The sequence below is a fragment of the Cupressus sempervirens genome, chromosome 8, assembly GCF_028749045.1.
Source record: "Cupressus sempervirens isolate cs-2001-9-10 chromosome 8, ASM2874904v1, whole genome shotgun sequence".
NCBI lineage: Eukaryota > Viridiplantae > Streptophyta > Pinopsida > Cupressales > Cupressaceae > Cupressus > Cupressus sempervirens.
The window spans coordinates 430,666,206-431,238,709 of NC_143125.1; the positions used below are offsets into that span (position 1 = coordinate 430,666,206).

Sequence of the window (572,504 nt, forward strand, 5' to 3'; positions counted from 1 at the left end):
ATAAAGTAAAAACACATGAAAATGTTTTTGTTTTTTTAAATATTAAAAAAATTAGGCTTTGAAATGATGTTTTAGAAACTATCCATTGATTGGCAATGGAATGAGTTCTCCTTGTAAATAACTTAGCCTAAAAGTATTTTCTCCCAAAATCTCTACAATCTGATAAGGACCAATCCACACACATTGAAACTTGTTTTTGACTGCCTAGTTTCTCTTTAGCCTTGTCCCATAAAAGAACAAGTCAAAGATTCTAAAAGAATTTATTGTGGCTCATTTTTCAAACAAACATTTTGTGGAAGTCTAATGTTTTGACATGTGCTCTAAAGTCGCTATCCTTTCTTATCTAATTCTAAGAGATTCATTGATCTGATTTGAACTCTGTCAACATCCTCAACATACCCTCTCATGAATTTCAACACTGGAATCTTGAGATTGCATGGGAATATTGCTTCTTGACCATAAACAAGTAGATATGGGGATGTTCCCAAAGCATTTTTAATCCTAACTTTATCAGTCCATAATGTGTACTTCAATTGAGTGTGCCAATATTTTCGATTTTCTATAAGAAAGAGCTTTATCACTATGATCAAGTTCTTATTGGTGGAATTGGCCATACCATTCCCTTGAGGATAGTAATTGGATGAAAATTTGAGTATAACTTATTTTTCTAATTCCCATTGAGTTGTTGGGACTCAAAAATGCATCCCAAATTTTGATTACCTTTCTAAAAATTGGGACCTATAAGCACTTTTAATGCTTGAGTACCTGAATTTTATTTTGAGGCCTATGAAGTGTTTAATATCTCTAACACATTTTCTTCAACATGTACATGCATCTCATAATGATAAATTTTCATTTTGATTCGTTCCGTGAAGTTTTGTTTTGACCATTATACAAATCTGCATTTAGCAATGTCAAAGTGTGACAAGAGGCCTAGTATGTAATCAAATATCCTTCACTTGATTATGTATCATGACTTTCCACTTTTGGAGTGTTTAGTATGCATATCAAAGAACCTATGTTTTAGATTTCAATTTTTTTTATATGTTTTGAATAGGTTTTAAATCCCTCAAAGTTGGTTGTATACTATTGTCATGCTTATGCAAATTTCTTAGAATTCTAGGAAGCCCTATTTAACTAGTTATATCTTTGACCCAATTGACCAAAATGAGAATTTTCATTTTACATTGAATTCTAGGGGTCAAAAACTTGCTATGTTCTAGATTTGAGCCTATGACAGATCTATTTGACTAGTTTTCAAATGCAATTCCAAATGTAATTTATGAAGTTTTATTGGTGTCTAAATGTACAAATTGATTGGTAGCCCTATTTAGGATGTCATAACTTTGAATATGTGATAGATGAGACCAAATGAATTCTACCATTGTTTTTTACTCTAAAAATTTTCCAAGTGTGCCAATTTTCAAGTTTTGACCAATCCATCTGTACACTTTCCCAGGTCCATTCCATTTGTCAAAATCACTTTCCTACTAGTGTTCCTAGTTCTACTAATCCAAGTACCTCACTTTGAATGCTTGCCAAATTTTCCCAATTATTTTTCATGAGCCCAAATCATAGATTTATACTCTCCTTGTGAAAATAAACTAATGCCCCAATTTTTGTGCCCCCAAGTATCTCTTTGGCCTTTTTTGAACCCAAAACCGAATGTGATTTATTGTTTTCTAACATGTTTTCTTGTAGGCAATTTTAAGAGGGAAAATTTGAAAATAAATATCTTTTAACTAAGTGATCGTCATGAGGAAAGATTTTGCAAGCTAAAATAATTTGCACTAGAGAATGTAAATGTGAATTTTCAAGGCTCGGTCAGGTGTTTCTATCCATTTTTAAGGTTAGGCAGAGGACACCTTGGCATGAAATTGGTAGTTTGCATGAAAGGTTAAAAGTGAGTTTTAAAGGTTGAATCAGTGATGTAAATGGGTTTCAATTAGTGAGGGGCTTTCAAGGTATGCATAACACAATAAGAAAGGGTGACATAAGAGGTCACAATACACAATGAACAAAAGAAAATGTACTTGGAGTCACATAGCTCATATACATGTGGTGGATTTTGAGACACTAAGAAAAATGTAAGCTTGACATAAAAGGTTAAAAGTTTCCATCTTCGAATCATTTAAGTTGATCTTTCCATCAAAATATGTTCAAGATGAATGAATGGTGTTTGCAAGGAAAAAATACTCTATTATCTAAGAAACCCATAAGATCCTCTAAGAAAATAATGGGACAGGTTGGGATTGGTGCCCCTCGGATAGAGTAAAATCATAATTATCTAATAAAGGGATGATAAAATCATCTCCGATATTGACAAGAACCCTATCCATATCTCCCAAAAGTTCGTGTATGAAAATTTCTAGAAAAGATAATTTTCTAAGTTGTGATACAATTTTCTTGATAATGTGATTGCACTTATAAGGCAAGTGGGGGCTTCTTTTTCACATAATACTTTTCATATGTCGATTGAAAAATGTAGGCTTCTCTTATGCAATAGTTGTCATAGAAATTGTTGCATCAAGAACATTTAGTATATTGATTATTATAGGGACCCCACTAATTGTCATTGGCACTTAAAAGATTTTTGTTGATCATTGGTGGAGGCTATCAGGTTTGATTATTTTACCAAGAGAGATCAAAAGCGGGTTATGAATCTATCAAGCAATGATTACTAAATACAAAATAATGCAGTAGGGTAAGCTACCTTTTCTATGCATACACTTGATAATGTTTTGAATGAAGGGACTTGCATGAATGTCAAATAGAGGCCAAATCTAAATATAAAAGGAATCATCTTGAAATGCCAAGTCATATCGCTCTAAAATGTGGTGATTGTTAGGATTTTACTCATTGTTGGAAGAGGAGATGTGGTTCACACTGCTTTGATTGTTTACAAGTGCAAAGATTATTTAGGAATTGCTAGTGAAAGTTTGGACAACAATGGAGATGAGGAATGTAAAGAAAATTCCTATTGGGTCTTTGTATGATGAAGAGATTGTTCCATACCCATCAAATCCTATGTTAGAAAAAAATGGCAAAGTTAGTGCTAGGATTCTAGATTCAAATGGAGATAGAAGTATGGTGTCACTTGGACAGAAGAGTGTTTTTATTAGATGTGAAGAGAGAGACTTGTGGTCTAAAGGGAAAAATGTTATTTTTGATGAAAGAATATTTTTTGAGCAAGCCAAACTTGACCAAGGTCCTAAAGCTATCTTTCACTTCCCTTCAGGAGGCACAAGGAGTGAATAGGTGAAGTAGGATATTTTATCCTTTTACGATCCCTTACCTAAAAATATACCTTTGAAATCAGAGGATTGTAGGACAATATCCCTTGATCCATAGAAAGGAGGATAGAATAAGACATCTTTCCCATATACATTAATTAGCAATCCTACTAACCTTGGACAACCATTACAAACTTTGAATCTTGAACAAATAGGTAATAGTAGCAAAATACAAAAGGTCACATTTGAGATATTGATGAAGATGTAAAAGAAAAGGCATTGGGGCTCTACTCATGTCTAGAGGCACATCAATGAAAGACCGTGGGATAAAAACATTGTGCTACTAGCCTAATAAAGCATCTTTTAGACTGGTGTGAATATGTGAGGAAAAATTGCTATGGGAGAAAGACTCCTAAATTTATATTTCCTTGACTATTGCAAAGTCTAGCCTCTTGGAAGTAATAAATCAATGAAGCTTTCTAGCAGAACCAATTCTCAGACTTGTTAGCACTTTCCTTTCATTGTTTTATTTGTAAGCATTGTTGGAAATTGTCTATTTGCATCCTTTGAGAAGCTTGAATTTGTCTCATTCAAATCAAGCACCAGTTAGCTTTAGCTTCTCCATTTTTGGCATGTATGGGTTATTGTATACAATTACTTTTCACAGTGTAACAAATTTGGGATTCCCAATACTAGTAATATATAATCCTAGAAAATTTGAAGCAGGATGTGTGTGAAGAAAGAGGAAATTTTTTCCCTAATGCTTAAACCTATGCTACAATGATTATACCTTCTAAGTGTGCTAATCAAGATGAGAATGGCCATGGGATTTCTCTTCCTCGCAATAAAGGGCAAGTTGTTTAAGGGGGTTGTGATGAATACTATGTTGGCATTTCTAGTTGATGGCTCTAATATGATATAAGACTTACATGTGGATTGGAAGGCATGATTAGAACCATTTGGAGGTTACAAATTGTAGAAAAAAAAAGGGACATTATCCCACATTGAGTGGGTTGGGAAACTTTTTGACATTTAAATACATTTTTACAATACTATTAAGTGTCTTAAAGACGTGTGGTCTTTTGGAAGTAGACTTCTCATGTGGGGCCTAGGACCAATAAAGAGCCAAACAAATTTTGAATGAACATGTTGACTGGATGATGACTTGGACTATTAGATGAATTAGGAGTGGACATGTGGCACCTATATGGACCAATCACAAGGTGACACCTAGTGCATAAACTAAGATGCTAACATGGTGGGTCTAACACATCACAAGCTTAGGTGCATTGTCAGATTCCTACATTGACGTGGAAGTTTGCTAACTAGGAATTAGGAATGTGGAGAAGCATTGTGCTAACATGTACCAATTGGTGATGACATAGCCCTGAATAGATTGACTTTATTCAATTGTGACATGTGGAGGATTTGATGGCTAGTGCATTCCTAGAATTTGAAGATGCATGGAAATTAAGGAAAGTGGGGAAGTGACATGCCACCACTTGGCACCCACATGGCACCCACATGTCAATGATAGTGTGCTAGTTATAACCAATTAGGAAATTCCACATGGCAATGATGTGGCAAGGCACCCAACAAGAATATGGTGTGGCAAGGTGATTGTGTGTAGAGGTCCAATAGGAGGTTGCCATAGTATGTTAGGTGCCAAGTGGTAGTGTGAAGACCCAATTAGAGGGTGCCACATGGCACCTTGGTGGTGGTTATAGTTTAGAGACAAACCAAACCTATGGCAACACATGTTAAAGATAAGTCAAACTTGGGTTGACCCAAATAGAAATTTGGAAGGAAAAGTTGAAAGTCAAAAATAGCAATTTTTAATTCTTTCCTAGAGTTCAATGTATAGACGATTTTAAATAAAAAGATGTTATATTATAACATTTTGACTATAGGAAAGAATAATTTTTTTGCAAAATAATGCAAACCTAGAGCCAGTCAAGAACCTAAACTTCAATTTGATCTCTTGAGTATCTCTAATAAGAAAATATATGACTATCATATATCAACAAAAAGATCTTAGAATGAACATTCCATATTTATAATTATTTTTTACACATGAAGTAGTATGTGTGAGATATTTGGGGCTTCATCCAAGGTACCTTTTTTCAACTGTATTCTGGTAGGGCAGTTCAAAATTGATTTTTATTAAAATGTTGAATTGGGTGTGTGTCAAAGTTAGTGGAGATGTAGTTGGTGATTTTTTTTACCTTTAAATTAGTTTAGTGAAGGATTTATCATAATTTTAGATGCATATCTGATGTTTTTATCTTGACAAGGGTTTCTCATCACTTGGAGAAGATATTTTAAGTTTTTTTAAACTTAATGATGAGATTCCTTTTAGATTTTGGTTGTAGAGAGAAGAGAGATGCTTTGCAGTAGTAGGGGATGGAGATTCAAGTGGACATGTGTCACTTCTAGATCAAATCCAAGGTTTATTTTATCTCCTATATCTTTCTCTTTTCTTTCTTTCTCTAGGGTTGGTTCTCAAGTTTTCTAAGTAAGCTCTCAATTGGGTTTCCACCATTCTTTAGTATTCTCTCTTATATGAATAGTAGTAATAAAGATATTATAGATAGTTCTAGTCTATTCAGTGGTTTTATGAGTTATGTACATGCATCTTGAATGTTTAGTTTCAAAGAAATCAATACAAGGAACATCAAACTTCATAGTTTCATTCTAATTCTCATCTCCTATCTCTATTATTTGCAATATTTTTTGGTTTAGGAACAAATGGATTAAACCCATTTATAGCCCCTTAAGGTTATATGTCTCAACCTGTTTTGTTTTTGGAACAAAGAGCCAAGTAAATGCTTAGTATATTTGATAGGGTTGTTGGCTACATGAGAAGGATATCTTATGAGCATGAGGTCTTCATGAACACTGATGTTTGATTCACAAAGTGATAGGATAGATTTGATATCTTGATGTATGGAATATGTCACTGGTATCATAGATGTATGTGTGTGATTTGTGAAATTACCCAATAGATAATGTACTGATCAGTTACAAGATCGACATGTTCTTGTTGTTTCATATTTGGGATCTATTGAAGTCAAACTTTAATCAATTATCCATTTCTCTTTATGTTGAAGAGTTGAAAGGATGACCTCACTCAGATTTTGGATTTCATAGGATTTACAATATTCTACTACATGCCTTTATCATTGCATAAATATAGGAGAAATAAGGGTTTTATCTTCTTTGTCTAGATTTAGTTGTATGCTTTGACACTAGTACTATATGAAGAATCTAAGGTTCACCTTCCTAGTTCTTATAGAGCTTGAAGAATAAGGAGTATAACCTTATACTTGGCCTTGGTGTCTAAATAGGTATGTTGAACATGGGAATTATCTGGCCCTAGATGTATTTGTTCCTATCACTGGGTTATTCAAAAACTATTGATTCATGAGATAACATGAGTAAGGAAAATTGATGCAAAAGATGACCCATTATTGCATACCAAGAATAATGGCATTCCAAACCTAGTAACAATGTGTCCTTCAAGAAAATTAGTAACCACTTTCATTGTGCAGTTCCAAAAAGTTTTAGATTTTATCTAGTGTGTGCAATAGTCTATAGTTATAAGGACAAACACATGTCATGTAGATGATGGCGGTTTTACTAGTCCAATAAAGTCCAACCCCCACTTGAAAAAAGGGTGTACCTCAAATACTAGTTATAGTGGCATACCTATATGTCTTTCCCTATTGACACTTGTTTGAAAAGTGTGGAAAAATTGTACATGTTCAAATGTGTCTTTGAAAATTGTAGGCCAAAAGTAACCTAATCTCAAAATCATATGTGTCATAGCCTCTACTAATCCATGTCCCATTCCATAGTTATCATGATAGTATTCTAATATTTCTTTTTCTTCTTCATGTCCCAAACACTTCAAATAAATTCCCTCATATTTTATTTTATAAATTTTTCTATCTTGAAGCATAGAGGATTCACATTTCATCTTGAGTCCTCTATATTGAGAATTATTCATCTAGTAAGAGTATTGATTCTGCAAGAAGTAATACATGATATCTTGACACTAAAAATCTATTATTATTCATTTTCCAATGATCACTTGAGACATCATGACCCTTTGTTCATTGTTAGCCTTGGTTTCATCATCAAATTCGATCCTATTATTAGTATCAATCTCATTGTCAGCTATCATCTTGGTCAACCCTTTTCCTCTTACTAGTTTTATTGGTTGAATTTGCAAATCAAACTCTTGTAATATATCCATCCATTTTTCTCTTCTTTTACCTAATTCATTTTGCATCAGAAATGATTTGACTACAAGATCTAGCACAATAGCATATATCTTACACCTGAGTATGTAATGACAAAATTTCTTGACTACCTTTATCAGGGTGAAAGATTGTTTGTCAAGATTGGAATAATAGTTCAATTCAAAATTATTTAGTAGATAACTCATGAATTAGATAGGTCTCTCATCTACTTTGTCCTTCTTTTGTGTAAGAATACCTACACATGAATGTTCTGAAGCAAAATAATACATTTTGAAAGGAATCTCATAATTTGGACTTACAAGTACTAGAGCTATGGAGATAGCTACTTTGATGTCATGAAAAGATTTTTTTATTTCAGGAACCCATTATTTCTTTGCTTCCTTCTTCACCAATTCATTGAGGGGGTGTATTATATTAGCAAACCCATTAATGAACTTACACACAAAGTTAATCTTCCCAAAGAAAGATTTAAGAACTTTGCAACTATGAGGAGGTGATAGTGAGAATTGCTTCTATCCTCTTAGGATCAATAGATATCCCAACTTTAGAAATAACGTGACCCAAAATATTTCCTTTTGTAACAGGTTGAATGAACATTTCTTAGGTTTAAGACATATCATGTATCTCTAGCATCAACTTAGAACTTGTCTCAAATCAGCAATATGAGTACTCTAATATTTTGAAAAGACAGTTAGGTCATCCATATAGACAACTATATATTTATTTATCAGCCCCTTGAATGCTTCATTCATCACTCTTTGGAATGTGGCTCCTACATTGATTAATCCAAAGGGAATTCTTCTATATGCAAAAGTTCCCCATTTTGTTGTGAATGCAATTTTTAACCTGTTTTCCTCATCTACCATCACCTGGTTATATCCTAAATATCCATCTAAAAAATACATCATTATAAACCCATTCACAATTTGTAATACTTCACCAAGTGATGGAAAAGGGTAGTTTTCTTTTTGGGATACTTGGTTTAAATTGCAAGAATCTATGCAAAGGAGAATTTCTCTAGTCTTTTTCCTTGCTAGAACTAGATTTGCAACCCATTTAGAATATCATATTAGAAAGATAATCTTAGAATAAAGAAACTTTTGGACCTCTTTCATTATTAATGGTTCAATAATAGGGTTCACCGATCTCTATCTTTGATGAAAAGGTTTGGCATCAAGATTCAATGGAATGTCATGAGTAATGATTTTAGGATCGTACATCTTGAGTTCTTCATAACTCCATGGCATGACATCCTTGTATTTGAAAAGTAACTTAATCATACTTTCTCATTTTTGGGGATTGCATTACTTTCTAATTCTCACCATCTTAGGATGTTCTTCTATGCCTAGATTATATGAATCACATTCTTCAATCCCTTTTTCTTCAACAATTATTTTACTACATGTTGGTTTATCTTGGTCAAAGATATATTCCAACTCTACCATCCCCTTAGGAATAGTATTGGTTTTCAGATTTATGATCCCATCTTCATCTTCTAGTTCATCATTCTTAGGTTTGGTGTTGGGAGTATCATCATTCTCTTGTCCTTTGAAAAGACCATTGCACATAATGAACTTGAGAATATGTTGGTCATCTTGGAAGACTTGGAAGTTAGTAATGCTATCCAAAATAGATGGGGCTAGAACCAATTCAATTGCAAATATTTTTAGTTTGTTTCTTTCAATGGGTTGCAATGCACTAGTTGAAATTGCAAGGGCATCAACTACTATGTTTCTCCTTCTTGGAATGGACCTTATGTTCAAGGCCTCAAAATCTTCCATCAAGTTTGAACCTATTTTCTAGGATGCAAGTAGTCTTATATTATTGTAAGAGTAAATTTATATCACTTATCTAATCACCAATTGGGAATCTCCTTCAATTAGTAGAGCTTTGGAATCCTTCTCTAATGTGAAGAGAAGTTTGTGAATTAAGGCTTCATATTCTACAACATTGTTAGTATATCTAACTTTTAAATTATATGTAGCATAAAATGACCTACCCTTTGGATTAATTAGTTAAATACTTACACTAGCTCCTAATTTTCATTTAGAACTATCAAACATGAATGTCCATATTGGTTCTTCTTTGGGCTTTCTAGACTTGTGTTTATTTGTTCAAAGATTTTTTTTCACTTGAACTTTGAAGGACCATTTCTTCCCAATTCATTGCAATATTTCATGTGGTAGACTTGGTAAGCTACCATTATTTACCTTTGGTAAGGAGATTGTCTATTTCTCTTGTTTTTCTTGAATCTCCTCAATAAATAATGTGATTTTACCAATTTGTGGCTTAGGATGAACAACTAATGAGGTCCAACCTTGACCTTTTACAAAATGTCTTCTCCTTAGGACTTTAATCATCCTTTGTGTAGGACAAGAGAAAGCTCCACCATCTGAAGAGGTGTCACTATATTATGCATTAAGATCTTATTTTTCCTCTTCAACATTCTTGACAACTTCATTCGATATGAAAATGTGACTCAAATTTTCCTTTTGTATCTCACTTAGAGTTTGACTACTTTTTAAGTGCATTATCTGAGTCAATACTTGAGTAATCACTTCTTGGAAGTGTGAGCACTCAAATTTTGAATGACTTACTTTGTGCAATCTACAAATTACTAAAAGAAGAAAAACATTTGGGTCCACATCTTCATCTAAGAATTGTAAATTTGCAACCATGATGTCTATGAATTGAGTCACAACCTCTTATTTTGGGGTAGGGATCATAGATTCTCTATTCAGATTGTTTGGTTTCTTAGCTAAAGTTGTGTCAAGAGTCATCACTTTATAAGAGCCTAAATCTAATTGGAAAAATGTCACCTCATTTGGGGAATTATATTTTGTGATCATTGTTTTCAGTTTTGGTTCAGGATCTATCTTGATTTTATTATTCAATCCTTTCCAAGGTAACCATAGTTGATTAAAATTAGTTTAAAACCATCCTCTTAGACATCTTTTCCATTCTCTAATCAGTAGCAATCCATATGTTTCTATAATTTGCACCACATTCATGTCTATGATATCTTGAATTCTCAAGTTTGTAGTTAATTGTGTTCAAACATCTTTCAATGCCCCAATAAATTTTACTTCTATTTTATCAAGTTGAATAACTATCCAATTTTTAGGTTGAGGGGTGACTCCCAACCTTTGAGCTATTAAAAGTGGCATGACATTACAAGAAGCTCCTAAATCTATGAGACAATTATGAAGGTTTCCTCAAAAAATTCTAAGATTGAACAAGAAAGGAGGTACTTTGGCCTTGTCTTATACATGGTCAGAATAGCCTCAAATTGTTGTGATGCTATCTTTTGAGGACCTATGTTAGGTGTTTCCTTTGTATGATCAAGAGTTCTTAGCAGTGCTTCCCTCTTCTTAGGACAATTTTGTATCATATCAAACAAGGATATATTGGCCTTAATCCTTTTTAAGTCGTCAACTGCACTGTACTTTTTAGTGGACCAAGCTGGATTTTTTTAGTATTGTCAATATATTTCCTTGGTTATGATTTTTTTCTCTGATATAAGGTGCTCTAATAGGCACTAGATTTTTATTTTCTCTTAGATCTAGAGATGTTTCTTGCAATGTGGGAGGAATTTCATCAGTCATGGGTTCCTTTCAATTTCACAAATTATAAGTATTTTGACTATCATTCTAAAAAGAGAGCATCTCTTTTGTTTGAGGATTTGATTATTAGCTGAATGGAAAAATAAAGTATTCATTGAGTTGTTCTTTTTTTCATGAATTCTATGGAGAATGATAGGATTCAAACACCACAACATTAAACTGCATAGGGGGTTCATTGTTATTGCTTTGTGAATTTTGGCTCACTTCTTAATTTTAATTGAAATATGAGCCACCATCATTAGGTATGTTTCGATTGGCATCAAATTGATTGATGTGCACAAATTGAGCACTATTCTTGTTATCTGCATGGATACTTCCATTTTTTGGATTGGTATTCCATTATTGATTCTATCTTTGGAAACCATTGTTGCAATCTAGAAGATTAAAATTATTCCCTGTATTATTATTCCTAATAAAATTCTTATTGTAATTCCCACCATAGTTTTGTTGTTGTAAAGGCTTGCATTCATTCTCTGAAAGTTGTAATTTTTCCCTTCCGACAACCTCAAATGGGTTACCTCATTGGTAATTTGAGACATGGTCTTCTTCATTTGTCCAATCTCAGTTGTAATATTATTTTCTACTTCAATAGATGTTGTTGCCTTTTTCTCAAAGAAAGAAGCTTTTGGCCATTCACATCCTTGGAAAGTTATGACCTAAACTAGCATAGCTAGTGCCTATTGTAGTGGAATTGAAGCCATTAGAATGAATTGACTAGGCATTACTTGTACTCTAGTAGAATATGTCAGTATTTTTGTACTATCTTGAGTTGGAACCATTAGGATTGACTTGTTTAGTAAAGGTAATTTCTTCCTTGAAGACATTTTCCAATGTGTCAATATCTATAGTAGACAATCTCCTTAGGAAGATAGAAGTGAGATGGTCCATAGCATTAAGATAAATCTATATTGCATCTTCAATTGGTGTGGTGTAGGGTATCTCCAACTTGTGGTATGTCATGTGAAAATGATGATTTTATTGATATGAACTAATGATGTATCACAATTGGGTTAACTAATGTTTTAAATTTATCTAGGAATAATTTTTCAAAGGTGGTCCAATTATGGATACATCTTGGTGGAAAATTCATATACCAATTGAAGGAAACCTCTTCCAATGTGTATGGGAATAAATAGTTGACCACATTCTCTTCTTGAATTTTTTTTTATTGCATATTTCTTTGAAGACCTTGATATGAACCTTAATTTTTCATGTCTCTCTATAGATGAACCTTGGGCAAAATTTCTTAGGATTCTTGGGAAGGTCATTGAGTGCACCTTGCAAGTTGATTGGTGAATCTATGACATTTGAAAAAATGGCCATTGGTGGAGAATTGGGTGGAAAAATAGGTGGAGGTAGGTTCAAAGGTGGAACTAAAGAAGATGATAAAATTTGGAGTAGAAGTGGTGGAATTCTTGGTAACCCTTAATCGCTATAAGGCTTGCAAAAATGAGTGAGTTCCAAGAACTCATGTCCACCGGGTGAAGACTATATAGCTTGTTGAAATGGAGATGGTGGATCAAAATCTTCTAGTTTACATCAATTTTGAAAAAATGGACCTCCTAAAAAAGTGCAATTGTGCACCTGCACACCTTTTGACAGTGATGGATGAAAGATTTTGTGAACCAAATTTTCAATAAACAACTCTTTTCCAAACTGCAAAATTTTCAAGCAGCAACTCTTTTCCTTATTTGAATGGTTACAACCCTCCTTCTAGCACTACTTGTCTTGAGATGTCATTTTGCATGATGTTTAATGATAAAGATCCTTCCAAATCGTTCTCTTGAAAAAATGATCAATGACCAACTCTAAGGTTCCAAGTGAATTTTTCAACTGACTTGATAACTCAAATGAAGATAAATGTGTATGTACATGAAGAGGTCTTTTCTAGTTCTAAACCAATTTGCATAATCTGTTGTTGTCTGAAATATAACTACAAAAGAGATATAATTTTGTATTTTCTATTTAATGATGAATGCAACTATATGAATTCCTATTTTAACCAAGTATTTAAAAAGAAAATAACAAATATAGAGTAACAAGAGATTAAAGAAAATAACTAAATGCAAAATTCCTAATAAACATAAACCAAAGTAACAACACATCTATGAATTAAATAATCAAAAGGATCAAGTAGGAAACTTATGAAATTAGCAACAGACTTCTTCAACTCTATTGATGCAATCCTCAATGGGAACTCAATATAAACCGAAAGATTTTTTTCATTTCATCTAATTGCAAGGCCACAAAAAAGTGCATTCACGAGAGATAAGACACTATGCAAGAATAATAGATTATCCTTTCTACAATTCTTCACAACAAAGGAATTCATTAACACAAGGCAAACACCATAACTAAGATCACACAATAATAACAACACAATAAAACCATTGGCTCCATTATTATTCATGAACACACATTCATAAAAATAGAACACTCTGGCAAGAATAACTACACTTAGAATGAGAGCACACATAGCATATATTATTGCATCAAAATAATGGCTAGGGGTACACATTACATCCATGTATTTATAAGAAATCATCTCCTACCTTTTTACCACTTTAATCATTTCTTTTATTCCTTCATATATTGTCAGCACCGACTACCTCTTCTTTCAGAACATAACCTCCCTCTTTAGCCATGATGGTGTGGTCCACATAAGTGAAATATACTTAGCTAAAGAGATTGGTTCTGCAACAAGATCCTTGATGGGGAGCTTCTTCACTTTAGAGCTTTCTTTCTCTTCCAAGGCTACTCCTAGCCTACCTAGGGTTTACTATCCTAAACCCCAACCTGGAGGACTTCTTTCCAATCCCCTTTCACAAAGAAACTCTCCAATCAATTCAAATTGCATTCCTCTTACTCTGAATCACCAACTATATATATTTTCACCTAGTGAGCCAAAACTCCACCAAGTAAATCCAAAGGGAAAAAATCAAGTTTACACCATCTCCCTATGGTTCTTAATGCCTTTCACTTTATTTTTCATCTTTTGGGTAGGTCTACCATACCTACAAGTCCAATTTGCCTAGTTTTCCCTTGTAGCCCTAAGAGCCCCTATTAGCCCTCCTAAAAATAATAAACTAGCTATAACTCCCAAAAACCCTCAAAAGGGCATCTTGATTCCTTGGGGACTTTGATTCCTAATGACCTAAGCTCAACAATTTTCTAGGTCTTAGTCTTCCATGGTATTTGTATGGTATGATTCCAGTTTACCCCTATTTTGAGGGTTTTATGGGCAATGACAACAAAACTTTTACCAAAATCTCTAATATTTTCAACTAATGTTCTCCTCAAGTCTAAGGACACCTAACACTCTACTCTACCATTTTCCATCCTATATTTGCATGTTTCAATCCTCTTTTCTTAGTAGAATTCAATTACAAGCCTTCATTGCACCTTACAAAGCCTTCCTTGCTTGCCCAGGGCTCGCTTGTAAAAATAGCTTCTTGACTACCATAAAATCCAAAATCATTATTTATATATTATACAAGGTTTATTTCTTGATTTATAAAGTCCATGGTGTTTTGACCATGGAAGTTCAGCTATATCCATTTTAGTACTGATTATTCAAAACTGGATAGCAAGAACACAAAACTTAACTAATTTTGTAAACCCTATAAAATGAATTCTCAAGACCAAAAAAATTATGCATAGAATCAACACATTATCTTAAGACACTACTCCATTCAAAATAGTAATTTATTCAATCTGAATTATGTACTCAATCCTTCAACTATGTTTTCTATCAACAAAACTCTCCTTCACATACGTGATGTATGTACAAATGCATGTCCAACACTTGGAAATGAGTTGGAAGGTGTTTATATTGGTTTTCCCCACCACAACCTTTTCTTCAAGCCATAACTCCCTATGTTTTTCATTTCTCAAACTGTACAAAAAATTGTATTGTAATTTTACAAAATTTGTAAAGTTGTCAATGAGCAATTTTGACAACTTGTGCAATTTTGCAAACTAAGCCTTCAAATTTGACTCATAAAATGAACCTAGGACCTATAATGACCTCCTTTGAAAATTTATTTCCCCATTTGAGGAATTTTTCAACTCTTTCCCCATAGATCCACCTTGAGCAATTTTTAGGCTTGCAAGAACCTAGTGGATCAAAACTTGACTCATACTCCACACTTACCTAACCACACCTCTTAAGGCTAGCTTGGGCCTTTATACATATTCCTTGTTCTCTAAATGGTTGGTTAGAACATTTACAAACCAAAACTTGAGTTAGGGTTTTACCTTACCCTTAGGTGTTCCTACACTATTCTCCCCCTACAAGAAGAAGCCTAAGGTACTATTGGAGAGAGAAACTCCTTGTTAATGTCATGCTTCTTGAAATCACTTTGAGCAATCCAAGTTTCTTCAACTTTAGGAGTATCTAACCACTTCACTAGATGTTCTTTATAATCCATGTTCCTTGTACTCTTTTTCACTCTAGAATCCAATATCCTCTCCATCTATGGTTGCTTCTTTTTAGGTACTTGTAGGTCTGATATATCCCTATTTAGCTTTGTCTAGTACTCTTCTTCATCTACCCTTAGACCTTTGTAAGGTATCAAGTCTTTGACATTGAACATGGGAGAGATAACCATGTCCTTGGGTAAGTCTACTTTGTATTCATTGGGTCCATACTTCTCAAGTACCTTGCATGGCCCAATCCTCTTCAACTTGCTAAGGATGGCTTTCTATAACATAACTTTGTTCAAGTAGACCATCATTGAATCTCACACTTCAAAGTATAGATCTCTTCTCCCCTCATCCTTCTTCTCCTTCAACTTCTAATTTTCCTCTATCAAGGTCTACTTAACTTGATCATGCACCTCTTTCATAAATTGAAAAAAGTCATTAGCATGCCCACTAATTTTGTCATGTGTTGGTAGGTCTCCTAACTCCATTATGCCCCTTGGATATGTGCCATAGACTATTTGAAAAGGACATAATCCTATTTTCCTATTCTTTAGACTATTTGAAAAGGACTTAATCCTATTTTCCTATTCTTTTTATCATTGTAGGAAAAAAATTCCTGAGGTATGACTTGCTCCCAACTCCATCTTTGTTCATTGGTAAGGCACCTTAAGAGGTTGTCTAGGACCCTGTTGATGTTCCCATCTATTTGGGAATGGTAGGTAGAGCTATGAGCTAGATTTGAACTCAACCTCATCCATAGGGTCTTCTAAAAATGCCCCATAAATTTGACATCTCTATCAACTACTATGCTCCTTGGTAAACTAGGTATTTTGACCACCTCCTTAAAGAAAAGGTTGGTTATATTGCTTGCATCATGTGTTGTTTTGTATGGGATGAAATGGCTCATCTTGTTGAACCTATCTACCACCATAGACACACTATTTAACCTTGTATTTTTCCTTAGAAATATCACTATGAAATCCATGTTGATGCATTCCCAAGGCCTATTAGGAATGGGTATAGGTTGTTAGAGTCCTGCATTGGATGAAGTGCCCTTTGTCTTTTGAAATATACCACATTGTTCCACATACCTCCTTATATCCCTTTATATATTGTGCTAGTAGTAGAACCTTTCCATAAAGTATATGGTTTTTTTAAGGCCAAAGTACCCACTCATGCTCCCATTGTGTTTCTCTTGTATAAGATTTCCCTCGTAGATCCCCTTGGGATGCACAACTATTGACCCTTGAACAATAACCCATTTTGCAAGGTATATTCAGAAAAGTCACTATGGAAATTATTTTGAAAGTTAACACATACCTTTTAGGCCTATGAAAAATTAGTATCCTCCTCATATAAGTCCATAAATCTATCTAGTCCTCTGCTCCACAACTTTATCTCTTGTACTATCAATAACCTCCTACTCAAAGCATCTACCACCTTGTTATTGGTGCCATTCTTATGTTTAATAGTGAAAGTGTAGGACTACAAAAACTCTATCCATTTAATATGCCTCAAACTAAGCTTCTCTTGTGAGTTAATAAAACTTTGTGCTTGGTTGTTAGTAAAGAAAACAAATTCCTTAGGCAATAGGTAATGCCTCTACTTCTTAAGAGCTTGAACAAGTGCATAGAGCTCCAAGTCATATGTTTAATACCTTGTCTTAGATTCATCAAGCCTCTCACTAAAAAATTCTACTATCCTACCCTTTGGACTTAAAATTTCCCTAGCTACTATGTTACTAACATCACACCCAATCACAAATGGCCTCTCAAAATTAGGAAAAACCAATACTAGTTGAGTTTCCACTTCCTTCTTCAATCTCTTAAAACTCTCATTTTTTGTCTTGGTCCATGTGAACTTGGTCTTCATGCCTTCTTTGATGGTGTCATTCATTGGTGCACAAATCTCACTAAACCTACTCACAAACTCTCTATAGAACTATGCTAGGTCATGGAAACTTCTAACCTTAATAGTAGGTCTAGGGGTAGCCCAATTTAAGATTTCCTCTACTTTTCTTTTGTCCATTTTTAGACTTCCTTGGGATAGTACAAAACCTAAATACACTAGCTCCTCCTTCATGAACTCACTCTTCTCAAGGTTTATTTTCAACTTTTCTTCTTGAAGCTTTCTCAACACCATTTATAGGTGCTTCATAAGCTCCTCCCTTATCTTGTTGAAGATGAGGATGTCATTCAGATACACAACAACAAACACTCATTATAGTCTTTCAAGACATCATTGATGACTTTCATGAAGGTACCTGGTGCATCGGTAAGGAAAAATCACATTACCAACCACTCATAGAGTCCCTTAGTAGTCTTAATGGAATAGGAAATCTCCACTTACTCCCTTTTTAGTTGCTAGAAAAATTGGTATTGTACATGGACTGATTCTCTTCCTAATCAGCCCCTAATCAAGCAACTCTTAGACTTGTGTTATAATCTCTTTGTTCTACTCTGGAGTCATCTCATATACAGCTTATTTGGAAATGATGCTCCTAGTATGAAGTCAATTTGATGACATATGGCCCTCTTTGGAAGTAATTTTGGTGGTACTCCATCACAAATTATATCCTTGAGTTGATCTAGTAATTCTTGCACTTCTACAAGTATTGGTGCTTGTGAAGAAGAATTCTCCTCCTTGAGCTTCACCATGATGGCATACCCTACTCCCTCACCTTCCTTCAAGTTCTCAAGGAACTCTTTCCCCCTCATCAACAATGTCTTAGTAGTAGCCTGCTCTACCTTATCTTCTTCCACTATTGACTATATCCTACAGGTGATTCCATCCATCTTGAAAGAGTATTTGGTTTCCTTCCCATGATGCACTGCCTCCCTAACATACTACCAAGGTCTTCCTAATAGTAGATGGCAAGCATCCATTAGAAGCACATCGCATAGGATCGTATCTTGATACTTACCAATAGTGATGTCTGCCCAAACTTGTTCATTCACTATTGTGTTTTGCCATTTGTTCAACCAAGTCACCCTATAAGGACACACATGGAATCTTTGTTAGACCAATTTTTTGTACTACTTCTTCTAATAATACATTTTTATTTGACCCTGAATCTATGATTACCTTTCATATCTTCCATGTAGTTATAAATAGTGCTCTTCTCTTTTTGGGTTCCTCTTTTATTGGATCCTTAACCAAGACTCTTCTCAACATGAGGTTCTCACCCTTCTCTATGTCAAGGACTACTTATCCTATTTTATATTTGTCTTCCTCTTGGATATAGGTGATCTTCTTCTCTCCATAAGATGATGATGCCTTCTCTAGACATCTGTAGGCAAATGCCCTAACTTGCCATAGTTGTAACACTTCATATTGCTAAAAGGTAAGCCTCTATTTCTATTCCCATATCTACCTCTTCCACCATTATTAGATCCTCTATCTCTACTAGAGCCTCCCCTTTGACTAGTCTCACTAGCCTATTCATTCCATTTGGAATATCTATAGCTCCTCTATTCGTTGGTCCTCCCACTAGAACCACCTCTTGAGCCACCTCTCAAATCCTAACCTCTACCTCTACCTTTGGAACTTGAGTCACTTTTCTTCCTCAATTTTTCCTCTACTCTCCTAGCCATCTAAAAATAGCTCTCCAATGTGGTGAGTCTAAAGAAGCTTATTTTTCCCTAAATAGACCATATAAGGCCATTTAGGTACCTTACCCTTGACCATAGAACCAATTTTTGAAACTCCTCAGTATACATAGCCACATCAAGATCCTCCTACTTGAGATTTTTCCTTTTCTTTTGAATGATCTAAATCTCACAATATTTTGGTAAATAGCTCTCCTTTATCTTTTCTACCATAGCCTTCTAATTGGCTATTAGTTTCTTTCCTTCACTCTTTCTTTCCTCTTGCACAAACTTCCACCAAGTTAGTGCTTGTCCCTTTAGTCTCAACTTAGAAAATCTCCCTTTCTAAGCCTCTATTGTTCCTTCACATTCAAAGTAATTCTCAATACTCTCAATCCATTCCACCTCTGCATCCATCTTGCCATGGAATAATGATACATTTTCAAGATTCTTTCCTCCAAATTCTTTCAGGGATTTGAGGAATGGTTCTTGTTCACCAAATAAAGGATTAGGTTTAGGTATTTCATACTCCAAGCTCACCTTCTCTTTACCCATGTTGAATTCTTCATCTTCTTTTTCCTAGGTTGTATCTTCCATCTCTTTCAAATTACCTTTCATCTCTTCTGTGGTATTATCAAGAATACTAGTTTTTCCTCTATGAGCTTCTTCTGCTCATCTACCTCCTTTTCCAACTCTATATTGGTAACCATCTTTGAATATACACTTGATTTAATGGAATAAAATTTACCACCACAAGCCTCAATCTTATGGATCTGATACCACTTTGATGGGGAGCTTCTTCACTTTAGAGCCTTCTTTCTCTAACTCCAAATCACCAACTTTGCATCTTTTGACCTAGTGAGCCAAAAATCCACCAAGTGCACCCAAAGGGAAAAAATCAAGTTTAAACCATCTCTCTATGGTTCTTGATGCTTCTCATTTCTTTCTACATCTTTTTTTTAGGTCTACCATACCCACAACTCTAATTTGCCATGTTTTCCCTTATAGCCCTAAGAGCCCCTATTAGCCCTCCTAAAAACAAGGAACTAGCTATAACTCCCACAAGTCCTTAACAAGGCATCTTGATTCTTTTATGGCATTGATTGCTAATGACTTAAACTTGAATATTTTCCATGTTATAGGCTTCCATGGTGTCCATATAGTATGATTCCATTTACCCCTATTTTGAGGGTTTTATGGGCAATGACAACAAAACTTTTACCAAAAACTATAATCCTTGTATCTAACCTTCTCCTTAAGTCTAAGGACACCTAAAACTCTACTCTACCATTTCCCATCCAAGATTTGCATGTGTCAATCCCCTATTTTCAATAGAATTCAATTACAAGCCTTCATTTCACCTTGCCAAGCCTTCCTTTCTTGCCAAGGGCTCGCTTGTAAAAATAGCTTCTTGACTACCACAAACCCCAAAATAATTATTTACATCGTATATAGGGGCTATTTCTTGATTTCCAAAGGCCATAGTGTTTTGACCATAGAAGTTCATGCTATAGTCATTTTAGTATTGATTATTCAAAACTGGACAGTAGGAACAACTTAACTAATTTTGTAAACCCTATAAAATGAATGCTCCAGACCAAAACAAGTATGCACAAAATCAACACATGATCTCAAGACACTACATTTTAATTTGATTTCTTTACTCAATTCTTCAACTACATTTTATGTCAACAAAACTCTCCTTCACATTGCTAATGTTCATACAAATGCATGGCCAACCATTGGAAATGAGTTGGAAGGTGTTTATATTGGTTTTTTCCCCACCATGTTTCCCTTTTGTTTGAACCATAACTACCTATGTCACTCATTTCTCAAACTATGCACAAATTTCTATTGCAATTTGACAACTTTTGCAATTATGTAAACTAAGCCTTCAAACTTGACCAATTTGTTTTCAAACCTCATAAAATGAACCAGATCTCTAATTACCCCCTTTGAACATTTCTTGTTCCATTTTAGGATTTTTTCAATTTTTTCCCCATAGAGTCACCTTCAACAATTTTTAGGCTTGTTAGGACCTAGTTGATCAAAACTTAACTCATACTCCACACTTACCTAACCATACATCCTAAGACTAACTTGGGACTTTATATGTAGTCCTTATTCTCCAAATGGTTAGTTAGACTCTATACAAACCAAAACTTGAGTTAGTTTTTTACCTTACCCTTAGGTGCTCCCACACATTCTCCCCCTTCAAGTAGAAGCCTAAAGTACTATTGGAGAGGGGAACTCCTTGCTGATGCCATGCTTCTTGAAATCACTTTCAGTAAGCTTCAAGAGTATATAACCACTTCACTAGATGTTCTTTATAATATGTGTTCCTTGTACTCATTTTCACTCTAGAATCCAATATCCTCTCCATCTGTGGTTTCTTCCTTTTAGGTACTTGGAGGTTTGATATATCCCATTTTAGCTCTATCTAGTGCCCTTCTTCATGTACTCTTGGAACTTTGTAAGGTATCAAGTCTTTGACATTGAATATGGGAGATGTAGCCAAGTCCTTGGGTAAGTCTACTTTGTAGACATTGGGTACATACTTCTCAAGCACCTTGCATGGCCTAATCCTTTTCATCTACAACTTTCTAGGGATACCTTTCTATAACCTATTTTTGTTCAAGTATACCATCATCAAATATCCTACTTAAAACTATAGCTCTTTTCCTCTCATCCTTATTCTCCTCCAACTTCTGATTTGCCTCCATCAAGGTCTGCTTAACCTGATCATGCACCTCTTTCATAGATTGAACAAAGTGATCAACATGCCCACTGATGTTGTCATGTGTTGGTAGGTCTCTTACTCTAGTATGCCCTTGGGTTTGTGCCATACACTATTTGAAAAGGTCTCAATCCTATTGTCCTATTCTATCTATCATTATAAGAAAATTCTATCTAAGGTATGACTTGCTTCCAACTCTATCCATACTCCTTGGTAAGACACCTTAGGAGGTTTCCTAGGACCCTATTGATGACCTTTATCTGCCCATCTATTTGGCCATGGTAGTCAAAGCTATGAGTTATATTTGTACCCAACCTCTTCCATAGGGTCTTCCAAAAATGCCCCATAAATTTGACATCTTTGTCAGCTACTATGCTCCTTGATAAACCATGTATTTAGACCACCTCCTTAAAGAAAAGATTGGCTATATTGCTTGCATCATGTGTTATTTTAAATGGGATTAAATGGCTCATATTTTTGAACCTATCCACCACCAAAAACACATTATATAACCCTATGCTAGTCCTTGGAAATCCCACTATGAAATACATGTTAATGCATTCCCAAGGCCTATTAGGAATGGGTAGAGGTTGGTAGAGTCTTGCATTAGATGAAGTGTCCTTTTCCTTCTGACATATACCGCATTGTTCCACATGCATCTTTACATCTCTTCCCATCTTGGGCCAGTAGTAGAACCTTTCCACAAGGTCTGGGGTTTTTTAAATGAATAAGTAGTTAGTTATCTTCTATGAATGTCAATTTTGATGAAGAAATTAGGGATCTCTAGATTTTGTATTCTTTTCCTAAAAGTTGGAATGGCTTGGTAATGGTTGTGAGTAGTTCTTTTTCTAAATCTAATACCCTTAAATTTAATGATGTTATTGGCATTATTTTGAGTGAGGAAACTCATAGGGAAACCTCAAGTGGATCTACATCAGCAAGTGCTTTGAACACACAAAGAAGGGGTAGAACAACTAAGAGAGGAAAGATTTCCAAAAATCATGGGAAATCAAGAAGAAAACCAAAGGGGAAGAGGTCTCAGTCCTGAGGACCAAGAGGTTTTTGGTACTATGTAAAACTAGGGAATAAGAAGAAATATTGTTGGACTTAAAAGAACAATGAAGGAGATAAACCAGAAGGGAAAAAGGAGGCAAATGTGGTAAGTAAAAAATCCAAAGAGGATGCTTTGCTTCATTCTTTAGAAAGTATTGATGATTCATGGGGTTTATATTTTGGGGCTTCAATTCATGCTACACCCCATAGATTTTATTTTATTGATCATGTCCAAGGGGATTTTGGGCTTGTTTATTTGTGGGATAATGAACCTTGTGAAATTTTTGGAAAGGAAAAAGTTAAGATTAAGTTGTAGAATGGGAATCCTCATCTACTATATGAGGTAAGACATGTTCAAGGGCTAAGTAGGAATTTAATTTCAGTAGTGAAACTCGTTGATGAGGGTTGTGTAGTTACTTTTAATGATAAAAATTGGAAGGTTTCAAAAGGTTCTGTTGTAGTAACAAAAGGTGTGAAAGTAGGCACCTTATATCTTTGTAGAGGTTTTATTGTTTCTTCTACTTTAATTGTTTTAAAGAAAAATGAATGTTTAGGAGCAATAGCTATTGTTGAAAAAGGAGAGAAAGCATTTGTTTTAGATTCTAATATAGTGATATGGAACAATAGACTTCAGAACATGAGTGAGAAAGTTATGAAATTAATTCATTCAAGAAAAATTTTACCAAGTTTTAAATGTGTCAATATAAATTTCTATGAAAGTTGTGTATGAAAAATAAAAGAGTGAGTTTTGTGAAGAGTGGCAAGGAAAAGAAAAATGAGAAATTAGAGTTTGTGAATACAAATGTATGGGGACTAGCTTGGGTATCTTCCCTTAGTGGATCTCATTATTATGTTACATTTATTGATTATGCAACTATAATTATGTGGGTTTATTTATTTAGATAGAAATCTAATGTATTTAAAACTTGTAATAAATTGAAATGCTTGGTTGAAAATAAGATTGGTATAAGATTAAAATGTCTTAGATCTAATAATGGTGGTGAATATTACAACTATGAATTTTTATTGCTCCACTAATAGTATTCATAGACATAAAATTGTTCCAAGTACTCCATAGGAAAATGGAGTGGTTGAATACATGAAGAGGATAATAATGTAGTGTATAATGAGCATAAGGTTGCATGTCAGGTTACCCCTAAACATGTGGGTTGAGGTTCTCAATACTATTGTATATTTGACTGATAGATGTCCCTCTACTCCTTTGAGATGTGGTATTCCCAAGGAAGCATGGACTGGTAAGAAGGAAATTTATTATTTTCTCAAAACCTTAGATTATGAAGCATTTGCACATATAGATTCTAAAAAATAGAACCAAGTTGGAGGCTAAGTTAAAGCAATGTATATTTGTTGGATATGGCATTGATAAATTTGATTATAAGCTTTGAGACTTTAAAATCTATAAAATTGTAAGAAGCATGGGTGTCATATTCAATTAGAAAGTGTTGTACAAAGATGTGTTGCAACAACATGAGAAGAAAGAAAATGACTATGTGGTGTTGGATGATACTCCAAAATATGGCATTCCAGTAGTCCCTCATGCTCTGCAACAATCATAACAATAAATACCACACACTTTAGTGAACATTAGAAAGTTAAAAAGGCTAAGTAGACCTCCAAAAATATATCTCCCTCGTTGTACTCTATTTCACTAACTAATGCTAGTGAACCTAAATGTTATGATGAAGTTGTGCACGTGGATACAAAGATTCGATGAGAGACTACAATGAAAGAAGAAATGGAATTCTTGCTGAAATATAAGAGTTTGAATTTATTTAAATTTCCTATAGGTAAAAGGTTTTTATAAAATAAATGGATTTATAGGTTCAATAAAGAGGATGGAGGTAAGAAAATATTTAAAGCCAAGTTAGTTATAGAAGTATTTGCACAGAAAAAGGGCATTGATTTTGATGAGATATTTTCTCTCATTATTAGAATGACTTATATTTATATTATTTTAAGTATTGTGGCTACTAAATATTTGCATTTGGAGAAGCTTGATATTAAATAATCTTTTCTTCATGGCGATTTAGATGAAGAGATATGTATGCCACACCCATAGGGATTTGAGGTCAAAGGTAAGAACTTAGTGTGCAAATTGCAGTAAAGTTTATATGGCTTGAAGTAAGCACTTTGAAAATGGTATCTAAGATTTGATAGTTTGATGCATGAGCATGGATAAATAGGTGTCATTTATATCATTGTGTTTATTTTAAGAGGTTGGATGATGACAGCTACATTATTTTATGTTTATATATTGATGATTTCCTTGTAGATGGGTCTAACATGGATCACATTTTGGGGTTAAAATGATAGTTAGTAAATTCATTTGCTATGAAGGATTTGGGGGCAGCAAAAGATCCTTGCTATTAAGATTTAAAAAGATGGGAAAATAGAAAACTGAATTTATCTCAAGTTGATTATATTGAGAAGGTGTTGCAAGGTTTCTCTATGGAGAATACTAAAGTTGTCAGTACACCTTTGCCTAGTCATTTGAAATTGACTAAGAAAATGTGTCCAAAGAAACTAGAAGAGGAGGGTAAAATGTCCAATGTACCTTATGCTTCAGCTATAGGGATCATAATGTATGCCATTGTATGTACTAGGCTAGCTATTACACTTGTAGTGGGAGTTGTTAGCATGTATATTGTATGCACCCTAAAATGGTCACCTTGAATATGTGCCCTGATTTCATAATTTATCTCAATCTTGAATTGATATTTACATCACCATTTCCTTTGATCAAATTAAATTATTTAAATTATTAAAATTTATTTGAATTATTTAATTAATCATTTTTTTACATCAATTTCCTTGATTAAATTGGAGTTAATTTATTCAATTAATTTTAAATAAATGGTTGGATCATCTTGAATTTTGTATTATTTAATTAAAGTAATTTTCTCCCTTTTAATTAAATAAAACCCCTCCTCACTTAATTTTATGTGCAATAGTTATTATTTTAAAAGAAATAAATTTTTTTTTTTTTTTTTATCGGTAAACAACCAAGGTCTTGATAACTTTTATTAACTTAAATAGATAAATTACAATAGCTTTCTCTATTCAAATGGGCACTGGTAGGAAAGAACGGAGAAGAAAACCTCCAATCTTGCCTGGGACATATGTCCTACATTATTATAGCTTAAAAGGGGCATACCCTAGTCAGATCACAACATATTTAATTACATCTTGTTTAATAACAACATAAAAGGGTGTACCCCAATTGAATTACATAATGTTTTAAAAACATCTTAATAATCCACTGGTTTGGAACAAATATGCCCATTAACCATAAAGTTAAGTATCGCCACTGCACTGGCATTCTTCCCAATCTAAACAGTGCACTTATCCTTCCTTCTTAGCTTGTCAAACAACATGGTTAGTTGAAATACATTTAAACTATTAAAAGGTAGTCATGTTAAGACACCAACCATATCTAAACAAACAATATTAGAAGAGTATTTCCTACTTATTTAATTGATCATAAAACTACAAGTAACTAAAAAACACCATATAGTAATAGAATTTCCCTAAAACGGTGCCATCAACAACAAGAACAATAAAAAAAACAAATAACTTCAATACATGATCTTGATCTAAGCATATATATATATATATATATATATATATATATATATATAAGAAAAATGAATAATAAAATAGGAGGAAAGAACAAAACAAAATATAAGCTAAATGACCAAGATTATTTTGGAGAATATGAGTCATCTTTGAAGAGCAAGGAGTTGATTCCATCTGCCCCCATATTTGCTAGGTGGTCCGCTTTCTTATTTCCTTCCCTGAAAATATGATATATCCTATTGTCTTCAAGCTTATCCAACAAAATGAGGACTTCTTCTAAATAAGAATTGAGTACCCAATTAGGAGTAGAACATTTTCTGATGGCATTTAAGATAATCTATGAGCCTCCTATGACAACTTTAGATAATTTAAGCATGTGACACAATTGAATTCCTTCATACAAAGCCTCTAGTTCCGCTAGATTGTTAGAGGTTGGTTTAATAGACACAAATTTTTTTGCTACCCAATGTCCAGAGACATCATTAATGATGCATCCAATATTGGCTACACCTGGATTACCTCAAGCAACACCATCAAAATTTAGTTTGACCTAGCCATTCAGCGATGGAACCCATCTACAATTTTTTCTTGCTTCTTTATCATTCTTCATATAAAGAAAAGGAGGATTAGTCAACTTTGATTAATGCTTCTTCATTTTCCCATCCCAGTTGGAGAAGGATCCTTCCTCTATCTACACATTCCTAAGGTGTGAAATTAGTAGCCTCAACAGTGCTAGCTTCTATTTTTGCAATTAACTCTTCCGATTTCAATTATTCATTACAAAAAATATGTTGATTCCTTTCCTTCCAAATTTCCCATGCTACAATGGATGGAGATATATTCCATAGCTTATTGTATACACCTTTTACCATATTCATGGGCCAACCTTAAGCAAATTAGATAGAGATTTTGAGAAAAGGGTTGACCATCACAACATAAGCCTATGCCATTCCCAGCAATTCTGGGAAGAGGACAATTAAAAAGAATGTGATCCACATCTTCAAGATTATGTTTACATAAAACACATCTAGAAGGACCCTAAAAATTGAGTTTAAATATCCTATCCATAGTCAGAATTCTATTTTGAAAAGCCAACCATAAAAATAATCTTACTTTTGGAAGGCATGAAGAATGCCAATAGAGCTTTAATAGAATATCCACTTTTTCCAATGTTTGGGATTCTAATGTAGCCCTATATACATTTTTATGCTATACTTACCATCATTAGAGGCTGCCCAATTAGTTCATCTCTCTTTTCTAATTGCTTAATCTTCCTAACTTCTAGAATCTTTTCAAAAACTTTAACCATCTTAGTATCCACACCCATTTAGTAGTACCATCTATATAATCCAAATTCTTATAGTCACTGACTTTGTTATCCCATAGATTAATAAGTTTATTTTGCAAGTTTGATGGGATATGACTCTAAAGTAATGGAGGATGTCCATCCCACGAATCTTCCCAAAAGATGGCCTCATCGCCCAGGCTGACATCCCAAGTTAAATATTTATAGATCAAATGTCAACATTTTATCATGAAGTTCCAACTTTTTGACCCCCTAGGTGGGGTTTTTCATTCTAAAAATTGAAAGAGGGTCATCCACATCAAGGTATTTATTATAAAAGATCTTAGCCCATTTATGCTCTCTTTCATTATAGAGATGCCAGATAAGTTCCACCCCAAGGGCTTCATTTTTTCATTGTAAATTCTTGATCCCTAGCCCACCCATATCCTTAGGTTTACAAATGTTCTCCCATTTGATAAGTGCCAATTTTTTGTCTTCTTCACCATCCTTCTATAAAAAATTATGCATTTTGGATTTGAATTTGAGGAGGTTCTACTTGGATAAAGGAAGGAAAGATAAGGGGAAGGTTGGAATGGCTAATAACATAGCCCTAATCTTGGTACTCTTTCCTACCTTAGCCATTTATCCTTCCAATAGCTAAGCTTACCATCCATTTTTTCCAAAGTATTACACCATACCTTGCTCGATTTTGATCCTTTCTTGAGGGCAATACCAAGATATTTGCAAGGAAAGACACCTTTTTTATATCCCATAATCTTGCATTTTTTTTGTTCTATATCTAGTCTAGTATTAATAAAGAAAATCTCAAATTTAAGCTCATTCACTTTTTGATCGAAGGCTTCCATATACATTTTAATGATATTTTTTGGACCATTAGCCTCTTTGACTATACTATTTTAGGGCAATATGGTGTCATCTGCATATTGTTGATGAGTTATATTAGGCATATTTCTAGTAACCGTAATACCTAAGATCCTTTGCTTTTTATGCACATCAATCACTACTCTCCCAAATGCCTCTATCATGATGATGTAAAGAGAAGGAGATAATGGATCTCCCTATCTAATGCCCCTTGATATATCAAAAAAACCTTCTGGTGTTCTGTTAATAAGAATAGAGATCTTGGGAGTTGATATAAATTTGAAAATGAGGTTGATCCATTGATGGGAAAACCCAAAAGCTTCTAGAACCTTACAAAGGAACCTCCAATAAACCATATCATATGCTTTTTGAATGTCCAATTTCATGAACATGCATGCTACTTTGTTTAAACAAGTTAGTGAACTATCTCTTGAATGGTAATGATACCATCAAGGATAGATCTACCCAAAATAAAGCTAGTTTGTTCCTCTGAAACAATTTTAGGAAGGATACCTTTAAGCTTGTTAGGTAAGACCTTTGAAAAGATTTTATACACAGTATTACAAAGTGCGATCAGCCTAGAATCACCCGAAGTCTTAGGTTCAAACTTTTTAGGGATCAGCGTGAGAAAAGAGTGATTAATTTCTAATAATAGAACACCTACATAAATCAATCTTTATACACACTTTATCTTATAGTTCTTTGACTTAATGTGCTTGTCATGTATGTGGACACACAATAGCCAATGAGGGGCAAATGTATGCACCTTTAAATGGTCACCTTGACTATGTGCCATGGTTTCATAATGTATCTCAAGCTTGAATCGATATTTACATCACCATTTCCTTTGATCAAATTAAATTATTTGAATTATTCAAATTTATTTAATTAATCACTATTTTTTTACATCAATTACCTTGATAAAATTGGAGTTAATTTATTTAATTAATTTTAAATAAATGGTTGGATCATCTTGATTTTTGTATTATTTAATTAAAGGAATTTGCTCCCTTTTAATTAAATAAAACCCCTTCTCGCTTAATTTTATGTGCAATAATTATTATTTTAAAAGAAATAATTAAATAAATGTCACAATTTATTTTTTAAGAAAAGGGATTATTTTACATTTAAATTAAATAAAAACATGCCTCATCTTATCATTTTTATGGAGTTTTACACTCCACATCTCTTAATTAAATGCTAATTGCACATTCTCTTATGTGGGTTACACCTTTTCATTTAATTTTCATTTTCCCTCCAATTTGGGAATGTCTCTTGGCTTTGGTATATAAGGAGACCTCCTTCCTTCATTTTAAAGGGAGGCAATTTTATTATCACCGTTATTTGGAGCTTTCATGTGATTTCCTTGAAGAGGCAATTTTATTATCACCATTATTTGGAGCATTCTTGCATGTTCATGATCATTTGATTCTTCTATTCATTGGATTTACTTTTGAAGACCAAGGCTAATGTTCATATGAGAGCCACCACTATAAACCTTTGAAGGTCTTTGCACATTGATGATAGGAAGCTATGATTTGATTCTTGAGGTCTTGCAACTTCATGGTGTTATTTTGAAAGATTTCAAGTATAAGGATTCATAGAAGTGTGTTTTCATATTTGTTCACATTTTTCACATACATTTTTGGCACCCACTCCAGGACAACCTACATTTGCTCGCTAGTTTTAGATATTTTTGGAGTTAAGCCCCTTGTGTAGATTTGTTTGGAGACAAAAAAATCCTAGATCTGAAGGATTTGATCATATCTCTCAAATGGCTAGGTATTTTCATTTGAATTTTTTTTGCACAGTAACAACATATTAGAAAAGCTTTAGTCCAATTTTTAGATTTTTTTGAAGTATTTTTTATTTTTTATAATTTTTAATAAAAAATTATTTTAAGGACAATTTTCTAAGAAAAGTATACATTTTTGGAAAGCTCTCTAAATTCTAAATAGAGTTGGTTCTTTGTGTTTTGATTTTAGAGATCATATTAGGGATTAATAATTTGATTTGTAAAAACTAGTCTGTTTTGACAAAATGACTTTCTTGGGCACAAATGAAAAGATATTTTCAAAATTCTAACATTTTTGGAAAGCTCTCTAATTTTTTATAGAGGTTTCTTTTCTACATTTAGGGTTTTGGATCCTAATTCATATAATATAGGTTCAATCTTGATGACTAGGTCAAAAATTAATTAAAAATGGCATTTAATGAATAGCTTGCATTTAATTTTTACAATGGATCAATGTATGGTGTGAGCTTTCATTTGAGTTATTTGTTGATTATTATCACTCTTAAAAATTAGATTTTCAAATCTGACCCTAATTTTGCATAAGTTGGATATATATTGCATATCTTGTGTTTGCTTATTTTGTGTATTGCTTTGTTCATTGTGAGCAAGCATTCAAGCGTAAACAAAAGGTACAACAAAGAAAAGACACATTGCAAGGATTACTAGGTATTTTGTTGGATCTCTATAACATTTGGATTTGGAACTAAAACAAACATCTCATGTGTTTGGCTTGAGTACTTTTAACCACTTTCATAGATTCACACTTCATTTGGCGCTCTAAAATTGGATCTAGATTTTCTTTCACACATCTATGTTTCACATAGTAATTAGGCCCTATGAACACCATTTGGGAGATCTTGAGAGACTAAGCTTCATTCGCTTGTTGTACATGCAAAGCTCCTCTTGACAATGGATCCCCTTATAGGTAAGGAAGGATTTTTTTTTTTTGCTTGGATTTGTCCTCAACTTCCATTAGTACTTTCTCTTTTGAGATTGGTGGTGTTTTATGTTGGATTTTTCAAAAAGTTGGTGAGGTGCTTTCAAATTAGTGTGTCAAATAATCTTGTTCGTTATGTTTGGATAAGGTAAAAAGGATATAGGAGTATGCTCTGTTCCCTTTTGGGTACATCAGAAACTTAGAACCCTTGAATCCAAACCAAGTCCCTATGTGGTACAACTTTGTGAGTCTTCCTTAATCAAAGAGGGTTAAACCATAGTGTACATTCCCTTTATTGGGTCAACCACATGGATAGAACCTTAAGTAGTAATAGCCATTTTTGACTTGGTAGTAGCAACCACTATATAAATATCATTGTGGGAGAAATCCTCATGAGTGTAGTCTTTTTTTGGGTTGTCAGATCTCCTCAGTATCTCCAATTGATTAAATTTTTAGAATATGCCGAAACCCTAGTGTGTCAAGATTGGATTTTAGCCACTCTAGATTATAAAAGCTATAGAGTTGACCATTACTAAGAATCTTAGTGCTACCAAATTTTCTTTTCTATGGCTATGTACATGATTGAAAAATATTTCTAGAGCATACACAGTAGTGGTTCTAGGTCATGCACAAGGTTGCTTTGTCCCTTGCCCATTGCTTATAGATGTTTGCTTGAAATCCCTAATTGTTGTTCTATGTGCCTAATTATTTATAAATTTGAAATTGATCTTATTTGGTTAAAAAAGGACAATTCATCATTCATAATTTGGACTCTAGGGTAACCGTGTTTTTTTCATTCTTGAGTTGATTTGACCATTGTGGACGTAATCTTGAGTGTCTAAACTTTTTGTCACTTTGGATCCTTGCATCATAGCTATCTTTCAGTTAGTAAGTATTGTCTTATCTTGTCACCAACATAAAAACTTGCAAAGTTAGAGATTTCCCTAGTGGAGAAATTTTTCTTTGGGATTCTTTGATTTCATCCTTGGATTTTGGGTATTTTCTTGTCTACACATATCAATTTATCTGATATTATTACATTTTATTATAGAATATTATAACTCTTTGATAATTCCATAATTTTGAGACCAACAATGGCATATTGTGTTAACCAATCATGAGACCTCTATTGGCTGATTAAGTTAACAAGAGTGGCAGACAATTACATTATTACACCTTATTAATTGGACAAGTGATTACTTTACTACCGAATAGTGATACCAATACTTCTTGGAGTCTTCCTATTTACTAGTGTTTTCCCTCTCATGTTAGTTATGACGAGGTTTCATGTGAGTCATGGTAAACAACTTCAAGTTAACTTTGGTCAATTACCCTTAGTTCCAACTCATCAAAAATGTAAAGGAAAAGAACCTATCTTTCATCAAACACCTAAGGGGAAAATGAAAATTGAGTTTACTCCTCCTAAAAATCTTAGTAAATTGAACATGTAGAAACCTAAACCTAATTATATCAATAAGTAATCATATTTAGTCATCTCCTAAGACATTATTGATTGAATATTTACTATTTAATTAATTAATCGTCATTCCCTAGTTAATTAATTTAGTTAATTAACTATAGTCCAATTGATAAAATCAAATGATCACCCAAAATCAATTTATCAATTAAATCCCTCTTCTTCTATTAAATTGAATAAATCATCAAATCTATTCAATTTAATTTCATATTCTCATTTTATTGAATAAACATTTAATAAAATATCTAAAACCTTCCTAAAACCCTATCCTAACCCCTAATCCAACCCATACTAACCTCACTTAGCCACCTAACTAACCCATCCCATCAAAGCTAAATCACTCATCCCCTAACCCCCCTTCTAAGCTAATCCTAATCCTTTTCCAATCATGTGGACAATCATAAACATGGGTTAAGACTTGCTAACCCAAGCCAAAAGTCAACAAATATCTTCTCCCCCCACCCTCCAACATTTATGACTCTTACACCTCTCCCATCCTCACTCATGACTCTTACATCCCTCTTACATACTCAACCACCCTCATCAAGCCTTTGACCAACCCTTATCCTATCCTCTCACACTCATCCTCCTTGTGATAAGTGTCACCTCCCCATTGGTGCTAAACAAGCATAATCCTTGCGCATCTTGACCCTCCCTCACCATCTCATCATCTTGACATCTTGACCCTCCATTCCTCCAACCTTTGGCCTATAAATTGAACCCTCTCCCTTCACTAAAATCATCCACCTTCATGCAAAGTTATAATTCCATTTTGAGAGCTCATAAACTACCAAAATACCATTATAATGTTGAAATCACTCCATGAATCCATTATTAAAACCTTGCCTTATTCACTCCATCCATCCATCTAAGCTTGAGCATATCTTGTGAATATACATATCTTAAATTAGGGACAAATTCATTGCATCATGATGTTATACCATTAGGAGCCTACCATTCTTGGTTTGCTTCCTTTTATGGTGATAACAAATTGGTCCTATCTTAAGTGTTTGCTTACTTAATTGTGTTAAAGCTTTCATTTAATAGTTAGTTTTCATTTTACACTACTAAAATAGGTGATACATTTTGGCATGCCCAGTGGGACCCCACATTTGGGTCAATCTAATCAATTTTTGGATTTTTTTTTAACTAACCAAAGTAACCTTGTTTGCTTGTGTATTTTTGTGATAGGTTTGCTAATCTTGTTGGAAGTATGTAGGTCATCCCTTGGAAATCAAGCTCTCAACCATCCAACCATTTTTCATTTTTGAATACTTACAAATAAGCTTGTTTTGCAATATCGCTACCCCAGGAATGCAATCTCATGATCGTAGGAATGCGGCTATTAGCTAGCAGGAACGCAAACCTGCGACTGTGAGTTCACAGTTCACCACCAAATAGCTTCTACAATGTGTCCTAAAATTCACTCCACATCCCCAACAAACTTTTTTCATGGGAATGCTAGAGCTGCCTGCGAGATCGCTTCCATTTTCCTGTGGGAATGCGACCTTCAACCAGTCAAGCTTTCAAACTTATTCCTATCCTTGATCTCTCAAACTTGCTGAAGAATTCTCCTGCAAGAATGATGATAAATCTTCCTACGGGATCGCTTTCTCATGGGATCGCACTATGTTTTTTATCCTACAGCCTAATTTCTTGCACTTTTTTTTACCAGTCTTGTGTCGTGCTCCCAAGACTTGTTCTCTCATTCCCATGTCTACAGGATGGCTACTTAAACCCATAGGTTTGGTGTGATAAGTGCTTGGTTCTAACAATTTTTTATGTAGGTTTTATTCTGACTTGTTCTTTTTTGTACGTTTTATCATCATATCTTTAAGCTCATAATCAAATCATAATCATATTTTATTATATATGGACTATTCTAAGTTGATTAATGCATATCAAAAATAACAAAAAAAGTTAAAAATATTTTCCCCATAGTTAAGCTTTGATTTTGGGGATTTTTGGGTGACTAATCAAATTGTTTATTTTTGTAGCATTGCAGGTTGGAGCATCATAAAAACCTAACCATGTTTTTTGTAAGTTTTTCTTAGAATGAACTTGCATGTTTAAACACATCTCTCATTGAATGAATGTTGCTTAAATCAATCTTGAATGCCATGGACTAAAATGAACGTTTTATTGGAATGCATGCTTAAAACAACAAACACAATCTTGAATGCCAAAAATCAAATCATCACTGCAATACCTCACACTTCAAATTTGGGCATAAAAAAATTTAGCTCAATCTTGAATGCCTAAAAATAAATGAACATTGCATGTGATCTCTCGATTTCTATTATGTTGACAACATTGTCAAGTTGGAATGAACATTGTATGCTATAATCACGAGTGTCTTCAATCATAGCTTACAAAATCTAAATCATCAATTGGAATGAACAAGTGTCTTTTAAACCCAAGATCACGTATGTGGTCTTGTTTTACACTTTTTAGGAGACCTGCTTGTGGATTTCATCACCCCTTGGGATGACCTCAACTCTAGCATTCTGGTAGAGTATAAACATTGGGAGGTGAATCGAAAGACACCTCTCTTGGAAGCATAATCTTGTCACTCTTGGCTAAGCCCCAAAGAACATTATACCTCTGGAAAGTGAAGGTGGAGATTTGGGTTACCATCTCCTCCCAGTTGAGTGGCATTATTTTCTTTCATCTATCGAATTGGGCCTCACATACCTTGCATATATTGAGGACAACCCTAGCTAATCTTGTATATCCTAGCAAACATCTTATAGGGCTATTGGTGTCCTTGACGTGCTTGAGTGTTCAAAACCCTTCCCATGTTTTAAAAAAAATCAAATCTTTTTGCTAAAGACATCACTTGTCTATCCTTTGAAATGGTTGTTAGCAAGTCCATTCACAACAACCCAACCATTGGTCAATCATTCAACCCCAATGAAAGGCATACTTGATGTAATCACTACCTCATCTAAGATTCATCCAAGCTTCTAAGCTTTCCTCTGGTATCATCATTCCTAAGGTCTTCCATAAAATCTTCCTTTTTCTCTCCATGTCTTAACTATGCAACATTCCATCCCTACCCAACTCCTTATCCAAATCCAAATCTAAGCTTACCAACTTATCCTAATCTGCGTTTTCATATCTATCCATATACATCCTTCCTCCCCACCCAACTCATCATTAAAACATCATGTCACAATCCTATTATGATGAGTTTTGTCATCTACCTTTTCTCCCACCTCATCCTATTCCAATGATGATGATCTTGTCAACTAAAATGGATATATTGAAAGCCTTAGAGATATTACTCCCCACATCCTCCACAATCAAAACATTCCTCCAAACTGCTCCATCATTCCTTCATGCATACCCACTAGCACTCCTTACCATGCCTTTGACAAGGGAAATCCATTATTGTCCTCATCCTTACCTCCTCCTTATATTGTGCCCACATATTCCTCTTATACATCAGTCATACTTCTATCTTTCTCTACCTTCATCTCCCAACCTCCACCATTCCAGAACAATTCTAGTAGCTACATCCCTAGTCCAAATCCACCATCCCAATATCCTCCAAACCCCTTCCCAAATCCTCCAACCAATCCTAGTCCTACAACATATCACCCCAATCCCCTTACTCATCCTAGTCCAACACACTCATCTCCAAGGAATTTTACAAGGAAGCCCAAAGCAACTCCATCTCCCACACCCATCATTCCTCTTACATTATCCTATCACTATCATCCCTATCTTATCCACCCCACTTATCAAACCCCTTCTATCTCCTACATCCCACCCATTGAATCCCTCCAATTCCCATCCACATTCTCTTCTCCTAGCATTATCCAAATCCCATGTAATAAACCCAATGAGTCCATCCCCCCATCAATCCATCTCCATTGTAGAACCTCTTATCCATCCATCTACCTCACTACACAAAACCATCCATACTTCTCCTAGCATAACATCCACTCCCACCCATTCCTGTCAAGATCTTGTCCAAAAGCATGTTGAAATATCCCCTAACACAACAAAAGATCCTGTCATCCCACTTATTCCCTTACATGATCCACTTTTACCATCTCCTCCATATCTGAATCCTACCATCACACCTACTCCATCTCAAAATCCATTTCCATCAACCCATCCAACTCAATATCCTATCCTTCCATCCCCTTTGCTTCATGCTCATACATTTCCCATAATCCATGATGATAGATCCATAGAAGAAGAACTAATTATCATATCTAAACTCACATCTTGTGTTTCAAATAATGAACATCATATTGAAGAAAGAAATAAAAATGTATCTCTAGATGTTGGTATCCCCGCTATTCCTGCATGGTCGCAAATCCTTCCATATCCACCCCAAAGTTCCCATACATCTTATCCTACATCTATTTTGGTCCCTTATCCTACTACTTCTTTTCAACCCTCCATTTTGGGTCCATATACCCCTTATCCAAATCCCCCACCCTTTCCATCCATTTTGGGTTCTTATATACCTCATCCAAACCCTTTATCTCCTCCATCTATATTGGGAACTACACCTTCCCTGTTTCCATTTGTTTTAGGCCTATATCCTTCATTCCCTCCATCCATTTTGGGCAATTATATGCCTCCATATCCTATATTCCAATCCATCATTCCATCCCCTCAAATCCATCAGCTCGATCATCAAAAGCACTTATCCTTGAATTCTTTCCAACTTTCAACCTTTATCTTTCCATCCACAATCCCTTCATCTCCTCCATGCTCTTGTTCCCATACCATGGCTAATAGAAGCAAATTGGATGCCAAAATTAAAAAGCATAAATCCTAAAATCCAAGTTTCGACATGTCCCTTCTAAAATACATGTTCCAAAAGCGACACATGTAATCCCAACCAAAGAAAAATTCAAGAGGCCACAAAGGCCCAAGTTGAAAAAGTCAAAAATTATGTGGATACCTAAGATGCTCATAAAAGAATTGCATCTCAAAGAAAAATCTCAATTGGCATCCATTCATGCTACTCAAAAAGCCTCATCCATTCATCCTTTATCCAAATCTCCATATATACATCCTTCATCCCCCCAATCCACTATTAGACCATATGCTTCTTATCCTAAATTTCCCATCCTCCATCTTCCAACTTTACTTGTAGTCCTTATATTTGTCTTTCTCCATTTTCTCCTTCACCTCACTCAATACCATCTTTCCCACTACTTCATCACCTTTTAGGGTGTGTGCTAATGATGATCCTTTCATTTTCCTCATTCATTTACCCACAAGCCTCATATCTTTCCATCCCTTACTGGCCAACTCTCAACTATTGTTCTTCTTGTATAATCCAATCCTTTTCAACTCCCTCCCTTCTACCAACATATATGAGTCAAAAATGCATCAAAAAAGTCAAAAAACAAAAAAATCATCCACTGGTGAAAACTTGGCAATTCAAGTGCCATGGATAAGTATCATGATAAAAACTTGGCAAACAAGCATCATGCGTAATCCCTTTATCCAAATTCTCTATACACTTGGGAGCATGTTCCATCACCCACCATACCCATCTCATCCCAACATACCCACCACATCTTATCCATTTCACCCTCCATCCTCCTTTGGATCTTGACAAAAATAAAGTCCACCACTAGATACATGCTTTTAGTCATCCTTTTGACATCCACTCCCCATTGAAGTTTGTCTCCACCTATCCTTTCTCCACCCTCGCTTTCATCCATATAAATCCTCCCTCATCCTCATCCACCAAATATTATTATCCCCTATCTTCCTTGCTCCAAATTTTCTATCCTAGCTTCCCTTTACACCACCCACCCCTCTATCCTATCACACCCCTCATAAAAAACTCCTCCTAGCTTCTAAGGTAAAAGCACAGATCTGTGTAACCATTTGTGATATCAAAATCTCTTTTGGTCAAATTTCATTTCTCTATCAAAACTCAATTTTATTCAAAAACTAAAAATACGTTTTATAGATCTTAGAGTCAATATCATCATTATATAATTTTTTGAGTGTTTTGATTAGTTATAATATGTTAGAATTTCAAAATATTATAAGTCGATATTTCAACATTTTAGAAGATGCTCACTTAAAAAAGGGAAAAAAATTGTAAATCATACCAAAAAAAAAAAAAAAATTATATTTATCTCTAGAGGAGAGAGTCCTCTTCATGACTATGTAATTTTTTCTCAAGAAGGTGTAGATTTTATTGGAAAGTTTTGACAGGAGGAAAAAATTATTGGCTTCTGAGAAGGTCGAGCTTGAGTACTTATAACAAAGAAAATATAGATCAAAAATAATTATTTCTTTTTTTGTGCACTAGATATACATGTCATCTATAAGATATTTTCAAATCAAAACAAAAAAAGATGATTTGCATTTTTTTTAATGGGAACTACACCCTATATTTTTTATAGTTAAAAAAGGGACTTCAAAATAAAAGAAATGAATAAATTCTTACTCAAAAAATTTTTTTAAATTGATAGGCATAAGTTTCATCCAATTCTACACATTTCATTAATTTACATCATTTTCAAATTCTAAACACAAATACTATTTTTTTTTGTCATTAATGTTGAACTGTCACATTCTGATATCACATTTCTTTATAAAAGGTGACACAGGTTTGTGCGTTTACCCTCCATATATCTCCTTTATCCTCTTATTGACCAATCTTCCATCCTATCACTTCCCTCATAAACCCTCCACTTGAATGACATAGACTAGGGGCACTATATTCCTTGGAGATCATGTCATGTTCATCCTTCTATTCCCCCCATCCTAGCCCTATTTTTTCTCTTGTCATTCCCAAAACCACTCGTTCCCTTTTCTTCGATCCTTGCACTTCTCACCATCTCTTCATCTTTCCCTCACTTGGTACATCCCTTGTCATTGGTATCTAGCTCTCGGCTATCCCCATATACTCCAATGTCATCCATAAACTCCCTTCATTACCTCTTTAGGTACCTCACATGGTCTTGGTTACCCCCGTATTCTACCAAATCTCACTCACATCCTCTGTTTCACCCCCATAGACCCAAAAATTAGCCAAAATTACCAAAAACATTTCAAAAATCACTCAAAATACCAAAAGAATTCATAAATCATCCAAACTTTTAAAAAAAAAAAAATCATAAATCATCCAAACTTACCAAAAATAGAATAAAAAATAAAAAATCACCAAAAAATACCTTAAAAATTCAAAAATTGCCAAAACAATATCAAAAAAATTCAAAAAATTGTCTAAAAATATCAAAAAAAAAAAATAATAACAAATAAAAATTCCAAAGCATTCAAAAGGGGGTCATAATTGCCAAAAATGGCCATAAAAGCCTGAAACATTAAAACACCACCCCAAAATTCCTCTCAATTTTTGATATTAAGAAGAAGCATGGTAATGTCTTGAAACATGATTCTAGGCTTAGGAAAATCCAACACAACTCGGATAGCGGAAGAGATGTCACAAAGCCAACCATCACCTTCCTTCCATGCGGTCATTATTAATGTAAATCAAGAAGGATTTTTAGTCTTATTTAAGTTGTAGTGGCCATGATTAGTCTACCCACCTTCAACAAATATATCAATACTGTCTCGTTAGCCCAAGTGTCCTTTTTGGACCCCTCCCATGCCTTTTTAGGCCCACAGTACCTTTTTAGGCCTTAAATGCTTTTTCAAGGCCCAAGTGTCCTTTTTGGACCATTCTAGCACCATTTTAGGCCTTAAATGCCTTTTTAGGCTCAAAGCACCTTTTTCAAGGCCCTAGTTTGACCTTTTCAAGCCCTCGAGATGCCTTTTTAGGCTCAAATGCCTTTTTCAGGCCCCTGAGACATCTTTTTTGGCCCACACACCTTTTTCAAGGCCCTCTTTTGGCCTTTTCAAGACCCTGCTTGAACTCTTTTGGCCATCACAAGCCTTACGTAGGTCCCAATACTTTTTCCACGCCTCATAAACATCAATCTCATCACATAGCTAGAGAAATGTCCTCACATTTTGTCTTATTATTATCTGTCATACTTGCTAAATTTACACAAACATTCTTGCCTATGAGTCATGGTTACCCTTACTCTATAGATTGTTTTGTTCCCACTTTTACAAGAGTCAAACTATTTCATTATTTATCACAAAAACACAAAAGCATTCAAATATATATCAAACATCCCAAAACTATTTAAATATTCGACAAAAAACACAAAAATATCCATATATCATCCATAAAATCCCAAAAACAAAACATGACATTACATTATGAACAACATCCATTGTCCCTTTGATTGCCACAACAACAAGCATGATCATTTTATTCTCCTATGACAACAACAACAACATTCCATTTAACTAATAATGTTTGGCTGATTTTTTTTATTCTGGCCTCCCTGGGGGAGGTAACAAAATAGGGTGTCCAATCAATGGCATTCCTTCAGACCCAGTACTAGATGATGCTACCCTTGGAGTCATCCTCACACCTACCCAAAGTGTATCCATGGGGATCGGGATGTTACCACGCCTCAAGAGGGTGTTTATCTGCTCCATAAAATGTTTCTCAATGTATACAACTCCTCTCCTTTGCTCCAAAGGGACCGCATGGTGATATAATCCCATGTAGTATGCTGCCTCTCGCACAACCCTCACTAATTGCTCTATGACATCTTTCATTTCTTCTCGTAGTCTTTCTGCTCATGGAATAGTTGTTGTCCTTTGCACAATATCATGTTCTCTTTCATATCTATTCACTAGCATTTTCATTGACTCCCTCTCATGTTTCACTATATTCAACTAATTTTGGTACCATGTAATGTGCACATTTCTTGCATTTGGCTACTCTTGTGACCTTTGCGCTAAACTATTGGTCTGCACTGTTGACTCCCTGAATGCTTCTACTTACGATCGCAAGAGCACTAATTCATTTTCACATCTCTCCATTGCCACTCTCAGATGCCAAAGTCACCTCCATAGTCTCCACTCTTGTTTGCTCCATCATTAACATCATCCCTAGGTGCTCAGCTTATGTTTGTGCACCATCCTCTCATGCTCTTTCAATCAAGCCTTGAAATAAATTTGCATCTTTCTCTACCTAGTTAGCCCATTCTTTTTTCACTACCAATGCTTTCTCCATCACCACCACTGCATCATGAGCCACTTTTACTGTAGCATCAGATTGCAATGCTTGGAATGACCGAAATGCAGACAACACTAGGTCACCCTTTTGTTCCCCAAAGCTTTGCATCATATCCCCTAAGCTGCTTTTTCCCTTCTTCCATAAGACTATTGTTGGTCGCATCACAGATATTTGTTCCTCTTCTGAAAGAGTCTCTTCTATAGATGGCTAATCTTCTAAACTTGCTCCCTCTAACAACACTCTCACACTTGGTAAGTTTATCTCCTTCTCTTTTTTCCTTGACTCTATTTGTTGCATCGCACCTTTTGCTAATAGCTGCAGCAAGGTTAGATCTTCTTCTTCCTCTTCTGGCTGATTTTGAGCTAGATGAATTTTGCTAGCCTCCACCACTCCTTGATTACAATGCTGCACACTTGGATGTGGCAATATTTCTCTTCCTTCTTGTTGGCTCTGCTTTACACCTCGCTTCTGCCCTTGCAACCATTTACTTTCTCCTTGGCTTTCATTTTCCTCTTCAGTCCATCCCCCTGTTCCTCCTTCTATTGCCTCTGGCGTTTTCTGCCTCTACTCTTACGAATCAACCATTGGTATTTCACTAACAGCTTATTTCTTCGCTCACACTTTTCTTATGCTTTAGCTAACACTTCTTGTTGTTAGGCTTTCATCAAATTCACTCACCTTTTATAGAACCAACAACATTCTCCATCACTTCCATTACACACTATCTATATCTTTGACAACAAGCTTCAATACCCGCCATCATAATAGTCAAGTCGAAAACCACACCTCATCTCCCATATAGTAACAGTATGCTATATCCTGTCTCTTTCCACTAGCTTCTCATCTCACGCTTTTCATCAATGATCTAAGTAGACTTGTTATTATAAGTCCTCTTTAACATTATCTATAGATGTACATAAGCACAAATGGAAAATGATTAGACCATTATTGTAATTATAAGTTTGAAGTGCATAAAGTTTAGTTATAAAAATCGCTAGCATATTCATAACTTGCTACAATTACAAAATCATATAGCACCTTATGAATTCAAAGCAATTATATATAGATGAAGGACACCTAAATTTGATTTTGTGCAATAATAGCAGGTTTGACCTTTTTCCATCCCCATTTACATTTGAATCATCATTGTAGTACCTGCCCCTAAGTTACATTTTTGCTACCATTGCCAAACTCTTTTAGGCCAATTTTAAGTTTGATGATTAGTACTATTATTTTGTAGATTATCAGATATTGTTTTACACTCAGTTTATTATATGATGAGATTACTTGGTACTCTATATTTCAAATATGTATGATGATTATTCAATGTTTTCAGTTATTGATGATGATTAGTTAGATGGTTTATTATCACATGTGTTTTCCTATGGATACTTACCCCATACTACATGTGTATGGTGTGCGTATTTTTTTTCTTTATGTATGGCATTTCTGATGTGGTTAAGGAAGAGAGTCGTAGTCACCTACTTGTCATGATCCACACGATGCACCACTTCCTACCATTGCTTGTTTAGCTTAAATATTGTTTTTATACATGTGTGGATTTTATGTAGGTTGTAGGTAATAGGTATCAACTTCCTTGAATTTTTTGGATGAGTGTACCTTATCACATTATCTCAATGGTAAGAAAGGATAGATAAATTCTTAAGTCCAAATCCTAAACCCTTAAGCCATTTGATCTAATTGACAATTAGGACAAGTATCTAAGTTGAGTACCGATTGAATGCATCGAATGAAGTTAATTCATGATTATAACCCTTTAGTTTGATTTTGTATGTGTTTTTCTATTATGGGGTTTCGTATGTTTACTTTATGAGTCCTTGGTGGATTTTCTATTAATTAAGTCTAATTAAAATATTAAATTAATGATTTAATTTAATGGAAATTATTATGACATTTTAATATTTAATTATATTTAATTAATTGAGAAATTAATTAAATAAAAAGAATTAAATTTGAAGATAAAAGTTTAAGGATAAATTTAGAACGTGATAATATTGATTTAATTTAATAATAATATATTTAGAGTTCACTTTTAAATAAATGCTAAATATTATTGTTATTTAAGTTAATAAATATTTTATCAATTAAGTTTCTAAATTAAATTAAAAGTGAGAAAAAAAAAGATATTAAATTACTAAAAAGATTCTAGTTCACATGATTTGTGCATGAGATTAAAATAGAAGAATTTAATTAAAAAGATTAAACAAGTAAATTTAATAAAGACATTTTTATTTGCATAAAGTGCACATGGGATTAAAGTTAATAAATTAATTAAAAAGAGTCAAGTGGAAATTAAATAAAGTTATTTGATTATTCATTTAACGTGCATGAAAATATAAAAGATAAGATTAATAAAAGTTCATTTTAGAGTTAACTCTGGTGAGCAAGGAGTCCTCTCAGGTGAATGCACAATTAGTGCCCTGATTTGAGGAGAGAACTCCTTATTATCACTTGAGGGTTCATTTTCGAAGGGGGGGAATTCTAGAGAGGAATTTGGATGTGAATTTTGGGAGCAAATTTGGAAGCGAATTTTGGAAAGGAAATTTTGGGTAGATTGTTAGAGAGAAGTTCATGGATAGAAGTGAATTCTCTTGCAAATCTTCTAGGTGGTTGCGTGTTAGCATCAGGTTCAGGTATGGTCTTGTGTTTTGATCACTGGTTGAATTATGCAATTTGATATTCCTGTCTACTTCATGATTGTAAAAATACTTGTCTTCTCAAATTTTATTATACGAATCTATCGATTCTTCATTTTGAATCTTTGCTATTTGATTTCATCAATAAATCTGGATTGAAGAACTATTTACAAAACCTCGCTCTACAATTGAAAGAAATTAGTATTAGATCGGGGTTTTGGGTTTGAATTTAGATGGGATTGAGAAAATTAGAATTCATTCAAGAAGGGCTTGAGATCTAAAAAGAAGACTCTAGGTTGGAAGATTTGAATGGTTAATGATATTTTCTCTATCAAACTATAATTGTAACTATTATAAAATATATATATTCATATAATTAGAAAGGGAATTGATTTAATTAAATTTCATATTAATAAAATTTTATAAAATTATAATTTGGAAATGAATTATTTAAAAACTATATATATATATATATATATATATATATATATATATATATATATATATATATATATATATAGACATGAGTGGGGAGGGGTGGGAAACCCCACATACATTGCTGCTTGCAACAGTAGTAGTACTGTTGTCTGCAGCAATAGCGTACTCTGCCGCTGCAATATTGAAAGCCGCGCAAGCTATAAACGCTGGTCAATTGTTATTAAAGTTTTATTTTACGTTGGCTCTTCTTTGTCTTGTTTTTTCTTTGTTTTTTCTACTTCCTTTCTGTCCTCTTCTTTTCTGTCTCTTGGTTGTTTCTTTTCGCGTGCGGCTTGCTTCTCTTTATGTTGTTGGTCTTCTAATTTTATTATTTTTCTAATTTTTTAATTTTATTAATTTATTCATTATTTTTAATATTTTGTATTTTTATGGTTTTTATGTTCTTATTTTTTCCTTTCATTTACTTTGTCTTGTGTTTCGAGTTGGTCTCGGGTTCTTTTGCGATCTCTCCTTTATAATTATATATATTTATACATTTGGTTCTTTTATTTTTATTTTTATTTTTAGATTGATTTAATTTATTTTTCAATTATTTATGTTTATTTTTAATATTTTTAATCTTTTAATTCTCTCTTAAAAATTATTGCTATAGATTCATAAATTAGAGAGTTATTTCTCTACTCTTCCCTCTTTCTTTTGTTTCTTCTATCTTGTTGTTTTTTCTTCTCTTGTCCCCCCTTTTTTAAAAAAATTTCTTTCTCTTCATTTCTTTCTTTCTCTGCCTCGTGTTGTGTGCTCCTCCCCCTCTCTTCTTTCTTTTTATTCTGCTGGGCTTGGCTAGTCTGCATACTTTTTTACTTCCTTCTCTCATCCTGATGATGGATCACAGAGTGTGATCCGAAACGTTGATGAAAAAAAACTTACACAATCGAATCCAGAAGCAACATCATCATTAACAATGCATTGTGGAAACTTGATATTATTAATTGTTAATAGTTATATATATATATATATATATATATATATATATATATATATATATATAATAATTTTTAATTATTATTTTTAATTAATAATTATTATTAATAAGTTTAATATTTTTAATAGATTTTAATATTAAATTTGATATTATTTAATAATATTGATAATTTTATTATTATTTAAATATAATTTATTTTTAATTAATAAAATTATTGATAATTTTTATTAATTATTAATAATTGATAATTGTTGAGATATTAGTATAAGTACTTAGGTTGATAATCATTCGTTAATTTAATTTAAAATTAGTTTAATTAAATTTAATTAATGATGGATTTTAATATTATTATTATTTTAATAATATTTTTTAGATCGAAATCACTCATTTATTTAAATAAGCTAAATAAATAACTTGTCTTTAGATCATTTTGGGAAATTGATTTAAATCAAGTTGGGTAGTTGGATTTTGATTCAAATATGGGAAATGGGTTAAACTATATGGATTATGATGTAACCCTCTAAATTCAAAAAAAAAAAAAAAAAAAAAAACTTACACTGAAATGAAGATTGAAACCTACCTGTGAATTGACACTATGTGTATTCAAGATTAAATCAATTGTGAGACTATTTTCCATTATCTATGTGTTATCTATGTTTTGGGGGTTTTGGGGTTGGTTAGAAGTTGACCAGTTTAGGTTGTTACCAGAGGCTTGGGGGTTATGTGAATGTGATATTATGATGTGTTGGTCTCGATCTTTTTAAAACCCAACCATGGTGATGTGTTGATATGCTCTATGATGGATGTATTTACTGGTTGTTATTGCTTTCCAGTTTCCTTGTGTAAAGTTGAGGTGTATGTTTATAAGATGCCTGTCTTAACCATTTTTGAATCATCGATTAGTTATATTTGATTTTCTTTCCAGTCACTTTGAGAGAATTGAGGTGTTTTAAGTGATTTGGTCTTGATGATGTCATGTTGTGACATGTTTTGACTTGACCATTTTGGAGTCTTCGATCAGTATTGTGATTTATTGTGGGATATTTTTTGGTTGCTCATTGAGAACCATTGGATGTTGTGATTTTTCATTGATGCCTTTAGTTGCTAATAGAGAACTATTGTGATTATTATGATTATCATTTGATGCTTTTTAGTTTCTCATGGCAAATTGACGTGATTATTGTGGCTTATCTTTTAATGCTTTCCAGTCGCTTGTATAGGACTGAGGTGACTTTTTGATTTGTGATTTCATGAGCCTATGGTAGGTTATCTATGTGTATTGTCGGGCAGTGGCTTGCAATGGGGGATGGGAGACCCGAAGTGGCTTTGGGGATGAATCGTTGTAAGTTGTTTTTTTCAATAAGTGATAACATTACACTAAATATTGACTTAAATGAACCTAATGAGATTAATTTTATGTTCTCACCCATGCCTTGAGTGCTAGTACAGACCAAGATGGGGTAGGAGAACGCTTGGTTACAACCTTGCATTCCATAGTATGCCTCGTCAGTATGAGAGGATATTAGGGGCCGCAAGGATCTTTGGGGACCCAAGATTCCTAGGGGATTGCTTGGGTAACTTCCAATGTGATTCGTGTGATGACACTTTCCCACTTGCATAGTAGGTTTCCTACATTTCTTTGTGTACTTTTAGGTCTAGATAACAATCTTTATTTTGGAACCTTTGAGTTAGCATACTTTTAGGATTTCCTAGACTTAAAGAGTAATTGTGTTATGTGATTTGATATCTTGTTTGGGACTTGAGACTATCTCCTCAGTAGGGTGGGAGTGGACCATTTAGGTTCCACGCCATTGGGTGGTAGTGCTTTTTCACTCTTACCATTGAGCTCCATCCATAGTCACCATGGCTGGAGCATTCTTTGTTGGCATTTACATTCATTCTGTTCATGGATCATTATGATGGATGGTTATATTTTATGATGGATGTTATATCTTTTGATGCATGGATGTATCTTGTATGGTGGAGGATTTCATTTATTTTACCATACGTATCATGGATCCGAAGAGGATTATGTATTTCTATTTTTACATATGTATATTCTTTTAAGCCTTTCATACCTTGTGACATGTACAATGGATGAATGAGCATTCTAAATTAATTTGCCAAGAGGCATTCGAAACAAATGTATATTAAATGGACTTTGCACTTTCTAATTATTCTTTCATGTGGATATGTTAGTTGATAGACTGAGAATTAATTAAATTTAAATGTGACTCAACATCTTAGGATCCTTAAGGAATGTAGACCTATTATGCATGCTTATAGTTGATTACATGCTATTGCTTCCGCTACTATGTGTCTGATGTGTATGATTATCTTTATTGTTTTAAAAAAAAATGGTTTGGAAAACTTAGTAAAACTTTAGGTTAATTCTTTTGGATCCCTTGGCGAGGCATTACAATCATTCTCAAATATGGTTTGTGTGTCATTATGTAAATGTGCTATTGAAATGCTTTTGAAAGTTTTTGTCTTCAATAGGCATGCCCTTTTTAGGGATTTCTATGCTCAACATAATCTTATTTGACAAGCATTGTGACATCCATATGCAAAGTGTTATTATGTGTTTAAAAATAATAAAAAGAAATAGTGCTTAAGTTTTCATCTGTTGTTCACTTTATTATATTAAATATTTAGATATATTTTCAAAAATTTAAAGAACATAATTTCTGAAAAGAGTGAGTTCTTTAGCCATCTTTTCTCCATACCTCTCAAAATAATTTTTGTCCATCCTCATTGAAACATGATTAAGATCTTCTTCGTAATCAAGGATATTTCAATTTGGATGACATGTCAAAATGCTTAATTTGAAGCCAAATCTACAACATATTCAAATGGTGAGCTATTGCAGATCCCATGAGAGTATCTCACTATGATATTATCACTGGAAAATGCTTAAAGTGAAGACAAATCTACAACATACTAAAACTGTGACATTCTACTTTAGATCTAATGGCAGTAGATTTGGAAGAGTATTGGATTCTAGCTATTCTTTATACTGCTTTTGGATTGACAGGGTGATGTTACTACAATTAATCTAGAAGAACAATTGTAAACTGGTCTTATTATGTGAGAGACTTTTTATTGGGTTGGGAGTGAGATTCTTTTTCATATAAAGGGATTATACATATGTTGGAAGTTCACATAAGATTCAAGAAAATTTGTATGGTTTTCTAGTTAGAAATCATTTAAGATTGTTAAAGAAATGATTGAGAAATATATGCTCCACAATTTGTGCTACAATTTTTTGTATGTTTTGCATAAAAAAGAAGAGAGAATTAAGATGTTACATCTTTTGTAAGTCCTAGGTTATTCCTAGATATTAGTGGGAAGAAGTCTTTATGAGTTTCATCATGGAGGACTTCCAAAATATAAAGGTAAGAATTTCATTAAGGACAAGAACATTTTCCCAATCCATATGAAACTATCTAATTTTACTAGGTTATTAATAGATAGTAGTAGGAAGAAGTCTTCCAGAGTTTCATCATGTAGGACTTCCAAAATATAAAGGTAGGAATTTCATTAAGAACAAGAAGATTTCCACTATCCATATGAAACTATCTAATTTTATGAATTGTGTTATTATTTTTGCATCAACGTTTCACATCACACTATATAATCAATCATCAAGATGCGAGAAAGAGATCATCAAGAGAATGTCATCTCTTGATGCTCTCTTTCTCTCATCCTAATTATGGATCACATCATGTGATCGAAAATCTTGATACAAAAATAATCACACAATAAATTCAAAAACATAATGTCAAATAGGAATTTCATTAAAGTAGTGATGGACTAATTCACTAAATATAATTATTCTATTACATTGTATCATTTTTTAATGCAAGTACAATGAAAAATCCAACTTTGGATACTACAACAAAGATACATTACACACCTAGGGCATCCTATTGGTAACATCAAGCTGGATTTAAAACTATTTTTGAGCACTTAGTAAACTCATACTTCTTCATACTATCACCAATACATTGGATACACTAAAGTTGTATTTAAAAATTATTCTATTGCAAGTGTTTAAAATCTAATAGAGTCATCATTCTTCGTATACCTCAAATAGTGACATTTCTTTCAAGAGTTAATGCAATTTTATATGAATCCTCCATATATTCTTCCAGTTTTATGATGTTGGCTCATAGAGTTCATTTCTTCTCATCATTCTTGGTATACTTCAAATAGAGACATTTCTTTCAAGAGTTAATGCAATTTTATATGACTCCTTCATATATTCTTCAAGTTTTATGATGTTGGCTCCAAGGATCTCTCCATACTTATGAAAGATAGTTTCTACTACCTTTTCTCCAAAATGATATGAAATTAAACCCTCTGTAGCTGCTCTTATTTGTTTACAAAATAATTTTCCCTTCTCAATATCATCCAACTTACCTATACTACCACCACCACCACCACCAATGATAAATTCAAGTCTTACAATAGTAAAAGAGCCTTCTTTGTTCACTTCACTTCTTAATTCATCTTCAGATGGAGTGTAAACTGGAAGGTTGAAAGAATCTAATTTTTCTTCTTCTACAATTCCCTGTAATTTAAAAAAATAAAAGTTGAAAATTAAATAATATTTCTAATTAAAAATAAATGTATACATGTATATATCCATTAAAATAAGAAAATCAAATAACAATATCAGATTCACAATCTATTAGTAATGTCATTAGTTTCTCAATTCGACTGTATCTATTTTTAGCACTGGATGAAAATCCATGATCCATCGTTCAATGTTTGTTTAAGAAAGAAAGATATATGAAAACTAATCACATTATAAAATTCAAATCTAAGTTACATAAACAATTGTGCCTTTTGATTCAAAAATAAATACATAAAAACTAGAAAAATTCAACTGATTCATTTTTAATATTAGTAAAATATATTTTAAAATGAAAATAGAAATTACTCTAATTTCAACTTCTCATGATTTTAACTTTAAAAACAAACTTTAAATTTGACTTACTTAAAATAAAAATTGAACTTAAAGTCGTCCCCGACGATTCCATAAAACAAACCTGAGAGACCAAATCCTGAATGGCAAACCCTAAACATTCCCCGAGGAAGGCCGAGAAAGAGGGCTGCCTTCTGTCTGCACTTGGAATCACCAGAAACATCCGTCCTCCTTCCACCACTTCTTCCGCCCGTGCTCTCAAAAACCCATTGAAATCCTTTTGAAATTGTGCAAAGTACAGATCTCCAATTTCTGGAGGCCCCTTCTCTGACATGTGTATCCTTCCTCTGTTCCACCACTCGCTCTTCTTATTTTCTATCTCTGGCGGTATCTGTCCACACGAAATATGGTGAGTCTGTAAATGCATATAAAAGGATCAATTTTTTAAAGTTTATTTCACAAGATTTTCTATTATTAATCCCTTTCGTTCTAAGATCTGCTAATATCCCTTTGTTATTTAGAGAGAGAAAATTACCCGCGAGAGCCAGTGAAGGCTGCTGGAGGAATGGATGAAATGGAGACTGCGGGAGGGGAAAAGCCGGTTGTGAAAGGAGCCAGGGACTCCCGCCGCCAAATAACATCCTTCCGCCGGCGGGGCAGCGAATATCAGTTTGAAAAGCGTATTGAAATCAGTAGATGGGAGGTCGTTGAAGAAGATCTGAAGCTCAGGAACCCTAATTCCTTTGTGGGTATATTTGTTTCGGATTTCTGATGTGATTATTTGAGTGGCGAGGAGTGCATTGGGCCCCGATGAACAGCCTAGATCTGCAATACAGAGTGTCTCGCAGTCAAATATGGATTTCCAGGATCGAATGCTTTCTTCCAGCCATGGCTTTGCTCTCAGTAATGTGGTCTTCTGCATTGTAGACCAGATCCAATTTGGGTGAGTCTTAGATAACGTCAGATAAAGAAGAAAAATGTGTAAGAAAATGGGTATCAAACCTGGAAGAATGTGGAATTTTGAGCATAGCTGTAGTCTCCATTGCCTGCATTCATGGAAAGGACTTTCTCCATCTTCTGTTTGGCTTTGAAAGGCTGGGTTTTGACAATCTAATATAAGAACATATGAGATGAGATGGTAAAAAACATGTGGCCTTCTACGCTCTCTATTTCAACATTTTGTATTAATGCCGAACGCCAATTCCTCATCAGCAGATAGGTAATGGCTGACGAAATTGATAGATGATTTATTTTATATTTTCAAACTCTATTTTATGTTTTAAAGTCATTGAAGTAAGTAACAAATGTAATCAGATAGTGAAGCATGTGGACTTTTGGAACAAGTTTTGGTTTTTTTTTCAACATTTTATCTTCTAATTAAGCAGTTGTTGTTTAGAATTTAAATATAGATCTGAGAAAAAATATATACATTTAAAAAAAAATTAAATAAGAACACCAATGGTTTCACCTCTTTTTTCAATATCTGCCTTCAAAGTGACCTGCTCGCTTACATTGATATTGACTGAAATACCAATATAATCTTATCCCAAACAACTTGTTCAACCACACAAGAATATCTTAGATTTTTTAAAACCTATTCTTGATCCGGTTCTGTTAAATCACGGTCTGTTTGCCACCCCTGCCTATTAAAGGAAGATTGTTTTTATTTGCTTTCTTTTTCAAGATCCTATCTGAAGGAACGCTAGATAAGAACAAACTATTATTAGAATAAATGAGATGAGATGGCCAAATATGTGGAAAAAACAGTTTTGTGATTTTGTCTAATATGTTTTGGACATCAATGAAGGTTGGCCAATGACTAGCTAGAGTGAAAAGATGCATCATTTGATTTCAAGTTTCAACACTCCCTAAGTCACCCTCTGAGAAAAAAAAAATTAATAGAAAAGATCTTCATAATTGTATTTGTGATAAAAAAAAATTAAACCCAAACTAATTATAATACAGAAGCTATGTGATGAATAAGAAGAAAATGATAATAGAGAAGAACGAAACAACAAGACATAAGTATATCAAGCAGTCTTCAATAAATGGACAAGTCTAAATGAGTGGAGAAGGGAATTCTATTGACTGTAGCATTGAGAAGAATGACAATATTTTGAATCTATAGTAAACTCATTGAAAGGGAGCACTCCATCATTCAGAAGGGCACTTCCAAAAGAGGAAGACCAATGAAAAAGCTTCCTTGGGAAAAAATGTATTCTGCTTCTTTACCCGTTCATATGACTTATCCACAAGCCTCCCATAATCTGTTTTAATTCTACAGTCTTTGTTCATCCTTGGTATGGATCAAGAAATGTGAGCGCTTACAATTTCTAGGCAATCTCAACTCAAACTCAACCCCAATCACTTCAGTGGTTAAAATCTCTCATAATTTCATCATAAATCATCCAAAGTTTTCACATAAAAGGTATACCAAGAGAATAGGGATTCACCCATCCAAAAACATAAAAAAAACTAGAGCAATTACAAGACTTATCATTTTAATGGATTCCCATGAAAAGTTTTTCCATTGATGTCTACCCAGGATTCCAGTCAAATGCAGGCATACTTCGTCCTTCTTCCATCCTCGAAATTGAACTCTCTTTCTAAACATTGCTCATTACCACCATAACATTTGATCATTTGATCAATTTGATCATTTATACTTATAGATGCTTTTTGAATAGGTTATCGATATCAATCAAGGTACTTACCTCATACTTGCATGTGTATTGTGTGCATGTTTGTTTACTTTTTTGTCTCACGTGTTTGATGTGGTTGAGCGAGGGAGTCGTAGTCACTTGCTAGTCAAAATCTACATGATTGTACCACTCTTCGCTATTGCCTATTTAACTTAGATATGTATGCATATGTATATGCTCATATTTTATGCAAGTTGTAGGTCCTAAGCATCAACTTCCCTGAATTCATAGGATGAGTGTGCCCTATCGCAATAACTCAATGGTAAGAATGTGAAGACAATAATCAGATTCAATCCTTGCCATAGCCTAATTACTTGTCCTAAGAAGGAGGACTCATAACTGAGTGTCTAGCCTTTGTGAAACATGTGAGTCTTTCTTTGTGTATGTTGTTTGACTTTCACCTTGGTCATTTTGCATGTGTTGTTTTATGTGATTTTGCTTGGTAAATGGTTTAATTGTGATGCTTGGTTTATTTAAATAATTAAATGTTATTTGATTAGAAAGGGAAACTAATAAAATAAGATTATATTTAAATTATTGGAATTATTTGAATATATGTTATAATTTAATAGTTTAATTTGAAAAACTAATTCTAAAGAGTTTAAATATTAAATATTATTTTAGTATAAATATTTAATTAATATTAATTAAATTAGAGTTGTATTTAAATAATGCACTTTAAATATCATTATTGATTAGAATAATAAATATTGATTGTAAAGTATTTGCATTAAATAATAAAGTGAGGAAAATAAAGTAAAAGGATATGTTTTAATTTAAAAGTGAGGTAAATATGTATGAAATGATTAATCAATTAAAATAATTAATATTTTAATGACTTTTAGAAATTAGAGGTACATAGTTAGGGTTATGGAGCTTTTTAGAAGGTTCATAGGTCATTTTCACACAAATTTTGGGGAACAAATTTCACCCTCCACTTTTACCATCATCTTTCTATTCACATCATATTCTACCCACTCCACCATATCCACCAAATGAACCTATATTGCCTCATATAACACTTCATAATAAGGTGGTTAATAGTACCTATAAAGTTTCACATGTCCCTTTACCATATGATGATGTGCTTGAATTTGGTAAATCGACATTGGAATATATTGATGCACTTAAGGAATGTGATTTTGGTTTAATTAAATTAGAAGAACAATATTATTTATTGAATTATAATCCACTTTGTTCTTCTTTTCTACTTAGTGAATTCCAAATACCTACAAATGAGCCCATACTTAAAATTGCATCAATTTTAATTAATGGACTCATGAGTATGTGTATTAATATCAATCATGCACTAAGTAATTTTAAGCCATAAGCATTCCATAATCCACAAACATGCTGCCAAATCCTCCAATAGTATTTTATTACTCTTCTACTTATACATATTGATATTTGGAGGCCTATGGTTAAAATGTGCATCCCTCACATACTTTTTGATTTGGGACCAATAATTGATTAAGCACAATCATACGGGATTCTATGCATTAATGGCCAAAATGTTAAACCGAATGATCATTATTCCTTATCATTGATTCTTTCTATTGTCCTAAGATGACCAAATAAACTATGGATGATTTGTTTAAACAAGGATCAAAGTATTACTATCTATACATTTTTCATTCTTGGTTCTTGTATATCCAATTGATCATTCATTGATTACATTTGTTGATTTCTTGGTTCCTTGGATGATTTGAATTCCTTATACTTTTATAACCTACAATTAATTTGGGAATACATCCATTTAATTATTGAAATATTTGATTTGAATCATTGAAATATTTGATTTATCTATCATTCAATAAGGCTCACAAAATTCTAAAGATGTGTTACTCTCTTCGGGTTACCTAATTTCTTTGGTTATCTTAATGATTTCATGACCTTGTAGCATGAAGTTAAGTTGGGGGGAATCCCTCCAATCTTGTGGTTCTTGGATGATTTCAAATTAAGCTTCATTGGTTGTTTCAACAAACTTCCACATGTGACATCTCCACAATTCAAGGTATGTGTTCTAGTGTTAATTAGCATTGCTATTATATGAACACAAGAGTTTATTTGTATTTATCCATTCTATCAAGTATCTATTCATAGTAATAATGCTATCTATCATTTGTAAAACTAAATAACCTACTTAATGGTAGGGTTATTAATTGGATAAAATTTCTTTACTATACTTGATATGCTTGGTTTCGAGAATATGGTTACAAATCTATTGTTCTGGTGAGGTACAAAACTAGTTGATGATGCTTCTCTACACAAGCATTGCATAACACACTATGTTGGCTTTGTTCACATTATGTGAGCTTGCTAGCTATATGGTGCATATCCATTTCATAGGTGTTTCACTATTCAAGATCACATGCAAATTTTGGCATAAGGATATCCACCACTTTGAGATGAGATTTCCTTTCTTTGGTGATTAATCACATGGAGGAAAATATGTAGCATGGCCTATGAGATTCATGATTATTCAACAACACATCTAAAGATACTCTGAATAAAGTGCCAGCTACTACACTCATTCCTCAAGTTGTGTCTCTGTGTAGTTCTATGGACACATTGGTGACTACTATTGGTTTTCACTCCATACTCATGTATTTGGAAATGAAGGTGTGTCACTCGCAACTTTATATTTTCCTACTATGGATGTTTCACAAGCTTCACAAGGATAGGGTTCATATCTTCAAGAGATGTCTTCTTATTCTGTCAGCATAGAGAAATATGAGAATCATCATCCTTGTGAGTACTTATTGCATCCAAGTTTCCTAGTATGTTTTGAAGCTCTCTGGTTAGTTTTTAGATTCAATAGTCTGAGATACATAGATCAAAAATGTTTCTAGTGCCGTAGTTGGTGTTTTCAGTTCTGATGAGGTTATTCTTGGTGATCATTTCAAGTTCCTTATCCAATCAAGTCTTAATAGTGCCTTCTACATGGTCATGGTAAAAATTCAAGCTTTGGATGGTCTCATTTTTTATCATCCATGTCTACATTTTATTTCTTTAGTCATTCTATGCAGTTATTGAAAAATTGAAAAAAAAAAATCAGAAAAAAGCGGAAAAAAAACAACAAAATTAGCAATAAAAGATCCAACAATGAAAACCTTTGGGCATTTTTGGCCAGTTAATATCTGAAAATCATTTTTTGATGGATGTTAACTATAAAATAAATTCTTAGTGGTGAAAATTGTTTTTACAATGCCATTAAGCAGTGAGTGATTGAAAATTGATTTGCCAATGGTCACTTGTCATTATCAAAATGAAAAAAAAAAAAAAAAAAAGCAAAAATTGAAAAATGCAATAATTTGTGTTCTTGGTTTTTCTACTAATCATTCTTTTTAAGAACACTCGTTGGTTTCAGTGGTTCTTTTCATTCTTGGCACCTCCTGTTGCTCACTTTTGCAACTCTGCTCCACTTCAATGTGATCCTCACATCTTTGATCACCCATAGCCTGAGTTGCTTGTTTAGTTGAGGTGTTTTCAGTGGAATGTGCTACTTCCTATATGATCTAGATACTAGTTTAGTTGGTGATGGCAGCCCCTCCAATTGTAGTCACTCTCCTAGTTTTATGGTTCCTTCCATGGTCTTCTCTTCGATGTTTTTAGTTAGATGGTGGTATTTTGTGGTGTTGTAGTTCTGGATACTTCTCTTTTTTCATTGTTGTAGATTCCTCCACAATTGTTGAGTTTCTCTCAGTTTTGACATTAGTCTCTTTGCACATGCATGTTGGTAAAACAGTCGATTTTGTTTTTCCTTATTTTATCTCTCAACTTTATTTGTATTGCTTAATATATTTGATCATTATGAAATGCCCTATCCTCTCCTTGTTTCCCATAGATGGTCAACCTTTAAGTTGGGGGGTAGAATGGTTCTATTATCTTCCATCTGTCGCCCTTACTAAACCCATTATAATATCCATTGCATCCATTGCATAATAGCCTTTGTTTTGTCTTTCATCTCTCCTATTTCGCTCATTTAAACTCCTCTTGTGCAAATTGAGATAAATTTCTCCTATATATAACCCTTTGAACCATAATGCTATTAAAAATAAAAAAATTGAAAAAGAAGAAGAAAAGAGACAAAAGAAACACCTTATGAAAAGTCAAAAGTGATATCCTTATTGAAGAAGAAACATAACAAAGCTTTTCATGTAAAGAAAAGAAAGGAATTTGTATTCATCTATGAGTTATCATGGTTTAGGGTGGAGATAAAGCTAAAAACCATAAACCTAAAGTTATTTTAATTCAAAATAAAGACCTCATGATCATAATGATTGCACGAGGACATGCAATAAACTAAGTTGGGCGGAATGATGAGAGCCAATTATAACCTATTTAATACTCTATTTTAATCTATCTTACACACTTTCCTACATACTTCTCTATTCCATTTGTATCCCATTTCATTCCATTTTACCATTATAATGTTGCATATAGTTTAATATAATTAAGTAGTATTTAATATTGTTTTGGGATTAAAATATGAAAAATTCATTGTTGATTATGTTTTACTAATCTTTACTACTGCAGTATGTTGATTTATCATTGTAGATCTTCCTATTATTTAACAAACCTCCTGTCGCCTGTCAGTTAGGACTACAACTTCCTATCGCCTACGTGTTGCCTATTAGTCGGGACTGCAACTTCCTGTCGCCTGCCAGTCAAGACTGCAACTTCCTGTCGCCTGCCAGTTGGGACTCTAACTTCCTCTTGCATTTGGATGTGGACTATTATTCTTCTAGTATAAAATGTCTACTATTGCAATCTCATTTGAAAATATATGTTGGTTGGACACATGTATTACAATCTATATGGAGTTTAAACTACTTAACATCTACCTTTGTTTCCATCATACGATGACCTCTAGCCATGCAAGGAAAACAATAGCAAATAACCAAGGCAAAATTTTGTTGCATATATCCACATGGGAAACTTTATTAGTATTTAGTTTCCTATATTTATGTGCAATTATAAATGTAATTCATGTGGCATTTTTTTGTTATATTTGCTTGGCCATAAGCTAGCCACATAGATATCTCATACATATTTTGTTTAGTGTTTTTTTATAGCAATCGTGTGTGTGTGTGTGTGTGTGTGTGTGTGTGTGTGTCTGGTCAAATATCATAGCAGGAGGAGGCAGATTTGAATACACAAATTTCTATAGAAGGGATTATAGTACATAGACTGTTATTATTATTCTGAAATATAAGTTCCATATTTGCATGATTACAAAGGTGTAAGAATATTATTTTTCTTCGCCAAGTAGCTAAGCAAGAAGGGGCCACTCTGAAGTTACCAAGTGATTGTTTTCTGTGAATTATGTTTGGAGTACATTTAAATTAGTTTTCATTTGTATGTTACTTATCTTAGCATTACTTAATATGGATTTAATCATAGTATATTATTTGATGTGTTTAATATCTATATTTGATTGTATAATAACATTTCATATGAATTAGATTACGAGTTGATAATTTGTTAAGAGTTTTAGTTATTTTATCATAGAATATTTACGTTATACTTCAGTAAGTTTATGCTACTAGAAGTGACAATTCCTATGATAGAAGCATTTCGATTTGGTGTGAGTTTGTTTTCATGTGTTGTAGCTCCATTCATAATCCCTCATCTCACAACTGACATCCCTTGATGGCATACTACTTGGACACCTTTCACAAGCTTATGCTCTCAGATTGACACGTATAGACCAAGCTAAATTTCATCATTTAAAGTATTAAATATTTTTTATTATTTTCCCTAGTGTTGGCCTATCATAGGAAAAATTTTAATTCCTTTTGGAAGTTTCTCATCAATGCATTGAAGACCTTCATAGACATCAATTATATCATTACTAAACAAAAGATAGTATCCAAATTTAAATTTCATATAAAAAACTACATCAGATGCAATGACATTACCTCGACAATTCAGTTTATTCTATTCCAACTTCCATATGTGAGGTTTCATGACTTTGATTTTGTCTCTTCTTCCTCATTCAAAAGGTATTTTTTGGTAATTAGATACTTATGATTTTTTTGGAGAAAGTGCCTATGCTCATCGAACACCTACTTTCCTAAACTTTTTGAATGATGAGATTTCATCTTTGGACCACAAATTGGGCATGCAAGATCATGTATAATAGGATGACATGTACTAGAAGATTCATATTTAAAATTATCGCACACAACTTAAACACGCAATGAAAATGTGTTAGCACTATTACATACCAAAAATATGCATTAACAGTTTTACATACCACAAAAATGTGTTAGCCCAGGGGCATCATGTATTTTCCATACAAGTATTGTACAGAATTAAAATTTTCTTTCACTGATTGGTCTAGAGATGTTGTACATAGTAATCTCATTCCATAACTCCAACAACTCGTCAGTTAGGGGCTCAATATATACATTCATATTTTTCACTTGGTACTTATCTCATTGAATGAACATAAATACAACATAATTATTATGGCCATTTTAATATTGTGTTTATAAATTAATTTAGATGACTATTAAATGGAAAAATACTTGGTACAATCATTGCCAACAATTATGTGCTCCCTCTTTACCGACATCCAAGGAGGAATGTTATTGTTAATAAAAAAAATAGGTCAGACCAAGTAAATAGATCTCATCTCTCAAAATGGATTGACACCATTTTCTACCAATGAAAGCTTCAGATTGTGATGTTCTTCTTTAAATATTGGCCACCTATCTTCTATGCCCTTAAATGCATATATTTCCATAGGCATTGACATAATGTCATCTTGACTTCTATTGTGTGCATGGTAATCCATAAATTGTGTCAAGCTAGCACTTGCACCTAAGTAATCGTTGCAGATGTAAAATAATGAGAATTTATTGAAGAACCTTGCAAGAGACCTTTTTGATTATTTGATCTGATATATATCAACTAATGTGAAAATCAAGGCATTGTGTTCCAAATTAATGTTGTATATGGTCTATAATATGATCATTGGGACATGCATATATTGTTTGATACTACATTCCAATATCTTTCATAATGGCCAATAATTCTTGGTAAGAGCAAGGTAGAATGTTTGATGGTGGTAACAAACACTCACCTATCAACCTATCAAAAATAAATGTGTTAATTTAAAGAGCATTAATGGTATGCTAATATAGAAGATGACAAAAATGACATTATACCTTAGCATACATGAGATTACTACATTGGATATACCATTCATAACCTTGAAATTTACCAACAACAATACAATGGAGAGAAGTGTTGTTTGGGAGCCTTGGTATAGGGGCTTGTATGCCTTTCTAATTATAGTTATATCAAGGTTCTCTTCATCATCGTCGTTAGATATGCTACTACCATAGTCTTCATCAGTTGTGCTAGTAACATCTTCTCCAATCATGTTCTCTTACACATTATTAGTTGTGCCAATACCAACATTGTTAATTGTGTTCTCTGCCTCAGGATCATCTTCTTCCATGGGAGCATTGACTTCTACTTTGATATTCACATCTCCATGTTCCACCAATTAGAAATCCACATTCACCAAAGGATGACAATCCTTTCCAACTTCAATGTGATCATGTTGCCTACAATGTCTCTGAGCTATTATGATTAGAATTATTCGAATATTTAAGACCTTTCATTTTTTGCAAGGACAATAATATTTTCCATCACCCTTTCTTTTTGGATTGAGATCACAATATAACAATTTCCATCTTATTTTGTTCTAGGTTCATAGTGTTAGGCGTGGACTTTCTTCACAGGCAAATATTCAAGATATAAAATTAAATCAAATATAAAAATACAAGCATTATAAGAAAAGCTTTGATTAAAAAAATATTGATGTCGAGACACAGATCAAAAGGGTGCAATAAGAGACAAAATTGTTATAAATAGGAATTACTAGGGGGGGGTTTGAATCAATAATTTACAAAATTTAGTCACCAACTGGATATTATTTATTACTTTGAACCATACATAAGAAAGTAAACAAGTAATGTTGAACTGTAAAAGTAACTATGCACAAAGATAACTCATAACACCATATTTTGTTAACTAGGGAAACCCTGGCCAAGGGAAAACCCTAGTGGGGATGATACCCACTAGACAATATACTGATATATATGTTGCTTGTTAGAGTATGGACCTTGTTAGGAGTCAATGAGAAAATTCAATATAGAGAGTCCTTGTTAGGAGACTTTGAATCCATATTAGGAGATTCCAATCTTGTTAGGAGTTGTAGTATAGTAGATGCAAGAAGAGCTCACTGCCCAAACATGCACTTCCAATTGCAGAAAGAGCTCACTGCATAAACAAGTAATTAGTCTTCTAGATATATAGGTGGTGTAACTTCTTTCTTGACTAATCTCTACTCATAGCTTTATCTTGGATTACAAAATCAAGATCTCAAAACTTCACATATATCACTTCAAAAAAGTTCTAATATCATAATACAAAATGCACACTTCTTCCCATTTGAATTTGTAAGATGTCCTTGTCATAAATATCATGCCTTTTCACAAACTACAGCTAGGTTGGCTAAGACCATAATATACTTTTCCAACTTAGAGTGAACATCTAGGATGTCGACCCTAATTGGTCAAGTAATTATTTTGTAAACAAAGTAATTCCTTTAACTTTAATTCTATTGTTCTGTTTCATTGGCGAAACACGAATATCTCTTTTTCGTACAATCTATATTGATGTCTGAGGTTGTATACATCATCATCAACATTTATACTATCTCCATCTAACTTTGCTAGTCATAATATGATGTCAAAGTCATTTCACATATATAACAATACACTATTGTAAACTAATTTCATACTCAGACAAATTTTTAGGTACCAAAAGCTAAGTATCTTTATTTTCAAGGTTTTATACAAGCATGTACATAATGTTTTGTCATAAATGACAACAATTGCATATCTTCATTAGCCAATTGTCAACAAAAATATGTATTCATTTTTGAATCTTAAATGAATGAATGACTAGAAAATCTAGGTGGAGGCATAGTTTATAACTTTTAGTTTCTCTTCCATTCTCCCAATGCAACAAAAGATTCCATTGTGTAGCCCTCTAGTTTATCTTTATCATTCATTTATGTGTATGTAAAGAGGAGAGAGTGAAGAGACTAAACTTTGTTTTAAAAATCTTAAATTTCTGCTAAAGTGCTTCATTGGCATCCAAAACTAAAATAAAAATTAAAAGATAATTTTTTTAATTTGGCTAAGTGTGGAAAATATAATAAAATGTTGAAGGTGTAGGAATTTTTCTAGGTCTAAAATGCTTGCCAATGTTCAAAGAACACCCAAATCAAAGATGGAGTAAAGCATTGTAATATCCAAAAAATTCCTAAGTTGGAGAATATCCCCACATGATTAATTGTCACCTAATGTTTAAATTGAAAATTCATGGTTATATCTAAATGTGTACTCAAGGTTATAATTTAATAACACATTGGAAATAATGAAAATCTGTTTAAATAATAAAATTCTTCTCTATGTCCAAATGATGACCAAGATTTAATTGAAAACATAGGAAATTACCAAATAGTCTTTAGTGTTAGGATTCTACCCTCTTCTAATGTGCACTCACGGAGTAAGAAATGCCACCCAATGTTTTAATTGAAAATCCATCCTTATATCCAAATGTGTGCTCAAGGTTGTAATTTAATAAAGCATTGGAAATAATGAAAATCTTTTAAAATGTTAAAATTCTCCTCTAGGTCCAAATGATGACAAAGATTTAATTACAAACATTGGAAATAATCAAATTTACTTAAGTGTTAGGATTCCATGATCTTCTAATGTGCACCCATGGAGTGTAAAAATTAATCGTGCAAATAAACACTCAAAATGAAGTTTTTGGAGAAGAGAGAGAGAGTTGCCAATTTTTTGTAAGAGATTTTAAGCGATTTGTGAAGAGAAAAATAAAATCTCTCCCCTAATAAAAACTTGAAAGAATTTCGGAGAGAGAAGAAAAACATTGCAGTAAATTTTCAAAGTCGAGAGGTTTCCTTCATTATTCAAACTTCATTCTAAGTATCAAATGAAAAATATGGAAGAATTTTTGTGTGATATATTTTAAATTCTTCGTGCCATGCTTATGTCAATTATTTTATTTTTCCCTTCATTATTCAAAATTCATTCTAAGTATCAAATGAAAAATATGGAAGAATTTTTGTGTGACATATTTTAAATTCTTTGTGCCATGCTTATGTCAATATTTTTATTTTGCAAGAGGAAGATATCAAGTTCCATACATTCAATGAAGATATTCAAGTTTTGGAGATCCAATTCAAGTATGAAAGACTTCATAAATGAAGAGTTGTTGACAAGGGAGTCCAATCCATTCCAAGAAGATGAATTCTCAAGTAATTGCATGAAGGGGGAGAATAGTCAAGAAGGGATAGTCCCAAAAAAATTAATCAAAGTCAAAACCTGGATCACCATATCTACATGGTGCTCAATCACCTTCACCAATCAATCATGTGTTTTCAATTCAATATGTCTAATTTTGTCGCAAATAAAGAAGAAAATCAAGTGTAGTCTACTCTTGGCAAGCCATCTTTTAATGCTTATTGGGAACCTTGCTCCATTATTAGTCAACTTTTACCACTTTGTCACTAAATGGACACCCCTCTTCTGATTGGTTTGTGTGGACCCGCTCATTTATGATAGACTTATCATGTTGACCTTACCCTAATTAGGGCTTATGTAGAAAAATATCAGTCACTCATTGTGATTTTCTCTTAGTCATCCATTGCAATCTTGGGGTATAAGGGGCTCACTTCTAATTTGTAAAGGATAGAATGTTCAAGATTGTTGCTAAGGGCTTCTAGGATTTTTTTAAAACTATCTTCATTAAAGTGGGGTGATAACTTGATGTGTTTTTGGTGCTTGCATGGTTTCTTTATTCCTTCACTTAGCATAGATTCACTTTCAAGTTATTAATTAAATTAGATAGATAATATTGTGTTGGAAAATGAGAATGGAGTGACTGAGAGGGGAGGGGTGAATCAGTTACTCCAAAAACTTTTCTCACAAGTCCCTTAAGATGTCAAAGGAAATACTCATTGCTGATATTCATATAATCAAACTGAAAACACAAGAAACAAGAAACAAGAGACACCAGTTTTAACGTGGAAACCCAATATGGGGAAAACCACCAATGTAACTAGTTACTGTTTTTCACTCTTCTGAAGTGAGCCCTGTTAGGAGCCAACCTTGTTAAAGGTTACAAAACACACTGTTAGGTGCGACCTTGTTAGAGGATTTGATCACCCTGCTAGGAGTGGCCTTGCTAGAGGTCTTTTAGATCAATTCAACTGAATTGCCACCTTGTTAGAGGATTTTACAAAAGGCTGTTAAACCCACTCTGTTAAGAGATTTGAAAACACTGTTACAATTGTTAGAAAGTAACAATGAGTGATCTGAAATAAATACAACTTATCTTTGCTGATACAGATCTCTGTTCTGTTCCTCTGGATCTTCTCTGATCAAATGCAACTCTGCATCTCTGATCCTTCAAAAATTTGCTCTGATCTTCCTTATAATTCGCATATTAGATATTCAATTATATCTGCTAGCTTTTTCACATTCATTCATTCATACTTGAATTCGCAACTTGATCCTTCATATATACCTTTCAGATTATCAAGTCGGCTCAAATACAAGTTACAATTATAAATAATTGTGCTATAAGTCGGCTTTATACATTACATAAAGTAATTAATTTTAATTACTTAACCTTCGAGAAATCCTTCGCTAGCCGACTTAACTCGATAAATACTGCACAGAAAATAATTCTTGTGTTAACCGATTGAGCTCGATTAATACAGAGAATTTCGTGAAATCCTTCAGTCGCCGAGTGAACTCGGTAAACACCGATTTCTTCGACTTTCCTTTGATGACCGAGTGAGCTCGGTTAACACTGTCTGTTACTTTTCTTCGATGACCGAGTGATCTCGGTTAACACTGTCTGCTACTTTTCGTTGTTTGCTACTTTTCTTTGATGACCGAGTGAACTCGGTAAATATTGACAACCTATCTCATATCCTTTGTTTACCGAGTGAGTTCGGTAAACACTGAACTTCCTTTGTTTACCTTGCAAGCTCGGTAAACTCTGTCAACAGCTGTACTTACCTTCAGAGCTCGGTAGACTCTGTCTGATGACTGATATGACATTTTGTGTAACATCAAAGACAATCATGCAATTTTCAATTGTATCCAACAATCTCCCTCTTTGGCATTGATGGCAACACAACATGTCATAGCAGAATGAAATTTGAAATCAAGTCCTTATCAGCACAATGTGTCAACAAAACAATTTTCCTTCTAAGATGATAGACTCTCCCTCTTTTAGTAATCTCCCTCTGTGAGGGAATTTCATAAGAACTTTCTTTTTCACACAAATTTCAGAAAGATATGACAGTAAATCTCTCCCTCTTTGACAACAAATGCCAAAGACAATAGAACTTAAATGAATTGTAATGTACCTATAGTACTGATTCATATGCAAGGCTTCCAGATTTGACTGCATCAACAGATAGATTTTCATTTTGGTATGCGTTGATGCATCACTAAAACTTGTTTTTAGTGAATTTCGGATAGGGGTGTAACCCCTAACTTACCTCTGAGATACAAGAATGCATCCTTAGGTAGTGGCTTTGTGAATATGTCAGCAATTTGTTCCTTTGAATTGACATATTCCAATCTGATCTCCTTGTCTTGTACCAATTCTCTGACAAAATGATATTTGATTGCAATATGCTTGGTCTTAGAATGCATTACTAGATTCTTTGATATATTGATTGCACTAGTATTGTCACAGAACATAACAACTGGTTCTTTGATTTCCATCCTCATTCCTTGCAATAACTGCTTAAACCAAACAATATTTGAACAATTTACTGCTGCAGCAACATACTCTGCCTCTGTTGTAGATTGGGATGTACAATTCTGCTTTTTGCTTGTCCAAGAAACCAATCTCTTTCTAAGAAAGAATGCTCCTCCACTTGTGCTTTTCCTATCATCAAGGTTTCCTACCCAATCAGCATCAGTAAATACTTTCAAATCCAAATTACCTCCAAATTTATACCATAGCCCATAATCTTCAGTTCCTTTCAAATATCTCATTATTCTTTTGATTGCCATTATATGAGTTTCTCTTGGTTTTGCTGAAAATCTTGCTACAATACCGACTGCAAGGGCAATATCTGGCCTAGTATGTACTACATACTGCAACTTTCCAATCATAGATCTATACAGTGTTTGATCCACTTCTTTGGATTCATCTTTCTTGGTAAGTTTCAATCCAGTACACATAGGGGTTCCAACTGGTTTACAATCCTCCATGCCAAATTTTTTAATATCTCCTTGATGTATTTTGACTGTGTGATGAAGATGCCATTCTTACTTTGTTGGATTTGAAGACCTACAAAGAATTTAATCTCACCAAACATAGACATCTCAAACTCCTTGTTCATTTGTTCTGAAAATTCTTTGCATAGATCATCATTGCCTGTGAAAACAGTGTCATCTACAAATATTTCTGCCAAAACAATCTTATTATCTGGACCTTCTTTTATATACAAGCTACTGTTATCATTAGTCCTTTGAAAACCAATCTGAGTAAGATAGTTATGCAATCTTTCATACCATGCTCTAGGAGCTTGTTTTAGACCATACAGCGCCTTGTGTAATTTGCAGACCATGTTTTTCTTATCTGGATCAACAAAACCTTCAGGTTGTTCAATGTAAACTTCTTCATCCAGTATTCCATTGAGAAATGCTGACTTGACATCCATCTGATAAACTTTGAATCCTTTGTGAGCAGCATATGCAAGTAAGGTTCTTACACCTTCCAATCTTGCAACAGGAGCAAAGGTTTCTCCATAGTCTATACCTTCTTCTTGAGCATATCCTTTGCATACTAGTCTAGCTTTGTTTCTTGATACCTTGCCATCTTCATTTAGTTTATTTCTAAATACCCATTTTGTTCCAATCACATTCTTACCTTTGGGTCTAGATACAAGAGTCCATGTTTTATTTTTCTCTATCTGTTCTATTTCTTCATTCATAGCCTCAATCCAACTATCATTTGCCAATGCATCTTTGATATTTCTGGGTTCAAAATCAGCAAGTAAACAAGTGCCTTTTAACTTACTTCTTGTCAGAGTTCCTTCGGATTTGTCTCCAATGATCTGATCTGGAGCATGATGCCTTCTAACATATTTAGCTAACACAGATTCTTTACTTCTTGAATGAGTTTCATTGTTGTCCCTTTGTATTTCAGATTCTTGTTGTTCTGGCTCGGTAGATTCAGACTCGGTAGATACTTGCTTGGTAGAGTCTGAAAGTGACTCGGATTCTTTTAGCTCGGTAAAAACTTCCTGTGTCTCGGTTTGAACTTCCTGCAACTCGGTCATTGATGACTCGGGAGTTGAGGATTTCTGATAAACTGGAGTACTTGGTATAGTATCAGGTTCAATGTAAATAAATCTTCTGTAGTCTTCAGGAACCTTCTTGCTTTCTTCTTCTGATTTCTCTGCAAACTCATCAACTTTCACATGTGCACTTTCTATGACCTTGTGAGTAGATAGATTTAAACATCTATATGCTTTGCTTTTACAAGAGTAACCTAGAAATATTCCTTCATCTCCTTTTACATCAAATTTACCTTTTCTAGATTCTTTCAGAATATAACATTTGCTTCCAAATACTTTCAGATAACTTACATTGGGTTTGTAGCCATACCATAATTCATAGGAAGTTTTGAATGAGTCTTTTTTTAGTTGTACTCGGTTCAAGGTATGAACTGCAGTGCTGATAGCTTCCTTCCAGTATTTGATAGCAATGTTCTTTTCAATCATTAGGTTCCTTGCACAATCCATAATGGATCTATTTCTTCTTTCAGCTATCCCATTTTGTTCTGGAGTTCCTGGTGCTGAAACTTGTCTTTTAATTCCTCTTTCAACGCAGAAGTTATTGAACTCATGTGAAATGAATTCACCACCTCTGTCTGACCTTAAGCATTTCAATCTTTTCCCTGTTTCTTTTTCTACTCTTGCCAAGTACCATTTGAATTTCTCAAAAGCTTCTGATTTATTCCTTAGGTACATAACAGTCATCATTCTTGAGTAATCATCAACAAAAAGAATGAAGAACTTTTCTCCAGTATAACTTTCAATTCCAATGGGTCCACATAAATCAGTATGCACAATTTCTAATATATCTTCAGACTGATAGCTTTTACTTTTAAAACTAGTCTTTCCCATTTTTCCAATCTGACAATTCTTGCATAAGCCGACCTCAGGTTTCTTTATATTAGGAATGCCTCTTACCTTTTTGAATTTGCTTATCTTCACCAGATTATCAAAATTGACATGACACAACCTCTTATGCCATAACCAACTTTCTTCTATTTGAGCAATAAAACATGAGCATTCACCAAGTTCTAGGTAGAACAAGTTACCTTTAGTTTGTGTGCCAGATCCTATCAGCTTTCCTTGCTCATTCAACAGTCTTGCCTTTCCATGCATGAATTCCACCTTAAATCCAGTATTCAGTAACTGTGCCACACTTAGCAAGTTATGTTTAAGACCTTCAACCCAATAGGCATTGTTGCATATAAGTTCTTTGGTTAGAAAGATTCTTCCTCTTCCTTTTATGAAACGAGGTTCATTATTACCAAACCTTACACTGCCACCATCATACTCTTCAAACTGATCAAACTTAGTTTTATCACCAGTCATATGATGAGAGCAACCACTGTCTATAATCCATATATCATTCATACTTATATGAGAGATAAGAGCCACTTTATCTTCCTCATCACTATCAGAATCATCTTTCACAGCAATATAAACAATTTCATCTTCACTGTTATCAGAATCCTTAGAATTTTCAACCATGAAACATGATTTCTTACCTTTGTTCTTGAATGATTTGTAATATTTCTTTCTATTCCATTTATGACCTTTCTTTTCATCATTGTTCTGCTTGTTTGGGCACCTAGCTGCAATATGACCAATTTCTTCACATGAAAAACAGATTAGAGGAACTTTACCTTTATATTTTCCTCTGCTTCTGAAGTATTTCTTTGCCAGTAGAGCTTCAATTACTTCAAGATCACTGTCTGAACTTTGGTCTGATTCATCATTGCTTTCTGACTCTGATTTCTTTTTGCCTTTATCTTTGAGTGAAAGTTTGGCCTCAAATGCTGATTCAGTGTTTTTGGAAGCTGGAACATAGTTGTCAAAATTGTCTAATTCAAATGCGGTTAGTCTTCCAACTATAGCCTCCAAATTGATATTATGATTTGCTTCACACCTTCTTTCTTGAATTGCAGAAACTCTGATTGCATAGATGGGAAGCAAGGTTCTGAGAACTTTGCTTATAACCGTCTCTTCTTTGATATCACCTCCAGATGCCCTAATTGCACTGACACATGCTTTGATTCTATCAACATATTTTGCAATGTTTTCATCCTCTCTCATTCTCATTTGGTCAAATTGTCCTCTTAGACTTTCTACTTTTGCTCTTTTCACATTGTCATCTCCTCCGTAGATTTCTTTCAGCTTGTTCCACATGTCAAAAGCGGTTTGGCAATCCTTGATATCATCAAATTCTTCATAGCTTAGTGCAGATGCAATGTCTATCATCATATTGTTATGAGTCTTCTTTTCAGCAATATCATTGACAGATAATGTGCCGGAAGGTTCTTTGTATTTTTCATCAAGATATTTCAGTCCTGTATCACCAATAGTAGCCAAGTGAAGTTTCATCAATCCTTGCCATGTAGAGAATTTATTTTTGTTGAGTCTTGGAATTTCTCTCTTGTAAGACATCTTGATCTTTGGCTTAGATCCTTGAAATCTTTTCCTGCAAGCACCAATATGCTCTGATACCAATTGTTGGAAAATGAGAATGGAGTGACTGAGAGGGGAGGGGTGAATCAGTTACTCCAAAAACTTTTCTCACAAGTCCCTTAAGATGTCAAAGGAAATACTCATTGCTGATATTCATATAATCAAACTGAAAACACAAGAAACAAGAAACAAGAGACACCAGTTTTAACGTGGAAACCCAATATGGGAAAAACCACCAATGTAACTAGTTACTGTTTTTCACTCTTCTGAAGTGAGCCCTGTTAGGAGCCAACCTTGTTAAAGGTTACAAAACACACTGTTAGGTGCGACCTTGTTAGAGGATTTGATCACCCTGCTAGGAGTGGCCTTGCTAGAGGTCTTTTAGATCAATTCAACTGAATTGCCACCTTGTTAGAGGATTTTACAAAAGGCTGTTAAACCCACTCTGTTAAGAGATTTGAAAACACTGTTACAATTGTTAGAAAGTAACAATGAGTGATCTGAAATAAATACAACTTATCTTTGCTGATACAGATCTCTGTTCTGTTCCTCTGGATCTTCTCTGATCAAATGCAACTCTGCATCTCTGATCCTTCAAAAATTTGCTCTGATCTTCCTTATAATTCGCATATTAGATATTCAATTATATCTGCTAGCTTTTTCACATTCATTCATTCATACTTGAATTCGCAACTTGATCCTTCATATATACCTTTCAGATTATCAAGTCGGCTCAAATACAAGTTACAATTATAAATAATTGTGCTATAAGTCGGCTTTATACATTACATAAAGTAATTAATTTTAATTACTTAACCTTCGAGAAATCCTTCGCTAGCCGACTTAACTCGGTAAATACTGCACATAAAATAATTCTTGTGTTAACCGACTGAGCTCGGTTAATACAGAGAATTTCGTGAAATCCTTCAGTCGCCGAGTGAACTCGGTAAACACCGATTTCTCCGACTTTCCTTTGATGACCGAGTGAGCTCGGTTAACACTGTCTGTTACTTTTCTTCGATGACCGAGTGATCTCGGTTAACACTGTCTGCTACTTTTCGTTGTCTGCTACTTTTCTTTGATGACCGAGTGAACTCGGTAAATATTGACAACCTATCTCATATCCTTTGTTTACCGAGTGAGTTCGGTAAACACTGAACTTCCTTTGTTTACCTTGCAAGCTCGGTAAACTCTGTCAACAGCTGTACTTACCTTCAGAGCTCGGTAGACTCTGTCTGATGACTGATATGACATTTTGTGTAACATCAAAGACAATCATGCAATTTTCAATTGTATCCAACATATTGTTGAAGTGGGATCATTTTTTTATGTGCACTATGAATTTGGGCTTGATATTTTATGTAAATTTGCATTGTTCCATGACAGTATTTATTGTGATATGAAGTAATCTACACAACCATTGAAGAATGCACCCTCTTTGTGTAGTTCTTGAATTTAAAGAAGCACAAAGTAGTAGATTTCAGTTTAGTAATCATTGTCTTTCAAATACTTTGGATTAGAATAGGATTCCTCAACCCTTATCAAATTTTATTTCTACATATTTCGTGAAAACCCAAAAAATTACTTTCATTGTCATATCAGTTAAAAGCTCCCAAAACCACTATCATTTGAATCATCTTGAAAAAATAATGTTAAAGTCTCTTTGTCTTAGCAACATATCACAACAACCATTGAGCTTATCCACACATAAAAGAAACCTTGGAATTACTAGTATGATCTTTTGCAATCTTAGCATAAACATGATTCTGTTCAAGAGTGGTTAAGATACCTTAGTATTTTATTTCATGCTAGTGTGGTCATAAGACAACCATCAATAGATAATTGATCAGTGGAAATTAAGAGGACTATATTATTCACTAAGAAAACAATTAAGAAATTGACAATAACCATTACCATAATAAAAATAAGTGATTTTCTTATGAGGCATGTCTATTTGTATTGAAACAATACAACCTTCAAGCTATTAAGATATTTATTGGAGATTGAATCACAAAAAAAGGGATAAGATTTGCAAGTGTGAATTATACATTGATTGTGGTAGGGATTTCCATGCATAATAGGATAATTGTGTACATCTGCATACTTCTGAATTAGTATGCATGTTATGATGATCTGTCATAGTATCATAGATATATTGTTGATTTAGGAATGACTTAATGTAAGATATATATATAAGATGTTATGCTTATTTATTCTTTAACGGCTATAATCAGCCATGGTAGGGGAAATGAGGAATTACACATAGGGGAACTATGACCAGGAAGTCCCATGGGGCCAAATAAGGGTACTTCCTTTGGTCTTTGAAAGGATGGACTTTTAGTGCACCCTATTGTGAATGTTCCTCATGCTCTCTACCATAGAAATGAAATGCGTTAAGAATGTCCAATCATGTTAACTAGGGAAAAAGTGTAAAGATTGAAGGGAATAGTTATAGGACACCTTAATAGGTACACCACCTCATATGGAAGCCACAGAGCACATGAGGTCAAAAGGGATGATCTATCCACTCTTAGATCTGTGGTAGAGGATATCTAGGGAATCTTATCAAGTCACCATATCTTAGCTCTTCTATGGTTGAGTCTTCTTAAATTCATTTAAGTGATCTAGTGATTAGATCTACACTTCTAATATATGCTTATTTCTAATCTACAGAAAAATAATTTATGATTTATAATTATAACTAAATCCTAATTTGTAAAGACTGCCCCTACAAAACCAATGTCACATCAACAATCTCCATAAAATGTGGCAAATTCAACGAGAATCAAAGTCCTTTGAATATTGACCAGTCAACATTAGTTGATTAACTATTATTAAATTTAACTAAAATCATACATATACGTATGCTTAAGTTTAAAAGAAACCATAGTTTTGTTACCAAATTACCAATGCCAGATATCGGATATCAGATAGTCTCACCATGATGATCTAGTTGAAATAAGCTCTAGAACCTATCAAAGAACACAAGGGCGAGAATATTGTAGGAGTGCTTTACCACCCTACCACGAAGTTGAGAAGATTCCCTTGAATCTTTCCTGAAATGAAAGATACCCAGCCCGACATTGAGGGAGACTAAATAGGTAAAACCAAGAAAGTAATGGAATTGTGCAACACATTGTCTACAATTCAACTAGACAAGTCACACATCTTTGCAAGACAAGAAACACAAATTTTGAAGCCAAATGCAAGATGATATATTTCAATCAATTTCATAGAAAAAGTAATTAAGCTCAATAAGTTTCTTCTCATATATCCATCAAGAAACCATATCATACGTTAAGGAAAACCCTTTCCAAGAAAAACAGGGCCTCGCCTCATAATAGTAAGGTAGTCTAATCACTCTCTTAATTAAATTATGTCACAATAAATCTAAATATTGGCCACTATCAATACATAGTTATATTTAGATATCTAGTCCAAGGTAGGCAATCCTCTTAATCCAAATATCTAATCCACATGAAACAAGTCAACTACCTAGTGTAATTTTGCATCCCTAATGCTGAAGATGTATAAAATATTTTCAATCACATAAGATCACATTTGTCCTACATGTTTTCCCTAGATAAAAGGTCTACTCTTTAGCCAAAAACATGTTATAAGAAAAGGAATTATTGATGAATAGTCATTATGATGATTTTATAATAATAATAATAATAACATCAAAGAACTTCTTCCATAGTAATGAAATAAATAAGAGTTTAGGTCAACTCATGTATCGTACTTGCCATCTAGGTGGACTTTTGACCATGCATAGAAAATAGATATGCAATAACAACCTAACCCAAAGTAGCTTAATGACCACATTACTAACAGGTAACGAAATACATCAACCAACATGTTATTCCATCCTAACTTCCACATATTACATTGTCATGGAAAGCAAATCACATTTTAATAAGTAGTCAGTACAAAGACATTCCTCTTACACATACTAAGATAATTATAATATTCTTTAAAGTTTACCGACACCATTTCACTACTTTAAGGAAATACTCATGTTTCTCACTAAAATGTGTCTAATTTAACAAAATATCTTTTGATATAAATCTCAACAAATATAGTGTTAAATAAAAAATATTGACTATCAAGTTCATTACTATTCCACATCTTTGAAATAAAACTGTCATAATTGGCTCAACTTAATATGCTTTAAAGATATTCATAAAACTATGCACAAAAGAGACCAAAAGGCACACAATCCTCGAATCACGACCAAGTCATAGGTGGAGGGAAGGTATTAACTGCTTTTAGACCCAAATGCCCATTGTGAATCTCATCTATCCATCAGCTTCAAGGGTTTGACAGGCTAATCCCGTGTTGGTCTTGGATAGTGTTAACAATTCATATTTTCCAAACAAGAAGTTAAAAGAACCCCACAGAGTTTGGTATCAAAACCCTTTAACAAAAACAAAGCGACATTCCTAACCAGTCTAATACAGATTTAAAGCTATCGTATCTAATAATAGATTATTTCTAGAACCACAACCCATTTTCCCCTTAAGCATCTGGTTAGAACCTTAGGAAGCATTTCACACACAAGGCTATGGAAGCATTTAATATACAGAAAAATTAATAGAACCACAAGCAACCACATTTCTTGCATTTCAGCCTTCTGAATTCAAAGATAAAACAAGTTTCAATGAATTTCTAATAATGAAAAATAGGAACCTGGGACTTGATGCTGGTTAATTCCATATGGGTTAAACTTCTGAAACCTCACCGCTCCATTCATCATTGTCGTCTCTGTTTTCTTCTTCTTTGTCAAGCAGTAACTCCTCTTTCGCCTCATCCGACAGACGGCTTTGACACAGCAAAATATCCTTGCTATTGTTGATAAAATCGTTTATGCCAGTTGCTGATCGATCTTCTTCAAATCTCCTTAGCAACATAGTCCATTTCTGCAAATTTGAAGGCCATTCCAAGGCAGCGAAAGAGAACAGAGACCAAAGAACAAGCATGGGAGAACACAACCAACTGACCATCGCCATCGCCATCGCAATCTGTGTTAGGGGTCTCGTCTCCTCCTCGGCCTTCCCTGCCATTCCAACTATTTATTTCAACTGAGTAAAATTAAACATCACACACTAAGCTTAATTCCTAGACTTATTCAGTGATCAATTTTTTTTCAACTACAATTACCATACATACGACAGTATGGTGGAAAGAGCAGACACGGGATGGCTTCGCCTTTGGTAACGAGGCATAACATTTTCTACCTAAGACAAGGCCTCTTGCTGCAAAAACTACTGAATCCTCCAACTGTATGACGCTCGAGCCCCTGCCGTTAATCCAAATCACTGTGTTCTTTTTTTTTTACAAGAATACCGTGGTGTAACTGACCCAACTAATTTTCCTTATCTCAAATAATGATTCAAGTTATATCTAACTAATTATGCTATCAAGAATTTTGCTAACACTTCGAGAATTTTGGCATATACAAGAGCGGGTTGTGACATAATTTAAGAGTATCAATCAAAGTTGAAGGTATCTCTAAACCCTACTTTGTTTCAATTAAAAATTGTGACCTTGTAAGTGTTGGCATGTTCCCAAAAAATAGAGGGAAAAGCAGCGAAAAGCAGTACATATTTGAAGTGCGACAGAAATAATAATCATTACTTGGAATTCATTTCTTCTATTTCCAGTTTGGGAGTTCAATATTCTTGGCAGTTTCAGTGGTACTTTGTCCACCCTAATTCGCTCAGTATCCTCAATTTCGCTAAGTCTTCTCTGCAAGAAGTCAAAATTGCAATGTTTGAAGTGATCTTGTGAGCAAGAGGATTCTTATCTTCAAACCAGATCGCTAGTGGTTAGCGTTGGTGGGAATATCCACAAAGTACAAGTGGTTGTATGTGAACATATGCACTATTGATCTGAGCCTTTACACTCTGATTGTTCGATTATTGTGAAGCTTCCGACAGTTGCGCAGTGTCTCTACGTTTCTCATTCCACAACACAACAATCTGATATTCCTGAGTCCATGGATTACCATCATCACCGATCAGCAACATAACAAACACAATATGAATATCATGAAGTCGCCATAGTTAGAGTAGTCATCACTTAAACAACAATATTATTGCAGAAACAACCCACGAATTTCATTTGCTACGACCATCAGAATCAGACACCATAATCAATCACTAAAATCCCATCGGTGAATGGCCCCATGATCACTGTGAGCTTCGAGTCATTTCAGATACAAATGATGGATAACACAGAAAACATTATTTCTAAACAAAATGCGTAAAGTTTAGGTCTCCAACTATTTTGTTGTTATGCTATTCTATGTCAATTTTAATCATAATAAAGTTGAAATCAGAAATAACATCTTTTAGAGAAGTTCGGGTATTTTATTTTGTGCAAATTACACTTGGGATATTTCAATAAGCCTCACTTAGACAAGGCCAAGGGTCCCCAAACCAAAAGTAAAATTAAAATCATTTTTTTTAAACCAAATTACTAATCACCATTAAGCAATAATATTGTAAAAATGGCATATGTCACAAGCTTTTGTCTAGTTTCAAAGGCCTTAATTTGAGCTTAGTGGCAAGGGCTCCATCCTTGTCTCCATTGGGAGCATTGCCTCATAACCCTCACAATTGCTGCTACCTGTCAGTCCCATAGGAAGAATTATCCCCAAACACCCATGAGGTGCGTTTCCCTTCAACCTCATTAGAGTCTTCATTCTCAGCCACCACTAGTCCCTGATATCTTGTCATATAAGAAATTTAATTATAATGTGGGAGCTTGGAAGTGAAGACCAAAACTGACGACGAGGACAATCATATTTATGACTAAAATAATAATTATATTGATAAATGATAAGTACCATGCCATCACAGATTCAAATTTCATTTTAGTGTAAACTATAATATTATATGATACATCAATGTATTTGCAGTTTTGCATATTTTAATTTATTATTGTGCACACACACACACTTTTATAGCCATACCCAAATGTACCAAACCCAAGAAAAAAGATTTGTCATGCTGGCATACCAAACCCCCATACACAAACTCAACCCCAAACCAAAACAAACAACTTGGGAAATTACTTATCAAATGTTGAAGCCAACTTATAGTATACCATGACAATCAAAGTTGCATTAAACCCTTTGAAAATCAATATATTTCATGACCATGCAAACCATATGTTATTCATTATAGAAGCAGATATTCAATATGTATCATCCAAACATTAGGTTGCAAACATTTTGACAAAGTTAGATTTGGTGTAGGACATGCTTCAAAAAGAGGGGTCGTAATTATTTAATCATTCACCATTTGTTTTTTCAAGATGATGCAACAATAATAAATCATAGAACTGGACATAGAAACATTATATGTTTAGCAAATTAAACTACTAGAAATTTTGGATATTAAATTAGTGTTAGCTGACATAAAATTAGGGCTTAAGTGAATAGTTAATTATTTATAGGTTTAGCTTGTTTTGTTTCTTCTTTCCAAGTTTTTATTTTGAGAACTAGAGCTATTTCATCATTCCATTTTTTAAAAAACTCTATTAGATGGAAAACCTAATTAAGGCTTCAGTTCTGATCTTGTGTAGTCAAGACAATAAGCATATTTAATGACCACAGGCAATCACCTTTGTATTTCCAACCATTCAGAATAAGAAGCATGTTCATACATCAAGTAATGTAATTCTAGTTACATTTCCTTCATTGGTTATTATGATGTTAGAATATCAATTGTGGAGTTTCATGGCATGATGATGATTATATATATGTGATTCATTAATAGTCAGGTTGTCTTATGGAGTTCAAATGGAGGCCATAGAAGATTTTAGACTCTTCCCATGGCAAGGTTTTGGTGATAAGTGGAACCCATAGTCAATACAATTTGAAGCATGGGAAGAAGACATTTGTATGATCATATGCATCATCCTTGCTAAGCATTTGTTGCCAAAGATATGTTTCTTTAGTGAGTACTATGTGCTAAAATGTTGTCACACTTCTATGAATCATTACATGTAAGAAAACTCAAGAATGAGCCCTCACAAATCGATCCATAGCTCTCTACTCATAGAGTGCAAGGGTTTGCAATGGAGGCCCTCAGTTTGACCTATTTTTGTGCCCATGCAAGTACACCATGAGATGAGAGATTCAAAGAGGAAAAGTAAGAATGCTAGTCTCCATGATCTTCAAATATGCATCAAAATAAGATCTATTCTATGAAAGCAAAATCTAATCTATAAATGCAAGATCTAAGCTAAAAGCCCATGATGGGTGCAAGAGAGAAAAAGACAAGAAAATAGAAGTTCTCCACAAAAAGCTTTTGTATTCAAACTCCTTCAAAAATTGATCTTCAAACCTGTAGCATAACGATAGCATAATCATGGGTGTCTAACATGAGGAGAGGGCTCTCCCTTATAAAGGAAATTATGGAGGTGAGAGGCTTCTCACAACCAATATGGGATAATAGAGCTCGATCCATGTAAGACAAAATTCCACCAATGAGAAAAGAGGAGTGGTTGAGAAGAAAGTGGTGATCCATGTGAGACAAGATTCCACCAATTAGAAAAGAGGAGTGGTTGAGAAGAAAGTGGAAAGATAAATCCCACTTAGATCACATTTTTAAGTGTAGAGAAATTAAATAAAAAGAATTTATTTTATTTCCTTTTTTCATCAAAAGAGATATTTAAGTGGGATTTTTATTTAATTAAAAGGGAGCAAGTTCTTTTTAATTAAATAGAAGATATTTAATTAAATTAAAAGAGAGGTTTTTCTCTTAATTAATTAAATGTGGATGAACTGTTTAATTAAAAGAGAGGTTTTCTTTTAATTAAATGGGGATTTTATTTTATTTAATTAAAAGAGAAGATTTTCTTTTAATTAAATAAGACTTGGAATAAAATGATCAATCTTAGAAATGAAATAAATCGAATTTGATCAAGGAAATTGATTTGAATTGATTTAATAAAATATTACAAACCATTGATTCAAAAAATTTGATAAATTGATAAATTGAATAATGGGGGCCCATAGTCTAGGCGACCATTTTTGGGTGCATACATTTGCCCCTCTTTGACTAATGTGTGATCGATTCGGGAACACATGTAGTCAAAGAAAGAAATCGAAGTGTGAGGTCAATTTGGGATCACAAAACAACCCAGATGTGTGGTTAACTCGGGAACACATCAGGACAAAGAATACAAATAAATTTTAACTTGAAAAAGTCAAGGATAAAATTGATAAAACTAAATCAAGGATTGAAATTGATAATTACTGCCCCCTCGTGATCGAAATCGAAATGAGATAGAAGAGAAACAACAAATTGATAAATTTGATCAAATCGAACAAAAGATAAGGTTCTTGATGTAAGATGAAAGATATAAGAATCATAGAACCAAGGTAGATCATCAAGCATGAAATATTATGCCCCAAAGGTGATTTAGAAGAAAAGAAGTGGGGAAAAAGAAAATGGAAGATAGAAGTTTGGAAGAAATAGAAATAAGAAAAGAAAATGCTCCAAAAATCAATCAACTGTTTAAGATAGAAATTTTGATTGAGATCACGAAAGAAAATAAGAAAATGAAGATCAAAATGTGACCACAATTGATTAAATGTCCACAATAAAGATGAAAGGAGAACCCTCTCAAACTCATAATGCAGCTTAAAAATGCAAACTAACATGAAGTCTAATAATGCAAGCTACATGAAATGCAATGGTGTACTTGCAAAAGAGCAACTGTAACATAGGATTTTGTGTTAATCATTCATTAGAGAATGTAAAAGAACTTATTTTCATCATTGGGCCATTATTAACGGACATCGAAAAATCACACAATCATCACTAGTTACAAATGCAACTATGAAGATATGAATGCAATTTATATTGGATTGAAATGTGGAAAGATTCTAACATAAGCATCAAAGACATAAAGGTCAAGATGACTTCGATGTTAGCTTACCCAATTTAATATAGAAAAACTATGCTCACATCAAGGCATAGATGCCAAGATGACTATACGAATGGTTGTGCAAAAACAATCAAGGATGATGTCTCAAATCTCCTAAGTGTTTCAAGGGGACAAGAAAAGGCACTCTAGAGTTCAAGACCACACCCACAAGAAAAAAAATAAATAAATAAAAACATGTCTCATGCCCCAAGTCTTCTAGCGATGCATCATGGAGAGACTTATTAGACAAAGACACTCAACAAAAATCAATAACAGTTAGTACACAGAGAAAAAAAATCATGACATAAGTCAAACATTAAGTGTTGTGTTTAAAAATTTAAGTGTGTTAATTGATACTGAGTTCTGAGGACAAGGATCAAATTCTTGTAGGAAGGTAAGATCACATGATGATACTGGGTAAGACCAAACCAATAAGTGTTGAAAAACACTCGATGTCAATGGGTGTTGAAAAACACCATTTGCGAGGTGTCCTAAAGACTCACACATCTAAGAAACCAAAGCTAACATAGTTATGCCCCCTAGACAGAGACCAATTCCAAACCAAGGTAACAAGGACAAGGCATGGTGGAGAAAGGCTAAGTGTCGAGGACATGTGCTAAGAAACAGGGGTGCAAAGGCCTCAAGTAGCGCCCGTTTCCAGGTTTTCACCACTTGGATTTTTTTTATTTTTTTTATTTTTATTTTTATTTTTTTAATTTTTTTTGCTACCAAGGCACCTGTTTCCAGGTTTTCACCAAGGCACTTTTTCTATTTTTTTGAATTTTTGAATTTATTTTTTTTTTTTTGTATTTTTGGAATATATAATTTTTTTGAGGAATCATCAAAGTGCCTTTTGCTAGGTTGTCACTAAGATGATCATTTTTTCAGGACATTTTTCAATTTTTAGAATTTTTTACAATATACCATTTTTTTAGATTTTTGAAATATATCAATTTTTTTTGAATTTCTTTCAGGATCAATAAATATGTACAAAGATACCCCTAGACAGAATGGGCATTAAACTCTTAAGCAAGATCACATCGTGCAGTCCCAATGTCTAACAAGGTGGAGGACATGATGAAGCAATAAGCTAATGGATATTATGGATAAGCAAGGAGTGTATGAAGCAAGTGAAAGTGATCTTCAAAGGTTGACTCCTCAAGAGTACCCAAGCTAGGGAAAATTTGTCATGTAAAGAACATTTGGAAAAGAAATGAAAGGCCAGTATAGGATAATTCAAGAAAGCATAATGTAAAAGTGGGAAAGATGCAATCCAAAGAAGTAGACATGTCAAGAGACTTTATAGCATCATATTTTACTCTATTTTATTAGATCAAGACCAAAGGGGTAAATGGGAAAAGGGTAGCAAAAGACTAGAATGAATGGAGGAAAATAGATATGAAGGCTAAACATGAAAGGAATGAAAACAAGATCATCATAAGATATCTCACAAGATAGCCAAATGTTTGTCTATAGGTCAACATTGTCAAGATCAAAGAGAGAAGACGAAATGAATGAAAGATGTAGAAGAACTACACATGATGCCTATTTGTTAGGTTTTCATCATGGTACTTATCCAAGGCACCACAAGGGAGTGGTTTTCATCATAGGATGAATTTATTTCTCTTTACTTTTGCTACCAAGGTGCCTGATTACCAGGTTTTCACCAAGGCACATTTTCAAATATATATATATTTTTTCTTTCTTTCTTTTTTTTTTCAATCTTTTTCAAATTTTTTTGGAAGAAGTCAAGCTTTTGAGATAATGCTCTTTAAATGTTTAAACCATGATATACAAAGGAATTCAAATGATATGCTCAAAGATGCTAATAGGGAAAGGAAGATGGGAGACAAAATGGAGGATATGGCTTTATGCGAAGTGAGTGAGATTGAAAAATGGAAATGAAGGCAAGATCAACATCAACACACACCTTGAAGGATGGCGAGAGGATGGAGAAAAAGTGAATGAAGGAATAAGTGAAAGAATATGGTGAGTGGATAGAAAAGGTTGCAGTTTAGGCACATGGAATGGAAGAATGCTTTTGGAAGAAGATGAAGCGGAAGTCTTTGGAAGCTTGAATGCCAACTTCAATTGTTGTTCAACATTAGACTCTCTCAAGAGAGACTTTGGAATCCATATAGCCATAGGCCTCTTTTCATTTCTTTTTGATGATATAGAGATAATATCTTCAATGATGGATTTTGGAACCCATACTTGTCTTGTAATTTTTTTCTTAGATATCTCTTTTGACTTAATGCCCCCATGTCGATTAGAAGAGACATGATGGTCTTCTTTTTTATATGGATTCTTGAATTGCTTCTTTGTCTTGTATTGAACATTCAAGTTACTTCCAAAAGACTTGGGACTTGTGGAAGAAGAAGAATGATATGACTGGTTTAGGTGAGTGGGTGGATGAAAAGAATTCAAGGATATGCATCTACGTTGATCTTGAGGAAAGATAGGATAGGGAGGGATGTAAGGACCCAAAATTGATGAAGAATTAGGAGAATTGGGAGGGGAAACTGAAGGGACATAAGGACCCAAGATGGAAGGAAAATGTGAAGGATTTAGTATTGGTGGGGGAGGTCCAAGGATGGATGTGGAAGATGCAAAAGGGTAATCAATAAGTTCATCAACATCTATATCACAATCAAGGACATCAGCATCTTTAGAGTGAGCATTAGGATTTTCAACAGGATCATAAATATCTTGAATAGGAGCAACTTCTTTGATAGGATTACTTAAAGCTTGACAAGACTTAGGAAGAGTAGAAAGTGGAAGGGAACATGGAGTGGTAGAACAAGAAGATGGAATACTTTGATCTTGACAAGGATCTTTGGATAGCATAAGTGTAGAGTTTCTCTCTTGATTTTCAATAGGCTCAACAATGGAAGTAACAACACTATTTTTAATAACCTTAATGGAAGTATCATATTTAGAAGGCGCAACTATATTAAGGTCATTTTGATTGTCAATAAGCTCAGTAGTGTAAGTAGTATCTTGATCTTTCTTAGGAGAAGACTTAAGACATGGTGGAATGAATGAGGAAGGGTGTAAGGGATCAAAAGAACCATGAAATGTATCAGAGACATTGTGAAAATAATTGGATGACAAGGAGGGTTCTTGATCTTGATCTTTCTTTATATTTTTTTCTTTATCATTTTTAGAGTCCTCTTGACATGAAGCCAGTGCTAAGGAGAAGGAAGCATGTTGGAATTGTATGGAAGACTTGGGAGGAGATTGTGAAGGACTAGTTAAAGTGGGCATTATAGTGCATGAAGGCTTAGGTTCTTTAGGTTTAGCATTATCAAAAATATTTGTAGCCAGGTGAAGGTTAGCTTGAGTTTCTTTAAGAGGTAGCCCTTGAGGATAACTATAGGGAACTGCATGAAAAGCATTAGGATCTTTGTTGGATGAATGATTGGTAGAAGATTTGAGAGTCTTAGAATCTTTAGGGAATGTATGGATAGTGGAGGAAGTAGAAGATGGAAGGGGAGCATCAGAAGACAAAGGTTCAACATTAACATGATCTTGCTCAAGAGTGTAATCTTTATTTTCAGCATGAGGTTTCTTAGAAGAGGAACTCTTATCCCATTGATGTTGTATTTCAGCACAAAAAAATGCTTTCTCTTCATCAAAAAATGCAGATTTATCATTTAGGTGTTGTTCACAAAATTTATCAATGTTGTTTTCAAGATTTGATTCATGTGAATTACCATCAATATCTTTTCGTGACTCATTCCCTTTAAGCACAAGCATAGGACTAGGAGGACTTTTAGGAACTGTTGGAATGTAATAATCATTACTATCATAATCAGTGTCACTAGAAGAATTATAGATAGGCATATCACAAGACTTTTCATGTTGTTCATTATCATATGTCTTAATAAGAGGAATAAGACTCTTGGTAGAAGTAGAAGAAGAATGATATCGTGAAAAAGAGGTAGGTGAAGACCTAAATGGATGATATCTAGAAGAGTCATGGTAAGATTTAGAATATGAAGAATGTGAATGATATTTAGAAGAATTATCGTAAGACTTAGAAGATGAAGAATATGAAGGATATTTAGAAGAATCATGATAAGACTTGGAGGATGAAGAATCTGTATGATATTTAGAAGAATCATGATAAGACTTGGAGGATGAAGAATCTGTATGATATTTAGAAGAATCATGATAAGACTTGGAAGATGGAAAATATTTGGAAGAAGGATATTGTGATTTGATCTTGCACATGATCCTAGCAAAGGTGTCTGATTTATCCATTTTTTTAATCATTTTTGTTGTAACGTTAGCATCCATGCATCTATTGGAGTCACAACACTTTTCAAATTCAAGAAGGAGGTGGATTTCATCTGAGCTCAAATGAGGATCCCTAAAAAGATATCCAAGATCCATGGTTCTAGAAGAAGAAGAATCAAGTATGGAAGAAGAGAAAGAATGAATAGAAGAAGGTAGACTATATGATAATAGGAGGAAAAGAATCAAGAAGACATGAAGAAGAGGAAGAGTGGAAATGACAGATTAGAAAGACATGGAAGATAAAGAAGAAAGAAGACCAAGAGTCATTTTGGAAAATTTGATACCATTTGAGATCATTTGAATGTTGAGCAACATGTAATAGCACTTGTAATCAATATGAAAGAAAAGGCACTAGTTGATAGGATAACCCTAAGAAACGTTGGTACCAAACTAGGATAGTAAAAGCTCTCACTTGTCCAAAATAGATGTGATAAGATAGAATTTTGCAATAGGTGTAAACCAACACTGCCACAGAGGTGCTCACAACTTTGGGTGAATACCCTAGCACATATGGACCAGGAGGATGATTGACCCAAATTATAAATAATTAAAATTGAATTTTTATGAAAGTGAATGGACAAGAGATTACTAAGACTCTCCAAGTGTAATATCAAAGGATCCAAGTGTATATCTTTCTCAATAAGGACGGTTTCTAACTTACCAACTCCAAACAAGGTCTCTTGTGAAATCAATGATTACTAATTCAAGAGGTCAAAGCACAATAACCCATGGTGCAAAAAGGCTTTTAACAATGAGAAAAGTAGCCTAATCCAAATAGGACCAACCTAGGGAGACTAGAAATAATGGGATAACAAAGTTATTCGATCGTAAAGTCTCAACTCAAGAACTCAAATTTTGTTCATTTTAAATATCCAACTAGATGTATCAATAGTTTTTTTATCATAAACCAAGCACGCAAGATAGAAAATAGGGATTTCAAGCAAACAGTCTTCAAACAATGAACAAGGGGCAAAGCAACCTTGCGCATGAGCAATCAAGTGACTTAGTTTATGCTAATCCCTAGGAGAGCTAATTGTGTATGTTCTCAAAGAGTTTCACAATCAATGCATACATCCCTAGAAAATAAAAATTGGCCTCTCTAAGGTTTTTAGTAATGGTTTGACTCTGCAACTTTTATGATTCACAGGGGTGACCTCCAATCCCGGCGCACCGAGGTTTTGACACAGTCTGAAAACTTAATCTTCAAGAGCTGCTAGGGAGATTTGACAACCCACAATGAACCATACCCCATGGAGATTTCTTCCACGAGGACATTTATATAGCGATTATTGCAACCACGGCAGAAGTGGCTATTACCGCTTGAGGTTCCGTCCACAGTTTTCCCTGTATAGGGATTGTCTGCGATGGTTAACCCTCTCTAAAGGTGACCGACTCACAATAGTGGACCACAAGGGGACTTAGCTTTCAGATCCAAGGTTTTGACACCTTTTCACTTTTAGCCAAATCAAAGCAAGCAGATTAATCCGACACACTAACTAAGATTATCTCAAGATCTATGATATCAGCCCCTAGTGATCTATCAACCTCTCCGGAGAAAGGATGCCTCAATCACCAAGTTGAAGATCCATCTATCTAAGAGATTCTCAAAGTATCCTCCCCACCTACAAGGAATCCGTCTTTGAGAGGAGTTTCACTAGGAACTCACTCCCTCAAGATCCACGAATAGTATTCATGGGGCCTAATTACTATGTGTGTACATATGTTAATTTCCCAAAAGTAAATCTATCCAAGAATAATCAAAAAGCACAAGGTGGTACACTTAACGCTTTAACTAATGCAAGGAGAGTCCAAAGATGTGGAACACTTAACCCCTCACACAAGCCAAAACGAGTCTACAACTCAAAGATTAGTGAGTTCTAGAAAGCACAAGAGGGTTGCCAAGTGGAGCACTTAATGCTTCTATCCTGTAGACCCCTCCCCTTTAATGTGGTGCTGATCTTGCAACCACGGGGTGGAATGAGGGGCCGGCGGATTCAGCGAATCCAATAACCCAATATAGCTATCTAAATCTATCACTAATAATCAAGCTTGCTAAATAAAAATCAATGGAGATTACAACCTAGTATCAATTATGCATGTGTTTGAAAACTAAAAGCATAAGCAAAACACACAAGCTAGACACATGAGAGGTTCATTTCAAGGTTCTAAATCAAAGTGTTATCAGCCAAAGAAGAATACCTGAAGTCCTCGCAACGCGCTTAGTAGATCTTACCTATTTTTAACAACTTTAGCACTTTTTTCCAATGAAATCATAACTTGCTGCTATGCTATTCCAAAAAAATTAGAAAAAATAGCAAAACCCAAAACAGTGAGCAGTTAGCAGAAAAAACCAGAAAAACACGAAAATCCCTGCTAAAAAAAATACGAATAACCTAGTCAACATGATTAGACCTTTTTTTTGCTATGATTTTGAACTCAAAAATAGAAATGAAAAGAAGAGACCCCTAGTAAAAACTAAAGAGCTTTCCAAAAATGTAAGAAATTCAAAAAAAAAATTTCATTTGTGCCCTAGGGACCCAATTTTTCAAAATAGGCCAAATTCATCAAATCGAGTTTTTGATCTTTAATAAGGCCTCAAAATTCAAAACACAAAGAAAGAACCCCCATTCGAATTCAAAAATCTTTCTGAAAATGTAAATTTTTCCAAAAAATACACTGATTTGCGATCAGAAATGACTTTTTATGAAAAATAAAGAGAAATTCATAACTCGCACAAATCATGTCAAAATGATCTGAAAATCGAACTCGGATATGTTGGGCACATAACCAACCCAAAAAAAAAAATTTCAGAACCAAACTCTAAGTGGTTTAAAAGATATGATTGAATCTTAAAACCAACTAGATTTTTTGCCTGCAAACCAATCTATATATGGGTTGGCCTTAAAACCAAAGTGAAAAATTTACAAGAGCACTTGATTAGATCCAATATGCTGCTGTAAAAAATCAGAGATGAAAAATAAAAGTAGATGGAGCTAGAAACTTGATTCAAGCCCCACGGTGGGCGCCAAAAATGTGTGCTAAAATGTTGCCACACTTCTATGAATCATTACATGTAAGAAAACTCAAGAATGAGCCCTCAAAAATCGATCCATAGCTCTCTACTCATAGAGTGCAAGGGTTTGCAATGAAGGCCCTCAGTTTGACCTATTTTTGTGCCCATGCAAGTACACCATGAGATGAGAGATTCAAAGAGGAAAAGCAAGAATGCTAGTCTCCATGATCTTCAAATATGCATGAAAATAAGATCTAATCTATGAAAGCAAAATCTAATCTAGAAATGCAAGATCTAAGCTAAAAGCCCATGATGGGTGCAAGAGAGAAAAAGACAAGAAAATAGAAGTTCTCCACAAAAAGCTTTTGTATTCAAACTCCTTCAAAAATTGGTCTTCAAACCTGCAGCATAATGATAGCATAATCATGGGTCTCTGACATGAGGAGAGGGCTCTCCCTTATAAAGGAAATTATGGAGGTGAGAGGCTTCTCACAACCAATATGGGATAATAGAGCTTGATCCATGTGAGACAAAATTCCACCAATGAGAAAAGAGAAGTGGTTGAGAAGAAAGTGGTGATCCATGTGAGACAAGATTCCACCAATTAGAAAAGAGGAGTGGTTGAGGAGAAAGTGGAAAGATAAATCCCACTTAGATCACATTTTCAAGTGTAAAGAAATTAAATAAAAAAAATTTATTTTATTTCTTTTTTTCATCAAAAGAGATATTTAAGTGGGATTTTTATTTAATTAAAAGGAAGCAAGTTCTTTTTAATTAAATAGAAGATATTTAATTAAATTAAAAGAGAGGTTTTTCTCTTAATTAATTAAATGTGGATGAACTGTTTAATTAAAAGAGAGGTTTTCTTTTAATTAAATGGGGATTTTATTTTATTTAATTAAAAGAGAAGATTTTCTTTTAATTAAATAAGACTTGGAATAAAATGATCAATCTTAGAAATGAAATAAATCAAATTTGATCAAGGAAATTGATTTAATAAAATATTACAAACCATTGATTCAGAAAATTTGATAAATTGATAAATTGAATAATGGGGGCCCATAGTCTAGGCGACCATTTTTGGGTGCATACAAGTACAAACACAACATCTGCAGGCCATTGCAAGTTCATAAATGCCTAGATTTGCACAAGGAATATTGAATCATAACAATCAAACAAAACCCTTCCTTTCCCTGGTATTTTTCTTCCTTTTCCATTGAAAAAGATCACTGCAGAGACATGGATAACAAGGGAACAACAACACACAAAATATATATTCACTACTTAATTTTAAATGAATGAATGGAAAATTTAGGTGGGAAAAAATTTATCACACAATCAATCGAAATTTAATGACTTTCAGTTTCCCTTCCATTCTCCCAACTCAACAAAAGCTTAAAAAATTTGCTTACCTAAGGAACAACTTGTGAAAACAAAATGAAGTGTTTCACTTTTCTTTTTTCTATCCCCACAATGTCAACATTTTGCCAATAAACTTAAGTGTCGTCAAAATTTTGAGTAAAGAACTTAAGTTTCGTCAAAATTTTGACAAAAAAAATTAAGTATCGTTATCGGAATCATATTTAAAAAAAGTGAAATTTACAAATGCAAATTGGCCTGTCATCAAAAATTTAGGTAAAAATGGAACACTAATGTACTAGTAATGATACAAAAACACAAGAGTCCAACATAACACAAATAAGAAAACACTTGATCTAAATGCTCATATATCAAAAAGTCACTCTAAATCCATCTATGATACATCTAATAATCAACAAATACAAAACAACATGATCCAAAGGGTCATCCCTATGTCTCACCATCTAGGCCACCTGCACCATCTATTTGGGTTTGATATGGACATGCCTGATCACTAGGGGCACTCATCCCATCTTGTTGAGCATGATCTAATGCACCTATACCCTATGTACCCAGTATGGTTAGGGCTACCTAACTCATGGTCGCTCCATCTGTGCTTGGTGGTAGAGGTGGAGGTGGAGGCCTTGGTGTCATCAATGCTATAAATGCCTAAATTGTGCTCACCAACTAACTAATCTGGTATCCAATCACTCCAATATGCACCTCTACAACACTCACACAGGTACCCAAATCTGATGACCCACTGAGTATAGATGTCAGTTGTGTTGGCGCTACTGGCCCTATGGTTGTGGTTGTGGCTAGGAGCTCTATACTTGCATGGATGGATCTTGTGCTTGATGCCTCTGCCTCATTAAAAATTGTACATCCTTTTGTAGCCTCACCCTATGTTGTCTTGGGCTCCCCTAATCAATATCATCAACCCTCCTACTAGGCCCTATACCACTATCTGAACCTCTCCCACTGATCCCACCAACTGTTGCACTGCCCATACTAGTTCCTATGAATGATCTCATCACAATATCCACATGTCCATGGACCTCTCTAGATCTATCTCCACTCACATTCCTTGGCCTTTGCATTGACATCTATCTCCATACCAGAACCTATAGCATCACTCTCTATTTAGGCATCATGACAACCCTGCCTCTTCCTCCATGCCTACCTCGACCTCTTGGTCCTTGGTCTCTTCCTCTAGCCCTCCCTCTCCCTCACCCACCTCCACCATCATCATCCTCACCCTCGATCGATTGCTTCTAAATGCCTAATATCAACTTAGATGGATTTGTGTATCTAGGAAATGGATGTTCTCTAAACCATCGCACATATTCCCCCTCAATCTCGACATCAACCACATTATCCCTCAATGACCATATATATGGTATTCTTATCATTTGAATAAAAGCCTCTTGGCATGCCTCGTACTCTAATGTGGGACCCCATAATAGTCTCTCTACATACACATGGGCATATTGTGCTACTCCCTTTGGCATCCCCTACCATCAACCAAACTCCCTAACTACCCTCATTAAGAAAAATACCTCAATCACTAAAAGGGTCTGACCAAGCAAATAATGCAAACAAAATAAATAAACCATCTCATCATTATCCTTTGCCCATGGCTTTGTATATCTATAAGGCCTCCACACAACCTCATCCATGTCATCCAACATATGTCTTCAATACTTTGTCTTGCCTAGATAAGGCTAGACAATAATACCTAAATACATATATATGAATGACATGTCCTGGGGTCATTTTCGTACACATATTGGCTAGGTAATGGGAAGATGCTCTCATGTCCATATCTCTAAAAGCACAACGCTAGCAGATAGTATTACGACCTCTTAATATACCACCTGATGTAAACCATGATACAAATGGGCTAGAATGCAACTACCCCTTGAGAATCTCTATGGTTGGTCAATCATATCCTAAATGATGCACCCCCATCTAGTCAAACATTCACGCCCTCACCTATCTGGTAGGATGAATCCTCCTATCAACCTTACTAGCATAACCAATAGAGAATCATACTGAAGCATCTAAAACCATGGAACACTATCATCCCTAATATCATCATTTGTAAAAAAATCTTTGTAGGTTGTACCATCATCTGTCTAACCATAATATGCCAAATCCCCTACTATAGAGAATCATGTACACATCCTCTAGGGTAATCATCATCTCCTCAAATAGAAAATGGAAGGTGTTGTGGTCTGAGTGCCACCACTCAGTCATAGCTGTCAATAATCCTTGGTTCACCCAAAACCATGGCATCTGAAGAAAATCTGAAAGCCCACATGTATACATCACCTATCGATTAGCCACCAATCTGTCAATCCTTGGCTAACAATTTATCGATCCTCTACTGACAATCTATCAATCGCCTCCAATGGCCAAAGATAGAAATTGTGCAACATGAGCTTTCACCCATGCACCTATTTACACAAGCATCAAAGAAATTACATCAATCCAATAGTCACAATTATTCTCTTACATTGATCCAGGTCAACAATCTAGCAACTAAGCTAATGGTTCGATCAGGAACCAATTTTTCATCTATCTCTACATCTTGAGTCAAACACAATGTTTCCTCCACCTCTATATCTTGAGGCAATAAACATGTACTTATTTGACCAATTAGATTTCTCCTACATATCACTTTTAGATTCCACTCAGAGGTTATTTCTAGTTGTGTGAATAGGTTATCCTAACTATCCAATCCATTGTGGTTCCTAAATTATCCTACAACAGATTGTCATTCATTTTTTTCACATTAGACCATTGACATTTTTGGACAATCTATTATCTGACATACCCTACATTTGTCACAAGCCTATCTGACTTAAATACGCTATTTTGTCACTCAAATGTACTATTTCAAGAAACACATGTGCTAAAATTACTTTAAGCATTATTGTGATAAAAAAACATGTCATTTTGCACATCATATGTGCTAGAAAGGTACCAGCTACACTGCAACATATTTGCATTGAGCCCGTCCACTTACTTACATGCCATCCCATACATCCATGTATAAATGTGTATCTATACTTATGTGACCTGTCAGTTCAGAATGTGTACAGCTTTATTATTTTCTAAAAGATTATGATGACTGTACAATTCTGAAAAGTTGCAATGACTGTACAATCCTATATAACAAGTAAAAATTAAAACTTATGTTAGTGTATTTTGGTTTAATATCTAAAATGAATTAAAATGAAAGATTATTACAAATGATTTAATATTTATGTTAGTATTTGGCCCAAGTAAAATTTATAGCTTGTATTTTTTATTTGAATGTTTAAGTGAAAGATTATAATTATTTTTCTAATAATATATATTTTTAAATTTAAATTAAAATAACTAGAATTAAAATAACTAGAAATGAAAAGGAAGTGTTATAAATTATTATTATTATATTAGAATCAATCTACATATAATATTTATCTATATTTTTCTATGTAAGATCTATATACATATAAAGAAAGTCATTTAATTTATAATAAAATATTATCATTTATCTGCACTTATATATATATATATATATATATATATATATATATATATATATATATATATATATATATATATATATATATATATATATATATATATATATATATATATATATATATATATATATATATATATATATATATATATATATATATATATATAAATTAAAATAGTTTTTATCTTAAATATATCTATTAAACTTTATTAAACAATTATTAAAATTTATTAAACAATTTTTAAATGAAAAGTAAAATAATATTAGAGATATTTGTATATTAATGTTTCTTAAAATTATTATATCAAATAGATATACATAATTAAATTTGAATTTGAATTTGTTAAAAAATATGATAATATTTTTTAATACTATATATTGTTAAATTCAATTTAAAATATTATATAAATAGATATACATAAATATAAATATAAATATATATATATAAATATATATATATATAAATATATATATATATATACATATATATATATAAAATTAAATACGAGGAGTTCAAAGTTACAAAAAGGAATCACAAAGTATCAAAACATAATCACAAGGGGCTTAGCCTCACAGTAGAGCTAATCGACTAATAATTACAAAGAACCCAAAAAGAGAGACAATCCCAACAGCTAGTGGAGCACATCTTCAAAAGTATCAACCTAGGTAGTCCAACCCAAAGAGCCTTCCATCCAAACTATGCTTTTATGTTCTTAAATCTGTTTAAGCATATAGATCATTTCCTCGGTAGTACCATGGTTATTTCTTTTGATTTCCTTGTTGAGAAGGTTAATAGTGTCAATGAAAGTCTAAATGTTGTCCATGTGCAGTTTCCAGAAGTATTCATTCTTCAACTCGTTGGCGAAAAAAGTGGCATGAACATCTTTAAGGAGTCTTTTGAATTTAACTTTGTCAACTTTCATAGTATTTTGAACTTGCGCGAAATTTTTTAAATGGGTGAGACTTTGAAAAGACTTAGTAAGCAATCTAGGAATGTTTTGAAACCTTTCTTCATTTCTGCATTTCCAAATTTTCCACAAAATGTTAGATGAGAGAATGTTCTAAAACATGTTAGTATCCTTATTAGCATTCCTAATAAAAAAAATAATAATTTCAAAAATGTTGAAATTAGAAGGGATAGAGATACCAAACATCAACCAAACCTCTTTAGCAAAGTTGCAATCAAAGAATATATGTCTTCCCATTTTCGGGGTTCAACAAATGCTCCAATAATTAATATTAGAGAAATTGTTCCTAATAGGAAGCTTCTCTCTAGAATAAGAAGCCATTTAAAACATTTAATTTTAGGATCAATTGAACTTTTCCATAGCTTATCAAATAATTTCTTCCAGGAGGAAACATCCAGATCAGTGTACCATATTTTATTAATGTTATTGATAATAGATTCACTATGATTAATAACAGAATAAATATTCTTAGCTTTTAGCTTGGTGATGATGGTCCCATCCGGCCATTTAACTTTCAAATAGCTACTAGAATTAACATGGCAATTAGTGGGAATGCCCTTACTAGCTTTGATAATCATATTATAGGTTTTCTTCTGAGAGTTAGGTAGGTTAAATTTACTTTTTAACTGCTCCCATAGGATAATTTTATCATTTTCAAAAATATCAATAAAATCCCACAAGTGGCCTAGTGCTTGGCAGAGCATCCTTGGGTAAGAGCAAGGGGTTTATTACCCAACTTAAGGTTCCACCAAATGGATCGTTTGCCATGCAAAGTCTTGTCATCATGAAAACAAAATTTCTTAATGAATTGCCTCACATGGTTCCAAGCTTTCAAAATGGACTTGAATATAACCGAACCTTGAACCATGATAGGAAAATAACCACAAATTATATCACTTAGAGGAAGATTTTTCCAGAATTTAGCTTTCCTGGGATAGCCCCTTTCAATATTATTTCTAATCAATATTAGTCTCATGCGTACACATATCTATAACATTTTCAAGTTCTCATCTTGATATATCTTGCATTCATGTTAGATCTCATATAGTCTTTCACATATATGCACTAACAACATAATTTTATTCTAGAACTCTCACTAAGATGTTGTTCTAAGAGCGATTTTAGTAGTTGTAGTCAAGGAAACATGAGATGTTCGTGGATTGCTTATTTGATAGTTGTTTCTTGGGTCTAGCTTAGCTCACTACTAATCTCATTGCACTTCACACCAAGGTCTCATGAATATGTGTTTCTCTCGTGTACAATATCTATATTCTTGAAATTTAGAGCCTTAAGGAGGTTGGGATTTTGATCTCAATTGTTAATATTGTATCTAAATAATGAAATAGGGTTTTTGTGCTAGTTATTTCTCTATTAAATTCTTAAACTATCCTTTAAATATTAGTAAATATTATATAGTGGTTTCATCCACCTTTGCTCAAAAATAATAATAATCTACAATATATTTTTGTTGAAAGATTATTTAAATTAATGCTTAAATAAAGATCTACTATGCTTCACTTTCAAATGTATTCAATGCAATATGGAGCATAATCTGACATCCCAAGCTTTTTGGAAAAAACAAAATATAACCCTTTGGTATAGCATAAATGTAGCCAATGGCATGTCTAAATCATGTGTTTCCTTCTTTTCTAAACTTCTAGTATTCTGGCTCCTGATATGTTACATCTCTTAAGCATATTTATGTTTTTTAGCTTAACAAAATACAACAACAAAGAGATCAATAAAGAATATTAAATTACTTACTTTTGTGAAATGACTAGTCTAGATTTCACACACTCTATGTACACTCGAGGTTTAGCTTGCTACCGTGCAACTAGGATGAATAACATTCCTGAAAATAGTTTTCAATATTATTAATAAACAAATGAAAAGGAGATTTGAATACATAATCTTAATGTTTTCTTAACCATAATATTTTCTTTGACAATACTGTAATATGGTTGGTAGAAATTATTACCTATCAACAAATAGCACGATCAAAAATACCATCAGGCATAGCACTACATCAATATACAACCCACAATGATCTAAGTAGACATGTTATTCTAAGTCCTCTTTGACATTATCTATAGATGTACCCGAAAAAAAATGGAAAACAATGAGACCATTATTGTAATTATAAGTTTGAAGTGCATACAGTTTAGTTATAAAAATCCCTAGCATATTCATAACTTGCTGCAATTACAAAATCATATAGCACCTTATGAATTCAAAGCAATTATGTATAGACGAAGGACACCCCAATTTGATTTTGTGCAATAATAGCATACTGATAAGGTTTGACCTTTTGCCATCCCCATTTACATTTGAATCATCATTCTCAAATATGGTTTGTGTGTCATTATGTAAATGTGCTATTGAAATGCTTTTGAAAGTTTTTGTCTTCGATAGACATGCCCTTTTTAGGGATTTCTGTGCTCAACATAATCTTATTTGACAAGCATTGTGACATACATATGCAAAGTGTTATTATGTGTTTAAAAATAATAAAAAGCTACGGTGCTTAAGTTTTTGTCTGTTGTTCACTTTATTATATTTTATTATATTAAATATTTAGATATATTTTCAAAAATTTAAATAACATAATTTCTGAAAAGAGTGAGTTCTTTAGCCGTCTTTTCTCCATACCTCTCAAAATAATTTTTGTCCATCCTCATTGAAACATGATTAAGGTCTTCTTCATAATCAAGGACATTTCAGTTTGGATGACATGTCAAAATGCTTAAATTGAAGCCAAAATCTACAACATATTCAAATGTTGACCTATTGCAGATCCCATGACGGTGTTTCACTATGATATTATCACTAGAAAATGCTTAAAGTGAAGACAAATCTACAACATACTAAAACTATGACATTCTACTTTAGATCCAACCTACTAAAACTATGACATTCTACTTTAGATCCAATAGCAGTAGATTTGGAAGAGTATTGGATTCTAGCTACTCGTTATACTACTTTTGGATTGAGATGGTGATGTTACTACAATTAATCTAGAAGAACAATTGTAAACTGGTCTTTTTTTATTTATTTATTAGACTGCAGGAATCGGGTGCAGCACGGCCCCCCTATAAATTGCAGTGCGCCGAGTAAACTTTTTAACATGATCGGTAGCGCTGGCACGACACGCCCACCAGTACCACGGGGACAGGGGAGACTAAAACCTATGACCAACCCCCTGCAACAGGGAAGATTTAGCCAACCGAGCTAGGGCCCCCGCCCCAATTGTGAACTGGTCTTATTATGTGAGAGACTTTTGGTTGGGTTAGGAGTGAGATTCTTTTTCATATAAAGGGATTATACATATGTTGGAAGTTCACATAAGATTCAAGAAAATTTGTATAGTTTTCTAGTTAGAAATCATTTAAGATTGTTAAAGAAATGATTGAGAAATATATGTTCCACAATTTGTGCTACAATTTTTTGTATATCTTGCATAAAAAAGAAGAGAGAATAAACATGTTACATCTTTTGTCAGTCCTAGGTTATTCCTAGATATTAGTGGGAAGAAGTCTTTATGACTTTCATCATGGAGGACTTCCAAAATATAAAGGTAAGAATTTCATTAAGGACAAGAAGATTTCCACAATCCATACGAAACTATCTAATTTTACTAGGTTATTAATAGATAGTAGTGGGAAGAAGTCTTCCGGAGTTTCATCATGTAGGACTTCCAAAATATAAAGGTAGGAATTTCATTAAGAACAAGAAGATTTCCACTATCTAATTTTATGAATTGCGTTATTATTTTTGCATCAATGTTTCGCATCACACTATATAATCAATCATCAATATGTGAGAAAGAGAGCATCAAGAGAATGTCATCTCTTGATGCTCTCTTTCTCTCATCCTAATTATGGATCACATCATGTGATCGAAAATGTTGATACAAAAATAATCACATAATAAATTCAAAAACATAATGTCAGATAGGAATTTCATTAAAGTAGTGATGGACTAATTCAATAAATATAATTATTCTATTACATTCTATCATTTTTTAATGCAAGTACAATGAAAAATCCAACTTTGGATACTACAACAAAGATACATTACACACCTAGGGCTATCCTATTGGTAACATCGAGCTAGATTTAAAACTATTTTTGAGCACTTAGTAAACTCATACTTCTTCATACTATCACCAATACATTGGATACACTAAAGTTGTATTTAAAAATTATTCTATTCAAGTGTTTATAATCTAATAGATTCATCATTCTTGGTATACCTCAAATAGAGACATTTCTTTCAAGAGTTAATGCACAATTTTACACAAATCCTCCATATATTCTTCAAGTTTTATGATGTTGGCTCATAGAGTTAATTTCTTCTCATCATTCTTGGTATACTTCAAATAGAGACATTTCTTTCAAGAGTTAATGCAATTGTATATGACTCCTTCATATATTCTTCAAGTTTTATGATGTTGGCTCCAAGGATCTCTCCATACTTATGAAAGATATTTTCTACTACCTTTTCTCCGAAATGATATGAAATTAAACCCTCTGTACCTGCTCTTATTTGTTTACAAAATAATTTTCCCTTCTCAATATCATCCAACTTACCTATACTACCACCACCACCACCACCAATGATAAATTCAAGTCTTACAATAGTAAAAGAGCCTTCTTTGTTCACTTCACTTCTTAATTCATCTTCAGATGGAGTGTAAACTGGAAGGTTGAAAGAATCTAATTTTTCTTCTTCTACAATTCCCTGTAATTTAAAAAAGTAAAAGTTGAAAATGAAATAATATTTCCAATTAAAAATAAATGTATACATGTATATATCCATTAAAATAAGAAAATCAAATAACAATATCAGATTTTGACAATCTATTAGTAATGTCATTAGTTTCTCAATTCGATTGTGTCTATTTTTAGCATTGGATGAAAATCCATGACCCATCATTCAATGTTTGTTTAACAAAGAAAGATATATGGAAAGTAATCACATTATAAAATTCAAATCTAAGTTACATAAACAATTGTGCCTTTTGATTCAAAAATAAATACATAAAATCTAGAAAAATCCAACTGATTCATTTTTTAATATTAATAAAATACATTTTAAAATGAAAATAGAAATTACTGTAATTTCAACTTCTCATGATTTTAACTTTTAAAAACAAACTTTAAATTTGACTTATTTAAAATAAAAATTGAACTTAAAGTCGTCCCCGACGATTCCATAAAACAAACCTGAGAGACCAAATCCTGAATGGCAAACCCTAAACATTCCCCGAGGAAGGCCGAGAAAGAGGGCTGCCTTCTGTCTGCACTTGGAATCACCAGAAACATCCGCCCTCCTTCCACCACTTCTTCCGCCCGTGCTCTCAAAAACCCATTGAAATCCTTTTGAAATTGTGCAAAGTACAGATCTCCAATTTCTGGAGGCCCCTTCTCTGACATGTGTATCCTTCCTCTGTTCCACCACTCGCTCTTCTTATCTTCTATCTCTGGCGGTATCTGTCCACACGAAATATGGTGAGTCTGTAAATGCATATAAAAGGATCAATTTTTTAAAGTTTATTTTACAGGATTTTCTATTATTAATCCCTCTCGTTCTAAGATCTGCTAATATCCCTTTGTTATTTAGAGAGAGGAAATTACCCGCGAGAGCCAGTGAAGGCTGCTGGAGGAATGGATGAAATGGATACTGCGGGAGGGGAAAAGCCGGTTGTGAAAGGAGCCAGGGACTCCCGCCGCCAGATAACATCCTTCCGCCGGCGGGGCAGCGAATATCAGTTTGAAAAGTGTATTGAAATCAGTAGATGGGAGGTCGTTGAAGAAGATCTGAAGCTCAGGAACCCTAATTCCTTTGTGGGTATATTTGTTTCGGATTTCTGATGTGATTATTTGAGTGGCGAGGAGTGCATTGGGCCCCGATGAACAGCCCAGATCTGCTATACAGAGTGTCTCGCAGTCAAATATGGCTTTCCAGGATCGAATGCTTTCTTCTCAGTAATGTGGTCTTCTGCATTGTAGACCATATCCAATTTGGGTGAGTCTTAGATAACGTCAGATAAAGAAGAAAAATGTGTAAGAAAATGGGTATCAAACCTGGAAGAATGTGGAATTTTGAGCATAGCTGGAGTCTCCATTGCCTGCATTCATGGAAAGGACTTTCTTCATCTTCTGTTTGGCTTTGAAAGGATGGTAAAAAACATGTGGCCGAACGCTAATTCCTCATCAGCAGATAGTTAATGGCTGACGAGATTGATAGATGATTTATTTTATATTTTCAAACTCTATTTTATGTTTTAAAGTCATTGAAGTAAGTAACAAATGTAATCAGATAGTGAAGCATGTGGACTTTTGGAACAAGTTTTGGTTTTTTTTTTCAACATTTTATCTTTTAATTAAGCAGTTGTTGTTTAGAATTTAAATATAGATCTGAGAAAAATTAAATAAGAACACCAACGGTTTCACCTCTTTTTTCAATATCTGCCTTCAAAGTGACCTGCTCGCTTACATTGATATTGACTGAAATACCAATATAATCTTATCCCAAACAACTTGTTCAAGCACACAAGAATATCTTAGATTTTTTAAAACCTATTCTTGATCCGGTTCTGTTAAATCCAACCACATAAGTAATATGATCCTCTGTCGCTAATCACGGTCTGTTTGCCACCCCTAAAGGAAGACTGTTTTTATTTGCTTTCTTTAATCACGGTCTGTTTGCCACCCCTGCCTACTAAAGGAAGACTGTTTTTATTTGCTTTCTTTTTCAAGATCCTATCTGAAGGAACGCTGGATAAGAACAAACTATTATTAGAATAAATGAGATGAGATGGTCAAATATGTGGAAAAAACAGTTTTGTGATTTTGTCTAATATGTTTTGGACATCAATGAAGGTTGGCCAATGACTAGCTAGAGTGAAAAGATGCATCATTTGATTTCAAGTTTCAACACTCCCTAAGTCACCCTCTGAGAAAAAAAAAATTAATAGAAAAGATCTTCATAATTGTACTTGTGATAAAAAAAAATAAAACCCAAACTAATTATAATACAGAAGCTATATGATGAATAAGAAGAAAATGATAATAGAGAAGAACGAAACAACAATAAGACATAAGTATATCAAGCAGTCTTCAATAAATGGACAAGTCTAAATGAGTGGAGAAGGGAATTCTATTGATTGTAGCATTGAGAAGAATGACAATATTTTGAATCTACAGTAAACTCGTTGAAAGGGAGCACTCCATCATTCAGAAGGGCACTTCCAAAAGAGGAAGACCAATGAAAAAGCTTCCTTGGGAAAAAATGTACTCTGCTTCTTTACCCATTCATATGACTTATCCATAAGCCTCCCATAATCTGTTTTAATTCTACAGTCTTTGTTCATCCTTGGTATGGATCAAGAAATGTGAGTGCTTACAATTTCCAGACTTCAACTCAAACCCGATCACTTCAAAATCTCTCATAATTTCATCATAAATCATCCAAAGTTTTCATATAAAAGGTACACCAAGAGAACGGGGATTCACCCATCCAAAAACATTAAAAAAACTAGAGCAATTACAAGATTTATCATTTTAATGGATTCCCATGAAAAGTTTTTCCACTAACGTCTAGCCAGGATGCAGGCATACTTCGTCCTTCTTCAATCCTCCAAATTGCACTTTCTTCCTAAACATTGCTCATTACCAACATAGCATTAATCATTTGATCAATTTGATCATTTATACTTATAGACTTTAATCAATTAAAATAATTAATATTTTAATGACTTTTAGAAATTAGAGGTAGATAGTTAGGGTTATGGAGCTTTTTAGAAGGTTCATAGGTCATTTTCACACAGATTTTGGGGAACAAATTTCATCCTCCACTTTTACCATCATCTTTACCATCATCTTTCTATTCACATCATATTCTGCCCACTCCACTATATCCACCAAATGAAACTATATTGCCTCATATAACACTTCATAATAAGGTGGTTAATAGTACCTATAAAGTTTCACATATGCCTTTACCATATGATGATGTGCTTGAATTTGGTAAATCGATATTGGAATATATTGATGCACTTAAGGAATGTGATTTTGGTTTAATTAAATTAGAAGAACAATATTATTTATTGAATTATAATCCACTTTGTTCTTCTTTTCTACGTAGTGAATTCCAAATACCTCCAAATGAGCCCATACTTAAAATTGCATCAATTTTAATTAATGGACTCATGAGTATGTGTGTTAATATCAATCATGCACTAAGTAATTTTAAGCCATATGCATCCCATAATCCACAAACATGCTACCAAATCCTCTAATAGTATTTTATTACTCTTCTACTTATACATATTGATATTTGGAGGCCTGTGGTTAAAATGTGCATCCCTCACATACTTTTTGATTTGGGACCAATAATTGATTAAGCACAATCATACAGGATTCTATGCATCAATGAAAAAAATGTTAAACTAGATGATCATTATTCCTTATCGTTGATTCTTTCTATTGTCCTAAGATGACGAAATAAACGATGGATGATTTTTTTAAATAAGGATCAGAGTATTACTATCTATACATTTTTCATTATTGGTTCTTGTATATCCAATTGATCATTCATTGATTTCATGTGTTGATTTCTTGATTCCTTGGATGATTTGAATTCCTTGTACTTTTATAACCTACAATTAATTTGGGAATACATCCATTGAATTATTGAAATATTTGATTTGAATTATTGAAATATTTGATTTATCTATCATTCAATAAGGCTCACAAAATTCTAAAGATGTGTTACTCTCTTCGGGTTACCTAATTTCTTTGGTTACCTTGCTTACTATATTTGATCATTATGAAACACCTTATCCTCTCCCTGTTTCCCATAGATGGTCAACCTTTAAGTTGGCGGGAAGAATGGTTCTATTATCTTCCATCTGTCGCCCTTACTAAACCCATTATACTATCGATTGCATCCATTGCATAATAGCCTTTGTTTTGTCTTTCATCTCTCCTATTTCGCTCATTTAAACTCCTCTTGTGCAAATTGAGATAAATTTCTCCTATATGTAACCCTTTGAACCATAATGCTATTAAAAAAATAAAAAATTGAAAAAGACTTGAAAAAAGGAGAAAAAAGAAACATCTTATGAAAAGTCAAAAGTGATATCCTTATTGAAGAAGAAACATAACAAAGCTTGTCATGTAAAGCAAAGAAAGGAATTTTTGTTCATCTATGAGTTATCATGGTTTAGGGTGGAGATAAAGCTAAAAACCATAAACCTAAAGTGCTTTTAATTCAAACTAAAAACCTCATGATCATAATGATTGCACGAGGACATGCAATAAGCTAAGTTGGGGGGAATGATGAGAGCCAATTATAACCTATTTAATAATCTATTTTAATCTATCTTACACACTTTCCTACATACTTCTCTATACCATTTGTACCCCATTTCATTCCATTTTACCATTATAATGTTGCATATAGTTTAATATAATTAAGTAGTATTTAATATTGTTTTGGGATTAAAATATGAAAAATTCATTGTTGATTATGTTTTACTAATCTTTACTACTGCAGTATGTTGATTCATCATTGTAGATCTTTCTATTATTTAACAAACCTCCTGTCGCCTGTTAGTTGGGACTGCAACTTCCTATCGCCTACCTATCGCCTGTTAGTCGGGACTACAACTTCCTATCGCCTGCCAATCAAGACTAAAACTTCCTATCGCCTGCCAGTTGGGACTGTAACTTCCTCTTGCATTTGGACGTGGACTATTATTCTTCTAGAATAAAATGTCTACTATTGCAATCTCATTTGAAAATATATGTTGGTTGGACACATGTATTACAATTTATATGGAGTTTAAACTACTTAACATCTACCTTTGTTTCCATCATACGATGACCTCCAGCCATGCAAGGGAAACAATAGCAAATAACCAAGGCAAAATTTTGTTTCATATATCCACATGGGAAACTTTATTAGTATTTAGTTTCCTATATTTATGTGCAATTATAAATGTAATTCATGTGGTATTGTTTTGTTATATTTGCTTGGCCATAAGCTAGCCACATAGATATCTCATACATATTTTGTTTAGTGTTTTTTTTATAGCAATCACGTGCGTGTGTGTGTGTGGGGGGGGGGGGAGGGCAGAGGTGGGGTAAAATATCATAGCAAGAGGAGGCAGATTTGAATACACAGATTTTTGTAGAAGGGATTATTGTACATAGACTGTTATTATTATTCTGAAATATAAGTTCCATATTAGCATGATTACAAAGGTGTAAGACTATTATTCTTCTTCACCAAGTAGCTAAGGAGGAAGAGCCCACTCCGAAGTTACCCGGTGATTATTTTCTCTGAATTATGTTTGGAGTGTACATTTAAATTAGTTTTCATTTTTATGTTAATTATCTTAGCATTACATAATATGGATTTAATCATAGTATATTATTTTATGTGTTTAATATCTATATTTGATAGTATAATAACATTTCATATGAATTAGATTATGAGTTGATAATTTGTTAAGAGTTGTAGTTATTTTATCATAGAATATTTATGTTATACTTCAGTTAGTTTATGCTACTAGAAGTGACAATTCCTATCATAGAAGCATTTCGATTTGGTGTGAGTTTGTTTTCGTGTGTTGTAGCTCCATTCATAATCCCTCATCTCACAACTGACATCCCTTGATGGCATACTACTTGGACACCTTTCGCAAGCTTATGCTCTCAGATTGACACATATAGACCAAGCTGAAATTTATCATTTAAAGTATTAAATATTTCTTATTATTTGCCCCAGTGTTGGCCTATCATAGGACAACTTTTAAGTCCTTTTAGAAGTTTCTCATCAATGCCTTGAAGACCTTCATAGACATCAATTACATCATTACTAAACAAAAGATAGTATCCAAATTTAAATTTCATATAAAAAACTACATCAGATGGAATGACATTACCTCAAAAATTCATTTTATTCTATTCCAACTTCCATATGTGAGGTTTCATTCTTTAGGACTTTGATTTTGTCTCTTCTTTCTCATTCAAAAGGTATTTTTTGGTAATTAGATACTTATGATTTTTTTGGAGAAAGTGCCTATGCTCATCAAACACCTACTTTCCTAAACTTTTTGAATGATGAGATTTCATCTTTGGACCACAAATTAGACATGCAAGGTCATGTATAATAGGATGACATGTGTACTAGAAGATTCATATTTAAAATTATCACACACAATGAAAATGTGTTAGCACTATTACATACCAAAAATATGCATTAACAGTTTTACATACCACAAAAATGTGTTAGCCCAGGGGTATCATGTATTGTCCATACAAGTATTGTATAGAATAAAAATTTTCTTTCACGGATTGGTCTAGAGATGTTGTACATAGTAATCTCATTCCATAACTCCAACAACTCATTAGTTAGGGGCTCAATATATACATTCATATTTTTCACTTGGTACTTACCTCATTGAATGAACATAAATACAACATAATTATTATGGCCATTTTAATATTGTGTTTATAAATTAATTTAGATGACTATTATATGGAAAAATACTTGGTACAATCATTGCCAACATTATGCACTCCCTCTTTACGGACATCCAAGGAGTAATGTTATTGTTAATAACAAAAATAGGTCAGACCAAGTAAACAGATCTCATCTCTCAAAATGGATTGACACTATTTTCTGCCAATGAAAGCTTCAGATTGTGATGTTCTTCTTTAAATATTGGCCACCTATCTTCTATGCCCTTAAATGCATATATTTCCATAGGCATTGACATAATGTCATCTTGACTTCTATTGTGTGCATGGTAATCCATAAATTGTGTCAAGCTAGCACTTGCACCTAAGTAATTGTTGCAGATGTAGAATAATGAGAATGTATTGAAGAACCTTGCAAGAGACCTTTTTGATTATTTGATCTGATATATATCAACTAATGTGAAAATCAGGGCATTGTGTTCCAAATTAATGTTGTTTATGGTCTATAATATGATCATTGGGACATGCATATATTGTTTGATACTACATTCCAATATCTTTCATAATGGCCAATAATTCTTGGTAAGAACAAGGTAGAATGTTTGATGGTGGTAACAAACACTCACCTATCAACCTATCAAAAATAAATGTGTTAATATAAAGAGCATTAATGACATGCTAATATAGAAGATGACAAAAATGACATTATACCTTAGCATACGTGAGATTACTACATTGGATATACTATTCATAACCTTGAATTTTACCAACAACGATACAATGGAGAGAAGTCTTGTTTGGGAGCCTTGGTATAGGGGCTCGTATGCCTTTATAATTATAGTTATATCAAGGTTCTCTTCATCATTGTTGTTAGATATACTACTATCATTGTCTTCATCAGTTGTGCCAGTAACATATTCTTCAATCATGTTCTCTTACACATTATCAGTTACACCAATACCAACATCGTTAATTGTGTTCTCTACCTCAGGATCATCTTCTTCCATGGGAGCATTACCTTCTACTTTGATATTCACATCTCCATGTTCCACCAATTGGAAATCCACATTCACCAAAGGATGACAATCCTTTCCAACTTCAATGTGATCATGTTTCCTACAATGTCTCTAAGCTATTATGATTAGAATTATTCGAATATTTAAGACCTTTCATTTTTTGCAAGGACAATAATATTTTTCATCACCCTTTTTTTTGGACTAAGATCACAATATAACAATTGCCATCTTATTTTGTTCTAGGTTCATATTGTTAGGCATGGACTTTCTTCACAGGAAAATATTCAGGATATAAAATTATATCAAATATAAAAATACAAGCATTATAAGAAAAACTTTCATTAAAAAAATATTGATGTAGAGACACAGATCACAAGGGTGCAATAAGAGACAAAATTGTTAGAAATGGGAATTACTAGGGGGGGTTTGAATCAGTAATTTACAAAATTTAGTCACCAACTGGATATTATTTATTACTTTGAACCATACATAAAAAAGTAAACAAGTAATGTTGAACAGTAAAAGTAACCATGCACAAAGATAACTCATAACACCATATTTTGTTAACTAGGGAAACCCTAGCCAAGGGAAAACCCTAGTGGGGATAATACCCACTAGATAATATACTGATATATATGTTGCTTGTTAGAGGATGGACCTTATTAGGAGTCAATGAGAAAATTCAATATAGAGAGTCCTTGTTAGGAGACTTTGAATCCCTATTAGGAGATTCCAACCCTGTTAGGAGTTGTAGTATATTAGATGCAAGAAGAGCTCACTGCTCAAACATGCACTTCCAATTGCAAGAAGAGCTCACTGCCTAAACAAGTAATTAGTCTTCTAGATATATAGGTGGTGTAACTTCTTTCTTGACTAATCTCTGGTCATAGCTTGATCTCGGATTACCAAATCAAGATCTCAAAAATTCACATATATCGCTTCACAAAAGTTCTAATATCATAATACAAAATGCACACTTCTTCCCATTTGAATTTGCAAGATGTCATTTTCATAAATATCATGCCTTTTCACAAACTGCTGCTAGGTTGGCTAAGACCATAATATACATTTCCAACCTAGAGTAAACATCTAGGATGTTGACCCTAATTGGTCAAGTAATTATTTTGTAAATAAAGTAATTCCTTTAATTTTAATTCTATTGTTCTGTTTCACTGGTGAAACACAGATATCTCTTTTTCATACAATCTATATTGATGTCTGAGGTTGTATACATCATCATCAACATGTATACTATCTCCATCTAACTTTGCTAGTCATAATATGATGTCAAAAACATTTCACATATAAAACAATACACTGTTGTAAACTAATTTCATACTCAGACCATTTTTTAGGTACCAAAAGCTAAGTATCTTTATTTTCAAGGTCTTATACAAGCATGTACATCATGTTTTATCATAAATGACAACAATTACATATCTTCATTAGCCAATTATCAACAAAAATATGTATTCATTGTTGAATCTTAAATGAATGAATGACTAGAAAATCTAGGTGGCGACATAGTTTATAACTTTTAGTTTCTCTTCCATTCTCCCAACACAACGAAAGATTCCATTGTGTAGCCCTCTAGTTTATCTTTATCATTGATTTATGTGTATGTAAAGAGGAGAGAGTGAAGAGACTAAACTTTGTTTCAAAATCTTAAATTCCTGCTAAAGTGCTTCATTGGCATCCAAAACAAAAATAAAAATTAAAAGATAATTTTTTTAATTTGGCTAAGTGTGGAAGATATAATAAGATATTGAAGGTGTAGGAATTTTCCTAGGTTCGAAATGCTTGCCAATGTTCAAAGAACACCCAAATCAAAGTTGGAGTAAAGCATTGTAATATCCAAAAAATTCCTAAGTTGGAGAATACTCCCACATGATTAATTGTCACCTGATGTTTAAATTGAAAATTTATGGTTATATCTAAATGTGTACTCAAAGTTATAATTTAATAACACATTGGAAATAATGAAAATCTGTTTAAATAATAAAATTCTTCTCTATGTCCAAATGATGACCAAGATTTAATCGAAAACATAGGAAATTACCAAATTGTCTTTAGTGTTAGGATTCTACCCTCTTCTAATGTGCACTCATGGAGTAAGAAATGCCACCCAATGTTTTGATTGAAAATCCATACTTATATCCAAATGTGTACTCGAGGTTGTAATTTAGTAAAGCATTGGAAATAATGAAAATCTTTTAAAATGTTAAAATTCTCCTCTAGGTCCAAATGATGACAAAGATTTAATTACATACATTGGAAATAATCAAATTTACTTAAGTGTTAGGATTCCATGCTCTTCTAATGTGCACCCATGGAGTAAAAAAGGTAGTCGTGCAGATAAACACTCAAAATGGAGTTTTTGGAGAAGAGAGAGAGAGTTGCCAATTTTTTGTGAGAGATTTTAAGCGATTTGTGAAGAGAGAAAAAAAATCTCTCCCCTAATAAAAACTTGAAAGAATTTCGGAGAGAGAAGAAAAACATTGCAGTAAATTTTAAAAGTTGAGAAGTTTCCTTCATTATTCAAACTTCATTCTAAGTATCAAATGAAAAATATGGAAGAATTTTTGTGTGATATATTTTAAATTCTTTGTGCCATGCTTATGTCAATTATTTTATTTTGCCCTTCATTATTCAAAATTCATTCTAAGTATCAAATGAAAAATATGGAAGAATTTTTGTGTGACATATTTTAAATTCTTTGTGCCATTCTTATGTCAATATTTTTATTTTGCAAGAGGAAGATATCAAGTTCCAGACATTCAAGGAAGATATTCAAGTTTTGGAGATCCAATTCAAGTATGAAAGACTTCATAAATGAAGAGTTGTTGACAAGGGAGTCCAATCCATTCCAAGAAGATGAATTCTCAAGTAATTGCATGAAGGGGGAGAACAGTCAAGAAGGGATAGTCCCAAAAAAATTAATCAAAGTCAAAACCTGGATCACCATATCTACATGGTGCTCAATCACCTTCACCAATCAATCATGTGTTTTCAATTCAATATGTCTAATTTTGTTGCAAATAAAGAAGAAAATCAAGTGTAGTCTACTCTTGGAAAGCCATCTTTTAATGCTTATTGGGAACCTTGCTCCATTATTAGTCAACTTTTACCACTTTGTCACTAAATGGACACCCCTCTTCTGATTGGTTTGTGTGGACCCGCTCATTTATGATAGACTTATCCTGTTGACCTTACCCTAATTAGGGCTTATGTGGAAAAATATCAGTCACTCATTGTGATTTTCTCTTAGTCATCCATTGCAATCTTGGGATATAAGGGGCTCACTTCTAATTTGTAAAGGATAGAATGTTCAAGATTGTTGCTAAGGGCTTCTAGGATTTTTTAAAAATTGTCTTCATTAAAGTGGGGTGATAACTTGATGTGTTTTTGGTGCTTGCATGGTTTCTTTATTCCTTCACTTAGCATAGATTCACTTTCAAGTTATTAATTAAATCAGATAGATAATATTGTTGAAGTGGGATCATTTTTTTATGTGCACTATGAATTTGGGCTTGATATTTTATGTAAATTTGCATTGTTCCATGATGATATTTATTGTGATATGAAATAATCTACACAACCATTGAAGAATGCACCCTCTTTGTGTAGTTCTTGAATTTACCGAAGCACAAAGTAGTAGATTTCAGTTTAGTAATCATTGTCTTTCAAATACTTTGGATTAGAATAGGATTCCTCAACCCTTATCAAATTTTATTTCTACATATTTTTGTGAAACCCCAAAAAATTACTTTCATTGTCATATCATTTAAAAGCTCCCAAAACCATTATCATTTGGGTCATCTTGAAAAAGTAATGTTAAAGTCTCTTTGTCTTAGCAACATATCACAACAACCATTGAGCTTATCCACACATAAAAGAAACCTTGGAATTACTAGTATGATCTTTTGCAATATTAGCATAAACATGATTATGTTCAAGAGCGGTTAAGATACCTTAGGATTTTATTTTATGCTAGTGTGGTCATAAGACAACCATCGATAGATAATTGATCAGTGGAAATTAAGAGGACTATATTATTCACTAAGAAAACAATTAAGAAATTGACAATAACAATTACCATAATAAAAATAAGTGATTTTCTTATGAGGCATGTCTATTTGCATTGAAACAATACAACCTTCAAGCTATTAAGATATTTATTGGAGATCGAATCACAAAAAAAGGGATAAGATTTGCAAGTGTGAATTATACATTGATTGTGGTAGGGATTTCCATGCATAATATGATAATTGTGTACCTCTGCATACTTCTAAATTAGTATGCATGTTATGATGATCTGTCATAGTATCACAGATATATTGTTGATTCAGGAATGACTCAATGTAAGAGATATATATAAGATGTTATGCTTATTTATACTTTAACGGCTGTAATCAGGCATGGCAGGGGAAATGAGGAATTACACATAGGGGACCAATGACCAGGAAGTCCCATGGGGCCAAATAAGGGTACTTCCTTTGGTCTTTGAAAGGATGGACTTTTAGTGCACCCTATTGTGAATGTTCCTCGTGCTCTCTACCACAGAAAGGAAATGCATTAAGAATGTTCAATCATGGGAAGTAGGACAAAAGTGTAAAGATTGAAGGGAATAGTTATAGGACACCTTAATCGGTACACCACCTCATATGGAAGCCACAGAGCACATGAGGTCAAAAGGGATGATATATCCACTCTTGGATCTGTGGTAGAGGATATCTAGGGAATCTTATCAAGTCATCATATCTTAGCTCTTCTATGGTTGAGTCTTCTTAAATTCATTTAAGTGATCTAGTGATTAGATCTACACTTCTAATATATGCTTATTTCTAATCTACAGAAAATTAATTTATGATTTATAATTATAACTAAATCCTAATTTGTAAAGACTGCCCCTGCAAAAGCAATGCCACATCAACAATCTCCATAAAATGTGGCAAATTCAATGAGTGTCAAAGTCCTTTGAATATTGACCAGTCAACATTAGTTGATTAACTATTATTAAATTTAACTAAAATGATACATATATGTATGCTTAGGTTTAAAAGAAACCATAATTTCGTTACCAAATTACCAATGCCAAATATCGAATACCAGATAGTCTCACCATGATGATCTAGTTGAAATAAGCTCCAGAACCTGTTGAAGAACACAAGGGCGAGAATATTGTAGGAGTGCTTTACCACCCTACCACAAAGCTAATAAGATTCCCTTGAATTTTTCTTGAAATGAAAGATACCTAGCCTAGCATTGAGGGAGACTAAATAGGTAAATCCAAGAAAGTAATGGAATTGTGCAACACATTGTCTACAATTCAACTGCACAAGTCACACATCTTTGCAAGACAAGAAACACAAATTTTGAAGCCAAATGCAAGATGATATATTTCAATCAATTTCATAGGAAAAGTAATTAAGCTCAATAAGTTTCTTCTCATATATCCATCAGGAAACCATATCATGCGTTAAGGAAAACCCTTTCCAAGAAAAAAAGGGCCTCGCCTCAGAATAGTAAGGTAGTCCAATCACTCTCTTAATGACTCATAGTTCATTTTAGTTAAATTATTTCACAATAAATTTAAATATTGGCCGCTATCAATACATAGTTATCTTTAGATATCTAATCCAAGGTAGGCAATCCTCTTAATCCAAATATCTAATACACATGAAAAAAGTCAACTACCCAGTGTAATTGTCCTTCCTTCCCTAATGCTAAAGATGCATAAAATATTTTCAATCACATAAGATCACATTTGTCCTACATGTTTTCCCTAGATAAAAGGTCTACTCTTTAGCCAAAAACATGTTATAAGAAAAGGAATTATTGATGAATAGTCATTATGATGATTTTAACATAATAATAATAACATCAAAGAACTTCCATAGTAATGAAATAAATAAGAGTTTAGGTCAACTCATGTATCGTACTTGCCATCTAGGTGGACTTTTGACCATGCATAGAAAATAGATATGCAATAACAACCTAACCCAAAGTAGCTTAATGACCACATTACTAATAGGTAACAAAATACATCAACCAACATGTTATTCCATCCTAACTTCCACATATTACATTGTCATGGAAAGCATATCATGACGCAATCACATTTTAATAAGTAGTCAATACAAAGACATTCCTCTTACACATACTAAGATAATTTTAATATTCTTTAAAGTTTACCAACACCATTTCACTACTATAAGGAAATACTCATGTTTCTCACTAAAATGTGTCTAATTTAACAAAATGTCTTTTGATATAAATCTCAACAAATATAGTGTTAAATAAAAAATATTGACTATCAAGTTCATTACTATTCCACGTCTTTGAAATAAAACTGTTATAATTGGCTCAACTTAATAGGCTTTAAAGATTTTCATAAAACTATGCACAAAATAGACCAAAAGGCACACAAACCTCGAATCACAGCCAAGTCTTAGGTGGAGGGAAGGTATTAACTGCTCTTAGGCCCAAATGCCCATTGTGAATCTCATCTATCCATCAGCTTCAAGGGTTTGACAGGCTAATCCCATGTTGGTCTTGGATAGTGTTAACAATTCATATTTTCCAAACAAGAAGTTAAAAGAACCCCACAGAGTTTGGTATCAAAACCCTTAAACAAAAATAAAGCGACATTCCTAACCAGTCTAATACAGATTTAAAGCTATCATATCTAATAATAGATTATTTCTAGAACCACAACCCATTTTCCCATTAAGCATCTGGTTAGAACCTTAGGAAGCATTTCACACACAAGGCTATGGAAGCATTTAATATACAGAAAAATTAATAGAACCCCAAGCAACCACATTTCTTGCATTTCACCCTTCTGAATTCAAAGATAAAACAAGTTTCAATGAATTTCTAATAATGAAAAATAGGAACCTGGGACTTGATGGTGGTTAATTCCATATGGGTTGAACTTCTGAAACCTCACCGCTTCATTCATCATTGTCGTCTCTGTTTTCTTCTTCTTTGTCAAGCAGTAACTCGTCTTTCACCTCATCCGACAGACGGCTTTGAAACAGTAAAATATCCTTGCTATTGTTGATAAAATCGTTTATGCCAGTTGCTGATGGATATTCTTCAAATCTCCTTAGCAACATAGTCCATTTCTGCAAATTTGAAGGCCATTTCAAGGCAGCGGTAGAGAACAGAGACCAAAGAACAAGCATGGGAGAACACAACCAACTGAACATCGCCATCGCCATCGCAATCTTTGTCAGTGGTCTCGTCTCCTCCTCGGCCTTCCCTGCCATGCCAATTATTTATTTCAATTGCGTAAAATTAAACATCACACACTAAGCTTAATTCCTAGACTTATTCAATGATCAATTTTTTTTCAACTACAATTACCATACATATGACAGTATGGTGGAAAGAGCAGACACGGGATGGCTTCGCCTTTGGTAACGAGGCATAACATTTTCTACCTAAGACAAGGCCTCTTGCTGCAAAAACTACTGAATCCTCCAACTATATGACGCTCGAGCCCCTGCCGTTAATCCAAATCACTGTGTTCTTTTTTTTTACAAGAATACCGTGGTGTAATTGACCCAACTAATTTTCCTTATCTCAAATAATGATTCAAGTTATATCTAACTAATTATGCTATCAAGAATTTTGTTAATCTACGGGGCAATCCACATCGAGAATTTTGGCATATACAAGAGCGGGTTGTGACATAATTTAGGAGTATCAATCAAAGTTGAAGGTATCTCTAAACCCTACTTTGTTTCAATTAAAAATTCTGACCTTGTAAGTGTTGACATGTTCCAAAAAAATAGAGGGAAAAGCAGTGAAAAGTAGTACATATTTGAAGTGCGACAGAAATAATAATCATTACTTGGAATTCATTTCTTCTATTTCCAATTTGGGAGTTCAATATTCTTGGCAATTTCAGTGGGACTTTGTCCACCCTAATTCGCTCAATATCCTCAATTTGGCTAAGTCTTCTCTGCAAGAAGTCAAAATTGCAATGTTTGAAGTGATCTTGTGAGCAAGAGGATTCTTATCTTCAAACCAGATCGCTAGGGCTCCGTTTGGTTGCTGGAAGATGAGGGCCAAAACTAGGTTATCAGGGGTAAAATCAGGTTTTGCAAAAAAACTTTGGTGTTTGGTTGGTTAAAATTATAACCTGGTTTTCAATTTCATCTTCCAATTTTGGTCAAAAATTGGAAGAAGTTTCTTCCAACAAAAAGGTGGAATTTGAAATTAAAACTAGGTTTTGAATTTTATGACAGTTTTTTTAATAATATTGTGGGGTCCACAGTATATTCATCTTCCGTGTCAACCAAACGGACCATTGGCTTTCCAAACCACAAAACCAGGTTTTCGAAAACCTGGTTATAAGATAACCTGGTTATGGCACAAATTTATTTTCCCCAACAAAACGGAGCCTAGTGGTTAGCGTTGGTGGGAATATCCACAAAGTACAAGTGGTTGTATGTGAACATATGCACTATTGATCTGAGCCTTTACACTCTGATTGTTCGATTCATGTGAAGCTTCCGACAGTTGCGCAGTGTCTCTACGTTTCTCATTCCACAACACAACAATCTGATATTCCTGAGTCCATGGATTACCATCATCACCGATCAGCAACATAACAAACACAATATGAATATCATGAAGTCGCCATAGTTAGAGTAGTCATCACTTAAACAACAATATTATTGCAGAAACAACCCATGAATTTCATTTGCTACAACCATCAGAATCAGACACCATAATCAATCACTAAAATCCCATCGGTGAATGGTCCCATGATCACTGTGAGCTTCGAGTCATTTCAAATACAAATGACGGATAACACAGAAAACAATATTTCTAAAAAAAATGCGTAAAGTTTAGGTCTCCAACTATTTTGTTGTTATGCTATTCTATGTCAATTTTAATCATAATAAAGTTGAAATCAGAAATAACATCTTTTAGAGAAGTTCGGGTATTTTATTTTGTGCAAATTACACTTGGGATATTTCAATAAGCCTCACTTAGACAAGGCCAAGGGTCCCCAAACCAAAAGTAAAATTAAAATCATTTTTTTAAACCAAATTACTTATCACCATTAAGCAATAATATATTAAAAATGGCATATGTCACAAGCTTTTGTCTAGTTTCAAAGGCCTTAATTTGAACTTAGTGGCAAGGGCTCCATCCTCGACTCCATTGGGAGCATTGCCTCCAAACCCTCACAATTGCTGCTACCTGTCAGTCCCATAGGAAGAATTATCCCCAAACACCCATGAGGTGCGTTTCCCTTCAACCTCATTAGAGTCTTCATTCTCAGCCACCACTAGTCACTGATATCTTGTCATATAAGAAATTTAATTATTATGTGGGAGCTTGGAAGTGAAGACCAAAACTGACAACGAGGACAATCATATTTATGACTAAAATAATAAATATATTGATAAATGATAAGTACCATGCCATCACAAATTCAAATTTCATTTTAGTATAAACTATAATATTATATGATACATCAATGTATTTGCAGTTTTGCATATTTTAATTTATTATTGTGCACACACACACACTTTTATAGCCATACCCAAATGTACCAAACCCAAGAAAAAAGATTTGTCATGCTGGCATACCAAACCCCCATACAAAAACTCAACCCCAAACCAGAACAAACAACTTGGGAAATTACTTATCAAATGTTGAAGCCAACTTATAGTATACCATGACAATCAAAGTTGCATTAAACCCTTTGAAAATCAATATATTTCATGACCATGCAAACCATACGGTATTCATTATAGAAGCAGATATTCAATATGTATCCTCCAAAGATTAGGTTGCAAAAATTTTGACAAAGTTAGATTTGGTGTAGGACATGCTTCAAAAAGAGGGGTCGTAATTCTTTAATCGTTCACCAGTTGTTTTTTCAAGATGATGCAACAATAATAAATCATAGAACTGGACATAGAAACATTATATGTTTAGCAAATTAAACTACTAGAAATTTTGGATATTAAATTAGTGTTAGCTGACATAAAATTAGGGCTTAAGTGGATAGTTAATTATTTATAGGTTTAGCTTGTTTTGTTTCTTCTTTCCAAGTTTTTACTTTGAGCACTAGAGCTATTTCATCATTCCATATTTTTAAAAAGTCTATTAGATGGAAAACCTGATTAAGGCTTCATTTCTGATCTTGTGTAGTCAAGACAATAAGCATATTTAATGACCATTGGCAATCACCTTTGTATTTCCAACCATTCAGAATAAGAAGCATGTTCATACATCAAGTAATGTAATTCTAGTTGCATTTCCAAGTCATAGGTTATTATGATGTTAGAATATCAATTGTGGAGTTTCATGGCATGATGATGATTATATATATGTGATTCATTAATAGTCAAGTTGTCTTATGGAGTTCAAATGGAGGCCATAGAAGATTTTACACTCTTCCCACGGCAAGGTTTTGGTGATAAGTGGAACCCATAGTCAATACAATTTGAAGCATGGGAAGAAGACATTTGTGTGATCATATGCATCATCCTTGCTAAGCATTTTTCGCCAAAGATATGTTTCTTTAGTGAGTACAAACACAACATCTGCAAGCCATTGTAAGTTCATAAATGCCTAGATTTGCACAAGGAATATTGAATCATAACAATCAAACAAAACCCTTCCTTTTCCTAGTCCTTTTCTTCCTTTTCCATTGAAAAATATCACTGCAGAGACATGGATAACAAGGGCAGAACAACACATAAAATATATATTCACTACTTAATCTTAAATGAATGAATGGAAAATTTAGGTGGGGAAAAAGTTATCACACAATCAATCAAAATTTAATGACTTTCAGTTTCCCTTCCATTTTCCCTTCCATTCTCCCAACTCAACAAAAGCTTAAAAAATTTGCTTACCTAAGGAACAACTTGTGAAAACAAAATGAAGTGTTTCACTTTTCTTTTTTCTATCCCCACAATGTCAACATTTTGACAATAAACTTAAGTGTCATCAAAATTTTGAGTAAAGAACTTAAGTTTCGTCAAAATTTTGACAAAAAAAACTAAGTATCATTATCGAAATCATATTTTAAAAAAGTGAAATTGACAAATGTAAATTGGCCTGTCATAAAAAATTTAGGTAAAAATGGAACACTAATGTACTAGTAATGATACAAAAACACAAGAGTCCAACATAACACAAATAAGAAAACACTTGATCTAAATGCTCATATATCAAAAAGTCACTCTAAATCCATCCATGATACATCTTATAATCAACAAATACAAAACAACATGATCCAAAGACTCATCCCTATGTCTCACCATCTAGGCCACCTGCACCATCTATATGGGTTTGATATGGACAAGCTTGATCACTAGGGGCACTCATCCCATCTCGTTGAGCATGATCTAATGCACCCATACCCTATGTACCTAGTATGGTTAGGGCTACCTAACTCGTGGTCACTCCATCTGTGCTTGGTGGTAGAGGTGGAGGTGGAGGCCTTGGTGTCATCAATGCTATAAATGCCTAAATTGTGCTCACCAACTAACTAATCTGGTATCCAATCACTCCAATATGCACCTCTACAACACTCACACGGGCACCCAAATCTAATGACCCACTGAGTATAGATGTCAATTGTGTTGGGGCTACTAGCCCTATGGTTGTGGTTGTGGCTAGGAGCTCTGTACTTGCATGGATGGATCTTGTGCTTGATGCCTCTGCCTCCTTAAAAATTGTACATCCTTTGGTTGCCTCACCCTGTGTTGTCTTGGGCTCCCCTGATCAATATCATCAACCCTCCTACTGGGCCCTATACCACTATCTGAACCTCTCCCACTGATCCCACCAACTATTGCACTGCCCATACTGGTTCCTGTGAATGATCTCATCACAATATCCACATGTCCATGGACCTCTCTAGATCTATCTCCACTCACATTCCTTGGCCTTTGCATCGACATCTATCTTCATATCGAAACCTATAGCATCACTCTCTATTTAGGCATCATGACAACCCTGCCTCTTCCTCCATGCCTACCTCGACCTCTTGGTCCTTGTTCTCTTCCTCTAGCCCTCCCTCTCCCTCACCCACCTCCACCATCATCATCCTCACCCTCGCTTGATTGCTTCTAAATGCCTAATATCAACTCAGATGGATTTATGTATCTAGGAAATGGATGTTCTCTGAACCACCGCACATATTTCCCCTCAATCCTGACATCAACCACATTATCCCTCAATGACCATATCTATGGCATCCCTATCATCTGAATAAAAGCCTCTTGGCATGCCTCGTACTCTAATGTGGGACCCCATACTTGTCTCTCTACATACACATGGGCATATTGTGCTACTCCCTTTGGCATCCTCTACCATCAACCAAACTCCTTGACTACCCTCATGAAGAAAAATACCTCAATCACTAAAAGGGTCTGACCAAGCAAATAAAGAAAACAAAATAAATAAACCATCTCATCATCATCCTTTACCCATGGCTTTGTATATCTATAAGGCCTCCACACAACCTCGTCTATGTCATCCAACATATGTCTTCAATACTTTTTCTTGCCTAGATGAGGCTAGACAATAATACCTAAATACATATATATGAATTACATGTCCTAGGATCATTTTCCTACACATATCGGCCAGGTAATGGGAAAATGCTCTCATGTCCATATCTCTAAAAGCACAACGCTAGTAGATAGTATTACAACCTCTTAATTTACCACCTAATGTAAACCATGATACAAATGGGCTAGAATGCAACTACCCCATGAGAATCTCTATGGTTGGTCAATCATATCCTAAATGATGTGCCCCCATCTAATCAAACATTCATGCCCTCACCTATCTGGCAGGATGAATCCTCCTATCAACCTTACTAGCATAACCAATAAAGAATCATACTGAAGCATCTGAAATCATGGAACACTATCATCCTCGATATCATCATTTGTAAACAAATCTTTGTAGGTTGTACCATCATTTGTCTAACCATAATATACTAGATCCCCTACTATAGGGATCCTAAGAATCATGTACACATCCTCCAGGGTAATCATCATCTCCCCAAATAGAAAATGGAAGGTGTTGTGGTCTGAGTGCCACCACTCAGTCATAGCTGTCAATAATCCTTGGTTCACCCAAAACCATGGCATCTGAAGAAAATTTGAAAACCCACATGTATACATCACCTATCAATTAGCTGACAATCTGTCGATCCTTAGCTAACAATTTATCGATCCTCAGCTGACAATCTATCAATCGCCTCTAATGGCCAAAGATAAAAATTGCGCACAATGAGCTTTCACCCATGCACCTATTTACACAAGCATCAAAGGAATTACATCAATCCAACAATCACAATTATTATCTTACATTGATACAGGTCAACAATCTAGCAACTAAGCTAATGGTTCGATCAAGAACCAATTTTTCATCTATCTCTACATCTTGAGTCAAACACAATGTTTCCTCCACCTCTTTATCTTGAGGCAAGAACATGTTCTTATTTGACCAATTAGATTTCTCCTACATATCACTTTTAGATTCCACTCATAGGTTGTTTCTAGTTGTGTGAATAGGTTATCCTAACTATCCAATCCATTGTGGTTCCTAAATTATCCTACAACAGATTGTCATTCATTTTTTTCACATTAGACCATTGACATTTTTGGACGATCTATTATCTGACATACCCTACATTTGTCACAAGCCTATCTGACACAAATACACTATTTTGTCACTCAAATGTACTATTTCAAGAAACAAATGTGCTACAATTACTTTAAGCATTATTGTGATAAACAAATGTGTCATTTTGCACATCATATGCACAAGAAAGGCACCGGCTACACTATAACATATTTGCATTGAGCCCATCCACTTACTTACATGCCATCCCATACATCCATGTATAAATGTGTATCTGTACTTATGTGACCTGTTAGTTCAGAATATGTACAACTTTATTATTTTCTAAAAAATTACGATGATTGTACAGTTCTGAAAAGTTGCAATGACTGTACAATCTATATAACAAGTAAAAATTAAAACTTATGTTAGTGTATTTTGTTTTAATATCTAAAATGAATTAAAATGAAAGATTATTACAAATGATTTAATATTTATTTTAGTATTTGGCCCAAGTAAAATTTATAGCTTGTATTTTTTATTTGAATGTTTAAGTGAAAGATTATAATTATTTGTCTAATAATATTTTTTTTAAAATTTGAATTAAAACAACTAGAAATAAAAAGGAAGTGTTATAAATTATTATTATTATTATATTAGGATCAATCTACATATAATATTTTTCTATATTTTTCTATGTAAGATCTATATACATATAAGGAAAGTCTTTTGTATTTATAGAAATAAAAGATCTCATAAATTAGAATTAAGAGTATAGATTCATTAAATTAATTAATCTTATAATTAAAGATTATCTTTAAGTCATTTTAATTAAAATAGTTTTTATCTTAAATATATCCATTAAAATTTATTTTAAAAAATTTAAATGAAAAGTAAAATAATATTAGAGATATTTGTATATTAATGTTTCTTAAAATTATAATATCAAATAGATATACATAATTAAATTTGAATTTAAATTTGTTAAAAAATATGATAATATTTTTTAATACTATATATTGTTAAATTCAATTAAAAATATTATATAAATAGATATAAATAAATATACATATTTTTAAAATTAAATATAAGGAGTTCAAAGTTACAAAAAGGAATCACCAAGTATCAAAACATAATCACAAGAGGCTTAGCCTCACACCAAAGATAACCGACTAATAATTACAAAGAACCCAAAAAGAGAGACAAACCCAACAGCTAGTGGAGCACATCTTCAAAAGTATCAACCCAGGTAGTCCAGCCCAAAGAGCCTTCCATCCAAACTATGCTTTTGTGTTCTTAAATCTATTTAAGCATATAGATCATTTCCCCAGTAGTACCATGGTTATTTCTTCTGATTTCCTTGTAAAGAAGTTTAATAGTGTGATTGAAAGTCTAAATGTTGTCCATGTGCAGTTTCCAAAAGTACCCATTCTTCACCTCGTTGGTGAAAAAAGTGGCATGAACATCTTTAAGGAGTCTTTTGAATTTAACTTTGTCAACTTTCATAGTATTTTTAACCTGCGTGAAATTTTTTAAATGGGTGAGACTTTGAAAAGACTCAATAAGCAATCTAGGAATGTTTTGAAACCTTTCTTCATTTCTACATTTCCAAATTTGCCACAAAATGTTAAATGAGATAATGTTCTAAAACATGTTAGTATCCTTATTAGCATTCCTAATAAAACCAATAATAATTTCAAAAATGTTGAAATTACAAGGGATAGAGATATCAAACATCAACCAAACCTCTTTAGCAAAGTAGCAATCAAAGAATATATGTCTTCCCCTTTTCGGGGTTCTACAAATGCTACAATAATTAATATCAGAGAAATTGTTCCTAATAGGAAGCTTCTTCAGAATAAGAAGCCATTTGAAACATTTAATTTTAGGATCAATTGAACTTTTCCATAGCTTATCAAATAATTTCTTACAGGAGGAAACATCCAGATCAGTGTACCATATTTTATTAACGTTATTGATAATAGATTCACTATGATTAATAACACAATAAATATTCTTAGCTTTCAGCTTGGTGATGATGGTCCCATCTAGCCATTTAACTTTCAAATAGTTGCTAGAATTAACATGGCAATTAGTGGGAATGCCCTTACTAGCTTTGATAATCATATTATAGGTTTTCTTCTGAGAGTTAGGTAGGTTAAATTTACTTTTTAACTGCTCCCATAGGATAAGTTTATCATTTTCAAAAATATCAATAAATTGTTTGATCCCATAGGTGGCCTAGTGCTTGGCAGAGCATCCTTGGGTAAGAGCAAGGGGTTTATTACCCAGCTTGAGGTTCCACCAAATGGATCTTTTTCCATGCAGAGTCTTGTCATCATGAAAAAAAATTTCTTAATGAATTGCCTAACATGGTTCCAAGCTTTCAAAATGGACTTGAATATAACTGAACCTTGAACCATGATAGGAAAATAACCACAAATTATATCACTTAGAGGAAGATTTTTCCAGAATTTAGCTTTCTTGGGATAGCCCCTTTCAATATTATTTCTAATCAAAATTTTTAATGGATGATCTCCCTCCAAGGCATGAAATATCCATTTGGAGGCTGAAGTAATACCACTAAGTTTTAGGTCCTTAAGCCGTAATCCCCTAAGGAGTTTGTCAACATACACCACTCCCATTTAACCGAATGAATCTTTTTGTTCCCTTTCCCATGAGACCAAAGGTAATTGTGGATGGCTTTCTGAATTTCCAATACCTGGTAGTCATTGAACATCTAGATAGAAGCATAATAAATATTGTATGAAGAAATAATTTTTTGGCACACTTGGATTCTACTAGCAAGGGATAGAAATCTATTGTGCCATTTATTAAGTTTATTATGGAATTTTTCCTTGACCCAACTCCACATTTCTTTCAAAGAAGGCTCTATGGAGAAAGGAATATCCAGGTATTTAACAATTTTATAGAAGTCTCCCCATTGGAACCCGTATTTATCAAACCAGTCTGGAGGTTGATCTTTCCATCCAAGACAGATAGATTTAGATTGAGATAAACGAGCTCCTGAAATTTTACAAAAGAAATTAAGTTTATTGATCATGGATTCAACATTAGCTTCCAAAGCTTCATGAAATAAAGAAGTATCATCAACATACTGATAGTTAATAATTTCCTTATTATCAAGGAGGTTGATACCTTTGACTACAAGGAATAAAGAATTATCCCTGAGAATGTAAAAGAGAGTGTCAGAAGCAATCACAAAGAGGGCAGAGGCAAGTGGACAACCTTGTCTAATGGACCTACCCAAGGGAAAGGAGTCTGAGAGCGAACTGTTAATGTTGACCTGGGCATGAGCATCTTTAAGAAGCATTTGAACAATTTTACAAAAGAAAGGTGGGAAACCAAAAGCCTCAAGCATCATAGTGACAAAACTCCACTCCACTCTATCATAAGCCTTTTCAAAGTTCAATAAGAACATAGAGACATTTTGATTGGAGTGCTTAGCCCAATCAAGAGCTTCCCAACTAGTAATCAGATTCTCCAAAAAGTATCTACCCTCAACAAAACCAGTTTGGGTAGGAAAAAAAAACTTAGGGGGGATGGTTTCAAGTCTACGAGACAAAATCATAGCAAGAATTTTATGTGAAACATTCATAAGAGTCCAATTCTTGATAAGGGTTTTGTCCCCATCCTTAGGAATAAGCTTCATAATGCCAGTATTAATGGATATACCTAGAGAGCCAATGTTAATAGCTTCATTGTATATATTAAGCAAGTCCTTCCAAATCTATTTGTTGTTAGCCTTATAAAATTCCATTGCCAAACCATCAAGGCCAGGAGCTTTATCGTTATGGAGGGAATTGATGGACTTTTCAATCTCTTCCAGGGATATAGGTTGGCTAAGAAGGGAGGTATCATTATTTGAAATCCTCTTGGGGATAAAATTCCTGCATTGATCCCTAAGGGAACTAGCTTCATGAGAGTCTTCCAAAGTGAACAAATTCTCATAAAAATGAGAAAATTCCCTCTTAATAATTTTAATGTCCATAATCTCTTGATTATCAATATATAAATTTTCAATGGTTTCATTGGCCTACTTCTGCTTGATAAGATTAAAGAAGAATTTACTTCCTTTATCTCTAAATTGTAACTAGTGAGCTTTGGATAAATATATTTTAATTTTAATTTATTAAAAAAAAGATAATTTTTAATGTTAATTAATTAGTTAATTCTTTATTTTTTTAAACTTACTATTAGACAAATAATTTAAAATAGTTATAATCTTTCATTTAAACATTCAAATAAAATATACAAACTATAAATTTTAATTAAGCAAAATACTAACATAAATATTAAATCATTTGAAATAATCTTTCATTTTAATTCATTTTAAATGTTAAAACTCATTATTTGCAGGTATTTGGAAATGTACTTTGGCTACAATTATATGGGCTATTTGGTGGGGATGCAATAATTGAATTTTTAGAAAGATCCGGAGTTCTCAAAATGAATTGATCAAGGGAATAACTAAATCAATCTTAGAAGTAGTTAATAGTAATGTTGGAGATCTAAATTAAAAAATTCAGTTTTCTAATCGGGACAATGAGCTTACTAAGATATGTGATCTGCTTTGTGCATTTCATCTTTTTTGTGTATGCCCCATGTCAACTCATTGAAAATTGATAGATCCTTGATAAAATGACATCCTCCCCCAGTTGGGTTTATAAAAGTTAACTTTGATGCGTCAGCAAGAGAGAATTCAAGAGCTTTGGGAATTGGTATCATTGTTAGAGATCATGAAATTTTATCACTAGAAGCTTTTGCATCACCTATTCCTTTGGAAAAAATAACATAGTAGAAGTACATGCACTTTTACAAACCATGTTAAGGGGATTCTACAACTATTATCAATGCGTGCATCAATAGAAGTGCATATAATTGGAGAATCCATTACATTTTAAAATAAGCTTGGCACCTAATTGATTCTTTCCAAGAATGTTCAATCTCCCACACATACCAGGAAGGTAATAAATTACTTGATTGTCTGGAAAAGTTAAGTTGTGATGGAACAATGTTGGATTCTTTTGGCCAATCATTCTCACTGTCAATTTTTTGAAGATAGTTGAGATCACTGATCTAGAGTCTCATATGTATTTCTTTTAAGGCCTCTATACTCACTTTGAATGTCGAGGCTTCTAAAGTTTTTTAGATTAATGAAAAGTGATAGATTTAACTAAAAATTTGCATGGAATTTATTTCCAGTTATTAAGGTTAGAGGAATAAGAGCATTGGTTTCATTTGTGCAGAGATGTACTTTAGAAATTCCTAAGCATTGGGAAGAGTTTTGGGTTGATTAATCAACACAATTTGAAGGGAGGCAAAGTCTTGAGCATGAGAATAGATCTAGGCATTTCAATAGTGAAGAATCATCATGACAGATTCATTCTAAGTTGTCCAGTAAAGGACAAGATAAGGAATTGTAGATGTAAGTATTGAATTGGTCTATTTCACCCTAGAAGTGCCATTGAGGGTAGAAAAACATATATGCAACAATAATTTGAGACATAGTGGGACCACTAACATCTATTAGAATCTTGCATGTATGTTGAAGCGCATAGCTAAAGCTCTAGTGGGTGGATCTGAATAAAAATACGTATGCAGGTCACAATATTAGCCCATTCCAACCCAGAATTAATGCCAATGTCAAGTCAATTATTGATCATATAGGTTAGGTGGTCTTCTTTAGTTTGTCCAAGCATTATTAGTGTGGGGCAATGTGTTTTGATTAAGCAAAAATAGGTTTTGAAAGGACCTGAAACCTTATACAATGGGACAAGAAAGATATAACAATGAGAATCATAGACAACTATGGAGAACCACCTGACAATCTAGAGGGACACACTAATAGACCATCAAGATTTACATTTTGGTCATTTCTTTTGAGAACATAAGGTCATATCAAATGAGGGATTGGAAGACTTTCCTTTTTTCTTTTTAATTGCAATCCAACCATCCTCCACCTTCCCCACCACTTTCTGCCAATCCTTGCTAACCCCCAAAAACCCCCCAGCCAAAGAGCTAAAAGTAGTGTTATGGACAGCATGGACAGCAGTAGAAGGGACAACAAAAAAATTCTGACTCAAAGCAGGCAAAGAGTCAGAAACCATAGAGTCAGCAGGAGACGAAACATCAAATACACTTTGAGACAAAACTGTAGAGGGGACACCAAGTACAACATCCGAGATATCAAACGGCAATGTGTTTATTATAGGATATTTGAGGGATTTTTTTAATTCTCTCTTGTATTTGTAGACACCCTAAAATTGGCAGGACTTTGGGAATATAATTTTCATCAAATCAATAAAGATTAAGGGCAAAATCAAAGAAAAATGAGGAAAACTAACAAACTTTTGGATTAATCACAATATCAAGTTATTATGCAATTAATTTAATCAATTAATTACTTAATTTCCTAAGTATTTTACAATTCAAAATTTTAAAATCATCTCAAAAGGGTATTTTTAATTCAAAAGGGGAAATAAAAAATCAAATAAAAAGACAAAAATATGAATTAAAGAAAATGCAAAATTAAATAAAGCAAATTAAGTCATTATCCCCTCAAAAAGTGAAAATCCATCCTTTTGGATTTAAAAAGAAAAGAAAAGCCCTTTCATCCTTACAAACTAAGTCTATTTCCTTTTGGGAGTTTATGAAGTATTTTCAGACTTATCATTACCCAGGATAAAAAAAGTAATTCCTACATCTTTACCCCAATCCTTCGTAAAATCCTATAAATAGAAGGGAAAAATAAAAGCAAAGGACCTAAGTTTTATGTATCCTTACTATAAGCATACTAGAGCTAGCATAAATGTAGCCAATGGCATGTCTAAATCATGTGTTTCCTTCTTTTCTAAACTTCTAGTATTCTGGCTCCTGATATGTTACATCTCTTAAGCATATTTATGTTTTTTAGCTTAACAAAATACAACAACAAAGAGATCAATAAAGAGTATTAAATTACTTATTTTTGTGAAATGACTAGTCTAGATTTCACACACTCTATGTACACTCGAGGTTTAGCTCGGTACCGTGCAACTAGGATGAATAACATTCCTGAAAATAGCTTTCAATATTATTAATAAACAAACGAAAAGGAGATCTGAATACATAATCTTAATGTTTTCTTAACCATAATATTTTCTTTGACAATACTGTAATATGGTTGGTAGAAATTATTACCTATCAACAAATAGCACGATCAAAAATACCATCAGGCATAGCACTACATCAATATACAACCCACAATGATCTAAGTAGACATGTTATTCTAAGTCCTCTTTGACATTATCTATAGATGTACCCGAAAACAAATGGAAAACAATGAGACCATTATTGTAATTATAAGTTTGAAGTGCATACAGTTTAGTTATAAAAATCCCTAGCATATTCATAACTTGCTGCAATTACAAAATCATATAGCACCTTATGAATTCAAAGCAATTATGTACAGATGAAGGACGCCCCAATTTGATTTTGTGCAATAATAGCATACTGATAAGGTTTGACCTTTTGCCATCCCCATTTACATTTGAATCATCATTCTCAAATATGGTTTGTGTGTCATTATGTAAATGTGCTATTGAAATGCTTTTGAAAGTTTTTGTCTTCGACAGACATGCCCTTTTGAGGGATTTATGTGCTCAACATAGTCTTATTTGACAAGCATTGTGACATACATATGCAAAGTGTTATTATGTGTTTAAAAATAATAAAAAGCTACGGTGCTTAAGTTTTCGTCTATTGTTCACTTTATTATATTAAATATTTAGATATATTTTCAAAAATTTAAATAACATAATTTTTGAAAAGAGTGAGTTCTTTAGCCGTCTTTTCTCCATACCTCTCAAAATATTTTTTGTCCATCCTCATTGAAACATGATTAAGGTCTTCTTCGTAATCAAGGATATTTCAGTTTGAATGACATGTCAAAATGCTTAAATTGAAGCCAAATGTACAACATATTCAAATGCTGACCTATTGCAGATCTATGATATTATCACTAGAAAATGCTTAAAGTGAAGACAAATCTACAACATACTAAAACTATGACATTCTACTTTAGATCCAATAGCAGTAGATTTGGAAGAGTATTGGATTCTAGCTACTCTTTATACTGCTTTTGGATTGAGAGGGTGATGTTACTACAATTAATCTAGAAGAACAATTGTAAACTGGTCTTATTATGTGAGAGACTATTTGTTGGGTTGGGAGTGAGATTCTTTTTCATATAAAGGGATTATACATATGTTGGAAGTTCACATAAGATTTAAGAAAATTTGTATGGTTTTCTAGTTAGAAATCATTTAAGATTGTTAAAGAAATGATTGAGAAATATATGTTCAACAATTTGTGCTACAATTTTTTGTATGTCTTGCATAAAATAGAAGAGAGAATTAAGATGTTACATCTTTTGTAAGTCCTAGGTTATTCCTAGATATTAGTGGGAAGAAGTCTTTATGACTTTCATCATGGAGGACTTCCAAAATATAAAGGTAAGAATTTCATTAAGGACAAGAAGATTTCCACAATCCATACGAAACTATCTAATTTTACTAGGTTATTAATAGATAGTAATGGGAAGAAGTCTTCCGGAGTTTCATCATGTAGGACTTCCAAAATATAAAGGTAGGAATTTCATTAAGAACAAGAAGATTTCCACTATCCATATGAAACTATCTAATTTTATGAATTGTGTTATTATTTTTACATCAATGTTTCACATCACACTATATAATCAATCATCAAGATGCGAGAAAGAGAGCATCAAGAGAATGTCATCTCTCGATGCTCTCTTTCTCTCATACTAATTATGGATCACATCGTGTGATCGAAAATGTTGATACAAAAATAATCACACAATAAATTCAAAAACATAATGTCAGATAGGAATTTCATTAAAGCAGTGATGGACTAATTCAGTAAATATAATTATTCTATTACATTCTATCATTTTTTAATGCAAGTACAATGAAAAATCCAACTTTGGATACTACAACAAAGATACATTACACACCTAGGGCTACCCTGTTGGTAACATCGAGCTAGATTTAAAACTATTTTTGAGCACTTAGTAAACTCATACTTCTTCATACTATCACCAATACATTGGATACACTAAAGTTGTATTTAAAAATTATTCTATTGCAAGTGTTTAAAATCTAATAGAGTCATCATTCTTCGTATACCTCAAATAGAGACATTTCTTTCAAGAGTTAATGCACAATTTTACACAAATCCTCCATATATTCTTCAAGTTTTATGATGTTGGCTCATAGAGTTAATTTCTTCTCATCATTCTTGGTATACTTCAAATAGAGACATTTCTTTCAAGAGTTAATGCAATTGTATATGACTCCTTCATATATTCTTCAAGTTTTATGATGTTGGCTCCAATGATCTCTCCATACTTATGAAAGATAGTTTCTACTACCTTTTCTCCGAAATGATATGAAATTAAACCCTCTATACCTGCTCTTATTTGTTTACAAAATAATTTTCCCTTCTCAATATCATCCAACTTACCTATACTACCACCACCACCACCACCAATGATAATTTCAAGTCTTACAATAGTAAAAGAGCCTTCTTTGTTCACTTCACTTCTTAATTCATCTTCAGACGGAGTGTAAATTGGAAGGTTGAAAGAATCTAATTTTTCTTCTTCTACAATTCCCTGTAATTTAAAAAAGTAAAAGTTGAAAATGAAATAATATTTCCAATTAAAAATAAATGTATACATGTATATATCCATTAAAATAAGAAAATCAAATAACAATATCAGATTCTGACAATCTATTAGTAATGTCATTAGTTTCTCAATTCGATTGTGTCTATTTATAGCATTGGATGAAAATCCATGACCCATCATTCAATGTTTGTTTAACAAAGAAAGATATATGGAAACTAATCACATTATAAAATTCAAATCTAAGTTACACAAACAATTGTGCTTTTTGATTCAAAAATAAATACATAAAAACTAGAAAAATCCAACTGATTCATTTTTAAACATTAGTAAAATATATTTTAAAATGAAAATAGAAATTACTCTAATTTCAACTTCTCATGATTTTAACTTTAAAAACAAACTTTAAATTTGACTTATTTTAAATAAAAATTGAACTTAAAGTCGTCCCCGACGATTTCATAAAACAAACCTGAGAGACCAAATCCTGAATGGCAAACCCTAAACATTCCCCGAGGAAGGCCGAGAAAGAGGGCTGCCATCTGTCTGCACTAGGAATCACCAGAAACATCCGCCCTCCGTCCACCACTTCTTCCGCCCGTGCTCTCAAAAACCCATTGAAATCCTTTTGAAATTGTGCAAAGTACAGATCTCCAATTTCTGGAGGCCCCTTCTCTGACATGTGTATCCTTCCTCTGTTCCACCACTTGCTCTTCTTATCTTCTATCTCTGGCGGTATCTGTCCACACGAAATATGGTGAGTCTGTAAATGCATATAAAAGGATCAATTTTTTAAAGTTTATTTTACAAGATTTTCTATTATTAATCCCTCTCGTTCTAAGATCTGCTAATATCCCTTTGTTATTTAGAGAGAGGAAATTACCCGCGAGAGCCAGTGAAGGCTGATGGAGGAATGGATGAAATGGATACTGCGGGAGGGGAAAAGCCGGTTGTGAAAGGAGCCAGGGACTGCCGCCACCAAATAACATCCTTCCGCCGGCGGGGCAGTGAATATCAGTTTGAAAAGCGTATTGAAATCAGTAGATGGGAGGTCGTTGAAGAAGATCTGAAGCTCAGGAACCCTAATTCCTTTGTGGGTATATTTGTTTCGGATTTCTGATGTGATTATTTGAGTGGCGAGGAGTGCATTGGGCCCCGATGAACAACCCAGATCTGCAATACAGAGTGTCTCGCACTCGAATATGGATTTCCAGGATCGAATGCTTTCTTCCAGCCATGGCTTTGCTCTCAGTAATGTGGTCTTCTGCATTGTAGACCGGATCCAGTTTGGGTGAGTCGTAGATAACGTCAGATAAAGAAGAAAAATGTGTAAGAAAATGGGTATCAAACCTGGAAGAGTGTGGAATTTTGAGCATAGCTGTAGTCTCCATTGCCTGCATTCATGGAAAGGACTTTCTCCATCTTCTGTTTGGCTTTGAAAGGCTGGGTTATGACAATCTAATATAATAAGAACATATGAGATGAGATTGTCAAAAACATGAGGTCTTCTACGCTCTCTATTTCAACATGAGATTGTCAAAAACATGAGGTAATGGCTGACGAAAGTCATTGAAGTAGGTAACAAATGTAATCAGATAGTGAAGCATGTGGACTTTTGGAACAAGTTTTGGATTTTTTTTCAACATTTTATCTTCTAATTAAGCAGTTGTTTAGAATTTAAATATAGATCTGAGAAAAAATATAAATGTAGATCTGAGAAAAAATATATACATTAAAAAAAATTAAATAAGAACACCAATGGTTTCACCTCTTTTTTAAATATCTGCCTTCAAAGTGATCTGCTCGCTTACATTGATATTGACTGAAATACCAATATAATCTTATCCCAAACAACTTGTTCAAGCACACAAGAATATCTTAGATTTTTTAAAACCTATTCTTGATCCGGTTCTGTTAAATCCAACCACATAAGTAATATGATCCTCTGTTGCTAATCACGGTCTGTTTGCCACCCCTGCCTACTAAAGGAAGACTGTTTTTATTTGCTTTCTTTTTCAAGATCCTATCTAAAGGAACGCTACATAAGAACAAACTATTATTAGAATAAATGAGATGAGATGGCCAAATATGTGGAAAAAACAGTTTTGTGATTTTGTCTAATATGTTTTGGACATCAATGAAGGTTGGCCAATGACTTCAACTCAAACCCAATCACTTCAATGGTTAAAATCTCTCATAATTTCATCATAAATCACTTCAGTGGTTAAAATCTCTCATAATTTCATCATAATTTTATAATTTCATATAAAAGGTACACCAAGAGAACGGGGATTCACCCATCCAAAAAAATTTAAAAAACTAGAGCAATTACAAGATTTATCATTTTAATGGATTCCCATGAAAAGTTTTTCCATTAACGTCTAGCCAGGATTCCAGTCAGATGCAGGCATACTTCGTCCTTCTTCAATCCTCGAAATTGCACTTTCTTTCTAAACATTGCTCATTACCAACATAACATTGATCATTTGATCAATTTGATCATTTATACTTATAGATGCTTTTCGAATAGGTTATCGATATCAATCAAGGTGAAAATCATGTCAAAAAATGTGTGGAAGCATTACAAGGGCAATTTAACTTTTCACTATAGCACACCACATACCCACCCTTCTTTCGACAATTGTTGGCATGTAATCTGACCTATTCATAGATATTTGGTATGATATTATTTCATGACTAAAATTATATATCGGTAATGATTACTTAGTTGATTATATTTCATGTGTTATTTGATGATTATGATTACTTTTTTTTATTGATGATGTTTTAATTACTCTTAGTAAATGTGATTTCTCTTATGATTATGTCATATGGCATGTCTCTAAATGATGATTATTTTATATTCATGACGATGAGTTGTTATATCTGAATATGTGATTATTTGCAGTCATGATTTACTATGGTACTTACCCCATACTTGCATGTGTATTGTGTGCATGTTTGTTTACTTTTTTGTCTCACGTGTTTGATGTGGTTGAGCGAGGGAGTCGTAGTCACTTGCTAGTTGAAATCTACATAATGTACCACTCTTCGCTATTGCCTATTTAACTTAGATATGTATGCATATGTATATGCTCATATTTTATGGTTGCAGGTCCTAAGCATCAACTTCCCTGAATTGATAGGATGAGTGTGCCCTATCGCAATAACTCAATGGTAAGAATGTGAAGACAATAATCAAATTCAATCCTTGCTATAGCCTAATTACTTTTCCTAAGGAGGACTCGTAACTGAGTGTCTAGCCTTTGTGAAATATGTGAGTCTTTCTGTGTATGTTGTTTGACTTTCACCTTGGTCATTTTGCATGTGTTGTTTTATGTGGTTTTGCTTGGTAAATAGTTTAATTGTGATGCTTGGTTTATTTAAATAATTAAATGTTATTTGATTAAAAAGGGAAAATAATAAAATAAGATTATATTTAAATTATTGGAATTATTTGAATATATGTTATAATTTAACAGTCTAATTTGAAAAACTGATTTTAAAGAATTTAAATATTAAATATTATTTTAGTATAAATATTTAATTAATATTAATTTAATTAGAGTTGTATTTAAATAATGCACTTTAAATATATCATTATTGATTAGAATAATAAATATTGATTGTAAAGTGTTTGCATTAAATAATAAAGCGAGGAAAATAAAGTAAAAGGATATGTTTTAATTTAAAAATGAGGTAAATATGTATTAAATGATTAATCAATTAAAATAATTAATATTTTAATGACTTTTAGAAATTAGAGGTAGATAGTTAGGGTTATAGAGCTTTTTAAAAGGTTCATAGGTCATTTTCACACAGATTTTGGGGAACAAATTTCACCCTCCACTTTTATTCTACGTGGAATGAAGAAAGTTGGAGGTGGGACCAACCACCTTCCCACTTAATAATTTATTTCTATATTTCTAAAATAAAAAAGAAAACAATAATAATATAAAATATATTAAAGATTTTTTTAGAAAAATAATAAAAGATTTTCATGCATTAAACATGTTATATTTTATTTTCTAACTTTACAATATTATAGAATTTATAAATACAAATCTTGCATTAAGTTTAAGTTCAAGTTTAATTATGAGAACACCAAAAAGCGTGCCCAAGAGGGTAAACTTTAAAAAAAACATAGAGAGCTATTTTTATGGTGTCCAGAAAATGCACCAAAGACAAAAAAAAAAGAAGTTAAATATGATTCTTTTTCAGATTCACAAAAACACAGTGAAACTTTCACAAAAGTTTTGTTGCTTTCGATCACAAAATATACAAATCATGAAGATCAAATGCTGAAAAATTTCAAAAAAAAAAATGTTGTGTTTTTCATTATTTTAAAATTTAGTCAATGGTACAATTTGTAGGAAGGATAGCCACGTCCTTTTTTATTGTTTCTATTTAAACTTGCATTCCCAAGCTTTCACATGGGTGTAGGGGAGTAAGAGGTGGGCCCAACCAGGCCTAGAATTCGATAGTCACCCTTACCTGTCATCTTGCTTTTTATGACAGTTTGGTCACACTAATGTCTTTCATTTTACATTTTGAGATAAATCTTGATTATCAAAAATTAATATAATATGCATATAAATTAGTAATATTTTTAAAAATCTCATATCTTAAAGTTTCTAAATTCATACGTTCTAAAAATTAATATAAAATTCTAGAAAGTAATTAAAAATCAACAATATATGCAACTTAACAAAGTTTTTAAGTTTACATTTCGATACTAATATTTCAAATTGGTATCATATGTATTTAGAACTCATATATGATCCAATTATTATAAAAAAAGGTTGTTTGGTTTTGGTTCTCTTGTTCTTAAAGTGTTTTAAATTATGGATTCTTGTTTCAATATATATGGCTCTTTATGCCTCTATCGATGTTTCTGTATTTTCTATAGGGCGTCCAGAATTATGCAGATATTAATTTCATTCTATTGGGCTCTATGCATTTGTAATCTAATTAGTAATATTCGAGGGTTCGGTTTCTCTTTTTAGTTCATTTCATCTTTCCAATTTATGCATGGAATGTTGGGCAGTAGAGGCTTTTTCAAGACGTCAACTGGTAATAATGTTTTATCAGTATATTCCTTTCTTTTGTATGTCATAGAGGTCAGATGTTTTGGATAGGTAGATCCAAATTGAATAAGGTTCATTTGAGGTAGCTGAAATTCAGCTCCGATTTAGATTAGTTTTAGGTTTTGACCCTAGATCTTCATACTTCATTATCTAGCATTTTAGATACAAATTAGGAGAGATGCTCTATTTCTAAACACTCTTTTGTTAGGATTAATCAATCTCTTTAGTGTAATATATGGGTAGGAGGAGGTAAGGTCAGTGATAGTTTTGCTTATCATCCCTTGGTTTGAAAGTTAGAGTGGACAACATGCTCTTTGATAATAAGGATATTAAAATGATTCCTATTAAGACTTAGATTCAAGGAGGTTAACTAATGTTCAAATCTCCTCTTAATAAGGTTGTATGCAGTATGACTTAGTTAGGATTTATGTCTGGTGCTTAAAGCATGGAATAAGGATTTAAGATGTCGCATCCAGAGTTTTTGTTTGTTATTGAGCACAAATACTTAGCATTTCTGGCTATTTACTGATGTTCCTTTTGAAGACTAGTATAGGGGTTGGCTTTTTGATTTAGAGGTTAGAATGGTTGCTTCGATGTTATAATTTGATAGGATCTTTAATAAACTTCAACATGTTTTTGCTTACTTAAAAAAGGATAGATATCAATTATTTTGATATATGCATTTTAAAGAAATAGCACATATAAATTAATGTAAGGTGATAATCATTTCCCAAGGTATCCATTATATTTAATATGATTATGCAGTTTTATTATTGACAATTCTGATGGTTAATTTAGGAAGGCAGGGCTGAGTTCTTTGCGTAGTTATGAAGGGATGCAAAAGTATAGAGGTTAAAATGGTCATCCTACAAAGGTCGCAATTGAATTCAAGAATTAATGACAAATATATTTATTTGGATTGTATATTGTTGGAAATAATAACTTTTTGAACTGGGGTATGCCCCTTTTATGCTGTAATAATAAAGGACATCAGTCCCGAGCTAGACCGGAGGTTTTCTTCTCTGTTCTTTCCTACCAGTGCTCGTTTGAATGGAGAAATGTTGATGTAAACTAGTAATTTGAATTAATAAATATAATCAAGGCCTTGGCCATTTACTGATTTTAAAAAAAAATCAAACTATTAAAGTAAATTTATGTAATATATTATAAAAATAGTACCTATTATGAATTTGATGATTTATTCATAAACTTAAGTATCATATTGATGACTTTCTAAATAAGGGCTTTGTTGGAGCTATCTAGTCCCTGCCTTTTGATTAGGAAAGCAAATCATTGCATTGGAACATGAAATAGAAACATGTAGTTTAAGAAATATTTTATTTTGTTGAACCTTGTTTTCCTATAATTGTAATTATGATATATAATTAGAGAAACTATTAAAAGAAAATCTTAGCAAGAATTTAGAAGCCACATAAAAATCGAACAACTATTATTGTAATACGCATTTTATTAATAACTACATTTGATACATATTGTAGACAATTCAACTATTCTTTTAATGTAACTATAAATAATAACTATAAACTAAATATATTAATTTTCATAATAAGATTTTAATAAAATAAATAATTTTCTTATAAGGTGGCTTGCATGTACATCAAATCTAAAACTTCAAAGTGAACACCTTCATCAAAGGGCAAAACTTCCACTGGAATATCGAGCTTGCATTGCCTTCAACCATAAGATGGAAAAAAAAAATTAATAGAAGAGGGAAGTTGATTTAAACTATAAATAAATATTCCTTAATTTAACTTTTATTAATAATCATAAAATATATTAATAATAAAAACGAGGTGATTTAAAATATTTCAAGCATTCTTTTATATGCAACTACTAATTATTTTTCAAATTTTCTTAGAAACATGGAGGATTTGAGCTATGAAACGCCTGCTACAGATCTATTATCTTGCTTTGGCAAATCGAAGGAGGAGGGGATCAACATTCAAATGTTGAAATCAATAGCCACTCAGCTCGGCTCTTTTGATGTACTTTTCATTTCATAATTAAACATATGTACTTCGCTTCATATCAACAATATATCAAACAATAGTTGCGTTAATGTAGTTATAGTCTCGCTTAATGTAAAATAATATAAAAAACTTAAGTACAAAATATAAATTCTAAAATTTGGTGAACAAGTTAAGCACAAAATGTAAACCCTAAAAGAATGGTTGAAAAGTTGGACACAGAATATATTATGGAAAACACAACTCTCACATTTTTGCTGCCTTCAATTCTTTAATTTCACCTCTAATTTCCTAACAAGCTATTGGCCTTGGGACCAGACACAATTATATGGTAGGTAGTGGGGTTGATGAAACATTCTTCAATAGCCTTGTAGATGAAAGACAAAAGGGAATTGTATGAACCTTCTACATTCACAACCCAACCTGAGAACTAAAACACTTTAACAATAGAAAAAATATAAATAGATTCATCAATAATAGTATTTGATTCTATTCAGGCGAAGCACAAAAATTACTGGCTTGTTGTGTATGCCTAGCTAAGCCCATGTTACTTACTTTTTTTGTTTTTACCTTTGGGGCCTATTATTCTAATATATCTAGCTTTTGTTTTCAATTGTTCTTGGCTATCAATATTAATTTGTGAAAATTATAAAATCTACATTTCTAAAGTTTAGAAAGAATCGTAGAGCAACATGCATGCATGAAGTTTTGAACACTGCTAATGAAATGGTTCCTAAAAGAAACATTTTTACGCTTTTGTGAATCACATTGACAACTCTAAAACTTTGAATTAATCAACCATAAAATGTTTTCTGTCAACAGTATTTTGTTTCACACCTTTGCTACAGGAAAATTGTATTGAACTTGTTCATGAACCTATTCATGGACTTGAGCATGGATACCTATATTTACCTTTCTAGGCATTAGCATTTTGGAAATAATTTAGAAAATGAACACAACCAGAATTAGTGCAAGGGATGGAGTATATCAGCTCTAAAAGAAGAAAGTAATAATAAGGTAAACAATAGTAAAAATTTCAAAGGAAGACTTTAGAAAGTTTAGAGCATTATAGATCATGAAATCTAAGGCATGGAAATTATTGTTTTTCCTGGTGCTAGGGAGGAAGCCAGGCTGAGATTACACTTGATACTAGCTTTGAGTTTTAGCCTAAATCTGAGCTATTGTCTTTAATAATTTGTTTTTGAATTCTATTTTTAATTTAAAATTTGAACTTACTTCTACTTAAGTAATAAATGCTTGGAAAGATGCTCTCAAATATTGAAAATCTTCCATTAGATGACTTATCAACTCCAACATTTGGATTTTAAAAAGAAAAAAATGACATATATTCCACTTTCTTGGAAGAAAACATAAGAATGTATTATAGTCCATAACAAAGATTGCATTATATTTTAAACCAGCAAAAGCAATTATATTGAAGGAATTTAATGTGAAAACCTTATTGTAATAACAAGCAATTGTAGGATGAAAGCTATGATCAACATTCACATTTAAATAGAAAGAATGTCATAATTAACTCTCCTGAAAAAGAAACAGTGCCTTCAAATTATTTCATAACACCAAATCTCAAGTATATAGTTGAATTGTCATTGCAAAATTGTTTAACTTTTTAAAAAAGGGATAAAGTTCATATATGTATGACATAATAGATTCAAAAACTGTGGACATCAGAATATGTAGTTTTTTCTCAATTGTAGTTGGTTATTTTATTTTTTAAATCTATTTTGCATAGAAACTTTGAAGATATCTTGATCTAAGGTGGTCAATGAATCTGCAATTTGGAGAGAACAATTTGTTAATGAAACAATTTAGAGAAAATTTAGTATGAATTTGAAGTTTGTAAATTTATAAGTAATAAAATAGAGAATGCAATTTTTTCTTACATTATTGGCTTCGGCAATAATGGAGGTGATGTTGTTGTTCAGGGCAATTGTAAAACTGCCTTGAATCTCAAATATTTGTTGCAAGTAAACAATTGTTGACATGTTTTTTTTGTAGCTTTGAAATGGTATTTTTGTAAGTTTAGGCAAGTATTGCTCCAAGAGTTTTGCATTCATATTACAATCCACGATGTCATCTTCACTTTGTATGATACATTGCAGGAAAGGTTCATAGGCAAAGCTTTCATTTTTGTCAAAAGCAATGCACTTTGGATTTGTGGCAGTTGATGATGGTGGCAGTGATGGTTGCTGATGGCATTGTGTACAAAGAATCTTGTATGGTGATAAATAAGCATTCTTTGGTTTTAAAATACCAGTCACCTAAAATTCAATTCAACATTTATGTATGGTTAATATAGTTTATAGAATTAAGATTATTTAAAAAGTTGCATGTTTTGGTTACTTAATTGCATATTTAAGGACACAATATTCTGTAAAGCAATCCTTGTAGACTCATCATTGAGATAATCAATCAAGGAAGATGGTGTTGTTTTAATATTATTTGTCCCTCGTGGTCTACTATATACAACATTCTTTAGTAGGAGGAATAGGGTGCATGTTGAAGTGACTATTTGTTGTATTGTTGCATATGCTTTAGTATGGAAGTCAGGAACTGTAACCTACAAAAGGAAGAATTCTATTATTGAGTGTAAAAGGAATGACATTATCAAATTAAAAAATAATTTTTTTATAAATAGAATTTATAGCTTACAAGTGTTGTGTCAAATATGGAATCCCCATCTTTGACATTGATTCGGTACTCCTTTTGTGTTTGTCTATGAGCAACCACTATAACACCCAATGTGCCAATTGAATAGTTGTTTGTTGAGTGGATAAGTTTAGTTATTCTTGTATCAAGCATAAATTTTTGTTCCTTACAGACTGAGTCAATGGTTTCAGTTGATGTTTGTGTAGTGAATTGGATGTAATAATCTGCATCTCCTCTCTCATACTGTGTTTTATGTTTTAATACAAAATCTTTTATACAAACACTTGCTCCAGGAAAGAGGCAGTTGACAAACTTATCAATCAACTGATTGGTTATGTTTGCTATGATGGTTATTTGCCCATCACTATCAATAAGGTCAACATGTACTATTGGTGCTTTTGTTGGGCTTGCATAATTTTTTGCATATGCAGGTCCATATGTGACGAGGAAATCACCTTCAAAAGTAGTTGCTAATTGTGTTGTATTCATATCAATGATGTTGGATGCAATCTTTTGTTCCATCATCAATCTATGAGGAGAAATCATTATTTCTTTTATAGAATGTAGTGAAATGAAAGGCATTGGAAAGAATTAAAAATATTTTGATGAATTGTTACCTTTTATGTAGTTGTTTATCATCAAAGTTGTTGTAATCTTGTAAAGTACTTTCCTCTTCATTCAACGATGTGTGTAGAGATCTAGATAATGTTTAAAGAATAATTAGGAATTGCAAGTGAATATAGGGAAAAAGCATTCATATGTGTTTTAAATATGGAAGACATAAGATATGATTTGAAATAGATATCTAGAGAATGTTTCGAAAATAAATAGGACTTGAAACTGAATATAAATAAAAATCATTCATATGTGTGCTAAATATGGAAGGCATTAGATATGATTTGAAATACCTTTTTGCAACTGGTACGAGTTTGTTGCTTGTCAGGTTGGTGGTCAATGTTCCTTTCATGTTGCCTTGATCAGATCCTTTTTTTTGGGATTCATTGACATCATTATTTTTTGAGTGTTGTATTTTGAAGAAAAATGTGGATTGAAGGTTCACCTAAAATAGGCATTATTGTGTGAGTAATTAATTTTGTAACAAAATTTATAAAAATAAAATTTAATTGTGTGCATAGAATCAATTTTTTCATTGTATTTAATAAAAATGCATTGTAAATTTATTTTTTTGTAAATGTTAGAAAAAATAATATTGAAACATAAAAAAGTGTTATTTGGATTTGGAATAGTTGGAACAATAGAAGGATGAAAATTGTTTGCCTGAGAATCAAAATTCTACAATAGAAAAGTTGTGATGGACAATTTTTAATTTGCACCAATTTATAGGCAATTATGAACTGATTAAAATACTATTGTTCTCATAGTATAATTTTTTGTGAAAATAAATTTTCTTGATAATGCAAAAAAAAAGGTCAATGAAATGTGGGTATGAAAATTAATCATTTTATTTAACTTAATTGATGGAATTGTAGTAATTTGTTACATATAGTTGGAATGCATATAAAAATAAGTTAGGTCACAATAATTTTGTATAGGAGTATGAAAGCATTGTACCTGTTGGTTATTTTTAGTGAACCAAGATGAAGTTTGTAAAGCTATAGTTTAATGCATAGAGAAATTGTAAAGTGATCTGACCAATATGTATCTAGAACATTGAATTCTATAGATTGAAGATCAATATTGTAGATCCAAAAATGATCCAGCAAACTACCGACATGCGTTGTTGGTTTGTTGGCTAGAAAAGATAAATTGTATTGTTGCATAAGTTTAGAAAGCATTGTACAGTTTCTTGTTAATTGTAGCATGTCAATGTTAAAGTCTCCAATAACAATGAGTTTGCAATTTAGTGGCAATGTGCTAAAGATGTTTACTAGGAGATTTATTATGCCATTGATGGGTGTACCTGGTGAAATGTAAACATTTGTAATCCAAAAAGTATGTTCGTGGTGCAAAATAGCTATGGTCAAACATTCTCGGCATTTAGTCGCAAAGATATTGATTTTCAACACAATGGTAGTCTTTGTAAAACAAGTTAATAGGCCATGAATAGCTAGCATAGGATAAGTATTGTACATTCCCTGTAGCAAGTGAAGGTGTTCATTTCTCTTGTCTCTTGTTTCTTGAAAGCATAAAATAGTTCCTTTTAGCAAATCATGGTCATCGACAATTTCTAGTGCGTGCAATGTGAAGCTTTGAGTATTCAAAGAGCATATAATGAGATGATCATTCTCTACAAAAGGAAGGTTGTATTGAATTTTCCAACATGATAGTTCTTGTAAACGTTGCATTTCATTTTCTACCTTGTGTGATACTTTAAAGTTTTGGTGTTGCAATTTATTCATAAAAATAATGTTTCAATATTTTGTACGTGAAACAAAGTAGTGTAGTTCAAACCATGTTGGTAGACTTTGGAAGGATTGAAAGCAAGTGTGGCCATTTTTAAGCCTTGTGCTCTATGGATGGTTCGTGCAGATGCTAGTTGAATAGGGAATTTCTTTCAGGTAACAATTTTTGAAGATGTTTTAACTTTCCTAGCTATTTTCATTATTGGTGTCCACGAAGGAAAATTTGAATTTGTATAAAACCTTTGCATTTTGTTGCATCATGATTTACCGATTGTGGGGTCATTAAATTTAATCCATAGTATATCTTCATGTTCAGTTGTATGCATTTGAAATAAACCATCAACAGCGTTGACTAGGCCATCTTGTGTATCTAGGTTTTCAGCTATTAGTTCAACTAGAATTCTAGGTTTTGCATAGATTATAGTATGTAGTGTATTTTTTTTCAACTTTGTATTGGATATGATCAATTTGATAGTCACTTTCATCAATAGCTTCAAAGACATAAAATTTACTTGGTAATAAGTCTAACATTCTTCTGTTGTGTTCATCAACAGTCAAATTTTTGTGAAACAAAAATGGCATTTTTGGATCCTTAGGAGGGGTCTTGTAGCATGTTGTGTTCAAGTAAGCAATGTCTTGATCATTTTCTTGTCCTATTCTTGTATAATTCGAGACTGAAATGAAGTGTTAATTTTTTTGTCTGATCACAATGTCTAATTTGAAGCATAGTACATTTTCAAGCCAAAATGTGAATGGAATTTTTTGTCCGCATATTGTTGGCTCCTCAAATATCCAACTATCACAAATAGGTTGTGCTTGGTACATGTCACGACAAAATATGATGTCAACATTTCCAAATCGTCTTGTTGGTGTATGTTTTATTTGGTGAAGCCTTGTGTCAATATTGTATAGCATTCTAGAACCAATAAGGGAGACCTCATCAATGAGCAATACTTGTAGCTGATCTAATTTTTTGCTCAAATTGTCAAGTGTGTTTGAATCCAAAGATAGCATCTTAAAAGAGCTACATGGTAGATGGAATATTGAATGTGCAGTGATGCCACCTGCATTGAATGTAGCTTTCCCTATGGAGGCCACAATAATTCTTTTAGGCTTTAAAGGGTCACTATTTAGTAGCTTGTCATTTCGAATCATTCCTTGAAAGAGAACATTTGTAGTGAATGTTTTCCCTATGCCAGCCCCTCCAGTCAAAAATAAATATATTGGTTTTTTAAGTTGAAGTCTTTTTGTCATAAGAACATCTTTGACTATTGATTGTTGTTCTTTGTTCAATTGTCTGCACAAACTAAAATATTTTTCATTGTTGAGCAAGAATGGATGGGCTATTTCTGAAAATAATTTGCAGCCAATAGATTGCATGTTTTTTTGTTTTTTTGTTTGTCTTAGGTCATTTATGATGTCATATTTATCTTTTTTATTTTCGTTTTGATTTTGGCCTTTTTCACTATAAAGTTCTATTGTTGGATGGTTATCATCGTTAGCTTCTATTGCAGCCTTGTCAATGTTACCCTATTTATTATGTGCTTGTGAGTTAAACATTTTTTCAATATTTTGTATATGTTCTTTGTTTGCATTGAATGTTGCACTCCATGTTTCATGTCCTTGTAGCAATGTTCTTTCATTTTTCTAAAAGGGACATAAAGCATAAGTTTTTCTCTACAATCATTTTCATTATCAATGTGTGGGTTGTATCTTACATAACGAATGATATATGGCTTTACCCTTCTTCTTCTTTTTAATGGGCTGTTTGAGTAGGAAGCTACATACTTAGCTAGTGATAATGTGTCTAGAAATTTTGAGCGATGTATGTATTTGTCTATTATAGTGGCATACATGATATTCTAAGAGTCATCTTTTTCTCTTGCCAAAAGCTTAGGACTTTTCAACATAAGAGTTTGATTTTCTAGTGGTGAAGTGTTGATGAAAATGGACAGCTTGGTCACTAGACATTTGTTAATAGTTGAGTAATGTATTTCCTAGTTTATGTATGAAATGTATCTTGTCATTATATGCATTTGTACATTATTTTTGTATCTAGTGAAATGCAAGGGATAATGTTCTATCTTGTTTTGTCATGTATGAACTACAGTATGATGCAGCAACATATGCATCTAATATAAATTGTGTGTCTGTATTTGCATACCATAGTGGTGGCACTTTTTTTGCAAATTTATTTATCCATATATCAGTAGGTCATCTTTCTAGCAAGATAATTTTTCATGACAATGTTGCTTACAAGATGGAAATGTAATCATCTTCTTGAACTTTGATTTCATTTAAGAAATTATCAAATGTAACATTTTTTGTGTAGTTCTTTTTTTTCCAATTCTTTGAAAAAATAAATTGCTCTATCCTTCATCGTGGGATCAACATTCAATAAGGGCTCTAAAATTGTTGTTCACTGCATTGGAGGCAATGGAAAACTAAATCGATAGCTATATGTTTTTGTACTTTTTGCATGTTTTTGAATGATGGTGTGTTTGCATTTTGGCAAGGTTTATATCTAATAGTGTGGAGTCACATGAAATGTACTTGTCAACAAAGTCCTCTATTTCATTGTTTGTGCATTGTCTAGATATAGGTGCATTTGTTATCTATAGCATGAAGTGTATATGTTCATTTCCTTGGTTTTGAAATTCTGTAACAAAAAAATATTCTGATACTTTTCCAAAGATTTGTTCATTTCTAAGCATTAGCTTTCTAAAAGCATTTATCTTATGATTAAAATAGTAGCTACAAAGTACTTGATTTTTTCTAATTTCAAAGTCCAAGTCTTTGTCTTCTATAGTTTCATTTTCTCTACTTGGTTGTGTGTTTGATATATGTTGCAATGTTTTACATAATGGCTCTCAAAAGTGTTTAGCACTTGTTAGTGTTACAAAGAAGGTTGGTGGCCCTAGTTGTCGTATCATTGTAAATATATTTTTCTTGTGTTTTCTAAATAATTAGGAGATGTTTGTATGCTCTTTAGTGATCTGAACCCTATTGGAGATTTCAATATTTTTTCTAGGTTTGATGGATTATGAACATCCTTTGCATATAGCTTTTCATCTTTCAATTTAGCTTTCCTTATACAAATCCATGCCAAAGAGGATATTTGATGGATAATTATTTTTATAGCTTTGAAAAAAAAATTGTTATGTGTGTTGAGAAGTCATTGTCTTTATACATGAGCTCCCACTTTACTATATTTTGGTGGGTAAACTTTTTTGTAATTTCTTCTAGTCATGGGAATCCATAAAACAGTGTAGGAAAATTCATTTCTTCTGAGTAAATGTCCTAAAAAATGCCTAGAGGTTTAAAACCTTCAGATGATGCAATTTCAATAATTTTTGTACTAAGGTCTTTGATTGAATTTGATTCATTAAACCAATGAATAAGTGATTTAGATATAGGTTCATCATCATTGTCAGGTACAAAATCATGCATATTTGTATCACTATTTGTATCAGTCTCTGTGTGTTTTTTTTTTTTTTGTTTAGCTAGAAGATCTTCCCAATCCTTATTTATTGTAATATTTTCCTTTAAATACAAGGGTGTTTTCGATAATATTGTTAAAACATTCATCACATGAGAAGGTCTTAAATTTCCTTGTGGATATGCATTCTCATATCGTAGCTTACGTTTTAATTTGACTACAATTGTTTGTGTCTCATTTATATGTCTAGGCAGTGCATGTTGCACTCTATCAAAATCAATAGAGACATTGATGATTGTTTCATTCAATCCATATTACACTCTTTTGTATCCCAATTGTCTGATCTGTGCAAAAGCAATACGCAAAAAAAAAAGTATTTCTTCAAGGCCAGGCAATCCATGTACAATATGTATTCTCTTATTACATCTTATATTGCATGGTGCAGAAAATGTGGGGACTTCTCCAAGGACAATGGCATCTATACATTGTTTGCAATTCAATTGACCAACTATAAGTGTTTTCTCATGGTTGGGAATACGTAGCAAAGAGAAAGCATGGACAAATGCATTATTGACTTTGTAGACATCTTTTTGGAAGCATAACATTTCACAAATGGTACATGCTTGAGTAGGTGTGTCACTAATTTGTCATAAATATTGCATAATAGATTTATGATTTGCATTGTTTAGTAGAGCTATATGTGCATGACTTGTCTGTTGGTGTGTTGTTCGAGCCTTGCAAAACACATATCTTTTCCTTGATGTTGAACATGGCCTTTGTTGGTTTGTTAAACTATTAGTTTCATTGTTTGTATTTTCTACCAAATTTCCTTTATTACGTATTGTTCTTTTAAGTTGTTGCATTAAATAGTCAAAATTTAGTCTTTTTAGTGGAATAGCTTTTTTTATGTTGATTTTGAACTTCCTTCAGAGCAAGCTAATGCCATGTTGTTAGCTTCAATTTTTTTCTTTGGTCGTGTTTATTGAAATCTTTTTTTTATTGTGTATTGTTTGTTTTAGATGTCGTAAGGAATGATCATTATTGAAACATTTTTCAAAAATAGCTTTTTCTTTTGTTGATTTTGAGTTTTGTTCATAGGAAGTTATTGGCATGTCTGTTGTAAATTCAATTTCAAAAGTTTGTTGTAAATTGTGATTGTTTGTTTGATTTTAGTAATTATTTGTTGTTGTTGTAACAGTGGCTCATAATGACAGTGCCCTGAGCTATTTTTGAAACAAATTAAGTTAATGTTTCTTATTGGTTGTGTGCAATTGCAATACATTTCAAATTGAGGCAAAGGTATTGTTTTCCATACATATATGGCTATACGAAAGATGTATGAAAGCTAGAGCAAGCGAAATTCAGAGCCTTCTATCTTACTTTCAGCATATGGCATTCCTATTGTAGAAACCAATGTTTGTATTTGTGACATTGATTCATTAATTGGCATTACATATTGCTCAAACATATTGAAGCAATTCAATGCATATTTGTTTCTCACTATCAATGCATTGGCTAATGATTGTGCCATGAATAGGCATAAGGCAATTGCATCAAATTGATTATCATTCAACAATGCAATAGCAACAAACATACTTTTGCCACAATGAGTAGTAAATGCAGTGAATTTTTGTAGACCAATTTTACCAAAGTCTTGTGCAATTGTGTTCTAGATATCTGCTGAATTGCAAGAGAAATTTGAAAATTGTGATTGCATACTTTGCATTGCACTATATGCCATAACTTTTGAGAAGATAGGTTCATAGTGCCCTGCTAATGGATTGACATCATGGAAAAGGATTGATATTGTAAAATGAGGTGCATCTTTATTGAAATGCAAGTATGGTTTCTTTTGTGTTAGGGACCAGATGCATATGAGCATGTTTAACCAGAGAGCTACCCGATGAATACAGAATATGTCACCCCAAAGGCCACTCTCACCAAGTGTGTTGATTTCAGTTACTGATAACCTCATTCTTTGTAGGTACGAGTCCTTGTCAGTTACTCTATGCAAATTGTACAACATTGAAGGGTGAAGCTCGTGTTCAAAAGAGTTTATAGCTTCATCACACCCATTATTAAGGCAATGTAAGAAGTGGTCCACAAGACCATTGCGGAGTTCAATAGATGTATATTGACAATGAAGCAATACTTGCAATGTATCAAACAAACAGTCACCAACCTTGTAGTTAAAAGAATTTATTTGAAAGCAATGCACCCTTTCTAGAGCAATTTTAATTGATATATCTTGTAACTTTTCATTCAGGTTGTATCTTTCGACTATTAGTGGGTTATGTGATGCTTCTCCTATTGCATTAGAAACATTTTCAAATGTATAACTCATTTCAAACAATTAAAACTTAGTTAGAGTAGTACAGAAGATATAGTCCTTCGATATATTGTGTGTTGCCAAGGTCCTGAATGAAAAAAGAAAGAAAATTAATTATGAGCTCTATTGAGTTATTTTGTAGGTTTAATGATAAGACAAATTAATTAGAAATGAACAACTAGAGTACTGCCTCTTATAAAATATAGCATATTAAAAAAATGAGATAAAGATATGTTTAGACAATAGAGGAGTCAACACTAAAGTCAATGAATAGAGTTTGTGTTATGTCCACAATAAAAAAATATTTGCTCCCTCCTCCTTTTGCAAGCAATGATATGCCACCTCAGTGAAGAAATCTTGCTTATCTGCACCTTCACTTTCAATTCCTTGCAATTGATGTTACAAAGGAATGAAAAACTCTAATGTTCTTTTCAGTGGCATCTCACAACCTGGAGACTGCAGGCTACAAAGTAATTGGGTTGGGAAAATTGCCATTGACTTTCGGCAAGAAAAGTTGGGCATTTAAATTGTCTTTGGCAGTCATTATAGAGCTAGACGGCTATTCCTTAGTATATTGTGATTATTTCTTGGGAGAATTGCACGGTTATATTGCTACTATTGGACGAATTCTAATAGTCATGGGTCAGTTTAGAATTGGTGACAGGTATCTCATTGGAGTAATCGATCAACATGCTATGGCTTGTACATTAAAATTAGGGTAGCACATTGACAGTCCATATAGAGGGTCAACTAGGGATCAACAAATACAAATCAGGTTTCTTTTCTGAATTACTTACAACATAATTGAAGGTATCAGATTTAGGGTTTTGGCCTAGGATATGATCAAACTAATAAATATAATTAGAAAAGGTTGATTTATGAATAAAATACAAAATGTGATTCTCAAAGCAGGTTCATTTGAATTTGTTCTTTCAAGTAATAAGTTATTTGATATTTCAATAACTTGTCCTATCAAATTTAGACTGAAGTAATTATTATTTTTAAAGTAATTTCTTAATTCAAAATCGCAAAAATTATTAAAATGATTTTAATATAAACATTATAAATCAAGAAATTAGTCTTCACTGTAGTATCACAGCCAGATAATAGTTGAGGTTTTTACAGATTGTACCAAGCACATAGGGATCTATATGGTCCTTAGCTAGCACTTCAGACTTAATTGTGACCTTAGTACCATATCTCATCTGTCATGTCCTTGAATTATGGTAATATAGATAAATAGATATATGAGATAAAATACTGATAACAATCATTTTAATGAATATACAAAGAGATTCTATATCTAATAATATACTAAATTTTAGTAGGAATGAATAACTATACATATTTCATATTATAAGTTCATTGTCAATAAATATAATTATTCCAATATATCATATAAAGAATAATATATAAATAATATGATCTAATAAATAATATAATAAGGTTGATAATTTATAATAATAAGAAAAGACAAAATACAGTAAAGATTACCATTATTGTTCATATGGTAATAATATTTAAATCTTAGTAAACGAACAATATATTAATATAGTAAATAAACTTAATTGATAATAAGTTTAAGGGGATCTAACTCTGGTCATCATCAAACATCTTAATATGTTAGTTTCTATTGGGTGATTTTCTACAATATTCATTCAGTTATGGGACAACATAGTAAATAATCAACAACAATAAATTTTAAAATGATATGGGACAAGCCAGAGTTCATAATGCTGAACACTAAAATTTATTTTTAGAATTAAGGGCCACTTCACAATAGATGGTGGCTCTTGTGGCATCATAGTCTAAGGATACAATTGTTGCATATATTGAGTATCTTATTTGGAGCAATGGAGGAAAAAATACTGTTCAGAAGGATCTGCGAGCTCTTTAGTAGAATAACTTAGAATGCATTAGAGCAGCAAAGCTGACCTAAAAACACCAAACAAATCATATGAAGGATGGGATAAAGGTAAAAAATTATTGTTTCTTGTATTCCTTTGTAGCCCTCCCAAGAAGATAAAACATTGGGGTAGATATGGATAATATAATCAGTATTTGGCATCAAACCTTTATCACAGTTCATTCTCATATGTTGGTGTTGTCCATGTAGTGTGAATGAATACATCAAATTTTGAGTATATTAAGACTGCAAAGTGTCTCCTATGCTGATTGGTTCATAAATTTAAGAGTAACATGTTTTGGTGATGAGGATTTGAAAAGCCTTTTGTATGAAGATGAATGATTGAGAAATTCCAAAGAGTAACAATAGTGTTTTTCAGCAATGATATAAATCCTCATGGCAAAATATGTGTATCAACCACTGTAGAGGACAAACATCTTGCTATTTGCATTTAGTATTTAGTTGACGTTTCAGAGGTTTCCTTAATTATCTTTTCAGTATACGATATTATTATTCTTGGCAGCTGATTCTTCTTTTCCATTTACTCAAAACTTTAGGGTTACTGCATTATAGTTAAGGCTTCCAAATATTCTCTATTTTTTGGATGCGTTAAACTTAGGAAAATATAGGATGTGCTTTGAGTAGATTGACTGCATTATCTCCAGATACACTTAGGCATAAATTAATAACCTCTGCAAGATTTTTGTTAGAAAGGATCTATCCAAAGAAATTTGTTTGAAAGGCGACAAGGAAAATTGGGAACCATTGATTTCAAAAATATATTTTAATGTTGTTGGAATTGCTTTCAGATAAGACAACGATGCTAAATGTAGGAACATAAAGCAATATTCTAGGTGAGTTGTATGGTGGAAAATGGTTGTCCTTAGCGTCCGGAGGCCCACATGTTATGATATCTGAATTTTAGAAAAAATCAATTCATTGAAAAACAAAGAATGCCGCAAGAGGAAGATCCCCCATAACTATTAGGGATTCATCCTTTGACAGCCAATACGAGAGAGGAGTTAGGGTTAGGGATTTTAGAATTGTCATATGAGACTATAGAAGAATGTGCAGAGTTGCAAGACACCTTAGAACGTGATCCTTTTGATTTCACTTTAAAAGTAAGGTGAGAGAAGTGGAGGAAAGGGGGTCTCACAGCTGCCCAATATAATAGTGAATGGAAGGTAGTAAAAAGTCAGATGAAAAAGAAAAAAGGATGTTTCTCTGAATGTAACTTAGGTTACATGGCAAACAGATAAAAGTAGGTGGGACATCCAAAAATTAATGTATCTTCTATGCTTTCTAACCAGATTATGTTAGCTTATGGAAGATTATGTTAGCTTATAGTTATATATTTTGGGTCGATTTTTGTACTATCTTATTTGAGAAATAATAATTAACAATTGTATAACCTCGTCACCAACATTTTCCATCTACTCAGATTATGTTAGCTTATGGAAGATTATGTTAGCTTATAGTTATATATTTTGGGTCGATTTTTGTACTATCTTATTTGAGAAATAATAATTAACAATTGTATAACCTCGTCACCAACATTTTCCATCTACTCATTTGAGAAAAGAAAATTCAGCATAAATGAATAAACGACAAATGAAACAAATGCTAAACCAAAATGTGAAATCAATATTTAAAAAAGTGCTAAGCGAAGATGTGGAAAGTTTTATAGTACTGCATAGAATACAAATACTGTAGGGCAAATACAAACAATAATTTGGAATATTGTTCTTCTCAAACTTTATTCTCCTGTAGGAATAATTTGACATATTGTTATTCTTAAACTTGAATCTTTTAACATTTATTTGAGATGATGACGACTTAAAATTCCTAACTTTAGAGTTTTTCAACTCTTGTATAGGTACTTGAAAGCAGGCATGGATGATCATATATTTTTCTATTTGCATACTCATATAGGATTGCAAGTACTCGTCTGCTTCACCACAATTATCTAACAGCATGTCATTTAAGTTGTTACAGATTTTTATGCATTTCCTTCCATTCTAACCTTTTCTCTACAAGCATCCAACTAGTGCATGGATTTTTTATTATTATTATTTATTTCACTATAATTAGTTATTCATTAATGTTGACTCTAAACCATTGCCTTTTTAAGAAATATATTTCTAAAAAAATTGACAAAAGCTATATATTATAATGACTATAGAAACAAAACTATATTATAATGATATTTGAAAGCTAATTAATTTGTGTAACAGAAAGTTGTAACAATTGGATCTCACCTTGACCAGTACAAAAGACAGAGTTCTTGGATGTACTGTGTGTTGCCAAGCCCCTATAATAGAAATAAAAACTACATAAGGTTGTAAGTGTGATACATATCACACTTTCTAATAAAAATAAAAGTTTCTAAAAATCTATTAAAAGAATGAGCAAAGTTGATAACTATATTTCTTTATCAGTTGTCTATCAAAAATTCAGGATCAGATTTCTTTCTAGTCAAAATATTGTTGATCTTTAATATTTCAAAGTTGCATTCAAAAGAAACTGGGAAACTGAAAACCTAGCAAAGAGAAAAACCAACAAACCTATAAATGGAAGCTTTCGCAAGTCAACCAAAAAGAAAAACAACAAGTTTCTTTCAAAAAACATACATAACCACCTCAAAAATACAACTATATATCAAGTCCACGGTAGAGGAGGTAGTTTTTTGAAGCTTCTAAATAAAGATAACATAGGGTGAGGCAGTTGCTACATTTTGGAGATTGTGCAATAGACAAAGAGACATTTGGACTAGTTCAACATTAATTTCCACATTTTAAGACAACTACTGAAATAATAAACAACCAATCAAAAATAATATTCAATGATACAAAATTCAATTTAATTATGAATTAAGGAGATCATGCAACAGTTGGGAGATTGTACAACAATTGAGAGATTTTGCAACAAAGGAAGACAGGTTTGCACAACTCAACATTAATGTCCACTTATTATGGTTTCAAATATGTGTATATTTTCTTATTAAACTCAATTAAAACCACTAGGAAAAAATAAAGAGCCAATCAAAAATAGTATTCAATAATAGAAAATTCAATTTATTAATGAATTTTAGTTCTTACTATAGTTAGAGCTATATATTCACAAGTTTGGAAAGCAAAATAATAGACATAAACGAGGCGGAAACATAAGTCTCTTGCCTATAAGGCAGGGACTAAAAATTAACATGTCAATCAATACAATCTCATAAATTTTTAGCTTGTCATATATGACTCAAAAGTGAAAAAATGGCCAATACAACCATCAAATTCTAGGCTTGGGCCCAACTCCCTCTCCACCTATTACATTGTTTTAATTTTTTTTTTAAAAACATCCCACTTACTTGAAATTATTAGAATATATTTTTCCCTTAAAATTTTATGGATGACTTGAAATTGAATGCCATTATTTACATTTCTTATTGTTATATAGTTTTAATTAGTTGTATTTATCTTAGGTTAGTATTTATCATTATGTTTACAATAATTATATATTGTAAAAGTAATTTTTTTATTTAAAAAAGTGTATGAAATATTTATTCATTTTAATCTTAAAAGTATGTGTAAAGGAGTAGTGTGCATATTTGTTTATTTATTTGAAGTTTGAATAATGACTTATTTGTTTGTATTAAATTAGTTTAAAAAGAGATTTAATAAATATATTTATGATCAAATTGGACTTCAAATAGTGAATTGCTTGTTTTATTTAGTTGGAAATATGAATTTGGTTTATTTTCTTTCATATACCTTGTTACATGAGGACATATATATGTGTGGTTTATTTGGAATTTTCATGGTTTTCATTTTGTGATTGTTTTTATTATGTGAGTTGTTTAGTTGGTCAAATAGGATGTATAATAGAGGCATCTTTTGAGTTTTACTGTAGGTGTTGGTCAAAAGAATAGTCTTGAAAATTGAGTGTCAACACACTTAACCATTCTCACATTATATGTTGAGTACACAATGTATGCCGAGCCACAGTTGGTGCTGAGCAAGTCTAAACATAGTATGTGTTGTTCATGTGCCAAGTAATTCAGAAATGTTCATATGCCAAGCAATACAAAACATACATGTGTTGAGAAATACAGAACATACATGTGTTGAGCAATACAGTGTTTAACAAATGTCGAGTGAACCAGGAAAGTAATAGATGCTGAGCAATCTAGGAATTCGTTCATGTCGAGCATCAGTAATGTAATGAGTGTCGAGTAACTCAAGATTGGCATAAGAGTTTGTGCTTTCAAAAACTAAGATGTAAACCATTTTTGGAGCTGACTTCGAGAGATTTCGAAGGAGAAAAAGGATAAGGACGAATCATTTACATTCCCTATGCAATCTGCATGCAACCAATTAGAAAAATGGAGAAGACATGCAACCAATGAAGAAAATCCAAGGATTTGAGCTGGAATTTGAGATTTAATATGGATCATAGATCCATACCTAACCTTAAGTCTTTGCATTCTTTATAAGGAGGTTGAATGCACCATTCCAGTTTTGAAGAGAACAGAGAAAGGGGAGATTATAGCAAAATTTCAGTGAGAAGAAGAAAAAGATTTAGAAGAGTAGAGCAACAATTTCATATCCAGTTGATTAGAATAGCACAAGGGACAAGGAGCACATACATAGATCAGATCAAGCAAGGATCAGAATGAGAAGAGCATATCTAGTACCTGAACTCAGCAATTTGAGATTGCATTCAATCAGGTCAAATGTTCTAATACTCTCTCACAATTGTATTAGATGTTGAAATCCTATGTTGATAGGTTAGCTTAACAACTAGGTAGGAGAACCTTTGCAGAAGGTGATTAAAAATCCTATGTATTAGGTGGGTTTAACAACCTATTGTAAATCCTTTTACAAGGTGACACTTCATGTAAGTGTTTGTAAATCCTCTAACCAAGTCACTATTGACACAGTGTAAAGCATTTAACAGGGCAGGCCTTTCATAGGGCAGACCATCAAAAGTGGTTGAACATTGATTGCTGTGGTAATTTTTGTGGGTGTCATCCTCAACCCAGTTTTACCTTCTTATTCTTGGAGGGTTTCTGGGTTACCAAATCTTTGTGTTATGTGTTGATGCATGCTTTCATTTCATGTTTTCTTATATGTTTACATGCATGTAAATTGCTTTCAGTTATGTGTTAATAAGGGTTTAAAAGGATAAAAATTGGTTACTTCTGATTCACCACCCCCCCCCCCCCCCCCCCCCCCCCCTCAACTCTCAAAAGTAGTCTTCCCATTTTGAACATTTCAAAAATTGGTATTAGAGCTTTGGTTCTCACAAGGAGAAGCTTAACAGCTTGGAGAAAAAATTTAGAAGATGGAAGTCTTCAAACTTGGGAAGACCATTGACAATCAAGTGATTGATGTGGAATTAGTTGTACATAAAGTAGAGGAAGCCAGGGAGGAACTGAGAAAATCCTTGAAAAGAAGGAAGGAGATAGCCATAGCTGAAAATGACATACATTACAAGGAGATTGACACCTCACAAGTGTTTTCCAATGGAGATTCCAAGGAATTTGATGCAGAAATAGCAGAATTAATGGAGAAAAATAGGTCTCAAGCAGAAGAGATAAGATCTCTTAAGATGGAACAAGAATCACAAGCCATGATGCTATGTGAGATTACTAAACAAAAGAAAAGATTTATTGAAGACAAGGCCATGATAGAAGATGATAAGAGAAATCTCATCAATAGGTTGGAAGAGAAGACAATTGAATTTGAAAAGATCTCAAACATGCAGTTGGACATCTTAAGCCAGATGATGAATGTTCATCATAAGCTAAACATGAAGGAAATTGAGATATCCACCTTGAAGATGCAGAATGAACAATTGTAGAATGAATTGAAGAGAGAAAAGGAAATAGTAGAAAGTTACAACAAACCTAATGAGGCCATCAAGCACTTTGAGAAATTACTAAAATCACCAAGGGCTAGTAATGATACTTTAGGACTTGGCTATATCAACACTGCACAAGGAGAATCATCCAAGGCTATAGAAGAAAGAAGCAACAAGGGTAAGAACACTAAGCCTACTTGTTATTTCTATGGTAAAAAGGGACATACCTCTAATGTGTGTAGAAGCAAGAATAGTCATTAGCATGATAAGCCTACAAATGCAAAATTTTGTCACAAATGCAAAAAGCAAGGACATTCAACACAAGACTACAAAACCAAGACCATGAGGACACCAAGAATTGAAGGTCACTGCTACAACTACAAAAAGTATGGACATAGAGCATTTGAATGCAGATCAAAGCCTATGCGGACACTTAATTAGCCTGTGAGAGGAATCAATCATCCACATCACTACAATTGGGATTACAATACAAGGTATAGCTATCAATATTGTCAAGAGTATGGACACATTCTTGAAAATAGCATAAGGACACATTTCAAGGGAAGTTACAGTAGGTGGCTAAACCAAACTGCATGCTTTAGTTGTTTGAAGATTGGTCACATCAGCAGAAACTGTCCTACAAAGTCAAAAGAACCAAAACTTGAAGTCAATAAAGGAAAAGAGAAGATTGATGTTGAACAAATAAGAGGACAAATGAACAAGACATGGAAGAAGAAAGGTGAATGCAGCACATCAAATGGAGAGATCACTTCACCCAAGAGGTCAAGTCATCATACCTCATCCAACTAAGCACAAGACAGATACATGGGGCTAATACATATAAAGATGTATCATACATCAGCCCAAGAAAACATTGGAATACTACAAAGGAGAAATATGCATAAGAAAAGATGTCAAGTTAAAAGTTAGAAGATGATGTCGAGCTATCTTTAGTTGTCGAGTAAAATTCTAGTATATGCCAAGTTGAACAGACTAGTGGATGCTGAGTAAGACATGTTAGTAGCTGTCGAGTAGATGAACTTCAGTGGAAGCCAAGTTGATAAAAAATTTGGAAGCTGACTGTACAATTGTCCTCACAAATGCAATAAATGCTAGGTTTTTTAACCTAATAAAGTTGAAAATTTTTCATTTTTTAATCATTCGAACACAAAGTGAAGTTGAGCAAAGTGAAGAACTGATTCTATAGTGATCAAACAATAATTTGTAGTGATTGCAACCACAATTCAACTCCAATTCATTGATCAACAAGTATTTTATTCAAGTGCCAAGCTACACAGAGTTTGAAAGCTTAATTTTAAACCCTAGTTTGGTAAAAGATAGCATCTGGGTCAAAATCTACCAAAGGAAAGGAAGGTCTTGAAATTCAACTAGTTAGTAATGAAGTCAAACAACTAAAGTTTAGGCCCATTCCTAAAGTCACCTATAAGAATGATCTGGTTGGTGCCCTATCTGTAATTCTTGATAAATTTGTTATGGTTCAAGATGTTCAAAAGTGTTATAACTATAAAGTTGGAGCCATAGGAGATTTGGAGATTTTTAATGCATTTGATAAACTATGTGAAAATGGAAAACTTAAAGATGAATTCTCCATTATTCAGAAGAAGGGTCTGACCAAAACCATAATTTTTCCCTATTGTTTTCAAAATAGAATGGATACGCATAGTGTTGAGTAGAATCCGTGATGGAGCCTTTTGGTTAGAGATAGGGCCAGTGAAGTTTAGAAAGAAAATTGTACATAGGTTTACTAGTATTCAAACCCTAGATCAGCCAAATACCTTGAGAAGTGACAAAAAGGAGGCCATAGAGAAGAACATTGGTGCCAAATGGAATAATAGCAGAATGACAATAGACATCATCACAGAACCCCTACTAGATTTTGTTGTGAGAGTCATATCTCACAAATTCTACTAGTCAAGCAGACTAAACAATGTACCATGTATAGCAATGGATGTTACCTATAAATTGGTTAAGAAAGATCATACATATGATCTTGCAGAGCTCATGTTATAATAGATCAATGAGAATCTAGGATCTATAAGGAAGTCTAAGGGAGCTCAATGTAAATTTGGCTTAGTTTTGATTTGTATGTTTTTCTATATTATGAAAGAATTCCCTTCAATAGACAAGGTGAAATGGGATCAAAATAAGACCATTGTTGAACAAATAAATGGATTCATTAAGCAGATGGGTGAGAATTTTGATGCCCAAATGACTAGCTACTTTGAGGGCTTCAAAAAGTCCATGAAACAGAGGATGAGGATACTAGTCTCAGTGGTTGAGCAACATGAAAAGGACATTTTCATTCTTGTGGATATTGATTACACATATATACAAGCAGTCATACCTAGAGTGAGATGGCTTAGGCCACTAGGTTATGAACTTGATGTTGATCAAGCTCAGCAACAATAATAGCTCTACTTGCAAAGGAAATTGATAAGGTTGGAAAACATTTTGGAACCTATGACATTGTCAAATCATGGGTGGTGACAGACCTCAAGATAGCCACTGTCGTGAAAAAGAAGGACAAATTGATCAATAAGATCAAGAAAAGATTTGGAGTTGAAGAAATGGGTACTATTGAAGAAGAGGAAGCAGATGAAGAAGAGGATGACAATGAAAATGAAGAAGATGAGCCTCTACAATTGACACAAGGTCTTGGTGAGGACAAGGAGGAAGGTTCCAAGGAAAAAGAAGTCAAGGAAGCACCTATCAAAACTAAAGTCACCAAGAGGAAGGCTAAAACTCCACCTGCTCCTCAACCCAGAGCAAAGAAAATGGCAAAACCTGTACCAAGCCTACTACCAAAGCCACCACCAGAGCTACAACACAAAATTCCAAAGAAGAGGTAGAAAAGAAGAAGAAAACTACCAAGAAGACTGATGAGGAGCCAAGAAAGAGAAGAAAATATGTAGCTCAACCTGACTTAGATGAAGAAAAGATAGAGACATATGAGAATAGTTAGTTAAAAGTGCTAAGTCATCCACCTAAGTCTTCAATTGAGAAATTGTGTACAAAGATTAGAAATGATGACTTAAAAGATTTAAAGAATTTAGATTTTAATAAGCTCACTAAGGAAGAGCAAAATAAAATAGAGAAATCTATGTATGTTATGATGGTCGAGTACAAGCACACACCTCTAGAGCTAGATGGGTCAATGCCCAAGGAGTTGTACAAAATCATTGAAGACAAATGGCATTTTTGCTTACAAATGGAAAAGGAAATAAGAGAATCTACTTTAGCTAGATTATTGCCTAATTTGACTAAGGGTCAAATAACTAATGCAGTCAAGAGGAACAATAGTAGATTTACTCCTAAGTATAGAGCATTTTGTATTTTGAAAAATAAAATTGAAGATGTAGTAAGCAAATCCACAAGTCTGTTGAAAATAATTTATAAGAAAATTGATGATGTTTTTGATGAGGAATACAAGGCAAAAGCAAGTGCCAAGAAAAAGGAAATGAAAGAAACAGGGAAGAAGGAGGAAGATAAGAAGGAAGAGGAGAAGAAGGTTGAGGAAGAGTAGAAAGATGAAGAGGAAAAGAAAAATGAAGAGGAGAATAAAGAGGAGAAGGAGGAAGAAAAGGGTATAGATGAACAGTAAGAGCAAAGTGTGCAAGACACATAAGTACCACCTCCTAGCCCTCCTCGTGTCACCATCACACCTATAGATATTATCAAGATTAAGGATTTTATTGACACTTCAAGTCAAAACATCAATCCATTAACTACAAAGGATCTAGCAAAGATCCTTGACCAATCAACATAAGTAGCTAGATTATGTTCAAGCCCAATACTAGTCAGTGTTGATGAGTTGCAAAAGGTAGTAGTAAAATCAAAGGAAGTTAGGGTGTAAACACAAGAACCACCTACGACCACTCAAACTATTGGAATCCTATTCCTTCCTCCACCATCTCCACCAAAAGCAGTCATAGATGCACTTCAAGTGCCGAGTGCAGCAGCAGGGGAAGATAAAGAAAAATTAGTATAGCCAACAAGCACACCCCCAGCTATTGATAGTGAAAAGGAGAAACAAGTTGAAGAGAAGGAAGAGACAAGAGATGAGGAGGAATCTACAATACAAACTTTGGTTGAATTACCAAAAATAGGTACTCCCACTCAAACTCTTTAGAAGCCGAGCACTGAAATGCTAGCATTGCAAGTTAGAATGCCAAGCTCAAGCTCAACAAAAGTAGCTAGGAAACTTTATTATGGAATTCTTGAGCTTGATGAGGAAATCAAAATATCTTACTATGAATCCAACACCCTCACTGAAGAAAAGATTAATGAAATATAGAGTGCATTGGATAGAAGAAGAAGACAAGAGGTGTTGAGAAAAGAATATAAATATAGGAAAGCATTGAATGAGATCAAGGACATCTTCATGGATGCCTTTAACTTATAGACACTTGATGAGTCAAGGCCAATAGTAGAGAAACTATCTAACATAGTTGACTGGGTGACTAATGAAGACCAAGATACAAATGGAAAATTAATGGAATGGTCAAAAAGGAAGTTCCAAGGGAAGGTAAATGAGAAAATATCTAGTGATATAACACTATCTCAAGTTGAGTTGGCTAAGAAAATGGATAGAGTAAAAATTGTACTTGGGAATATATTCTCCCTATACAACAAGTTGTGTGATTTTTCCAACTTCACAAAGGAGACTAGCCAAAAGATACTAAGCTTGGAAAGAAATCTAAAGATTTCTAATATGAAACTCCCAACCATTATAGCTTAGAGTTAGAAGCATTTTCCTCAAATGCTTCACACTCAAAGAGAATTAGCTATATTAACAATAGAGGAGGCTAATACAAAAGGTAAGTTGATGCAAATGCAGTCCTCTATAACCCCTCACTTGGAGGTACTCCATAAGGAGCAAATGTAGCAGAAATAGTCTTCAAGAAAGATTCAAATCTTTCTACCTCAAATGGACTTGTACATCTAGTAATAGAGGTTTCCATCTAGCATAAGTCATTGGACATTGCACTAGCAAATTGGGATGTAGCTCTAAAGATACTCCTGGAAGTAAATAGCACATTTTTGGCTAAGGATGGTATTACTCCATAGAATTCTTTGACATCAATGTCAAAAATAGGGAGATAAAGTAAGGGGGAGATATATGTATAAGGGGAGAATACTGAATTTGAAGAGAATATCAAATTTTGAATCATTTTTTATTAAATTCTTTCATTCATTTTGAGAATAATGTGGAAAGTTTGTAAATAGCCAAAAAGGAGGACACTAGTAATAAAGGAGAAAGGGGGAGATGCAAAATTTTGAACTTCAACAGATCAGATACAACACACAGGCTCAGAATGTAGAAACAGCATAGAGGATAGAGAGAATTGGGCACATTAGCATAGAATTTTAGTCTCAAGAATGGACAGGGCATAATCAACTCAGGGGGAGTCATAAGTTAAGTGTTTTTGACACTCATGTCAAACGAGGAGATTGTTGGTCAAAATAAAAGTCTTGACAATTTAGTGTCAACACACTTAACCATTTTCACTATATATGTCAAGTACACAATGTATGTCGAGCCAAAATTTCAATAAGTGTTGAGCCACAGTTGGTGCCAAGCAAGTCTAAACGTAGTATGTGTTCAGTGATCCAGGAAATGTTCATGTGCCAAGTAATTTAGAAATGTTCAAATGCTGAGCAATATAGAAGATACATGTGTCGAGCAATACAAAACATACATGTGTCAAGTAATACAATGTTTAATAGGTGCCGAGTGAACCAAGAAAGTAATAGATGCCGAGCGATCCAGGAATTAGTTCATGCCAAGCATCAGTAATGTAATGAGTGCCAAGTAACTCGGGATCAGTATAAGAGTTTGTGCTTTCACAAACTAAGATGTAAACCATTCTTGGAGCCGACTTAGAGAGATTTCAAAGGAGAAAAAGGATAAGGATGAATCATTTACATTCCCTATGCAATCTACATGCAACCTATTAGAATTTCTTTAGAATAATTGAGAGGGGGGGGTGAATCAGTTATCCAAGGTCCAAATGCCCTATTAATACCTTTTTACTACTTTTAATGAATCCATACACTTTTCATCCATCCAAACTTAAATCAATCTTATAAGCAAGCTACAGTAAATCAATATGCAAAGATAAAACATCCAAGATCAACACATGACACAATGATTTACGTGGAAACCCAATTTGGGAAAAACCACCAGTAACATGCTACTTGATTCTCACTCTTCTAAAGTGATGCCCTGTTAAAAGCCTACCCTATTAAAGGCTTACAACGCACTGTTAAATGTGACCCTATTAGAGGATTTCACCAAACTGTTAGGAATGGGCCTGGTTAAAGGTCTTTAGAACATTCACTTGCAATGTCACCTTGTTAAAGGATTTATCTTATGGCTATTAAACCAACCTAAATCCATAGGATTTAAACTTATTGTTACAATTGCTAGAAAGTAATGCTAATGGTCTTTTGATCTGATATAACTTACAACATACTTTGCAGATTTCAGATCACACTTTTAGTTCAATCCTTATGCTTGGCTTCAATAACTCCAACTCTGACTGCTTGTCTTCCTCTCAAGCTTCGTCTCCTTGAGTCTTCTTACTCATTCTGCCAATGCAATCATCCTTGTGGTCGTCTATCCAAACAGAGTTCCTATGCTTTCTTCTCCTTAGCACCTTCTCCAGTACTTCATGCTTTTATGCTTGACCACCTCTCTCTCTCACTTTTTATCATTAACTTATGTCTTCTAAAATAGAAATCTAATTTGCCTTTGCCACTCAATTCTCCCTCTCCAATTTTAGGGTTTCAAAATGGATTAGGTAGGATACAATGTATCTACCCCATATCTTATTCTCTTCTAGAAACTTCACCAGTTGTATCCTTGAAAACATTCTACATGGTGTTCTGTGCCACTAGCTCATCATTCTTATCTTCCTTTTAATTCACAAATTTCTAAATAACAACCTTGTCGGCTTAGATCTGGCGAATCTTTGATTTCCAAAATAATGTAGCAAATTGCCATTATTGAGTTACTGGTGCTTAGAACCTCTATGTTACTCGGCACCTATACCTGCTCGGCACTTGGTTCTTCTTGGCACTTGATAAACTCTGTGTCACTCGGCATCTAAACTTGCTCGGCATCTGAAGTTTACTCAACATCTGAAGTTTACTTGGCATCTAAAGTTTACTCGCCATTAACTAGGAATTTTCTTGGCTCTTACTAACTTGCTCGGCTCCTTCTCTCTAATGAACTTAGTTTAGTTTTACAAAAGACTTAGCTAAAACCTTAAATCTTTGATATGTTTCAGTGTGCCCATTCTTTGTATCTTATAGTATGTCATCAAATACACTTTTTCATCAATGGCTTAGCTGATCCTTGTACTTCATTACAACATCATAACTTCAACCTTTCTCTAGGTGTTCTAGTTACATCTTATTGATTGCCTCCTCCTTGACAATCAACTAATTGATAGTATTTGGATCACTAAAGCAATTGTCATTCCTACACATAGCAAGTTTGACATCAATGAAAAAACAATGATTGATGAAATTCTTTACCAGTTCCATATATTATTCCAATAACTTCTCTTATGATCATTTCAATCATTTCCAACAATCTCCCTCTTTGGCATTGATGGCAAACCAAACTGATCAATTAATCAACTTAGTTACCACCAAGATTGTATATGTTTTCTTGCTTCATTTTTACTACTGATCTCATATATCTCCCTCTTTCATATATATCTCCCTCTTTCTTTGTATTGATCAGATTTCTGCATATTTCTCCCTCTTTGACATAAATGCCAAAGATGTAGCATCTTTATCATGCAAAATATAAGCTTTGGCTTCTTGTTGATTTTCTCCCTCTGTCACCATGCTTGTGACTGATTTGGAGTTTCTGCTCCTGTTATCATCCTTTGCATCAACCTATTAATATTTCAATGATTTATTCCTGTTGATGCAGGGTAGCTTCCTTGTTGCCTTAAACTACTTGAGTTAGGGGTATTACCCCCAACTTGCCTCTAAGATATTCATAGGCATCCTTGGGCAATGGTTTGGTGAAGATATCTATAGTTTGTTCCTTTGTGTGAATGTATTCCAACTTTACTTTTTTTTCTTCTACCAATTCTCTGACATAATGATCCTTGATTGCAATATGCTTGGTTTTTGCATGCATCACTGGATTTTTGGATATGTTTATAGCACTTGTATTATCACAATACAATATCACAGGTTTTGTTACTTCTTCTTTCATTCCATTCAACAGATGTGTGAGCCATACAATGTTTGTGCAATTGACTGCAGCTGCCACATATTTTGACTCTGCAGTGGACTTGGATGTACATGTTTGTTTCTTGCTAGTCCAGGTGACCAGCCTTTTGCCTAAAAATAATGCACCTCCACTTGTGTTTTTTCTATCATCAATGTTTCCTCCCCAGTCTGCATCTATATATACATTGAGCTCAAATTTTCCATTCTTTTTGTAGTATAGACCAAAGTTATCAGTTCCTTTAAGATATCTCATTATCTTTTTACTGCTATGAGATGATTTTCTTTAGGATTAGCAGAGAACCTATCCACTTTTCCAACTGCTAATGCTATGTCTGGTCCACTATGTACAACATATTGTAGTTTTCCAATCATGGATCTGTACATTGTTTGATTGACTTCAGCTGACTCATCATTTTTTGATAGCTTATTTCCTATTGCCATTGGTGTGCTGACTAGTTTGGATTCCTCCAATCCAAAAATTTTAAGAATTTTTTTGATGTATTTTGATTGTGTAACAAATATTCCATATTTGAGTTAATATACTTGCAACCCAACAAAAAATTTGATTTCTCCAAACATAGACATCTCAAATTCATGTTTCATTGTGTCAGCAAAGCCTTTGCAAAGTACTTCCTTACTACCAAACACTATGTCATCCACAAATATTTTAGATACAATAATGTCTTTACCTTCTTTTGCTTTGATGTACATGTTGCTATTATCATCAATTCTTTCAAATCCAATTTGCACTAGATACTTGTGAAGTCTCTCATACCATGCTCTAGGTGCTTGTTTCAAACCATAGAGTGCTTTATGTAGCTTACATACCATATCCATGTTGTTTTCATCAACAAATCCTTCTGGTTGTTCAATGTAAACTTCTTCTTCTAGTATACCATTTAAGAAGGCAGATTTTACATCCATCTGATAGACTTTAAAATCTTTGTAGGCAGCATATGCAAGTAAAGTTCTTACTCCTTCCATTCTAGCAACAAGGGAAAATATTTCCCCATAGTCTATTCATTCTTCTTGAGCATAACCCTTGCATACTAGTCTAGCTTTGTTTTTGGTAATCTCACCATTCTCATCTAGTTTGTTTCTGAATACCCATTTGCTACCAATCACATTATTGTCAGTTGGTTTGGGAACCAAACTCTAGGTTTTGTTTTTTCTTATTTGATTAATTTCTTCTTCCATAGCTTTATACCAGTCATCATCTTGTAATGCACCATATACTGTCTTGGGTTCAGATTTTTTGATCAGACGTGATTCATGTCTTAGTATGTTCCTTGTCATTGGTCTTGTATCTTTGTCACCAATTATCTGTTCAGCAGGGTGATGTCTTTTTACATATTTGGATAACCTTGGTTTTGTCCTTGTTTCTATGTTTGATCTTCCAGATTCAAGATCACTATGCACTTCATTGTCAAGTTGTTCTTCATTATGTGTATTGTCTTCAGAGTCAGATTGTCCATTTCCTTCATTCTGCAACTCAGCTTCTGAATGGAACTCTACATTCACTGGTTGAGACTCGATTGAGACTAAATTTTATTGTTGAGTTTCAATTTGATTGACATCATCCTTATCAATAGTCATTCCTTCATAAGAATACACAAAGGTTATGTACTCTTCCATTTTCTTTGGTACTTCAGCTTCAACTTTTATGTGCTCATCAAAATTTACATTTGCACTTTCCACAATTTTTTTAGTGTTAGTATTCAAGCACTTATATGCCTTACTTCTAGTGGAATAACCAAGAAATATGCCTTCATCACTTTTTGCATCAAATTTTCCATTTCTAGCATCTTTAAGGATAAAGCATTTACAACCAAACACTTTGAAATGTTTTACATTGGGTGAGTAACCATACCATAATTCAAAAGGTGTTGTATTTGTACCTTTCTTGACTTGTACTCGGTTCAATGTATGAACAGCTACACTTACCGCTTCTCTCCAGTATTTTAGAGCAACAATCTTTTCCATCATTAATGTTCTGGCATAGTCAATCACAGATCTATTTCTTCTCTCAGCAATTCCATTCTGTGGAGGAGTTCTAGGAGCTGACATTTGTCTTTTGATTCCTTTATCATTACAGAATATCTCGAATTCATTTAATGTAAATTCACCACCTCTATCTGATCTTAGGCATTTCAAGCTTTTTCTAGTTTCCTTTTCAACTCTAGCCACATACCACTTAAACATTTGAAAAGCATCCAATTTTTGTTTTAAGAACATAACAGTCATCATCCTGGAATAGTCATCAAAAAATAACATTATGTATTTATCTCCTCTATAGCTTTGTATTTCCATTGGACCACATAAGTCAGTGTGAACTAACTCAAGTATCTCTTTAGATGTATAGTTTTTGCTTTTGAAACTTGACTTTGTCATCTTTCCTAGCTGACATTGTTTGCACATGATATTATTAGGCTTCTTCAATTTTGGTAAACCTCTGACTTTCTTTATTTTACTGATGACATAATCTTCTATGCCATAACCATTCATCATCAAATTTTGCAAATAAACAAGAAACATCATCCATATCAAGGTAAAACAAATTACTCTTTGTTTGATCTCCTTTTCCTATCAGTTTACCATCAGTATCATAGATTTTTGTAGTTTTGTTTCCAAATTCCACTTTGCAACCTATATTGCCTAACTGTGAGACACTCAGTAAATTTTAGTTTAATCCTTCAACATAGTATGCATTGTCACATGAAATTTGTTTTGTGAGCTTAATGGGACCTTTTCCTTTGATTTGACATGGAGCATCATTACCAAATCTAACAGTATTTCCATCATACTGAGTAAAGTTAACAAACTTACTTTTGTCTCCTGTCATGTGATGTGAGCATCCACTATCTATGATACATTTGTCATTCTTGTTTATACATGTTACTAGTGTTGTGGACTCTTCTTCATTAGATTGGTCCTTCATGGCTACATAAACAACTTCATCATCATTGTCATCAAAAATTTTTTCAACAATATAACACGTCTTACCTTTTTCTTTGTAATCTCTCTTGTCATCATCTCTTCTGTTCTTGTATTTGTTGCCTTACTTGGAATCCTTTTTCTATGGACACCTTGCAGCAATATGACCTACTTCATTGCAATTGAAACAAATGATAGGCATCTTACCTTTGAATTTTCCTTTGCCCCTGTGAAATCTTCTAGCGAGCAATGCTTCCAATTGTTCCACATCTTCCTCATTAGTGCTACTGTCACTAGATACACACTTCATTTTTCTTTCTTTCTTTGATTTCACCTGTTCAGCATCTTTCAGTGATATCTTGGCCTTAAAAAAAAAATCAACATTTTCAGGTCTATAGTTGTCAAAGTTAGATAACTCAAATGCAATGAGTCTACCTATTATACCTTCAAAACTTAGATTATTTCCTGGTATACATCTTAGCTCTTGTATCGCTGATACTCTAATAGCATAGATAGGGAGAAAGGTTCTTAAGAACTTACTATTAACAGTATCTTCATCCAGTTGACCACTCAAGCATCTTATTGCACTTACCACTTCCTTTATTCTTGCACCATACTGAGCAGCATTCTCATTTTCTTCCATTTTCATGTCATCAAACTTTCCTCTGAGACTTTCTCTTTTTGCTCTTTGTACATTTTGATCTCCTCCATAGATGTCTGATAGGGCTTTCCACATTTTGAATGCATTGTCTCATCCTTTGATATCATCAAATTCAGCATAGCTGAGTGCAGAGGCAATTTTCAGCATTGTCTGATTATGTTCTTGCTTGTTTTTCATGTCTTTTGTAGTAGGAGCACCTGTTGGATCTACATGTTTAGTGACAATTGAATTTTGGGCATAATCTCCTATGGATCCAAGATGTAGCTTCATCAAACTTTTCCATGCAACAAAGTTGTCTTTGTTGAGCTTGGGAACTTCTCTCTTTGGCATTTTGATCTTTTCTGCTTGTAGTCCCTTTAAAATAAATCAGCAGTCAGGCTCTGATACCAATTGTTAGAATTCTTTAGAATAACTGGGGGGGGTGAATCAGTTATCCAAGGTCCAAATGCCCTATTAATACCTTTTTACTACTTTTAATGAATCCATACACTTTTCATCCATCCAAACTTAAATTAATCTTATAAGCAAGTTACAGTAAATCAATATGCAAAGATAAAACATCCAAGATCAACACATGACACAATGATTTACGTGGAAACCCAATTTGGAAAAAACCACTAGTAACATGCTACTTGATTCTCACTCTTCTGAAGTGATGCCCTGTTAAAAGCCTGCCCTGTTAAAGGCTTACAACACACTGTTAAATGTGACCCTGTTAGAGGATTTCACCAAACTGTTAGGAATGGTCCTGGTTAAAGGTCTTTAGAACATTCACTTGGAATGTCACCCTGTTAAAGGATTTATCTTATGGTTGTTAAACCAACCTAAATCCATAGGATTTAAACTTACTGTTACAATTGCTAGAAAGTAACGCTAATGATCTTTTGATCTGATATAACTTACAACATACTTTGCAGATTTCAGATCACACTTTCAGTTCAATCCTTATGCTTGGCTTCAATCACTCCAACTCTAACTGCTTGTCTTCCTCTCAAGCTTTGTCTCCTTGAGTCTTCTTACTCATTCTGCCAATGCAATCATCCTTGTGGTCGTCTATCCAAACAGAGTTCCTATGCTTTCTTCTCCTTAGCACCTTCTTCAGTACTTCATGCTTTTATGCTTGACCACCTCTCTCTCTCACTTTTTTTGCATTAACTTATGTCTTCTTAAATAGAAATTTGATTTGTCTTTGCTGCTCAATTCTCCCTCTCCAATTTTAAGGTTTCAAAATGGATTAGGTAGGATACAATGTATCTACCCCATATCTTGTTCTCTTCTAGAAACTTCACCAGTTGTATCCTTAAAAATGTTCTACATGGTGTTCTGTGCCACCAGCTCATCATTCTTATCTTCCTTTTAATTCACAATTTTCTAGATAACAACATTGTTGGCTTAGATCTGGCGAATCTTTGATTTTCAAAATAATGCAACAACTCGGCATTATTGAGTTACTAGTGCTCGACACCTCTGTGTTACTCGGCACCTATACCTGCTCGGCACTTGGTTCTACTCGGCACTTGATAAACTCTGTGTCACTCAGCATCTGAACTTGCTCGGCATCTGAAGTTTATTCAGCATCTGAAGTTTACTCGGCATCTGAAGTTTACTCAACATCTAAAGTTTACTCGGCATCTGAAGTTTACTCAGCATTAACTAGGAATTTGCTTGGCTCTTACTAGCTTGCTCGGCTCCTTCTCTCTAATGAACTTAGTTGAGCTTTACAAAAGACTTAGCTAAAACCTTAAATCTTTGATATGTTTCAGTGTGCTCATTCTTTGTATCTTATAGTATGTCATCAAATACACTTTTTCATCAATGGCTTAGCTAATTCTTGTACTTCATTAGAAAATCATAACTTCAACCTTTCTCTAGGTGTTCTTGTTACATCTTATTGATTGCCTCCTCCTTGACAATCAACTAATTGATAGTATTTGGATCATTAAAGAAATTTTCATTCGTGCACGTAGCAAGTTTGACATCAATGACAAAACAATGATTGAGGACATTCTTTACCAATTCCATATATTATTTTGACAACTTTTCTTATGGTCATTTGAATCATTTCCAACACAACCAATCAGAAAAATGGAGAAGGCATGCAACCAATGAAGAAAATCCTAGGATTTGAGCGGAAATTTGAGATTTAATATGGATCGTAGATCCATACCTAACCCTAAGTCTTTGCATTCTTTATAAGGAGATTGAATAGACCATTGCATGTGTGGAAGAGAACATAGAAAGGGGAGATTATAGCTTTTAGTGAGAAGAAGAAAAAGACTTAGAGGAACAGAGCAATAATTTCATATCCAGTTGATCAAAACAACACAAGGGACAAGGAACACATACAGAGATCAGATCAAGCAAGGATTAGAATGAGAAGAGAAGATCTAGTACTTGAACTCAACAATTTGAGATTGCATTCAATCAAGTCAAATGTTCTAATACTCTCTCACAATTGTATTATAGGTTGAAATCCTATGTTTATAGATTAGCTTTACAACTAGGTAGGAGAACCTTTGGAGAAAGTGATTGAAAATCTTATGTATTAGGTGGGTTTAACAACCTATTGTAAATCCTTTAATAGGATGACACTTCATGTAAGTGTTTGTAAATCCTCTAACCAAGTCACTATTGACATAGTGTAAAACCTTTAACAGGGCAGGCCTTTCACAAGGCAGACCATCAGAAGTGCTTGAACATTGATTGTTGCAGTGATTTTTGTGGGTGTCATCCCCACCCCAGTTTTACCTTCTTATTTCTGGAGGGTTTCTGGGTTACCAAATCTTTGTGTTATGTGTTGATGCATGCTTTCATTTCATGTTTTCTTATATGTTTACATGCATGTACATTTCTTTTAGTTATGTGCTAATAAAAGTTTAAAAGGATAAAAATTGGTTACTTCTGGCAAAAGTACTCTTCCTATTTTGAACATTTCAACAGTAGGATGATTATTTGATTCGATGCTATGATGTATTTTATGATTCAAACTGAGATTTATATTTATGAAATTATTTTTCACATATTATTTATGAGGATTTTGGTTTTTAGAAATATATATATATATATATATATATATATATATATATATATATATATATATATATATATATATATATATATATATATTATGGAACCAAACTCAATTACTATTATTTTGTGAAATGGGACACAATTGTGCTTTTGGAACTTAGGAGAGGTTGTCTAGGACATGTCCATGGGATTGGCTTACAATAGGGGTTCAGTACCCAAAGTGGTCAGTACCAAGGTAACCTATCATAAGTTATGTAACAAGTGATAATATAGTAATTAATATATTTTGTCTAGCTCTTTCCTTGAGATACATTAAAAAAATAAGCTATAGATTCTCCTCCCTCATGACTTGAATGTTTCTATAGGCTAAGGATAGGAATGGGATGATACCTAGTGAGAGGTTTGACCAGTTTTCCTCCTCTTCATGAGAGGATATTATTACTTTGGGTAAAAGCACAAACATGTGTCACCTTTGATAAAGAAAAATGATCTCAAAATTGAAACTGCTCAACTTTAACAACATTAAAGTGGCATTTGTGTTTAGAATTTGAAGATGATGTAATCTAATGAAATGTGTGAAATTGGATGAAATTTATGTTTATAATTATTTTTTAAAAATTTGAGAAATATTTTCGTATTTTTTAAATTAATGTCCATTTTTTTATTTTTAAAAATGTTGAAAATATAGAGTTTCATTTCTGCCAAACAAATATATGCAAATGATCATATTTTGCTCTAATTTTGTAATAAGTTATAGTTGATATGTATATCTAGTGGACTAAAAAATAATTTTTTATTTTCGATGTATGTTTTTCATGTTATAAGTGTTCAAAGTCAAACTTATTAAAAATTGATAGTTTTTTTTAAACCCCCAAAGTTTTCCTATCAAATCCACATATTTTTGAAAAGAAGTTACATATTCTTGAAGATGACTCTCCTCTAGAGATACATATAAAGTTTTAATTTTTTTTAACATGATTTACTATTTTTTTTTACTTTTTTGAAGTGACATCTTCTTGAATCTTAAAATACCTACTTGTAATATTTTGAAAGTATAACATATTATAACTACTCAAAACACTATAAAATTTATATGATCATAATATTGATTCCAAGATCTATAAAAGGGTATTTTTTAGTCTTTACACAAACTTCATTTTTATGGAGAAATTATCCATAGAAGTGAAAAGTTTTAAAGAACTTTATTTTTTGCTTGTGTGGCTGTCACATAGACATTTTTGGTCGAAACCCACAGTGAATTTTTATACCCACTTAGGTGACCTCATATAAGAGAAACACTTTTCTTCATTAATTTTCAAATAACTACTTTGGCCGAAAGTGTTACAGCCAAAATCATTTCAGCCATAACCATTTCTCCACCCTCATGCCACATCAATGCCACTTGGCACCGCATGGATTCAACCCTAACACTTTCATTCATAACCATTTCAGCTATAGCCTCATCGGATATCCTCAAGTGTGACACAACTTTGTGCTTTTACCCTTCTACATGTGTCACATTGAGTGTCAAGGGTCCAAAGTGACCAGTCAATGTAATTCAAGCTTAAGGGTCTATGGTCTAGTGAGAGACAATTTCAAAGTAACTCAAGTAGTTTGACTATGTGATGACACTCTCTAGTATGTAGCCTAAGTCTCCTCCATAGATTTTATATTTCCCTCTGGTGGTGTGTTAATTGTTGGTGTGATTATTGTTGATGATTTACTTTCATTGATGACAGTTGGTGATCTTTTGGTTATTTCACTTTTGGCATTTGGCACTTGACTTGGAAATGGGTATTTTTTCAATAATGTATCTCCTTGTTTTTTTATACTTGGTCTCTATGGTTTACTTTGGTATGTGGTGTTGGATTGGTTGAGTGTCATTTTGATTTTGATTATCTTTTCTTTATTAGTAGTTTTTGTACCCTTTAGGTAGATTTCTCTATCACGATTCATGGCCTAGGAGTTTTTTATGGTTTGATTATCCATATGTGGATCATTCGTTATCTTACTTGTACAATGAGAGTAAGAGCCTGACTAGGTGACCACGGAGTCAGTAGGTAGTGACTTCTTACCATTTGGGGCCCCCTCAAATTTGTAAATGTTAGATGTTCATTGATGTGATTGTATCATTATCATTATTATTTCTATCTTGGAGACTTTTATTTTGTGTGTGTGTGTGTGTGTGTGTGTGTGTGTGTGTGTCTCATATTTTGAAGTACTTGTATATATTCTTGCACACCCTATGACCGAAAGTGTTACGGTCGAAATCATTTTAGTCATAACCATTTTTCCACCTTTATGCCACATCAACATTACTTGGTACCATATGGATTTGCCCCTAACACTTTCAGTCAAAAAACTTTTAGTCATAACTATTTTGGCTATAACCTCATTGGATATTCTCAAGGATGACATAGTTATGTGCTTTTACCCTTCTACATGTGTCACATTAAGGGTTAGGGGTCCAAAGTGACCAATCTAGGTAACTCAAGCTTGAGGGTTTGGGGTCTAGTAAGAGACAAGTTAAAAGTAACTCAAGTAGTTTGATTATGTGATGACACTCCCTAGTATGTATTCTAAGTCTCCTCCATAGATTTTGTATTTTCCTTTGGTGGTGTGTCGATTTTTGATGTGATTATTGTTGATGATTTACTTTCATTGATAACAGTGGGTGATCTATTGGTTATTTTACTTTTACATTTGGCACTTGATCTGAAAATGGGTATTCATTAAATAATGTATTTTATTATTTTTTATAGTTGGTCGTTGTGGTTTACTTTGGCATACAGTGTTGGATTTGGTTGAATGTCATTTTGACTTTGATTATCTTTACTTTATTAGTAGTTTGTGTACCATTTAGGTAGATTCCTCTATCAGGATTCCTATCTTAGGAGTCTTTTATGGTTTGATTATCCATATGTGGATCATTCATTATCTTACCTGAATAATGGGAGTGGGAGCTTGACTAGGTGACCATGGAGTTAGTAGGTAGTGACTTCTTACCATTTGGGACCCTCTCAAATTTGTAAATGTTGGATGTTCATTGATGTGGTTATACCATTATCATTATTATTCCTATCTTGGAGAATTTTATTTAGTGAATGTATATATGTTATCACATATCTTGTATTTTGGTATGTGGGTATCTATTCTTGCATACCCTACAACATGTGCAGTCGATGTTGTTCATTACATGTACTTCATTGTATCACTTGTACTTATGGAATTTCTTATGATATTTTGTATCTATTATTTCTCTATGATCATGATCATTGTACTTAAGATTTAAAGTAATTAATATAACTTCTTAAACATGACTCAACATGAAGGAATTCTTGAGGAACACAATCTTTATTATATTTGTATATGTGCATGTGTATGTGTATATGTATGTGTATGTGTATTGTAATTCCCCACCAAGGAACCCAAAATAAATTAACTTATTATGTCACTAAGTTTGCTAAACATTTTTTTTCTTTGAAAGATTAAAACAACAAGAGATAACATAGCAGAAGCAATAACTCACATACATACATAAGCAATACAATAACAACTACATATCTCAAGGGTTCTATGATATTGAATCACATACATTAGTTTTATTAAGATTAAATATGATACATAAAGTCCTTGTCATAGAATAACCAGAAGAATGAAATCAAATGAATTAATATACAAGTACATAAGTTTCCGCATGGCATAACCAAAATGCATAATCATCCCTTGTACAAGTCATAGGGTATGAAATTCTAAATAACATAAATCATGATAAGATACAACATCTCATAGGATCCTAAATAATCAAAATATGACCATAGAACATAATCACAAGCTTAGAAGAATAGAACAACTACACAAGCAGATCCAACAACAACATCTAGCTATCTGATCTCAATAGTCTAAGAAGCACTACCAACTAACCTTGTGAAAACTAAATGGCCCACTCCCACTATGGTGAGGAGATAATCTCAAGTCCCATATAGATAATAATCCAACAATCATAACATCATCTAGGTCAAGGAAACCTTAATAGAAATCTATCTCAAAGGTACCAAGACACAAGTAACATCTAATCCCAAAGGAAACAAAGACACATAGGAAACTTACTATGTAAGTGGAAAAATGTCATCACATTATCCAACTCTAAGATTATGTTGGCAGCCTCTCTAGACTCTTACTCCGTAGTGACTATACAACATCAATATCTTTTCTTAGAGACAAGATATACTAACAAGGAAAGGTCACCACAAAGAATCCTCTCTACTCCCATCCTAGCTTGTACTAGCACTTAAGGCATGGGTGATATAATCACTAACTCTTATTAATTCATTTTAAACCCATTTATTAAAATGTTATCTCTTATTAATAAAACTTACAATGGGTTACCAGGCAACCTCTTTAGGGCTTCGACCTCCATTGTAAGCCACTTCTCAACATACACATAGATAACCTACCCTAAGCTCATAAAAAATATAACTCATAAATTCACAATATTCACCTCAGTCCTATACAAGTAATTGGAAAGAACCAAAAGAAAATTGATCAAAAACCTCATAGGTTACACCAAAAAAATCACACTAGACACCTCAGTCCTATACAAGAAACTAGAAAGCACTCTCAAAAACTACTCAAAAACCTCATCGTAGAATTACATGAATGCATCACAATGGTTGAGAATAAAATATTGTAACCAAACAATAAACATAACATCATCAAAGATCAAACACCTCCCAAATCTCTAGTATACATCCCTAAACTAGTCAACATACTTAGTTAAATCCAACCCCAACACATAAATAAATCATACATCTCATGTAACACTCTACTCGAGAACCTTTTTAAATATTAATCATTAAAAAAGGTTATTTTTTAGATATTAAAATCAATCTAAAAATTGAATTTTCCTTTCAAAAAGAATAGAATTATGCAAATTTTTTTTCTCACATGACTGAGATCTTCTAAAACGTGTAATCAATTTTTTATTAATTATCTATCTTGAATGTATTTGTTTTCTAGAAAGATTCTCAACCAAAAATTTTGTTTAAATTAGAGGCAATTATACATTTTTCTTGATGAATCTTTATGAGGGTTTTTATTGAAGTTTTCAAATAATTCTATTTCAAACCCTAACTGATAATAATCATTGTACTTTAAAAGTTAATGTTGAATTTTCTTTGGTTGCTCAAATCTTGAGTTTTCTAGACAAATTTTCAACAACATGGTTCTACATTTTGCATCTAACTATAGTTTTCAAATAACACATGAATCAATTCTATTTCTTAATTGCAAATCAAAATTCTCTTTCGTATTTTATCCTATAAATTTCAATAGTATAGAAGACACGAGATAGACATATCTTCCAAAATAATTTCAACAAATGAGTTCTCAGACCCTACCTCAATCTGACAGCCAAAATTTTAGATAATTTGGTAAATGCATGCAAACCCAAACCCTCTAAAACTTTCAATAATTATTTTGCTTCAATTCCAAAATTTCCTCCTCTGAACCTATGTGTGTGTAGAAAAGAGCTCGAATATCTTAATAAAGATTTTAACTATACCTAGGGTTTCTAATTTTCAAACATGCAAAGGCCTCTCCTTAAAATAAACTTTTTATTATTTAATCCTAGGCAAGGAATTTTGGTAGCTAAGTCTACTTCAAGGGTAACACAAACTACAAAAGAAGAAGAGATAATCAAAATTGAAAGGACACTAATTCCAATATCGACATCACAAACCAAGTCAACATCTAAATACCAAATATAATATAGATGTCAAAATCAAAAAGATATAACCACCTCCAAATCAATGTTAGGTGTCACAAGCACAATAACTAACAGATAACAACTGTCATCAATAAAAGTAAACCATCAATCACTAACTACAACAATAAAAACACCACCAATGAATAACTGATCAGACATTAATAAAAGTTATAAATGGCATACAATCAATGAGTAACAAATCATAATAAATACACCATCAAAAGTAATATCCAACAAGTGCACCACTAGAGGCAAATATTAAAAAAGAAAACCATGAAGGAAACATGCTACATACTATGGAGTGTCATCACATGAGCCAACTACAAGGTTAACCTAGCAGTCTCTTAGCATTCCTGCCGCTTAGTGACTCTATAAGGAACCAAAATACCCTCTTATGAAGATGAGGAGACTAGTCATACCTCTCAAGGTATCATCTCATTCTCATTCTTAGTCTATACAAGCACTCAAGGCATGAATGAGGAAAAATCTCTATCTTTTCAATTTATCTCAAGGCATGGGGGAGGAAAGTACTTTTATTACTATGTTATCAAAACTTACAGTGAGTTACCCTAGTAGCCACTTTGGACCTTGGCCCCCATTGCAAGCCACTCCCATAGACATACACCTAGACTACCTTCATAAAACTCAAAAACCATAATTGTTTACTACAACATTTGAGTTCAAATTGTGATGGCGATGTAATTTGTGGTGATTTTCATATTATTTTTTTACAATTCTCCAATTTCATTGCAATACTAACATTGGCATCACAATTATGATGCCCCCATGAGCATAAATTTTTTAAAATGCTATATATATCATTTTCCATTTGTTTTGATTGTGGAAAGTTGCACACAAAAGAGGTGAAGAGCTCCAAATGAGGGTGGAGAGCTGTGAACATTTTCATACCATTGTAATTAGTGCATTTGGTTATTGTGCACTTGTGATCTCTACATTTTGTTGTCACACTCTTTCTCTATTATTTCATTATCATGCCATGCCCTTCCTTTGTGATTTCATTTCCATGTCATGCCCTTACTTTGTGATTTCTTTTAAGGGGCAAGAAGAGGTACGGATGTAAAAAAAAAAAAATTCCTTGTAAAGGGTATGTGCAGGATCATGGTCAACCAAACTATGGCCTTAAGTGGCAGTGAAAAACTAGCAAATTAGGGTTATGTCAACTTGACACATAATTTTAAAGTGGTTATGGAATTTATATCAAAAATTTGTAAGAAAATAATATATAAAAAATTGAATGTAGTTTCTAAACTACTAGGCCTTATCTAGAGAAAAAAAAAAAAATTGATTGGTCAAAAGTTTGGATTTTAATGTAGTACTACAAAAATTTTAGGGTGAAAATAAAAAGTAGGTGTATGTCTAACCACCTTGATCAAAATCAAATGATAATATTTTTTTAATATAATTATAGATATAAAAAGTAGACTCATACCCAGATGTGATGCATATTTTTGGGTATTTTTATCCCAAATAAATAATTAAATATGAATTTTCTACTAAAAAAATTTCAAAAAAAAATCCCATGTCTGACCACCTTAACTAATAGAAAATTTTACCAAATGTAATTTTATTTTTATTTTTCTTATACTAGGCAAAGTATAGAATGTGACGCAACTTTTGGATTTAAAAAATGTTATACCGTTTGAAAGTTATGGCTATTTTTCAATGAGTATGTCAATCAGCACTTTGCAATTATCTTTATTGAAAATTAACTAATAAATAATTATCAAACTTAGAATTTGACAGCAATTAGATCAATGGAATCTCGGGAGTGTTTAAAAAACCCTTTTCGTTTCATTTATTTTCGATAAAAATAACAGTGTTAGATGGCTACCTGAAGTTTGAGTGTTAGTGAAACCCTTCTCGAACATGTTTTTTGGGTTGACTGAATAGGCTTGGTAAATATCGAGCCTAATTGGATACCCGAATCCAAATCAGATATCCGATTTGAAATCGAATATCTAATCACAAGCAAGAATTTTTAACAACAAATTGGAGGGAAATTTGAGAGGAGAGATTTTTATCAATTTTAAATTTGGAGGGAGGGAAATTTGAGAGGAAATAAATTTAAGAGGGAAACTTTAGACTATTTTAGAGGGAAATTTATTTGGAGAAAGTGTGGACATTGATATTATTATTATTAACTATTATTATTATTATATATTATTGTAATTATTATTATATTATAGTAATATGTATGGTTATTATTATTAAATATAATATAGTTATAAATATAATTATTATTATTATAACTAAATATAATATAGTAATATATATGATAAATATTATTTTTATTAAATATATATAGTAATATTATATGACTAAATTATTATATATAAAAATATATGGTTATTATTATTAAATCTATAATCTAGTAACATATATGATTATTATTGTTATATAATCTAATAATATATTATTATTATATTAAAATATACAATATTATATAATTATTAAATATAATATTGTCATAAAATGCATCATTTTGACACATTTCATGACAACATATATCTCTAGGGCCCCTAGTGACCCCTTTCAACACATTCCCAATGGGTCCCTAGGGGTCCTAGGGATATACATTGTCATGAAATGTGTCGAAAGGGGTCATAGGTCATCCTATGGCCCCTTTTGACCCATATAAACAAGTATAATATGTCCTTAGGGGTCCTAAGAACTCTAGAGACATATTTCATCATGGAATGTGTCAAAAGGGGTCATAGGTCATCCTGTGACCCCTATCGACCCATATAAATGATTCTAATCTGTCACTAGGGGTCCTAGGACCCCTAAAGACATATGTCATCATAGAATGTGTTGAAAGGGGTCATAAGTCATCTTGTGACCCCTTTCAACCCATATAAATGATTCTAATATTACCTTAGGGGTCCTAGGACCCCTAGAGACATATGTCATCATTGAATGTGTCGAAAGACCTATGACCCCCTTCGACCCATATAAACAATCATAGTATGTCCCTAGAGGTCATAGGACCCCTAGGGACATATGTCATTATGGAATGTGTCAAAAAGGGTCATAGGTCATCCTATGACCCCCTTCGACCCATATAAATGATTCTAGTATACCCTAGGAGTCCTAAGACCATCTAAGACATATGTTGTCATGGAATGTGTCGAAAGGGGTCATAGGTCATCTTGTGACCCCCTTCGACCCATATAAATGATTCTAATATGTCCCTAGGTGTCTTAGGACCTCTAGCGACATATGTCATCATGGAATGTGTCAAAAGGTCATAGGTCGTCCTGTGACCCCTTTCGACCATATAAATGATTCTAATATGTCCTTAGGGGTCTTAGGACCCCTAGAGACATATGTAATCATGGAATGTGTCAAAAGAGGTCATAGGTCACCTCCTTCGACCCATATAAATGATTATAATATGTCCGTAGGGGTCCTAGGACCCCTAGAGATATATGTCATCATGGAATTTGTCGAAAGGGATCATAGGTCATCTTGTGACCCCCTTCGACCCATATAAATGATTCTAATATGTCCCTAGTGGTTGTAGGACCCCTAGGGACATATTTCATCATGGAATGCGTTGAAAGGGGTCATAGGTCATGCTTGACCCCCTTCGACCCATATAAATGATTCTAATATGTCCCTAGGGGTCCTAGGTCCCCTTGAGACATATGTTGTCATGAAATGTGTCGAAAGAGGTCATAAGTTATCCTGTGACCCCCTTTGACCCATATAAATGATTCTAATATGTCCCTAGGGGTCTTAGGACCCCTTGAGACATATGTCATCATGGAATGTATCGAAAGGGATCATAGGTCATCCTATGATACTCTTTGACCCATATAAGTGATTCTAATATGTCCCTAGCGGTCTTAAGACCCCTAGAGACATATCTCATCATGGAATGTGTTGAAAGGGGTCATAGGTCATCTATGACCCTCTTCAACCCATATAAATGATTCTACTATGTCTTTAGGGATCATAGGACCCCTAAAGACATATGTCATCATAGAATGTGTCGAAAGGGGTCATAGGTCATCCTATGGCCCCTTTCAACCCATATAAACAATTATAATATGTCCCAAGGGGTCCCTAGAGACATTTTTCATCATAAAATGTGTCGAAAGGGGTCATAGGTCATCCTATGACCTACTTTGACCCATATAAATGATTCTAATATGTCTCTAGGAGTTGTAGGACATGTTGAGACATATGTCATTATGGAATGTGCCGAAAGGGGTCATAGGTCATCCTATGACCCCCTTCAACCCATATAAATGATTCTAATAGAAATAATATAGTAAAAATATAATAATCATATATATATATATATATATTAATATATATATTATATTTATAGATTATAACAATAATAATAACATAATATATTATAATAATAATAATATATTATATATTATAATTTATAGATGATAATAATAATATATATTAATAACATATATATAATATATTATGTTATTATTTTTAATTATAATATAGTAAAAATAATAATAATATAATATAATAATAGATATTATATTTATAGATTATTCATAACTCATTAATTAGTCATATTATATATCTATAGATAATATATTATATATTTATATATTTCATAACTCAAATTAGTCATATAACTCACAAAATCATTTTTTCCTCCAATACTTTTGTGCTGCCAATATCGGATATCCGTTCTAGGATCAGATATCCGATTTTACTAGCACCAGTTTTCCAAAATATTCCCTATCACTACAGACCCGACAACATCGCTTTTTGTGGGTCCTTTTCATGGGTTTTAGAAAAAGTCACATTTTGGGGCCCAACTAATTGAAAAAGTTTGATAATATAACCCTAGGTGTCTGATATTGTCATCTAAATGGGGAGCAGCAGTCGTCGAAATCATTGAAACGCTAAATGCAAAAGGAAGATATCCAATGAAGACATTGTGGCATATAGGGAAAGGGACAAAATAGAACACCGAAGGAAAAGACAAGGTATGTTAAATGTCAGTCAAGTTGACAATGAATTAGTTGAAGATGAAATCACAGAGTCAGACAATGAATATGTGCAGTTGGGGAATGAAAATGTACTAATTGAAAATGATAATGTCGAAATTGAAAATTTAGAGAATGAAAATTTCAAGGATGAAATGCTACCAAGTCATAATGTAAATTGCATAATTAACCATGCCAAACATGAAAATGCACAAGAACCTTACATATCTCCTAATTATAATCAACAAGAAAGTTCTAGAACACCAAAATGGATAATTGAAATTGATGAAATGATTATTACCAATTTGGAAGAGAAAAAATTAGAAAGAACCATTTGATTATGGGCTTCAAGACTATATAAGATGTTTTTCGGCAACAAGACAGTGGTGGAGCAGTGCCAAATTTTTATGCACTTACTAAAGATGCAAAAGATGAGACCTATGCTTTCCAAATTGAAGATTCGTTTCAATAAAAAGTTGGAAAGAAATGCCATTATTGTGAAAAATATTTTCAGTGCTCTCAATAGCATTGGAAAAAATAGTAGGGAGAAGGATAACAAATCTGCTCGAAGGGTTATTACAATCTCTTTGGTAATTCATCATTTGAAAAAGGGTAGATATATGAGATAAACTTGTATTGATTTGAACCTAAATCATACTACTTTGACAAGAGCACTTAGTCAACGTGAGAGACTTGATGATCATCTTCAAAATGAAACATGGGCATTTGGTGGGAGACTTCCACGTTTTGATAAGAAGCTATCCGATGATGTGAAAGAAGAAATTACACAATTTTGGTACTCTAGCTCATGAGTATCACCCAATGCTAAAGACATGTTAAAGTTGAAAATTGGCATCAAAGATTGTATGCCACATCCTAAACACTATTTGGAGGTAAGTTAAACTATGTTGCTCAAACAATTTAGAGAGAGTCATCCAAGTCTTCATATATCACAAAGGTGTTTTGAATCTTTGAAGCCATTTTATTGTGTGCCACTTAAAATTTGAAATACATGTTGTTGCAAATATCATGTTGAGTTTTTTATCCACCATGAACTATTATGCTCCATCCATTCTACTTTGCATAGTAAAAAAATGTTGGAAAATTGTGGTGCTAGGGGGCTTCCAAAATCATCAAGAGACTTGCTAGATCAATTTTTATGTCGTAGAGTTGATGGTTGTTTCTTTTATAGAAATTCTTAATTAAATGAAAAGTGTTCAAAATGTGGTGGCTTATCCAAGTTTGACACATGTTTCCATGAGGGGTGTGAACAAGATCTTTGAAAGACAATAGTAAAAAAAAAGGTATATGAAATAGTGAAATACACATTAAAGAGTGGGGGTGAGGGTCTAGATGTGAATTGGTTGGAAAAAAAATTAGTGTGGTTAGTTTTATTTCAAATTTCAAGGAAAATCTTTTCTACAAGTATGCAAGACATAGTCACATGTCTGAGTAGTTGGATCAAAAATTTAGAATGTGTAAGGGGACTTTTCCTATTGGCACTATTATATCAGTTGTTGATTTTGCTAAGAACTACACATTGCAACCTCAAAATGAGACACAATCTCAGTATTGCAACTCCATTCAAATTGGTATTTTCATTTACATAACATATAGACGTGCCTTTGATAGTGCAGAAGATAATCGAAAGATTATTAGAGAGTATCATTTTTATATGAGTGAAGATAGATCTCACTCTCACAAGTTTGTGCAAAATTGTTTCAAGAATTATTTTGATTTCTTACATGAGCATACAATTGCTATGGATGGACATATCATTTGGTCAAATAACTATATAGTTCAATTCAAGAATGCTCACATGTTTTATTAGTTATGTAGGATGCACATAGAGAGGGGGGTGCCTCATATTTGGAGATTTTTTGAGTTTGACCATGGGAAAGGGGAACATGATGGAGTAGGGGCATGTGTGAAGAGAGCTCTAGTTAAGGAGCAACTAAAGATTTCAGTAATAGAGCTTCTTGATACTCGTAGCATTGTTGATTGGTGTAGTTTAGCATTATCATAGGGGGGACTCTTGATTCAGTGGTACACAAGTTCTTTTGGTTGGTTGAGGAAGGGTCCATAGAAGATAGATCAGATTGTGCTATAGTGAGAGACTCATCAAAACTGCGTTCATTTTGGAGCTCTAATTCTAGTACATGGACCATTTGGACACAACAACTAGCTTGCTTTTGTCCTAGTTGTTTTTAGTGTGATTGGGATCACTGTGAGTCAAGTGAGTGGGTGGATACATTAGCTCCACATTATCTTAGTCCATTGTCTATCATACCCTCTATTAGAAATGATGACATGGAAAGTTCACTTGAGCATAACCATCTATCATGTCTACTTCAGTCAGACATGTCTTTGCATTGGTTGCACCACAAGGGAATGATGAGAAATTTGATTATTGCTTAGCAAATTGTGTGAGAGGTAAACAAAAGCTTGCACAACTGATCACAAATGATGATGGATTCACATATCCTACTAGTTTAGTGGTTGTCGCTAGAACATGGTTGCAGACATACATGCTTAAAAGGAATAGAATTCCTACATTCAAAGACTATCAGAAACACAAAATAATTCTCATATATTTGCATCTTATTATAGCAAAAAATGTATTGTTTTTGAAGCATCAAAGAAGACCAAAAGTAAAAGAACTTTTTACTATTACTAATGTTGATCATGAAGCCCTACTGGAGACCCTAAAACAAAGAGAGGACCCTACTGGAACACTAAACTAGGTATATTTACTTCTTATGTTATTTTCTTCATAATAATTCAGTGAACCATTGATTATCTTGTTTAATACAATAAATTACTATTTTTTTAATGATATTGGAATGTATGTACATCATAAAGAGTGTGTGGGGGGTGGGGGGGGGGGGGAGTTTTTGGGGAGAATTCCTAAGATTTATGATGTATTATGATGCAAAATGTGAAGTTTTTTTGTATATAGTTTTTGTAATAATGAAAAAGACAAGTTATTCAAAATAACACATACACATCCAAATACATGCAAAAGATTTGAATTATTCTATTTTTATTTATGATTAGTTGTCTAAATTATATGATATAATTTAGTACTTGAAAAGAAAAGATTAATTTGATCTTTTCCATGATTGTCTCTTTTACATCATTGTCATTTATTAATTTCATAGAGAGGTGGTTTTTCAATTTTTATAAACTTTCTATAAGATTTTTACTCTTTAGTTACATTTCAAATTTTACTTTTTATATATGAAAATTGACACTAGACTATCTCTACTAAAATCTCTTTCAAAAATAATAATATATATGATAGCCTCATGATAACAAACTAATGTTTTTAATTAATAAGGAAGGGGTTGGTAGCCCCTTGAAACCATTTATAGTGAGAAGATCCTTAGAAAAACAACACAACATAAAAAGAAACTTAGTTGAGGAGGTAGGCCTCCAAAGACAAGTCCAATGGATTTTTCAAAGGAAACTTAAACCTTGTAGGGTTTTGAAAAGTACCCCAAACATTGAATGATTTTTCTAAGGATCCTAAACATTTCAAGTCTACCAAAATTGCCATGTCTTCCCAACTAAAGAAAACATATATCTAGAAAATGTTCTTTTAAACTATCAACCAATATTAGTAAAACTAGAGAAAAACCAAAAATAATTATATCCAAAAAAACTATGCCCAAGTTCTTGTAAAAGGTGCTCCAACTATTTCTCAAAATAAATGGAAAGGAGAGAAAATAATAATAATAATAAAGAAAAACTTAACATAATAAACATAGTATCTAAAACTATCATATGAACTAAATAAATAGAGCCAAACCAATTAGGCTTTTTTTTTATGTTTTCCCATTCATTAACTAGAATTCATAGGTTCTCTAGCTAGTTGGTGACATCCTTAGTACTCTTTAATTCATCATGTTTTTCATCCACAATCCAACCATCCTTCGTCAGTTTTCTCCTTCCCATGATGGTTTTGAAGACAACTTGATCACAAAGCTACGATTGATGTTAACATAAATTATATGTATGAAATATTATTTTTTTCCTTCTTATAACTCCATGCTTTTGTAGCCACATGTTATACAACTTTCTCTCTAAATGATTAATGTATGTGATTATTTGTTATAGAATATGTTTATTACAAGTAACAATCTCAAGATTTTTTTCTGGCAAATTATAGAATCTTTCTTGTAGTATCACAAGAGATTGATGCAATGCATACTTTTTTTTTTAAAGAATTTACAATAAAAAATAATGTGCACAAGCTTCATTAAATAAGATCCTCCATTTTTACTCAAAAAATATGGCTTTGAATGTTCTTTAACAATAGAAGGGGCATTCATCAAAAGAAACATATAGAATTCACAAAACATTTGTAGGTCTCCAATTATATCAAAAAAAAAAAAAAAAATACACTTTTTAATATTAAACATTAGATAATATTAATATTATTAAATCTTTAATTAAAGAGTTCAATTGTTGTCATCAAATTACACTTCTGATGTTTTCTTCATTTTGTAAGTAGTTTAAGAAATGGGCATGTGGGAAATGTTTATTCTCTTCATGAAGAAAAGTAAGCATAGTAAATCCCCCTTAGTAAGTTGTTATAGCCACTGTCTTTATCGATACACCCACCTAAAGAGATCTATACACCCATCTAAAGAGATCTATAATATAATATTGAACTGACTGGACTACTTAAGGATTAGATTCATACTTATGAGTCTTTGTCTTTTAGACATGAGACATTAGTTTCCATATTTTTGAATTATTCAATTTGCAAAAGTTATTCAATTTCCAAATACACATCCATAAAAATGCATAAAAATAACATTCTAATATTAAAGGATCACCAGAGCGTAACTTTGAAACTGCTAATCTTGGCATCGAATCTTCAGTGTCATTAGCTCTGGGTGGGCTGGTGAACCCTAGTGACACCCTTGTTCCATCCATCATCCATGGCCACCCCGTACCGAGGAGTCTCCAAGGTGCTCTAAGTGCATTTGAAAGTTGATCTTCTGAGGATCGTAACTCATAGCTCTTGAGGGCTATCAATGAAACATCAAATTATATAGGATGGTGATACCAAGGCCTAAAATAACCTATCTCATTTTTTAGAGATCACATTATGCTTGGATTCAACACAATTATCTTGCTCAATGCCAAAACTCGTAGTGTGCCTCAATTCATAGGTGCACCAGAGCGTAACTTTGAAACCACTAATCTTGGCATCAAATCGTCAATGCCATTAGCTCCAAGTGGTCAGGTGAACCCTAGTGACACCCTTGTTCTATCCATGGAGACCCTCCATCATCCACGGCCACTCCGTACTAAGGATTCTCTAAGGTGCTCTAAGTGCAGTTCAAGGTTGATATTCTGAGGGTCATAACTCAGAGCTCGTGAGGGCTATTGATGGAATGTAAAATTCTATAGGACAGTGATGCCAAGGCCTAAAATAATCTATCTCATTTTCAAGAGATCATATTCTATTTGGATTCGGCATAGTGATCTCACTCGATGCTAAAACTCGCAATGTACCTCAGTTCATAGGTGCACCATAGTGTAACTTTGAAACCGTTGATCTTGGCATTGAATCATTAGCTCCATTAGCTCTGAGTGGGCAAGTGAACCCTAGTAAAACCCTTGTTCCAACCATAGAGACCATCCATCATCCGCGGCCACCCTGTATCGAGGAGTCTCCAAGGTACTCTAAGTGCATTTTGAGGTTGATCTTTCGCGGGTCATAACTCAGAGCTTGTGAGGGCTATCGATGAAATATTGAATTCTACAAGACGGTGATGCCAATGCCTAAAGTAGCCTATCTCATTTTTTGAGAGATCACATTTCGTTTGGATTCGGCACAATGAGCTCGCTCAATGCCAAAACTTGTAGTGTGCCTTAGTTCATAGGTGCACCACAGCATAACTTTGAAACCACTGATCTTGGCATCAAATGATAAGTGCCATTAGCTCCACGTGGGTAGGTGTACCCTAGTGACACCCTTTTTTTGGCCACAAAGACCATCTATCATCCGTGACCACCCCATACCGAGGAGTCTCCAAGGTGCTCTAAGTGCATTTCGAGGTCAATTTTCCAAGGGTCATAACTTGGAACCCATGAGGGCTATTGATGAACTATTAAATACTAAAAGACAGGGATGTTGAGGCCTAAAATAGCCTATCTCATTTTTGAGAGATCACCTTCAGTTTTTATTTAGCACAACAATCTTGCTTGATGCCAAAACTCATAGTGTGCCTCAGTTCATAGGTGCACCATAGCGTAACTTTGAAACCGCTAATCTTGGCATCAATTTGTTAGTGCCATTAGCTTTGGATGGGTAGGTGAACCATAGTGACACCCTTGTTTCAGCCACAAAGATCATCCATCCTCTGTAGCCACCCCATACCAAGGAGTCTCCAAGGTGCTCTAAGTGCATTTCAAGTTCCATCTTCTAAGGGTCATACCTCGGGGCTCATGAGGGCTATTGATGAACCATTGAATGCTACAAGATGGTGATGTTAAGGCCTAAAATAACCTATCTCATTTTTGAGAGATCACCTTCCATTTGGATTCGGCATAGTGATCTCACTCGATGCCAAAAATCATAGTGTGCCTCAATTCGTAGGTGCACTACAACATAACTTTGAAACTGCTAATCTTGGCATCAAATAATCATTTTCATTAGCTCCAAGTGGGTGGGTGAACCCTAGTGAGACCTTTGTTCCAACCATAGAGACCATCTATCATCCATGGCCACCCCGTACTGAGGAGTCTACAACATGCTCTAAGTGCATTTTGAGGTCGACCTTTCGAGGGTTGTAACTCAAAGCTCATGAGGGCTATCAATTAAAAATCAAATTCTATAGGATGGTGATTCTAAGGCCTAAAATAACCTATCTCATTTTTAAGAGATCATAGTCCAGTTGGATTCGGCACAATGATCTCGCTCGATGTCAAAACTTGCAGTGTGCCTCAATTCATAGGTGCACTACAACATAACTTTGAAACTACTGATCTTGGCATCAAATCATTAGTGCCATTAACTTTGATTGTGTGGGTGAACCTTAGTGACACCCTTGTTCTGGCCATAGAGACAATCCATCGTCTGTGGCCACCCCATACCGAGGAGTCTCCAAGGTGTTCTAAGTGCATTTCGAGGTTGATTTTTTGAAGGTCATAACTCAAATCTCATGAGGGCTATTGATGAACTATTGAATGATATAGGATAGTGATGCTAAGGCCTAAAATAACCTATCTCATTTTTTAGAGATCACTTTCCATTTGGATTCAACATAGCAATCTCGCTCGATGCCAAAACTCGCAGTGTGCCTCAGTTCATAGGTGCACCATAGCGTAACTTTGAAATTGCTAATCTTGGCATCGAATCATCAGTTCCATTAGCTTTGGGTGGGTGGGTGAACCTTAGTAACACCCTTTTTCCATCCACATAGACCATCCATCATCTACAGCCACCCTGTACTGAGGAGTCTCCAACGTGCTCTAAGTGCATTTCTAGATCGATCTTCCAAGGGTTGTAACTCAAATCTCATGAGGGCTATCAATGAAACATCAAATTTCATTGGGTGGTGATGCCAAGGCCTAAAATAACCTATCTCATTTTTGAGATATCACATTTTGTTTGGATTCAGCACAACAATCTTGCTCGATGCCTCAGTTCATAGGTGCACCACAGCGTAACTTTGAAATCGCTGATCTTGGCATTAAATTGTCAATGCCATTAGCTCTGGGTGGGCAGGTGAACCCTAGTGACACCCTTGTTCTATCCATGGAGACCATCCATCATCCGTGGCCACTTCGTATCGAGGAGTCTCCAAGGTGCTCTAAGTGCATTTTGAGGTTGATCTTCTGAGGGTTATAACTTAGAGCTCATGAGGGCTATCAATGAACCGTCAAATGCTACAGGATGGTGATGATGAGGCCTAAAATATCCTATCTCATTTTCAAGAGATATTAACAAAGTGAAAAAGGTTTGATCTAATCAAGTCTCTTAAGTTGAGATATTTTGAGGTTATGTTGAAATTGAAAAGTTGTAATATGAGGATAGTAACAAAGTGAAGTGCTAGTTATCAAAGATTATGAGTCTAGGAATGAGTTCATTGTTAGGAATAGAATGCTTGAGGAGTGGATTCCTTAACTATATTGAGATTAGATTTGAAGTCAAGATTTAGTTTCAAGGTTGAAGGTGGAGTTTAAAATCAAATTTGGGGTCATCTAAACCTTGTATAAGAGGTTAACAAGTGTGTTTATGTCATGATAGCACTTCAAATTAAACATTGCATCAAAATTTGGTAATAAAGGTTGTTAAAATGTTATTCACAAATTATTTCATTTGAATCAATATAACAAACATAATCAAAATTAATGATATTCCATAAACATGAACAATACACATGATCCATGATAAATTGAACAATACTAGATACTAAATTAATATGTATATCATTGTGCACATAAATGAAAAAAATATATATCAAAATACATGTATCCATAGACAAAATTTTACACAAATATATATGAAAGATCATTTATCCATAGAAAAAGTACTCAAATATATATCAAAATACATAGATCCATATACAAAATGTGGCTGATCATGTCATCGAAATGTGTATAATATCAATGTTTCTATAAACAATGTGGCATATGCCATCTCAAAATGTCTCATGATGCATCCTATGACAACTATACTATCCTAGGGTGATGGTGGATGATCAAAATCTAGCCTCTTCACTGCACTAGGTGGATTGGATGCCTCCTACATAAACAAAAAAGGAAAACCCAAAGTTAGACTACTGAATTTATATGATTCTTTGTATATAACATTGAATTACTCAAATGCATAATGATCTTTTTTGTAATGAATATTTATACTATTAAAATTTCATAATAAATACCTCTCTCATCGACCTCCTGCGTTGGTCAGGAGTCCTCTCGTATGCCCTTAACAATGCGTGTACCTCATTGATTATGGGTTGTGTATATTCAAATACGTTTGTCAGATGAATCTACAACTTAAACTATAGCATTATAATTCATATTTTGCTAAATTTATAACATATTTAATCATGAATTCAAACTAAAACTTACTATTGTAGGCTCCTCCTTAGGATAGAGTGGTTGCATCATCAAATCTACATAACTCTCATGTCGAACCTCATGTGCACTACGAGTCTCCTATGAGATACAAAATAGTAGTTGTTAATATCATAATGTACATAATGTACCGTAGATGTCTCAAGGCCAAATGAAATGGCCAAGAGCGTGCATCATCAATCTATCTGAGTTCCTCCTTGGTCATCAACTAAACATGAATGAAGATCACATACATGTATAAGTGAGTATGGCTTAAAAATTAAAATTACTCTATTATAAAAATTAACTTTAAATCGCATGTCATTAAAAAAAAAATGTATACACGTACTGACATCGAAGGATTCCATGCCTCTACATTCCCCTCCTCTCTCGCATTAGGGTTTGTAGCCTCTACACATGTGTCTGGTGTATCCTCGTCTAATACAAAATCATACTTAGGAAGATCGCCTATGGGACCTAGGAAAATATTCTTGCATGTAATGCAAGTGTGAGGAACACAAATGTGTGATGAGCTAGCCGATGATGAACTCATGCCAGCATCATCAACATGAGGAGGCAGGATTGATGTAACCTAAGCTATCAATAGGCTACTCAGCCAATGAATGGCTCTAATGGTCTAAGAGCTACCCTCTACCATAATATTAGGATGTTGCACTTGAGGAGGGGGGGAGATATCAGTTGGGGAGGCGGGGGGGGGGAAGTGCCAACTTTCTTCCACTAGGAAGAGGGTCTATCCTAAGGAGCTCCTAGTCCTACACCCATGTTGGGCTTGATGCTCCAATAGTTCACTTTGAGTTTCAACACAAATTCTGCATATAATTTTGTAAGGAAATAAAATGGCACATCTAAATTTTTATGTGGAGGGATATCAAAGACCATCCACCAATGATCCCAAAAGTTTACATGTATGGCATCATTTGTGCACCATTTAATCGCTAGTTTGGGTTTTTCTTTGTCAATTGGTATACCCATTTTTGGGTTCGCAAAAAGGCTAACCAAATCCTCTTTGGTTATATTGAGGGTTGCAACCTCATCACAGTCCAAGCCATCATCAAACATCTCATGCATTTCGTCATGCCAATTGTTGGTTGGTAAGGGTTTCAATGTTATCCACTATGGTGTTTAACGTGATTAACATAGGAGCCAATGTGGGTACATTATTATATATTCTTTGCAAACCCCTCAATTTGATAAGATTTTCATTTATCAAATCCTCGATTTGAGGAGGGCTTTGAGGGGGTAGAGGATCATTTGGTGGATGGTTTTGCAGGGGCACTAAATCATTTGGTGGGGGTTTACAAGGAATATAATTCCTTGCCTTAGTGTCATCATTTTGATCAGCCATTCCTATTAATTTGCAAAACATAATATATATTAAAAAAAACTTAATTTTAATAATTTCTATCAAAAAAACCCTCAATTCAACTAAAACTAACAAATTCATGATAAAATCTATTGAATTTATATTAAAATTGATAATAAAAAAAGCGAAGAAAAAGTACCTTGATATCATATATCCAATATACAATCCGATATCTGAGCACGAGGGCATAAAACACTGTGAAAATGAGCCCGCGGGTTCTATGTTTTTTTTTCTAACCTCTAGCAGATATCGAATATCTGATATTGCCACATCACCCCGCTATTTGAAACAACTCGCGGGTCAAGTAGTATATTACCAGATATATTATATTTTATATTATAATACTATATATTAGGTAATGTATTATATTACAGTATACTATTATATTATTATAATTTATAATATATTATACTATTATATTATAATATAATATAATATTATAATATTATATTATATTATATTTTACTTGTATTAATCTTTGTAAATAATATAATATATATTTATTATTTTATAATTATATAATGTAATAACTAATTTATTATTTCATATATATTTTTATATGTTATTGGGTATCCAATATCAAATCGAATATCTGATAAGGCTAGGGCATTACTTTCCAGGTTTGGTACTTGGATAGGTGAAAAAAAGTTAGAGTGGATTTTGAAGCACTTTTAGATGTCTTCAAACTCTCTTTTTTTCACGTTGCCACTTTTTGGCACACCATAATCCTACACATACCCTAAACATGTATGTCTTTATATTTCCTTCCAAACATGTATTTGTTTATATTGTTAGACAGATCTCTTTTAAGGTACTTATTAGATATTATCTCACAACAAAAAAATGATCCAGCTACATACATATTCTAGAATCCAAATAATAAAACAATAAAACTAACTCAACTTGTGCTAAGTGACTTACCTCAAGATCTTGCACAAAAATAATGCAGACCATTGTTGACCATTTTTCCCCTTCCTAAAATGTGAATATCTAGGATGGTAGCCTTGACCATATCCATTATATTACTCATTAACCACATGTAAACTTAATAGGGATGTGTGAAAACCTTAGTCATACCTTTTATATCCCTAAGTCTTAATATTTTTATGTTCACATGTTATATCCTAGTGAAAATTCAAGTTGCGATCTTGCGATCATCCTCTTTCGGCTCCATTGCTCCAATTTACCACTTAACTATCAAGAAGGTTGTGAGCTCGTAAAATAATTATCTCAACAGTCAGTGCAACTTCATAGGATAAAATATTAACATCCAGTTGCAAGTTGCAATAGGGAAAAGATGAAGGCATCACAATTTTACATGACCTAACACTCAATAAGAAGAGCAAGTTGTGAAGTCACAAATAGATGAAAATAGGGGGTCAACAAGATAGAAAGAAAGATGAGATGAGGTGGCAGGATACTTCAAGGACATTTGGTCATGTGGTAAGTTTAGATGGTTGAATCCATTTGACTTGATGTCATGGATGACTTGGCATGTCGAGAATAAAGAGAAGCAACTTGTTGGTGGAAATCAGATCCATTTGATCATTGGCAACCCCTTTTGTTGTTATCCATGCCTGGTAAATGTAAAAAGACACCACATCACTGCTTGGTTATCCATCTACCCATTTAGAGCACTAATGGTTGTCACTACTATCTTTAAAAGCTAGATTTTTATGTAAAAGATTAGATATCCTATATGGGGATGTGCACTTGATCATCATCTTCTCTACTCAGTTGTTATTGCCCTCCTCTACAATCTCAACTCTATCTAGTTGGAGTTTGAACTCAATGTAACATCAAAGTTATACCAAAGGAAGTTGTAAATATATTTTAGAGGTTCCTCTTTGATTTATCATGTTTACTTGCAGTAACCTTAGGCTCTACAACTGTATTTCTTGCCTTCCATTAATGAAATAGTTTTTTCTTTATCTCTTCTTGCCATTCATTATTTGTGAATGTATCTTGTCATGTTCTAAATGTCTCTTTTTAGTTTTAAAGGTTCATATGTTGTGTTCAAACTATTGATGATTGTTGTATTGTGAATATGTCTTTCTGTTCAACATTTGATTAGTTCTAAACCCACATGTGAATCCTTGGAAAGTATAATTGAGTCAAGAATAATTTATCTAGACTTTTTATCAATGTGTTGTGCACCCTTGGATAGAGTTGCAACCATTCAATTAGGTGCATCACCCCCTTTATATTAGAATAGGTAGTTTGATTTCACAATTAAAGATGACACTGACACCCCTCCACTAAACCTGAAGATACTAACATAATAGGACATTCAATGCTTAATATTAGATCAAAGAAAGATTTGAACTAACCCAATTTTGTTACAAATTATAGATTATCCAAAGCTAGACAATAAGAAGACTAATGATTTTGATGTGACATCAGTTACAAAGGCTACAAATGCAAAGAAACTTGGTAAATCTTTAATTATGTTTACACCATTTACTTGTATACCTATTTTGCAATCTAAGGAAAAGTTTGTAAAGGATACATGCATAGAATTAGTACTAGAAGACAAGACAAAAAGAGAAAGAGGCCACTCAAGATCTTATTAAATTTTTGAGTGCAAAGGTTGTATAACCTACAACTGAGACACCTATACAACAGGTGATTCTTACATAAGTGCAACAACCAAGATCAAGATCAAGTGACAAGGGGAAACAAGTCTAATTATCACTACCTAGTGATAGACCCCTGTGATCTCAAGATGTGACTCAATCAAGCAAGGAAAATGAGTTAGCAAGTCTTGATGAGGTAATCATGTTACCTATGTATGATTTGAATCACCTAAAACTTGAGAAAATGTAAGAACTACAAACCTTGTTGAGCTACGAGGCAAAGAAAGAATGTCTAAGAAGAGAGCAGAAGAGGAGATAGGTATTACATACTATCAAAGACATCTTTGTAGATGCATATAAAATCACAAATTTGAATAATCAACATCCAATTTTGGATCATCTAGCGTATTTAGTTGATAAGATTCAAATAGAAGGTATAGAGACCAATGATAAATTGTTGGAGAAAGTCTCACAAGAACTTGTACTTAGACAAGATGAACTTTCTGATTTAGATAGAAGATATAGAGACCAATGATAAATTGTTGGAGAAAGTCTCACAAGAACTTGTACATAGACAAGATGAGCTTTCTACATTGGTCACACAACTAGAAATAATTTTGTACACTATTCATTCATTGTATATAAAATTGTGTGATAAAAATTATTTTACACTTGATACGAAACACTCATTAGAAATTCTACATGAAAACATGAGAGCAAGTGTAATTACATTGGGCAATAATGCAAGTTCAAGCTCGTATTCATATAATGAGTTGACATTTTGTCATAAGAGGTTAGCCAAGGTCATGGCTAAAGACACAAATATCAAGTTTAAGTTGGCATTGATTCAACTTCAGTTACTCCCACATATAGAGATTATTTTGAAGGACATATCTATTGCCAAGAATATTTTGAAGAAAGATACACATTTTCCATGTATAGTAGATTTTATTGATCTAGCTGCCAAGCCAAAAATTTGGTTTCAAATTTTGGAACAAGTTAAGGAGAGATGGAATAAAGGCTATACCCATATTATGGCAAGTCATTAGAAATTCTTTGATAAGTACAAGTTAGCCCTAGTAGACCCAAGCCATTTGTGACAAAAAGAAGGGTTAAATACATAAAAGGGGGAAATATTGGTGAAAAAATGAGCATTCATTACCACAAGGGGAAACATTTGTGAAGTGTTAATAAAGGCACCAAAAAAAATAGAGCAACATTAGAAGACATTAGATCATCCAATGAGCATTTGAGCTATGGTCTCAGGGGGAATATTCAATTTGAAGGAAATTATTATTCATGAAAAAGTGGTTTTTCCACTAATATCAAAGGTGGAGATTATTGAGTCTATGTTGTCTATTAGTTTCCAAAAACTTAGTCAATTACTAGGAAAGATTACATGGCCATCATTGCAATCAAGTCATCTAGTAAAGGTTCAACATACAAAGCTCATACTGACTAGGATAGTGATTATTGAGTATTCAGTTGAGACCAAACACATGTATGTGTTGAGAAATTTAGTCAAAACCAAGAACATTGACAAGTTAACAATTGTCAAGCAAGAAGGTATATAGAAGCCAAGTGATAGTATGAATGAGTTCACATGACTGAGTGTTAGAGTATTTAATTGTTGAGTAGTTCATTTTTGTCATATGAGTTTGTAATGGTAGAAACACATACGTAAGCCATTTTGGCCAACTTCTATTGGATATTTAATATTTGTTGAGCTAGCTAAAGAGTTGATCATGTGTCAGTATGGAAGGTAATTATTGCAAGGTATGTGATTCAACCAATCAGCAAATTGGATAGAAATGGGAATAAATGATGAATTGTAAGCCATCAGTCAAGATCTAGAACTTTCATAAGACATCTATTTAAGGATGATTCTAACCCTAGAATTAATGTGGAAGCATGAATGGAGGAGTGAATGTGTGTATGTGCATGTGAAGAGAAATGACTAAGTCTAAAAGTAGATCAAACAAAGAGCAATCAAAGCAGTGAAGGAGTGAATAAGATATCAAATTAGGAGATTAGATCAAATAGATTGCAAAGAGAAGATTTAAGACTATCTTACAAAAAAAATTGAAGGTTATTTACTAAGTTAGTTATAGTTAATTGATCAAGGGTAAATCTCTTAGTAGAGTGGTCTTAACATATTTATGTAAAGTTCCTTACAAAGTCCTTACTTTTTTGTAAGTATAAAATCCTTTAACAAGGTGAGACCTAAAAATCTCTAAATATTTTGATAGGGCAAACCCCTCACAAGTTAGATCATATCATATGATCAAACATTTTAACCCTAATAGGTAAACTTTATTGTTGCAATAATAAAGAATTGTGGGTTTCATCCCCACCCTAATTTTACCTTCGCATTGAAGTGTTTCTAGGTTACCAAATCATTGTGTTATGAGTTGAAGTTTTCATGGATGATAAAATTATATCTTTACTATTTTATGTTTTTTCAATTAAATATATGAGATTTTATAGGTGTGAAATTAGTAATTTGGTTTTATAATAATAAGTTTAAATTCTATTGATTCCTCTCTCAATATCTTGTTTCTCATTAACCTTCATGTTGGTGTTTTTCAACTATTGAATAACAAAGGCTCAATACCAAGATAATAATACTCACAAATCTAAGGATTAGCTATGTCCTATTAATAGTTATGCTTGCATATTATTTGGAACCAACTTCAACAAAACCAGGACTGGCTTTCTACTCTTTAGGCTCTGCAAAACCAAGGTGGGTATACCTAAGGGATAATTCAAAAAGAATGTTTTTGTATGAGAAGTTTATTAGTTTCATTCTGATTCTCATCTTATATCTCTGACATGTATATAGTTTATTCATTTCTTGTCACTTTCAAATGATATGCATCCCTTACAAGCAGATTTGGTCATAATTCTTCTTAGATTTGCAAGTATTTCTAACCATAGCAGCTAAGGCTAAAATGTTACATGCAAACAAGTGTTGACCATCTTTGAAAATCTTCAAATAGTAAAATAAAGGTGATTTTTATTTTTAACTTGATGCTTCTTCATGATCTACCTATCTACAGAGTGGATTAACTAGATCAATGCCTATTCCATTGGGATTCAGAGTCTATTCCATTTTATTATCTAATTTGTTGCATTACAACAAATATTATCAGCAATTCTTATAGGACTTCATTCTTATAGACATCCTTTCTACTACCATATTATTCCCATCAAATTCTCTAAAGCATTTATTTAATTCATTGAATCAATAGCAATAATGAATTGACATACAACTTGAGTGAATTGCATTCAAGTGGAAAAGCTTTGCTCATACAATATCAAAATAAACAGGTAATAATAAAGGAGACAAAATTATGAAACACGATGGGAGCGGATAGCGATGGGAGTAGAGAGAGTGGGTGTTTTCAAAATTTGAATTCATGCAAGAGCAGGAATTCCTTGGATGGTCTGTTTTGGGTCCCTGGACTGGAGCACAGACAGCAAGATGGAGGCTATCTAGCTGCTCCTGGCACTGGGGATAGGTCAGAAAGCGTGGTTGGGGGTCCATCTGTCGTAATCAAGGAAGCAGCGAAGTCTCCTTTGGTTTCCAAAATAAATGTGCAAGGACCTACAAAATGGTCCTCACTCTTCAGGCTTAAACCCTTTGGTAAGTCCTCTTTCTCGCCTGTTAAAACTATTTAGAATTCGGTGATTGGATCTTGTGTGATAGCCATCTCGGATGAGATTGTGGATCACAATATTCAAACTATGGATTCTACTTTGGTTGGGAAATTTCTGGGGCCTAGACCAAGTATTGATGAAGTTAGGCAGCTCATAAAACATAAATGGGCTCTCAAGGGCCAGGTCTCGGTCATAGCTATGACGAAAGGCTTTATGTCTTTCGATTTCACTTGCTCGAAAGACCTCGCTAGCATTCTAAGTGAAGGGCAATGGGTCATGGGTCGTTCTTCCCTTGTGCTCTAGAAATGGTCATCTGGCATGAGCTTGAATGATTCTTTGTTCGCCCAAGCTCCTATGTGGGTAAGATTGCCAGAACTGCCACTTGAATACTGGAATGAGGACATCTTTGGGGGTATAGCTAGGACCTTTGGGGAACTTCTCTCAATGGATCTAATTACTGCTTCCAAGGGTCGCCTCAATTTTGCACACATCTGCATTGGGGTGAGAGATGGAATAGACATGCCTGAGTTCATTGAACTTCATTCCAAACTTGGAGTGCACAACCAAAAAATTATCTATGAAATTATCCCCTTTGAGTGCTTCCTCTATCTGAAGGCTAGTCATAAGGCCCACCAGTGCCCTAAAGAGGCAAAGAAGAAGATCTCAAAACTAGTCATCCTTGATCATACCATGAAACTTGCTACACACCCTTTTGGTAAGGGAAAGATGAAGATGCTATGGAGGTGCAAACTTTTTGTGGCACAGGGGAGAAAGGCTGTTAGCCTAAAACATGTAGTAGCGAAGGACACTATTCAGAAGGATCCCCCCAAGGTGAATGTTGTTCCCCCCCCCCCCCCCTTGTACAGGGCCTTGTCTTGGAAAAGACAATCTCAAACTCGTTGAAGGACCCTAAGGTGCAGGTAAGTTCCCCCTCCTTAGCCATGGGTCTTGTTGTGGAGTAGAATCTCCCTCTAGAAACTATAGTATAGTTTTCTCCCGCAGCAGAGGAAGTCCCTCTTTTGGGAGCTACAGTGTTGAATCACTTGGAACGGGAATCCCTAGCCCGGGAAGAGGATACCCAAGCTAATTATCTTCCCCTTGAGAACACTTTGGCTTCTTCGGAGGTCATCACTAGCAAGGGGGTGGATTCTTCAGCCCCTATAGGAATTGAGGCCAAGCTTCATCTCCTCATTAAGAACACTGATCCATCACAGCTCGCCCTTTGAGAAGATGGGTTAGATAATAGTGCGATGGATAGCCTTGATGATTGGTGCATGGTCGAGAAGAAAAAGAAGAACTAGAAGAAAACTTCCCCCCCCCACCCTATCTCTTGCTTCAACCAGAAGTAGGGTTAAATCTGATATCGGGTCACCCCCCAAGGGAGCAGGAAGAAAGAACTTAAATCAGATTCTGCAAGAAGAAACAAGAAGGAACATGGCAGATGGAAGCCAGAGGTCCATCAAGGATTTCTCAGGAAGTAAGAAATGAAAGTTATCTCATGGAACATAAGTGGCCTTAATGGGGCTCACAAACAGGAACTCATTAGAAATATAATTAGAGACCAAAGACCTAACTTTCTGATGTTACAGGAAACTAAGATGAAAAGTGACCTGGTTAGAAGGATATCTTTCAGTAAAACTTTTTATTGTGAAGCTTCTGATTCAGATGGAGCTTTAGGTGGTGTCCTAACCTTGTATAACACCAAATCTTTCAAGTTAACTACTCTTTATAGCTCTTCTAATGCTCTTCTTTGTAAAGTTTTTCACATCCAAAGCAATGAATCTTGGCTAATCCTTAACCTGTATGCCCCCAATACCGAGAAAGAAAGGAACTGCTTCTAGACCAAGCTCCTTGGCATCTTATCTAATTGTAACTTGAATAAAGGGATTATAATGGGGGACTTCAACTCACCTCTATCTAATGCAGACAAAAGGGGGGGGGTCATGCCCCAGATCAGGATAGCAAACGCGACCTTGCTTCGTTCATTCAGAATCTTGCTTTCCTAGATTTGGACCTCCAAGGTGGCAGCTTCACTTGGTCTAATAGAAGAATTGGGGGTGATAGTATCCAAGTTCATCTTGATAGAACCCTCATCTCCCCCAAATGGCTCCTCTCCCACTCCTGTAGATTATCCCTCCTCCCCAGAGTGGGCTTTGATCATTCCCCAATTTCTCTTTTTGCCTCCCTGCTTTCCAGCAACAAGGCCTTCCCTTTTCACTTTGAGAAAATGTGGCTCTCACACCCTACGCTAGAAGGTAATATTTCCCATTGGTGGAGCATTGAGGTTGAAGGCACTACAATGTACAGAGTTGCCCAAAAGCTGAAAAATGTGAAAAGAAACATAAAATCATGGAATAGAACTAACTTTGGGCACATCTTCTAGGAGAAGGATGAGGTATCTGATTAGCTCTCTTCTATTCAGGATGAAATCCAACAGTCAAGGTACAATGCACATAATAGCCAGTGAGAAAAGTCCATCCTTTCAGATCTGCACAACATCATATCTAAGGAAGAGCTTTTCTAGAAACAGAGATCAAGAGTCAGTTGGTTGAAGGAAGGAGACCGCAATACCAAATTTTTTCACCTGACCACCCTTAAGAACCGGGCTGATAATAGAATATCCAACATTGTAAAGGGCTAGGTTCATATTACCGAAGAGGATGAAATTGAGAAGGAAGTTGTCTGTTACTTCTCATCTCTCCTCTTTGTTGATCCTTCCCTCTCTAGGTCTGAACAAGAGGAAATCCTAGCGTCCATTCCCCCAATTCTTCAAGATTACCACAACTCCATGTTGAAGGCAATCCCCTCCTTGGAGGAAATCCATCAGGCCCTCTTCTCTCTTCCGGGGGTTAAAGCTCCTGGCCCGGATGGTTTCCCTACTTTCTTCTTTCAGATCTTTTGGAATGTTGTGAAAAAGGATGTGGTTAAAGCAGTTCAGGAGTTCTTTGGAGCCAGGAATTTTCTTAAAGAACTTAATGCTACCTTTCTGGTCCTCATCCCTAAAATCTCGGGTGCTAATTCTCTGGATAGATTTAGGCCCATTAGCCTTTGCAATTCCTTCTATAAGATCATTGCCAAGGTTCTCACTTCTAGGCTCCTCAGAGTTCTCCCTCTGATTATCTTTCCTCAGCAAACTGGCTTTGTCCCTGGTAGTCAGATCCTTGATTCAATTGTTTTGGTTCATGAGGTTATCCACTCTCTTGAGGTAGGCAAAAAGGAAGGATTCCTTCTTAAGTTGGACCTGTCAAAACCTTATGATAGGGTTGACTGGAAGTTCCTCTTTGATGTTCTTCATGCCTTTGGCCTTGATGATCAGGTTTGCAAGCTCATCTCTCAGCTTGTTTCTTCACTCTCTTTGTCGGTTCTGGTCAATGGCTAGCCCTCTCCTTTCTTCTCCCCCTCTAGGGGTCTAAGGTAAGGAGACCCCATCTCTCCGGTCCTATTTGTTATCATGGCAGAATGCCTTGGCAGACTCATTTAGAAGAAGATCAGGGACAGGTGTTTAGTGGGTTTGAGGCCTTCTTTGGGTCCATCCACTTTCACTCATCAGCAATTTGTGGATGACACTATTTTGGGGGGAGATGCTTCAGTTCGGGAGGCCAAGACCTTCAAAAGCATTCTTAATTCCTACACCAGGGGCACTGGCCAAGCTATTAACTTAGATAAGAGCTCTGTCTTCTTCCTCAACACTCCTCTAGAGAGGTAGAGGAAAATTGCTCAAATTCTGGGTTGTGGCATTGGGTCCCTACCGGTGACTTATCTTGGGCTTCCTCTAAGCTCCAAACCCCTGAACTCCTTTTGGACTAGCATTATCAACAACTTCAACAAGAAACTTGTTGGCTGGAAAGGGGCCACCCTCAGTCAAGTAGGAAAATGCACCCTATTTAACTCCATTCTCCAGAACCTCCCCACCTATGCCCTCAGTCTATTTGGGATTTTGGCTAAGTTTGCAGACAGAATGGAGAGGATTCAGAGGGACTTTCTTTGGACTAGAAATGATGACCACAAGAGATACAACCTAGTAGCCTAGGACCAGGTTTGCTTGACCAAAAGCTACAGAGGTCTTGGAATCAGGAAATTTTCTCACCTCAATCAATCCCTCTTAGCTAAACTCCCTTGGCACATCTTCCAAGGCACAGGGGTTTGGAGGGACATTTTGGCTAAGAAGTACCTGGCAGGCCTGTCTCTCTCCTCCATTTTCTAGGGGGTCGAGCTGTCATTGGGTTCTAACATTTGGAAAGGTATTTTGAAGGCCCTTCCCCTTGCTAAATCCAGGGCCAAATGGAAAGTTGGAATGGGGAGACAAAATCCTTTTTTGGCAGGACAGCTAGCTTTTTCAAGAACCTCTCAATAACCATCCTTCATTTGGCAGGTGGGCTGATCAGGCAATAGGTAGATATGGTATGTTGGTTAGGAACTACAAAAATGGGAATGAATGGCACAATCTGGCAGAGCTTTCACAAGATCTCAAGCCTTTGATGGCCTCTTTGAATGCTATTGACATGAACCAGATAGGTGACACCTTAGTCTGGGGAGACTCTTCTGGAGGCCATTATACTATAGCCTCATGCTATCTTTCCCTTGTGGGAATAGGGGAGAAACCTATTTGGGCCAAGGCCTGGACCCCTAGATTAATGCCCAAAATCAACATTTTCTTTTGGCTCTTCTTGCAAGACAAGATCCTTACCCTGGATAATTTAGCCAAAAGAGGCCAAATTATTCCCAACAGATGTTGCCTCTGTAAGAATGACCTAGAAATGGTTAATCACATTTTCATTCACTGCCCGTTTTCCTCTAGAGTGTGGAGTCTTCTAAGTTCCAATATGAACTCCTACTGGTGCCTACCAGCCAGTATCCAAGATTTCTTCATTCAGTGGAGAAGCAACCAAAAAGGCCTGGAATCCCAAATTTTGAGTTCCTGGATTATCCCACACTTTTGTTGGGGAATCTGGAAGGAATGCAACAACAGGATATTCAGAGATGGAGAAGCTCCTAAGGGTATTATAGCAGAGGAAATTGATGGCCTCATGAAAGAGAACTACTCCACAACTAGAGATGGAAACATAAAGGACAGAGGGAAAATTAAGACCAGGAAAGAAGATAGGATCAAAAGAAGACAGCAAGCTTCTTGGTCCTTCCCCCCCGAAAATTGGCATAAAGTCAATTTTGATGGAGCGGCTAAGGGGAACCCTAGTCCCGTTGGATGTGGTGGAATCATAAGAAATAGCTTGGGAGGGGGCATTATTTCTATCTCCTCCCCTATTGGTCACCAAACCAACCATTTGGTTGAAGCCAGTGTGGCCAGACTCACTGTTAAGCTGGCCTTGGACTCAGAGATCGAACAACTGTGGCTTGAAGGTGACTCCCTAAATATAATTAATTGTATTTTAGGAGTAACCAAACCATCATGGACCATTGAAATCATAATTGAGGACCTAAAAATAGACTTGAGAAAATTTAAAAATTACCACGTCAACCATGTCTACCATGAAGCTAATGTGGTTGATAATTGGTTCGCAAATGCAGCGGTCACATTCAATTCGATGATGACGTGGGGAAACAATAATCATTTTCTGACAGCGGCTATTGAGCTCATCCAAAAGGAGCAAATTCAAGGTACCAACTCAAAATCTTTTTATGATGATGAGACATGCTAAATCATGTTTTAAAAAGGGAATCAATTGGAGTTATGCGGAACCCCCACCGTTTCATAATAATGTGTACAGATTATATGAGTAGAAGAAAGCTAGAGTTAAACCCAAAAAACACACACATTTAAGCTCTCATCCTTAGAAATTTTTCCATCTTTGAGCTTTGCAATTCTGTTCAGGGTTTAGGATTAGAGTGGCATAAAATCGCAATGGTGGGAGAAATGATTAGAAGAGAGCCATGGGGAGAAATGGAGAGCTGGAAAGAAAAAGGGAAGGTTTGGAAAAAACTCTAGAAGGGCGGCATAACCAGCTTCACGGAGAGGCTCCATGGTTTCAATGCAGGGGTTACCAAGATTAAGGTTGAAACCTGGCACAACAGAAAGGTCATAATTGATGGTCTCTCCAACCAAATCACAGAGGGTCTCATATCGGAGGTGATAGGCTTCTGCTAGGTTAGCTTCTTTAGGGATAAGAAGATGTCTGCCAATGTTGTCAATGCTTTCGTCAAGAACAACAAGGAGAAAAGCAAACTGGTAAAGATTGACACCTTCTATGACATAGAGTCCATCAAGAAGTTCTAGGGGCTTGTTCTGAGGATCATCATAGAGTATGTCACTTTGGAGCCCAGATTTGATAGAGTTAGAACCCATCATTTTGTTCTGCTTAATCATTTTAGACATAAACTGAAAATCTCCTTTCCTTTCTATATTTATACTTCTATGACTAAGAATATAGAGAGTTACAAGAAATGTCCTGTCAAGAATCCTACCCTTCATGAAGGTCTTCTGCTCCTCATTTTTGAGTTTCTGAAAACCCAGACAAGAGTCAAGTCCATTGGGGCTTCGAGTGGCTCCTCAGAGGACACTACTAGCTCAAACTCAGGGGAAATGCGCGTTGTGAAGTCTGTCAAGTTTAAAACCCCAAAAACCAAACCCTCTCTCTGCTTCCCTAGCAGGAAGAGCCCCAGGTGCCCTCCCCCTAACCCCCCTACCCCTTATCCTAAGGAGTCTAGTGATGAGTCAGATACGGAGTCGGAGGAGGCAGATTCGGTGGCAGAGAAGGAAAGTGAGTTGGAAGATGACAAGGAAAAAGATAATGACAAGAAGGAGGTGACCCCCTTAGTAACCCAAGATAACCCCAAGAAAAGAAAATTGGACCAAACCCCAACCCATGATCATCTCAGCGATAATGTTGATTTTCCCCCCAGCCCTACTGTGCCCACCTCCCCCCTGGAGGTCCCCATTTCACCCCCAGAAGAGATGATAGAAATTATGGTTGAAAAGGGAGGGGAGGCCATTAGGAAAAATAATAGAAGAGCCTAGCAAAATTTCAATATGGATAGTTTCAGTATGGGCATTGTTAAAGAACCTGCTAAAATCTAGGTGTTGGTTGATCTCGACAGTAGCACCCACTATGACGAGCTCCTTGACCCGACTCTTCTGGTTCTCTCTGACAATGTCTATGAAACGAGTTTCAACTTCCTCAACAATGCAAAGAACAGCCTGATTGACAATTTTTGCTCCATTAAGTGGCTTTTTAGGAGATTGAGACTCTGAAGGACAAGTCCAATCAGACCAACAACAGGGGGGAAGTCAAGGATCATGAGGCCAGAGGCAGTAAAGACCAGGTGGGCAGCCAGGAAAAAGACAAAAACCAGGACCCCAGTGACAATCAGGAGGACAAAATCACCCGGCTCAAGAAGAAGGTCCAAAGGCTAGACTCCATCCACCAGGTTGTGATTAAAAAGATTATGGATACCCTCCATACTTTGAATGAAAACATTGTTAATCTGGGGGACTATCTGACCAATGCCAGTCTTGTGGGGAACGTGGAGCATAGTACAGAGCACGGAACCAACCGAGAGGATCCTCAGAAAGAGACTAGAATCCAGGAAAGTCAGGGGGACCAGATGCATTTCCCCCCCCACAATCTAGGAGGAAGAGGCCATCCAAAAGGAAAGTGACGCTGCAAAAATCCTGCAGGCAATGGAGAAGAAGGGACACTAGTCTACCCGCCAGGCTCTGTTCCTAGCCTTTGTTTCCTAGGCTTCAGGCCTTTTTGTTTCTGGCCTTTTGAGGAAGTTTTTGTTTTTTCTATCTATTATGCTTTTAGTTGTTTAATGCTGTAAAACTTTGGGTTTCAGGATCCCTGTAAAACCTATTTTCCAAATCAAAAACAAAGGAGACAAAATTCAGCAAGAACAGATATGGGAATGGTTCAAACTTGTATTAACTTTCTTTGAAAATTATATACAGTTGAAATAAAACTCAAAATAACTCTAGACAAGACACAAAGGTCACATAACATCAATGTATTCTCAAAAAAATTGCAAAGAAGATACATCATAAAGTTTTCTACCATAACTAGACCAAACTATACTCAATATAGACTCAAATTGTATTAGAAATTAGACCCTTCTCTAGCCTTGGAATCTCACTTATAAAGTGTGAGATGCAACAAGCTTCAGGCATAGAGAACTAACATGTATCATTTTACAACAGGTATTTACATTTTCCTAACAGCCACAAAAGGACAAAAACTTTGTGTAACAAAAAGTTAATACATCAAGTAATTATTTGTTGGGCCCCTTTTCTATTACATCTTTGAATGCTAGAAATCCCATGATTGGCCTTTATTCACTTTGAATCCTCAACATAGGTAGCTATCAAACTTTCCAGTGATGTGTTAGGCTCTAATTCATGTAACTTCACCTCTACTCTAGCATTTCCACTCATATCATCATGTACTACCAAGGTGACAATTACATTTGGTTTCATCTCTGCCACATCATCCATCTAATCCACTATATCTTTTACATGAGATGACTACCATTCTTTTTCTTCTTATTTCCCAGGTACTATTGGAAGTGCGTTGATGATCTGTATTTCATCTTCATGTATTTCATCATCATCACTTTCAACTTCTTCCAACTATTCATTAGAAGCAATATATGCCATCCACTTGTCAAAAACTGTGTCATTTAGCCAATCAAATTGCAGAATATCCTATTGCTTCTTGATAACATACTCACCCTCTTTGTCAATATCAATAAATTCTTGTTCAAAGAATCAAAGAATATTTGGGCTTTTATCATTTCTTCAATTGTTGTGGCTCACCATGCATGTCATGTTTCATTGATGATTTTATTGATTCTTAGACAAAATAAATCATCTAATTCTTTAGCCCATTTATCTTTTTTTTTCAATTTATTATTTCTATCTAAAGCACGAGGGAATAAATCAAATTCTTGGCTCTTATATTTATTCAAATAGCCAACTATTCTTCTTCATAGGTGAACTCTTTTATCATCAAAATTTGGAAGATCATTAACAATATCATAGGGTTTTTCGATATGATCATTTGAAGACCTTGTGATAGAGTAGCACAAGAATTTCATTTCTTTCTTCCTCTTTCACCACTTATTCACAATATGCTTCAAGGCCTAATCATTGGCTTTCATTTCATCCCATATGTTTATTGTTCTTGCTAGTTGATCATAAAATAGTGGCCATTCAATTTTATCTCCCAGATACATGAGAGATTTTCTCAATTTGTCTTCATATTGCACATGTAACTCTACATGCAAAGCCCATAATTTTCTCTTTTCTTCTTCAAAATCTTCAGCTATGTAATATTGTGGCCTTTGTGGGGTATCTGGCATCTCTATGACAGGAGTGGATTTAAAAGGTTCCACTAGAGGGTGAGGATATGTGATTATTGGCCTGGAAGACCTCCCCGTTACTTTATTTTCAAGTTCAATTCTTTTTTGAACTTCTCTATTATAAGCCTCCAAAAAACTCTCATACTTACTTTGCAGTTCAAACATTATTTTTCCTTCTTTTTCTATAATGGCCAAAAAAAACTAAGATGTTCCAACACCCATGTGAGTTGCTTGCACATGGGAGGTATCTACTACTCTTCTCACAATGATATTTTCCATTAAACCATAATCATCTGGTTGTGATGAAACAAACCCTGATCCCTTCCTTAATGACCATATAACCAAAGCAACCTGGTCCTTACTGAAAGTAATACCTATGAATTATTTCTTATTCTAGTCATGTAAATCCAATTTATTTGAAATAGAATTAAAAATTAAAGCATCAGCTATATCCCATTTGGGTAGTAATAAAACATTTGATGCTTTCACCATCTGTCTCCCCTCTTTTGGAGTTATACTTTGGAATTCTTGCATCATCTTTTCTTTTATTTGATTCTGCAAGGTTACCTCCTCCAAATTTGGATGCTCTATTCTTAGCTTATTAAATCTTTCTTTGAATTTTTCTATGTTTTTTCTCCATGTGAACTAATGGAAGGCTCTAGATTTGACAAAAGTATCATCTAACAAAAATTGTTAACTAGCTTGTTCTATTACAAGTTCTAATTCTCTTCCCTTAAAATCTACTACTATCAACTCTAAGCTTGGCATAGGAGGTACCTAGGGATTTCCTTCACCTATTTCAGCTTGAGTAATAAAAACTCCCCCTTGTGACCCTATTTGTTCAATTTTCTCTCCAGTAAGTTGTTCCTCTTCAATCCTTAATGGGGATTATGAAGGTGAATGTTCCTCAATGTGAGGATCTTGTTCCTTTATTATTTTCCAACTCTTAGGGGAGGGCTCACGAGGTCTCTCTTCCTAGATAGCACTAGTGCATCCAATTACTTGTTTTCCTTTGTCCATAGTGGTCTTCTTATTTTGAATGATAGTGTACCCTAGCTTTTTTTGGACAGTCAATTGCCCTACCCCTAGATTGGGAGTGAATACTAGTCTCCTCATTACCTCGTTAGCCTTATCTAGAAAAGAATTAATAAAAATTTGCTTCTTCTCATTCATAGTTTCTATTGTTTTAGGGAAAGTAATCATGAGCTTATTTATTCTGTCTGCCTCTATAATGACATTACCTAGAGGACTATAATTTTCACCAAAACAATGAATAAAATCCAAAACCCTTAAGAACACTCTCCATTTTTCTTTCTTAGTTTCCTATTCTTGCAAGGAGTATTCATTTCTTACGATGTCTTCAGGAAAATAATTCATGATCAATTTTGCCAAGCTTAACTCTGTGTCTAAAAGCCAAGTTATAAAATCCCTCAATATCACAAAAATGAGGATGAGGAATAGCCATCTTATACTAATCTAATATTTTGTGCAAAGAAAGCCAATCCCCTTTGGTGATTACAAATTGATGGGCTATAGTGCAAGTGGGAATATTGACCCTCTTGACTTTTTCAACAAATAAGTTTCCTCTAATCCTCCTAGCTACCACAAAAATTCAGCTACTCCTAGCTTTAAAGGAACATGGTAAGGTAACAGATGGGGAGTACCTCAAAAACCATAAATCCTAATGATAGTTGAGACTAAATATGGGATGATGTCTCCCCAATTATGTGAAACTTTCAAACTAATAGGATTGTCCAGGGGCCTAATAAGACTTGCCAATTCCTTGGGTACTTCAAGATTGTCATTTAATAATAGGCACCTCAACTTTGAAGCAAAGTACCTATCAAACCTGACAAAACTAGCTTTTCTGCTTCCCAGGTCATATCTGCACTCCATGATTGGACTGATAGTGCTTCCCCATCCTATTCCCTATTCAATTTCATCTCTTTACCAAAATATGCTACTCCCTTGAACAAAAACATATGCATTAACAAAGAATAGTCACCAAAAATCTTCTCCACCTTGTCTTTCACAATCCCAACCAAGCCATTGTGAATTTCTTCTACTAAATAAGAGGCAAAATAAAAATAATGTCCACACCAAAAGAGAAAATCTGAGTGATCATGTACATAAAACCTACGGGCATAAACTCCTCTTCATCTTCACCAAAAACTCTACACAGAGGCTTGTATGCCTCCACAACCCTAGTATTGAAAATGCTATTTTGAAGGGTTCCTTGGAGGATGTTGTTATTGCTGGAAAAGTTCCAATTTTACCTATATGTTCCCTCAGTGCACCCTACCTAACTGCATCCTTCTTTGACATATATTCCTTTTCTAATTCTTTCAAGTCAATGGGCACATGATAGTTAGTGAGAGGCCCTAAACCAAATACCTATCAGATTTCCTCTGGGCTGATTGTGATCAAAATTTCACCATTAATTCTTCTCACCACTCTAATTGCTTGATCATAATTTTTACCACAGCTTCAAGGAGGTTGTAATCCATAAAAACACTTGGAACCACTAATTTTCCTAAATCAAAATTCCAAATATTTACATGTGGGGTAAATAAATTTCTTTTTGAAAACCATTTCTTTAATAAAGCAAGACTAGTTTGAGAAATTTTATCATCCTAGACCCAATTCCCCTTATCATATGACCCATCTATGATTTTGAGCCTAGGGTTTAACAAAGTTAACTTTTTTACTTGCATAGTTTCAGTGGTAGATTCAGGGAGCAATTCAAGGAGGTCATCATGAATATTCGTAGCCAAATAATCCTCCTGCCTAGAGAACATCTTCTTTGGAGGCATACTAGATATATTTTTTAGAAAACTAAATTGCTATAAAGCATATAGAATATAGGTACTTACTTTATTTTCTTGCTTGCTCTATAATCCTGCAATGTCTCGTGAACAAATAGGAAACTGCTTCATGTTCTAATCAAGCTCAACACAAATTCTCACTAATTTCTTCTACTCATAAAGCCTTAAATCTTGTTTGTATGAGATGAAAATGGTGAGATCTTCTACAATATACTCTATTTTCTACTCGCACATGAAGCTTTCATTCCTCATTAATGAACGACAAGTGAAATAGAGTGGTGTTACCTTCCCTTTTCAAATTTGCACCATTGATCTTAGAAAATCCTATGATCCAAGCATGAAAATATGGAAGATTCATCTTCCACTTGACATGTTGGCAGTGAAAACAATGAAAATTCTCCACATGTACTTTTCTTTCACTTCTGGCATTTCAAACTGGACCCACTAATTCTTGAGGACATGTGTTGCCTAGTCCCTATCTCACTATACATAAAGAGTGAACATGTTACTTATGCGATATAGCAATGAACATTGATTTCATCTTGTAAGTAATAATAGGATTGGCAAGGGATGGAGAGGTCTTTCCCTCATATCTAAGGATCTAAAATCGATAATAATAGTGTTAAACTCTATGGTTCTAAGTAATAAGAGAGATGAGTTGATTTGGGGGGATAATCCTAATGGGACCCACCACAATAATAAAAATGCATGTCCACAATTCCACTTGGGAACTTTCATGGTCACCAAATTTTCAAAATCCATCGCCTTCTATATTTTCTGTTGAGGTGTTATGTCACTAATTGTAGGATATAAACTTTTTCTGATCATGACATAGTGACCCATCAGAAAAACTAGATTATGGTGATGCCACTTGCACTTCATTATATTTGGTTCCTTTTCCACTTTTGACAACTCTAACATGAAGCATGTGAGTAAAACCTTTTGAAACAATGTATTTTTCAATCATCGTGCCTCCACTTCATGATGTTGCTAGTCAATTTCATGGCAGTCACTATGTCGCTATGGTTAAAACACTTGCATCTTCACATAGCGACAATGCGACTACTGTAGATCTTATAAAGATTAGATGATGTGAAACAAAAAGGGAAAAGGCACTTGGGAGCATGAAATATTTAAATGGGTCAAGGAATATTTGTAGTTTGAAAAGATTCATGCCCGAATAAATTCAAAAAGAACACAAGACTTGGGGTTTAACAAGTTTTTTCAAAGGTTATTAAAATGTAAGGCTAAAGAACCAAAAACCCTAGTAGGCAAACAATGAATTCAATTCTGATTTTTAACCTAGGATTTGGAAAAAATTATTTTGTAAAAATTAGACCAATAGTGGCTCTATCTAGAGATGATAGACTACTTGATTCTATGCAAGAATATAGAATCTATGGTTGAGTAGACCACATACCTAACTTTCCTTAGAACCTAAGAAAATTGAGAGAGTAACAACAATAAGGAAAAGACTTTGTATAGAAAACTACACAAAGACCAAAATATTTACAAATGTATAGAAAAAACCCTAGACCACTAATCATGGAAGAAATAAGTATTTTTTAGGAAAAATACCTCTTCAAGAACTATCCATGAACTAGCAGTTCAAGAATGTTGCCTGACAAATCCTTGAGAATATAAGAGTCTTCTCCCCATGTATTTTCAATCAGATAGGGACTTAATCATATAGGATCAAACTTACCATGTTTTTCTTTATCCTCAATCCTGGCATTCCACATGAGTAATAAATCTCCATATTCAAATTTTTTGCTCATTGTCCTTTTACCATATAATGTCTTGACTTGTAGTTGCAACTTTTGGTTTCTGAGAGATGCTTCTGTCATGGTTTCTGCTAGTCCTACAAGCTCATCCAACCTTTCTTGCATGTCATCTATAATATCTTCATCATACAACTAGATGTAATTGTAAAGTCCTACCAAGTTATTCTGAGGCATCCTTGCCTAAATTTTGTACACCATATCAAAAGGTGCTACACCAATGGCCTTATTTATAGTCACCCTGTCAGCCCATATGGCTAATTGCAATTTAGAATTCCAAGCTTTCTTATTATCATCTAGTGTCCTTTTTATTATTTTCAACAAAATCTTATTTGTGGACTCGGCTTGTCCATTCCCTCATGGATGATAAGGGGAAGAAGTCAATTTTGTAATTCCATATCTGTCACAAAATTTCATGAACTCCTCAAACCTAAAGCACATTGTATTATCTGTTACAATTTTTTGAGGACAACCAAATCTGGAAATAATGTTATTTAGCAAGAAATTGTTGACAACTTTACTAGTTACATTTCTTGTAGGGGCTGCCTCCACCCACTTTGTGAAATAATTAGTAGCAACTAAAATCCAAGAATAGCCAGTGCTAGATTTAGGAGAGATCTCACCTATGAAATCCATACCCCATTACAAAGAAAAATACAAAGGTTTTAAGGAGGCAAAGGAAAATACAAAGGTAAACTACCCATTATTTGTTTCAAATGTAATGAGATCGGTCACTTGTTTCTAAATATCCTAACAAAATTAAGAGTGATATAAATGATAATAAAGACTAAAAGTATAGGAAGAAAAAACATTTCAAAGAAAAAAGAAAGAAGCCATGTTACATTACTGAAGAAGCACACAGTGAGTCCAATTTGGATGATAACAAGGAAATAGTTGAGATGGTATATGTTGCAATAAAAAAAGATCATAATGGAGAAAGGTATGAAATGAAACTTCACTTATTTCACATGTTAGAAAGAATTATTCATGGATTATTGATAGTGGATGCTCACATCACATGAGTTGCAATCTAAGTGAGTTTGATAAATTTGAGGAAATTGATGATCATGGAACTATTATGCTAGGTAATGATGTTTCATCTATGTTAAAGGGTAAAAGATCACTAATGTTGAATGATAGGATCATATGTGATTATGTATATTGGATGAAGGAGTAAAGTACAATATTTTGAGTGTTGCAGAGTTGAATAACAGGTCACAAGATGGAATTTTAGAACAAAAAAGTCAAGATCTTTGATGATGAAGGTAATCTAATTGAAACAAGAATAAAAACAAGATATTCTATCTTGATTCTACTACTAAAACATTCTTATTTTCTAAAATTGAGCATGTATGGTGTGTTGGAAATGAAGAAAGTAACTAAGAGGGGTGGGGTGAATCAGTTACCACAAAAATAATTCCCTATCCCTAGATGTCAAATCAAACTTTTCATTGATAATGTAATTCTTTGTCTAGCTTAATTAAAACTAAGTTATTATTGTGACTTGGTTAACAAAGAAGTCTTATAAATATTAATTTAAACTTTAGTAACTTAGTTGTAGAAAACATAAAGTGTAAAGAAAATAACATGAACATAGATAATAGTAAGATTTAACGTGGAAATCCAATTTGGGAAAACCACCATAAAAATAGTTATCATATTTTTCGCTCTTCTGAAGTGAGTCTTGTTAGGAACCAACCCTATTAAAGGTTATAATGCATACTATTAAGTATGACCCTATTAGAGGATTTAGCTTATTCTATTAGGAGTGGCCTAGTTAGGTGTTTTAGTACACTTTAATCTTGAAATGTCACCTTGCTAAATGATTTACAATATGACTATTAAGTTAACTCTATTAAGAGATTTCTTCACTGCTACAGTAATTTGACTAGATTAATGAAGCAACTTCTTTTGTAGATTTAATCTCTATTCTAGCTTGATCTCTAGATCCTTACTAATTAGAATATTCTTTTTATCTTATCTTTCATACTTTTCTGCTCTATATTTCCCTTCAATCACATCTCCATCGTATTCCACATTATTCACTTACACATCTTATCCTCACTACTTGACCTTTTTTCTATATCATAAGCTTCATCAAGTCAGCTTGAATACCCTTTCAAATAACAATTAAACATAAAAATAGTCTAACTCAATTAGTTAATTAATAGACAAGCATAATCTTTTGACACGTAGTTAACACTGAACATCCTTTGATGCTTGACTACTTGGTTAATCCTACAAGATGGATATCCTTTAATTCCTAAATGCTTAGTTCACATTGAATGTCCTTCATTGTCTGACTACTTGGTTAACATCAATAGCAACATACAATTGAAGAATTGTTTCCAATAATCTCCCTCTTTGGTATTGATGGCAACACAACATGTCAAGATACAATGATAGAAGTATCAACAATTAGTTAATACCCTTAGTTTCATTTTGATTCTCATCCATACCAACTCCCTCTATGATTATTTCTAGATTTGTCTTAGCTACTTCCAAATGAATTCTCCCTCTTACATTTGTCATCAATTTGTTGTGTACTTTTGTCATTTTCTCCCTCTTTCTTGTATATTCTCATCATCTAAATACTTTCCTTCTGAGGTACAAAACTCTCTCTTTGATGCTAAACTCTTATTGACACTAAACTCTCCCTCTTTGACATCAAATTCCAAAGGATACATACTTTGAAGTTACTATGTACCTTTTGTACTAATTCATATGCAATATGTTCTACATTTCACACCTAAAGTGTGACAATCGACATCAACTTGATAGATCTTCAATAGAACTTTGATGATGCATCACTATCTTTTACTTGATTGAGCATTAGATAGGGTAATAACCCCTAGTTTACCTCTTAGATACATAAATGCATCCTTAGGTAATGTCTTAGTAAATATGTCTATTATTTTATCCTTGGTGTTCACATATTCCAATCTTACCTCTTTATCTTGAACCAATTCCATTAGGTAATGATACTCAATTACAATGTAATTTTTCTTTGTGTGAAGCACAAGATTTTTAGATATATTGATTGCATTTACATTATCACAATAGATAACTACTGGTTCCTTGATTTTCTCCTTCATTCCTGAAAATAATTTCTTGATCCATATAATGTTAGAACAATTGACTATTGCAACAACATACTCTACCTATGTTGTTTATTGAGAAATTCAATTCTACTTCTTGCTTTTCCAAGATACTAATGTCTTTCCAAGAAAGAATTCTCCTCCACTAGTGTTTTTTCTATCATCAATGCTTCATTAAAGGTCCTTAACTCAAGATTTTCTCCTTTCTTATACCATAAACCATATTCTTTAGTTCCTTTCAGGTACCTCAAAATTCTTTTTACTATCATCATGTGATTTTCTTTAGGATTTACAAAAAAACCTTATAGCTATGCTAACTACCAATGAAATATAAGGTCTAGTTTGTACCACATACTAAAGTTTTCCAATCATTGATATATAGGTAGTCTAATTTACCTCCTTTGAATCACCATTCTTTGAAAGATTATGTTTAGTAGACATAAGTGTTCCAAATAGTTTGTAATCTTCCCTTCCAAATTCTTTCAATGTTTTCCTAATCTAATTTGACTGAGTGATGAATATGCCATCCTTTGTTTGATTAACTTGTAGACCAACAAAAAAATTATCTCTCCAAACATAGACATTTCAAATTCTTTTCACATTTCTCAAGAAAATTATTTGCATAATATCTCATGTCCTCCAAATATGATATCAGCCACAAATATTTTTACTAGAAATATCTTATCAAGTGGTCCTTCCTTTATATATAAATTATTGTTATCATTTGTCTTTTTAAAACTACTTCTTACCAAATATCCATGCAGCCTTTCATACCATGCTCTAGGAACTTGCTTCTATCCATATAGGGATTTGTATAGTTTACATTCCATGTCACTTTTTTTTGGATCAATGAAACATTTAGGTTTTTTAATGTAGACTTCTTCTTCTAGGATTCCATTTGAGAAAGCTAATTTTACATCCATCTGATATACTTTGAATCTCTTTTATATGCTAGAAGTATTATGAATCATTCAAGTCTTGCAATAGGGAAAAATGTTCCTCCATAGTCAATACCTTCTTCTTTTGCATATCCTTTGCATACTAGTCTTTCCTTATTCCTTTTTATTTCTCATTTTCCATTCAACTTATTTTTGAATATCCATTTTGTGCCAATTACATTCTTATCCTTAGGTCTAGGTACAAGAGACTAGGATTTATAATTTTCTATATTCTCAATTTCTTCATTCATTATCTCTATCCAATCTTAATTTTATAAAGCATATTTTGTTAAAATTAATTAATCAATCATTTACCTTTTAATTTGTTCCTTTTCAATATGCCATATGTCTCTCCTCCATTAATTATTTGTTTAGGTGCATGATATCTTCTGACATATTTTCTTAGTCTTGGTTCTTTCTTTCTTGTTTTTGAACTTGGTTCTCCATGATCTTTTGTCTTTTCCTTGGGCTCCTTTTATTGTGACTCAGGTTCCTCTGGCTAATCTAACTATAACTCAAGTTGCACTACCTGTGGCTTGGGCTGCATTATCTATGATTGCAACTTAGCTTGTATTTCCTCTAACTCAATAGATGTAGCTTAGTGTTGTTCAACTCCAACTTATTGTGGTAAAGCCTCAAGTTCCTCCTCATAGTAAACAAACTTTATGTAGTCTTTAGGTTCCTTGCTGCTCTATTATTCACTTCTTTCAAAAAAATCATCAATCTTCACATGTGTGCTTTCTATGATTCTATGAGTAGAAAGATTCAAACATTTGTATGTCTTACTTTTATTGGAGTAATCTAGGAATATGTCTTTTTCACTTTTTGCATCAAGTTTTCCTTTCCTTACATCTTTCAAGATATAGAATTTTCTTCCAAATACTCTGAGATAACAAACATTAGGCTTGTACCCATACCATAATTCATAAGGTGTTTTGTTTGTACCATTCTAATTTATCTATTCACTGCATGTTTGGGAAATGACTACCTATTTTAGAGTGTTTCTGATTCAAATAGAAAGAAAAATAGTTTTGATTTCAAAAATGGTTTTAGGTCCATCATGTTTTAAATATTGCTAATAGCTTTGTAACACATTTAGAATGGAGTTAATCAAACTCTAGATGTGAAAGTTGTGGCTTCTAGAGTAGAGTCTATTTTTATTTCTTCATAACCCAATTAGGTTTTGGAGAAGTAAAAATAATTTCTTCATAAGCCAATTGAGTTATGAAGAATTGAAAATGTGCTTTTTATTTTTTATAACCCAATCAGGTTATTTTAATCTTAGCAACCTGATTAGTTTATGGCTTGGTAGCAGCCTAGGAAAACAACCCAAAAGCTTGGGAGCTCATTTTCCCTCTATTTTTGTTCCTTTGGACACTTGTTCATCTTCTAAGATGAATTCATGCCTTTTCCTTCTTCAGTTGTGCAAATTATTAAGTGGGTATCTCTAACACAATCATAGTCTTGCATGTAATCTTAGTTTTCTATCCATTTAATTTTTTCTATTTTTTTATTAACATTAGCATTGTAAACTTTAATTATTATTTTCAATGTCTTGATAGTCCTCACATACATATGTCTACCTATTTTTTAAATAGCTTTTGATATACTCTAAGACCAAATTCAAAATAAATTACATATTATTATTCTACACCTAATCCTATACAAAAAAAAATTTAAATTAAAAATGATTTTCAATTATTTTGATACAAGTTATATCCAGTGCATGAATAGGCACCAAAATTGCATTATGCAATCACTTTTAAAATCATTAAAATAAAAATACTCATCAACAAATTACAAAATATAATACGCAACTTCTAATATCACTCTTACCTATTATCTTATCAAATGGATTTGCAAAATACTAAATATAACTATGCATTTTGTGCAATGTACAAAAACAATTATGTTATGTTTTTCTAGTAAAAACCTAGAATACATTTTTGTGAGCATAGGGTTTGACCCACTTAATCTTATCTATTTTTTAAAATAGTAGGAGTTTAGATACTACATTCATAGTAATACAATTTTTATTTTTAACACATCTTGCCATTTTGAGTGGGTGACCCTCAAATATCTCATTCAAGTTTAGGTTTACCTAATTTTAGGAAAAAGGTGTCCACTTATTTCATATTTTTTGTTCACTATCTTGGTGCACTTACCCATAGTTAGATGTGACGTAAACTTTTAAAATTTCTTCTTCACATGTTTAAATATTATACATGTATGGGCAATTGTATCTATAAATGGTATACAACATTGTAGTTAGTGTTAAATGTTATCCTAGGACACCTAATACACGTCCCAGGACCTTTATGATACCTAGGGCCCTTTAAGAAACATATGACCCATTAGTAAGAATAGTTAGTAGAATCCCTTATATATTTATAAATAAATTGAATTTATGTTTATCTATGATTACATGTATTTAGTTTATATACATTTTATATTTAGATGTGTATAAAGAGAAATGTGAATCAATCAAAAAAGGGCTCAACCACTTCACATTTCATGGCTCAAGGGACCTTATACCTCAAACGGAAGTTAAGAAGATTGACCCTTTCAATTCCAACTCTAAGGTCATTAGATCTAAATAGATTAGTGTGATGTAAATGATGAAGGAGCACCAATGCAAATGAACTAATCATTATAGAATTAGAAAAAGAATACAAGATCCTTAAAACTCTAATGTAGCAAGAACTATGAAATTAAATTAAGATTATAGATATGGAAAGTAAATGTGCTAAAATTAATTAAGAATATAGATTATAGTTTTTTCTCCTTTTGTATTGCTCTAAAAAAAATGGTTATGGACTTGTAGTTGTGAGATCTACAAAACCTTGAAGTTATTTGGGTCTTAGTCAAGGATGATCTATAAGAACAATATTAATCTAGGTTAGGGCCCACTAGCTAAGGGTAGGGACATAGTGCATCCCTCGCCTTCTATGTCTAATCACCAAAAAAAAAAAAAAAAAGATCTTTGAAGTTCTATGAAAAGGATATCCAAAGTTACACTCTTTTTTATCTTTCGAGATCTTTAAAATGTAACAAGAATTATTTTGTTGGGGCTTTGCCTTGATCAAACACTAGTTTAGGAATTAACCATAAAACTAAAATAATTGAAATAATGAAATATAAAGTAAATAAATAAATTCACCTTATAAAAGTAGGATTTTTCAATCAAATGCAATGAGCTTACTTTACCAAGTATATTTGGATCAAGAATGTGTGAATGTGGAAGAAGGATAAAAAATAAAACAATCTCTTGATGAATAGATTCACTATCACCAATGAAGTAAACTAGATCTTGAAAGGTTGTGGCACGAGCATGGAAGATAGATGATGAAGCCACCAAATTAACTCCTTTGAAGCTCCCTAAAAATAGCTTGAATGCAAGAGATCTCCTCTTTAATTACTTGCAAAATGATCTCCTTGGATGCATTTAAAGATGGCTTAAATTCTTGAATGTGCATGCTTAATGTGAATAGATAGGTAGATTAATGTTGGATAGAATATGAGGCAAATATGGAGATTTTAAAGGATTTGGAATAAACTTTATCCCATTGGGTGACTAGGAAAAAGAAATAATGCCTTGAATCAACATAAGACAAAGGCCAAGAAGGGAACCCAAAATAGCTCCTACATTAGGGATGCACCACATTCCTAGCCTAGGTAGGGATGTACTACACCCTTGACCTAGAGTAAGGATGAATTGTGTCCCTAATCTTAGGGCCAAAAAATAAGCACTAACTTTGGGAAATCAAGTGTAGATCTTAAGAAAACCTTATTTAAATGTTAAAAAATGATTCTATTATTTGGAAGATAAAAAGGAGGACACTAAGACGATAGGTTCTACCTTAAGATTTGTGATAAGAATAGGAATACCAAGGAGGATCTATTAAATCCTACCCTAATTCAAATTAAGAGGAATAAAAAGAGATGGAGAAGAAAGGGGAGAATGAAAATTAAATAGAAATCTAGTAGTAAATATCACTAAATGGGTGGTAAACCATTATTAAATTTAAGTGCTTCTAATTTAAGATGGTACATTTATCCCCCACTTTAGCCAAAATATGAACTCAACCCATACTGTTGGTAAGGTAGAGCACAAAGCATGTCACAATGTTGTCACAATTAAGGAGACAAAGAATCTATCAAGACCCCAAGGGATTGAATCTTTGCTAACTCTAAGATCATAATAAGAGAGTAATCACTGATAGAGATGCAAAAGGAGGAGGTGTGATTGATTTTTCCAATGTGAAGTATACATCTCATTGTGAAACTAATGAAGGGTGCTCCCCTCACTACAACATTTGGGGTCAATTTGTGACAGTGGTGTAATTTATGGATGATTTTCATGTTTTTTTTTGCAATTGTCCTCGATGTCATCACAATATAGATGTTGACATCATAATTGCAATGCTCATGTGAGTATAAACAAAAAGAAAGAAAGAAACACAACATAAATCATTCCCCATTTGTTTTGATTATGGAGAGTTGCATGTGAAAGAGGGTGGAGAGTTATGAATGTTATCATGCCCTTGTGCTCGGTGTATTTTGTTGTCATTCCCTTGTGATCTCTACATTTCATTTCTGTGCCCTTTTGATCTTCATGCCCTTGCTCTTGTATTTTCTTCAAGGGCTATGTAAATGTTCTTTTCTTTTCCTTCTAAACATGTATCTCTTTATATTTCCTTCTAAACATGTATATCTTTATATATAGAGAGAGATCTTTTTAAAGGTTCCTATTATATCTTAGCATAATAGAAAAATTGATCCAGTTGCATACATATTCTAGAATCCAAATTAAAAAATAGTAAAACTCACTCAACCTGTGCTAAGTGACTTACCTCATGTCTTGCACATGAATAATGTAGACCAGGACAAATGGGTAGAGTTTGTAAGAAATTTTACAAAAACATATCATAGTAGATGTTTATAGAAAGAAACAAGCCATAACCCAATAAATGGGTATAGTTTATGAATAGATAGGTTGATTACAAATTCATGTAGAACTGTCATCACATTAGGTACAATAAGATGACCAATTAGTTGTTCCCAACTAGAAAGATCAAATACAATTTTCCAAGGTGATAAAATTGGATATAAAGATGCATCACTTGCATATCAAGCATGAAGCGCATTGCCCAATTTATAAAAAATAGTTGGATATTATAGATGATAAAAAATGGTTTGCATCTATGGTCTAATCACATTTTCATACTAACACATCCCATTTTCTTCCATTAATTATGATCTTTTGGCCAATTTAATTATATCTCAACAATATTCTTCATCATTCATATTATCTTTCACATCAATTGTAGATCATTTCAAAACCATTCCAACATCATCAAAAATCTTATCAAAGAAACCCCAAATCACCCAAAAATCATCTTAATCAACCCAAAACATATCAAACATCCTAAATCTATCATCATTTGTCCAACCCTAGGCATTTTCATGGCTCTTAGTACCTTGGAAATCTATCAATCCATCAAATCTTATCAATCTAACCTTAGTGCTATCATGGCACTCAATGCTAGGTCAAACTGTCATTCTTGTCATTCGATCATTGACATTGTTGAGTCCCTTAGTGTCAAATCATGGCATCATCAAACCATTTTAATAACATTAATAGGATTCTTCAATGTTAGTATGATCAACCATATCAATCAATCTCAATACTATAGAATTTATGATATCAGTTAAATGTTAGGTATCCTTAATCCATGTCATGTGTCCTTGGCATGTTATCAATTTTAATCAATCAGTCAATTTGACCATGGCCTTGGTCTACCCATCATCATCATAGTCAATCTACATTATCATCACATTTTTATCAAATGATATTGTCACACTTATTTAATCGAATTCGCCAATCATCTACTAATTTTCTCTGTAGGATTAAATAACCCATAATTTACTCCTATGTCATTTCACTATTTATTCTTCCTAACTAAAATCCTCAATTAATTAATTGATTCATTATTTGCAAACCATGGAATTTATAATTTCCTAAGTCATATTTTCCACCATTAATTTCCAAATTCTTAATTTCTATTTATGTAGGTATATAGATTTCTAATTTAGATATTCCACATAATATTGACACAATCTTGACATCATCATGACACATCACGTATTCTCCGTTTACACTTGGCTAAGATATGTCATAATCCATATAGTCTTATTCCCTTACATATGTCTATATTTGGCTTCCATTGTCATAGATTCTTGGCTTTAAGTGGGTTTGAGGTGTCTCATGATGCATCATAGATCTTCTTCCATTTTTAGCCATGTTTGATTTCCAAGCATCATACAATCCTACATTTGGCATCTTGTGTCATATGTTTCATGGATTCTCAAAGGAATCTCTTGGCAAGTCACATATCCAAGGTGACAAGTCCAATGCTCTCATCTTGTGTGTTGATTATAAATTGAGCATTCTTCCTCTCATTTCTGGGCATTCAAGTCCCTTGATCCTTCAAAAAAATCCTTCAAGTCCTTAAAGTCCCTTGATTATTAACATCTAAGTGCTAACTTCTTAGTCTCTTTATGCTTCAAATCACTTGTTCTAGTTCTCTCATATCATTATCATAGAATTTTGTTTCCTAATTGTGTGCATTATAGGTAATTGGAGCTACATCATATAGAGAAGAAAAATGACATGGGAGCTACAAATGAGAGAGGGGGTTTTAACTTTTTGTTAATTTCTTTGTTTGTTTTGCTTTCATGGTAAACTAGAGGGTACAAGCATGTATGTTTATTGAGTTTGTGATTTGCTCAAAGTATGTTAGATATTAGCCCACTTTCTAGTCCTACAATTGGTAAAAGCATCCAACATCCCTAATATTCAATCCAATATAAATCCACTTGAATTACACTCAATGTACCAATAACAACAAGTCTTGTTTGCTAAAAAACAAAAGCAACTCAAAAAATACCAAAGATACCTAGAGAAACAAATTTCCTTTCAAGAACACTTGTTACAACAAAAATAGATGCTACAACAACCTCAATAGATACCTCTACAATAATAGTCACATACATGGTCTCACATGTAACCAACATACATATCTCAACAAAAACCACAACAAGTGATACCTAAACAACATATGATATAACAATCATAGTCAATACCACAACAAGTACCATAAAAAATACCACAACATGTACTAGAACAAGGACCCTTTTGTCTTTGAGGTACTAGCATACCTCCACCACCTAGCGACACATCACCCGACTCTTCAATCATAGAAATATCATAACCGAGTAGGCATAGTTCCCACCATAGAAAATGATCTACTCGTAGACACAAAAGATTTTAAAGGAAGACTATCATGCAAAACCCTAATGAAGAGTTACTACAATAATTCAAACAACTTTCCAAAAAAATTGAGGCATTGGGAGTTTAGAAGAAATAGGCTCTATATATAGAAAGGTACTTACTTCCTAATCCATTTGATAAAAGTTTGTATATGCCTCCATTCCCAAAAAATTTTGAGGCTCCAAGATTTAAAAAATACTAAGGAAAAGGAAACTTTGTTGAACACATCAAGGAATTTTTTACCCCTTGTACCAAACTCAATGGTGAGCCCACCTATCTCATGAGATTTTTCCCTCATTCTCTAGGTGGGCCCACACTTGAATGGTACTCCAAACTTCTTAATACCATAAAATCTTGGTCAGAACTCATAGGAAAATTTATCTCCCACTTTGCATTCAAAATTATGAATGAGGTGAAACTCTCTAATTTGTGCTCAACTAAACAAAAAATGGGAGAACCATTTATCACATTCTTATTATGCTAGAGAAAATTAGTCAGTCAATGCTCACTAAACATTCCTAAAGAACAACAAGTTAATTTGTGCATTGTAAACCTAGTCCCCAACTTAATCTATGAACAATGAAAAAAGGGGCTAGTGATGAAGATGCTCTTATCCGTAAAGGAATCCTCAAGATGAACAAGGAAAACACAAGCACCAACTCATCTAATGATGAGGGAAAAAATATCTCCAAAAACAAGAATGTGACCAATGATGGTATTGTGGATGCATGAACAATTAGTACAGCACAACCTCAACTGAATTTAAAAGATGCAAACCCTAAAAATTCACAAACTCCCAATCAAATGCCACCCCAACAATAGAAAGCCAATACTTCCCCACAGGATGAACCTCAAAGACATCCTAGAACCAAAGATAGAAAATTCACACCCTTGGGGATACCTCTTGAGACTGTACTTCAACAACTACTCAGTAATAACTTCTTGTAGTTACCCTCGATAAAAGATGAACCACTAACTAAAGCTTCTTGATGAGATGAAAAAAAATTATGTGATTACCACCACACAAAAGCACGTAAGACCTCATTATGTTTCAAGCTAAAATATGCAATACAAGACCTTATTGATGATGGTGTGACCATATTCGATCCATCAATACTAGCATCCAACTCTGATCACACAATTTTTAAAGATCCTTTGTGTAATCATGACAAAGAAAAGGCCTCTAGTTCAAACTCAAATTCCTAGGCTAATGTAAACTACACATACATGGGACATGACTACACCATCAACTATTTCAATGAATCTAATTCTTTCATGTCCACATTTATCTTAAAGGTTGAAGATCCCCATTTCACTATCACTACATGTCGTACCAAGATTACCTTACCTGGAGCACCTTCTAGGCCTACTGCATCTACTAGACTCCACCCCTAGTAGACCTAATGCTCCTACTCCATCTAATTATAGCCTTATTGATCAAATTTGCAAGACCTCTGTGCAAATGTCCATTTTGGACCTATTATGTGTGTCTCCCCAACATTAGAAGATCTTGGATCAAGCCCTCAAAGAGTCAATAGTCCTAGAAAACATTTATGTTGCCTAGTTCTAGGCCATGGTTGGGAACCTATATGCATCATAGCATATCACCTTTTCCCCTTAAGATATTCCTAATTACAAACTCAACCACAATGATCCCCTTCATCTAGAATTCTTTATCCATAATGCCAAGGCTAGATGTGTCTTGATAGATGGAGGAGCAGGGTTGAATATATGTATTGTTAAAGTTGTCAAGGTTTTGGGTTACTCTGAAGAAGATGTAGATCCCTCTCACAAAATCACCATAAGGGCCTATGATGATCGGGAACTATTCTCTAGAGGTGTCATCATATTACCCATAAGATTTGGTCTAGCTACTGAAGACATATTGTTCCAGGTCCTAGATATTGAAATGAATTGCAACACAATACTAGAATGCCCTTGGATCCATGCTATGAAAGTAGTGCCATCTACATATCATCAATGTCTAAATTTTTCCTACAACAATGTGGAGGTTACCATCCTTGGTGATCCAGATCCTTTCCATTTTTGAACTAATCTGAGAGACACTACTGCATGCCAAGTCCAAGAAAACAATGAAGCACAACCCACAGATTCCTTTAACTATATGGATGCTAATATACTCCTTAGTAAGGCCAAGGAAAATCTAAATATTGTAGGAAAAGGGTGTGGAGAGTACTTTCTATCTCAAGTATCCCACATTAGGGAGTCACCAGTTTCTCCCCAATCTTATGATAAATCACAACTATTGCAAGCACAACATTCTAAGATCAGTACACAAACTACTACTTCCATCAATTTCATTAGTAGAGGTAGCCTACTTGAATAACATTTCTATGAGAATACATCTGTATGTATTGAGAAAGAAAAATCATAACAAGAACCCACTTTGATATCTCCTAACAAGTATGGACCTGGGTTTACTATCATGCAAAAACAAGGCTATGATGGACACATCGGTCTTGGATCTCAAAAACAAGGAATACTTGAATCTATCACTACAAAAGGACAACCTCCTAATTTAGGATTTCAATTCAAACCACTATGAGTAGGTCTTCCTATTACTATAGTACATATGTGTAAGACTATGGATGTTTTGAACAATGAAAATGCATCTAAGGATATCCAACCTAAAACCAATAGTCCTCTAGCTTCTAAGCATGATCCCAATTATACTATTGAATCAAACAAAGCCCATGCAATACTAATGATGACATACCCTCAAGTTATCATGAACAATTAGATTGGGACCAGCGTGTATCAACAATCTTTGATTGATTTGATAATGATGACACTCTTGCAAAAGACTTTGAAATCTATGAAGGAATTATGGTTGACAATCATATAGAAGAAATTTATTCTAAAGAGAACACATTGTCATATTTTGGGGATTCAACTCTTTCTTCTAGTTACAAAGCTAAAAGCAAAGGAAAAAATAACAAGTATAGGTCTCTTGGTGAAAATCAAAAGCTAAGCAGCTCCAAAGGTTACAAAATGAACAAGTTGATGCCATGATTATAAGTGTTCCAGTGTTCAACATGCCACAAAGTCTTTTTGAGCTCTCTCAATCAACATTCATGTGAGAAGTTTTTGGTCTCAATCCTCCTAATCCCTCATTATATCTAGTTTTTTAACCCCCAATACTACTACTTAACTTGTCTAATAACCAAAATACAACCTCTATCCAACAAGCCTTTGAGCATGTCATCATCAGCGACATCCCAAACAACATATCCATTAACCCATTTATTCTCAAATGCCTTGATTCACAAAGAGAAAACACTATCTTATATATGGTACATGATGGTATATCTTGAGGTCTTTCTACTGGTTTGATTTTAACTACAAACTCAGAACAAATCTTGTGTAATCATGGTCAGTTGTGGGTCCAAATATTATTAGCTAGTAGCACCAACAACATATTTATTCTCAATAGTTGTCAACAACATTCTTGATTTTGTCTAAAAGTCCTAAAAATATTTTAAAAATAGAAAAATTTCATGAAAAAAGTGAAAAAAAGTCATGAAAAAAATGGATGCCTTGATGAAAACCTAGCAAATAGGTGTCTTGGCATGAAAATTTGAGTCAATAGAAAAATTCTATCCAAAAATGAAAACCTGGCAAACTGGCACTTTGGGCAAGTACCATGGTGAAAACCTAGCAAATAGGCACCATGTGTAATCAATTATTGCTCTTCCATCTATTAGAATTCCATCTAGTTTTTCCCCTTTTGTCATTTCTTGATCATATCCTTCATATTATAAGACATCCCTAGTTCTTGATCATGGCCCATGAACTAGTTAATGACTATTTTTATCTTACCTAAGCATTACCAGTCTATACATACTTTGTCTTTGACCTTTGTACATAGTCTACATCTTGTTTGGGGGCCTATTACCTACATAGTACATGAGTTTGAACTTGAACTAGGGGCATATCTCTAAGCCCTTTTTATCCATTAGACTTATCACATATCAGATTGGAGCTAACACTTGGAATAAATTATGATCTGAAAAAATCTTGAAAATTCAAATACAATCTTGAAAAAATCTTAAAAATCATAAAATGTCCTTAACAAATTCATAAAAATCATAAAATGTCCTAAAAAAATTCAAAAAATCATAAAATGTCATAAAATAATGATTAAAAATCATAAAATGTCTTGAACAAATTCACTAAAAATCATATAATGTCCTAAATAAATTCATAAAAAATCATAAAATATCCTTAAAAATCATAAAATGTCCTAAAAAAAATCCCTAAACATCATAGAATGACTTGAAGTAAATCCTAAAAATCATAAAATTTCCTAAAAAACTAAGTAATGCAAAAACATCAAATATCCTCAAAATCCCTAAAAATCACAAAACCCACCACAAATTTGTAATAAACCTTGCAAATACTCACTTTGTATTATCACCCCTTTTGCTTAAACACTTGCATTTTCACAGATTTAGACTCAAAGCACTACACTTCAATGATAAATCACACTATTTGAGCAATGTGAACCAACAATCAATCCAACATGTCACCATGAACCTATCAACCTGAACCAACAATCGGACCTATCACATTTTCAACTTGTCAAACACTATCTACAAACCTAAAACACTAAAAGGCAAGTAATAATGGACAAGAATAGTTTTTGGCTCACATTGTTTAGTGAGTGATTTATTTTTTCTTTTCTTTTTTCTTTGATCATTTTCCTATGCTACTCACTGATATGAACGGATCTATGAGAGTGGTCGGATGGTTCATCATCATCTTTTATATTTCTATCTATTAAACATGTACCTTTGAGAGTCTAGGGCATGTATGTATATGCCTCAGGAAGGACAAGGTAATTTTCTATCTACATCATGCTTATTTATGCAAAAGGATTGCATTTGCGTTCTAGCCCTTTATGCCATGATGCATTGCATTTTGTTTGCTATATCAAAATAAAGTTCTATTTGGAATATAGTGCACTTTCTAAAAGAAAAATCCCTTACCTCATTCTAATTTGTCCTCATCTTTTCTACTCAATATTTCATCATTCATCTCTTTATCCACCACCATGATCATGTATTCTGATACACCAAATCATCTTAATCTTACATTCCTACATTTTAGCATCATCATGCACTATTTGTTGACCTTCTGTGGCTTTTAACCAATTCTAGCATCACTCTGACAAAATTTGACCACATTTTACCATCTTCAACTGATTTCACCCATGTTATGACCCTCTTTCTATCATTTTGGGCTTGCACACAAAGTTTCAGGTCATTCTTAGTCCAGTTGGGCTAGTTTTGGCCCTCAGAGCCTTCTAGGGTGCAGTTTGCACTTTCAAAGTGTAGTTGGGCTTCCCAAGTGCACCTAGGGTGCACATAGTACTATCATAGTGCACTTTGGTTCACTTGGGTGCATTTTGGGTGCACTTGGGGTAGTTAGATGCCTAGAACTACTCTTGAAGCCCCTATGTTGTACTCTAGAGCCCATAACTTTTGTGTCTCAACTCCAATTTGAAATCCATTAGTTGTGTTGGATTTGTATCTTCATTTTGAAAAAATTAAGCTATCATTTTCATTATTTTTTTCATTTTCTTGAGTGGTAACCCTCTAAAACTACTCTTGGGCCCCTAATCAACCCTCATTCTACACTCTAGACCTCACAACCTTCACATTTTAGCTTTGATTTGTGATCCATTAGTTGCTATGGCTTTGTCTTCTCATTTTCAATAAATTGACCTATCATATGCTTATCTTAGTCAATTTATCAAGGGGTCACCCATATATATCACCCCTACTAGGGAGTGTTTTTGTGGCTTTCTCATCAGTTATTCTTTAACATAACGCTCTAAATTGCATCATATCAAATAGGGGAGAAATGTAGATGCTCAAAAATGGTTTGTGTCTATAATTTAATCACATTTTCATACTAACTCATCCCATTTTATCATTCCACTAATTATGATCTTTTGGCCAACTTGATTATATCTCAACAATATTCTTCATCTTTCATATACTCTTTCACATCAATTGCAAATCATTTTAGAATCATTCCAATATCATCAAAAATCATATCAAACAAACCCCAAATGATTTGGAATCAGTCTTAATCAACCCAAAACATTTCAAACATCCCAAATCTATCATCATTTGTCCAACCCTAGGCATTTCCATGGCTCTTAATACCTTGGAAATCTATCAATTCATCAAATCTTATCAATCTGACCTTAGTATTGTCATGGCTCTTAGTGCTAGGTCAAATTGTCATTCTTGGCATTCAATCATTGACATTTTCAACTCTCTCAGTGTTAGATCATGACATCATCAAAATATTTTAATAATAGTGGCAATGTCCATCAAAGTTATTATGATCAACCATATCAATCAATCTTAATACTATAGCATTTATGATATCGGTTAAATGTTACGTGTCCTTAATCCATGTCATGTTTCCTTGGCATGTTACCAATTTTAATCAATCAATTAATTTGACCATGGCTTTGGTCTATCCATCATCATCCTAGTCAATTTGCATTATCATCATATTTTCATCAAAGGATACTATGACACTTATTTAATCAAATTGGCCAATCATCTAATGATTTTCTCTATAGTATTAAATAACCCATAATTTAATCCTATTCCATTTCACTACTTATTCTTCCTAACTAACATCCTCATTTATTAATTTTATTAATTAATTGATTCATCATTTTCAAACCATGGAAATTCATAGTTTCCTAAGTCATATTTTTCATCGTTAATTTCCAAATTCCTAATTTCTATTTGTGTGGATATATGGATTTCTAATTCAGATATGCCACATAATATTGACACAATCTTGACATCATCACGACATAAGGGTATGACACATCATGGATTCTCCATTTACACTTGGCTAAGATATGTCATAATCCATATATTCTTATTCCCTTACACATGTCTATATTTGGCTTCTATTGTCATAAATTCTTGGCTTTAAGTGGGTTTGAGGTGTCCCATGATGCATCATAGATCTTCTTTCATTTTTAACCATGTTTGACTTCCAAGTGTCATACAATCCTACATTTGGCATCTTGTGTCATATGTGTCATGGATTCTCAAAGGAATATCTTTCAAAGTCACATATCAAAGGTGACAAGTCCAATGCTCTCATCTTGCATGTTGATCATAAATTGAGCATTCTTCCTCTCATTTTTGAGCCTTCAAGTCCTTTGATCCTTCAAAAAACTCCTTAAATTCCTTAAATTCCCTTGATTATTGATCTTCTAGTCCTAACTTCTTAGTCTCTTTATCCTTCAAATCACTTCTTCTAGTACTCTTATATCATTATCATAGGCTTTTCCTTTCCAATTGTGTGCATTATAGGCAATTGGAGCTACATCATATGGAGAAAAAAATGAATGAGAGCTACAAATCAAAGAGGGCATTTTAGTTTTGTGTTACTTGCTTTGTTTATTTGGATTTCATGGTAAACTAGAAGGTATCAATGTATGTTTATTATGTTTTTATTTTTCTCATAGTACATTAGATATTAGCCCATTTTTTGGTCCTACGGATATAAAGTCTCCATACACAAGCCCAACAATAGTAGCCAAGGATGTAATCATGCGTGTATTTGCATAGTCTCCTTGCAAGTATCCCAAGAATATACTGTTGCTATTAATTTGGGCAGCACTATATGATCCATAATGTTATGCAGTACTAAAGCTAGTAGTAACTTATCCCATATCTTTGGAAAATATAGCATAGGTTCAAGGTCCCTTGGCTCCTAGGAATTTGTACCATTTATTCTCACTATTGGTAGAATAAGTTCAATGAAGACTTGAGTGTAAGGAGTTGAAGAAGAAAGTTCTTCTCCAATTTATAATGAATGGTTGGATATAAAGGCTCCATATGCTAGACCAAAAATGGTAGCCAAAGATGTAACCATGCATGTATTGGCACACTCTCCTTGTGAGTATCTATTGTTGTTAATTTGGGAAGCACTATATGATCCATAATACCAGTACTAAAGTCGGTAGTATCTTATCTCAAATCTCCAAAAAAAATAGCATAGGTTTAGGTTTCCTTGGCTCCCAATAATTTGTAGTAGCTATTCTCACTATTGGAAGAATAAGTTTAGTGAAGACTTGAGTGTAAGGAATTGAAGAAGTGAGTTCTGCTTCTATGTAAATGTCATAATCATGAGGCTCATTCCTTTGTAGAAGCCTCTACCACAATGGCATTGCCTCTAAACCATACAAAGGATGTTCAAGTGGTTCCCAAACTTGAAACACACTTATAATAAATGGATACTTGGGATCATCCCAAGGAGATTCTACCAATACTTGAAATGCTCTTATAAGAAAATGTAGATGCAATACATAAAAAATTGCACAACTTGTAGTCCTCCTGATATTTGGACTATAAATTATAAAAGACACTTGCAAATGATTCCAATGTCATAGTACCTACTACAACACTTTCCTTGATTCTATCTAGTGGCTCCCATAATATCCTCTATGTTGTCTGAATATTGTTTCTGTCATCCAATCTCTTTTTAAATCTGCTCCTTCTCCTTCTGGTATATTGCCATAGACTCTCTCTTGTTCCTTAAATTTTGATTATCAAACTTCTAATTATCTACCTCTACCATATCTAGAATCAACTTCAAATTGTGTTGTAACTTTTGCATAGGTGTTTGATCATTGATAGCTTTCATTTCAGCATTCAATTTTTCAAGATTAGTCAACACCCTCACTTGTAGACTTCTCATGTCAAGCACTTTATGTATTGTTTAAACACTATGTTCTTGCTTCTAAGCTAATAGTTTATCAGGTGCATTTTCTTGTAAAATTTTAATTTTGTTAAACAATTGTAAACTCTTAAAAAGTCCATTGTTGTTTTCATGTATCATATATACACACACATATTTGTGTGTCTATGTATGTATGTATATATACAGAGAGATCTTGTGGATTGTGGATTATGGATTGTAAACAAAAAAATGACATTACTCATTCCCCATTTGTTTTGATTGATTGTGGAGAGTGACACATTAAACAGTGTGGATAGATCTAAACAAGGGGTGGAGATCCCTAAACATTGGTGGAGATCAATGGAGATCTAGGATTTTAGTGTCGTTCCCCTATGATTGCTGCATTTCATTGTCATACCCTTGCAATCCCTACATTTCATTGTCATACCCTTATGATCTCCATGCCTTTTCTCTATGATTTCATTTTCATGGAATGCCCTTATGATCTTCATTCCCTTTCTTTGCAATTTTATTCAAGGAGAGAAGAGGTATGTATGTAAATGTTCTTTTTTTCCTTCTAAACATGTATATGTTTATATTTCCCTTAGAAGGTGAATAGAGAAGCTTTTCTTTATGTATATATATATGTGAATATATACATATATACACACATATGTGTATGTCTATGTATGTATGTATATATAGAGAAGCTTCTCTTTATGTATATGTATGATTATATATATACATACACACATGTGTGTGTCTATGTATGTATATATGTATATATACAAAGAGATCTTTTTTAAGATACTTATTACATCTTAGAACAATAGAAAAATTGATCTAGCTGCATACATATTCCATAATCTAAATAATAAAATAATAAAACTCAACCTGTGCTAAGTAACTTACCTCAAAATCCTACACACAAATAATGCAAACCAGGAAAAAAGGGCAAATTGTACAAGAAATTTTACAAACACATATTATAGTAGATATTTTTAGAAAGAAACCCAGTTAAATAGGTATAGTTGTTGATTAGTTGGATTGATTACAAATTCTTGTAGAACTATCATCAGATTAGGTACAATAAAATGAACAATCAGTTGTTCCCAACTAGTAGGATCAAATACAATTTTCTAAGGTGATCAAATTGCATATGCAGATGCATCACTTGCATGTCAGGCATGAAGCACATTCCCCAACTTATAATGATTTTTTGGATATAAAGGTTCTATATTGATGTAGTGGTAGGGGTGGTGGGAGTCAAAACCAATTTAATCCCACTTAAACCTATATAAGGGAAGTACAAGGTTCCCCAAACCCTCTATAAAGCAAAAAGTACACAAAAAACTCCAAAAACTCCCCAATGATTAGGATGGATGTCTTAGGCCAAATCAAGGTGGATTCAAAATATTTCAGCTAATTTTTGGTCCTCAAGTAACATCCAACACTCAAATTCCTCAAACTGTCCTAGAGGCCTAATTGATTTCCCAGTAGCCCTGAAGTGACACAAAAGTGAATTGTCATCTCAGATTTTTTGAAACACTCCCCAAAAAAATGGTGGATTCAGATACCCATTAAGCCATACTACAAAATATCATAAGGGTTCAATGTGTTTTCTTGGACCATATCCTATTGTTACCATACTGTAGCTCAAAAATGCATAAAAATAGGGTACTTTAACAAAGCAACTATAATTTTCTTGTATTCCCAAGACTCCAAACTCTGGATAGTTTCTCCTTATGTTGTAAATGTTCCAAATTCAAATGGAATTAGTACCAAAACTTATATAACCCCAAAATCCCCAAACCAGTCTCCTACAAACCCTTAAAGGTGGGGTTTTCTAAATCTCTACCTTCCAAGCATCTACAGACTCGATTGAAGGTTGTTTCACCTTCTCTCCAACATACCAAAGCACTTTCAATCATTAAAAATTGACCTCTAATGGCTAGTACTCCTGTTGTTGCCCCATAGCCATGAATTTAGTGCCCTTTAGTTCACAAAATCCAATGGTGATCACCAATCCTGAAAACTTACTATCAAAAAATTGTTAGATATGATTTGTACATACTGTTACAAGATCATCCAATGAGAATCAAACTCCTACATTCATGGAATGGTCAACATTTCAAGTAGAAACTCAAACTTGTTAGTGAAAATAATGAAACCCTTAAAGCATTGACAACAAACTTGAAAGGAATGAACTTTACAAATCTCAATGCATTAGGAATTGATCAAGCAATATGAAAAAAGGTTATGAGTCATAAGATTAGAAGAAATAAATGATAGTCAAGCCACCATGCACCAAATAATTGAAAAATGAAGTTGTTATTCGCTCTCTTTACACAATCCATACAATTGATCAATCACAATTATACTCTCTCCATACAATGCCTCAAACTTGACTTAATATCATCCCTTACAACTATTCCAACTAATTTGGATCAGCTTCAATGCCTAGTTATGCCTAAAACTCATTAAATGTAATTTCCCCAAAATGGAACTAGCTGTTGGGATTCAAATATTTAAATTTCTCACCTTACAATTTATTGAATAAAACAACTAATTAATCCACTAAACTTTCCTATTAGTTCCTCAAAACTAATTTAACCAATCCTAAATCTTTCTAAGACTCCTAAGGACCCAATTAACTCCAATATGCCATTATATCCATATTTCACTATTAAAGATCCTAAGGTCCTTAATAGACCCTTTAGGATTCATTACATTTTTATCAACTTTAAAGCCTTCTAAGGCCATGATTGGTTTAAACTCCTCCTTTCCTCTGATCCATCTTCTTTTGTCTTCTTTAGGGATCCTTGAATGTCCTGATGCTCCTACATCACATATGCTAGCCAAACAATCAAAGCCAAGGATGTAACCATGCATGTATTGGCACATCTCCCTATGAGGATCCCAAGAATCTACTATTATTGTTAATATGGACATCACTATATGATCCAAAATGTTATGATGTACTAAATCTCATAGTAACTCCTCACATGTCTCCATAAAATTTAGCATAGGTTTAGGGTCCCTTACCTCCCAAGAATTTGTAACAACTATTCTCATTACTAGGAGAACAACTTCAGTGAAGAGTTGAGTGTAAGAAATTGAAGAAGCAAGTTTTTCTTCTGTGTAAATGCAATAATCGTGAGGCTCATTCCCTTTTAGAAGCCTCTGCCATAATGGCATCACATTTTAAACCATCCAAAGGATATTAAAGTGGTTCCCAACCTTGAAACACTCTTATAAGTAATGGCAAAGAAAATGCAGATTTAATACATATATTGCTATTATTTATGTATATGTATGTATGTATGTATATTTGTATATGTATATATGTGTGTGTGTGTGTGTGTGTGTGTGTGTGAGTGTGTGTATGTATTTATACATGCATACAACACATATGTGTGTGCTTATGTATCTATGTATATATACAAAGAGATTTTGGCACAACAGAAAAATTGATCCAACTATATACATATTCTATAATCCAAATAATAAAACAATAAAACTCAACCAACTCGTGCTAAGTGATACTTTTCTAGTATCATGCAATACTTCTTACAACTACCATGTGGTACTTTGCAGTATCACATGGTATAACTTACTACTACTATGCGATACTTTCTAGTATCATATGATATTTCTCTCTAAGGTATGTGATACTTTTCCAGTATCACCCAATACTAAACTTATGTGGCTCAAGTTTACAAAGAAATAGCCCAACAAACAAATGAAAAGGTAAGTAGAGTTAGAACCTCCACACTAGGGAGTACCGAAATCAAAATAGTCAAGGAATGAACACTCGAAAGCATAAGGAGATCAAATAGTTCTAGCATCAAATCCATAGCATCTAATATAATCATGCAAAAAGAAACATCATAGGGAACATACATGTGCATAAATTAACTGTCTCTATTAAGAAATAACATAAACCACATGAAAACATACTCCAGAAGGCATAGAGAACCATGTGAGCATCCAACTCTAGAATTGAACATGGAGGAAGGCAAACTATATGTGTTAGTCCCCAACAGTGGTAAAGATAGCTATGCCTCCCAACCATGTAGAATCCATAGGCCCACTCGCACCATGCTGATGGAGATATTGATCCAACCTTACACACACAATATAGTCATGCATGGTTAACACTCACACCAAACAATATACAGAACTTAAGCTAAGACCATGAGACAATGCAATACAATAGGTCCTTTTTAGACACTCTATGGGTCTACTATGTAGGGACTCTAGTGGAGAGTAGCTTGCTTGAGAGGCCCAAGATAAACATCATATGAAAATTTTCCTCTTGAGACTCCCTCTAGAAGGCCAACATGTTGTGTCCCTAGATGAGCCATGCAAACAATTGGTCCTTAGATAAATCGATGAACACATACCTTCAAATGAGTCACACAAGTATGTAATATTTTATTATCTTAGTTAATTACCCATGAATTTATTTAATTATCACTTATTAGAAACATCTTTTTATATAACTCATTGGGAACATGAGCCAAGGTTACAAGAAAAGCCCCTCCACTGATCTATCCTACATACCCATGCTCATCACACGATGAGTGCCCATAGGCAATGCAATTTCCCAACCCAACCCCAATGAATATAACTCAACCAAAAATAAAAGAAAAAGCTTGGGACTTGCAAGATTCTAACAAGTGCATACTCATGTGCTTGTGTATAGGCACACCAACAACACGATGATCATAAAACACAAGGGCTAGATGAGAAACATATAAAAGCCAAGTATCACAAATCACTCAACCAACCTATATCCAATAGTATGGATTTGGCATGAATCCCAATGCAATAAAATACATCTAAGGTCATATAGATATCCCTATGGATAATCTAGATCCATGAACAACTACATTGCCAAGAAAACTTGAGAAAGTTAGGCAACACACAAATTAAGGTGAAAACCAAAAATACCCAAAAACCTCAAAATTAAAACCCATTATGTCATTGGGTAAAAAGCTCATAAATATCAAATAAAATTTTTGTTTGGAGTCTATATGCAAAAAATGGCCAACATAAAAGCATGAAACCCCAAACCACCAAAGTCCAAAAAGTTACAAACACTCGTACCTATCCAATCAAGTAGAGCTAGCATGCAGAAATGGAGGGGAACACTAGTTCTCAGCCTCCAAATAGTTTACTACTAGAAATAGACTCCAAAATGGAGTAGAAAAAATAAAATGGGAGAGCCCTACCTTCTAGCCAAAAGGACTAAAATAGGAATAGACATGATAAAATAATTGCTCCATAGTCACCATCAAAAGTCTCAGAAAATGGATCCAACGAGCTCAACTTTGCGATGATCCCATACTCATAGCTAATATAGAAAATAAAATAGTAAATCCTTCAAAAAGGTTTTTGGAATTTTCTCTCCAAATCCCTATTTCGCAAGTGAGAAGGAAATAATTCCCTTTTGGGGTATATATCCACTTTTAAAAGTGAAATATAAAACTAGGAAATTAACTGGCCCACTAAAAAATCCCTTTTTCAACCTAGACAAAATTGGGTAATTCTAATTAAATATAATTCCACTTCAGCAAAGTTGTCAAAAACTAAAATAATTAAATCAAATATAAAATTCCCATAAACAATTAAATCACAATATTTTTTAGTAACTTTCACAACAAATACGAACCTCTAAATGTGCACACATGCTCATAGGTCTAATCACATAATGAAAGTGAGTCTAGATTTATGAAATCACTGGAAGTTTTAATTAATCAATTAATTAGGATACATCGACCATATAGGGATGAAATTGGCTAGGTACGAACTATCAAATCACTAACGTTGTATGCCACTGTTGGGATATAAATCTTGCACACTACATAGCATGATCAAGTGTAATTGCATATAATAATACAGTTGAAGCAATAAATGAATTGAATTACATAAATAACCATTATTTGATCACATTAAAATAATCTATTTAAGTCATCCACTACATCATAAACATCCTGAAGCAAGAATGAAGAAAATAATTGTAGCATAAAATCAAAGTATCTAGAATCAAATAAGTCCATCATATAATCATAAACATGGTATATGTCTGAATACAAAATAACTAGATATCATCATAAATTATCATGTCATATCAATAAGCATGATCATATAAATATGATCAAACTGAAAAAAATGGCATCTAACATCTATGATACTAGTAAATCAAAATATAGTATCTGACCATTAGGTCATCTTTAATGTCCTCAAACATGAGTATAAAAGTATCTCTTGAAACCAAAATATAACAAGGTATAGAATGCAAACATAAGAGACATTACATCCTCCCCCACTAGGCATAGGCTTACTCCTAGAAGCCTACAAAAAGATAAGGGTACAATTCTCTCAACCATGTAGCATCTTCCCATGTAGCAGAAGTCTCATCACTCGAGTCCCACTAGAACCCTACCTATTCTATGTCCTAACCTCTAAGGTTCAACCTCTAATACTAAAGGATATGAATGGGCTCATAAGAAATTTTCCCATCCTCCACCTACAAAGCACCCCAATCAAGTACATAGGTCACATCAAGAATACACTACCTCAAAATGGAAATGTGGGAAACATCATGCATGCAAGATAGGCTAGGTGGTAGTGCTCGTCAATAAGAGACTAGACCAATCCGCTCAAGGATCCAAAATAGTCTAACAAAATGTGGCACCAGCTTAGAGCCTTTCCCATAATAGAATGGGCTCTACCATGGATACAATCACAAAAAATCTGGTTACCAACTGAAAAGTGATGGACCAACCTATGGGCATCTACATATTTCTTCTACCTATCTTGAGTAGTAACCAAATGTTCCCTAATATTAATAACCTACTACTACATATCTTGAAGCATCTTTGGACCTAAAATTACTCGATCCTCCAAATGATCTCAACTCAAAGGGGTATGACATGGTCTATTGTACAAGGCCTGAAAAGATGACATGCCAAGAGGACTATGGTACCCATTATTATATGAAAACTCAACAAGGTATAGATAGTCCTCCCACTTCACCTAACTATCCATCACATACATGTAAAGCATGTCTTCTAGAACTTGGTTTACTATCTCCATTTGACCATCATTCTTTGGGTGGTAAGCTAAACTAAAATTGAGTTGTCTGCCCAAGGCTATTGGATACAATTGATTAATTGTGTGGTGTCATTGATGTTACAAAAATTTCATATTAGTTGACAATCAATATTTGTCGAGCTCACTTGGTCAGTGAAGACAATTTTCCTAGTTTACCAAACATTCCTAAGTTTACTCTATGCAGAAGGTAGTATGTATCAAGCTCACTCAAGCATTGAATGAAGTTATGCAGAAAAGAGTGTTAATCAAGCTTACTCGATTAATGAAGATAAATATGACTAGAGTTAGTATTAATCGAGTTCACTTGGTTACCAAAGGAAATTTGTAAGTTTATAGTGTTAAGCGAGCTTGTGGTTGTTAACATAGGAAATTGCTTCAAAATTAGTTTCTACCAAGTTGGGTCAGCTACCAAAGGATTTTCTTATTTTGGCATGTAAAGCTTAATTATTTTACCTATTGATTCTAGATGACTAAGGTAATCAATATTGGTCATTCTAATTTATATTTGAGCTAACTTGACAATTTGGAAGGTATAAGTAAAAGGCCAAGTTGTGATTTCAAAATGTATGCGATGTATGCAAGTTGAATGAGTTGAAAGAGATAAGAAGAGAGGAAGAAAACTTTAAGGATAAGCAAGTATCCTTGTGGAGAAAAAAAGTGTTATTTAATTAGGAAGGATCAAGTATGAACCAGAATAGAGATTAATCAGCAATTTAGTTGCACCACAATCAGGTCATTTCATTGTTATTCTCTAACCATAGTAGTAGTGAACTAAAATCTCTTAACAAAGTCAGTTTAACAACCATTTGTAAATTCTATAGCAAGGTGGAAATTTCATTCAATTGTTTCAAAACCTTTTACAAGGCCACTCTTCATAGGGTGATTAAATCCTTTAAGAAGGTCACACCTAACAATTTTTTTTGTAACCTTTAATAGGGTTTGCTCCTAACAAGGCTCACTTCAAAAGAGTGAAAAATAGTAACTAGTTACATTTGGTGGTTTTTCCCAAATTGGGTTTCCACTTTAAATCCTAGTGCCTCATGTGTTAATGTTAGTTCTTTCATGCTTGCAAGTAATTACTGATAACATCTTAAGATCTATTAAAGTAATACACACTCTATATTTACCAAGTTACAACAATTTTTGTGTGCTTACCGAGTATTAGCAATAATCAATTTTATCAATCTAGATTTTATTTGACATCTAAGGGATCTAGGATTTATTTTAGTAGTAACTGATTCACCCCTCCTTTCTTAGTTACTCTTCTTATATTCCCAACAATTGGTATCAGAGCTTTTGGTGCTTGTAGAGAAGGTTTCAAGGACCTAAGCTAAATATCAAGATGTCTTACAAGAGAGAGATTCAAAAGTTTGAACAAAGACAACTTTGTAGCATGGCAAGGACTTATGAGGCTTCATTTGGCTACCATCAGTGATTTAGGATGCAAATATCTTGATGAAGAATATAAAACTCCTACTGGAACATTATCAATTGAAGATATTGTTGAGAAGAAGAACTATAACACTATGATGATTGACATTGCATCTGCTCTATTATGCTAAATTTGATGAGGTCAAAGACTATAAACTACTTTTGATATGTGGAACAAACTAAAAGAAATCTATGGAGGAGATAACAATGTAAGAAGAGCCAAATTAGAAAACCTTGGAGGAAAATTTGATCAAATGAGAATGAAAGAAGATGAAAATATTGCGAAATATGTGGAAAGAATCAAGGCCAATGTTAGTGCAATCAGAAAATCTAGAGGAGAAATCAAAGAAGAAATTGTTGTAAGTAAAATTCTCAAAAAATTTCTTCCCATCTATGTAATTAGAGTATCTTCTATTCAAAAAAAGAGATGTGATCCAAATAACAAGATAGGTTTGGATGCCCTAGTAGGAAGATTGACAACTTTTGAACTAGACAACTTTGACAACTATATTCCTACTTCAGAGAATACTGAGTCTGCATTTGAAGCTAAACTCTCACTCAAAGAAAAAGGAAATAAAATAAAAGATAATCAATCAAAAAGTGAGGAAGAAACTAGAGAAAGTTTAGTTAGTGATCTTGAAATTTTTGAAGCTCTACTTGCAAAGAAATATTCCAGGAGTAAAGGAATGTACAAAGGTAAAATCCCTCTAATATATTTTTCTTGTGAAGGAATTGATCATATTGCTGCTAGGTGTCCAAACAAAGAAAGTAAGGAAGAGAAGAAAAGCCACAAGTACAAAGGCAAGAACGAATTCAAAGATCAAAAATCTTAAAAAGAAAAAGGTAAGAAAACTTGTTTTATGGCTAAAGATACTGATAATAATAAAGATGAAATAGTGTATTTTGATGTAAAACATAAAATCTAATGATGAAGGAAATAAGATGGCACTTGTCTCTCATGTTAGAAAAAATGATATATGGATCATATATAGTGGATGTTCTCACCATATGACTGGAGACAAAACTAAGTTTGAACATTTTGAACACTATGATGGAGGTAGTGTAAGGTTTCGAAACAATGAACCTTGCTGCATAAAAGGAAAAGGCCAAATCTCATTAACCAATGAACTTGTATGTGACAATGCCTATTGGGTTGAAAGACTAAAATATAATTTGCTAAGTGTGGCATAGTTGAACAACATTGGATTCAAGGTAGAATTCATAAATGGCAAGGTAAGACTACTGGATAACCAAGGAAATCTGATAGGGTCAAGCAGGCAAACAAAAGGTAACCTATTTTATCTTGATCTTGGTGATTGTTCATGTTCCATTACTCAAGTAGAAGAGAGTTGGTTATGGCATAGAAGACTATGTCATGTAAACTTTGATAATATGGTCAAGATTAGAAAACTCAGAAGAGTAAGAGATCTTCTTGGTTTGAAGAAACCTAATGTTGGATTATGCAAAAATTGCCAAATTGGTAAAATGGGAAAGACTAGTTTTAAAAGAAAAAACTATCAGTTAGAATATGTCTTAGAAATTGTGCATACTGATTTGTGTGGACCCATAGGAATAGAAATCTATAGTGGAAAAAAAAATCATTATTTTTGTTGATTATTATTCTAGAATGATGATTGTTATGTATCTCAAAGAAAAATTAGAAGCTTCTGAGAAATTCAAATGGTATCTAGCTAGAGTAGAAAAAAAAACTAGAAAAAGATTGAAATGCTTAAGATCAAATAGAGGTGGTGAATTCATCTCAAATGAATTCAAAAAATTCTACATTGAAAGAGGAATCAAAAGACAAGTATTAGCCCTTGGCACTCCTAAGAAAAATGGAATAGTTAAAAGAAGAAATAGATCTATCATGGATTGTGCAAGAACACTAATGATTGAAAAGACTGTTACTATCAAATACTAGAAGTAAGCTATCAGCACTATAGTTCATACTTTTAATTGAGTTTAGTTGAAGGACTCAAAAAAAACTCCCTATAAACTATGGTATGGCTACAAACCCAATGTAAGTTACTTGAAAGTACTCGGCAGCAAATGTTATATCTTGAAAGAATCTAGAAAAGGAAAATTTGATGTAAAATGTGATGAAGGTATATTTCTAAGATATTCATGGAGAAGTAAAGCATATAAATGTCTAAATTTGTCTTCTCAAAAATCATAGAAAGTGCACATTTGAGAATTGATGAGTTTGCAGAAAAGACTAAAGAAGAAAGCAAAAAGGAGCTAGAAGATTACAGAAGATTTATCTGCCATGTACCTGATACATTGCCAAACACATTTGATAAAAAGGAGACTTCATCTCCTAAGCTATCCAAAACTCCAATAGTTGCTGAGTTGTAAGAAGTGCAAACCAAGTCATAGGGACCCGAGTCACATTCAAAGGCTATTGAGTTAGTGCATACAAAGTCTGAAGAATCTGAGCCACAGATGGAAGGACCCAAGTCTGAAGTTGAGATTCAAAATGAAGATAGTATAATCCATTCAAAAGTCAAAGAACTTATATTTGGTAAATATGTTAGAAGGTATCATCACCTAATAAAATCAATTGAGACAAATCAAATGGAACAATTACAAGAAGAAAACTAAAAGGTACATGTTTACTTGTTGAATTTGAACCTAGAAGTGTCAATGATGCATTGGAAAATGAAAGTTGGATTGAGGCTATGAATGAAGAAATAGAATACATAGAAAAGAATAAAACTTGGACTCTTATACCTAGACCCAAAGATAAAAATGTAATTGTTACAAAATGGGTATTCAAAAATAAGCTGAATAAAGATGCAAAAATGTCAAGAAAAAAAGCAAGTTTGGTATGTAAAGGCTATTCTCAAGAAGAATATATTAATTATGGTGAAACTTTTGCCCCTATTGCAAGATTAGAAGGTGTTAGGAATTTATTGGCTTATACAGTTCATAGAGGATTCAAAGTATATCAAATGGATGTTGAATCTACATTCTTAAATGGAATTCTCGATGACAAATTCTACATTGAATAGCTAGAAGGTTTTGTTGATCCAAACAAAAAGGACATGGTCTACAAATTACACAAAGCCCTATATGGTCTAAAACAAGTTCCTAAAGCTTAGTATGAAAGACTACATAACTATTTGATACAGAATGGTTTTCAAAGAACAAATGATAATTATATATATATATATATATATATATATATATATATATATATATATATATATATATATATATATATATATATATATATATATATATATATATATATATATATATATATATATATATATATATATATATATATATATATATATCAAGGAAGGACTAGATAAGAAGATTGTATTGGCAGAAATATTTGTGGATGATACTCTATCCACAGGAAATGATGACTTTTGCAAATAATTTTTAGAACAAATGAATAAATAATTTGAAATGTCCATGTTTGGTGAAATAAAATTCTTTATTGGATTGCAGATATAGCAGAACAAAAATGGTATCTATATCACTCAATCTAAGTATATCAAAGAGATACTCAAGAAATTAAGAATGGAAGATTCAAAACCAATTGGAACCCCCATGTGTATTGGACTTAAGCTTACCAAAGATGATGACTCCAAAGAAGTAGATTAGACCTTATATAGATCAATCATTATGATATTATAGTATGTTGTATATACAAGGCCTGATATTGCCTTAGCAGTTGGGATAGTGACAAGATTTCAGCTAAACCTAGAGAAAACCACATGATGGCAATAAAAGGAATCTTAAGATATCTGAAAGGTACTAAAGACTATGCCTTATGGTACAAAATTAGAGGTAACCTTGACTAAAAATTATTTACTGATGTTGATTGGATAGAAAATCTTGATGACAGAAAAAGCACTAGTTGCCAAGCATTTTTTCTTGGTAACAGGCTGGTATCTTGGACAAGCAAGAAGCAAAATTGCACATCTTAATCCACAGCAGAAGCAAAATATGTAGCAACAATAGTAAATTGCTCTAACATTGTTGGGTTCAAATAGTTGTTGGAAGGAATGAAGGTTGAAATCAAAGAGTCAATAGTGATGTATTATGATAACACTAGTGCAATCAACATATCCAAGAATCCATTGATGCATTCCAAAAGAAAGCACATTCCTATAAAATATCACTGTGTAAGAGAATTAGTATAGGATAAAGAAATTAGATTGGAATATGTGCATACAAAAGAAAAAATTGTAGCTATATTCACAAAACCATTACCTAAGGATGCATTTTTGTATCTAAGAGGTAAGCTAGGGGCCATTCCTCTATCTGAAGCTCACTAAATAAAGTTGAGTGATGCATTAACATGAAACAAGTTGAAGATCAATTAGTTGATGTAGTTTTTACAAAGACATATTGTAGATGAATATGTACTCAAGGTACATTGATACTAATCAAAATGGTCTTTGGCATGTGTTGTCAAAGAGGGAGAAGTTTACTATCATATTTTCTAAAATTTTGTAGAGGGAGAAGTTAAGTAGTTCCTTCACAGAGGGAGAAAACTATTAGAGAATTTTTCTATATAAAATCAAAGAAGAAGAAACTTTCTGACAAAGGGAGTCTTTTTCTCAAAATTTCAGTGTGCTATGACATGTTATGTTGCCATCAATGCTAAAGAGGGAGATTGTTGGATACAATTGATTAATTGTGTGCTATCTTTGATGTTACACAAATGTCATATCAATTGACAATCAATGCATGTCGAGCTCACTTGGTCAGTGAAGATAGATTTCCTAGTCTACGAAGCATTCCTGAGTTTACTCTATGTAGAAAGCAGTATCTACTGAGCTCACTCGGGTGTCGAAGGAAGTTATGTAGAAAAGAGTGTTAACCGAGCTCACTTGGTTAACAAAGGGAAAGTTGATCAAAGTTAGTATTAACCAAGTTCACTAAGTTACCAAAGAAATTTTGTAAGTTCATAGTGTTAATTGAGCTTATGTTGGTTAACATAGGAAATCACTTCAAAATTAGTTTCTACCGAGTTGGGTCGGCTACCAAAGGATTTTTCTTATTTTGGCATATAAAGCTTAATTATTTTACTTACTGATTCTAGCTGACTGAGGTAATGAATATTGGTCATTCTAATTTATATTTGAGCTTACTTGACAATCTAGAAGGTATAAGTAAAAGGCCAAGTTGTGATTTCAAAATGTATGTGATGTATGCAAGTTGAATGAGTTGAAAGAGATAAGAAGAGATGAAGCAAACTTGAAGGATAAGAAAGTATCCATGTGGAGCAGAAAAGTGTTACTCAATCAGGAAAGATCAAGTATGAACTAGAACAAAGATCAGTAATCAGCAATTTAATTGCATCACAATCAGTTCATTTCATTGTTACTCTCTAACCATTGTAGTAGTGAACTAAAATCTCTTTAAAAAGTTGGTTTAACAGCCATATATAAATCCTCTAACAAGGTGGCAATTCCATTGAATTATTTCAAGGCCACTCCTACCAGGGTGATTAAATCCTTTAACAAGGTCACACCTAATAGTGTGTTTTGTAACCTTTAATAAGGTTGGCTCCTAACAAGGCTCACTTCAGAAGAGTGAAAAATAGTTAATAGTTACATTTGGTGGTTTTTTCCAAATTGGGTTTCCACATTAATTTTTGGTGTCTCATGTGTTCATGTTATTTATTTCATGCTTGCATGTAATTATTGATAGCATCTTAAGATCTATTAAAGTAATACACAGTCTGCATTTATTGAGTTATAGCAATTTATGTATGCTTACCGAGTATCAACAGTAATTAGTTTTATTAGTTTGGATTTTATTTGACATCTACAAGATCTAGGATTTATTTTAGTAGTAACAGATTCACCCCTACCCTCTCAATTACTCCTCTTATATTTCCAACAAAGACATACTAGAGAGATGTCATAAGTGATGAAGTAAACAGTAGATCTCTATCTAATATTATCTATTGAGGGATTCTATGAAAATAAACAATATCCTCTAAGAAAACATTTGTGTAGGATGCTCTCATGAGTGAAAATGAGCAACCTTGGACAACTTGTCCACTGTCACCATGATACAATCATGTTGTTATGATGACATAAGTAACCTTATGATAAAATCAATAGATATAGTATCCCACTTCCACTCTGGAATAGTATGTGACTACAAAAGGCCCATTGGATATTGATGCTCTACCTTCACTCTCTAGCACTTAAAACATAGAGCAACAAAATAAAAAACATTGCACCTCATCTCTACTCGAAATTACAATTGTCTAAGGTCGGCATGTATCTTCTTAACACTGAGATGTGCAGAATATGGTACATGATGTGCTTTCAAAAAAATCAAGCTACAAAGAGCACCAGATGATGACACATAAATGTGCCCCAAGTATCCCAATAGTCCATCAGACTCTAGGGAATAACCTAAAAACCTCCCTTCAAGGGTACATCCAAACTCAATCTCTAATCTCACCTCATGATACCATGTGTCACTAGGTAAGACCTCCAAGATATGACCTCATAAATCTACTTCCAATGACAAAATTGATATCTCATGTCATCTCCTACTCAAAGAATCTATGACAACATTCTCTTTCCATTTGATGTAGTGAACATCAAAATCATATTCACACAAGAACTCCATCCAATGACATTTTCATGCATTTAGGTTTGGCTAAGTAAAGATATATAAGAAGCTATGATGATCACTATGCAGCTCAAACTTGTGTCCCAAAAGGAAATGTCTCTAGTGCATAAGTACATGCCCAACTATAGAAAGTTCCAAATTATGAGTGAGGTACTCAAGCTTATGGTCCTTGATTTTTTTGGACTCATATGCAATCAAACGACCATCCTACATCAACATTGCACCCACACCCTCCAATGACACATCTATGTAAACCATAAAGTCCCCTATAGGATTAGGCATAGTAAGGAGTGGTGCACTAATCATCACCCCTTCAAAGCATCAAAAATTGATTTATATTGATCTTACCAAACATACTTCTTCCCTTTCCACTAGAGAGAAGTAATAGGATGAGCTACTTGTGAGAAGTCCTGCAAATTTGATGGTAGTAACCCGCCAATCCCATGAAACTACAAACTTCTAAAACATTAGTAGGTGTCAACCAATCCATGATAGGTCAAATTTTCTTTGGATCCACTGCAATACCATTACATGTGATGATATGCCCAAAATACTTTACCTCATACTAGAAGAATCCACATTTACCCAAGTTGCCATATAACTAATCATTTCATAAAGCACTACAACACCTAGAATAAATGAACCTTGTGTTATTCAATAGTCTTAGAATAGATCCATACTTTATCTAAGAAAATAAGGGAAAACCAATCAAGGTAGGTTTGAAATGCTTCATTCATCAAACTCATAAACATCGATGACACATTGGTTAACTGCACTCCAAGGTCATCCATGTTTTGATCTTTTCTTTTCCTCTCTTTTGTCTATTAGTTTTCAAATGATCCCACCAAAGAGATGCATGACCTTTCAACTTTATGACCACAATCTTAACCTTCTTATTATTAGGAGTACCTTCATACTCAAAATATTTTTACATCTCAGAGATCCAATCCAGCAATGCATCAATCTCAAGTCATCCATCATAGTGAGAAACTTCTACAACAAATCTGGAATTAGCTTTAGAAAAAACTCTCAAAAGTCTTTCCTCATCTTGTTTAGGTTCAGATATAGGTTCAAGATTAGTTGTTTCATCTTCTTCATCACTAACATCTTCAAGATGCACACCTCTTCTTTGTGTTGTCTCCATAGCTTCAAGTCTGGTTGCAATCTGTCTCAACATGTCCATTCTAGAATTATTAACATTTCCTCTACCATGAACCATCTTAACAATTAGGTTCCTACAAGATCCTAACCTTCTACACATTATAGGTTAGATTTTAGATGTACCGTCCAAAAACCAACCTAATAAGGTTCTCCACGATCCAATCCACAAGAAATAACTCTTCTCTTATACCACCTGATGTAGGGATAGGAAGATTCAAGAGGAATAAGTCCAACTTAAACCCATGAACATCCCCTACTCAAAGTTAAATATAGAAGAAAGATGCAAATTAAATAAACAACAAAGAACAAGAGACTAGATTCCACACAACCATATGAATTTTATCAATTAACTTTTATAATAGAAATCTAAACATGTGCGATTATGAGGCCTTCTGGGTTATGGCCATATAGAAAGAATTATGAAATAAAGTCTAAACTTGCATCTATCCTCCTTCTCTAGGATCTTCTCATGATTTATCTTCTACCTCCTATCATAATAATCTCCTAATCAGTCCAAGCTCCTTATATAGCCAGTTAAGCCACAAGCTAGCTAGTCAAGCATTTAATTGCATTATAGTTTGCCTTGGAAGAGTAAACCAAGACCATCACAAATATGAATGAAACTTAATACGAAGTCATATTTAGGTCCACACATGATCCAATAACATGGCCCTATCTTTAAAATATCTCATTTCCTCTTACGAAATTGTCCAAGATGAAAATTCCACATGTTTCAATGAAAACTACCTAAAAATCAATGTCCAGGGAAAATGACAATATCTCCTAGCTCTTATTGAATTAGAACTTGTGCTTTGAAAAAAAGTTATTAATTTAGGTCCACTAAAAGACCATAAGTTCTTAAATTATAATTCATTAAGGATAAGTGTGCATTCATCATGAAAGTCACACATAGAAACTTGTCATGAAAACTAGCATAAAATTGATGTGCTAGAAAAATGGCCATATCTCCCAAACCATGATGAATTAGGACATGTGTCTTTAATCATAGATATTAATCTAGGTCTTATTCAATCCCTAAAAATTTTAGCCTCTAAATCATTATGAAAAACTAGTTACATTGCACATAACAGGCACATGGAATACACAAAATACAACTCTAGTAGCAATGCTACTTTACAAATAGAGAAATGTATTTGGTTGATGCAAGATTGCTCTAAGACCCAAGATGCTTCTACATCAAATGAAACTACCATTAAAGAGTCCCTTCAATTCCCCCTTTCATTATAATTTCTCAAATTCTTTAATCTCAATTTTTTTGCAAAGTTCCTTAGTTTGTAGAGTTTCTTAGAATCTTAGGGTTGTAAATTGTAATTGTCATGGATATACCAATTTGGTTGAAATGCACATTGTACATGATACCTGTGGATGTCCTAGCCATGGTTCATAAGGAAGATACCATAGGTCATTTTATCTTCTCTTCTTTGTTCATGGTCCTAGGCCATGAATTCTTAAGAAATGAGTGAGGTATTTCATGTCCACAGTTATTATCTCTCGCTTCCTCATGTCTCTTCTTGACCTTAGAGACAATCAAGTAGACATTTTGATGCTTTTGCAAAAAAAATTTAAGGAAATTTTATTTAGAATATGACATCAAAATTCTTGTATTGGTGAAGACATTACTGGGGCTAGGCTAGGCATTGCCATCCCTTTTACAAATGTAGCAAACAAGTTTTGGGAAAAAGGTGTAGGGAGCATTATATAGAAGTATCCCTTCCTGCTTGACATGAATGAATACCAATTGACTCACCATTGGAAGTGGGTATAGCTTGGGAGGGATTTTTTGCAGAAGTGGTTATTGTTAGATAACATTAGCAACACCAAATTCACATGGTTGCATAAGCTCAACAACATTATTATCTCCAAGAGATTCTTCATGGAGGGGCTTGAAGACCTTTTTGATTGAAGGCTTCAAGCCCTCATCCTGTTGATGCTCCCTATTCCTTGGTTCCCTATTTCCTTGACCCTTGCCCTAAGGTAAAAAAAATATTTTTAAGATTTTTTTTCTTGTGATTGGGTTGGGCCTTGCCCTTGAATGTAAATTACAAAATAGTAAAATTAGACTAATTTAATCAGTTATTTTGAATATCTATTATATGAATCTATACATTATACAAACTCAAATATAATTAATGAAAATAATAGTTCTTGGCTTCTCAAATAGTTCTTCTTGCTAGTCTACGACTTTGTTTTTGGCTTCTCAATGCACAGTTCAAATGTTAGTCTATGAGTCTATTTTTAAAAATTAACTATTACAAAGTTAGAAATAAAAAAAGGGTTTCAACAATCCCTGTATGGTTTCATATTTGATTAATAATTTATAGTTTAAAAAAATCAATTGAAAATTATCCAATGAAAATTTGTAATATGTATATGTATGTCCTTTAAATTTCAAAACCTATAAATTTGATAATATATGAATGTAGGGACTAGGATCATGCAAGTTAATAGTTATAATAGTTTTAACTATTATTAATTTATTTTAAAATATTAAATAAATAAATAAATAGCTTGTTAAATTGAACTTATGATACATGTAACATTACGATCAATATCATGAATCATGATTCCTAAATCCTTATCATGCAATTTTAATTGTATAAATAACATTAAAATTTGATTTGAAATTTTAAAATTCAAATTATAACTTATATATGAATGTTCATAAAAAATATTGAATATTAATTTATTTATCCATTACTTCCTATTATCAAATCTAAATTTATTTAAGTATCATGCTCATCATAATATTTTTAATTTTTTATCATATTTTGAATTAAATGAAAAATGCCAAGGTTATTTAAATTTAAATTATTACTTATCAATATCAAGCTAAAGAAATTTAGAAAATATAGATTATAATATTTCTTATAGCTATGTCAGAGTATTGACCATTGATTAAAATTAAAAGAAAGATCAAAGGCCTGAGATGAATTTTGGATTGATGTGGGAAATGTTTTTCCATGTGCCTAGATTCATCTAGAATCATGACACATGTCTAGTCATTGCAATGCTAGATTAAGTGACAAGTGTCAACTCGGTTATCATTAATTATGTTTTGTCTTGTTTATTAGTTAATGTTGACTATTAGTATGTTAAGTAAATTTCAAGTAAATTTTGGGGATGTTACCATTGTTGTCGAGAAACATCTAAAATTGTGACATGTGTCAAAGACACATGTTTGTGACAAGTGTCACAATTCCATATGACTCTTGACAACAATGATAACATTCCACTAGTACTACCTGAACTGGGACACCTGTAGTCCAAGATACTTTCTTATAGTTATGTCTGATTCCTGACCATTGATTAAAATTTAAGGTAAATGTGTTTCCATCTGCCTAGATTCATCTAGAATCATGACACATGTCCAATCATTGCAATGCTTGATTAGTGTGAGGACTCAGTTAATAATTATTATGTTTAGTCTTTTAATTTTTTATTAGTTACTCTTGACTATTAAGTAAAAGATAGATGAATGGCTCGATATGAACTTTTGATAAATTTTGGGAATGCTATCGTTGTTGTCAAGAAACATCTAGAATCATGACATGTGTCAAGGACACATGTCTATGACAAGTGTCATGATTCTAAATGGCTCTTGATAACAACAATAACATTACTCAAATTGATCCAAAAATCATATCGATTATTAAGTTCAATTTTTATTACTTAATTTATTTAAAATTTACAAATTTCAAAATTTAAATGTATATTAATCATTTTGATTAGGTTTCCACAATCCATTAGAATTTTTAATATTTTGCTTCTAGATTTGATTGTGTTCATTTTTTTAGCATCAACGTTTCAGATCACACTCTGTGATCCATCATCAGGATGAGAGAATGCAAGAATGAAAAAGTGAGCAGATCAAGCCAATCTAGGGGTTAATAAGGGAAAAAGTTGGAAAAAAATGAACACAATCAAATCCAGAAGTAAAATATTAAAATGTATATTAATGTAATTAATTAGTACTTTTTATTATTATAATTATATACATTATTGATTGTTTATGTCATTTACATGTGCATTGTACATAGTATTAGTAAAGTATTTTAAACCATTAATTACTTAATAGTTACATTTTAACTTTTAACTATTAACCTTTTATGTTTTTAGACTATGAAGTTTAGAGTTCTCAAGAGTCCAATGCTATAGGGTTTTCAAATTTTAACTTTTCAAAAGCTCTGACTAAATTCCATTTTCTATTTTGAAGACTGAAAGTCTAAAACTTGAGTATCATAGGACAATACCAATTATCTAAGTATCTACTAGCACCAGTATTATTGAATCTCAAATCTTGATTTTGGATATTTAAAAAAAAATAAAAACGTTGTAGTGCAATTGTAGCAATAGAAATATTGATTCTTATTGTCTTAGGTTTACACTTTACAATTTTTTTTAAATAGGGCTTGAAGAAAAATTTTGTGTAATAACCAGTAGTAGGCATGGGCAAAAAAAATTCAAAACCCTACAATACGAGTGCAAGCATAAAGGAAAAGAATGGCATTATAGAACTTAGGAAAGTGCTACAAACCCCAGGTTTCACCAATAAATGTCATGATATTTTTTATCATGTTATCCATGGAGATTTGGGAGTCATGAAAATTAGACATTCATTGTTTAATAAATTGAAAGATCCAAAAAAGGGGAGAAATTATTTCAAATATAACAAAAATATTAGTGCACATACAAATAAACTAGCTTCTTTGGTTAGTGAATTGGGAAGCCTTATTGTACTTGAAGTATTCTCTTGCCCTAACATTGTAATTTTATACACTCAGAATTATGATAAAAATAGAAAGTCAATTCTAAACCAAAACATTGAGGAGGAAATTTTATCCATAACTGAGAATGAAATTTTCACTCTGTTAGACTTGGGGCTAGGGTTTAAACTAGAAAGTTTTAATGCATTGACTTGGATAAACTATCATAGGCTTATGAAAAACTAGATAGAGTTTTTTGAGATTCATATATTAAGGGTTTATTAAACTCAGATTTATCTACTAATCATACTAGTGTTATTGTTACACTAGAGATAGACCATAAGCCTCCTTAATAGTATGATATTTTTGGTCTCAGTTTGGTTTTGACATTTGAGTGTCAACACACTTAACCACTTTCTACATTGAAGTCGAGTACACTATGTATGCCAAGCCATAGTATGTGTCGAGCCAGAATTCCAACAAGTGCTGAGTGATATATAGGTTTCGAGTCATAGTTGATGTTGAGCAAGTCAGAATGTTTCATATGGTAACTGAGCTAGAGTCATACCTATGTTGAGCAAGATAGAATGCAATAGGTGTCAAAAAAAGCAGGATAGTATATGTGTCGAGCACCAGTAGTCCAATATGTAAAGTACTGAGTTTTTTGGATTAGATTGTGTTTGTTTATTTCATCAACGTTTCGGATCACACTACATGATCCATCATCAGGATAAGAAAGTGCAGGGTAGTAAGATATGCAGACTGGACCTTTCTCAAGAATTATAAGAAGAGAAGGGGGAAGCTCGTAAAACCAAGCAAAGCTAAAAATAGAAAAAATAGCAAAAAGGTACACCTTTTGGTGGGGGAAGCTCGTAAAACCAAGCAAAGCTAAAAATACGAGCTTTTGGTGGGGGTACCTTTTTGCTATTTTTTCTATTTTTAGCTTTGCTTGGTTTTACGAGCTTCCCCCTTCTCTTCTTATAATTCTTGAGAAAGGTCCAGTCTGCATATCTTACTACCCTGCACTTTCTTATCCTGATGATGGATCATGTAGTGTGATCCGAAACGTTGATGAAATAAACAAACACAATCTAATCCAGAAAACTTAGTACTTTACAAATGGATTGTGGAAATCTGTTACTGTTAATAGTCCAATATGTGTCGAGTAACATAGAATCAGCATATGAGTTTGTGCCTTCACAAACTTAGATGTAAACCATTTTTGGAGCCAACATAGAAGGATTTCAAAGGATGATAAGGATAAGAATGAATCTTTTATATTTCCTATGCAATTAGCATGCAACCAATCAAAAAAATGGAGAAGGCATGCAACCAGTGAAAAAAATGCAAGGAATGAGTGGAAATTCAAGATTCAATATAGATCGTAGATCCATACCCAACCCTAAGTCTACAAAGTCTTGATAAGAAGGCTTAGACCCCACAATTTTAAGTTGTTGAAGAGAAGTCAACGAAGTTGCTAAGTAGATAAGCAAAATTGCATAACAAGGAAAATAGCAAGGGCATCATAGACTTAGTGAATTGAGCCGTAATTACACATCCAATTGTTCATAATAGTACAAGGGATATGAATAGATATCAGATCAAGAAAGGATCACATAAGAATGAGCAGATCGAGTGTCTGAAATCAGCAATTGAATATTGTAAGCAATCAGGTCAAAGATTTCTAATACTCTCTAGCAATCGTATTAGATAGTGAAAACCCTATAATGATAAGTTAGCTTAACAACTATATTGTAGATCCTTTGAAGAGGTGACTAAATCCTTTATTAGGGTGACACTTCATGTAAAGTATTTGTAAATCCTTTAACTAGGTCACTATTGACATATGTAAAGCCTTTAATAGGGTAGACCATCAAAAGTGGCTAAACAATTATTGCTGCAGTGATTTTGTGGGTATCATCCCAACCCCAATTTTACCTTCTTATTCCTAGAGGGTTTCTGGGTTACCAAATTTTGGTGTTATATTTTTACTTGCATGTGCTTACTTTATGTTTATTTGATATGTTTACATGCATGTAGTTTACTTTAAATTATTTCTTTTAAAAGATTTGAAAAGGTTAAAGTGTTGTACTTTTGATTCACCCCCACTCTTAGAAGTACTCTTCCCATTTGAATATTCCAACAATTGGTATCAAAGCCAAAGGTTCTCACAAGGAGAAGCCTAATAGCTTAGAGAAAAAGATCTGAAGATGGAAGTTTTCAAACTTGGGAAGATCATAGACAATCAAGTGATTGATGTGCATCTCACTCTATAAAAATTAGAGGAAGTTAGGGAGGAATTGCGAAAGTCCTTAAAAAGAAAGAAGGATATAGCCATAGCTAAAAATGGCATACACTACAAGGAGATTGATACCACACAAGTGTTTTCAAATGGGGATTCCAAAGAATTTAATGCAGCAATAGTAGAGCTGGTGGAGAAAAATAGACCTCAAGCTAAAGAAATCAAAATAGTCAACCTTGAACAAGAGTCAAAAGCCATAATGCTTTGTAAAGTGACTAAACAAAAGAAGAAAGCCATTGAATACAATGCAATGATAGAAGATGAGAAGAGGAATCATACCAATAGATTGGAGGAGAAGACAATTGAGTTTGAAAGAATCTCAAACATGCAGCTTGACATCTTAAGCTAGATGATAAATGCTCATTATGAGCTAAATATGAAAGACATTGAGATCTCCACCTTGAGAACGCAAAATAAAAAATTACAAAATAAATTGAGAAGAGAGAAGGAGATAGCAAAAAGATTCAATAAACCCAATGAGGCTATCAAGTACTTTGAGCAGCAACTAAAATCACCAAGGGCTAGTAACGATACTTCAAGACTTGGTTACACCAGCACTGAACAAGGAGAATCATCCAAGACTGCAAAAGAAAGGAGTAACAAAGGTAAGAAAACTAAACCTACTTGTCATTTTTGTGGTAAAAAGGGACATACCTCTAATGTATGTAGGAGAAAGGATGGTCATCAACATGATAAGGCTAAAAATGCAAGCTTTTGTCACAACTGCAAAAAGCAATGACATCAAGCACATAAATGTAGAACCAAGAGCATGAGGACACCAAGATTTGAGGGTCACTACTACAATTGCAAGAAATATGGACGTAGAGCTTTTTAATGCAGATCAAAGCCTATGTGGACACCTAATTAGCCTGCAAAAAGAAATAACCATGGTCATCACTACAATTGGGACTACAATACCAAGTATATCTATCACTATTGTCAAGAGTATGGACACATTCCTAAAAATTACATAAGAACACATTTCAGATGGAACTACAACAGATGGTTAAGTCAAACCACATGTTTTAGTTGCTTGAAGACTGGTCATATCAGCAGGTATTGCCCAACAAAGTCAAAGGCACCCAAGTCAGAAGTCAACAAAGGAAAAGAGAAGGTAGATGTTGAACAAATCAGAGGGCAAATGGACAAGACTTGGAAGAAGAAAGATGAGTGCAACACATCAAATGGAGGGATCACTTCACTCAAGAGGTCAAGTGATCACATCTCATCCAATTAAGTAAGAATAAGTGTATGGGACTGATATACAAAGTTATATCATACATCAGTCCCAAGACAAAGAAGTATTGCAAAGAAGAAATCAACATGAGTAAAGATGCCAAGTCAAAATTTGAAGATGCTGAGTAAAGCTCCAGTGCATTTTGAGTTACTAATAGTGACCAAGTTGATAGTTGATTCCGAGTGAAGTGGAAATCTAGTAGAAGTCAAGTCATGTTGAAACCTTCAAGTGCCGAGTTTACAATTGCATGCACTAAGCATTTAATGCTAGGTTTTGAAAGCTATAAGGTTGAATTTTGATCATTTTTATGCCATTCAAACATAGAGAAAAGACGAGAAGAGTGTAGAAGCAATCAAAGAGAAAACTTGAAGCCATTTGCATCAACCTCAATAGCAATTCAACATAAATTTTGTTGACCTAAGGTTTTTATCAAGTGTTGAGCTACACACTGTTGAAGTTTTCAATATATTAAAACCCTAATTCGATATAATGGCTTCTAGTTCCAAGAACCCCAAGGGAAAGGAGATTCATGAGGTCCAGCTAGTTAGTGATGAGGTCAAACAACCTGAGTTTAGGCCAATCCCTAAAGTCACCTATAAAAAATGATCTTGTTAGCACATTGTCCATTTATCCACCCAAGATTGTCATGGTACAGGATGTAAGGAAGTGCTACAACTGCAAAAAGGAGCAATAAGTGATCTTGAAATGTTTCAATCCTATGACAAATTGTATGAGAACAAAATTTTGAAGGATGAGTTCCAAATAGTCGAGAAAAAGGGTTTAACAAATGCCCTAGTTTACCCTATAGGTTTCAAAATAAAATGGATAAGGATTTTTTTAAGTAGAATTCACAATGGATGTTTGTGGTTGGAAATAGGACTAGTGAAGATTACCAAGAGGATAGTGCTTAGGATTATAGGTTTCCCAAACCTAGATTGGCCTAAGACCCTGCATAGTGATTCACAAGAGATCATTGAAAGGAATACAGGGGCTAAGTGGAATAAGAGGGGTATGACTATTGATACTATAGCATATCCTCTTCTAGACTTTGTAGTGAGAGTAATATCTCACAAATTCTACCAATCTAGCAGATTGACCAGTGTGCCATGTATAGTTGTTGATGTAGCTTACAAACTAGTGAAGAAAGATGATACATATGATCTAGCAGAACTAATGTTGCAACAAATAAATGAGAACCTAGGAGCAATAAGGAGATTAAAGGGTCCTCAATGCAATTTTGGTTTAGTTCTTATGTGTATATTCTTTTATGTCATCGAAGAGTTTCCTTTTATTGAAAAGGTGAATTGGAACCCAAAAAAAATTGCAATCATACAAATCAATGAGTTCATTGATCAAATGGGTGATAATTTTAAGGTCCAAATGAAAAAGCTATTTTGAGGATTTTAAGAAATCCATGAAGCAAAGGGTAAGAATACTAGTTTTCCTAGTGGAAAAACATATCAATGACATATGCTTTTTGGTTGACATTGACTATACGTATATCCAAGCAGCAATTCCAATGGTAAGATGGCTAAGGCAATTGGGATATGAACTTGATGTAGATGAAACCTCAGTAGCAATCACAACATTTCTTTCAAAAGAGATTGATAAGGAGGCTCCTCATTTTGGCACATATGATGTTGTTAGATCCAAAGTTGAAATAGAATTGAAGATAGCCTTTGTAATTAAGAGGAAAGATAAATTAGTGAAGAAGATAAAGAAGAAATTTAGTGCAAATATTGAAGGAGAAGTAGGTTCTGAAGAAGAAGAAGAAGAAGAAGGTGAGAGTGAAGAAGAAGAACAAGGGCAAGGCCCAATGGATTTGACGCAAGGCTTAGGAGAAGATAAGGAGGAAGGTGTTGAGGAAGAAGAAGCCAAGGAAGCACCTACACAAGCTGAGAAAAAGAAGAGAAAGGCTAAAACTCAGCCTCTAGCTTAGCCCAAACCCAAGAAGGTAGCCAAGCCAGCACTAGCAACAACGGCTACCACAAGGGCATCTACAAAAAAGGCCAAAGAGGAAACAAAAGAGAAAAGAAAGGCCACTGAATAGTTTGATGAAATGCCAAAGAAAATAAGAAAGTATGTGGCACAACCAGACACTGATGATGAGTAGAAAATAGAGTCAAAGGATACTAGCCAATTCAGAGTGGTAAGTCATCCTCCCAAATCTGCTATAGACAAAATTTGTGAAAATGTTAGCAATGTAGATTTAAATGATTTGAAAAGTCTTGATTTCAATAAGCTAAGTAGAGAAGAGAAAAATAAAATAGAGGAATCAGTATATGCCATGATGGTTGAATTCAAAAATAGACCTCTAGAGCTAGACAATATCATGCCTAGAGAGTTATATGAGCTAATTGAAAACAAATGGCATTATTGTCTAAAAATAGAAAAGGAGATCAGAGAATCTACCTTAGCATAAGTGATGTCTGACCTAACAAGAGGTCAAATAACAAAGGCTAATAAGAAACATGGTGGCAAATTTGCACCTAAATATAGAGCCTTCAGCATCCTACAAAATAAGATTGAGGGTGTAGTGAATAAGTCCACACAATTGTGGAAGATAATCTACATAATAACTAATGACAAGGATGAGGAAGAAAATAAGGTAGAGGCTAGTGCCAAGGAAAATATAGAGGAAAAGAAAGTGGAAGAGAAGGAAGAGAAAGGAGAAGAGGAAAAGAAAGTGGTAGACATTGTAATACTTGCCTACAACTCAAAGACCATCACCATGGAGTAGATTATAGAAATGTAGGATGCATTAAATAGGAGAAAGAGGTAGGAAATACTCAAAAAAGAGTATAAACATAAGCAAGCACTACATGAGATTAAGGACATCTTTATGGATGCCTTTAACTTGCAGTCACCAGATGAGTCAAAGCCCATAATGGAAAAATTATTAGATATAGTTGACCAAGTGACTAGTGAAGACCATGATACAAATGTTAAACTTATGGAGTGGTCTGAGAGAAAATTTCAGGGGAAGGTGAATGAGAAAATATCAAGTGGTATAGCACTTGAACAAGTAGAATTGGCCAAGAAAATTAAAAAGGTCAAAACTATACTTGAGAATATTTTTGCACTATACAAAAATCTGTGTGATTTTTCCAACTTCACAAAAGAGACAAGCCAAAGGGTAATGAGCTCAAAGAAAAATTTGAAGATTTCTAGCATGTAATTACCAAGAGATCCAGCTCAAAGTGAGAAGGAATTTGACTAGTTGCTTCACACTCAAAGAGAATTAGCTGCACTTACAAGTGAAAAGGCCAATATAAAGGCCAAATTAATGCAGATTCAATCCTCCATAACCCCACATTTGGAGGTCCCCCACAAAGAGCAAGTCTATGTTGAAACTATATTAAAGAAAGATCCTAATCTTTCTACATTAGGTGGACTTGTACATCTTGCTGCAGAGACTCCCATCTAGTATAAGTCGCTAGACATTGCTTTGGAGAATTGGGATGCAGCTCTAAAAATGATAATAGAGGTAAACAACACATTTTTGGCTAAATATGATATTACTCCTTAGAACCCTTTGACGTAAGTGTCAAAAAGAGGGAGAAATAATGTTTTGGAGGAGACGATAAGTTAGATATATATAATGTTTAGGGGGAGTAAAAACAATAAGGAAGATATGACTAAGAGGGAGAATACTAAGTATTCTAGTAATTACATTCTTTCATTCATTCTTTTGGAGAATAAAAAGGAAAGAATTGTAGATAGCTAAAAAGGGGGAGATAAGACTTAATGTGTAAATAGTATGGGGGAGAAGTAATGTTTTGGGGGAGATATGAATAAAACCTGCAAGTACAGTCAAAGTAGATAGAATAGCTCAGCACATAGGTATAGATTATAGAAATAGGGCAAAGGCAAGTAATATCAGGTACATCAGCACAAGAATTTTGGCTACAAGAATGAAATGGCACAATTAGCTCAAGGGGGAGTTATAAGGTATTTTGAAATTTTGTACATATGTAGAACAAATTGGATAGGGTACTCATAAGGACAGATCAATTAAGTATTTTTGACACTCATGTCAAAGTGTGAGATTGTTGGTCTCAGTTTGGTTTTGATATTTGAGTGTCAACACACTTAACCACTTTCTACATTGAAGCTGAGTACACTTTGTATGCCAAGCCACAATATGTGTCGAGCTAGAATTCCAAAAAGTGTCGAGTGACTTCAAGTGTTGAGCATTATACTAGTGCCAAGTGATATATAGGTGTCAAGTCATAGTTGATGCTGAGCAAGTCAAAAAATTTCATATGTCAAGTGAGCCAAAGTCATACATGTGCCAAGCAAGACAAAATGCAATAGGTGTTGAGCAAAGTAGGATAGTATATGTGTCAAGCACTAGTAGTCTAGTATGTGTCGAGTAACACAGAATGAACATATGAGTTTGTGCCTTCACAAACTTAGATGTAAACCATTTTTGGAGCCAACATAGAAGGATTTTGAAGGATAATAAGGATAAGAATGAATCTTTTATATTTCCTATGCAATCAGCATGCAACCAATCAAAAAAATGGAGAAGGCATGCAACTCGTGAGAAAAATGCAAGGAATGAGTGGGAATTCAAGATTCAATATGGAATATAGATCCATACCTAACCCTAAGTCTATAAAGTCTTTATAAGAAGGCTTAGACCCCATGATTTTAAGTTGCTGAAGAGAAGTCAAGGAAGTTGCTAAGTAGATAAGCAAAATTGCAGAATAGGGCAAACAGTAGGGGCATCATAGACTTAGTGAATTGAGAAACAATTACACATTCAGTTGTTTGGAATAGTACAAGGGATACGAATAGATATCAAATCCAACAAGGATCATATCAGAATGAGCAGATCAAGTGCATGAAATAAGCAATTAAAGATTGTAAGCAATCAGGTCAAAGATTTCTAATACTCTCTAGTAATTGTATTAGATAGTGAAAACCCTATAATGATAGGTTAGCTTAATAGTTATTTTGTAGATCCTTTGAAGAGGTGACTAAATCCTTTAACAAGGTGACACTTCATGTAAAGTGTTTATAAATCTTTTAACCAGGTCACTATTAACACAGTGTAAAGCCTTTAATAGGGCAGACAATCAAAAGTGGTCAAACAATTATTGCTACAATGATTTTGTGGGTATCATCCCCACCCTAGTTTTACCTTCTTATTCCTGGAGGGTTTCTAGGTTACCAAATTTTGGTGTTATGTGTTTACTTGCATATGCTTACTTTATGTTTATTTGATATGTTTACATGCATGCAATTTACTTTTAGTTATTTCTTTTAAAAGATTTGAATTGGTTAAAGTGTGGTACTTCTAATTCACCCACACCCCCCCCCCCCCCCAAGAAGTACTCTTCCCATTTGCATATTCCAACAAATATTTTGTGCCATGGGTTCAAAATAGTATTTATTTGTTATCATTTTGTTTGGGATTGGATAGTAACAAGGAAGTAGAGGCCATTTTTCTTTAAATAATTTATAATATCCATTGTTGAGGTTAGTCAGTTGAAAAGGTAGCAGTAAGATATAATTATGTTCAGCACATCGTTGAACCTATGCAAGAATAATTACTAATGATTAAAAAAAGTATAACTACAAGTAAGATGAAGAGATTTAGGTTCACAAGTTACTTGTGCTACCTTCTTTTACCAAAGCATCACCCAATATTTGAGATAGAGAACAACAAGCTTGATATTAAGGTCTATAATTTTAATGAGAAAACCTAGAAGAAATTAGAGACTCCAACTCCATTAAATGAGTGGACACATAAGATGAGGATGACTACTAACAATAATAACTACAACCAATTTTTAGACTTCTTTTTGGAGCCTATTTACCAAAAACTCATAGGCACTTTGATACCTAGATTGCATGTGTCTTGTAAAGATTGCATTCAACTAGGAAGTCAAATTCAATTGGTTGACAATTTCTTCATGGAAGACTACATTGTGTTAAGGTTTTATAGTTAATGGTTGAACTGTGCAAACTTCCAATGCATGTTATAGAAAGAATTTTTTCACTGAAATATGTACAGAAGATGGAGAACACATATGAACTTTTCACTAAATAGAAAAAGAAAATGATATTTCCATCTTTACCTTTCACAATTGGAGGCCTCACATTTGAGAGAAAGGCTTTCAAAGTGGCAAATGATTTGGTAAAAAAATTTGGCTTTGATTTTATCAGTCACTGGAATTATGATCCATTGAACATAATAAAAACAAGACTTATTGCCAATGGAAACTTTGTAAGAAAATATCAACATTAGGTGATTCCATTGATAGGAAAGTTAAAAAATATGGATTTGTGGGATGAGGTTAAGAAAGAGATGGAGAAACATGCACCAAAGAATAATATTTCAATGCAACTATTGTCATCACAAATTATGAAATTGCACACAAATCTGAATTATGGTGTCAAACCAAGATGATTTATTTTTGGAAAATGAGAAAAAAATTGCGTGAACCAAAAACCTTAGTAGGTTTTGAGAAAATTGAAGAGGATGAACTTTTCAGCAATTATTGGAATAAAGAGCATCCAACTATAGTATATGAATTTTGCACTTGCAGTGACAGTGATAGTCAAAGACAAAAGGACCTCAAATCTGGTGAAGACATTCAAGGTACTCAAGATCTCAGGTCAACCAAGCATATTTTTAATCTTCAAATGAGTGATTCTATTAAATAAATGTATAATAAAGAGGTGACTATGATACAAAAAATGGGCTATGTAGGTATAGGACCTATTGGTGCAAGTGGTGAAGGGATTTGGAATCCATTTGCAGTACCATCCCCACCCAAAAGTGGAACTAAACCATTCAGTGGACTCTCCCATGAGATTGAAGATTATTCATCTAGAAAGGGCAGAAAAACATTATACTTCTTCTAAAACTCATTCCGACACAAAATTTGTTAAATTTTCAAATCCAATTGTAGTTGATCCCATTGGCACTAGGATTGACACTAGCATAGGTGAACCTTGTGCAAAAAAGTAAAAAGTTGTGACAATTACAATGCAAGCAATGTTAGTGGTTACTTTACTAATGTATGCACCAGTAGCTTTTGTACAAAAGCTTAAAAATAGTCCTAAAACACAAAGATTTGGAATGGGCCATCTTCAATATACTAGCAATCCTTAAAATATAGTTGTAGATGGAGTAAGTGTAACTGAAGTTGGAGGAGCATATAACAATACAACTAATAATTCATCTTTCAAACACTCAATTGTGTCAACAAACCCATATTTTAGTTTAAATGACTTTGCATCAAATTGTGATTAAACAAGCAAAAGAAATACACAAATTATGATGACTTTTAAAAGTGATGTAGTTGTTGAACATCAAGGATCTAGTAACAACATATTTCCAACATATGATCCAAATAGTAAAATAAAGAACTACATGGATACTATTCCCCTAGCTAGAGATAATAATCCATCAAAAAATCTAATAAATTGTAACGATGTATAAGTTACTAATCTTCAACTATATTTCTCAAAAGTGAAAAAAAATATTGAAAAAATCAATAGATCAAAAGAGAGAACAAAATGGTCTACTCTACACTTCAGAAAGCAGAGAGGGAAAACAAAAGGCTTACAGAGAAAAGAAAAGTTACAGGTAGACCTTAATAATGTGAGGGCCAAATAGAAAGAAGCAGACATTAGGTTGAAAGAATTGCAAAACAGAATAGAGAACTCTTCTTCTATAGAGAAAATTGTCTAGAAAGAAAAGATGAATGAACAACTAAAAAATATGACTAAAGAATTGGATGAGTGCAAAAAGTCTATTTTTGCATGAAAAAGCCTCTACTACATAGTTGTTTAAGTCTATACAGAGTAGTGCACAAGTAAACAATAAATGAAAAACTAGCCTAGACTTTGTTGTCAAGGAAAATAATAATTTGAAGATTGAATTGGAGAATGAAAGGAAAAAGTACTCATCTACTAAAAATACAATCCATAATTTAAAGATGATGTTGGAGAATGAAAAGAAAAATAAGGAGTCTAATGTAAGGATAATTGATAATTTACAAAAGAAATTGGGGAATGAGAAGAAAAAAGAGGAGTCTAGTGCAAAAACAATCCACAATTTGAAGAAGCAATTGGAGAATATGAAGAAAAAAGAAAAGTCAACTACAAAAACAATCCTTGATTTCAAGAAGGAATTAGAGAATGCAAAGACAATAGGGTCTAGTGCAATTGCAAATAATAATGCAATCCACCATATACAGAAGGAATTAAAGAGTGCAAAGAAAAAAGAAGAGTCAACTGTAAAGAAAATCCTTGATTTGAAGAATGAATTGGAGAATGAAAAGAAAGAGGAGTCTATTCATACTGCAAACACACTCCATGATTTGAAGAAGGAATTGGACAATGCTAAGAAAAAAGAGGACTATGAAGACATCTCATGGTTTGAAAAGGGAACTCAAGGATGATAAGAAAAAAGAGGTAACTATTACAACAAAAATCCAAAATTTGAAGAAGAAATTAGAGGATGAGAGGAAGAGAGAAACTAATTGGTAGGGCAACTAGAGGAAATATACAAAAAGAGTGAAATAACGATGTCTAAAATGAAGAAATAGATAGAGAATAAAATTGCACAAAATTTAACTACAGGTTCTGAAGACCATTATGTCAAGGATACTCTAATAAATATGGTTAAGCTTATCAAAAAAGAAAATAGGGAGAAACTAATGCATAATAGTGATAGCTTGTTTAAATGACATGATTTAAATAACAATATTAGAGATGTCTTTGAAAAAGTAAAAAAAATATGTTGATGGTAAAAAAAGTATCTTCACCACTTCCTTAAAAAATCTTGCAATATAAAGTTTGAATAAAGTACAGAGATCCAGTGATAGGGATTTGGAAACTAAGGAATAAACAACCATGGTGATGCTCTATAATGACCTTTGTTTTAGATTACGGTAAAAGAAGGTTTTGAAGGGACCTTGAAACCCTTTAACAAAAAGTAGAAAGATAAAGCATTATAGCCCAACCAGGTAAAAGAAACCTTCAACAAATTGAAGAACAGTATCAAAATCAGGTTTTACAGGGACTTGAAACCACTAGAAAAGTCCAAGAACAAACTAACCAGGTTTTATAGGGACTTGGAACCACAAACAGTCAAAACGATAAAAACCAAAAACTAGGACCAGAGACCCCAACCAGTAACCAGAATAGACAAAAACTAATCCAGGGAACCTGACCCAAAGCCACTATTGCAGCTCCAAGATCATTTTAGCAGCTTCCTTAACAATTGCAGTAGTCTCTTGAGTGGTGTCAGTAGCCGAAGCAGCAGTAACTTTCATTGCACTCTTCCTCGAGCTCTGCCTTATTCTTTTGCTCAGACCCTCAGCTGAAGTGATATCTTCATTAGCCCTTTTGCCTAGGCTTGCAGTGGCCGCACATATACTCGCAGTGACCTATTCCATCTTAGTGCCACTCTCCTTGATTAGCATTTTGAGGTTCTGCTCATAGTTGTTAAGTTTATTAGGGATGTCTCCCATCTGCCCTTCCAGTTGGCTAAGTTTGACATTGATAGCATCCAGGTTATGTTGGAGAATTTCCACCTTTTTCTTCAAACCCATCATTTCATTCTAGATCCAAAAATCTACTTTGAGCATGGTGTCAGCTTTATCCTTTGCAGAATGCAGGAAGGAGAGCATGGTATCCCTCTGCATAGAGTTGCTATCATCTTCAGCAGTCCCATGTGGGGGGGAACGGACATTGTCATTGTTTTCCTCCATTTCCATTTGATCCTCCTTTCGAACCCCAGCAGAGTCCTCTATGTGAGTAGAGTCCTTTTTTTCTTCCTCTATCCCCTTGACAGGAGAAGCAGTCTTAGCCGTATGGTCCTCCTTACTCTTCTCAACAAGGTTCCAAATAGTATTATCTTCCTCTTTATCACCCCCACTAGATATAAGCCGGTTACCCTCATTAACAGATTTACTCTGTTTAGAATTACCTTCACTATTGGCTTCCTATTTCCCTTTTTCATTATTACCTTCAGTCTCTAGGTACCCATCCAAATTAGAGCTTAAATCTTTGGTGTCAGTATCTTCCTCAACCTTAGGGTTAATATTCTGACAACTTTCCAATTTCTCAATCTCAGACTCGTCATCCTCATGTTTTTGCAAAGCCGAGGGTTTCAAGTTCGGGGCTTTATCTTTACCCTTAACAGAGTCACCCTTCTTACTCTTAGTGGAGTCCTTCTTCTTGTCCTTAGAGGGAGTGGAGGCCATGTGTTTATTTTTACAATACCTCTCTATAAGAAGAATCAACCCTTCATGTAAAATGGGTATGGACTCCTTCTTCTTATGAGCTTCTAAACTATGAAGTAAAGAAAATCGTAGAAAGAAGCGAAAAGATATTCTATCTTTATGTTTGAAGTGATTAAAAAAAAAAAAGTGGCATTTATGAACTCTTTTAATTCTTCCATAAAGCATGAAATACTCACGGATACAGCAAAGAACATCCCTCCAGATCTCCTTTAACTGATGCACATCAAAGAAATCACCACTCTTTTCCAATTGCTTCTCCTCGTCTTCCATTTTCGAAAACTTTTTGTAGGCTGCATTTGAAATACTAGTTTTCTTGGTGAATTTTATGCCTACTGTGGGGAGCCCCATGATCTCTACAATAAAATCCTCCATAAGTTTCATAGTACCACCATGGAGAGTGACTTTTTCATTGGACTAGTTCTTAAAGAAAGCCATAGTGATGTGTGGCTTAAAACCATTGAGTCACTCTAGATAATAGGTCACATTTCCTTTCTACAAAATTTTCCATACATCCTCACGAGCCTTCCAGGCATCACAGTTTTTTGGTTCCCACTTGCACAGTTCACCCCCCATCTGCAAAGAATAGAGAATGCACTCAAACAAGAGTAACCAGAAGCAGAGAGTGAAAGAGTTAAAATGAAAACTATTTTTCCTCCCATCAAAAGAGACTCCCTTTTTTTCGGAGACACGTGCAAAAACCACATCACATTCATTTGAGTGTACTTCCTTGGGGAAGAAAATCTAGCAATAATATGCTCACTCCACGAAATCATTAACTTTCTAATCTTTACAAATCTTTCCCACTTGCGCATGCATGGCTTCATAATGAATAATTTCTTTGAGATCAACTTGGTTAGTTAATACATCAGTCCGCCTCACCTTTTTCCTTGATAGGATAGCATAGTTGGCAATCCAATCAGCAACACCGTTGGCCTCCCGAAAGGAATGGGATATGACAACTTTTTCAAATTTTTGAATAAGGTATTTGATCTCCTAGATTGTGGCCTCTATTGACCATGAGATAGAACTTTTATTATTTAGGATATTCACAATATTTAGAGAGTCACCTTCCAACCATAAATTTAGACATCTGAACTCCACGGCAATTTTCATAGTATAAAGGACAGTCGCTGCTTCAGCAATGTGACTATTAGTCCTACCTATGGGGATTGCTATAGCATCTTTAACATTTCCCTTATGATCTCTCAACACACCTCCACAACCAGAACATCCTGAGTTGCCCTTCGCAGCACCATCAAAGTTTCCTTTAATCCAACCATAAGGGGGGGAACTCCAAGTGATGGTCAATCTTAGGTTATTAGTTTGAAGTTTAGGATTTTCGAAATGCATTGGATTATCAACAGGAAAGGTTTTATCAGGGTTCTTCAAAGATCTGAAGTTCTCCTTAAAAGCTCTAATAATATTCTGACCAAGCACCCATCCAGGAACCTCTCTGTTTCTAAAAATTCTATTATTTCTTTCTTTCCAAATACCCCACCAGAGATGAGGAAGAGTAATTCTCCATACGAATTGAACATCAAGATTCTTAAAGGGGCATTGCCAGCTTATAAAAGAAGATTCCACATTGTTATGATGAACCCAAGTCAAATTACAATACATAAGGATCTCAGTCCAGACTTGCTGGGTATAAGAGCAGTTCAAAAATAGATGGTCTCTATCTTCAAATCCATTCTTGCATAAAATGCACCTATTCACCAAATTTATACCTCTTTTTTGCAAGTTATCAAGGGTCAGAATTTTATTTTGAAGCAAGACCCAAAAGAAGATGTTAATTTTAGGAATGAGACCCTTAGTCAAAGCCTATGACCAAAAGGGAAGATTTTCCTTCTCCTTAGAAACAAAGAAAGAAGAAGCTTTGAATTTCCCACTAGGATTAGCATACCAAATAATCTCATCCTTAAAAGAAGGATGGAGAGAAACAGCATTGAAAGATAATTGGATGTGATTGAAGTATTGATCAATGTCCTTCAAGTTCACCCAAGAATCATTCTGCCAGTAATGACTAACAAGAGTGCCATATCTCTACTTGCATAAGTCAACCTATGTCATATCTTGAACATCTTCAATCATGGGGTGATCCTTAAGTCAGACATCTTCCCAAAATCTCACCCTAATCCCATAACCAATTTTCCAAGAGCACCCTTCTCCAAGAATTTTCTTTGTTCCCTGCACAGCTCCCCAAATGGAGGAAGGATGAGCAACATCAGAAGAAGAGAAGAAATCAAGAAGAGAAATAGAATTAAGAAGGTACTTGTGTTTCCAAATGGTACTCCACTCTTTGTTTTCATGAAAGACATGCCATCCTTGTTTAGCTAGAAGAGCTTTATTCATGCTTCTGATATTCTGGATGCCCAGTCCACCTTCCCTGACTAGTTTACAAACTTGGTCCCAAGCAATTAAAGGCATTCTCTTGTTTTCCTCTGCACTAGTCCATAAAAAATTCCTTTGAATTTTTTCAATAGCCTCGGCAAATTTAGTGGGGATTTTAAAAAGACTTAAAGCATAAGTTGGTATACTTTGGAGTGAAGCTTTAAGAAGAATTAATTTACTAGCCTGGCTTAAAAGGTTCCCTTTCCAACTAGCCAACTTCTTGCTAAATTTGTTAATAAGGTCTTCCCAAAAGGAATCCAAAGCTTCAAGCCTAAAGGAAGACCCAGATAGGAAGAAGGGAAAGACCTTATAGAACAACCAAGGATTTTGGCAATTTTATGTTGTCTAAGAATAGGGGTATTGAGAAAAAACACGGCACTTTTATTCCAGTTAACCAGTTGGCTTGAGGCAGAAGAATAAAGATTAATTGCTTGCTTCAAATTTTTGGCTTCCCTGACTTCAGATTTCCCTATAAAGATGGTATCATCAACAAATTGGCCATGACAACATATAAGAGGATGGGAAGAGGGTTGTAAGCCCTTAATAAATCCTTTATGCACCAGATCCCCAATGTACCTCCCCAAACAATCAGCCGTAATAACAAAGAGAATGGGGGATAAAGGGTCTCCTTGTTGCAATCCCCGAGAGGGATTAAAAAAATGAGAAGAGCTACCATTAACCAAGACAGCAATAGAAGAAGTAGAGATCAATTGATGTATTAGTCCAACAACCTTGTTGTCAAAGCCAAAGGTAAACAAAATGTTTGAGACAAAAGACCAATCAACTCTATCATAAGCCTTAGCAACGTCCACTTTCATTACAAATCCTTGATTGTTAGAACAAGATAAGGAATGAATATTCTCATGAGCAGAAATCACAGAATTGAGGATTTGTCTACCTGGAGTGAAGCCATTTTGTTGGTCAGTAATGATCAAAGGGGTCACCAGAAGCAATCAAGTAGTAAACACTTTGGAGATAATTTTATAGAAAGAATTACAAAGGCTGATCGGCCTAAACTGATCAAGTGAATCAACTCCAATTTTCTTAGGAATCAGGCGAAAGAAGGTGGAATTGACTTCCTTCAGCATTTGTTTTGCCCCAAAGAATTCCTTTACCGCATCACAAACATCTTTTCCAACAAGTTTCCAAAGTTTCTGAAAGAAAAACATGGGAAAGCCATCAAGACCAGGGGCTTTTTCTCCTCCTAGAGAACTAACAGCTTTGAAAATTTCATCATTCTTAGAAATTGAGCTTAACAATTTTTTCTAATCCTTTGAAACCAAAGTGGGGATCACTCTAAGGAATTCAGCCTAGTGTTCCATATTGATATTGGGGTCTGTTGTCATAAGACCAGAGAAAAAAGTCACCATCTCATCCATGATGTCCTTATCCTCCTCAATCTTCAAATCTCCCTTAGTAAGATGTGAAATGTGAGATTTGGCTCTATGCTTCAGAGTGGATAGATGGAAAAATTTGGTATTTTTATCTCCTTCAGTCAGCCATATCAATCTTGATCTTTGCCTCCAATAGATCTCTTCTTTAGTAATGATGTTGTGGTATTGAGTCAGCTTTTCATTTTCTTCTAAAAGAAGGTCTGGGGAATATCCCTCCTTCTAAATTATATCCTGGATTTTTTGGATGTCCTCTTTCAATACAGATTTATCCTCAAAAATGTTTCCAAAGCAATTTTTGTTCCAAATTTTGACTTTCTTTTTGACATTTTTAAGTTTAGAAGTCACTCTGAAGAGAGCAGTACCATCAATTTTGATGTTCCACCATTCTTCAATTTTTCTTTCAAACTGAGCATGCTGTATCCACAATGAGCAGTATAATGACCTTTTTTGTCTACCACAATTGTGACCAATTAATGGAAATAGATGAAGCTCTAAAATCTACTTCTAGAGACTTGATGAAGATGAATTACAACATACTAAACTTGCTAAATGTTGAATTACCAAATCCAACTAACTCAAAAAATTAATTGGAAACAAATATTACATGAAATAGTTGCACAACACCATGAACTTTAATTTAGGCAACTTTCCTAAGGAAACCACTCCAAAAAGAATTATAAGTTGCATCAAACCACTATCAACAATTAATGTAGTTATAGATAAATTTCTCAATTCATATAAAAATATCTCTTCAAATTATTCATTGTTGATGAGGTTACAACTATTTAGGTACAACCTTAAAAAAATGGAGCTATCAAATGATACAAAGTGGAGCATCCTAAAGAACATCATCGGAGTTGGGGCATCTACTCAATCTATTACTGTTAGTGTCAATCATAGCTGATAGCACTAAGAAGTAACAACTTAGTAAGTGATAGTACTATAATCATTTTGTTACTTGTTGCTCTTTAATTTCAAATTTTGGATTTAATTTTAACTTTGTTTAATGTTAATTGTTATAGGAATCAAGAGCCAACATATTAGAATAATTGGATAGCCAGGCACTAGCATACTAGTAGTAAGTACTACATAGAGAAAAAGGAAATCTTTTCCCTACTCCTACTTGAAAAAATTGTACAATTGGCAGTGTGGCAATGTGATTGTACACACATAATGTAGCAATAATTTGATTATACATACAATTAGAAACTGACCTACAGCTATTGTTGCTCCCTTGTATCTATAAAAGGGAATTCAGTGTCATTTGACATTGAGTCATTTGCAAAGGATTTTAATACTCTACTTCTCTAGGTTCTATATTTGTATAATTATTTGTAATTGTTAAAGGTATCATATTACACGTTAATTAATAATTATAAATTATAACAAAAAAAAATTAAAGAAATATTATTCTATAAAATGCATTATGTTACAATTTCTTAAAGAAACTAGAATCAATGGAAATCCAAAAATGTCAAACAACTAGAACGAATGAAAATCTCAAGTTTAACGTGTATAAAAACTAGAATGAATGAAAATTTGAACATGCTTTAAAAATACAATCAATGAAAATCTCAACATGTATAAAAAATAGAATCAATGAAAATCTCAACATGTGTAGACTATACAAGTAAAAACTAGTTTCAATGAAAATCTCAACATGTTAGTTTGTAACATCAACATGTTTAAAAAAAATCAAGCATCGATAATAGAATAGTGAATGAAGTATATAAATTAACTTCTACAAAAATAATTAATTAGTAGATAGATTATTAGACATTGGTAAGACCAAAGCACAAAAATTAATTTAAATTGAAACTGGTGAGACTAGAGCTACTAGCCTACTACTTGACTCACATAGAAGTTGGAACTTGAAGTTGAGAAGCTGCTATAGTTGTCACTCTTCTTAGACCATCTTAGCATCATGATCATCAGAATCCTCCTCATTTATTGGAGATAACATGTCATTGTTTGTTATGTTTTCTTTAGATTCACTGTCAATATACATGCCAAAGTCAACTTCATCTTCATTGCTTTGAATATGAGGACATGAATTAGAATTATAGAGCCTCAAACAATATCCAAATTTTTGTCTAATTTGTTTCTAATCTTTGACTTTAGGAGGCCCATAGTACTGAAAACTCTCTCATCCTCCACTAAACTCAATATCATTGTCAAACATAAATTGGTAAGCCTGAAAAAAATTCATATTGACTATTTCAATTAATTTCTCTAACCAAGGTTTTTCCAAAGCTTTGTTACCGCTCCCTCTTCATTCAGATTCCTTATAAGATCATATTGTTCCCTCATTATGTTTGTAAAAGAATATGATTGGTCTCTTAGTCAAGATTCATCTAAAATTCCATTTATAGCTACTCCATTGATTAATTTAGGTTTGAAAAAATGATGAATCAAACTCATCATCCTTCTTCAAAAATCACTTGGATAGTTTAGAGACCAATATTGAGGAAAAAAATAGGCATTGCTTCGAGTAGCTCCTCTAGAAAAAATCTGAATCTAACTAGTGACAAGAGATTATATCAAACTCACTTGACAAAGTCAAGCACAAAGTCTTTTATCTTTTTTAAGTCTTCACTTGTAACACATGAAAGTAACCTCTCTAGTTCTTATTCTACTTCACTTCTTGATTTTTTGAGGTTGGACTCAAGGTCGACATTGGTATAGTAATGCATTGATATTTCAACTCCACATACCCTGACACATACCTCATCGTTTACACCAATATGTAAAAAGTTCCTAGGATTGTTCAAATCTGTGATTTCTATCCACTTTTTAAATTTTGATTCATCTAATGATTGTAATTAATATAGAGTATCCAAGCTATTACATGTCATTTAACATAGCTTATTATATTTTGTAATATACATAGCTCTTTGTTGAACCTTTTTTATAATATTTCTCATGTCCTATAGCATGGGGAGAATAGATGCTAAAGTTAAGAGTATTTTAACATTAGTTAGACTTGAATATAGCCAAGAGAATCTGTCTCGCACAGAGTGGATTAGTTCAAGCAATGAAAAATATTCAGAGAATACTCAATACGCTAGTCCATCTAAAGAGATCCATCTAGTATCATTTTCTTTAAGAAGCTTCCTCCCATCAGTAAGTCCTTGAGAAAAGTGTTGAAATTCTCAGACTTGTTTCGGACTTTGACAAAGGTATTGGTAAATATCTTTGATTAAAGATTCCACTTTAAGTACACAACCAAAAATTTTGACAATTCTAAAAGCTAGATTCATTTGACGACTCATGCAATGAATAGGAATAGCATAGGGTGCCAAATTATTCTTAATCTTTTTTCAAAGACCACCTTGACCTTGCATAACTGAAGATACATCTGCTCCAATACACACCAACTTTTTGGCAATCTTCATGTTATCCATACCTCCACAATCAATTAGAGTACTCTTTAATAAATCATATAAATTTTTGATTGTCACACTACAATTCAATTTAGCAACAGATAGTAAAAATAGTTGATGGCAAAGATCATTTACAATATAAACATGCATACACACCTAGGAAGTATTATCAATTATTCTAACTTCATTTAGAGACAATGCAATGAAATTTGACTATTATATTTTTTCCTTCATATCTTCTTTTTCAACCTATGCAAGACAACTAACCCATTCTCACCCATTGTTTACTAACTAGTGACTGTTCGAATAGTTTTGAACTTTAGAAAAGCATAATAAACTAGTAATTAAAGGGTAGTCTATCATAGGATGCCCACTACTCAAAATATAAAAGACTACACTTAATTGAAAAAATTTTCCCATATTTTACACATTAATTTCTTTCCTAATGAAATCTTCAATGGAACCTTTTACTATAGAACACTTCTCCTATAATTGCTCATGTAACTCGTATAATTCAACATTCCTAATATGCAAATCGTTGTCTTCATTTTCCAAGTTAGCATGTATTTTTCAGCTCCATCTATAGTTTCCTTTTTGTAAACTTTAATGACATGTTTTTCAATGGTACCAAGTTTAAGTTGAAACCTCTTCTCCTTCTTTGTTATCTCTATCTAAATCTTACATCTACATTCTACAAGAGACTCACCATCAACCGGATTAGCCATTGGTTCAATGAACTAGTAGTTTTTCATCCATTCTAATTGAAAATTCCTCTTGGATAAATCCCAACTAGATCAATCTTTTTTTATTCCAATTTTCTTTTCCCCTTTTGTGCATGAACATGATTTATGGAATCACTTTTGGTTTCTCACCCAACTCCAACTCTATAATATCATTTTGTGACTCCCTATTTAGGGGAAGTGCCTCTAAATCATGATCAATTTTTTCCTCAACTGAGATATCAGGTTCACCAACTTGAACTTCTTCAATATGGTCTCCAACTTGTGATGAATCTTCTTTTTCAATATGCACTAGAGATCTAATTTATGAATCTTATAGGTTGCCAATATTTCCACCACCAAAATATGTGGATATTATTTTATATTTTGGTAATGGTGGCCTCTCTTGGATTTCAAGGATCCTACTGGAATCCCTATTACCCCACTTATTTGACATTGCAAATCAATAAAGGTTGCAAAAAATAAATCAACATATTGAATAAAAGAATTAAAGAGTGCTAACTGACAAGTCAAAGACTGTGATAGTAGACTACTTAGACTACATATAATAACAATAATATGATTCATTCTCATAAAAAGGGTACTATGATACTATAGTCTACGGTACTGCCCAATAAAATTTGTAAACCTATCTTAGCATGTGAGATGTCTAGTGGACAGTAAAAAATAACTAGTACTAGTACCACAGAAAAAATGAATTAAAAATCACTTACCTTTTATGAAAACCATGGTCCATGAGTCAATGGGCAATGCACTTAGCACTCTAAAACTTCAGTATCAATAAGAAATACTAATCTCTAGAACAGAAAAGACTAAATTGTGTAGAATAATTGATGCAAGAGCATCCTAGGTATAAGAGAAATCTTGCATCACCTAAGAATATTTTTATTTTCATCCTTTTCTATTTTAATAAGGACTAGTAGACAGGGGGGTTACTATTTCTAGGAACTTGCTATTTTTTGTAAGTTTGTCATACAAGCTCAAAATGCTCTGATTTTCTACATGAAAGTTTATTTTAAAATTATAAGCCTACCTCAAAAGTCTCATTTCCCTATCTCAATTACTAGAGAAATTATTGCAGATTTTTGGTGGAAAATTTTGGAGAAAAAATTTTGAGATTAGTTTTGAAGGCATTAGAGGCCCCAAATAAAGTCTAAAAACTCAATGGAAGTGTGCTAGTGTAGTTCCATGCTTGTAGATCAAGAGATAGCATTTCCAAAAAGTGGTTGTAATAGCCAACCAGAGTAACTATTTGAGAGTTATGGCTTTCCAAATTTGAGCTACCCAAAATTTCCAAAGTAAATGTCAAAGATGCATTTGGCTGACTTAATATGTATTGTTAGCGTCTGTCAGCACTAGATTTTAAGTTTGAATGTCTAAAACCTTCCTAAGAAACATAAAGTTTCTTATTTAATAAAGGTTTGAACATTGTCTAAGACAACTCTGGGTGGCAGTTTATAGCTTAGTCTTGTAGGTTACTATAATGAAGGTGTCTATGTGGGTTAGCATATTGTACTTGTGAATTCTGTAATTCTACTTTTGTAGTGATAATAAGAAGTCCATATTTTGTTCTCACATTTGTTTTTTATTTCTTTTTTTATGGTATTAAGAGGAGAACCCTTCATCAAGTGGCATCATAGCTTGAGTTCTTGAGTATGTGTACAGATCACTAACTATGAGGTAGTTCGCACCAAGACCATGGTTTGGGCTATGCATGTAGATAGATCACCGATTGTGAGGCAGTTTGCACTAGGGTTTTAGAATAAGTGTGAAAATGTCTCAACAAAGAGAGCATGGTAGAAGAGCTATAGGTATGACATCTAAGGAATTTAGATCCTTCCAAAGAAAAATACAAGCATTGGAAGAACAAATACACAAAGGAATAAATCTTTTCATGAGAGATGAAAGTGAGGATGAGGATGAAGAAGAAGAAAATGCCAAAGTAGAGATAGTTCTTAACCCAAAGGAATAGAGGCTTGTTAAGGACATCTCCAAGATTGGAAAATGACCTAAGTTTTAGGTTCCTACATTTTTGAGAAATCCTAACCCAAAGGAGCTGATCGATTGGATCAATGAACTAGAGGAGTATATCAAGGATCCTAATAGGGTCAAGTTTGAGGCAAAACTAAAGGGATATGCAAAGACTTGGTGGTAAGAGGTTTAGTTGGAGTGAAATAAAAAGGAAAAGGAAAAAATCATCAGATGGGATCGAATGATAGTTAAATTGAAGTAATAATTCATTCTTGTGAATTATGAGCTTGATCTATTGAAAAAAAATGCAAGGGTTAAAGAAAGCAAGAAAATTTGTTTTAGAGTATACTAAAGAGTTCTCATTAGAACTAGCTAGGCAGAAGCTAATAAGGAGAAAGTGGCCCATTATCTTAATGGGTTAAGGCCTAGTATTTAGGATGGGTTGATTCTATTTTGAATGAATAGTATTGAGGAGTCATACTAGTTTTCCCTAAGAGTTGAGGAGAAACTGAATAAGAAGTTTGACAACAAGAATACTAGAAGAGGTTGCAATGGAAGATCTGGTAGACAATATTATGGAGGTTGTAATGATGTTTAGAAGAACAAGGAAATGCTTATCCCTTTGATAGATGACAAGGAAATAGTATGCAAATTGAAGAAAGTATTGTATGGCTTCAAGCAAGAACCTAGTATACAAGGTTGGATAAGCATTTGACAAAGCTTGGATATAGCAAAGATAAGGTCAATAGCAATTTGTATTGGAAAGAAATTGATAATGGATTAATGAATTTGGTAATATTTGTTGATGATATCATATTTGGAAGGAAATGACGAAGAAATTGAAAAGTTTTCAGAAGAAATGAAGAAAGAATTTGAAATTAATATGATAGGAGAAATGAAATATTTGTTAAGATTGCAGATTGTATAGAATAAGGAAGGAATATTTATTTCTCAGACTAAGTACTTGAAATATTTTTTGAAAAGGTTTGGTTTGGAAACATATAAACATGTTGGAACACCTATGGTACCTAGACATAAGTTATCTATAAAGGATGAGACACCTACTATTGAGCAGAAGAAGTACAGATCTAAGATTAGAGATTTGCAATATCTAACTCATACAAGGTCAGATATAGAAAATGTAGTTGGAATTGTTACAAGATTTCAAGATGATTCCATAGAAGTACACTATGCAATAGTCAAAAGGATATTTTGATATTTGAAAGGAATACTAGAGTTCAAATTGTGGTATGATAGATCTAATGATTTCACTCTAAGTGCTTATACTAATGTTGATTGGGTAGGCAATATGGATGACAAAAAGAGCACCAGTAATGGAGCCTTCTTTCTAGGAGGAAGTGTAATGAAATAACTTGCACAATAGAATAAATAATATGAAATATTATAAAAAAAACTTGATAATAGCTAAGATTAATAAGCCACTTCGAAGGGGAAATCCTCCAAATATATCTAATGAGAACACACTTCACAATATGATCATGAAATAAGACCCACAACCTCTTATATATACCTAATTATGCTTAGGTTGAATAGACACAATCCTTCATAACACCCAAGCCAACCTACCTACCTAAATTATAATATAATAATTATAACATGCCTTAATTAAGGATTAAGATAGCCACAAGTTGACTATTCATAACCCTATATACAATAATATTAAGGGTGTAACAGGAATATTGGTTTTTTGACTGAGCAAGAAGAAGGATTGTACCTCATAGAGTACAACAGAAGTTGAATATGTTGTAGTAGCAAATAATTGTAATTAAGTTTTTTGGATGAAGTAGATGCTCAAGTATATAAGGATAGAATTTGGTGAACCTATTGTCATACATTGTGACAACACAAGCATAGTAAATATGTCTAAGAATCTAGTGTTGCATTCTAAAACCAAGCAAATTTCTATCAAGTATCAAATATTGAGAGAGAAAGTTGTAGAAAAGGAAATTAGATTGGAGTACATGAGCATTAAAGAGTAGATTGTAGACATATTCACTAAGCCTCTTCCCAAAGAGACTTTTGAGTATTTTTGAGGTATGCTAGGGGTTATGCCCCTTCCTACATCAGAGTAGAAGATGCAAGGATGCATCAAGCTAATGTAACAAAGCACCATTATTTGTCTAGACTGAATGTTGATTCTTTCTGTATGGGGAATATCTGTGATGAATAGAGTCATCAAGGACTCTTGTTGGATGTTGTTTTTGAATAGTGTCTTTAGACACTTGAGCTATTAAGAATTAGTTCTTGAGTTTTGATAGTTGCTAAAACCTTTGACATTGATGTCAATGGGGGAGAAGATTAACATGAAAAATAAGTTGGGGAGAAGAATATCATGGAAAATAGTTTGGGAGAATGATTGATGAAGAGGATTTGAAAAGTAAGGTTAAAATTCTTCAATTGTTGGTATTATTGGAACTAGATGTTTTTCATCTATGTTACCATCAGTGCCAAAGGGGAAAATTGTTGGAAGCATGAATTGTTGATGATATTTCCATGGGGGAGTATTGTGGATGATGATATGTTACATTCATGAATGTGTTTGTTATTGATGTCAACATAGCAGTCTTATGTGGTATCTAACAAAAGAATAGCTGAAAGATCAAGTTGGTATAGATAGCTAGTTGAGTATTCTCACTATCTGAGGTTATGGAAGATACTTCTAAGTATCTAGTATGTGTAGTTAATGTCAAGTGAAGAAATGTTAAGTTTGGAATAAGTATGTAAGTTTTATTGATTTTTATTCTGAGATAGAGTTTACAAAGGCATGTTCTAGTAAACTTTTTACATCTCTTAGCAAAACTATTTTCTAAGAATCAGGGTTGTGGATGTGTAAAAGACATAGTGATGATGACATGGTTAAGCTCGCTCATCATAATATTATGTGTACAAAATTTTATTCAAGTTTCAAAGTGGAAGACTAATGTTATTGCTAAGTGTAATTTTTTCTTAATGTGATCCTATAATAATTAATTGAGAAGGTGTAACAATCGACTCAGGAAATTATTTTATGGATTAGGTATAAAGGAAGAATATTTTCATTTATCAAGCATGACATGAAAAAGTGATTGTAAGCAGCATAAAGAGTGGAATGCAAAGTTGAGTGGAGCAGAGTGGAAGTGAAGGAAACTTCATTGCTGAGGTTTTATTGTGTGATATGAGGTTTCATGTTTGGATCTAAGGTTCATGAACTATTCTACAAGGTCTAACAGTGATTGGTTCAATTGAAAAAATAGAGGAAGGAGGAATTTAATAGTAGATTATTTGTTTGGGCAATGAACTCTTCTTATAATTGAAATTTCATATTTGGGAAGTGTGTTCTTCTTGCATATATTGTACTACAACTCCTAATAGGGTTGGCACAACTACTAACAAGATTGACACAACTCCTAATAGGGTTGGAATCTCCTAACAGGGACTTTATGTACAATATGTTATAATAGACTCCTAATAGGGTCTATCCTCTAACAAGGAATATTTATATTAATGCATCATATTGTGGGCATCATTCCCATCAAGGTCTTCCCTCTGATCAATAATTTCCCTAGTTAACATATCTAGTGTAATTGTCTATGTGCATCTTGCTATGATTGTTTTTTACTTTGCTTGAATGGATAAGATTGTTTAAGAATAATAAATGTTTAAATTACTGGATAACTGATTAACCCCCACCAACCCCCTCCCCCCCACCCTTCAATTATCTTGGTGGACTATTGTTTCTAATAGATTGTGATGCTAGTGACACTACAATAGGAGCTTTTTTTGAGCCAAGAAGGTAGACCTATTTCTTATTTTAGTGAGAAAATGAATGATGCAAAAAGAAAATATTATGTTTATGATTAGGAATTTTATGCTATAGTTCAAGCATTGAAGAAGTGGAGAAACTATCTTCTTATTAAAGAGTTTTTTTTGTATACTGATCATCGAGCTTTACAATATTTGAATAGTCAAGAAAAATTAAACCAAAGGCATTTGAAGTGAGTTAATTTTTTGCAGAGTTATGCATTTTTTTGAAACACAAGAGTGGGAAGTCTAACAAAGTTGCAGATACTCTTAGTAGAAGACAAATTTTATTGACATAAATGTAGATAGAGGTGTTTAGGTTCAAGGAACTCACTACTTTATATCTAGATTATCCTAATTTTAGTAAAGTGTGGAAGGCTTGTATAAAACCTGCTACACTTGAAAGGACAAAGTGGTTGGATTTCAAGATCTAAGATAGTATGTTATTCAAAGGAAGCTAGTTGTGCATTCTCATAATTTTGATGAGAGAGAATCTCATCAAGGAGAAGCATAGTGGAGGATTGGTTGGACATTATGGTAGAGGTAAAACCATAGCTTTGGTTGCTAAGAATTATTACTGGCCACAGTTGCAGCAAGATGTGAAGAAGTTTGTACATAGTTACAGAGTATGTCAGAAAGAAAGTTTACATAGTTCTTGGATTACCGAAGACTCGGCAAGGGCATGATTCTATTTTTTTTGTGGTTGATAGGTTTTCAAAGATGGCACATTTCATTCCTTGCAAAAAGACTAGTGATGTTGTTTATGTGACAAAAAAAATTTTCAAAGAAGTGGTGAGACTATATGGTCTACCAAAGAGTATAGTTTCTAATAAAGATACCAAATTTGTTGGGTATTTCTAGCATACATTATGGAAGAAGTTGAAGAGAAACTTAAAGTTAAGTTCATCACATCATCCATAGACTTATGGAAAAATAGAAGTTGTGAATAGAAGTTTGGAAAATTTACTAAGATGTTTGCTTAGAGACAAGCCAAAAGGATGGGATGTAATTTTGCCATGGGTAGAATTTGTATATAATAATTCTATCAACCAGAATACTAGTAAATCACCATTCCAAATTTTATATGGAAGCAATCCTAAAAATGCTTCTAAATTAAGGCAATTGGATAAAGGAGAGATACGTAGTGCTGAAGCAGAAGAATTTGTTTAATATTTGAAGAATATAATGAGGAGGTGAGGAAGCACATCATAAATATGAATACATAGTACAAGACTAAGGCAGATGTGACAAGGAGGTATAAGAAATTTTAGATTGGAGATGAATTCATAGTTCATCAAAGAAAGGAGTGTTTTCCAGTGGGTACATATGATAAGCTAAAGATGAAGAAGTTTGGATTGTGCCATATAGTGAAAAGGGATGACTTTGGGACTATTTATGATATGGATTTTCCTGCTAAATTGAACATTTCACCATTATTTAATATTTTAGATTTGATAGATTATTATGAAGGAGCTGATGGACATGAATTTGTAGAAGTGTAGTGCAATATTCCAGCAGTATGTTCGGCGACAAAGGAGATTGAATAGATACTGGACAGTCATGTTGGCAAAAGTAAAAGGAATAGAACTTATGAGGAATACCTAGTCAAATGAAAAGGGAGGCCAGTAGAGGATTTATCATGGCTAGCAAGGGAGGAGGTTAACCATCTTGGTTTTTCTCTAAACACCTAAGATGTAATGGAGTCACTTCTCAAATTACCCAGGGTGTTTGATGTAGGAGCATCTTGAGTGTAAGAGCACTCTTGTGTCACCCAAAAATATTTTTATTTTCAGCCTTTTCTATTTTAATAAGGACTAGTAGATAGGGGATTACTGTTTATGGGAACTTTCTATTTTAGTAAGTTTATCATACAAGCTCATAATATTATAATTTTCTACATGAAGGTTCATTTTAGAATTATAAGCCTACCATAAAATCTCATTTCTCTAGCTTAAGTATCGAAGAATTTATTGCAAATTTTTGGTGGAAGATTTTGGTGAAAAAAATTTAGCATAGTTTTGAAGGCCTTAGAGGCCTCGGATGAGGTCTAAAAACTCAACAAAAGGGTGCTAGTGCAGTTTGAAGCCTATAGATTAGGAGTTGGCATTTCTGTAAAGTAGTTACAATAGCCAATCGGAGCAATGGTTCGAGAGTTATGGCCTTCCAAAGTTAGGCTACCCAAAATTTCCAAAATAAATATCAAAAATGTATTTGGTCAACTTGATATGTATTTTTAGGGTTTGTTGGCCCTAGGTATTAAGTTTGAATGTCTAGAACCTTCTTGAGTGGCATAAAATTTCCTATTTAAGAAAGGCACGAACATTGTCTAGGACCGCTCTGGGTTGTAGTTTGCAACTTAGTCTTGCCAATTACTATAATAAACGTGACCATGTGGGTTAGCATATTGTACTTGTGCATTCTTTAATTTTCCATTTGCATTGATAATAAGAGCATATTTTTTTCTCGCATTTGTTGTTGTTCTTTTGTTTTTGTTATGTGTTTATGGTATTAAGTATTAAGGGGAGCACCTTTCATCAATTATAGTATCTTATACTACCAATCTAGGTTTATGAATTGAATAGGATTAAGAGGCGAGAATGTCAAACGTAGGCAAAATGCACCTTCCTATGCAAGCCCACAATAGGAAACAATTGGCTAAATAGGGCTGGTGGTCAACACACATCAGGAAAATGGGAGGCAATGCCCAACCCAAGGGAAAATTGGTTGGTTGTAGTAATGGTGAAAGAGCATTGTCCAATATGAAACAATATGCAAAGGATGACAAAAAATTTAAAATAAATGTATCCAAAACAAATATTATAGTGGTGATTAGAACAATATTTTTGACCAATCATGTGAAAACTAATGGGCAACTACCACATGCATCAGACCCAAATCATATAAATATCTGGCAATGCGGTTGACCAATGTTACATGCATTATTTTCCAAATGATGATTGACCAACGAGACGTGATCACCAAATGGTAAAGATTTTCCACTAAATTAATCTATGAGTATATAATGCAAACACAAGAGACACTATACGTGCTTTCCATTTGCTTGTATATGACTCAGGTGAATATCATGATTTTATGAGTTATTGAGCTTAGGGTAGGTTATCTATGTCTATGCTAGGAAGTGGCTTACAATGGAGGTTAGAGCCCTAAGGAGGCTACGTAGGTAACCAATTGTAAGTTGTATCAATAAGTGATAAAATTTTATTAAATGGGTTTAAATTAATTAAAAAGATTTAGTGTTTCACCTCACCCATGCCTTGAGTAGTAGTACATGCTAGGATGGGAGTAGAAAGGATGTTTGGTTATGACCTTTCCTTGCTATTATGCTTTGTCTATATGAAAGGATATGGATGTCACATAGAGTCACTAGGGGTTCAGAGTCCAAAGAGGCTACCAAGGTAACCTTAGAGTTGGCTCATGTGATGACACTTTTAAACATGCATATTAGGTTTTATATGTGTCTATGTTGCCTCTAGGATTAGATGTTACTTGTGTACTTGGTACCTCTGAGATAGATTGCTATCAAGATTCGTTGACCTAGATTTTTATTACAATTTTGGATTGTTATCTATTTGGGACTTGAGATTATCTCTTGAGCATGGTGGGAGTGGGCCATTTAGGTTTCACAAGGTTGGATGGTAGTGTTTCTTATACCATTGAGATCTGATGGTTAGATGTCATTGCTGGATGTACTTGTACAGTTGTTCTATTCTTCTGATCTTCTGTTTTCTTTCTATGGTCATATCTTGATTTATTGTACTTTGATTTTGAGATCTTATGACATGCTATATCTTATCATGATATATATTATTTTGGATTTTCATACCCTATGAAATGTATAGAGGATGATTATGCATGTTGGATTATGCCATGTGGCATCTTATGTTCTTGTATATTACTTTATTTAATTTCATACTTGTGGTTATCCTGTGAAGTGGATTTTTTTATTTATCAGATTTAATCTTAATAAAACTTATGCATATAATTCAACATCATGGAACCCTTAAGAAATGTAACTATTAATTTATTGCATATATATATGTATGTGAGTTATTTCTTCTACTATGTTATCTCTTGTTGTGATAATCTTTCAAAAAAAATGTTTAGTAAACTTAGTGACATAATAGGTTAATCTATTTTGGGTTTCCTAATAGGGCATTACAAAAGTTAGATGTTACATATATGAAGAATTATAAAGACTATAAACTGATAGTTTACTTGTAATTGTGAAAAGTTGTAATATTGCAATGAAATGTGTAAATGTAATGTCTGAAGATGGTCCTATGGTATAATTGTAAATTGGAAAATCCTCAAGGGAAACTCAATAATTATTTTTAGGACTTGGTATAAAAAAAGGATGATTTTCTTAGTTGTAATCATCTAGTGTGGATATTTGAGTAATGTGAGTATGTGAACATGTATGTTAGACCAATGAACATAATAACAAATATATTTTGATCATAGCAGTGTATTGTTCAACTGAGGCACAATGAGCTTACAAAGAGATTGTATTTTTCAAAGAAGTTGTTGTTGGATAGTTGTATACTTGTATTATTTTGACAAGAATAATACTAAGGCCAACTAGATAGTGAGTTTGGTGATATTCCCCTAATTTCTTTTGGACAGTGAGTCCTTCTTCCTCCACAACTCCTAATAGGGTTGGCACAAATCCTAATAGGGTTAACACAACTCCTAATAGGGTTGGACTCTCTTAATAGGAGCTCAAAGTCTCCTAAAAGGGACTAATTATACTGAATGTATTTCGTTGACTCTTAATAGGATCCATCCTCTTACAAGGAGCATATTTATTAGTACATCATTTTGTGGGTACCATCCCCACTAGGGTTCCCCTATTTAACAAATTAGGTGTTATTGTGTATGGTGATCTTTTTTATGATCTTTACATCTATTTTTTACATGCTTTTCAATTAATAATGATATTGAGAGTTTTTTAATTTCATAATTGATCCACCACCACCACCCCCCCCCCCCCCCCCCCCCCCTCTCATTTATCTAACTAGACTATACTTTCTAAATATTGGTATTAGAGATTCAAATCCTCGAGGGAAAGATTAAAATCTTAAGGAGATCTATGGTGCACTTCAAGAAACAAATTTGAAAGTTTGATGGAGTTAACTATGATAGTTGGAAGGAAAATATAAAGTCACACTTACTATGCATGAGTCTAGGTTATTGGTTGATTATTGCAAAGAAATATCATGTGATTAAAGAAAAGGATCTTGAAACTTGTGATAAGCTCATAAAAAGTATTCATGTTAAATATGTTTGCAAGAGAAGAACTATTTTTATCTCTTTCTGAAACTAAATTCACTCAAGTAAAATCTTTGAGACTTGCTCATGAAATTGGACTACTTTACAAAGTACATTTGAAGGTGATAATCATGCTCAAAAGGTTAGACTACAAAATTGGATATGCTTATATCAAGATGCTAAAATGATGGACAGTGAATCTATTAGGAGTTATTTTGGAACAAGAGCATAAATTATTGCATGAGTTAAGACATGTGGAGGATAAAAATCTAAAGATGAGATCATATGAAAGATACTGAAGACTTTGACACCTACATTAAGACAAACAACATAGATAATTGAACAAGTTATTCCCTTGAAAACAAAATTTACAAGAGAGACTCTTCTTGGGAGATTGCAATTAGAAGAGATATGGATGAGATAGAGTGGACAATTTCCTAATGTTGGAACTACCTTCTACACATTAAGTGTTCAACCAATGTTGACAAGGAGTGCAAGTACTAGTGGAGATTATACTAGCAGCAACTGAACAAGAATAAAAGAAGACAAGAAGATTAAAGGACTTTCCCTTATTATCAAAAGAGAACCTAAAGGGACAAAAATATTTAAATGTTGGACATGTGATGAATATGGTCATTATTCTTCTAAATGTCCTAAGAGGGTAAAGAAGTATAAGAAGAAGTCTTGTAAATCATGGATGCCTAAGGATTGTATATTTTCTTATGATGAGGAATTACATGCTTGTGTAGAAATATTTTAAGTGAAAGTGATGATGAGAATGATGAAATGGGACTTTTTGTTATATTAAGGAAGAAAGTCTCAAAAAATAAGAAGTTAGAGAATAAAAAACCTTAATCTCACAGGTCAAAAAGAAGAATTTCATTGAATTATTGACAGTGGTTTTTCCCATCACATGACTAGAGATATGAATAGTTTGTTGAATTCAATAATTGTGATGGTGGAATAGTTAGAGTTGGAAACAATGAAACATTTCATATAAAAGGAAATGGTTCTATTACACTTGATGAAATGACTAACATTGATGATGTTTACTTTCTTGATGGTTTGAAACATAATCTTTTGAGTGTTAGGCAACTAGTGAACAAGGGTTATCAGTTGCAGTTTATAGAGAAGACTTGCATTATCAAAGACAAAGATGGTTCATTTGTTGAAAATAACAATGGGAAAGTAAGTTCTTGTTGGGGGAGGTGGGGGGTTTGAATCAAAACTTAAATTTTTTGCCTCTAGAACATATCACCATCATCCATCTCATAACTTAACAAATAAATTGAAATTACTTAGCCATGCATCACATCCATAGCATAAAGTAAATAATACATAACACAATAAATTAGTTACCCAAAAAACTATTAACAAAAAATGCCCTCCCGCCAAAAAATCAAAATCAAAATCAAATGATAGGTCACTCGATGGTCACCTAGGGTTTTCAAAATTCAAATATTAAAAGTTTTTCACGAAATAATTTAACAAATGCTATATCCTTTGTCCTAAGTTTACGCAGCTCTTTCATGTTATGCCTTAGAATATTTTTAGTTGTGACCATGCAAATCACCCTTGGTTTGCACAATCACGATGAGGTAAGAGCTAACTGGAGTTTGAGCGATGACAAGGTCACTACACTATTTTTGCTTAGTCATAGTGGTTTAAAGTTTAACTAAGATTTAGGACCCAATGAAATGATTGCACTGTGCTCACTCAGTCACAAGATTAATTTGATAGACTATGGTTTAGGTCATGACAGTGTGGTAAGGAAAAAATCATTAGTGTTCCAAGGATGCATTTCGCACTATTAGATCTTCTAGATCTATGGCCAACATGCTATTGCAGCATGTTAAGAAGGGGACTATGATTAGAATTGCAATCAAGCAACTTCTTTGTTTCACTTGGTCGCAAGGTTAGGAGGTAAACCTTGGCTCACAATGGCAATGGTGCAAATGTAGTCAGGATCTTAGTCTTCGTAAGGTCATGGTCATTAATAAAAGGTGTCAAGGGTAGGCTGTGAAGTGGTAATAGCCAGTTGATTGTGGTTTTGCAAGAAATATCTATTAATGTTGAAAGGTGGAGGTGAAGTTGTGATCAAGGGTGGTCAAACATAAGACATAAGGTTGAATGTTAGCAGAGTGGAAAAATGGTAAAAGATGATTGATCCACATGGAAAGGCTTGATGATTTGACTCTAGTTGACCAATAACACAGCTGATTTGGCACACTTATGACAAAGGAAGTAGCTCTTTGATAAGAGATCCAATCTTTTCAATCTCCTATAACCACCTTCATCATTCCCTAGGTCTAAGAAGTGCAAAAGAGCACTCCATTGCCACCTATTGATCCATCTACTTAGTTAGAAGATTAACGATCATCATTCCTATCCTCGCAAAGATTATTTGGTGGATAAGTGATCTTCTTGCATCTGGATTTGCATTGTGATCGAATCTTTTCTAGTTTTTGTAGTAATTATTCCTACAAATTTGAATGCAGTTATTGAGTTTTATCTTAGACTGGAAGCTATCTAAGTTATGCTTACACTATAAAAGAAAATTTTTTAATCTTTCTTAGGGTTAGACCTTCTCTATTTCTCTGGTATTGCTCTAGCATACTTATGTAAATTCCCTTTCCACTCTGAATTATATGACATCATATCTTATCTCTTTCAACCATCGATGTATTGTGCAAAATTTATTTGCCTCTCTTTGACATACTATGGATATCTATAACTTACATGTTTATATCTCTTTTGACCTATGAATGATAAGAAGTGAATCTCTCCTTCGTTGTGTCACTCATTTGGTTGTTTGAACCGCATGTGACTATTGGATCAAAACAAGTCTGAATCTATATATCTTTGGATTGTTATCATAATTGTGTTGTGCATATATGGGAAGAGATTGGTCTAAACACTCTATCTCGGTGCATCACCTACTTAGAATATATTAGGTACTTTACTTCTATGCATTTCTCCTCCCTTTTCCTCTCCAAGTGTAGTCTAGGTGCATCATGATAGCAAAGGAAGTTAGTCTTCTTTGGAGACTCGGCCTCATTGTTCAAGTCCCATAACTTGGAGGTTGTTTTCATGTTTCACAAGGTTGTCTTTAGGTAAAAACTTTAGACCAAGGTGTAAAATTTAGTGACAAAAAACCCCTCCAAAGACAAGGTAAAACTGGGGTGGAGATACACCCACAAATCTTCACTACTGTAGTTGTAAAGTGTGACCAATTATGGTTACAAAGTGTTTGATCATAAACTATGATCTACGTACCCTGTGAGGAGTCTATCCTATTAGAGTCTTACAAAGACTATTAGGTCTCACCTTGCTAGAGGATTTTATCTCATAATTAAGTAAGCACTCGGTTAAGAGATTTACAACACCCTATTAGGACTACTCTATTAAGAGATTTACTCTGCATCACCTATTAGAATGATTCAACATCATGATCCTTTGGTTAGCACTATATTTCTTAATGTTAGAGCTGATCTTTGCTAGTTGTTTCTTGATCCTTTTAATCAGATCTATCTTTCCTTAACCTTTACAATTACCATAGTATTTTAGACTTGCAGTCTATACAAAACTTCAAATATTAAGGCTTGCACACTCTCTGACATCATCACCTGACTATCCTTTGATACTACCTAATTGTGCATCTCTTCATTACATCTTAGGTGAAAGATATCCAACAAGCATCAAGAACTGCTTTTCCAATACTATGTCTCTAAACTACTCTTTGTAAATCAAGTAAAACTTTTGTACATATTCCCCTCAAGCTTTGTACACTTAACCACATCATTAGGACACTATGTTGTACATGTCCATAACATCACATGACTAGGAAATCAAGCTATTGTCTATACCATCAAGATATCTATAATGTTATTCTATTAGTCTTTATAGAAACCATGCTACATTAACATCAATGATAAACATAGTTATGAATGCAACATATCAATACTTTCCAATACTTAGGATACTCCCCAAATGAAGTATCATTAGCATTCATGCTAACAATCTCTAACTTTGGCATTGATGGCAATATAGATTAAAAAAACATCCAAGATCCAAGAATACCAAATAGTGTTCTACTACTATTGCATACCAGAATTAGTTGTCTACAAATTAAAAAGAAACTGAAAACAATAGATGCATACTCCTTCTTCTTAGACATCAATTGTTTACTTCACACTAAACAATTCATATTACATTAGATGCACATTCATACTTCCTTACATGAATCTTGCTAAATCTCTCTAAAGAAATAACTCTCATACATACTCTCCCCCATGCCTTAGGATATGTTTTTCATGCATATCTCTCCCCCATTAACATCAATGTCAATGGTGTCAATCTCAATACCAACTATTACATATCAATTGCTAATCAGCTACTCCAAGTCATCGACCAGCTTGAGTGTCCAAATCTACACTATTTAATACTAAATACCAAATACCATGAGTCCTCAATGACTCATTACATACTAGATACTCCCCCATACAGGAAGCATCATCATCAAATCCAGTCAAATAATAGTGCTTCGTATCACTAAACTAATGCACATTCTACATCATCTATTCAGAAGCGGGTAGGGGAATAACCCCAAGAATACCTCTCAAGGCTTCATAAAGATATTTTCAATCTGATCCTTAGTACTTACATACTCCAATCTAATCTCCTTTTCTATTACTTTCTCTCTCAGCACATGATACTTAATAGATATATGTTTTGTCTTAGAATGCAACACAAGATTCTTAAACACACTCATTGTACTTGTGTTATCACAATAAATAATAATATGTTCTTCAATCTCACTTCTGATGTGATTAAACATTTGCTTCATCCACATAACTTGATTACAATTATTTTTTGTTGCAACATACTCTGCCTCGACAGTGCTCTATGAAATGCAATCTTGCTTCTTGTTTAACCAAGAAACCAATCTTCCTCTAGGAAAGAATGCTCCACCACTAGTGCTCTTTCTGTCATCCATATTGTCTACCCAATCAATATTAGTATATACACACAAAGTGAAATCATTTGATTTGTCATACCAAATTCCATAATCAGATGTCCCATTCAGATATTTGAATATTCTCTTTACTAATGCAAAATGATATTCCTTAGGATCAAGTTGGAATCTAGCTACAATCCCAAATGCATTTGCTATATCTAGTTTGGTGTGATCCAGATACTACAAACCTCCAATTATTGATCTATACTTTTGTTGTTCTATTGTAGGTATTTTATCTTCGTTGGATAACTTGTGACCAGTTATCATAGGTGTGCCACCGAATTTACAACTTTCCAAACCAAGCCTTTTAAAAAAATATTTTAGGTATTTAGTTTGTGAGATGAATATGCCATCATTATTCTACTTAATCTGCAATCCTAGGAAAAATGTCATTTCTCCTAGCATGCTCATTTCAAATTCATTTTGCATTTCTTTAGCAAATTTATCAATAGCTTCATCATTGCCTCCAAAAATGATAATATCAACAAATATTATAATGATCAATAAACCATCTTCGATTTCTTTTAGGTACAATTTATTGTCTATTGTACCTTTAGAAAATCCAAGCTTTGCCACTTAATTATCTAACCTTGCATACGAGTTTTTTGGTGCTTGCTTTAGACCATAAAGAGTTTTCTTCAATCTATATACCATGTCTTTATCTCTAATAAGAGAAATCCTCTAGGATGCTCAATATAAACCTCTTCTTCTAATTCTCGACTAAGAAAGGTTGATTTAACATCCATGATAAACCTTAGATTTCTTGTTTGCTGTGTAAGATAGGAATATCCTTACAACTTCCATTCTTATTATAGGTGCATATGTTTCCTCATAATCAATACCTTCTTGATGTTAATAACCTTTACAAACAAGTCTGGCCTTGTTTCTCACAACTTCTTGTTTCTCATTCATCTTATTCCTAAAAACCCATTTAGTTTCTATCACATTCTTGTCTTTTGGTCTAGGAACCAATTCCCATGTATCATTCTTTTATTATATGATCTAATTATTCCTTCATTGCTTGGATCTAATGATTGTCTTTAACTACTTCTTTTGTGCACTTTGGTTCAACTTGAGATATTAATCATATCTCCTCATTTACTATGTTCCTTGTCATTATGTCTTTATCTTTACTTCTAATTATTTTCTTAGGAGGGTGATTCCTTGTCAAATTCCTATTAGGATTAGGAGTTTACATCTCAACTCTTATTTCTTCTCTAGGTTCAAAACTTTATTCTCCTTTATGTTCAAAAGTTAGCACATCATTCTACAAGTTATTGTTTGTCTTAAACAAAACTTCAACATTCTGTCAAACAACTCCAAAATTATCTTCGTCTTCATCATTATCAATAATAGTTACCAAAGCTATTTCTTCTAATACTTCCTCTTTCTTAACAAATTCAAGCTCATTATATTTATCATCAAAGTAATTCAAGAATCTTTTTGTACTTGCTTTAAATTCTTCATCTTTGTTAGAAAGTGAACTCTTTCTAGATTTTCTTACTCTCTTAGGAAAACAAGATGAAATTTGACCAAACTCTTTACATGTCCAACAAGAAAAAAAATTCCATAACTTATGTCTCTCTTTCCATAAGTAAATGAATACCTTCCTTGATCTTCTTGTCTTCTTCAAATCTAAATCCGTCTTTACTTGTGCTCCTATTCTTTTGTATGCAACAAAAGGATTCTAGATCTGAAAACTTGATGCTCAGTTCTGTACACAATTCTAATATCTCACCAAGAATCTCCATCATCTAGGTTTGAAAATTTCCTCTATCTGACTTGCAACTATCTTTTTTGAAATAACTCACCATTGACCTCCCAAAGATGCTAACCTTTCTCTTCAAGGACTTGATGCTCTGAACCAATTGTTAGAATATATAGTCCACTAATATAACTTGGGAAGATGAATCAGTTATCCAACTAATATCATCAATAAAATCTTTAAACAATCTTAACCATATGAGTAATGTAAACTAAAACCACAACAAGATACTCATACACAATAACACTAGATATGTTAACTAGGGAAACCCTTGATCAAAGGGAAAACCTTGGTGGGGATGATGTCCACAAGATTATGTACTAATATAATTATTCTTTGTTAGAGGATAGACCCTATTAGGAGTCTATTACAACATTTAGCACATATGAGTCCCTGTTAGGAGACTTTGAATCCTTGTTAGGAGTTGTGCCAACCCTATTAAGAGTTGTGGAAGACAACTGGACTCACTTCCCAAATAGCTTTGAGGATAAGACCAATGAACCCATTGTCTAAATAATCTCTATGTTATTCCTTATAGAATAATAGAATAGAATTGTACTTCCTTCCTCTATCTTTATCCTATCAATCAAACGTCTGCTCCTTTAGATCTTGTAACCACATCATGAACTATGCATCTAATAATCCCTTGGACCACTTACACACATTCAATAAGCACTCTACTTATTTTCGCACTTTGCAATTCTTGCAATGATCACAATACTTGAATTCACATTACAATCAAGGAAAACATCTTTCCTTTATACCATATCTTCATAGTAGTTCCTTGAGTCGGCCTTGAGCTTTCCTAATTAATTAAAATAAGATAATTAATTAGTTATAATTACCATAGCACTATCAGCTCATAGTCTATATAAAACTTGACACATGTGAAACTAAGGCTTGTACACTCTTTGACATCATCACCTAACTATTCTCTAACATTGTCTAACCATGCATCTCAATGTAGGAGCATCTTGGGTGTAAGAGCAATCCTACATCACCCAAAAATATTTTATTTTTAGTCTTTTCTATTTTAATAAGGACTAGTAGACAAGGTGGTTACTATTTATCAGAACTTGCTATGTTTGGTAAGTTTTTCATACGAGCTTGAAATGTTCTCATTTTCTACATGAAGGTTCATTCATAAATTATAAGCCTACCATAAAAATCTCATTTCTCCAACTTAAGTATCAAAGAAGTTATTGTGGACATTCAAAGGAAAAAATTGTAGAAAAATATTTAGGCTCACCATTGGAGGCCTTAGAGTGCCCAGATGAGGTCCAAAAACTCGATAGAAGGGCATTTACATAGCTTCAAGCCTATAGATCAGGAGATGATATTTCCAAAAAGTGGTTATAATAGCCAATTAGAGAAATAGTTTGAGAGTTATGGCCTTCTGAAGTTGGGCTACCAAAATTTCTAAAATAATTTGTCAAAAATGTGTTTAGCCAACTCTATATGTATTGTTAGGGTCTGTCGGCCCTAGGTATTAAGTTTGAGCATCTAGAACCTTCCTAGGTGACACAAAATTTCCTATTTAAGAAAGGCTCAAATATTGTCTTAGATAGCTCTAGGTGATAGTTTGTAGCTTCTCTTGCAAATTACTATAATCAAGGCACCCATGTGGGTTAGCATATTGTACTTTTGAATTTTGTAATTTCGTATTTGTGGTGCAAATGAGAAGTCCATTTTTTTTCTCATATTTGTTATTCTTTCTTTATTTGTATTACATTTTTATGGTATTAAGGGGAGCACCCTTCATCAAGTGGTATCAGAACTAGAGTTCTTGAGTGTGTGGATAGATCGCGACAATGAGGTAGTTCACACTAGGACCATGGTTTGGGCTGAGCATGTAGATAGACTGTCGATTGTGAGGTAATTTGCACTGTCGATTGAGAGTGTGATGGAAGAGTTGTAGCTGTTATGCTTTAGGGTTTTAGAGCCCTCAAAAGACAAATGTAAGCATTAACAACAAATGCATAGAGCAATAAATCTTCCCGTAAGAGATGAAAGTGAGGATGGGGACAAAGTAGAAGAAAATGTTGAAGCAGAGGTAATTCTAAACCCAAAGGAAGAGAGACTTTTTAGGGCCATCTCCAAGATTGGAAAAAGACCTAAATTTGAAATTCCCACATTTTTGGGAAATCTCAACCTAGAGGAGCTACTTGATTGGATCAATGAACTAGAGGAATACTTTGAGTATGAAGATATTGATGATCCTGATAGGGTCAAGTTTGTGAAGGTAAAACTAAAGGGACATGCAAAGATCTGGTGGTAGGAGGCTTAGTTAGAGTGAAATAGAGAGGAAAAAGAAAAAATTACCAGATGGGATCAGATGATAGCTAAATTAAAGTGACAATTCATTCTGTGAATTATGAGTTTGATTTGTTGAAGAAAATGCAAGGGATGAAGCAAGCAAGAAAATATGTTCAAGAGTATACCGAAGAGTTCTACCAAGTTCTCATTAGAGCTAGCCATGCAGAAGCTGATAAGGAGAAAGTGGTACATTATCTTAATGGGTTAAGACCAAGTATTTAGGATGAGCTGATTTTGGTTTGAATGAATAGTATTGAGGAGGCTAACTAGTTTTCCTAAGAGTTGAGGAGAATCTAAGCAATAAGTTTGATAACAAGAATAGCAGAAGAGGTCATGGTGGAAGATCTAGTAGATGATCTTATGGAGGTTGTAATGATGATCAGAGGAACAAGGATGAGGCTGGTAGTAGTAGTCAGAACTAGAGGGGAACAATTCAAATTGTTTTGATGATCAAAATAATAGAGATCAATGAGGAAAAGGCAGAGGACAAGGATCTAGAAGAAGAGGCTTCTGGGGGAAATGCTTTCACTATGGAGAAGAAGGGCATAGAGCATTTCACTATACCTTGTGCCAAGGAAGGATAGATCAAAGAATAGAAGGCTAGGCCAGAGTAGCACATCTTGATGAATATGTTAAATCATCACATTCTGAAGATGTGAAAAGATGAGAAATTCTAGTTAACAAAAGAGTCTTGTTGAGTGGTGAGAATGAACCTGATCAAAGAAGGAGTTTGTTTTGCATAAGGTGTAGATGTGAAGATAAGTGTTGTGATGTGATCACTGATGGTGAGATTACTGACAATCTTGTGTCAAAAATGATAGTCACAAAGTTGAAGTTGAAGAGACAGAAACACCCGCATCTATACCATATTGCTTGGGTGCAAGATGACCACAAGGTCATGGTCAATGAGTAGTGCTTGGCAAAGTTCAAGTTTGGAAGCTACTAGGATGAGGTACTATGTGATATCATGCCTATGGACATATGTCAAATGTTACTAGGTAGGCTATGGTAGTTTAACAAGCATGTTGTATAGGATGGACAAGCAAATACCTATAATCTGACTATGGAGTGAAATATAAGTTGAAGCCATTGAAGAAAGAAGAAAAGATATATAGTGCTGCCAAAATATATTTTGTTGATGGAAAAGAGTTTCTCAAAGGTATGAAGCATGAGCATATATGTTTTCCTATAATTCCTAAAGATAGTAAAGAAGTAGAGGAGGTATCTGCAAAAGTTGTAGATATGTTGAGAGAGATTTTTCATATTGTATTACATAATGTACCTAATGGATTTCCCCCAATGAGAAAGATCAGTCACCAAATGGATTTGGTTCCAGAGCCAATTTGCCAAAAAAGGCAGTACATAGAATGACACCAAAAAAAAGTGAAGAATTTAATAGATAGGTTCATGAGTTATTGTAGAAGGGGTTGATTCGAGAGAGTCTAAGTCTATGTTTTGTACCAACCATACTAGCACTAAAGAAGAATGTAGAATAGAAGATGTAGACAGATTCTCATGCTATCAACAAGATCATGATCAAGTACATATTTTCATTGCCAAGGATGGATGATATTATAAACTATTTGAGTGGAGATGAGTATTTCATAAAGATAGATTTGAAAAGCGAATACCATCATATTTGTATCAGAGAAAGTGATGAGTGAAAGACTGCTTTCAAGACAAATGAAGGACTATATGAGTGGTTAGTCATGTCTTTTGGGCTAACCAATGCATCGAGGACATTCATGCAGCTCATGAATGAGGTACTGAAGGAGTTTCTGGGTAATTTTGTCATTGTTTACATAGATGATATTTTGATCTTTAGTAAGACTTTGGAGGAGCACTTGATCCATATTTGCAAGGTGTTTGATAAGTTGAGGGAACAAAAGTTGTTGATAAACTAGAAGAAGTGCAATTTTTTTAAAGGAGTTGTTGTACCTAGGATTTGTAGTCTCAGAAGAAGGTCAAAAAATGGACCAAGAGAAAGTGAAGGCTATCCTTGAATGACCTAATTCAAGGAGTGTGATAGACGTAAGACCTTTTTATGGATTGGCTAGTTTTTATAAAAATTTCATAAGAAGTTTTAGCAGTATTTGTGGACCCTTGACTAAAACAATGAGAGGGGATAGGAAAGAATTTAAATGGACTATAGGAGCAAATAAGAATTTTAATCTGTTGAAACAAAAAGTTATTGAGCAGCCTATTTTAACACTTCCTGATTTTAGCAAGGTGTTTCAAGTAGATTGTGATGATAGTGGCACTGCAATAGGAATTGTTATGAGCCAAGAAGGTAGACTTGTTGCTTATTTAGTAAGAAGTTGAATGATGCAAAAAAAATATTATGTTTATGATCATGAATTTTATGCTATAGTTCAAGCATTGAAGAAGTGGAGACATTATCTTCTTCCTAAAGAGTTTGTTTTGTATACTACTCATCAAGCTTTACAATATTTAAATAGTTAAGGAAAATTGAAATAAAGGCATTTGAAGTGGGTTGAGTTTTTGTAGAGTTATACATTTATTTTGAAACATAGGAATGGGAAGTCTAACAAATTTGTAGATGCTCTTAGTAGAAGATAACTTTTGCTGACATAAATTTAGATAGAGGTGGTTGGGTTCAAGGAACTTAGTCTTTGTATCCAGATGATCCTAATTTTGGTGAAGCGTGGAAGGCTTGTACAAAGCCTATTAAACTTGATAGGACAAAGTGGTTGGATTTTATGATCTAGGATGGTATGCTGTTCAAAGGAAGCCTATTGTGTATTCCTAGAAGTTAAATGAGAAATTTTTTGGACATTTTGGCAAAGATAAGACCATTGCTTTAGTTGTTGAGAATTATTACTGGGCCAAGTTTTAGCAAGATGTAAAGAACTTTGTAGAGAGTTATAGAGTATTTCAGATGGTGAAAGGAGTGAAGCAGAATGTATTAGCTAGTAATTGTATTAGAGAAGTCGTGGGAGGATGTCAACATGGATTTTGTTCTTGGATTACCCAAGACTCAATGTGGCCATGATTCTATTTTTTTGGTCATTGATAGGATTTCAAAGATGGCACGTTTCATTCCTTACAAGAAGCCTAGTGATTTTGTTCATGTAGTGGAGTTGTTTTTCAAAGAAGTGGTGAGACTACATGGTTTGCCAAAGAGTATAGTTTTAGATTGAGATACCAAATTTGTTGGGTATTTCTAGCATACATTGTGGAAGAAGTTGAAGATAGATTTGAAGTTCAATTCATCACATCATCCATAGACTAATGAACAAATAGGAGTTGTGAAATGCAATTTGGGAAACTTGCTGAGATGTTTGGTTGGAGACAAGCCAAAAGGATGGGATCTGATTTTACCACAAGTAGAATTTGCATATAATAATTTTGTCAATAGAAGTCTTGGTAAATCGCCACTCCAAATTGTATATGAGAGTAGTTCCAGAAATACTTTTGAATTGAGGTAGTTGGATAAAGAAGAGATAAGTAGTGCTAAGGCAGAATATTTTGTTGAACATTTGAAGAACATCCATGAGGAGGTGAGGAAGCACATCATAAAGATGAATACATAGTATAAGGCTAAGGTACATGTGAAAAGGAGGTATAAGGAATTTTAGATTGGAGATGAAGTCATGATTCATTTGAGAAAGGAGCATTTTCCATTGGGTACATATAATAAGCTAAAGATGAAGAAGTTTTGACCGTGCAAGATAGTGAAAAAGCATGATTCTAAAAATGCTTATGAAGTGGAGTTGCCTACTGAATTGAATATTTCTCCAGTATTTAATATTTTTGATTTGATAGAGTATTATGAAGGAGGTGATGGGGATAAAGTTGCAGAAGTGTACTGGAGTATTCTAGCAGCTAGTCAAGCTATAAAGGAGATTAAGAAGATACTAGATAGTCATATTGGCAAAAGTATAAGGAATAGAACTGATGAGGAATACCTGGTCAAATGGAAAGGCCAATCAAGGATTCATCATGGCTAGCAAGGGAGGAGGTTCACCATCTTTATTTTCCCCTAAACACTTGAGACATGATAGAGTCACTTCTCAAATTACTCTGGGTGTCTGATGTAGGAGCATCCTACGTGTAAGAGCAATCTTGCATCACCTAAAAATATTTTCTTTTTGGCCTTTTCTATTTTAATAAGGACTAGTAGATAAGGTGGTTACTATTTATGGAAACTTGCTATTTTTAGTAAGTTTTTCATATGAGCTCAAAATGTTCTCATTTTACAATGAAGGTTGATTTTGGAATTATAAGCCTACCACAGAAATCTCATTGCTCCAACTTAAGTATTAAAGAAGTTATTGCAGATTTTTTATGGAAAAAATTGTAGAAAAATCTTCAAGCTCACCATTGGAGGCCTTAGTGTGTCCAGATAAGGTTCAAAAACTCTACAAAAAGGGGGCTTGAATATTTCAAGCTTATAGATTAGGAGTTGGCATTTTTAAAAAGTGGTTATAATAGCCAATTAGAGCAATGGTTCGAGAGTTATGGCCTTCCAAAGTTGGGCTACCAAAATTTCTACAATAATTTGTCAAAAATGTATATAGTCAACTCTATATGTATTTTTAGGGTTTATCAGCCCTAGGTATTAAGTTTGAGCATCTAGAACCTTCATAGGTGGCATAAAATTACCTATTTAAGAAAAACCTAAATATTGTCTAGGACAACTCTAGGTGATAGTTCATAGCTTGTCTTGTAGATTACTATAATGAAGGCACTCATGTGGATTAGCATATTGTACTTGTGAATTTTTTAATTCCACATTTACGATGAAAATAAGAAGTCCATTTTTTTTCTTGCATTTTTTGTTGTTTCTTTGTTTTTGTTATGTGTTTATGGTATTAAGGGGAGCACCCTTCATCACATCTCTTCATTACATCTCAAATGAAAGATAGCGAACAAACATTAGGAACTACTTTCCTAATACTCTGTCTCTGAATTACTCTCTATAAATCAGGTATAACTTATGTATATCTTTGACTTAGGCTATGTGTACTTAACCATGTCATCAAGACATTGTGTTGTACATGTCCATAATTGTGCATGACCAAACAATCAAACCATTGTCCATAACATCAAGATCTCTATCTTGCTATTCTACCAATCTTTACAAAAACCTTGCTACATTGACATTAGTGATAAATATAGTTGTGAATGTAACATATCAATACTCTCTAATGCTCAAGATACTCCCTAAATGTAGTATCATCAGCATTAATGCTAAAAATAATTCCATTAATTAACAATTTGTATCAAAGCATTGGTTCTGTGAGAGAAGCTTAATCACTTGGAGATTGAGGCTTTTAAGATGGACAAGGTTATTGAAAATCATGTGATTGACATCTAACTCATACTATAGAAAATTGAAAAGAAAGAAAATATTTGAAGGAATCCCTAAGAAGGAGAAAAGAAATTGCTATTCAAATAAAATAATTTTCCTATGAAGAAGTTGAGACTAAAAGGTTGTTTGAATTAATCAATCTAAATGACAAAGCATCTATATATCTACTTGAAAAGAAAAAATTCCTTAATGAAGAAATAAGAGAACTAAAAAAGAACATGAAATCCAATTTGTAAGATTATGTAAAGTGATTGAACAAAAGAAAAAGGCTAAAGAAGAAAGGACTATGGTTGAAGAAGACAAAAAGGTAATGGCTACTAGACTTGAAGAAACAATATCAGATGTGCAGAAGCTTACAAAAACTCAACTGGACATGATGAATCAACTTATGCTTGAAAATCAAGAATTGAATCATAGGGATGTGGAAATTGCATCTCTCAAATCACAGAAGGATATACTGAAGAAAGAACTAAAAAGTGAGAAACAATCTATGGAGAGATTCAAAAAACCAAAAGAAGCAATGAAATACTTATAAGAACTAATGAAGTAATCTAACAACACTAATGGATCAAGAAATTCATGCACTGAGCAAGGAAAATCATCCAAGAATGAAGACCTGAGGAATGCAAAGTCAAAGGAAAAACTAACATGCTATCACTATGGAAAACTTGTTCATACTACAAATATTTGTTGAATCAAACATCATATACAAAATTGTAAACCTAAGTTTACTAGTCACTATTTTTACTGCAAGAAATAAGGACATCAAATACATAAGTGTAGGTCAAGAATGAGGAATTCATCTACTACACCTAAATTTTAAGGATATTGCTATGATTGTCAAGAGTATGGGCATAGAGCATATGAATGCAAATCATAGACAAAATCTTACTACATAAATTAGAAGAAGAGTTATGCACCTAAAAATGCATGTCCCAAATATCACAAGTTTAAGCATCTAAGCAAGAATTGAAAGACTCAAGTACATTTAGTGAATCAAACAAAAGACAAAGGTAATGGCAAAGTAGACATTGAGAAAATTAGGAAGGAAATGAATCAAAAATGGAAAAGGAAAGTAGAAGATGGAAATAATGGAGCAAATGAAACTAAGGTCACCCAATCCAATGGAGAAGGTGACCATGTCATCTCAAACTAAGCAAGAGAGGTATGTATGAAACTATATATTCAATTGATATATCATAAATCAATTCCTTACATATAATGTGCCAAAGTTCATATTTTCATATATGAAGATGCATAAGAATAGATTTATGGAAGGTTGTTGAACATCAATAAAAAAATTTATGTTGATCTAGCATTGCAACATTGACCAAGCACTTCAAAAGTGAAATGATAGAGAACAAATAAAATGGTAAAGACCAAGTGATATGGAAAAGAATGAGTTGTAGAGAAAGACCTAATTAAAAGGAATCAATATCAACCAAGAACTCTAGTTTCCACCTACTTGAGTACATAGCATCAATGGAGACCCTAAATTGATCAAAAGAAGGTATATGTCAAATCTTGAAGACATTATCATAACTTACATACAAATTTCAAGAGCACAAAGCAATTTAGAAATTTGAGCAATGAATCGAAGATCTCAAGAGAAATTTGGACAAGAACCTTGAATGAGTAAAGATTTGAACTATGTCAAGTAATTTAGAGAAGAAAGGACTCCAAACCCTAATAATGAAAATGGAAACTTCATCAATCGTTAGAATGAGCCAAGAGGTTATTAGAATTCAACTAGTGAAGAGTTATGCTTGCCCCAAAAAAAAGTTTCATGCTATTGTATAAATTGTGATGAAAGGAGATTTAATGGGTGTGTTATCCTCAATACCACCTAAAGTTATTATGATATGTGATGTTATAAATTATTACATGAGTAAAATCAGAGTAGTAAGAGACTATGAGATTAGAGAAGCATATTAGAAGCTATGTAACGAAGGAATCTTGAAGGATTAATTTAAATTTGTTGAAAGGAAACAGTTAACTCATTCCCCATAATTCCCAAGAAATTTCAAGATTGAGTAGTTTTTTTTTTTTAGCAAAATCCATGATATAAAGTATTGGTTATAGAATGGACCCGTAGAGATCACAAAGAAAATGATTCATAGGGTTACATGCTATCTAACCCTAGAAAAGAAGAAAACCATACAATGCCTGAGTCAAGAGGAAGCTCTAGTCCCCACCAACCCTGCCTAGCCCAATCAATCCTCCTTCTAGTAAAGGACGTTCATATATATTTACTACCATGGGCTATTTCAGTAAATGGATTGAAGCCAAGCTAATGAAGAGGACTTCATCAGAGGTAGTATGTGAATTTCTTAAAGAACATATACTAGTCAGGTTTACAATTCTTGTGAAGTTGATAATGGATAATCCATTTTATTTTTTTCTTCAAAAATTGTTGAATTTTTCTATGATAATGGTATACAAGTTGGGCATTCTTTTAATTATTTTCCTCAAGAGAATGGGAAAGTTGAATCTAGTAATAAGAATCAAATTAATATTCTAAAGAAATTGGTCTTAGATAATCAGAAAAGTTGGCACAAGAAAATACACGTTGTTTTATGGTTTGATAGGACTACACTTAAAAGAGCTACAAGCATTTCACCGTTTGAATTGGTATATGGAGTGGAAGCTAATCGGTCATTGCCTCTAGAAATTATTGCACGTAAATTAAAGATTGTCATTGAAGAAGATGTTTTCAAGGATGGATTAGAGAAGAGAATCATGTATCTCACCAAGCTACAAGAAGAAAGGGAAGAAATGGTTGATAAAATCACTGAACACCAAGGAAGAGTAAAGAAGTTGTTTGATAAAAGGGCAAGGCCTAGAAAATTCATGGAAGGTGATTTGGTATTGCTATGGGATAAGAGACATAAACCAAGAGGTATGCATTCAAAGTTTTAGTCTTTGTGGAAAGGACCATTTCAGATAACGTAGGCAAATTAGAATAGCGCTGGAAAATTAGCATATCCTACTAGAGAAACCCTGCCATGTTCTTATAATGGGCAAGATTTGAAGTTGTATCAAATGCAAAATTGAAAGTAGGTAACCCCTGCATAGTAGTTAGATAGATAGGTTTTCCTTTAATATAGTTTTCTTTAACTTAGTTGATTTCTTTCCTTGGTAGTTTTTTGATATTTTCCTAGTTTAGTTTATTCTTTTTGTTTCCAATTTGTCACCTTTTGTGTGGAACCAGAAATTCCTAGAGTTCTTTCAAGCATTATCATGCTTAAATCCCTAGACAAAGCCATCTATTGTCTAAGTTTTAGTTCATATCTTTTTTCTCTAGGGTTTAGATTCAAGTCAAGTGTCAATGTCTTGAGTCTGGGTCTAGATTTTCCATAAGATGGTCTTGCTTCTCATCATTCCTTTGGGCTAACCTAATGTGGGAAATAATATGAGCAATGCATGAGTTCAATGGCTAGGTGATTAGGTTTTGGAGGGTTTTTTATGCATTCCTCTGATGAGAATAAGTCCTAGATATCTTCATGATTCATCTTTCTCTATTCTTAATCAGGTTGAAGACAAGGATCCATATTATGTTATAGTTCCATCAAGGTTAGTGTAGATGATCTATTTCAGAATGCAAGAGAAGTAGATAAATCTTCAAAAATGGTGGAAGAACCCTAGTCAAAGGTGGTATGACTTTCTTTGAAATCTAATTGATGGCTTATATTTAATCAATGTATCGACATTGTAAAATTGGCAAGTCAAATGGCCTAGAAATTAAGTCCAAATCATCAAATGAAGACTAAATTGATGGGTGGTATTTTCAGAAGGAATTGAAAGGGTTAAAAGTTGACATCTCCTCAGTGATCGATGTTTAGTGTATTCTCACTTTTCAAAGATGCATGAAAGATAACCAATCTGGAAATACTAAATTGAATAGACCCATACTATAGAACAAAAAGGATAGTTAAGGCATTTTTGAATATCAACTATTAGATCCTAGAAGTATATGATTATCACATGGTCGCTGATGATTAATGTAAACCCTAGGTTAAGGTCACAATTAAGTGAAAGGAATCAATTACATCATTGCAGGCAAGTTAAAGTAAACCAAGGTTAAATTTATGATAGAGTAGAACAAAAGAAACACATGGTCATATGGTTTAATGTAGAGTTAAGGATTAAGGTAGCAACTGAGCAAAACAAAGGAATGGCATTGTTGCAGGAGGTTTAAAGTAACTTATATTTAAATATGTGAATCATGAGAACTAGTCATCACGTTATCACAAGCTAGAGCACATTCAAGAAGTGTTAAGTTGCAACCTAGTGACTATAGTAACAGTTAACATCAAATGGTCATCACATAGCCGTAGGTCAGAAGTGCTAGTTAAATTTAATGTTGCAAAATCGTGATCATAGCTAATGAATGGTTAGCGCCAAGTCATTTTGGTAAATGGAATAAAGACATGTTAAGATGCAACCCAAAAAAAAAGGTTAAAGTCAATCACATCATTGCATAAATGAAAGCATCGAAGGAATGGTAGTTTTAAAAATGCAATATGAAAGAAAGTTTAGGGCTTTCAATCCCAATCATCCAATTTCAAATGATTGACGATGCTCGTATTCCAACTTTTTAGAGATGTATGAAGTTTAACAAATGCAAGAAAACATAGCTCTAATATGTGTATACCAAGGGACCCATAGAGGAGATTAAAAAGGATAAATAAAGAAGTCTATTATGTTTTAATCATGACCATTGATTTGAGATTGACAATGAAAATTCAAAACAGCAGTGATCAATGGAGTATAAATTATATAGACTTGGTGCCAAATAATGGAATGTGAAGAAAATAAGGATTTCTATAGGATTCCTAAGTTTATTTGAAAATGAACAACCATCATGTGCTTTTAGAAGTTTCACGAAGCCAGAATCATCGATAGAAAACATGCCATATTTTCCTACCATGCCACCAATTACATATTTTCATATTTTCTTCCTAATGAATGATTGTTGCTCTACTAGAAATGAGAAATGAAAAAAACTATAAATGAAATATTTTTTGATAATACAAAGGTTGGCAAACTTTATGGTTAATTGATCTGTAATTCCATTTACTCTATTTTTTTTGTCATGTCTTGTTGTCCATTGTTAGATTACTTTTGCATTGAGAGTTGAAGGACAATGATATATGATCCTATGATAATCAACTGGATTCTATTTCACTTTGATATTTGCAATATAAGTAATTCTATTTACTTTCTTCATGTATGATTCTACTTCATCTCTTGCTAGTTTTATAACATGTTAGATAACTTCATTGGGAATTGAAGGATAGATGTGTATGAATCTATTAGTAACTTTTTGAATTCCATTTCATTCTATTCTAGTAGTCAAAGAAATTTTATTTTCCCTCATGTGTATTTCCTCTTCCATTCCTTTTTGCATTTAGATAAGATAAATCTGCATTTAGAATAGGAATAAGAGTTAGAAATCTTAAGATAATCTACTACAGTCATTCCATTGCGTGTGATAGGTTATTCAAATATATTTTTCCTAAATTGTTTGTGTCTACAAATAATTTGGTTGTCCTTTACTACTCTCAAGTTAAGATCTTATAATGTCAAAATTTTTGATCTCATAAAAACACATTCATTGCATATCATTGTAAATCATAAGGGAGTTGTACCTAGTAATTCAAAGGGCAGTGATAGAATACATACACTGACTCATTTTTTGGTAAAAATCCTTTTGTCTCTTGAAAACATTGGGTATCAGAGAGTCAGGTTATAAAATCTAATAGGAGGACAAATTGTCAACCAATAATTTTTTGTGACTCTACTTGACAAATATTCAAATGAAAGCTCTAAAGAATTCCCCTTTATATTAGTTTGCACTCTAATTTCACATATATTTTGAGTTGTAAATCAGATCTTGTGAAAATTAGGTGTTTTCCATAAGAACTTAATACTAGTTTTATAGCCTCAACCTGGTAAAGACAAGAAGTTAATTCAAAGTTGAGGACTAGTAAAGTTTCCTTAATCACCAGGGTTAGGGTAAACTCAAAACATCATTTTCCAAAATATTTGATACACCTTGGATTCTAAGTATACTAGGGATACCAAAGAAAGATGAAGTTTGACCCAATATATGAGGAACTCAAAAGGATAACTTCCCTATTCTAGAAGATATTTGTGAAAAAGGAAGAAGTGCAAGGGAATCTACAATCAAAAAACTCCAAGATACTCACTTGTCTATAGTTGTTCCTACTAGAAAAAAGAGAATACAATCTTCTTCTCCTCCTATTACTAGGACTTCTATTCCTCCTATTTTTTATTCTTTATTGTTAATTGGCACAACACTTCCTATTGTCGTTACTATCAAAAAAACCAATGAGGTGATTTGGTATTGCTATGGGATAAGAGACATGAGGAAAGAGGTATGCATTCAAATTTTCATTCTTTGTGGAAAGGACCATTTCAAATCATGTAGGCAAACCAAAATAGCTTTTTCAAATTGGCATATCCTACTAGAGAAACCCTGCCATGTTCTTATAATTGGCAGGATTTGAAGTTGTATCAAATGTGTTAGTAAATAGTTTTTCCCAAGATTTTGACAATTTTAAAGGGGGGGATACTTGCATACTAACAAATTGAATTCCTAATTACAGACAAGGAATTCTCTACTTGAGATTTTCTTTGTGTTATACAAGGTGCAACTAACCTTTTATGAGAAGATAATTGTTAGGTCCTCTATTGAGGGAAAATCTTCCCAATGAGTATTTTACTGAAAATACTGAAATGCTTAAAGTTATCTCATGAATACAAGATAAATGTGAATACTAAAAAACCATTTTATTTTAACAATCAATATCAACCACATGATCGAATGTTAAAACAAAGGATAAATATTAAAGGAATATAGATTCCGCCTCCCACGACCTTCAAGATTTAAAAATAATAATTCTAGAATACATAGCAAATGTAACTTCAATTCCACATATAACATGCACCCTCAAGAATGAAAATCATAATAAAGAAGATAGTAGTATCTACTTCATGAAGCTTCAGCACATAAAACTATAGAATTTTACTTCAATTGCTGCTAATCTAGGAAATATTCTACTCAACATTCAAAGTGCAGAATATCAAAATAAAAATAAATAAAAAATTGAGTCTGTGGAGAGATGAACCCTATTAGATGTTATCTATTACATATTTATATGGCATAGGGCTAGATAGTTATCCAAAATTACCCCGCCAGGAGTAAATTGTCTCTTAGTTAACACAACCGTGTTAACTGTAATACATAAAAGAAATAAACAAGAGGAAATAAAAATCTAGCTACCTAATGAACATGTGCCATGTCAAGAGGAACTGTCGATGCCATTCATGATTCTCATGGCATTCCATGTTTCATATGTAGTGGTAAATGTGGAGATAGCTAACTAATGAGGTAAGCTAATGTATGTAATTCTCTATTTGCATACTTCCTTTTCCCTCTTTAGTTCTATACCTTTCCTTCATGCATCTCCAAATGTTTTAAGTTTATTATCAACATAGCTTCAGTATGAGTGACATTTGAAAAATCATGTCTACATGGCACTTTCTTCTCCTAAATCTTTTGGAATTTTTTTGGACTTCATTTATTAATTCTTTCACAGCGGCTCAGAGTCACTTTCCTTACCCACACAATGCTTTCTAAACAACTTTAGATCACCTTGGATTATTTCATCCACAAGCTTAAGACCATCCAAGATTTCTTTGATTTCACTTACTACCTAGACCAGTGCATCATTCCTTCATTCAATATAATCTTTAATCACATACAAAGTTTTATCATCTAGGCTGGTCATAGGGCATTCAGCTTAGAACCTTTGCAATCCAAGTCCTTGAATTTCCTCTATCTAGAGCACCACTTTTACCCAATTATTTCTTTTTTTCTCAAAGCCTTCATTATTGGACTCCACTTCTTAATTATGGCAATAGTTTCTTTTGAAGCCTTGTCCAAAAGGCTTAGCTACTCCACAGTTTCACTTAGGACCAATTGCACAACCATTCTTCAGATGTCCTTGCAATAGCTTTATATTTCTAAAAATTATCTAAAAATTGCTAGTTGGTCAAAGAAGATACATCCATAGTTGCTAACATCTCATTTAGAGATTTAGTTTCTAGGTGCAAGATAGTGTTGATGTGTTCCACCATGCTCCTCATTTCTCTTTCATATCTTGTTTATCCTGAGCATCTTTCCAGGCCCTATCTACAATTTTTTTGTTTGAAGCTTCAAAAATCTTCATATCCACTGCATGGATCCCCTTTCCAAGATCCATCCTTGATACCTGATAATCTTGAGGAGTGAGGTCCTCATGTGAATTTCCTTCTAGTGGTTTGGCTATCTCGGCTGACCAATGTCCTAAACTTTTATCAAACTTTATCCTAGATTTCATTCTAGCTTTTTTGGTTTTTGAAGACTTTCCTAGGCACTTGCTAACCAAGTCATCGATAGGCATTGATAGGGGCACCAAGCTTCTTTTCTTCTTGATGGAGGTTTCTAGCCACTTAGGTATGGTAGGGTCTTTTCATGTCATGGAGAAAATCTTAGTTAAGGCAAGGGTAACTGATTGAGTGCCAATGCTTTCAGGTAACTTTTGAGGATCTGGTGTATTATCAGCCATGTGAGAAGTAGGAGATTGATCTAGATTTGACTTTGTTTAGTGGGGTCTACACCAACTATCACTGTGTCCTTTCCTTTTCTCAATGTTGCTTTCTTAGCACTCGAGTGAGTTACCCTTATAACCTTTAGTACCTCCTTATGAACTCGAAGTTGAAGTGGCTACAAAGGTACTTTAGCTTCAAATTTAGGGGAACTTGCAATAGGATCATCAATACTTGGGTTAGTTATGGCCTTTGGCTTTGAGTGTACCTTTTTATGTTTGGCTCTTGAGTATTTCTCTAGGGCCCTAGGGGTAGCTATTTCAACATTTTTTCACTTCAACCATTTTTCAATTCTTCTTAACACTTCTGAGGTATAGGAAAGTAGATCATCCTCTTCCCTTCTAGTCCAATCAATTTTAGAGATAGGCATGCATTCAATTTGATCAACATAAAACAAGTCAATCACTTCTTCAACTTCATCTTCTGTTATCCCATGGGTGTTGAGGTTAACTTTAAACATGTTAATCTAGCTAACCATCAACCTAGACCATAATATTTTTCTAATGTTAAATTCATTAGGACAATTGGCCCAATAATCTTCCAAATGTGGGAAATGAACTAGTGAAGATGCATGCTTGAAATTATCCCTACGAAAACCTATATAATCAAAATCTTCTCTATGAGAGTAGGGTTTGAGGAAGTGTGACAATTTAGTTTTTGTTAACATAGCCTAGTTGAACTTTAAGCATCTATAATGGCCAATTTTGATGGGAAATATGAAAGAAGATGACTTTTTAGTGCTTTCAAGAGACTCTATCACATAAACAAACTACCTATGCCATGCCCTAAATTTAACAAGGCAAAATACAACCAACAAATTTTTTTTTGAAAGGTGAATTAGAGGTAATATGTATAGATCTTTACTTGTTATGAATGTTCTATCAAATTATGAGGTGTCAGGATAATCGATTCATGTTTCCTTGAGGATGTTAGAAAGTTACTAACCCAACCATTGAGTTTGGAGATGATAAGGTTAGTTGGTGTAAAGGAATTTGCTTCATTTTAAATTTTGGACTTTAAGCTTTCCATGAGAGGCCACCTAGTTTTCTATCATTGGTCAAAATTCCAAGTTATAACAACATAGTTATATGATGTTATTGTTTTGATTTTCACCTTTTATACCCTAATTAAGACATTTTGTATATGCAAGTGAAGTAAAATTTGTGTATCAATGTAGTTGCAATGATTCAAGGGTTTACAAATGCAAAGATGTTTTAAAGTTGTCCTAAATGTTTCGAATACAATTTGCTCTACCACATACATATATACGCAACCTTATTACATGTCTTTCCCATTTATCTTCCATTTCCATTTATTTGTACATATATATCCCCTTTAATGAACTCCTTCAATCTTATCCCTTTTCAACTTCGATCATATTGGTGACACACTAGTTAAGTACTACTAACAAGACTGTTAGATTAATCCTCAAATATATTTTATTATGTTTATTTTCTCTTATTTAGTTATACCAATTTTAATAGATTCTTGGATATTTTTATATCATTAAATTCATAACTACTCGTATACCATTAATTTGACTATTGACCACGGATTTATATACATACTATTTTATTATTATTATTTTAATTTTCTCTAAGACCTTATTATTGATTGTCGACATTTTAGTGTTGATCAACACCTAAGTTGGATTATACAAAGGTCGACACATTAAGTTTATATCTTGACTAGGGATCATACCATTATCAATTAAAGGGTTAAATAATTTAAGAAAATATAAAGGCTTCAAAAAAACATTACACATCTCCTTTCTAATTTACTTCTTTCATCTTACTTTACTATTCTACTATGACAGAGTGATGGTTAATTAAAATAATAATAATAATAAATACCACAAAATAACTTAAACCCTATATTTAAATTAAACTCCTTTTTACCACGCACTAATTCTTTAATACATGATTTAATAACATAAATATGATTCAATAATTTAAATATGATTTAATAACTTAAACATAATTTAATAACTTAAATGTGATTTAATTCTAATTTTTTAATACATGTGTTAATAATTTTAACTAAATTCTTCTCCCTACCTACTCCTATCCCATCCCACATACCTTTTTCCACATCCCCTTACCCCTAAGCCTACCCCCTTTCCCAAGGTGATTACTCCCTAGGTGGGCAGCCTTTCTTCTCATTTCCCAAGGTGGTGTGATAGTTCCAACTATCTCCTACCTTAGGTGCCTAATTTGCTTGGGCTTGGGCAACACTTAACAAGGGAAAGGTCCTACCTTTTTTCCTAGGTGACCAACCAATGCAAGGCTCCTGGCATATGTGAATACATGTCTTCCTAAAGCATCCAAAAAGGTTGATAAGAAGTTGAAAGTGCCTAGTGGAATGGGGTCCTTTGTCCCCTCTTCCAAGGTGTTAAGTTTTAGTTTATCTTTTAGTCCTCCTTCATAAACAAGTGCCTACAAAACCTAGATATGTGCACTTCCCTTGGCCCAAGGTTGGCTTGCTTGAGGATTTGGATCTGACCTCATGCCAGTTTGTCATCCCCTCCCAAACTACTTTATTCATGCCTTCAAGGATTTTTAGAAAACAAGTGCCCTTGTCCCCTCTTCCAAGGTGTTAAGTTTTAGTTTCTCTTTGTCCTCTCTTCCAGGATTTTTAGAAAACTACTTTATTCTTGTCTTTGTCCCCTCTTCCAAGGTGTTAAGTTTTAGTTTCTCTTTTAGTCCTCCTTCATAAACAAGTGCCTACAAAACATAGATATGCACACTTCCCTTGGCCCAAGGTGGGGGTGCTTGGGGATTTGGATCTAACCTCGTGTCAGTTTGTCATCCCCTTCCAAACTACCTGGGTATTGTAATATTTTATTTTTTTGTTATTTATTTAAAATTTCATTATTAATTGGTGGGGGGGAGTTTTCCTTTGATTATTACCTAGGTCTAGGGAATAGGTGTCTAGGCTTATTATATTCTTGATATGACATAGTCTTAGTTTAAGTTTTTTTTTTTTTTTTTGTTGTTTTCTAAAATAGCCACACAAGGGTCATGGGATTAATAAGAGTCTATTCTTATAAATGATTTAGGACTAGATCTTTATTGTTGTTTGAGTCTTTCTCTAAGTCAAGATATTTTCCTATTATTATTTTATGCACAAGATTCTCAGTATAGTCTCTTCTTATTTTCTTGGTCTATAATCTTGGGGAAGGAATTATTTTCTTCCTTCATACATTTTCCATAGGAATGTAATAAACACCTATAGAATTGTTTTCTTATGCATTTGGACTATGTATTCTTTTTCAAGCTAGTTTTCTCTTAATCCTACCATGGAATTTTAGTGAACATGTTCGATGATGTGATGGTGTTATCTAACCTAGGAGTTAATTAGTGCTTGAAAACCAAGTGATCTAATTTTCATAGACATAAAATGAACTATCAATGTATGATAACCTTCTTCAATTACATAACATATGAATTTACAAATCAATCACCTATATTTTGAATTGAGTCAACTATATCCATAATAATCTTCCACACAACAACTATGAAATATTTCTACCATGTGATTTACAATCAACAGAAGAAGAAGGATCTCATTACATAACTTCTTCATAATACATCAAATAACATATTGTGAAACTCATAATGAATATTTCTTGCAAAGGCTACTTTGTTCAATTTTTCCAACTTCACAATTTCAACAATATGCAGTAATATGAAAATTTCATTTTTATTTCACATTGAAACAAAATGGAGACTTAACATCACAACACATTTTTTGATAACATGGGAAGATTGGTCTCTCTACACATTTTATTTTTTCAACATTATCAAGGGTGAAACCTACAACCACACACAAACTAGGAACCATGGAGGCTCACCTCCCATCCTAGACTTCTATGAAGCCACACACCAAGCAGGAGAAACAAGTCCAAATAGGATACACACACACAACACTTTTCAATGCATGAACCATATCACATAACACAAAACAATCTCTCCCATGGCTTGCACATTGATTCACCATTGGAACCTTCAATATAGGGTGAAGGTGTGCTTTCAAAAAGGAGACTTTCCATATCATACCACATCTACATCAAACAATTTTTCATGCCCTTTTAGGGCTTTTCACTAATCAACAAAATTCCATGCCCTTTTGAGGCTTCCACAAACATCGTCTAAACATACTACCAATAGCTATAGCTTCCTTGAAGTCCATACTCCATTAACTTCCTTTCTACACCATCTTTACCTTATCACCCCCAAACCAAGATATGAATGAATATGGCATACAATGGAGCCCATACTCCAAGGTTCTCAACTATATTTCAAGCCCAACTAAGCCCTTCACCCTGGAATTCTCTTCCCTTCTCAAAGGGTGAGTGAAGCCCTCGCACCCATAACAATACTTGACATTCAAATCAAAACAAGGAGATTCAAGAAAGAAAATCAAGAAATTTCATGTAACACAATACATATTCACACCATCACAACACAATTCCAAAATTTACCATACAAAGATTCACAATACAATGCATGTTCCCATAACAAATACTCCATACTTGTAGGTTCATTATGCAATGATAAAAGAAAGGAAAAGGTCACGATTTTGAAACACGAACCTTGGTCCAAGATAAAGGCAATGATAGTTGTTATAGAGCTCCCTTAGTCTACCTCCAAAACCCTAACTATCTCTAAACTTAGAGAGTGAGTGAACAACCCACTAATTTTTCCAAGACTCTCTAATAAGGCCTTCTCGCTACCTATTTTAGCAAAAATACCAAGCCACTTCCTCTTACAAACTTGTCTCCCTCTAAGTTTTCTACATTTAACTTAGTGGAAACATGGGAGAGAACACGTGTGACAGATCCAATTTCGAATTGATGGAAGAATGCATGGGTAAAGGGGGGCCTTAGGCTATCTAGTCATTATCATGGTCAAAATTAGGTCCCTAACATGTTATACTATCACATGGATAGCTCATTTTCACATAAAAGACACTTTGGGACCACCTAATGACCCCTCAAAACCCTAGGCAAATAAAAATTTGAATTTCCTTTGATTGTGACCCATCTCACCTCTTCTCAAGTGTGTTCACTTACTCATTAACAAGGTAATTAGTTTTAGGGTAAAATGCCACCATGACCAAAGCCCTAAATGACATATCATTACACACAAAATCCATAAGTGTCAAGTGAAACATAAAAGCACATTCCACATCACCATGACAAGTTTCTAATGCATCTTTATGATTAAAAATTTCCACAAGAAAAATTACATTTACAAAATAAAATACATCACAACGAGGCTTTCAAATCTTCCAAAGATTCACCTTGGTTAAACTGTATTCACATAGGTTTGGATATTGTTTCCCCCAAAATTTCCATGGTTCCACTTCTTGCACATTAAACTCGAGAATTAGTAGTCCAAGGAGGTCATATAACTATATATCATAAATGTATATAATTTCAGATGTACTTACATCTTGGTAGAGCTCAACCTTCTACTTCTTTTGCTTACTTGTCTATGCCGAGAGCTCAAAATGATTAAATGAGCAATTATGCAAGCTAGATTGGTAATTGTAGGAAATGATTTCTTGAAAATCTTAGGACAGATATGAGCGGGTAGAAGTATTTATAACAAGCTTGTCGCATGTACCTAACAAGACTTGCAAGGTTGTTTTCAATTAATGCCCATCAAATCTGCATGTAGCTCTATATCTCATGATATCACAAAATCTAAATGTTGCCTTTTCCCATAAGAGTAACCATACTTCGGCATAATTTTTCACAAGTGTCATATTTATTTCCTTTCACATCTTTAAGATCGCATTGGGTGGGACCCATTTCTTGCCTCGTAAATGAGTTCATGATTTCTTAGCATATAACCTAAAGAAAAAAAGAAAACATTAGGAAACAACAAAGTCGAGGTTGAAGTTGAAGTTTCGAGTCAACTCTTACTTCAACTTAACATTGGAGAAAATGAACTCTAGCTAATGGGTAAAGACCTTGATGGAGTGACGAAAAGTGGGTGGAGCTAAACTTGAACTTGAAGTAGATCAAAACTTCAATTTTTAAAAAGGACTCTTGGCTAAAAAAATTGCACATTACAAAAAAGTGTAGGATAATAAAATGCAAAATTAAAAATAGGTAACCCCTACACAATAGTTAGATAGGTCAGTTTTCCTTTCATAAAGTTTTCTTTAGCTTAGTTGCTTGCTTTCCTATGTGGTTTGTTGATGTTTTCCTATTTTAGTCTATTATTTTTATTTCCAAGTTGTCACCTTTTGTGCAGAACCAAACATTGCTAGAGTTCTTTCAAGCATTTATTGTGCTTAAATCCCCAGATAGAGCTAGCTCTTGCATAATTTTCAATTCATATTTTTTTGCTCTATAGTTTTGAGTCAAGTCAAGTGTCAATGTCTCAAGTCTGAGTCTAGATTTTCCATCAAATGGCCTTTCTTCTCATCATTCCTTTGATCTAACCTAATGTGAGAAATCATATGAGTAATGCATGAGTCCAATGGCCAGGTGATTAGGTTTTGGAGGGTTTGTTATGCATTCCTCTGATGAGAAGAACATTTGGATATCTTCATGATTCATCTTTCTCTATTCTTAATCATGTTAAAGACAAGGATTCATATTATGCTACAGCTCCATGAAGGTCAGTGTAGATGATCTAATTTGGAATGCAAGAGAAGTGGATAAATATTTAAAAATGGCAGAAGAACTCAAGTCAAAGGTGGTATGAATTTCTTTTAAATCTAATTGATGGCTTATATTTAATGAATGTGTCTACATTACAAATTTGACAAGTCAAATGGCTCAAAAATTAAGTCCAGATCATCAGATGAAGACTAAATCGACAGGTGGTGTTTTAAGAAGAAATTGAAAGGGTTAAAAGTTGACATCTCCTTAGTTTTTGCATCTCAAATGATCGACATTCAGTGTATTCTTGCATTAAGATGAATGAAAGATAACCGATGTAGGAATATGGGAACTCGACACATGAAATGAATGGACCCAAACTACTAAACAAAAAGGAAAGTTAAGGAATTTTTTAATCTCAACTATTAGATCCTAGAAATCTACAATTATTGCATGGTCACTGATGATTAGAACAAACCCCAAGTTAAGGTCATGACTGAGCAAAAGGAAGAAAATGCATCATCATGGGCAAGTTAAGGTAAATCAGGGTTAAAGTTGTGATAGAGCATAACAAAAGCAATGCATGGTTATAGGGTTTAATATAGAGTTAAGGATTAAGGAAGCGACTAAGTGAAACAAAGGAATTGCATTATTGCAAGAGGTTTAATGTAACCTATAGTTAAAGATGTGGAGCAACAAGAACCATTCATCACATGATCACAAGCTAGAAGACATTCAAGAAGTGTTAAGTTACAGTTTGGTGATTACGGTAATAGTTAACATCAAATGGTCATCACATAGTCATAGATCAAAAGTGGTAGTTAAATTTAATGTTGCAAAATTGTGATCATAGCTAAAGAGCAATTGTTGCCAAGTCATTATAGTTAATGAAATAAAGACATGTTAAGCTGTGACCTAGCAAAAAAGGTTAAATTCAATCACGTCATTACATCAAATGAAGGAAACAAAGGAATGGTAGTTGAGAAAATGTGACATGAAAGAAAATTTAGGGCTTTCAATCTTAGTCATTTGATTTTAAGTGATCAACGATGTTTGTATTCCCACTTTTTAGAGATGTCAAAAGTTTAACAAATATGAGAAAACCTAGTACTAATGCGTGTATATAGAGGGACTCACGAAGGAGATCAAAAAAGATATATAAAGAAGTTTGTTATGTTTTAATCATGACCACCTTTGAAATCTTTACCTATGTCCCTATTCTTAGAACTGGAATCCACTTTCTACCTTAGTTTTTCCTCCACCTTCCTAGCCATTTGAAAATAACTCTAGAGGGTGGTTAGGCTATATAAACTTAGCTCATTATATATGGACCATTTAAGGTCATTCTAGTACCTTGCCACCTTAATACCCTCTACTTCTTGCACCCTTGACCTTAGTGCTAACTTTTGAAATTCCTCAGTATAGGTAGCCACATCAAGTTCTTTTTGTCTGAGGTTATGCCTCTACTTATGGATCTGAATCTCATAGTCCTCTAGTAGATATGTCTCTTTGATCTTTGCCACCATTGCTTTCTAATTAGCTATAGTCTTCTTCTCCTCACTTTCTCTTTCTTCCTACACAAAATTCCACCATGTCAAAGCTTGACCTTTCAACCTAGACTTTGTAAACCTCACCTTTTGGGCCTCTTTTGTCCCTTCACACTCAATGTAGCTCTAAATTATTTCAAGCCAGTCTAAGATTAATTTTGCATCCATATTTCAATGAAATAAAGATGCATTCTCTAGACTCTTCCCTCCAAATGCTTTGAGGGCTTTTAGGAATGGTTCTTTCTCACTAAGTGGAGGATATAGTTTTGGGATCTCATCATCCATACTCACCTTCTCTTTACCCTTGTCAAAATCTTCATCTTCCTTAGCTAGGGTTGCATCCTTTATCTCTTTCAACTTGTCTTTTACCTCCTCTAGAGCCTCACCCAGAACATTGGTCTTCTCTTGTAAGAGCTTCTTTTTCTCATCGACTTTGTTTTCCAACTCTACATTGGTCACCATCTTGGAAGATCCACTTGACTCGAAGGAATATAGCATGCCACCACAAGTGAAAAATGATGGCTCTGATACCACTTTCATGGGAGTTTATTCAACTAAGAGCTTCTATCTCTTCTTAGCCTACTCCTAGCCTACTATAGGGTTTTCTTTTCTAACCCTAACTCAATGAATCCCTCTACAATCCCCTTTTCCCAATAATCTCTCCACAAATTCAAAACTCCAATGTCATTCTCCCAATCCTCCCTAGATGCCTTCTTTGGCTTAGAAATGCCAAAACTTCCCAAGAACACCAAGTCCCTCAAAAACAAGATACAACACCCCTAATGAGGTTCTCAATGCATTCCTCATCATTATGCACCATTCTTTTAAGGTTCTTTCACCCAAATCACAAAATTGGCTAGTTAGGCCTTGTAGCCCTAAGAGCCCCTAGTAGCCCTCCTAGAATCAAGGAAAGTGATATAATTAACAAAAAAATTAACAAGGTATCTTGGTTTATACTATAATTTTTTCCACTATGACTACCTCTTGAAGATTTTGCAAGTCTAAAGTTCCAGCAATGTTTGCACTGTACAGATTCATAAAACCCTATTTTCAAGGGTTTTAGAAGCAAAGCTAGTATTTTCCTTCTTGTAAGCATTGAACTCAATACTCAGCCTCCTCATTTGATTTTAGCTTCCATAACACATTTCTCCTACCTTACCAATTCAAGATTGACCTATGCCAATCATCTGTTCTTCACAAGAAGTCCTTACAAGCATCTCCTTGCACCTTGCCAAGCTTGTTAGCTTGCCTAGGGCTCGCCTGTAAACACATAAAATGGCCTTCCACAATCTCCATAGACCATATTTACAATATGTACAAGGGCTATCTATTTATCTCCAAGAGCCATGGTGATTGGACCAAGGAAACTCAACCTATAGCCCATTTCATGATTGCTACTCAAAACTGGACAACAGTACTAACAAAAAAAAAAAAAAATTCTAAACCTTATTAAATGTCTACTTGAAACAAAAAAAATGCACACAAATTTAAAACATGAACACAAGATTCTACATTATTGAAAACAATCTTCTATTCAATCCAAAAATCCAAACTACACTCAAAATGCTCGAAAGTGTCCTATTGTTGAATACTGTTTGTACATCCAACTATCCAACCCTTGGAACTAAGTTGGAAAAGACTTAAATAGACTTCATGCTTCCTCTTATTCTATATTTTGAACCATAACTACCCCAACTTTTTCATTTTTAAAAACTATCCAAAAAGTTGTCAAGTTTGCAAAATTGCAAAATTGTCAATGCAACTTTTTGACAACTTTTGCAATTTTGCTCCTAGACTCTTCAAACTTGCAAAGAATGTTACCAAACTTATTAGAATGACCTTAAAACACCTAAAGACCATCTTTACATACTCATTTCCCCATTTTATGGTATTCTACCTCATTTTCCTTCTTAGAGCAATTTTTCCAATTTTCAACTATCAGGAATTAACTGACCAAACTAATCTCCTAAATCAAAACCTATCAACTAACACCCACTTAAACACACCTTGGTACTTCATATGTTGTCCTTATTAACCCCATGGTTTTTTATACCATCCAAAAACCAAAAATGAAACTTAGGATTGGACCTTACCCTAGGTTCTCCTACACCATTCTCCCCCTACATGAAGAAATTAAGGTATTGCTAGAAATAAGAAATCAACGCTGATGCCTAGCTTCTTGAAGTCACCCTTAGAAACCCAAGTTGCCTTAGCCTCAAGTAAATCTATCCATTTCACCAAATTCTCCTTGTAGACCTTATTTCTTGTGCCCTTCTTCACCCTGGAGTCCAATATCTTCTCAACCTATGGTTGCTTCTTTTTAAGTACCTTCATGTTTGCTACATCCTTGTTTAACTCTTCCTAATACTCTATGTCATCCATCTTAGGACCTCTGTATGGTACTAGATCTTTCACATTGAAAATTGGAGAAAGAGACATGTCCTTGGGTAGATCTATTTTATAGGCATTGGGTCAATACTTCTCAAGAATCTTGCATGGCCCAATCCTTCACATCTGAAACTTGCTAGGGATGTCTTTTTGTAACTTGGCCTTATTAAGATACACCATCACTAAGTCTCCCACTTGAAACTTCAACTCTCTCCTCCCTTCACCTTTCTTCTCCTTTAACTTTTGATTGGCTTCCATAAAGATTTGTTTTACTTGGTCATGCACCTCCTTCATTGATTGCACAAAATCATCAGCTTGTCCATTGTTATTGTCATGTGAAGTTAGGTCTCTCAACTCCATTATACCTCTTGGGTGAGTACCAAATACCACTTGGAAAGGACTTAGCCTTATTGTCCTATTCTTGCTATCATTGTATGAAAATTCATCTTGAGGAATAACTCATTCCCAACTTTGTCCAAACTCCTTGGTGAGGCACCTTAATAGGTTGCCCAATACCCTATTTATCACCTTTGTCTGACCATTAGTTTGAGGATGGTAGGAAAAGCTTGTTAGAAGCATGAATGTTGATGATATTCCTATGGGGAAGTATTGTAGAAACATGATTAGATCATTTTCATGTTGATGATATGTTACATTTATGAATATTTTTGTCGTTGATATCAATATAGCAATTTTCTATGGTATCTGATAGAAGAATAGCGGTAAAGATCAAGTTGGTACAGGTAGATTGCTGAGTACTTCTAGCAGTTAGGTTAAAGGGAGATTATATTATGTGTCTAGTATATGCAAGTAACCCCAGAAGCATAAGATATTAAGTCTAGAAGAAGTTTATGCAAGTTTCGATGAAGACTATTCTAAGATAGAGTTTATAGAGGCATGTTCTGGTAAACTTGTTATATTTCTTAGCAGATTTATTATTCTCATAAGCTGAAGTTAAAGATGTGAAGAAGACATGTTGGTGATGACATGGACAAGCTCACACATCATAATTTTATGTGTATGCAAAGTTATTCAAGTTTCAAGGTGAAAGATTAATGTTATCACTAAGTGTAACATGTTCTTAATGTGGTTCTATAATAATTAATTGAGAAGGTGTAAAAGATGACTCAGGGAATTGTTTTATGGATTCACTATAAAGGAAGGACATTTTCCTTTATCATGAAAAAAACATGTATGGATGAATGTGAATGATCATAAGCAACGCAAAGAGTAGAATGCAAAGATAAGAAAACTTGAGTGGAAGTGAAGGAAACTTCATTATCAAGGTTTTATTGTGTGATCTAAAGTTTGATACTTGGATCTAAGGTTCATGAGCTAGTGTTCAAGGTCTAATAGTGATTGGTCTGATTGATAGGATAGAGGAAAGAAGGTAAAAGTATAGTACACACAATTATTCTCCAAGGAATGGTTGAGAGATTAGTTGGATAGTGAATTCAGTGGTCTTGCCCCAGAAGCTATTTGGATAGTGGGTCCTTCTATCTTCTACAACTCCCAACAAGGTTGGAATCTTCTAACAAGGATTCAAAGTCTCCTAATAGGGTCTCATATGTAGTAAATTTTGTAACAAACTCCTAACAAGGTCCATACTCTAAAAAGGAATATTTATATTAGTACATCATCTTGTGGGCATCATTACCACCGAGATTTTTCCTCTAACCAAGAATTTCCCTAGTTAACATATTTGGTGTAATTGTCTATGTGCATCTTGTTATGGTTGATGTTTACTTCATTGAATGGATAAGATTTTTTAAGGTTGATAAATTTTTTAATTATTGGATAACTAATTAACCCCTACCCTCTCTCAATTATCTTGGTGGACTATTGTTTCTAATGATTAGTATCAGAGTATCAGGTCCTTGAAGATAAAGTTTAAGAACTTTGGGAGATCCATTGAAAACATTTTTAAGAAAGATAGTCAGAAGTTTGATGGAATAAATTATGATAGCTAGAAGGAAAAGATGAGGACACATCTATTGTTTATGGGTCCAGGATATTGGATATTGACAAAATCATCAAAAACAATCATTGTTGAAGGTAATTTGGAAACATGTACTGAGGAAGAGAGAGATATTTTCATGTGTGACATGAGAGCTAGAGAAGGACTATTGTTTGCACTTCCTAAAATTGAATATAATCATTTAAAATCACTTGGTACTCCATATTTAATTTGGAAACTTTGGAAACTAGTTTTGAAGGTGATGAACATTCTAAGAAATTCAGGCTACAAAATTGGATTTGTACATTTCAAGATGCTAAAATAATGGAAGATGAATCTATAAGAACATGTGTAGGCAAAATATCATAAATCACTATAGGTATGAGATCTCAAGGAGAAACCAAACAAGATGATGAGGTTATATGAAAAATATTGAAGAGCTTAACACCACCATTTAAGTCAGTAGTTCAAATGATATAGTTATTGATATCTTGTACCAAATATTTCACAAAGGAGACATTACTTGGGAGACTTGAAGCAGTTGTGAATGATCTTAGGCTATACGGAGAATTAACCTTAGTAGAAATAGCTTTCAGTGCCTTGAATATTTGACCTAGTTTATCAAGGAGCACGAGTGCTAGAGGGGACTTTGCTAGTAGTAGCAAATTTGATGAAGATAGAAAGATTGAAGGAGTAGCCCTTCTAGTAAGAAAAGAAAAGGATGGTAATAAAATCTTTAAATGTTGGACTTACAATGAATTTGGTCATTATGCATCTAAGTGTCCTAAGAGAGAGAAAAAGTATAAAGGAAATTTCAAACATAGAAGAAATAGAGAGTGTCTGTGCAAATGAAGAAGATGAATTTGATGAACAAGTAGTGAGTGATAGTGATGATGAAATAAGATTTGTAGCAATTAAAGAAAAATGTCCAGAGAAAGTGGCTTTGGTATCACAGGTTAAAAAGAAATTTGATTGGATAATTGATAGTGGTTATTCACATCATATGACTAGTGATACGAACAAGTTCATTGACTTCAAAAGTTAGGATGGAGGCATTGTCAGAGTTGGAAATAATGCAATATGCCATGTTGAAGGTATTGGATATATAACTCTTGATGGTAAAACTAACATTGAAGATATATATTTTGTTGATGGTTTGAAGCACAATCTTCTGAGTGTTGGACAACTACTAGATAAAGGTTATCAGTTGTAGTTCATAGAAAAGACATGCATGATCAAAGACAAAGATGGAAAGATAATTGGAACAGGAACTAGATCTAGAGGTAATGTATTTTAGTTGAATCCTAATAAAATGGCATGTTTGGTTGCAAAGGTCGATGGCAGTTGGTTATGGCATAAGAGATTTTTTCATATAAACTTTGACAGCATTGTGAAGACTAGTAGTATGTTTGCAATTAAAGATTTGCCTAAGATTATAAAGCCTACTAACATAATTTGTAAGGAGTGTGTTTTGGCAAAGCATAATAGAACTTATTTTCCCAACAAGAAGTTTACTACTATAGTAAAATTGGAGATTGTACATACAAATTTCAGTGGTCCTACAAAGACTAAATGATTCTATGGTGAAAGGTATTTCATGATTTTAGTTGATGACTTTTCTAGAATGATGTGTGTTGCAATTCTTAAAGAAAAATTTGAGGCATTTGATAAGTTCAAGATATTCAAGAATAGAGTTGAGAATGAATCAAGTATGAAGATTAAATGTTTAAGATAAGATAGAGGAGGAGAGTTTGCTTCAAATGGGCTTAACATCTTTTGTGAAGCTAATCGAATCAAAAGATAGTTATCAGCTCTGAGAACCCCTAAACAAAATGATATAACAAAGAGAAGAAATAGGTCAGTAACAAAAGAAACAAAAGCTATGTTAGTTGAGAATGATGTATCCAAGATGTTTTGGAGAAAAGGTTTGAATATAATAGTCTACACTATGAATAGAGTGCAAGTCAAGAAAGACACAAGTTTGGTCACTCACCTATAGTTAACTATTTCAAAAATTTTGGTAGTAAGTGTTATATCAAAAGAGACTATGATATTGGTATGTTTGATGATAGAAGTGATGAAGCTATATTTCTTGGTTATTCATTGAAAAGCAAGGCTTTTAGATGTTATAATCTAAGAAATAAGACTATTATGGAAAGTGCAAATGTAAGATTTGATGAGAAATTCAAGATACAAGAAAGAGTACTTGATTACAATTTAGATGATGATGTTATTACTAAACCAAGGAACAGTGAAGTATTGTTTGAGGGTAACAATGATTTGCAGAGTGAAGGAGAGCTAAGGTAGGAACAAAGCTTGGAACCTTCAATAGATTTGAGAGTTGAGATAACACCTCCTACTTCGAGCAAGAATATGAAAAACAATCATCCACCTAAGTAAATCATCAGAAGCAGAGATAAAGTTATGTTGAGAAGAAGTGAAATCAATGAAGAACTATATTTGATATCTCAAGTTGAACTTAAGAATGCAGATGAAGCATGTAAAGATGACTATTGGAAGCAAGCTATGAAAGAGGAATTGGATCAAATAGTAAAGAATGGGACATGGAAATTGGTCCCCAGACTAGTAGACAAGAATGTGATAGGAACTAAAAAGGTATTCAAGAACAAGGTGAAGTTGTAAGGAACAAAGTAAGATTGGTATATAAAGATTGCTCACAGCAAAATGGAATAGACTATGATGAAGTCTATGCTCCTGTGGCAAGAATAGAATCAGTAAGGTTATTCTTAGCATATGAAACATATAAGAAATTCAAAGTATATCAGATGGATGTCAAGTTAGCATTTCTAAATGAAGAACTTGAAGAAGAGGTATATATAGAATAGTCTAAAGGTTGTCCTTTAACAAATGACAATGCCATAGTGTGCAAATTTAATAAAGCATTTTATGGCTTGAAGCAAGCACCCAAAACTTGGTATGCAAGGATAGACTGGCATTTGACAAAGCTTAGATATAGCAAAGGTATGGCAAATAGTAATCTCTATCAAACAGAAATTGATGATGGATTAATGTTTTTGGTATATTTGTTGATGATATCATAGTTGGAGGAAATGATAATAAAAGTAACAAGTTTACAGAAGAAATGAAGAAGGAATTTGAAATAAGCATTATAGGGGAAATGAAATAGTTTCTAGTATTATAGATTGTGTAGGACAAAGAAGGAATCATTATTTCTTAGACTAAGTATTTGAAAGATTTACTGAAAAGTTTGGTTTGGAAACATGTACACCCATTGGAACACCTATGGCATCTAGACACAAGTTATGTACAAAGGATGAGACACCTACAGTGGAGGACAAGAAGTATAGATTTGTGATTGGAGGATTGTAGTATCAATACTAACACAAGGCTGGATATAGAAAATGTAGTTGGAATTGTTGCAAGATTCCAAGTTGGTCTTAGAGAAGCACATTATGTAGCAATCAAAGGGATACTTAGATACCTAAAAGGAACACTAGAGTTCATATTATGGTATGATAAATCTAATGATTTCACTCTATATTCTTATACTAATGTTGATTGGGTGGGTAGTATGGATGATAGAAAAGCACCAATGGTGGAGCCTTCTTTCTCAAAGGAAGATTGGTTTCTTGGCTAAGAAAACATCAAGATTGTACCTCACAAAGTACAACAGAAGAAGAATATGTTGCAACACTAAATAATTGTAATCATGTTGTTTGGATGAAGTAGATGTTGAAGGATATAAAGATAGAATTCAATGAACCTGTTGTCATACATTGTGACAACACAAGCATGGTAAATATGTCTAAGAATATAGTGTTGCATTCTACAACCAAGTACATTTCTATCAAGTATCACATGTTGGGAGAGAAATTTTTAGAAGAGGAAATCAGATTGGAGTATGTGAGCACTAAAGAGCAGATTGCAAATATTTTCACTAAGCCTCTTCTCAAAGAGACTTTTGAGTATTTTTGAGGTATGGTAGGGGTTATGCCCCTTCCTACATCAGAGTAGATGATGCAAGAGTGCATCAGTCCAATGTAATAGAGCACTATTGTTTGTCTCAACTAAATGTTGATGCTTCCTATATGGGGGATTATCTATGATGGATAGAGTCACCTAGGACTCTTGTTGGATGTTGTTTTTGAATAGTGTCTTTGGAAACTTGACCTAGTAAGCATCAATTATTGCAGAGTTTGATGGTTGTTAAAATCTTTGACATTGATGTTAACGGGGGAGAAGTATAGCATGAAAAAAAAAGTATGGAAAAATAGTTTTAATGTAGAGCACATTGAGGTATATCAATGTGGAAGAATGATTGATGAAGAGAATTTGAAAAGAAAGGTTAACAGTCATTTGTAGTTGCTATTCTTGGAACTAGATGTTTTTCATCTATGTTTCCATCAATGCCAAAGGGGGAGATTGTTGGAAGCATGAATTTTGATGATATTCTTATGGGGGAATATTGTAGAAATGTGATTAGATCATTGACATGATAATATGTTACATTTATGACTATGTTTATCATTGATGTCAACATAGCAATTTTCTATTATATCTGACAAAAGAACAGTAGTAAAGATCAAGTTGGTACAGACAAATCATTTAGTACTTTTAGTAATGAGGTTAAAGGGAAATTATACTATGTGTCTAGTTTATGTAGCTAACCTCAAAAGCATAAGATATTAAGTCTGGAAGAAGTTATGCAAGTTTCAGTGAAGATTGTTCTAAGATAGAGTTTACATAGGCATGTTCTAGTAAACTTGTTATATTTCTTAGCAGAGTTATTATTCTAATAAGCTGAAGTTAAAGATATGAAGAAGACATGTTGGTGATGACATGGACAAGATCACTTGTAATAATGTTACATGTACAAAAATTTATTCAAGTTGCAAGGTGAAAGATTTATGTTATCATTAAGTGTAACGTGTTCTTAATGTGGTCCTATAATAATTAATTGAGAAGGTGTAACAACCAACTCAGGGAATTATTTTATGGATTCAATATAAAGAAAGGACATTTTCCTTTATCATAAAAAAAGCATGTGTGAATGAATGTGAATGATTATAAGCATCACAAAGAGTGAAATGCAAAGATAAGCAGAGTTGAGTGGAAGTGAAGGAAACTTCATTATCAAGGTTTTATTCTGTGATACAAAGTTTGATACTTGGATCCGAGGTTCATGACCTAGTCTACAAAATCTAATAATGATTGGTTCAGTTGATAGGATAGAGGAAACAAGGTAAAAGTATAGTACACACTACTATTTTGCAAGGAATAGTTAGTTGAGAGATTAGTTGGACAATGAGTTTAATGGTCTTTCCCCAGAAGCTATTTGGATAGTGGGTCTTTCTATCTTCTACAACTCCTCACAGGGTTGGAATTTGCTAACAAGGATTCAAAGTCTCCTAATAAAGATTCATATGTACTAAATGTTGTAATAGACTCCTAATAGGGTCCATCCTCTAACAAGTAATATTTATATTAGTACATCATCTTGTGGGCATAATTCCCACTAGGGTTTCCCTAGTTAACATATCTAGTGTAATTGTCTATGTGCATCTTGTTATGGTTGTTGTTTACTTTGATTGAATGGATAAGATTGTTTAAGGTTTATAAATGTTTTAATTATTGAATAAATGATTCACACTGCCCCCCCCCCCAAGTTATCTTGGTGGACTATTGTTTCTAATAGAGCTATGTGCTAGGTTTTTTCCAAGCCTCTTCCATAGGGTCTTCAAAAAGTTCCCCATATACTTAACATCCTTGTCAACTACTATGATCCTTGTCAATCCATGGATCCTAACCACCTCCTTAAAGAATAGGTAGGCCACATTACTTGCATCATGTTTAGTCTTGCATGGTATGAAGTGGCTCACCTTGCCGAACCTGCCTACTATCACAAAGACACTATCCATCCCTATCCTAGTTATTGGTAATCCCACTATAAAGTCCATATCAATGCACTCCCAAGGTCTATTAGAAATAGGGAGGGGTTAGTAGAGCCCTAAATTTGATGACGTTCCCTTTGCCTTCTGACATATGTTGCCTTGCTCTACATACCTCCTAACATCTCTCTACATTTTAGGCTAGTAATAGAACCTTTCAACAAGGTCCAAGGTCTTGCTGAGACCAATGTGTCCACTCATGCTCCCATTGTGATTTTATTGTATAATTTTCTCCCTCATTGACCTCCTTGGAATGCATAATTGTTGACCCTTGAACAATAGTCCATTTTTTAGGGTATATTCAGCAAAATCACTATGGAAATCATTAGAAAAATTAGTGCATATCTTATAAGCCTTTGAGAAGTTAGTTTCCTCCTCATATAGATTTTTGAAACCATCCAATCCAATGCTCTACAACTTGACTTCTTGCACTATCATCAACCTCCTACTAAAGACATCTATCACCTTATCGTTTGTCCCCTTCTTATGCTTGATAATGAAGGTATAAGACTATAAGATCTCCATCCATTTGATATGTCATAGAGATACCTTCTCTTGTGAGTTAATAAAACTCAAGGCCTAATTATTTGTGAACATAAAAAACTCCTTAGGCAACAAGTAGTGCCTCCACTTCTTGAGGGCTTGGACAAGTTCATAAAGCTCGAGGTCATATGTTGAATATCTTGTCTTGGCTTCATTAAGCCTTTCACTGAAAATTGCCACTGGTATGCCCTCTTGACTCAAAACTACCCCTACTACTATGTTACTGGTATCACATTCTACCACAAATGGCTTCTCAAAACTAGGTAGAACCAGGATAGGTTGAGTTGTTAGTAGTTACCCCCTTCTTTAATCACTCAAAACTTTTATTTGTAGGTTTGGTCCACACAAATTTAGTCTTCATGCCCCCTTTGATTTTATCCATCACAGGTGTACATATTTCACTAAACCTTCTTACAAACTTCCTATAGAACTATGCCAATCCGTGGAAACTCCTAACCTCAATAGTAGATCTAGGAGTAGGTGAACTCAAAATAGCCTCTACCTTGTCCTTTTCCATCTTAAGACTTCCTTGGAATACTACAAACCCCAAATACACTAGTTCCTCTTTCATCAACTCACTTTTCTCCAAATTCATTGTCAACTTCTCCTCTTAGAGCTTCCTCAATACCAACTCTAGGTGTCTCATATGTTCCTCTTTGGTCTTACTAAAGATGAGGATGTCATCTAGGTATACCACAACAAATACCTTAATGTAATCCTTCAAAACCTCTTTGATGAATCTCATAAAGGTACTTGGTGCATTAGTAAGGCCAAATGGCATTACCAACCCCTCATAAAAACCCTTAGTAGTCTTAAATGTAGACTTCCATTCATCCCTTCTTTCATCCTAATTTCATAGTACCCACTTTTTGATGGAGACACAACCCAAGAATAGAATGGACACAATAGAAAAGGGAGATTGTATTAACTGAGAAAATAAGCTAGTTCAAACAGTACAGAGAAAATAAACTTCAAAACATGCCCTAAAGGGTTACAATAGCATAAATCTGGAGATAATCTCTCCTTTCAGTACCTCCTCTCAAACTCCACTCCAAACTTCCTTTTACAATACCAGAAATCTCCTTAAATAGACCCTGGAGGGTTAAGGACTAGGAGTACATTCTAGAAAGTGCTAGTACGCATCCACCGACCAAATAGAAGGTTCCAAAAGCTGTGTTAGAAGTCGGTGCAAATCTAGAAGAATCCAAAAATGGTAACCGAACTTCCAAGAGGCATAACTTTTGAACTGTAGCTTCGATTGATGAACCGTTTACATTTTTGAAAAGCTCTCGAAGCACTCTATAGCCCTATGGACCAGCTTCGCTTGTCCCCCATTTTTCAACCCTTTTTGTGGTCATTTAATGCCCCAAACCTAACTTTGAAGCATTCTTAGGAGGTCTCCAAAACTCGAAAAACTATAATAACTTTCAAATTGTGTGGCCTTTTGACCTAATTCTTTTTTTGGAATGCTCTAAATTACAATTACATTCATCTAGCCAATTTACACCTCCTAGTTCACCAAAATGATGGCCCAATTACATGCTCCTATTTTTTTGAGATTTTTTAGCACACTGATAGTGGAATTGTGAGAGTTGGAACCTTTATTTGACCCAAATGGGTATCCAAAAATAAAAACACATGAAACAGAAACTAAGTCTGAGTACATTTTTTGGGTGACACAAGATTGCCCTTATACCTCTGGATGCTCCTGCATCAGACACCCAGGGTAGATTGAAAAGTGACCCTGTCACTTTATGAATGGTAGAGGGAATCCCAAATGGGAAACCTCAGCTGCTGAAATCCAAGTTGAGTCCTTAATCGGTCATCCTTTCCATTTGACCAAATACTCTTCATACTGCTTGTTTCTGGTACTCCTACCCACACGATGATCTAGAATGTCTTCTATCTCCTCCTTCTTAGAAGCAGGAATTGGACATGGCTCTAACACCAGCTTCTCATCTGCACCATCATCATGATACTCTGTTAAATTTGCAATGTTGAAAATGGGAGAAATGTGAATACCATCTGGCAGCTCCACTTCATATGCATTTCCTGAGTCATGTTTCTTCAAAATTTTGCAGGGGCCAAATTTCTTCATTTTCAGCTTGTTGTAAGTACCAGCTGGAAATCTTTCTTTTCGTAAGTGCACCATGACTAGATCCCCTACTCAGAATTCGTTATGTCTTCTCCTTTGATCAGCCCTAGCTTTATACTTTTGATTCATCTTGGTAATGTGTGTTTGAACCTCCTCATGTAGACGCTTGATATGTTCAGCAAATTCCTCAGCTTCATCACTTGTCCTCTCCCCTTGTTCTATCTTCCTCAATTCTGGTGCAGTCCTTGGGCTATTCCCATATACAATTTGGAATGGTGATTTTCCAGTACTTCTATTTATAGAGTTATTGTAAGAAAACTCTGCTTGTGGTAGAATCAAATCCCATCCCTTGGGCCTATCCCCAACTAAACATCTCAGCAAATTGCCTAGACTTTTGTTTGGCCATCAATCTACGGGTGATGCGTGGAACTGAATTTTAGGTCTGTTCTCAACTTCTTCCACAATGTCCTCTAGAAATACCCCACAAATTTAGTATCTCTATCAGAAACTATACTCCTTGGGAGACCATGTAGTCTCACCACCTCTCTGAAGAACAAGTTTGCAATATGGATAGCATCATGAGTTTTGTGGCATGGAATGAAATGTGCCATTTTGGAGAACCTATCAACCACCACAAATACTGAGTCATTACCCCTTTGTGTCCTCAGCAATCCAAGAACAAAATCCATACTTATGTATTCCCATGGCCTTGATGGAACAGGCAATGGCTAATATAGGCCAGTATTGTGACTAAACCCCTTGGCAACTTGACAAACCTAGCAACTCTATACAAACTTATTCACATCCTATGAAATTTGAGGCCAAAAATAATGTTCTCTAAGAATGGCAATGGTCTTATCTCAACCAAAATGTCGTACCATCCCTCCACTGTGTTTCTCCTTAATCAAATTTTCCCTCATGGAACTCCTTGGAATGCACAATTGACTACCCTTGAACAACATGCCATCCTCAATCAAATAGTCTAACCACTTGGTTCTATCTACAGCAACAGGTTCTTTACAAGCTTTCCATGCTTCAGTGAAATTAGGATCCTCAGGGTACAAATTCTTGAGTTCATCAAACCCAACTACTTCAACCTGCATTACTATAAGCAACAACTGTTTCCTACTTAGTGCATCTACAAGCTTGTTAGATTTTTCACTTCTATGCTTCAACAAAAATGTATAGCTCTGCAAGAACTCTACCCACTTCATATGCCTCTAATTCAATTTACCTTGACTATTTAGGTACTATAATGCCTGATGATCAGTATACAAAACAAATTCATTTGGCAATAAATAATGCCTCCATTTCTTTAAGGCCTGAACTATTGCATAGAACTCTTGATCATAAATAGAATACTTCTTCTTTGCATCATTCAATTTTTCACTAAAATATGTAATAGGCTTACCTTCTTGGCTTAATACAGCCCCAATAGTGCTACCACTGGCATCACAATCCACCTAGAAAACCTTTCTAAAATCTGGAAGTGCCAACACAGGTTGTTCTGTCGCCTTCTTCTTCAGCAATTCAAAAGTTCTTGCAACTGTTGCAGTCCATTTGAACTCTTTTCTATCCCCTCTTATTGTATCAGTTAGGGGTGCACATATGCCACTGAAATTCTTAATAAACTTCCTATAAAAACTAACCAGACCATGAAATGATCTTACCGTAGTAGCAGACCTTGGAGTAGGCCATTCCAAGATGGCTTTTACCTTCTCTAGATCCATTTTGAGACCTTCGGGTGATATAACAAACCCCAAATAGACTAGCTCCCTTTTTGCAAAGATACACTTCTTCAGATCAATTAATAGTTTCTCTTCCCTTAGCCTTTCAAGGACACTACGAATATGCAGTAAATGTTCTTCCAAAGTCTTGCTGAAAATTAAAATATCATCCAAATAGACAATAACAAATTTTCCCAAGAACCTCTTAAGTACCTCATTCATGAGCCACATGAAGGTGCTTGGGGCATTTGTCAATCCAAAGGGCATGACTAACCACTCATAAAGACCCTCCTTGGTCTTGAAGGCTATTTTCCACTCATCTCCTTCTCGAATTTGTATCTGGTGATAACCACTCTTCAGATCTATCTTTGTGAAGTACTGAGCTCCACTCAAGCAGTCCATAAGATCATCCATCCTTGGCAAAGGAAATCGGTACTTGATGGTTATCCTATTTATAGCTTGAGAATTTGTACACATCCTCCACTCTCCATCCTTCTTTGGTGCGAGTACTGCAGGTATTGCACATGGACTCGAGCTCTCTCGAATCAAGCCCTTCCTCAACAACTCTTGAACTTGTCTATTTAGCTCCTCTGTTTTAGTAGGAGTCATCCTGTAAGCAGCCTTGTTAGGCAAACTAGCTCCTGGAATCAAATCTATCTAATGACTGATTTGCCTTATTGGTAGCAATCCATCTGGAACATTATCAGAGATAATATCTCCAAACTCCCCTAGTAAATCTAAAACTTCAAGTGGTATTTCACTACTACCTTCTTTATATTTCCTAGGAATCAAAGCGTAGCACATATGCCGGTGTTCCATGCCATCTAAAAACTTCCTTTCATCAACAAGAAAAATCGTAGCACTGCTACATACCTTTTCACCTTCCTTTTTCATGGGCTTCAATTTGTGGCGAACTCCATCCTTTGTCAGAGAGTATGTGTTTGCATGTCCATCATGTACTGCATGTCTATCAAACTGCCATGGTCTACCCAACAATAAATGGCAAACATCCATCGAAATAACATCACAGAGAACTTCATCATGGTAACTCCCAATTTTGAATTTTACTAAACATTGTTCACTTACCAAGACCTTATGATCATCTTTTACCCAAGCAATCCGATAGGGCTGGGGATGTTTCTCCCTCTTGAGCTTCAGCTTAGAGACCATCTCTTCTGATACCAAGTTATCAGTGCTACCACCATCAATGATCACGTCACAGCATTTATCCTCACACTTGCATCTGGTACGAAACAAACTCCTTCGTTGTCTTGGTTCAATCTCACCACTTAGTAGGACTCTTTCATTTACCAAGGTCTCTCCTCTTTCTGCATCGTCTGAATGTGATGATTGTGCATCTTCATCCATATGAGCAACCCTAGCTTGGCCCTCAGCTCTCCTATCTGTCCTTCTTTGTCATTGAGGGCATTCAAAGGCACGATGACCTTCTTCATTGCAATGGAAATAGGTACCACAGAAGCCTCCTCTTCCTTGTCCATGTCCCCTACCTCTTCCTCTCTGATTTCCAAAGTCTTGATCATGGGAGCAGTTGAAACCCTCATTCCTCTGGTTCCGGCTAGTACCCACATCTTCATTTTTCTTTTGGGTTTCATTGCAGACTCCAGATGATCTACCGCTTCCCCTTCCTCCTTGACCGTGCCCTCTTCATCTTCCTTCAAACCTTTTATTCAGCTTCTCTTCAACTCGTAGGGAAAACCGGTATGCCTCTTCAACGCTAGTCATTCTTACTAGACTTAATTCCTCCTGGATGCTAGGTCGCAACCCACTGATATAATGAGCAACCTTCTCCTTATTTGCTTCTGTATGCCCCGCTCTAATCAAGAGTCGGTAAAATTCCTCTATATATTCTTGGACTAATCTTCCTGATTGCTTTAATCCATGCATCTTCTTAAACAAATCAAGCTCGTAGTCCACAGGAATGAATTGCTTCTTCAATTTGTCCACCATGCGATCCCATCTTGTGATCTTCTCCTTTCCTCTTCTGTTTCTTTCCAATTGAACCTCTTGCCACCAGATTTTGGCATGGCCTTTTAGTTTGGCCTTTGCAAACTTAACCCTATCTGGGTCCCTGATATCCTCATACTCAAAGTATTCTTCCAGTTCATTGATCCAATCGATCAACTCATCTGGTTTCGGATTTCCTGAAAATACACCCACTTCAATTTTGGGTCTTTTCCCAAACTTAGTAATGGCCCTAAAAAGCCTTTCCTCTACATGATTCAAAACTTCCTCATCAAATTCCCCTTCTGGTCCCATTACTTCTTCTTCATTGTCATCCTCACTATCGTCACCAGCGGCAGCATTTGCTCCTCTACGGAGCTCCTCTTGCAATGCTTGTACCTACCTTTGGAGGGCTCTAACCTCCTCAGGATTAATAGCTCTGGCCCTTCTGCCACACTCTCTTCATGAGGCATCTTGTAACTCCAACCCACAACCACATAGTCCTAGTGCAAACTACCTCACAGTCGGCGCTCTGTCTACACACTCAGGAAAACTGCTCTGATACCACTTGATTGAGACACAACCCAAGAACAAAATGGACACAACAGAAAAGGGAGATTGTATTAACTGAGAAAATAAGCTAGTACAAATAGTACAGAGAAAATAAACTTCAAAACATGCCCTAAGGGCTTACAATAGCATAAATTTGGAGATAATTTCTCCTTTCAGTACCTCCTCTCAAACTCCACTCCGAACTACCTTTTACAATACCAAAAATCTCCTTAAATAGACCTCAGAGGGTTAAGGACTAGGAGTACATTCTAGAAAGTGCTAGTAGGCATCCATCGACCAAATAGAAGGTTCCAGAAGCTGCGTTAGAAGTCGGTGCAAATCTAGAAGAATCCAGAAACGGTAACCGAACTTTTGGGAGGCATAACTTTTGATTCGTAGCTCCGATTGATGAACCGTTTACATTTTTGAAAAGTTCTCAAAGCGCTCTATAGCCCTATGGACCAGCTTTGCTTGTCCCCATTTTTTGGCCTTTTTTGAGGTCATTTAATGCCCCAAACTTGACTTTGAAGCATTCTTAGGAGGTCTCCAAAACTCGAAAAACTACAATAACTTTCAAACCGTGGGGCCTTTTGACCTAATTCTTTTTCTAGAATTCTCTAAATTACAATTACATTCATCTAGCCAATTTACACCTTTTAGTTCACCAAAATGATGGCCCAATTACATGCTCCTATTTTTTCGAGATTTTTTAGCACACTGATAGTGGAACTGTGAGAGTTGGAACCTTTATTTGACCCAAATGGGTATCCAAAAATAAAAACACATGAAATAGAAACTAAGTCTAAGTACATTTTTTGGGTGACACAGGATTGCCCTTATACCTCTGGATGCTCCTGCATCGCTTTTAAGGTCAATTTTGGAAAAGTACCTAGCTCTACTTAGACAATCCATCAAATCTTCTATCCTAGGCATAGGAAATATGTACCTAATTTTGATTATATTAATTACCCTAGAATCAGTACACATTCTCCACTTACCTCCCTTTTTAGGTGCTAAGACCACTAGTATGGTACATGGACTAATGCTCTTCCTAATCAGCCCTTAATCGAGAAACTCTTGAACCTACTTGAAATCTCCTTATTTTTCTCTAGAGTCATCTTGTATGCAGCCTTATTAGGTAGTGATGCCCCTAGTATGAAGTCAATTTGATGACATATGGCCCTCTTAGATGGTAGGGTAGGTGGTGCTCCATCACAAATGATGTCTTTAAACTGGTCCAATAGCCCTTCCACTTCTGCAAGTATAGGTGTGGATGTTTTGTCTCCTCCTCCTTAGGCTTTTGCATAACAACATAACCTACTCCTTCACTCTTCTTCAAGTCCTTAAGAAATTCCTTTCCACTAATGAGCACGACTTTAACAATAGACTTCTCTACCTTGTCTTCTTCCACTATAGACTAGATTCTGTAAGTTACACAATACTTTTTAAAGGAATACTTGTTCTCCATCCCATGATCCACTGTCTCCCTATCATACTACAAATGTCTTCCCAACAGTAGGTGAAAAGCATCCATGGGAATCACATCACACAAGATCATATCCTAATACTTGCAAATGGTGATGTTTGTCTACACTTGTTCATTCACTAGGATATTCTTCCCTTTATTCAACCAAGTCACCTTGGAAGGGCACACATGTGGAAACTTCATCAAACCAAGCTTTTATACTGCCTCCTCTAATAAGACATTATCAGTATAGCCTAAATCTATGATTACCTTGCATACTTTTCCCAATATCTCACATGTGGTTTTAAATAGTTCTCTCCTTTTATTTGGCTCATCCTTGATTGGTTCCTTAACTAATACCCTCCTCAACATAAGACTTTCATCTTTCTCCATATCAGGGTCCACTTCTCCTACCTTCTGATTGTCCTCTTCATTGACATAGTTAATCTTCTTTTCCTCATAAGAAGATGATGTCTTTTTTAGACATCTATAAGAAGGGTGTACTAGCTTACCATAATTGTAGCACTTCATGTTACTGAAGTGTGAACCTCTGTTGTTGCTTCCATATCTGCCCCTGCCACCATTTTTGGATCCTCTACCTCTGCTAGAACCTCCTCTCTAACTGGTCTCACTAGGCTGCTCACTCCACTTAGAGTCCCCATAGCTTCTTTTCTCATTACTCTTTCCACTGGAGCCTCCCTTTGAAACACCTTTGAAATCTTTACCTCAGCCCTTGTTCTTAGAACTAGAGTCCCCTTTCTTCCTTAGTTTTTCCTCCACCTTCCTAGCCATTTGAAAATAACTCTGAAGGGTGGTGAGGCTAAACAAACTCAACTCATCCTGTATACCATTTAAGGCCATTCAAGTTCCTTGCCACTTTGGTATTGTCTACTTCTTGCACCCTTGACCTTAGTGCTAACTTTTGAAATTCCTCAATATAGGTAGCCACATCAAGTTCTTTCTACCTGAGGGTCTACCTCTGCTTATGGATCTAAATCATAATCCTATGATAGATATGTCTCTTTGATCTTTTCTACCATTGCTTTCCAACTAGCTATAAGCTTCTTCCCCTCACTTTCTCTTTCTTCTTTCACAAACTTCCACCATGTCAAAACTTGACCTTTCAACCTAGACTTTGCAAACCTCACCTTTTGGGCCTCAACTATTCCTTCACACTCAAAGTAGTTCTCAATGCTTTCAAGCCACTCTAACACTACTTCTGCATCCATCTTGCCATGAAATAAAGACACATTCTCTAAACTCTTCCCTCCAAATGCTTTGAGCGCTTTTAGGAATGGTTCTTTCTCGCCAAGTGGGGGAGCTAGTTTTGGAATCTCATCCTCCAACTCACCTTCTCTTTACCCTTGCCAAAGTCTTCGTCTTCCTTAGCTTGGGTTGCATCCTCTATCTCTTTCAACTTGTCTTTTACCTCCTCTAGGGCCTCATCTAGAACCCTGGTCTTCTCTTCTAAGAGCTTATTTTTCTCATCCACTTCCTTTGCCAAATCTGTATTGGTCACCATCTTGGAAGATCCACTTGACTCAATGGAATACAGCATGCCACCACAAGCCAAATCTTATGGTTCTTATACCACTTTGATGGGGAGCTTCTTTAACTAAGAGCTTCTAGCTTTTTTTAGGCTACTCCTAGCCCACTATAGGGTCTTATCTTCTAACCCTAACTTAGAGAATCTCTCTACAATCCCCTTTTCCCAAGAAACTCTCCACCAATTCAAAACTCCAATGTCATTCTCCCAATTCTCCCCAAATAAATTTTTTGGGTTAGAAATGCCAAAAATTCCCAAGAAGACCAAGTCCCTCAAAAAAAGGATGGAACACTCCTAATGAGGTTTTCAATGCATTCCTCATCATTCTACACCATTCTTTTAAGGTTCTTCACCCAAATCACAAAATTGGCTAGTTAGGTCTTATAGCCTTAAGAGCCCCTATTAGCCCTCCTAGAATCAAGGAAAGAGCTATAACTTGCAAAAAAAAATTAACAAGATACCTTGGTGTGTACTATACTTTTTTCCCCTATGACCACCTCTTGAATATTTTGCAAGTCTAGGGCTCCAAAAATGTATGTATTGTATGGATGTAGAAAATCCTATTTTCAAGAGTTTTGGAAGCAATGCTGGTGTTTTCCTTCTTGCAAGTGCCAAACTCCATACCTAGCCTCCTCCTTTGAGTTTAGATTCCCTCACACATTTCTCCTACCTTACCAATTCAAATTTGACCTATGCCAATTATTTGTTCTTCACAAGAACTCCTTACAAGCATCTGCTTGCACCTTGCCAAGCTTGCTAGCTTGACTAAGGCTCACTTGTAAACATAGAAAATGGCCTTCCACAACCTCCACACACCATATTTACAATATTTTCAGAGGTCATTTCTTGGTCTCCAAGTTCCATGGTGATTAGATCGAGGACACTCAAGCTATAGTCCATTTCATGATTGCTACTCAAAATTGGATAGCAATAGTAACAAAAACAAATGATTTTCGAAACCTTATTGAATGTATACTTGAAAAAATTGAAAACAAATTAAAAACATGAACTCAAGATTCTACTTCATTGAAAATAGTCTTCCATTCAATCTAAAAATCCAACCAAAACTCCAAGCTATGCTCAAAATGCTCGAAATTATCTTGTTATTGAATGTTGTCCATACATCCAACTATCCAATCATTGGAACTAAGTTGGAAAATTCTTAAATAGATTGCATGTTTCCTCCTAGTCTTCATTTTGAACCATAATTTTCCCAACTTGTTCATTTTCCAAAAGTGCCTAAAAAGTTGTCAAGCAATTTTGCAAAATTGCAAAGTTGTCATTGCAACATTTTGACAACTTTTGCAATTTTGCTCCTAGACTCTCCAAACTTGTAATTAATGTTACCAAACCTCCTAGGATGACCTAATAACACCTAAAGGCCATCTTTACATAGTCCTTTCCCCCTTTATTTCATTCTACCTCATTTTTCTTCATAGAGCAATTTTTGCAATTTTCAACTATTAGGATTTAATTGACCAAACTAACCTCCTATATCAAAACCTATCAACTAACTCCCCCTTAAACACACCTTGGGAGTTTATTTGTAGTCCTTATTTACCCCATGGTTGGTTAGACCATCCACAAACCAAAAACTAAACTTAGGATTTGGCATTACCCTAGGTGCTCTTACACCAAATCATGAATATGATATTGCCATGCTGCAAAAACTACAACTAGTTGAGAGTTTATAATCTATAAGAAAAACAAATAATTCAATGTGTATGTTTGGATCCCTCATTATATTTATTTTATTTTATATCCAGAGATATTTCCTAGTATTGGTGATGTCATTTGGGAATAAAATAAAGTAGTTACTAAATAGATAAATGTATACATTACTCCATCAGGAGCAACTTTTGATAATGTTATGGATGCTTATTATATGGAATGTAAGAAAAGAATGAAGAGAAGGATGAGGATACCTAAAGAGTTGGTCACACGATATTACAGTGACATATTTTTTCTTATAGATATAGACAATACATTTGTACAAGCAATGAAGTCGAGGAATTCTTGGTTACAAAGTTTTAACTATGAAATTGATAGTGATTTAGTGAGTTGAAACATTGTTGCACTATTAAAAGAAGAAATTGACACTAAGGCTGAATCTTTTTGGAAATATGAGGAAGCTAAAGCAATAATAACTATAAATATCAAGATAGCTTCAAAGGAGAAGAAAAGGAAAAGAATGATTGAAGACCTAGAAGAAAAATTGGGCACCCTAGGCAAGGGAAAGGAACCATTACAGTTAACACACAGTCTTGGAGAAGATGAAGAAAAAGAAAGTGGTGATAAGGAAGAGGAAGAAGAAGAAGGTGACAATAGAAAATCTCTAGTTGTTGTCACTCCATTGAGCAAGAAAGCTCAAGGAACCAAGAAGAAGACAATAATGACACCCCTCTCTCCTCCACCACCAAATAAGCCAAGAACTAAGGCAACTACTAGTATCAAGAAGACTACAAAACAAAGAGGAGTAGAGACTACAGAGCCCAATGCCCCTAAAACTAAGAGAAGGAGATTGGTCAGAGGACCACCTAAAAGGAAATCCATATCTATTGAAGAGGTATGTGTAGATCTAAGAAGATCTTCAGGATTATCTAGCTTTAGATTTGTAAAGTATGATACATTAGATAATGTTGATAGATCCAAAATTGAGGAGGCTATGATGGATATGATTGCTAATAATAAGCTAGATCCTAGTGAAATTAAGAAGAAGATACCCAAATATTTGTATGAAATACTAGAGAGAAAATGACATCAAGAAAGAAGAAGAAGAGAAAAAGACAAGAACTAATACATTAGTCAGAGTCATGCCTAATCTATCCTAGGATCAACAAGACACATTTTTGAAGCAATACAGGAGAAGATTTATTCCTAAGTACAAAATTTTTTTGATATTATAAATAAAATGGAAGTTGTACAACAATAGGATGAATTTCTTTGAAAAAACCCTTTTGGATTATTAACCAAGGCAGTAGAGAAAGAAACTGTAAACATCAAAGATGATTACAATAGTAGCAAAAGTTTAGGTTTGTTGAATATGTAAGTTAGCATGTCACACATACATTCCAACAACCCTGACACTCTGAAGACCAAGAAATCAAGAATCATAGGTACAGAGATAGAAACTGAAGTAAAAGACACAATTACAAATAGTAAAATTGTTGTAACACCTCATATTGAGGAAAACAAAGAAATATGTAGAGATGAACTATGTGTGACCATTATTGTCTCAAGAATAAAAATGCACAAGCACAACCAAGTGTTGAAACTCCTTCACCATCCCTCAAACAAGTTTTGAGCAATAACACTCCTTTGCTAAGAAAAAGGAGAACAATAAAGGATACTTCACTAGATATTGAAGTTAGTCTGTATGAAATAATTGAGATGCCACAATTAGACTTGGAAAATCCCACATTAGAGCAAATAATTTTATTACAAGAGATTTTGGTGAAGAAGAAATGAAAAAAAGAGTTAAGGAGAGAGCTTAAGTAAAAGAAGGTAATTTATGATGTAAAAAATATTTTTATTGATTCTTTTGATATTCAAATTTTTAATGAAGAAGATCCAATCATCACCCAACTTGTAAATATAGTCAATAACAAGTCAATGTTGGTATTTTGGAATCAAATGAAAAATTGATGGATTGGTCTGCAAGAAGATTCGAGAATAAGGTTGTGGACAAAGTTTCCATAACCACTATTGAGCTGAAAGTGAAATTGCAAGAACATGTACAAGATATGACAGAACTTATACAAAACGTAAAACATTTGTACAACTTTTTGTCAAATGTACCAAGATTCACAAATGATATTTAGGCACAAGTAAACTAGATTCAAGCTGAGATGAAGTGATCCAGCAAAATTATTTCAAAGTCAACAAGATCTCTCATAAATCATTACAATATTTTACGAAATTCTCAAGACACATTGACCCAACTTTAGATAGCTAACAAAAATATGAGATCCAAATTGATCTCTATTCAAGAAATGATGATACCTCATTTGGAGGTCATGCAAAGGGAAACACAAGTAGCCTAAGATCTTATCAAAGAAGATCATAATCTTTTAGTGGTTGACAACCTAATTGTTTTAGCTACAAAATTATAGTTGCAGAATAATATTTTGGAGGTAGCAAGAACCACATGGGATCATGCATTGTTCATGATAACCCAAGTTCATAAGACATTCATTGAGCAATATGGTTTACTTTCACCTATTCAACCCCAACATCTATGACATAAGTGATCAAAAATAATTGAAAAATAGATTTGTTAAAGGGACATAAAGAGGGAAATGAATTTCTTATCATATTCATTTTATTCATTATTCATTGGCATAAGTCATAAGACTTAGGGGGAGAGCTCATTATTAGATTGTGTTGTAACTATGTAAATATGACAACGTGTTTTTTTCACTAATGTCAAAGGAGGAGATTGTTGGTATCTCTAAACTATTGTTGTCTATTATTGTCAAACACTTAGTCATTTACAAGGCAAAGTCAGACAATCATCACTGTGACCAAGATACTATATATGGGCAGAATCATGTACATAAGCAAGTATGTACCAAGCTCTATAGGATCCAAGTAAGTGTATGGTCACTGAGTATTTCCTATACGAGTCAAGCTCAACACCAACTAAGCAATGCAAATTTCACATAAAAGTTAGGACTGGAATAGATTTTGAGGTAAAACATTTTTTAGCCAACTTGGAAAGAACATTTGATATATGTAGAGCTTGTTATAAAGATTTTTACATATTAATGATGTGGATTGCAGATCTCTATATGTTGTGATCAACAATTTAGATGAAGAAGCAAAATATGGAAGCTTTTAGAAAACTCTTTACGAAACTCTTTAGAGATAGAATATCTTAACCTAGATCATATGGAGTAGTGTGATATGGTATGGATATGATGTGTAGATGAGAAGAGAAGAGAATGTATGCAAGCAAGGAGTAATATGAAAATAAGTGAAGTAAAGGATTGAGATCTGATCAGAAGTCAGTGAAAGTGTTATGTTATCTCTTAACAGAGAAAATGACCTAATCAGAGTAGTGAAAGAGAAGAAAAGTATTATTAGATCAGAAGAGAGGATCATTTAGCAAGGAGAAGACTTGAAATCAACTTAGAAAGCATACCAAGAGTAAGGTACTGAATTAGTTCTAATCAACTTGAATCGGGACAAATCTCTTAACAGAGTGGTCTTAATAGATCTTTGTAAATCTCCTAACAAATTCCTTAATTTTTTGTAAGTTTTAAATCCTCTAATAAGGTGAGACCTAGGAGTCTCTTAATCTTTTAACAAGTTAGACCCCTCATAGGATAGATCATGTATTACGATCAAACATTGTAACCCTAATAGGTTAGCTTTATTACTACAATAGTGAAAAATTATGGATGTCATCCCCACCCTAGTTTTACCTTCACCTTGGAGGATTTATGGGTAAAAAAATTTCTTGTTATGTGTTTATTTTCATGCATGCGATAGATCATATTTACCTGATTACAACAAGTTTATCATTACAAGTTTTGCATGCACAAGTTAACTAATTAATGTGAATGAACTGGTGAAAAGTTTAAAGTGCTTAAGATTTTGGTTCACCCCCCTCCCCTTCTTAGTATCTTGTTTATCCTATTTATGACTCCATCAATCAATAGGATCTATGGTCATAATTATGATAATTTGCAAGTTTGCTAGATATTTTTTGTGTGCTCGTGGCTATATAGGAGTTTTCCTTAGTCAACCCCCCATTTTGGTGATTTCCACATCAAAAAATAGTCATTAGGAATCTTTTTGTGTGTCTAGGTTGTGCTTGTAAATCAAAGATTATAGATATAAATGTAAATAGATAGAAAATTCTAAGAATCTACTCTATGAGTAAAACCCTAGCATATAAATGTGTGTGTAAGTATAAATGTGTTTAAGATATGAAGAGATAAAGATTAGATATGAACTCAAAATAGAAAACATACCAATCCCACAAGGCTAAAGTACTCTACCCATCTTCATGATACTCTTGCATCTCCATGATGTGATGTAGTTTTGAATGCTTGAATTGAGAAATGGAGACAAAAACCCTCACTTAGAAATGAATGAATGAGATCCAAGCATTAGCTTCCCTCTTGCAATCACTCTATGTCAAATTACAATGTCAACACATGATTGTACCTTTCTTTCATCCATGTTGAATGAGTTCATTGGTGTCTTTTTAGAGAAAAATCATGAGATTACCTTTGCAAGAGTCATCTGCAGTAACTGAGAGACTCTTGAGATTTGAAATAGGACTAGGGCCCAAAATTCACAACCTCCACATAACAGGTCAACTTAAGTCGACCTATTCTAGAACAAGTTGATTTGGTTCAACCTATTCCCTAGAAGGCTAGAATCTTAGGGATGTAACCTAGGATTCCAAACTATAGGTCTAGGTGTAATGTATATCAAGGATTGGTAAATCATAATTAGAATCAGGAAATGGACCTAGAAACACCAAAGGATTCCTATAAATTAGATCCTTCCTCAATCCTAGAGTGATAGAAAGGACGAAAATCAAGGAGGATATGTTAGGTCCTACCTCAATGTTTTCTAGGAGAGAGAAAGAGAAAATAAGAGTGTGCACTCGAAGTGCAATTCTGTAATAGAAACAAACTAGAGAGGAGCTAACAAGTCATAAATTGAAGTGTTTCCAATTTAAGATGGTACAAGTGTAAGGTAAGGTTGTTGATTTGTAGTGGCTGCTTAGGCAAGCATTGTAGACTCGTTAAGATTTTTGAATCAACTCATCATGCATTTCCCTGTGTTGAATCTTCAATTATTACTAGGGTTATCTTGGTAGTCAAAAAAAGTCTTATTAAAATGGCTAATAATTATCTCCCCCTTCTCACCATCTCTCTAAACCTCTATCCCTTTGACAACCTCTCCCTTTATCTTTCTTTTTATTCCCTTCTCACCCTCTCTCCCTCCCTCTTCCATTTTCACAACCTCACCCTCCCCACCGCCCCCCCACTCCCCCCCGCCCTCTCTCTCTCCATTTATTGTTCTTAGTAAAATATAAAATTGGAAAAAAAAAGATAAGGAAAATTTGGGCCTTTTTACTTTTTTTTTTGTTTTTAATTTACTTTTCTCATAAGGTGCAAACCCTATTATTTTTGGGGAACAAAAAAATAAATGGCATCTTTTTGGTTCTCTGTCTTTTTACATTTACCCATATATGTGTGTACGCACATGCACATGCAATAAATATGCAAACTCCTAACTATCTCATATGCAAACAACTATGCATGCATTATACTAATTTTATGTAATGTGTAATTAAGTGAATAATTATTTACACAAGCAAGGTTAAATGAACTATTTTTCACTTTTGGATGTATATGATAGTTTTAAGAATTTATTTAACTCTCTCTCTCTCTCTCTCTCTCTCTCTCTCTCTCTCTCTCTCTCTCTCTCATATGTATGTATAGTTAAATAAAAATTTAAAACTACCAAACACATCTAAACATAAAAAATTGGTCATTTATATAAAATTAAATAAATTCTTAAAACTATCATATATGCCCAAAAGTGAGAAATGGAGATTTAACCTTGTTGGTGTAATTAATTATTCACCTAATTACACTTAAGCTTAATTAGGATAATGAATCCATAGTAGTTTGCATATGAGACACTTATGATTTTTCATCTTAGTTGCACATGGTATAGAGAAATTCCATGTTAGGTGGCTCACTTAGGATAATGCATGCATCACAATTTGTATGTGATACATATAGGAGTTTGCATATTTAGTTACAAACGGTGTAGATAAATTCCACTTTGTGATCATGTTCCACTTTATGTGTTGTCTCCACCTTTAAGGCACTTAGCACTTATCATCCCCAACATGTTGCACATAATTCCACAACAAGGGATGGTCCACCTTTGGTGGACATGTGATTCCACTTTGTGTAGGTGATAAGCTATCTTCTTATGATTGTCTTTTATTGCCTTGCTTATATAAATACACACCTCTACATTGTACTCATTCATTATTGATTGATCAATTCCAAATGAGTTGAGGTATTGCATCATTAAGAAGAATACAATGTATTCTTGTGTATATTGAATCTCTTTCTTTTGTTCTTTTAATTGGCCTCTAGATGTTGGGTTGTTGCTATTGAAAAGTTCGTATAAGCCTATCAAGTTCAAACCTAATTTATACCATTGAATTCTAGGCTTTCTTAATATTGAGTCTAAGTTTAAGGAAAAAGTTTTCTCCAAGATCAAACCTCAACATTGTGATTTAATCACTTTTCTTTTTTTGCAACATCATTAGTTATATAAGAGATGCACCTTGAATTCTTCTACTAAATATATTGTTAGAGTAATAATGTTTTTTCTTATTAATTAAATCATATTGATTTAATTATTTGGTCACTTATTATCTCTATTTTATTTAAGCTAAACTTTGGGCATATAATAATTAATTCTTTTATTAATTACTATCATGCAACCTAGGTTAGTTACCTGTTAGGGTTCTGATCTCCTTTATAAGTACGTTCTCTCTTTGTAATTAAATATTCATTCAATTTTGATAATAGAAATTTCTCTTTTTTCTTATCAAAAATGTCTCATCTGTGGATCTGGAAATTCCAACCTCCATAGCTTTGCTTCTCTCTTTTTCTGATAGGTGTTTGCATACATGTGATTCTTGGAAGCTATGGGGTTTATCTTTAGTCAACTTCAACATGGTATTAGAGCTCTACATCTTTGTGCCCTTATTCTATTTATGAGAGAATTGGCATCAATTATCAAATATATGGCTTTTAGATGATCTTGTATTGGATCTTGGGAGGACCTATTTTTTAGAGCACTTTGAGCATCAACGAGCATCATCATTGAGCTTAGAGCACTCAAAAACCCCCATTTTCATATAAAATACATCCAATTTGGACTCTATTGAAATTTGAGGGGAAACAAATTTTGCCCAATGTCGTACAACCTTAGGCTCGAAAAACAAGGTAGTGATTATTTTCATTCTTCAAAAATAATTTTGGACATATATATTTTTTGTTTATTTTAACAAAAAAATTGCATGCCTTAAAAAGGTAAATGAAAATACAAGAAGGGCATGTATATACATAATATTTTATTGGAAAAACATTTTTATTGGGTCCTATAAGTGAATGTAGGCATTGCAAGCCTTGTACCAAGTGCAAGTATTTTTGACAGCATTGACACTGACGATTCCGCACCCAAGGTAGTTTTTGTTTAGTGCTTAGTGGGTGAAGTTGGTTCTACTTATGCATGCCCTGTCTCCTCTAATATTAACCCTTTATACCAAGGACCACCTTAGCCTTCATGTAGCCAACTTACTTGAAGATCTTGATTTCTTCATGCGGATCCTTGGACGAACTTTATTTTGGTGTGCACGCTATCACCTTAGGACGCAATGACCTTTTTTGTTTTCATGCATGCAACCTTTTTGCTGAAATACACCTAGTCAACCACAACACCTTTCACTTTGGGTCTCATGCTTGGACTCCATGCATCATGACATGCAGGGCCTTTGTTCTTGTCAAACCCAAGTTTGGTGAATAGTCTTCATCTATGCATGATTTTTGGTACATGAGTGATTGGAGGCCACTGACTGGAGACCCCACATGCATTTTTCTTTTGGATGGAGAGATTCCTATTAGTGGAAGCATTTTGTGTGAAGTGGTATTTTTTAAGGCACCCATGTCATGCCACTAGGTTAGTGGTTTCAACATTTTCTTGGGCATTTTCATTAGGGGAGTCAATGCTTCATACTTTTGGGCTTTGGACCCACCAACATCTCCACTTCTTTGTCTAATCTTCATTCATGGGCTACCTGCGGTCTGGTCTCCTATGTCCCTATCAACAACTCAATACTAGATTCTACATTAGAAAACATCCCCACCAGTAGCATCTTTTGCACCCAAACTGGTATCACGAGTTTCCAAGAAGGTTTTCTAGATGTCCATGCTTTTTCAATTGGAATTTGGGCACACAAATTTTTGATGGTCATGCGATTGGTCTAAAGGATAGCTATACCTTTTTGGTAGACTCCACTAATGTGAAGCCTAAACACTTTTATTCGTACCATATCCATTATGACTTGGACAATCTTTTGTTTAGCATGCTCTGCCATCCATCTTGATCTTTGTCATCTTTTCTTGGTGCTAATAATTTGGACTAACTTTGATTGATGGTAGTGGGTGTTAGCAGATACAACATCTTCTTGATTGAAGGATGAAAACATTTTTTGAAGGCAATTTTGGGCCCCATGCTCTCATTCACACCTTGGAAAGAGTCATGCAATTTTGATTTGAATTGGGCATTTTTTGGTTTACAAGAGCATGTAGGACCTTGAAGCCTACATCATAGGCCCATGTGGAATTATTTTTTGGACATGCCTATTTCAAGGTAGTACATGATTCTTGGGCTCTGCCCAACTTGTATGACCATGACATGTTTAGATGTCCACTATATGGGCCCTCAAGATGCTCCTTATTTTTGGTCTGACGCCTTAATTTTTGGCATGGATTCATCATTGACTTTTCCCAACAAGTTTTCTACTGGTGTTTTTTAGTTTGGTGAAGCAACTTCCAATCATGTGCAACATTCATGTCTTTGGGCCCCATGTGAGGTTTTACTTAAGCAATTTCAAGATTTATTGCATAGGTCATTCTTTCCATTGTTTTGGCAAGATGGGTGTTTTTTTAAACACATGGGAAATTTTTGGTCACTGGATTTTTCTTCTAGCACCGGCCCTATGATCTGTCATAGTGTTTATGATGACCAAAGTATTTTTTTGTTAGGGGTCATTATCTGGCATTTTATTGCCTCGGCAGTTGTTTGACTGTCAAATTTATGCTACTCATCTGCTAACGTCGGCTTACATCAACACTCCTATCTTCCCTTCAGGTTTTGTTTGGAAATACCTTCACTTTTTTTATCATATCTTAGGTATAAAAACTCTATTTTTTTGCAAACAAGATATTGCCAAAAAGTTGGTTCTGAGTTCGTCATAGTGGTACATTGGATTTTTAGTTTTGATGCTTTTTATGGCTTTTTTTATTGTCAAAGTCATGGGTTCCTTTATGCACTCTTGGAGAAATATCTTGAGCATCCAATCTTCCATTTGGGAAATCTTTATATCACTAGAAAGGTCTTTCTAAGCTCTTTCCATTAATGCTCATAGTTTTCCAAATTTTGCACCAAGTACATTTGTTCAGTCTTTTGCATTTGTTATTATAGTGGATATCTTGGTTGTTTTAGGTTCAGGGATCGATTTCATTGCTTCAAATGATTCTTCATGGGTTGTACTATCTATTTTGTCAACCTTATGTCTCTTCTGGTCTATTTAGACATAATTTGTATGCATTCTTGCAAATGCACTAAGATAAAGTGCCATATTACATCTGTATTTCTGTTTCAGTTATTTTTCTTTGTTTTGCCTTTTGATTCGAGTAGTGTCATCTGAGGATACTCATACATATTATTTTATTCTTAGAATTCGTCATATCTTTTTCCTTAATGTATGTGCACTACTCTAATTAAAGTGCTATGGGGGGTTGATGTTTTGCCTTTGTTTTCTATCTTCCTTTGTACAATAAGTTTTCCTTTTGTGGCATTAGTCTCCTGATATGTCTAAGATTGATCACCTTAGTACACACTTATGTACTCTGTTCTGCATCTTGATCATGGTTCCTTGGTTTGCACTTGTTTTGGAAAACTTTTTCAATTGCTTGTCACCTCACTCTTGTCTGCATTAGGGGGTTCTTTTGTTATTTCTCATGCTTCCTTGGTTCAATGGAGTGAGTTATGTATTTAATATTTTTTCTTATGTACCAGGAAGATGTAGTGCTAGGTACCTATGCATTCTGGTGAGATGGATCATTTATCATATAGACACTCTTCTTTTCATTCCTACTTTGGTTGCAACCTTCCATGTTCAATTGATTGACTCTTTAGGCTTTAGTGTTTTATGTCATCTATATCTTTGATTTCAATTCACTTGCCTTTTTGTGCCTCCTAATTTTATGTAGATTATAGTCTTCTCTACCTGGTTAGATTCTATTTTAGTGGAGGTTAGTTACTTTTGACAGAGCTTTGTAACTTCTACATGCTACAATGGTGTTCTTCATGATCATCTTTTGTTCCTATCTTCTGGGACATTCCCTAGTTTGAAGGCTTCTTCAGTCCTTCACAATTACCTTTTAGCATTATTTCATTTCTTTTTAGAGTAGGGTTTTTCCCATGTGGTTTTCTCTATTTCTCATATTTTCAAAGATTTGGTTGTGCTTGGGTACCTCATCAAGGTTTGTTACCATGACCCAAATTTACTTTCAGTAGTAGTTTCTAGATTTTTAGCTGCTCCTTAAGTTTATCTTAAGGGGGTTTGTTAGAGTAATAAAGTTTTTTCTTATTAATTAAATAATATTGATTTAATTATGAAGTCACTTATTATCTCTAGTTTACTTAAGCTAAAGTTTGGGCATATAATAATTAATTCTTTTATTAATTATTATCATGCAACCTAGGTTAGTTACCTATTAGGGTTTTGATCTCCTTTATAAGGATGATCTCTCTTTGTAATTAAATGTTCATTCACTTTTAATAATAGCAACTACTCTTTGCTCATCAAGATTGTCTCATATGTGGATTCAAGAATTCTAGCCTTCATAGCTTTTGTTTCTCTCTTTCTATGATAGGTGTTTGCATGCAGGTGATTCTTGAGAGTTGTTGGGTTGAGCATTCATCAACTTCAACATAAACCATATCATCCAAAATAAGATTAAGCTCCCTCTACAAAAAGGCATCGATCTTACATTACTTGAATTGGCTTGATGGTGACAACTTGGCAAGTCCTTTAGGTTTGGGTCTATGAAGTTGCAAAAAAAAGTCATTTCTCATAATAAAATATAACCCATGCATCTATTTATAATACCATAGTTCTATGTTGTAAGCCCACTTCTATCAAAGTGGGTGTGGCTCCATGTCAAAAATATGATATGAATAAAAGTGACCAATAACTCTGTCCACCTAAATCCATTGCAATCAAAGTGAGTGGTGAATCATATATTTTTTGAATTTATTTTAATTAATTCTAAAATATATATAGATATATAACCACTAGAAAACATTAAAGTATGGCAAATGTTTCAATGTTACAAGACATATATGAATGAATAAGTTAATCTTTAAAAAAACCATATATATTTAGTTTTCAGCAAATGCGTTATTTTTAAATTTACAATAGTGTCAAATAATAATGTAATCAATTGTATTTTGAATTCAAGTAGTTTGGTATTCAATTGTATTTTTTAAAAAGTCATAAGATTCAATAATTTATTTTTGTTGGGATACTTCAAATGGAGAAATTTCGTTCCAGTGTTAATGCAATTCTTGTTGACTGTTTTATATATTCTTCAAGTTGTATGATGTTGGTTGTAAGGATCTCTGCATATTTATTGAAGATAGCTTCCACTACTTGTTCCCCAAAATGATATGAAATTAGACTCTCTGATATTGCTCTCACTTGTTTACAAAATAATTTTCCCTTCTCACTATTACTATACGTATCTATACTGCTACCACCAATGATGAATTCCAGTTTGACAAGAGTAAACAAGCCTTCTTTGTAGACTTCACTTCTTATTTCATCTTCAAATGCACCATAAAGTGGTATGTTGAAGGAATCTAACCTTTCTTCTTCTATGATTCCCTACAATAATCAAATTCAAAGTTGGTAATATGATATTATCTCAAATAAAAAATGAATGACTACATGTAAGTATCAATTACATTTTTTAATATAATTAGATTTTTAACAAATGATAAATTCAAGTCTAAGTAAATTTAACCATAAATAATTTAATATAATTTAATTAAAACTAAAAACTAAGAAATCAAAAAATTAATTTTTCTAATGTTTAAGATATACTTTTCTTGGCCTATTAATGGGACTTCAAGGGTTAATAGTTGACAAAGGGGGGAAAGATGTTTTTGGCAACCACCAGAGGAAGGATGGAACAAAATTAATTTTGATGGGGTTTCTCGAGGTAACCCGAGCTTATTTGGATATGGATGTATTGCACAGGATAATGAAGGAAATGTTGTGACCTTTGTTGCAAAAAGACTAAGTGATGGGACTAATAACATGGCAAAATGTGAAGCAGAGGCCATTCTGTTAGGACTGAAGCTAGGCATGAGGTGATTACACTTGGAAGGAGACTCAAATAATTTCATCAATGGGATCAAAAAAGGAAAACTGGAGTATTGGCATCTGGACATGCACATTAACCAAATTAAGTGCCTTTTGTTGGAATTTGAGGACTATAGAGTTTCCCATGTCTACAAAGAGGCAAATGTGATGGCTTATAAATTGGCCAACCTAGGAGCGAATGTGCTCTTTAGGAAACAAAATGAAAATTTTAAAGACTTTGGTCTTATCAAACTTGATTGAAGATGGTGTGTCTAAGTGGTATCATATCTATCCACCTCCTTTTAAAGGAGTGACTTATAATTATTAACCCCCTGATCAAGGACACTTATGAACAAGTGCTCCAATATGCATGACAAAGGATCCGCACATAAGAGGATTTTAGAATGTGTGCTTCTAGGTCCTTCGTGGGAGCTTTTTTTGAAGTAGGAGAAGTGCCTCATTTTCTCAAGCATTTGAGCAATTTTGTATGAAATGGAGGCCAATTTTTCTTTGGAGCCAAATAACCAAACACATGCTTATGAAGGTAAAATAACGGTGTGGCACCTGAAGAACATCTTCCTCATTGAGGACCAGGATTTCACAAGTTGTGTAATTGAGATTTTTGGCCTCGAGTACTTGGACTCGTATAGGTGGAGTACCAATTTGGACATAATCTCCCTCTTCATAACTCTAGCTTTGCTCATTGGTGAGACAAAATAAAAGATTTGACAAGTCATTGTGGTGTGCATCGACCCGCAGTGCCTTTTGGGAGTTGATGATATCATTGACAGGGTCGAGCTGGGGAAAGGGCTAGACATGGAACAAGAATCTTAGAGATAGATTAGAGGAGGAGACTCTTCGTTGCAGCCTCTAGTGATGTGGTCAACTGTAAATCCCCATGAGGTGCATGTGCCAAAATCAATTGAAGGATGGTAGAAATTGGTTAATTTTTTGCAGGCAAAGATTTGGGCTTTTGAAGAAGGGAATTAGGGTTTCATGAAGACAACTCCACGCAAGAGTGTGAAGGCACTAGGTGAACCATTTCATTACCAGTTGGGTAAAGCAAGACAAGAGGTTGTTGCTAGGGCATCAACAAGAGATGGAATGTGGGTTGATGTGTCACTCTTAGGGGAGGCAGAATCAAGTGGCCATGATAGACAACGACGCTCAGTGGAGGACAATTGCTCCATTCTGAACTTTACCAAGGATGAAGCTACAAACTAGTTTAATGGTTGAATGGAATCGATTGTGTAGTTTACGACATATATGGTCTAGCTCTACCAGTTTTTTGTTTGTTCAATGTAATGGGTCAGGTATAGTTTGAAGGTGTTAATGCCTTTTGTATTTAGGATGCATTAACTTTTTGTTGTTAATGGGGGTTAGTTTGAGGGTTGTTATAGTGTCCTCTCATGCCTTGACATACTATTGTAAGAATCATCTTTTAATATCAATACAATATAAAATATTACCCATCAAAAAAAAAAAAGATAGACTTTTCTTCAAATTAAAATTAAAATGTCTTAATATTTAGCTTTTTATAATCTGAGCTTCAAAAAGCACACTCTAAATTCGATCTATCTTAATATAGATCTCACTAGGAAGATTGCAACATAGGATGCATATAATAATTATGTATAAAATAAATAGACTTTTTATAGTTTGTTCAGTAGGTTAATGTATTTATGTAGAAATGATTCACATTGTTTAAATAATTAATATGTTTGGGAAAGTTGTATTTAAAGTTTTCAATAATGTAGGAGATCACACTAATGTAGTTGATTGAAAATAATGAAATGTCTATGTCTTGTTGTATATTATTTTTCTTCTATTGAAGTTGTTAACATCCTACAAAATTGAAGATCTTGATCTTTATGCAACTCCTACCAACAAAAAAATGATGAAATATATAAAATCAAGGAAGGATACAATATTTATTTGATGTTGATGATGCAATGAGAGGTACTATTATGACAAGTCTACAACATGAGGTGAGAAGCCAAATCCATGAGCATACTCACTTGGAAATTTTTGGACTTTTGAGGCAAGATTTCTTTTGAAAGTGAATAATTAAGATGTCTTTGGCAAACAAATTTACATGGCTTTGAAAACACTATCCTTTAGCATGTTTTTGATTTTTTAATTGATTGAAATTGAAAGGAATGTATTATGAAGTTTGCATGAAAATAGAGTAAATTTGTCTATTTCTCCAACTCTGTGGTAGAAGATGTTTCTTCTGACATAGCATACATAATACTATTTTGGTCGATGTTCAAGATTTTCATTAAAGCATCATTTAGCATCAATTATTCAAATGATGTCCTCACAAGGTGATGATAAGTACTCAATTGTGTTGAATGTTGATTAAGACCATATCTCAATTATCTATCTCTTTGCATTCATCAATAAGCTGTATAGCTTAAATTTCCAACAAAACTAACTCAACCATTTTTTGAAAAGATATATTCATCATTATTGGCTACATTTGTTTCCAATTAAATGTTTTAGTGGTTTCAAAATATAAGGTTGTCATTATTAGTTATTAATATTATTATCTTAGAGTTTTGAAGTCCAATTGAGTTATGTTGTATTAAAAATAAGCCCTATTTGTCAAATTTGTGTATTGGTGGACTAGATACCTTCAATATTATGGGGAGAGAACTGATATTTATTTGAACGTAGAAACATAATACATTGATAGAAGAAATTTATATTTGACAAATCAAATTGTAATTGATTCTTATTGAAAAGGATATGTGAAATAAGGCAAGTGGAGAAACAATAACACCAAATGAGGTCAATGGAAGCATACAATGGAATGCGAAAGATCAATAACTTTGATTGGTCTTGGATTTTTACATGAATACCTCCATGATATCAACTTGACAAAGACCTCAAAGGAACTGTGGAATGACTTTAATCCTTAGTTCAAATCAAAAGAACTAATTGCAAATACAAGTTTAAAACATAAATTGTTCAAACTAAAAATGATGGAAGGTGGTAACATTGTTCAACATCTCAAATATTGTTTCTTCCAATTGTATCAAGTAGCCTAGATAAATACTAAATTAGATGACAATGATGATGATTCTAAAGCTATTTGGTTAGACAACATGCATCCTAGTTATGCTAATATTTTTTTTGCATTAAATAAAGTCCTAAAATAGATAACATCTACTTTGATTGATGAATAAAAATGCAATGTATGGAATAGGCACTATTATTTCTCTAAAGCTAGTTCTTCTATCTTAGAGGGCATTCATTCCTTCAAGATCATAATTTTAAGCTACTATTGAAAGAAGAAGGGACACATCATTATAAATTGTGTTTAGCTTGCCAAGGATCTCCTTGATGCTAAGTTAAATACCTATACTTTATAGGGACACATGTCTTTTATTATGGTACCCCATTCCCATATAAGGGATGACACATGATATATGGATGATGTTTAGAAGTAATTGTCCACCCTCAATTTGTGTAAGTTTTGGAAACATTATGAGAATGTACAAGATGACCAAAAGTCATCAATATAGCCAAGGGACTCCTACGAGTCCTTTAACATTTTGGTTAGTTTTAGTCATCCCATGTAGTTGAAACCATTAACACATTTTTTAATTTGAAAAATAGGTGGGTCAAGTCCATGAAGGCACCAAAGCCACATCAAACAATATAAAAACCTAATATAAGCATAAAATGATTAGAAATTGCCAATAGTGGCATGTTGTGATGGTTAAGTTGTTGTGTTGTTATCCTTGCCATCAAGGTTCAAATCTCATGGGGATGAGGTCCCCCGTTTATGGCCTCACTGGTTCATAGCTCCAGGTCAAAGCATTTACCCCTCTTTGAAAATAAATAGATAAAATGATTAGAAATAAATCCATTCACATTTGGAAAGAAAGAGATGAACAAAAAGGGGAGTAGCTAATCAAGGAGAAAACAATAAGTGAAAGAGGAGATTAGGGTATCAAATATACTCAACTTATATTCCTAGGCCTACTATTTAATGACTATGGGCAATGATGTTTTATTATATTGTCTCAATTATATGTTTATTATTTACAACTTATGTCATCTTGTAGTTGAAACTTGTAGTATACGAGCATTTTTGTTATAATTTCAATATAATATACATACCCATTAACAAGAAAAGTTTTTACAATGATGAATCACTTTTTTGAATCCTTCTAAATGTATTAAGCATCTACAATAATTATGATGAATTCTTTATTGATGTTATCATTAGCATAATTTTTTTAAATCCCCCTTTTTCTACATTCACCTTGTAAAAAAATGGCCCAAAAGAACGTCTCACCATCCCTAATTCATATATAAAGTATTTTCTATAAATGATGATGAAGAATGTCTTTTTGAGGCAGGTGCTAAAGACCCTCTACACAAGAATAGTACAAAGAAATATATTTTCTAGATCAAATTAATCAAAATTGTTTGTTGTTTGTAAATGGATGTGTTTGTCCCCAATCACCATTGTTAATTATTTGTAATGGATGTGTTTGTTTGCATTCATAAGATGATTTAATTGATTGGATGTATTTATCTTCGAATTAGAGTTAGTGATTATGATTAGATGTGCGTGTCCATAATCATAATTGATGTAAGTAGATGTGTGTCCCTATTGATGACTTTGATTTTGGATAAATGTGTTTTTCCTTATCCAAACATGATTTAATAATGTAGGTGGATGTGTTAGTTTTTGTGTTTGGTTCTACAAGTAGATGTATTTGTCCCTTTCCTTGGATGAAGCTATAGTGAGCATAGTGAGGCTAGTTATATCAATTTCTTTCCACAAGTAGATGTGTATGTCCATATGAACATAACTTATGATGACCTATTGAACATGGTCATTTGGTATCATTAGTCCACTATTCCTATTTGGAAAATGATGCAATATGAGAGTGTGTTAAGAATAATGTATCATGAGATGCATGTAATAATTATGCATAAAACAAATAGGTTTTCTATATTTCAATATATTATAGAAAGTTGTTTTGATAGCTTCTTACAATGTGGGAGATTAATCTCTGATATAAGTATGATGTATTTGCTTGAAAATAATGAAACAACTATTATCTTATGATCTAGTTGCTTTTAAAGATCATCAAGAGAGAAATGCAATAGAGGAGGAAATTTTGAGAACAATGTAGGAATGGAGGCTAAGGTCAGGGTTTCTAAGGGGGTAGGGATGTATTTTGGAAGGGAGTAGTGAATCTAGTAATGGAGATAGGTGATCCAATTGACATAGAAGTATCTGAAGATATAGAGTTGGATATTGATCTATGAAGTAAGATGATTGTTATTAGAAGATTTATTGGCATGAGGTTTACCAAATTGCAAATCAGGGAATGGGTATCTAAGAATTAGTGCGAAGACATTATTTTGAAATTCATTCCCAAAGGTTTCTTCATAGTTGTTTGTAGAGAAGAATATATCATAAATTACATCTTGAATCAACAAACTTGGTTCTTTGATTCTTCTCCTTTATACCTGTAACTATGGAAAACAAATTTTGATCTAGTACCATCAACAATATACAAGGATGTAATCTAGATCAGGTTGTACAATCTAATATAGAGTACTAGGGAGATTACAGTTTGGAGCATATTAGATGATCAATGGGTACTCTACTAGAAGTGGATGAAGAGATTATCAATGACAACTCATGTCTTTACACAAGGATTAAGATTGCAGCAGTCAAGTGAATCCTGTTAGTTATTAATCTCAAATCAGGGAGCGGAATATGGAAGCAACAAGTAGAAATTGAATTTCCTATTTCCAATGGCATGAGAGAAGGTAATAATCTCCTTGTGGGTAATCATTGGCCAAAGGACAAACTAGCCAAGGTATGGGTTCCCAAGAAAATAGTTATAAAAATTGTTTTTGTGGGACAAAAGGAAGTATCTTCAAAGTAGAACCTCACATTGGAAGAGGGAGAATGTTCAATCTTGAGAGAAAATCAAGTTGAAAGGAGAAATTCATCTATGAAGAAGAGCCTCGTGCAAGCCCATATGCAATATGACATGAAAGTGGATTATGATTGAGAATCTAAAGATAGTTTCTTCACTTCGGACGAATTAGAAAATGTTGATCCAAGAAATGTGAGTCAATCGGCCGATGTTATTCTTGGTAAAACCAAAGGAGGTAGGGGAAGGAGATCAAAAAAACAAAGAAGAGAGGGAAAAAGAGAAAGGGATCATCAATGTAGTTGATTATTTAAGGAAAGCCAAGGGAATAGAATGCTCCCTTGGTGAGAAATGAAAATTTCTATTTGGAATGTCAAGGGACTATCAGCCTCTGACAATAAATGCTTAGTAAATGAGCATTAAATAGGATGGAAGGAGATTTGGTATTCTTACATGAGACAAAAATCAATCTAGATAGAGCACTCAGTTTCTTGCAGTTTTGTCATAATTAAGTGGGAAGGTTTTTTCCAAGAAGCAACAAGGGCTTCTGGAGGATTAGGTTCTTATGGAATCCTAATCACATAAGGTGTCAGATTTAGAGAGATCTTCCCATTGGATCTCTGGTAAAGTAATCTACCAAAAAAATAACTTGGCCTTCCCCTTTTTTAATGTCTATGGACCCACAAAATCTAGTGACAAATTGTAGATCTGGACAAAGATTTCAAAGAAGCTAGTTTTGATTGATTGCAACAAGGTGATTATAGCAGGGGATTTTAATGTTGTATTGGAGCAAGAGGATAAATATAAGGGTTCAAGGATGTCTTCCCAAATCATGGAGGACCTTAGAAAGTTTGTGCATCAAAATCATTTATTTGACATTGTCCCAACTTTCAAAACAAAGGAAGCTTCAAATTTCAAAACATGTGGTGAAGAGATAAGGATTTTTTGCCAAACATGGAAACTTGGTGGAAGGAGAGTAATACTTTTATTGGGACCACAAGTTATTTCTTCTCAAAAAGAATGAAAATGATTATACAAAAATATCTTCACTGAGAAAATCAAGATTGAAGTAGAATTGGATGTGCTTAACAATTACATCATAGTAGATGAATGTCTAACGAAGACTTCCTATGGGAAAAAAAGGTTAAAATTCAATCTAGTGGAAATACTTCAAAGAGAAGAGGTTTTTTGGAGGGACAAGTCTAGAGATAACTGGATTAGTTCAGCGATCTCAATACAAAGTTTTTTCAGCTTTGGTTAAATCTAGGAGAGCCAACAATGGCATCAGACATATTCAAAAGGATCATGGACTTTGGTTAGAGGATGAAGGGGAAATAGCAAATGAAGCAATAGATCATTTTAAATCTCTTCTAGCGGAATCTATTGATTCTGCATTTCAGAGCCTCAACAATTGCTTGATGTGATTCCAAAGGTGGTATAGTCTGTGGACAATATGGATTTGATGCATCCTTTTTCCATTCAGGAGGTTAAAAAAGTTGTAGTTGACAATCTACCAGACAAGACACCAGGCCCAAATGGTTTTCCTTCAGACATATTTCAAAAATGTTGGAGTTTTATGGGGGAAGACATTTTTAAAGTGGTAGAGGATTTCAGGAAGAAAGGGAGATTCATGAGGGATATCAACAATAGGGTCATCATTCTAATACCCAAGAAATAGGAGTGCTTGTCAATGTTGGATTTTAGGCCAATCTCCCTTTGCAATTCCTTTTATAAAAAAATCTCTAAGGTGATGGCTAACAAATTGAAGGTGAAGCTTGATAGGTACATCATTATTGAATAGCATAGATTTATCCCTGGACACAAAATTTCAAACAATATTTTAATGGCAAGAGAAGTTATTCACTCTATGAATTTAGACAAGAGACTAGGTATGACTATCAAATTAGAAGTTAGTAAAGCATATGATAGAGTAAGTTGGTATTTTCTATGTGAAGTTATTTCCATATTTGGCTTTTGTCAATAGTGGATTAGATGTATCATCCATTGTTTATCCTCTGTCCACTTCTAGTAACTGGTTAATGATTCAATTTGTGACATTTTTCAAGCAACTTATGGATTGAGGCAAGATGATTCTCTCTCTCCATTCCTTTTTGTATTGATGGTAGAAATTCTTGAAAGGAAATTATAAAGAAAGTGAATTTAGGCCATTGGAAAGGGAGTTATATTCATAATTATTTAGAATTGGTTTCACACTCATAATTCCCTAATGATATTGTACTTTTTGGGGAGGCTTTAGTTAGAGAAGCGTTGGTCATTAGAGAGGTGTTGGTTGGATATGAAAGTGGTTCAAGGAATTGCATCAAAAGGTGAAGTCCAACATATACTTTTTCAATTCCAGCAAGAGCCTAAAAAATAAAATTATTAATGTGTTGGGATTCAAAGTAGGTGAATTCCTCATTGTATTTTTGGGGGTCCCTTTATTCGTAGGAAGGTTTGACCTCAAGATATGGGTGGAAATTTCAAATAGATATTTTAGATTAAGGTAAAAACAAGTTTTGAAGGGGCCCTGAAACCCTTTAACAGTAAAGAGAAAGATAAAACATGAAGCACAACTAGGTTTTATAAGGACCCAAAACCTGCAGTTTAAATAGTAGCAAAATCAAGTTTTACAGGGACCTAAAACCACAAAAAAGATCCATAAATTGAACCTAGGTTTTACAAGGACCTAGAACCTAGTTTTTACATTAGACAATTACCAAATGAAAAAACCAAAAACAATGACCAATTACCAGGACCAACAAATATAACCAAGACTAGTACTAAAACTAGATACCAAAAACCAAAGACACTAGAGGTTGCTATTGCAACTCTTTTATCATTTTGACCACCTCTTTACTAATCTCCACAACACCTTGAATGGAATCAGCAGTCGAACCACCAGTAGCCTCCAACACCCTTTTCCTAGAGCTCTGCCGAGTTATCTTACTAGGTCCCCCTGCAGACATAATTTCTTCATTAATACACTTCCCTAAACTTGTAGCAGTAGCACAAATGCTAGAAGTTTCTTGCTCCATCTTATTGCCACTTTCCTTGATTAGCAGATGAAGATTTGATTCATAGTCCTTAAGTTTGTCTGGTATATTACCCACTTGCACTTCCATCTGACTAAGCTTGGTACAATCCATATCCTAGTTTTGCTACACCTTTTCCATTTTCCTTTTGAGACTCATTAGTTCATTATACATCCATGAGTCAGCTTGCAGAGAAGTATTAGCTTTAAGTTTTGTAGTATCCAAAAAAGAAAGCATAGAATCCCTTTGAAGAGACTCATTCTTCTCCTTCACCATTTCTTCTCTACCAAAAGACTCATCCTTATCTATCCTTTCCTTCTCCCTCACATTAACAAGGTCCTCCTTTGCCATCTCCATTTCCTCTTTTCCATCCCTCACTCCCTTGGAATGCTCACTCTAATTTCCCTCTTCACTAACATTACTTGACCCTGAATTTTTCTCACTACTCTCTTCCTCCTCTTCCTTACCATTCTCACCCTTACTATCTAGGTACCCTTCCAAATTGGAACTAAAATCTCCCACATCTGTGTTTTCCTCCTCCTCCAATTTTTTCTCCTCCTTATTTTTTTATTTGTTAGACTTGGTAATCTCTTCCACATTGTACTAGGGAGATTGTTGCGTATCTTGTTTCAGACCCCTCCTTTTACCCTTGACAACCTCATCACCCTTACTCTTCCTAGAGTAAGTTTCAATAGTAGAGCCCTTCGTTTTATCAGATGGAGGAGAAGACACAATGTCCATATTTTTACAGTGACCCTCAATAAGAAGAATCAACCCTTCATGCAGAATAGGGCGCGACTCTTTTTTCCTGTAAGCTTGCAAACTTTGGAGAAGAGAGAATCACAAATAAAAAGGAAACGAGAGCCTATCTTTGTACCTAAAGTGATTAAGGAATACGAAGTGAAATTTATGCACACGTTTAGCTCTACGATCTAAGATAAAATACTCATGAATGCATGAGAGCACATCTGTCAGATGACCTTTACCTGACCCAGTTCATAAAAATCGCCATTCTTCTCCAAATTTTTCTCCTCTACTTCTGTTTTGGGAAATTTCTTGAATTCTACATTTGGAATACTTGTTTCTTTGCTAAATTTAATACCTTCCATTGGTAAACTCATCACCTCAGCTATGAACTCCTTAGTCAAATGCACAATCACACCATGCAGAGAAACCCTATCTTCAATCTAATTTTTTAAAAATGTTGCAATAACATGAGGTTTAAATCCATGAAGACACTCCAAATAATTGGTCACATTACTCTTTTGTAGAATCTCCCATACATCCGCTTTTGCCTTCCAGGCCTTGCAATTTTGTGGCTCCTATTTTTGTGGCTCTCCACCCATTTCCAAAGATTTCAACTTGCTACAGTAAACCAGTATCAAATGGAAGTGGAAATTAGAAAAGTTAATCATATACCATGCATTCATTGAAACAAATAATGGATGCCTTAAAATGGATACATGTGTGGTGAAGATTAAAATCACATAAATGTACTTCCTTGGGGAAAGAAACCTAACGTCTGTAACCCCACTCCCAAAAATAATTAAATTGCTAATCTTAGCAAATCTTTCCCACCATCGCATGAGTTGCATCATAATTAATAAGGGCTTTGAGATCCACATTTTTTCTTAAGTCACCATTCCATGTCATCTTATATCCCATTTGGACAACATAGTTGGCAATCCAATCTACCATTGCATTACCTTCGTGAAATGTGTGGGATATAATAACTTTTTCAAATTTATTAATTAAAGTTTTTATTTCCATAACACTTGCCTCAATCAACCAAGTAATATAATTTTTATTATGAAGAATATTAACAATGTTTAATGAATCTCCTTCCATCCAAAAGTTTGGAAAACCAGTTTCAACCACTAGTCTCATAGTATAAAGAGTAGCAGTAGCCTCTACTTTGTGACTGTTAGAGTTACCTATGGGTATAGAAATGGCATCAATTATATTACCTATATGATCTCTCAAGACACCTCCATAGCCTGCTCTGCCCGAATTTCCCTTAGCAACACCATCGAAGTTTCCTTTAAGCCATCCAATAGGAGGATCCTTCCATCTATTTATCAATCTTGGGTTATCTTTTTTAAAATTAGAACCTTTGGGTAGCATGAGAGAATCAGTTTGAAAATCTTGATCACATCTTCTTTGAGACTTAAAATCTTCCTTTATTGCTCTAACAATATTTTGTCCAAGCACCCATCCTGGCAATTCTTTATTTCTAAAAATTCTATTATTTCTTTCTTTCCAGATGCCCCACCAGAGATGGGGAAGAGTAATTTTCCATAGAAAATCAACATCAAAATCCTTAGAAGGACATCTCCAACTTTTGAAACACAGTTCAACATTATTTTGATTAACCCAAGTTATATTCCAGTAAATGAGAATACCAATCCAGACTTGTTGACTGTAAGAACAGTTCAAAAACAAATGGTCTCTATATTCAAAACCTCCTTTACATAAAGTACATCTATTTACTACATTAATGCCTCTTTTTGGAAAATTATCTTGGGTAAGAATTTTGTTTTAAAGAAAAATCCAATAAAAGATATTTATTTTTGGTATGAGACCCTTTATCCAAACTTGAGACCATAAAGGTTGATTACATTTCTCCTTAGAATTAAATATAGAAGAGACTTTGAACTGACCACTAGGATCAGCATTCCATATCATCTTATCCTCCTGGTTGGGATATAAAGAAAAGGAATTCAACATAATATGGATATTATAGAAACCTTGATCAACATCAATCAAATTAACCCAAGTGTTATTATGCCAGTAATGTCCCACTAAAGTACCATACGCTTGCTTACATCTGTCAACTTGAGTAGTATCCTCAAAGTCCTCAATTAGAGGATGATCCATTAACCAAGAATCTTCCCAAAATCTAACCTTTTGCCCATTCCCAATTTTCCATGAACAACCCTTGAATAAAGTCTTCCTGGTACCCTGAACAGCTCCCCCAAAAAGCAGATGGAGAAAGAACATTAGGAGATGATAGGAAATCAGATAAAGAGTTAGCATTAAAAAGATACTTATGTTTTCCATATAGCACTCCATTCCTTATCATCATGATAAGTTCTTCAACATTGTTTCACCAAAAGAGCTCTATTCATACTTCTTATAGACTTGATTCCCAATCCACCATCCCTAATAGGCTTACAAACTTGATCCCATGCAATCATAGCAATTCTCTTCTTTTCCTCAGTTCGAGTCGATAAAAATTCCTTTGAATTTTATCAATAGTATCTAAAAATTTCATTAGTATTCTAAATAGGCTCAAAGCATAAGTAGGAATACTTTGAAGATAGGCTTTAAGGAGAGTGATTTACCAGTTTGACTCAAAAGATTACCCTGCCAACCTACCAATTTCTTATTAAATTTCTATATAAGATCTTCCCAAAAAGAATCAAGAACTTTTGGACCCAAAGGAAGACCCAAATAAATAGACAGAAAAGATCTTATTGAGCACCCTAGAATATTAACAATTTTGTTCGATAGGGGTATTAATAAAAACCAAAGCACTCTTGTTCCAATTAACCAACTGACCCAAGGTAGAGGAGTACAAATTAAGGGCTTGCTTGAGGTTTCTAGCTTCCTTAACTTCAGATTTGCCTATGAAAATAGTATCATCAATAAATTGACCATGATAAAAAATAAGAGGTTGAGAAGAAGGCTGCAGACCTTTAATAACCCCTTGTTCAACCAATTTCCCAATATATCTCCCCAAACAATCAGCCATAATAACAAAAAGAATAGGGGATAAAGGGTCTCCCTATCTCAGGCCTTTGGAGGGACTAAAAAAATTAGAAGAACAATCATTGACTAGGAAAACAATTGTAGTAGTGGAGATCAACTGATAAATAGCTCCAACAATCTTATGATCAAACCCAAATGCCTGTAAAATCTTAACAAGAAAATACCATTCAACTCTGTCATAGGCTTTAGCAATATCAACTTTCATGATAAACCCTTGATTATTAGAACATGATAAAGAGTGTATATTCTCATGAGCAACAATGATAGAATTAAGAATTTTCCTACCTAGGATGAAGCCATTTTGTTGAATAGGAATAAGAGAAGGAAGCACCAAAAGCAACCTAGAAGTAAGGACTTTTGAAATTAAAAGGATTGCAAAGACCAATCGGTCTAAACTGGTTTGGAGAATCAACCTCAATCTTTTTGGGTATCAGACATAGGAATGTAGAGTTAATTTCCTTGAGCATTCTTTTTGCCCCAAAAAATTCCTTGATAGCATCACAAACATCTTTTCCAACCAGTTTCCATGACTTCTGGAAAAAGAACATGGGAAAACCATCTGGACATGGTGCTTTATCTCCTCTTGAGGAATAGACAACTTTTAAGATTTCTTCTTCCCTAGGAATAGATCCTAACAATTTATTCAGTTCCTTAGTAATTAAAGGTGGGATCACCTTTAAAAGTTTAGCCTGGTGAGCAAGATCAATGTTAGGATTAGCTGACATTAAAGAAGAGAAAAAGGAGACCATCTCTTCCATAATATCCTTTTCCGTAGTAATCTTCAAATCTCCCTTTTTCAGATAAGAGATATGATTTTTGGCTCTATGCTTTAGAGTAGAAAGATGGAAAAACCTTGTATTTTTGTCTCCTTCATTCAGCCAGATCGATTTGGATCTTTGCCTCCAATAGATCTCTTCTTTAGTAATAATATCATGATATTGAGCCAACTTTTCATTCTCTTCTCTAACAAAGTTAGGAGTGTACCCATCCTTCTATATGTTATCCTATATAGTTTGGATTTCTTCTTTAATACTTGCTTTGCTCTCAAAGATATTACCAAAACATCTTTTATTCCATAATTTAACCTTCTTTTTAACATTTCTTAACTTTGAGGCTACTCTATAAATAACAATGCCTTCAACATCTATATTCAACCAATTTACTTTCAAACTATGGATGCTACATCCACATTTTTTCAAATCTGATAGGAAAGTTTTTCTTAAGATTACTCTTATCAATAGAAAAAATCAAAGGGAAATTATTTGACCCAATTTTCTGAAATGCTTCCAGTTTACAAATAAAATCTTTAGTCCAATCAGGTGAAATAAGAGCTCTATCCAAATGAGCCTGAATACAATCATTACCTATCCTTGTATTGCTTCAGGTATACTGAATTCCATGAAGATCCATATCCATTAAACCCTCCTTACTGATAAAATCCATGAGATCCAGTCTTCCTTCCAGTTGACACGTATTTCCTCCCTTTTTTCATGGTCATAAAGAGGAACATTAAAGTCTCCCATAATAATCCATCGCCCAAAGTAGTCTTTACTCTTTATATGAGAGAGAGTATCCCAAACCTTTTCCCGAGGTTCTTAATATTGGAAGCATACATATTGACAATATACCAATCCTTGTTCTAATTAATACTAGTAATTTTAACCACCATGAAATGTTTACTAGCATTCAAAATAGTTCCTAAGTAATAATTTTTCTTCCATAACATCAGGGTTCCCCCTGAAGCTCCTTTTGAACTACTTGCTTTTAAAAAATAATCTTTAAAAGATTTAATTTGTTCAACTTTCTCCTTTTCCATCTTTGTTTCTTGCAATAGTAGAAAATCCAGTTTATGCTCTCTAACAAAATTCCTAACAATATCAATTTTGTGGGTACTATTCAAGCCCCTAATATTCCAAGTAATAAATTTCATGATATCTATTTTTTAGGGTTAAAATCCAGAATAGTTTCCTGTCTACCATCAGCAATATTCTGCATACTTTCCATTTCTCTAGTTTTCCTAGAAGATTTCCTTCCAAGTTTTTCTGGAGTACCAACATTTGGTTTCACCTTGGTTTGTTGGTCTAATTTACTACTTCTAGTCTCCACTCCTTTAGGGGTTGTATTGCTCTTCTTTTCAACCTTTTTCCTTTGACTCAATTTATGTTTAGGATCCTTCCCTTCCTCCTTTATCTCCTCAAGCTCAAAATCATTCCTAAAGGGAATAATTTCTTTACACACAGGCTTCTCATGAGACATTGGGGCAGTTTTTTGATTTTCAGTCAACTGGAGATTATGAGAATCTCCTAGCTTCATCAGGTTACTAGAGTCAAATTAGATTTCCCCCTCCTCTAATTCACTCATCTCAACTAGATCTTCCCACCTTTCATCAATCTTTTGATAAATCACTAGTTGTTTCGTCAAATCCACCATATCTTCTATATTATGCTCAGGTGACACAGATTCCAACATAGTCCCATCCCCTTTATTTTCAATGTTCACATTTTCTTTTATAGCCAAATTTGACATTTTGCCAGCATCTTGAGATTCCAAATTCAATTTATCCTGCTTATCTTTCATATGAGTGACTTTAGGTTTCCAAACCTTTTTCTAAACTTTTACTTCTTTCTTTTTGGCTTCCTTTTCAGTGTTTGGATGATTCTTACCTTTATTAGGACAGTTTTTACCCAATGACCCTACTTTTTACAGGCAAAGTAGGTATTTGGAAGATCTTCATATACAATTTCCTGTATTCTTTTCCTCAGCTTTGAAATTAATTCCACTTCTTCTGGGAGATGATTCAAATTAGCCATGTTCACATATAATCTAGCACTGTGGAGTTTAGATCTCGATGTCATTGCATGATCCATAGCAACTAATTCCCCAAATGAACTAGCAATTCCTTTAAAAATATCTGCATGCCAAAATTCTAAAGGAAGGCCAAGGAGTCTAGCCCAGATCAGAGTGGTTAAGGAAAAAGCATCTGTTAAATCCATATTTGGCTCCCATTTTTTTTTATAGTGAGAGTACTTTTGCCAAACAACCATGGACCTCCATAGAGAACCATATTCATATCTTCTTTACAATTGAAAATAAATGAGAAGAAGCCATTCAATATAGGGGCTATATCAACATCACCACGGATAACCCATTTTCATTTAATCATTTTTTTTCAAAGTAGCTATATCTGGTCTAGCCCCCAAAAATTTACCCACAAGAGTGAACTCCATGAAAGACATAGAAAAATCAACAATAGGATCGGGGATAGAGATTTGAAACTCACTTTTCTCTGAACAAGATTTAGAGGTCAGTGGCGGGAAGGATAATTTACCACCAAGTTTTCTACCAAACAAGGAAGACCATGTCCTTTGGTCTAAAAACCCTATCTTTGACCCTTATGAGTTCCTCTCATTGTTAACCTCCACATAAACTAAAGGATTCTTTTCATTTTTGAATACCTGCCCAGGCACGTGAAATGTAGAAGAAGAATCCAAAGAAAGGTCCCGGACCCCACAAATAGTGGTACCCTCAAACATAATTTTTCCAGCATCCACATTGTCCACAAATCTATTTTCTGTCCCATCAACTTTTGTCAGATTCTCTTCAATTCATCCTACTATTCCTCCAGGATCAATACCTTGTGCCAGATTCTCCCCGGCTAGTTTCCCACCTAGCTGAGAACCAACCAATTCAAAAATGCTAAGAGCCCACATTCCATTCAAATAGATGTTAGCAAAAGGCTCTAGGGTGGAAAATCAGTGGTTATCTTAGGTAGGTAGAATACAGATGATCAAATCTATGTTATCAACATTCCCATTTATTACATGTCAATCTATCAAATGACTAAAAAAGCAACAACATCCATTGATGGTTTGTTGAAAAAATTCATGTGGGAAGGATCAAAGGAAGTGAAAAAGATCCCACTCTAAGTTGGGATGTGACCTGCAAATCTAAAAAAGATGGAGGTATTGGTATGAGAAAGATGGGCTTGCAAAACCAAGCTTTAGGAGCAAAGTTGACATGGAAGATGTATAAAAATTCAAAGAAGCCATGGTGTAAAGTCATCACAGCTAAATACATGGATCTAAGCTCGACAAAATTCTTATAGTGGCCAATTTGAACAAAGGATCTCAAATGTGGCGCTTCCTATGGAATAGTCAGAATCTCACTATTGAACATCTTATTTCAAAAATAAGAAATGATTGTAGAGGGAAGTTTTGGCATGATTCTTAGAATGGAGATCCTTTGTTAATCAATTCTTTCGAGGATATAAATTGGGTGATTGAAATAGAAGCAATAATGGGGAATAGAGTAGCTGACTATTTTAGTAGTCAAGAGAATACATCTTCGGTAAGCTAGGAATAGGTCCCTCAGGGTATCAGAGGAAATTATCAGATCTTCTATTAATGAAAATTGTGATTCCCTTGGACCTTGAAGACCAATTGTTATGGAGTGTGTCGAAATCAAGGGAATATAAGGTGAATCTCAGGTATGAGTTGCAGAGGTATAGAAGTAGAGACATTGAATTACCTGTAATCCTTTGTTGGGGTAAATGGTTGCTCCCAAAAACAGGAGCATTCCTTTGGATTGCACTTCACGACAAGAGGAAACCGTTTGAAGAGTATTGGAATTGAGGGGCCATGCTGGTGCATTTTGTGTAAAGAAGAAGAGGAGACAGTGGACCATCTCCTACTTTGGCATCCTTTTGCACAACAATGTTGGGAGTGGTTGCTAGGAAGGTTGAAATGGTATGCAATCAGGAATGAATCGATTAGAGATGGGAGTAAAAGTTTTATAGGAAAAAAATAAAGATGCCATTGAAGAAGTAGTAAACAATATAATCCAACGGCTGAATTATAGACACCAATCTAAATGGGATCATGATATGGAGGAATTATGGTCACTCAAAACCAAAGGGGATCGTCTCATGAGAGATAGGAAGGTGGTCAAAAAGTTGGTAACATGGTAGCCTCCTCAATAGGATGGATGAAATTAAACTTTGACGGGGCTAGTAGAGGTAATCCGGGAAGGAGTGGGATAGATGTATGTTGAAAATTGGCTAATGAGGATATGTAATTATTGTCATTTATGGCAAGACATGATATACATGTTCATAGGAAACCTCATAAATAAAGATACTTAGCTTTTCGTACTCGAAAAATTGTCTAAGTATGAATTTGGTATACAACAGTGTATTTTTTTGTTTATAACTTGTTGCTGATGTCATATTATGACTAGTAAAGTTAGATGGAGATTTTATGCATATTAATGATGATGTGTATAACCTTAGATGTCAATACAGACTGTACAGAACAAAGATATTTGTGTTTTAATGAAACATGAAAGCAACATTGAAGGAAAGGATTATTTTGTTTACAAAATAATTACTTGTCCAATTAGGGCCAACATCCTAGATGTTTACTCTAAGTTGGAAAAGAATATTATGGTTTTAGCCGACCTAGCAACAATTTGTGTAAAGACATAGTATTTATGCAAAGGACATCTTGTGAATTTAGTTGTGCTATTGTGCTCTCTTGAAGAAGCTATGTTGAGCAATTGTATGTAAACTTTTGTGAAAGCAATATATGCAAAGTTTTGTATAAGCTATTTTGTGATCCGAGATCGAGTTGAAGATCAGAGATCAATCAAGGAAGAAGTTGCAATATTTATATTCTAAAATTTGGATTACTTGTTTGGGCAGTGAGCTCTTCTTGTAATTAGAAATGCATGTTTGGGTAGTGGGCTCATCTTGCATCTACTATACGACAACTCCTAACAGGGTTGGAATCTCCCATCAGGGATTCAAAGTCTCCTCTCCTTATACTGAATTTTCTCATTGACTCCTAATAGGGTCCATCCTCTAACAAAGAACTTATATATCAGTATATTATCTAGTGGGTATCATCCCCACCAGGGTTTTCCCTTTGCCAGGGTTTCCCTAGTTAACAAAATATGGTGTTATGAGTTATCTTTGTGCATGGTCACTGTTACTATTCAACATTACTTTATTACTTTGTTATGTATGGTTTAAAGTAAGAAATAATATCCAATTGGTGACTAAAGTTTGTAGATTACTGATTCACCCCCCCCCTTTCCCTCCCCCCCCCCCCCCCCCCCAAGTAATCCATATTTCTAAAAATTGGTATCAGAGCATAGTTACTTTGAAGAGGCTTAACAACTTGAGTAAGATCCCTATGGATATGGAACAATTGATGAAGAATCTTGAAGAGGCACTTGAACAAATTGATCTCCTTACTGAAGAAAGAGATTAGTTGAAAGACAAATATGAAGAATCCAAAGTATACATTGGACAATTGAAGGAAAAAATTGAACATCTCAAATCTAAGCCTGAATCTACTAAATTTGAAACTAGTGATGATGATTATTTGAAGCTAAAGACAAACTACAAGATTTTGAAGCATGAATTAAAGATTACAAATTTGAAGTTGACTTTGAGAAACGATCCTAGCAATGTTGAGTCTGATTTGAAGATTGAAAATGCAGGTATGAGAGAAAGTCTAATTAAGACGCCATCTGAATTTGAAACATTGAAAGAAGATCATGAATAACTTCATAAATACAATACTATTGTGAAAGGTGAATTAACTCAATGCAAGCAACAACTTGAGAAGCTCTATTCTAGCATAGAAAATCTTGATGATTCAATGTCAATATAGAGACCTACTTATGATAAGACTGGACTTGGAATCTATTTAACATGTCTACAAAGAAACCTAAGATTAGATCAAACCCAAAAGAAAAAGATAAAACTGATGATAAGATTGAATCTAGTCAATATTCTGATAAACCCAAAGGATTTGCAAGACAAGGAAGTTGAAATTTTGGGATGAACCAAAGCAAGTGGAATCTCCTAAGAAAACCAAGTATTAATTTAGAGGTAAGTGTTTTTCATGTAATGAAATAGGTCATATGAAAATAGATTGTACGAATAAGTAATTTGATTATGTTAAGGATTTTTATTGTCATAATTGTCATGGTATGGGTCATAAAGAAATTGATTGTAGGAAACCAAAGTATGATAATGATAGAAGGAATAGTAGAATGTCTAGGGATACTAACCCTATAGATAGAAGAAGATCTAATGAAAGAACATTGAGAAAAGGAAGACCTTATGAAGATAGAAGATAGATTGTATGTTATAAGTGTAACAACTTTGGACACATAGCTCATTTTTGTCATGCACCTGATGATCTGCAAAATCCTAAAAGCAAAATACCAGTATGTTAGTTATGTAACAACTTTGAACATACAACAAAGTATTGGAGAAAGGACAAAAACTTCAGAGATAGAAGAAACAATGGAAGAAACTTTAGAAACAAAGAAAATGATGGAAGAAACATCTTAAATGATAGAAGGAACCATGAAAGGAACTCTGTAAGTAACAAAGACAATGAGGAACAAAGAAGTGTAGTCAGTGAACTTTGTGAAGAACTCAATGAGGCATTTGTAAAAGGATTAGACATCTCAAAAGATAAGTTAGATGACTATGACACATGAAGATCAAAGTTAGTTGTCGAGTTTGATTCAATTAAGTCAAATTAAGCTTGTTCACAACACCAGAATTTGTAACTTCATCTAGAGATCAAATTAGAGGTTGCGAACTTGGGAAAAGGTGTATCAAGTTAAGTTTAGATGGTATCTAAGCTTGCTTGTAATTTGGAGCTTGTTTAAACAAGTTACAAAGGAATTAAGAGTTACTGTTATTACAGAGAAAGTTAATTCTGTAGCAGAAGATGAAAACTATGCTTTTACTGAGAATTTTGTGAAGTCTTATGGAGCTTTTTCATGATGAAAGGAGGCTATGGAAAACCTCAAGTGTTGCCTAAAGATTGAATAAATGACCTTGAGAAGTGACTTGTCAAGGTGATTTCAAAGCAAACCCTATTTCTAAAAAGAGGTATTTTATCATTTTTTCACAAATTTGTTTGGTAAAAGCTCATATTTGATAGAATCATGGATATGCCAATAGTGTATAATGATGAGAACGAGGACATACCTAAGTTGGAAGTTGTTCCCATGAAAACCATAGAAGGAAACCCCACAATGTAGTATATTTGGAAAATATAGGAAGTTATCTTAACAACAAATTTAAATCTATTAGGAGTGAATACATGAACAAGGATATGGAATTAGTTTTCAACCACAATATGATTGTGAAACCCGAATTTGAACACTTCAAGGAATTAGACCTATTCAAATATCATTTCTATAGAGAATTGGACACATATGAGTGGACATAAATCATATTAAGTAGAATACATGATGGGAAACTATGGATGCAAGATAGTATAGTTGATATTTCTGCCGACCTTATTCATGAGGTAATTGGTCTTAGTAAACAAGGTAGTGTACCTATAGGTGATAAAGTGGTTAAGAAGAAAGTTGAAAGTTATACCAAGGCAATGTATAATGGAAACGCTATGGTGGCCAGTACCATCAAGCAAGATGATGTAAGATTCTTGAGTAGAATTATTGGCTACTTTGTATGTGCAAGTTCAAAGATTAATGAATTATTAGCCGAATTCATCTATGCAACCTATAAGATATGTGTAGAGAAGGAACAAGTAAACCTCAGTGAAATTCTAAGAATGCAACTACTTGAGAACCTTGAAAAGATCAAGAGGGCTAAGACTAGTGTGTTTAGATTTCAGTCACTAATCAATCACATATTCTTTCATGTGCTTAAAAGATTTACACATTCATCAGTCACAAAGATAATCAGCAATGATATATGTTCAATGGAGAAGATCACAGAAGTATGTAGAAGACATCCTGCACATAAGATATTGGATAGTGGAAACTTGATAATGAAGACATTTTAGAATGAAATGAGACAAAGATTCATAATTGCACCTACAATTATAGATAGATTTAAAGATGACATTTGTGTTATGGTTGATATAGATTTTACTTATATACAAGTAGTAGAACCTTGGGAAACATTTATTGATCCCTTAGGTTATGAATTGAGTGATGATATTGCAGTTGGATATATTAATTTATTGTTGAAATCAGAGAAGGATAAAGCATAATACAAATTTGGAACCTATGATGAGATTACCTAGTCAGCTCATTAGGCATCCTTGGAGAAGGCATCTCACAAAAAGATAGAATCAATTATGAAGAAAGCTTTATCAGAGGCCGATATGACTAAGAGTTAGTATGAGGCAATCAAGAAAACCATGAAGCAAGGTTCATTGAATGTTCAACCCTTGTCAATATCTATTGCAAAGACATCTTTGAAATAGAGCATTTCATATGTAAAAGTATTAGATGTGCAACCTAGTGAACCAAAGAGAAAATCTAAGAGATTAGTGGGAGCGGTGACCACAAAGACTAAAAGGGTCAAGCAACAAGCCACCATACCAATAAAAAGACAAAAGACATTGTTGACAATTGTCGAGTCTAGCGATGATTAAGAACAAGAACAAGAAGAGAAGCAAGTAGAGAAGGTGACAACATCAAAGAAATTAGCAAGAAAGGCTTGGTAATCCTGGAAGCCAAAGATAGAAATGATTAACTCAATTATTGCTATTGAGGGTAACTTTGTTCAGATGAACAAATTCTATGATTTGTATAACAATCTTGAGAAAGATCATATTGATATCTCTACTATGAGATACATTATAGAAAATAATTTGAAATTGAAGGATATTGAGGACATAGTAAACCATAGAGTCTATGATAGACTTATTGAGAAGAAGGCACCAACAAGGGAAGAAGATTTAAAACTTTGGAAGTCTATGCTAAGAACTATTTGCAAGATTGATGGTGAAGAAGAGATTAAGAGATTATTGAATAATCTTGCACCTTATTTGAGAAATAAAGTGAGACAATTTTTGTTTATGGTGGATGAGAAAGACAAATTAAGAAGTGAGACTGCAGTAGCAATAAGTCAGATGTTGACAAAATCTAAGGCAACATCTCCACTAGCACCCAACGTAGACACCTAAATCTAATTACATCAATAAGTAATCATATTTAGTCATTTCCTAAGACATTATTGATTAGATATTTACTATTTAATTAATTAATTGTCATCCCCTAGTTAATTAATTAATTTAATTAACTATAGTCCAATTGATAAAATCAAATTATCACCCAAAATCAATTTATCAATTAAATCCCAATTCCTCTATTGAATTGGATAAATCATCAAATCTATTCAATTTAATTCCATACTCTCATTTTATTGAATTAATCATTTAATAAAATATCTAAAATCCTAAAACCCTATCCTAACCCCTAATCCAACCCATTCATCCATACTAACCTCACTTAGCCTCCTAACTAACTCATCCCATCAAAGCTAAATCACTTACCCCCCTAACTCCCCTTCTAAGCTAATCCTAATCCCCTTCTAATCATGTGCACAACCATAAACATGGGTTAAGACTTGCTAACCCAAACCAAAGTCAACAAATATCTTCTCCCCTCACCCTCCAACATTTATGACTCTTACACCTCTCCCATCCTCTCTTACATCTCTTATATGACTCTTACATACTCAACCACCCTCATCAAGCCTTTGACCAACCCTTATCCTATCCTCTCACACTCATCCTCCTTGTGACAAGTGTCACCTCCCCATTCATGCTAAACAAGCACAATCCTTATGCTCCCTTTTGAGTGCATCCTAAACCTCCCTCACCATATCATCATCTTTGCATCTTGACCATCCATCTCTCTACCCCTTGGCCTATAAATGGAACCCTCTCCCTTCACAAAATCATCCACCTTCCATGCAAAGTTGTAATGCTATTTTGAGAGCTCATAAACTACCAAAATACCATTATAATGTTGGAATCACTCCATAAATCTATCGTTGAAACCTTGCTTCATTCACTCCACCCATCCATCTAAAGCTTGAGCATATCTTGTGAGCATACAAATCTTAAATCAGGGACAAATCCATTGCATCATGATGTTATACCATTAGGAGCCTACCATTCTTGGTTTGCTTCCTTTTGTGGTGATAACAATCAGTCCTATCTTAAGTTTTAACTGCTTTAGTTGTGTTAATGCTTTCTTTATTAGTTAGTATTCAATTTACACTACTAAACTAGGTGATACACCCATAACCTTAGAAGTGTCAGTAAGTGGTGACACTATGCAGATAGATCAGACCAATGTTACTATTAACATTGATGATACTGATCCATTTGAAGGTTCTGAACATAATGAACCTCATTTTGAGGATATTGAAGACAAACTAAGGCAAATTGAAGAGGAGAAGAGATTACTAGAAGAAGAGAAGAAGAAACTAGAAGAGGCCAAGCAGAAATTGCTTAAGGATGAGATGAAAAGAAAGGAAGAGGAGGAAAAGAAAAGAGTAGCTAAAGAAGAAATAAGAAAGAAAATAAAGGAATACAAGAAGAAGAAACTAGAAGAGGAAGAGAAGAGAGAAAAGGAGAGAAAGGAAGGAGAAAATAAAGAAGAAGAAGAGAGAAGAATTAAAGAGTCAATTGAGCAAAAAAAAAGGGAGGATGATATTGAACCTTCTAGTTCATCTACTCCTCTTTCACTTGCAAGCCTAGCAACTGACGATGATGACCAAACTGACTTGATCTCATCCCTATGAAAACTCATTTAGAAGAACATAACAGTAAAGAGCCTGCAAAAAACCTTGATGGAGGTTATTAACATACTACATAGTACTCTGGTGGTGCAACACACAGAAGCAAATCTAGAATAGAGAGCATAGGTAGTGCTAAAATCATTTGATGAAGAATTTACTAATTTGTTGAGTATTGTAGAAGCAAAGACGCAAATTTCACATGATGCTAACTTGTTTAGCAACATTTGTCAAAATATTAAGAATGATTTGATAAGTCTTGATACTTGTATCAAGGAACTTCAGAAGTATCAACGCGATGGTAATATATTGTAAATTAAGTGTACTCTATCTTATAAACGAACTAAAGACATTGATAGTCAGATTGGAGGAAAGATAAGTGAGCTAGAGGCTCTATCCAACCAGTTACTACATCCATCTTGTAAGATTGATGATTTTGAAGGACAAGTGACCAATATTCACAATGATATCAAAAAATTGGAACTTCATAAGGAATAGATTTTTAAGAGAATATCGGATTTCAGAGAGTCTATTGCTTTGAAAGTATCTTTTGTTAAGAAATAGTTGGAGGAATGTGTCAAGGCCAATGACACTTATTCTAACTTTTTGTATTTAGACCTTAATGCAGTTGAGATTGCATCATATGTCTTATGTTCAATTCTCACCTTAGCTGAATCTACCAAGGAAACATTGACTAAAGGTATGGATAATCTTAAGGCAAATTTTGATGAATGTATGTGTCAGAGTAAATAATTAATTTACTAATTATTTATTCTATTTACTTAAGCTTACTTAGGTTAATGCATTTCATTTATTAGTTGTAGTCTAGGAGTTAGTTATAAGTTGTTGACAATATGGGAGTTTGTTCTCTCCTAAGTCATACTTATCCTCTCACATTGTTCAAGGACTTTCCACCTTATGTGGATGTATGCTTAGTTGTCACACTTATCTCCTAGCGTCTTCTAGCTTGTTCTAGAAGATTCTTGGAGCTCTTTATATTCAGGCTCCCTCATTGTATTTTCATAACAAGACATTTTAGCATATTGTAAATACATATTTTTTTGTGTTTGCATACTTGTTGTCTCTCATGTTCATTTAGGGTTATTCCCTTGCTCCACGCTCTTCCTTCCTTGGCTTCCCTTTGACATGTTTTTGCATGCAGGTGATCTTGGGTGTCTTCAGAGTTGGATTTCAGCAACTCCAACATGGTATTAGAGCCTCCTTGCTGCTGCTTCGTTGAAGAATTTTTGAAGCCGTGATTTGGAGTCACAAACTTTAGTTTGTTTGTGCATTTTTTTTCAAATCAGGGGAACAACAATTTTTCGGAGCACATTGGGCCCAAATGGATGTTGCCATTGGATCCAAAAGGCTGTTTGCAATCAAGATTCATATAAAACTTGCTAATTTTGGAGACAAAGCTCTGGGAGGCAAATTTTTTTTGGTTACAGGCCCTTCCGTATGGTCGTACGAACGAATTTGAGTTAAAAAAATAAAAATAGGGCGCACCGCCCAGCATCCACCGTCGCACCGCCACCGCACGACTCGCATGCCACCTAGGCACTGCCACTATTGACAGTGCAGCCACGGGGCCGCTGCTCCACGACCCCCACTGCTCGTCCAGCCTGCCGCCCTCCTGATGTTTCTCCTCTACTGCCTCCGTTCCACTGCCTCCACTGGTGTTTCTGCTCGCTTGCGCTGCTCGTGGACACGTCAGTGACTATCCTGCCTGCGTGGACTTCCACATTTCTGCTACATGGAATTTTGGGTACAGTCAGCATTACCGAGTTGAATTTCCTGCACAGTCATAGCTACTCCATGTGTGACAAGTGGTAGGTCTGCCACATGGCCCCTGCCACATCACCCACCTGCCACGTGGCACTTTTTTTGTGTTGACGAGCTCTGGGCTGTCAATTTTAATGCAATGAAATGCTGCTGTTAGCATGACATCAGCACTACATCAACACCTTCTTGCCTCTCCTTTAGGGTCCTTTTTGACCTGCTCTCATTTTTTGGCCATAACTTGAGCATACAGAGGTATCTTTCCGATTTGAGAGAAGCGCCGGAAAGCTGGTTCCGAGATGGAGACATTGGTGTAGGTATTTTTAGATTTTGATACTTTTTTATTGCCCTTTTTTCAATCAAAGTTTGAAGTTCTATTTTTGACTCCGACAAGCTTTTTTTTTGCATCCCATTTCAGTTTTTTGAAAACTTTATATTTTTGGAAAGCTAGTTCTGTTACCTTTTTAGAAATGTGGTCTTTTTTCTTAGATTTTGGCCCATGCTCTTTCTATCATATTTTTGGCATTTTTGCTATATGGTGGATATCTTGAGTGTTTTAGGCCTGAGGATCGTTTTCCTAGCATGGTTTCTCTTGTTTTAGGTTGTACTTTCTTTTGTGTCAGCTTTTTCCTTGTTTTGATCATTGTAGCTATCATTTTGAAGCACTTTTATGTATCACACTGAGATAAAGTGTCACTCTTGCATTTCGAAGGTCATGAATGTTGTTTTGAGTCAGTTGTACATGCACTATTTTTATAAAGCACCACGGGGGGAATAGTTATTTGTTGTTTTAGGCCTTCTCCCTTTGTCAAGTGAGTGTCCCTTCCACGACATTAGCCCCATGCAGAGTCAGTTTGATTGTGTCTTTATGGGTGTTTGTACCTCTTTCCCTCTCTCGTCGTTCTTGGTTCGTCTGCAGGAGACTTTGGCCCAACTTCTCAGTTGCCTGTCATCTCACCCCGTCTGGATTAAGGGGGGGTTATGTTGTTGTTCTAATGCATCCTTGGTTCAATGGTTCGATAGTGTGAACTATGTATTCAGTGGTTGATCCTATATATAAGGCGATTGCAGTGGATGGCTACCTATGCATTTCGGTGAGATGGATCATCTACCATATAGACACGCTCAGTTCGTGCCTTCTTCTTCCTTGGTGGTACTTCAAATTAGCAGTTTGATAGATTTGTGGCTTTTTCATGCTTCAGTGATGCTTGTCATGATCACTCCTTATTCCTATTTTAGGGGATATTCCCTAGTTGGAGGCTTCTTCAATTATTCACTAGGTTCTTACCTCTTTTTGGGGGAGGGTTTTTCCCATGTGATTTTCTCTCTTTCCCCGTTTTTTAGAGGTTGCATCTTTTGCATTGTACATGGGTACCTAACATGGCCTTGTTGCCAGGACCCATTCTGCATTCATCTTAGTTTTGTGAGCTTAAGGCATTTCCCTAAGTTGCACTTAAGGGGGGGTGTTAGAGTAAATAATTAATTTACTAATTATTTATTCTATTTACTTAAGCTTACTTAGGTTAATGCATTTCATTTATTAGTTGTAGTTTAGGAGTTAGTTATAAGTTGTTGACAATACGGGAGTTTGTTCTCTCCTAAGTCATACTTATCCTCTCACATTGTTCGAGGACTTTCCACCTTATGTGGATGTATGCTTAGTTGTCACACTTATCTCCTAGCGTCTTCTAGCTTGTTCTGAAAGATTCTTGGAGCTCTTTATATTTGGGCTCCCTCATTGTATTTTCATAACAAGACATTTTAGCATATTGTAACTACATATTTTCTTGTGTTTGCATACTTGTTGTCTCTCATGTCCATTTAGGGTTATTCCCTTGCTCCACACTTTTCCTTCCTTGGCTTCCCTTTGACAAGTTTTTGCATGCAGGTGATCTTGGGCGTCTTTGGAGTTGGATTTCAGCAACTCCAACAGTATAGAGATCCTATCAGTGTAAAACAAAAAGATACGATTTTTGATAGCAAATGGACAGTTTTTGGACAATTTTTGACATTTTGACCTTTGTCATTGATGTCAAAGGTGGAGAAGTACACATGAAAATTGTAAAGGGGAGAGATACAATAGAAATTTGCAAATCAGGTAAAAGGATTGTAAAGTATATGTAAGGGTGAGCATATAAAAAGATGGACAAATTGTAATAGATGTAACGTTACTGTATTATTATTTTTGTTAAGTTTTTGATACTTTGCCAATTTTTCCTATTTTGTTGCCATCAATGCCAAAGGGGGAGATTGTTGACAATTGGCTAATAAGGATATGTAATTGTTGTCATTTATGACAACACATAATGTACATGCTCACAAGAAACCTCATAAATAAAGATGCTTAGCTTTTGGTACTCAAAAAATTATCAAGTATGAATTTGGTATACAACAATGTATTGTTTTGTTTATAACTTCTTGTTGATGTCATATTATGACTAGCAAAGCTAAATGGAGATTATATACATGTTGATGATGACATGTATAACATCAGAAGTCAATACAAACTATATAGAACAAAGATATTTGTGTTTTAATGAAACATGACAACATAATTTAAGGAAAATATTATTTTGTTTACAAAATAATTATTTGTCTTATTAGGGCTGACATCCTAGATATTTACTCTAAGTTGGAAAAGTATATTATGGTCTTAGTCGACCTAGCAACAATTTGTGTAAAGGCATGGTATTTATGCAAAAAACATCTTGCAAATTCAGTTGTGTTATTGCACCATCTTGAAGAAGCTATGTTGAGCAATTGTATGCAAATTTTTGTGAAAGCAATAAATGCAAAGTTTTAAATAAGCTATTTTGTGATCCAAGATCAAGCTAAAGATCAAAGATCAATTGAGGAAGAAGTTATAGTACTTATATTCCAGAAGTTTGATTACTTGTTTAGGTAGTGCGCTCTTCTTGTAATTGGAAATGCATGTTTGGGCAATGGGCTCATCTTGCATCTACTGTACTACAACTCCTAACAAGGTTGACACAACTCCTAATAGGGATTCAAAGTCTCCTAACATGGACTCCTTGTACTGAATTTGCTCATTGACTCCTAATAGGGTCCATCCTCTAACAAGGAACTTATATATCAATATATTATCTAGTGGGTATCATCCCCATCGGGGTTTCCCTTGGCCCTGGTTTCCCTAGTTAACAAAATATGGTGTTATGAGTTATCTTTGCGCATGGTTACTATTATTGTCCAACATTACTTTATTACTTTGTTATGTATGGTTTAAAATAAGGAATAATATCCAGTTGGCGACTAAAGTTTGTAGATTATTGATTCACCCCCCTTCTCTGTAATCCCTACTTCTAACAGTGTAATCATTTGAAATGAAGAAGGGCAGTTGGTCAAAGCAATAGCAAGTCCCATTCTGATCACTTCTAACAATGTTGCAGAGATCTCTGCATTGGAAACCAGTCTTAGATGGTGTGCATCAAATAGAATAAAAAACCTAGTCATTGAGGGAGACTTGCAGGTAATCATCAATAAGGTAGCGAAAGGGAATTCCAATCATGGAGACTAGCAGATTGGATCTTGAAAATCTCAAAACACTTGAAAACATTGGGAGAATATCAACTTCAACATGTTTTTTGAGAAGGTAACAGTGCGGTGGACCTTTTGGCAAATTTGGGGATAGATAACAATTAAGAGGTGAGATTTGAGTACATTGATCACATGCTGGTGGATTTGCAAGAGATAATTATAGAGGAACTAGGGATATTCACGAGAAAAGGCATTGGGTAATGGCAGAAGTTGGTGCTCCAATTGATGGAAGTGGAATAATCCGTGAGATATTGAACATTCACTTCCACATACAAATTTGATGTGATTTCCTTTTCAACAATACAAAGGGTATTACCCCCTAGCTAGAGCTTACTTCAAAAAATAAATAAAATGATCTAATTGCTTTTGAATTTGATTATATACAAATTCTTATATCAACATTTGAAATCACACTCTATAATCCATCACAAATCTAACATACCAAAATGTAATAAAAAATATTAGTACAAAAAATTGCACACGATTAAATTTAAAAACAACTAAATAGAATACATAAATTGTAAAAATTTACTAACTATATCTATAATTTACATCTTTATTCTACGCTTTCTTATTAAATCTGATAGAAAAACTTTAGAAAATTTAAAATAAATCAATGAACACATTCAAAACTCACATATACTATTTGAACTTGTTTCATGCAAATATATCTGTGAAAAAACACACCTGAAAGACCAACTCCTTAATGGCAATCCCTAAAGTTTCCCACAGGAAGAAAGTGGGTTGCTTGTTAGCTGCATTTGGGCGGCCAGAAAACACCAGAAACATCCGCCCCCCTTCCACCATCTCTTTTGCCCGTGCTCTCAAAAACTCATGGAAATCCTTTCGAAATTGTGCACTGTATGCATCTGCGATTTCGCTAGGCCCCTGCTCTGGTATGTGTATTCTTCCTTTGTTCCACCATTTGCTTTTCTCATCTGTTATCTCGGGGGGTACCTGTACATAGGTTTTTTTTGTATAAATTTGCCTTATACTAAGATCATGCACTATTTGTTCCCAAGAACTTATCTCATCCAGTTGTTCTTACTATAAAATTATTACCTGCGAGAGCCAGTGTAGGCTGTTAGAGGAATGAACGAAATGGAGACTGCGGGAGGGGAAAAGTCGGGTGTGGAAGGAGCCGGGGACGCCCGCCACCAAATTACAACTTTCCGGCGATGGGGTAGGTAATATTTGTCTGAAAAGTGTATTGAAATCAGAAGATGGAAGGTCGTTGTAGAAGATCTGAAACTCAGGAACCCTAATTCCTTTGTGGGTATATTTGTTTCGGATTTCTGATGTGATTATTTGAGTGGCGAAGAGTGCATTGGGCCCGGACGAGCAGCCTAGATCAGCAACACACACTGTGTCGCACTCAAATATGGTTTTCCAGGATCTAATGCTTTCTTCCAGCAGTGGTTTTGCTCTCAATATTATGTTCCTCTGCATCGCATACCAGATCCATTTAGGTGAGTCATAGATAACAGCAGTCAAAGGAAAACATGGCGTTGCAGTACAGATAAAGATATCAAACCTGGAGCAATGTGGAATTTTGAGCATAGCTAGTGTCTCCAATCCCCGCAGTCATGGAAAAGACTTTCTCCATCCTTGTTTGGCTCTGGAATGCCGGATCAGTACAAACTATTTTAAGAACAAATGAGATGAGATGGTCAAACGTGCGGTCTTTTAGAACAAGTTTTGGCTCTCTATTTCAACGTTTTGTAATCATGTTGAACACGAATTCTCCATCAGATGCGTCATTTGCGACGAAATCGAATGATGGTAAGAATTTAGCCAATGGGCCATTCCCTTATGGGTATCTTCCCTCCGGAATAGTTTCACGCCCGAGGCTTTTTCTCGGTTGCCGTAAAATTTATATGGCTCGGGAAGTTGCACCGACCTAAAAATCTAAGAGATGGCTACGAAGAATTACCAATACCTTCTGAGCTATCCGAACACCAGCTACAGCATACATGGAATGATTTCTGGCTCCAGCATACATAGAATGGTTACGCTGATATAACTGTTTTCCCCCGTTTTCGCTCCAGCACAGATAAAGCCCTTGAGTGTAATCCAAAATCCAATTAGGGAGCTTTGCTATCTATTCCGCACCATAATTTTCTAAGCAAGTTCAATTTTTGAAATGGACTATTCTCCTGACTGCTCCATTTGTTGGTCATTTTGAATACATGCATTGATTTGTATTCCATCGTAAAATAAATCTAGATAGTTACAATTTCTTCCGGAAAGTTATCGGTGCCCACAAATAAGTTCCATTTTCAAATGTGTTTCAATACTACTAATTTTGGCTGTGATCATTGTGATAAACTACCCAGTGTCTGTATCAACAATAAAACCTCATGAATGACCTATCCATGTTTCAGCGGACGCTCCAAAAATATGTGCTTTGTCCTAAATTTTCATTTCTACACCGAAATGGATTAGGGGAAATGACCCAATAGCTGCCAAGGCTAACTTTGTGGACCTATAGTTCCTAATCTGTATGTCAAAATTTGCTGATTTTTTCGCTTTCCTGCATTTACGGAGCTCTTTGTACAACTCATAGAGTGTGAGGTGGTCTAAAAGTGTCATTTTAAAATGTTCACCCAATACCTGTCACTAAAACCCCCAAATAGCTGTTATAGTACTTTTTGAACAAATGGATGCAAATGGACCAATCAGCAATCAAGAAACCTAAAAAATGAAAAAAACGCGAATGGCTAGTGGTGTACTGGGTTTTTTTTGGGCGGTAATTGAGGGGGGGAGGTAAGGGTTAACGTGGTGGCATTGCGTACATGGGCGGCACCTCATCAAATATTGGAGATAAATCAGGAATTTCCTAGCAAAATATCAAAAATTTAAAAATGACTTTATTTCAATTAGAAATGGATTTTTTTGCTAAATTCAATAAGGAAATACATTTAAATAAGTCAGTAAATGAATAAACAAACAAAACAAAACAAGATGATCTAGATATATATAAATACAATATGTAACAAAATCTCATCTTCATGTGAAATGCCAATGGCTGGCAGCGATAGAAGCTTTGAACTTTGAAACAACTAAAAATAGCAAATTGCCTTTGTAAAAAGATAAGTAAATACAAGTGTCAAGTACAATATGGAACTAGTCTACATCCTCTTCTCCTTCCCAATAGCTTTAGGAAAAACTATGGGAGTGGGAGGGAGTCTACTTCAGCAGTCCACTTGGTTGTAGTTGTGGCTGTGACTCAGTATCCATCGTGAATGTCGCTGGTGTTGGTGCTGACAATGATTCCCATCTTTTGTATCCTCTCTCAGTGTCGTCACTCTCATTGCCCTCCTCTTGAATGTTATCCAATCCCAATGCAAAATGACCCTCATTTGAATCCGGATTTTCTTGAAAAATCTCTTCAAATGTGCTTGCAATTTGCTTCAAATCCACTTGCTTCTGATCTACGAGGTTCTCTCCTTAGAAGGCTGCAAATTGTAAAATGGTACACTAAATGGTAATTCGTCGGCCATCCCATTTTTACTGACGCCGCTTGTGAGATTTTTTTCAACTTCTCTGGAGAAGTATGCAACTTCCCACTGTGAATTTGAGAACTATAAGTTTTTGTGTTTTCCAAAATTTCTCATGAGAAGCAAAGTTCTTTACCACTTCTTGGCGAGATTTTCATGTATGATCTCAATTGTAAACTTAAAAAGTATGAGATATTTTCCATAGCAAGTCAAATTGTGATATTGCTATCAGGATTTAACTATATAGTTCTTGAGTCAAACTCATTGACTGATGTTTCATGAGTAATGGCTCACATGAACCCATCTCTCATGAGAATGAAGAGAACACTTAGTACTCATGGGATCTAGGTGGTGCTTAACCTCTCAATTGATGATCTTAAGGGGCTTTTCTAATAAATTGTTCATAAGACACAACACTTGGTGAATTTTTGCAAATGGGGTTGTAGGTTGGGTTCAACCATGGAGGAAACTCCATAGTTAAGCGTGCTCGAGTTGGAGTAGTATTGTGATGAGTGACCTCACGGGTAATCCCGATGCTTCACCACTATGAGCATCACCTAGATCCAATGAGTGCTAAGTGTTACATTCATTCTCATGAGAGATGGATTTGTGTGAGCCACTACTCATAAAACATGGGTCAGTGAGTTTGACTCAACAATAGCAATATCACAAATTTAAAACTGTAAATCTTTTTCAGTGGAAAAACGGCGACAAAGCACCGAGTTTGGTAATTGCTTCAAGATTACCTCTACTACGCAAGAGAATATAACTTCATTAATGCCAAAAATTGCCCTCAGTGCCTCATGTTTTTTTACACAAGCTGTTATTCAATGCACAACAATAGAACTCAACTTGAGCCTTTTGAAAAAACATATGCTTTATAATAAATACAATTAATGAGTTCGAGACCTTGTTTGAAAGCATTGGTAGAATGCCTTGTGATATCCATAGTGAAAGGTTAATAAAAACTGCAAATGAAAAGTGCAGAACAGCAAGACACAGAAACACAAGTGTTTAGTGTGGTTCATCACGAATTGTGGCTACGTCCACATTGAGAGCAGAGGAATATTATTGATTGAAAAGAGTAAGTATACAAATGGATACAATCAACATTTATAGATCACAAGCGATCAGCTGAACAAACATAATATAATGGAGGGAAATCCCAAGAGACCGTTGGTCTTCACACACTCAACAATCTCCCACCCGAAGACAACGGATACTTCAACTGATCATCGATTCCCCTACTCTACATGCTGACCTACTTTTTTTTAACAAGGCCAAGAGAAGTCCTGGTAGATTCAAACTTCTCCTTGCGAGCAACCTTAGTCAACATGTCCGCTAGATTGATCTTTGTATCAATTTTGGCAATCTTTAATTTACCTTTTCCTACCACATAGCGGAAATGGTGAACATGGTTGTTAATATGTTTTGAACGTCGCTGAGAGGAATGATTGTGAGCCATAAAAATTGCACTCTAACTATCAAAAAATAAAACATAATCATCTTGGTGCCAATGTAGATCATTGAACAAGCATTGCGACCAAATCATCTCTCTAGCACCTTGGGAAAAGAGCCAAGTATTTAGCTTCAGCAGAAGAAAGAGCAACACAATGTTGCAACCTTGAGGCCCAACTAATGAAAGCCCCAACAAATAGGAAAATATAACCAATAGTAGACCTACATTTTTCTCGATCTCTAACTAGATCAAAATCATTGAATCCTTGCAGCTGAACATGATTTCTACCAAAACATAATGCATAATCAGAAGTACCCTTGAGGTACCATAATATCCACGCAACTGCTTCCCAATGAGGCTTTGCGCATGAATCTATTAACCACTCCCACCACATGAGCAATATTGGGGTGTGTGGAAACCATAGCATACATTATGCTACCAACTGCTGATTTATAAGGAATGTTATTCATAAAATCCTTTTCTTCTTGTGATTTGGGACACAAATCAAAATTTAGACAAAAGTGAGGAGCAATAGGAATAGGAACAAGTTTTGCTTCAGCCATACCAAAACGCTCTACAACTTTGTCAATGTATGATTTTGTGACAAAGCACCTTCTTTTGTCTATCTCTAGTGGTGGTCATTCCAAGAATCTTTTTGGCAGCCCCTAAATCTTTCATGGCAAACCGAGAAGGTAACTCTTTCTTTAACTTGCTTACTATTCGAGGAGAAGAACCAACAACTAACATGTCATCAACATAGAGTAGAAGAATAACAAACTTACCTCTAGGAAGCCTTTTATAGTAGACACATGCATTTGATGCACATCGGGTGAAGTTGTGTTTAGCCATGAACCGATCAAATTTAATGTACCATTGCCTTGGAGCTTGCTTAAGCCCATGCAAACTTCGCTTCAGCCGGCAATAGAGATGTTCATTTGCTCTTTGAACAAAGCCTTCAGGCTGTTCCATGTACAATTCTTCATTGATGTCACCATGTAGAAAAGTCGTCTTGACATCAAGCTGTGCTAGTTCAAGATCTCGAATGGCTACGAATCCCAAAATTGCCTGGATTGTAGTCATTTGCACAACTGGTGAGAAAATCTTTGCAAAGTCTAGTCCCTTTTGTTGAGCATGCCCTTTGACAACCAACCGAGTAGGGTACCTCTTCTTGCCTCCATCTTCCTCTTTCAATTTATGTACCCAATGGTTTTTAATAGCTTTACAGTTGGGTGGAAGTGGGACTAAATCCCAAGTTTTATTGGTTTTAAGGAATTCATCTCTTCTTCCATCGTGATCATCCACTGATTTTTATCAGGACTCCTGCAAGCATCTTTGAAATTAACCGGTTCCACTTGATCAGAGATTAAAATCTCGGGCTTTGCCTCCTCGGAGTAAAGTAATTCATAGTCTGATAACTTGGCTGGCATTCTTCTCTCCCTTGTTGAACGTCTTGATTCTAGAATGTGTTTCTCATTCTCAGAATTGCTTCTCAACAATTCATAATTGCTGCCCTTTGAAGATGTGCAAGTCTGTTGTTGATTTCGATGACCAAAGTTACCCATTGAATCACTTGAAATGATTGAACATACCAAATTGTTCGGCTTATCCTACAAAGGAGCTGATTTTATTTGAGAAGTGTCCAAACCATGTTCCCTATGGGCACGATGTGTTTGAGCATTTGAAGAACCAAACACATTGTTTCTCAATTCTTCCAGTGATTGTTGTATAAGGGGGCATGTACCAGGAAAAACAAAATCAGTCCTAACATGGATATCTTCAGGTTCGACAGTGGAATTTGGATGATTGAGACAATGTGATGAAACATCTCCTATTTGCTAGAGTTGATCACACTTGCTAGCTGTCAAGACACAGGTTTCTGTTTGCATGAGTTTCCAAACCTCTAAGTATGGTCCGAATGCTTGCTCTTGTCCATCACTTGGGCCAAAAGAACTTCTCCTATCAAGCTCATATGGAGTAGAGAATTCAACCTCAATTGCACGACAAGTGTCTTATTTTCTGGTGGCAAGAACACTAGTGAAATCCTGTCCCAATTGCTCAAATTGACTTTTTGGACTGTGTGTGGAAATGACCTATCTCTTGTGCTCTGTCATTGTTTGGTGATGAAGACTTGGATTCCAATTGTGCGAAGAAGACCACACACACCACTCACCATAGTCCACATTGCAAGTGTGTCATTGTATACCATGACTTTCAATGTCCAAGGGTGCAGTGATATGATGTAACCTTGATTCAGGAAAAATGAAGGTTGGGAGTGTAATAAACTCACTTTGGGTGTGGTGAGTGTGAGCGGCTTGTGTGGAGCAGTCTGTAGGAACTTGTGTGGAATCCCTTATTATTACATCTCCTCTACTGTGATTGGTTTGAGATTTCCTGCAAGAAATATCCAATTGTCCTCCATACGCTTGCGGATTGTCTGAATCAGGACATGGTTGTTGCTTCTCAAAATTGAACATTCGAACTTGTGAGTGGCTGTGAGCTTTCTTCAAGGAATTCTTTAGACTCTTGGTTAGCATGATTAAGGTCCATGCTACTAGACATGGAGGATGATGACATAGCAGGATTCGGGGCTAAAATTGAGGTAAGGAGTAGAAACTTTAGTTTGAGGCTGAGAATTTATTGAAGAAGTATTCTTATTAAATAGAGACATAGGAACAAAGTCTTTAGTAACTCCTCCTTGTGGTGCTGATTGAGGAGCTGAAAACTTTGTCTCATTAAAGACCGCATCTCTACTCCGCACAATTTTCTTTGCAGTAGGATCCCATAATCGAAATCCAAACCAATCTTCACCATAGCCCATGAAGATACACTACTGTGATTTAGGATCGAGCTTCCCTCTCTTTTCTTTTGGAATATGTACAAAAGCTTGACAGCTAAAAACTCGAAGATGTGCATAGGAGATCCTTTTTCCCAATTTCTCTTCCAAAAGTCCAAAGTCCAAACGAGATGAAGGACTTCGATTAATCAAATACACTGTATTGCAGGCCTCTGCCTAGAATTGTTTGACTAAACCGGCATTAGAAAGCATGCATTGAACTTTCTCAAGAATGAAGGACTTTGATTGATCAAATATACTACTGTATTGCAGGCCTCCGCCCAGAATTCTTTGCCTAAACCAGCATTAGAAAGCAAGCATCGAACTTTCTTAAGAATGGTTCGATTTAGCCTTTCGGCTGCCCCATTTTCTTGAGGGGTGAATGGCACAAGTTTCACCCATTAGATACCATGACCTGCACAAAAGTTATCGAACTCCAACGAATGGAATTCACCTCCGTTATCCGATTTTTAACATTTGATATTGTGCCCACTCTGATTTTCAACAAGAGCTTTAAAAACTTTAAATTTTGAGAAAACTTCAGATTTTTTAGAGATCATATAAACCCAAACCTTTTTAGTACAATCATCAAGAAAGGAAACAAAGTAAATTGCGCCTTCATAAGAGGTCACCTCTGTGGCACCAAAGACATCTGAGTGTACTAACTCCAATGGTGTTATCTTTTTGTCATGGCTATTCTTCAAAAAACTGACTCGTTTTTGTTTCCCATGAAGACAATGCTCACAAAATTCCAAGTCTTCTGATTGGAGACACGGAAGTTGATCTCAATTAAGCATGACCTCTAGCCCCTTTTTGCGCATGTGGCCTAATCTTTGATGCCAAAATGCGGCATGCTGTCCGCAACAGTCATTGCAGCTCCCACCTCATCATTAGTTTCTATGACATATATGCTGCCAGCTTTATCTCCTTTGGCAATAAGCATGGAACCCTTGGTAATTTTCCATGTGTCCATGAGAAGTGTAAGAAAGCCTTGGGTATATAACTAACTTACAGATATTAGAGTCCTTTTTAATTTGGGAACATGCCTAATATCCTTAAGCAATAATTGAGCACCTCCTTCTATTGATAACAAAATATCACCCTTTCCTACAATTTCACAAGCTTTGTTGTCACCCAAATAGGCATTCCCAATTTTACCTTCTTTCTAGTTTGTGAAGGCTTCTTTGCAAGATGCATGAAATGAAGCCTCAAAACCAATCACCCACGAACTTGAAGTTGTGTCACTTGTTGCAAGAACCAAAATACCATCATCCTTATCATGAATGATGTTTGCTCCACTGTTCAAAACCTTTTCTTGAGCCCTTTTATATTTTCTATAGTCCTTTTTAATGTGACCAGCCTTTCCACAAAACCAACAACCGTTTTGTCCACCTTAGGACTGCGATCTTCTAGCTGATTGTGACCTACAGTTGTTATTATTTCTGCCTCTGATGAGTTCTTCGTCTATTTTCTGTGGTGACCATAGTTAAAGCATTGTTGGATGAAGGCTCTTTGTTGTTTCTTCTCCTATCTTCACTAAGCAAGGTAGCAACTACCTCATCATAGACCAGCTTGTTTTTCCTGGTAATGGAAATGCTGATAGATGTTACTACACCATCCTAGCTGTCTGGTAGGGAGCACAACAAGATGACAGCCTTATTCTCTTCATCTTGAGGCATACTAATGGAGTTTGCCTGACATAAAAGAGTATTTAACTCATTTATGTGATTCGACATTGCTATTCCATCCTTCATCTTCAACTTGTGCAACTTCTTCATGATGAAAATCTTGTTTGCAACAGATGCCGTTGTTTACATGCTTTGAAGCTTGTCCCATACTGCCTTTGTTGTCTTTTCATTGTTGTCATTGAACAAGAAATCCTGAGATAGTGAAAGAAAGATTTCAGCCATCACCTTTTCATCAGTTGTATTCCAATTCTCATCCGTCATGGATGCTGGCTTTTTCACTTTACCTCCGATTGCTATTGCAAGATATTTGCTTAATTAATAACGAACGCATCTGTACCTTCCATAGATTGAAATTCTTCCACAAGAATTTCTACACTCTTGATTCCTCCATGACTCCAAAATTTAGTCACTTAAATTGATCGCAGGCTCTAATACCAATTGAAAGGTTAATAAAAAATGCAAATGAAAAGTGCAGAAAAACAAGACACATAAATGCAAGTGTTTATCGTGGTTCACCACAAATCATGGCTACGTCCACACTAAGAGCAGAGGAATATTATTGATTGAAAAGAGTAAGTATACAAATGGATACAATCAACATTTATAGATCACAAGTGATCAGCTGAACAGACATAATATAATGGAGGGAAAATCCCTAGAGACCGTTGGTCTTCACATACTCTCATAGTTTGTTGCCTCCTCCTCAATTGCTTATGAAGGAAAATCAAACTTGCTTGCAACTGCGTCATATTTGAGCAACATGGATTTCCAATGCAGGATGTGGGAAACTTATAAAGAGCGCCCAGATATATTCAGATGTTCTTCAAGTGAACTGCAATTCAATGTGAATCTTGGAGTCAACAAGGCTTCTGTTGCATGAATCATAATCTGTTTTCTGCTAGGTCCTAATTATGATCTATATGGAATTTTTATGGTAGTTATTTTAACCCGCTGTTGAAAAGCAGGGCTTTCCGTTTGATGGAAATAAATCTGCACAACAAGGGGGTACTATGTTATAAAACTTGATGCTTTTAGTAGACATTGGTTGGTATTGGGAAGAGATAAGCAAATTATTTTATAGCAAGAATGACCTCCTTAACAATTGTTCTAAGGAATCTATACAGAAGGAAAATATTTGAAGCGAGTAATATTTTTCTTACTGTGTATACTAGATATGTGATGAAATATAGGCATTGCCTTGCAAAAGTGGTTCGCAAGGTCCTGCATAACAAAGCAGTATTTTTTAGTGTATGACATGCTGAAGAACATAGCTCAAATTTAAAAGCTCACGTCCTATATCAGTACTGGAAGCAGCTTGTGCTCTGGAAAAAAATCCAGTTTTAGATAAAAAAACATCATTGTACCAGGAAACACAAGCGACAAAAGTTCAAGAGTACCTATTTGTAATTGAGCTTCAAGTATTCTCTACCCTGCTTCCTTTCATATTGTATTGAATAATGGCCCAATCTTTTACATTTGGCATTGCTGCAATCAGTAGTGATTCAGATTGCCTTGCTTCTGTCTACTTTTTGGCAATCAGCTTCTCACTCTGACCAGTAACATCCTTATTTTTGCTTAATTGTAAGCTTGCAATTTCTATGCAGTGATCCATGGGTTCTCTGTAGCACTTCCCACAAAAGTTTATTCAAGGCCCTTTATATGGCCTACTACTAATTTGGCAGCTGAAAGGATAGGTTTACTTTTACTACTATCTTTTGCATCAGCTATTGCCTTATTTGCTCTTTTGAATTTTTTCTTTGAAGGACTTCAATCCTAGGATTTCTTTTTGATTTCTGGCTATTTTTAATATCTGTACGAAGATTATATAGTCTTCAAAACACATTTGCATGGACTCCTTCAGGATCATCAACGCTTCACAACTCTAGCAGATTGGGCTATAAGATCAAAGTTTTTGTAATTCATTTGCCTCCGGCATGCACAATCATTATGTCAGGGTAAACATGGTGGGTTGGGTCACCATGAGACAAACTTCAAAACCTTATGATATATTTTAAGGATTCTCACAACATTATATCAGAATAGCTGAATAGCTGATGGCATTGTGCTACGTATGACAACTCTTTAATAAGCACAATCATGTTATTGATTATAGGGTTTTCCAAATATTTGTTCTAGTAGCAATGAGTTGAATATACAGATTTGGGATGTCAGTTACAAATATTGCCTTAAGGATAATGATTCTGGAGAAAATATATGTTGATTTGAATAAGTAGATTAATATATTAATGCCATAATTTGGTACATGATCCTGGAGCTTACACCTTTTTCTCACATCTTGACAAGATCTTATAGTTAAAGTATACTTTGCCTTTGGAATGATCATTGGCAAATTGGAATTGGAGATAGTAAGGAGTGCTCCGGTAGAATCCTTAGCTATTGCTAAAGATACATTCTTTTATTGATTAGTGTTTGGTTCACCAAAATCTATGATCTTCAATTTCATTCTTAGGAGTGGCTGAGCTGATTTTCAGTACACAGACTTTATTCCTCGAGGTTTTTGGCTTGGACTTTGTAAACAAAGCCATGAAGCTTTTCTGCAAGAAAGTAAGCTTATACATTATATAGATATACATAAAGAGAAATACTGCAACTGACCAACTGCAGTCAAAGCTATCATCAGCTGAGGCAACCTGACAGGCAGAGTATCAAATTGAAATATACAAAAATAAACCATTCCATAGCATGATACTTATCATTGATAGTTCAAATTGAAATAACAGTAATATTCTAATTAGTAAATTACTCAAGTTCAAGATTCCAATGCAATTTGAATTACAAAATCAAAATATAGTTCATGGTTCAATGTTGATCAACTAAACACATGTTTTTTAAAGTCGCTCAAGTTACTGAGCGGTCAAAAAGTCCGGATGCTTCGAGATGCACCCACATGCTGTCTTGATTATCTACGGATGCCCTCGGACGCATCCAATGCACATCCACAGGTGCTGAAACAGCTTCCTGCCAGCATTGGCACAGCACCCAAACGCATCTGAGTATCAGTACCTGTATCCACACCCCCATTCTTAGATATTTTATTATTTGAGTTGTTTCTTGTTTGTATTTAAGTAGAATTAATAATATATATGGGGTCATCGGCTCCACAAAAAGGGTCCTTATAATGTTGAGCAGCAATTGCTAGCCTAATTGTGCTTAGCAGCTGTATGGGGACCTTCGCTAACACATTTAGCTAAACTAAAGACCTTCAAGAATTTGTGGGATGAATGCAACTTAAGATCACTTGTACTTTTCTTTTCGATTGAGTTGTAGATTGCTTTTGAGAAGTCAATTGGTGAACATCAAACGTATTGAAATATAACACTATTAATTTATTTTAGTTTTAGAATTAGTTTTCAACATGTCTCGTGAATATTTTTAGAACTTCCAAGTTTTAATAATCATGTATGCTTGTATTGGTTTCATTCCAAGTATTAATAATCTTTTTTTTGGTCGGTAATAGTTTTTATTTTATTAAAATAACATTTTTTACATCATCAAAATTAGGCTCTTAAAGATTAGCCTTCCATTCACATAAACACATTCCTTCAAAAATCTCCCATCTAAGCTTTCTAAAGCTTATACATCTTTACCCCTAACTCCTAACTTTCAAATACATTGTTTTCAAATTCATCTTTGCTTTACACAAAAAGGAAACAAAAACTTTCCGCCATCTGTCCATCTGTTCTTTCTTCGTTTCTTCCACCTGCAGCTCGCATGCGTCTCCTCCTCATCCATGAGGCTTCTCTGCATTTCACCAAGTCTTTGCTTCTTCTGCCTCTGAAAAAACCAGCGAAAAAATGTCACCTTGTTTCTTCCTGAACTTCATCTCTTATAAGTTGCACAGAATGGGACAATCCTAGAACTAAGTTGTAGAGAATATTGTTGATCGCTTTCCCTTAATCAGGTTCCTTGTTGGCATTTACCTGCTTTTGAAAACCAAAAAACAAAAAAAGACAAAAATTAACACCTTTTACTGCCCTCTTAACTCATCACTCCTCCACAAAGTATTAATAATCTTAAAAAATATTAAATGAGAATATTTATTTTGAAGTTAATTTGAAATATATTATTAAAATCTTAAGCTGTGGGACTAATATATTTATTAATATTTTATTAGGAAAAAATTCTGTTTTAGTTTTCTGTATTCATTCAAATTTTGAATTATAGGAAAAAAACTATTGTAATCTTTTCTTATTTGGTAATTCCTCAAAATTGAAAATAGGCGGTGGAAAAAAGAGGGCCTTGAAAGAAAATAGTCAAACATGTGACTTTCTAGAATAAGGTTTGGTTCTTTATTTCAACATTTTGTAATAATGTTGAACACAAATTTCTTGCATCATCCTAGTTTTTGAAATTGAAAGGAAAAATATTTCAGTCTAACTTTGTATCCTCAAATATTTTCATGCAAATTATCAATTATGAAAAAAAAATTAAAATCTTTTTTCATTTTTATAGAACAATTATTTTTTAAAATTTGAAAATAGACGGTAGAAAAAATAAATCATATTAAATGTATTGTAAGATAACAACACAAATTTCTTTACTCGTTTTAGACTTTTGCTCTTAGTTTTATCTACACAGATTAATATTGGTTGAAATACTCAGAGTTCCCAGACTTCGACTATGCTCAGACTGGTCAAAGTCAACTTGTGACTCTACTACAACTTGACAATGACTGAACAAAATGAAAAACTCTTAAATTACGTACTTTTATAATTAATATAAACTCGGTAAGATCTGTTCGACGTGATGACTCAGACTACTCACATGACTAAGGAAAGTCATAGAATTTTGGAAATATCCAAATAATCATTTTCCAAACAACTTTTTAAAGTATACAAAACATCTCAATTTTTTAACTTGTTCTTCATTCCCTGAAATCAAAGAGCAGCTCTATTGAAAAAGCCTCTTATCAACCAAAGAAATGTTGAATATAACTTGCAATTGATTGGACGTTGAATATTGTAAATAATAAAAGGAGCAGAGAAATGGAACAAAAAACAAAATAAAGAACATGGAAGACAATAACAAATGTATTTATCGTAGTTCACCACAACCGTGGCTACATTCACACTCAAACAGGAAATCACTGTATTAATCAATAACCAATCCATAGTACATGACAATCTATCTCTATTTATACATTTACATATAGCCTTCAAGCAAAGAACCACAAAAGATGTGTTGATATGGTGAAGGCTAACAATCACTTGTTTCTTCCCTCCAATAAGCATTTCTCTTGGTTTCTTGAAACCTTTGATATGTAATACTATTGGAGCCTTTTTATATGCTGCTCCAGCTCATTTGTAATCACCTTTTATATATTAATTCAATACTCTGCAGTCTAGACATAGCCACTATTGTGGCGAACTAGGATAAATCTGATGTTGTGTATTTTTCTTATTGCATCTATTTTATGTCTGTTTAAATCCTTTCAATTGGTATCGGAGCGCGAGGTGTGTAGATTGGGAAATTGGTGTTGAATTTTTTCGAAAAGATGGAGGATATGAAAATAGAGAAATTTATAGGCAAGAATTACAACCTGTGGAAAGTGCAGGTGCGCTCCTTGCTGGTTAAGCAAGACTTGGCTCTCGCAATCGAAGGAAAGTTTAAGAAACCGTTTACAATGTTTGATGAAGATTGGGAAAAGATGGATGAGAAGGCGATGGCATCCATTTTTCTCTCGCTAGCGAAAAACGTGTTGTTCAATGTCTCAAATGAGAAGTCAACGAAAGAAGTTTGGGACAAACTTCAGAATATGTATCAAACGGTGTCGGCTGCAAAAAAAATCTTCATTATGAAGAAACTCTACAAACTAAAAATGAAGGAAGGGACTACGATGTCCAATCATATAAATGATTTGAATACCCTATTATGTCAAGCAAGCTCAGTTGGTATGACGCAAGATGATGAAGCCCAAGCCATCATCCTGTTATGTTTGTTACCTGACAGTTGGGATCCCGTAGTTACAGCTGTAAGTACTTCAAGCTCTACGAAGTCAAAGCTGGCCTATGATGAAGTTGTTGCCACTTTATTAAGTGAAGACATGAGAAGGAGTAACAGACTCCTCATTCGATGATGCTCTCACCATGGTTAGCACTGAGTGAAGGGGAAGAAGCCATCATAGAGGTAATAACCATAACAATCAAAGGAAATCCAAATCACCCAATCGTTCAAGGTCAAGAGGTAGGAATGGAGAATGCTGGTTTTGTGGTAAGCCTAGCCACACAAAGAGAAATTGTCGGGCTTACAAGAAAGCACAAGAAAATGTGAGGAACATTGAAGCAAATACAACCTATGAGAAAGATGAAAGCACTCTAGTTCTTTCTACAAGTGACTCAAAATCAGATTCTTGGGTGATAGATTTCAGAGCTTCCTTCCATGCCACTTCATGTACGAATTGTTTCACAAATTACCATGAAGGTCAATTTGGAAAGGTATTTCTTGGAGACAACAAATCCTGTGAAATAGTTTTGCAAAGGTGACATTTTGTTACCATTGGACGATGGAGGGCAATGGTTGTTAAAAGATGTTCGCCATGTTCCCAAATTAAAGCGAAATTTGATTTCCGTCAGTCAGCTCTTTGCACAAGGATATTATCCAACCTTACATCCGGATACTTGGAAAGTTACCAAGGGTTTGAGAATAATTGCCAAGGGAAACAAAGTTGGTAATCTTTATCTTCTTGAGAAGCCTACTGAAATAGGGGCTACTATGACAGTCAAGGGCAGCGATGCAACACTTTGGCATCAAAGATTAGGCCACATGAGCAAAAAGGGCCTTGAGATAATGCTCAAAAGGGATCAACTATCGAGTCTCCAATCAGCAAATTTGGAATTTTGTAAACATTGCCTTTATGGAAAGCAAAAGCGGGCCAGCTTCTTGAAAGGTGGACATAATTTCAAAGAAAAACCATTGGAACTTGTACACTTGGATGTCTTTGGTCCGGTTGAGGTAAGCTCTTTAGGAGGTGCAAATTTTTTTGTTACTTTCCTTGATGATTGTACTAGGAAAGTATGGATATACATGATGGCAAATAAATCTAAAGTTTTTTCTAAGTTTAAAGTTTTCAAGGCTCTTGTTGAAAACCAAAGGGGCCATAAGATCAAGTGTTTAAATACGGATAATGGAGGTGAGTTTTGTTCGCTAGAGTTCGACAATTTCTTATGCAGTTAAATGGTATTTGTAGGGTGAAAGTTGTACCCTACACCCCTCAAGAAAATGGGGTAGTGGAAAGACTCAACAGGATAATAATGGAGAAAGCTCGGTGTATGCTTTCAAATGCAGGTTTGGGAAAAGAATTCTGGGCTGAGGCATGTAATACAACCATATATCTCATTAATCGAAGTCCTTCAAGGTTGAACTTCGGAATTCCAGAAGAGGAATGGCAAGGTAGAAGAATTTCTTACTCTCATTTAAAGTTTTTGGTTGTCAGGCTTTCGCGCATGTGCCCAAAGAAAAGAGAAGCAAGCTGGATCCTAAATCCTAGCCTCGCATATTCGTTGGATATGGAGAGGATCAGTTTGGCTTTAGGATTTGGAGTTTAATTGAAAAGAAGATCATTAGGAGCAGAGATATCATCTTTAATGAGAAGGTATTCCCTCATGCTAAAGACGAGACTCCTAACAGAGAATTCATTCCTTTATTTGATATGATGAGTAATGGCACCCACTCTCAGCTTGGTAATATGTAGTTGCTGTATCCCACAAATAATCTCTCTCCTACATCAGTTCTTACTCCTACCCCTATCTCTTCCTCAGAGGACACATGGCGTACCGAACAAGAAGATTCCCTCTTCAACTCAGGAAATTATGACAATGAAAGTGTAAACTTAGAACGGTTTACTAACATAAATAAATAAAATGCTCAGCCTATATATTCACAACCTTAGGTCTATGAAACAAAATGCTTTCGCTGCCAAGGTAATTGTCTAGGAATAAGACACAATGGCGTGGACAAAGATTCTCAGCAATTTGGGTCGAGATTTGTCAGGTTACCAAGTAGGTTCTCCAATCTCTAGGGCCCGCACTCTGCGTCATCCAATTAGAATAATTCTGCGCAATATGAGACAATGCGTATGGATAGCAATAAACATCTACAGTCAAAGAAACATGGCAATAAAGATGCGGATGAACATACATGGCATAGTCAGGACAATGAAGACTTTGTCTTTGAGGGAAGACAACTTCATTTTGAACATGTTAATTCACAGGGAAATTTGGAACATAGACCGTAGATTGAATATGTTCATACATATGCGCAGGGTAATCACACTAATGCGCAGGGTAATCATGTTAATCTGTAGGATATCAACGATGAGGGTGCAAGTAATTCGTAGGGTAATCACTATGAACATGTCATACTTTCCTCTTGACCAGAACCTTGGCGATCCTCGGGAGCAGTTTCACACAGAGGGGGCAGTTTCACGACATCCATTCTCTGATTCTGCTCACCCTTATCATCGCAAGTCTGAAGGAAGTCACAGGAAACAATTTTTTACCAGCTCGCAAGATCAAAGGAATAATGGATACAATAAATTGCCTCCCCAAATCACCAACGATCATGTTATTAATGACACCACATGAGATATTTTTTCTCCATTTGTCGACCTTGGGTGTGATGGATCTCATAGGAATTTAGATTCTGTCTCCCCTGCTAACAGTCTTGGCCAAGCATGTTTTGGGCATCAAGATAAGGCTTCTCCATTTGGTTAGTTTGAGGATTATACACATAAAATGCCCAATCAAGAGTATAATAAAATAGAGAAGCAGAAGATTACTTCGAATAATGAAAATAAAAAGGATGTTCAACCTTTGAGTGGAAAAACTACAGTCACCGGTTCTCCTTTTGAATTAGTTCAAGCTCAAACAGAGAACTTAGAGCCATAATTAAGAAACTCTACTAGAGAAAGGAGAATACCAACCAAATACTTTGATTATGAACTATTGTACGCTGAAGAAGCAGAGCCTTCAATTCTAGTTTCAGAATTTTCAGAACCGTCTACATTCAAAGCAGCTCTCAAAGATGTCAATAGTGATAAATGGCAAACAGTGATACGTGAAGAAATGGATTCTTTACTCAAGAATCGAACCTGGGATTTGGTCTCTCTTCCATCTAATCAACGACCACTTAGGAACAAGTGGATATATCGTGTGAAAGACGAAGCGGAAGGCAATAAACGCTTCAAAGCCAGATTGGTGGTAAAGGGATTTGATCAAGAAAAAGGGATAGATTTCAATGAAATCTTCTCATCGGTTGTCAAGATGACAACTATCTGAACTGTTTTAGGATTAGCAGTAGCGTGGGATCTTGAGTTAGAACAAATTGATGTTAAAATTGCATTCCTACATGGTGATGTAGAAGAGGAACTTTACACGGAGCAGCCTTAAGGGTTCGTAAAGAAGGGACATTAACATATTTATTGCAGATTGAATCGGAGCTTGAATGGCCTGAAACAAGCTCCAAGACAGTGGTATGTAAAATTTGATCGCTTCATGGTTGAGCATAATTTCACAAGATGTGAATTAGACCCATGTGTCTACTTCAAGAAACTTATGAGTGGTGAGTTTGTCATCTTTCTTTATGTTGATGACATGTTAGTCGCTGGCACAAACAAAAGAATAGTTAATGAGTTGAAGCAAAAATTGGCAAGCAAATTTGCAATGAAAGACTTAGGGGCGGCCAAAAGGATTCTTGGCATGACAATCACAAGGGATAGGAAAAAGAGGGAAATCACTTTGTCTCAAAAACAATACATTGACAAAGTTGTTGAAAGATTTGGCATGGTTGAATCAAAAGTAACTCCTATTCCTCTTGCTGGTCACTTTCAATTAAGTTCTGAATTATGTCCTAAAACATAAGAAGAAAAAGAATTTATGGAGAAAATTCTCTACAAATTAGCCATTGGTAGCATTATGTATGCTATGGTTTCTACTTGCCCTAGCATTGCTCATGCGGTAGGAGTTGTGAGCAGGTTCATGAGCAATCCTAGAAAAGCTCATTGGGAAGCCGTTACATGGATACTAAGGTATCTAAAAGGTACTTCAGATTATGTCTTATGTTTTGGCGGAAACAAAGTTTAGCTACAAGGTTACACTAATTCTGATCTTGCCGGAGACTTGGATAAACGAAGGTCTACCACAGGTTACACCTTCACGTTTGCTGGAGCTGTGGTCAGTTGGGCTTCACGGTTACAACATTGCATTGCTCTTTCTTCAGCTGAGGCTGAATACTTAGCTCTTTTCGAAGGTGCAAGGGAAATGATTTGGCTTCAATGGTTATTTGGTGACCTGAAAGTTCATCAAAGTGAATATAATTTGTTTTGTGACAGCCGTAGTGCAATCTTCATGGCACATAATCACTCATCACAATGTCGCTCCAAGCACGTTGATGCACATGCTCACTTTGTTCGTCATGCAGTCGAAGAAGGCAAGCTGAATGTTGTCAAGATTGATACCAAGATCAATTCGGCTAATATATTCATGAAGGTTGTTGCCAAAGAGAAGTTCGAATGTGCTAGAACTTCTCTAGGGCTTGTGAAGAAAAGATAGATCATTCTTTGAGCAGGGTATTGGGTGATCAGTTGTAGCATTGGTTGTCCTTCAGGTGGGAGTTTGTTGATATGGTGAAGGCCAACGGTCACTTGTTTCTTCCCTCCAATAAGCATGTCTCTTGGTTTCTTGAAACCTTTCATATGTAATACTATTGGAGCCTTTTTATATGCTGCACTTGCTCATTTGTAATCACCTTTTATATATTAATTCAATACTCTGCAGTATGGACGTGGCCACTATTGTGGTGAACCAGGATAAATCTGGTGTTGCGTATTTTTCTTATTGCATCTATTTTATTTCTCTGTTTAAATCCTTTCAAGATGAACAATCACAATCACTGTTGGACGTCATATCCTAATAATCTCCCCCTGAAGGCCACTCATTCTCAAAGATTCCTTGCATTTCAATTTCAAAACTCAATTAAACCTTGAGAAGATCTTAGGGTTGCCAGACTGTGTTCTAGCACACTTCGAATGAGTCTTCTCTACATTAAATCATATTTAAAAATATCTTCTCCTCCATTTTTTACAGGTGCAAAATACATTTCTTTGTCCTCAAAAGAACTCATAACATTCTTCACTTTTCCAAACACCTTTCGTACACCCATTTTGTTGAGTCTCTTTATAAAATCATTTAACTCTATGATAGTATGCTCCTCATACATGCTCTCCATATGCAACCGGTCTTTAAGAAGCAAACATAGCTGGAAGATAGCCAAATTATATGTTGTACATTTTCTTTTCTTCTCTACAAGTTCTGATATGAGTACAGTCACGTACTCAATAGCTGTACCTTTAATCTTGAATTTTTTAAAAAAATTTTTCCCATGGCATAAGCCTCTATCCATTCTTGAGTAGTTAGTGAATTGATAGTACTTTCTTCACTGTTTTACAAAGTTGGAATCGTTTTGTTTGACTGTTTATTGCTGTGTGTAGTGTTATGTTGCTTTATACGTACCAGTGCATGGAGTATTGTGGAATGACAATGTTTGCAGAGGAGTTGGAAAGGAGTTACCTAAAGTTCTATGGTAGACCATTGTGCGTTGATGTGTAGCAGAGCACATAGGAATGTGAGGAATATTACCATTGTGGGCTGATTCATTGGAATTTCCAATCACGTGGGTTCCCAATTTAGGATACAAATGATTCTCATTGCGGTCTATAGATTGTGGGACAATACCTTGCATTTCGTGCACTTCACCATCATCATGGGGCCCAGTGTTAGTTGAATTTGAATCCCCAAACTGGCATCTAAACAATGGTGTTTCTGCTACATCTGTTGACCTCCCGTGGTCATCCTCAATCTTGGAATTTTCCCCATGGTAAAGTTGTCCAATTGTTGTATTTTGTAGCAATGATTGAGAATGTGAAGGGCCACGATTTGGAGGTCCAATTAATCCAAAACTATTATTGTTAACCATTCCTTTGCTAACCTCTGCATACACTTGCACTAGATTTTGTGGTGAGGAAGGGCATATATGCTTGATTTTGAGCATGTTGATTGAATTGGAGGGAGAGCATAGTGTGCGTGTCCGTGAGAGACTGAGGACACTCATTTTCCATAGGCTCTATAAGCCCCTTTTCACAACTCCTTGCCACTGTATACAAAGAGTCTCCATTGTGGCTATGAGCCACGTCCTTCAGCTGTGCAGAGATTTGAATTACTTCATCAAACAAACCTCCATTTTCGCCAAATAAACTACCACTTTCACCAAACATATCGCCTGTTGAAGTTTCTTGTGAGGTGTTGTGCATAAATTCATTTTGTTGCCAAATCTCTTGTTGGCATGTTTGTCAATGTCTACTAATGACTGTGGATAGAGGATGTATATGCGAGATTGGCGTGGGATTAATCATATCCCAATTTTGCTTTTGAGGTTTGGTAGAAGAGTATGCAATTAATGCATTCAACTCTACTTTTATTGTTGCAATCTGCAATAATAAATCATCAGTCCTTTTATTCTACCATGCCAAAGGCTTCTGGATTATGTGCAACCTTGAGCACCTGGCTCTCTTTGAACTTCTTGAACTGTATAATCCCCATGCTCCTTAGATCTTCAGTTGCCAGGCACCCGAAATCTTCTTGTGATTCCTTTTCACCAAGAGGAAACTTCTCTCTTAGCAAGTCATACATTTTTCCAAGATAAATGTCCTTTGAATTGCTTTTTCCACTATCCTCTTCTTCCTGAAACAAAATTTCTTAAAAAACTCAAACCCTTTTTCAAAGTTATCTTTCTCAATATTCACTATGCGACAGAAAACCTCCAACTTATATTGCATACAAAATAGCTCATTTGTCAATAAGAAATTTTCTTCCCTCAACCTCGTAAATCTTTCTTCTTGGTACTCCTCCTTAGTTATATAAATGTCACCTTCATCAGTTTCATTCTCGTTTTCTTCAACATCTTCCTCTTCAATCTCACTTTCATCCTTCCTTGCTTTAGCATCCTCATCTTTAGTGCAATCCAAAATTTCAAGAACTTCGTCAATGATAAAATCAACATCCTCATCTCTAGCACAGTCCAAATTTTCAAGAAATTTTGCAATGATAAAATCAACATCATAATCTTCTTCCATCTCCACTCAAGTCAAAACTGTCTCTGATACCAATTGTAAATATGAAACAAACAAATAAACTGAAACTCAGAAGACAAAGCACAATACACAGATATTTATTGTGGTTCACCACAATAGTGGCTACGTCCACACTCGAGCAGGGAATCACTATATTAAAGAATAATTGAATGCATTACATGGGTTGCACACAAGCATTATATAGAGCTCTCGAATACAAAGAATCAAGAGGGAGAGCAAATAGTCATGTGACTGTTGGTCTTCAAATCCCAACAATCCTTTTGAGATCTATAGAAGTTAAACAATCAACAACTATTGTCCGCATATCACCCCTATTGTGTTGTGTATCGAAAGTTAGATCTCTCAGACTAGTGTGTACTTTCCTTGCTATTTGGAACAAAACATTGTTTAGCGTAGTGCTTGTTAATGATGTTCCACGTAGGTCGGAGAATAGTTGGGTACCATTTGGTCACTGTTGGATGTGGGCTTAGCATAGTTAAATGAGTGTTCGATCCATTTACCAATCTTCTTATAAAAGTTAGTGCCCTTGCCATACAATTCTTTGATCTTTATTGCCAGCCTGGCTTGTTTCTTCACTACTTGTGACTCCCACATATTTTATTTCCAATTCATATATGTGTAGTCTTGCATGAGCACATCAAACCTCTGTTCCTCAAGCAACAATCTTCTTGACCAACTACCAAAGACAACGATCTGTATGGCACAACTTGGTGAATTATTAAAATTTTGTAGCAAGTCTACAATGGTTTGCACATTATAATGAGAACAGGGAACAATATTGTCCCCCTAACCATCAAGTGCCCTCCTTTCACATCATTGAGGAAGTTGCATGCTATTGGCATCCTCCCAATTTTGTTTGCTAGGCCGATTATCATCGTGTGTTGACATATCCAACTCATGGGTGGGTGGATATTGAAACCTAGTCACTGCTTTTTTAGCTAGTCCTCCAAGCACTGGTGTTTTGAAATTATAACTCTCCCGTGTGTTTGATCACTTCACATGCCAATGCTTTTGAGCCATTTCTTGGTGTGGATATTTATTATGAACCCTAGTCTTGCTCATATTCTTGACAATGTTTTTTTCTTTGGTGGTATTTCCTATACCCACATTGTCCTTGGTGTTGCTGCCTGCACCATCCATTGTTCTCCTTTTGCAGCATTGAGGAGACTCCATCCTGCTTGCATCCTCCCAATGTTCTTTTCTCGGCTGTGGACAGTCAAAAGTGTTATCTTGATTGTCATGCCTACCAATTGAATCCTCAATATCATTAATAAGGGAATTGAGATTCATCGGCAACCTCCTTATTGCCAGTCTTTGTGATGGCACAGATTGCACACCAGGGTCATGATTAGTATGAGACCGATGGGAAATGGCTTGGTCTGTGCACCCCAAGCTTGTGATTTCTTCAGACACAGTATGCTGGTTTTTGGCAAATATTTTATGAGGATATAACAATTCAACCTCAGAATCTTGTGTAATAAGAAACTCATTGCTATCAACCTTTGTGGCCATTGAAGTATCTTCATCAGTCTTTCTCATGTCTTTATTAGTGTTGGCCTCCACCTTTATAGGAATATCACTTGGACCTACAAGGGACTCTACTCCTTGTCCTATGATCTTCATCTCAATTTCAAAATTGTACTCTTCCCTTTCACCTTCTTCTACGGTAAATTTCTTGTTCACTATTTTATCTTCTTTCACAATAGACTTCTCGTCTTCCCTTTCATCTTTTAGTATAAAGGATTTCCCATGATCTTCAAAGTACTCTAACCATAGCATCCTATGAACTCTAGATGTAAAATCATTGAGATTGGAACCAAAAATAAGAGAAGCCATTTTATTATATACCAACATCATGTATCTTACAAACTCCCTCTTCTCTTCTCTTCTCCGTTTCCACAATTCTTCCATGACATATTTCTTATGTGCACCTATGCGTACAAGAATTGCATAAAGTTCAGATTTAAGAGCTTTTAAATATTTTGGTTCAGCTTTAGGCTTATTTTCCCAGCCATCCCACCAATGCACATGACAGATTCTTTTGCTCTTAGCAGGTAGAACCTCATTCTCTATCAAGCCCAAATTTCCAAGAAATTTGTTGATGATAAAATCAACTTCACCATCTTGCATCTTTGCTCTAACCTCTCCTCGACTTTGATACCAATTGTAAATAACAAAACAAGTAGAGAAATGGAATAAAAAACAAAATAAAGATGGAAGACAATAACACAAGTATTTATCGTGGTTCACCACAACTGTGGCTACATATTTATCAATAACCAATACCTAGTACATGACAGTCTATCTTTATTTATACATTTACATATAGCCTTCAAGCAAAGAGCCACAAAAGATGAACAATCACAATAACCGTCGAACTTCATATCCCAACAAATATAACCTGCAATTGATCAGACCAAAAAAACATATTAAAAACAATCTAAAATCCCAAGAGGGCTCTGTTGTAGAACAACAAAGAAAATAATAGCAACAAATACAAAAATAGAGGATGCCCTATTTTGAAAGGTAGACTAATTTTTTTTATTGATTGCATAAATTATACGATGATTAAATAATTTATTATTATTGTCTCTGAAGAGCATATTGTACCATGCCTTTCATACACAACTCTTTGAAAAAATTTCCTTTGAACTATTGAACATAACAGAGTTTTTTCAGAAAAGAACGATACGATATGCACATCATGCATTAATAGGTGCATTTGACAACTAAAATTTTACAAAATTAGCCAGATTTTAAAATGAAGAAATAACTGATGTCGAACTCCACTTTGCAAAATAAACAAGCCTAAAAAAAAGCTCTATGCATGTGATTTCACATGCTTTCTTAGTGCACATAACTTCTATTAAAGAAAAAACTAATTGAAGATGAATTTAATGTCAACACATTGCATGGAAGAAATGGTGGATCAACGAACAGAACGTCCAACATCAGTTGTCTTCTACAAATTCGGTGCAAGAACATACGTCATATGATTGTTTGTTGCCATCGCTGTTAAAATATAATAAAATTTAAAAACTTGTTTTTATAAACATAAATTTTAAAAATTTCTTTAAGTAATTAGAAACCTGCTTTTTTGAGATTTTGGTATATGGTACTAATTAATTATTATAAGTTATTCAGAATTTTACATATATTACTAAATAATATTATAATTTCTAATTTAGAAATTTTTTAGATTTAAAATGATCTATTAAATTATTATAAAACAAAGTTTTTTGGCAATCAATTTTTTTATGAAAATGTACAATAAAAGGTATGAAAATATTTTAGTCGTCATAAAAAAACCATATGACAGGCAGGGGTGACCGTCAAATTCGAGGCTTGCTCCCTTCCCACTGAAGGAGGGCTATGTATTTATTTGCTTTTCATTTTCAAGATCATGTTTGATCGGAAAACTAAATGTATTTGTAAATTTGTAATTGATTCTTTGCATTTTTTTTATAAAGAAGATTAGATGTTACTGCTTTATTAATTGGGTGAATAGTTTTTCTTTGGAGTGCCTTTTTCCCCATATGCTTATAATTTCAAATCAAATTGGTAGTGTGGAATGGGCTCACGACATCAATAAGCCTTACTTGTAGCTGCTTCATTGTAGGCCCTTAAAACTCCTTGAGAAGCATCAGAAAGTTGGTATCCATGCATTGTGGGTAGAGTTAGATTACTTACACTCAGAGGCCTAGGCATGTCTACTATATTTTGAGATATTATGGTATTCAAATCCTCATTGGACGACTTCTCTAGAGGTGCTTTACCAACTGCCATTCCTATCCCCTTATCTTGCAAGTATAACACACGACGCCTACCATGCTGAGCCTCTTCCAAATGGGATGGCTCTCTGCTGGACTCCAAAGCATCGTTGTGCTTCCTTTCCAAGTGACTGTGATGACAAGCCTATTAGGAAGCTGCTTCCATGGTCTTTTTGGGTCGTAAAATTACCTCATCTTTGTTAATTGTGTAAATTTTAGCGTAACTTGCAAATAATTCAGTTAGAGCAAATTATGCACTCCGTAAAATTTAGAATAAAAGATGAAAAATGGAAGTTTGGAAAATATTGAGTAGTAATTATAGTTAATTTTATGCATTCAATTGAGGTACCAAATGATGTCAAAATTTCTTTATTTTTTTGTGTTGTTGTTGTCATACGACTTAGGGTTTCATCTTCTCACCTATAACAAATGCACTCAATAGGAGATGTTATACACAAAAGGGTCAAAAAATGATCCAAAAAAGTGTTCATTGGTACTTGACTTCCAATGCACCAATAGTTATTCATTCAATCACCAATAGTGGTTACGAAATGTCTAGTAGTGCTTCATGAATCTCCAACAGTGGTTCATAAATCATCACTAGTGGTGCACAAATGAGCCAATCATGGATCAAAAAATACAAAAATGTCAAAAAACTACCAACTATTGGTATATAAATGACCTAGTGCTGGAGAATTCAATGTTTGAAAGGGAGTGAGCCTCTATTACCCTAATTCCCTACTGGGTATCTTCCCCTAATATAACATTCCTCAAAACAGAAAGTAGATAAAAAACATGAATAAAATTGGAAAAATCAGAGATATTTTTTACTTAACTTACACACTAAGAAAATAAGTGAAAGAGGAAAGAGGAAAACCCCAATGGGAATAAAGCTCACCCCCCCCCCCCCCCCCCCCCTCAAAATAGACTCTATTGTGCAAGGCAACTATTGTGATGTAGTGTCCATCCCAAGAAGTTCTTGCAAAAAGTGAAACTTTTGCTTTGAAAAAATATTTGTGAAGGTGTTGACAATTTGTTCAAAAGTGGGATAATACTTCAAATCAATAACTCGATCCTTGGATGTAGTTCATGTTGACCTCAAAATGTTTAGTCGGCTATCATTGTACATGGTCTTTGCAAAATTTCAATTAACTTTGGTAATCACAATACAATGAAGAGGAAGACAATAGCCAACCTCAAGCATAGTAGCTAAATTATACAAACTTGAGCATATTTAATACATCAACATCTCCCCAAAATAACCCAAGTTTTCGATTTAGGGTAAAAGTAGATTTTGAGGGGACTCAAAACCTTGTACAATTATATTTTAAAGGGGATCTAGAGCCCCTCCTACAAGAATCTCTACTGCCAAGTAAACAAACAAAGGTCTAGCAATCCACTTCAATTCGACAAACAACAACCAAGAGAGATAGAACAAACATAAATTGACAATGAAACGGAAAGAATTCCCAATCAAGCTTAAGGGGTAAAAGTCCTCAACCTAATAAAATGAGGAAAACATTAAGAGTTTCCTTTACCTCCCTTCTTCTTGGAGGGAAGATTCATATCTAAATAAGGAGAGGGTTTATTACGGTGTTTTCCAATGACAAGTATCCACCCCTCCTCAAACAGAACATGGATCCTTACCCTTAGAAGGAGGAGAGGAATTAGCATTTGCCTTAGTTGCAAATGACAGAGATCTCTCGAAAACCCTGGCAACATCTTCCTTTCCTGATCTACCCCCGTGGAGCCCTTCCCATCCACACCAAGCTCCACAACCACACTCTTGACTGCACCACTAAGGATGGGACCCGTGATGATGGGATATCAATGGTGGACAAAGCTCTCGCTTGCAACGGGGAAGCCTCTGGAGGAAAAACGACAACTTCTGCTCTAACACTTATGGTAGAAAACATCACATCAAAAAAAAACCCAAGTTACCAAAAATAAATATTAGCAAAGCAAGATATTAACATCCAATTCCATCAGCATATATGTAAGAGTCATGTTTTCTCAAAATTAATACCTTCGATTGTCAAACTTCTATACACAACAAAACCACAAAAATGGAACGCATGGCATGAGAATTAGAAGAGTTGAGCCGAACCCCACTAGAAGACATCCCAACCATCTAAGGATAGTAAATACAACATAATTTATTACATTTTTCTTACCATGTCATGAAATCTAGAGTGCTAGCAACATAATGAGGAATAAATCATACTCCAACCATGAGAAAGCCAAAGGACTATCTCAAATACCTTAAAAAAATCATATCACAAAACCCCTTTCATGAAGTACCATTCATTATTTCATTGCGGCATAACAATTGTCAAATTGTCTTGAATTAGCTGAGCATTGGAATCCATAACATTGTAATCGACCAGTGGTTGAACAATCAAATCAGGGACCAAGCTATGAGATTGTTGTGCCCAAGAAGATTGGGGTGTAGGGGAGGCAACTTATACCCCTATTGGAATGTTTTGAAGTTCAAGAATATCCAACAAGGTGTACACTCTCTATTGAATTTTGTAAACCAATTCCTTCTCTAATACCTGCTAAAATTTTGGAGAGATATTTGAACACATCCTCCAAACTTGTTTACTGACTTGTGAACTAAAACAAGACTAATCATAGACAACAAAGGCAAACTAACATGTGAGCATTCTATAATTCAATATACATTACTAAACTATTTAGAGAAAACTTGCATTTCCTATAGAAGCAAATCATGCAGATGTTGGTAATTATTAAGATGAGAACTCAGGCTAAGTGAATCTATCCTCACATCATCACAACCTAGATTGGCCAATAGATCTATAATTTTATTGCCTTCATGAAGAGTGTGGAAAATACAATGGTTTTCAAAAGAGTCAAGTAAAGACCAAATCTAGTTCATGATATATATTATTTTCCCATTAAAATAAGATCTACTAATGCATGCATTGATTATAACCATTGAATCTCCCTAGTATGTGTGAACTTTTAAAAAACCACCTCTTTTTGCTAGCACTAACCCTACAAAAAGAGCACGAGTGTTTGCCAAATTATTCATACTTTGCCAAATTGTTCATCCTTAGAGGAATGGGGTAGGCTTTGATTGCTAGCACTTTGGCTTGATGACCTTAAAAAAAAATACCTATACTAGATTTCCCTAGATTACCCCTTGATGAACCATCAAAGTTTATCTTCACAAACCCTTGAGAAGGAGGATGCTACTTAATAAGTTATAATATAATTATAATGTCACATAATACAATAATATTAAATTAGATTATCAATATAATTATTAATCACCCAATTAGTATAATCTTTTATGCTAAGGTCAAAGGCCAATTAGCATATCATAGCTCTAGGTTGACCCAAGAAGGAATCTAACTTAGGTATAAAAATCAATAATCTATTTTAGTTAGGGAAGATTTATTTTGAACAACTAGGTCACAAGGTAAATATCATCATAGCCACTCCTAGAGGACAGGTCCATAATGGCTACTACTATTGATCATAACATTGCATTCACCATAGCTACTCCTAGATGGTGAATGGGTATGATTATGAAATTTCTTCCATGCCATTTACCATACCTACATGTACAAGGTGGATTCATCATTCCTACTCATAGAGGATGGAAAGGTCAAAAGGGACATGGAACTTGTGTTTGAATGGGCCATAAGAGGTCGTAGGTTACCCTAGGACCCTTTTTGACCATTCACATGACAACATGTTTTACTAGGGGTTGTAGGACCCATAGGGACATACATGTTGTGTTCTAATGTATCATAAGGGGTCGTAGGATACCCTATGCTCCATTTCAACCATTCACATGACAAAATGTGTTAGGGATATGCATGTTGTGTTCAAATGAATTGTAAGGAGTCATAGGTTATCTTTTGACCCCTTTCAACTATTTACATGATAACGTGTGTTCTTAGGGGACCTATGACCCCTAGGGACGTGCATGTTGCATTTGAATGGGTTATAAGGGGTTGTAGGTTACCTTACGAACCCTTTTTACAATTCACATGACACCATGTATTTTTAGGGGTCCTAGGACCCCTATGGATATACATGTGTTTGAATGGGTCGAAAGGGGTGGTAGGCTACCCTATGACCCCTTTCTAGCATTCACATGACAACATGTGTTCCTAGGGCTTCTCAGACCCCTAGGGACATACACGTTGTGTTTTAATAGCTCCTAAGGAGTTGTAGGTTATCCTAGGACCCTTTTCAACTATTCACATGACAACATGTGTTCCTAGGGATCCTAAGATCCACATGGACATACATGTTGTGTTCTAATGGGTCATAAGGGGTTGTAGGTTACTCTAGAACCCCTTTTGACCATTCACATGACAACATGTGTTCCTACAGGTCCTAAGACCTGTAGGGACATATATGTTGTTTTAATAGTGTCGAAAGGGGTTGTAGGTTACCTTATGACCCCTTTCAACCATTCACATGACAACATGTGTTTCTAGGGGTCCTAGAACCCATAGGGAGATACATGTTGTGTTCCAATGGGTGTAAGGGTTCATAGGTTAGCCTATAACTTCTTTCTAATATTCACATGACAATATGTTTTCCTAGGGGTCGTATTAGTAATTACCCTAGGGTCATGCATGTTGTGTTTGAATGGGTTGTAAGGGGTCATAGGTTACCCTATGACCCCTTTCAACAATTCACATGACAACATGTGTTCCTAGGGGCCCTAGGATCCTTATGGACATACATGTTGTGTTCCAATTGGTCATAAGTAGTAGTAGAATACCTTATGACCTCTTCCAACCATTCACATTACAACATGTAATCTAGGACCCCTAGGGACATAAATGTTGTGTTTCAACAGGTCGAAAGGGTTCGTAGGTTACCATAAGATTCCGCTTGACCATTCACATGACAAAATTTGTTCTTAGGGGTCCTAGGATCCCTAAGCACATACATGTTGTGTTCCTATGGGTTGTAAGGGGTTGTACGTTAGCTTATGACCCCTTTTGACCATTAACATGACAACATGTCTTTCTAGGACCCCTAGGGACATACATGTGTTTAAATGAGTCATAAGGGATCATAGGATGCCCTTTGACCTCTTTCAATCATTTACATGACAACATGTATTCCTAGGGGTTCTATGAACCTGATGGACATGCATGTTGTGTTCTAATGGGTCGTATGTTAGCCTAAGACCCCTTTGTACCAATCACATGAAAACATGTGTTCTTAGGGGTCCTATGACCCTTAGGGACATGTAGGTTGTGTTTGAATTGGTCATAAGGGGTCATAGGCCACCTTATGACCCCTTTTGACCACTCACATGATAACGTGTTCCTAGGCATCCTAAGATCCCTAAGGACATGCATGTTGTATTCCAATGGGTCGTAGGTTATCCTATGACCCCTTTCAACCATTCACATGACAACATGAGACACAATAACATACGACAACTTAGTTCGATCAAATACTATATAATATTAAATAAAATTATATTGATATAATAAAATATATAATACTATATAATAATTTCTAATACTACATTAAAATATATATTATAGTAGATATATTTAAGGGGTTGTAGGTTAGCTTATGACCCCTTCAACTATTAACATGACATCATGTGTTCCTAGGGGTCCTATAACCTCTAGGGACATGCATGTTGTGTTTGAATGGGTTATAAGGGATTATAGGATACCCTATGACCTCTTTTAACCATTCACATGACACACATGTATTCCTAGGGGTATTACAAACATGATGGACATGCATGTTGTGTTAAAATGAGTTGTAAGGGGTCGTAGTTACCTTAGTACCCCTTTCAACTGTTGACATAACAACATGTGTTCCTAGGAGTCCTAGGATCTCTAGGGACATGCATGTTGTGTTCCAATGGGTCATAAGGGGTTTTAATATAGCCTATGATCCCTTTCGACCATTCACATAACATGTGTTCCTAAGGACATCAATGTTGTGTTTCAATGGGTTGAAAGGGGTTGTAGGCTACCCTATAATCCCTTTCAACCATTCACATGACAACATGAGACACAAACAACATGAGACACAATAACATATGACAACCTAGTTCGATCGAATACTATATAATATTAAATAGAATTAATTTGATATAATAAAATATATAATACTATATAATAATTTCTAATACTATGTTAAAATATATATTATAGTAGATATATTTAATAATACATAATAATATAATATTTATTGTATTATGTATAATATATAATACTATAGGTAATATAGAATATTGTATAATAATATATTATTTTATGATCTTAATATAGTATGTAATAATATGTAATACTATATATAATAAAATAATAGTAATAATAATATAATACAAAATAATAATATTCATATATTTTAGTATCTTATGTAGAACTACTCAAACCTATTTAAATATGTTTAGAAAACTATTTTCTTTAAATGTACAATGTGGTCCCAAATTTCCCAAATTTCAATTTTTTGTTTTTGCCACCACTAATCAGGTATATGATCCTTGATCAGGTACCCAAAATGTTCAAGTACCTGATCTAGTCTTGGGTACCCAATTAGACTCGATATTTACCAAGCCTATTTGGTCAACTCAAAAAATGTGTTTGAACCATGCTTATCTGATATCCACACTTCGACAGACCATTTGAGGAATATGTTTTCATCGAAAGTCAACGAAACAAAAAGGGTTTCATGAGAACAATCTCAAGATTCCATCGATATAATTGTTGTGAAATTATGACTTTGATAAGAAATTATTAATTAATTTCTAATGAAGATGCCTGTAAAGTGTTGATTGACATATTGATTAATGTTCAAATGGTATAATAGTTTTGAAATCTAGAAGATGCAACACGTTCCATGCTTTGCCTAATATATGGAAAAAAATATGCTTTTTTTGTAAATTTTTGAATTAGTTGAGGCGGTCAGACATGAGTTTTTTTATTATGAAAATGTTATAGTATAAAATTAATTATTAATTATTAATTTGAAATAAAAATAACCAAAAATATGTGTCACATTCGACATGAGTCTACTTTGTATATCTAGAATTGTATTAAAAAATATTATCATTTGATTTGTGGTTAGACATACACCTAATGTTTAGGATGTGGCGTGCAGTCTCTATTGCTAATTTTCAACTTCAACACGTCCTTAGCATTTGGTGAGACTCTTGAGCTAGAGTGCCAAAATTGTGCGATTTCTTTCTTCACATCATAGGTTAGATTCTTATCGAAGTCAAGGTCTCCCACCATAAGCTTCTATATCATTTTGAAGAGGATCATCAAGTCTCTAACTTCTAGCAAGTGCTCTACTCAAATTAGCATGATTTAGGTTCAATTCAACACAAGTTTGTCTCATATATCTACCCTTTCTCAAATAATGACTTACCAATGAAGTTGTAATAACCATTTGATACACACTCTTGTTCTTCTCCCTACTATTTTTCCCATTGCTATTGCAAGCATTGAAAAAATTCTTCACAATAAAGATATTTCTCTCCATTTTCTTGTTTATGCAAATCTTCAATTTGGAAAGCATAAGTCTCATCTTTTGCATTTTTCACAACAAGACAACTTGACATTGCTCCACCAATGTCTTGTTGCCAAAAAACATCTCATACAATTTTGAAGTCCATAACCGAATAGTTCTTTGTGATTTATTCTCTTCAAAATTGCTCACAATGGTTCCTAGGGGTCCTAAGACCCCTTTTAACCATTCACATGATGCCATGTGTTCCTAGGAACATCCCTGTTGTGTTCTAATGAGTCGTAGGTTAACTTAGGATGCCTTTTGATAATTCATATGAAAAAATGACAATATCACAACTTAGTTCAATTGAATACTATTTAATATTAAATAAAATTATGTTTATTTTATAAAATATATAATACTATATAATAATTTCTAATACTATGTTAAAATATATATTATAGTAGATATATTTAATAATACATTATCATATGTTATTTATAATACTATGTATAATAAATAATACGATAGGTAACATAGAATTCTATATAATAATTTAGAATACTATGATCCTAAAATAGTATGTAATTATATTTCTATATATTATAATAATAATAATATTTACTATATAATATATAATAATAAAATACAAAATAATAATATTCATATATCATTATATCTTAAGTAGAACTACTCAAACATATTTATAAAACTTTTTATTTTAAATGTACAATGTGGTCCCAAATTTTAAATTTTTTTTTGTCACCGCTAACTAGGTATATGATACTTGATTAGATACACAAAATGTTTAGGTACGCAATTTGGTTTTGGGTACTTGGTTAGGCACAATATTTGCCAAGCCTCTTTGGTCAAATTAAAAAACATGTTTGAGCAATGTTTATCTGACATCTAGACTTCGACTAACCACTAGATGACTCTTTTTTCATCCAAATTCAATGAAACAAAAAGGGGTTTCTTGAGAACACTCTCAAGATTCCATCAATAAAATTATTGTCAACTTATGTATTCGATAGGTAATTACTACAAATTTTCTAATAAAGTTGTGTGTAAAGTGTTGATTGACATTTTGATTGAAAACATCTATAAATTTCAAATGGTATAACATTTTTGAAATCCAAAAATGCATCACATTCTATGCTTCACCTAATATATGGAAAAAATGAAATATTTGTTTTTTGTAAAGTTTTGAATTAGTTAAGGTGGTCAGTAGTAGAAAATTCATAATTAATTATTTATTTGAAATAAAAATACTCAAAAATATATGTTGGATCCGAGCACGAGTCTACTAATATCTAGAATTCTATTAGAAATATTATCATTTTATTTTGTTTAAGGTGTTCGTACATACACCTACTTTTTATTTTTGTCATGAAAGTTTTGTAATACTGCATTTATGTCCAATATTTTGACCAATCAATTTTATTATTTTCTAGATAAGGCCTAGTAGTTTACAAACTAAATAAAGTTTCCTATATATTCTTTTCTTACAACTTTTGATATAAATTCCATGATTTCTTTAAAATAGCATGCCAAGTCGGCATGACCCTAATTTGCCAAATTTTCATTACCACTTAAAGCAATAGTTTGGTTGAGCATGATCCTATGCATACCTTGAAATGCCATCTTTTTTAATATCTTCATATGACAACTTATTTACATAATAATATTATTTTTCTTCTCTTTTATTATGAGATATATTCATTTGCCCACTAAGCCAGCCTACGTGGGTCAAAATAGATTCAAGAGATTCTCTAAGTTGTGCCCTTTGAGGATTTGATTGCACCAATTTAAAAAAAAATCCTAACCAATGCTTCTAATTCAATTTTCTAATTTTCAACTTCATTCAATGAATTCTCAGATGCAACAAGAGGCGGTCTTTGAATTAGTGGAGGTGTTTGGGGTTCATTCTCTTCATTCAAAGGGTTTTGTGATAATTTTGTGGAGGGTTTTCTAGATTATTTTGGGGAGAGTTTGGTGGATTGTTTTGGATATTATTTTCAGTAGGATTATTTACTTCCATATTATTCTTTCTTGGAAAATTTATTTAAAAAAAAAAAAAAAAACTATTTTAGAAACATAATACAATTCTAAATTAAAATTTGTAAATAGAATTAGAGTCAAAACTTACAATTAACTTAAATTTGAACAAATAAATTGATTCAATTACTTACCTCTTCCATGTGATTAGGATCTTCCATGCATTTTGGCTTGGTTTTTTTGCTGAGATGACCAATAAGTGGCGAGTGCACAATTCGAAGGGAAGCTAGAGAGCTCTCACAAAAATTAGAAAACTAAAAATGATATGGAAAATGTAGGTATTTATTTATTTATTTATTTTTTAGATAGTGCCTATGCAGTATGCACTAGATGAGGAAAAATAAAAAGTGACAAATTTTTGGTCCCTCGTCTTTGTGCACATACCCCAATATAAGCACTTTTATCAAAGTTACTTGGGTAAATGCAAGAAGTTGAGTACCAAGAGCGCATAAGTCCTTGAGGGAAAAAAATTATCGTTAGAAAAGGTACCCATTTTTAAAAAATGGGTACTCAGTTTCGGCTTAGGTGTTCGATCCTAAACTTAAAAAATGGGTGCCCATTATTTTCAGAATAGGTACACGTTTCAAAATTGGTATATGTTTATGATTTTTTTTTAAAAATTAGTCTTTGGTGCCTAAAAACTTATTTTTACCCACTTTCATAAGCACATACTCATTTTGAAATGTGTACCTATTTCTTTAGATTTGAATTTCACAAGCCACATATTGCATTGGGTTTTGGCTTGGGATAGGCTTGGTAGGACCAAGCTTGTGCTTATGCTAGTAAAAAATTGGCCAAGGCATAGGAACATGAAATTTCTACATTACCACAAATTTTTGTAGGACTTTCTGAATTATTAATTTGACGAAGCAAAAACCCAATGTTTTATTATTTGTCTAGATTCAAAAAATGTAAGTTTTATAGAGATATGATTTATTTTAATATTTGTACAACATTTACTAAGACAAAGTGGTACCTAAATCTCATATAGTATGGTTAACTAAAATTGCAATATTTTTTTTAATTATATATTTTTTGAAAAATGAATTATATATCATAAATCTTTATAGAATGTAATTCATTATAAAAAATGAAAATAAATTAAAAAATGTGAAGTTTGCATCAAATTATGGTGGTTGTACACTAGAGGTTTTAAAAATCCACTTTATGATCAAATAAAAATTAATAAAAAACAAGAAAAATATTCTCATTAATCTTTTGTGTTAGGTACCTATCCCCAAAAGAAATCACACACATTCTTTTTATTGCTCCAAAAAGGGGTGGTCGTGCACATGTGTGGTATGATCGTGAAATAGGCATTGTGAAAAAGCGGTTTTTGAACGTGTATACCAAAATGTAATGTATACCATGTGGGTAGTCTAAAAAATTACATAATTGAAAACTAGACTTTGAGCACTACATTTTCTATTAGTGAAGTTTTCTAAGACTCAATCCTAAAGTGCCTCAAATTTAGACATCAAGTGATAGGAAATTTTAAAAATAGGAAAACCACTCCCCCTTTTTGCCCAAAAGTGGGACTCAACTTCTTGCACCCACCCACTAATAAAGTAAATTGTTAAATCACTTAATAATCTATTTGACCCCTTTTCCTAAACAAATTAGATAATTTCATAGAATTAAAATTATACTACAGAAAATGAGCTAGTAATTAAAATAAATTAAATCAAATATAAGATTTCCCACAAAATAATTAAATCAATATTTTGATTTACATTTTTTGTGACAACTATGTGTTGCTCTGGTATTTATCTTGCCCAAATTTCAAAAAAATTAGTCAAAATAGGCAAAGAAACATCTAACTTTGAGCTTCAAAAAGACCAATAATTCATGGGATTCCTACTGGAAAATCATCTGGCTCGTTGTTAGTTCTACATCCCATTTCAACTTTCCAAATAGGAATCCCAAGCTAAAAGTTATGTGAGATTGAAGTTGAGGTGCTATTTTTTTCAATTTTCTTGCAAACAAAAAAAAGGGTTAGTAAAAAGGTTAAAGTGTTAAACAAAAGGTTAAGACCTTAACAAAAAAAGGTTAATGGTTAATGGTCAACTTTTCCTCACCCCCATCAACATTACTTCTCTCTCCTAAACCAATACATTTTCTCTCTCTGGAACCTTAACTTTTGGAAAAGATAAGGTTAAGAGTAGGAGTTGGGATTTCATCCAAACTAAAACTTTCCAAAATGTTGGAGTTGGGATCAAGACTTTAGCCCATTTTTTTCCCCTAACCTTAGTTCTATAAAATTTCAAGAATCCAACCCCAGTTTGGAAACTATTACTTACCAGAAATAAAAGGTGATAATAGTTATAGTAAAGCTATGATGACATTGGATCCGAAAAAAATCCATTTCAAAGCTCTAAACAAACTATTCAATCATTGAAACATGATGTTGGCAAGAAATATGGAATAGACTTTTCAATATGTTGAGTCAAACTCCAAAGAAAGATTCTTCCATGGAAATGTCACTCCATAGGTTGGTATATGAATTGCTCAGGAAGCATGCCAATTGTATGCCAAAATGCCCAACCATGAATGTAAATTACAAAGCCTAGGTGCTCAAGAAGCATGCCAATTAATCTCTAGATAAGAACAATGCTAATATCAAGAATGGGGCAATCTTGGAAGGGATCGATTCTATGTCTACGAGTAAAAATATTAAAGACCATCTCAAGGAAAATAATCAGAAAAATGCGAGTCTTGATAAACTTAAGGAGGATCATGATGATGTCTAAAGCTATGCAAGATCCTCTCCTGATCAATTACATAATACTTTAGGGAGTGCCTTTCTTTGTACTACAAAACCTTCTCAAGTTCTTGGTCAAGATTATGATCCATTAAAGGCCTTGTGCCAATTCGTACGAAGGTCAAGGTTTCATGAAGTATGTTTGAGTCAAGGCTGAGAGAAATATGAAGATGAATTAGATGAGAACCCTACCCTACCATACCCAAAATAAAAATGCAAAAAGGGATATCTCATCCTAGGTTCACATGATCATGAATCCCAACTAATTCAAGTCATATACAAGCAGAATTCACTTTCAGATTCAAACCACTTCTTAGAAGGTTCAACCAAAACTTTGATAATTGGAAAAAAAAGTCCATCAAGTATCAGAAAAGATCCAAGAGATTCATAATTATTGATCACAAGAAATCCAAGTAGAGGGCTCTTTAGATGGAGCAAAGGACAATAATTACATTGAGAATCTTGAGGACCTAATGCTTAAGCTTATTCAATAACAAGTTTTCAAGGAGATGCAACAAGAAGTAGATTTCATGCTAAACTCATAGATTTTTGATGAGGTATGGTTATCAGATATGTTTCGTTGCCCAGAGAAATGGATCATATTAGAAATCTTAAAATTGGAATTCATGGAGCAAGCCTACATTTGAGTTTTTAGGAACTTGTGAGTTGCCACCTATTAGCTCACCATGGCATTTATTTCCTTCAACAATTTAATAGGTTTGAATGACTCATTTGGACCTATCAGAAGTAGGGATTTCCTACTATATACATATCACTACTACATTTGGACCTAAATTGTGACAGTAGGACATCACAATTGTGATAGCCACCCGTCACCCAAGTGACAAAAGCATGAATTGGCTCCTGTTGAAGGGACATCAGACTTTTGATGTCACAAATTGTGATGGATAAAACTATCGTAACTTGGGAGTAGGAAGGGACAAGAGTTCATGTTAAGCATCTAGGTGGCCATCATAATTGCAAAGCCCTTATGACAACTTCATTGTGGAAGCGACGTCGAGCTGTTAGGACAAGATGTTGTAATTGCACTGTCCTTGTTGTGCAAGTGATGGCTAGCCATCAAAACATTCTGTCACAATTGTGACGGCTAGTCAAATTATTAAAAAAAAATGTTGCTAGAGAATATTTTAATATATTTTGATATGTTAGCATTGTAGTCATTATTCATATCATATGTTATCATTGTAGTCTATACCATGGTTGTCTAACACACATATCTACTATGGAGCCTTTATATCCAACATATGGAGCCTTTATATCCAACCATTTGTTATAGGTTGGGGAATGTCTTCATGCCCGACATGCAAGGGATGCATCTGTATATGCAATTTTATCAACTTGGAAAACTATATTTGAACCTGCTAGCTAGGAACAATTGATTGTTCTTTTTATTGTACCTAATTTGATGAAAGTTCTACGAAATTGTAACAATCCAACTAATCAACAATTAGACCAATTTAACTAGCTTATGGCTTGGGCATCTGCTATTCCCATTTATCATATGGTTGCAATGTTGGAGGAAACATTTCTTCCAAAGTGGCAACAGGTTTTATATCATTGACTTTGTTCGAGTCCTGATTTTAATGAAGTTAGGGTGGAAAGGACTATTTTGCTTCAAGCTTCTTGCTAATGAGAGGATAAGAAGCCAACTAAATGTAGCCCTTGAAATGATGAATCAAGCTGTAGAGGGTAAGATTGCGGAACAACATGGGATATGGAAAAACTATATGCATATAATCCCATGTCCTTCATTAGTTTCACATCTTCTTGCAAATCACATAGTCTAAGATAAAAATAGTAAATTCATTAGGAGTCTGAAAACATAAAAAGGAATAGATTCATGATCTTCCATGGATAGTCCATTTATGGTCCCTCAAAACTCCCACGTTCTCTTTCATATAAATATTCATTTGAATAATCAGCATATGTCCCTCAAAACTCCACATGTTCTTACATATAAATATTCATTTGGGGGCCATTTGAATGTTAACTTCTCTCTAATAGAACCCATTTTCTTTTTTATGTCTACAATCATTTTAAAATTGTGAAAATAAAGGATGTGTATCTAGAAATGTTTTTCTTTCCCATATCACATCAAATGATGAAATTATAAATGAAAAAAGAAACTAAATAATACAACATTGATAAGTTGGTTCTTCTAGAGTCTCCTTCTGCATTTCTTGAAACCAAGAGATTCACACAATTAGCTATCATGCAATTATAGGTTAATGTTGAGCCTCACTTGGTTTTGAGAATAGTTTAATATTATCTACTAATCAGGGCCAACCATGTGAAGGTGGAAGCTCATTTTGTCCCACCCCCACCCCTAACATCTAAATTTCTCATTAGCATTAAAATATTTAAGAAAGGATCAATCTTTAAAGTACTCTACTCTTAGGGGAAGTCCATCTTCATTTCTTACGAGTGACTCATCACAATTCATTAGTGTTCTTGTACATCTAACATGGGTACATCCAGGAATGTCCTCATATTTTGATGCAATCCTAGTAAACTTGTTTGCATTCTATTAGGAAAGAACAATCCATTTTTCACCATCAACAAGTACTAGAGAAATAAAATCTAATGTTAGAGAACTGCCATAATTAAAAGAGATGACATAATTTTTTAGATTAAAACAATTGACATAAGTTCTAGAAAATTTATACACTTAACAATTTATTTTTCAGGTCATCCTTAAATTGGTCTCCATGTCTCCATATTGAAAGACAAAAGGCCATAGAGTGTCCAAGCTATAGGGTTCTACTGATAATACCATCTCCCCCATAGAGGAATCATTTATCAAGTTGCAAGTGCCCACCCTACTTGTTAGATTGTAAATGGAGAATGCACCTGCAATTGTGTTCTATATGCATGGACAATAGGCGGGGTTGAAAAAATGCACCATGTTTATATTTATTTAATAGGCCTATTAAGTTTTTAAAATTATAGATCATCATTAACATTATAATTCTAGCTACGATGGACAAGCAAGTCACCACATAGAAAGTTTTGATTTTCTTGCATGTTGAGGACATTACGTTAACCTATAAGAGTCAAAGTTACAATGTTTGTGATGGTCTATAAAATAAAATAACTAATTAAAGAATTCTAACAAAAATGAAAACCTATTGCATTTTCTTAGCTCCATCTGATGTCATATGCATATGAATTGAATTTGCATATTAAACTATGGCCTCCTTCTACATTGCATGAAACCAAGAGATTCACACAGTTAGTTTTCATGCAATCATAGGTTAATATTGAGCTTCACTTGGTTTTGATAATAGTTTAATATTCTCTACTAATCAGGGCCAACCACATGAAGGTGGAAGCTCATTTAGTCCCTGCTAACATCTAAATTCCCTATTAACATCTAAAATCTTTAAGAAAGGATTAATCTTTAAAGTACCTAGAAGTTGAGCTACACTCAAGGGAAGTCCATCTTCATTGCTCATGATGAATTCATCACAACTTTTTAGTGTTACCATACATCTAATGTGAGTACATCTAGAAATTTTCTCATCACCTCCTGTATAAAATGAATCCAATATTACAAAATCCCCCCTAAGAAATAATAGTTCAAGTGAAATAAACAAATGAAAAATGAGAGAGAAAAAGAGGAATCAACTTATCAATAGGCATTGCCATCACATCTATGTCCATGCTACATGTTGAGTGAATTTTATTGTTTTATTATTTAAATTTTGGAATATGTATGCAACTGGATCAATAAGCACCATAAAAAAGATCACTTTGTATATATACAAACATACACACACACACACGTGTGTGTGTGTGTGTGTGTGCGCGTGTGTATGTGTGTGTATATACATATACATATCTACATATATAAATACATGCATACATACATACATACATACATAGAGATCACAATGGCACACCAATGAAATGCAAAGGTCACAAGGGGGTGACAATGAAATGCATCAATCACAAGGGAATGACAACAAAATCCTAGATCTCCATTGATCTCCACCAATGTTTAGAGCCTGCCACCCTCGTTTAGTGCTCTCCATCCTCTTTCACATGCAACTCTCCACAATTGATCAACACAAATGGGGAATGATTAATGTCACATTTTTTTTTTTCATTTATAATCGATAATCCACAATCCACAAGATCTCTCTATATACATACATACATACATACATACATGGACACACAAATATGTGTGTGTATGTATGTATATATACACATATATACATATACATATGTATACATACATACATACATACGTATATACATACATACATATACACATGCATACATACATTTTGAATAGAAAGAAAATGGAAACCCTCTTTCCAACCCTAATTTTCAAAAGGAATGATCCAAATTAATTAAGCACAAAAGAGTGTTCAATACAAAAATGGATCAAGTAATGGAAAATCAGGGGAAAGAGGAGGTTATATACGATCTTTCTATTATGGGAGAGTATGTGCCAAAATCTTGAAATAGATAAAAGACAAATACCCACCTTGAATCGAGAAAATGCTATTTTCTAATATTTGTATGTAGTTTTTGGAAAATTTGCAATCTATTCTAGACTAGAAATGTCAAGACAAAGAAAACCCATAAATCTTTTGTCTTTTTGAAGGGAGGTCAACCTTGAGCTTGTTGGAGGGGCACAATATGACCCTAGGGCACAATTGTACCCAAAAAAGTTGACCTTGACATGCACTACTTTGACAAAAATTTTGTTCATAGATCTCGCAAGTTTGATAAAAAGGCTATCTGAATCTGCTCTCCGATTCGATGTTCCACACTTGTATCTGTAAGAAAGACAATTTTTTTTGGATGGGGTGTTTGCCTCAGTCAAACCCTAGTTTTGAATTAACCTTGAAATATAATTGAAATAATATATGCATAAACAAAGTAAATGGAACTATTCACCTTGCTTATATGGAAATCCTTGAATCCACAAGTACAAGTGCTCCAAATGTATGTAGGATGTCTCAACTCAATGTCATTAGATCTTCAACACTGATCTCGAATGTATCTTTTTGTAGAAGAAGGCTTGGATGAATGTGGATGAAATCATCAACAAGGGGCTCCATAAAGATTGAATCCTTCGATGGCTAACAATGGTCCTTCTTCATGAATTGGATGCTTGAACACTTGAATACTTGAATGCTTGGTAGATAGTAGAACTTCATTTCATGTAGGTGGATGTGCTAATAATAATTAGATAGCTTGTGCATAAAATGTAGATGATAACTTTTCTCTTAGAAATTGAATCACAAAAATGAGGGAAGAAGGCTTCCTTATATAGGAAGCTAGGGCACAAACTCCTAGAGAAGGTTGATATTGGAGCATTAAATCCGATTTAAAATTAACCTCTAGGAATAGACCTTGATTAAATGTAATTTAAGAGTCAACAATTCCAAAACCCAAAATAGTCGACTTAGAAGTGAGAAAAGAAACTTTCAAAAGCCTGAGATCTCGAAACTCTCAAAAATTGAAAATAGGACCTGGGGTCAGGGATGAGGTCGACCCTACCCTAGGTTAGGGTTGAGGTCATCCATGACCTAATTTAGGGTCCAAGTTGACCTTGAACCAAAAGGTCATCCTTGACCCAGAGGCCAAAGTCCTTAGTTTCACAGAGCAATTTTTTAGAAATAGGCTAGAAATAGAGAGAGAAGCAGAACAGGGGGAAAACAACTAGATCCATGCAAAGACCCATTCAAGGTGCTTGACATAAGCCTATACCATTTAATCAAAAGGCTAAACACTCTTAACATGGAAGTGCTTCCATTTTATGATGATACATTAAGCCCCCACTTTAGCAAGAGTAGGGAATTGATGCAAACTCTTGGTAAAATAGATCATAACAAAAATATAATCTTATTAAAATCAAAGGGACAAAGAAATCCTCAAGCCCCCTCAACTCAAAATCACAATAAGAGAGACATCTCTAGAAAAAGAGAAAAAGGAAAAGAGTGTGATTATCTTGCCCAATGAGAACTTATGTCCCATTGTGAACCACACAAGGAGAATGCACAACTAGAAAGATGGAATTGAACCATGTAGTGAATGTGGCTACTCACTAGTCAACCCATCACAAGGAGAATGCACAACTAGAAAGATGGAATTGAACAGTGTAGTGAATGTGGCTACTCACTAGTCAACCCATCAAGGATTCAGCCTTGAGAATATTCTATTCTATAAGAGTAAAATCAAAAGATATCCAATCTTAAGGACACCTTTGAACATAAGTGATCAACAATGTTTGAAACTGGAGGGATCAAGAGATCCTAAGATATAAATCCATACTTTAAGGATTATTCACTAATCCAAAAAAAGGAAAAGAGTATCTTGGAAAATAATATATATGTATTAAAAAGTGTGTGCGCGCAATAAGTGAGAAGAGTGTATACCTCCCTGTTAAAGTCATTGCAAACACTTTAACATGAGCAATGGCTTTGACAAAAACATAAATAACTCCATTGATTATGTTTGCATTATGAAATGCCCCTAGATGAAGATAAATCAAGGGAAATATCACATAAACATATAGAGAACACAGAAGGGATCTACCTATGGTGAGGTCAATATGATTCTAAGATAATATATATGATATTATTGCAAATGAATCAACATCATTCCCTGAAGAAAGTACAACTACAATCACTAAGGAGGAAAGATCACATAAGAAATACAAAGAAGAATCTTTTTCGACCATGACCTAGAGAACAAAAAGAGTCAGTGCTACCAAGTTGCAGATCCAAGTAGATTACATGAGGAAACATGTATGAACAATAGCACAAATACAACATAACATGAAACAACATATGGAAGAATAGAGATACATATAGAGAAATAATATGTCATGAACCCTCAAATTATGTACTTGCATATAACTATATATATTTGATAAATTATTAATCTCAAAATCTTATTATTAGATTGATTATTTGACATTTCATTATCAAAACTCAATCCAATGAAATATTTGATATTAACTACTAATCTCACAATCTTCATTATTTAGAATTAATTAATTACTAATTAATTAAATTGATTAATCATTAATTGATTATTAGTTATCAACTTTCATTTTTATTAACTATTAATTGATATTAATCGAATTCCATATTACCAACTCTTATAAGACATTATATTGATATTAACTATTCATATTATCAACCCTCATACTTATCATGTCTTTCCGTAAACATGTGAAGAAGGTTGAAAGTATGAATTGCGTCACTTGTCATGGTATAAATCATGGTTGACCACCGAATAGGAAAGGGAAACTTAGAAGTTTTGGCAATCTGGAAGTAAATTGCAGAAGTATAAGAAGTGTATTTAATAGCAAACGGGTACTATCCCATGTCTGCCATTGTGTCAGGGACGGGCAAAAGGCATGTACCATAGCATATTCGATGGGCTGATACGTTAATATCCACCGTTGGGTTGATATTTTTTTATAATCCATATGCATAGTGGCCAGGGGTGCTAAATTATAATTTACACCATCTTACATTAGCAATATATGGAATTATTTCCTTTCTGTTATTATCATGTAATAGAAAATTAATATATATAACTTTTAACATATATCTATGGACGGTGATTCTTTCTAACATGTAATAGTGAATGTAAATAAATAAGTCTTTTAATAATATTAAAAGTAAGATATACAACTATAAGATTAATATTAATAACTCATGTATTGAGTCACATGATGGATAGGGAGCATGCATAGGGGGAGGAGTAAATCGGTCGCGCTGGGGCAAATTGAATCCCAATATGGACTAAGGTCTGAGGGAGCCTCAAGATGAGCGTGTCCAAACTCAGAGCTACAATAAATCTTCCATTCATCATGGGACCAACTACAAGGGCAACAATTATAAAATTCTATCCATAACAATAGCATTATGTGTTTTTCTCTTAAGAATAACCCAAATTCAAGATGAAATCTCTCTCTAACATTAATTTGTGTATTTATTTATGTTTTAGGACCATTAAAATTTTTGACCTAGTAGAAAGGGTCATTATATAATACAATAGGTTCGATTCTTTTATCACCTTGCACCAATGAAGTAACAAAGATCATAAAAAAGAGTCTAACAACATTTAGCAGACATATTATGGGAGAAGCACAGTACAATAGACAAACACACAAAAAATACTACCATGAAGAAGTAGCCAATTAAGCATGTCACCTACCCTCCCCATCTCATTTTTTATCATTTATGGAAGGTGGGTAACTCGCAAGAGGGACTATATCGAACACCATAGGAATAATAACAAGTTCCACACAAGGATCATCTTGAGAATCATAAAGTTCAATACTAAGTGTTAATTGTGAGGAAAGCATATTAAGTAAATCAACATCAATGTCAATAGTTTCATATTCAGCATTAACATCATCAGTATTATCAAGAGTATCTTCATCATCTAAATTAATCAAAATAGGATCTAAGATACAAATAGAATCATTAGAATCAGATAACTTAACACCGTAATTAGTAACAACTTCTTCTAACACATCATACATAGTTGTATCCAAAGAAGACAAAGATTTCTTAAGAATAGAATAATGAGCTTTAGCTTGAGCATGATAATTTTTACGACATTCATTAGCAGATCGGTTATGTTTTGCTTTACTTGAATTTTTTTGAGAACTAGGACAAACAATTACAGATCCTTTACAAGTTCTATAGGAGAATTAATAGGATTACTAGCAGACTAACAAGCAATAGGAGAAGCTTTGTTAACAGATGTAGAAGCCATAGATAAAGGAGGTATAGAAGGTGTAGGCAAAAGACCACGGTTAAGATCCTTAGGAGGTAAGCTTAACTCAAGAATCTTCCACTTCTTACAAACTTGATATGAATGAAAAAGATGATCAACCTGAGTAGGACATGAATTAGGTAAAGAAGGTCAAAACACGTCAATAGTAGATGCATCCTTGGGCCTAGAAGTATGGTATAAACTATGATTAACCATCTTCACTTCATCATCACTTCATCATCATAAACAAACTTAAGACATTTATGAATACGTGAAGCAACAACATGCATGACACTTAACCATGGTAAACCAAGCTTAGCTTGAACTTTATCAGAAGTAGGAACAACAACAAAGGTAGTTTTCACAATCTTTCCACAAAGTTCAACTGGTAAATCAATAGAACCAAATGATGGATAAAGAAAACCATTACAAGTTTGAATCCATACATCCGATCTATCATAAAAATCATGTTGCAAACTTTTCATAAAAATATTTTCTTTTGTAATAGCATTGACTAAGGAGGTAGGATCAGGTATCTCAACAATCTTAGCATAAATATAAAGGGGACCATCGAGAGCTTTAATAGTCTTAGAATCATCAAAGGTAATAAAAGTTCTTGAGGTTATTTTTGCTTAGGTTGTTGAGTTTTAGGTTGGGGCTTCAATTAAGGTTTAGGTTTCAATTGAGGTAGAGCTGAAACTTGAGATTGAAGCAAAGGTTAAGATTGAGGTGGAGATATAGATTGAATCACATGCTCCACTTGATTAACCACATGAGTAAGATCATGAATCTTTGAATCATACACAATATCCATAGAAGATGGTTGAGCAATAGTATTAGTATCATGTGTAGGTAAAGGATTCATATAGATTTAAAAATTTTGATTAGGAGGAGAAACAAACTTATTCCCACTACCATCAAAATTATCAACAGATAAGCATTAGAATTAATTAAGTCCCAAACCTTATGTTTTAAAGAATAACATTTTTCAGTATCATGATCATTTTGGCAATGATATTGAAAAAAAGATTTCGGATCAAAACATTTAGCCACCATTGTAGCAGGTAAAAGAGGTTGAATAGGAGGTAAAGTAATCATATTAGTAGTTAGCAAACTATTCATAATAGAATGTAAATATTTAGAGAGAGGAGTAAATGTACAATTCAATCAAAAGAAGTAGGTGCAGAAGTGGCATTGTGAGATGCAACAACAACTTGATCAGCAACTGCATTTTCTTGTTTATTTATCTTGACATAGTTGTTAAATTTCTAAACTTTATTTGGATTAGGAACAACATCACATTTATCAACGGGAACAAGAGCCATTGGAGTGGTGCTCTCAAATTGAATCCCAACGGTCAGTTCCATTTTGGGGGAAATTAGATTTAATGAGTTTTAGGCATAACTAGGCATTGAAACTAATCCAAATTGGTTAGAATAGATGTAAGGGATTTTGTCAAGTCAATTTTGAGGCATTGCACAGAGAGAGTAGTATTGGTATTCATCAATTGTATGAACTGTGTAAAGAGAGCCAATAGAAACTTCATTTTTATGGTGGCTTGACTATCATTGATTTCTTGTAGTCTTATGATATCATAAGCCTTTTATCATATTTTTTGATTAATTCCTAATGCACTGAGATTTGTGAAGTTCATTCCTTTCAAGTTTGTTGTTGTTGCTTTAAAGGTTTCATTATTTTTATTAACAAGTTTGAGTTTCTACTTGAAATGTTGATCATTCCATAAATGTAGGAGTTTGATTCTCATGGAATGAGTAAGCATATGTACAAATCATATCTAACAATATTTTGATAGGAAGTTCTAAGGATTCATGATCACCATTTAAGTTTATGAAGCAAAGGGCACTAAATTCATGGCTATGGAGCATCAACATGAGTTCTAGCCATTAAAGGTTGGTATTTAATGATTGAAAGTACTTTGGTATATTGGAGACAAGGTGAAGAAACCTTCAATTGAGTTTGTAGGTGCTTGGAAGGAAAATATTTAGAAAATGCTACCTTTAAGGGTTCGTAGGAGCTTGATTTGGGGCTTTTGGGGTTACATAAGTTTTGGGACTAATTCCTTTTGGATTTGGAACATTTATAACATAAGGAGAGACTTTACAGATTTTTGGGTATTGGGAATATAAGAAAATTGTAGTTGCTTTTTTAAATTGCCCTCTTTTCATGCATTTTTGAGCCACAATATGGTAACAAGAAGATATGGTCCAAAGGAAGACATGGAACCCTTATGATATGTTGTAGTGTGACTTAATGGGTATCTGAATCGACCATTTTTTTGGGGAATGTTTTGGATATTTTGAAAGGAAAGTTCATTTTTCTATCACTATAAGGCTATTGGAAAATCAATTAGGCCTCTAGGACAGTTTGAGGAATTTAGGTGTTGGACGTTGGATGTTACTTGAGGACCAAAAATTATTTCAAACCTTTTGAATCCACCTTGATTTGGGCTAAGACACCCATCCTAGTCATTGGGGAGGTGTTGGAGTTGTTTATGTTCTTTTTTCTTTGTAGAGGGTTTGGGGAATCTTGTACTTCCCTTATAGGTTTAAGTGGCATTAACTTGGTTTTGACTCCTATTAGCCAAAATTCCCTCCCACCAAAAATCAAATACAAAAGATAGGCTGCTCAACGATCACCTAAGGCTTCATTTTTTAAATATTTGAAAGGTTCTCATGAAATAGTTTAACTTTGGCTATATTCTTTTATCCTAGGTCTCGCGACCCTTATTGCTCTTTTTTGTTTTTTTGCCTTCAAAGTTTAAGTTGTGACTGTGTGATCACCCCTTGGTCACATAGTCACAACAAGTCAAGTGCTAACTGGAGTTCAAGTGGTGAGGGCATGATTACACTATGTTTGCATCATTGCAGAGTTAGTTGACATAACCAAGGTCAGGATTCCAATAGGGAGACTTCATCATTTCACTTGGTCTCAAGGTTAAATTGGAAAACCATGGTTTAAGTTGCAACGATGTGATAAGGAAAAATCTTTAATGCTTTAGAGATACATTCTGTGCCATTATATCTCCCAGGCTTTATGGTCTACATACCATCATGAGGAGTTAGGCCAAAACTATAGTTAGAGTTGCGATCGAGCAATTCCATTTGTTTCTCTCAATCACAAGGTTAAGAGATGAACCTTTGGTCATGGTGGTTAGTCTTTGTAGGATCACAATGGTTAGTAAGAAATAAAAGGAGTAGGCGGAAAGGTAGCAATGATGGTGTGTTAGCATGGTCATAGGATTGGTCTTATTTGGAAAGGAAGGTGGTAAGGCCGTGATTATATGCAATGGTCAAAGAAGGAAGAATTCACGGAGTGGCAAGATATGACAATATAATTGGCCCTGTGGCTCTTCTTAGTTGATTGATTCTAGTTGACCAATAACATGGCTAACTTGGTGTACTAATAAACAAAGGAAGCAACTCTCTGATAGCGAATCTAGTCTTGTGATCTCTTGTAGCCAATTTCATCATTCTCCAGGTCTAATAATATAAAGGAATGCTCAATCACCACCTTTTGATCCATTTACTTAGTAATAATGTTAATGGTCATCGTTCCTATCTTTTTAGAGATTTGTTTGGTGAACAAGTAATCTTCCCGCATTTAAATTTGTGCCATGATCATATCTTTTCCATATTTGCAGTAACTATCCTCTATAATCTTGAATACAGTTGTTGAGTTCAACCTTAGGGTAGAAGCTATTTAAGTTATGCTTGAGCTATAAAAGCATGTTTTGTAATCTTTTGAACAATCAACTCTTCTCCATCTTCTCTAATATTGCTCTGCAAGTTCATTGTAAATTCTCTTTGTCTTTGGACCTAATGATATTCTAACTTATCTCATTCAACGATTGATGTATTGTGCAAGATATATTTGCCCCTCTTCAATATTTTGTGGCTATTAGCAACTTACATGATTGTATCTCTTTTGACCTATGAATGATATATAAGTGAACTCTCTTCTTCCTTGTATTATTCATTTTGGTTATTTGATCTACATGTGATTTTTGGATTTAAACAAGTCTAAATCTATATATCTTTGATGTGATGATAGTTCACGTGTTCATGTATGGGTAGAGATTGGTTTGAACACTCTATTTTGGTGCATCACCTCCTTAGGATAGATTAGGTTAGTGTCGCATGCATGTCTTCTTCCCTTTTTCCCTTTGAGAGTAGTTAGGTGCATCCTGATAGTAAAGGAAGCTGACCTTCTCCAGAGACTCAACCTTATAGTTCAAATCCCACAACTTGGAGGTTTCCATGTTTTACAAAGTTGTCCTTAGGTAAAAAATTTGGATAAGGGTGCAATCTTTTATGAAAAAAGTTTTTGGCATGCCCAGTGGGACAAACATATTGAAGATTACAAGTTCAGTGGTATCAAAGAGAGATTTCATGCTCATGTTGAAGAGGTAGTACTGCCTTCAATGTTCAAGCCTTCAAGAGGCTCATTCTCCAAGTACTTGGTGACTCCAAGCCTCAAACAAATCTAATTTTCAAGACCAAGTTGCCAATTGATGCTCAGAGCACACACAAGGGCATCTTCTAGAGGTAATTTTTAGTATTGAGAGCTCTCATATAAAAATCCTAGAAGAAAGAAGACTAGATTGTCTCTATCACCAGTTAGGAGCACAAAAGAGGTCCATACACCAACAAGATCTCTGTTTACTCCTCTTGTTGATAGATCACAACCTAGGTTTCCATATGCTCATATCAATATTCCACTTTTTTATATGACACAACCTAGAGCTCATGCATTTGCCACCTTTAGTGGTGGGAGACCTCTCCTCTTAGCTCAAATACATGATATTTGAGTATCAGCCCTCATAAGTATACCTAACTTCACTAGTGAAAATTCCATCTCCCTTGTAGAACATATTTACGAGATTTCAAATGTCTATAATATACTTGGTATTGTAGAGGATAGTGTAGCAGTTAGGTTTCTACCCTCATCCCTAAAAGGGAAAGCATTGCAATGGTATAGAGGTTTTCCTCATAACTCTATTACTATTTGGGATGGGTTAGGAGTAGGGATTTGTAAGCATTTTGAGGATAAAAGTGATTACCTATCACTTTTAGAGTAGTTGACAACTATCAAGAGAGCACTCCATGAATATATGACTGATTTTAATTATAGGTTTCAAAAGACATAGGATAACATACCCACTCTAGTAAAGCCTTCCCCTAGTAATGCATTCTTGTATTACCTTTGAGCCCTTAATAGTGATATTTCTACCACTCTGTAATCTATGGGATGGGACACTTTACCAAATGCTAATGAGATTTCCATAAGAGTGAAAAATATCCCAATACAGGGAGGGAAGTTAGCACCAAGGCCTTCTTTCCTAACATGCCCACCCATCATCCTTTTGTAGCCCCTATTCCTACTTCCTCTGCAAGTCAACCCCTTGGTATGGTCCCAATAGCCTCCACATCTTCTAATGAAGTTGATAGGGTTGAGATCATGATGTAGAATATAGATAAGAGGTTGAAGGATCAAGAAAAGAGGATGAAGGACAACAGTGCAGTGATGCAAAAAATGAGAAATGAGTTGGTGAATATGAAGAGATAAAAAACTCAAAATAATAAGCCTTACCACATCAATATCATGCTACCATACATAATAGATCCCCAAACTAGAGTCATGTCCCATACAATCATAATAAACCTATCAAAAATTCCTAATACACCCTTAATATTGATGTATATAGGGTTATGAATAGTCAACTTGTGGTTATCTTAATCCTTAATTAAGTCATGTTATCATTATTATATTATTATTTATGTAGGTAGGTCAGCCTAGGTGTTATGAAGGGTTGTGTCTATTCAACCTAAGCATAATTAGGTATATATAGGAGGTTGTGAGTCTTATTTCAACAACATATTGTGGAGTGTGTTCTCATTGGAGATATTTGGAGGTTTCCCCCTCAAAGTGGCATATTACTCTAAGTTATTATCAAGTATTTATATAATATTTCATATTATTTCTTCTATTGTGCAAGTTATTTCATTACAAGTGGTATCAGAGCATGATATTGGCACCATAGGGGCAAGATTTTTTCTGAACATTGGGGCAATTTTGGGAAGAGCATAACGTTCAGATTTTAGTGAAATTCTCAAATATTTTTAAAGGGTTTTTGAAGACTATATTAAAGAAACTATAGTCCAAAATTTAGAGGAGTTGGAGAAAATTTGAGAAAATTATTGCACAATTACTATTTCTATACAATTTATTGAGATCTTCATATCTCTCACATCTCGCTGAATTGGAGTATAACTTGTATTGGGTTTTTGAATACTAGTAGAGGAGCATAAATTTCAAAGCTTGGAGAAATTTTGAAAAAAAAGCAAGATATTAATAAATTAGGAAATTTCTCTCTCAAGACAATACATTTGCTAATTTGTTTTGGGATTTTTTTTCCAAGTAAGGGTATCTTGGCCCTAGTAAGTTAGAGTAAATAAAGAAATAAATAAATCAAAGAATTTACATTTCATTTGTGTGATTTATTTCAAGAATATTGGTTTCCATCATGACAAAGCCTTCAACAAGAGGCAAAAAGAATGCTACCACACTGGGGAAATCCTCTGATCAAGATTAGGAAGCAACACAGGATAGTAATTCCAATTAAGAATTTAGTAAGTTTAAGGAAGAGGTTAAGAGGGATATGTATGACCTATGAGGAGATATATCAGATATACAAATCATGTCAAGCACCTATATGAATGAAACAAGGAAGGAGCTCTTAAGCAATCAAGGTGAAACCTTTCAGTCGACTAATAATCACACAAATTTTATTAATCATACAGGATCTAGGAATTTTTTTCCAAAGGTGGATATGCACAAATTTGATGGAAATGATCCTCTAACGTGGATAAATCAAATGGAGATTTTTTTGAAGTACATCAAATCACTTATGGACAAAAGGTCACAATGGCTTCCTTATATCTAGAACCTGATCAATTCATTTAGTATCATTGGCTCTGTACTCATAGGAGGAAAAAAGGTCTCATTGTATCATGGTCAATTTTTATAGAAGAAATCCAAGCACAATATAGCAATAGTGCGACAAAAAACTTCTTTAGCCAACTTGCTAAGCTTCAACAAATAGGATCAGTTAAGGATTATATTCAAAAATTCCAAAATCTATCCTTAAGAATGGATACAATTATAGAGAACTTGAATGATTTATTCTTGAGTGGTCTTAAGGATCACATTCATCATGAGGTACACATGTTTTGTCCCAACTCAGTAAATAAGTCATTTATATTGGCGTGGAGGGTAGAGGAGAAGTTCTTGAATCCTAGAAATAAAGGGGCTACTGTGACAAGAGAAAAAGGATATTCAACACCTTCTCTTCCTCAACCTGCTAGGTTGACTCCAGTACAACAAATTGAGGAGAAAAGAGAAAAAGGGTTATGTTTCAATTGTGATAGCAAATATAGTCGAGGACATAAATGTAGTGAAAGAAATTGTTCTATATTGAAGGTCCAAGTGAGGAAGAAGAGGATGAGCCCATATTAGAGGAATATAGGGAGTTAGGTGAGGAATCAAATGATTCTCAACTGATCATTTCTTGTCATGCACTTTCAGGTTTCAATGCACCACAAACTCTCAAGGTAGTGGGTTTCTTAAAGAAGTAGAAAGTAACAGCATTGATCGACTTAGTTAGCACTCATAATTTCATCAATAAAAATTTGACAACTCTTCTAATTTTTTAAAATATATCCAGCCCCAAATTTTTAGATTTTGATTGTAGATGGAGGCATAATTAGTTGTTTAGGGAAGTGTCATAGCATCAAATTATCATGGGAGATTATTAACTTGATACCGCAATGTATGCAATATCCATGGGTGCAGTGGATATTGTTCTAGGAGTACAATGGGTTAATATATTGGGAATAATTGAGATGAACTTCCAAGAACTATTCATGCAATTTCAATCAAAAGGAAAGGTAGTGGAGCTAAGGGGATTGAAGGAAAAATCCCCACAAATGGTAAGCTCTCATCAAATGCAAAATCTTCTTAAGAAAGGTGTAGATGGATTTGTGGCCCAATTATGTTCATTAGAAGTTTCTTGATCTAATGCTCTTACTCATCCAAATTTACAAGCAATAATTGATTGTCACTCAATGATTCTTGGAGATATACCTAAAGGACTTCCTTCTAAGAGGGATCATGACCATGCCATACAAATACTTCCAAGGAGCCAACCACTAAACATTAGACCTTATAGGTACCCACACTTACAAAAAAGTGAGATAGAAAAAATTGTTCAAGAAATGCTACTGGTAGGAATTATTAGGCATAACCAAAGTGCATAATCCTCACTTGTTGTGATGGTACATAAGAAGGATGAAACTTGGCACATGTTTCTAGATCATAAAGTGCTCAACAAGTACACCATTAAAGATAAGTTTCCTATTCTAGTCATCTATGATCTTCTAGATGAATTAAATGGAGCTCTATATTTTACCAAGTTGGATCTTAGATTGGGTTATCACCAAATTTGGATTAAGGAGGAATATATTTGTAAGACAACATTTCAAACTCATGAGGGTCATTATGAATTTTGATGATGCCATTCGATCTTACAAATGCACCATCTACATTCCAAAGTTTGATGAATTCAATTTTTAAGAAATTCTTGAGAAAGTTTGTGTTAGTGTTTTTTGATGATATATTAATTTATAGAAAGACTTGGAAAGAAGATTTGCAACATGTAGATCAAGCATTACAATTACTTGAAGAACATCAACTCTATGCTAAGACATCCAAGTGTGCTTTTGGTCTTAAGGAGGTAGAGTATTTGGGACACATAGTCTCACATGAAGGAGTAAAGGTGGACCCTAACAAAATTAAGGCCATCATGGAATGGCTTATTACAATAACTATTAAGAAGTTGAGGGGTTTCTTAGGATTGATAGGAAACTATAAAAGATTTGTGAAGAATTATGGTCATATAGCAGCACCCCTTACCACTCTATTGAAGAAGGATTCTTTTCATTGGAATGAATCTACTAATGTATCGTTTGGGAAATTGAAGAAGGCTATGTGTACAAATCCAGTGCTTGCCACTCCAAACTTCACCAATGAATTCATTATGGAATATGATGCTTATGGAAATGGGATAGGAGCAGTTCTCATGCAAGAAGGTCAACCAATTTCTTTTGAGAGTCATCAATTAAAAGATAAAAATCAACCCAAACCTATTTATGAGAAGGAAATGCTAGCAATCATTCATGCAGTTAAAAAATGGAGGCCTTATTTAATGGGTTGACACTTCAAGGTTAAGACAGATCATGATAGCCTAAAATATTTTTTTGAACAAAGACTATCATCAGAAGATCAACAAAAATGGGTCACTAAGATGTTTGAATATGACTTCGAAATTGTATACAAGAAAGGGAAGGAAAATATTGTGGTCGACGCACTTTCTAGGAAGGATGAAAAAGATGAAGCCTTATTGTGTGCCCCTTCAATATTACAAAAAAAATGGGTGGTAGAAGCTAAAGAAGAGTGACAAAATGATGTTGCAACAAGTAATCTCATCCAAAAAATAAAAAGTGACTCTAGTAGTTCGAAAAAGTTTTTTTAAAAGGGGGATATTCTTTGGTATAAAGAGCGGTTGTATCTTTACAAGAATTCCACTCTTAAACACAAGATTCTCAAAGAACTACATGAGTCCCCAATTGGTGGTCATTCAGGATTTTTGAAAACATATCATCGGGTCAAGCAATATTTTTTTTGGGAAGGGCTAAAAGGTGATGTTCAAAAATTTGTGGTTGAATGTTTGGTTTGTCAAAGAAATAAGGGGGAAACAATTAAGGCACCAGGTCTCTTGCAACCTTTATTTATTCCTAGCCAATGTTGGGAAGAGGTATCCATGGACTTCATCACAGGGCTTCCCAAATCTAAAGGTCATAATGTCATCATGGTAGTAGTTGGTCACCTCACTAAATATATTTCATTGCATTATCACATCCTTTTACAACAAGTATAGTTGCAAAATTTTTCTTGGAGAATATCCAAAAGCTACATGGTACACCTAAGGTTATTGTTAGTGATCATGATCCTATCTTTACTAGTCACTTTTGGAAAGATTTATTGTCATGTTTGGGTTCTCAATTGGCTCATAGTTCTTCATACCATCCTCAATCAAATGGGAAAACTAAGGTTATTAATAAATGTTTGGAAGGATATCTATGTTGTTTCACTTTAGAAAAACAATGTCAATGGGTAGATTGGTTGCCTCTACCATTTATTGTCATGTTTGGGTACTCAATTGGCTCATAGTTCTTCATACCATCCTTAATCAGATGGGAAAATTGGGGTTGTTAGTAAATGTTTGGAAGGATATCTATGTTGTTTCACTTCAAAAAAAAAATCTCAATGGGTAGATTGGCTGCCTCTTACAGAATGGTGGTACAATACTTATTTTTATAGCTCATCAAAAATATCTCCATTTTTGGCACTTTATGGATATAATCCTCCTTCCATCACAACATCATTAAAGGTGTCACCAAGAGTTTAGGCATTAAAGGACCACTTGATTCATCAACAAGAAGTGCTTTTAGGACTCAAGGAGAATTTATCTATGGCACAAAATCAAATGAAATAACAAGTAGACCAACATTGTAGTGAAAGAAATGTTGAAGTTGGGACTAGATCTTCTTGAGATTTCAGTCTTACAAACAAATATCAATGAAGAAACAAAAAAAGAATAATAAGTTGTCTCTAACATATTATGGACAATACCAAAGCATGCAAAAGATTTCTAGTGTTGCCTACAAGCTTGAGTTGCTACCAGCATCAAAGATACATCTAGTATTTCATGTCTTTTGTTTGAAGAAGGTAATTGGGTAGAATATTCCTACTCAAATAGTACTACCAAAAATTGATGAAGAAGGAAGAATAATTTTGGAAACAGAGTGCATTCTTCAAACATGTACGAAGAAGCTGAGGAACAAAATCCTAACTTAGTATCTCATCCAATGGACAAACTTAGTAGTTGAAGGGGCCACATTAGAGGATGAGGAGTTTATTCAAATGAGTCCACACTTGGTTAGCATTGAAGACAATGCTTCTTTCAAGAGAGGGGGAATGCTAAACCCTTAATATTAGTGTATATAGGGTTATGAATAGTCAACTTGTGGCTATCTTAATCCTTAATTAAATCATTTTATCATTATTATATTATTATTTAGGTAGGTAGGTTGGCCTAGGTGTTATGTAGGGTTGTGTCTATTCAACCTATGCATAATTAGGTATATATAGGAGGTTGTGAGTTTTATTTCAACATTATATTGTGAAGTGTGTTTTCATTGGAGATATTTGGAGGTTGCCCCCTCGAAGTGGCCTATTACTCTCACTTATTATCAAGTATTTATATAATATTTCATATTATTTCTTCTATTGTGGAGGTTATTTTATTACAATTCCCATGCTACGAATACCAACCTAAATGCCCCCTACAATCAAAATAGACCTATCAATACCCCCTATTATGAATACCAACCTAAATAGGGCTTTAGTTCCTCAAAAAAATCTTGCTCAAGATCAAGAGTTCTTCCCTTCTTGTAACTGATCCTATGGATATTGCATGTGTTAGAAGATAGAATCTTACTTGGCATTAACTACTTAGGAGCAAGTAGTTGACTAGAAACACAATGCTAATCAACCTACTAATGTTTCTCACCTATGACAACAAGGTTATTATTCTTTCATGAACCATCATTCAGAGGAACACTACCATACCAATCATGATGCCATAGCTCACAACACCAGAAGTAAGAGAAGGGATATTGAGGATGCCATTCCTCCACTAGTTCAAGCTTCATCTTTAGAGGCTGCTCCTCATGTACCAATGATGAATGGGCAATCTGATGTTACTTCTTGACATAAACTATATTTGAAAAAATATATTTGATCTTGCGAGCTGGGAACAATTGATTGTTCATTTTATTGTAAATCTAATGATACTTTTATAGAGCAAGGGCATGAATATCACAAGGGCATGAGGTAAAAATTAAATCAAAGAGTAAGAGCACAAAGATCACAAGGACATAGTATGACAACAAAATTGCAGAGAAAGGGCATGATGACAAAATGCAGAGATCATAAGGGCATGATAAAAATGCATTGATTAGAAGGGCATGACAATGTTCAGAGGTCTTCACTCTCATTTGGAGCTCTCCAACCTCTTTTGCACATAACTCTCCACAATCAAAACAAATGGGGAATGATATATTTCATGTTTTCCTTTTTTTTTTGGTTTATACTCATGTGTGTGTCACAATTATGATGCTAAAGTTAGTATTGCAACTATGTTAGGGACAATTGCAAAAGAAAACATGAAATTACCCACAAATTACATCACTATCACAATTTGACCCCAAATATTATAGTGTATGTTAGAAACTTTATTGTGTTGGTATCATTTTTGGCTTGTCTACACTTTCTCCTGCCAAGTCCTATGTTGTCTTCCTTATAATTTGTGACCTTATGATAATGCACTAATTTTCAAATTTGTTGGGTTCATCCTATGTATTTTTAGTCCTTGTCCCCAGTTAGATCCAACAATTTCCTTGGTATTTAATTTTCCCAAACTTATTGTTAGTATTGGAGAACATGTAGCATAACTGACATGTTGCATTCATGACTGCGTTTGTCTTTAATGACAACATAGTATGATTTCTGTGAAGACTAGCATAGTAGCAGACATTGATCATGGTTGTACACACAAAGTTTTGATATTAGGTGAAGCACGGTTAAGAAAATATTTTACACTATGTCTTGATGACAAGGTTAAGTGTGCATGAAGTAAGTAAAATATATATAGATGATATGCTTGATTTACAAAGAGTAGTACAAAGACAAAGTAACTAAATTTAGTAGTTTCTGATGATTGGATTGTATCTCCTAACATAGATAGAATTGGGATTTGTGAAGTTATATAGTGAGAAAGGATAGAATTTTGGTGACATCAATGAGTGCGCAAGGTTTGGAGTCACACAAGTGAGAAGTTGTAAAGATTGTGAGCTGACAATCTTGTGAGATTATGAAATATTTATCTATCTTATTGTAGTCCTATTATAATTAATTTAGAAAGCCTCAAGGCTGACTCAAGAAATTTTTTTGTGGACATGGTATAAAGTAAAGTATTTTCATTGGTTGTAAAGTGTGTAGCATATAAATTGTAATTGAGAAAGTGAAAACAAAAGAAAAGTATTTAGTAAATTCTAGTAAGCAATAGAAGCAATTATTGGATGCGAAGTTTGTGATTTGGTATCAAGATTAGAAGGAGAAGAAATTTGGTTGATAAAAAAGAGGAAGAGGAAGTACAAGTGCACTTAATTTCTATTATTTTGTAAGGATTAATACAAAGATCATTTAAACAATGGGATCATTGGTCTTGCTCCTGAAGCTATTTGGACAGTGGGTCCATCTACCTTCTACAACTCCTAATAGGGTTGGAACAAATCTTAACAAGGTTGGAATCTCCTAATAGGGACTGATATGTAATGAATGTTTTTATTGAATCCTACTAGAGTCCATCGTCTAACAAGGAATATTTATATTAGTAAATTATCTTGTGGGTACCATCCCCACAGAGGTTTTCCCTCTGATCAAGGGTTTTCCTAGTTAACATATCTAGTGTTATTATGTATGAGTATCTTAGTATAGTTGTTGATTATATTTCTCATATGGTTAAGTTTTAATAAGGTTAATAATTATTGTAATATTTGGATGACTGATTCAACCCCCCCTGCCACCCCTGCAAACCCCCACCCCCCCTGCCATCTCTTAGTTATATCAGTGGACTTTGTAGTCTAACAATTGGTATCAAAACCTCAAGTCCTTGAAGAGAAAATTTTACAACTTTGGGAGATCAATGGTGAGATACTTTAGAAAAGATAGTCCTAAGTTTAATGGGGTTAACTATGATAGCTAGAAAGTAAAGATGAAGACTCATTTTCTATGTATAGGCCTAGGATATTGGATTTTGATAAATAATGATAAAGATATTGTAAAAGAAGAGAAGGTTGAAGAATACAAAAAAGCATACAAAGATTTATTTATGTGCACTATAAGAGCCAAAGAATCCTTATTGATAGCTCTTCATGAGAATGAATATATTTAGATAAAGTCACTAGTAACATCTCATAAAATTTGGAAAGATTTAGAATCTAATTTTGAAGGAGATAAATATAGACAAAGAGTAATATTACATAATTGGATATGTTTGTTTCAAGATGCTGAAATGTTGGAAGATGAGTTCGTGAAAAGCTATGTTGGTAAAATATCTAAGTTTTTTGTAGGAATCAAATCATGTGGTGGATCCAAAGAGGAATATGAGATTGTGTGGAAGATTTTGAAAACTTTGACACCACCATCAAATAGGTAGTATAGATGATTGAACTATTAATACCCTATACTAAGAAGTTTACTACAGATACTTTTCTTGGGATATTGGAAGAAACTTAATAAAGTTTGAGATAGTTTGGAAAATTCAAAAGAGTGGAAACTACTCTTAGTGAGTTAAGTGTTTTTCCATGCTTATCTAAAAATGAAAGCACCCATGGAGATTATGCTAGCAACAACAAAACCAGATCTAAAGAGAACATAAATATTGAAGAAGGTATAGCCTTTCTTGTGAGAAGAGAACCGGATGGTAAGAAAAATTTCAAATGTTAGACTTGTAAAAAATTTGGTCATTATGCATCTAAGTGTCCTAAAAAAGAGAAAAAATATAAGTGAAATTTCAAGTATAGAAAACCTAAAGATTGTTTATATGCAAATGAAGATGAGGAATTTGAGGAAAGAGTTTATAGTGAGAGCGATGATGAACTAGGATTTGTGGCCATTAAAAGAGATGATCTTGATAAAGAAATTAGAGAAGAAAAGGTTCTAGTTTCTCAAGTTGAAAAAAAATCTAATTGGATAATAGACAATGGATGTGCACATCATATGAGTGGTGATATGAACAAGTTTGTTAAATTCAAAATCCATAATGGAGGTATTGTTAGAGTTGGAAACAATGTGGTTTTTCACATCATAGGGATAGGATATATTACTCTTGATGGAAAAACTAACACTAATGATGTTTACTTCATTGATGGTTTAAAGCATAATTTCTGAAGTGTTGGAAAACTGGTGGATAAAGGTTATCAGTTGTAGTTTACAGACAAGACTTGTATCATCAAGGATAAGAGTGGTAAGCTAATTGGAATATGTATAAGATCTAGAGGCAATGTATTTCAATTGAATCCTACTAAGATGACATTTTGGTTGCAAAAGTAGATAGTTGTTGGTTATGGCATAGAAGGTTCTATCATATAAATTTTGATAACATAGTGAAGGTTAGTGACACATTTGTAGTTAGAGATTTACCTAAAATCATGAAGCCTACTAATGTTGTTTGCAAAGAATTCATTATGGCTAAATAGAAGAAGGTATCATTTCCCAATAAGAAGTTCAGTACTACATAGAAGTCAGAGATTGTTCATACAGACCTAAGTGGTCCTACCATAACAAGAGGATTCTATGGAGAAAGGTACTTTATGATTTTTTTTGATGACTTCACTAGAATGATGCGGGAAGAATTTATTAAAGAAAAATATGAAGCATTTGAGAAGTTCAAAATATTTAAGAATAGAGTTGATAATGAGCTTGGTGTTAATATTAAATGTTTAAAATTAGATAAAGGTGGCGAATTTACTTCTAGAGAGTTTAACATGTTTTGTGGAGAAAATGACATTAAGAGACAATTATCATCATGTAAGACCTCTGAGTAGAATGAGATAGTAGAAAGGAGAAACATATCAATATCAGAGGAAACAAGAATAATGATGTTTGAGAATGATGTATCCAAGACATTTTGGAGAGAGGAAATTAATACAACAATATACACCATGAATAGAGTATAGATCAGAAAAGGTACAAATAACAATCCTTATGAATTATGGTTTGGTCATACACCTTTGGTAAAGTATTTCAAAAATTTTGGAGGTAAGTGTTACATAAAGAGAGATGATGATAGTGGTAAGTGTGATCCAAGAAGTGACGAAGGTATGTTCCTTAATTATTCATTGAAAAGAAAATCTTAAAAATGTTTTAATAATAGAACTAAGAAATTTTTTGAGTGTGCAAATGTGAAAGTTGATGAAAATTTTGGAATTAGGAGAAAATGATGAATTGCAATTTTGATGAGGAAGAAGACAATCCTATAATTGTTAGAGAAAATGTAGAAGTATTCTTTGAGACTAACAATGACTTATAGAATGATGTACAAATTGTTGAGAAAATAGGTGAATAGAGATGTTATCCAAGAGAAGAGATAAGAGTTGAGATAACAACTCCCACATGTAATAAGAATCTGATAAAGAATCACCATACAAAATAGATCATTGGAAGAAAAGATAAAGGAATGATGATAAGAAACAAAGTAAATGAGGAACTATGTCTAATTTCTCAAGTAGAACCTAAGAGTGTAGATGAGGCATGCAAAGATGATCATTGGATGAAAGCAATGAAAGGACAACTAGATTAGATTATAAAGAACGAGACACAGGAATTGGTTCTTAGACCTAAAGACAAAAATGTTATAGAAACTAAATGGGTATTTAGAAACAAGATGAATGAACAAGGTGAAGTTGTCGGAAACAAGGCTAGATTGGTATGCAAAGGTTATTCATACTAAGACATAATTAATTATAAAGAAACATATGCCTCTGTAGCTAGAATGGAAGCAATGAAAATATTTTGGGCTTATGCAACAAGTAAGAAGTTAAACTGATATATTTCTGGATTTGATTGTGTAAAGATTTTTTACCATCAACATTTTGAATCACACCAAATGATCCATCATCAGGATGAAGAGAGCAAGAGATGTCAAACAAAATTGGTTGGAGAAGTTGACTGACTCAAAGATATAGGGACCAAGGGAGGGGAATTGCACGCACACCAAAGAAGCCAAGTAGGGAGATGGTAGGATAGAAGACCCCAAGTGATAGACTCAGTCAACAAGCAAAGAAAGAGCAAGAGAAGTCAAAAGGAGAACAAAAGAAACAAATAGCCAGATGTAGGGCATGTAGCAAAAATGAACATCCTCACTAAAAACAAAAAGCAAAAAACAAAAACAAAAAGTAAATAAAAAAAAAATGAAAATAAAATACTAAAATGTAAGTTGAATAATACATATATCAATATACATATATCAATGAATAGAAAACACCACAAAAACAAACTCCTAAATAAATATATAAATGAACATCCACACTAAGAACAAAACACATAAAAAATGAAAAAGAAAAATAATGATAAAAATAAAAATAAAAATAAGTAATGATAATAAAATAAAGAAATTAAATAAAAATGAAAATATGAATATGAATAAAAATATCGAAAGATAGAATCATATATATATATATATATATATATATATATATATATATATATATATATATATATATATATATATATATATATATATATATATATATATATATATATATATATATATATATATATATATATATAAAACGTGTTAGATAGAACACATGCACACATAGTATATAATGAGTGTGTGTGTGTATCATTATATATATATATATTTATGTGTATTGTTATTTGTGTGTGTGTGTTGTTTAACACATTATATATATAGACACATACACATAAAAATGTATGTATTTAAATGTATCTAAAAGTGGATAAATATAGACAAGCAAAAGGGGGGGAATACAAGAGAAGTAAGAATGTACATCCACCAAGAAAAAACACAAAAAATAAAAAATGTAAGACAATAATACTAAAAATAGAAAATCGATATAAATGTAAACAAACAAATATATATATTTGTTTTATTTATATTTATATATAAATATACCTATAGTGCATCAAATAAATAAATACAAATAAAAGCACATGCACAAGTAATTTATGAAATAAATATAAAAATATATAAACCTACTATGAGCCAAATAAATAAAAGATAAAAAATAAAAAAACTAAAAATAATAAAACACATGCACACTTAGTAAATCCCTTGTATATATATATAACGATACACACAAACACACTCGTTATATATCACGTTATATATATAAGGGTTTGCTAATAAAAATAATGGATTGTGCAAATGCAAATCTAAACATACAAATACTAAAAAGCCCAAACATATAAATAAAACAAAAGCACACACTAAATGACTTGTGTATGTGTGTGCATGTGTTGTATTTAACACACACACACACACACACACACACACACACACACACACACACACACACACACACACACACACACACACACACACACACACACACACACACACACACAATAGCAAACGAAACCCTAGAACAAGGTGGCAAGCTATCGAAAACAAAGAAAGAGACAACTAAGGGAAAGAAGGAAACCCTATCAGTGGAGAAGGAGCGACCAAGTAGGATGGGAGAGAGTTGGGGGGGGGGGGGGGGATTAGCCCTCACAATGATGGTCTTTGCACCTAGAGTCTAACATTGGTTGCCATGAAGGGTTGAGGATCCAACCATCATCACGATTAAGGTTGATGAGGTGGTTATTGATTTCAATGGCTTCTTTAAGCTTTTTTTTGAAATAGTTGTCCTCATTGGCTAGGATTTGCATGTTTTCCAAATAGATGTTATGTTTGGTAGAGAAAGAATGCTTAGCTAAGGCTGATTTGCAAACCCTATCATGCCTAATATCTGCAATATGCTCTTTGATCTAAGTATGGAAAGAGCAACCTGTTAGTTATATTGGTGGACTTTATATTCTAACAGTTTCCTATCATGTACATATGTTAGTTAGATGTTTTATTTTGTTGGTATCATGTTTGGCTTGTCCATAATTTCTCTTGCCAATTCCTATGTTGTCTCCCTTATTGACTCTACAACCCTATGATAATGCATTGGTTTTCAATTTTTTTGGGTTCATCCTATGTCTTTATAGACCTTGTCCCCAATTAGAGCCAACAAATTCCTTGGTATTTACCTTTTCCAAATTTAAATTTTTTTAGTCAAAATAGGAGAATAAACATCTAACTTTGAGATTTTAAAAGACTAATAATTCATAGGATTCCTAATGGTTTTGTCTCTCCAAATCATTCTATTGGTTTTTATTAGACTACCAGGCATAAAGGGCTTGATATCAGGATGCAAAGGACTTATCTCAGTCTAAGGACTAGCTACTTCTTATGTTCAACTAAGAAAAACTTTAGATCTAACTCCAACTTCAACAAAATCACTAGGATTCTCTATTCTTCAAGCTTTGTAAAGCTTAGGCAGGTGCAACTTAGGGATATATGGCTATATAATTGATTATTTGGAAATTTTCTCACAATTCATTCAATTGATGTTTATATTTTCTATATCTATCCCCTTTTAAGAAGACAATGGTCATATATCTTCTATATTCTGCAATTAATCCTCGATAGTAGTAGCTAACAATGACATTCAAGGGGTTACTATAAAAAAGTGTTGACCAACAATTTAATTTTTCATATAGTAAAGTAAAATTGATTTTGTTTTATGTTTATGCCCAACGCAACCCTATGACTTCTTCAACATGTAATTGAATATATGATTAGTGCTCTTTCCATTGGGATTTAGAGTTTACCTAGCAAAACATTTTGAACTAATTAATTGCATTACAATTAATATAATTAATAATTGTCCCTAAACCCAATTTTATGAATATTCCTACTATATAAAATCAGAAACCCTATCAATTTATTGGAGCATTTACTTAATTACTTGAATTAAAATAAATAGTAAATTGATATACAACCTATCCTAGTTACATTAAATTGCATAAAACTTGCTTACACAATCCCAAAATAACCATTACACAACAATGAAGACATAATTTAAAGATAAAAATATGACAAAACTTCCTCCTTTGCATTAATTTTCATTAAAAATTGCAAGAATGCTAGTAAGACTACATAAACCTTCAAAACAAAATAATAGATCCTTCAATAGTCACTTGTATTCTCAAACTCATAGGAGAATACATCATAAAGTTTACAAGAGACTCAATGGACTAACAACATTAGCATAATTCTCAAAATTACAAGACAATCAGACCTCTACTCCGCATCTTGGGAATCCTTTTATAGAAATGATTGCAACAAGCTTGAGATGTGAGGACATTTGTCAAAATCTTAATAAAAAACCATTACAAAGATATTCCTATTCTATTAAAAACAAAACATTCTTTGTACTTGGCCCCAAAAACTAAGATGTAGTTACAAGACTGGAAGGTAGCATTTGTGAGCAAATATCTCCTTAGCAAATACATTTCCTTCTCTAGCTCCTATCACCATCCATACCTTTTCTTTACCTTTTTCTTTTCTGAACTGCATCTAGTCACTATCACTAGATGGTAATGCCTTGATATTTGCAATCAAATCTTATATGACAATGTTTGTATCAATGCCAAGCCATGTGATTTATTTGATTGTGTCAAGCTCATCTAGGCATTTGGTCCACTTGGCATTAGTTATTGCTTTTACCTCAGAGGCTACCTTAGATATTTCTACTTCCAATTTATAAAGTATATCTACCATATCATAGATAACAGTGACACTTACTTGATAATTACAAAAAGACAAAAACATGGGATGATCAAGGAAATTATCAAATGATGATGACCATTCAATCCAGTCATTTATCTTTCCCTCACTATCCAAAATTGTAGGCACAAAATTTGGTGTCCTAGCAGCAATTACCTTCATCTTATTTTGTACTACCTACATCTTCCCCCCAAAGAAACCATTTAGATCTATTACTTTATATTTTCTTTCCTTGTACTCATAATGGATCCTTTGGTAGGTCCTTCTTATGGGGAAGTATAGTAATTATACTATCAAAAAATTGAATGTAGGGACCCCATGTGCCGAACAATGAAGATAAAAGAGCAATTACTTCTACACATTTGTATTCCACTCCTTCTAATGCAATATAATTGTCATGCACATTTTGTGAGACTATCTTTAATGAATTGATCTTAAGAATTAATAGACTCTTCAAAGCTCTAATCTCCACATCTTTACTAGCTTCTAACTTCTCTTCATCAATGTCCATAGCCTGGCCTGATGCTTCCCCTATTTCAAAAGTTTGGCCCTCTATGTGCACTTCTTTGTCATGAACTTCTGTCATAGTTTTGACATCTTTCTTTAATAAAGTCACTTCCATTTCCAACTTAATTAAATTTTTCTGTAAGACATAAGTCTTCTTGATTTCCTCTTCATAACTTCTCCTTTTCCCAATAAAATTTTCATGTCTTTCCAAGTTGGGCTTGAAGAGTGTCCATCTTGTGCTTACCCATTAATGCTACCAAACTATGCATTCCCAAGAATTGGTCATTGGAAGTAGATTGCACATGCCAAAATATAGCATTTATCCTAAGGGTCTTTTTTGTTTCCATGAGAATGGGCTTATCATCCTCTAGAGCTAAACTCCATATGGCGATTGTTTAAGCATCCACATTGAACCTTGATCCCATCATCTCCCCATATTGATTTTCATCCTCAAAAGAAATTGATCTCTCTTGTCTTCTTATTTGATCTAGTAGAAAAGAAGAGCTCAGATCCCATCTTGGGAAGATAATCATTCCACTTCTCCAAACTAGATCTCTATCCTCTTCAACAATGAGGGTTTCACTGGCAAGGTTATACTCTTGCAACTTTTGTATCAACTTGGCAACCTCTTCATCTAAATCTCTAGGCTTCTTCTATAATTTCAATTTGTTTCTTTTTTAAAAAAAAGGAAGTTTTTGAACTCTTTTGACTTGATAAAATTGTCATCATTCATAAACTCCTCAGCCTCAATGATTCTATCATCTATCATATGAGACTCTAGTTGCAATTTATTTATTCTTTGCTCATTCTTAGATGCCTGGGACATTAGGAATCTTCTTCTAACATCATCAAAATATTTTGTCCCCCTTGGTAGAATCTAGAGATCCTTTTGTTGAGCTTTGTCTAGTATTTCTACCATCTTCTGCTTTTTATGTATTTATTCTGCCCATGTAGAACTCTCAGGAACATCTTGTTTAGGTTGGTCATCTTTAGTTTGATCTTCATTAGATACCTCCACTGTGTATTCATCATCAACATAATCTAGATCAATCTTCTTTCTGATTGCCTTAGGGACTTGAGATACCAACTCATCAAAATCATCAACACACTTATCCAATTTGACCCAATATTCCTCATCAAGATAGAATCCTTTAAAAGATGGGTCCGCCTTTCTCATTTCTCTCTCATAGCCAACAATATCTCTACATTTAATCATTCTTTCCCTATAGAAATCCTCACTCAACATATTAGTAACAACATCCTCTTCCCATAGAGGTGTCATGGGGGGTAGATTATATCCTGTCATGCTTTTCAAAGCATGCCTTACTACATTGTAAGGGTCATATGTTCTAGCTAGCCTAGTTAGCATCTTATAAGTTTGTAAAAATGAATTGGTCTACTCAATGTAATTCTTGCCAAGTTCAAAATCCCCTACCCTAGTACATCTACACAAAAAAGTCCCCTTCTTGACACCTTTTTCAAAATACTCCCTATTCAAAGAAATTAGTTGCCAAAATATTTCTACCAACCCTAACCTCTCAAGATTATATTTAGGAAAAATGTGGGGTGGATGAGGACACCTAAAAACTCTTATAACAATTTATTATTTAAATAAGAAAATATTAGCCCAATCATGAGTCAATTGTTTTCCAACATCAAAGCACCATTTAGGTCTAACAACCTTCCTAACATTTCTAGGAACTCTTTCAATTCTACATCCTATCATTTTCAAAACTAGATAAACAAAGTCATTATATAAAGAGATAACATTTGAATATGGATAATACATTTGTCATACTCATGTCCATATTTGCACTAGCACCCTCTCTCCCCATTCCCGTGTTAACTTAAAGAAGCTTTGATCAAATATATCAACATTCTTTGACAAGATAAGGTGCATGAGCAGGGAGTAGTGAGGGAACTTGAAATCCTTTAGTTCACCTTGTTGGTCCTTGAATATTCAAAGCCATGACATAATATGCCCCTGAACCATTCATGGTTCGATTTGTACCTAGGGCTTTGTCAATCCCAAACACAATATTATGAAAGTACCTCTGAAAGAAATCCAAGGGCATGATTTCTTCAATCTCTCCTACATCATTCTTCACATTGAGAATGTGTCTAGTCATGTTTTTACCCATATAAAAAACTTTCATTTCTTGAAATTCTCATTCAATTCTTTAATATCAATTGGCAATGACATAGGTACACCCAAATCAAATGCCTTTATGAATGTATCCTTATCCAGTGCTAGAAAAACACTTTTATCCTTCTCATGGAATGACTTATTAATGGGATTATAACATTTGATTAATGCCTTGACCAAATCCATATCCACAGATACTTTCAACATTATCAATTTTCCCAAATTTCTTTTCCAAGGGTTGCAAATTGGCACTTCTTTTACTCTATTCTTATAGAAAAACCAAAACAATTCATACCCATTTCTGTCAGGGACAATTGCATCTCTACACATTGTATATGGGTCTTTGAATGCAAGGTCATTAGCATTCTAAGAATTTGTGGAACTAGGCAAGTTGTGTATCCATTCTTCTATAAATGTGCTAGATGCCTTTGGTGGTGTATCTGGTACTTCAATTACTACCTATGCAATCAATTCTCCTTCTCTTTAGCCATTTTTGCAAGTATTTTCATTGATTATATATGCTATTTAGATAAAAATCACTCAGAGATCACTTTGTCACCTTTAAATCACTCAAAAAATTAAGATAATTGAGAAAATGGTAGTAACAACCTATTTCTTTCCAAGCTCTATCAACTTCTATGATGAGAGCATAGTTTTAATTGGCATTTAAGGGTGACACACTTGAAAACCTATCAATTTTCAAAAAATAGGTTAAATCTATGCTTTTTCAAAATTTTATACATCTAGCTCATCCCATCTTTATCTAGCTTAGATTTGTAATATTGAGAAGTTGTTTTATGATTCAAAACTTATAGGTGCATGATAGTTGCAAACAAGACAATTTTGCCACTTCACACTAGAATTTTTCTTTGTTACAACATGACTTGCAATGTTGTGAATCCATTATTTCTTATTCAATCATGGCTTTGCGACTACATTTAATCATACTGTTATGCACTCAATTAGATAATCTTAATATTTCCTTTACCTTGCAACTTTACAACTTAGTCTTTTAACTATTTATGAAAGTTGAGGAATGTGTGCTTCACTGCAAATCATGACTTCGTAGCTTAAAACATCAACATCATTTGGAACCGTGCAAGATTGTGACAACATCTTTAATTGCCACACATATCCTTTTCACATCTTTGTGATTCAACTTATTCCCTTTTGATTTTGAAATGTGAAGGCACAATTAATGCTTAATCTAACTTTCTTCTTACATTTGTGGCTTCACATATTAGTTAAGATTTTACTTAAATAATATGTGAGCATGTGATAGCCTTCAATTTAACTACCCTCACCATTTCACAATCTAAAAATCTTGACTTCAATTAAACTCTATGATGACATGATCACAGGTTTTTGCAATTTTGCTTCTCTAACCCATGGTTCATCTATACGACTTGCGATGATGTGCTAACAAAAAACTTTTAACTCAGCACTAACTCGTCACACCTTCACAACTTATCTTTGACTATCTCTCTAAACCTTTACAATGCCATGCGAATAGTTTGTATTGACTATTTTTCTTCATTCCAAAAATTATAGCCATAAATGCCTTAAGCCAAAATAAGCATGCAAACATGCACTCTTCTTTGCTTTGTAAAGTTGTAACTCAACACATTTGAAGCTTTCATGAAATATAATAGTAGAATTACTTCAAAACTTATGATTATATCATATGCATGGAAAAACATATATCCTTTTAAGGATCACTATTATATTGCATGAGGTTTGAAAGATCAAAAAAGAACTTGCCTAGGGTTTTTCTTAAGGGCTAACACAATTTCACAAACCCTAGCTTATTCTCAACACATTTCTTACTATTTTTTTAAGAATCTTGCACAAATTGGTGTTGAAATTTTAGTCATGTTTGTTATTAGTGACATACACTTATTTAAATTGTAAGTATCTATTGAGAATATTATATAGTTAATAGTGTTAACCAAGCATTTTAGACTCTACCAAGTTCTACAATTGCTACCGAGTTCAAGGGGCAATATTCAGTTTGTGCCAAGTAGTTACTACCACGATGATGATCAATAGTGTAAATTGAACATCTCAATGTATGCCAAGTGTAGCAGTGCAAACTGAGTTGTGCAATGCTTATTGAGTTCATAGTTGATGTGATGTGAGTATAGTGTTAACTGAGCCACTTAGTGTTAACCAAGTGACTTAGTTTATACTGAGCTCATAGTGATAGTATTTATCGAGCTATGTAGTCAGAATCAAGTGACCTAGTTTATATGCTAAGTTTCATAGTATTCATCGAGTTAGCAGTGAAGAATGAGTTTAAGACTACTTAGAAGTGATAAGTATGAATTGAGCTTCTAAATCTACCAGGTGCATGACAATGCCAAGCATTAACAATGGATGCCAAGTATCAGAACCTCACCGAGCCAGTCTTCAGAACTCGAGTTCCTATAGTTAGACTGACTTTGTGAGTTTTTTGTAAACTTGTATTATGGCCAAATTTGTAATTTTTAATTTGGATTGGTATATATGTAATGTATTGTATCACATCCAATGTATGGTATGAGAGTAACATAATAAGTAGAGAAGAGCAGAAGAGCAAATTAAAAAGGCTACAATAGTATAAGGAGCAACAAAGATTTATCTATCACATCAAGGTGAGTACTACATTCAAAGGAATCTCATTTAATAAACCAAGTTACAAATCAAAGATCAGCTATTATTTCATCCTAACAAGTGGATTAGTCAAATCTTTTGACAAGGTAGACTTAGTAGTCTTATGTAAATCTCTTTACTGAGTGCATACTTCATTTATTGTTTGTAAATCCTTTTGTAAGGTAGACCTAGTAGTCCTTATTTCTTCTAATAAGGTAAATCATTAAAAGTGATAATTGTAAGCCTTAATAGACCAACTTTATAGTACAGTACTAAAGCTTGTGGGTATCATCCCCACCTTAGTTTTACTTTCTATTTGGAAGTTTATTGGTTCACCAAATTGTGTGTCAAAGTGTTATGAATGCTTTAATGTTTTCAATTTCTCATGCATGCAATTAGATCATAACACTCATGAAGGATTAATTGCTAATTAAGGATTAATTGCTATTGGTTACTAATTCACCGCTCCCATCTCAATAACTTAGCCTATCATAATATTTTCAACAATGTGGTTCTCAGGAAAGAAGTTTAACAACTTGAGCAAAGATCAAAGGCTATGGAGGTATATAGACTTGACAATGCTATTGACAATGAGAAGAAGGATTTGGAATTGGCTATTAGACAACTCAAAAAAGAAAAGGAACAACTCTCTCAAGCCCTCAAAAGAATAAAAGATCTTGCAATATAGATAAATGATTAACTCTACATTGAAGAAAGAATTGAAGACATCCATTTAGAAAGCAATTCAGATGAAGCTAATGATGCAATCAAGGAACTATTGGAAAAAATAGCTCACTTCAAGAAGAAGTAAGAAAACTAAGAAGAGAGCAGAAAATTTAGTTTGTTAGATTATGTGAAGTCATGGAAGAGAAAAATAAGATAAAAGAAGAGATAGAAGAAAAGAATAATGAAATTCAACACCTATCCCTTCAACAAGAAAACTTCATTGATTAACTCACAAATGCAATTGAAGAAACCATGAATCTAATATAAGAGAATGAAACATTGTAGAATGATCTAAACACTAAAAAGAAAACTAATGAAAAGATATAAAATCTCAAGCATACATGAACCAATTGAATGATCAAAGTCATTACAGAAAAAAAGGAAAAGTAGGAATTGGAGATACAAAAGAAGGTGAATCATCCATGCAAGGAGCTCACAAAAATCTACTTGCAGCCATTGTAGTAAGATAGGTCATACATCAAATAAATGTTGGAGTAATGGGAAAGCTAAATTCAATGGAAAATGCTACAATTGCATTCAGCATGGACAAAGGGCTAATGAATGTAAGGACAAACCTAGATTTGAAGACAAATGTCACAAATGTAAGAAGCATGGGCATAAATATTTTGAATGCAAAACTAAGATATTGAACCTAGCATAATAGATTGTAAGATATATATTTGGTTGGGATTATAACACTTGGTGTAGATGTCATTACTGTGGAGAATTTGGACACATTGGAATGACTTTTGTGAAGCATCACATGAGGACAAGAGATACTACTAGAAGATGTTTCATTTATACAAAACTTGGTCATCTTGCCAAGAACTATATGAATACTAGAATAGTTAAAGATGAAAAAAGGAAAAAGATGATAACATTAAAAAATAGATGAGATAGCAATGGGTTCCAAAATCTTCTAAGAATGCAAGTTTGAGCAATGATGAATATGTCACTCAAGAATTGGGTGACTCCAACATTTCTACTTCGCTCTCAAAGGAGAACTAGAACTAGGATTCTGAAGAAGACATCTCACATCAATTTCAATTGATAGAATGAAAGATCCATATCAACATACAAGATGCAAAGGGATCACCAAGTAAAAGATGCTAGTAATTATAAAATGAGGTTAGGATACAATGGTTACTAAATAAGGTCAGGTTACAGTTGTTACTAAGTGAGGTCAGGTTGTAAGACCTTCCCAAGGAAGGTTGGGAGTAACTAAGTTTTGTGTGGTTATTGAGTCATGGATGACTCTACCAAGCATTCAATGCAAAAAAAGTGGATGGAAGTCTGTCATTTGAGCAAACAATCTTACTAGGCATTAATGGAGAAATTTGATGAAAAAGGGTAAAATTGAAGTCTTTTCTCACCATGAATTTTTGAGAGCTATCTGTGAAGAGAAAATTTTAGAGCATTCAAGTGATTTGATAAAATTACTATTGAATATTTCCACGATCACTCAAACCCTATAGAGTAACAATGGAATCCGCTAGCAACAAATTGAAGAAAGGATTAGATATATTAGTTCAAGGCATGGAATGGAAGGCACTATATTTTAAGTTGAGTCCTGCCATTGTAGAAACCCTAGATCTAAGTGGAGGTTAGTCACAAATTCCACCAAAAGTACTATTAATCAATGATATATGTTCACATTTTAAGTGTACTATTCAAGATATTGGAACATTGGAGATGGATGAGTTGTTGAAAAAGTTATGTATTAATGATGTATTTAATCTAGAACATCAACATCTTGAAGCAAAAGGTTTAACTCACATTCTACATATGCCATAGGATTTTCAAATCAAATGGATAAGATTTATCCTTAGTCATGTGCACCGTGGTTAGTTGCGGTTGGAAGAACCAGTTTTGAATGATCCACAAGATCACTGGTCTTCTTATGTTGGCAAAAGAAAAAATTACCAAAACCCTAGGTTAGGTTGAACTAGAGAAGAAAACCCTTTCCAAGTGGGATGGAAGGGGTATGAAGATCAGCTATGTCATAGATATGGAATTAAAGTTTGGAATACATATCATCACTCACGAGATTTATAGTTCAAGAAGACTTAACAGTGTGTCATGTGAAGTAGTGGATTTGGCATACAAAGTGGTCAAGAATAACTTTTCACTTGACCTTGCCGAGTTGTTTCTATATTAGTTCAATAAGAACATGGAGAGTATAAGAACTTCCAAGAAAAATCCTTGTAAGTTTGGTTCACTTTTGACTTGTCTATTTTTCTATGTACAAATCTTTTTCCCATCTAAAGGTACAATAGTATGGAGGAAGGGCGTACCTATTCTTTATTAGATTAATGAGTATATAGCTAAAATGGGAGAGAACTATGTAAGTATTATGGACAATTACTTTGATGCATTCAAAGAGAAGATGAATAATAGATTTGGGATACCAAACAAACTAGTTGATGATAACAAAGATGATGTTTGTTTTATGGTTTATAGTGACAAAGTATATATTTAGGCAGTTAGACCAAGAATTGTTTGGGTTAAGCCTCTTGGATAGGACATAATTGAGACATTGATTAATGAGCCTATTGACCCTAAAGCTTAAAAATTTTGCACTTATGATGAGGCAAAGGTTAGAATTGAACTTGAAATCAAACTCCCTTAGGTAGTCAAAAAAGGGAAGAAGAGAATTACCAAACTGAAAACCAGTTCCACTCTTCTGTTGAACAAAGGAAAATGAGATGATATTGATGATGAAGAAGTAAAAGATGAAGATAAATCAAAGGAAGAAGAACCACTAAAGAAGAAAGGTAAGGTAATTATTACCAAGTCTACAAAACCATCTACTACTGTGTATTCAAGAAGATCAACTAGGAAGAAAATAGACAAAGAAGGAGGAGATATAATCTTTAAAAGGCCTCCAACCACCTTCCAACAAAGGCTAAAGATATAGAGTTAGGATTAGGCATATCAATTTTCAAAGAACTAAAGTATGAGACTAGGATTGGAGAGAAGCAAAAGCAAATAGAAAATGCATTAATGTCTAAAATGGGTAAGTGGAAGTATTCCCTAGACTAGCTTGCTTAGCAGCTTCCAAGTGATCTAATGGAGAAGACCAAACCAAGATGGGAGAAAGTAATGAAAACTACCAAAGACATATATGAGAAGACCTTGAGGCAACTCATGTTGAGTTTGAGTGATAAGGAAGTGAAAGAATCTCTGAAGAAGAATGAAGAAAAACTCAACTTGAGATTCAACACTTGTGTTATATTGTTTAATAACATTGAACATGTGGTAAGGAACGCTACAAAATCATGGAAGAACATTATGTTCTTCACAAGTAGAGTGATTTTTTTGTCAATGTTTGTAACAAGGATGATGATGAGCATGAAAAAAATGAGAAAATTGATGATGAAGAAGTAACTCATTTTGACAATGTAGATGATGAGGAAGAGAAACAAGGACATGAAGCTACCGAGGAAGATTTACTAGATGTTCAAGACACTAAGATGACCAAACCAGAGAAAATTGCTGCAACAGTCATAGCCTCATTTCCTCATTCTCCAAGAAAAGCACTAAAAACATCAAGCTTAGAGAAAGCTATAATAGGATTGATTATGTCAAACACTATAAACACAAGCACTCAATCAATTCTTGCACCTATCTAGCTCAACACTTTATTGACAGAAGTGGCAAGCATTTCATCTACCGAGTAGACAACACTTCCCTCTACGTCAATTTTGGTTACTCCAGGTGTTTCTACTATTGGTATTTTGGCAATAAGTGTAGTATCTACTTTTACAGCTAGTCCTACTATTTACCCAATTATTTCCATTCCTAGCATACAATTAATAAATGAAAAGACAATTGAGATCAAGTCTCAACTAAGTACAATTTTTTTGGGTAAAGGCACAATAAAGGTAGAAGACATAGCTCTTGATGAAGATATTATTATTCCTAATTGTGACATCTCAAATCTCAATCCTGATTAGATGCATGTTTTTGGAGAAATTATTTAGAAGAAAGCCAAGAAGTAGAGGCTTAGAGAAGAAAGGAACAAGGAATTTTAGATAATAGAAGATGCAAAGAATATCCTTGCAGAGGCACTAAACACAAAGGTTAATACTTCTTAACCAATTTTGAATCAATTAACAGAGAGAGTCTAGAAATTCAGTGAAGATTTGAATGGACAAGACAAATTGTTGTAGAGAGCTAAGAAGAAATTTGAGAATAAAGTATTGGAACTTATTTCTCAACAAATTATTATTCATCAAGTAGAATTATCTATTATTCTAGGCTCATTGGAGACCTTTTGCAACAATGTGTCTTTACTATTCAGTAAACTCTATGATACATCATTTTTCACTAAGGAAATAAGAGATAAGCTAGTAAAGATTGATGAGGATCTAAAGGAAAGTGTATTTTCCACTCTTATCATTTGAGACTCATTGTGACATCATAGCTGATGCATCCTTCATGATGGTGGATATGTATCCTTTTTCATTGATGATTAGCATATGTTAGATGATGCTATCTTATGCTTTTATTTGCATGTTAGATTACTTCTACATATGATGTATTTATTAGGAGTGACATTCCTACTATGTAATACTGATGATCTCTTTGGTGATTTGGGATGTTACGCACGGAGGGATGGCTAGGATCCACGATGGTCTAATGATGCTATTAACAGTTGGGAGGAACCATTCACTTAGTTATTATGTTTGATCTTTATGATGGATGTATATGTCTTCTATGATGATGTATCATGTGATTATCTCTACTTTGATGTATCATGGAATGGAATAGGATGATGTACCTTATTCTACATATGTATATTCTTTGAGCTTGTCATACCCTGTGACATGTACAGTGGATGAATGAGCATTTGAAATGTGATGTTTAAACATTGGACTTATCATTATTATTTCATGTGGATGTTGTACTAGATGGATTCTTGTGTGTGATTCAACATTAAGGGATCTTTAAAGAATGTAATCTGTTATGTATGTTATGTTTACTTTTAGATGGACATTGCTATTGCTTCTATTATTGTGAATAAGTTATGTATGGTATTTAATTTCATGTAAAAAAAAAAAAATTATTTCTAAACTTAGTGAAATTCTAGGTTAATTCTTTGGATCCCTTGGTGGGGCATTACAACTTGACCCAAGTTCTAGCTCTACCCACTTCAACAAGATCAGATTACTAACTGATATGTAGGTATAATTGCTCAGAGAAGAAGCCAGAATAAGAGCTACATTGATAAAAATTTAGAGCATGATTCTCCCAAACATGGATGCATTGTAGAAACACATTGCACATGCAAAAATGCTCATCCAATATGACAACAACTTCTTTATTGTAGACCACATGATAGAACTATTAATAGAAGTATAGATGGCATTGCACACATGCAAGATGTTGCAAGAGAATTGACATTACTATATAGTTTAGATAACATACATCTTTGGTATTAATGTCAAAAAGGGGTAGAAACTTGTAAGAAAGATGTATATAGAGGAGAAGATATATGATAAGGAGTATACAAAAAAAGGAGAAATTATATATATTAGATGTGAAAAGATGTAAAGTATACTATATATTATATATGGGGGAGCATTATCATATAATGCATGTACAAATGCTTAGAGATACATCTCTTACAAAAGAAAATTTGAAAAATCTCAAAAAATAGGATACTCTATTGAGTTGGAGACAAAGGTGATGAATAAAAAGTGTTCTTGAACATTTTGAATACAATTTTGACTGATAAGTGTTTTTGTCACTAATGCCAAAGGGGGAGATTGTTGACATTTCAATCATGTTCGTTATTAGTGATATACACTTATTTAGATTGTAAGTATCTACTAAGCATATTGTACAGTTAATAGTGTTGACCAAGCATTTTAGACTCTATCGAGTTCTACAATTGCTACCGAGTCCAAGGGACAATATTCAATTTGTGCTAAGTAGTTACTACCATGGTGATGATCAACAATGTAAACTAGGCATCTTACTGACTTGTGTAATGCTTATCAAGTTTGTAGTTGATGTGATATGAGTCTATTGTTAATTGAACCATTTAGTGTTAACCAAGTGACTCAGTTTATACTGAGCTCATAGTGATAGTATTTACTGAGCTATGCAGTCAAATTCAAGTGACTTAGTTTACATGCCAAGTTTCACAGTATTCATTGAGTCACTAGTGCAAGCCGAGTTCAAGACTACTTCGAAGTGATTAGTATGAATTGAGATTCTACATCTACTGAGTGAATGATGATGCTAAGCATTAACAGTTGATGCCAAGTATCAAAACCTCACTGATCCACTCTTCAGAACCAGAGTTCCTGTAGTTGGGCCGACTTTGTTTTTTTTTGTGTAAACTTGTATCGTGGCCAACTTTGTAATTTGTAATTTGGATTGGTATATATGTAATGTATTGAATCACATCCAATGTATGGTATGGAAGTAATGAAATAAGGAGAGAAGAGAAAAAGAATGAATTAAAAAGGCTAAACAAGTATAAGGAGTTAAAAAAGTTAACCATTGGAGTTGAGATTTCATCCAAACCTTAACTTTTCAAAAAGTAGGAGATAGATTTTGACTTTGCTCACTTTTCTTCCCTAACCTTAAATCTAAAATTTTAAGAACCCAATGCCAACATGGAAATAAATACTCATGATAAACAAAAGATAATATTAGAGCTAATAAAGATATGATGGCATTGGATCCAAACAGACTCCATTTCAAAACCATAAAAAAATTGTTCAGTCATAGAAACATGGCATTTGCAATAAATATGGAATTAACTTTTCAATCTATTGAGTCAAACTCCAAAGCAAGATTCTTCCATGGAAATGTCACTCCATAGGTTGGTACATGAACTACTCAGGAAGCATACCAATCATATGATACAATGTCCAATCATGAATGTAAAGTGTGGAGCCTAGGTGAAACATGATATTGATTCTATAGAATTACTCAAAGATTTATCATCTAATGAAAAGCACATATTACATACTTTAAAGATTGAATGCTTTAGACACATCAAGCAAGAGAGATGATAGGAATGAAAACCAAACTATTACCTTCTCAAACCTGTGGCACCTTAGTATGTGAAGCACATGAAATGCCAATGCATCAAGTCACATGAGTGGTTAAAAATACACAAAAGCTATTCAAAATAATGCCTTAGAGAGTTGAGTTTGTGTGGACATACTTAGTGCACCAAAAAAGGCTTTGGTAAGGGATATGAAAATTGTGATAACATCTCATGAAGCACAATGATTTTAAGATATGTGTATGATAGTAAACCATTTGACAAAATGCCTCAAGAAAAAATGTTTGATAGAATGCTTCAAACAAAGGGAGATATGAATGGAGAAGATCACTGCCAATGCATGTAAGAGTCAATTGTTGTGTTGTTCATCTAGTGTGGAAGAGCACACTTGTTGTTGACATTTTTGTTGACAAACTTTGTTCAAAGTGTGCCTTTACCCTTGTTCCACAAAAAAATTGCTACTACAATATCATATGCCATTATATTCGAATGTGTGAAAGGTAATACTTAGATTATTGTGATAAGTAAGTATATACAAATAGATTTGTTGTAAAGATGTAGAGACATTCAAGCACATGAGAGTTGTGAAGACAAGTCACCAACCCATTTGCAGTGGACACAACTATCCTCCCACAAAATTGTCTTGCCATATAGGAACAATTCAAAAAAAAGATAGAAAAATGCATGATATCTACTTCCTTTTTTATGACATTGTCATCACATGGACCCATCTAGGGTCCTTCTGTGTCCTTCCTTGGGTGTCTTGTGGGTGTGTCTAATGGATATTTCATTGAACTAATAATTTTTTATTGATTATGTACTTATATAGATGCTAAGTAATTGAGTTATGGACTATTTTTGTATGAATTCATACCGAAAAAGCAACCTCATTTGATGTGGTTTCATTGGCCTATTAATGATGGATCAAGTTAGATAACTATGATTAGCCATTGCTGTTACTTCACTATAGAGTTAAACATTTGATATGAGTTAGCCATTGGTGTTACTACATTGTAAGATAGAATTGATAAAACAACTTTTTCTTCCTTCGATGTATTCTTTCTTTTGTGAGTGGAAACATATTTTAAATGCTTAAAGTTGTGAAGTGGTGAAGAACTATTTATCACATCATCATATGGTTTCATAAAAATTTAAAATTTTAAGTTATGATATTGCAAAATGAAGTAACTAGTTAAGGAAAAGGGTTCAACACAACATCACATAGTTAAAGAAAACATCATGTCTGATGGTTGTGAAGAAGTGACAAGGTGATTATCTAAAGCTTCACAACATCACAAGTAAAAAGAGTGCTAATTCATAAAACATGATGAAGATTTGAAGTAGTAAACAAAGAGGTAATTTCCGGATCATAGCTATCAAAAATTTAAAGTGGTAAACAATTGTGAAGCATCCATAAAGCATAAAAAGAATTGAACATAGTTTCACAAGTCCATGCCATCAATAAAGAAATGAAGTTGTGAAGTAGTTATTAAAGGGAATCATAGTGACACAAGCTTAAATTGATTGATATGAAAATGGTAGCGAAGTTGCAAAACAACCAAGATAGCCCTCTTCACATGATCATAGCTAGGGATAAGTAAAGAAAGCGAACTGTTGTGAAGAAGCAACAAAGAGGTCATCGCACCATCACAATGCTCAGTTTTTAAACACATAAAATAATATTCAACAATCATGTTTGAGCTAGAAGGAAAAGTATGAGCTGGAAACATGGATAATTGAAAAAAGTGGAAACACTACCAGCTTTTCAAGTATCGATAAATTATAAGAAGCACAGAGATTTGCATTGCCAATTGTGTGATTGTATGATTTTTTAGAGTAGGGATAGAGTTGTAGAGTGAATTCAAGAAGATTTGTAACATCTAAAATTCAAAATAGTTGAGATTATTTCATAAAAATGGACCAGAAAGAAGGAGCATTGATAACACAAGCTATAATTGAAGAATCTTCTTCAAAAGGGAAAAACCCTAGCTCATTTATGGATGAATGGATGCTGATTTCTGGCTATAAGCTCTTGCTTCTTTGCAACTTAAAACCCTTTAAGCCAAACCCAAATTGTGATCATGGGATGTTTAATGAATTTCTCCTTTGCAACCCAAAAATGAAGGTCAGCATTAACACCTACAATGCTATGATGACTGTTATCTTAACTGCTTTGCACTTTTGCATCCTCCAAAATAGTCAATGATAATATTGGAGTGATGAAGCAACAAAGACAAATTCACAAGATCATAACTTAAAATATGCTAGAGGCAAGACCTAAAATATGAAAAATAGAGATGTGGTCTCACTATAATTCATGGAAATATCTAGTTTTGGGTGATTAAAAAGGAGGAGATATTGAAAATGCATAACATTTTCATCCATACTTTCATTATGTAATTTGATACATTTATATGATATGTGTTGAATATTTTTGGGAAGCTTCAATTTTATCAAAAATACATTACAGTTTCATCCATAACTAGATATTGTTATCAAGTAGTTAGGTTAGGGTATTCTTGAAATAACATTATAGTTTCATGCATATTTCAATATTGTTAATGAGTCATAATATCAAAAATACGTAACAATTTCATGCATATTTTTTAGTCAAAAACAACAAAAATTTGGAAAAAAAAAACTATACTTTCATGAATGTAGAAAAAAAAGATTTCACTTGGTTTTGTCTTTGATGCATTTTAGATTGAAATTAGCCTCTCCCATTGAACTAGAGATACGTCAAAAACCTTGGTCATTCATTTAATTTTCTATATCCCTAAGTCCTTTGATTATTTTCATATTGTAAGTCTCACTAATAACATGTTTTAAGTTGTGTTCTTTCGAAATTGTCTTGGTTACTCCATCACTCCATTTTGATCACCAATAATTTTGGAAGCTACAAAGGTGTGAACAAGTTAGGATAAAGGTCATCATGACATCACAACTATTGAGATTCACCTTGAAGTTTGGGTTGCAAAGGAGTGATTCATTGAAGATCACATAATCATGGCTTGGTTCTGGCTTAAAAGATTTTAAGTTACAATGCTACAGGAGATAACCATGGTGGTCAAGTTTGGAAGCTATCATAGCTTTACAGGCCCTTAAGAGTAACCTAAGATTGTAGTCATGAAGAAGGGAGAGACTATCATCACAAATTCATAGGGTTAAATAGAAAATTAAAATTTACAGTTGCGAAGCCATGAAAGATATACAACAATAATTAAATTTAGGGCTATCACATATAGTTAAGTTCAATCCATGGTTAAGGATGTGAAGCAATGATATATGTTCGTCACACCATCATGAGGTTTGACTATGAGTTAAAATCTTAAGTTGTGAGGTTACAAAATAATTGAAATAACTAAGAGCTAAAGGTTATCACATCATCCCAAGACTTAAGTTGTAGTTAAGGATTTTAATTGCAAATCTATGAAATCAAGTGGCAGTTAATCAAAATAGTGATTGCAACATCGAACAGTTAAGAAGAGCTTTGTGTTTGGCGGTTGTAAATAGGTAACAAGGTTAATATCTGAGCCATCACAACATGAAAGGTAAATGAGATGTTAAGTCTTGGACTTTGGTTAGTAAATTGAAATGGTGATTAACTGTGAAGTAGTGATAAAGCATAGAATGAAGAGATCATAGTTTTGCAAGCCTAAGTGGTCAACAGGGAAATAAGGATGTGAAGAAGAGAAAGCGCAACATCAACATCCTTAAACCATGGTCAGGGAAATAAGTAGGTGCAAAGGTGCAAAAGTGAGTTACTTTTTCATTCACTTCTTAGTGGCAAATTGGTTTTATGTAAATGAGATTTCCCTTAGCTAGAGATATTTATTATAGACTCTAAAAGATAACATATTTGTTTGATTGGTTGGTGCTTATGGTTTGATCTTTGTTTTAGAGATTGTCACCACATGTTTGAAAGGGTTTTTCATTGATGTCAACACATTTCTTCATTTATTCTAGTGTTCTCAAAAAGTTTAGTGAGAAGAAAGTATTAGTAAAACTAATGTGTTGAAGATCAAGGTGTGTGAAGTTACAAGATGTTTCTTAAATGTCTATAGTGGGTACATACTAGTTTATAGGGGTTTAGATGATAATTTGTGTTGGTTATGAATGATAAGCCAGTGCCAAGTACTATTGTATCATGCTTTAGATTATTCATGTTAATAGTGGTTAAATGAACTATAGTTGACCAATTATAAATTTTTTATTCGATATTTTATTATAAGTATTATGTTCTAAAATATAGATGTTAAATTTTTAATTTTATAATATGCATAAATTATTTTTCTCTTTTTTAATTGGATGAATCAATAGAAGTCTTATAACACCAATTTGTATGTTTTGACATTTTATAAATTATAGTAGAAATGATTTGAATGATATATTTTACCCCTAATAAATTATTAAATTCATTTAGAAATGCTCATTCTTATGTTGAAATTAATGTATTATAATATTGATAATTGATAAATTTATTTAGTAATTTCATTTATCTACTACTAAAATCAAATTTATTAAATATAAAATATTATAAAACTAAACCAAATCTCACCTAAAAAATAAATTAAATATATTTATAAAAATATAGAAACAATAGTTATAACTGAATGTCAATGTCTAGAAAGATTTGCATTGAACTGTTGTAATATCAGAGGCAATGAGTTAGCCATTTTTTAATTAGCCACCACATTCAAATGTGGGGGTCAATGTTTGGTCCAGAGTTTTCTATCATCAGATCAAAGAGATACACCAATATTAGCCATAACATATACTAATTTCTTCTCTTCTTTGTAGATGTGACAACATTTCCATTCTTCAAAAGTTTCAAATAGATTTCTAGAATTATGAATTATAACATCTTTTTTTGAATCCCCACTACTCTCATTATTAAGAGCATTCACAATAGTCATGCAATCACCTTCTATTTCCAATTTAGTACATCCATGTTGTGCTACAATCTAGATAAGTTTGAGTAATGCTCTCACTTCAACATAGTATGTTGATTTTGATCCATAAGTTTCCACATATACAACCATGATATGCCCTTTTGCATTGTGAAATACTACTCCTCCTGCTTTTCTAGGATTTCCTTTTGAAGTACCATTATAATTTAATTTTATTCAATTATTTTGTGGTGGCTTCCATTTCACATCTTCCCTGCTCATTCAAAATCCTTGGTTATAAACAACCATTTGTTTCCAAATTATGCTCTACTGACAAAAGTAAAAAGACATAATTCATGTTAAAATAGTATTGAGTGAGTTATTTGATGAAGGTAAGAAACCACATATATATAAGAAATCACATGTAACAAGAAATATTTGCCTTTATTATAAGAAATCACATGTAATGATAAACATGGCTCATTAAATGAGTTTACACTAAAATGAGCTATAGGAGATTCATGTTGTCCACAACAAAGAGTACAACACATAATTATATCATACTATTGAAGTCATCATCCTATTAAGTAAATTGTAGAATTTTAAATTAGAAAAAATATAGTGGTTTTGGATTACTTTAGCTACATTTTACATTTTACAATCTGCATTTTAGAGCATCCTTCAAATAGAGGTAACCATTATAAAACTTCATAAATTTTTATTGTAATGAGATAACTGATAAATTGTGCATTATAGTTAAATGGTGCATCTATGTTTTTGGAATTCAAAGTTAAATTAACCAACTCTAAGTATTTAGCAATTAGTTGTGCTTAATAGGATGGTCAAATTCAATTGCACTCATTGTTCTACATAGAGTATTTTTTTCCCTAATATGAAACAAATCATAATGGACCTATATAAAATGTAATTGACTCACCATTTTAAATTTTGTCTTTGCAAAATGATTACAAATTTAATACAAATTAATAAAATAAAAATAACAAGAAAGAAAAAGAAATAGGTTGGATCATTAGTTTTCCTATGGGATTTCCTCTAGATCTACAATATCAAGTAATCCATTTGATTCACTATCATAGATATCATTGTCAATTTGGTTAGTTTATCCATTTCTCCTAATAATACAAGCTTGTTGCAAAGTATGAAAAAACCTCTTAATTATATTGTTTTGCACAATAGAAGATAACATTGACAAGCTATGGTTATTTCAAGGTAAATGTGAACATAATTTTGCATGTGAAAGACCAATCAAAGGATTTAATTCCATTCATGGGCACCTATTAAATTCTCAACACTATGGGAATAACCATTTCATTATCTTGTTTCATTGTTCTTCCTAATAATTTAAAAAATTGTCTTATTCAATAGTAACAATTTATATGAACTATTAGTCAATGCTTCTCTTCTTCTACAAGGTTCATGTACACATCTTTTTTGAATCATTCATTTGACTTCAACTAAAAAATAATATTATCTTTGATATACAAGAAATAATTTCAAGATGACTAGATCTTTGTCTAATTTTAACTGATCCAAAGTAGATGATAATAATTCAAAGGAGCCAAAATATATAAAACCATTATAAAAAATGTACTAAATTATAATATATAATGATAGATGTGTAAATACTTATATTTTTGTATACTTATTAGAAAATTAGTTTAAGTCTTTTTCTATTTACCTATCGGTTTCTCCTTGCACCTTTTAGTGGTGCAAGTGCGAGTTTTGATTTATGAAGTCAAGTTAAATCAATGTTCAAATAATTAAATCTAACTTTAGAGAAGTAAATCAAACTTTATATACTTAAATTAAATCATATATAATTAAATAAATAAGTAGATTAATTTAATATTAAACCATATTAAACCTTAATCCTTTTATAGGTTTTGTTTTAATAGTAAAATCAATTGTTTGTTTGTTTGAAATATGAAAATGAAGATGAGTATAAGTTTTTTTAATCAGTTAAAAAATGACTATGAATTATTGATACTTGTAAAACCTTAAAATCATTGAACACGTTTCTTATCTTAAATTATTGAAGTTTCATATCTATATTGTAATCTTCAATTCTTGAAATTTTTTCCCATTAGACAAAAAATAAAATCTTACATTAATTAATGATCATTTACATTTTTAGAAAAATTCAAGATTTTTTTTCTTTTTGGAAATTGGTCAACTGTATAGTTTGTATAGAGGATAGCCGCATCCATTTCACACTAGCCTACCTCCATAATGTCTTTGCCACTCCAGTGTCCCTCTGTAACATCTTCGTTGCACTAACCTTCCTCTATAACATCTTCATCACATTAGCCTCGCTCTGTAACATCTTTGCCACTTGCAACGTGAAACAAAAATTGATGTTGATGGTTTGTAGATGTAGATGTTGGGCCTAGTTTCTTCTGGGAGACTTGTAGTGAGGTTGGACTAAACCATGGATACATCTGTATTGTACTAGTAGTAGATGGATCAGTGTTCAAAGTAAGACTGAATGGGAGAAAACCAGACATGCCAAGATCATTTCAAAATTGGTTCACACATTCATGGAATGTTTTTACTTACTTATTAGACTCTTGTGTTATATGTGTGGCAACATTCAACAATGCCATGGATTCTTTCTAGTAGTCAACTCTTTGAAGATGGTTTTTTTCCATTCCAGGTGGACTTTTCTCCACAACCAATTATGGTGGTGGGCTGTATGTCTATAAGTTGCTGGAATAATCTTGTGTGCATAATTTCTTGCATTTTCATAGTTATGTTAGAGGCATTTGATCAATGCATGAATCATAAGTGCAAGCCAAATTACATAGAAGAGAAAATTATGAGAATATTTATACTTGCCAATAATCATAGGCACAATCATAGTTGAAATCTTCAACATGTACTTGCATGTGTTATCTTGTAGGACCCAAGGACAATTGTACATATAAAATTGTTCACCAAAGGATCCGACAAAATAATAATTTCTTGTAGTATGGCTCTTCACAAAATAGTATACTGGTTTAGTTTCATCAAAAATGCAATCATCATCGGGAATTTCCTGTGACTTGTCCATACTTTTCTACAAAATTTGCACTTTGTAGTTCCTAATGAAACAAAATTCCTATAACTTATACTTTTTCATATAAAATGGTTCCATCCCATAAACTATGGTGAAGTATAGATGATCCATTTGACATTTACATTTCTCTTGACAGTCACTAAGGTATTGTGTCTTCAACATGCAATGATAAGATTCAATGGTAGCATTTGTGTCTTGGTTTGCATGTGGGAAGATTTTAAATAGTTTGGCCCACCTTTCTATGTGTGTAAAGGGGGAGGAGATTTCATGCAAATTTAGTGTAGTGAAGAGAAGATAAATTTCAATGTAACAATAGTTCAAAATAAGAGATTAGAATGCCTTACATATATGGCCATCCCCTTTGCACCATGTCCTCGAGAAGTATACTAAGAAATCTTGTTAATCAGAGAATTCAACAAAAAAATCATCCAATAGCCTATAAATGGTATGATCATTCTCACCCATTGCATTCATAATCATCCCAAGCCGTTCAAACATTGACTTCACTCTATCTTTCAATGCATACTTTAGCACACTCTTTGACCATGCTTGAAGAATGTGCCAAATGCATAGAATGATACAAGATTTGAAAGAGGCCCTAGTGGACATGAAGATGAAATTCATTTCCTTTGCTAGGGAAAAAATTTGAATAAATAAATGTTAACAAAGTTCAAACATGCATTCAAAAATATATATTATTACATACCTTACTTAATTGCCTATATTTCAGTGTTTGCATTGTTAGTCAGGAAGGAATTGATTGTTTAGTAATTTCTAGCCTCCTTTCCTTAACTATAGATGGTAGAGAGCTAGCATTCGATATCCTCAAACTTGTTGCAAGATGAGACAACCCATGCAACTAGAACCCCCAACTAATGTTTGTCAAAGATAAAAAGAGAATATAGCTAGCACTACAATTGAATAAGATGTTAAAAGTGACTTGCGACATTTTATTACCAATTAAGAAGAATAACATAGTGCTAATGGTGAAAAATAATCATACATGTCTCACCCCATATTTGTTTGTGCCAAAAGTGGAATCTATGGATATTACAAAATTATGAGAGTTTTTGACCATCATATAAAGCATCCATGGGGTTTGGAAACTCATGATGAAAGGTCTATCATCTATCTATGGCTTTTTCCAATAAAAGGAATTAGTTTGATCCTCTTCTCTCCATTTAATAATACTAATTATATCATTGACATGCTTTTATACTTGACCACACTTAACTCTCCTCCAAGAATTCATGACATCTTTCTAAGTTACGCAAGTATCCTTCTACAATATAGCCACAAAATATTGATTAATTAGGTGTTTGTACCTTACAACATGCACACTCACATCCATTTCCAAAAGGGCCTCTATGTAAGCCTTACATTTGACAAATAGGTTCAGGACCAAAATAACCTATGACTCATTTCCTGGATCATATTTCCCATGACAATCTAAACCTTCATCATATATGTATATCATATCAATGTAGCTGATAATAGCAACATCTGGTCTACCAAACATAACCTTTACATTGATGTGGTATTGACACCCACTTTTCTTAATAAAATGATAGTGATGTTTCTTTGTTGGCGATTTGGTCCTGTTATCATCTGGCCCAAAAGAACACCAATAGCTATAAATAAAGAATAATCTATCAAAGTTTAACTTGTAAAGTTTATGGTACAATTTCATAATGAACACAAACTATTGATTGCATCTCTAATTACCTAGAATACAATTTTTCTTTTTGTTCCTTATAGTTTGGATGGCTATTGTCATTATGTTTTACACTAATGAAACCACATTTTTTATCTTCACACTTTGATTCCCCTATGATAAATGCATCAAGTCCGTGTAATGGAATAACTCTATTTCTACATCTTCATTAGACTAAAATGTAGTCTACTAAATTTCATCCATTGAAAAAGGTTTGATTCCATCACCTCCATAAGTTTCACAACTAGGTGCTACTTATAATTTTTTCCCATCATAGGAGACTACAATTGCAAAGAGGAAGTATAAAATATGGAAAGCCACATAAAAACACACTTAGACATTTAGAACTTCATGATCACTACCTTCCTACCAAGATTGGCTACAACCAAGTCTGTTGATGTTTGTTGCAACATTTATTTAGCTATTTTCATAATAACAGTAATTTTATATGCATTCTCCAAAACTCATATGTTAATCTATTATATGTATCTCATGTCAAACCTCAAAAGGTTTTTTCATTATAACCATTGCTATACTTTTCTCATATACCGCTATAGCTTTAAACATTGTGTAGTTTTGTGTATCAAAGGAGCTAGATTTAATGAGTCAATTATCGAATGTATATCTTTCTATAGTTTGAGAGATGTGGTGCATTTTCATTCTTGTGTAGGATCACTAAAGTTTGAGAACTATGGTGCATTTTTTTACTTGTGTAGGATCATTGCATTTTGAGAACTGTGGTGTATTTTCATGCTTGTGTAGGATCACAAGACTATTTGAAGCAAAGGGATTCCTTGTTGTGATCTCATTATGTTCTATAGTTTTGTGCATCAAAGGAGATAGAAAAAGTGATGAAGAGATGTATATTGCTATGTGTTATGATGAAAAAGCATTATGGGTATAAGAAGGATCACTATAGATTATAGTGATAAGGTAATTTTGATCATAGATCTCTTTTATAGGAAAATGGACATGGTGATGAGCGTTAGGGTTATAGTGATTTCTATAGGGATAAAAGTGAAAAATATAATAGATTTCTAGTAGGAATAATAAGCTAAAACAATTAATGGTGTGTACATGTTTTTCGCCAAGAGTTATAGTGATCATCTATTTGAATATTTTTCATGGAGCGAGTGAGTAGTGACCAAAAATGACTACTGACACACTTAAAATGATAAAAAATCTTAATTGCAGGAATGAATGTGGTGAAATAAATAAAGGACATGCATGAACTCATGGAATCCCTAATCTTAGGGCATTTTTACCAAGAAATTGATCATCATGCATTCTGTAAGCAGAGAATTTGTAAAGAATTGTGAGATTTTCTAGAACTTCCTTAAGTAACAAGTTGTAGAAAAATGGAAGGCTCAAATTCATCAGTGAAGAGAAAGGTCAAGAAGGTAAAGAAGTAGAAGAGAAAAGATGAAATTCCTCCAACGAAGTTGAATGAAGACTTGATTGAACAAATGGAGTTTTCTGGGCATAAATCTAGAAGGAGTAAATTTTCCTCTCTAGATAAATTAGAAGACAAGTATAGTGAAGTCAATGATATATGGATAAGAACCCAAGGATATTAACTTTTCCTGTATCACTATGTTAGAAGGGATCATAAGGGGTCCATATGTCATTCGTGGGTGATGAATTTGGGGAAATTGACTATGCCAAATGTGTTTGTGAATGTCAAATTGCTAAAGGTTATCATTGGAAAATATAGTGCTAATGACAGATGTATATATGATGGTATAGGGAAAAAGTTCATGGAGATTTCAATTGATTTTTTGAATTAAGTTTTCAAGCTGATTGATGGGCTCACAAAAGGCTATCATTCAAGGAATTAAAGAATGAATATGAGAGGTTAGATATATCATACATGAAATGGAAGATAATGTTACACAAGGTCAAGAAAGAGCCACTTACTGAAGTAGATAGGCCACCATTCAACATAAAATTGTTCAAAACATACTTTGACATGCCATATTAGTCTTGTGGACAAGTTGGAGCAATGGAGGTTCCTGACTTTATCGAGTTTGGACCAATGGTGCTGGCTTCTAATGTCCAAATGTCAGAGTCCAGGCCCTATGATTATTCTAAGTATGTTGTTGACAATATTCATACCTATTTTGTTAATTTCAAAGATGTTGATACTCCTATTTTTAGGTGTTATTCTTTGTTTATGCACATGATTTTGTACTATGGGAAAATGAGAGATATGTGGCATAAGAACATGAAATTAAATATAAAGGAAACTAATGGAGAAGATAAGCCACTTGAGATGTGGAATTCTATGTGGGACTATACATATAGTGCCTCATGTTACCTCACCTTTCAAGATTATTTTGTTTAGCCTTTATATTCATTGTTTGGATATCAAACTTTCCCTTCCATTATCCCTGACATAAAGAGGTTTGTAAGACCTAATGATAATGGGGTGGGAGAAAAGATTAAACACAATTGGGGTGATTGGTATACCTATGACTATTTAACTTGTATTAGAGTATGTAGATTTAAAGGGATGTCCTACTAGTTACCAACCTTAGTACTATCTAGGATTTTCTTATTTGGAAATTATGAGGCAAATGCCAGAGTCAAACATAAAACATTTTGGAGGGAAGCAGAGGAAACAAACTTTTCTCTCTGCTACTCTATCTTTTGGAGATTTTACTATTTGTGCCACCAAGTCTTATGACAAAATCGGGGACAAATTATAAAATGTGTATCATATGTACACCATGGATCCCTAGACCCATTAAGATCATGAAGGCTATATCCACGCTTGTAAATGTCATAGGAATTGGGTGACTATATTCATAAAATTGTTAAAAATGAGGAAGAATATAAGAACATGGAATTGCATCAAATAGGGAGTTGGAAGAAAGAAGGTAGCGTGAGATGGAAAAATTTAGAGATGACATACATAATGCACTAGAATCCCTTGTACCACTAACTAGAACTTTGGATAGGTCGAGATACAAGAAATGTAACATGATGTTCATGTAGTTGACATGGTTAACATGGAAAATGATGAAATAATCCTTGACTCAAATAAATTTACCAATGGTGATGAATTTATAAAGTCAAAGGAATTCATGACTTGTTTGTACAATTATAGAGGCAAAATTCTTAGGTAGAGTATCCTATACATCACTCCTAAAAATAAGAAGGAGTTGATGACAAGACTTAAAGAATATATAAAGAAAGAGGTGGAGAACATGACTTTGGGAAGAGGGAGATAACTTCTCAATGAAGCATGAGTCATGGTTTTTCCCAGATGGGATCATAGTGCATCCTATATATTTGATAGCTTAATAAAATCTAGGAAAAAGGATTTGAAGCTTGATGTGCAGGGAGTAAAAGATGTCATTATTGGTTCTAGGTTTTTTGAGGATGAGAGATCTATGCTACTATGGGCCTTTTACCCTCCATAGAAGAGGTCACAGATTATTGATATTGATCAAATATTTGGACATTTGATTACTTTGAAGGTAGGGGTAATAGACCCTAATAAATCATCACTTATGCAAGTAGGTTCAGCTTAATTCAATGAGGATCAAATGAAGCAAGTGTCAATTGAAAGAGATATTTGGAGAGCAATCTATGAAAGACTTTTGAAAATGGGAAAGACACAAATGTATCCTATGATTCAATCACTAGATGATGCTATGAAAAGGGAATTCAAGTGACTTCAAGAGGATCTATAGTGAGAAACTACTTCTAAATATTGTTGAACAACCTTTGACATAAGTGGGAATTATACAATGGTTACAAAACTTTGGCTTTAAAAAAAAAGAAATCTTCAAAAAATTGACCAAGGAATGGAATGAATTGGTTAAAGACATTGATATCTAGGTAGCCAACACTTTGATTCATGATCATAACATGTTTACTAGGGAATTCAACAACACTTTGAAGATATTGGAAGATCTGGTAACAGAGTATGGTGTACTGACATGGCATGATTAGGATGGACAGATTATTAACTAGGTTATATGGATCAAGACTTGTCATGTAGTGTTGGAGGAGGCCCTAGGAGGATCATGGAATGCCAACCTAGAATTGACAAAGATAAGTGAGCAGTTGGAGAAGATGATCCAGATGGATTTCAGAGCTAGGAAACTCATTGTATGTGTAGACTTGCTCGAGGATGAAAAATATCAGGAGCATATTGAAAAATGCAATGATTTTATTGAAGAGTTAGCATCAAAATCACCTAAATGAACTTAATTTTGTTTTTAATTTTGTTTTAATTGATCAACATGTAATACTTAGTTACTACTTGTTCAATTAAGATAAGTTTTATAAAAAAATGAACATGCCTCTTCATTTTGTAATTGATTCACTGTCCATAACTATAGGGACCCAATGGAGATAATGACTGAACAAAGCTTAGACAAAGAATGAAGAGCCAATAGATAGATGGATCTATCTATAGTATAATTTCTTATTGTTTTGTCTTAAATGTAACAAGTTAAGTTTTTCAAATGGAATTATGACATATACTATTACTATCCCATGTCTAAAGCTTGTTGCAATCCTTATGCTATAAAAAGGATTTCCAAGATTGGGATGTAGAGGGTCTAAATTTGGATAGAAGGAATGTTATTATCACATTTTTAGTCATTTTAGTGCTCTCTATATCACGACATCTGATATTTGAGTTGTATTTTGCAAGTAGATGCATCCCCGCTTCATTTCTTTTGTTGTTCAAATTTGAAATGTAAAGTTATATGATTACTGCAAAAAGAACTGTGGCTACTAGTAAAAAATCTCTAATTATTGTGACAACCTGTGTTCAACAAGAGCTTTGAGAGAAAGCTTGAGTCCCTGCCTTGTTTTGTTAGTGGTTCATACTTTAAAAATAAAATAGAAAATACATTGTTAAATGTTTGTTGTGAAATAAGTTTTTACTCATTGTAAAGTTTGTTGTAAAATATAGTTTTTATTATTGTGGATGTGTTCCAAAGATCACATATCACAATTTCCTAAAACATATTACATGCAAAGGTGAGCATTGTGAATTTTTGGTTTTGATAATATAATAAATGTTTTCTTCTTGAATTATAAATGATATTTATTCAAATTACAATGCAAAACAAAACCTTAAAATAAAAATTCTAGACATATAAATAATCTTGTAATAACTTTAGTATTGTCAAAATTTATTAGATATATTTGTATCTTTAACTTTAATTTATTTTATTGATTTAACATAATTTCAAGTATAAGATACATATTATAAACTTATTTATATTTTAAAAAATTTTTAATGATAATTTTCAAATTATATCAAACTTTACTAATGTAAATAAATAATAAAATTAAAGCCAATAAAAATTATCAATCTTTAAATTAAACTAAATTTTTTTTTTTTATAAAAGTATTTTATTTATAATTAACAATACACTTACACAGCCATCCAACTCACGTAGAAATCAATGAAATTATTTTGAAATTGAAAATAGACACAAAAGTTGTGAAATTATTTCCAGATTGAAAAGATATAAGACATTTTATACCTTTTATATTTACTTGTTTTCATTAATCCCCAATTTGTATTAAAAAAGATTTTGCTAATATTTTTTTTTTTTTTATATTCATGTATTGCTAGTTTGTATAAAAAAATTGGTGCTTTAAGAAATGTCATTATAAATTTAACCACGACTTTCTAGCCATAGATGACAGTCTAAAACAATCCAACCCTAAATCCATTTTAATGGATTCTACAAGCCAACAATGACACAAAACTTAGGAAACAAGTGGACATTCTACTACGTTACATTAATACTCTTGTGAAAGTAGTCCAACAAGATTTTCTTGAAATCTATCATTTTTTTGTTGTGATAAGTTTTTATTGATAATTAATCCAATTTTTTTGTCTTTGCAAGAAATCTCACAATGCATTAAGGCACCAATTACTTTGAATATAGAGATGCACTTTGCCTATATCTATCCATGTGAGGCGGTCGAAAACTATATTGCCTAAAACAACTTAAGACATCACTAGGTAGAGATAGATAACTGACCAAACATTGGCTGTAATAAAATCATTGAATTGACACAAAGGTTAGAGATTTTTTTAAAATCTTATAAACATTTCCCCCCCCTTTGTAATGGCCAAGCAAAGGCCCAAAATAGGTGGTGACAATAAGTTTAATTTTATTATTTTATTATCATTATTGTAGGTGTGGGGTTTTAGTTTTAATAGGTGCCTAGTTTTTATTTATATAGTGGTTTGGCAATCTATAAACATGGCAACTACAAATGCTTGGAAGATTCTATAATTTAAATTTTGGTAATTTTTTATATCAATCAATCACTATTAACCCTATAAAATTTTCAAAGAGCTAATAAAAAATAAGAAATTATTGACTAAAAATTAATTTAAAAATAAATCAATGTTTGAACTTTAGCAAAAGAAAGATTTTAGATATAAAAATTAATTAAGCCCCACAACTGGAAACATTAGTTCACTATCTTATCTATAAGGCAGGGACTAACAAGGAATGCAAAAAATGGAATTGTGCAAATAATTTACACAACATTATCATAGTGGGACAATAATAATGGGTGCATTTTTTTTTAATTCATACCTTTCCTTCTTGATAAGTTGAACTAATATTGTTTCCTTCCCACAATTATGCATTGTACATGCTTGTAAAATGTAGTATCATAGCCATAGTTAACAAGAAGTTGCAATACAATAAACCAAACACTATAAACTCTCACTCATATTAGAATTTAAGCATATTTAACTGTAAATGCACCTATCAATTTCTTTACAAATTGCAGCCCCAAACCTACTTAACACCAATTGCTTTCCAATTTCTTTGTAAAAATCCAAAAATGTCAACTTTTGTTGCACATCACACATTATGAGTGAAGTTTTTGTATGCATTGTCATAAATATTTTTAATGTTGTTCAATTTCATGCAACATCTTTTTCACCACCTTTCATAAATTTAACTTCTCCATTTATGAACACACATACAAGGACATGTTTTCATGATTAATTGATATGTCAAGATTAGTGCTATAGTGATATGGTACCTGTTAGCCATTTTATCAAGCTACCATGATTAATCAATATGTCAAGATTAATGCTATAGAAATATGGTACCTATTAGCCATTTTAATAAGCTACCACAATTAATTGATATGTCAAGATTAATGCTATAGTATATGGTACCTATTAGCCATTTTATCCTATCCAATTTTGGTCCCATTTTAGCTAGCCCCCTTGTTTGTTCCAATGTTGCCAATCTCATGAGCACCTAGGGTGATAGTCATTTCCTACCTTTTAATGAATTATTCATAATCTCTATGAAAGCATAAAAAGGATACATAAAAAACTTTGGTTATATGTTCTTTACTTTTATATCCCTAAGTCTTTAATATTCTCATATTGTATGCTAATACTTTATGAGTATTTCAAGTTGTGAGGATGCATAGTCAAGATAACCATCAGTGCGGCTTCACAACTATTAACGCTAGCATTCAAGTTCGTGTTGTAAAGGAGTAACTCACTATCAATTGCATGATCCTAGATCAATTCTAGCTTAAGGGAATTCAAGTTGTGAAGATGTGAAAGTCAACAATAGTTAAGTTTAATGCATTTCGAAGGAGTGCCTTGCCATATAAAAGAAGATAAATTGAATTGATATCACTCCATCGAAAGAAATTGGATAGGATTTAGTATTTCAAGTTGTGAGGTTGCAATGGGGAGAAAAAATTAGGTTAAATGGTTTTTATATCTTTGCATGCAGTTAAGGGTAACCTATGGTTAAGGTGACAAAGTTGCAAAATTACTTGTCTGCTCATTTGTAGGATTATGACTATGGTTAACATTTATGGTTGTGAGGCTATGATAAATGAGAAGACAATCAAGTTAGCAGTTGTAATGTTACATGGTTAAGATACCCTATCAATTCATTAAATCATTTACTTTACTCCTTGAAATAAAAGAAATCAATGAAAAGATACACAACCCATCCAAGTTGAATTAAAGTGAAAGAACCTTGTTCATTCAATCCCAAAATTACAAAAATATGAAAATGGAGACAAAAATTAGAGACATAGATATTGTAGAACCTTCCTTTGTATTAATCTTCCTTGAAAATAATACATTACTAGTATAAACTCAAGAATAACTCAGGATATAACAAAAAAATCATTCAAGATTCATTTGTATTCCTAGATTGTAAAATTGAATACATCATAAAATCAAACAAATACTAACTGAACTAATTGAAAAATAGCACAAACACTAAAATTACACAAATTTTGAACCCTCACTCCACATCCTAGAAATCCTTTTATAGGAAGGATTACAAAATGCTTCAAATGGGAGGACACATGTCAAAATATCATTGGAATAGAAATACAAAGATATTTCATATACAATTACATTAGAAACATTCTTTGTACTTTGATGAAAATTTAGGATGTAGTTGAAAAATTAGTAGGTGGCACTTTTTGTAGGTGTCTTGAGCCTATTTATGTTGGTCTTTAGCTCCTGCCACTTTCCTTGCCTCTTCTTCCTCTAACTAAATCCTTAAACTACCTAATCACTACCAAAAATTCATTGGAAAATAAATATAAATATATTTTTCTTGTTACATTACAATAATTCTTTGTACTTTGATCAAAATTCTGGATGCAATCACAAAACTGGTAGGTGGAACTTTTAGTAAGTGACTTTAAAATAATTTTGTTTGTCTTCAAGCTCCCTATAGAAGTTTATGAAAGCCAACTTCACAACTTGGCAAGATCACCTACATGCAAATAACCTGCTGAAGGGAAACCAAAGAAGGGTGGAATTTGGAGAAACTAAACGGACTAAGAGAAAAGATATTGCAACAATGAAAAATGTATCGCTGTCCAATATGATTTAAAAAGATATATAAAATTACAATAGGAGAGCTTGAATATAAAGGCCTATAGAAAGCTTGTAGAACAAGCTAGAAAGTGCTAGGAGATAAGGTTGACAACTAAGCATACACCCATAAAAGGTGGAATATCCTCGATCAAGGTGAGAAAATAAGTATGACTTATATAGGAACAAACTCCCATGTTATCAACAACTCTAAGACTACAACTAATAACTGTATGCATTAACCAAAGTAAACATAAGTAAAATAATAAATAATTAATAAATAATTATTTACTCTAACACCCCCCTTAAGTGCAACCTAGGGGAATGCACTTAAGCTAACAATAGTTAAGATAAATGCATAATGGGTCCTGACAATGGGGCCATGTTAGGTACCCATGTACAAAGCAAAGAAATGCAACCTTTGAAAATGGGGAAAGAGAGAAAACCACATGAGAAAAACCCTCCCCCAAAAAGAGGTAAGAAAACCTAGTGAACGACTAAAGAAGCCTCCAACTAGAGGAATGTCCCATAAAATAAGAACAAAGAGAAGATCATGAAGAGCATCACTGAAGCATGAAGAAGCCACAAACTTTTTAAGAAAGAAACTATTGATCTGAAGAACCTCCATGGAAAATAGAAGGCATGAACCGAGAGTGTCTATATGGTAGATGATCCATCTCACCAAAATGCACAAGTAGCTAGCCACTACAATCACCTAGTATATAGGATCAAATACTGAATACATAGCTCACTCTATCAAACTATCAAATTGAGGAAGCATTAGAACAATAGAATAAACCCCCTTAATGTAGATGGGGTGAGGTGATAGGCAACTAAAAAAGTGGGCCAAAATTCTCCTTCAGAAAGAACCAAGAATAGTGAGAAAGAGGAAGAGGTACAAACACCTATAAAGGCACATGCCATTGACACATCATAGGGCTAATGTCATGGAAGGGGCACTAACTTGACAAAGGAAGAGGGAACAAAAATGGAAACAACTAACCCCCCATGGTGCTTTATAAAATAATGCAAGTACAACTATCTCAAAATAATGTTCATGAATTTGAAATGCAAGAGTGGAACTTTATCTTAGTGTGTTTGCATAAAGATGCTTACAAATGATATCAAAAATGATTAGAAAGGGAAAAAAATTGATACAAAAGATAGTACAACCCAAAATAAAAGATCCCATGCCATGAAAATGATCCTCAGTCCTGGAACACCCAAGGTAACCACCATAGAGGAAAAATGCCAAAAACATGATAGAAAGAGCATGGGTCAGAATCTAAAGGAAATGACAACATTTCTAAAAAGATGACATAACCAACTTTCCAAAAATATAATGTTTTCAAAAAAATAGAGATGGAATGCACAAGATAAGCTTGTTGGAGTGAAAAATAGAACTTCAAAATTTGACTGCAAAAATGAGCCATAGAATTGCATCAAAACCTAAAAATACCTACACCAATGTCTCCATCTTGGAACCAACTTTTTGGTGCTTCTTTCAAATTAGAAAAATACCTCAGTATGCTCAAGTTATGGCCAAAAAATTGTAAGTAGGTCAAAAAGAGATTTGGAGTGCTTAAAGGGGTGTTGATGTAGGACTAATGTCATGATGATGTCAGCATTTCACATGCTTAAATTTGACACCCTGATAGCTTTCATGGCATGCAATGTGGCAGTACAATTGCAAAAGTGGTGATGTGGCATAGGCCACATGGTAGGTGCCAATGTGGCACCCTCAAAATGTGCCAAGTGTGCTACATGTGGTGAGCCATAGGGTGATGGATGTAGAGAGGCATGGAGGTGGCAGGACATAGTGGGACAGTTGCTGGTGGTTGCAATGGTAGTAGAGGCTAGCCGCACTGTGGGCCACAATGGCTGGTAGGAGGCCTGCTAGTGGTGGCTGGGCCTGAGCATTGCTATAGTGGCATGACCAAATGAGGTTGTCCTTGGGCCAAGTGCAAAAGGCATGACAATGGCACCGGGGTGGCTGTGTAGTGGCCACTAGGTGGCACTATGTTTTTTATACATATATTTTTAATTTTTTCAAAAAAATTGTCTGTACAACCTCTTGGGAGCAAAATTTTTTTCCTTGACACTACTGTCACCAAAAACAAAAAAAATTATATGAATCCTAACTGTAATGAGCCTTCTAAACTCAATGGTAGTTTTTGTTTAGGCCCAAAGTGCTCTAAAAAATTCCCTTCCTCCTGATTGAAGATAAAAATCACAAACAAACTAGAGTTTGTGTCTCCAAATTGCGGCTTCAAAATCCTTCAGCCAAGAAGCAACAAGAGGCTCTAATACCATGTAAAAGTTGATGAAAGCCAACTTCACAACTCACTAAGATCACCTGCATGCAAATAACCTGTTGAAGGGAAACCAAAGAAGGAAGGGTGGAGCTTGGAGAAACTAAATAGACAAAGAGAAAAGATATTGCAACAATGAAAAATGTATTGCTGTACAATATTACTTGAAAAGATATATGAAATTACAATAGGAGAGCCTAAATATAAAGACCTCTAGGAAGCTTGTAGAACAAGCTAGAAAGTGCTAGGAGATAAGGTTGACAACTAAGCATAACTCCAAAAAAGGTGGAATATCCTTGGTCAAGGTGAGAAGATAAGTATGACTTAGATAGGAACAAACTCTCGTGTTGTCAACTTTCTACTTCTAACTATATCTTGCATTGCCTAATCACTATCCCCAGATGGTAGGGCCTTTATGTTTGCAATGACTTCCCAAATGGCAATATCCGTATCTATATTAGGCCAAGTGGCATCTCTAACAACATCTAACTCCTTAAGGCATTTGTTCCATTTGGCATCTATTTTTTCCTTAACCTTTTTAGTTATTTTTGATTCCTCAATATAGAAAAGTAAATTTGATTTGATTTTAAATGTGCTTTGTGCAACCATATGAACTTTTCAATATGCATCTAAAATTGATGCTCAATGCCTTATCCATTACTACACAGAGTCTAACTAGTAAAACTTAACCTATTTAATTTCCTTACAATTAAATCATCAATAGTTAACCCTAAACCCCCTTCTTATGATATCCTTCTCATATGAATAGAAACTCTACCAATTTATTTAAGCACCTACTTAATTACTTGAATTAAAAGAAATGATAAATTGATATATAGACTATTCTAGTTGCATTAAATTGCATGAACCTTGCTCATTCAATCCCAAAATAACTATCATATGAAAATGGAGACATAATTTAGAGACAAAATTTCTTGAATTAAAAGAAATAGCAAATTGATATACAACCTATCCTAGTTGCATTAAATTGCATGAATCTTGCTCGTTCAATCCTAAAATAACCATCGTTAAAAAAATTAAGATATAATTTAGAGACAAAAATATTGTAGAACATTCATTTGTATTAATCTTCCTTGAAAATTATACATCACTAGTATATACTCAAGAATAGCTCTAGATATGGCAAGAATGTAAACAAAGATTCATTTATATTCCTAGATTGCAAAATTGAATACATCATAAAATTTGACACAAAGGCTAACTGGACTAACTACAAAATATCATAAACATTAAAATTGTATAGACTTCAGACCATCACTCCACATCTTGGAAATCCTTTTATAGAAAGGACTACAAAAAGCTTCAAATGGGAGGACACATGTCAACTCATATTGGAAAATAAATACAAAGATATTTTATGTTTAGTTACATTACAACTTTCTTTGTACTTGATCACAATCTGGATACAGTTACAAAACTAGTAGGCAACATTTTCAATAGGTGTCTTTAACATATTTCTATTTGTCTTCAAGCTCTTGTCACTTTCCTTGCCTTTTATTTGTTCCTTTTGCCTCTGACTACATGATTTTACTATCTAATCACTCTCCCTAGATGGTAGGGCCTTTACATCTATAGTGACCTTCCAAATGGCTATCTCTATGTCTATATTAGACTAGGTGACATCCCTAACTACATCTAAATCTTCAAGGCGTTTGTTCCACGTGGCATCTGTTATTACCTTAACCTTTGTAGTTACTTTTGACATTTCTGATTCTAATTTGTAGAGCATGTCAATCAAATCATACATTGCTATTACACTTACCTCATCATTGTAGTATGCTAGGAATCTGGGATGGTTCAAAATGCTATCAAAAGATGCTGACCATTCAACACAATCCCTAACTCTTCCATCACTCTCCAAAATTGTAGGCACAAAATTGGGTGTTCCCATGGAAATTGCTTTCATTTTAATTTGAATTAGCTACAACTTTCCATTAAAGAAACCACTCAAATATCTTACTTTATTGATCATCTTTCTAGTATTTATAATAGTTACCTTAGAGAGATCTTTCTTCTATGACAATAAAGGTACCAAAATAGAAAAAAATGGAGTATAAGGACCCCATGTGGTGAAAAGTGGAGATGATAGGGAAACTAGCTCTAAAAATATGTACTCTGCTCCCTGCAACACAAGATAATTGCCATGTATACTCTAAGAGATAAATTTCAATGCATTTATTTTATGAATCAACAAGATCTTGATTGTTCTTATTTCAATCTCCTTGCCTAATTCAAGATCCTCTTCATCTATCTCCATTTCTTAGGTTAATGCATCCTTTATTTTATATACATGGCCCTCTATTTGCACACCTTTGTTCTAGATTTTTGTAGCTGATCTGGCAGTGTTTTTTAGTTCTACTATTTCATTGTCCAACTTGAGGGTCATATGTTATAAGACATAGGTCTTCTTAATTTCTTCCTCATACTACATCTTGATTTTAATATACCTTTCATAGGACCTTCCAACCATGCTTGAAGAAAATCCATCTTGTTCTTACCCAACAAAGCCACTAAAGTGTGCATTCCTTAAATTTGGTTGTTGGAGGTGGAGTGCACATTCCAAAATATTACATTCCCCCTTAGGGATTCTTTGATTTCCATAAGAGTGGGCTTTTTATCCTCTAGAGCTAAACTTCATATTGCCATTGTTTGAGCATCAATGTTATAACTTGACCCTCTTAGTTCTCCAAGCTGATTTTCATCTTCAAATGAGATAGACTTGTCTTATCTTCTCATTTGGTCTAGTAGAAAAGATGAACTGATATCCCATCCTAGAAAAATATCCATTCCACTTCTTCTCACTAGGTCCCTTGTCTCTTCTATAGTGAGGGTTTTACTGGCAGGCTCATATTCTTGTAGTTTCTATACTAACCCAACAACTACCTCATCAGAATCACCTAGCTTTATTTGTAGAGATAGCTCATTTTGTTTCAATTTGAACAAGAATATTTTAAATTCTACAGTCTCGATGATATTATCATCACTCATAAAGTCATTTGCTTCTATAATTGTGTCATCTATCATTTGAGCTTGTAGTTGCATCTTCTTAGCCCTTTGCTCATCCTCAGAGGCCTAACCTACTAGATATCTCCTTCTAACATAATCAAAATATTGGCTCCCTCTGGGCAAAATCTACAAGGCCTTTTATGGAATTTCCACCATTTTTTTCTTCTTATTCCTACGTTCTTCCCACTTTGAGTTCTCAAGTTGATCTGCCTCATCATCAATGAATTGAACAATAATGTCCTTATTAGAGTAGTCAAGATCAACTTTCTTTCTTATTTCTCGAGGCACTTGTGTTGAAATCTCATCAAAATTTTCAACACATTTATACAACCTTGACCAATAGTCTTCTTCATGATAAAATTCATTAAAGGATGGATTTACTTTTTTCATCTCTTGTTCAAAGATGAGAACATCTCTATATTTTATCATCCTTTCTCTATAGATGTCCTCATTTTATCTATTAGTGATGACATCCTCTTCCTGCATAGGTTTGTAGGAGGCAAATTATATCCACTCATGTTTTTTAGGGCATGCTTAATTACATTGTAGGAATCATATATTCTGGTTGGTCCAATTGGAAATTTGTAGCCTCTCAAATAGGCATCCATCTCTTCTATAGCATTCTTGCCTATCTCAAAATCTCCTACCTTAGTGAATCTACACAAGAATGTTCCTTTCTTGACAAAATTTCCCAAATATTCTCTATTTAGTGAAATTAATTGCCAAAATACTTCTAGAAACCCTAGTCTTTCTAGGACATATTTGGGTAGAATGTGGGGTAGCTAAGGGCACACATATATCTTGATAACAATATACTCCTCAAATAGAAAAACTCTCTCCTAATCATGTTCCAATTATTTCCCAACATCATAACACATTGTAGGCTTAACAACCTTCCCAAAACTTCTAGGGATTCTTTCATTAGCAAATCCTATCATTTATAAAATAGGATGCAAAAAATCATTATAAAAGGAAATAACATTTGAGTATGGGTAGAATCTCTACCACACCCTTGTCTACCTTTGCATTGGTAGTCTTTCTCCCCATTCCTTTGTGCACTCAAAGAAGCTTTGATCAAATGAATCGACATTCTTGAATAGGATCAAATGCATGATCATTCAATAATGAGGTAACATAAAGTTCCCCAATTGTCCTTATTTTACAACAATGATCTCTTCATGGATCTTTTTAATAATATATGGCACATAGTCATACCCAACATTGGTGTTGGGGTCTTGAATATTCAATGCCACGATATAGTGTCCTCCTAGGGAATTCATGGTTCCATACGAATCTAGGACTTTGTTTAGGCCAAAGATAGAATTTTGGAAATACCTCTAAAAGAATTCAAGAGTCATGATTTTCTCAATTTTATTGTTCTTTAGAATCTCTCCCTTTTATTTTCTAGAAAAAGGGATGTGTGTTGTCATTACCCTACCCATATAAAAGCTCTTCTAGCTCTTGAAATTCTTAGTTAGGTCATCAATGTCAATAGGTAATGACATTGGGCCTCCTAGATCTAATGATTCTATGAATGTTTTCTTATCTAGGGCTAATAAAATGCTTCTATCTCTCTAGTGGAATGGATTACTGACTAAATTATAATACTTGATTAATGACTTTACTAGGTCCACATCCACAAATACTTATAGCATAATTAGTTTCCACAAATTTATGACCCATGGGTTGCAAACTGGAACCTTCTCTATTTTGTTCTTGTAGAAGAACCATAATAAATTCATATCCATTCCTATTTGAGACCTCAACATCTCTATAGAATGCATAGGGATTTCTAAAGGTGTAATCATTTGTAGCTTGTTTATTAGTATAACCAAGTAAAATATGTATCCATTCTTCCACAAATGAGCTAGGGATTTTGTTTCTAATGTAAGTTATTCAATTTATTCTTGTACGATTAATTCACCTTCCTTTTGAGCCATTTCTTCAAGTAATTTAACGAATTTTGAATGTTGTATGTTTTGAAAATCCTTTCAAATCATTCTACAAATTCAATTTTTCTTTGAAAACAAAATCAAATTCTATAACTAGCAATGAATATTATGTAATTCTTCTAATTTATATTTTTTTGCAATAGGAGCATTGAATCAATGGAAATTAAATCATAACATATCAATCTTTTAAAAACTAACAAAATCTTTTCTTTTTCATATTTCATACTTCCAACTCATGTTCTTTTTATCTAGCTCAGACATGATCATCTATTGAAAACTAATTTATGTGTTAAAATTGAAAGTTGTGATGGTGTGATGACCACCTTATCAATGCTTTGCCACAGTTTCCTCTCTTATTTTATTTTTGGTTGTGACCATGCAAATAGGGATATCTTTAATATTTTGTAACCTCACACCTCTTTTCTTTAATTTATAAGTCCGGTCTATGACATTGCAATTCTCTTTGTTCTCTCCTTTGCAACTTCAACAATCTTAAATATTCAACCTCCTACAATCTTGTGATGAGTTTCTAAATTTAACCATTTCTTCTTTATTGCAACATCATGACTTGAAATCCCTTAAAAGGTAAGTGAACTACACAATTTTCATATCCACTATTGACTTTTTGATACCATTGCAACATCACAACTGAAATACTTAACTCTTTTCTTAAAACTATGAAGGCACAATTACAAGTTTTTGCAGCCTTGCCACCTTAACTTGTGGTTTCTCTTAACCCCCCCCAAGAATACAATAGCATTAAAAGATAACCATTGCTATCTTTTGCATCCTCACAATTTTTCCTTCAAGGTTTATCTAACTACTAGCAATGTTGTGATATCTTGGACATTAACCATCATATACTCTTTGCAGTTTCACAACTCAAGGTAACCACTTTAACTTACACATTTCTGTGACTACTATAGTTTATGTTTGATGGTCTCATATTAGTTTTGGTAAGTCACTGTCAACAAATTTAAGTTATTTATTAGTTCATGCCAAACTAGTAGTGCATGCTAAGCACAACATGTATATATTAGACCATGCTGAGTCATAATGAGTGTTGAGCCACTCATGTGCCAAGTCACTCAAGTGTTGAGTAGATAGTATATGCCGAGTGACATAGAAGCTGAGTAAATAGTGTATGCCAAGAAATATATGTGTTGAGTCACAACAGAGAGATTGGTGTATGTCGAGCATCAGAGACTTTAGATGTTGAGCAAGACAGTTTTGACATATTTGTCTATAAAGGCACAAACAACTATGTAAACCATTTTTTAGCCAACTTAAGATTGAATTTCAATATTTTTGAGATAAGGATGAATCTCAAGTTGAATTCCTTATGTAATTAAATGTAGCCAATTAGAAAATGGGAAGGATTAAGATACAAAATGGATGAATCTTAGCCCTAGATTCATACTTTCCCTAAGTCACTAAGTTTTCTTAAGGAGGACAAACCCTGATCTCTTTACAAAAAAACAAGAGAGAAAAAGAAGAGTGTGTGTGTGTAAGGAATTGAAGTAGCAAAGGGAGAAGTTTACATGCACAAATAGAACATTCATGGTGGCTTAGAAGTTGAAGTGAAACAACATTGTAGAATTAGTTAGAGAAGAATTGAGGAAAGGAAAAGGATATGACAAAGAGACATCTAATCAAGAAGGATCAAGAAGACATCAGTTTAGAGGTGATCTGTTATCAGGTAAGCAAGTGCTAACCGCATGATCAAAGCTAAGACATCCTACCAAATGATTTCAATCAAAATCTCTTAACAGAGTAGTCCTAACAAGCTATATGAAATCCTTTAGCAGGGTGCTTACTTAGTTGTAAGTTAAAGTCCTTTAGAAAGGCACACTTCTAACAAGGTGTTGAAATCCTCTAAAAAAGTGAGACCTAATAGTTTTTTTAAACCTTTAACAAGGTAGACCTTTCATAGGGTAGATCATGTTTCATGGTCAAAACATTGTAACCTTCATTGGATACACTTTATTACTGTAGTAGTGAAGATTTGTGGGTGTCATCCCCACCCTAGTTTTCCCTTCTCATTGGAGGGTTTCTAGGTAATCATATTCAGTGCCATATGTGTATGATTTCTTATGTGCTACATGATTTAGATGTATACATGTTATATTTTATTTCAGTTTACTCATTGAATGTATGAGATGGATGTATGGTGAAAGTTTTATGGGTCCAAGTTTAAACTACCGACTCACCCCCCCTTAGAATTTTATGTTTCCTATTGTAATTCCAACAATTGGTATTAGAGCTTTGTTCTCTAAAAGAGAAGCTTTGTAGCTTTGAGGAAAAAATCTTGAAATAAAAGTCTACAAGTTGGGAATGACTATTGAGAATTAGGGAATTGAAATACAACTCATTCTACATCAACTAAATGAAGCAAGAGAAGAACTAAAGAAATCTTTGAAGAGGAGGAAGGAAATTTCTATTGTGGAGAATGACACACAATACAAAGAGATAGAAACTAATAAGCTATTTGTTGTTGAAGACTCTAATAAATTTGATGCAACAATTGTAGATCTAATGGAAAAGAATATAGCCCAAGCTAAGGAAATAAAAAATCTCAAGTTAGAGCAAGAGTAACAAGCTATAATGCTATGTGAGGTGACTAAACAAAAGAAGAAATCCATAGAAGTCAAAGCCATGATTGAGGAGGAAAAAATAATTTTGGCCAATAGAGTGGAAGAGAAGTCAACAGAGCTAACCAAGATTTCCAATATGCAATTGGATATTCTAAGTCAAATGATGAATGCCAACTATGAATTGAATGTCAAGTATATTGAGATGACTGCATTGAAGTTGTAGAATGAACAATTTTAGAGTGACCTAAAGAGAGAAAAGAAATTTTATGAAAGGTTCAACAAGCCAAATGAAGCCATCAAATACTTTGAGCAACTATTGAGATCCCCTAGGTCCAATAATGATACATCTAGACTGGGATACACAAGCACTAAAGTAAGAGAATCATCCAAAAGTGAAAAAGAGAACAATAAAAAAAGTAAGAACTCCAAACCTGCTTGTCATAATTGTGCTGAGAAAGGACATATCACTAATGTATGTAGGATCAAGACTATAAATTATAATGTCAAGTCTAGGAGCATGGTTCAGTGCCTTAAGTGCAACAAGCAAGGTCATCACGCACATGAATGCAAAACCAAGACCATGCATACACAAATATTTGAAGGATATTGTTATAACTATTAGAAGTATGGACATAGAACCTTTGAATTCAAATCCAAACCCATGTGGACATCAACTAGGAAAACAAAGCTAAGAAACAATGACAACTCTTATGACTAGGATTATAATAAAATATATAGCTATTATTGTTGTCAAGAATATGGACATATTCTTGAGAATTATATTAGGACACACTTTAGAGGGAACTACCAAAGGTGGTTGAGCCAAAGCACATGTTTTAGCTATTTGAAGATCAGTCACATTAGTAGGTATTGTTCAACTAGGTCAAAAGTACCAAGTTATGAATTTGAAAAAGGCAAAGGCAAGGTAGATGTTGAACACATCAGAGATGAGATGAACAAGACATGGAAGAGAAAGGATGATCACAGTACATCAAATGAAGAAGGGATCACTTCACCCACTGGGTCAAGTAATCACACCTCATCAAAATAGGTGATTAAGAGGTACGTGGGATTGATACTTAAAGGTTATATCATACATTAGTTCCAAAATGACTTAGCACTGAAAAAATTACATTAGCATGAACAAATATGCAAAATATTGTTAGAAATCCAAGATGAATCTTTAAGTTTTTCATGTTGTTGCCAAGCATGAAAAATTTCCTATGCATGCCAATTGAGATGCTAGAAGATGTTGAGCTTACAAACTGGCTAGTTGATGCCGAGTTAGTAGTGGTTGCCAAGTGAGCCTAAAATTAGTTGATGCTAAGCTTACAACTGTGTAAGTACTCAATATTAATTGCAAGGTTTTCAAAGGGCGTTTGATCAATTTTAGCTCATTTTTTATCATTTTAAATTTGAGAAAGAGCGAGGGGAGCAGAAGGTGATCTAGAAATCCATTCCAAGTAGTTGCAAAATATTTGAGTAGTGATTCTTCACCATTTTGTCAAATTTCACAAGGTATTTATCAAGAGCTGAGCTACACAGATTAAATTTTGTAAACCCTAGTTTTACATCGGCATCTAGTTTGAAGAACATAGAGGAGAAGGAAGTTTTGAATGTTTAGTTAGTAAGTAATGAGGTCAAGAAACCTATTTTCAAAGCTATTCCTAATATTACATACAAGAAAGATCCTTGTAGTGCATTGTCAATGATTCCACTAAATGTGATAATGGTGCAAGTTGTAAGAAAATTCTACAAATATAAGATGGGAAGATTGGTGATATGAAGATTAGGGATGCATACAAAAAGCTCTATAATAATGGTGTTTTGAAGGAAGAGTTCAAAATTGTTTAGAGGAAGGGATTATCATGAGCCCTAGATTTTCCAAATGTATTCAAGATAGAGTGGATTAGGATAGTGCTTAGGGGAATTCATGATGGTTCATTATGTCTAGAAAATGAACCTATCAAAATTACTAAGATAATAATCCATAGGGTTACTGGTTACCCAACCCTAGATCGACCTAAGACACTAAGAAATGATTGGAAGGAAGTGATTGAGAAGAATACTGGAGTTGTCTAGAACAATAGAGGCATGACAATTAATACAATTACTGATCCTCTGATAAAATTTTCTATAAGGGTGATTTCACACAAGTTTTACAAATCTAGTAGATTGAATAGTGTGCCCTATATAGCTATGGATGTGGGATACAAAATTGTAAAGAAAGATCACACATATAATTTAGTAGAGCTATAGTTGTAACAATTGATGGAGAACCTTGGAGCAATTAGAAAGACAAAGAGTGCACAATATAAATTTGGTCCCATATTAATTTATAAATTCTTTTATGTGCAAAACAAATTTCCCTCATTTGGTACTATGGGTTGGAAAATCAGCAGATCAGTAGCAATAAAAATTGGTGAGTACATTGAGCAATTAGGATAGAATTTTGAATCTTTGATGACAAGTTATTTTGAAGACTTTAGGAAGTCAATAAAGGAAAGATTGAGAATACTAGTATCCTTAGTTGATAAACAATATGATGATGTATGTTTCCTTATGGATATTGATTATACATTTGTACAAGCTACTACACCAAGGGTGAGATGGTTGAGACCCTTAGGTTATGAAATTAAAGTGGATGAAGCCTCTATAGATATAACAACTTTATTGGTAGAAGAGGTAGATAAAAGTGAAAAGGTATTTGGAAAACATGAGATGGTATGGAATTGAAGAGGGTGATAAGGAAGAAGAAGAAGAAGAAGAGGCCAAGAAGAAAATATATTGCACAAGAAGATTCTAATTAGGAGAAAATAGAGTTAGATGAAAACATCCAATTTAAGGTGGTGAGTCATAATCCTTTGTCAGATCTTGAAAATTTATGTGAAAATGTTAAGAATAGTGCAGACCTATCAAGATTTACACATGTAGATTTTGATAATTTGGGTAAAGTAGAGAAAAATCAAGTAGAGGAGGCTACATATGCAATGATGGAAAAATTCAAGACAACTCCACTAAAGATTGCCAACTCAATGCCAAAGAGTCTATATGACAGAGTTGAGAAGAAATGACATTATTGTCCAAACTTGAAGAAATAAATAAGAGAAACATCTCAAGCCCAAGTGATGCCTGAACTAACTAATGAAAAAATTGCTAATGCTATAAAGAAATATGTAGTTAGGTTCACATCTAAATAAAAAGCCTTTAGAATTTTGCAAAATGATATTGAGAAAGTTGTTAAGAAGTCCACGCAGATGTGGAAGCTCACCTATGGGTTGACTACAGTTAAGGAAGGAGAACAAGCACCCATTGAAGTGAAAGATGATGACAAAGCTGACACTATTGGGGGAGGAATAGAAATGGAAGTAGATGACAAGGCAACATCTAAGCCAGAGCAATTAGAAGAAAAGAGTGTACAAGGCACACAACTATTGAGTGTCAGTCCTCCACATGTAACAAGGGAGATTATTGAAATAGTAACTATCAAGGATGTTTTTGATCTATTAGCTTAAAACATCAATCCCCTTATTGCAGATGATTTGAAGAAGATATTAGATTAGTCTACACTGCATGCCAAACTTTGTGATAATCTTATTTTGGTCAATGTGGATGAGCTACAAAATTTAGTGACTGATGTTACAAGGGAAAAGTTGAATCCACAAGAACCATCTTCTATCATCTTTCTAGTCACTAATGTACAACCTATGGTTCAAATGCCAGAAGATACATCTAACAAGGTTGATAAAATTGCTAAGATTGCTACTATAGAAATAGGCTAGATAGACTTATCTACACCTTCAAGACAAGGAGAAGGTGAAAATCAAGTCATTATGGAAAAATAGGGTAAGCCTAAAGAGAGTGAAACGACACCAAAACTAAAGGAGCAAACTACCATCCAAGTCCTAGTAACCTTACCATTATTTGGCACTCCATCAAGTCATACTCTTCAAAAGCTGAGCACATATGTTACACCAGTATAGATTTTAGTACCGAGCTTGAGTTCATCAAAGGCTGGAGAAATAACTCAATATGGAGATGTGAGCCTTGATGAAGAGATCATTTTGCCTAAGTATGATTATGATACCCTGACTATAGAAAAATGGGCATATTACAACAAGCCCTAGCAAAGAAAAAGCATCAAGAAGTGATTAGAAGAGAGTATAATCAAAAGTATGATCTACAATATATTAAATACATCTTTTTGGATGCAATTAGTTTGCCAACTCCAGATGAGACCAAGCCACTAATGGAACATCTAATAGATATAGTGGAGAAGGCTAGTAATGAAGACCTGGATACTAATGCTAAATTGTTAGAATGGTTAGAAAAGAAGTTCCAAAACAAAGTGAATGAGAAAGTATCAGGTGATATAGCACTAACACAAGTTGCATTGGAAACTAAGGTTGAGGATGTGAAGAAGGTACTTGAGAACATATTATCATGGTACACTAAATTATGCAATCCATCACTCTTCACTCAAGGGACCTAAAGTCACATTCTAAGTTTGGAGAGCCTAATTACTACATTAGGTACAAAACTACCAATGAATCCAACTTAGAGAGAGAAGCATTTTAGGACATTGCTTCAAACATAGAGTCGATTAGCTATATTGGTAGCAGATGAGGTTGACATAAGGGCCAAACTAACTAGCATCTAAGCAATTCTCACCCCCCATATGGAAATTTTACACAAGGAGCTAGGATATTCTAAAACCTTAATGAAGAAAGACCCAAATCTTTCTACCTTAGATGGTCTAGTCCACCTCATTGCCGAGCTAGCAATCCAAATCAAGTCATTGGATGTAGCATGTGAGAATAGGGATGCAACTCTTAAGATGATATTGGATGTCCATAAATCTTTTTTGGACAAACATACAATAAGTGTATTGCCCATTTGACATAAGTGTCAAAAAGGGGGAGAATAAGATAAAGGGAGAGACATCTTTTGGGGGAGAAATAGAGAAAAGGGGAGAATGAGATAAAAGAATGAGAGAGATATTACTTTTGGGAGTAATAAAGAATAAGAATTAGCTAAGGGTGAGAAAGGAAGCACCAGATGAGATAGTATCAACAAAATAGCATGAATTCAAAGTGTATTAGTAGAGACACATTTACTCAATAGGAGCACAAAATTTTGGATACAAAATAGACATATCAACTTAGGGGGAGTTATCAAATTTTGAGGTATCTAAGTGATTACAAAATTTTCAAACTTTGAAGTTTTGTATAAAAGCTAAGTTAAGATATGTTATGCTCATGAGATCAAGGATAATAATCTATACTTAAGTGTTTTTGACACTCATATCAAAGGGGGAGATTGTTGATTTCAGATTGGTTTTGATGAGTAAGTGTTAACACACTTAAGTTATTTATTAATTCATGTCAAACTAGTAGTACATGCTAAGCACAACATGTGTATATTAGACCATGCCGAGTCATAATGAGTGCAAATCCACTCATGTGTTGAGTCACTCAAGTGCTAAGCAGATAGTATATGCCAAGTGACACAGGAGCCCAATAAATAGTGGATGTCGAGCAATATAGGTGCTGAGTCATAGTAGAGAGACTAATGTATGCTGAGCATTAGAGACTTTAGATGTCAAGAAAGATAGTTTTGACATTTTTATTTGTAAAGGAACAAAAAACTATGTAAATGATTTTTGAGGTGACTTAAGATTGAATTTACATATTTTGAGATAAGAAGAATCTCAAGTTGGATTCCCTATTGAACTACATGCCACCAATCAAAAAATGGGAAGGATTAAGAAGAAAAATGGATGAATTTCAACCTTAGATTCATTCCTAACCCTAAGCCACTAAGTATTATTAAGGAGGGAAAACTTTAAACTCATTATAAAAAAAAAAGAGAGATAGAGAAAAAGAAGAGAGCCTATGTAAGGAATTGAAGGAATGGAGATAGAAGTTTGCATGTGCAAACATAACATTCATGGTGGCTTAGAAGTTATGAAGTGAAACAACATTTCCAAATTAGTTAGAGCAGAAGAGAGGAAAGGAAAAGGATATAACAAAGAGACATCTAATTGAGAAGGACCAAGAAGACATCAGTTTAGAGGTGATTTGTTATCAAGCAAGAAAGTGCTAACCGCATGACCAAAGTTGAGACATTTTAATAGGTGATTTCAGTCAAAATCTCTTAATAGAGTAGTCCTAATAGGATGTATGAAATCCTTTAATAGGTTGCTAATTTAGTTGTAAGTTAAAGTCCTTTAGCAAGGAACACTTCTAATAGGGTGTTGAAATCCTTTATCAAGGTGAGACCTAACAATATTTGTAAGCCTTTAACAACGTAAACCTTTCACAAGGTAGAACATGTTTCATGGTCAAAACATTGTAACCTTCATTAGATACACCTTATTATTACAGTAGTGAAGATTTGTGGGTGTCATCCCCACCCAAGTTTTACCTTCTTATTGGAGGGTTTTTGGGTAATCATATCTAGTTTAATATGTGTATGATTTCTTATGTGCTTACATGATTTAGTTGTACATGCTTTACATGTTATTTTAGTTTATTCATTGAATGTATGAGATGGATGTATGGTGAAGGTGTTATGAGTCCAAGTTTAAAGAACTAATTTAGCCCCCCACTGCCAGAAGTTTACCTTTCCTATTGTAATTCCACTAATGTCGACTCATGAAGCCTAATCACTATAGCTATACTGATGTAGGAAACATCAAACAAAGAAATATTTGTATCAATTAAGGCTTCTAATGTGCCTATGCAGCATAAATCTCATTAATGGGTGTGAAGAGGTAATAAACTATAGATTGGAAGGTTGTGACCTGTATTAAGATTAAGACATTTCAAGTTGCGATGATGCAGAGGATAACCACAATAGTCAAGGTCTAGGTTATTGTGACATCACATGTGGTAAAAGTTAACATTGGATTACAATTGCAAAGTGGTGATGACTCATAATCATGGCTTCGTAGGGTTAAATGATGAGTTAAAGCTTTGAGTTGCAAGGTTATAATCAAGGTAACAATTAACTTCAAATGGTTATTGCAACATCATGGGTGGCAAAGTAGTTAAGATATTTGGTTTCCATTTTTTGATGATTGCTATGTGTTATAGTGATAAGCCTCATTTTAGCTCATCACTATAATTGTAGTGGTATATGAAACATTAAATGAAGAAACAACATTTCTATCATTTTAGGTTTCTGATGCACCTGTGTGAAATAAATCTCATTAATGGTTAAACAAAATATTGAATGATGGATTCTAATGCTTATTCGATGGTTTGAGTAAGGTGAGGCATCAAAGAAATATATAGGGAAGTCAAGATAGGGCTTGGATAAAACTATTTTGCATATAAACGTATGGACCCTAAGTGTATTAGATTACATAATGAAAATATGGATGAAACTATTATGCATTTTTGATATTATGAGTGGTTAATAATATCAAAATATGCATAAAGCTATAATGTAGTTTTGATAATACTTGTAAACCCTAAACCCTAAACTAACCAAAAATAATTAACAAATTTTTTATACTTGTATCACATTACATAATGAAAATATGGAAGAATGCATTTGCAAAATTACCCTGATTGGTCGATAGTAGAATGCAAGTATAGATGAAATTGTAATACATTTTTGATAATACTCAAACTACCCAAAAATATTTAACAAATTTATAATAAATTACTTTTTTGTAGCCTATTTGAACATTCAATTGTCTATGGTTACAATGGGAAAAAACCTTTTATTTGCACATTTGGTAGAAAATATAAATATAACAATAATTATTGGGACCCATGGATATATGATCGAAAAGAAACATTAAACCAAGAAAGATCATTTCTACTAATTGAGGTTTATGATGCCGTGAAATAAATCTCATTATCTATACTATTTTCCTTTTTTAGAAGGTGTTCACCTTTCCATTTCACCTTAAATGCTTTTAAACCTCTAATTTTGAGTGAGGTAGGGTGTCAAAGAAAAATACTAATAATAGAAGCTAGGGTTCCATATCATTTGATAGATGTTTGGTTGAATTAGGGTTGCTGATGCTTGTGGAAGCTATGGAAATAGATTTGAAACCACAAATTTTAGGTGAGTTATGCCTTCCACTCAAGATTTAAGAAATAAACTAAATTAAGGGTTTTCAAGATAGGCTAATCTCACTACAAAATGCATGTACAAACATAGCATTCATAGTGGCTTAGAAGTTATGAAGTAAAACGACATTGCATAATTAGTTAGAGCAGAACATAGGAAAGGAAAAGGATACAACAAAGAGACATCTGATCAAGAAGGATCAAGAAGAAATAAGTTTAGAGGTGATCTGTTATCAAGCAAGTAAGTGCTAACTACATGATCAAAGCTGAGACATTCTAACAGGTGATTTCAATCAAAATCTCTTAATAGAGTAGTCCTAACAAGATGTATAAAATCTTTTAATAGGGTGCTTACTTAGTTGTAAGTTAAAGTCCTTTAGCAAGGCACACTTCTAATAGGGCATTGAAATCCTCTAACAAGGTGAGACCTAGTAGTCTTTGTAAGCCTTTAACAGAGTACACCTTTCATAGGATAGAATATGTTTCATGGTGAAAACATTGTAACCTTCATTGGATACACCTTATTACTATAGTAGTGAAGATTTGTGGGTGTCATCGCCACCCAAGTTTTACCTTCTCATTGGAGGATTTCGGGGTAATCATATCTAGTTTCATATGTGTATGATTTATTATATGCTTACATGATTTAGATGTACATGCTTTACATGTTATTTTAGTTTACTCATTGAATATATGAGATGGATGTATGGTGAAAGTTTTATGGGTCCAAGTTTAAACTACTGATTCACCCCCCCAGAAGTTTACCTTTCCTATTGTATTTCCAACAATGTTGACTCATGAAGCCTAATCACTATAGCTATATAGATGTAGGAAACATCAAACAAGGAAACATTTGTATCGATTAAGTCTTCTTACATGCTTGTGCAACATAAATCTCATTAATGGGTGCAAAGATGCAATGAACTATAGACTGCAAGTTTGTGACTTGTATTAAGCTTAAGACATTTCAAGTTGCAATAATGTAAAGGATAACCAAAATTATCAAGGTTTAGGTTATTGTGACATCACATGTAGTTAAAGTTAACATTGGATTACAATTGTAAAGTGGAGATGACTCATAATTGTGGCTTTGTAGGGTTAAAGGATGAGTTAAAGCTTTAACTTGCAAGATTATGATCAAGATAACAATTAACTTCAAATGGTTATTGCACCATCATGGGTGGAAAAGTAGTTAAGATATTTGTTTTCCATTTTCTGATGATCACTATGTGTTATAGCAATAAGCCTCTTTTATCGCTCATCATTATAACTGTAGTGGTATATGAAATATCGAATGAAGAAACAACATTTTTATCATTTTAGGTTTCTAACACACCTGTGTGAAATAAATCTCATTAATGGTTAAATAAAATATCAAATGATGGATTCTAATGCTTATTCAATGGTTTGAGTAAGGCGGGGCATCGAAGAAGTATACAGAGAAGTCAAGGCAGGGCTTGGATAAAACTGTTTTGCATATAAATGTATGGACCCTAAATGTATCGGATTACATAATGAAAATATGGATGAAACTATTATGAATTTTTGATCTTATGAGTGGTTAACAATATCAAAATATGCATAAAACTATACTCATAAAACATAAACCCTAAACCCTAAACTACCCAAAAATAATTAACAAATTTTTTATACTCGTATCACATTACATAATAAAAATATGGATGAATGTATTTGCAAAATTACCCTAATTGGTCAATAGTAGTATGCAAGTATGGATGAAATTGTAATACATTTTTGATAATACTCAAACTACCTAAAAACATTTAACAATTTTATAATAAATTAATTTTTTATAGGCTATTTGAATGTTCAATTATTTGTGGTTGCAATGGTGAAAATCCTTTTATTTTCACATTTGGTAGAAAATATAAATATAAAAATAAATATTGGAACCCATGAATATGTGATCCAAAAGAAACATTAAACTAAGAAAGATCATTTTTATCGATTGAGGTTTTTGATGCAGTAAAATAAATCTCATTATCTATAATATTTTTCTTTTTTAGAAGGTGTCCACCATGACATGTAACCTTAAATTCTTTTGAACCTCTGATTTTGAGTAAGGTAGGGCATCGAAGAAAGATACTAACAATAGAAGCTAGGGTTCCATATCATCTGATAGATGTTTGGTTGAATTAGGGTTGCTGATGCTTGTGGAAGTTATGGAAATGGATTTGAAACCACAACTTTTAGGTGAGTTATGCCTTCCACTCAAGATTTGAGAAATGAACTAAATCAAGGGTTTTTGAGACAGGCTAATCTCACTATAAAATGCATTAAAGAAACAAATTCAAATTTTTTTTTAGATTCAGAAAAATGTAGTGATTTTTTTCCTTTTTTTGTTGTTGTTGTTTTTGAGTACAAAGTATGCACATCAAGAAGATCAAATGCTGAAATTTTTAGAAAAATCCATTATATTTTCAATTTTTTGAAATTTGGTCAACTGTACAGTTTGTACAAAGGATAGTCTTGTAATGTCCCACCCAGAGATCCTTGGAACAAGGATAAAACATGGATTGAATAATTTTTTTAAAAAGATAAGTTACTTAACAAAAACATGAAGTAACCCAGTACAATAGTGAAACATTTGAAACAAGTAATAAGAATAGGGAACACAACTAAGATCACATGTTCACTTATACTAGAGAAAGTCTTACAAACACTCCCAAAGATCACCAAGCACCAAATATAACACAAACCATGAGAATACCTAAATGAACTCTAGATAACATCTATGGATTCAAAGAGGGAATACAGAACTAACCTCCTTTACCATGATAAAATGTTGCTTTGGATTGCTAAAGAGATTTCATAATATCCAAATAGATGGAGTCATTTTCATCATGGTTCCTACCACCTTGATGGTGCCTTTGGCCACCTAGTGGTGTAAGGGAACATTCACGCTCCTTCTCTCTATGCTTAGACATCAGTCTTCTTGAAAAATTTGTTGGTTACCAACCTAACCACTAGGTCTACATGCAGGAGGCATCACTATGGTGAAATAGAATAAGGTCAACATTGATATGTCACAATGATAAGGGTCACAAGCATGAAACACAACAAGATATCAAAATAACACACATAAGATAACAACACACACACTGGAAGAAAAATATACTAGAAGCACAATATAGAGATCCCAATGTTGCAACATGGGCTTTAATATTAGATGTAATGCCCTTCCTAGAGATCCTTGGAACAAGGGTAAAACATGTACTAAATAATTTAAAAAAAAGATAAGTTACTTAACAACAACATGAAGTAACCTAGTGCAAGACTGGAACATCTAAAACAATTAATAATAATAGGAAACATGGCTAAGATCACATTATCATTTACACCAATGGAAGTCTTACAAACACTCCCAAAGATCCCCAAGCACCAAAGATAACAAAAATAATGAGAATACCCAAATGAACTCTGGATAACATTTATGGATTCAAAGAGGGAATAAAAAACTAACAATCTCAAACAAGATATTCTTTTTAAACCCAAAGAGCAAGTTCCTAGCATGGTTAAACATATAAGTCCATTTCCAACTAACCATAGCATAATCGATAATTACAAATGGAGACCAACAATGGACACACACATGATGAGGGCTCAAAGTTACAATCACTCATCTACTACACACCATGCTAGAAGATAATGTAGAATCCTAAAATTTGGCTAAGTCTAAAATCTTGAAGCTCTAGAATTTCCTAGATTCTTTATCTTAACTCTAAGAGGTCTGAAACCTATCTCAAACAAATTATCACATATATTAAAATATATCTTAACTATATCTTAAATATACATCAAATTATACTTAAAAAATATATTTTAAACCCCATTTAAAGACTATTTTGAACTAGAAAGGTGTGAAATCGAACAAGGTGTCCAAAACCAACTTTTAAACTTTCCTTGGCCAAGCCTAGATGCCCCCTATTTCTTGTGCAAGGAAGTAGACTAATCTCCAGTCTCATGTGAGGAAGTGCACCAAACCATGCGAGAAACTACCCTCTCACATGAAGGAATACGAAGATGGGTAACTCTACCTTTCTTAACCACTTTGATGATCCCCTTGCTTCTTTCCCATGCTACCAACACCTCAACCACCCTACTGGTCACCTTGGAACCACTACTGAGATTGGTTATTTTTACCATTTTGATAGCACACACCTTTCAAAGGTGCTGACTAGGTGTAAGGAAAGAGATCACCTAAAACTAATGGCCATGTACTCTAACTTTGAAAACCAAAACTACTACTAAACCCTTTTGCCAGATTTCCCTTGGTAATCCTTTCCTTCTCTATAGCAAGGACTAGTGCTCTTGGCTAGTGCATATGGACAATTCTAATGATGGAGTAGTTAAGACCCTTGATGAAATGCTGAGTAAGGAGTATCTCATCATGATTATAGCATGAGTATTGCCTAAGCTCAAAGAATCTGATCTCATACTGATCCACCGACATGTTCCCTTTGCTAATCTTATGGAACTCACCAGCATGAGCCTCTCTAAACTAAGGGGATAAAAATATTTCTTGTAACCTCTCCTCAAAGATCTCCCAGGTGAGATTTACAATGCTGATTTGGAGCTTTTACCCCTCAATATTCCACCAAATGAATACATGGTCCCTTATTGCATAACTACACAATGAGACCTTAGATTGATTGCATATGGATACATGGAAAAGTAATGTTCCATGTCTAATAACCAAGTCTCTACCCTGATGCCACCTCCCTTACCATCATAGAATGGTGGTTTGGATTGCTAAAGAGATTTCATAATATCCAAATGGATGGAGTCCCTGTCATCACAATTCCTACCACTCTAATGGTGCCTTCAGACATCTGGTGGTGTACATGAACATTCATGATACTCCTCTCTATGCTTAGACATGTGGTAGTCTCCATGATGTGATTCCTCTTCCAAACTATTTTCGTGTTGATTTTTCCTTTGCACATGGTTCCAACTACACTAGAATCTCTTATAGTATTGACATTAGTGCCCTAATTCCAACCTATTTATTATTACCTTGTTCTACCTCCACATTTATCATTCTTCTTCATGTTGTTCCTCTTCTTAAACATCTCATTAGTTACCACCCTAACCACTAAGTCTACGTGTAGGAGGCATCACTATGGAGAAATAAAAAAAAGGGTTAGCATTGACATGTCACAATCGCAAGAGTCACAAGCATGAACCACAAAAAGATATAAAAATAATGCACATAAGATAACAACGTAGACATTAGAAACAAAACATAGTGGAAGCATATCATAGAGATCCCAATGTTGTAACATAGGCTTTGATACTAGATGTAATGGTCCACCCAGAGATCCTTGGAACAAGGATGAAACATACATTGAATAATTTTCTTAAAAAATAAGATACTTTAAAAAAAATGAAGTAAACCAACACAAGAGTGAAACATCTAAAACAAATAATAAGAATAGAGAACATGGCTAAGATCACATGCTCACTTACACCAACGAAAGTCTTGCAAATACTCTCAAAGATCCCCAAGCACCAAAGATAACAAAAACCATGAGAATAACCAAATGAACTTTGGATAACATCTATAGATTCAAAGAGGGAATACATAACTAACAATCCCAAACAAGATATTCTTTTTAAACCCAAAGGGAAAGTTCCTAGCATGGTTAAACATACAAGTCCATTCCCAACTAACCATAGAATAATCAAGAATTATGAAAAAAAATGAACAACGGCTACACACAAGATGAGGCTTGAAGTTACAACTGCTCAAGTACTAAACATGACCATACTAGAAGATAATGCGAAATCCTAAAATTTGGCTAAGTCTAAAAACCTAAAGCCCTAAATTTTCCTAGATTCTTCATCTTAACTTTGAGAGGTCTAAAACCTATCTCAAAAGAATCATTACATATATTAAAATATATCTCAAGTATAAGGAACTACATATATATAAACTATATTTTAAACCCCATAAAATGACTTTTTTCAACTAGAAAGGTGTGAAATCCAACAATGTGTCCAAAACCAACTATGAAACTTTCCTCAGCCAAGGCTAGATCCCCCCATTTCTTGAGCGAGGAAGTGGATTGGTCAGTGCACCAAACCATATGAGGAACTACCCTCTCACACAAAGGAATACCTAGCCTAGCCACCAAACTCTTAGAACTAGTGTCAAGGCTCACAAGAGGAAGTACAAAGAACCACATGAGGAAGTGCAATAAATCTCATGAGGAAACACTAAGTCTCACACCATAGAGTGTACAATCTCACACAAAAGAGAGTACAATCTCACGTGAGCATTTTCATCATAAAATTAAAAAAAAAAAGAAATGAGAAGATAGGGAAAAACAATCCTCCATACCAAGGAGTACTAGATCCACAAATCGAGGCATATACACTTAAACACAATAATTGCAAGATGAAAAAAAATCTAACCATCTAAAATATAACACTAAAGGAAATGTACTAAAAACAACATCACAAAGAACGAATATAAAAAATTAAATGTGTGGTTCCTCCCAAGCATAATAGCATCATGTGACCTCAAAGGTCCTAGCCATCCCTTGCGCATAACATCCCAAATTGCCAACTAGATAGTCAGAGCTATCTTATGAGGACATCACTATTAAAGAATTATATCTTCATAAGAACAAGAAATTTAACATGCTAATCCAATTAGTAATTGATACTCCAACTAAGAAGACCAAATCATCTAATCGTATGTGAAACATCATAATAAGGAAATGTATCAAATAAATAATATCATCTAAACATGATATCCAAGCATTCCAATGAAAGCATAAATCAAAAGAAAGCATACTTCAGAACCCGAAGTACCAAGTGAAAACATCCAACAATGGCCACACTAGAATAATATACCATCTTTGTCCACTAGTCCCTAGTAGTGGTATAGGTAGCTATGCTTGCTAACCATGTAAAACTTGTAGGTCCACTCTTGCCATGTTGATGGAGACAATGACTCAATGAAAAAAATACATGAGGCAAACATCCATGACTATGTTGGAATTATAGATGGAGTAACTGAGAGGGGGGGGGGGGGTTTGAATTAGTTACCACAAAACCAAATCCACAGATCCCTTAGATGTCTTAAATAACTAGTTATTGCTGATACCATAAAGTTGTAACTCAGTAGATTAACTAATTACTAATCATCTAGCATTCATAATTATTAATATGCATGCAAAGGTTAAATAAAATGAACACAAGAGACACCATATTTAACATGGAAACCCAATATAGGAAAAACCACCAAGTAACTAGCTACCAATTTTTCACTCTTTTGAAGTGAGCCCTATTAGGAGCCAACCCTGTTAAAGGTTACAATACACACTATTAGGTGTGACCCTGTTAGAGGATTTAATCACCCTATTAGGAGTGGCCTTGCTAGAGGTCTTTAGAAAAATTCAACTGAACTGTCACCTTGTTTGAGGATTTACAAAATGGATATTAAACCAACTATGTTAAGAGATTTGAAATCACTACTACAATGGTTAGAAAGTAACAATGAATTGACCTAAATAAGATGCAACTAAATTTGCTGATAATAGATCTCCATCCTGCACTATTAGATCCTCCATGATCAAATATAGCTTTGCTGCTCCTTAATGATCTCTGGTCATCCTTCAAAATTTGCTCTTAGTCCTTCTTCTTATTCACATCTATCACACACACACACACACTTATAATTCACAACTTGACATCTTGTATATACCATTCAGATTATCAAGTTAGCTCATTCACAAGTTACATTTTCCAATAAACCATATATCAGTTGGTTACAAATATTACATTAAACAAATAATCTTTATTTCAAAAAATAGTGGAATCCTTCACTGGCCGACCTTGCTTAGTAAATACTACTTCCAAAAATAATTTCTTGAGTTAACCATCTTAACTCGATATATAGTACAAAAGCCACAAAATATTTTGGCTATCGAGTTAACTCGATAAGAACTAGATTTCCTTCACTGTCCATAAAAGCTCGATTAGAACTATTTCTTGCACTATTTTCTCTTGATGACCAAGTGAGCTCGGTAACAACTATTTCTTGCATTATTTTCTCTTGATGATCGAGTGAGCTCGGTAACAACTGAATTTCCTTTGCTAAACCTTTAAAGCTTGGTAACAACTACTTGTGCAAGGTAAAGCCTAAGAATGCTTGTAGACACTATAAACCTTCTAAACTCTATAAAATTTGTCTTTTGCTTTGCTAACCATCTGATCTCAGTAGACTCTATCTTTTGTCTTGCTGACCAACTAAGCTTGGTAGGCTCTGTCTGATAACTGATATGACATTTGTGTAACATCAAAGACAACAAATAATTGAAAAATTGTATCCAACTGACTAATACTCATACTAGATAGTAATAAGGATTACAACCAAGATCATGAGAGAATGCAAGTATAAGAGGTCCTAGTTAGACTTTTTATGGTTCAACTATCTAGGGGCTCTAGTGGAGTGTAAGTCACTTGGCATCAGAAAGACTAAGTTATAATTGATGTGGAATGAATCCCTCAAGAAACCATCACACCAGAATGGAAAAATTCCCTCAAGAAACCATAATGCCATACCGTTGGAGAAACCATTTAGGCATTCACTTATCTGAATTAAGTTTCCTTACTCATTTATGAAATTTAGTTATCACTTATTAGAAATTCCTCAATCACCTTGTCAAAATGCAACTGAGGTAATGAGAGAAGCCATTCCACCTGCCTACCCTACATACCCATGCTCATATAACAATGAGTACCCATAGTCAATTAAAGTTCCCAACCCAACCCCAATGAATAATCCCTCAACCAGCTTATATCTGAGAGCTTGGGTCCTATAAGATCCTATCAAATGCACATGCATGTGCTCATGTGTGGGCACAACCAACTTCATGACATAATCAAGACTAACAAGGGTTGGATGATAAACAAAAGATACAAGTAAAAAAATCACTCAACCAGCCTATATCTAGGAGTATAAATTCAACACAAATCCAAATCAAGAAAAAACCATGTAACAAGAACACACACTAATCTAGCCTCAATCTGCGAGTATGGATTTTGCATGCATCCCAATGCAAACAAAAGATGCAAAAATGGTTTGATTGACATCCTATGGATAATCTAAATCCATAATCAACACCATGCCAAGAAAACCCCAAAAAAGAAAACTTTGAAAACAAAATGCATTTGGTCTTTAGGAACAAAAGCCATGAAGATCTAATAAAAACTCCAGTTTAGACACCATATGCAAAAACAACTAGCATAATGGTGTGAAACCCAAAATCTCCATTTCAAAAACTAGGAAAACATTCATACTCGACAAACTAAGCATAACCAACAAACAAAAATGGATAGGAACACTAGTTCTCAGCCTCCTAACAAACAACTACTAGAGACAAAGGCAGAAACAAAGGTAAACCACAAAAATAGAAGAGCCCTATGTAACAACAAAAGGGGTAGAAACATGAAATAATACATTAAAATAAATAGCCTATAGAAGTTGCTAGAAAGCATGACAAAGCAACATCTCCTCGAGTTGGACCCAACAAGATCAAACTCATGAAGATCCCATACCTATAACTCTCACAACAAACTAAAACACAATCATCTAGAAGAGGATTTTGGAAAAATCTCTCAAATTCTCAATTTCCAAAAGTGAGAAGCAAGGAATTAATTTCCTCTTTCAATACTTATTAACTTTTTGAGTGAATAATTGATTAGGGAAAATAAATAGTTAAACTAGTTAGACCTTGAATCAACCCAAATGAAAATAGGCTATTCTAGCCAAAAATTAAAATTAATTAAAATAAAGCCCAAAAACCCAAAATCATAGAAATTCCTAAACAACTTTTATGACAAATGCAAACCTCTAAATACACAGACATGTTCACAAGTCTAGTCACATAATGCAAATGAATCTAGATTTAATAAAATTATTGGAAGGTTTAATTTAAACATTTAAATAAGATATGTTGATCATGATAGCCCTTATTGTGATTGAGCTTAATTTTCTATATTTTATGGTGAAAATGTATTCTGAAAGAAATTTGTGTAGTTAGGGTTCATGTTTTATTACTTTCATTTATAGGAGATGGCCATAACATGATATTTTTGATCTAGCCTAGTATTATATTCTTTCCCTCATCTTTCTCATGAAAAATTTCATAAAAATTCACAATTTAGTGCTTACCCTAGGTTTTATTTTCGAGTGGGAGATGGTTTGTAATTTGAATCATCTCTTATAATCTTATGATCAAAGGGGTTGGTGATTGATCGTAGGGTTAAAATCTGAGTCTCCTGATCTTATGATATGTTGTGGTCATAGTATCACAAATGTCAAGGATGATATGATTGATCTTGCGATTCCTTGGTGTCATGTCATTGAAAGTTTCAATGAAAAGGTTTTTTAACCATGGTTTGTGATGTTACAACAAATAGGTGATTTGTGGGATTTTAGAGGCTAAAAAGAGGATCATGACCATGTGATAAGTAGTTTATCTTAGGATCATAGAAGTCTGAAAATACAAGGAAACAAATAAAGAGTACCAATCCTATGATAATGGAGTGATCAAGGCATCATAACGATATTTGTGAAGTCTTTTAATGTTATGATAAGGCCCTAGTCATAAGTTTGGGGGAGAAGAATTTGAAGCTCATGATGCTATGGGGAATGATGATCATAAGATCATAAGGTAACTAATGACAAAGCAAGATGGTAGTTTAGTGTTAGAGAAATGACATATTTTTTGTCCTGATTGGTTAGAACTACAACACATAAAAGGTGGATGTCACATCAGACTGGTGGGGTGGAAAATGTCTTTGCATAAGTTTTTATGGTAATATGATAGATCCCATTCTTTGATCTTATGACAAACAATGTTTTATAAGATCTCAAGGGTAGTGATAAAGAGTCAAGATGCTATCATAGATAAAGGTAACAGTTTCTCATAATATTATAAGGGAAAGAAGAATGATCCACTAAACTGTGATTGTAAGATCAACTAAACAACATAGTAATCTAACATCTATGATACTAAAATCAAAGTATAAGATTTGAGCCTTAGGTCATCTTAAATTTAAAATAACATGAGTATCAAAGTATTTTTCAAACCAAAATAGATCAAAGTACAAGATGCAAACACGAGAGGCACTACAAGCCTTGTATGAAGCTACTCCTATTTTTTTGAATGAGTGCTAAGAATACTTAATCAATGCTGCTAAAAAAAAATGAATGGAGTTTGTTTGGAAACAAAAGACTACGATTTGAATTGGTTCATGAGCATTATTTTTTTCATGTATTAAGGTGGAAAGCTTAAATGAAATGGAACCTTCATCGCTCAGAAAGTGAATGCAAAAGAAGAAAAATGATGTTCGAATATTACAGTCTAATGAACAATAGAAATATAAGAGGCATAAAGTAGAGGGGAGGCATCTGAAACAAGATGTATTGGACTAGGTACAACTATCTTCTCAAGATTTGAAAAGAGTGAAGTCAAGGGAGGTGGAAGTTGAAGATAGATGTGGGGAGGCTAGGGATGTATAGACAATGAAGATGAGACATGAATTTTTTTTGTTTCATTACAATAGAATATTGGAAAGATGCCTAGTTTGTCAAGGATGGACAACGAATATAGGAAAACTTGTCATTCCAAATATATTTGTCAATGCTGAACTATTGTAGGAAATTATAAGTAGATATGATTGAAAAAAAAAGTAGTCAAATCATAGTCTGGTAAAGCAATAATTAGCATTACAAAACCTACAATTGAGAAAGTTTCTCAATTGGAGATGGGTCATGAAACAATTTTGAATATACCAAAAATTTGAAACAATTTCGATATAGAGAGCTTCTACAAGGTTTCTCTATTGCTTATCCATTGCCCAAAGATTGGAGGTGCAAGAGCCATATTAGAGAGCAATGAAAGTCCCTTATTTGATGTGAATGTTACACCCTTACCTATACTATACTTACATGTCAACTAGATAGGTATTTGTAATTTATGCCCCTCGTTAATAGACATTTCATTGATAGTTGTACAACTAATGTTTAATCAAACCAACCTAGGAATTTTGATTTTGCAGCATTTTTTGCTATTGGTGTAATTAAATATTCACTAATTACACTTACTTAAGCTTACTTAGGATAATGCATTTCATAGTAGTTTGTGATTTAGACACTTTGGAGTTTGCACCTTAATTAAACACATGGTGTAGGAGAATTCCACTCTAGGTGGTCATAGTTGTTATCTCATCCACCTTTAGTGCACTTATCATATTATCATCCTCACCATTGCACATACTTCATTACATAATAGAGGATAATCCACCTTTGGTGGAGATGTGATTCCACCTTGTGTGGGTGATAGGTTATCTTCTCCTTATCATTGTCTTTTATCACCTCTCCTATATAAGGAGGCCTATTATGTATATTTTAAATCAATCCACTGGATGTCAATCGAATCTATTATCAATAATAACATTCTTGCATCTTCATGTAGTTGTCTTGCCAATCTCTTGTGGAAGTTATCTTGGTCTTTCATTTGATCCTGGGGGCATTGTAGAGTCACCTAAAACTCTAACATGGTATCAAAGCTCTCATGGTGTGAAGACTTCTTCTCAAAAAATGAAATGTTGGCTTGACTTATTATTGTTGCAACATTGAAAATTTGGAAATCACAACTTGGAGGAGATTTTGGGAGTCATATTTTGTGACCTTCTATTGCTAGAAAAGATTAGAGCTTGTTCGTGAAAATTAGAGGTTGGCATCATATAGAGGAGATCCAAAAACCACTAAATCAAATTTTGTTTCATCCAAATTGAACATCTGAGGCCAAATCTATAGCCATTTGATTTTTGAAGGTGTCGTAGTGATGATTTAGAAAAAATAATTTTAGAGGTGATTTTCAAACAATGATATCTCCCTCATACAGACTCCTTTTTCCGAACAATTTTTTTTTTTGGGTAGAATTGCACAATCTACATAGTGTTATGGATGATTTTGGATCTCTATCTCTAAATGTTTTTGAAAATCACATATCTCATTTTTTGCAACTTCCAAGGCTTTGTTTGGGCACATCTGGTAACATTTTCATGTGCAATGTTTTTTGAAAGTGCATGCTTTTTTACCTACTTTTTAGATCCATAATTAGATTACAATGATTTGGAGTAGGCATATCACTTTTAGAAAAAGGTCTTTTTTGGCTATATTTACACTTGGTGAATACTTGGATTTCAATTTTCTCAATTGAATCAACAATTTGAAGGAGTTATCAATTGATTTCAATCATTATTTGATTTCATTATGGATTTTTCAAAAGTTCCATTAGTCACTCCATATAACTATCATGAATGGAAACAAGCAATTTCTAATTAGTTGATGAGTATTGGATTGCTTAGAATGATTCTTGTACAAGCTCTAGAACCAGCTACAGGTGTTGCAGAAAGAAGGAAATGTTTTGATAGAAGGGATAAAGCAATTGGCTCTCTTAGATATACCATCACTAATGATTTTCTATATCATATTGCATCCTCACTAATAGATTTGGCATCGATTTGCGATGGCTATGTGTCGCAATTACAACAGCAATGTGTCGCCACTGCGACAGACATAGACATCATAGTTATTTACTCACAATTTACGACGTCTACCCTTGCCATCGCAATTGCGACGCCTATCTATCGCTATGTAGCCACCTTGTTGTCCCGTCATCCTCGTCGCAATTCTTATGTTTGCCGTCGCAATTGCGATGGCGTTGCCGTCGTACCTACAACAACCCCATCGTAATTGGAGGGTAGGTGTGATGATAACTGCGTCACAATTCTCATGTTTTTCGTCGCAATTGCGACGCCAACCCCTCCAATTGTGTCGGGGTTACTGAAGGTGCGACGGAAACACCGTCGCAATTGCGACGACGGAAGGAGTAAAACAAAAAAATTAAATTTCGTGCTTTAAGCTGGTCTGATGATTTATAGATTTCACTAAAGTTGACACCTAGACAGTGCTCTTCTGACATAGAAGTTACTTCCAGCATCCACGTAGCTGGATTATAACCTTCCTTGATCTATGGAACCCCCTCAATGGCCTACATGAATCATTTTCAATTAGCTGAAACATATATTAGATCAACCATTCACATCAATGCTTCCGCTATCATGATTTGATGTGAATGGTTGATCTTTCATGTATTAGAAAAAAAAAAAATGTTTGGCGAAGTTTGTAAAACTCTAGGTTTATTCTTTTGGGATCCCTTGGCGGGGCGTTACATGGGAGTTGTTCCTCGAACATTTTCATGAGCGATTTCTGTCAGAGCAGTGGCAACAACAAAGGGTAGATGAGTTCCATGATTTGAGGCAGGGTACCAAGACTGTGGTGGAGTATGAATGTAAGTTCTTCGAGCTTATGTCCTATGCAGGAATCAGTGATAGCTCACCATTGATGGTCCAAAATTTCATTAGAGGACTTAATGCTAACATCATTGGGGGTGTTAAGGTGTTCCAACCTAAAACCCTTAAGGAGGCAATATTGCGAGCTACTTTGGTTGAGATGAGTCTGAGTTCAAGTCAAGGTGGCCTACCAGGTATTCAGGCTAAAGGGTCACCTTATTCAAGAACATCTGGGGATAACCAATCTCAAGGAGCTGGAAGTTCTAAAAATTCTCCTAACTTCTTCAAGGGTAATCAGGAAATGCTAAGAAGAAAATTCTTTCATGGTAAGAGTGGTGGTTCACAGTCAGGGAACTATCGCAACTGGAAGCGTAGTATGCGCAATAGGTTGGATCAAGTCCCTCAGGGCCATAATTAGGGTGTTAGTGTTGGTAGTTTTCATCAATCACCCGCATCTAAGGCTCAGGGAGGCTTTAGTGGAGATTGCTACTCTTGTGGTCAATGTGGTCATAAAGCAATCAATTGCCCCGAGCATGTACCTTAACTTGGAGTAAAAGGCTTCCAAACTTTCAGTATATAGTGGGGATAAATGCATATTGAGTTTTGAGTTTTTGGTTGTTTTATGTTTCTTGTAATGGAGCTATGAAATGGGTATCTTGGTTCTATCATTCTTACAGGCATCTAGGAGTAAGCCTAATTCTAGGGGGGGTGGATGTAGTGCCTACCCTAGTTGCATTTCACTATGATTGATTTTCATATTTTGCCTTGTGAGACCTTGGTGTATTTTCTATTAATTAGGTCTAATTAAAAGATTTAATTAATGACTTAATTAAATGGAAAATTAATATGATATTTTATTATTAAATTTTATTTAATTAATTGGAAAATTAATTAAATAAAAGAATTAAATTTGGAGATGAAAATTATAAGTTCAAAGTTGGAACGCAATAATAATTATTTAACTTAATAATAATATGATTAGTGTTCATTTTTACATAAATGTTAAATAATATTATTATTTAAGTTAATGAATATTTTATTAAATTGAGTTTCCAAAAATAAATTGGGAAAATAAATTAATTTATTAAATTGTCATGATTGCATGATAAGTGCACAAGACCTTATAAAAAATTAATAATATTAATTTAACCAGGGTCAAGTAAATATTAAATAAAGTAATGTGAATTATTTTAATAATTATTCACCTAGGAGTATGTTCACCTCTTTTGTGCACGAGTTGTTTATGACATGAGAGTTAGTGCACTAATTAAGCAAGGATGTTTACAACTGTATCATTTTTATCCCGTCATCCAGAAAGTGGGATAAGGCTAGTGCTAAGTTGTTAACACTTATCTTATGCCCATAACGTAGACTTGATAACCATATTTGTGCTCGGTGCTTAGGGAGAATCTAGCTCAGCCACAATTGTCTTGGGCTATAAATTTATATGCTCTTCTACCAGCAAGTGACAGGTATGAGTTGGTAGATGGTGTTCGAGTACCTATGTGCTTTTGAAGTGAATGGAAAGCAATTTAAGGGCATGAGCGGGGTGAGCCCAGGCAATCTGCTCACGGTATTAGGGTTTGAAGTCTCCAAACCAATTCTTTGGAGTGGCCATTCAGTAAAAGAAGCACAATCTGTCCTTCACTGGTTTTGCTCCAATCTCTATCGATCTAATATGCTCTCCCCTCCCAAGGTTGCTAGTGAGTCCACTTTGCTTCTTTCTCTTAATTTCAATTCATTTGTTCATCGAGAACTTAGTTTTGTTGCTTCTCTCTGTACATATTTGATGGTTTGAAGTTATATATCTGTAACCATCATTGCGTTAAATTAAGGATACCTGATCTTGTTCCTTGTAGCTTTAAATGTACTCGATTTCTCTGAGTTTAATCTCTATAGATACCTTTGTTCTTTATGTATACGCATTGTGGCCTTGTCTGCTCATAGGTTATATGTGCTGTGTACATATATTCTTCAACCCTTATCAACTTGTAGTTTTTTTTTTGGTGTGCAAGTCTGTAGATGCCGTCAGCGAACACTTATATATATATATATATATATACTAATTTTGTGTACTGCGGTAATAATGAGTTAGGACTTGGCTATTATTCCATCCATGCCTAAAATGGTGTACATCTTCATGCATCGATCTACTTTCAAGTGATGAATTATCATAATTCCTTTTACTCATAATAAGGATTTTTCCAGATCTAGCTGCCGTAGGAAAAATCTCATTGTACAATTCTTTTTCCTTTTGTTTTGTCTTACCACATTTTCCCAAATAGAAAAATGTCTAAAAATGCAAATTTTGCTTTGGCCAGAGCTATGAGAGGAAAATTTGGATCTGATAGCTTCCACTCTGAAATCACCAACATACATTTTCCAAAATTGTGCTTTTATCCCGTAGCATGCATAGGACTGTAATTGTTTATGGATCTCTGATAGAGATCAATAGTATAATATTTTCAATCAACAATAATTCTGATCTGTTATACTACTTGTCTGATATAGTAACTGAATATATATTTCAGACTGCAATAGATATGTTAACTTTAATTGTGTTCAGAGCAATAAGAATGAAACTGCAGATTAACATAAACTGTTCGCTGTTGATAAAGGTATATTATTGTTGTGATTGATATTCCATCTCGGCTGGCTAGTCCTCCATCATTTTATAATCCATCTTACATCAAAGGTGACATTATCACAAGTTATGCCTCTCTAGGAACAATAGTTGTTAGAGTTGGCATCAATCCAGTCATGTAGGATAGCGATGTGACTACCGTGGGAACAGTAGGTAGTAGAATTTGTTTTATTCTATTTCTAAACTTTGTAAGAGTTACAAAGTATGTGAGATTGCTTTTTGGTTGATGTTTTCTCCACCACATGCTGATGTAACCGTGAATGGACCATTTCTTGTTATTGAAATTGCCAAGCACTGGTTAATGTTCGGATGAGTAATATGCAAAGGTAGTTGTGTCTCCATGATATCTATGTCTCGTTCCTCCCTGACTGTCAAAAGTTGGAGAGTTCAAGGTCGGTGAGTTGAGTGGTGATAGCAATGATTTGGTGTTTAAGAAGTCCTGCCTGGTGCTTATCGTCTAGAGATTAACACGACCCCATTTTGTTGAGGCTACAAACTCAAGTAATGTTTGGTGTTGGGACAAATAAAAATACATCTTTTAAGGGGGCGTTACAAGGCCCATATAGCAAGTCTTTCATTAACTGAACTCCATAGAATTTTCAAATAAAAATAAAAAATACAAATAAAAATAAAAATAAAAATACATTTCCATGGGACAAATAAAAATATATCTCCTTGAATCAACCATTCACATCAAATCATTTTCAATTAGCGGAAGCATGACCAATTCCTTGTATATAAAATCAACTTCCTATTGGTTCTAGTACAATAAACTATGACTACTTACAACTCCAAAATTCAAACTGCTCATTAAAAGGTACTAGATTCAGATCTAAATCTCTCAACAAAATAAAACCGTAGTGGATGGCATCTTACTGAAAAATATTCTATAAGTTTGTTAGAATTGTGACCAAGTGGACCTGCATAGATAAGCTAACCTCCTCGCTTCATTAAGAATAGCTGCAGTATATTTCATTTAGCTTTAAGAAGATACCAATTTCAAATGCTTCACAAAGCTATTTTAAGAAAACCAAATCTTTACCTCGTCAAATACCTCGAAGATATCAATACTAGGCTGATGGATTGTGCAAACAATCGTTCTCCCCGTGTCAACTATATTTCTTACTGTTCTCATAATTATAGCTGCTGCCTGAGCATCCAAGCCTGAAGTTGGCTCATCCATGAATATAATTGAAGGATTAGCCACAAGCTCTACTACTATTGTTAACCACTTACGCTATTCAGTAGATAGGCCATTCAGTCCAGGAAGCCCAACCAAGGCACCTCTCAAAGAAGTGAGCTCCACAAGTTCCATTACTTCATCCACAAACATCTGAACGTTGAATTTCACATTGTAATATTACATATATAATTAAATAGAATAAAAACAAAAATAGAGCAATGAGGCTAGAGTAGGAATTTAGAATATTAAAAATAAAATAAAAAAGATGGTGCCAAAAGAATTCCAGATTAATATTCATTGGGAGTTCAATTTAGAAGGAGATTATTACAGTGAATATTTTCGTAACACTTATCAAATCTTTGGTAGCCAGCAACCTCTTTGCACTGGACTTCAACTAGGTTGTTTATCCAGTAGTAGTGAGTCAAGGCATTAATAACGAGAAGTCAAATGGAGATCCTGATATTCAATGCTCACAAGATCAAAATAGCTTTCGTGTATACACCAAATTTATGGTTGGCAATGAAACTAGGGCTAGGTTTGAGGCACCTACCAAGCTTCTGCATGCTCAATCTGTCAAGTAGATGAGGACACTAGCAATAATCTATTTCTCAATTGTAAGTGGACTATTCAAATTTGGTGTCTACACAGCTACGATTCTCTACAACCATGCTTGGATTGATGATCAAGATATCAAGAGATTTAAATTTAATTGTGTTATATCCATAGTAACAATATGGTTAATAAATCAGAGGTAAGCATTAATTAGAGAGAGATGCCTATGTTCCAATTATGACAATACAAGGAAGCAAGTGGGGAAATGATTATGAACTATAAGGTCTGTCTGGTTCTGATGTTTACTTACAAGTCCATGATCAAATTAGGAATGAAAAGATACAAACTTTGGTCTTCATGAAAATTTAATACACACAAAACTGAAATACCAACAATATCTATTGTGGGGCTAGATGGATTTATACCTATTTGGGCCTGCTTGCATCTTCATAACTCTTCCTACGACACCCTAGGACTTCAAATGACCCCTTACATCATATAGACTCCCTATTTGTGCCAATTTGAGCTTCACTTACATCTTATTGAGCTTCACTTTGTTTCGAGAATAGTTTAATATTCTCTACTAAACAGGGCCAACCACGTGAAGGTGGAAGCTCATTTGACCCCCCTCCCCCTAACATCACTCTACATTCCCTGTTAACATCTAACATTCATTCATTCTTTCAACCATTAATAAAATGTAACATTCAATCAATATCACATGATAAAATTCATTAACACATTAGATTCGTTAACATGTAACATTCATCAATATTCTGCATTAACACATAATTCATGAACATTCATTAGCAAATAATTAAATTCATTGAGACATAAAATAAAGTCATTATCAATTAAGGTATGTAGTGACAATCATTTCTTTTTTTTCTTTCTATTTATTTTTTCTATGTAAGCTCTAAGAGGAGCATCAATGTCATCATCAATTCCGGCCCCCTCATCAGTTGTTCTGTTCTCTGTTCTTGATGATCTCAAATTCCTATGCTGTTGCAAAGGGGGGTCCTCTGCAATAAAAAATAAAAGAGTTAAATTAAAAATAATTTATTATAATTGTTACAAGTATTTAATTATTTTAAATAACATAACTGTGTCTCTTTACCTGATCTGACCACATCATTTTGTCTAGACTCAACGTCAACACGGTCATGAACATCGACCCCTCGATCCTCTACAGCTGCTATACAAAATGTTACGTTAATCCAAACACCAATTGCAATTACATATAAAAATTTTAATAGAAAATGTATACCTCCACCACTGGGATGCACATCATGCGAACCTTTGACATCCACAGATTATTTAGAAGGATTGTCAGGTTGCATTCCAACATCCTACGCATTGTTATCATTGCTTGCTTAAAACAGATATACTCACTTTATATTGGAACTTAACATCAAATAGACTAATTGGTAAAGTATTCAATTTGAAATAAATTTCATTTAGCTTATTTACCTGTGGCTGAGATGCATCAGTATTAGAACCTTCCACACTAATTTCAGATCGTAGCCATTTAGCCACAGCTCTATAGCCTTGTTGGAAGCCAATTCTCTTATCGTCTTCTGTGAGGCATCTCTTGAACTCTGAGCCCTGAATTTTTGCGTGTTATGGTGAATTTTACTTGCATTGTTTCATCAACCAATGGAGGGTAGTTAAAATATCAACAGCAAATCATCTATATCCATCACAATATAATAGGACAAAAATTGAGTAGTTTTGATGGAGCAATCTACTATATAAATGTTGCGTTTTTGTATGCTTTGCTTGTACCAACATACTTTCTCCAAATTCTTAAGTTGGGTAAGAGTTAGTTTAGCTCTTTGGAAATAAAAATGGCTGCAAGTGCTGCTGCATTCCCTCATTCTTTCAATCACTGCCCTTATTCTCAACTATTGGAGGAAAATTCAGTCAAGGGTGAGATTTTAAATAATGTCATATTAGTGAATCACAAGTTTTCTTCACTAATCTAGATTGCAGTCTTGACTTCAATTGTTGAATTGTTTATATTGAATATGAAAATTCACTACTGTTATTATATTCTATTGACCTATTTATAATTGATGAGCTAAATAAGGGAGTCCTAGCATTTCCCTTCACATTATATAAAAAATTTGATACAATTTTTCATTTACTAATACTTACAACTCTTGCTTGAAGTTTTGAAAAACCACCAGAGCCGAGCTTCTGTGTCCCGTGCTTTTCTAGTCTTGCCTTTGTTGCCTTTGATGTGTCAGACAATCTATGAAAAGTTTGAAATATGTTAGATAGTATAAATATGGAGGTTAATTAGTACATAATTAGATTCTCAACAGTATCACATACCTTGCTGTACTCTCCACTGGTGTAATACTATTTTTCTTGTCAACTTTATACTTTCCATCCAAAATCAGAGCCTGCCACTCAGCCTCAGGAACATAAGGCGGACGCTCGTACCTGGGGTTATCGCGTAATTTTTTTTTGTACTGGTCCCTAATATACTTCAAACATAAACCAACTTTTTCAAGGAGCTTGTTTCTCTCGAATGCACAAGGTCCAAAGAGTTGGGTCATGCTCTCTATAAGATCATCCTTCAATGGTTTGCGTTGCTGATTCCACCTTTTAAGTAAAAAAAAACATGTTAGACTCATAAATGAAGTGAAGCTACCTTTAATATAGTTCAAGAAATGGATGAAAAGGAAAACTATTATAGCAATGATATGAAATCAAAATAGTGGTTTGGGGTTTTAGTTAGGATATGATGTTCCACCAGGTATGCATGGTGGGCCCAAATATTCGCAAACACTCATCACCAAGTTTTCTGCAAAAAAGATCATTCCCTACAAAACAATCATGGGATCATTAGTTGATGAAGAGTGATCAAAAACTAAATTAATATTATATCACTATAGAATAATAATAAATTTAAAGTACCTAGAACTTTGGCTACTTTTAATGGAATGCCTTCATCGTTGCTGACGATCAATGTGACATCCTTCACTGTTCCCATACTAGGAACATAAGAACATCCAGGAAATGATGTTGTAGGTCCTATTGCAAAAAGTTTCATAAGTTTCATAAGTCTTTTTCACGATCGAAGTATAAAAGAACAAATGATAATTGATGTTATAAAGTTGTAAAAAAGAAACTGTTTGTTGCTATCATAAGAGAGAAAAAGAGGGATTTGTGTACCAGCAGATGGTGCAACAGTTGATGCATGTAAGTTGCGTGTTGCTGACTCAGCAGTCAGAAAGAGATTTGTGGTTGTCCTGGATGGAGGCAACGTCATCGTAGGATTCAATTGATGTGAAGCTGAAGAATAAAATTGTTAGAGCATGCATAAATATAGAACGCGTGGACTAGCATGGACAAGATTGTTAGAGAATTAAAAAAAAAGGATTGTTTGAGCATGTATTGTCAATGATTATGATCATTCCTATATATATTCAGTGGAAAACAGAAGTGGCGAATGGAACATGCGATCTGCCTGAACCACCTGCAACACCCTCATCATGGGAACAGGGCTCAAAATCAAGCAAAAAACTCTGTAAAGACAACGCATCCATATTTTAATTAATGCCATAAAAGAGCATAACATAAAAACCATTATTGAACTCTTGTTATAATTAAAAATTTCATTAATACTTACTTTTAAGGACTCAGAGGTGTGCAACAATTCAGACGCCCTATCTTTTATTTGTTGAGTCATAGGCTTTATGGTTGCCAAACATAGAATTTCTTTGGTAATTTTCTTTAAATTAATTTTAATCGAACCGATCGGGTCATCAGTCTTTGCTAAATTGATATAGAAAGGGTCCTCCTCAGGGGGGGCCTACTGAGGGACTGCAGGTTCCATTCCCTCCCTCCGACCACTAGCCCTCTGTGACAACAATAGTATTAGTATTATCAAAATTACTCCAAAACAATAAAGAAAACAACATTAAAAAAATAACATTTTGCTTCTATCTAGTTTGCACAATTACAAATGAGTTTTACCTGCTCATGTGTAGATGAGCCGGGAGCATTGTCAGCATCCCCTCCGGGCAGTTGCTCCATATTGTGCCCTTGTGTCAAAGATGAAGTATAAAAATGGTAGCCACAAATTTATTGACTAAATGGTATGTTGGAGTCATTGATTAGAAGTTGGTTTAATAGTATGTACCACCCCCATGATAGTAGCCTCGTTTGTATCTATGTGGTTCAAATTGTAATCAATAAGAAGCTCTTCCTCTGCACGTATTGATTTTATCGCACAGATGAATACATGATTTCCCTCGCGTGCCTCAAATATGCAATTGGGTTTCTTTATAGTTGACCCAGGTCATGTACTATTTATAAAAACCGCAATATTCCTTGTTGCTTTTGGCCTTCCATCAATGTATATAGCCACACTTTTACTTTGATTATTGTCTTGCTGTTGTATATAATTTTTCGAGAGGGCATACCTACGCATACTTTTTTTATATTTAACAATATGCATCCAACTTTTGTAATCGTAACATGGTCCAACATAATCCATCAATTCAAAAACTTTGTTGTAAGACACCTTTATGTCGTCCATAGAAAATAGGCCCAAACCATGTAGTGATGATGGTGCTATGCGATATATCCTCTCATTAACACAAAAATCAGTGTTTATTGGAGGAAGTTCCTTGGGTACCCAATGTTTCTATAGATGTTGGTACCTCAAGGGCACCTCGAGGTCGCCTTCCATCTCATCATCATAAGAACATGACCCCCCTTGAGCAAGGAAAAATTTCATGCATTTATTGAATTTCCTTCTAGTCCTTTGAGCTCTAGTTAATCTCCTTGTTCTAGATAAACTGCATGTCTCACTTTCCTCTTCTATTCCTATATTTCCCTCACTCGAGGAAGATACTTCTGAAAAATACCTATTCGCTGGTACCTGCAAATGGGAGAGATCTTAGAAGACATCAATCTTACTATTGATAAGTGTATTAAATAGACTGTCTATAAGGAGTATTGACTTATACCTGTCGATCCATGAGACTATGTGGGATGCTCCTGAAAGGGGCTCAATTTCCTGCAAATGTAATTCAATTATCATGAGCATAATCACATCATAATCATAATCACATCCATCATTAGCATCACATAAAAATTAAAAACATTAAAAGGTACACAATAAAACACTTAAATCAGGCTCACATTATAGGCCTACTAGGGAAGTAGGCCTAGTGAAGGGCTAAAACTGGGTTTTTGTATCAGCTGATGAGTTGAGGGCTTAGTCACCTTGGGGACATGCTATTTGAAGTTGTTTGATGTGTGTGGAGGTGGAGGAAACACCTAGACTAAAGCCACTTGTATAACATTTTGAAATTCAGTTAGATATTTTATATTAATTAAGATAACTGTAATTTCTTCCAAAACCCATTATAATAATTTTAAAATGGAATAGCAGTATTCTATTTGTAGTTGAAACTTGTAGCTTCTAAATAGATAATGAATAAACTATGTAACCATATATATAAGACAAATATATTTCTAGCAAGAAATGAATATTAAATAGATTAAGGATTGATGGCATACCTCTAAATTCCATCATCATCATCCTCTTCGTCGTCATCATCATCATCATCATCATCATCATCATCATCATCGTCCTCGTCATCATCATCGTCGACATCATCATCATCCTCCTCACCATCGTCGTCGTCGTCGTCGTCATCATCAACATCATCATCAACATCAACATCATCTTCATCATCATCATCAGTAGCAGCATCATCGTCATCATCTTCTTCTTCTTCTTCAAGAAAATTTGTGTCAGGAACATCATCCAATAACTGTCGATCGTGATCACCATCTACATCATCTTCTACTTCTGCGGTATCTTCTTCTTCCATCGCATTATACTTTATTGACCTTCCTCTCGGTTCATGTCTAACAACAAATGACCAACCTAGTTTATGTGGAACCTCTGAGTAAAATACCTGCTCACATTGGCTTGGAAGAACATAAGGCTCATCCCCAACTGGCTCAAATGACCTTGTATTAACCATTGTAAATCCATTATCATGTTCAATAATAGTTCTATCAGGATCATTTGGATTAAGTCGTAGCCTGTACCATTTGACAACAAAGAGTACTAATTTGAAGGAACTAAAGTCACACTCAATTATCTCATCCAAAATGCCATAGTATCAATTTTCAGACTCTTGAGGATGTAAGTCGTTTCTAGATGAAATATTAGTCACTTGAAAGACTGCAGTTATTCCTAAATCACAAGTTTTCTTCGTGTCATCCAACACTTTGACGCGAAATTTTTGACCATTACAGAACATAGCCTTGTGGTGTTTAACCTGCAATAATATGTGAAACATATCAAAATTATTGTATTGTGAGTTGATAAACATATGGGTGATTAATAAATTTGTACGTACCTGGAAATCTCTTGAACCACGTGCTAAATGTATTTCCCTTTGCGTAACATTGGAATCTCCATTACGATGAGCTTCTTTAACCAATGAAGATACACCTTCCCATGTTAATGTGCGACCAGAATGTTGACATCGTTCAATCCATACCGTCATCCAATCAAGATTGTTTGCAATATACAAATGTAGTGCATCCAACTCTCGAGCACCTGTACAAAAAAAAAATAGACAACTTACAACTGATTTATTTTGAAGATTAAGAAATAATTTATTACAATAACATCTTATAATTTATTACCTCTCACTTTCCTCAATGTACCTTTCCCCATCAAGTACTCCCCTTCTAATTTTTTAAAAGGCTTGAGATCTAAAATGCGATCTACATGGATATTTGATGCAAACTTACGAAGATATGCAGTAATGTACACCATAGTTTGGTATACCATATATCCCTCTACCATAGAACCCTCAGGATGTGCTCTTTGTCGAACCAAGGCCTTCAAAGATTTCAAATGCCTCTCAACCATCCACATTGACCTAGTGTGTACAGGTCCACACAATTCAATTTCCTCAACTAGGTGTATGAGGTAGTGTTCCTGTGCATTGAAAAATGTTGGAGGTAGAAACTTTTGCATTTCACACAGTAAATGAGGAATTCTTCTCTTCCAATAGTTTATATCTTCTTTATGGATTTCTTTAGATGACAACCACCTACATTAAGAGATTCAAGTCACAAAAAATATATAGATATGAGACTTTAAAAAATAATATACAATAAATTACATAGCAAGAAAAACAAATCACAAATATAATAAATATATACAACAAATTGAACAGATATTACTGCTTACCTCATATATTTTCCAAGATCGTATATCACTTGTTTGATGTTATTGTTGAAGTGCTCTGGGAGAGATAGAGGAAGCACGTACTGCAGTAATTATAAACCAATCATTTTATTGTTTCCTAACATAACATAATGAACAATTCACGTAGTTTATGAATATATTGTAAATACAGAAGAACATAACTTACCTTGACGAAAGTATGCCAATCATGCGTTTTGAGCCCTGGCCCAAATTCACTTTTTTTTGATATGAGATTGTTTATGTTCGCAGCAAATCCTGTGGGAAATCAAATTTTTCGTATGACTTCTTTTATGGCATCACTTTGCTGCTCTGTTAATAACCATGGAAGGGCACTTATATTAATCTGATCTCTGTTGCTATTTGAGTAAATGAAATTTTTCAATGCAATATGATTGGATTCATGTATGTCATTACAAATTTTGACAATTTTTTCTTTGTCACGCCTTCCATCCAATATTTTCCACAATGTCTCTATTATATTCTTTCCAATATGCATAGTATCAAACAAATGCACAATTTGTAAGTGCTCGTAGTAGGGAAACCTTCTAAATTGTCTGGGATAGCTTTTTAGTCCCTTTGGAAGGTTGTCAATATTTCCTTGACGACCTTCACGATCATCAATTACACAATTAGTCAACAAAAATCACAATAGAAATATATAAATTACAAACATAAACCATTAGGTGGAATGACATTACCTCAACGATTAATTCTATTATATTCCAACTTCCATAGGCGAGGTGTCATTCTTCGTGGCTTTGATGTAGTCTCTTCTTTCCCATTGAAAATATGTTTTTCATACTTCAATACTTATGATTCCTGTGGAGGAAGTGTCTACACTCATCAAACACCTGCTTTCCTAAACTTTTTGAATGACAAGATTTCATCTTTGGACCACAAACTGGATATGCAAATTTTCCCTTTGTTTGAAGACCTACAAGATAATGATGTAATTGGATTATTAAATATGTTGATTTTTATAATTAGAATTATTGTGCACAACTTGAATTCACTATAACATACCACAAAAATGTGTTAGCCCTGGGGCATCATGTATTGTCCATGCAAGTATTGCATGGAATTGAAATTGTCTTTGTCGTATTGGTCTAGACATGTCATACATAGTGACACCGTTCCATAACTCCACCAACTCGTCGATAAGAGGCTCAATATATACATTAATATCTTTTACTTGATATTTACCTACTTGAATGAACAATAACATTACATAGTTATTGTGACCGTTTTACTGCAAGATTTGTAAGTACGTGTAAATTAATAACTATCAAATGATAGGATACTTGGAACAATCATTTCCAACATAATGTGCTCCCTCTTTATTGACATCCACGGAGGAATGTTATTGTTGATAACAAAAACAGGCCACACCGAGTAAAAAAATCTCATCTCTCCAAATGGATTGACACCATTCGCTGCCAATGAAAGCATGAGATTACGAGGTTCTTCTTTGAAGTGTTGCCACTTTTCCTCTATGTGCATAAATGCCGAACCATCTGCAAGGATTCGAATAATGTCATCTTGACTTCTATTGCGTGCATGATAATCCATAAATTGAGCCAAGCTACTACACCTGAATAATTTTCGCATCCGTGGAATAATGGGGATGTAACGAAGAACCTTTTGAGGCACCTTTTTTGTTAGTCGATCTGTTCGATATCTACTCGTATGACATACAAGGCATTGTGTTGCAAATTCATGTTCTTTATACTATATAATATGATCATTGGGAAAAGCATGTATTGCTTCATACTCCATTCCAATATCTTTCATAACAGTAGTTAATGCTCGATATGAGCGAGGTAGAATATTTGATGATGGTAATAGAAACTCGCCTATCAATCTACAACAAAAAATATAAGTTGTTAATATAAACAATATTAGTGGTACATTATTCACCCTTTGTTAACTATAAAGACATATATGACATACCTTAACATACGTGACATTATTATGTTGGATAAACCATTCATAACCTTCAAGTTCAACAACAACAATACAACAAAGAGAAGAGTTGTTTGGGAGTCTTTGTATAGGGGCTCGTATGCCTTCTGAAGTAGAGGTACATCAAGGCTATCATCATCATCATGATCAGATACACTTGGACTAGATGTGTCATGGATCAATGTATTTATACCATCCTCTTCAATTGTGTTTTATGGCGCATGATTGTCATCTTCCATGGGATCATTATATTCACCTTGAATATTTGCACCTCCATCTTCCTCCACTTCAAAAACCATATTCTTCGGATTGTTGTGGTTCATATCATGTACTTTCCTGGGAAGATCAACTTATATAAAATTGATTAACATAAATAAACCATGATCATCAACTCATCATCAAGTGATTTCATATGGATATAAATTGTTAAAATGATATAATGAATGACTTACCAGTGGATGATAGTCATGCCCCCCTTCAATGTGACCATTCTCCCTACAATGTCTCTTAACTATTTTGATTAGTAGTCTTCTACAGTTTAAGCCCTTACAAATATTGCAAGGACAATAACATTTTCCATCACCTTTTCTTTTCAAGTTAGACCACAATCTAGCTATTGTCTCCCTGTTTTGTTCTTCACTTATATTATCTAACATGATCGTTCTTTGCAGGAAGCAAAAATTGGGCTATGAAAACTTTGGTCTACTGCAACTTTCAAAAACTAAGCAAAACTGTCGAAAGTACACAAATCTTCTTAGACCTAGCTAAATACTTTAATATTTTAAAAATACTTTCTTTGACTTTATTCCTATGATTATTTGTAAAACTTTGACCAACCGCCTGAAGGTCTTATTTCAAGAGACCTTACAACATTAAGCCACTAAAAGCAATTTCAAAACATATAAGCTAAAAGTATAGTTAAAATATATATTAGAATAAAAAAAAACAATTTTCATACTCGAGCGCGCGGCTATAACTCGTGCAATAGCCTTCTTTCTTAGCTATAGAAGCTCTCCAGCAATCAAATTATACAAGCTACAAGGCCTAACAACAATTTCAAAACATATAAGCTACAAGTCTAGTTAAAATATACATTAGATTAAAAAATATACAATTTTCATACCCGAACGCATGGCTATAACTCGTGCAACGACCTTCTTGCTTAGTTGTAGAAGCTCTCTAGCAATCAAATCATACAAGCTACAAGGCCTAACAAAAATTTCAAAACATATAAGCTACAAGGAAAGACATATTACATGACATGGCAAAAGGAACAAAATTTACAAGCTTTAGCAAGAAATATTAAATGCAATTAAAAGATAGGGACATCCATAGGGCATATTGAAGAAATGATATGGTCATATAGATTTCATATGGGATTTTGAAGATGATAGTGTTCTAAGGAAAAGAATCCATTCATATAACCATAATGACATTAAATGTTTAAGCATGGACAATCATCAAATACCAAAATAGAGCATCAATAAATCATTAGCAATAGTATTTACTTGAAAGTTTCTAAAGCCTTTTCAAAAAATCCATTTTGTTCTTTTAACTCTTAAATCATTTGCTTTCATTTCTGTCATGATACAATAGAAAGCAATGTTATTTAGAATTAGATCCAACAAACCTTAGTAGTGTAAATAGCCATCTCCTCTAAATTGGACTCCAGACACGAGGGGGCATTCACATACTCTTCCCCTAAAGGTATCCTGAAGAACAAAAGCCACTATTCCAGAGTTTGTGAATTGCACCTCGAGATGAATGAAGCTTAAAAGGAATGAAATTTTTTTTCATACATTTAAATTAGGATGTAATATTTATTCATAAGTATATACCTTGCAAGCACTTATAATTGCTGTTATATGTATTGCAGGAAAAGAAGAAGTTTCAAGATAAGTTTACATTGCTGTTATATGTGTTGCAAGCAAAGAAGAACTTTACATTGCTTTAACTTGCCATTGATGAGTATCATCTAACACTTTTAGCATAATTTTTTGAAAAGGATGGAGACATGGTTCATGTAGCTGAGGAAGGCATTCTACATCAATTTGAGGTGATGGTAGGTTGATAGGAGTCAAGATGCAGAAAAGTTGTAAAGTTGTCATTTTAACTTCAACATTTGGGAAAGATTTTACAAAATCTCCAAACGTGGTTATGGGTCAGTTCCAATAGTTGGAACATGGCATATGGAGATATATAAGGTCATCCAAGGCCTGGTGTATGTATTGGTTGAAGTTTTTCTCAAACCTTAATAGCAAGCAATAACATTTACACTGCAATTTTGTCACAGTTTGGCTTGCAACTCGAGAAACTACCTTAATATGAATTGAAATTCACAATTTCTTGTTATTCTTAGTTAGTTTTCTTTGATTCCTTGCTCTATATGTTTTGGTAGATCTTTGTGAATAGTTTGGCACAGTGTAATAAAATTCCAAACCCACTGGCCTGTTCACTGCCAGAACTAGAGTTTCTTGAATAAACATGCCATTTTCTTGAACTCCCACAGTGTTTCACAGCCTTTTGAGGGCATTCAATGTATAGTGTATTATATCTTTTTTGGGTTGAAAAAATGCAGTTTTCTATTTTTCATGTCTTGCCCTAGGCAGGCCATTATACCTTGGAGCATAGGTATATACCTGTATGTTCTATAAGCCTGTATTGTTTGTGGCCAATTGTATTTGAATTCATGAATCTATGATATTGCTATCAGTGTTATAGTTTCAGTCAGATCAGTAATGGATTAATATAGAATTAATCTTGAATTCTATATGAACTATATTGGTTATTATTTGGAATGGATATGAGTTTGAATATATATTTGTATATTTAATATATATGTGGAAATAATAAATATACTGGTGCAAGAGCACCTCAAACACTCAAGTCAGGCTTAAGGATCATGAAGACCTTCAAAACTCTCCAAGCAAATAAGAGGTGTGGAATGTATAAGCAGAGTCCAAGGATCAGTTGGAAGAACCTAGCATCGATCATGACCTTCAAGTAGTGCACAACATTGGCATATTTACAAGGTCCTTAAAGGACTACTCTTCATTGTGTAATGTTGGTCATGTCCACAAAGGACTAAGTATTGGGATGTAATGTTTAATAATGCTTTTAATAATGTTTGATAAGTCTAGGTTGGGTAGGAGGTAATCCCAAGACATTAAAATTAAGGGTGAATATTCAAATAAAACCTTTTGTTAGTTAAATATTCAAATATTTAAACATAAACAGCTAGTTTGGGATTGGAGTGAAGTTAGAGTTTAGTTGTGCTTTTTTTAATGAATTATTCTCAATTCAATGACAAGTTGGTTGAGATAGTTTCTTAACTTATTTAATCTTGTGGAGTCTCTGTTATGTGACAGTGAATGAGACTGGTGTGCGGGTTTGTAACATTGGTGAATAAAAAAACTCTGAGATTTCTACTATTCTTTGGTTTTTGAAAGTCTTTATTGATTCATTGGAGTTCATAGGATTTGCCAAGAGTTTCTTTAACTATTGCAGTTACTAGTTGATGAATTCCATAATGTTTTGAATTTACTGCTACGGTGCCTGTTGAAGTAACAGTAATTTTCTTTAACTATTTTTTTTTACCACAGTCAGGTTTTAAGAGAAATGGTGATCATTCCATGAATATGTAGGCCTAATATTCATGGAATGAATCAATTTAACATGTATTATATAATATTGACCATGCATATGCAGAATTCATTGGGACAGAGGTGATCATTGTTGAGAACAGTTCGACCATGTGTTGTAAAGGTGTGACAAAGTGTAGCAGTGGTTAATCTGCCAAGCAAAGGAGATAGGTGGTGATTGGGAATATTATGTGATGTCCAGTAGATGGTGAACCCATCTTTAATTGGTTACAAGAGTATGTGCAGACAAGAGATCAAGGAGGCCCTAAAATAGGGGTTTGGAGTCCATATTTGGGGATTTGGGTGTTGCAGAATTCTTGGGGCTAATTCCTTTTGGTATGTATAATCAGTAATCCAAAAAACACAGAAATAATAAACAAATTTATCACATTTACATGTACATACCATACATTGGTAGTGATATCCTTCTTCCTGCTAATCACCCTTCCTTCAACCAGCTGCTCCCATTTGATAAAACATCCACGTAGGTTGCAAACGGTGCCCTACCTTGAAAAAATGTAGCCTCAAAGTGTGCAAAATGCCGGTGCCTTAAAATCTTTTTGAGTCATTGGGACTCACTTGTGAATGGAGATCTCACGCATTAGAAATATGTAAACAATCTGCTCATTCAAGTTGCCACCCAAACATAGAGAATAGAATGGGTCATTGCATTCAAAAAATGAACTCCATGGAACTAGTTTTAAGGATGCCTGATGCAAATGAGTTCTGATATTCTCCCATGTGCACCTTTCAGAAGAACCCCATGTCGTGCAATTTCATTCAAATGAGGGTTTTTGGCTTTTTTTTTTCTCTTATATCCCGCTGGCGTCACAATTGCGATGCCTGCCGTCGCAATTGCGACGCCATCGGGCTAAAATTGAAAAAAAAAAGCCAAAACCACATTATCTTTTCTTGCCGTCACAAATTAACGTCACAAATTGACCCCTAATGTATTAGTGGGCCTGTACACATCCTCATGATGCTTGGAAAACATTGGAAGGAATCTTTGGTAAACCTGATAGAATAAGAAAATTCAAATTGGAGAATGAGCTTAAAGGTCTAAGTCCATGTGATTTTGACAATATTCAAGATTTTTTCTCTAATTTTAATTCCATTAGATTGGAGCTTTCTAATTCTGGTATTACTAAAGATGATGAGCAATTGATATTATCTATTCTTTCCAAGCTAGGTCCAAAATATTCAATCTTTGTTTCCACATTCTATGTTACTATAGATGCTCTTGGTAGTGCATACAAAATGCCTTCTCTTGATGAATTTGTAGCTTAGCTCACAAGGGAACAAGTAAAGTTAGCACACATGGGAAAATTGAAGCCTTCCAAGTATCAAGTATTGGTTTCAAATGACTCCTCTCCAAAAGCTCCGAAAGTAAAGAGAAAAAAGAAACACAACGATCTTAAGCAACATGACAAAGGTGATGAATCTCCTTCACAACATAATATTGAATCTAAGTCATCTTCAAGAGAGTAAACATCTAGAAGAAAGAGAGATAAATGTGCTTTTTGCAAAAAGTTAGGACATAATGAGCATAAATGTTACCATAAGAAGATTGAAGAACTCACTCACATTCTTCAAAAGAACAATATCCAGTTGCCCTCATCAGTGTCTTCTCCTTCTTCTCAATATTAGGTAACTACTACATTGACATCATTATTCAAAGGAAAAGGAAAAGTATTCATTACTTCCACACATACTAAGCAAGGTAAATGACTTCTTGATTTAGGTGCATCACATCATATGACATCTTCTATGTATATATTTTCTTCTATTGAGCCTTGTACTTCTCCACCTATATTGATGGGTAATAATACATACATGAAGGTTTATGGGAAAGGTTATATTCCTATGGGAGAGGGTACATTTAATGATGTTCTTTGTGTACCATCTTTGACCACTAATCTCCTTTCTATTTACCAAATTACTCATGGGGCACAAGGTAAAATTTTTGAGTTCACTCATGATTATGTCTATATTAGGGACATGGAAATGAGAGATTTCATAGCTATGGGAGTTGTTGATCATACATCATGCTTGTGTTCTTTTGCACATTTTGTTAATAATGATGATGACATTCATGATGTACCTAACCCTTTATCAAGGGCAAACAATTTGTGTGAGGAGAACATGTAATGACCCGATTCCACAAATTACTCATATTTACCTTTGATTTTGATTTTCGATTTTAAAGAATCCATTCCTATCCCCCATATTGAAATAATACTTATTTTTATATAGTAATAAGAGAAGAGACATGTCTTTTTATTATATTATTAATATTAATAAATTATATTATTATTTATTAATACAATATTATTAATATTAATTCATTATATATACTTTAATTAGATAATTCATAACCTATATGCTTAATATATTAATATTAATTATTGTATAGTAAAATATAATAATAGTTGATATATGTTTGTATATATTTTATGTTATTGTCATTTCAATATGTATATGTCTATAATGATATGTTATTATATATAAAATACATATAGTTTATATTTAACCTTAATATTATTATATATTTTAGATTTAAATATATCCAGTAGTATATATTAAAGATATTTAAAATTATTATCTCATTTATTATAAATTATATTTTTATTTTAAAATAGATAATAATAATTATATCATTCTAATAATCTAATATTGGTAATTAATCCTTATTTCTTATTAAAACCCATTATGAAATTAGGGACATCACAGAACATTGGACACTTGAATCATTTTTTTCTTGAGACAAGTGTTGAAATCCCTACTCCTCCACCTTCTACTTCTTTAAATATGAGTTCTACTATTCAACATGATGATCTCTATGCTTTAGATCTTGCAGTGTGGGATGGATTCCTAGATGCTCTTTTAGACGAGTCTTGTAATGTAGATTTGGTTAAATACATCTAAGGAGGTTTCTCTTCGAGATAATTCTTCACCTTCTTTGGAGATAGGATTTCCCAACTCTTCATGTTCTCTTGTTTTTTCACATCTCATAGGTCAGCTTGATAGTGTGACAAAATCTTTGAGCTTGGAGACACCTATTTAGTCTTCAAAGATGCATACATGGAGACCTTCCTCCTTCCTTACCTTTTACATGGAGTGGTTTCTTCATCTTTTGATGTATTTATCTCTTCCTAAGGAGAGACATGTTTCTTTCAAGCATTGTATTATCTCTTTTTTTTTAGGTACTCTTCATCTACATTGGACCTTCTTCATTATGGGGGGGAGATCATGTCTCCTTATTTCCTTCCTATTGGGGAATCATTCTTTGTATAAACATGATGTATGAAATTTTTGGGGGGTCTTGAGTACTCCATCCATCCATGCATCTTGTTTTCATCTCTCTTTTTAGGGGATAGTTTTTCCCATGAGGTTTTCTCTCTTTCTCCACTTCATGAGAGATTAGATTTCATGTATTGCATTGCATATTGTAAATGGGTACCTAAAATGGCCTAGTTGTTGGGACCATTCTTGCATTGTGAGTTTAAGTGCATTCCCCTAAGTTGCACTTAAAGGGGGGTGTTGGTGTAATTAAATATTCACTAGTTATACTTACTTAAGCTTACTTTGGATAATGCATTGCATAGTAGTTTTTCATTGAGATACTTAAAAGTTTGCACCTTAACTAAACACATGGTGTAGGTGATCAACTCTAGTTGGTCATAGTTGTTATCTCATTCCACCTTTAGTTCACTTATCATATTATCATCCTCATCATTGCAAATACTTCATTGCATAATGAAGGATGATCCACTTTTGGTCGACATGTGATTCCACCTTGTGTGGGTGATAGCTAATCTTCTCTTTATCATTGTCTCTTATTGGCTCTCCTGTATAAGGAGGCCTATTATGTACATTTAAAATCAATCCATTGGATACCAATCAAGTCCATTATCAATAATATATTTCTTGCATCTTCATGCAATTGTCTTGCCAATCTCTTGTGGAAGTTACCTTGGTCTTTCATTTGATCTTGGGAGTGTTGTAGAGTCACCTAAAACTCTAACAGTTTCTAACAAGATAAACAAGGACCTTCTTGTATTGAAAAAATATTTGTCCAAAGTTGTGTTTCAAGAATTACTCTTTTTTGATGCATATGTTTCTCTTCTTTGGCCAAGAGAATAATGCTTGGGGAGAAGGGCTACCTATTTAGGAGTATGTTGTTTAGTGGTTTAGGGAGCTTGTATAGTTATGGGTCAAGGTTTGGGATTGGAGATGCCTAGTTTTAGACTACTTATGTTTTGAAGAGCACTTTATGAAACCATTTATGAAATTTATATGGGTGAGTACAATAATCCCTTGTTGCTAGAGATAAAAATGTTCCTAAGACCTAAATTGTATATCAACAAAAGCCCAATAGACCACAATTGGGGTAACTAGTATGCATTTAACAATTTCAGCAAAATTTCTGTATATGGTTATGAAGGAAGCCCTCACAACCACCCCATAATAGCACTTGATCAAATCACATATCTGGAAATTGTTTGGCAAATGGTAGTCTCCAATACACAACACTTGACTTCAAAGAGAAAAGAATCATTCTTTCCTGACACAATGTCATCTGGGGATTTCATGGTGCTGTTGCTGATTGCAATAATTCATCTCTTTATCCAACTGGTGCTATTTTAGTTCTAATTATTCTCTAGTCTACCCTTGGTTTTGTTTCCTTTTTGGCCCCTTGTCCTTCTATCTACCCTTTTCTTGTTTCTTATTTTTATTTTATTTTATTTTCATTCTTCAACCTCAAGGGGTGTGCCATCTTTCTTATCTATTCCCTTTATCTTTTAGGTCAGCCATTATCTGCAAACTACTGTGTTTTACTTCTCTTGCTCTTCATCCTAATGATGGATCACGTAGTGTGATTTGAAACATTGATGGTAAAAATCTTAACACAATCGAATCCAGAAACATTTTACAATACCTAAGTACACCCATCCCCTATTATAAAAAATAGTTGTACCTATAACCTAAGTACCCCAAGTACCTCCGTCCACATGCAACCTTGTATATTATATGTTTATTCATGTATGAAATTATTGGTTATCATATGTTCATGAACAAATTATCCTCTGAAGAAATAATACAAATCTAAATGCCCAGATAGGAAGATTGAATCAACACTAATAGTTGGATAGGTTATCATTGAATTGATAACCTTCCTCTGAATTTTATCAGGTAAAACTCTGCATACATGATTTATAATAAATTAAATATGGATGCTTTTAACTAGAAAGTACAAAAGGTATACAAACATCTACTCGTAAACATGGAATAGATGCGAAAACTAAGTGATTGAAAGAAAAGAATAGGAAATAATACAAAGTCAATTTTCCTAGATGCTACATTACAAAATGAATGAAAATCTTGAGAAAGTGAGGAATCATAACTTTAAAGGTATCTTGAAATCAAATATATTCAGGAAATAGTGATACTAAATGCTAACAAAATAGATAGTTTGATCTCATCACGAATGGTGAGGGATATTTGGTAGTTGGCAACTTTATACTGGCCAACACTACAAGTTTCAACATCACCCAAGATGGCATCACAAAATCAAAATGGAGTAAGATATCCAAAAAGATAGAGAGGTTATTGTAGGTCTCTGCAACATGGTTCTATAGGACCTAGAATCACATCCATACCTTGCACGAGCTCCGAGATATGCCCCATCAAATATTGCTGCCCTATGGCATTTAGTGATCCTTAGGGACATTTCAATTTGGCATGCTCGAGAACATTCAAGAACTCAATAGGATAGGACAAGCTTGAGGATAGGGTTTACCTGGCCACCAAGAGCTAATAGAATATAAATTTGAGACTTCTCCTTGCCAAGGCTTCATGTTAAGTCCAACTTCTCAACTTGGGATGCACCAACCGAATGGTGAATATGAATTTACAATTCTTCACACTCATGTTTCTACTTGTGAGTGTTTCAAACATGGAGATGATGGCACTGAATCTCACCTTTTAATGTTAAATAATAAAATATGATTTTCATTTGGGTGTTAAAAACCACCAAACCAATTTGTGCCTCTTAGAGGGGATCGAGGGTCTCGATTAGTCATCGTAGAATGGCTTTGCTCTCTATTATGTCTTTCCATACTTGGTAGGGAAACTAATCTGCATCATTCATGTGAATGGCTTGCTAGAAATTGGGATGTTAATCACCCTAGAGTGATTCCATCCATGAGATAATGTACCCAAGTCTCTTTATTGATTCTATTGAATCTCCACCAATATTCAAAAAAACAAGTTATGATGAAGAACAAGTGTATCTGCATTTCTGTATTTGGCCATGGGAATAAAAAATGGGGAATAATCAATACATCCCATAATAATGAGTGTCTCTTTTTGCAACCTAACATCATCATTCCTCACATTTTTAGATTCATGTACTTTCTATTTAAAATTGCACCGCTTGTTGAGTGAATATATAAATGCTTTAATTTGGTGCCTCTCATGATATTAATGGTAGCTAATGCACTTTATTCTCTTCTTCCAAAATATGATAGTTCTACATATTCTTTAAGTCTATTTTCCCAACATACCTCATGAATTTGGTCTTCACAATTGGTACCATGAATCTTAATAAAAGATCTTGAGTTCCTACTTTTAGTCTTTATAAGTTATCAATGTCTGATCATCTCATGATAGACAACTGCAATTGCCATTGCTTTTTATTTAAAGATTCAATGTGTTTCTTCTTCTTAACACTTAGCCCAAATATCCCTCAACAAAATCACACATGGAATTGATAAAAACTATGTATTTGATCTTTTGAACATTTACTCTCGAGCCTTTTGAATTTGGACTGAAACTAGAGGCTGAAATTCAATCTTGACAACCACTAAATTCTAGTGTTAAATCAAATGTGGATTCTAAACTTTTCTTGAACTAAACCTACAATATGCCTCTTTGAACCACTTAAACTACTTTGAGCCTTAGTTCAGAGCAATTCAAAACCATAAATTAATTTTTTTTTAAACTGCGTCTATATTGGGTACCAACATCATAATATATATCTTATTTTTATAATTTATGTTTTAAGTACCCAGAGCTAATAGAAAAAAAATTTTGATCCCACAATGAAAGTTGAGAGAGATTTGGTAGTTGGCAACTTTGTACTGGCCAACACTACAAGTTTTAGCATCACCCGAGATGGCATCACAAAATCAAAATGGAGTAAGATCACCAAAAAGTGAGAGAGGTAATTACAGGTCTCTCCAACATGATCCTATAGCACCTAGAATCATATTCATAGCTTACACAAGGTCTGAGATATGTCATATCAAAGATTTCTGCCCTATGGCATTTACTGACCCTTAGGGATATTTTTGTTCGGCATGCCCGAGAATGTTCAAGCACTCAATGGGATGGGACAAGCTTGGAGCTAGGGTTTACCTAGCCACTTGAAGCTAATAGAATAGATAGTTTGATCCCATGATGAATGGTGAGGGAGATTTGGTAGTTGGAAACTTTGTACTGGCCAACACTATGAGTTTCAACATCACCCGAGATGGAATCACAAAATCAAAATGGAGTAAGATTACCAGAAAGTGAGAGAGATTATTATAGATCTCTAAAACATGGTCCTATAGCACGTAGAATTGCATTCATTCCTCACACAAGCTTCAAGATATGCCCTATCAGAGATTGCTTCCCTATGGCATTTAGTGACCCTTAGGGATGTTTTGGTTTGGCATGCCCAAGAACATTTGAGCACTCAACATGACAAGATGAGCTTGGGGCTAGGGTTTACCTAGCCCCTTGGAGCTAACATAATAGATAGTTTGATCCCATGACAAATAGTGAGGGAGATTTGGTAGTTGGCACCTTTGTAATAGCCAATGTTATGAGTTTCAGCATCACTTGAGACGACATCGCAAAATCAAAATAGAGTAAGAACTCCAAAAAGTGAGAGAGGTTATTGTGGGTCTCTACAACATAGTCCTATAGGACCTAGAATCACATCCATATCTTGCATGAGCTCTAAGATATGCCCTATCAAAGATCACTATCCTATGGCATTTAGTGACCCTTAGGGACGTTTTAGTTCAATGTGCTCAAGAACATTTGAGTGCTCAACAATACTAGATGAGCTTGGGGCTAGGGTTTACTTAGCCACTTGGAGCTAATAGAATAGATAGTTCAATCTCATGAAGAATGATGAGGGAGATTTGGCAGTTGGAAACTTTGTACTGGCCAACATTACAAGTTTCAACATCACTCGAGATGGCATCAAAAAATCATAACAAAGTAAGATCTCTAAAAAGTGAGAGAGGTTATTGTAGATATCCATAACATGGTCTTATAGGACCTATAATCACATCCATACCTCACATGAGCTCCGAGATATGCCCCATCAAAGATCACTACCCTATGGAATTTAGTGACCCTTAGGGACATTTTGGTTTGACGTACCCATAAAATTTTGAGCACTTAATGGGACTAGAAAAGCTTGGGGCTAGGGTTTACCTAGCCATGTAGAGCTAACAAAATAGATAGTTTGATCCCATGATGAACAGTGAGGGAGATTTGGTAGTTGGAAAGTTTGTACTAGCCAATACTATGAGTTTCAACATCACTCGAGATGGCATCACAAAATCAAAATAGAGTAAGGTCTCCAAAAAGAAAGAGAGGTTATTGTAGGAATCTACAACATGGTCCTATAAGACCTAGAATCACATCCATACCTCTCACAAGCTCCAAGATATGCCCCATCAAAGATCACTACCCTATGGCATTTTAGTGACCCTTAGGGATGTTTTAGTTTGGCATGTCTAAGAAAATTTGAGCACTCAATAGGATGAGACAAGCTTGGGGCTAGGGTTTACCCAACCACCTAAAGCCAATGGAATAGATAGTTTGATCGCATAATGAACGATGAGGGAGATTTGGTAATTGGAAACTTTGTACTAGCCAACACTATGAGTTTTAGCATCACTTGAGATGGCATCGCAAAATCAAAATGGAGTAAGATCTCCAAAAAGTGAGAGAGATTATTATAGGTCTCCACAACTTGGTCTTATAGGACCTAGAATCACATCCATACTTTGCACGAGCTCTGAGATATGCCTTATCAAAGATTGCTTCCCTATGGCATTTAGTGACCCTTAGGGACATTTTGGTTTGGCATGCTCGAGAATTTTCAAGCACTCAATGAGACTGGACAAGCTTAAGGCTAGGGTTTACCTGGCCACCTAGAGCTAACAAAATAAATAGTTTGATCCCATCACAAATGGTGAGGGATATTTGGTAGTTGGTAACTTTGTACTAGCCAACACTACAAGTTTCAACATCACCCGAGATGGCATCACAAAATCAAAATGGAGTAAGATCTCCAAAAAGATAGAGAGGTTATTGTAGGTCTTTGCAACATGGTTCTATAGGACCTAGAATCACATCCATACCTTGCACGAGCTCCGAGATATGCCCCATCAAAGATTGCTGTCCTATGTCATTTAGTGACCCTTAGGGACATTTCAATTTGGCATGCTCGAGAACATTCAAGAACTCAATAGGATAGGAAAAGATTGGGGATATGGTTTACTTGGCCACCGAGAGCTAATAGAATAGAAATTTGAGACTCCTCCTTGACAAGGCTTCATGTTAAGTCCAACTTCTCAACTTGGGATGCACCAACCGAATGGTGAATATGAATTTACAATTCTTCACACTCATGTTTCTACTTGTGAGTGTTTCAAACATGGAGATGATGGCATTAAATCTCACCTTTTAATGTTAAATAATAAACTATGATTTTCATTTGGGTGTTAAAAACCACCAAACCAATTTGTGCCTCTTAGAGGGGATCGAGGGTCTCGATTAGTCATCGTAGAATGGATTTGCTCTCTATTATGTCTTTCCATAATTGGTGGGGCAACTAATCTGCATCATTCATGTGAATGGCTTGCTAGAAATTGGGATGCTAATAACCCTAGAGTGATTCCATCCATGAGATAATGTACCCAAGTCTCTTTATTGATTCTATTGAATCTCACCAATATTCAAACAAAAAAGTTATGATGAAGAATGAGTGTATCTGCATTTTTGTATCTAGCCTTGGGAATAAAAAATGGGGAATAATCAATACATCCTAGAATAATGAGTGTCTCTTTTTGCAACCTGACATCATCATTCCTCACATTTTTAGATTCATCTACTTTGTATTTAAAATTGCACTACTTGTTGAGGGAATGTATAAATGCTTTAATTTGGTGCCACTCATGATATTAATGGTAGCCAATGCAATTTATTCTCTTCTTCCAAACTATGATAGTTCTACATATTCTTTAAGTCTATTTTTCCAACATACTTCATGAATTTGGTCTTCATAATTGGTACCATGAATCTTAATAAAAGATCTTGAGTTCCTACTTTTAGTCTCTATAAGTTATCAATGTCTGATCATCTCATGATAGACAAATGTAATTGCCATTGTTTTGTATGTCAAGATTCAATGTCTTTCTTCTTCTTAACACTTAGCCCAAATATCCCTCAACAACATCACACATGGAATTGATAAAAACTATGTATTTGATCTTTTGAACATTTACTCTTGAGCCTTTTGAATTTGGACTGAAACTAAAGGCCGAACTTCAATCTTGACAACCACTAAATTCTAGTGTTAAATCAAATGTGGATTCTAAACTTTGCTTGAACTAAACCTGCAAGATGCCTCTTTGAACCACTTCAAACTGCTTTTAACCTTAGTTCGAAGCATTTCAAAATCATAAATTAATTTTTTTAAAAACTGTGTCTATATTGGGTACCAACATCATAATATATATCTTGTTTTTATAGTTTATGTTTTAAGTACCCAGAGCTAATAGAACAAAAAGTTTGATCCCACAACGAAAGTTGAGAGAGATTTGCTAGTTGGCAACTTTGTACTGGCCAACACTACAAGTTTTAGCATCACCCGAGATGGCATCACAAAATCAAAATGGAGTAAGATCACCAAAAAGTGAGAGAGGTTATTGCAGGTCTCTGCAACATGGTCCTATAGCACCTAGAATCATATTCATAGCTTGCACGAGGTCTAAGATATGCCATATCAAAGATTGTTGTGCTATGGGATTTAGTGACCCTTAGGGATATTTTTGTTCGGCATGCTCGAGAATGTTCAAGCACTCAATGGGATGGAACAAGCTTGGAGCTAGGGTTTACCTAGCCACTTGAAGCTAATAGAATAGATAGTTTGATCCCATGATGAATGGTGAGGGAGATTTGGCAGTTGGAAACTTTGTACTGGCCAACACTATGAGTTTCAACATCACCCAAGATGGCATCACAAAATCAAAATGGAGTAATATTACCAAAAAGTGAGAGAGGTTATTATAGGTCTCTACAACATGGTCCTATAGCACCTAGAATTGCATTCATTCCTCACACAAGCTTCAAGATATGCCCCATCAAATTTTTCTGCCCTATGGCATTTAGTGACCCTTAGGGATGTTTTGGTTTGGCATGCCCAAGAACATTTGAGCACTCAACTTGACAAGATGAGCTTGGGGCTAGGGTTTACCTAGCCACTCAGAGCTAACATAATAGATAGTTTGATCCCATGACAAATAGTGAGGGATATTTGGTAGTTGACAACTTTCTACTAGCCAATGCTATGAGTTTCAACATCACTTGAGACGACATCACAAAATCAAAATAGAGTAAGAACTCCAAAAAGTGAGAGAGGTTATTGTGGGTCTCTACAACATAGTCTTAAAGGACCTAGAATCACATCAATACCTTGCATGAGCTCTAAGATATGCCTCGTCAAAGATCACTATCCTATGGCATTTAGTGACCCTTAGGGACATTTTAGTTCAATGTGCTCGAGAACATTTGATTGCTCAAAAATACTGGATGAGTTTAGGGCTAGGGTTTACTTAGCCACTTGGAGCTAATAGAATAGATAGTTCAATCCCATGACAAACAATGAGGGAGATTTGGCAGTTGGCAACTTTGTACTGACCAACATTACAAGTTTCAACATCACTCGAGATGGCATCAAAAAATCATAAGAAAGTAAGATCTCCAAAAAGTGAGAGAGGTTATTATAGATATCCACAACATGGTATTATAGGACCTAGAATCACATCCATACCTCACATGAGCTCCGAGATATGCCCCATCAAAGATCACTACCCTATGGCATTTAGTGACCCTTAGGGACATTTCTATTTGACATACTCATAAAAGTTTGAACACTTAATTGGACTAGAAAATCTTGGGGCTAGGGTTTACCTAGCCACTTAGAGCTAACAAAATAGATAGTTTGATCCACGATGAATGGTGAGGGATATTTGGTAGTTGGTAACTTTGTACTAGCCAATACTACAAGTTTCAACATCACTCGAGATGGCATCAAAAAATCAAAATCAAGTAAGGTCTCCAAAAAGAAAGAGAGGTTATTGTAGGAATCTACAACATGGTCCTATAAGACCTAGAATCACATCCATACCTCTCACAAGCTCCAAGATATGCCCCATCAAAGATCACTACCCTATAGCATTTTAGTGACCCTTAGGGATGTTTTAGTTTGGCATGTCCGAGAAATTTTGAGCACTCAAAAGGATGAGAGAAGCTTGGGGCTAGGGTTTACCCAACCACCCAAAGGTAATGTAATAGATAGTTTGATCGCATAATGAATAGTGAGGGAGATTTGGCAATTGGCAACTTTGTACTAGCCAACACTATGAGTTTTAGCATCGCCTGAGATGGCATCACAAAATCAAAATGGAGTAAGATCTCCAAAAAGTGAGAGATTTTATTATAGGTCTCCACAACTCGGTCTTATAGGACCTAGAATCAAATCCATACTTCCCACGAGCTCTGAGATATGCCTTGTTAAAGATTGCTGCCCTATGGCATTTAGTGACCCTTAGGGACATTTTAGTTTGGCATGCCTGAGAATGTTCAAGCACTCAATGAGATTGGACAAGATTAAGGCTAGGGTTTACCTAGCCACCTAGAGCTAACAAAATAGATAGTTTGATCCCATCATGAATGGTGAGGGATATTTGGTGGTTGGAAACTTTGTATTGGCCAACACTACAAGTTTCAACATCACCCAAGATGGCATCACAAAATCAAAATGGAGTAAGATCTCCAAAAAGATAGATAGGTTATTGTAGGTCTTTGCAACATAGTTCTATAGGACCTAGAATCACATCCATACCTTGCACGAGCTCTCAGATATGCCCCATCAAAGATTGTTGCTCTATGGCATTTAGTGACCCTTAGGGACATTTCAATTTGGCATGCTCGAGAACATTCAAGAACTCAATAGGATTGGACAAGCTTGAGGATAGGGTTTACCTGGCCACCAAGAGCTAATAGAATAGATAATTTGATCCCGCGACAAACGATGAGAGATATGAGCAAGACATGTATGCCTAGGCCACTTTGTGCAAGATATGAGCAAAAGTTGCTAATTAGGCCAAATTGAGTCTTTTTGAGTTTTTGGTCAAGATGACCTAGGATTAGGTGTTTTTAGTTATTTTTTAATAGTTTGGAACCTTTTCCAAGTCCTAGAAGTGAAATCTAAGAAAAATTAAAAAAGTTGTAAAAGTTGCTTAAAAATGCAAATCTAACTGGAAACCTTCTGACCTTCAAAAAATGTTTCCCATGCTCATATACCCAAGTGTGGATAGTTACAACTTTCCAAACTTCCATTGGAAACTTTTTTGCAAAAATTGCAAAAGTTGCTCAAGCAACTTTTTGGGCAACATTGCAACTTTGCATTTACAGGACTTGGGAAGCTAAGATACTCAAGTTGGGCATGATCCCTCAAAGTTATCATCAAAATATATTAGTGATCTTAACAAAAAAATAAAAATCTCATTACCACCTTTAAATGGAGACTTCAGCTTAAATGGAGATTATCAGTTTACAAAGTAATTGGTAGGAAACAGGGTTGTGGAAATGAACTCAATGCTTAGAAAGCTTCAACAACACTAAAATAACTTATTTCCAAATGCTGATCCCTTCACCAATTCCTAAACTCCTGCCATTCACAAATCAACATGTTACAAGAGGTGAAATCCTTCATGGTACTTGACCTAGGGCTTCATTGGAAAAATCACAAAACACATTCTCTAGTCTTGAAACCTTGGAAAATAAAAATGACCTTACTAACTACCATTTCCCAAGTGGCCATGAAATTTCAACCAAGGAAATTGTAGTTAGAGGCCCATTTTTGCTGTGTGCACCAAAATGCTATCCTATAAACCTAGTTTCACTAAAAATGCAATAACTTGAGTTTGAAAAATGTAGAATGATGAGACCAGAAGAAAAAGAAAGCTGATTCAAAGCTCTATCTCAAAACTCCATCAAATCTGGTCTAAAAGTCTATACATTTTGTGCAGCATGAAAACAATAGTAAAAATGACTTGAAAATTGAATTTCTTTCTTTGCAACTTCTTCCAATTTGTATATTAATTCCCTCCATACCTCACAAATGAGGTATATATATCTCCTATGTATATTTTAATGGTTATAACCAATATTCTAATAGTTATAACCCTTTTCCCACTAAGTTGCAAATTTGAGCAACTTTTACAACTTTCAACAATGCAACTTTGCACAAAAAACAATTTTTACATTTTTCATTTGATTCCACTTCTAGGACTTGGAAAAGGTTCCAATATACCTAGAACCAACTAAAAAAAACTCAATCCTAGGATTTCTTGACCAAAAAAATTAAAAATTATGAATTTTCCTAATGAGCAACTTTTGCTTATAAATTGCATAAAGTACCTTAAGCATACAAAATAGTGTCTTTCTTTGACAACCATGGATTTCTTATCCAAGGGTTGTTTATTCTAGCCTTAGTAGGTAAGAAAAAACATGAAAAACAAAATATAAACCAAGTGCCTTGGTTCTCTACACTAGGAACATACCCCAAAACATGAATGAAAAGAGAACAATGACCATGGACATAGTGAGATTGGTGAAATGTAGCAATAAAAATCTTCGTGTTTGCAAGTTTGCAATAAATGGCATTCAATACCCATACTACCACACCTAGGTCCAATTTTAAGTTTTCATTTATTTAGACAAAGTGTTGTAGATAGTCCTTTTTACATTGTTTCTGATGTAGAGCTTACAACCTTCTTTCACCAAAAGCTTCCTAAGTTCCTAGTAGCACCCAATCCACTGCAAGATGCCAATTAGGCTTACCAGCCTTTGCCCAATGCTGAACATTATCTCTCCAAGTGGACTCAATTTTTCTAAGGTCTTTCCCCTTCTCTAGGGCTCTTAGAAAACTTGGTTCAATTATAGGTTTTAGGGACACTAGCCCTCAACTAGGCCAAATAAGGAAAAATGTGAAATCTAGTTTCCAAACTCCAAACTTAGGCTAGGATCAACATCACTAGGCTCATACCATAGAGATTCATGCACTTTTGGGGTTCTAACACTCACAAAAGACCAAATTCCCAAAATTAGGCCTAGAAATCCTAGTAGGTCACTTTTCAATTTTCTATGGCTAACTTCCAAACTTTCCAAATGAGGTATCAAAAAAATTACCTTTTCAAATACCCTTTACCAAGTTCTTGAAGACTCCAAAATATCTTGGGTTGAACATACTCCAGCATGTCCTAACTTCCACTTGGTTCACTAACCTAATAGGCCTAATGGGGCTAGCTTTCCAAAGCAAGTGTTAGGAAATGAGTTGATAGAACTAAAAAAACTACATGGAACTCTTCCTCCCCATACCACATCTCCATTTCACCCTGTTCTTGGGTCAGATTAGTTGGTTTGGAAGTCTAATCACCACTTCTCCTACAAATCTGGGTTGAACACATAGGGATGTTCAGCGTAGGGCTAGCTGGTAAAAATATGAAACCTTCTCCTCCAAGCCTAAAACTCTACCATATCAAAGTACACTCCCTTAACTTGCATCCCTCCAAGTGGCATCAAATTCTAATCGTGGGATTGCATGTTAGAGACACATATTTGCCAAAACCCTCGAATTCAGTCCCAAACAAGCAACTTGAACAACAAATGCAATAACTTGAACAAATGGAAAGATAATCATTCAAACCAAAATCAAATGAAGCCTAGTTCATCAGGCTATCCAACCATGTCAACTGATTCCTTCTCCCAATCTGTACAGTTTCGTACAACATAGAAAAATAGTGAAAATGGTAGAAAATTAGAGTTTTATTCATGCAAATATTCACCATTCTATACCATCATGTTGTCCTCTCCATGTACAACATATTTAAACATTTACTCTATGTCTTCAATGGTCATAACCATATTTCAAAAGGTTATTCCAATATACAACCATTTTTGCAACCATATTGCAAAGTTGTCAACATTTTTGCAATTTTGCTTGACAATTTTTGCAAATTTTGACAATTTATAACAACTAACTTCCCATACACCTAGGACTTGACTAAATGACCCTAATGAGCATTAAAACCTTCTAATGATCAAAAAAATCCTATTTTCATTTAAAAACCACCAAAATTACTTATTTTTGATCCACTAGTACAATTTGGCACTCTAGCTTATAATAACACCTAGAGCCTAATTGAACTTACATTTTGGTCTTATTACAACATTCTTATTAATGTTCCAAATCCAAAACTAGGACCACTATCCATTTTCCTTGATGCCCCACACTAGTTTCCTTCAAGCAAAATGATGTAACCATCCCCTTTATGTTCTAATTGTGACTTGGGGATGGATTATTAACATGTATAATATGTAATTATGTGTACTAATGTAGGGAAAAATCATAGGATGTAGATGATCATCTCACTAGACAAGTTTGGAGTACTTGGGTGCATGAAAATGCATTAAATTTGATGCCATAGGTATAGCAGCGAGAGATCTGCCTAAAGGAGGCCATGGTTTTATGTAAAAAAATCAAATTAACATCATAAACATGGTTTTGGATTAAATAATAGGTCATGGAAGTGATTTCTTGGTCAAATTTGAAGAGGCCCTAATTTTTGGCCTTGTTTGGTGAGGGTTTCATAAAAAGAACATATAGAGAGTTGATGGGTTAAATAAAATTTAAAAATCCTCACTTTAGGATCATATTAAGATACTTTACCAAGTTTTATGGTTGGGGGATAATTATTCCATATAGTTCCTTTGTAAATGGAGGGGTTTTTATGCCTAAAAAGTGGCCCATAGTGTAATAGTAGAGAGTTGATTCAAAACAACCATATCTCATCTTTTGATATGTTATAGAGAAGCAAAATGGGTATCCTAATATTCAATTTATTTTCTTAATGTTATGGGAAAATGTGAAGAAAAATTCAAGAGGACAACATTTGAGGGCTAATTGGGGCTTGTAGGCCTAGTAGGTTGGGATGATTGGTTTACCTTAGATATAGGCTCTTGGTATTTGGTAAACTAGTTATTTGGGGTGTATTAGGGTATTCAAAACCATTATATTACTAAGAAGTCTTTGGATAAGTCATTTACTTGATTTGAGAAACTTAAGCCTTAAGGTTGCATTTGGAAACCTTTGGGAAAACACATTTTTTGTAGTATTTTCTCATAGAACTTGGAAGGGCCCATCTTGCTCTGCATCACTTTTCCTAAAAGTGTATATAAAGAATATTTTTAATCATACCCTAAATACTTGATTGAAAGTGTAGAAGAGATACAATATGTAATAGGGTCCTAGAGCTACATTACAAGTTGTAAGTTCAATACATGTTGATATGTATTCAAGTCTCAAATACTTAACTATGATTGTTTTAAGAGGGTGATATGCAATTAGGTCTTGAAGACTAGATTTTAGGGATTCAAATCTTAACCCAATGACATATGAAGATGATTAAAGAGCTTGTAAGCAATTCCTAGAGACTTGATTACAATACATGCCTATCAACATAAAAGGATGACTTCTTGGTTGGGTCTTAAGGCACGCCAACCACTTAGGCATGAGAAAAATTGAAATCAATTTTGTGAGACTCAATTTAATTTTATTAATACATGTAACTTATGACTTGTAATTGATGTCAAGGACCTTGACTACATATGAGAACTAAGACAAACTATTCACATGTTGAGATTCAAATATCAACCTATACACTAGTAATTATGAGGATAATGCAAGGGAATTCAAAGACATTAAAAAATGGCCTAAGTGATGCAAGTGGTAGGGTATTGAAAAGGTAGATTCAGAGAGTACAACCTACAAGAACAACCTAACAAGGTTTGACAACCCAAACAAAGTTCAAGACCCCACACTTGCACCTTGACAACAAATATTGCTTAATACAAGAAACCTACACTAGACATGGAACCAAGAACTCAAACTCAAGAAATGATGTTTTTACATCAGCATAGGCATATGGACTGGAATTGAAGACCCAAAACCTAGAAAAGGACATAGTTCCTTCATTAACCTCTTGGATTCCTAGCAACCCAAGGAATGAAACTTAAGTCTGCAACTTGTACACTTATCATGAAAAGAAAAGACTAACATAAAGATTAATTACTATTTTTGATGTACTATTAAATTCCATAGTGGAGAGATCCCATTAGCAAGCAAATTGTCAAAACCCGTGGGGACAACATTTAGACACAAGGGCTAATTAGGCCATATTTACAAAGGAGATATCATTTAAACACATGCTAAAAAAATGATACCAATTAGAGATGTTTAGAAATTATTCAAATATGTTTATTACCAAGTTACATACCATAATATGGAGTTTTGAGGCCTTAAAATGCTGGGACAACATGTTTGTGTATTGATGCATACAAGGTATATGCATCTAGGGCATCATGTTTCTTCCTTCTCCCTGCATTTTATCACCTAAAACCAAAAATATCTTAAATTTCATTAAAAATACAAGGATTCCACCAAAGGTCATAATTTTTCTATAGTGGAATCTCACATTATATCTTGATTTCAATCAAAACCCTTCAAACCCTTGAATTTCAGGTTGTTAGCACTAAAATAGGAATAACTTGAGTTCTATAGTGTTTCAAGACCTCAAACCAATTGAATTAGAAAGGTGATTAAAATATCTATCCAACCATACCAAGCATAGATCCCTAGGCATCTGTACATGATCGTACCATGCAGAAAAATAGCCCAGAATGCAAAAAACAAGGTTCTTTTTATTGATTTCAATCCCAAAAATGTACATTTTACTTTCCACCTACCTAAAACGGCTATATGAAGGTCTTACCAAACTTATCCAACCATTTTTGAAAGGTTTTGATATTTGGAGGAAAGATTAGAAGCATTTTTGTTTAGTTATGCAAAAAGTTGCAAAGTTGCATAGAAACTTTTGCACTTTTAATGCATTTTTTACATTTTAGAGCCTAAAAGAAATTTTAACCATTCAAATGAGTCTAGATTGACCCAACACAACTACTAGACCCTATATTATAAGTATATGCATTCAAATTACATAAATTGTGCCCTTGTGACCTCATTGAGCAACAAGTTCATAATATACCGAAATTGCTAACGGGCCACACAAAAGGGTTAAAGGTGAACCTAAGAGTCTAGGATAAATATCTTATTGAAAACATATAAAATAAAATTTGAACAAGGTCATAAATGATCCAAAAACCCTTATTTCATCATTCCATGTGATAGTGCTCTTGCACCACTAAGAGACATGAGCCACAATGCAAATGGATTTTTGTGTAAATTTATACTTAATTCTTACCAAGAAAAAATCAAGAGTAACATATTGAAAGGTTATGTTAAACAAAAATAATGTTGATGATGAATTGCAATCTACCTTTGAACCCTTTTAAAGAAAGTTAGATCTCAATATACTTCATTATTTAAGATTAAACAATATGTGCATTGTTTAATTCGCTTGCTTCATATGTACTTTACTCTTTTCTATCCCCGCCTATATAATTCAAACTTCTACTACATGTAAAATACTTTCTAACAAATTCAACTTGTTAGATGGGCTATCCCTTAGCAATTCCATGCTAGGGACCCTTCCATAAGCTAGAGACTTATCCCTTAAGTTTCTGATTGCCTTATGGTAAGGTATGCCTTGACTTTTAGGCCAATTAGTGACTCTTCCAAATATATTGTGACTTCCTACACCCTAGCTATTACACCTAGGTCTAATGACCCTTATTGATGCAAAGCACACAACCTACTTTTGCCACTTGGTTCTTAAACCTCTAAGGGTACCAAAACCCACTTTAGGATGATGTCTTGGTTACCAGCCTTTTTGAAATGATGACCTTTACTTATCCAAGTGGACTCCACTCTCCTAAGGTCCTTCCCTTTTCCTAGGGCTCTTGGAAAACTTGGATAAAAATATGGCTTTAGGGAAACTTGCCATCAATTAGGCCAATTAAGGAAAAACATGTAAAAAGGTTTCAAGACTTCAAACTTAGACTTGATTTAGAATTTCTAGGACTAAACTGCTAGGATTCATGCACTTTCAAGGCCCCAACACCTTCAAAGGATCAATATCCCTAATTTTGGACTAGAAATCCTAGTAGGTCAAAATTTAGTTTTCCTTGGAAAAATTCTAAACTTTCCAAAGGATAAGGAAAAATTATCAACTTTTCAAATACCTTTGACCTAGTTCTTGAAAACTCCAAAGGATCAAGGGATGACTCCATTCCAGCATACCCAAACTCAACTTTAGTCTGCAAACCCAATAGGCATAATTAGGTTGGGTTTCCAAAGCAAGTGCTTGAAGAATGGTTCATAGAATCAACTCAACCCTATGGAACTCTTCCTCTCCTTCCTAAAACTCCATTTCACCCTTCACTTGGGTTTAGACAATCAGTTTAGAAGCACAAATGCCACTTCTTCAATTCCTGGCTAAACACATAGGGATGTTCAGCCTAGGGCTAGCTAGTAAAAATATCAAACCAATTCCTCTAGGTTTGAAACTCTGCCATATCAAATTAAACTCCCCTATCTTGCATCCCCCAAAGAGGCATTAAATTCCAACTATGGGTTTGCAAGTTAGAGGCTCATGTTTGCCAAAATCCTTGAATTCAGGCCCAAATAAACAACCTTCATAGAAATTGCAATAACTTAAGAAAATTAAAAGATATAACCTTCAAACCAAATGCAAATGAGACCTAGTTCATTAGGCTATCCAACCATAATAGTTTATCTCCTTCACCAATTTTTACACAACCATAAAACTTAGAAAAAATATAGAAAAAGGTAGAAAATCAAAGTTTTATTCATGTAAATCTTCACCAATCCGTACAACTATGTTTTCCTCTCCATGTACAACATTTTAAACATGTATTCCTTGCCTCCAATGTCATAACCATCATTCAAATGGTATGCCAATGTTCAACTTCCTTTTCGATTATTTAGTAAGAAAAGTTTTCATTTTACATTTTTTTTGCATGACAACATTGACATTTTTGCTTTAATAACCTCCTAGACACCTGTATCTTTGCCCAAAGACCCCAAGGCATTTAAATCTATCTAAAGACCTAAAAAATTCTTATTGCATAAAAAATGACTCAAATTCCTCAAATTTTACCTTTGGTTCAATTTTGTATCTTGGCTTATAATGACACCAAGGATCCAATTGACCACTCTTTCTCTCCCTCTCTCCCTATTCAATCTAATGAACCAATTGGATTTGCTCTACATTTTAATCTCTCAAGTATTGCCTCATGGTTTGACTCGTGAACTTTCCAAAGAGTCTTATTATGTGGTTTTACACCATATTTTATCAAGTGGACATTTGATGTGATAGCAAGCTTCGAATAATGAATAATCTTCTTGTCTATTTGCCAATCCTCGAATAACCACAAGTTAGGGTTCTTCATAGAATATCGTCTAAGCCATGCACTGGTTACAACAACCACATTGATATGGTACTCTAAACCTTCACCATCTATAATTGAGTGATCCAACTTTTGTTTGGCTTGGACACAATGACACAAATAATAATCTGTCCCTTCTTCATTGTCTTTAGGTGCAATAATAGCAGAAACATGGCCTGCAGTGATAAATGTACAAAATGCAGTCATTAATTCAAAAATTACTTAGTTAAAAGTTATAAAGTTACATATTGAAATTACAAAGATATTTAAATATATATATTAGGTTAGGTTTCACTAGATCAAACAAGCAGTCAAAGTCAATAGATGAATCCATCTGTACCATTTCCAATGCTTGTGGGGGACGATAGGTTTCAATTGGGTCTAAAACTCATATATCCCATTTGTCCACCCATTTAGTCGACTCATAGTCATCCCAATTTTCCTCTGCACATGATGGACAATAGCATGCCATTTTTTTTGTGTGGATACTCTACGAACCTGCATTAGAGCTTCTAAAAGAGTGCAACTCACTTGATCCTATTAGTGTGCAACAATCCTCATATGGTGCAATGTTAGTATAATCTATCAACCAAAAGAATTTATGAACCGTAGACTCACCTTCCTTACCCAGACCCATTGTAGCATTACACCACTGGATGATGGATTTTGCATCTATCAATATTTCTCAATGATGCATGTGCTTGCACCATCATGCTCTCCCTTTCCATGACCAGCCTCTGTGAAATTCCACATATATTAAATTCTACACAACCTGTGCATCCTGCTCAACCAATAGAACATCCATGCATTCTTGAATTGAGATGTGCAATTGTCTAACCAAATAATGTTCTGATGATATGGTGTGCCCTTGTTAGCCAAATCTCCATAAAATAGTTGAAAACAACCCTATACAAACTTTGTAGAATGTGATTGACCATCGCTGACGTAAAAATGGCACTCCCTCAGAATTTTTGTATCATCCTTTATACTTGTAGGTGAATGCATGAATTTTATGTGAAAAAATATGGAAACCTATTGAGAAGTATAATACTTTGCTTGCACCTCATTTTTTGGTTGTAGTGTGTAGTTCTCTACGAAGTCTACAATTGAAACAATGGTATCCAATGGAAAGATATCCTTGCACAACTTGAATTGCAAATTCAGCCATCGAGCTCTATGTGTATGTCTTGCATACTCATAAATAATCTTTTCAGAAAAAATCTTCATGAACTCATACACTGGAATCTTTTCAATGAATAAATCACATCTTCTACCCTATTTCCCATCTTTTAGAGCATATGCCACTATCTTAAATTTTTTGTAATCTACTATTTCATTTTCAATTGCATGTGTACTATCCATATGTTCACAAGTTGATAAAAGTTGCAAAGAACCACAAAATAAGCATGTACCATCCAAGCATGATGTCTTGTAAATTTTTTGGCTATCCCCTATTTCACGTAAAATATTAGATATGAATTCCCTTGAATATCTTGGTGGCTCATTCAAGTCACAATCCTACAAAACAAACTTAGAATGCAAAAACACACATATATGCCTAAAAACATCAAAATGGTTAGAAAATTCAATATGTATCCTATAGCAACAAGTTTTTGAATTAGTAGGCTTGCTTGCAGGTGAGAAAATGGTTGGAGAGAACCTGGCAGGAGGTACAGACCCTGGAGGAACTATGGGGGGACCTAGGAAGAATGCTGGATCGAGTTCCGTGGTGGTTGGGGATGATGGTAAGTCTGGACATGTTTCAGACACTTTTTGTGGGGTTTGTGACCCACCCTAGGATTCTACCTTTTCTTCTCGTGTGTTGAGTCAGGACAAAGAGGAAAATAAAGATTGTGTGGAATCTAATAAAGTTAATTCCTCTATTGGAGAAAAGGTAGGGTCCTCAGAACAGAAGACCTGGTCTTCACTTTTCGGCAGGAAACCAACTAGCAAATCTTCTTTCCTGTCGGTGACTTCTAAGACTAGTTGGGAGAAAGGTGAGTTCTAGGTCTTTATCCCTGACCCCTTAGTGTATTTCTCTATTTCCTCCATGGATTTCACGCTGGTGGGAAAATTTTTGGGGGCAAGACTAGATCTTGATTCTCTAAGGAAAATCGTTAAGAGGAAATGGGCTATTCCCAGGGAGGTGGACATTGCTCCCATGCCGAATGGTTTCTTTCTATTTATTTTTAACTGCAAGGGAGATATGAATCTGTTTCTCTATGGAGGTCCCTGGTCTTTTGGAAAATGTTCTCTTACAATCAAAAAATGGGAGCCTAATATGGTTTTATCAGATTCCTTTTTCATTTCTACCCCAATTTGGGCTAGACTCCTTGGACTCCCTCTCGAATTCTGGCATGAGGATATTTTTAAGGGTATAGCCAGTTCCTTTGGTGAACTAGTGGCTCTAGATAATGCTACTATGACCAGATCCAAACTCTAGAGTCCTAGACTGTATGTGAAGGTGGCGGATCTGAATCATCTCCTTGAAAAGGTGGATTTAATCTCTAAGCTTGGTAAGAAAACTCAAGTAATCATTTTTGAAGATCTTCCTAATGCTTGTTATGCTTGCAAGAAATAAGGTCATTTTGTTAAAAACTACCCCTCCAAGAGTAAAACCCACTTGAGTAGTGAGAAGGAAGTGAAAAAGACTAAGGTTCAGCAAAAGAAGGTTTGGAAACCTAAAGACATTCATCTCAAAGAGAAGAAAGAGACTGAGAACTCAATAGCTCCACCAGCTATTGTGGATATTGTCTCTGAGCTTCTTCTCAAGGATAGGGCTAGGCTCATGCCTGAGATAGAGAACATAAACTCTGAAAAAGAAGTGAATGGATCTCAACTTGATCCCATCTTTCTTGAACGAGGTATATATAACTTGCCAGATTTATCAAAGCAAATTGTTCTTTATCAAAAAATGGAGGATAAATGAAGTAATCTTGATGAGATGATAGAGCTTGAGAAAGGAGAAGTCTTGGCTGAATATGGAGCTCATAAAGAGGATGATGTAACTCAGCCCAGGGAGATGGAGGTTTTTGCCCCTTTACTTTCCCAGGATACCCTTTTTAAGGACCCTCTTGTCCTAGAAGCTGTCAAAGAAGATGGAGTAATCTCGAAGATTAAATTAAATTCAAGGAAAAGGGATAAAAATAGGAATAACATAAAGGGGGTCGAGACTCGAAGCAGTAAATTATAATTGCATACTAAAGTGAATCCCAAAGCTTCAACCCCAGTAAAACTTGGGAGAAAAATAGATTAGCAGTCCAAGTTGAAACCAGATGTTGGGTCTCCGGATGGACATGGAAGGAAATCTTCTAAGAAAACCAGGGAGTTAGAAAGCTTGCAGAATGTTGCTGATGCTTGTCAAGAAACTATTCTGGATTATACTCTTGAAACATGGAAATGAAAATTATCACCTAGAATATTAGGTGGCTAAATAGTTACCATAAACTAGATGTTGTTAGAAATTTTGTTAGAGAACAAAAACTTGATTTTCTTCTACTTTAGGAAACTAAGATGAACAAAGAGAAAGCAGAGTAGATAAAATCTTTTAAAAATTACTCTATTAATGCTAGTAGTTCAAAAGGTGCTTCAGGGGGAACCCTGATGCTATGGAAAAAAAATTGCTTTGTTGGGACTATTTTGAGGGCTAGTAAATACTTTATGATTGCTAAAATTACTAGTGCTGATCAAAAAGAGGATTAGTATATTGTGAACATATATGCTTCCATCACAAAAAGCCAAAGGAAGAAGGTTTGGGACTCTATATCCAATTTTAAAAGTATGGATTACTTTGGTAGGTGGATTATCATGGGAGACTTCAATGTCCCTCTTTATGACCATGAAAAAATGGGAGGTAATGCAACCCAGCTCGAAGGAAGAATGGACCTTAGGGAGTTTATAAAAAAAGAGGGCCTAATGGACATGGATCTTCAAGGGATTCAGTTCACTTGGAGTAATAAGTGAGTTGGAAATGATTGTATTTAGGCAAGGCTTGATCATGCTCTTATCTCTCTTGATTGGACAAAATATTTCATCTGCAAGTTGGAGGCCCACCAGAAAATTGGTTCTGATCACTTCCCTCTTATTTTCACTGCTAATAAGATTAGTCCTAAGATGAATTTTCCTTTTAGATTTGAGAAGATGTGGATGCAGCACCCTCAGTTTGAAAGAAAAATGGAAGAATGGTGGAACATCAAAATTGATGCTACTGCTCTCTTCAGAGTGACTTCTAAACTTTAAAATGTCAAAAAGAAAGTCAAAATTTGGAACAAAAGATGCTTTGGAAACATTTTTGAGGATAAATTTGTATTGAAAGAGGATATCCAAAAAATCCAGGATATAATTCAGAAGGAGGGATATTCCCCAGACCTTCTATTAGAAGAAAATGAAAAGCTGACTGAATACCATAACATCATTACTAAAGAAGAGATCTACTAGAGGCAAAGATGAAGATTGATATGGCTGAATGAAGGAGATAAAAATAGCAAAATTTTCCATCTATCCACTGTGAAGCATAGAGCCAAATATCATATTTCACATCTTACTAAGGGAGATTTGAAGATTGAGGAGGATAAGGACATCATGGATGAGATGGTGACTTTTTTCTCTGGTCTTATGACAGGGGACCCCAACATCAATATGGAACACTAGGCAGAATTCCTTAGAGTGATCCCCACTATGGTTTCAAAGGATCAGAATAAATTGTTAAGCTCAATTCCTAAGAATGATGAAATTTTCAAAGCTATTAGCTCTCTAGGAGGAGGAAAAGCCCCTAGTCCTGATGGCTTTCCCATGTTTTTCTTTCAGAAACTTTGGAAACTTGTCAGAAAAGATGTTTGTGATGCGGTAAAGGAATTCTTTGGGGCAAAACAAATGCCTAAGGAAGTCAATTCCACCTTCTTCTGCCTGATTCCTAAGAAAATTGGAGCTGATTCACCTGATCAGTTCAGGCTGATCAGCCTTTGTTATTCTTTCTATAAAATTATATCCAAAGTGCTTACTTCTAGATTGCTTCTAGTGATCCCTTTGATCATTGCTGACCAACAAAATGGCTTCACTCCAGGTAGAAAAATCCTCAATTCTATGATTTCTACTCATGAGAATATTCATTCCTTATCTTGTTCTAACAATCAAGGTTTTGTAATGAAAGTGGATGTTGCTAAGGCTTATGATAGAGTTGATTGGTCTTTTCTCTCAAACATTTTGCTTACCTTTGGCTTTGACAACAAGGTTGTTGGACTTATTCATTAGTTGATCTCTACTTCTTCTATTGCTGTTTTGGTTAATGGTAGTTCTTCTCATTTTTTTAATCCCTCTTAGGGATTGAGACAAGGGGACCCTTTATCCTCCATCCTCTTTGTTATTATGGATGATTGTTTGGGGAGGTACATTGGGGATCTAGTGCATAAAGGAGTTATTAAGGGATTACAACCCTCTTCCCATCCTCTTATCTGTTCTCATGGCCAATTTGTTGATGATACCATCCTTTTGGGGAAATCTGAAGTTAGGGAAGCCAAAAATTTGAAGCAAGCAATTAATCTTTATTCTTCTACCTCAAGCCAACTGGTTAATTGGAATAAAAGTGTTGTGTTTTTTCTCAATACCCCTATTCTTAAACAACATAAAATTGCCAAAATCCTTGGTTGTTCTATAGGGTCTTTACCTTCTTCCTATTTGGGTCTTCCTTTAGGCTTGAAGGCTCCAAATTCCTTCTGGGAAGACCTTATTAACAAATTCAGCAAGAAGTTGGCTGGTTGGAAAGGGAACCTTTTAAGCCAGGCTAGAAAATTAACTCTTCTTAAAGCTTCTCTCCAAAGTATTGCTACTTATGCTTTAAGTCTTTTTAAAATCCCCACTAAATTTGCTGAGGCTATTGACAAAATTCAAAGGAATTTTTTATGGACTAGTGCAGAGGAAAAAAAGATAATGCCTTTAATTGCTTGGGACCGAGTTTGTAAACCAGTCAGAGAAGGCGGATTGGGCATTTGGAAGATCAGAAGCATGAATAAAGCTCTTCTAGCTAAACAAGGTTGGCATGTCTTTCATGAAAACAAAGAGTGGAGTACCATTTGGAAACACAAGTACCTTCTTAATTCTATTTCTCTTCCTGATTTCTTCTCTTCTTCTGATGTTGCTCATCCTTCCTCCATTTGGGGAGCTATGTAAGGAACAAAGAAAATTCTTGGAGAAGGGTGCTCTTGGAAAATTGGTAATGGGATTAGGGTGAGATTTTGGGAAGATGTTTGGCTTAAGGATCACCCCCTAATTGAAGATGTTCAAGATATGACACATGTTGACTTATGCAAGTAGAGATATGGCACTTTTGTTAGTCATTATTGGCAGAATGACTCCTGGGTGAACTTGAAGGACATTGATCAATGCTTCAATCACATCCAAGTTTCTCTCAATGCTATTTCTCTCCATCCTTCTTTTGAGGATGAGATTATTTGGTATGCTGATCCTACTGGGAAATTCAAAGTTTCTTCTTTCTTTGTTTCTAAGGAGAAGGAAAATCTTCCCTTTTGGGCACAGGCTTGGACTAAGGGTCTCATTCCTAAAATTAACATCTTCTTTTGGGTCTTGCTTCAAAATAAAATTCCGACCCTTGATAATTTGCAGAAAACAGGTATAAATTTGGTGAATAGGTGTATTTTATGCAAGAATGGATTTGAAGATAGAGACCACCTATTTTTGAACTACTCTTAGTCCTAGAAAGTCTGAACTGAGATCCTTATGTATTGGAATTTGACCTGGGTTCATCATAAAAATGTGGAATCTTCTTTTAAAAGCTGGCAATGCCCTTCTAAGAATCTTGATGTTCAATTCCTATGGAAAATTACTCTTCCTCATCTCTAGTGGGGTATTTGGAAAGAAAGAAATAATAGAATTTTTAGAAATAGAGAGGTTCCTAGATGGGTGCTTGGTCAAAATATTATTAGAGCTTTGAAGGAGAATTTCAGATCTCTGAAGAACCCTGATAAAACCTTTCCTATTGATAATCCAATGCATTCCAAAAATCCTAAACTTCAAACTGATAACCCAAGATTGACCATTACTTGGAGCTCCCCCCCATATGGTTGGATTAAAGGAAACTTTGATGGTGCTGCTAAGGGCAACCCGGGAAGTGCGGGTTGTGGAGTTGTGTTGAGAGATCATAGGGGAAATGTCAAAGATGCTATAGAAATCCCCATAGGCAGGACTAATAGTCACATTACTGAAGCAACGACTGCCCTTTATACTATGAAAATTGTTGTGGAGTTGGGATGTCCAAATTTATGGTTGGAAGGTGACTCTCTAAATATTATGAATATCCTAAATAATAAAAGTGCTATCTCATGGTCGATAGAGGCCACAATCAAGGAGATCAAATACCTTATTCAAAAATTTGAAAAAGTTGTCATATCCCATACCTTTTGGGAGGCCAACGGTGTTGCTGATTGGATTGCCAACTATGTTGTCCTATTGGGGCAAAAGGTGAGGTGGACTTGTAATGCCCCGCCTGGAGATCCTTGGAAACAAGGATTCAAATCAAGCCAAGATATATTTTTTTTACAAGTATGAATGCACATGACAACATCATACAGGGATCACAAAGATCGCAAAGGAAGACTTCAACACAATTTTAGCAACCAATGAATCTCTGAACACCACTACCAAGCTGACACACACAAAAAAAGCCAACAACGACAACACACATGATGAGGGCACAAGAAACAACCACTCATCAACAAAACACCAAGCTGGGGTAAAATGTAGAAACTTGAAATCTGGCTAAGCCTAAATTCCTGAAGCCCTGAAAATTGGCTAAGTTTGGATTTTTGAAGCCCTGAAATTTCCTAGAATCCATAACTTATCTTTGAGAGGTCTGAAACCTATCTCAAACGATTTGTCGCATATATTAAAATATATCTTAAGTATAAGTTCTTATACTTAAACGATATATTTTAAACCCCGAAGGACTACAACAGAAACCCAAAAACTGAAATACAATGAAACCTCCTCAATACAAAATGCAACAACATAGGCTTGAAGAATGCCCAAAAGGGTATCCAGATCAACTATAAAAAAGATCAGATCATGAAGAAAAGTTCTCGCTGATGGCACGCGCAGGTTTTTCACAAAAATCATGCGACACTTTTTACTAAGGGAGGGCGATACTTCTCCTTAAGGCGTGCGATACTCTTCCAGTGTTGTGTGACATTTCTTAAGAAGGCATGCGACACTTTTCAGCATTGTACTACATTTCTCAAGAAGGCGTGTGACACTCTTCCAGTGTCAAATGATATTTCTCAAGAATTCGTGCGATACTTTACAATGTCATACGACATAGTTTGCATGGGCGTGCAATACTTTTTAAAGTGTCGCACCATGCTGAACAAATGTCACCCATAGAAACATGAAAACACTCCTAGAAGCAAAAAGGACCAAAATTAGAGCAAAGAACCTCCACACCAGGGAGTACCAGATCCACAAAGGCTCGAGGAATGAACACTCGAGTGCAAGAACAACACAGAAAGGAGAACATCTATCCATCTAATCTACAACAATAAAGAACACACTGAAATAAACATCATAGTGAACTAAACAACCAAACTAAGTACGCGGTTCCTTCCAACCGTCAATAGCATCATAAGACCATCGTGGATCCTAGCCATCCCCCGTGTGTAACATCCCAAGCCACCAACCAAATCATCGGTACTATCATAATAGGGACGTCACTACTAAAAACATGCAACAATATAAGCACAAGGAAATCTAACATGCTAGTAGTAAAGCATAAGATAACCCTATAAAAGATAACATCACCTATCACATGCTAAACAACAGTAAGCAACAGATATACTACTAAATCAAATAACATCATCTAATCATATGCTAAACATCATAATAAGGGAATGCGTCAAATAAAATAACATCATCTAAACATGATATACAAGCATCTCGATGAAAGCATAAATCAGAAGAAAGCATACTCCAAAACCCGAAGTACCAAGTGAAAACATCCAGCAATGGTCGCACTAGGACAAAGATCATCTTTGTACACTGGTCCCTAGCACTGGTGAAGTTAGCTACGCCTCCTAACCATGTGGCACCCGTAGTTCCACACCCACCGTGTTGATGGAGATAATGATCCAACCACAAACACACATAAAGCACAACATCCAAGGCTAACACTCACATCAGACAATATGATGGTTGAACCAAGAACCTAAGACAATGCAAGGAGTAAAGGTCCTGGTCAGACACTCAATAAGCTACTATGTAGGGGCTGATATCCTAGAGAGTCGCTTGGCATCAAAAAGCCCAAGCTCGGATCATGTGTCCTCAAACTTAAACAGGTGCTCACACATTGTGTCCTCGAACTTAATCGGGTGCTCACACATTTTACTTATCTTAAGTTTTATTAACAATCACACATTTTATTTAGTTATCACTTGCTTAAAACTTCTTATCCTCCGTCAACCTCCGGTGCCATGAACATTGAGCTGCAAGATAGGAGCCCCCTCCAAATGCTACCCTACCCTACCCATGCTCATCCTACAACAAGTGCCCGTGGGCATGCATACTCCCATCCCAACCCTAATGATCATAACTTTTGGCAAATCCATGGAAGATCGGACCTCGCAAGTCACCCAACAAATGTACGCACACGTACTCATGTGTGGCGCACCACCATCACGAAGATCATAACACAAGGATAGGAATGAGAACACAATGCAAAGAAAACACCCAACTGAAAGCAATACGAGAAGGATAGATTCTACACGAATCTCAAAGCCCATAAAACCATACATCATTAAATCACTCAATCAGCCTCAATTCGAGAGTATGGATTCTACATGAATCCCAATGATGTAACAAGACCAAACATCATGAACTCACTCAACCGGCCTCAATCCGAGAGTATGGATTCTACACGAATCCTAGCATTCACGAAACAAAAGCAAAGGTCCAACAAAACCATAACAAGTATAAAATCACTCAACCGAACACAACATCGAGAGTACGGATGTAACACACATCCCAATGCAAAATAATAGTGCAAAAGTGGTATGACTAATATCCAAACAGATCATCATTGTGCCAAGAAAACTCGAGAAAATAGGGTGGCATGCAAAATGAAGTAAAAATTCCAAAAATTTGGAAAACTTCAAAATTAAAACCCATTTGGCCTTTGGGTTTACAAATCGCAAAAATCCAAAAATAAATGGAATCATACATTGTATGCAAAAATGACCAGCATAATGGTGCAAATCCCCAAACCCTCATCCCAAAAAAATAGGAAAATGTTCATACCTGCCCAACCAGGTAGAACTAACATACAAAAACAGAGGGGAACACTAGTTCTCAGTCTCCCAACAAATGACTACCAATAACAGAAGCTGAAATGGAGCAGAAAGAACAAAATAGGAAAGCCCTACCTCACAGCCAAAAGGGCAAAATGAGAATCTGAACCATAAAATAAATATCCCGCAGAAGTAGCTAAAAATTTCAACAATCCAAGGTTTCCCCAAGCTGGATCCAACGAGCCCAACCTCGTGACGACCCCATGCCCGTAGCTCCCACAACGAACAAAAAAATAAATCCTCATGAAGAGGATTTTGGGTTTTACTCTCCAACTTTCCAATTTGAAAGTGAGAAGTGAGAAATTAAATTCCTCTTTGGATATTTATTCACTTTTCGAGTGAATAATCGATTAGGGAAAATAACCAGCCAACCTAGTTAAACCTCGAATTGACCCAAATGAAAATAGGCTATTCCTATAAATAGGAATTCATCTATGGCAGAGTTGCCAAAAATTAAAATAAATCAATTAAAAAGATCGAAAGCCCAAAAACACAGAAATCACCTTAACGACTTTCGCGACAATGCGAACCTCTAAATGCATAGACACGCTTACTGGTCTAATCACATAATGCAAATGAGTTTGGATTTAATAATCATCGAAAGGTTTAATTTAAACATTTTAATAAAGGATACATCGACCATATAGGGACAAAATTGGTAAAATATGAATGGTTGAATCACTAACTCCATGTGCCACTGCCAGGGATATAATCCTGCACACTAAACAACACGATCAAGTGCAATTGCATATGATAACATAGCCAAAGCAATAAATGCATTAAATCACATAATTTAACCATTTATTTAATAATATTAAAATAATCTATTTACATCACTCATGTTCACATAAAGAATAACAACACAGGAATGAAGTAAATAACCATAGCATTAAATCCATCACATAACAAAATCAGAGGTATGTCCAAATACCAGATAACCAGATATCATCATAAAACACACTGTCATCTCAAAATGGCATCATCATGCAATATGATTAACTGAACATCATAGTAGTCTAAAATCTATGATACTGAAATCAAAGTGAACATTTGACCCTCAGGTCCTCTCAAATGTGAACATAACATGAGTAACAAATATCTCTCTAATAAAAAATATAACAAGGTAAATGTCCGCAGCACATAACCAAATAATCCAACAAGAAAAATCCATTCTAATTACTTAAGCATTTAATAATGATTGATTACTCTACATTAAAAAGGCATTTAAAACACATAAGCAAACACAGTAATAAACATGACTAACCACTGCTACAGGAACCTAGTCCAGTGTAGCATGGTAAAAAGTACACAGTGTAATCTCTGCACACATCTCAAGGTAATCACAAAACAACCTCATGATACCACATCGATCCTGGTAACCACTGGCACAAACCTCATTGAACCAAAAATCACATGATAATCTCAAATATCAATCAAAAGCATAATCAAAGCAACTGATAAAGAAACATAAATCCAAACACCTCAACGGTGTAGACCACTCAGGGTCACAATCATGATCCCATCACAACAAAAGATCAGCAAGGTTGCATCCATCAGGATGACTTACAAAAGTCAAATGGGAGAGGCACTACATCATCCCCGCCAAAGACTAGGCTTACTCCTAGAAGCCTGCAATCCAAGAAAAGAAACCAAAACCCACAAGAACCAAAATCAAAAGTGAGCAATAATAATGACTCAACAACTCTCTGCAAGTCAAACCCAAATCACTCCAACATTCTCAAACCATCACGTTAACCCCCAAATAGGTTAACCACAAGAGAATGGGTGTCACACAGACACACGGTCCTCCAACAAGGAGCCTTCTATGCACTAGGAAAAATCCATCTAGCCATAAAGTCAACAATACAAGGTAAGGAACAAGCCCCTCTACCTCATCTACAGGTGCCCAACAAAACATGCACCTACCAAGAGACCGCAAAACTAGGTCAAAAAACTAAGCACTTCCAACAAAAGTTAGAATCATGGGGAATAACCATCCCAAAATTCCCAAGAATACTATCATGTCACAGATGATCATTCTGGAATCCACGTAAAATCACCCTTAGAACAAAGAGGATGAAAGTTTACCAACAAAAGGACACACTCCAAAAGACTACTCACCACCAAGCGTAGGAGCACGATGCCTCACCATGGCATAAAAGCTCAACTACCACTGGAAAATAGGGTAACATAACCCAACCAGACAAGATATCACCTTCTCACAAGGTTCAAAGACTTTTGTTTGTGGACACAATCATCAAATGTCTGCATACCAACTCACGAGATGGTAACATGTGTCCAACGATACCATGTCCCTCTAGCACCATGCTAGGAAAAATGCACCCAAACTACTGCTAAACTCAATCTCTAGCCTCCAGTCAATGGTTAATGAGAAAAATTGATCAAGACAATCCACATGAAGATATAAGCTTAGGGAGAAGGATTCTACAGAGTATTAGGACTGAGAGGGAGTCTCTCTCAACCTCTACACTAAATCAGCCCAAGACGCGTTAGGGAACTCACAATTTCCCCAACCATCAACATACTCATAAGAGAACACTACTAAGCTAGTGGCATATCCACACTAGCCTACTCTCTCAAGAGAGAAAGAATACGGAGATGTGCCAAGGTCAACATCCAAAAAGGAGAATGTAGACTCATCAAAGAACTGAGTCACTCCCAAATGATAAGGCAACATCATCCACAACAAGGAACACTCACAAACCACACTACACCTCTCAACGGCGGTTCAGTGCAATAAGAAACACAAAAAACCAAGCACGAATCCCAACAAGTACCTAGTAGATTATGAAGACAAGATAACTCTTCCATTAGGAATAACATGAAGAGTTAAAACTTCTCTAATGGCCATAAATATGATATGTCATGATTGAATTGGCCTCTACTCAAGAAGGTACTCGAAACAACGATCAGCAACTCTAGAAGCCATAGCTTCACGTCCAAACTCAGATTGGCTCCATTAGAAAAGCGCCAAAAAGACAACAAAAAAAATTACAACAAGATGGAGCTTTGAGAATCCTAAAAGCCAAGATCTGAGTCACCACTCAAAACAAAACCACAAAGGCAAAACAACAGTCTTGATCACCAAGACAAGCGACGGACAAAACGTCCAAATCCACACAAGAGCACACATGCCTAAAACAACATAAGGCATGGAAAGAAAGGTAAATCACACATTGAAATCATCATTACTTTTCTTTCATAAATTCATTAATTAAGAATAACATAAGCACTAATGCATAATGAACTGAAAGATTTTCAAGCAAGGGTCCAAGAGTCACTATAGGACAAGTACATACCTTTCAATTTCTTTCAAAAATAACATTAAGTTTAATCACCATTTAAACCATTCAGTTACAATAACAACTTTAGATCTAACAAAGACACACTAGCATGTTCTCCATGATATTATCCCTTGAACGTACTACTAGAGCTTCGAGATGAACATGATAGAGTCACACACACAACTATGTAGCAGTAAAACACATCCAGAATAGTCATCATGAAACAAAATAAAAAGCCCAAATGGGAGAATTGCTGATTCCAACAGTAAGTACCAAAAAGAGCTCATTTCAACAATAAGTCAAATGTGACAACTACCACAAAGAGAGCGATAGATAAAATTTGATGACTACTCGAAGAGAGGAAAATACTAAAAACTAATGCTAGCCCAACAACATGAGGAAAGTACCTCTAGCCAAATAAAATAAGGCATTGAAAAAATCACATTACAGGTGATCACTGAGTACAGTTACACAGGAGGGATAAATCAGCACACAATGCTAAGGAATACATCATCTTAGCAATGTTAGAGAACACACTCACACACATCAAACAGTATACCATCAGTAATCTCATGCATATGCAAAAAACAAAAATTTCCATGCAATGCAACATTTAGATATCCATCAAATTAATATAGTTTACATAAGCTTAAGAAACAATTAGATTGGGGACTTAAGTCATTAACCCAAGGATATAATGCAAACCTACTCTTTGCAATGATTCACAATAAACATTAATTTTCAAAGAAAAGAACCATCTTATCACCCTAAAGATAAAACATAGAATCAAAAATAAGATTCATTCATCAAATTACAATCAGGAGAAAACAGGGAAACAATGCACCTACTCCACAAGGAGAAACAAAAGAGGCACTCAAAGCTAGCACATGGACACCAATCAGCGGTTCCATCCAAAAAGGGTCACATAAGCAACCAATCAACCAAGGCACATCGATTCCGCTAACAAAACTAGGAAGACTCACCTCCTTCTCCACACACTGCTGTAGTTGCCTCTACTAGACAAGCAAGTCCATCACAAGTAGATACCAAAGCAACAAAGATCACAAGTTCTCACCAAGACACTCACACTCAACCAACGCAGCAACAACTACATGGGCAACATAAACATAGAGATCCCAATGTTTGAACATGGGATCTGATACCAGATGTAATGCCCTACCTAGAGATCCTTGGAAACAAGGATTCAAATCAAGCCAAGATATATTTTTTTTACAAGTATGAATGCACATGACAACATCATACAGGGATCACAAAGATCACAACAGAAGACTTCAACACAATCTCGACAACCAATGAATCTTCGAACACCACTACCAAACTGATACACACAAACAAAGCCAACAACGACAACGCACATGATGAGGGCACAAGAAACAACCACTCATCAATGAAACACCAAGCTGGGGTAAAATGTAGAAACTTGAAATTTGGCTAAGCCTAAAATCCTGAAGCCCTGAAAATTGGCTAAGTTTGGATTTTTGAAGCACTGAAATTTCCTAGAATCCATCACTTATCTCTGAGAGGTCTAAAACCTATCTCAAACGATTTGTCACATATATTAAAATATATCTTAAGTATAAGAAATTAAATATACGTCAACTCATATGACATTTCTCAAGAAGGCGTACGACACTTAAACGATATATTTTAAACTCCGAAGGACTACAACAGAAACCCAAAAATTGAAATACAATGAAACCTCCTCAATACAAAATGCAAAAACATAGGCTTGAAGAACACCCAAAAGGGTATCCAGATCAACTATAAAAAAGATTGGATGACGAAGAAAAGTTCCCGCTGATGGCACGCGCATGTTTTTCACAAAAATCGTGCGACACTTTTACTAAGGGAGGGTGATACTTCTCCTTAAGGTGTGAGACACTCTTCAAGTGTCTTACGACATTTCTCAAGAAGGCATACGACATTTTTCAGCATCGTACGACATTTCTCAAGAAGGCATGCGACACTCTTCTAGTGTCATACGACATTTTTCAAGAAGTCGTGCGATACTTTACAGTGTCGTACGACATAGTTTGCATGGGCGTGCGATACTTTTTAAAGTGTCGCACCATGCTGAACAAATGTCACCCATAGAAACATGAAAACACTCCCAGAAGCAAAAAGGACCAAAATTAGAGCAAAGAACCTCCACACTAGGGAGTACCGCATCCACAAAGGCTTGAAGAATGAACACTCAAGTGCAAGAACAACACAAAAAGGAAAACATCTATCCATCTAAACTACAGTAGCAAAGAACACACTGAAATAAACATCGCAGTGAACTAAACAACGAAACTAAGTATGCGGTTCCTCCCAACTATCAATAGCATCATAAGACCATCGTGGATCCTAACCATCCCCTGCGCGTAACATCCCAAGCCACCGACCAAATTGTCAGTACTGTCATAATAGGGATGTCACTACAAAAAACATGCAACAATATAAGCACAAGGAAATCTAACATGCTAGTAGTAAAGCATAAGATAATCCTACAGTAGATAACATCACCTATCACATGCTAAACGACAGTAAGCAACGGATATACTACTAAATCAAATAACATCATCTAATCATATGCTAAACATCATAATAAGGGAATGCATCAAATAAAATAACATCATCTAAACATGATATACAAGCATCCCAATGAAAGCATAAATCACAAGAAAGCATACTCCAAAACTTGAAGTACCAAGTGAAAACATCCAGCAACGGTCGCACTAGGACAAAGATCATTTCTGTACATTTGTCCCTAGCAGTGGTGAAGGTAGCTACGCCTCCGAACCACGTGGCACTTGTAGGTTCACACCTGCCGTGCTGATGGAGATAATGATCCAACCACAAATACACATAAAGCACAACATCCAAGGCTAACACTCACACCAGACAGTATGATGGCTGAACCAAGAACCTAAGACAATGTAAGGAGTAAAGGTCCTGGTCAGACACTCAATAAGCTACTATGTAGGGGCTGACATCCTAGAGAGTCGCTTGGCATCAAAAAGCCCAAGCTAAGATCATGTGTCCTCAAACTTAAATGGGTGCTCACAAATTGTGTCCTCGAACTTAATCGGGTGCTCACACATTTTACTTATCTTAATTTTTATCAACAATCACACATTTTATTTAGTTATCACTTGCTTAAAACTTCTTATCCTCCGTCAACCTTTGGCGCCATGAACGCCAAGATGTGAGATAGAAGCCCCCTGCAGATGCTACCCTACCCTACCCATGCTCATCCTACAACAAGTTCCCATGGGCATGCATACTCCCATCCCAACTCCAATGATCATAACTTCTGACAAATCTACGGAAGATCGAGCCTTGCAAGTCACCCAACAAATGTACGCGCACGTACTTGTGTGTGGTGCACCACCATCACGAAGATCATAACACAAGGACAGGAATGAGAACATAATGCAAAGAAAACACCCAACTAAAAGCAATACAGGAAGGACAGATTCTACACGAATCCCAAAGCCCATAAAACCATACATCATTAAATCACTCCATCGGCCTCAATTCGAGAGTATGGATTCTACATGAATCACATTGATGTAACAAGACCAAACATCGTTCACTTACTCAACTAGCCTCAATCCAAGAGTATGGATTCTACACGAATCCTAACATTCACGAAATAAAAGCAAAGGTCCAACAAAACCATAACAAGTATAAAATCACTCAACCAAACACAACGTCGAGAGTACGGATGTAACACGCATCCCAATGCAACATAACAATGCAAAAGTGATCTGGCTGATATCTAAACGGATCATCAAGGTCCACGACCCACATTGTGCCAAGAAAACTCGAGAAAATAGGGCGGCACGTAAAATGAGGTAAAAATTCCAAAAATTTGGAAAATTTCAAAATTGAAACCCATTTGGATTTTGGGTTCAAAACCTCCAAAAATTCAAAAATAAATGGAATCAGACACCGTATGCAAAAATGACCAGCATAACGGTGCAAATCCCCAAACCCTCATCCCAAAAAAAATGGAAAATGTTCATACCCGCCCAACCGGGTAGAACTAACATACAGAAATGGAGGGGAACACTAGTTCTCAACCTCCCAACAAATGGCTACCAAAAATAAAAGCTGGAACGGAGCAGAAAGAACAAAACAGGAAAGCCCTAGCTCATAGCCAAAAGGGCAAAACGGGAATCTAAACCATAAAATAAATATCTCGTAGAAGTAGCTAAAAATTGCGACAATCCAAAGTTTCCCTGAGCTGGATCCAACGAGCCCAACCTCGTGATGACCCCACACCCGTAGCTCCCACAACGAACAAAATAGTAAATCCTCATGAAGAGGATTTTGGGTTTTACTCTCCAACTTTCCAATTTGAAAGTGAGAAGTGAGGAATTAAATTCCTCTTTGGATTTTTATTCACTTTTCGAGTGAATAATCAATTAGGGCAAATAACCAGCCAACCTATTTAAACCCCGAATCGACCCAAATGAAAATAGGCTATTCCTATAAATAGGAATTCATCTATGGCAAAGCTGCCAGAAATTAAAATAAATCAATTAAAAAGCCTGAAAGCCCAAAAACACAGAAATCACCTTAACGACTTTCGCGACAATGCAAACCTCTAAATGCACAGACACGCTTACTGTTCTAATCACATAATGCAAATGAGTTCGGATTTAATAATCACCAAAAGGTTTAATTTAAACATTTTAATAAAGGATACGTCGACCATATAAGGACGACATTGGTAAAATATGAATGGCTGAATCACTAACTCCATGTGCCACTGCCAGGGATATAATCCTGCACACTAAACAATACGATCAAGTGCAATTGCATATGATAACATAGCCAAAGCAATAAATGCATTGAATGACCTAATTTAACCATTTATTTAATTATATTAAAATAATCTATTTACATCACTCACGTTCGCATAAAGCATAACAACACAGGAATGAAGTAAATAACCATAGCATTAAATCCATAACATAATAAAATCAGAGGTATGTCCAAATACTAGATAACCAGATATCATCATAAAACACACTGTCATCTCAAAATGGCATCATCATGCAATATGATTAACTGAACAACATAGTAGTCTAAAATCTATGATACTGAAATCAAAGTGAACATCTGACCCTCAGGTCCTCTCAAATGTAAACATAACATGAGTAACAAATATCTCTCTAATCAGAAATATAACAAGGTAAATGTCCGCAACACATAACCAAATAATCCAACAAGAAAAATCCATTCTAATTACTTAAGCATTTAATAATGATTGATTTCTCTGCATTAAAAAGGCATTTAAAACACATAAGCAAACACAGTCATAAACATGACTAACCACTGCTACAGGAACCTAGTCCAGTGTAGCATGGTAAAAAGTACACAGTGCAATCTCTACACACATCTCAAGGTAATCACGGAACAACCTCATGATACCACATTGATCCGGGTAACCACTGGCACAAACCTCAGTGAACCAAAAATCACATCATAATCTCAAAGATCAGTCAAAAGCATAATCAAAGCAACTGATAAAGAAACATAAATCCAAACACCTCAATGGTGTAGACCACTTAGGGTCACAATCATGATCCCATCACAACAAAAGATTAGCAAGGTTGCATCCATCAGGATGACTTACAAAAGTCAAATGGGAGAGGCACTACAGGACTAATGTATTAACTAACCAAGTTGATCTCAAAGCAATTATTCATTATGAAGCCATCCATGTGCAAGTGGGAAAGATTTGTGAATATTAGAAAGTTAATGATTTCATGGAGTGAGCATATTATTGCCAGATTTTCTTCCCCAAGGAAGTACACTCAAATGAATGCGATGTGGGTTTCGCACGTATCTCCAAAAAAGGGAGTCTCTTTTGATGGGATGAAAAATAGTTTTCATTTTAACCCTTTCTCTCTGTGCATCTGGTTACTCTGGTGTGAGTGCGTTCTCAAGTAGATGAGGGGTGAACCGCACAAGTAGGAACCAAAGAACTGTGATGCCTAGAAGGCTCACGAGAATGTATGGAAAATTTTGCAGAAAGGAAATGTGACTTGTTATTTGGAGCGACTCAATGGTTTTAAGCCACACATCACTACGAATTTCTTTAAGAACTAATCCAATGACAAAGTTACTCTCCATGGTGTTATTGTGAAACTCACGGAGGATTTTATTGTAGAGATCATGGGGCTCTCCACAATGGGCATACAATTCACCAAGCAAACCAGTATTTCAAATGTAGCCTACAAAAAGTTTTCGAAAATGGAAGATGAGGAGAAGTAATTGGAAAAGAGTGGTGATTTCTTCGATGTGCATTAGATAAAGGATATTTGGAGGGATGTTCTTTTCTGTATCCGTGAGTATTTCATACTTGATGGAAGAAGTAAAAGAGTTCATAAATGGCACTTTATTTTTTAAAATCATTTTAGACATAAAGATAGAATATCTTTCCCCTTCTTTCTGAGGTTTTCTTTACTTCACAGTTTAGAAGCTCATAAGAAGGAGTCCAAACCCATTTTACATAAAGGGCTGATTCTTCTTATCGAGAGGTATTGTAAAAATAAACACATTGCCTCCACTCCCTCTAAGGACAAGAAGAAGGACTCCATTAAGAGTAAGAAGGGTGACTCTGTTAAGGGTAAAGATAAAACCCTAAATTTGAAACCCTTGGCTTCTCAAAAACATGAGGATGACGAGTCTGAGATCGAGAAATCGAAAAGCTATGAGAATATTAACCCTGAGGTTGACGAAGATACTAACATCGGGGATTTAAGCTCTAATCTGGATGGGTACTCGGAGACTGAAGGTAATAATGAAAAAGGGAAAGAGGAAGCCAATAGTGATGGTAATTCTGAACAGAGTAAATTTGTTAATGAGGGTACCCAGGCTATTACTAGTGGGGGTGATAAAGAGGAAGATAATACTGTTGAGAACCCTGTAGAGAAGAGTAAGGAGGACCATACGGCTAATACTGCTTCTCCTGTCAAGGGGATAGAGGAAGAAAAAAAGGACTTTGCTCACATAGAAGACTTTGACAGGGTTTGTAAGGAGGATCAAATGGAAATGGAGGAAAAAAATGACAATGCC

The 572,504-nt window shown here is 34.0% G+C and overlaps 2 protein-coding genes and 1 pseudogene across 3 annotated transcripts; all 3 read right to left on the minus strand.

The window, feature by feature from the left end:
• Window positions 1-49,881: 49,881 nt before the first annotated feature.
• On the minus strand, window positions 49,882-52,175 carry LOC149543075 (putative methyltransferase TCM_000168). The gene is made up of 4 exons (XM_089797996.1): window positions 51,997-52,175; window positions 51,530-51,910; window positions 51,119-51,385; window positions 49,882-50,637 (listed from the first exon to the last, which is right to left on the minus strand). The coding sequence occupies exons 1-4, from the start codon at window positions 52,066-52,068 to the stop codon at window positions 50,272-50,274; spliced, it is 1,086 nt and encodes a 361-aa protein (XP_089654122.1). The 5' UTR covers window positions 52,069-52,175; the 3' UTR covers window positions 49,882-50,271.
• Window positions 52,176-97,975: 45,800 nt separating this feature from the next.
• On the minus strand, window positions 97,976-99,858 carry LOC149543076 (putative methyltransferase TCM_000168; annotated as a pseudogene). The gene is made up of 4 exons (XR_016355591.1): window positions 99,772-99,858; window positions 99,322-99,685; window positions 98,911-99,177; window positions 97,976-98,425 (listed from the first exon to the last, which is right to left on the minus strand). The product of XR_016355591.1 is annotated as a putative methyltransferase TCM_000168 (transcript).
• A 28,893-nt stretch (window positions 99,859-128,751) lies between these two features.
• Window positions 128,752-382,917, minus strand: LOC149543077 (putative methyltransferase TCM_000168). The gene is made up of 6 exons (XM_089797997.1): window positions 381,742-382,917; window positions 381,367-381,636; window positions 130,873-130,980; window positions 130,406-130,786; window positions 129,995-130,261; window positions 128,752-129,510 (listed from the first exon to the last, which is right to left on the minus strand). The coding sequence occupies exons 1-6, from the start codon at window positions 382,237-382,239 to the stop codon at window positions 129,145-129,147; spliced, it is 1,890 nt and encodes a 629-aa protein (XP_089654123.1). The 5' UTR covers window positions 382,240-382,917; the 3' UTR covers window positions 128,752-129,144.
• Between the last annotated feature and the right edge of the window lie 189,587 nt (window positions 382,918-572,504).

Bases quoted from the DNA above. Each gene is read 5' to 3' on its own strand.
- LOC149543075 (XM_089797996.1), bottom strand. From the start codon at position 52,068: ATGGAGAAAGTCCTTTCCATGAATGCAGGCAATGGAGACTACAGCTAT. The intron at 51,386-51,529 runs GTAATTTTCTCT...TCGTGTGGACAG, and splicing joins GCCTTCACTGGCTCTCGCGG to ATACCGCCAGAGATAGAAAA. The intron at 50,638-51,118 runs GTTTGTTTTATG...TTTAAATTACAG, and splicing joins TTCAGGATTTGGTCTCTCAG to GGAATTGTAGAAGAAGAAAA.
- LOC149543077 (XM_089797997.1), bottom strand. From the start codon at position 382,239: ATGCTCAAAATTCCACATTGCTCCAGGTTTGATATCTTTATCTGTACT. The intron at 130,981-381,366 runs GTGTGTTTTTTC...TTATTATATTAG, and splicing joins TTAAGGAGTTGGTCTTTCAG to ATTGTCATAACCCAGCCTTT. The intron at 130,262-130,405 runs GTAATTTCCTCT...TCGTGTGGACAG, and splicing joins GCCTTCACTGGCTCTCGCGG to ATACCGCCAGAGATAGAAGA.